General features: G+C 45.4%; 12 protein-coding genes across 22 annotated transcripts; 2 read left to right on the forward strand and 10 right to left on the reverse strand.

Moving 5' to 3' along the window:
* Positions 1-21,083: 21,083 nt before the first annotated feature.
* Positions 21,084-31,743, reverse strand: LOC121569585 (probable ATP-dependent RNA helicase DHX58). The gene is made up of 12 exons (XM_045209361.1): positions 31,577-31,743; positions 31,179-31,400; positions 30,489-30,693; positions 25,103-25,293; positions 24,843-24,956; positions 24,619-24,751; positions 24,275-24,460; positions 23,889-24,139; positions 23,453-23,764; positions 23,072-23,262; positions 22,863-22,953; positions 21,084-22,002 (listed from the first exon to the last, which is right to left on the reverse strand). Exons 2-12 carry the CDS (start codon positions 31,353-31,355, stop codon positions 21,817-21,819), a joined length of 2,037 nt encoding a protein of 678 aa, XP_045065296.1. The 5' UTR covers positions 31,356-31,400; positions 31,577-31,743; the 3' UTR covers positions 21,084-21,816.
* Positions 31,744-32,348: 605 nt separating this feature from the next.
* On the reverse strand, positions 32,349-40,146 carry LOC121570219 (histone acetyltransferase KAT2A). The gene is made up of 18 exons (XM_045209671.1): positions 39,757-40,146; positions 39,310-39,436; positions 38,554-38,699; positions 38,329-38,418; positions 38,047-38,228; positions 37,673-37,864; positions 37,412-37,518; positions 37,135-37,245; positions 36,800-36,936; positions 36,415-36,623; positions 36,176-36,302; positions 35,892-36,002; positions 35,667-35,810; positions 35,373-35,487; positions 35,230-35,266; positions 35,035-35,098; positions 34,766-34,850; positions 32,349-34,533 (listed from the first exon to the last, which is right to left on the reverse strand). Exons 1-18 carry the CDS (start codon positions 39,979-39,981, stop codon positions 34,340-34,342), a joined length of 2,403 nt encoding a protein of 800 aa, XP_045065606.1. The 5' UTR covers positions 39,982-40,146; the 3' UTR covers positions 32,349-34,339.
* A 787-nt stretch (positions 40,147-40,933) lies between these two features.
* Positions 40,934-74,008, reverse strand: LOC121569584 (ras-related protein Rab-5C). The gene is made up of 6 exons (XM_041880674.2): positions 73,871-74,008; positions 49,412-49,778; positions 47,561-47,712; positions 44,029-44,151; positions 43,713-43,806; positions 40,934-42,219 (listed from the first exon to the last, which is right to left on the reverse strand). Exons 2-6 carry the CDS (start codon positions 49,575-49,577, stop codon positions 42,092-42,094), a joined length of 663 nt encoding a protein of 220 aa, XP_041736608.1. The 5' UTR covers positions 49,578-49,778; positions 73,871-74,008; the 3' UTR covers positions 40,934-42,091.
* Positions 74,009-97,354: 23,346 nt separating this feature from the next.
* On the reverse strand, positions 97,355-126,620 carry LOC121569583 (potassium voltage-gated channel subfamily H member 4). The gene is given in 17 exon segments (XM_041880673.2): positions 97,355-99,119; positions 99,121-99,347; positions 99,855-99,931; positions 100,376-100,455; positions 100,705-101,087; positions 107,627-107,665; positions 107,776-107,990; positions 108,278-108,527; positions 109,909-110,108; positions 110,404-110,598; positions 110,962-111,169; positions 111,871-112,028; positions 112,610-112,853; positions 113,493-113,626; positions 115,380-115,526; positions 116,063-116,296; positions 126,471-126,620. Coding segments are annotated over 17 exon segments (3,738 nt in total). The 5' UTR covers positions 126,547-126,620; the 3' UTR covers positions 97,355-98,248.
* A 3,238-nt stretch (positions 126,621-129,858) lies between these two features.
* LOC121570540 (orexin) lies at positions 129,859-131,513 on the reverse strand. Its single transcript, XM_041882011.2, has 2 exons — positions 131,116-131,513; positions 129,859-130,450 (listed from the first exon to the last, which is right to left on the reverse strand). The coding sequence occupies exons 1-2, from the start codon at positions 131,179-131,181 to the stop codon at positions 130,061-130,063; spliced, it is 456 nt and encodes a 151-aa protein (XP_041737945.2). The 5' UTR covers positions 131,182-131,513; the 3' UTR covers positions 129,859-130,060.
* A 6,460-nt stretch (positions 131,514-137,973) lies between these two features.
* LOC121569582 (inactive phospholipase C-like protein 2) lies at positions 137,974-240,970 on the reverse strand. Its single transcript, XM_041880672.2, has 6 exons — positions 240,137-240,970; positions 171,275-173,764; positions 158,802-159,005; positions 156,377-156,452; positions 145,212-145,321; positions 137,974-140,065 (listed from the first exon to the last, which is right to left on the reverse strand). Exons 1-6 carry the CDS (start codon positions 240,458-240,460, stop codon positions 139,673-139,675), a joined length of 3,597 nt encoding a protein of 1,198 aa, XP_041736606.1. The 5' UTR covers positions 240,461-240,970; the 3' UTR covers positions 137,974-139,672.
* A 10,398-nt stretch (positions 240,971-251,368) lies between these two features.
* LOC121569580 (signal transducer and activator of transcription 5B) lies at positions 251,369-333,429 on the reverse strand. 2 transcript variants are annotated; one of them, XM_041880671.1, is made up of 20 exons: positions 333,270-333,429; positions 269,737-269,799; positions 266,978-267,115; positions 266,569-266,725; positions 265,341-265,430; positions 263,426-263,600; positions 263,056-263,186; positions 262,543-262,694; positions 261,813-261,968; positions 259,685-259,864; positions 258,915-259,002; positions 257,886-258,008; positions 255,583-255,675; positions 255,251-255,457; positions 253,951-254,045; positions 253,054-253,196; positions 252,750-252,905; positions 252,504-252,555; positions 251,931-252,035; positions 251,369-251,853 (listed from the first exon to the last, which is right to left on the reverse strand). In XM_041880671.1, the coding sequence occupies exons 2-20, from the start codon at positions 269,760-269,762 to the stop codon at positions 251,730-251,732; spliced, it is 2,391 nt and encodes a 796-aa protein (XP_041736605.1). In that variant the 5' UTR covers positions 269,763-269,799; positions 333,270-333,429; the 3' UTR covers positions 251,369-251,729. The 2 variants fall into 2 exon arrangements, with proteins under 2 accessions (XP_041736605.1, XP_041736604.1); XM_041880670.2 differs by lacking the exon at positions 333,270-333,429 and having other exon boundaries at positions 266,629-266,725.
* A 5,913-nt stretch (positions 333,430-339,342) lies between these two features.
* LOC121569579 (signal transducer and activator of transcription 3) lies at positions 339,343-372,973 on the reverse strand. Of its 8 annotated transcripts, XM_041880660.2 has the most exons (24): positions 372,890-372,932; positions 372,696-372,699; positions 361,660-361,802; positions 352,307-352,643; positions 352,107-352,188; positions 351,771-351,904; positions 350,675-350,826; positions 350,271-350,429; positions 349,933-350,025; positions 349,735-349,794; positions 349,585-349,614; positions 349,378-349,471; positions 349,239-349,286; positions 348,992-349,075; positions 345,883-345,981; positions 345,556-345,691; positions 345,281-345,333; positions 345,074-345,168; positions 344,626-344,765; positions 344,248-344,466; positions 344,021-344,063; positions 343,098-343,160; positions 341,378-341,475; positions 339,343-341,272 (listed from the first exon to the last, which is right to left on the reverse strand). In XM_041880660.2, the coding sequence occupies exons 3-24, from the start codon at positions 361,785-361,787 to the stop codon at positions 341,196-341,198; spliced, it is 2,424 nt and encodes an 807-aa protein (XP_041736594.1). In that variant the 5' UTR covers positions 361,788-361,802; positions 372,696-372,699; positions 372,890-372,932; the 3' UTR covers positions 339,343-341,195. The 8 variants fall into 8 exon arrangements, with proteins under 8 accessions (XP_041736594.1, XP_041736595.1, XP_041736599.1 ...); XM_041880661.2 differs by lacking the exon at positions 372,696-372,699 and having other exon boundaries at positions 372,890-372,973; XM_041880665.2 differs by lacking the exon at positions 372,890-372,932 and having other exon boundaries at positions 339,343-341,248; positions 351,771-351,871; positions 372,696-372,880.
* Positions 372,974-378,159: 5,186 nt separating this feature from the next.
* Positions 378,160-411,225, reverse strand: LOC121570539 (caveolae-associated protein 1). The gene is made up of 2 exons (XM_041882010.2): positions 410,314-411,225; positions 378,160-379,258 (listed from the first exon to the last, which is right to left on the reverse strand). The coding sequence occupies exons 1-2, from the start codon at positions 410,821-410,823 to the stop codon at positions 378,407-378,409; spliced, it is 1,362 nt and encodes a 453-aa protein (XP_041737944.1). The 5' UTR covers positions 410,824-411,225; the 3' UTR covers positions 378,160-378,406.
* Positions 411,226-417,580: 6,355 nt separating this feature from the next.
* On the forward strand, positions 417,581-445,936 carry LOC121569577 (V-type proton ATPase 116 kDa subunit a1-like). Of its 3 annotated transcripts, none has more exons than XM_041880657.2 (22): positions 417,581-417,691; positions 419,460-419,629; positions 421,464-421,542; positions 421,793-421,890; positions 422,002-422,130; positions 427,412-427,494; positions 428,577-428,703; positions 428,959-429,041; positions 429,167-429,260; positions 431,887-432,099; positions 434,469-434,619; positions 434,985-435,124; positions 437,926-438,095; positions 438,214-438,304; positions 438,441-438,559; positions 438,809-439,025; positions 439,152-439,259; positions 439,372-439,482; positions 441,350-441,367; positions 441,877-441,994; positions 442,160-442,331; positions 444,727-445,936. In XM_041880657.2, exons 2-22 carry the CDS (start codon positions 419,513-419,515, stop codon positions 444,818-444,820), a joined length of 2,532 nt encoding a protein of 843 aa, XP_041736591.1. In that variant the 5' UTR covers positions 417,581-417,691; positions 419,460-419,512; the 3' UTR covers positions 444,821-445,936. The 3 variants fall into 3 exon arrangements, with proteins under 3 accessions (XP_041736591.1, XP_041736592.1, XP_041736593.1); XM_041880658.2 differs by having other exon boundaries at positions 419,464-419,629; XM_041880659.2 differs by lacking the exon at positions 441,350-441,367.
* A 7,485-nt stretch (positions 445,937-453,421) lies between these two features.
* On the reverse strand, positions 453,422-470,103 carry LOC121569576 (serine/threonine-protein kinase 17A). Its single transcript, XM_041880655.2, has 7 exons — positions 469,654-470,103; positions 463,425-463,637; positions 457,939-458,083; positions 456,750-456,876; positions 456,580-456,628; positions 456,111-456,290; positions 453,422-455,393 (listed from the first exon to the last, which is right to left on the reverse strand). The coding sequence occupies exons 1-7, from the start codon at positions 469,749-469,751 to the stop codon at positions 455,108-455,110; spliced, it is 1,098 nt and encodes a 365-aa protein (XP_041736589.1). The 5' UTR covers positions 469,752-470,103; the 3' UTR covers positions 453,422-455,107.
* Positions 470,104-539,385: 69,282 nt separating this feature from the next.
* On the forward strand, positions 539,386-541,431 carry LOC121570538 (estradiol 17-beta-dehydrogenase 1-like). Its single transcript, XM_041882009.1, has 6 exons — positions 539,386-539,482; positions 539,856-540,017; positions 540,257-540,436; positions 540,581-540,674; positions 540,794-540,977; positions 541,223-541,431. The coding sequence occupies exons 1-6, from the start codon at positions 539,386-539,388 to the stop codon at positions 541,388-541,390; spliced, it is 885 nt and encodes a 294-aa protein (XP_041737943.1). The 3' UTR covers positions 541,391-541,431.
* Positions 541,432-555,826: the final 14,395 nt, after the last annotated feature.

Genomic DNA, 555,826 nt, shown 5'->3' on the forward strand with positions numbered 1-555,826 from the left:
CTTTTGAACCTCTGCATGGCGCCACAGTTTTCTCCAAGCTCGACCTCAGGAACGCTTATCACCTTGTCCGAATCCGAAAGGGAGATGAGTGGAAAACCGCTTTCAACACTCCACTGGGACATTTTGAGTATTTGGTCATGCCCTTTGGGCTCTCAAACGCCCCTGCTGTTTTCCAAGCCATGGTGAACGATGTTCTTAGGGATTTTTGAACCGTTTTGTCTTTGTATACCTGGATGATATTCTTGTTTTTTCCAAGTCACCCGAGGAGCATGAGTCACACGTCCGTCAAGTCCTTCAACGGCTCTTGGAGAACAAGCTGTACGTCAAAGCAGAAAAGTGTGAGTTCCACAAACAGTCTACATCGTTCCTTGGTTTCATCATTGAGAGCGGGCAGGTGAAGGCGGACCCCGAGAAGATCCGGGCAGTGACGGAATGGCCCACACCCACCACCCGTAAGCAACTTCAACGATTTTTGGGCTTTGCTAACTTCTACCGTAGATTCATTAAGGGTTTTCGTAAAGTGGTGGCACCCCTTACTAGACTCACATCCCCAAAAGTCCCTTTTCTGTGGTCCCCTGAGGCGGAGCAGGCGGTAGGGGTTTTGAAGGAACTGTTTTCCACCTCCCCGTGTTGATACACCCCAATACCTCTCTGCAGTTTGTTGTGGAGGTGGACGCGTCGGACTCAGGTGTGGGAGCAGTCCTCTCCCAGCGCTCCCCCACTGACCAAAAGCTTCACCCCTGTGCTTTTTTCTCCAAGAAATTGTCACCCACAGAACGGAATTACGACGTTGGAAACCGGGAACTGCTGGCGGTCAAGCTAGCACTGGAAGAATGGCGGCACTGGCTGGATGTAGCTGAACTGCCGTTTGTGGTCTGGACAGACCACAAAAACTTGGCTTACATCCAAGCCACTAAGAGACTCAACTCACGCCAAGCCAGATGGGCCCTGTTTTTTAGTAGGTTTAACTTTATTCTTACATACAGACCGGGGTCAAGAAATGTTAAACCAGATGCTTTGTCCCGCCAGTTTGCTGACCCTTCGGAGACCAACGAGCCTGAGGCAGTCCTGCCTTCCTCATGCGTCGTGGCGGCAGTACAGTGGGGAGATCGAGTCTCTTGTGAAGACTGCACTTGCCCACGGACCCGGGACCGGGTGATGGACCTCCCAACCTACTCTTTGTTCCCGAGACGGTCCGGTCTCAGGTGTTGCAGTGGATTCACACCTCCCGTTTTGCTGGTCACCCTGGGATGAGACGCACGTTGACGCTGCTTAGAGACATTTTTGGTGGCCTTCAATGGAAACTGACGTTCAGGCTTTTGTGGCAGCCTGTTCAACCTGTGCTCGGGGCAAAGCCTCCCATCAGTCCCCTTCGGGGCTGCTGCTACCCCCTCCCAGTTCCCAGCCGTCCCTGGTCCCACATAGCCATGGATTTTGTCACCGGCCTACCCAAGTCTGAAGGTAATGATACTATACTTACCATTGTGGACAGATTCTCTAAATCTGTTCACTATATAGCATTACCAAAATTACCGTCTGCCAGTGAGACAGCGGACCTCCTAGTCCAACATGTATTCCGTCCCCATGGAATACCTGTGGACATCGTATCTGATAGAGGCCCACAGTTTACTTCCCGTGTTTGGAAGGTTTTCTGTTCTGCTTTGGGTGCTTCCGTTAGTCTGTCCTCAGGGTTTCATCCCCAGACCAACGGTCAAACAGAAAGAGCCAATCAAAACCTCGAAGCAACCCTTCGTTGTGTGGCTGCTCAACATCCATCATCCTGGGCCAAACATCTGCCTTGGATAGAGTACGCCCACAACTCCCTCACCACCTCTGCCACCGGCCTTTCACCCTTCGAAGTTACCATGGGTTATCAACCCCCTCTGTTTCCTGCTCAGGAGAAGGAATTGGCTGTTCCTTCGGTTCAGGAGAACCTCCGCCGCTGCCAGAAAGTGTGGAGCGACGCTCGGGAAGCGTTGCTTCGGACCACCGACAGGAACAAGATGACAGCGGATAGGAGCAGGACTCCCGCACCTGTGTTTCATCCTGGTCAAGAGGTTTGGCTGTCATCTAAGAACGTACCCCTTCGTACCAAATCACGCAAGCTGTCTCCTCGGTACCTGGGTCCGTTTGTGGTGGAGTCCATCATTAACCCCGCTGCGGTTCGTTTGAAGTTGCCTTCAGCCATGAAGATACACCCTACTTTCCACGTCTCCCAACTGAAACCTGTGTCCTCCAGCCTTTTGTGTCCGCCGGCAGATCCACCTCCACCTGTTCGCCTCATTGACGACCATCCGGCCTACACCGTCAGTAGGCTCCTGGACTCTCGGAGGCGGGGTAGGGGTCTCCAATACCTAGTCGATTGGGAAGGTTATGGACCAGAGGAGAGGTCTTGGGTCCCTAAGCGTTTTGTGTTGGATCCTCAGCTGATCACGGACTTCCATCACGACAACCCTGACAGGCCTGGTGGGTCGCCAGGTGGCGACCATTGAGGGGGGGGTACTGTTATGTGGGCAGCTTGTCTCTCCCTTTTCTGTTTCCCTTCCTCCTTGTTTTGTCCCCTCTTTGTCTGTTGTATCTGTATGTGTGTTTGTCCCCATTATGTGGGTGTGTCTGGAGTGGATCGGGGGGCGTGCTCAGGATCTGCCTCTCCCTGTGCAGCAGCGGGTTGTTTCCAGTGATTCCTGCCTACGCAGCTGCATCCTATTCTCTCATCAACCTGCACTACTAATTCCTGGGCATGGCTCTCCACCGGCGCCAGATCGTTGTTCTTACTAGAGCGGTAACTTGGCTCACCAGTAAAGTTATATTGTCTTTGTCTTCAGCCTGGCTTTTTACTCTCCCTAACCTGTCGTTTGTTTTGTCTTCAGTTCAGACATACCTCCCAACCTGCCTGCCTGCCTTCCTGCCTGCCTGCCTGCCTGCCTGCCTCAGCCTCTCCTTCCTCCGGAGCCGACTAGCCCACTCTGTTCCTTTTCTTCAGTTGTTTTTTGGACTAAGACAAATTGAACTTTTATTAAAATATTTTTGTTTCTTCCACTCCCTTCGTCGTGTTTTGTTTCTCTGAGTGCTGGGTTTAACCATAGCGTAACACCTGTACTCACATATACACTCACAAACATGCATATGCCCATACTCACAAACACAAGCACATACACACACAGCCAACTCTGCTGCCCCATGTATATAGAGACATTAAACACTGGACACTTCCGTTTCTTTTATACTGTTTTTCACACTGTGTATTCATATACTGTATTATTCACATAGCTTATTCTAATATTTCTACTACTGTACATTGCATTTTTGTTACAGTGCTTATACACACCGCATATTTATCGACTTGATTCTTGACATAGCTCACTGTAATTGTCAGCGGGTGCTGTAGGTGGGTGTGGTGTGGGAATCAGGCGCAGGACGCAGAAGATAAGTCCAAAAGACTTTAGTAATGCACACTCAAAACACGATCCAACAGCCCGGAGGCGAGAAAATGCACACAGGCGTAAACAAAAGGGCGCACTAAACATGCGAAAGATACTCTCCTACACAAAGGAGGCAGCTACAATAGCGCACTGTAAATGGTAGCGCACCAACACGACAGCGAAAACAATCACACACAACACCTGACAAACACAACGAGAACTTATAGGACACTAATGACGCTAAACGACAACAGGTGTACATAATCCAGACAAAACCAAACGAACATAGAAACATACAACGGTGGCAGCTAGTATTCGGAGACGACGAAACGCCGAAGCCTGCCCGAGCAAGGAAGAGAGGCAGCCTCGGCCGAAACCGTGACAGTACCCCCCCCTTGACGCGCGGCTCCAGACGTGCGCCGACTCCGGATACGGGGACGACCAGGAGGACGCGGAGCAGGGCGCGTCAGGTGACTACGGTGGAATTCTGTCAGGAGAGACGGGTCCAAAACGTCTCTCCTCGGCACCCAGCACCGTTCCTCCGGGCCGTACCCCTCCCACTCCACCAGATATTGGAGACCCCCCATCCGACGTCTCGAATCCAAGATGGACCGCACGGAGTACGCCGGTGCCCCCTCGATGTCCAATGGGGGGCGGAGGAGTCTCCTTGATCTCATTTTCCTGGAGTGGGCCAGCTACCACCCGGCCTGAGAAGAGACACATGGAACGAGGGGTTAATACTTTTATACTCAATAGGTAGTTGTAATCTGTAACACACCTCGTTCAATCTTCTCAGGACTTTAAACGGCCCCACAAACCGCCGACCCAGTTTCCGACAGGGCAGGCGGAGGGGCAGGTTTATGGTAGAGAGCCAGACTCGATCACCAGGTGCGTACACCGGTCCCTCACTGCGGTGGAGATCGGCGCTCGCCTTTTGACGACGGAGGGCCCGCTGCAGGTGGACGTGTGCAGCGTTCCACGTCTCCTCCGAGAGCCGCACCCACTCATCCACCGCAGGAGCCTCGATCTGGCTCTGCTGCCAAGGGGTTAGGTTAGTGGAGGAATGGCGTAGGGAATGTACCGTGCCCACTCCTCCGGCCGGTCCTGGCAGTATGATCTAAGAAACCTACCCACATCCTGGTTCACACGTTCCACCTGCCCATTACTCTCCGGATGGTAACCCGAGGTGAGGCTCACCGAGACCCCCAACCGCTCCATAAAGGCTCTCCAGACTCTGGAGGTGAATTGGGGACCTCGATCAGACACAATATCCTCGGGTACCCCGTAGTGCCGGAAAACATGGGTGAATAGAGCTTTGGCGGTCTGTAGGGCAGTAGGAAGGCCCGGCATAGGGAGCAAACGACAGGCCTTAGAGAACCGGTCCACAACGACCAGTATAGTAGTATTCCCCTGTGAGGGAGGAAGGTCAGTGATGAAGTCCACCGAGAGGTGAGACCATGGTCGTTGTGGAACGGGCAGGGGTAGTAACTTACCCCTAGGCAGATGTCTAGGCGCCTTACACTGGGCGCACACCGAGCCGGAGGAGACATAAACCCTCACATCCCTCGCCAACGTGGGCCACCAGTACTTAGCACTAAGGCAGTGCACTGTCCGGCCTATACCAGGATGTCCAGAGGAGGGTGACATGTGAGCCCAATAGATCAATCGATCCCGAACCTCGAGCGGAACGTACGTCCGACCCTCCGGGCATTGAGGAGGACTAGGGTCGGTGCGCAACGCCCGCTCGAGTTCAGCATCGACCTCCCACACTACCGGTGCCACCAGACAAGACTCCGGCAGTATGGGAGTGGGCTCCACGGACCTCTCCTCCGTGTCATACCGCCGAGACAGTGCGTCTGCCTTACCGTTCTGTGACCCAGGGATGTACGTGATCTTAAATACGAACCGGGTCAAAAACATATTCCACCGTGCCTGGCGAGGGTTCAGTCTCCTAGCTGCCCGGATGTACACCAGGTTACGGTGGTCAGTCAAAATGAGGAAAGGGTGTTGAGCCCCCTCAAGCCAGTGCCTCCACACCTTTAGGGCCTGTACCACGGCTAACAGCTCCCTGTCCCCTACGTCATAATTTCGCTCCGCCGGACTGAGCTTTTTGGAATAAAAAGCACAGGGGCGGAGTTTAGGTGGCGTGCCGGACCGTTGCGAAAGCACGGCTCCTATACCGGCCTCTGACGCGTCCACCTCTACCTGAAATGGTAAAGAGGGATCCGGATGCGCCAGCACCGGAGCCGAGGTAAACAGGTCCTTCAGCCTCCCAAAAGCCCTGTCCGCCTCGGCTGACCACTGCAAACGCACCGGACCCCCCTTCAAAAGAGACCTTATGGGAGCTGCCACCTGTCCAAAACCCCGGATAAACCTCCGGTAGTAATTCACAAACCCCAAAAACTGCTGCACCTCCTTCACAGTGGTTGGCGTTTGCCAATTACGCACGGCTGACACACGGTCAACCTCCATCTTCACCCCTGACGCAGACAACTGATAACCCAAAAAGGAGATCGACTCCTGGAAAAACAGACACTTCTCTGCCTTGACATACAGGTCGTGCTCCAACAGCCTCCTCAACACTCGGCGCACCAGAGCCACATGCTCGACTCGGGTAGACGAGTACACGAGAATGTCATCTATGTACACGACCACCCCCTGCCCCTGCATGTCCCTGAATATCTCATCCACGAATGATTGGAAAACTGAAGGAGCGTTCATCAACCCGTATGGCATGACAAGATACTCGTAATGGCCCGAGGTGGTACTAAAGGCTGTCTTCCATTCATCGCCCTCCCTAATGCGCACCAAGTTGTACGCGCTCCTGAGATCTAATTTTGTGAAAAAACGCGCCCCGTGCAATGACTCCGTCATGGTCGCAATCAGAGGAAGTGGATAACTGTACTTCACCGTGATCTGATTGAGACCACGGTAATCAATGCACGGGCGTAACCCTCCATCATTTTTCTTCACAAAAAAGAAACTCGAGGACGCAGGGGAAGTGGATGGCCGTATGTATCCTTGTCTCAGAGATTCGTCTATGTAAGTTTCCATAGCTCGCTTCTCCTCCTGAGACAGAGGATACACATGGCTCCGTGGGAGCGCAGCTCCTGCCTGGAGGTCTATCGCACAATCTCCCTGCCTATGGGGAGGCAACTGCGTCGCCCTCGACTTACTGAACACAATAGCCAAATCCTCATACTCAGGGGGAACGTGCAATGCGGGCACCTGGTTTGGACTCTCCACCGAGGTAGCCCCTACGGAAACGCCTAAACATCGACCCACACACTGGGAGACCACTCCATCAGAGCCCTCTCCTGCCACGAAATAGACGGGTTATAGATACTCAACCAGGGCATGCCCAGCACCACCGGATACGCAGGCGAGTCGATCAGAAATAGCTGGATCATCTCCTTATGACCCCCCTGCGCACACATCCTAAGTGGCGCCGTGACCTCCCTGATCAAGCCCGATCCCAACGGACGGCTATCTAGGGCATGAACGGGGAATGGGACATCAACAGGAAGAAGGGGAATCCCTAATTCTAAACAAAATTTCCTATCAACAAAATTCCCAGCCGCGCCTGAATCTACCAGCGCCTCATGCTGGGAATGAGGTGCTACCTGTGGAAAACGCACAGGTATACAGAAGTGCGCAACAGAGAGCTCTGGGTGAGTGGGGCGCCTACTCACCTGGAAGGACTCCCCAGTGCGGGGCCTGTCGTCCTCTCCCCTAGGAGGCCATCCCCAGCACCTAGCCGCGGTGTGTCCTCCACGGCCACAGTTGGTGCAGGAGAAGGGCCCCCTCGTACTCCGACAGCTCCTCTCTCTAGCACCAGCGCCCCCAAGCTCCATAGGGCTCGGCTCGGAGGCGCTGGAGGGTGAAATGGACGGACCCCCCTCGGAACGTCCGCGGGTAGCCAGCAGGGTGTCCAGCCTGATGGACATGTCGACTAACTGGTCGAAAGAGAGACTGGTGTCCCTACAGGCCAGCTCCCGACGGACGTCCTCTCGTAGACTACAGCGGTAGTGATCGATGAGGGCCCGCTCATTCCACCCTGCATCCGCCGCTAGAGTACGGAATTCTAACGCGAACTCCTGGGCGCTCCTCCTCCCCTGCCGGAGGCAGAACAGACGCTCCCCAGCCGCCCCCTCCGGTGGATGGTCAAACACCGCCCTGAAGCGGCGGGGAGAACTCAGCGTATGTGATGGTGGTAGCGTCTATCCTCCTCCACTCGGCGTTGGCCCATTCCAACGCCTTGCCGGTAAGGGCAGGAGATGAGGGCGGACACGCTCTCGTGTCCCGAGGGCGCCGGGTGCACGGTGGCCAGGTATAGCTCCACCTGGAGCAGGAAGCCCTGACACCCGGCAGCGGTCCCATCGTAGGCCCTCGGGAGCGAGAGTCGAATTCCCTGGGTTCGGAGCGGGAATGGGCTGACTGGCTGATGGTGATGGCAGGGGAGGTGGAGTTGGGGGGTGTCCCTCGGGTCTCCCAGCGTTGAAGTGTGTTAATAACATCCTGCAGGGCGGTCCCGATCCGAAGGATCTGGTCATTCTGCTCCCGGACCCGATCCTCCAAAGTCTCCTGTGCTGCTGCGGCTCCTGCTGATTCCATTCTGAATGGTGTGTGATTCTGTCAGCGGGTGCTGTAGGTGGGTGTGGTGTGGGAATCAGAAGATAAGTCCAAAAGACTTTAGTAATGCACACTCAAAACACGATCCAACAGCCCGGAGGCGAGAAAATGCGCACACAGGCGTAAACAAAAGGGCGCACTAAACATGTGCGAAAGATACTCTCCTACACAAAGGAGGCAAGCTACAATAGCGCACTGTAAATGGTAGCGCACCAACACGACAGCGAAAACAATCACACACAACACCTGACAAACACAACGAGAACTTATAGGACACTAATGACGCTAAACGACAACAGGTGTACATAATCCAGACAAAACCAAACGAACATAGAAACATACAACGGTGGCAGCTAGTATTCCGGAGACGACGAACGCCGAAGCCTGCCCGAGCAAGGAAGAGAGGCAGCCTCGGCCGAAACCGTGACAGTAATATATCTACTGCTGTACATATCATTCTTAGTATACATTTTTGGTGTATATACGCATAGATTGTATTTGGATTATTGATAGTGTTATTTGGGTTGTTCATTGGATTCGTTTGTACATTCTTGATTTCTCGTTTCTATTATTTGTGTACTTGTTTGTCATTGTACTGCCCTGTTAGGGGCTAGTAACACAAGCATTTCACTGCACCCGCTATACCATCTGCTAAACTGTGTACACAACCAATAAACTTTGATTTTATATTATTTTCTCACCCTCCTACCAGTAGTCGCTGAATAATTTCTCTCTCTGCAGTCTACATGACCTAGACTTAATGCCTCTCTTCTCTCCCTCCATGTGTTCCGTCTCTCTAACTGACTGGAATAGTTTTGCAGTGAAGCTACTTCTCCCCAACAGTATAATTTCAAAGACATTTCTCAGGACAGCCGTGTTCTAGTCTCCACTTTCTTGTCTCCACTTTCTCTGTATGTTATTTTGGAGCTCTGCATTAGAATAGACTTAGCAGGCAATGTCCGTGTGCCCTTGTCTCTTTAGTTTGCTGGTCCATGAGAGGGAGGGAGGGAGGGACATATTTGTGTAAGCCATACTACCCTCAGTGCTAACCTCAGGCCTCCTTTCCTAGCCCTAAACCCAGGCAGTGCTCAGTGGATCATCAACCATCCTCACATATTACCCCCTCCACAGCCCCACAGCCTTGCCCTGAACAACATCGACACACAAGCACGCACACATGCATGCACATGTAGCAGAGTAAAAAATACCCTCATGGGGCCTCCCGAGTGGAGCAGCGGTCTAAGGCACTGCAGTGCATGAGGCGTCATTACAGATCCGGGTTAGATCCCGGGCTGTGTCGCAGCCGGCCGCAACCGGGAGACCCATGAGGCGACGCACAATTGGCCCAGCGTCGTCCGGGTTAGGGGAGGGTTTGGCCGGCTGGGATGTCCTTGTCCCATCGCGGTCTAGCGACTCCTGTGGCGGGCCGGGCGCATGCACGCTGATACGGTCGCCAGTTGTACGGTGTTTCCTCCGACACATTGGTGCGGCTGGCTTCAAGAAGCAGTGCGGCTTGGCAGGGTCGTGTTTCGGAGGACGCATGGCTCTCGACCTTCGCCTCTCCGAATCCGTACGGGAGTTGCAGTGATGGGACAAGACTGTAACTACCAATTGGATACCACGAAAAAGGGGTAAAAAACAAGAACAATAAAAATACCCTCATGGAGTTTTATGACTTTAACCCAAATTATTTCACACTCACAAATGCACATACTAGCACATGCAAGCAGTATAAAGCTATGAACCAAATATGCAAAATACATACATTTATTCTTAACACCAACCTCATTTTCTGGTGAGCATGATAGATAGTGGACATTATTTCTGGACTATACATGAATGGGTTTCTCCAGTAATCCTCATCCTGCCTGAATGAGTGACCGCCTGGACAGATTAAAGAGAGAGATTAAGTCCAGAGGAACTGTTTTCTGGGGGAAAGGAAGAGAAAGTGAGAATCATTTCCGTCCACGCCAACAGGATCACACATATAACAGTCAACATGAACCACTTCCTACACAGATACAGTGCCCACTGAAAGATGACTGCTTTTTCTTACAAAAAGAGTATCAATATCAGTCTCCTGCACCATAAAAAAATATATATATCTGCTTCTATGGGCATTACCTTATACTAAGATTCTTTAAGTGGGTAACTCATGGGCGGACTAGCCATCTGGCATTTCAGGCAAATGTCAGATGGGCTGGTACATTTTTAGCCTAGTGGGCCTGTTTCTAACAAATGTATCATTATCTGGCTAATTATGGGGGCATCAAAGGAAATAATTGTCCTGTGTGGGGGCCTCCAGGAAAAAAAATGGGCCTTTCTTTTAGAAATGCCAGGGCCAATTTTTGATCCCAGTCGTCCCTTGGGGTATCTTGTAAAGTGTTTATAAACAGTTGATTATCAGTTAATATGTTGTTTATAAATTAGTCAGAGCATTCAAGTCATGCTATACTCCTGTCCTCATTCTGCCCCTCAATCAAACAGTGACAGGAACACAGTGGGGTGTGATGAAAAGAACCTGTTAGGAGTTCATCTGCGGCGCTCTGATTAGAGTCCCTAATCTCACAGCCAGTCCATCCATTCTCTGAGAGAGGCACGTAGGGAGAAAAAAGGGAGTGAGTAGCAAACAAAAGCACAGCCACTCTCAGAGGGGCACTGAGAGAAGACAAGCTTCCCTTTTATTAGGGCCATAATACAGCATGAGGTAGCCTTTAAAATGAGTTAACTCCTGGCTCTGAAGTGAGGTCACGCTAGCAAACCACTGACTCCAGTCCACAGTGCATTTTAGAGAGCTCTGTTTGGTTCAAAGGTACAGAAGTCAACAAATATGTTCTTCTTGATGTACTGGTTTATAATCATTTTCATGTTCCCTCCACAAAAATAAGCACTCCTAATAAATTGAGTTACTGTGTTTTCAAGTATGCTTTCTCCTCATACAGAAGATGAGAGAGACATGATTATGACCTTTGAAATATCCTCTGAGAACTTAACTCAACTCTGAGCTTTGAGTGACTTCATGAGACAACAACAGACAATGTTTTGTCATTCTGAGTTTGATAGCGTGCAACAACACTGATCTGTTAGACTGCTCTGATGGAGGTCAACTGGTGTTTCAGATCTAAAAGTCCCCACAAACACGCACGCACGCACACACACACACACTAGCCCACACATAACTATTGAAATACAGTACTGTACATCCCAGTGTTCTATAGCGGCCGGCAACATAACAATGCTTTGAACTAAACATGTCCCACTCATACATCATGTTCATCCACACATCATACTGCCCATGTCATCACCTGCCTTAGTGGAGAAACATGAGGTGGCGTTAACACTAATTGTAACTGGATCCACTGCAGTGGCGGAAGAATAAGGCTAATGATGCCCGTCACCTGGCTCTCTGCTGGGGAGGGAGGGGGACTGAGTGGAGCATACAGCAGCACCAGTTGACTCATTGGCAGGCAGCAGAGCACAAACACTCAGCCTCAATGGGCAGCTGGCTGCAACACAACACATCTCAGGGGAGACCATGTCCTGGTGACCGGCAGTATGTGTGTGTGTGCATGCGTATCTGAGAGCCTGTCTGTAAGTGTCTGTGTGTGACAATATTTAGTGTGCCAAGTGTGTATGTGTGAATGTGTCTGTACAGCATGTGAGAGAGTGTATTTGTGTGTGGATGTGTGAGACATAAGAGAGGCCATACCCAGCAGGCTTTTCACTGTGCTTAAAAACTAAACAGCATGTAGAGGTAATTCACAGACAACACATACGTAACAGGGGAGACATCTTACAGAGTGCCAAGCTGACGTTATAAAAAGCCAAACTACAGTATAATAGGAACCATTTAAATGTTGACACAAAATGCTGTTTCTTTTTCAGTAGTCCCTGCTGTGTTCATTTCCCCAGCTCTCTACCAGCCATTTTTCCTCTCCCTGCTTCTTCCTTTTACCTTTCACAGTCACCCTCTATTGTTCATTCAACATACTACAGTCCAAGCTCTAAATCACCTGCCCACCCAGTTCGGACAAATAACGTACCATTACATTCACCATTACATTGTGCCATTTATTACAACATCTGGTAACATGGAGTTGTACTTACTCCTCTAGACCCTGAAAATAAACGAAGTGAGCTTCCTTGGCCAAGCCTTCACCCAGAGAGAGAAAGGGAAAATTCCATTAAAAATAATAGTTACAGGTATGTTCAAGGCCTGTCAGTATCATTCTTTCTCCATGTAGCTATTCTAAATACACTTCCAGGTCATCTCTCACATTGGAGTGGCTTTGACATTGGACACAGAAAGAGTGTCAGGCAGTTATTATAAGTATAAACTGTGTGGAAGTGGCGTGTTACTGTCACTCAAGTCAATGTCTGCACTTATCTGAGCAGCTCCTTCACACATACACAGACTGCCATCAGATGGCCTTTTCATCATAAATAGTTGCTCAACAACCTTGCTTTCATTTCAGACAAGGAGCTAATTGCAATTAACGTGCACGGAATTAGCATCAGCCAAGTAGTCAGCTATGATTACAGAGCCCAGGCCTGATTAAGCCAAATCACATCAGCTATTCTGCTCCCTGTCGGTCTTCCTGTCTCTGGTTGAGTCTGTGCATCTGTCTGTCTGTCTGTCTGTCTGTCTGTCTGTCTGTCTGAATGTAGGGGATAACCCCCATGAAAACAGAATAGGCCCTGGTTTGCAGGCTTTTCTGGCTAAATCATCTCCTATAATTCCTAGTTGTTATAAAACATGTCCTAGAGAGAAGGTAGTTCTCAAAAAGCTCCTACTCTGCTGATCTTTTTGAAGGGATTAGTAATCATGTGACACGGTGAAGGTGCTCTATCAACCCCAACCCAGACACATGTGTAGAGGGGTTGATGGGATATGGACCGGTTCATTGTGTCTTGGAGGATTGTCAACATTGCCACGTGCCTCAAAATGTAAGGTTTCCCTGCAATGTTTCATAACCTGGGTTGGTAGGTTCTCATTTAACTTAGCAAAAATCCAGCTGTTGATTGAAGTATACAAATACACCCCAATGTGCCAGAGTTTTTCTCAACTTCACCATGTACACCACATCAATGGAGTTGAGTGGAGACGACTGTGGGCGGACTGAACCTCTGAGATTGAGTCGCTGTCAGCCGATACTTCTAAAAATTGAAATTCTTAAACCCTTGCTGTGTACCTATGTTTGTCCTCTAAAGCTGCGTGCCTTTCTTTGTTTGCTGAAATCCATAATTTTTATACAACTTTCGAAAAATACAACCCCCGACTGTTTTGTGAAATACAACCACTCCGCCCACAGCCGTTGAAACCCAACTCCACCGAGATGTACAGTCTTGGTCAAAAGTTTTCAGAATGAAGTCTGCTGCCTCAGTTTTTATGATGGCAATTTGCATATACTCCAGAATGTTATGAAGAGTGATCAGATGAATTGCAATTAATTGCAAAGTTCCTCTTTGCCATGAAAATGAACTTAATCCCCAAAAAACATTTCCACTGCATTTCAGCCAAGCCACAAAAGGACCAGCAGACATCATGTCAGTGATTCTCTCGTTAACACAGGTGAGAGTGTTGACGAGGACAAGGCTGGAGATCCCTCTGTCATGCTGATTGAGTTAGAATAACAGACTGGAAGCATTAAAAGGAGGGTGTCACGCTCTGGCTCCGGGACTGTGTATTTTGAGCCAGGGTGTGTTCATTTGGTTTTGGTATTGGTTGTGTTGTATTTGGTTGTGTTTCCTTGTTTGGTCGTGTGACTCCCAATCAGTGGTAACGAGTGTCAGCTGTCGGCTCGTTATCTCTGATTGGGAGCCATATTTAAACTGTCAGTGTTCACCTTAGTGTTGTGGGTTTTTGTTCCGGATCAGTCATTGTAACTGAGGACTTCACGATTCGTCATTGTTTGTTGTTTTGTATTGAGTACTTTAATTAATAAAGTCATGTTCGTATCGCACGCTGCGCCTTGGTCCACTCACTTAGTAGACGGTCGTGACAGAAAAACCCACCGTACCAGGACCAAGCAGCGTGTCCAGGAGCCAAGGGTCTGGACATGGGAGGAGATTTTGGATGGTAAAGGGTCTTGGACTTGGGAGGAAATCCTGGATGGGATGGATCGCCGGCCATGGAGTAAAACAGTGGAGAGGCGACTGAGAGAGGAGCAACGGCGTCAGCAGGGCCATCGTCGGAAGGACGAGAGGCAACCCCCAAAAAGTTTTTTGGGGGGCACATGGCGGGCGGCTGGGCAGCAGGAGGCTGCCACAGGGAGACGTGGAGAGAAGGCTACCGGATTACGGGAGCCATTGGCGAGTAGAGGGAGGGGAAGTAGTTGAGGCACGGCGTGAGAGACTGAGGTGTGTTACCAGTCCGGTCCGGCCCGTTCTGATCCCCGGTTAAGGCCAGTGGTGTGTGTTCCCAGTACGGACCGGCCTGTTCCTATTCCACGCACCAAGCCCACGGTGTGCGTCGCCAGTCCAGCCCGGCCGGTTCCTGTTCCACGCACTAAGCCTGCGGTGTGCGTCGCCAGCCCTGTCCGGCCGGTTCCTGCTCCACGCACTAGGTTTACGGTGTGCGTCGCCAGCCCAACCCGGCCTGTTCCTGCTCCACGCACAAAGCCTACGGTGTGCGTCGCCAGCCCAGCCCGGCCTGTCCCTGCTCTACGCACAAAGCCTACGGTGTGCATCGCCAGCCCAGCCCGGCCGGTTCCTGTTCCACGCACTAAGCCTGCGGTGTGCGTCGCCAGCCCTGTCCGGCCGGTTCCTGCTCCACGCACTAGGTTTACGGTGTGCGTCGCCAGCCCGACCCGGCCTGTTCCTGCTCCACGCACAAAGCCTACGGTGTGCGTCGCCAGCCCAGCCCGGCCTGTCCCTGCTCTACGCACAAAGCCTACGGTGTGCGTCGCCAGCCCGACCCGGCCTGTTCCTGCTCCACGCACAAAGCCTACGGTGTGCGTCGCCAGCCCAGCCCGGCCTGTTCCTGCTCCACGCACAAAGCCTACGGTGTGCGTCGCCAGCCCAGCCCGGCCTGTTCCTGCTCCACGTACAAAGCCTACGGTGTGCGTCGCCAGCCCAGCCCGGTCTGTCCCTGCTCCACGCACAAAGCCTACGGTGTGCGTCGCCAGCCCGACCCGGCCTGTTCCTGCTCCACGCACAAAGCCTACGGTGTGCGTCGCCAGCCCAGCCCGGCCTGTCCCTGCTCTACGCACAAAGCCTACGGTGTGCGTCGTCGGCCTGGTCCAGCCCGTTCCTGCTACTCGCACTCAGGCCAGGGTGCGAGTCGTCAGCCTGGTCCAGCCCGTTCCTGCTACTCGCACCAAGCCAGGGGTGCGAGTCGTCGGCCTGGTCCAGCCCGTTCCTGCTACTCGCAACAAGCCAAGGGTGCGTAGTCGTCAGCCTGGTTCAGCTCGTCCCTGCTACTCGCACCAAGCCAAGGGTGCGAGCCGTCAGCCTGATCCAGCCCATTCCTGCTACTCGCACTGCAAGCCAGGGATGCGAGTCGTCAGCCTGGTGAGGCCCGTTCCGGCCCACGCATCAAGCCTAGGGGTGCGATCGTCAGCCAGGTCCGGTCCGTTCCTGCCTCACGCGCCAAGCCAGGGGTGCGCGTTGTCAGTCCAGATCCTACCAGCTGGGTCAGATCGGACCGGGGCGCTACGGGGATTGAAGAAGGGTGGTGGTCAAGCCCGGAGCCGGAGCCGCCTCCGAGGAGTAATGCCCACCCAGCCCTCCCCTGTTTGGGGTTTTTGAGGCGCGGTCGCAGTCCGCGCCTTTAGGGGGGGGTACTGTCACGCTCTGGCTCCGGGACTGTGTATTTTGAGCCAGGGTGTGTTCATTTGGTTTTGGTATTGGTTGTGTTGTATTTGGTTGTGTTTCCTTGTTTGGTCGTGTGACTCCCAATCAGTGGTAACGAGTGTCAGCTGTCGGCTCGTTATCTCTGATTGGGAGCCATATTTAAACTGTCAGTGTTCACCTTAGTGTTGTGGGTTTTTGTTCCGGATCAGTCATTGTAACTGAGGACTTCACGATTCGTCATTGTTTGTTGTTTTGTATTGAGTACTTTAATTAATAAAGTCATGTTCGTATCGCACGCTGCGCCTTGGTCCACTCACTTAGTAGACGGTCGTGACAGAGGGTGGTGCTTGAAATCATTGTTCTTCTTCTGTTAACATGGTTACCTGCAAGGAAACACGTGCCTTCATCATTGCTTTGCGCAAAAAGGGCTTCACAGGCAAGGATATTGCTGCTAGTAAGATTGCACCTAAATCAACCATTTATCGGATCATCAAGAACTTCAAGGAGAGAGGTTCAATTGTTGTGAAGAAGGCTTCAGGGCGCCCAAGAAAGACCAGCAAGCGTCAGGACCGTCTCCTAAAGTTGATTCAGCTGCGGGATCGGGGCACCACTAGTGCAGAGCTTGCTCAGGAATGGCAGCAGGCAGGTGTGAGTGCATCTGCAAGCACAGTGAGGCAAAGACTTTTGGAGGATGGCCTGGTGTCAAGAAGGGCAGCGAGGAAGCCACTTCTCTCCAGGAAAAACATCAGGGACAGACTGATATTCTGCAAAAGGTACAGGGATTGGACTGCTGAGGACTAGGGTAAAGTCATTTTCTCTGATGAATCCCCTTTCCGATTGTTTGGGGCATCTGGAAAAAAGCTTGTCCAGAGAAGACAAGGTGAGCACTACAATCAGTCCTGTGTCATGCCAACAGTAAAGCATCCTGAGACCATTCATGTGTGAGGTTGCTTCTCAGCCAAGGGAGTGGGGGCTCACTCACAATTTTGCCTAAGAACACAGCCATGAATAAAGAATGGTACCAACACATCCTCCGAGAGCAACTTCTCCCAACCATCCAAAAACAGTTTGGTGACTAACAATGCCTTTTCCAGCATGATGGATCACCTTGCCATAAGGCAAAAGTGATAACTAAGTGGCTCGGGGAACAAAGCATCGAAATGTTGGGTCAATGGCCAGGAAACCCCCCAGACCTTAATCCCATTGAGAACTTGTGGTCAACCCTCAAGAGGCGGGTGGACAAACAAAACCCCACAAATTCTGACAAACTCCAAGCATTGATTATGCAAGAATGGGCTGCCATCAGTCAGGATGTGGCCCAGAAGTTAATTGACAGCATGCCAGGGCGGATTGCAGAGGTCTTGAAAAAGAAGGGTCAACACTGCAAATATTGACTCTTTGCATAAACTTAATGTAATTGTCAATAAAAGCCTTTGACACTTATGGAACGCTTGTAATTATACTTCAGTAGACCATAGTAACATCTGACAAAAATATCTCATAACACTGAAGCAGCAAACTTTGTGAAGACCAATACTTGTGTCATTCTCAAAACTTTTGACCATGACTGTACATATCATGGAGTTGAGAAACCCAGCTAATGAAGTCTTTTTTTGAACAGGAAATTGTTTCAAGATAAAAAGCAGAACAAGAAACGCAAAAAAAAAAGACAGCTTTAGTCTTGTAATTATCAAATCAAGTTGTATTTGTCACATGCGCCGTGTACAACAGGTGTAGACCATATCTTGAAATGCTTACAAGCCCTTAACCAGCAATGCAGTTTTAAGAAAATAAAGTTTAAAAAAATATTTACTAAATAAACTAAAGTAAAAAATATAAAAATAAGTAACTATAAGATAACAATAACGAGACTATATACAGGGGGTACCGGTACCGAGTCAATGTGCGGGGGTACAGGTTAGTCGAGGTAATTTGTACATGTAGGCAGGGGTAAAGTTACTATACATAGATAATAAACAGCTAGTAGCAGCAGTGTAAAAACAAAGGGGGGGAAGGGGGGTGTCAATGCAAATAGTCCGGGTGGCTACAGTGCCTTGCAAAAGTATTCATCCCCCTTGGCGTTTTTCCTATTTTGTTGCATTACAACCTGTAATTTAAATGGATTTTTATTTGAATTTCATGTAATGGACATACACAAAATAGTCCAAATTGGTGAAGTGGAATTAAAAAAATTCTAAAAAATTAATAACGGAAAAGTGGTGCGTGCATATGTATTCACCCCCTTTGCTATTAAGCCCTTAAATAAGTAACCAATTACCTTCAGAAGTCACCTGTGTGCAATCAAAGTGTCACATGATCTGTCACATGATCGCAGTATATATACACCTGTTCTGAAAGGCCCCAGAGTCTGCAACACCACCAAGCAAGCGGCACCATGAAGACCAAGGAGCTCTCCAAACAGGTCAGGAACAAAGTTGTGGAGAAGTACAGATCAGGGATGGGTTATAAAAAAAATATCAGAAACTTTGAACATCCCACGGAGCACCATTAAACCCATTATTAAAAAATGGAAAGAATATGGCACCACAACAAACCAGCCAAGGGAGGGCTGCCCACCAAAACTCACAGACCAGGCAAGGAGGGCATTAATCAGAGAGGCAACAAAGAGACCAAAGATAACCCTGAAGGAGATGCAAAGCTCCACAGCGGAGATTGGAGTATTTGTCCATAGGACCACTTTAAGCCATACACTCCACAGAGCTGGGCTTTACGGAAGAGTTGCCAGAAAAAAGCCATTGCTTAAAGAAAAAAATAAGCAAAAAGGCATGTGGGAGACTCCCCAAACATATGGAAGAAGGTACTCTGGTCAGATGAGACTAAAATTGAGCTTTTTGGCCATCAAGGAAAACGCTATGTCTGGCGCAAACCCAACACCTCTCATCACCCAGAGAACACCATCCCCACAGTGAAGCATGGTGGTGGCAGCATCATGCTGTGGGGATGTTTTTCATCGGCAGGGACTGGGAAACTGGTCAGAATTCAAGGAATGATGGATGGCGCTAAATACAGGGAAATTCTTGTGGGAAACCTGTTTCAGTCTTCCAGAGATTTGAGACTGGGACGGAGGTTCACCTTCCAGCAGGACAATGACCCTAAGCATACTGCTAAAGCAACACTCAAGTGGTTTAAGGGGAAACATTTAAATGTCTTGGAATGGCCTATGCAAAGCCCAGACCTCAATCCAATTGAGAATCTGTGGTATGACTTAAAGATTGCTGTACACCAGCGGAACCCATCCAACTTGAAGGAGCTGGAGCAGTTTTGCCTTGAAGAATGGGCAAAAATCCCAGTGGCTATATGTGCCAAGCTTATAGAGACATACCCTAAGAGACTTGCAGCTGTAATTGCTGCAAAAGGTGGCTCTACAAAGTATTGACTTTGGGGGGGGTGAATAGTTATGCACACTCAAGTTTTGTTGTTTGTTTCACAAGAAAATATATTTAGCATCTTCAAAGTGGTAGGCATGTTGTGTAAATCAAATGATACATACCACCAAAACATCCATTTTAATTCCAGGTTGTAAGGCAACAAAATAGGAAAAATGCCAAGGGGGTGAATACTTTCGCAAGCCACTGTATTTGATTAATTGTTCAGCAGTCTTATGGCTTGTGGGTAGCCTTTTGGACCTAGACTTGGCACTCTGGTACCGCTTGCCATTCGGTAGCAGAGAGAACAGTCTATGACTTGGGTGACTGGAGTCTTTTACAATTTTTTGGGCCTGCCTCCGACACCGCCTAGTATATAGGTCCTGGATGGCAGGAAGCTTGGCCCCAGTGATGTACTGGTCCATTCACACCACCTTTGTAGCGTCTTACGTTCGGATGCCGAGCAGTTGCCATACCAGGCCAGGATGCTCTCGATGGTGCAGCTGTATAACATTTTGAGGATCTGGGGACCCATGCCAAATCTTTTCAGTCTCCTGAGGGGGAAGAGGCGTTGTCGTGCCCTCTTCACGACAGTCTTGGTGTGTTTGGATCATGATAGTTTGTGTTGGTGATGTGGACACCAAGGAACTTGAAACTCTCGACCCGCTCCATTACAGCCCTGTTAGTGTGAATGGGGGCATGTTCAGCCCTCCTTTTCCTGTAGTCCACGATCAGCTACTTTGTCTTGCTCACGTTGAGGGAGAAGTTGTTGTCCTGGCACCACAGTGCCAGAGGTGAGTAATTGCTGTTCTGATGTCCAGAAGCTCTTTTCGGTCATAAGAGACGGTAGCAGCAACATTATGTACAAAATAAGTTACAAACAATGTGAAAAAACATACTAAATATCACAATTGGTTAGGAGCCTGTAAAACGGCAGCCATCCCCTCCAGCGCCATTATCTCGATGGCTAAATCTAGCCTTTAGAAGTTGCTAAACCCAAACAAGTTTGTTCAAGGATGGATTTGAGGAGCAAAGAAAGCTTTGCACCAACCTTCTAGGTCTAACCTTCTCCTTAGCCACTAGAGAACCAGGTAAGCAGACTGAATTACAGTTAGTTATCATATCTGCTCATATCTGATATAAACCTACAGTGCAGCAATGTATGCACCTTTACTGAAATATCCCATGGATAAGAGAGAGCAATATCTAACTCTTCCTCACTCTTACATAACCCAGGGTTATAGAATCTCAGCAGGGCCAGGCTCCATAAACAACAGCCAGTATTCATTCATACACTCAAATCATTATTATTGGTCACATACACATATTTAGCAGATGTTATTGTGGGTGTAGTGAAATGCTTGTAAATGCTCCCTATGCCTTGAAACCTATAGCAGCCAATAGCACACAGACACCTGTTGATGACCACGGCCACATACACAATCTTCCCCCATACTAAACTAAAGGGCACAGATTAGGGAAGGAGTGAATCTAAAAACATGAGCTCCCTCTACTGCAGGTATGGAAGTAGACATTGGAGGTCTAAGAGCGCCATCTTGTGCAAGAGTTTATGAAGACAGGAATGAAGGTGAAATCTACATACATTTACATTTACATTTACATTTTAGTCATTTAGCAGACGCTCTTATCCAGAGCGACATACAGTTAGTGAGTGCATACATTTTCATACTGGCCCCCCGTGGGAAACGAACCCACAACCCTGGCGTTGCAAGCGCCATGCTCTACCAACTGAGCTACAGGGGACTACATACTTCTATTATTTTTTCTATTAGTTATCTATTATTTTATTTTTCATTTATAACATTCAATATAGACACGTGCAGACAAATAATGTCAAATTATTTATCAAGAATAAAAAAGTAATTACAGTAGAACAATTTAAATTGTTTTAGGCAAGGAAAGGCACACAGTTCTGAACACATTAAAATAGTATGTCTGTATAATAAAAATATTTTGAAATCCCAATTTGAATGTTTTCATACATGATCAAGTAGCAGCAAGTATCAGGCAGTATCGGGGCGGGGGCATACGTTTCAGGTTCAAGCTAAAACAAAGACAGTACAGATTCACACTAAATCAAATTCATGACAAAATATGGACGATGCTGATAGTACTTTGCTAAAAATAGAAAAACTGATAATTTGAGTTCATCTTAGAACAGGGCTGCTAAGTTCATATGTTTTTGCGTGCTTGGCTGCGATGGAGCAGAAGAAACCCACACGTCTCTGGTGAGAGAGGGAGGGAGAGAGGACCTTGGGCATAAACAAAGCTGTCGCGCTAATTCTAACCCTGAACATTGTGTAACATGCTTTAGCACGCTGCCGCGTCACACCGCCTATAGCAGTGTGCCGGCCAGACCTGATTTACCGGACCAACCATACCCAAGGCACAGCAATCTCTCCCCCCGTCATAGGACTATGACACACTTCAGGATCATGCATAAGGAACACACAAGTAGCCTAGACTAAGCAACACAGACTGAGAGACAGAGAGAGAAAGGAAGAGAAAGGTGAAAACCATGAAAACACCAGTTGTAGTCCTTCTTCCAGTGTAATAGTGTATCAATCGAACATGCCAGGGAACTTGTTATTACAGTATGTGGTGAAGTTAAACTCCTCCACTGTAAACTCAACGTCCTTCCAATTCTTGGCTAGTTTTCTTCCCTCTGGAGTCTCCATGGCAAAGTTCTTGATGGCCAGAATGGGCAGCAGGGCAATCTCCTTATATACCATTTCCATTCCCCATTGCTGTTCAGATATAAATATATAAACAAATATACTGATGTAGATTTCCATATATAAGCATGTTAAAAGACAATAGAATAGTCCTAGTAGCATAAGATAAACAGAATGGCTGTGGATCCAAATTCTACTGGACCTTTCTTCCTGGGGTGTAAAGGTCCCAAGGTTTCTGCGCATGTGCAAGATTCTGTACTTCCGCACAGTCTCTGCTCTACTCCTAGAGAATAGGCTACTCTGGCGAATGGTGCTCGTTTAATAAAGTGAGATCAAAGCTGAATAAATTTCTGCAAGATCACATAATGATAGTATTGTACATAACAGAACTGAATATACACTGAGCGTACACAACATTAGGAACACCTTCATACTATTGAGTTACACCCCCTTTTGCCCTCAGAACAGCCTCAATTCGTCGGCGCATGGTCTCTACCAGTGTGCCTGTCACCTACTACCATACCCCGTTCAAAAGCACTTAAATATTTTGTCTTGCCCATTCCCCTCTGAATGGCACACACACACAATGTCTCAATTGTCTCAAGGCTTAAAAATCCTTCTTTAACCTGTCTTCTACCTTTCCGCTACACTGATTGAAGTGGATTTAACAAGTGACATCAATAAGGGATCGTAAATTTCACCTGGTCAGTCTATGTCATGGAAAGAGCCGGTGTTCATAATATTTTGTACGCACAGTATAATAGCATAGTATAACGTTACTGTAAGACAAAACACCACCTCAGGTTTTAGGATGGTCACATTTTTCTCTCATGTGGCTACAACTCAACAGCGCGCCACTAGGCAAAATATCTGCATACGGATCCGCAGCCTCGGCCTAAGATAAAAAGCTAGACATTAATGGCCAACCTCACCTTGCCACAGGCAGCACAGCTGATCACACGGCCTGGCTCCCAGTCCTCAAAAGTCTTCAGAAGTGTCTGCCCATTGGTTTTATAGTACCTCCTGAAAACACACACACATGCACAGGTTAACTCCTCACACACAAACACACTGATGCAAAAACACTTCCAATATGTGACAGTGACAGTATCAGGAAAGACATTAGAGAAACACAACTTACTCAAAGTCAGGGTTGATGTTGACATGGTGTGCGTTTTCAATGACTTTAATGTCATTGCCGAAGGCCACGAGCACAAAACAGCCTCGACACGAGAGCTGAATGCTAGCAGCACTGAAACAACCCTTCTTCTTGATCTTCAACTGTTCTTTCAACTGTCTGGTCAACAACGCTTCTGTCTGGAGCTCAGTGATCTAATAGTGGAGACAGAGAGAGAAAATATCTAGTGAAAAAGAGATTAGTGAATGAGGAATTGGCATGCTCAACTCAAAAGTTTATAGTAACAAAAATAATTTGGGTGCCGGGTTCAAAAGACATATACTGGAAAAAGGGGTAGAACATAGAGAAAAATACCAGCCTCACCACCATGAGGAATAGCCTTACCTTAATTTGGAACTCCCTGGGCTCCATCCTCTGCACTTCGCTGATGGCCCTGCCAGTCAATTCCTCCAGACATTCATTGAGATGTTCCCGACGCACCTCCCGCCCCCCTGCCTGGGCCACCACAGAGTAAACGCTGTCACTTGCCCGAGCCCGGCCACTGGCTTGCTGTTGTGCGATCTCATTGGTCAGCAGCCCATAGCGCACCACAAGGTTGCATTCTGGGATGTCCAGGCCCTCCTCGGCTACGCTGGTGGAGATCAGGAGGTTGAGGGAGCCCTGGCGGAGGTGGCTGATTGTGTCCTTCTGCTCATTCTACAAGCACACCCACAGAAACACACAAACAGAGGTCAGTTGTTGGTATGACACAGGCATTGGCACGTTCCAACCCACCTTTCTATACCTCCAAAAGTTCTGACTGTGTTTAATGTCAGGTTACCTGGGTCATGTAATTGATGCCGTTGCCAGCGCCGGTCAGAATGGCTGCCCTGATACCAGCGCGCTGCAGGGCTGGGTTCTTGGACACCCAGTCATACAAGCAGTGGGTGCTTTTACGGGTCTTGGAGAAGAGGATGCCTCTGGAGTGCTCACCCTGGTCAAACTGCTCCAGCAGGGTGCTCTGAAGCTTCCCCATCTTAGGGTTTTCAAACCGGTCATCGCCTGCCAGTTTCCTCAGCTCCACCTCGTTCTCTGTTGAGGATCAGGACACTGACTATCATTGTTCAGAAGTTGAACTTCCTATACTCTTAATATTCCCAATAATCACACGCATACAGTATGTGAGAAAGTGGGAGAGATTGTTCCAAGGGAATTGCAGGTTCTCACCCTGGTAGAGTCCAAGCAGGAAGAAGTCGGTTCCATCCATGGCAGTGGAACTCTTGGTGCTATAGTAGGCCTCTAGGACCCTAAAGGCATCCACCATGCGCACTGTGTCGTTGATGAGCAGGGCGTCATTGTACTGACGCAGGTGGAGAGCACACTGGGCCAGCAGTCTGTTCCTGTCCGTCACACCTACACCACGAAACACACATGCAAAATAGGTTTTAATACGGTATTCAAAACTATGGCATTGACTGAGGAAGGTTCCTTGTGTGATTTGGTGCATGAAAATAATTCCTATGCTTAGCTTCTGTAATGTGGTATTAATTCATATTAAGAGGATGATTTACCCTTCTTCTCCAGAATCACCACGTCTGCCTCGTACTCCTGCGTGCCAAACTCCCTGACAGGAAAGTCAGGCCCTAAGGCCATGAAGTCATGGATCAACTGCATCATGAACTTCAGGTGATCCCCAAATGGGTCCTGAGACAAAACAACAGGAGTTTGTTGAATTCAAACCAATACAGCTCTCAAGTTCAAAGGCTATATGTTTATAGAACTGAACTGAACTCACCTGAGGTCTTCTGTCAACGATGTCAAACCTTTTCCTGGGTCTGGGGACCTTTTTCTTCAGCTCAGGGGCATACACTTTAGACGACACAATCACTGAGTCCAGGTTGGCACAAATCTGAAGGCGATAAATAATGAAATTAGCTAAATGTAAAGGGTAAACGTAAAGGGTTAGATGAGGCTCATTATTAGGTTTTACTCAGGATGAAAGTTTGGGCTGAAGAAATAGCATGTGAAGACCACCAGAGAGAGAGAGAAACTGACCTGCAGCACATGCCCCACAGCTCCTTTGATGCTCTTGGCTCCCCCTGTCCCAGGAGAGGCAGTGAGGCCCAGGATCTGTGGCAGCCGGCTCTCCCCCTTCAGCTTCTGCGCCACGTAGTGCCCCATGATCTTATTGTAGACACCGTCCTTATGAGTGTGGTGGCACTCATCAATGATCAGCAGAGTGAACTCTATGGTGGGAGAAAGGAACACAATGGTATTGTGAACTCAATGGAATACAATGGTCTTACTGTATAATATTTCAACATATGGACCAGTCTTTTAGGTGTGTTAGCTTAGGTTTCAGAGCTTTAGTGTGTCAGGTATATGTAATATTCATATGTGTCAGCATACTGAATTGTAATTGGATGCATTATACTGTCATATCATACTGTGCTATGATTGGTTAAGACCACCCAGGTGGTGAGGTCATTCTAAAGACGATCATGGCCAGAGACACATGGACATGCCAGTTATAGCTAGTTAATAAAGAGCTACGTTTATAAATATCATGTCGTCCTGCATTTTATTATTTTGTACAAAGCATACAAAACAAGACATGGTGTCAGAGTAAAAGGACTAAAATATGGATTTTGCTGGAGTTCCTTCACCTCGAATGGATTGGGGGTCTACAAATCTACCCGATGCATGGCGTAAGTTCAAACAGCATGTGGAGCTGATGTTCACGGGTCCTCTGAAGGAAAGAGGAGAAGAGGAAAAGTGCAGCTACCTGCTCCTCTGGATCGGTGAAAAAGGGAGAGACATTTACAACACATGGACACTTACCGAGGCTGAATCAAAGGTACTGAAAACATACTACGATCGTTTTGAAGCATATGTTGTGCCAAAGACCAAATACAATTTTCGCTAGGTACAAATTCCATGAGAAAGTACAAGGCGCTAGCGAATCGTTTGAACAGTTTGTCACTGAGCTGCGTCTGCTTGTGAAAGACTGTGATTATGCAAACAAGGATGAGATGGTCAGGGACCGTATTGTATTTGGAATACACTCACCGCGAGTGAGAGAGAAACTTTTGAATGTTGGATCAGAGTTAACGCTGGACAAAGCTATCGACATAGCCAGATCTCACGAGCTAGCACAGGTTCAGATGAAAACCATTTCAGGCGGCAGCACGAGCGCATCACGTGAACAAGCAGTGCACGCAGTCAGGCAGACATCAAAGCACAACTCCAGTGCCCAGAGAGCATGTTTCAGAACGGAGACAGACAGAACTCCAAAACAGAGCGACACAGACTCCAAACGCCCCAAAACATGTGGATATTGTGGAGACAAAGTGCATGGGGAACAGGGGAATTGCCCAGCTAAAGGCAAACAGTGTACTAAATGTGGAAAATGGAATCACTTTGCAAAAGTGTGCAGAGTTTACCGTGGAAAAACAGTACATACAGTGAGTGAAGATGAAATGTCAATCAAAGAGTCAAATGCTGATGAACTGTTTATTGATTCAGTGACACAGAAAAGTCAGATATCAGAGACAGAGCAAGCCTTTGCTGACATTGAGATAGGAAGACAAGGCACAGAGCTAAAATTAAAACTAGACATTGGTACACAAGTAAACATTATTCCTCTGAGTAAGTACAGAAGCATGACATCTGAGTGTGAGCTACAGCCCACCACGCGCAGACTGACTGGTTATGGTGGTGAACAGCTCCCAGTAAAAGGCACATGCACTCTCAAATGCAAATACAAGGAAAGGGACATGATGTTGGACTTTTACTTTGTTGACACTCGAGCACCTGCAGTGCTAGGTCTTAAAGCATGTTTAGACATGGACCTTATCAAGCTAGTTTTATCAGTGACAGCACCAGTAGAGATAGAGAATGTCATGGAGGAGTTTGCTGATGTTTTTACAGGAATAGGACTATTCCCAGGAGAATGTACCATTCACCTTGACCCAGACGCAACCCCTGTGGTCTACCCACCGAGAAAGATTCCACTTGCTCTCCGCGCCCGTCTGAAGAAAGAGTTGGAGAGCATGGAGCAATCTGACATCGTCACCAAGGTTACAGAACCGACGGATTGGGTCAACGCGTTAGTGGTGGTGGAGAAACCACGCACAGGCAAGCTCAGAGTATGTCTCGACCCAAGAGACTTGAACAAGGCTATCAAACGCCCCCATTACCCCTTACCGACGCTAGATGGCATCACACACAAGCTAGCGGGCGCACGCTACTTCAGTGTCATGTCCAGATCAGGCTACTGGGCTATCAAGCTCACAGAAGAGTCATCTAAGCTCACAACGTTCAACACACCATTTGGACGCTACAGGTTCCGTCGCCTGCCTTTTGGGATTATCTCAGCCCAAGACGAGTTACAGCGAAAGATCGACGAGGTGTACGAAGGCCTCGACGGAGTCGTGGCAATTTTGGACGACATCCTTGTCTATGGTCGAACCAAAGAGGAACACGACAGAAACCTCAGCGCGATGCTGCAAAGGTCCCGCGAGAGAGGAGTCCGGCTCAACCCCGAGAAGAGCACAGTCGGCGCTACAGAGGTCAGCTACTTCGGACATCTTCTCACAGCGAATGGAATCAAGCCAGATCCGCAGAAGATCTCAGCCATAAAGGAAATGGAGCCACCAAAGAACCGCGCAGAGCTGGAAACAGTGCTTGGCATGGTCAACTACTTAGCCAAGTTCGCACCCAGCCTCTCCAATGCTAATGCACCCCTGCGTCAGCTGCTAAAGCAGTCCAGTGAGTTCCTCTGGGACAACCAACACGACATCGCTTTCCAGAAAGTGAAAGACTTGATCACGAGAGAACCAGGACCAATCCTTGCCCACTACGACCCCAACAAAGAGCTCAGACTCCAGGTGGACGCGTCGAAGTATGGACTAGGGGCAGTGCTACTGCAAGAAGGAAAACCCATCGGCTACGCTTCCAAATCTCTCACAGACTGTGAAATCAACTACGCTCAAATCGAAAAGGAGCTGTATGCCATTCTGTTCGGATGTAAGCGTTTCCATCAGTATGTCTATGGACGACAAGTCATTGTGGAATCAGACCACAAGCCCCTTGGAGTCAATCATGAGGAAACCGTTAGCCGCAGCCCCGCCAAGGCTACAGAGAATGATCCTTCAACTACAAAAATACGACTTCACAATCACTCACCGTCCAGGCAAAGACATCCCTGTCGCAGACACACTCTCCAGGAAGTTTCTTACCTACAAGGACAGCAGCCTCAGTGAAGGCATGGACATGCAGGTGCACACTGTGTACAGCAACTTACCAGTTAGTGACACAAAACTGAAGGAGATCCGAGCAGAAACCGAAAAAGACACAGAACTACACAGCTGAGGAAAGTCATACAGTCAGGATGGCCTGAGGAGAGGAGAAAATGCCCTCAGAGCGTCTCAGAGTTCTGGAACCATCGTGACGAACTATCACAGATCAACGGAATCATTTTCAAAGGAGAGAAAATCATCATTCCTACCAGTCTCAGAGAAGAGATTTTGACAAAGATCCATGCTGGACACATGGGCATGGAAAAGTGCAAACAGAGAGCACGGGACATTTTGTTTTGGCCCGAATGTGCAAACAAATAGAGGACATGGTTGGTAAATGCCCCACCTGTCTTGAACGACGCTCCGAACACCAAAGAGCCAATGTTACCTCACCGTATCCCAGACCGACCCTGGCAGGTCGTGGCAACCGATCTGTTCACGTGGAACAACGAGGACTACATTATAACAGTGGACTACCACAGCAGGTACTTCGAACTCGACAAGCTTCACAGCACCACATCTGCAGCTGTGATACACAAGCTGAAAGCAGCCTTTGCCAGGCATGGCATTGTAGAGACTTTAATATCTGACAATGGGCCCTGTTACAAATCAAATGAGTTTGAATCCTTCACAAAAGCATGGGAGTTCACACACGTCACCACAAGCCCACATTACCCTCAAAGTAATGGCCTTGCTGAAAAATCTGTGCAGATCGCTAAATCACTCATGGACAAAGCAAAAGCAGACAAGAGAGACCCCTACCTCAGTCTCCTTGAATACCGCAACACTCCAGTTGACAACTTCAAATCACCAGCCCAGCTGTTGATGAGCCACAGACTTCGCTCAATCCTTCCCAGCACCAACCAGCAGCTGCAACCTGAGGTCGTCAGCTACAAGGAAATGCATGCAAAACGTGCACAGAGGCAACAACAGCAAAGGCGATACTACGACAGGTCAGCCAGACCACTGCCACCACTGAACGACAGAGAGTCAGTTAGAATCCAGGAGCATGGCTACTGGAAGCCAGCAGTCGTCATCCAACCAGCTGACACTGAACGTTCATATCACGTTTTCACCGCAGAAGGAGCGGTGTACCGCCGCAATCGTCGTCACCTACTGAACACAAAAGAACAACACACTGACGAGACGAGATGAACTGTTCCCCTGAAAGAGAACGGGGTGGACTAAACACAGACACAACACAACATACACCATACTTACCTGCAACACCACAAGAACTGTTGACTGACACAGAAGCATGCTCAGCTTCATATCACACAAGGTCAGGAAGAGAGGTCAAGCCTAGAGCTGTCCTAGACCTGTGAAATGTCAAAGGGTGTAGGCGGATCGCTGCCCTAAAAGAGTTTCCAGACTGTAAACTTGTTATTGAAAGTTAACTTGAAATGCTTTGGTATTGTATTTGTTTGATATGTTGAGATGTCATTGCTACAGTGAAAAGCTGAGTTGCTGAGAAATATTTGTTCTAAAAGTAACAGTATGCTGAATCATTGTCTGTCTGTTATGTTGATGCAGTTGGTGCAGTTTAAATGGTTACTTACCTTGAGTTCAAACTACAGAGCATATATTCAATAGAAACGCTTTTATTGTTCTACAAATTTTTTCTTTTTTTTTTTAAAGAAGAGGGATGTAATATTCATATGTGTCAGCATACTGAATTGTAATTGGATGCATTATACTGTCATATCATACTGTGCTATGATTTGGTAAGACCACCCAGGTGGTGAGGTCATTCTAAAGACGATCATGGCCAGAGACACATGAACATGCCAGTTATAGCTAGTTAATAAAGAGCTACGTTTATAAATATCCTGTCGTCCTGCATTTTATTATTTAGTACAAAGCATACAAAACATTTTACATTTACATTTTAGTCATTTAGCAGACGCTCTTATCCAGAGCGACTTACAGGAGACAACAAGACAGTATAGATACTCTTTATCATGTAGTGTCTGTCAATTGGGATTGATACCAAGGGCTACTGGTGCACAGTGGAACAAAGCCTGGGAGCCATCTTAGAACAACCTAACTTCTGAATAATCAGTAACAAGTAGCGTGTACTACACATACCTCACAGCAATACCATGATTCAATATGTGGTAGGCAGCAGAGCAGCCACTCACGTGAGAGCTCGACATGTTTTCCCTCCTCCTGGTTGGTCAGGGCATTCTCCAGTATCTGTGCTGTACAGATGACCAGGTCAGAGTTCTTGACCTCGCAGCCAAAGAAGTCCTTCTGGTCACAGTCCCCACTGATAGACACCAGGCTATAGTCCCGACCCAGGTAGGGTTTGAACTCTTTGTTGTAGTGCTGGTCTACCAAATGAACCTGGAAGACATAATGTCAACTGTAACGTCCCGTTGTTTAGATTGCTTATGTTTTTAAGAACTGAGGTCGGGGCGTTCGTATACTTTAATTCATCTTTACTCAGAAGTATGCTGGCATTACATGGTTCACATGGTATATCACTCCCACTATCCCGGCTACTGTAAAACATGGACCTGGAATCCCACAGTACGAATACACGGACTGGATTATGGCATAATGTTCACTACATTACATCAACATTTACATTTGCATCATTTAGCAGACACTCTTATCCAGAGCAACTTACAAATACAACAACAGTTAGCCATGGTTTCCATGGGAAGAGCGGAACATTTATTTTCTGGTTTTGTATAGGATTAACAACACACCCATACTAAAGGTCAGACTACCTAGATAAAATTACACAGGTGGGTCAGTTATCTGGCCAGTTACTCTGAAACAACTGCTAAATAGGTCCAAAGCTCTATTAACCCCTCCCTACCTACCTTGTTGACCAGCACGGCCACCTTAGCTCCAGGGTTATTCTCCAGATGTTTTTTGGCCACATATACAGCAGCCCGGGTCTTTCCTCCTCCGGTGGGCAGCCAGATGATGATGTTCTCCCCTCGGAGAGCCCTCTGAACCACCTCCTCCTGGTACCCATACAGCCCAAAGTCTGCCATCCTACTGGTCTATTGGTCCACACACACAACACCTGACTCCTTGTCCTTAGAAATAAAAACACTCATTAGACAAAAGGCACCACAAGGCTATTTTTAAACTGAAATGCAATACACACTGCAAATGTCCTGCTACATGTCCTTACAGTACTACAACTTACTACTACTACCATTTGTGGCAATCAGCTATAGATGAAGTCAAGCCCTTTTAAAACTCAGCTCACCAAGTGTTTCTGAAGCAGCTCTATGTTTTGGATCAGCAGCAGATAATGTCCATGGTCCGTTGTGGCCAGGTTTTGAGTACAGAGGGGTTTTTACTGACGAAGATCCACCAGAACTGACACCCAAATAGAAAAACGAAACCAAAAGCACTTCCGTGTGAAGAGGGGTCCTATTCAAGGGAGTTCTTGAGGTCCAACAAAGTATGTCTAAGTAAAAGAAGTGACACAAGGATATGAATTACAGGAAGATTAGAAGAGTTGTAGGGATATTAATACATGTAAGGAGCCGTTTCAGTCATGGAATCTAGTACTGTAGGTCTACCAAACTGCAGATGTGTTAATCTAGTGGTATTGTATTGAGAGGGACTGGTATGTTTGTAACTATCTGCAGTCCAGAAGAAAGCCGTTGCAGATTTCTGTCGGCCCCTGACAAAGCACCCAGAGCCCTTAATGGGCCCCATTCTTACCAGCTGTGACATCAGGAAAACAAAACTGCAAGTCACATTGGGAAACACCCTTACAGCATGTCTGAATGGCATTTAACCCTGCTGAATTAACTTCATGATCACACCTACTAAACAACACTGCATGGTTACTGGAACATAAAAACACATTACTGTAACTAGTTGCCATCTTATAAGATAATATTAAGCACAGACATTTTTTACTATAAAAACTTTATTTTCATGAACAGTAATACAGTAAAGAGCTCTTCAAACCATATAACTAAAAGAAACTGTAGCAGTCTTAATATTTTAACATTTCACTCACACAGTATTTTCAGAATTTTAATGCAGCATACATAGGTAGATTGAGAGATACATAACTGACAACCCTGAATAAAGAAACATTGACATCACTTGAATTGCTCAAAGCAAGTCATGAGTTCAGTGGAATACTCAACCACCCAGCACAGACCAGTCATTTCCCCAAAAACGTTTTACAAAATAGCAGAGAACCAAAGGCATCTCAAGAGGCAGACAATCAATCAGACACTGACCATGAACAAGAAGTGGGTTTGTGTGAATAGCCATGGCCATCTTAGTAAAAATATAACAGAAATTGATGCAGATTATAGTTCTCCACCATGCAATACTGCTTGTGAGTATGGAGTGAATACCAAACCGGACACTTGTTTTTTGTGTGTTTGTCAGCCATTATCATAATAACAATGCATATCCAGCATAGAAGAGAGACAGAATCAGCAGGGAGGGTAAGTGCTGTGCATCCTCCACATACTGTATTGACTGGGCTCTATGGCCTTTCAGTGAAATACTGACATATCGAATGGTCATGTTCACCACTGTGGTTGGATCCTGTACTTCCATCAGAAACAGGTTATTTCTAGGACAAACAGAAACCTAAACAAAAGAGTGGCACAGTAACCCTCAGAATAGTCTCCCTAGGCAGACGGGTTGGCTCCCACATTAACAATGCTCCTGCTGTTGCCCTTGGTCTGGGATTCCAGAGACTACCCTCAGATCAGACAACACCATTAAAACAACAATGACACACTACTACGCCATCTCTGCTATTTCCCAAAGAAAAACAACCATGTTTGAGATCAGTGACATGGCCATACTGGCCCAGAAGAGAATGGGAAAAGAACAGTACAGACGACTGACTACTTACATTAGGCCCAAGTATCTTCAAATGTAGCGGTAGGTTTTCATTATACTGTCCAGGTGAAATAAAAAATAAATAAAAAGTTCAACATACAGTAGTTGTCGGGAAATTATTTGTTTAAACGTATTGGTGAAATGGACGTTTTTCTACTGACCAATCACGATGCCAAATCCAACATAATGCAATGTCAGACAGGGACATCTATGATCACGTTTCAGGCTGACTACATTTCAGTTGTTGCATTGTATCAACCAATGGTTGCGTTTCCTGTTACATGATGTGGTAACTGATTGTTAAATACCTATCCAGGCCTTGTGAGATCTGGCAGGTGTCTGCAATGTAGTCAGCCTGGAACGCGCCCATTATCTGTGACTACAACCTGACTTTGACAATGTGAAGAGTCTGAACATGTCTTGTCTTCTAACTCAAGGGCACATTGTATTTCTACCCTCCAAGTCTACTGGCCTCTTTTCAAGTGTATGTCAGTACAGGAAGGCAACAACGGCGTAGGTCCCCATGTCCAGCCTACTCACGTTTCCATGTCAGTACCAAACATAAAACTCCCATCTTGAGGAGCTGTGAGTGTGAATGTCTAAGCGGGCATTATTTTATCCGATTGAGAAACAATTCAGTGAAAATGCCATACTATAATTTGAACGTAACCTATGTGGAAAGTTTGACATGATCTGCTGCGGGACCAATCATTTTGGTACAGGAATACGTTGCAGCTCCTTCTTTGAGTCACTGGGAGCAAGAATGAAACCAGAATGAGACAGCAACACACAGAGATTCTATACTACAGAGGGTAGTGAGAGAGAGATAGATGGAGACAGACAGACAGTCATTTCGACACATTAACGAACTTAACTGGCCCATAGAGCCTTTCCAATTACCTCCACAATTTTGTTATCATACCCCACAGCTCCCTTCATCCACCAGTAATACAAACATGCATAAACACGCACGGCCATTAATAAAGGCTTCCTAAAAGAAAAGACAAGGGGAAAAAGGTTGAAATATGGCTAGCAATGATGTCATCACAAGACAGTGTGTATGGTGTGTGTGAGTGTGTGTCCATGAACACTCCTTCCTGCTGTTCCACAGTGGGGCTGTTGTGCATGGTGACCTGTGACCCTAGCTTCACTTCTCAATCAAGCCCCCTTCCTTCAGCTTGAAGTAGAAGAACTTCTCCAGTGTGTTGGCACACTTGCAGTACTCGCTGTCCGGGGGGTTGTATTCACGGCAGTTGGTAATGACGCGCTGCAGGTCTGCTATGAACAGCTTCTTGGTCACGTAGTATCTGTTCTTCAGCCTCTCCGTCATGGTCTTCAGATCTACAGGAAGGAGGGAGAGAGGAGAGGGGGACAAGTAGGTTATATTTGAAATATTCCTTTAGCGGCTTTACCGACATATCCAGACAGACTTACAATTAAAAGCGCATCGAGTTGGTGAAACATGGAATGCTTTTTTATATTTTAATATCAAAATTAGTTCAAAGAGGTAGATAATTGTGATGGCTGGGACATATAAACAAGGCAGGGAATAATGAGTGGATGATATACTCACCAATGGGGAAGCGTATGATCTCGTAGTAGTCTGGAGCCTCAGACTTTTTCACAGGTTCCATGAAGGGCCAGGCATCAGGGTGAGTCTGGGAGAGGAACACAACCACAGTTATGACTTCCTGTCTGAATCCCAAATGGTTCCCTATTCCCTATTGAGTGCACTACTTTTGATCAGGGATTATATAGGGAATAGGTTGCCATTTGGGACGCAGCCTCAGTCTCACCACTCCTAAGGTTGACCACTGACTGGGGTGCTTGTCAGTGTCTTACCTTGACCTGGGCCAGGAGATTCTTCAGCATGTTGTACAACACGTCAGGGTCTTTCAACTCTTTCCTACAAGACAGGATAAGTAATAGTATATCAATTCAATGACAAATGAGTGTGATTGTAAATGCTGCCAGTTGTTTTATGACAATACGGCACATAATTGTTTTCGTTGCTGAATGACCAAACATTCAGCTTACACTTTCTCCTTTGCACTAGGCTTCCAGCCTGTCTCCCCTAGAGAGAGAGAAAAAGGGAGAGAAAAATGAAAACATGACATCAGACAAGGAATTAATAAGTCTGTTCCCTGAACAAGGTATTAAAAGGGCCCACACACACTTACTGATGCCAGGGATGCTCTCCACAGGGATATGCCGTACCCCCTCTTTGAAGCAGGTGAGTCCTGGGTACACCTTCCTGATCTGGATCTGCTTCCTCTCGATCAGCTTCTTAATGATCTGACCAGTCATGGAAACGCAGGGACACGTTGACCAAAACACACCAACATGGACATTAACACTGTCCTTTCATCAACAAATGGAGCTGGAGGAAGGTAGAGGTGCATAACCGTCCACTGACATTCACCTCAACCTGTGTGCCCCACAATGTGAGGAGTTCCCACAGAGAGTCATCTCACCTCTTTCTGCCTCTTGATGATATGAGAGAGCTCTGTGTAGGGGATTCTGGGATTTAGCTCACACTCCATGAGGGTAGCCCCCTCGTAGTCCTTGATGTAACCAAGGTAACGACTCTTCGTCACTTTGATGTCTTTGGAAAAACCCTGTGATGACAAAACAAGCCAGAGGGGAGAGGTCAGAGGAGAGGTAGAGAGGGAGGTACATGTTATCATCCTATACCATACCTGCTTCTTGAAGTAGCCAATGGCGTACTCATCAGCGTAGGTGAGGAAGTACAGGATGCTGTGCTTGATGTGGTACTCCTTTAGGTGGTTCATCAGGTGAGTACCGTAGCCCTGAAACCACAATAACAAACAATCAGGGGAAAATGTCGGCCTCTTGGTCCAACACACACATTCAAACTCTGACAGATACTGTGAGTACAATAACAAGCCATTAAGTCCAACTTACCCAGCTAATTTATTTCAGTATTTGTGCTATTGCATGTAAAGGAGAGGTGTGTCCATACCTTGACTTGCTCGTTGGATGTGACGGCACAAAAGACGATCTCTGTAAAGCCCTGGGTTGGGAACATCCTGAAACAGATGCCCCCGATGACACGGCCATCTTTGATTAGGGCCAGCGTCTTGTGCTTCCTGGACAGAGAACAGTCCAAGAGAGTGGTGAGAAATGGTCACAAAAAGTTCAATTCAAGAAGCTTCACTGAAGACATAACAGGTGAGAGAAACCGTTAAACTGTCTACGTACGGGTCAAACACTAGGCGTGTGATGTACTCTTTGGGCATGCGAGGCAGCTGGTGGGAGAAGACGTTCTGCAAGCCCACCAGCCACATCAGGATCTTCTTGTTGGACTTCTGGGAAAGAGAGTTCCCTATGACATGGAACTCTATGATGCCCCGCCTCTCCTCTAGCCTGGCTGTCTCATCACGAGCAGCATTGGCAGACAGCAGACTCGTCTAGCAGAGAGTGACAGTGATTATCAACATAGTTAATTATTATATTCATTCTAACAAACATCCAGTTTCCATACATAGATGTTAGACTAGATAAAACATACCAGTCAACATAAATATTCATGTTGCACTGGCGAATGGACATTAAATGATGCGTCTCAGTCTTGGGCAGCACTTACCTCTGGGCCTAACATGGCAGCCGGGTCAGTGATGGTCATCATTACCTCGTTGACCAACTCCATGGGGATGTCGCCCATCACCCTGATCCTCTTGGCGTCCTCCAGGGTCAGAGCTTCTGGAAGCTTCCTCTTCTCTCCTGAGGGGAGACAGTACAAAATATTACTATAATCACCATGAATTTATATGATGTTTATGTGTCTGAGGCTATCAGACGGAGGCATTGGAAATACAAGCTCCCACATCAACAGGCAAGACATAAAAACAAACGTCAGCTATTACTTCACACCCAGTACAAAGCAAAAGTTAGCTTGGTGGGGCTGCCAGAGTTACTGACCTGTTATGGGCTCTGCCACGCCAGAGTCCAGCCCCAGACTGCCTAGCGAAGAGCCACTGTTCATGCCCTTAGAGATGGAGGGCGAACCCGACACTGCAGCAGGGCTGATCACTGCCAGGATCAGAAACACAGGACAATGACCAAGACCAGACAGGATTATTGAAAATGGAGAGAGGAAAAAGTATCATATCATCACACATTACATGCTGTACAACCTATAAGTGCCTTTATGGATCTTATGAGAACCACTTATTTAGTTGTAACAGGTGCCCCCTACCTAACTGGTGACCCAGCTGGCCCCCCTCTGAGGCAGGCATGGTGAAGTCAGCCTCCCAGATGGGAGAGTTTTCCCCATAGATCTCCTCCTCTAGCATAGACAGAAACCTGGGACACAAACACTTTGTTACAATCCACAGATTCACAGTGTCCATCTCACTCACTCCAGAATCTTGATTTGATTGTAACTCGAGGGAGAAACACAATAAATATCAACTTTGATTCCGAGCGGATTACTACGGATTGGTTGCACACCACGTACTTGGGAAAGTGTGTGAGGATGAGTGTGCGTTTCTCTGGTAGGAGCTTGTCCTTCTCCACTCTGAACTTCTCCAGGAGCTGGCGGCGCGTCACGGTGAAGATTGACTTGAGCAGACTGCGGCCAAACACCTGGGTGGTCTCATAGCGCGGCAGACTGTCGTTACTCTGGGGGACATGGCAGTAGCACAGCCACCTGGGAAACAAGACACAGATTAGATTACAGTAGTTGTGAGTCACTTTTGATGGGAACAAAAGGAGAAGTCAGCAGTGAGACCGCTACATGAAAAGAAAAGAAACAAGATGCAATACAACAAAAAACAAGATGCAATACGTTGCAAAAAAACAAACATTTTCCAGAACAGATGTCACACACACCTGGTGTAGTCCACTTTGTAGGCTGTGCCATCGTCCTTCTGGGACCGCTGGCGGAACTGTGTGGGAGTCTCCAGCTTCCAGTAGTTGAGGCACAGGAGGAACATCTTGGAGAGCTCAAACATCGTCTGCCTCTCTCTGGGTGCCAGGTGGCTGAATTTGTACTGAACGAAGTTCAACACTCCCTGAGGAACAAAATAAAACAAACTTGTACAAAAAGTATTTTACTGTTGGGCAAGAAGGAAAGAACAGCTTGACAAACAGGTAGGAAGGAGACTTGTCTACCTGCTCAATGTTGGGCTTCTGAAAGGGGGGACTCCCCAATGATCCCTCCACTATCGGCTGACTCATCTGCAAGATGCATTTTCTCAGCAGCTGGGGGATAGAGATGAAAAGAGAGAGAGGGTCAAGATGTGCAAAGCCAGATATTGACTCCAGTGGCAGGAAAGTAGAGGTTATGGCCATCTACACTTGTCTGTCTGGTTGGAATGGAGGGAAGTGATTTCATACCTTGAAGAGGTAGAAGTAGACCTGCTTGGTGTCAGTGTCCTCCTCCTTGTGCACAGACATAAAGAGGTTCTCCACATCCACCACCATCCCCAGCAGCCTGTTGATCTCCTCCTCTGACACGTTCTCTAGGTGGGACACATGGGCCGCTGCACAGGAGGGGTTCAATAACAGATCAGCATCTTAAAGTGTCAATAAGCAGTTTAATCAATAACAAAGGAACTCCTAACCACTGTTTCGGTACAAAGTTGAGGAATGGGGCTGGAGAAAAGTAACTACTCTCAAATTCATAGACAGAGCTACGGATGCAAGGACTGACCATCCATGATATTAAAATGATTGTTTTAACCATGTTTTTAGGCTATACAGTGTTTCTTTACATTTACATTGTTTACAAACATTGGAGTAAAACAATCTTATATTTTGGATTCTGAAGGGGTATGACAGTTGAACTAAGCTCATTAAGCATTTATAAGTTATAGTCGTCAAGAATCAATAGGTGCATATCATTAATTTATAAGCACAAAAATGGATGTAGCAACTTAAAAGGGGGAATAGCTAAGGATTTTTACTTTACTACTCACTCAATAAAGACATGAGGCTGAACCCTACATTATGCAATTTATATTATCATAATTGCTATTATGGAATAGCATACACATTCTATATCTATGATGTGTATTGATGACATTAGTTTCAGTGTGATCATGAAGCGTATATATATCCTTCAAACTAGTGTTGAGTCATAAGGCAGCCTACCCAGGGCATGCCCGCAGCTGCGGCAGGACTCGCTCAGGCTGGCCGCTTGTTGCTGTAAGTCCATACTTCGGGTGGCTGTCGGCGGTTGTGGGTTCTTCCAGCCATTGCACTTGCATGTGTCACTAGCCTAAAGATAAGAGGAAAATAAATAAGAAGCCCACACTAGCATAATAAAGCAGATTCATGCTAGTTGGCTGCCTAGTTAGCTACTACCAAAGTTGCTGTTGCTAACTATATTATTGACAGTAACGTTAGCTACGCATGTACGCCATATACATTTGTGAAGGATATTATTGCATGTTAGAAACCAAATGCAAATGATAATGGTGTTTTGTTTCTGTTTGTTTAGATGGTTGTACAAGTAGGGGAAATAGCTAGTCATTGTTTTGGTGAGGTTGGCTATGCTAGCTAGCCTAGCCATATAGCTAACGTTAGCTAGTTAGCTACCTTGCAAGCGGAGAAGACGCCGAGTTTCTCGAGCTTTTTCGCCCGTGGAAAAGCTCTGACTTGGGCTTTTTTCTGACTCGCCCGCTGTTGTTGGCTAAGACCTGGTCTGACTGGGTCACTGTTCCCCGATCCAGATCCCACCGCAGCAGCGTTAGCCCCAGCAGTCCCACCAGACTGAGCTTGATGTAGCCGGGGTTGCAAGGCCTGTGCCGCCGGGTCCGACATATCAAAACGCACGCTTCACTGCAGCCTGTTCCACTCAATGGTACGTATACACATCATTGGTTCCACTCCACCCCTGTTTGGGTCGCTCACCTCTCCCCTCGCCCTGGATTTGAAGAAAGGCAGTATGGGTACTGTAGTCGGTGGCCCCTGCAGTCTGCCTAAAGTATTGAAAGTAGCCGGAATAGTCAAAGTTTGCAATAAAAACATACACATGCATGTACATAGAACAATACAGAATTACACTGTGTTGAATTAGCTACACTATTTGACCACCATTGAGTATACGTTCTACTTTAACGATCCAGTAGAGGTCAGTAGAGCACGCTAACTTTCTGACTTCAATGAGGACTGTTGTGAGAGGTTCTTGTGTAACATGTAGGATAAATAATCTAAATAACTTAAAATGTGTACTTATCCCTTTGCGTTTGAAATGAAAGGATACACAAAGGCTTCTGTATGACTGGAAACAACTACTGTACGCCCAACATGTCGGTAGAGCTGTTAGGTGAAATCTAACAGTGAAAAATATTCTACTCGAATACCCATTGTCATACAACAAATGAGAAGACAAGCAGACAATGAGATACCTTCCCCCTTATTTATTGGTAAAATGACAATTTGTTGTTTTGCTTTGTTTACCCCCTGCCCCCGCCCTCCCCATGTCCCCGCCCTCCCCATGTCCCCGCCCTCCCGATGTCCCCCATCTCACAGCAGTGACAGCTGCAGGTACTGTTGCGCTAGTCATTGACGTCATAACAGACGCCGACTGGTCAGAGGAATCCCTCCCCGATATGAAAAAGTAAAAAAAGCTGAAACTGAAGTTAACATCTGAAATCACAAGAGATGACAGAACCAGTGCACCCAATACCAGATAATCTTTAGAAACAAAATAATTGTACACAAATAAAAAATACATTTTTACATGACAAAAATAATTGAGGATGACAAAGTATCATGTTGAGATTGGGAAGGTATTGTATTGACAGTAACTACTGATTGGTTACATGTTTGAAGAAAAGAATTATACAAATAATAGCAACATGCTTTCAATACACAATTGTGATTTTGGTCAGGAAAACAAATCTTGCTTTATCTGTTTTATTCCACTTTCGTCATTGTATATGAATGATTCAGAGACATTATATTGATGCTAAAAATGACTTATTGGTGACAATGATGTTAATGCACTATGTATATGGTTGGATATCATTACCCAATTTGTAAGTCTCTCTGGATAAGAGCGTCTGCTAAATGACTTAAATGTAAATGTATAGATCATAGATTAATGATTGGAAAACCTTAGGTGGCCTAGTCTTTGAAATCATACTGTTTAACGTGTGCCAAAGATAAGTGAAAGTAATAATAATAATAACAATAATAACAACAATGTAATAGTTCAGTTAATCTACACAACTGCTATATCTGGAAGGAAACAACTGTTCTCCTAACTCCTTATTTGGGGTTGAACACTCTCCGTTCTTTTGCCCAAGGGTGACGATCGGGAACAAGACAAAATGAAATCATGAGAATTGCTACATTCACCCACCACCAAACTAAACAGGGTTAGAACAGTGACAGAAGACATACGTTGAAATACTGTAGTATTATGGTAAAGAAAGATGACAAGAGAGAAAGGAGAGGGCCAAAGAGCCTGTTCATTATTCCTCCCAGTTGCGTTTGATTTTTTCTTTTTCTTACAGAAATACAGTGAAACAAAGAAGAACAGTGCTCTGTTAAGTGCGATTGGTAAGGGTTGATATTTTTTTCCTCCCTAAGTGGGGTTGTTGTTTTTTTGCCTGGGTGTTGTCAGATGTCCATAGTTTCATTGGAGATAATGGGTTGTTATGTCCTCGGGTAAGTTAAAACAGTTGTAGGTCGTCATGTTGGTCATAATTGTGTCATTTATCTGTTGGTCGGATCATTGGAACCTTGGAGTTGTGTGTTGACAGTTGATTGGCCTGTGAGCTGGTTTGCTTATCAGTTGATCGGTGCAGTATTGGTGCATGGTGGTTGGTCAGACCGTCGGTTGGTTTGACCGTGGGATGTGTTTGTCAGCTGGTCTGGTCAGTTGGTTGATACTGCAGGTTGGTTGGTGTGTCGGTCCAGTTGGTTAGTTCCCACCTCCACAGCACTTGCTACCACCAGCCTGTGGGGCGGCTTCCTGCAGGTCCACTCCTGCCCGGCCACTGGCCCGGCCACTGGCTCCACCCGCTGGCTCATTCTTAGGAAGCTTCTTGGCTACAGGAGAAGGACAAAAAGAAACAGTGAGTAGGAATCCTTCATGGTTTCTACACATTTAATTTGTTCTGGGAAGAAATGTACACTGAGTATACAAAACATTATGAACACCTGCTCTTTCCATGACAGACTGACCAGGTGAAAGCTATGATCCCTTATTGATGTCAATTGTTAAATCCACTTAAAATCAAGTATAGATGAAGGAGAGGAGACAGGTTAAAGACAGATTTTTAAGCCTTGAGACATGTATTGTGTATGTGTGACAAAGGAGATGATTGTGGACTACAGGAAAAAGAAGAGGACCGAGCACGCCCCCATTCTCATCGATGGGGCTGTAGTGGAGCAGGTTGAGAGCTTCAAGTTCCTTGGTGTCCACATCACCAACAAACTAACATGGTCCAAGCACACCAAGACAGTCGTGAAGAGGGCACGACAAAACCTATTCCCCCTAAGGAGACTGAAAAGATTTTGCATGGGTCCTCAGATTCTCAAAAGGTTCTACAGCAGCACCATCGAGAGCATCCTGACTGGTTGCATCACTGCCTGGTATGGCAACTGCTCGGCCTCCGATGTCAAGGCACTACAGAAGGTAGTACATCACTGGGGCCAAGCTTCCTGCCATCCAGGACCTCTATACCAGGCGGTGTCAGAGGAAGACCCTAAAAATGGTCAAAGACTCCAGCCACCCTAGTCATAGACTGTTCTCTCTGCTACCGCACGGCAAGCGGTACCGGAGCACCAAGTCTAGGTCCAAGAGGCTTCTAAACAGCTTCTACCCCCAAGCCATAAGACTCCTGAACATCTAATCAAATGGGTACCCAGACTATTTGCATTGCCCCTCCCCCCCTCCTTTTACTCTGCTGCTACTCTCTGTTTATCTATGCATAGTCACTTTAATAACTCTACCTACATGTACATATTACCTCAATTACCTCGACTTACTGGTGCCTCCGCACATTGACTCGGTACCGGTAGCCCCTGTATATTGCCTCGCTATTGTTATTTTACTGCTGCTCTTTAATTATTTGTTACTTTTATTTGTTATTATTTGTTATTTAATGTATTATTATAATTTTTTGGTATTCTTTCTTAAAATTGCATTGTTGGTTAAGGGCTTGTAAGTAAGCATTTCACTGTAAGGTCATCACCTGTGGTATTCGGCACATGTGACAAATAACATTTGATTTGTGTATGTGCTGGGTTTGGATTGTGTATGTGCTGGTTTTTCACGCTCAACAGTTTCCTGTGTGTATCAAGAATAGTCCACCACCCAAAGGATATCGAACCTACTTGACATAACTGTCGAAAGCATTGAAGTCAACATGGGCCAGCATCCCTATGGAACGCTTTCGACACCTTCTAGAGTCAATGCCCCTAAGAATTGAGGCTGTTCTGAGGGCAAAAGCGGGGGTGCAACTCAATATTAGGAAGGTGTTCCTAATGTTTGATATACTCAGTGTATACATGCACACATAATAACGTGGTACACGTACCTATGGCCATAAAGATCTCATTGACGTTCATGGCCGTCTTGGCTGAAGTCTCCATGAAGAGCAAACTGTTGTCATCTGCGTACGCTTGTGCTTCCTACAAAAAAAAACAAAGGAAGAACAGAGATCTTTAGAGGTCTATCACAAACATATAGATACACTCAGTAATAACCCAAAGCTTTGAGAGATTGTGAGCATTCATGAATATCAGAAACGATAAAAATGGCATTTGTAGACATTCTCCTGTTTAAACAACCTTAACATGTTCCACTAATAGTCCAGTGGGAGCAGCATCTAACTGTTAGGAGTTCCTCAGTACCTGGAAGTCCACAGCTCTTTTGTTGGAAAGGTCAGCTTTGTTCCCTGCCAGTGCAATGACGATGTTGGGGCTGGCTTGTCGTTGGAGCTCCTTCACCCAGTTCTTTGCACGTGTGAATGTATCCTGCACAGGAAAAAAAAAACACTTGTGATTTGATGAAATACATGACAAAGATAGATTTCACAATGGATGTTTGTTTTTCACACAAGAGCTCTATTATACACTGCTCAAATAAATTAAGGGAACACTAAAATAACACATCCTAGATCTGAATGAATGAAATAATCTTATGAAATACTTTTTTCTTTACATAGTTGAATGTGCTGACAACAAAATCACACAAAAATTATCAATGGAAATCAAATTTATCAACCCATGGAGGTCTGGATTTGGAGTCACCCTCAAAATTAAAGTGGAAAACCACACTACAGGCTGATCCAACTTTGATGTAATGTCCTTAAAACAAGTCAAAATGAGGCTCAGTAGTGTGTGTGGCCTCCACGTGCCTGTATGACCTCCCTACAACGCCTGGGCATGCTCCTGATGAGGTGGCGGATGGTCTCCTGAGGGATCTCCTCCCAGACCTGGACTAAAGCATCCGCCAACTCCTGGACAGTCTGTGGTGCAACGTGGCGTTGGTGGATGGAGCGAGACATGATGTCCCAGATGTGCTCAATTGGATTCAGGTCTGGGGAACGGGCGGGCCAGTCCATAGCATCAATGCCTTCCTCTTGCAGGAACTGCTGACACACTCCAGCCACATGAGGTCTAGCATTGTCTTGCATTAGGAGGAACCCAGGGCCAACCGCACCAGCATATGGTCTCACAAGGGGTCTGAGGATCTCATCTCGGTACCTAATGGCAGTCAGGCTACCTCTGGCGAGCACATGGAGGGCTGTGCGGTCCCCCAAAGAAATGCCACCCCACACCATGACTGACCCACCTCCAAACCGGTCATGCTGGAGGATGTTGCAGGCAGCAGAACGTTCTCCACGGCGTCTCCAGACTCTGTCACGTCTGTCACGTGACAGAACACAGGGCGCCAGTGGCGAATTTGCCAATCTTGGTGTTCTCTGGCAAATGCCAAATGTCCTGCACGGTGTTGGCCTGTAAGCACAACCCCCACCTGTGGACGTCGGGCCCTCATATCACCCTCATGGAGTCTGTTTCTGACCGTTTGAGCAGACACATGCACATTTGTGGCCTGCTGGAGGTCATTTTGCAGGGCTCTGGCAGTGCTCCTCCTGCTCCTCCTTGCACAAAGGCGGAGGTAGCAGTCCTGCTGCTGGGTTGTTGCCCTCCTACGGCCTCCTCCACGTCTCCTGATGTACTGGCCTGTCTCCTGGTAGCGCCTCCATACTCTGGACACTACGCTGACAGACACAGCAAATCTTCTTGCCACAGCTCGCATTGATGTGCCATCCTGGATGAGCTGCATTACCTGAGCCACTTGTGTGGGTTGTAGACTCCGTCTCATGCTACCACTAGAGTGAAAGCACCGCCAGCATTCAAAAGTGACCAAAACATCAGCCAGGAAGTATAGGAACTGAGAAGTGGTCTGTGGTCACCACCTGCAAAACCAGTCCTTTATTGGGGGTGTGTTGCTAATTGCCTATAATTTCCACCTGTTGTCTATTCCATTTGCACAACAGCATGTGAAATGTATTGTCAATCAGTGTTGCTTCCTAAGTGGACAGTTTGATTTCACAGAAGTGTGATTGACTTGAAGTTACATTGTGTTGTTTAAGTGTTCCCTTTATTTTTTTGAGCAGTGTATATACAGTGGGGGGAAAAAGTATTTAGTCAGCCACCAATTGTGCAAGTTCTCCCACTTAAAAAGATGAGAGGCCTGTACTTTTCATCATAGTTACATGTCAACTATGACAGACAAAATGAGAAAAAAAAATCCAGAAAATCACATTGTAGGATTTTAAACTAATTTATTTGCAAATTATGGTGGAAAATAAGTATTTGGTCAATAACAAAAGTTTCTCAATACTTTGTTATATACCCTTTGTTGGCAATGACACAGGTCAAACGTTTTCTGTAAGTCTTCACAAGGTTTTCACACACTGTTGCTGGTATTTTGGCCCATTCCTCCATGCAGATCTCCTCTAGAGCAGTGATGTTTTGGGGCTGTCGCTGGGCAACACAGACTTTCAACTCCCTCCAAAGATTTTCTATGGGGTTGAGATCTGGAGACTGGCTAGGCCACTCCAGGACCTTGAAATGCTTCTTACGAAGCCACTCCTTCGTTGCCCCGGGCGGTGTGTTTGGGATCATTGTCATGCTGAAAGACCCAGCCACGTTTCGTCTTCAATGCCCTTGCTGATGGAAGGAGGTTTTCACTCAAAATCTCACGATACATGGCCCCATTCATTCTTTCCTTTACACGGATCAATCGTCCTGGTCCCTTTGCAGAAAAACAGCCCCAAAGCATGATGTTTCCACCCCCATGCTTCACAGTAGGTATGGTGTTCTTTGGATGCAACTCAGCATTCTTTGTCCTCCAAACACGACGAGTTGAGTTTTTACCAAAAAGTTCTATTTTGGTTTCATCTGACCATATGACATTCTCCCAATCCTCTTCTGGATCATCCAAATGCACTCTAGCAAACTTCAGACGGGCCTGGACATGTACTGGCTTAAGCAGGGGGACACGTCTGGCACTGCAGGATTTTAGTCCCTGGCGGCGTAGTGTGTTACTGATGGTAGGCTTTGTTACTTTGGTCCCAACTCACTGCAGGTCATTCACTAGGTCCCCCCGTGTGGTTCTGGGATTTTTGCTCACCGTTCTTGTGATCATTTTGACCCCACGGGGTGAGATCTTGCGTGGAGCCCCAGATCGAGGGAGATTATCAGTGGTCTTGTATGTCTTCCATTTCCTAATAATTGCTCCCACAGTTGATTTCTTCAAACCAAGCTGCTTACCTATTGCAGATTCAGTCTTCCCAGCCTGGTGCAGGTCTACAATTTTTGTTTCTGGTGTCCTTTGACAGCTCTTTGGTCTTGGCCATAGTGGAGTTTGGAGTGTGACTGTTTGAGGTTGTGGACAGGTGTCTTTTATACTGATAACAAGTTCAAACAGGTGCCATTAATACAGGTAACGAGTGGAGGACAGAGGAGCCTCTTAAAGAAGAAGTTACAGGTCTGTGAGAGCCAGAAATCTTGCTTATTTGTAGGTGACCAAATACTTATTTTCCACCATAATTTGCAAATAAAATCATAAAAAAATCCAACAATGTGATTTTCTGGATTTTTTTTCTCAATTTGTCTGTCATAGTTGACGTCTACCTATGATGAAAATTACAGGCCTCTCTCATCTTTTTAAGTGGGAGAACTTGCACAATTGGTGGCTGACTAAATACTTTTCCCCCCACTGTATATATATATATCTACAGAAGTGTCAGTTACGAGAGCAAAGGATATTTGTTGAGGGTTTGAATAATCATCAACCTCAGCTAAATATAGATGCGGAGTGCTGACAACACTCAGGGGCTAGTTCCACACGTGACCAGCAGCAGTCACTCACTGTGTTGGTGATGTCATAGACCACGATGGCGGCCTGCGCTCCTCTGTAGTACATAGGGGCCAGGCTGTGATACCGTTCCTGCCCAGCAGTGTCCCAGATCTCAAACTTAACTGTTGTGTCGTCCAAGCAGACAGTCTGTGTGAGGAAGGCAGCTGGAGAGATGAAGAGACAAATCATAGACTTAGTTCCAGGCTCTATTTTTATTTTGAGGTCTGCTAATGCCCTACACATAGAAAAGAGGTGTACATTTTACTTCGCCTGTACATTTCCTCACAGTGGAGTAATGCTCAGTATCTGTACAGGACAGGTATTCTGTTTTCTTCCTTTGATAGTGTCATTAGGGGTATAGTTGTCCCTATTTGACATGGCTGAGTTAAACTAGCACAAGGCACACATAACCCAAACAGCCAAGGCCATGAGACAGTTAAGAGGAAACATGATCAGTGGCTTAATGAGAACTCGTAAAGCTACAAAGCCAGCGCTGAGGAGAACTGGGAGTCTTCCAACGTTAGAGAGAGGAGGAAGGGACAATTATTATGTAAGTAAACAAGATCGAATCGCAGAGCACTAAGCACTGGGTGAAAAGTTACTGCGAGAAAACTAGTGAGAGTAAAATACACTAAACAAAAGTGAGTGATGGAAAGAGAGAACAAAACATGTGGCTGTCTATTGGCTAATACACGGAACGTAAGGATTCTGCTTATTCAGCCCATTGTGTCACATGGCTGAGGGAAATGTGCAGCAGCGCTCATAGAGGAAGCCTTCTCCATACTAAAGCTTGGTGACCTTTGACGACAGGTTTAAAAAAAATGGGAAAAAAATGCTGACTCGTCCTAAGGCTTTGGCTAGTGTAAGCACAGAGCATCCTGTCTCCCCAGCCTCACCCTCCTGTGGCTCATGCTGCATGATGTGACTCGGTGTAAAAAAACAAAACAACATAAATCCTAAAGAAAGCAATCTAGCTAGTAAACCACTAAATCATAATGAAAGTTCCCAACACCTGTGTGTAGGTTTGAAACACTTGGTGAAGCTGAAAATACATAGTTACTCATTACCCAACTTTTGCAGTGGAATTTTTTGAATGTTAAAACAGAAACTTCAGCACTCTTTGAGGACAGGTATCCATCTAGCCATCAAGTATTGGTTTCCAGATGCCTAGATATTAGAGCAGTTTCAGGACAAAATCCCATTGTTGACCGACTTCCTTCCTGTTTTAAGAGTCCACAGAGAGAGAGAGACCCTTCTCTCTGCTCCACTCCGGCTAGCATTAAGTCAATACATACATTAGACAGATTACAAGTATCTCTTTCTAGCACATATCCATTTTCAGTTTTGGTTTGAACATTCTCTATAAGGCTTTCTGTGGCCAAGAGTCAGGACATCCCACTCCTTGTGGCATATTTAAAGTGTCAGTCTGAGAGGCTTGGCTGCTCATGCGAGAGTCAGGTGATCAGCTGCCAAGAAATAACTGGTTCTGCAGCTCAGGTCTGCTCCTGATCTGGCCTTGACAACAGCTAGGATAAGAGCTGCTAGCTAGCAGGAACACAGCCCCAGTTAAGAAGGCATTGTAAATGGTCTTCCTTCAGTCTACTACACATTCACACTTCCATTCTATTTGATCTTTATAACATGATACTGACTCAACACGGACAGCAATAAATCAACACATTTACATTTTAGTCATTTAGCAGACGCTCTTATCCAGAGTGACTTACAGTTAGTGAGTGCGTAAATTTTTTCATACTGGCCCCCCGTGGGAAAGAACCCACAACCCTGGCGTTTCAAGCACCATGCATGACTAAGACACAGTCAGAAGAACGACAACCCAATATAAACAGCGTCCCTACTCACCTCCGATGGTGCTCTCCTGGTACTCGTGGAACTGGCCCTTGACGAAGCGCAGCACCAAGCTGGACTTGCCCACCGCTGACTCTCCCAGCAGCACCAGCTTGAACTGGCAGATCTTGTTGCTGGCCGCCGCGCCGTTGGTCCGTGCTGGTCCTCCTCGACCTGCCATGCTGCTGAGCAGAGAGCTTCACCGGGGTAAGAGGCTCTTGGTGGAGGATGAGGCTGCTCTAGGTGGGTGTGTCTGGGGCGGAGGGCTGGGGCTCTGAAGCTGAGCAGGTGCTGGAGCTGAGACAGGCCAGGCGAGGGTGGGCTAAGCTGGGTCAGGAGAGTCAAGGCAGGCTGGAGGAAGAGGGGACTTCACCTGTGGGGGCTGGAAGAAAGAACAGACTGTGAGTAATAACATCACGAGTAGGCGGCCAGTATGATACAGGAAAACGTTAGTAAACTAGAATGCCTTCAGAAAGTATTCATAACCCTTGAATTATTCCACACTGTTGTGTTACAGCCTGAATTCAAAATTGATTAAAATCATTTTTTTTGTTCTCAACCATCTACACACAATACCCCATAATGACAAAGTGAAAACATGTTTAGAAAATGTTGCTCATTTATAGAAAATTAAATACAGAAATATATCTCATTTACATATGTATTCACAACCCTGAGTTAATACTTTGTAGAAGCACCTTTGGCAGTGATTACAACTGTGAGTCTTTCTAGGTAAGTCTCGAAGAGCATTCCACACCTGGATTGTGCAACATTTGGCCATTATTCTTTTCAAAATTCTTCAAGCTCAAATTGGTTGTTGATCATTGCAAGACAGCCATTTTCAAGTAGATTGAAGTCAAAACTAACTGAGCCACTCAGGAACATTCACTGTCTTCTTGGTACGCAACTCCAGTGTAGATTTGGCCTTGTGTTTTAGGTTATTGTCCTGCTGAAAGGTAAATTCATCTCCCAGTGTCTGGTGGAAAGCAGACAACCAGGTTTTCCTCTAGGATTCTGTGCTTAGCTCCATTTTGTTTATTTTTATCCTGAAAAACTCCCCAGTCCTTAACGATTACAAGCATACCGATAACATGATGTAGCCTCCACTATGGTCCTCTGTAGCTCAGCTGGTAGAGCATGGCGCTTGTAACGCCAAGGTAGTGGGTTCGATCCCCGGGACCACCCATACACAAAAAATGTATGCACGCATGACTAAGTCGCTTTGGATAAAAGCGTCTGCTAAATGGCATATTATTTATTATTATTACTATGCTTGAAAATATGGAGAGTGGTACTCAGTAATGTCTTGTATTGGATTTGCCCCAAACATAACACTTTGTATTCAGGATAGAAAGTTAAATTCTTTGCAGTATTACTTTATTGTCTTGTTGCAAACAGGATGCACATTTTGGAATATTTGTATTCTGTACAGGCTTCCTTCTATTCACTCTGTCAATTACGTTAGTATTGTGGAATAACTACAATGTTGTTGATCCATCCTCAGTTGTCTCCTATCACAGCCATTATACTCTGTTTTAAAGTCACCATTGGCCTCATGGTGATATCCCTGAGCGGTTTCCTCCTCTCCGGCAACTGAGTTAGGAAGGCCGCCTGTATCTTTGTAGTGGCTGGGTGTATTGATACACCATCCAAAGTGTAATTAATAACTTCACCATGCTCAATGGGTTATTCAATGTCTACCAATAGGTTCCCTTCTGTGCGAGGCATTGGAAAGGACCTTACAGATAATTGTATGTGTGTGGTTCAGAGATTAGGTAGTCATTCAAAAATCAGGTTAAACACCATTATTGCACACAGAGTCCATGCAACTTATTATGTGACTTGTTAAACAAATGTTTACTTCTGAACTTATTTAGGTTTGCCATAACAAAAGGGGTTGAATACTTATTGACTCAAGACGTTTCAGCTTTTAATTAACTAGTAACATTTCAAAAAACATATTTCCACTTTGACATTATGGGGTATTGTGGCCAGTCCCCAAAAAATCTAAAGGTAATCCATTTTAAATTCAGGTTGTAAAACAAGGGGTGTGAATACTTTCTGAAGGCACTTTATATACATTATTGTAGCCTTTCTCTGTAGCCTGTCAACTATGTGTCTGTCTATCCCTGTTCTCTCCTCTCTGCACAGGCCATAGAAACGCTTCACACCACGTGGCTGTTGCCACTCTAATCTGGTGGTCCCTGCGCGCACGACCCACGTGGAGTTCCAGGTCTCTGGCAGACTCTGGAACTGCCGTTCTGCGGTCAACAAGGCAGAGTTCATCTCAGCCTATGCTACCCTCCAGTCCCTCGACTTCTTGGCGCTGACGGAAACATGGATTACCACAGAAAACACTGCTACTCCTACTGCTCTTTCCTCGTCTAACCATGTGTTCTCGCATACCCCGAGAGCATCTGGTCAGCGCGGCAGTGGCACTGGAATCCTCATCTCTCCCAAGTGGACATTCTCTCTTTTTCCCCTGACCCATCTGTCTATCTCCTCATTTGAATTCCATGCTGTCACAGTCACTAGCCCATTCAAGCTTAACATCCTTGTCATTTATCGCCCTCCAGGTTCCCTTGGAGAGTTCATCAATGAGCTTGACGCCTTGATAAGTTTCTTTCCTGAGGATGGCTCACCCCTCACAGTTCTGGGTGACTTTAACCTACCTACATCTGCCTTTGACTCATTTCTCTCTTGACCTCATCTTTACTAGATGCTGTTCTTCTACTAATCTCACTGCAACTCCCCTCCAAGTCTCTGACCACTACTTTGTATCCTTTTCTCTCTCGCTCTCCTCCAACACTACTCACTCTGCCCCTACTCAGATGGTAATGTGCCATTGCAACCTTCGCTCTTCCATCCTATCATCTCTTCTCTCTGCTAAATCCTTCTCCCTCCGATCTCCTGATTCTGCCTCCTCAACCCTCCTCTCCTCCCTTTCTGCATCTTTTGACTCTCTATGTCCCCTATCCTCCCAGCCGGCTCTGTCCTCCCCTCCTGCTCCGTGGCTTGACGACTCATTGCGAGCTCACAGAAGAGGGCTCCGGGCAGCCGAGCGGAAATGGAGGAAAACTAGACTCCCTGCGGACCTGTCATCTTTTCACTCCCTCCTCTCTACATTCTCTTCCTCTGTTTCCGCTGCTAAAGCCACTTTCTACCACTCCAAATTTCAAGCCTCTGCCTCTAACCCTAGGAAGCTCTTTGCCACCTTCTCCTCCCTGCTGATTCCTCCTCCTCCCCCTCCCTCCTCCCTCTCTGTGGATGACTTCGTCAACCATTTTGAAAAGAAGATTGATGACATCCAATCCTCATTTATTAAGTCAAATGACACCGCTGGTCCTGCTCACACTGGCCTACCCTATGCTTTGACTTCTTTCTCCCCTCTCTCTCCAGATGAAATCTTGTGACTTGTGACGGCTGGCCGCCCAACAACCTGCCCGCTTGATCCTATCCCCTCCTCTCTTCTCCAGACCATTTCCGGAGACCTTCTCCCTTACCTCACCTCGCTCATCAACTCATCCTTGACCGCTGGCCATGTCCCTTCAGTCTTCAAGAGAGCAAGATTTGCACCCCTCTTCAAAAAACCTACACTCGATCCCTCCGATGTCAACAACTACAGACCAGTATCCCTTCTTTCTTTTCTCTCCAAAACTCTTGAGCGTGCCGTCTCTAGCCAACTCTCCTGCTATCTCTCTCAGAATTACCTTCTTGATCCAAACCAGTCAGGTTTCAAGACTGGTCATTCAACTGAGACTGCTCTTCTCTGTGTCACGGAGGCTCTCCGCACTGCTAAAGCCAACTCTCTCTCCTCTGCTCTTATCCTTCTAGACCTATCCGCTGCCTTTGATACTGTGAACCATCAGATCCTCCTCTCCACCCTCTCCGAGTTGGGCATCTCCGGCGCTGCTCACTCTTGGATTGCGTCCTACCTGACAGGTCGCTCCTACCAGGTGGCGTGGCAAGAATCTGTCTCCGTACCACGTGCTCTCACCACTGGTGTCCCCCAGGGCTCAGTTCTAGGCCCTCTCCTATTCTCTCTATACACCAAGTCACTTGGCTCTGTCATATCCTCACATGGTCTCTCCTATCATTGCTATGCAGAAGACACACAATTAATTTTCTCCTTTCCCCCTTCTGATAACCAGGTGGCGAATCGCATCTCTGCATGTCTGGCAGACATATCAGTGTGGATGTCGGATCACCACCTCAAGCTGAACCTCGGCAAGACAGAGCTGCTCTTCCTTCCGGGGAAGGACTGCCCGCTCCATGATCTTGCCATCACGGTTGACAACTCCATTGTGTCCTCCTCCCAGAGTGCAAAGAGCCTTGGCGTGACCCTGGACAACACCCTGACGTTCTCCGCTAACATCAAAGCGGTGACCCGATCCTGCAGGTTCATGCTCTACAACATTCGCAGAGTACGACCCTACCTTACACAGAAGGCGGCACAGGTCATCTCCCATCTGGATTACTGCAACTCGCTGTTGGCTGGGCTCCCTGCCTGTGCCATTAAACCCCTACAACTCATCCAGAATGCCGCAGCCCGTCTGGTGTTCGACCTTCCCAAGTTCTCTCATGTCACCCCACTCCTCCGCACACTCCACTGGCTTCCAGTTGAGGCTCGCATCTACTACAAGACCATGGTGCTTGCCTACGGAGCTGTGAGGGGAACGGCACCTCCTTACCTTCAGGCTCTGATCAGACCCTACACCCAAACGAGGGGACTACGTTCATCCACCTCTGGCCTGCTAGCTCCCCTACCTCTACAGAAGCACAGTTCCCGCTCAGCCCAGTCAAAGCTATTTGCTGCTCTGGCACCCCAATGGTGGAACAAGCTCCCCCACAACGCCAGGACAGCAGAGTCACTGACCACCTTCCGGAGACTAAATTATGTAAATGTAGTACAGTTGCAGCCATATATGTCCAGAAACTGGGTCTCCATTGAAGGTAGCAGGTCTTCCAGCAGGAAAACGACCCCAAAACACACATCAAAAAGCACCCAGGAATGGTTCAATAAGAGATGCTGGACTATTCTGGAGTAGCCAGCGTCGAGTCCAGATCTGGATCTCATCTATGACCTATGGCGAGAGCTGAAAACAGCAGTTGGTGGAGGATACCCCTCAAACATTGAAGAATCAGAGCAGTTTGCTGCTGAAAAGCGGTCAAAATTGTCAGTAGAAAGGCATAGCAAGCTCATTGATGGCTACAGTTATCTTGGCCGAAGGCTGTGCAACCAAGTACTAGCTCCAGGTTGGCAATAATTTTGTCCATGCAGTTTATTTTTATTTTCTAAATTAAAATTGTAAACATAAAAATTGGTTCTGCCAACTGAATGTACAAAACATTAGGAACACCTAATTTTGCCCTCAGAACAGCCTCATTTCATCGGGGCATGGACTACAAGGTGTCGAAAGCCTTTCACAGGGATGCTGGCCCATGTTGTCTACAATGCTTCCCACAGTTGTGTCAAGTTGGCTGGATGTCCTTTGGGTGGTAAACCATTCTTGATACACACGGGAAACTGTTGAGCATGAAAAACCCAGCAGCGTTGCAGTTCTTGACACACTCAAACCTGTGCGTCTGGCACCTACTATCATACCCTGTTCAAAAGGCACTTAAATATTTTGTCTTGCCCATTCAACCTCAAATGGCACACATACACAATCCATGTCTCAACTCTTAAAAATCCTTCTTTAACCCATCTCATCCCCTTCATCTACACTGATTGAAGTGGATTTAACAGGTAACATCAATAAGGGATCAGAGCTTTCACCTGGATTGACCTGTAAGTGTCATGGAAAGAGCGGGTGTTCCTAATGTTTTGTACACTGTATTTGGCCTAGGGATGTTAACATTTAACCGTTAAAATCGGTTAGCCGCTGAAAATACATTTGGCCGGTCATGCTTATCAGTCTATAGGTTCATTTGCATAATTTAGTGGAATTAAATTGCTGTGTATGCATTTTCATTAGTCGGCATGTATCTTATCACACGCGAACAGCATACAGAGCCTAGTTTGAGGAGCGGAATGGCCCGTCACCTGTCAGACAGTGTGAGAGCAGCCCCTTAAAAAAGTTTCTAAAGGAGATGTTCCTCTCTGTCACATATGGAACTGCTCGCCATTAGGTGCGTGCTTTAGAACAGTGTTTTCCCTCGAATTGCATTTGGCAAATTTTGGAAAATGAAGTTTTATTCGCTGCTTCATTACAGCTGTTGCATGTTCAATAATAGGCTACAGCTTTCTGACTAAGACGATAGGCTTGCTATTGTTGCATGTTTTCATTAAGCTCTTAATGAAAAATATCTGTTCCTTGTATACATGCATATTATTTTCTGGTGGTCATGTCATTTGACTGTTTGGATATTTTTTTACCCTTTATTGGCTGGATATAATGAGGGTCGGTTAGTTGGCTGCAAAATTGACCAACATTTGCATCCCTAATTAGAACGCAAATGTATTTACAAAGAATACATATAAAGGAGCAGATCTTATCTATCGAGAGAGAGATATATACTTTATGCTCTAACGCATTGCTGTCTTTTACGCACGCCAATCAGAATCACATTCCTTTTGACCTCTGTATATATCTGTGTTCTTTATTCTACTCGTTGGCTTTATATACTGACGTGTTAATTCTTCCTGTCGTGATGTTCATACGTCTCCACCTCTATTTCTTCCGTCCACAACGCTGCCTGAAGACGCATTGCAGTTGTGCATCCTGTTATGTCAATCATTTACATTTTTACATTTTAGTCATTTAGAAGACGCTCTTATCCAGAGCGATTTACAGGAGCAATTAGGATTAAGTGCCTAGCTCAAGGGCACAGACAGATTTTTCACCTAGTCAGCTTGGGGATTTGAACCAGCGACCTTTCGGTTGCTGGCCCAATGCTCTTAACCGCTGGCTACCTGCCACCTAAATCATAGGCTGATCTGCATTCTTTGTAAATATAACCTGTATATATTTTACTCAAGTTATCCTGCATCATACTGGCCACCTACTCGTTTTCTTTCCTGGATACCCTGCCATTTAGGGGCCTACCTTCATCTCACCAGTAATAACATCACCAAATGACATATGCTTACTATCTATAACAGTTTCTATGCACCCCATTTACAGCTATCGAGATGAATATAAGAGTAATTATGCCCATTATCATTTCTTATAGCCTTGCCTAAGCAGTGAGCAAAGTGTTGAGAGCAAGGAGACAATGATGTCATACCAAGTAGGCTCCTCCCAGAAGTGTCTGGTAGAAACTAATCTGCTTTCATGTTCCAATGTAGTGCGTTCTTTCTATCTTAGCCTTTGACTGGGCTTATTATTCAGGTTCAAACAAACCTCTTCTTTAAAATGGTCCTGATGTGCATCAGTTCCTCACTAAAACCCCAAAATGCCTTAAATCAATGCCTAGCAGACTAATTATTCCGCACCAGTTGATCAGTGTTGTAAATCAATAATGTTCTGATAAACACTATTGTCGAGGAACATCTCAGTGCTTCCAAACACCATAGTTTGACAAGAAAACAGGTCAAGGTTTAAATGAAGGTTATTTTCTGATAGGCCTACTAAACCTACATTATGTGGTCTGGACGTCTGTGTTTCAATGTAGCCAGGACTGGACAGGGAGATAAGCCTTGCCCTCTTCTTTTAATTATATTTACTTTAGACTCAACAGTCAAATACAGCACTGAAGGAAATATCCTGGGGTCCTGTCTAAAGCAACATTTAGATATGCAGACTGGGCCATGATGAGTATGACCACAATTAACCGTGAGCATTCACAACGCTTGAACGACACATTTTGGGGGAGATAAGTCACCTCCACGCGCCCCGCCCCCCAAACCTCTGTCTACACACATTAGCCTAAAGCCGAGTTCAACTCCGTGTTCACATGCAACCCGTTTGTGTTGTGTGTGTGTGTTCTCAGACACCACAGAGCTGAGGACCACAGTGAAAATACAGAACAGGAACTGATAGTCTCTGAGCTGCCTGCCCCAATGACTCCTGTTTCTGTGTTACAATCCACCTGGGCCTGCACACATCCATCTTAAAGTAGATAGGTCCATGTTAGTTACATGATGATGTGCAGATTGAGTACACTGGCCCAACCATAAGATTACAGAGTCCAAGTGTTGTTCTTTACATTGACTGAGGAATATGACTACAGTAAGTAAACAGCTAATCTTCCATAGTGCTACTTTACACGTGAGGTCAGTCAGCTTCTGCTTGGTGAAAGGGACAGGAAACTGAATTAATATCAAAGCAGGAAGTGAACATTTCAGAAGGACAGAGTAGCACATACATAATGTACTGTTGGCCCTTTATACTAAACCATTCGCTGTTAGGACAACTAGCCTAGGCTAGCCTACAAAGCTAAAATAAGTGTGAAACGTCACAATAAAGGTCTACACGACACTCTACAGTGTATAGGCCTCTTTCAGCATTGAGTGCATTCAAAGATGGAAAAAACACACTTGACTAGAGGGGGAGAGTAATGTCTGGGGGGGGGGGGCTGTGTGGACAATGGTGCGGTCACGCCATGGGAAGGAGAGAAATGTGTATAGTTTTCTACAATTCTACACATTCATGGGGGAAATAAAAAAATTCTGTTTTAAAGCTAATTTTCTACAAATTCTACACATTTTGCCATGGCTTATGCCATGTTCTTACGCTATCTGAGTGACTCAAACACAACAAAATCAATGGGGGTCCCATGACATAATCCGTTTATTATTTCCCCAAATTCCGTTTTCTTCATTTTGTTTATCCAGGTTTCTGTTTTTCAGTCTCAAATTGTTTTTATTATTATAGAAAAAACAACAAAATGGGACGTTTTAATTCCACAACAATGCTGAAAGACATTTAGATTTTGGGGTGTAGTTACCCTTTAATGCAAGTGTGCACCAGCAAGAGACTGTTGTTTGGTTAGCAACGTTTCTTAACTGCTCATGTGATTGCAGAGTATGCAAAACAAATGGCCACTGGATTGATGCAAATAATCATGAAATCATTCTGCCAGGTAGGCAGGCAAAGGCTACTTTGTAGTTAACATTTAATTGAGAACGTTTTTGGGAAAGCCATCTCTACCAGAAGACGGTTATCATTAGCATCGTCGCTAACGTGGCTACAAAGTGTAGACCACACACAGTTTCAGAAAGTTGCAGGAAAATATAAATCACTGATGCATTTAGTTCATGTCTTATGATTAACTTGGGCAAACTCTTTTCTAATAAATTCAATACATTTTTGAATATTGTTGAATTCTGTTTTATTGTCTGGATTCCGCCCACAACAGATTTTATGGGGCCCTGGTTAAGGAGAGAGAGAGAGAGGTAGGCCAGCCAGAGTAGGGTTGCTTTTGGCGCTCAGTCCATCCCAGGCCAGACACCAGTCTGCATGTGACAGAAGATCACCCTGTGTTGGGTCAGCCCAGCACAGAGCAGACAGTACAGCAAGGCAGCACACCAAAGGCCTAGACTACTGCCACGTACACATTACACACCGTCTGAGAGATTCCTAGATGCACCACAGTGAGAGTGTGGCGAGAAATAGCGGCATGTTCATTGGATTAACATGTCATTCCCCTACGTGCCAGTATGATGAAGCGGAGGTTCAAACAAGAGAGGAAGTTGTAACAAAGCTAACATAGACCAAGACAGTGGAACTAAGCCTAATGTCTTTGTGTTTCTGAGAAGAATGTAGAAACATCCTGGTATTTCTTCTAATTAAGCTAGCCTAAGCAGGTCACTTCTGTCAAAATGTTTTGAGGCACTTTTTACACAACATGTTTACCTTTGCCTGTCTGTCTACCATTCTAAGTGACTGCTCTCCAACCCTGATAGCCTACTACACACACACTATGGAAATGAAGAGGTCAGCATGCCTCACAGCTCCACAGCTAAGAACAGGGAGAAGAGGAGAGAGCGGGAGGGAGGCTGGGGGAGAGGCCGGGAGATTCACAGCCTGAGAGGAGGGCTTCAGAAACCAAAACAACAGTATAAAGAGTGAGAACATATAACCTAGGCTAGTCATACATGAGCCCATATTGTATATTAGTGTCAGTAACACTGATGTTAACACTCAATATAATATAAACACACGTAGAGGACAAATATAACAACTCAAATCTGATGCACATCAAAAGCCCTGTGTTCAATCCACCATTATAAACCAAAACAGTGGATTTAGGCCTAAGAGTTAGGACATGGTTATTGAACAGTATAGAACAGTACAGTGAACAGGCTGTCCTGTTCTCCTAGGTAATATGATTGACTGATTGCTAGAGGGCTGCAGTGGCTGGCCCAACACTCACTCCTGTTCTGAAAGCCAGACAGAACAGCATCCTGCATCTAAGCAGCCATTTGCTGGCATCTTTAATGGGCTCTGGAGACCTCCACACTGAAGTGGGTCAGAGAGATGGAGGGAAGAAAAGATGGGTCAAAGAGAGAGTGGGCGAGGGGGATGGAGAGAGAGAAAGGGAGGGATAGTGAAATATTCATACAGCCTCCCGTGGGCTTTGTTGCCAGCTTGACATCCAAGCACTTAGTGAAACACAGCCACTGAGAACTAGTAGAGCCACACACAATTAACTACATACATACAGATACTCCATGCATTGCCCTCATGATCCAATCAGCAGTTTTTCACTCACATGCATGGGGTAGATTTTAACACTATACAAGACATGCACAGATATATCAAATGAAGAAGCTACGTTTATGACGGACATGCTGACCAGACCGACTCTGCGCGTGCATGTTGATGTCGTCTATCTCCACCAGACGCGTTCATGACACACAGGTTAAAATACCAAAACCAACTGTGAACCACCTATATTAATTTGGGGTCAGGTTGAAACACACATTCATGGACATTTAGCTAGCTTGCTGTTGCTAGATAATTGGTCCTGGGAGATAACCATTGGGTTGTTATTTTACCTGACATGCATATGGTCCTTTTTTTGCTGGATTTGTAGAATTTTGACCCCTTTTGAGTCATACAAAACCGTCTTCTCTACTGTTTGGATGAAATGATTGAATAAAATGAATGTGTACATTTATTTTGCAACACTCGGGCACACAATGTGGTCAGTTTTGTCAGCATGTTAGTAAGTCTGAAAAAGAGTATGGAATTCTCAGTATGAAATTCTCAGTAACTGTTCAGTTTCTATTTAACATGACCAGTGAAATCAGTAACCATCACCTTTGTTGGTTTTGTCTTATACTACATCCCAAACACACAAAATGACTGATCCACACACCTGGCCTTAAGTTGGCTAACTTTTGAAGTGCCCACTCTCATATTTAGCCTTGAACCCCATCCGCTATACCCTACACTACTCTTACCTAGGGCCGTGACGATACCAGTATTGCAATACTCGTTAGTATTGTGGCAAGGAATCAAAACACGAAGTGGATTTAACTTTAGGAAAACAGCCCTAATGTTGGAAATAAACATCATTACGTTGTCATCCAGAGTCACATTTATTTATATATTTTCCAAGCTATAGCACACACAGCAGGTTTTTAAAGGACCAAATAGTTAGGTCTGCATCATGTCTTCATTTTTGCCACGGAAAAAGCCCTCACAGCCAACCACATTATTGACCACAACTAGCCTAAAGGTATGCTTCAGTCACAGCTCACAGAGAACATACTAACTAGCCTCTCTCACTCTGCTCTGCTGTCAGGTACAACTTAGCTTGGGTGCCAGTCCGTTTCTGCTCTCTTGACAACTCCTTATAGAATTGTCATGCCAAACACTGCTGAAAGGCTTGACAATGACAATGGAGTAGGCAAAAGCACAAACAGATCTGGAATTAGGCTAGGTAAAACTTCTAGGCCAGTACTGGTCATGGTAATCAGCAGAGGGTGGAACAGGACTGATCAGAAAGAGTAACTGATGTTACTGGACTGGACAGAAGGTAGTTGTACTATGAAAATGCACAGAATTCCTTTAAAACAACTGATTAGGCTAGCACTGCTAACAATACACAGCCCAATAGGCCTATGAGCTGTGTTACCAAAGGACAATTCAAACAAACAGTCTCCCACTCCTACAGTACTCCTGTTGAAACATCAGCGAGCCCATTTCCTGGCACAGCCATTATCTACAGATGTGTCAACGTGCATTCATCATCAATGTCATGGAACTAGTGGTGCAACAAGCTGTCAGGAAGGCAGACTACATTTAACCAGTTACCTAGGAATAAGTGGTGATATGACAACAGGTTCTCTGAACTCCAAGGGTGGAGGGACCAGAGGAATTAGATGTAATGGGGAGGGAGGGAGGCGCTAACAGCAGCCATACCACCCTGCCTGGCCTGCATCCCGCTGTTAGCTTTCATTTGAAGTTTAAAAGGGTTGGGCCTGGATGGGAAACCGTCAGGGAGGATAAACCCAGACTGAAGAGAAAGCGAGACACCCCAACCGCTGTTTTTTTCTGATTCAATGAAAGTCAATGAACTAAGTATATCAGACTCAGCTGCTATTGCACTGGTGTCTATTGGAGACACACCCAGTTAAGTAACTCAGAATTGAAAAACAAAATTCAATGGTAAACGCCCTGAGTGAACTATCTTCATTTATTCACCATCTTTGATAAACCCTGTTGCTGCTGGCCTGGATGCCTGGAGACTGAAAAGCCAGTGGGCGGCATATCTCCTGAGAAGGTCCTGAGCGGAGTGTGACATAACTAAACATTCCACAACATTTATAAACAGGGGAAGAGGAAACCTTTCTGAACATTGATACAGGGCAACCGTTAGTTTAGAACCTGTGATGATAAAGGTCCGGCTTCTGGGACTGGCTAAAACCTTGACATGTGTTTGGCTGGTAACCTTTTAGGGAGCAGTACAGTGGACAATTTGAATATGTCTGCATGATAAACTATAGTATGATGACTATGGGATGGGTCAATTGGAAGGGGAGAGGAATGGTGACTAAGGCTGCGTTTAGACAGGCAGCCCAATTCTTATCTTTCTTTTCACTCATTGGTCTTTAGACCAATCAGATCAGCTCAAAAAAAAAAAGCTCTGATGTGAAAAGATCTGTTGTGATTGGTCAAAAGACCAATTAATGAAAATAAAATATCAGAATTGGGCTGCCTGTCTAAATGCACCCTAAGTCCCTGGGAATGCAAACAGGATACACGTCACCAGCAGATAATGGGGCAGGCAAGGGGAAATCACAAGCATTTCCTTCTTTCTGGCTCCCTCTGTGTGAGAAACATGACAGCCAAGCAAAAGCCTGCGTAATACAATTCTACTCCATGCCGATAATTTTGCCCTCTCACATTAGAGGGAAATATACATTTACATTTTAGTCATTTAGCAGACGCTCTTATCCAGAGCGACTTACAGTTAGTGAATACATATATATATATATATATATATTTTTTTATACTGGCCCCCCCGTGGGAAACGAACCCACAACCCTGGCGTTGCAAACGCCATGCTCTATCAACTGAGCTACATCCCTGCCGGCCATTCCCTCCCCTACCCTGGACGACGCTGGGCCAATTGTGCGCCGACCATGAGTCTCCCGGTCGCGGCCGGCTGCGACAGAGCCTGGATTCGAACCAGGATCTCTAGTGGCACAGTTAGCACTGCGATGCAGTGCCTTAGACCACTGCGCCACTCAGGAGTACATATAGACAACGAATACAACATGACAAGGCACAAGTAGGCTATACAATGTGTGTGTCAACAATCCATAAAAAGGTAGGTTAGGGTTGCAAAGGAAGTACCAGTATATTACTGGAACTACCAGAATTTTTGTAACCTTTAAGGATACACATATTATATATATAATATATATAATATTATCAGATGACATCAAGTGTCCTTTTTGGGTACTTCAAATTATTACAGGTGTCTAATTATCTCTGGCCCTCTGTGTGGCCTTATCACATGTAATACATACACACACACACACACACACACACACACACACACACACACACTCACACAACCGTTCCAAAGTTTGGGGTCACTTAGAAATGTCCTTGTTTTCGAAAGAAAAGCAATTTTTGTCCATTAAAATAACATTAATTTATCAGAAATACAGTGTAGACATTGTTAATGTTGTAAATGGCTATTGTAGCTGGAAATTGCTGATTTTTAATGGAGTATCTACATAGGCGTACAGAGGCCCATTATCAGCAACCATCAGTCCTGTGTTCAAATGGCACGTTGTGTTTACTAATCCAAGTTTTTCATTTTAAAAGGCTAATTGATCATTAGAAAATGGTTTCGCAATTATGTTAGCACAGCTGAAAACTGTTGTGCTGATTAAAGAAGCAATAAAACTGGCCTTCTTGAGACTAGTTGAGTATCTGGAGAATCAGCAATTGTGGGTTTGATTACAGGCTCAAAATGGCCAGAAACAAATAACTTTCTTCTGAAACTCATCAGTCTATTCTTGTTCTGAGAAATGTAGGCTATTCCATGCCAGAAATTGCCAAGAAACTGAAGATCTCGTACAGCGCTGTGTACTACTCCCTTCACAGAACAGCGCAAACTGGCTCTATCCAGAATAGAAAGAGTGGGAGGCCCCGGTGCACAACTGAGCAAGTGGACAAATACATTAGTGTCTAGTTTGAGAAACAGACGCCTCACAGGTCCTCAACTGGCAGCTTCATTAAATAGTACCCGCAAAACAACTGTCTCAACGTCAACAGTGAAGAGGCAACTCCAGGATGCTGACCTAGGGAGAGTTGATAATGGGCCTCTGAACGCCTATGTAGATATTCCATTAAAAATCTGACGTTTCCAGCTATAATAGCCATTTACAACATTAACAATGTCTACACTGTATTTCCGATCAATTTGATGTTATTTTAATGGACAAAAGCTTATTTCGAAAAGAATGACATTTCTAAGTGACCCCAAACTTTTAAACAGTAGTATATATATATATATATACACACATACACACAGTGAGGGAAAAAAGTATTTGATCCCCTGCTGATTTTGTACGTTTGCCCACTGACAAAGACATGATCAGTCTATAATTTTAATGGTAGGTTTATTTGAACAGTGAGAGACAGAATAACAACAAAAAAATCCAGAAAAACGCATGTCAAAAATGTTATAAATTGATTTGCATTTTAATGAGGGAAATAAGTATTTGACCCCTCTGCAAAACATGACTTAGTACTTGGTGGCAAAACCCTTGTTGGCAATCACAGAGGTCAGATGTTTCTTGTAGTTGACCACCAGGTTTGCACACCTCAGGAGGGATTTTGTCCCACTCCTCTTTGCAGATTTTCTCCAAGTCATTAAGGTTTCGAGGCTGACGTTTGGCAACTCGAAGCTTCAGCTCCCTCCACAGATTTTCTATGGGATTAAGGTCTGGACTGGCTAGGCCACTCCAGGACCTTAATGTGCTTCTTCTTGAGCCACTCCTTTGTTGCCTTGGCTATGTGTTTTGGGTCATTGTCATGCTGGAATACCCATCCACGACCCATTTTCAATGCCCTGGCTGAGGGAAGGAGGTTCTCACCCAAGATTTGACGGAACATGGTCCCGTCCATCGTCCCTTTGATGCGGTGAAGTTGTCCTGTTCCCTTAGCAGAAAAACACCCCCAAAGCATAATGTTTCCACCTCCATGTTTGACGGTGGGGATGGTGTTCTTGGGGTCATAGGCAGCATTCCTCTTCCTCCAAACACGGCGAGTTGAGTTGATGCCAAAGAGCTCGATTTTGGTCTCATCTGACCACAACACTTTCACCCAGATCTCCTCTGAATCATTCAGATGTTCATTGGCAAACTTCAGACGGCCCTGTATATGTGCTTTCTTGAGCAGGGGGACCTTGTGGGCGCTGCAGGATTTCAGTCCTTCACGGCGTAGTGTGTTACCAATTGTTTTCTTGGTGACTATGATCCCAGCTGCCTTGAGATCATTGACAAGATCCTCCCGTGTAGTTCTGGGCTGATTCCTCACCGTTCTCATGATCATTGCAACTCCACGAGGTGAGATCTTGCATGGAGCCCCAGGCCAAGGGAGATTGACAGTTCTTTTGTGTTTCTTCCATTTGCGAATAATCGCACCAACTGTTGTCACCTTCTCACCAAGCTGCTTGGTGATGGTCTTGTAGCCCATTCCAGCCTTGTGTAGGTCTACAATCTTGTCCCTGACATCCTTGGAGAGGTCTTTGGTCTTGGCCATGGTGGAGAGTTTGGAATCTGATTGAATGATTGCTTCTGTGGACAGGTGTTTTTTATACAGGTAACAAGCTGAGATTAGGAGCACTCCCTTTAAGAGAGTGCTCCTAATCTCAGCTCGTTACCTGTATAAAAGACAACTGGGAGCCAGAAATCTTTCTGATTGAGAGGGGGGTCAAATACTTATTTCCCTCATTAAAATGCAAATCAATTTATAACATTTTTGACATGCGTTTTTCTGGATTTTGTTGTTGTTATTCTGTCTCTCACTGTTCAAATAAACCTACCATTAAAATTATAGACCATTTCTTTGTCAGTGGGCAAACGTACAAAATCAGCAGGGAATCAAATACTTTTTTCCCCTCACTGTATATGTATATGTAAATACAGTGGGGAGAACAAGTATTTGATAACCTGCCAATTTTGCAGGTTTTCCTACTTACAAAGCATGTAGAGGTCTGTAATTTTTTTTGCATAGGTACACTTCAACTGTGAGAGACGGAATCTAAAACAAAAATCCAGAAAATCACATTGTATGATTTTTAAGTAATTAATTTGCATTGTATTGCATGACATAAGTATTTGATCACCTACCAACCAGTAAGAATTCCGGCTCTCACAGACCTGTTAGTTTTTCTTTAAGAAGCCCTCCTGTTCTCCACTCATTACCTGTATTAACTGCACCTGTTTGAACTCGTTACCTGTATAAAAGACACCTGTCCACACACTCAATCAAACAGACTCCAACCTCTCCACAATGGCCAAGACCCGAGAGCTGTGTAAGGACATCAGGGATAAAAGTGTAGACCTGCACAAGGCTGGGATGGGCTACAGGACAATAGGCAAGCAGCTTGGTGAGAAGGCAACAACTGTTGGCGCAATTATTAGAAAATGGAAGAAGTTCAAGATGACGGTCAATCACCCTCGGTCTGGGGCTCCATGCAAGATCTCACCTCGTGGGGCATGAATGATCATGAGGAAGGTGAGGGATCAGCCCAGAACTACACGGCAGGACCTGGTCAATGACCTGAAGAGCGCTGGGACCACAGTCTCAAAGAAAACCATTAGTAACACACTACGCTGTCATGGATTAAAATCCTGCAGCGCACGCAAGGTCCCCCTGCTCAAGCCAGCGCATGTCCAGGCCCGTCTGAAGTTTGCCAATGACCATCTGGATGATCCAGAGGAGGAATGGGAGAAGGTAATGTGGTCTGATGAGACAAAAATAGAGCTTTTTGGTCTAAACTCCACTCGCCGTGTTTGGAGGAAGAAGAAGGATGAGTACAACCCCAAGAACACCATCCCAACCGTGAAGCATGGAGGTGGAAACATCATTCTTTGGGGATGCTTTTCTGCAAAGGGGACAGGACGACTGCACCGTATTGAGGGGAGGATGGATGGGGCCATGTATCACGAGATCTTGGCCAACAACCTCCTTCCCTCAGTAAGAGCATTGAAGATGGGTCGTGGCTGGGTCTTCCAGCATGACAACGACCCGAAACACACAGCCAGGGCAAGTAAGGAGTGGCTCCGTAAGAGGCATCTCAAGGTCCTGGAGTGGCCTAGCCAGTCTCCAGACCTGAACCCAATAGAAAATCTTTGGAGGGAGCTGAAAGTCCGTATTGCCCAGCGACAGCCCCGAAACCTGAAGGATCTGGAGAAGGTCTGTATGGAGGAGTGGGCCAAAATCCCTGCTGCAGTGTATGCAAACCTGGTCAAGACCTACAGGAAACGTATTATCTCTGTAATTGCAAACAAAGGTTTCTGTTTCAAATATTAAGTTCTGCTTTTCTGATGTATCAAATACTTATGTCATGCAATAAAATGCAAATTAATTACTTAAAAATCATACAATGTGATTCTGGATTTTTGTTTTAGATTCCGTCTCTCACAGTTGAAGTGTACCTATGATAAAAAATGTCAGACCTCTACATGCTTTGTAAGTAGGAAAACCTGCAAAATCGTCAGTGTATCAAATACTTGTTCTCCCCACTGTGTGTGTGTATATATATATATACACACACACAGTTGAAGTCGGAAGTTTACATACACTTAGGTTGGAGTCATTAAAACTTGTTTTTCAACCACTCCACAAATTTCTTGTTAACAAACTATAGTTTTGGCAAGTCAGTTAGGACATCTACTTTGTGCGTGACACAAGTACCTTTTCCAACAAATGTTTACAAACAGATTATTTCAATTGTAATTCACTGCATCACAATTCCAGTGGGTCAGAAGTTTACATACTCAGTGCCTCTTTGCTTGACATCATGGAAAAATCAAAATAAATCAGCCAAGACCTCAGAAAATACATTATAGACCTCCACAAGTCTGGTTCATCCTTGGGAGCAATTTCCAAATGCTTGAAGGTACCACGTTCATCTGTACAAACAATAGTACACAAATATAAACACCATGGGACCACACAGCTGTCATAGCACTCAGGAAGGAGACGCGTTCTGTCTCCTAGAGATGAATGTACTTTGGTGCGAAAAGTGCAAATCAATCCCAGAACAACAGCATAGGACATTGTGAAGATGCATGAGGAAACAGGTACAAATGTATCTATATCCACAGTAAAACGAATCCTATATTGCAAGGAAGATGCCACTGCTCCAAAACCGTCATAAAAAAGCCAGACTACGGTTTGCAACTGCACATGGGGACAAAGATCATACTTTTTGGAGAAAAGTCCTCTGGTCTGATGAAATAAAAATAGAACTGTTTGGCCATAATGACCATCGTTATGTTTGGAAGAAAAAGGGGGCAGCTTGCAAGACGAAGAACACCATCCCAACCGTGACGCACGGGGGTGGCAGCATCATGCTGTGGGGGTGCTTTGCTGCAGGAGGGACTGGTGCACTTCACAAAATAGATGGCATCATTAGGAAGGAAAATTATGTGGATATATTGAAGCAACATCTCAAGACATCAGTCAGGAAGTTAAAGCTTGGTCGCAAATGGGTCTTCCAAATGGACAATGACCCCAAGCATACTTCCAAAGTTGTGGCATAATGGCTTAAGGACAACAAAGTCAAGGTATTGGAGTGGCCATCACAAAGTCCTGACCTCAACCCTATAGAAAATTTGTGGGCAGAACTGAAAAAGCGTGTGCGAGCAAGGAGGCCTACAAACCTGACTCAGTTATACCAGCTCTGTCAGGAGGAAGGGGCCAAAATTCACCCAACTTATTGTGGGAAGCTTGTGGAAGGCTACCGGAATAGTTTGACCCAAGTTAAACAATTTAAAGGCAAGGTTACCAAATACTAATTGAGTGTATGTAAACCTCTGACCCACTGGGTATGTGATGAAAGAAATAAAAGCTGAAATAAATCATTCTCTCTACTATTATTCTGACATTTCACATTCTTAAAATAAAGTGGTGATCCTAACTGACCTAAAACAGGACATTTTTACTAGGATTAAATGTCAGGAATTGTGAAAAACTGAGTTTAAATGTATTTGGCTAAGGTGTATGTAAACTTCCGACTTCAACTGTATGTATGTGTATATATATATATATATATATATATATATATATATATATATATATATACACATACATACATACACACACACACACACACACACAGCTCAAAAAAATAAAGGGAACACTTAAACAACACAATGCAACTCCAAGTCAATCACACTTCTGTGAAATCAAACTGTCCACTTAGGAAGCAACACTGATTGACAATACATTTCACATGCTGTTGTGCAAATGGAATAGACAACAGGTGGAAATTATAGGCAATTAGCAAGACACCCCCAATAAAGGACTGGTTTTGCAGGTGGTGACCACAGACCACTTCTCAGTTCCTATGCTTCCTGGCTGATGTTTTGGTCACTTTTGAATGCTGGCGGTGCTTTCACTCTAGTGGTAGCATGAGACTGAGTCTACAACCCACACAAGTGGCTCAGGTAGTGCAGCTCATCCAGGATGGCACATCAATGCGAGCTGTGGCAAGAAGGTTTGCTGTGTCTGTCAGCGTAGTGTCCAGAGCATGGAGGCGCTACCAGGAGACAGGCCAGTACATCAGGAGACGTGGAGGAGGCCGTAGGAGGGCAACAACCCAGCAGCAGGACTGCTACCTCCGCCTTTGTGCAAGGAGGAGCAGGTGGAGCACTGCCAGAGCCCTGTAAAATGACCTCCAGCAGGCCACAAATGTGCATGTGTCTGCTCAAACGGTCAGAAACAGACTCCATGAGGGTGGTATGAGGGGCCCGACGTCCACAGGTGGGGGGTTGTGCTTACAGCCCAACACCGTGCAGGACGTTTGGCATTTGCCAGAGAACACCAAGATTGGCAAATTCGCCACTGGCGCCCTGTGCTCTTCACAGATGAAAGCAGGTTCACACTGAGCACGTGACAGAGTCTGGAGACGCCGTGGAGAACGTTCTGCTGCCTGCAACATCCTCCAGCATGACCGGTTTGGCAGTGGGTCAGTCATGGTGTGGGGTGGCATTTCTTTGGGGGGCCGCACAGCCCTCCATGTGCTCGCCAGAGGTAGCCTGACTGCCATTAGGTACAGAGATTAGATCCTCAGACCCCTCGTGAGACCATATGCTGGTGCGGTTGGCCCTGGGTTCCTCCTAATGCAAGACAATGCTAGACCTCATGTGGCTGGAGCGTGTCAGCAGTTCCTGCAAGAGGAAGGCATTGATGCTATGGACTGGCCCGCCCGTTCCCCAGACCTGAATCCAATTGAGCACATCTGGGACATCATGTCTCGCTCCATCCACCAACTCCACGTTGCACCACAGACTGTCCAGGAGTTGGCGGATGCTTTAGTCCAGGTCTGGGAGGAGATCCCTCAGGAGTCCATCCGCCACCTCATCAGGAGCATGCCCAGGCGTTGTAGGGAGGTCCATTGATAGTTTTTGTGTGATTTTGTTGTCAGCACATTCAACTATGTAAAGAAAAAAGGATTTAATAAGATTATTTCATTCATTCAGATCTAGGATGTGTTATTTTAGTGTTCCCTTTATTTTTTTGAGCAGTGTATATACACACACGTGTGTTTTTTATCAAATAAGATCATTTTAAAATGACAAAATAGTAAATCATCCTAAATATCAACAAACTTAGTGAATACCATTTCTGTAAAATACAAGGGTTTCAGGCAGCATAAAATATCCATTATATATTTTTTACACACTTATTTATTTTCCTATGTCAATATGTCTTTTTAGTAAATGTTTTGGGGCCAAACTGGTGGCATTTGTAGAAAAATACAATAGTTGCAGTATTAATTGAAAATAACACCTAGATCCTTTTTTCATGAATTAGGCTATTTTCTCTTGAACCATATGGTCCATCTACTAGAAACTCATTGACAATATGGACACAGATATAAAAAAAAAAATATATACTATATTAATATTTTTTTCCCACATTAAAGTATAAATTACCAAAAATGACCAAAGATTCAGGTAACTTTTGAAAATTACCAGTAGCTTTTCAACCCTAAGTAAAAAGCATCTGCTTTTGCATAGGCCTACTAGGCTAAACCCCAACCCCCCATTCAGTTTGAGCATGGTGCTAGTGTGAGAGATAAGAGCCCCAGACAGGACCTTTCACATTGTGCTCCTCAGCTGCAGAGATAAAGTGTCAGGGTGGGGTTAGTGGGTGTCTCCGCTGCCTGTGAGGAACATTTACATTACATTTTTTTTACATTTTAGTCATTTAGCAGACGCTCTTATCCAGAGCGACTTACAGTTAGTGAGTGCATACATAATTTTTTATACTGGCCCCCCGTGGGAATCGAACCCACAACCCTGGCGTTGCAAACGCTATGCTCTACCAACTGAGCTACATCCCTGCCGCCCATTCCCTCCCCTACCCTGGACGACGCTGGGCCAATTGTGCGCCGCCCCATGAGTCTCCCGGTCGCGGCCGGCTACGACAGAGCCTGGATTCGAACCAGGATCTCTAGTGGCACAGCTAGCACTGCGATGCAGTGCCTTAGACCACTGCGCCACACACACTTATTTATTAATGACTCAAACTTAATGAAATTATTTTTCATTTGTTTAGGCCTAAATTGTTGTGGTTTAACCAATAGGGGGGAACCTCAATAGGCATACATTGATCTTGTCAGTCTCAAACAGGTGTGGTAGCAAACTGACCACTGACCAGTAACCACTGAACATAGAACTCTCCAGCTTGGGTAATAGAAAAATGTAAACACCTACAGGATATCTTCACTTTTGCGGAGTCATCAGAATTACCTGTTGTGAATGGGCATGCTTCTCCTCCTACACACCCGATTCATTCATTCCTCCATCGACTCCATTGCATTACAACCTTTCTGACCACACTAACGCATACCAATTAGGCTAGGCCTACTTCGGATTGAACATTGAAAAGTGTTGGGTCTCACGCAGATGGATGTTATTTTACTAGCCATTCTGTCAGGAATATTTTAAAATATAATTGAAACTTTAACTAGGCTTACAACACCAAATCAAACAAACATTTTATACCACCTAGTAATATTGCCTTTTAAATCATGTTTGCCTGTGTGTCAAAATGTGTCACCACTCTCTATAAGGACAAGGTCCACACCATAACACGGCAGCAGCTTAGGCAAGTTATTAAAAATCCCTTCTCCGCTCCATTTCAAAAGGTCCAACTTCAGTCCTGTTATTGAGCCATAACACACCAACGAGTTTCCAATGAGGATTTACCCTGGTGTTTTACCAAAAAGACTCAAGCCCAGGCCACTTTTCAGCTTGCAAGAGCATACAACAAAGTGGCACTCCAGTCTCCTTTTCACCCCATTTAACAAATTATTTACATAACAAAAGGTACATCTCAATAGGTGGTCCAGGTAAGTCATGACATAACACGCTCTTCAAGCAAGTTTAGTTTTTTGCCCTAGCACTACACAGCTGATTCCAATAATTAAAGCTTGATGACGAGTTGGTTATTTGAATCAGCTGTATAGTGCTAGGGCAAAAACCAAAACGTGCACCCAGGGGGGGGGGGGTTGGGAAACTCTGCTCTAAGGTATGCAATGACTGACATGACAAGAGGGAAACAGATGATGCACTACCCAATTTCGTAATTGCACCTTGTGCATTCTACCATTACAACTTTCAAGAGTAAGTTGAAAGCCGAACTGAGTTCCGGGGGAACAACTGCCATAGATGACCTGCAGTAAAGGTGAAGCAGTGAACAAGGGTACAGGACTGATGAGACACAGTAAGTTATGAGGGATACCACCATAGACCAGAGAAAAAGAGGCATGCATTCACACAAAAGTAACATGACACAGACTCACACGATGAGGGCTACATCAGACAACTGACCTACCTGTACCACCATTGACACACCAAGTACAGACCCAAACTGTAACTCAGCAATGATAACATTCAAAATGATGAGCCTAATTAGACACAGCCATGAACTTTGAACTCCAATTATGCAAAATGAAGAAATTACTATGTTTTGAGACCTAGCTAAGTAAACAATTAGAATCAGTGGCAAGATAACAATTAACGTAAAAGACCAGGTGACATGTGAGTTACTGCAAGATGGAATGTTTCGTGATCATTACCAGGCAGGAACCATTAAGTTAGTGGGTTTCAAACTTCCTCATACTATCGGTCATCATCACAGATACCAAGAGCCTGCTGACGCCAATGGCAATGAGCTAAGATACTCGTTTGAAAGATAGAAATCAACATATGAAATGTTTATCAAATTGATTGGACCAAAAGGAAAATCTTCTAGCTATATAGTTAGTTAGCTGTCAGTTAAAGGCTAACTAGCTATGAAATACAATAACAAATCTAACACATGACATTACTGTAATTTAGCTAGCTAGCCCACTAAGTCACAGTAACTAGCTAGCTTTTTAAAGCTAGACAATTTTTTAACTGTTATATAATGCCATTAAAAGCTGAAGTTGAGTAGCTTGTTAGCTGAGTAGACAACGACAAAAGGTCCACTGTAAATTAACGTTACTGCCAGTAAAAACAATACAGGACGATAGCCAAGTTAGCTAGCTAAGTTTATGATGACATCGCACAGAAAAGACGGGGTAAATCAAACATCTAAAGAGAAATAACTATTTGGTCAAATGATGAACAAAGCATTTTATTGTTTGCTAACTAGTTACCTCATTAGCTATCTGGACAAGTAATCAGTCCCATTTAACATATCAATCTGACAGTCGCTAGCTAGCGTATATCTGGCTATATAGGTAGCTAGCTAACGTTAGTTTACTGTCTGGTTGATTGAGCAAAATTTGACAGTGGAAATCTGAACCAAAATAATATAGTTTACAGCTTACCGTTAAAGGCAAAGGTCAAATATGCGTTCCCTTTTCTTCGTATACTCTCAATTTACACAATGACGACTTTTCTCTCTATCGCAGCTCACATCGACTGCTCAACACATAGGCCCGGCCTTCACTTCTGCTTAGTGCATTTTTTTTCCGGGATCCTCCCACTTCCTGAAGGTGTGGCTTCCATCTGATTATCTATCTTTGGTAACCTGGGAACTGTAGTTTACTAAATTAATGAACACAAATTTGGTCAGGGCTGATTATTTAGGAGTAGTCTCCTTAGACAGACTTGTTGCCTCCCACAATGTATTAATGCTACTGATTTTGCCTAGGATCGGGTTTAAGGGACTAATTTAGAAGTGGCAAGCAGTGGCAGTTGCCACTCACTCCCCAGCGCAAAATAAAAACCGAATCCGAGATTGATATACACTGCTCAAAAAAAATAAAGGGAACACTAAAATAACACATCCTAGATCTGAATGAATGAAATAATCTTATTAAATCCTTTTTTCTTTACATAGTTGAATGTGCTGACAACAAAATCACACAAAAATTATCAATGGAAATCAAATTGATCAACCCATGGAGGTCTGGATTTGGAGTCACCCTCAAAATTAAAGTGGAAAACCACACTACAGGCTGATCCAACTTTGATGTAATGTCCTTAAAACAAAATGAGGCTCAGTAGTGTGTGTGGCCTCCATGTGCCTGTATGACATCCCTACAACGCCTGGGCATGCTCCTGATGAGGTGGCGGATGGTCTCCTGAGGGATCTCCTCCCAGACCTGGACTAAAGCATCCGCCAACTCCTGGACGTGGCGTTGGTGGATGGAGTGAGACATGATGTCCCAGATGTGCTCAATTGGATTCAGGTCTGGGGAACGGGCGGGCCAGTCCATAGCATCAATGCCTTCCTCTTGCAGGAACTGCTGACACACTCCAGCCACATGAGGTCTAGCATTGTCTTGCATTAGGAGGAACCCAGGGCCAACCGCACCAGCATATGGTCTCACAAGGGGTCTGAGGATCTCATCTCTGTACATAATGGCAGTCAGGCTACCTCTGGCGAGCACATGGAGGGCTGTGTGGTCCCCCAAAGAAATGCCAACCCACACCATGACTGACCCACCGCCAAACCGGTCATGCTGGAGGATGTTGCAGGCAGCAGAACGTTCTCCACGGCGTCTCCAGACTCTGTCACGTGCTCAGTGTGAACCTGCTTTCATCTGTGAAGAGCACAGGGCGCCAGTGGCGAATTTGCCAATCTTGGTGTTCTCTGGCAAATGCCAAACGTCCTGCACGGTGTTGGGCTGTAAGCACAACCCCCACCTGTGGACGTCGGGCCCTCATACCACCCTCATGGAGTCTGTTTCTGACCGTTTGAGCAGACACATGCACATTTGTGGCCTGCTGGAGGTCATTTTACAGGGCTCTGGCAGTGCTCCACCTGCTCCTCCTTGCACAAAGGCGGAGGTAGCAGTCCTGCTGCTGGGTTGTTGCCCTCCTACGGCCTCCTCCATGTCTCTTGATGTACTGGCCTGTCTCCTGGTAGCGCCTCCATGCTCTGGACACTACGCTGACAGACACAGCAAACCTTCTTGCCACAGCTCGCATTGATGTGCCATCCTGGATGAGCTGCACTACCTGAGCCACTTGTGTGGGTTGTAGACTCCGTCTCATGCTACCACTAGAGTGAAAGCACCGCCAGCATTCAAAAGTGACCAAAACATCAGCCAGGAAGCATAGGAACTGAGAAGTGGTCTGTGGTCACCACCTGCAAAACCAGTCCTTTATTGGGGGTGTCTTGCTAATTGCCTATAATTTCCACCTGTTGTCTATTCCATTTGCACAACAGCATGTGAAATGTATTGTCAATCAGTGTTGCTTCCTAAGTGGACAGTTTGATTTCACAGAAGTGTGATTGACTTGGAGTTGCATTGTGTTGTTTAAGTGTTCCCTTTATTTTTTTGAGCAGTGTATATATAAACAACCAACTAGCGTTTACACAGGCAGCCCAGTTCTGATATTTTTCCACTAATTAGTATTTTCACCAATCACATCAGATCTTTTAATGTAAGATATTTTTCAGAGCTGATCTTTTTGGTCAAAAGAAACACCCTTGGCACCAGATAGGCAATCAACAACTCAGATTCTGTCCCATAGTTTTTCAAATGTATTTAATAAAATATTTACAGAGGCTTGCTTTAAATGTATCACCATCTAGTGGCGCTAAAGACCATGATATTTGCCATCACCTGACATCAGTTCAGATCAAAATGTTGTTCATAAAAGTAAACTCACTGACCAAAACTTTCATGCTGTGGGCATCAAATGCAGAAGCCCCTGTATTTTAAGGTGGGTCTATCTAAAGGCATAGGTCTATCTAAAGAGATATTGTTGGATGTTGAGTGATTGACTAACATGATTTATGTAATTGTGTACAACTACTGTGACTGGCTCAGTTTAACCATTCATGTTATTACATTTTTCACTTAAGATGTAATTGTATTTCCCAGGGTCCCTGTTAAAAAAAGTAGAAACATCTGTATATATCTATTTAAGATGCACACATAATATATATATATATATATATATATATATATATATATATATACAGTGGGGCAAAAAAGTATTTAGTCAGCCACCAATTGTGCAAGTTCTCCCACTTAAAAAGATGAGAGAGGCCTGTACATTTCATCATAGGTACACGTCAACTATGACAGACAAAATGAGAAAGAAAATCCAGAAAATCACATTGTAGGATTTTTTATGAATTTATTTGCAAATTATGGTGGAAAATAAGCATTTGGTCAATAACAAAAGTTTCTCAATACTTTGTTATATACCCTTTGTTGGCAATGACACAGGTCAAATGTTTTCTGTATGTCTTCACAAGGTTTTCATACACTGTTGCTGGTATTTTGGCCCATTCCTCCATGCAGATCTCCTCTAGAGCAGTGATGTTTTGGGGCTGTCGCTGGGCAACACGGACTTTCAACTCCCTCCAAAGATTTTCTATGGGGTTGAGATCTGGAGACTGGCTAGGCCACTCCAGGACCTTGAAATGCTTCTTACGAAGCCACTCCTTCGTTGCCCGGGCGGTGTGTTTGGGATCATTGTCATGCTGAAAGACCCAGCCACGTTTCATCTTCAATGCCCTTGCTGATGGAAGGAGGTTTTCACTCAAAATCTCACGATACATGGCCCCATTCATTCTTTCCTTTACACGAATCAGTCGTCCTGGTCCTTTGCAGAAAAACAGCCCCAAAGCATGATGTTTCCACCCCCATGCTTCACAGTAGGTATGGTGTTCTTTGGATGCAACTCAGCATTCTTTGTCCTCCAAACACGACGAGTTGAGTTTTTACCAAAAAGTTCTATTTTGGTTTCATATGACATTCTCCCAATCCTCTTCTGGATCATCCAAATGCACTCTAGCAAACTTCAGACGGGCCTGGAAATGTACTGGCTTAAGCAGGGGGACACGTCTGGCACTGCATGATTTGAGTCCCTGGCGGCGTAGTGTGTTACTGATGGTAGGCATTGTTACTTTGGTCCCAGCTCTCTGCAGGTCATTCACTAGGTCCCCCCGTGTGGTTCTGGGATTTTTGCTCACCGTTCTTGTGATCATTTTGACCCCACAGGGTGAGATCTTGCGTGGAGCCCCAGATCGAGGGAGATTATCAGTGGTCTTGTATGTCTTCCATTTCCTAATATTTGCTCCCACAGTTGATTTCTTCAAACCAAGCTGCTTACCTATTGCAGATTCAGTCTTCCCAGCCTGGTGCAGGTCTACAATTTTGTTTCTGGTGTCCTTTGACAGCTCTTTGGTCTTGGCCATAGTGGAGTTTGGAGTGTGACTGTTTGAGGTTGTGGACAGGTGTCTTTTATACTGATAACAAGTTCAAACAGGTGCCATTAATACAGGTAACGAGTGGAGGACAGAAGAGCCTCTTAAAGAAGAAGTTACAGGTCTATGAGAGCCAGAAATCTTGCTTGTTTGTAGGTGACCAAATACTTATTTTCCACCATAATTTGCAAATAAATTCATAAAAAATCCTACAATGTGATTTTCTGGAATTTGTTTTCTCAATTTGTCTGTCATAGTTGAGGTGTACCTATGATGAAAATTACAGGCCTCTCTCATCTTTTTAAGTGGGAGAACTTGCACAATTGGTGGCTGACTAAATACTTTTTTTCCCCACTGTATATATATATATATATATATATATATATATATATACATACATACATACAGTGGGGGGGAAAAGTATTTAGTCAGCCACCAATTGTGCAAGTTCTCCCACTTAATTTTCATCATAGGTACACGTCAACTATGACAGACAAAATGAGAAAAAAAAATCCAGAAAATCACATTGTAGGATTTTTAATGAATTTATTTGGAAATTATGGTGGAAAATAAGTATTTGGTCACCTACAAACAAGCAAGATTTCTGGCTCTCACAGACCTGTAACTTCTTCTTTAAGAGGCTCCTCTGTCCTCCACTCGTTACCTGTATTAATGGCACATGTTTGAACTTGTTATCAGTATAAAAGACACCTGTCCACAACCTCAAACAGTCACACTCCAAACTCCACTATGGCCAAGACCAAAGAGCTGTCAAAGGACACCAGAAACAAAATTGTAGACCTGCACCAGGCTGGGAAGACTGAATCTGCAATGAGCAAAAATCCCAGAACCACACGGGGGGACCTAGTGAATGACCTGCAGAGAGCTGGGACCAAAGTAACAAAGCCTACCATCAGTAACACACTACGCCGCCAGGGACTCAAATCCTGCAGTGCGAGACGTGTCCCCCTGCTTAAGCCAGTACATGTCCAGGCCCGTCTGAAGTTTGCTAGAGTGCATTTGGATGATCCAGAAGAGGATTGGGAGAATGTCATATGGTCAGATGAAACCAAAATAGAACTTTTTGGTAAAAACTCAACTCGTCGTGTTTGGAGGACAAAGAATGCTGAGTTGCATCCAAAGAACACCATACCTACTGTGAAGCATGGGGGGTGGAAACATCATGCTTTGGGGCTGTTTTTCTGCAAAGGGACCAGGACGACTGATCCGTGTAAAGGAAAGAATGAATGGGGCCATGTATCGTGAGATTTTGAGTGAAAACCTCCTTCCATCAGCAAGGGCATTGAAGATGAAACGTGGATGGGTCTTTCAGCATGACAATGATCCCAAACACACTGCCCGGGCAACGAAGGAGTGGCTTCGTAAGAAGCATTTCAAGGTCTTGGAGTGGCCTAGCCAGTCTCCAGATCTCAACCCCATAGAAAATCTTTGGAGGGAGTTGAAAGTCCGTGTTGCCCAGCGACAGCCCCAAAACATCACTGCTCTAGAGGAGATCTGCATGGAGGAATGGGCCAAAATACCAGCAACAGTGTGTGAAAACCTTGTGAAGACTTACAGAAAACGTTTGACCTGTGTCATTGCCAACAAAGGGTATATAACAAAGTATTGAGAAACTTTTGTTATTGACCAAATACGTATTTTCCACCATAATTTGCAAATAAATTCATAAAAAATCCTACAATGTGAATTTTTTCTCATTTTGTCTGTCATAGTTGACGTGTACCTATGATGAAAATTACAGGCCTCTCTAATCTTTTTAAGTGGGAGAACTTGCACAATTGGTGGCTGACTAAATACTTTTCCCCCCCACTGTATGTCAATAGATGTATTGGAATGAGCACAAGGAGGTACATCTTGGTGAGAAACATGAATAAATACAACCCAATAAATACAGATCATTACATTATTTTTTATGGCCTGATAAACCTTCCGCTGATTTAGTGTTCTAGAGAACACAAAGGACACTGCAAGTCAGACCTCTTTACAAAACCACAAAACCATATCCTTGAGGGTTAAGGACACATCCCACTGAGGTTGACAATATTAATAAAGCCCTGTTTGCTGTAAGAAGCTAAACAAGCCCACAAATTCATCACCAACCCCCTGAAGCCACACTGAACCTCCACCGCCCACCCATCTGAGAGGCTGCCTGCCCACAGTCGAGAGGAAAATAATATATACACAGTTGAAGTCAGAAGTTTACATACACTTAGGTTGGAGTCATTAGTCCCCTGTAGCTCAGTTGGTAGAGCATGGCGCTTGCAACGCCAGGGTTATGAATTCGTTTCCCACGGGGGCCAGTATGAAAATTTATGCACTCACTAACTGTAAGTCGCTCTGGATAAGAGCGTCTGCTAAATGACTAAAATGTTAAATGTAATTAAAACTCGTTTTTCAACCACTCCACAAATGTATTGTTAACAAACTATAGTTTTGGCAAGTCTGTTAGGACATCTACTTTGTGCATGACACAAGTCCTTTTTCCAACAATTGTTTAGACAGATTATTTCACTTATAATTCACTATCACAATTCCAGTGGGTCAGAAGTTTACATACACTAAGTTGACTGTGCATTTAAACAGCTTGGAAAATTCCACAAAATGATGTCATGGCTTTAGAAGCTTCTGATAGGCTAATTGACGTCAATTTAGTAAATTGGAGGTGTACATGTGGATGTACTTTCAAATGTCAGAATAATAGAGAATTATTTATTTCAGCTTTTATTTATTTAATCACATTCCCAGTGGGTCAGAAGTTTACATACACTCAATTAGTATTTGGTAGCATTGCCTTTAAATTGTTTAACTTGGGTCAAACGTTTCGGGTAGCCTTCCACAAGCTTCCCACAATAAGTTGGGTGAATTTTGGCCCATTTCTCCTGACAGAGCTGGTGTAACTGAGTCAGGTTTGTAGGCCTCCTTGCTCGCACACACTTTTTCAGTTCTGCCCACACATTTTCTATAGGATTGAGGTCAGGGCTTTGTGATGGCCACTCCAAATACCTTGACTTTGGTGTCCTTAAGCCATTTTGCCACAACTTTGCAAGAATGCTTGGGGTCATTGTCCATTTGGAAGACCCATTTGCGACCAAGCTTTAACTTCCTGACTGATGTCTTGAGATGTTGCTTCAATATATCCACATAATTTTCCTTCCTCATGATGCTATCTATTTTGTGAAGTGCACCAGTCCCTCCTGCAGCAAAGCACACCCACAGCATGATGCTGCCACCCCCGTGCGTCACGGTTGGGATGGTGTTCTTCGTCTTGCAAGCGGCCCTCTTTTTCTTCCAAACATAACGATGGACATTATGGCCAAACAGTTCTATTTTTATTTCATCAGACCAGAGGACATTTCTCCAAAAAGTATGATCTTTGTCCCCATGTGCAGTTGCAAACCGTAGTCTGGCTTTTTTATGGCGGTTTTGGAGCAGTGGCTTTTATTTTTTTATTTTTTTATTTCACCTTTATTTAACCAGGTAAGCCACTGTTCTCATTTACAAGTTCTCATTTACAACTGCGACCTGGCCAAGATAAAGCAAAGCAGTGCGATAAAAACAACAACACAGAGTTACATATGTAAAACTAAACATAATGTCAAAAATACAACAGAAATACATATAATATATACAGTGTGTGCAAATGTAGCAAGTTATGGAGGTAAGGCAATAAATAGGCTATAGTGCAAAATAATTACAATTAGTATTAACACTGGAATGATAGATGTGCAAGAGATGATCTGCAAATAGAGATACTGTGGTGCAAATTAGCAAAATAAATAACAATATGGGGATGAGGTAGTTGGGTGGGCTAATTACAGATGGGCTGTGTACAGGTGCAGTGATCGGTAAGGTGCTCTGACAACTGATGCTTAAAGTTAGTGAGGGAAATTAGTGTCTCCAGCTTCAGAGATTTTTGCAATTCGTTCCAGTCATTGGCAGCAGAGAACTGGAAGGAATGGCGGCCAAAGGAGGTGTTGGCTTTGGGGATGACCAGTGAAATATACCTGCTGGAGCGCATACTACGGGTGGGTGTTGCTATGGTGACCAATGAGCTAAGATAAGGCAGGGATTTGCCTAGCAGTGATTTATAGATGGCCTGGAGCCAGCGGGTTTGGCGACGAATATGTAGTGAGGACCAGCCAACAAGAGCATACAGGTCACAGTGGTGGGTAGTATATGGGGCTTTGGTGACAAAACGGATGGCACCGTGATAGACTACATCCAATTTGCTGAGTAGAGTGTTGGAGGCTATTTTGTAAATGACATCGCCGAAGTCAAGGATAGTCAGTTTTACGAGGGCATGTTTGGCAGCATGAGTGAAGGAGGCTTTGTTGCGAAATAGGAAGCCGATTCTAGATTTAACTTTGGATTTGGATTGGAGATTCTTAATGTGAGTCTGGAAGGAGAGTTTACAGTCTAACCAGACACCTAGGTATTTGTAGTTGTCCACATACTCTAGGTCAGAACCGTCGAGAGTAGTGATTCTAGTCGGGTGGGCGGGTGCCAGCAGCGTTCGATTGAAGAGCATGCATTTAGTTTTACTAGTGTTTAAGAGCAGTTGGAGGCTACTGAAGGAGTGTTGTATGGCATTGAAGCTCGTTTGGAGGTTTGTTAACACAGTGTCCAATGAAGCGCCAGATGTATACAAAATGGTGTCGTCTGCGTAGAGGTGGATCTGAGAGTCACCAGCAGCAAGAGCGACATCATTGATATACACAGAGAAAAGAGTCGTCCCAAGAATTGAACCCTGTGGCATCCCCATAGAGACTGCCATAGGTCCAGACAACAGGCCCTCCGATTTGACACATTGAACTCTATCTGAGAAGTAGTTGGTGAATCAGGCGAGGCAGTCATTTGGGAAACCAAGGCTATTTAGTCTGCCAATAAGAATGCGGTGGCCAGGTCGATGAAGATGGCTGTACAGTACTGTCTATTATCGATTACGGTTATAATATCATTTAGGACCTTGAGCGTGGCTGAGGTGCACCCATGACCAGCTCGGAAACCGGATTGCATAGCGGAGAAGGTACGGTGGGATTCGAAATGGTCAGTGATCTGTTTGTTAACTTGGCTTTCAAAAACTTTCGAAAGGCAGGGCAGGATGGATATAGGTCTGTAACAGTTTGGATCTAGAGTGTCACCCCCTTTGAAGAGGGGGATGACCGCGGCAGCTTTCCAATCTCTGGGGATCTCAGACGTTACGAAAAATAGGTTGAACAGGCTAGTAATAGGGGTTGCGACAATTTCGGCGGCCAGTTTTAGAAAGAAAGGGTCCAGATTGTCTAGCCCAGATGATTTGTAGGGGTCCAGATTTTGCAGCTCTTTCAGAACATCAGCTCTCTGAAGGTGTGAAGGAGAAGCGGGGGGGGCATGGGCAAGTTGCAGCGGAGGGTGCAGAGCTGGTGGCCGGGGTAGTGGTAGCCAGGTGGAAAGCATGGCCAGCTGTAGCAAAATGCTTGTTGAAATTCTCGATTATTGTAGATTTATCGGTGGTGATAGTGTTTCCTAGCCTCAGTGCAGTGGGCAGCTGGGAGGAAGTGCTCTTATTCTCCATGGACTTTACAGTGTCCCAAAACTTTTTGGAGTTAGTGCTACAAGATGCACATTTCTGTTTGAAAAAGTTAGCCTTTTCTTTCCTAACTGGTTGTGTATATTGGTTCCTAACTTCCCTGAAAAGTTGCATATCGCTGGGGTATTTGATGCTAATGCAGTACGCCACAGGATGTTTTTGTGCTGGTCAAGGGCAGTCAAGTCTGAGGAGAACCAGGGGCTATATCTGTTCTTAGTTCTGTATTTTTTGAATGGGGCATGTTTATTTAAGATTGAGAGGAAATTACTTTTAAAGAACAACCAGGCATCCTCTACTGACGGAATGAGATCTATATCCATCCAGGATACCTGGGCCAGGTCAATTAGGAAGGCCTGCTCGCTAAAGTGTTTTAGGGAGCGTTTGACAGTGATGAGGGTGGTCGTTTGACCGCGGACCCGTTACGGACGCAGGCAATAAGGCAGTGATCGCTGAGATCCTGGTTGAAGACAGCGGAGGTGTATTTAGAGGGTAAGTTAGTCAGGATGATATCTATGAGGGTACCCATGTTTACGGATTTAGGGTTGTACCTGGTAGGTTCGTTGATAATTTGTGTGAGATTGAGGGCATCTAGTTTGGATTGTAGGATGGCCGGGGTGTTAAGCATATCCCAATTTAGGTCACCAAGCAGTACGAACTCTGAGGATAAATGGGGGGCAATCAATTCACATATGGTGTCCAGGGCACATCTGGGGGCTGAGGGGGGTCTGTAGCAAGCGGCAACAGTGAGAGACTTATTTCTGGAAAGGTGGATTTCTAGAAGTAGAAGCTCAAACTGTTTGGGCACAGACCTGGATAGTATGATAGTGCTCTGCAGGCTATCTCTACAGTAGATTGCAACTCCACCCCCTTTGGCAGTTCTATCTAGACGGAAAATGTTGTAGTTGGGGATGGAAATGTCAGAATTTTTGGTGGCCTTCCTAAGCCAGGATTCAGACACTGCTAGAACATCAGGGTTGGCGGAGTGTGCTAACGCAGTGAATAACTCAAACTTAGGAAGGAGGCTTCGGATGTTAACGTGCAGAAAACCAAAGCTTTTACGGTTACAGAAGTCAACAAATGATAGCTCCTGGGGAGTAGGAGTGATACTGGGGGCTGCAGGGCCTGGGTTAGCATCTACATCACCAGAGAAACAGAGGAGGACTAGAATAAGGATACGGCTAAAGGCTTTAAGAACTGGTCTTCTAGTGCGTTGGGTACAGAGAATAAAGGGGGCAGAATTCCGGGCATTGTAGAAAAGATTCAGGGCATTATGTACAGACAAGGATATGGAAGGATATGAGTACAGTGGAGGTAAACCTAAGCGTTGGGTAACAATGAAAGAGATAGCATCACTGGAGGCACCGATTGAGCCGGTCTCGGCGTGTATGGGGGGTGGAACAAAGGAACTATTTGAGGCAGTTTGAGAGGGACTTGGGGTTCTACAGTGAAATTGTATAATAAGAACTAACTGGAACAGCAATAGGCAAGGCATATTGACAAGGGAGAGAGGCATAAAGCAATCACAGATGTTATTAGAGAGAGCTAAGACAACAACTGGTAATGGCGATAAAGTTTGGGCTGAGGCTAAACAGAATAAACAGGACAGGGTACCGTGTAAAGGAACAGTCCAGCAGGCATCAGCTGTGCAGCTGAGTGATCATAAGGTCCAGTGAACAGCAATATGTGAGTCCGAGAGCAGTTCAAATTGGTGCTTCAGCACAGCGAGCAGGAAGCACGGTTGTAGTTTGCGTGTGCTAGCGGGCCGGGGCTAGCAGATGGATCTTCGTGGTCGTCGCAAAGGGAAGCCTGTTGAAACCACAGACGATTACGTCGGCAGACCAGTCGTGATGGATCGGCAGGGCTCCGTGTCGACTCTAGGAGGTCCCATCCGGTTGACAGAGAGGTAGATAGTCGGGAGATGTGCCTGACTCAAGGCTAGCTCAAGGCTGATTAGCCAACAACAACGTTCATTTGGTTGCAGCTAGCTAGTTGCGATTATCCAGTGTTAAAAGTCCAGTGATTCAGTGATTCCGGCAGAAAATCCGATAGGTTCTGGGTCGATAACTCGTTGTGCAGACAGTGCAGACTGGCCAATAATAGTCCAGGCTAGAGCTGGTGTAACAGGTCAAAGAATTACAGATTTTTGCAACCGTTCATTTTCTATTTTTTATTTTATTTTGTGAGTTGATTTCACCAAAATATTGTATTGTTCAGCATTTCGTGTAGTTTACAGATATTGGGAGAGTTAGTTGTGTAAGTGCGCCCTCTAGAGTGTTGGTTTGGTTATATGCGGAGTTGTCTCATGCTTTTCTCAGTCTGCATTCTACTCGACTGAGAGAGGTATGTGTTCACTTCGGCGTGATATAAACTTGATATACCTGTTAAAACTAAAACGTTTCAGTGCACATAGTAACTTGTATGTATATTATATGATGAGTGTACATACATTTAATCAAGCTGTGTCGTGAATTTAGCTATTTTTGAGAGTTTGAGAAATTGCTAACTTAGCTAACCTCGTGTTTTGTTTAGCTGTAAGTTAGCAATCGTCATTCTATCCTCTTGTGTTGAAGCCCACGTTTCAGTTGTTTTTTTTATGTTAGGCGGATTCTGGTCGAGGGTAGAGTTTTGAACATTTTCTCTCCTTGATGTTGAACAGATTGAGAGAGTTGTACACAATAAAGTGCCTTCAAGTACGCCAGTGTATTGTCTTCAGTGCACCGGAACACAACGCAGTAGTCGGCAACGAGCAGACCGCGCCGGCTACATTGGTGCCGTGACCCGGATATCTTCGCTTCAGATCATCGCCAGGGTGATCGCCGGTGGTTGCTGTGACGAGTAGGAACCTCTTCGGAACGTTGACAAGTATAAGGGCAAACATTAATGTGTAAATTGTAGCTCTTAATTGCTTACCTCAGCTACTTCTATCATTAAAAAATAATAATTCATATTCACATGTTCTGGTGATTCACATATCATTACCATAGTCTATTACAACTTTCAATTTTTTTTAAAAAAATGACTGATGGTAAGGATGCGCAGACACCATTTAGTGTTGGAGATGCTGCAGGGGTAAGCCTGGGGAGGGGCAGGTTTATGAGTAGGGTGGAGAGCACGCCGGTTAGGGGTGCTGGTATACTAGGCAGACCTGTATCTCGTCCACACGCTTACGCACTGATGAATATTCCCCCGCACCACACATGCGTAGCTTAAGAGATGCTCCAGACATTGCAAGCAGCGTTAGTTCAGTGGGCCGTCCTGCATTTTCATACACTCACACCCAAACAGATGAACATTCTCCACGTCAGCCAGTGTCTAGTTCACATGTGAGTTCTGCAGACCTAGGGAGTCTCATCACACAGTTAGCTCATGAAATAGGAGAGAACATTGCTAGCCAATTACAGAGATCTGTTGGTAGTGCAGATAACCAAACCACTCCTACGCCTAGCCTGAACTTAGGATATGGACAGTCTGATTTGAACATGACAGGAGTAAAGTTAGTCATGAAGACAGATGTCAAAGAGCCGCCGTACTTCAGGGGTGATGGAACAGACAAACACACAGTGCATGAGTGGGAAGAGATTATGAGCGTTTACCTGAATAAGAGGGGTATACACCCGCAAGAGCACTCCCAGGAGATAATGTCAAGACTAATGGGAAAGGCTAGAGACATTGTTAAAGTTACCCTGCGCAGCATGCCATCGCTGCAGCCAGCTGAGAACTCCAAGCTCGTCTTTGATATTCTGAAACAACATTTCAGTGAGTTAACCTACTCCTCTATGCCTTTAGCAGATTTCTATAACACACTTCCTCTGGCCGGAGAAAGTCCCATGGACTATTGGATACGCTTGAACAAGGCTGTGGATGTCGCAGATGAGTGTCGGAGAAGGCAGGGGCGAAACATTGAGGACCCCTCTCACGAAGTCACAATGATGCTGGTGAAACACTGTCCCGACCCCGCTCTTGCAAGTGTCCTAAAGTGCAAAACAGCTGAAAAGTGGACAGCAAATGAGATTCAGGAACACCTCGTTGAACATCAGAGAGAGGCTAGAACAATGTGTCAAGCCAAATCTTATCGGCCAAAGAACATTGGTGCACATGCTCAGGCATTAACCACAGAGACAGTCGCTGCTGAAAACCCAACAGACCTTACTGGTTACCCAAAGGCAATGGGGCTTCCATCCTCTCCTCAGACAGAGAGCCTCTGCATGCAGTCTCTCATTGGCTTGCTGAACTGTGTGCTAGAGCAGACGGCACACACAACAGCAGTCGTGCCACCAAGCAGGGGGCCAGTAGCCATTGTTCAGAGTAGATGTAAAGTCTGTCAGTCTGCCGAACACTCAACTACTGCACACTGTAGACAGGCGAACCTCTGTATGGGCTGTTACAAGCCCGGCCACTGGAAGAGAGAATGCCAACAGCGCCGGCCAAGAATTAACGCTCAGCCACAGTTAGCGCACACACCACCTAACTCTGAGCAAGGTGGAGCCAGTTTAAACTAGATAGCTCACATACGGAAAGGGGATGTGTGAGCGTTGAAGATTCAACCCTTGAAGAAAGTGAAGAATTGAAGGAGATGTATGTCAATGTCTGTAAAGCAATGTCTGATAATTGCAGCGGTAATTGTTCAGAATATTCGCAGAGTTGAGACGTTCAGTGAGTTATTTCACGCACTGGTGACAGTTAATGGCTGTGCTCAGTTGCAAGGGCTCCTCGATACAGGCTCAATGGCCTGCACGATAAGTGAAGAGGAAGAGCAGAGACTACTATCGGATAGCGTCTTGACCCCACATCAAGAACTCTCACAGCATATCATCCTTGTTGGCTGTGGAGGAGTACAAGTGCGCCCCAAGTGCATGTATGACATGGAACTAAGTCTGTATGGGGTAAAGTGCATGGTCCCAGTTCTGGTGATCACTGGTCAGAAAGACGACATAATAGTAGTCACCAACATGTTGAAACGTGTACTGCATCAGCTGAAAAACGAGAACAGTTATTGGACACTTATCTCGAGCAACACAAAAGGGCCTCCAGATGGCGAACAGTTTCTAGAAATGATGACCAGTCTCACAAGATGGAGGGGTGAAGATGTCCCAGGAAAAGTAGGGACAGTGAAGCTAACTCAGGCGGTGACTCTCCTTCCCAAACAAGAGTACCTGCTGTGGGGAAGACTGCCAAGTAATATGCCCAAGTCACCTGGGAGTACAGTTATGGTGGAGCCTACAACCTCCAGGTGTGTGCCTCGGGGCATTATGTTGGGGAGAGTGGTAACACCGCTATGGGGAGATGGCTGGACTCCCATGAAAATCACTAATATCTCAGACAAACCACTCACACTGAAAAGGAACAGCAAGCTTGCGGATGTCTCTACTTGTGTTGCAGCTGAAGATCTCACACTGTTCCAGGGTTCCTGTCAGAGTGATGCTGGCTCTATTAGAGTGACTCATGTGAAACAGGACGACAACGGTGACCTGAAAGACAGACTGCAGAAGTCTGGTCTAGGAAATGTCGACATTGATCATTGTGAAGCGAGCCCCTCCACCAAGCTCCAACTTGTGACATTGCTGGAGAAATATCAGGATATATTTTCAAAGCATCATCTTGACTGTGGAGAAGCCAAGGGCTTTGCCCATAGGATCCGCCTCACTGACGACCGTCCCTTCCGTCTTCCATATCGCAGAGTGCCGCCAGCCCACTATCAAAAGCTGCGCCAAGTTCTCACCGAGATGGAGGAACAGGAAATCATACGGAAATCAATGAGTGAATATGCTTCTCCACTCATGATGGTTTGGAAGAAAAATGGCGACCTCCGGATATGCACAGACTTTCGATGGCTGAATGCAAGAACTATCAAGGATGCTCATCCTTTGCCCCATCAATCGGACTGCTTGGCTGCCCTTGGCGGTAATGCTGTCTTCAGCACCATGGACCTCACGTCTGGATTTTTAACTTGCCCATGCATGAGGAGGACAAAAAAGTATACCGCCTTCACAACACCATTAGGCCTGCACGAGTATAACAGAATGCCACAGGGGCTTTGCAACAGTCCAGCGTCCTTCATGAGGATGATGCTGAGTATCTTTGGCGATCTTAACTTCAGCAGTCTCTTGTGCTACCTAGATGATCTCTTGATATTTGCCCCCAATGAACAGCAGGCCCTCAGCAGATTAGAGGTTGTTTTCCAGAGGCTACGGGAGCACAATCTAAAGTTGAGTCCAAAAAAATGCCATCTGTTGCGGAGATCTGTGAAGTTTCTCGGACACATCGTTGACAGTGACGGTGTTGCTGTTTACCCAGAGAAGGTCGAGGTCATCACCAAAATGTCAAAGAGGGACTTGATGGAAGATGATGGCTGCACTCCTTCAGTTCACAGAGTGAAGTCGTTCCTGGGGATGGTATTTTTATTACCAACACTACATACCAAATTGCTCCTCCATCGCAAAACCCCTGTTTGCTCTCACAGCTGGCCAGAAACGGAGAGGAAAGGCCGGGAAGTACAGTCAGAATGCGGGAGTCTACAGAAAGCTCAAACCTGCGGATTGGACCCTTGACTGCGATTCCGCTTTCGCCGGCCTTAAGGGGAAGCTACTGAATTGTGTGGTCCTTAGCCATCCAGACTTTTCTAAGCCCTTGGTTCTGTCCATTGATGCGTCTCTTGATGGCCTTGGGGCAGTTCTGTCCCAGATACCAGAAGGAGAAACGAAGGCACGCCCGATCGCCTTTGCCAGCAAGACCCTCACTGGCTCACAAAAGAGGTATCCTGCTCATCGACTGGAGTTCTTGGCGCTCAAATGGAGTGTTTGTGAAAAATTCAGCCACTGGTTGAAAGGCCACACTTTTACAGTGTGGACCGACAACAATCCTTTGACCTATATAATGACCAAACCAAAACTTGACGCTTTCGAACAGAGGTGGGTGGCAAAGCTTTCCCCATACACCTTCAGTATCAAACACATTCCTGGGGTAAAGAACATTGTGGCAGATGCCCTGAGTAGAGATCCGTTTGCTAAATCAGTGAGCCAAAGGTTGATCAGTAAGCCCTATGAAAGTCTTTTGGCCGAGGCGGAGGGAACCAAAGAGGAGAAAGTCCAAGATCTCTTCCGGAGTAAGACCCAGTGTCTCCAGGCACATGATGCAGGGTGCTGTGTAACTATGGACCCCACTCAAGACAGGCTGGCCGGCAGTCAAGAACCCTCTCATGTGAAATCTGCTTGTGAAGCTCATGTAGAGTGGGAAAGGGGAGCAGAGATAAGAGCAACACAGTTTCTCAATGTTCTTCCCCAGGCGGTGCCCTCAGAACAAGACACACTTCCAGCCCTCTTCATCGGCGAGCTGAGGCACAGCCAGGAAATAGATCCAGTTATCAGGGAAGTCCTGCCACTCATTCAGAGGGGTGAGCCACCACCTAGGCGAGGGAGGAGGAGGTTAGCTCTTACGACCCAGACACTGTGCAAGCAGTGGCATCATCTAAAAGTCCAGGACGGAGTCCTATATAGGGTAACCAAAGACCCATTAAGCAGAGAGAAGAGGTATCAGTTTGTGCTGCCTGCTAGCTTGAAGGCCAAAGCTCTCGCTGGTGTGCATGATTTCGCTGGGCATCAAGGGCAGGCTAGAACAGCACACCTCGCCCGACAGCGTTTCTTCTGGCCACAAATGGGAAGAGACATCAAGGAATATGTGAAATGCTGCCAACGCTGTATCCTTGCAAAGACCCCTGAACCAGCTGCCCGAGCTCCCTTGGAGAGCATTCGCACTTCGGCACCCATGGAGCTGGTGTGCATTGATTTTTGGAGTGCTGAGGACTGTAAGCAAAGATCTGTCGATGTGTTAGTCATAACAGACCACTTTACAAAATTGGCTCATGCCTTTCCCTGCATAAACCAAACTGCAAAGCAAATAGCAAAGAAGTTATGGGATAACGTATTCTGCATCTACGGTTTCCCAGAGCGAATACATTCTGATCAAGGGGCCAATTTTGAAAGCAAACTCATAGCTGAACTCCTCAGCCTCACAGGGATTATGAAAACACACACAACAGCATACCATCCCATGGGAAATGGGCAAACCGAAAGGTTCAATAGGACACTTGGCAGTATGTTGCGTGCCCTACCCCTGACAGCTAAGCAACACTGGGTCCAACAGATACAGACTTTGACTTTTGCGTATAATGCCACCACTCATGAAACAACTGGATATCCTCCATTCTATTTGATGTATGGTCGAGTCCCCAGACTCCCAGTAGACATGGTCTTCAAACAAGTCTTGAGGGATCCAGTCGTGGTGAATTATAAGACCTATGCAGAGAAACTGATGGCGAACCTCCATGTGGCTGCCGACATAGCTCAGCAGCATGCGAGGAAAGGACAGCAACATCAAGCTGATGGCTACAACAAGAGAGTTCGTGGAACCCACTTGAACGTTGGCGACCGAGTTTTGTTAGCTAATAAAGCAGAGAGAGGGAAGAGGAAGTTAGCGGATAAGTGGGAAGCCACTATGTATACCATCATAGATCGGAACCCTCAGACTCACGTTTACAAAGTCAGAGACGAAAGTGGGAAAACAAAAGTTGTTCATCGGAATTTGATGTTGGACTTGAGCTTCTTGCCCATGCCAGAACTAAGCGATGAAGAGACGAATGGGGCTGCCTCGGATGTGGCTAGTGAGTTTCAGCCTCCTTCTGTTGATGCTTTGAGTGGCCTAGCAGTAGATGCTTCTGAGGACCGTACATGTTCGTGGTTAAACGCATCCTCTGACTCTGAGTCTATTGGAGAAGCTGATGAGTCTGAGATGGAGAATGAGATGCCCCACTCTCTGTCCAGGAAGTCTGTTCAACTGACACCCACGAGAGCCCAGTCTAAAGAGGTCAGAGGCCAAGGGGAAAATGAATACTCACCTGTGAGATACTTGTCAGATTCCAGTGACCTCCCTGATTTGCACATGACTGACACTGACTCTGTTGCCCAATTGATGTTCCTGACTTAGATGAGACAGGGTCTTCGGACGTCAATTCACCTGTTACACTGACTGATAGTCAGATACCCTCCCAAGTACAAGGGTTTGAAAGTCAGGTTGTCAGAACACGTACTGGCAGGGTTGTTAAGGCAGTCGATCGCTTGATAGAGAACATGGTGCAAAAACCACTCACCAAGGGTTTTGTTACAGGAGTCAGAAGGTCACTGTCTTTCCGTTCTTTATTTTAGATACATTTTTGAGATTAAGATATTTTTCTTTATTACCAGTAGTATGACCTGGGTCATGAGATGTTCATATTGGAGGGAAAGTGTTCCAAGATCTCATATGGTGTATAAGGCATCATATTCACTAGAAGGGGCAGTAGCCTGATCAACTGCTGTTTTCTTTTAACTTACTTTGTAAGTAGCTTTATGCGCTGTATATGGGAAATGGAGTCCCAGGGCTATCTTGGACCAAGTGGACAAGAGTTTTATTCTATATGTTTTTGGTTATTTTCCACCCTCGACGTGCGAAGGATTTTGGTGAAATTAAAGAGGGGTGAATGTAACAGGTCAAAGAATTACAGATTTTTGCAACCGTTCATTTTCTATGTTTTATTTTATTTTGTGAGTTGATTTCACCAAAATATTGTATTGTTCAGCATTTTGTGTAGTTTACAGATATTGGGAGAGTTAGTTGTGTAAGTGCGCCCTCTAGAGTGTTGGTTTGGTTATATGCGGAGTTGTCTCATGCTTTTCTCAGTCTGCATTCTACTCGACTGAGAGAGGTATGTGTTCACTTGATATAAACTTGATATACCTGTTAAAACTAAAACGTTTCAGTGCACATAGTAACTTGTATGTATATTATATGATGAGTGTACATACATTTAATCAAGCTGTGTCGTGAATTTAGCTATTTTTGAGAGTTTGAGAAATTGCTAACTTAGCTAACCTCGTGTTTTGTTTAGCTGTAAGTTAGCAATCGTCATTCTATCCTCTTGTGTTGAAGCCCACGTTTCAGTTGTTTTTTTTATGTTAGGCGGATTCTGGTCGAGGGTAGAGTTTTGAACATTTTCTCTCCTTGATGTTGAACAGGTATGTATTCCCTATATCAGGTTAAAAATATGTGTTCATTTAAAATGTTTTCATGTATTGATTAGTGTTTAATGGCACTGAAAAGCTCAAATGTGAAGGATTACATGTTGCTTCGTGCATATTACTGTATGTATTACCTATTTGAAAGATGGTTTATGTCATGTTGCACAGTATTAATGTAAAGGCTAAAAGCTCAGAGTTTTTGGCAGAGATAACATGCAATATGACACATACAAAAGATATACACCAGATGCAATGTTTATTTTCCAATTATGTTGTATTTTATTCCTTGGATTTTTGAATGTGATTATACTCAGTCTGCATTCTACTCGACTGAGAGAGGCGGATTCTGGTCGAGGGTAGAGTTTTGAACATTTTCTCTCCTTGATGTTGAACAGATTGAGAGAGTTGTACACAATAAAGTGCCTTCAAGTACGCCAGTGTATTGTCTTCAGTGCACCGGAACACAACGCAGTAGTCGGCAACGAGCAGACCGCGCCGGCTACACTTGCTGGTAGGTAGTGCAGGCCACGGACAATGGAGAAAAGCCGCTAATGGTGGCTAATAGCAAGTAGCTAGTTAGCTGGTTACCTGCCTACTCCCGTCCGGTAGACAGAGAGATAGATAGCCAGGGATAGCTCAAGGCTCAAGGCTAACTGGTGCTACGGGGGCAGTGGTGATTAGCCTACAGCAACATCCATTCGACATCCATTCGGTTGCGGCTAGCTAGATCCGGTGTTAAGGTCCAGTGATTCAGTTATTCCGGCAGAAAATCCAATGTTCTGGGTGAAAACCGCTAATGGTGGCTAATAGCAAGTAGCTAGTTAGCTAGTTAGCTGGCTGGCTAGTTTCAACTGGAGATTCTAGATAAAGGTGAGTAAATAATAGAATCTGTTCCACATTGAGTGAGGCGGGTTGCAGGAAAGTATATTTAGTAGAAAAGTGTGATAGGGAAATATATATACGTAAAATACATTAAAAAAAACACCAAAAAAAACAGGCTATTTACATGGACACACAAGAGAACCCGACCGCACTGCTACGCTTCTTCCTTGCTGAGCGGCCTTTCAGGTTATATCGATATAGGACTCGTTTTACTGTGGATATGGATACTTTTGTACCTGTTTCCTCCAGCATCTTCACAAGGTCCTTTGCGGTTGTTCTGGGATTGATTTGCACTTTTCGCACCAAAGTACGTTCATCTCTAGGAAACAGAATGCGTCTCCTTCCTGAGCGGTATGACGGCTGTGTGTTCACATGGGGTTTATACTTGCGTACTATTGTTTGTACAGATGAACGTGGTACCTTCAGGCGTTTGGAAATTGCTCCCAAGGATGAACTAGTCTTGGCTGATTTCTTTTGATTTTTCCATGATGTGAAGCAAAGAGGCATTGAGTTTGAAGGAATGCCTTGAAATACATCCACAGGTACACGTCCAATTGACTCAAATGAAGTCAATTAGCCTATCAGAAGCTTCTAAAGCCATGACATCATTTTCTGAAATTTTTCAAGCTGTTTAAAGGCACAGTCAACTTAGTGTATGTAAACTTCTGACCCACTGGAATTGTGATACAGTGAATTATAAGTGAAATAATCTGTCTGTAAACAATTGTTGGAAAAATTACTTGTGTCATGCATAAAGTAGATGTCCTAACCGACTTGCCAAAACTATAGTTTGTTAACAAGAAATTTGTGGAGTGGTTGAAAAACGAGTTTTAATGACTCCAACCTAAGTGTATGTAAACTTCCGACTTCAACTGTATATATACAGTGAGGGAAAAAAGTATTTGATCCCCTGCTGATTTTGTACGTTCGCCCACTGACAAAGACATGATCAGTCTATAATTTTAATGGTAGGTTTATTTGAACAGTGAGAGACAGAATAACAACAATAAAATCCAGAAAAACGCATGTCAAAAATGTTATGAATTTATTTGCATTTTAATGAGGGAAATACGTATTTGACCCCACTGCAAAACATGACTTAGTACTTGGTGGCAAAACCCTTGTTGGCAATCACAGATGTCAGACGTTTCTTGTAGTTGGCCACCAGGTTTGCACACATCTCAGGAGGGATTTTGTCCGACTCCTCTTTGCAGATCTTCTCCAAGTCATTAAGGTTTCGAGGCTGACGTTTGGCAACTCGAAGCTTCAGCTCCCTCCACAGATTTTCTATGGGATTAAGGTCTGGAGACTGGCTAGGCCACTCCAGGACCTTAATGTGCTTCTTCTTGAGCCACTCCTTTGTTGCCTTGGCCGTGTGTTTTGGGTCATTGTCATGCTGGAATACCCATCCACGACCCATTTTCAATGCCCTGGCTGAGGGAAGGAGGTTCTCACCCAAGATTTGACGGCACATGGCCCCGTCCATCGTCCCTTTGATGCAGTGAAGTTGTCCTGTCCCCTTAGCAGAAAAACACCCCCAAAGCATAATGTTTCCACCTCCATGTTTGACGGTGGGGATGGTGTTCTTGGGGTCATAGGCAGCATTCCTCCTCCAAACACGGCGAGTTGAGTTGATTTTGGTCTCATCTGATCACAACACTTTCATCCAGTTCTCCTCTGAATCATTCAGATGTTCATTGGCAAACTTCAGACGGGCCTGTATATGTGCTTTCTTGAACAGGGGGACCTTGTGGGCGCTGCATGATTTCAGTCCTTCACGGCATAGTGTGTTACCAATTGTTTTCTTGGTGACTATGGTCCCAGCTGCCTTGAGATCATTGACAAGATCCTCCAGTGTAGTTCTGGGCTGATTCCTCACCGTTTTCATGATCATTGCAACTCCACGAGGTGAGATTTTGCATGGAGCCCCTGGCCGAGGGAGATTGACAGTTCTTTTGTGTTTCTTCCATTTGCGAATAATCACACCAACTGTTGTCATCTTCTCACCAGGCTGCTTGGCGATGGTCTTGTAGCCCATTCCATCCTTGTGTAGGTCTACAATCTTGTCCCTGACATCCTTGGAGAGCTCTTTGGTCTTGGCCATGGTGGAGAGTTTGGAATCTGATTGAATGATTGCTTCTGTGGACAGGTGTTTTTTATACAGGTAACAAGCTGAGATTAGGAGCACTCCCTTTAAGAGTGTGCTCCTAATCTCAGCTCGTTACCTGTATAAAAGACACCTGGGAGCCAGAAATCTTTCTGATTGAGAGGGGGTCAAATAATTATTTCCCTCATTAAAATGCAAATCAATTTATAAAATTTTTGACATGTGTTTTTCTGGATTTTTTTGTTGTTATTCTGTCTCTCACTGTTCAAATAAACCTACCATTAAAATTATAGACTGATAATTTCTTTGTCAGTGGGCAAACGTACAAAATCAGCAGGGGATCAAATACTTTTTTCCCTCACTGTATATATATATATATATATATTCTGTTTGCATCTTAAATACACTGCTCAAAAAAATAAAGGGAATACTAAAATAACACATCCTAGATCTGAATGAATGAAATAATCGTAATAAATACTTTTTTCTTTACATAGTTGAATGTGCTGACAACAAAATCACACAAAAATTATCAATGGAAATCAAATTTATCAACCCATGGAGGTCTGGATTTGGAGTCACCCTCAAAATTAAAGTGGAAAACCACACTACAGGCTGATCCAACTTTGATGTAATGTCCTGAGCCACTTGTGTGGGTTGTAGACTCCGTCTCATGCTACCACTAGAGTGAAAGCACCGCTAGCATTCAAAAGTGACCAAAACATCAGCCAGGAATCATGGGAACTGAGAAGTGGTCTGTGGTCACCACCTGCAAAACCAGTCCTTTATTGGGGGTGTCTTGCTAATTGCCTATAATTTCCACCTGTTGTCTATTCCATTTGCACAACAGCATGTGAAATGTATTGTCAATCAGTGTTGCTTCCTAAGTGGACAGTTTGATTTCACAGAAGTGTGATTGACTTGGAGTTACATTGTCTTGTTTAAGTGTTCCCTTTATTTTTTTGAGCAGTGTAGTTTTATTTTACAACTAATATCAGTTCCAAACACACACAATTATATACAACTCTTTGTCTGCACACATTGTTAAAATCTTGCTCTAATTTGTACGCTTCCTAAGCTGTTGTGCTTGTACAGCAGGCTATACATTGCACATCTTATTTCAGTCTCTGTTACCAAAGAAACAGTAAAATATACAGCATAGACAAAGTCCGAAAATTGTCAAGACACAAGAGCAAAAAGAGATGCAGAGCTATGAATAGCCATATTGCAGAGGAGGGTAGAGGGAAAAAAACTAATAACCATAGGTCCTCTTTGGCCAGCAGTCCTCTGGCAGACTAGCCAAGAGACAATTTCTTAAAATAATGAGCACAAACATTGGTTGTATGCTGTAATGTCCAGACAGCTTGTAGAATGAGCTCCACAGTGTGTTCACATGCAATGAAATCACATAAAACCACATGTCAAAATAATGCTCATTAGGTGATGATACTTTCTATGTAAACACAATATAATGAAGGAGAGGGGTGGGGTTTGCTGTTTCCATGGCTGCCAGGTCTCAATATTATAGGTCTAGAGATACCCTCTGGTTAGTAACACCTAACTTTCAGGTCACAAGAAATGCGTAATAAACACAAAGCTGAATCTTTTAGTAAACTGTGTCAGGTTGTCTTCAAAATCTCTGGTCCATATCAATATTGTATTTACAGTCAAATTAAATAAACAGTACATCAAGTAGTAGTACATTCAGTGTCGACATTATGTAGTGTGATTGCTGTGTTGTGTACGTTTTGGACTGTAAAGCAATCACTAATTTCTCAGATGTAAACACATGTAGCATAAGAGATGCAACCAAAAAGGGAGAGTTGAGTTGAAGGGCTCAGCGTTACCATGCAGCAGTAATGTTCCAGTTTATTTATCTGGTCTCTGTGGGGCTCCAGATAGCTGCTAACGTGTCACCTCCAAGCCCCAGAGAGGCTCGACTTCCAGGGCCTGCTGTGTGCTGATGTCAATCCCCTGGGTCTGGGACACTGCCTGCTCAGCATCACTCTGCATCCTCTCAGGTCTCTCCCTGCCCTGTGGGTACTCAGTCTTAGGCCCTCCAAAGTCTGGCCATGGCCCTGGCCCTGCTGACTGCCCCACCAGAGGTAGGGATGAGTTCAGTGTGTGGACAGGGCTGGAGCCGACCAGGTCATTCTGCCTGGCTCTGTTGAGAGAGCCCTGCCCCTCGGTGGTCTGGTTGTGCGTCTGGTTGTATGTTGGGCTGACAGACGTGTAGACCCCAGAGTGAGAGCTGAAGGTGGTGTGGAGCTGTGGTTGGCCGGTAGGCGTCAGTGAGACATGGATAGGTGTTGGGGAGCTGGACGGTGAATGGCTGCGGTCAGAGTTGACCTGGACACTCAGGGAGGGGTGGGACTGGCTGAGGCTGCCTGGGGAACATAGGGGATGAAAGGTACTGATGATGGGGATGGAGGCTTTGTACTTAACCTGACCAGGACCCGCACCTGGGAGTACTGGGAAGGCAGAGCTGAGGTCCAGAAGAGATGGCCCAGTCCGGCCTTGGGAGTGGCCCATGTAGGGAGAGTTGGGTGTAGTTCTGGAGGTCTGGAAAGGCCTGTACTGGGCTTCAAGTCCCTGACCAGTGGTTCTGCCTCTGTCCGAGCAGCATGGATGTAAACAGGATGACCTGGGATTGGACGTCTGGTGAAGGTGCTCAATCTCTACCTTCTGACCCATGGCGAGACCTCTGCCCTGGGGGGGGCACCCCACTGTAGGCCCACACATTCCTGGCAGGGTGGCTGAGGGGGTCATGTTGGAGGTGAGATGGGTGAGGTCCAGCGGGCATACTGAAAGGCACCTGTGTCTGCCAGTCGTTGGCAGCAGTCATGTTGCTGCTGGGGTTGGGGTTGGGGGCCATCTGCAGGCCGTAAGGATAGGTGGAGATGGCAGAGGGGTAATGAAACATGGTCACATGGGCCTGCAGGAAATGCATCATCTCGTGGAGCTCCTTGGTCAGGTTGGACACCTCCTGGTTAAGGGTATTCATCTGGAAAATAGATGGCATGCAGAAGAATGAAAGCTACAATCTGTTGCTTGGTTGAATAGTAAGTAATCCAAGGCAGGAGACGTAACAGTTAGAGTTCTATTGTCTCTTTTGTATGAGGTCTTTCTAGGTCAGAAATGGTGGAAACCAAAAACAAGCACAATTATAAATTATCAGTCAGTGTTACGCAAGCGTTCAAATCTGGAGCATCTCCAATTTAACAATCCTACATTTTATTTGAGGAAAAATGTCTTTAAATGTTCTCTTGCCTACATAGCCTGAGTGTTGTATTTAATGCTGAAAGTGTGTCAGAGATGGCCTGTTTTTAGACACTCTTTAGGGTACAGAGAAAGTAGAGTACTGAAAATAAAGTGGGAGAACAAAAAAGTTTGTGTCTCTTGAGCTCTCTCTACCTAGATGGAGCATATCATTAATTTATCAGTTCATTGATGCATCATTATGTTGGTTTATGTGTCAGTTTATTCCGTCAATGTGATCGTATTTTCATACCTCTTTGTTTAGCTGGCCGATATTCTGTCTCACCTCCTCTGTCTCCAGAAGTAAGTTGGCGCTCACCTGGAATGGGTCTATGAGGGGGATGGGATGGACAAAGATGGATGAGATCACTGCTTTCACAACCCCACTCCAACATACAGTACATTTACATTTACGTCATTTAGCAGACGCTCTTATCCAGAGCGACTTACAGTTAGTGAATGTGACATACATAATTTATTTATTTATTTTATTTTTCATACTGTCCCCCCTGTGGGAATCGAACCCACAACTCTGGCGTTGCAAACGCCATGCTCTACCAACTGAGCTACATCCCTGCAGTACTCTGCTTATACCATTTCATTTGTATGCATAGCCTACTTGTACTGCTTCGGATCATCCTAAAACAGCAATTTTCTGACCAATCAATTCAGTATCCTTGCCTAAAACATTTGTCTATTTACTGTTAGAAAACCACTGTTAGAAAAACATTGTTTTTTGTAGTTAAACCATTGTTTAACCTGTGAGACCATTACCTTTGCTATTGGTCTTTGCCTCGCCTTGTTCCACATTGAAGTGAAATGACTGCCCATTATCCTCAATTCCATCCACAACCCTAGAGGAGATAAGAAAGAGTGGTTCATACTTAAGTGGGTTATGATTAAATATGAAGTAATTTTCAGTTAAATAAATTGAACTGTAATCTGTCTTTGCCATTATTACCAGGTAAATCCATTGGAAAATGTGATTTACATTTTGGTTAATGGTTATAGTCTTACAATCCTACAAACCTTAGGTTCAGGTACTGGGCTAATGAAATACAAACATTTGTCATTTTGATTGACCGTTATGTCTCATTACTCACCTGGGGCTGAGGTTCAGAGGGCTGACACAATGTAGGGAAGGTATGAGCAGCTTGGCTGGCCTATGGCACGAGCTGTGATATGTGACCATGGTGGGCACAGGGGTGGGAGTAACCTCCTTACTGGAAGGCAGCTGAGGGGAGGGGCTACTGCCTCTGCAGCCCTGGGCTGGGTAGCGGCAGAGACGAAGCGCACTGACATGACGAAGCTCCTCCCCCAGCAGGCTGCTGAGGCCGGGGTGGCAGACAGGGCTGCTCAGGCCATGCATCAGGAGCAGCCGTTCTTGGTGGGAGGCACCAGTGGGACAGCGGCCCATGTCCTCACCAGACTCCACATCTTCTGCCTCCACAATGAAGGGAAGCTTGTGGTCCTTATCAGCTCGCTCCTGAGTGGCAGAGGGTGGGAGAGGAGAGGCATGAGTAACAGGTTCTCTGTAGGACTCACAAACAACCAGTGGAGGAGGAGAGAGAGTGTGGAGTGATACACACAGAGTTTGATTAGATTTTAGCTGCCGGTCATGGGCAGCAGGGGCGTCATGCACCCCAAAAATCTGAGGGGGCACAGAATACGTGAGGATAGCTGGGGGGTGGCCTGGTGGGGGGATTGTTGGATAATTTTTATATATAGCATTTTGTATGAAGTTGGCTTTAGCTAGCCAGCTAGATAGGTTCCCAACCTCATAACTAGCTATCAAGCCATTTCAGACTATCAATCAAGTTAGAGTAACTTATCTAACTATCTTAGCTGGCATGCCTGCTGGCAAGGTTGGTAGACTTTAGAAAACCAAGCAATTACTAAATGTACTGAATAATCTGAATCTTTTACTCAGATTTTAGCAGAGATGCAGAGAAGCATATTTAGTTTCTTTAAAAAAATAACCACCAGACCGGTCAAGAGGTACGCTTAGATATAGAAAAAGACTTTGTTTAAATGTAATCTGGCACTTTATGCTAATATCATGATATTTGTGTATTAATTACGATGCCATGATATGTGCTTGTATTGATGATGTGTGTTATGATCCCATGTACTGTGTTGTAATTTGGATGTAATATCCTAGGCATGTTAGTGCAGTATATTGAGATGTGTGATTTACAACAGTCAGAATAACACACTCTGGAATGTGTAGAATAGAATTAGGCATAATGATTATGGCTGTCGATTGCAGGAACAATAGGGTCCAGCCCCCCTCCGGACCACTCCCCCTCCATCTTCACCTACTTTGTGCCCCCTATAAAATAATGGGTGCATGACTGTCATGTCTCCTCCCGTTACTCCCCTCCAGCGCTCTGATTTGCCAGTCTACTGAGCCACCGGTCTGAGCGCACCACCTCGGCAACACCGGAATGGAAACCCAACGCACCCTAATTACCTCCAGCGCACCTGTACCTCATCATCTCATCACCACCCCTATATAGCCCTGGACTGTTCAGTGTTGTGTTGTGTGTGATTGTTAGTCTTGTGTCGTGTACTCGCTCTTTGTTGTTCTCTTGCTCAGTGTTAAGTAAACCTTTACATTGTTGATTCCTGCGTCTGCATCCTGCCTCTTCGTATCCTCAGTACTTGTCACAGAATCACACACCAATCACGAAAATCCTCCTGGAGTTTCCCAGCACCTCGACCAGCAGCAGATTGCCCAGCTGAACACTGCCATGCAGGAAGTGCTCCAAACGCTGCATAAACTGACCATCGCTCCGGTTCCACCTCAGGGAGCGGCAAGTGCACCCAGTCCACCTCCTCCTGTGCTATCACCAACGTCTGAGGGACCCCTCGCCCTGGTGGAACGCTGTGACGGGAAAACGACGAAATGTAGAGGCTTCCTGCTACAGGTTTCACTGTATCTGGCGCGTCAGCGTGGGGCATCTCCTTCGGACCAAGCCAGGATAGCGCTGGTGATTTCGCTACGAAAGGGAAAGGCGCTGGATTGGGCCACGGCAGTCTGGGAAGGAGGTGAGGCCGCGGCGCTTCCCTACTCCACCTTCCTCGCTCGGTTCAGGGCGGTGTTTGATCATCCCACGGAGTGAAAGGACGGGGGTGAGCGTCTCCTCCGGCTGGAATGAGTGTGCTCTGCACACGGCCTTCAGGAGAGGCTTCCGGGAGGACATCACGACGGAACTCGCATGTCGGGACGACGAGATGGACCTTGATACCCTCATCGCCACATCCATTCGTCTTGACGATATGTTGAGAGACCAACAGCGTTCCCAACACCACCCAGCGCCTCGACGCTCACCCCATCTGAGCTATGGAAACCGCCCTGCCTCCGAGTCCTCACCCATGGAGGTGGGCAGCACCCCCTACACCACCACAGATCTCCTGGCGGCTCCCTATCTAGGTGGTATGACTCCCGTCGCCGCTCCATGAGTGTTCTGTCATCACCGGTCACCAAACCATTGTTTTTAGTTCCCCTAACGGTGAATGGTTCTTCCTTCTCTTCGCTTTCCACATCAATGATAGATTCCGGTTCAGCGGGGAACCTTATTGATAGGGAGCTGTTCTCTGAATGGGGGTGGCCCACCGTGCCACTGCCTTCTCCACTACACGTCACCTCGCTGGACAATAAACCACTTGGATCAGGCACCATTACGCACCTCACTCTCCCCATCACCATTCCCACACTACCGGAGCACCACGAGGAGCTGTCCTTCCACATCGTCACGTCACCCCTTCACAGGATCGTATTGGGATTGCCCTGGCTCAGACTACACAACCCCACCATCAATTGGATCACCACGAGGATCACAGCCTGGTCCCCCTCATGCCGGAGGACCTGCCTGCCGCTGGTTTGTTGTTCCACGTCAGTGGAGAGTCCGGAGTCCGCCCTCCAGCCCAACAAACCACATGAGTACACAGATCTCTCTGATGTCTTCTCTGCCTCCAAGGCTAAGTGTCTCCCTCCTCCCAGGCCCTGGGACTGCGCCATTGACCTGCTGGAGGGACAACACCCCGCGACGAGTCGCATTTACTCCCTCTCCATAGCGGAGACTGAGGCCATGGAGAAGTATGTGGCAGAGACCCTGAAACAGGGGTTCATCAGACGCTCTACCTCTCCTGCCTCCGCCAGCTTCTTCTTCGTGGCCAAAAAAGACGGAGGATTGAGGCTGTGCATTGACTACCGGGGGCGAACGCAGTCACCTCCAAGTACCGCTACCCCCTCCCTCTGGTTCCGTCGGCCATCGAGCAGCTGCGAGGGGCCCGGTACTTTACCAAGTTGGACCTGAGGAGTGCCTACAACCTGATCCGAATCCGGGAAGGAGATGAGTGGAAGACAGCATTCAGCACTACCTCAGGCCACTATGAATACTGCGTCATGCCCTACGGCCTCGCCAACGCACCTTCCGTGTTCCAGTTCTTCGTCAATGACGTGTTCCAAAACATGCTGAGTAGACAGGTGGTGGTGTACATCGACAATATCCTGATCTACTCGGCTACGTTCGAGGAGCACGTCAGGGACGTCCGAGCGGTCCTGCCCCGCCTCCGGGAACACAGCCTGTTGGTAAATGGGGATTCCACCAACCGGCCATCTCCTTCCTGGGATACAGGATCAGTCCTCAGGGGGTGTTCATGGAACGAGCGAAGACGGACGCCGTCAGGTCATGGCCAGTCCCCACCACCATCAAGGGCCTACAGAGCTTCCTGGGCTTCGCAAATTTCTACCAACGTTTCATCAGGTCCTTCAGCTCCATAGCCGCCCTGCTCACCTCTCTCGTTAAGGGTGGTCCTCAGAAGCTGGCCTGGAACCCTGAGGCTGACGCTGCCTTCAAGAGGCTGAAGGAGAGGTTCACCACAGCGCCCCTCCTAAAACACCCAGATCCAGCTTGTCCTTTCATCCTGGAGGTGGATGCATCTGAGGAGGGCGTGGGTGGGGTCCTCTCCCAGCGGCAAGGTAAGCCAGAGAAAATGTATCTCTGTGCCTTTTTCTCTAAAAAGCTTACCCCCGCAGAGAGGAACTATGGAGTTGGAGACAGGGAGCTGTTGGCGGTGGTTCTCGCTCTGGAGGAACGGAGACACTAGCTGGAGGGCGCAGTCCATCCATTCCGGATCACTGACCACTGGAATTTGGAGCACATACGGGCAGCAACACGGATGAACTCGTCAAGCCAGGTAAGCCCAATTTCTTGCTTGCTTTCAATTTATTCTGTCCTACCGCCCAGGATCCCAGAATGTGAAAGCCGACGCACTCTCCAGGATGCACCATACCGGAGAAAGGAAGGATCTGGGGGGGTCCTATCCTGCCTCAGTCTCTCATCGTGGCACCTGTCGTTTGGGATGTGGACGAAGACATCCGCCTGGCGGCTCAGGCGGACCCAGCGCCTGCCAACGCCCCTCTGGGGCGCGTGTATGTCCCCACCTGGGTCCGTGACCACCTGCTGATCTGGGTGCACACCACCCTTAAGGCAGGGCACTCCAGTATTATGCGCACCCTACATTCTCTCTCACAAAAATACTGGTGGCCCACCTTGGCTACTGATGTCTCCCGCTATATCAACTCCTGTTCCATATGTGCCCAAACGAAGACACCTCGGAACGCCCCGGCAGGCAAACTAGTTCCTCTCCCAGTGCCTCAGCGACCTTGGTCACACCTGTCCATAGACTTTTGTCACCGACCTCCCAGGTTCTGACTGCTTCACAACAGTCCTGGTGGTCGTAGATCGGTTCTCCAAATCATGCCGTTTTTTGCCACTAACTTGTCTTCCTTCTGCTCTCCAGGTCGCTGAGGTCCTGTTCCAACAGGTCTTCCAGCATTATGGACATACGGAGGACATCGTCTCGGACCATGACCCCCAATTCACCTCCCGAGTGTGGAAGGCTTTCCTGGAGAAGATCGGGACCACGGCCAGCCTTACTTCCGGGTATAGGCCCCAGTCGATTGGGCAGGTGGAGCGCATGAACCAGGAGCTGGGGAGGTTTTTTCGTTGCCACTGTCAGGACCCGCAGGGTGAGTCGGCAAGGTTTCTTCCCTGGGCAGAATATGCCCAGAACTCCCTCGTTCACTTCTCCACGGGGCTCACTCCCTTCCAGTGCATCCTGGGGTACCAGCCGGCCCAAGCCCCTTGGACACCCAGCCAGACCGATGCGCCCGCTGTCGACGAGTGGTTCCGCAGGGCCGGACAGGTCTGGGACGCCGCCCATGTCCATCTCCAGAGGGCCATTCGTCGGCAGAAGGACCAAGCCGACCGCCACCGCAGTGAAGCCCGTATTCCAGCCTGGTGATCGTATCTGGCTGTCCACTAAAAACCTCCCTCTCCGCCTGCCCTGCAAGAAACTGAGCCCCTGGTTTGTGGGGCCGTTTAAGGTCCTCTGGCGGAAAATGAGGTATCATACCGGCTGCTCCTTCCCCCTCACTACCATGTCTCACCCACTTTTCATGTGTCTCTTCTCAGGCCGGTGGTTCCTGGTCCTCTGGCGTGTGCGGTGAGGGACCTGCTGGACTCCAGGTTCCGTGGGGGATGGCTCCGTTACCTGGTGGACTGGGAGGGGTATGGTCCTGAGGAGCTGGGTTCCGGCTGGGGATGTTCTGGACCCCAACCTAATTCAGGACTTCCACCGTCGCCACCCTGAACGGTCCGCTCCTCGTCCTCGGGGTCGTCCTCCTGGCCGGCGACATCCTGCGGCGGGAGACGCGCGTCTGGGTGGGGGCGGTACTGTCACGTCTCCTCCCATTGCTCCCCTCCAGCGCTCTGATTCGCCTGTCCACTGAACCACCGGTCTGAGCGCACTACCTCGGCAACACCGGAATGGAAACCCAACGCACCCTAATTACTTCTAGCGCATCTCATCACCACCCCTTTATAGCCCTGGACTGCTCAGTGTTGTGTGTGATTGTTAGTGTCATGTTGTGTACTCGCTCTTTGTTCTTCTCTTGCTCAGTGTTAAGTAAACCTTTACATTGTTGATTCCTGCGTCTGCGTCCTGCTTCTTCGTATCCTCTGTACTCATCACAATGACGCCTCTGGTAACAAGCGATTGTGTCATTTCCTTCTAATAGCTTTGAGTCAGTGCTGTTCCTCTCCCTTAGCGGCAAACACAGGAAATTAGGTGCATTGAGGCGAACTGCCTGCTTGGCATTTTCAGTAATAGTCAGATTATTTAGCTGTTATGACCTCGTGGCTTATAATCGCTATTCCTCAGAGTACATTTTTTTCTGTCAGATTTGTATTATTTTTGTATTTTATTGCTACCAGTCAATTTTCACATTCTGGTAAATTAATTTTGAGAGAATCGGTTAACTCCCACGCACAATGTAGAAACAATAACACATGGACACACATGTCATAGAAACACACATGCAAGCGCGCACGCACAGACACACACACACACACAAACAAACACCACATAAAGGCATACGCCCACTCCAACACCCACTCAAATACAAAAAAATACAAGGACAAAATCAGCCTCACAGAGATACAGCCTCACAGAGATACACACTAATGACAGCCATTTGTTAAGCTCTCAATAAAGGTGGGAAAATGGGGCTGTGAGAGTTGCAATCTTACTTCTTTCAGAGTGAAGTCTGCAAATGTGCTAGATTAGAACATTGCGTTCAGCCTTTTATCAAGTTATATGTTCACCTGAGAGGGCAGGGCAATAGTTCAGGGACCAGAACCCTCATATCAACCTCAATCATTTAAATGTCACTGTCCCAAACAAAATATTCAAATGCTTTGAAAAATGGAATGATGAGTCACAAAGCCTATTCACATCTCAAGGTATAAATATTTCATTTGGGCATTTAGCTTGAAAGATTATGGCTATGACTGCAAATGTTCTGAGTTCTGAATTGTTGATAATGTGAAGCTGTGACTTTTTAGATATGTTGGCTGTGGCTGTAAGAGCATCCCTGAGTCATCTGTCAGTAGCAGACTGACAGGTCATAGTTATTACCCGCTGTGGTATAGTAATAAAGAGCCACACATTTACCTGAGAGAGCCGAGGGGACCGTGAGAACCTTGTCAGCCCCTGGAAAGTGAGTCAGAATGAATCACAATTCCATTACAGTTTACACAGGCCACATAGAGTAAAGTGTGAGTGATTGATTGAGTGAATGACTGAGCATGTGTGGTTCTCACCTCTGCCTCGCTGCCCTCTCTCAGGTTGTAGGTGAGGTTGTGGTGGATATCAGAGCTGAAGCGACTGCCATACTCTGGGTAGAGGCCCAGGACCTCCCTAAGGGCTCGGACACTGATGTGCTGCAAGTCACAGTAGGTCAGAGCCTTCACGTCCGCATTGGTCTTGATCACCTGGTCTTGCCCTGTCAGATCTGCCCCAATCAGATCACCTTTGCCTAGAGACAAACGATCCAATTAATAATTTGAATTGATTTGATACAGTATAATGACAACATCCATTTTGCTGAGATAGCAACTGAGGGATAAAGACAACTCCCTATTCCCTATAGAGTGCACTACTTTTCTGGGCCAAAGTATTGCACTCTAAAGGGAATAAGATTCCATTTCAGATGCTGCCATAGAGTTGATAACAGAGACGGAACACCAACACGAGAGAAAGAAAAAGGAAGGTATAAAAAGAAAGTGTACTCCAGAACAGGGAAGGGAGATGTCTAAGACGTACCCAGGATAGCAAGGACCATGCCGTCCTTCAGCACCTCTAGAGACCCAGAGCAGACAAAGTAGTTGGCCTGCAACGCGTCCCCCTGGCGGATGAGGTACTCTCCCGGGGCGCAGAACGAGGTCTTAATGTGCAGGGAGAGGGAGCGCAGACACCCCCTACTGGCCCGCTCAAACACTGGCAGCTGTAGGATGTCCTTGTTCAGGTGCATGGCGATATCCGCACGCAGTTCGTCTGGGAAGTCATGTAGCAGCTGCCAGGAGGAGAGAGGGAGGACTTCAACACCCACAATGCAATGGTTTTGTATCAGATTGCAGAGGTACCAGAGATGGACAGTGGTGTCGGAGGATCAAGGCTAAAGGAATGCTCTTGTCAGATGAGATGACAGACAGTAGAAACCAAGTTCAAGCCTATGAACACTGTGTGGACAGCCAATCAACAGTTATTCACAAACATGTATTAGATTTATTGTTGAAACACACACAATTCTCAGTGAGTATACAGTATCTTGTATTTTGTGTTGGACTCTAGCTGTATTTTGGCTAGTGGCTACACACTTCAATGTACAGTAGTTGTTTTCATGCAAGCCTTCTTAGATGACTCAAATCTCTACATATAATGTGCACTGTAGGTCTGTTTCACTAGTGCTAGCCTGGCAGTAGCACCAGCTAAGAGGTGTTAGAAATCTGCGAGTTCTCTGGATCCTTCATAGCGTCTGTTGTCACGCCTTCAGCAGAGAATAAATGATGAAGCTGATGATGAGAGGGTGTAAATGAGTACCATCTTTTCTATTCCTATCTCTGTAGTCTATAATGAAGGGAAATATTGTATTAACTTAATTGTATTTATTCAAGGTAGCCCAATTGAGACAGGGGCTCATTCCCAATGTTCTCCTGAGTACAAACATTTTCTCACAAACAGGAAGAAAAATGTACATTACAAATAAAACAAATTACCTCAACACCACAATTTCAACAAATAATACTCTAGAATCAATCGAAACAACTGCAATCCTCAATGAATGAGTCCTAAACTGCTGTAGCGACACCAGGGAATCAAGATGCAAGGAATTTTGTAGGTTATTCCAACAATGGGGAGCAATTTTAGCCAATACTAGGTCTAAGCCCATCACTGTGAACAAAATACTACTTTCTAAAATAACCAATCTAACCTCAGTGGGAAGACTGAGAGCAGATTGGGAAAGAAAGGTGGCGATGACCTAGATGTAAGATTACATGTCTGATTTAGAATCTTCCACCACACACAGAGACACGACTAGACCACGAGACCATCTATGTCTGAATGTGACAATACACACCCACATTGTCAACACCATCTGAAAGAAAGACCTTGGCAGTGATACAAAAGATGACTTTAGAAAATTAACTAACTCCTCCCAATGTAAGGTGTACTTTCTCTGAAAGGCTATTTATTTACATCAGAAAATATATAAAGACCAGTCTGTCAGTACAGTATGTTTGTGTACCCTAATGGCTGCATCCCAATTTTCCATCCTTATCCTAAAGTGTGCACTTGCCTACTCCCCATCAGAGATTTGAAAGCATTGGATTGTTGTAATCATTGGCCAGAGTTTGTTTCCACCATTGTTAAATACATAGTATCATGTGACCCACCTCATTAGCGTTGATGCCGTTGTTGACAGACCAGGTGGTCTGGAAGTACTCCAACATCCTCTGTTTCAGCAGCTGGGGCAGACGGTGCACACGGATAAAGTCCTTGAGGTCCTTCATACGCGTGTGGTAGAGTGAGCGCCGAGAGTACATGCGCTGGATGATGGCCGTCACGTTACCGAAGACCACTGCATGCATCAGGGCTGCAGGTCGGACGAGGAACAGGAAACATGGGGGTCAAGGAGTGTTACAAGATTACTCATTTCTGCACATACATATGCAGAAGAGAGTCATACCCAGCCATCACCATGCCTTGAGATGTTTTAAGACTTTTCTTAAGAGATCTGTGAAGATATCTCGAGACATCTTAATACATGTCTTGAAAGAATGAAGATAATACTGCTAAAGATTTCTTAAAAACAAGTGTCTTCAAGAAGTCTTAAGACAGCTTGTGTCTCAAGGCGTCTACTAACACTGCCTCTCTTCCAATGAACTTACCCCCCATGAGCATGATGCAGATGGAGAAGATCTTTTCGGCGTCTGTGTTGGCACACACATTGCCAAAGCCCACACTGGTGAGGCTGCTCAGTGTGAAGTAGAGGGAGGCGATGTAGGCACTGGGCATGGAGGGGCCGCCCATCGTACTGTTGATGTACGGGGTCTCCAATCGCTTCCCCAGCTCCTGCAGCCAGCCTGGAGAGGACAGCCGGGGAGAGAGAGAGAGAGAGAGAGGGGGGGAGAGAGAGAGAGAGAGAGAGAGAGAGAGAGAAATATGCTTTAAGAGGGTGTTATGGAGGGAGATGGACTGAGAGACCAGTTCAGAAGTATTCAGGCCTGTCCAGGGATCATGTGTGCAGAGGGGCCATAGCATCTAGCCGTCAGGCAAATTAAATGAGTTGCTGTGTAACAGATACATGTAGAGGGAACAGTGCTCACACATGGCTGCTTCCCTATAGCAAGCCGAGGAGCTCGCCAAAGGGAAACATTCTGTTCATGTGTCTGCTGTGTGAGAGTGGTCCAACAACCACAAACAAACACAAACAAACAGGTGCTCACCTATGTCCCAGGTGACAGGGTCGCTGCTCTCTATCTCCTTGCGGCCAATGACGTACCAGACGCAGGCCATCCAGTGGGCGAGCAGGGCGAACACAGACATGAGCAGGGTCAGGACCACAGCACTGTACTGGGAGTAACGGTCCAGCTTCTGTAACAACCGCAGCAGCCGCAGCAAACGCACCGTCTTCAGGAGGTGGACCAGGGAGGTCTGGACAGGAGGTAACAAACAGGTTTACATGCAATGATTCATGTAGAAATGACCATTTGCAACGTGACGTGTTAAGGTCAAAAGAGGTTAGAGAGTTGAGTCATAGTCTGGTTAAACTTGTCAGACATTATATACAGTCAATCCAGACAATCTATCCTCTGTACTGAACTGATATCTCCAAGGGCACGCTCTAACTGAGATACAGTGAGAAAACATTTCTCCTACCACTCCAATATCCCACCTTCCCCAGAGACTAAAGATACATTCATCCATAAAGAACAGCACATCTCTTGGAAAGCTTGAAAAACAAATGATTGGTGGAAAAGGGGTAGTTGAACAGTATCACAACTCAGAAGCCCAGGTAAGATGAAGTGAGAAGGCTATTGGAATGAGATTTAAACAGTGAGACAGAGAGAGAGTGATGGGGAGTGCAGCCTGTGGATAGGGGGAGGGACACTAGAGAGGAGGAAGGAGCAGCTCAATAAAGCATGGAGGTGGCAGACCTAATCGTTACAATTCAATGCTCAGGGGAAATAAAGAGGACCAACAACACATTTTAAGAGGGAAAACAATTATTCTGGGAAGGGCTATTGAACATGCACTGTCTGTTCAAAAGATAGGATAGGGAAGTGCACATACACGCAACGCCAGACGCCCATGACGCCCATACATGCACAGTCATGACACCCCTACAAACTCACCACTGTGATGTTGAAGGCATAGAGGAGGTCAAAGGGCAGAGCAGCAATGAGGTCTATAAAGAACCAGGTGCCACAGTAATGGAGGTAGATGGAGCGGGCATCGTACACCACCTGACCCGACTGACTCACGTAGGTGGTCCTAAAGTTCAGGATGATATCTGGGGAGGAACACGGAGAAAACCCAGCAGAACATGAGCAAAATAACTTATTTTATTATCATATTTTATCCTTTACTCAATTACACAACAAGTGTGTAAAGTGAGTGGATAGGCTACATTCCAGCATTGTTCCAGGTGAGCTGTATATGCTAATTATGGCATGACACCAATGATTTAGAATAACACAGGATGTGATGCTAATTTTGTACATGAATGTCACTGTACATAATTACAATTTCCTCAACTTAAAAAAGTCTGAGCCCCATCACAGCTGTTTTAGGATCACACATCACTAATTGTGGCTCTAAATGTGAGTTGTAACCAGGGATGACACAGACACCATGATGAGTGGCTGATGAAGGTGGGTGAGAGAGTACAGTCAAATGTGACCTATTTCCAAGGAAACCACCCATACGTGGGTGAGAGAGTACTGCCACTGCGGGAAAGCACTATTATTGATCAACTTTATTCCAGAGGAGCTAGCTGCTGGTGCCAATTAATTTAGCCACCGGAGTGATATGCCATTTACCATTGGAGTACTATGTTGCCACTCTCAGTACTGTTATACCACAGTATGTTACCTAGAATGAAGAGCATTTCCACGGCGATGTCACTGACAATGGTGCTGCGGGAGTCACAGTCATTGTCGTCCTGGTGACTGACAAAGCAGACATTGAAGGGCACGGTGACCGCCACGTAGAAGGTGGCCAGGAGGATCAGCCAATCCCACAGGGCCTTGGACACGCTGTAGTGGAGCAGGATGAAGCGGGACTTCTGCACCGCCGCCACCTTGTACTCTGGGAGAGAGGGCTTCTGGAATACACTCTGCAGGGAGACAGGGGCCAAGGGTCACAGGTCATAGGTCCCAGGTCACAGACAAAGCCCAAAACACTGCACTGGCACAGTGGCACTTGTACCTATGATTACATCTCAAGAATGCACTGAAACCTAATGGCCCTAGATACATCAAAATCAGTGTATGCAGCTCTCACTTGGCCACAATCCAAACTCCACAAACAAGAAACATCTTAAGGGTTCAATGGCATCTTTTCAAGACAGAAATAACCAGCATGCAATTAGTGGTCATTGGATCACATGAGTAGTAGCAGCAGCAACAGTAGCAGGTCATCTAACAGGCCTGGGGATCAAATGGAACCTTATTTGACTGTACAATACATGAAAGACCAGGAGAGACAATTATCGACATGTTAATGGATTCCTCAAATGGATAGGTAAATGTTACCTTTCTCTATATACTCCATAACACGTCTGCTCAAAGATGATTTGATTTGAATGTGGTAAGAATGTGATTTTACATGTGGTATGAAAACAAATGACTTAATCTTTCAGAAAGCAGTTGGTAATATAATGAAATTGTGCCTTTCCTATAAAGAAACAATTCATTTTCTATCAATGAGTCAATACACTCTACTGTACAGTAAAGTGAGATCCATGGGAACTCACATTGGGCAGTTTCCCCTTGCCACTCTTGGAGAACTGGTTGGTGAGGTGGTACAGGACAGTCCTTCCCCTCTCCCTGGCTTGGGAAAAGTGGGAACGGCTGTGTTTTCTGCTCTGATGTGCGTCTTCTGAGATGCCTGATGACATAAGGACCATCATTAATGGGTTACTACACTTATGAAAGCCTTCCTCTTATGCTATCATTGTACAAAGCATCATAGTCTAAACTACGCATTTTCCCTAGTTTGTTGCCTTACAACCTGGAATTAAAATGGATTTTTGGGGGGCTTGTATCATTTGATTTACACAACATGCCTACCACTTTGAAGATGCAAAATATTTTTTTGTATGAAACAAACAAGAAATAAGACAAAAAAACAGAAAACTTGAGCGTGCATAACTATTCACCCCCCCAAAGTCAATACTTTGTAGAGCCACCTTCTGCAGAAATTATAGCTACAAGTCTCTTGGGGTATGTCTCTATAAGCTTGGCACATCTAGCCACTGGGATTTTTGCCCATTCTTCAAGGCAAAACTGCTCCAGCTCCTTCAAGTTGGATGGGTTCCGTTGGTGTACAGCAATCTTTAAGTCATACCACAGATTCTCAATTGGATTGAGGTCTGGGCTTTGACTAGGCCATTCCAAGACATTTAAATGTTTCCCCTTAAACCACTTCAGTGTTGCTTTAGCAGTATGCTTAGAGTCATTGTCCTGCTGGAAGGTGAACCTCTGTCCCAGTCTCAAATCTCTGGAAGACTGAAACAGGTTTCCCTCAAGAATGTCCCTGTATTTAGCGCCATCCATTATTCCTTCAATTCTGACCAGTTTCCCAGTCCCTGCCGATGAAACACATCCCCACAGCATGATGCTACCACCACCATGCTTCACTGTGGGATGGTTTTCTCGGGGTGATGAGAGGTGTTGGGTTTGCGCCAGACATAGCGTTTTCCTTGATGGCCAAAAAGCTCAATTTTAGTCTCATCTGACCAGAGTACCTTCTTCCATATATTTGGGGAGTCTCCCAAATGGCTTTTGGTGAACACCAAACGTGTTAGCTTATTTTTTTCTTTAAGCAATGGCTTTTTTCTGGCCACTCTTCCATAAAGCCCAGCTCTGTGGAGTGTATGGCTTGAAGTGGTCCTATGGACAGATACTCCAATCTCCGCTGTGGAGCTTTGCAGCTCCTTCAGGGTTATCTTTGGTCTCTTTGTTGCCTCTCTGATTAATGCCCTCCTTGCCTGGTCCATGAGTTTGGGTGGGTGGCCCTCCCTTGGCAGGTTTGTTGTGGTGCCATATTCTTTCAATTTTTTAATAATGGATTTAATGGTGCTCTGTGGGATGTTCAAAGTTTCTGATATTTCTCTATAACCCAACCCTGATCTGTACTTCTCCACAACCTTGTCCCTGACCTGTTTGGAGAGCTCATTGGTCTTCATGGTGCCGCTTGCTTGGTGGTGCCCCTTGCTTAGTGGTGTTGCAGACTCTGGGGCCTTTCAGAACAGGTGTATATTATTGAGATCATGTGACACTTAGATTGCACACAGGTGGACTTTATTTAACAAATTATGTGACTTCTGAAGGTAATTGGTTGCATCAGATCTTATTTAGGGGCTTCATAGCAAAGGGGGTGAATACATATGATGCACCACTTTTCCGTTGTTAATTTTTTTTTACAATTTTGAAACAAGTAATTTTTTTCATTTCACTTCACCAATTTGGACTATTGTGTGTATGTCCATTACTTGAAATCCAAATAAAAATCCATTTAAATTACAGGTTGTAATGCAACAAAATAGGAAAAACGCCAAGGGGGATGAATACTTTTGCAAGGCACTGTATAAACGGTTAAATAATGTGCAAGCCACAGTGTTGCAGAGTTGGTAGAATACCTGTGGCCTCCCCCTCTCTCCTGTTGCTGTAATGGTGGCTTTTTCCGTATGACTCAGTGACATCCTTGAAGGAGAAAAGGAATAGAACCACCTCACCCTTCTCATTCTTAATTGGCACAATGTCAAGAAGGCACCAGAATGGGTTTCCTGTGGAAGCAACATTATAGAAGTTAGATCAGTGGTATTCCATTTTATTCAGCGGGGTCCCATTATTTTCCAGCAGAATTTCTGGGGAACCCATTATTTTCTCAATAATTTCTCATGACTCCCACCCCAAATCTAATGACACAACCTAAATCAACAAATAACCTTCAAATCATTGCATGTTCATCTCTTATCAAAATGAAAATAAACCAAAATACATTTACTCAATAAAATTGTATTTTTCAAATGATCTTTCGCAAAAACGTTTGTATATTGTCCCATTAAATAATCTGCACTCTAATTTAAATGACTTTGAATACCACTGAGTTAAATTATGATGACACTTGTGGAGTTGAGGATTGTATTTTACTCTATTCTCTCTTCATATTGTGCAGAAGAGAACTTGGTGTATGTTGCATCCTCTGTCCATTGTTCTAAAAATACATTCAAAAGATGGATCTGGTTGGATTATGTTGTATTGATTTGACAAGGGACACAGTAGCGTGTTGAGGGCCACTATGTGTTGACTGAATGCTCACCATTCTTCATGTAGAAGCACACCTCCCCCTGGTACTCCTGCTGTCCCTCCAGGGCCTTGTCCACCTGCTGCCTCACCCTCTCACTGGTCTCCGCCCCGTGCAGGAAGCGACATGTGCATGTTTTCTGCATCACCTCAGTACGCACGAACCCTGTCAGCTCGCAGAAGCCGTCCGAGCAGTACACGATGGGGTAACCTTGGCGACCCTGGGCATTCCCAAGCAGGAAGTTGCTGTCTGTGGAAAGCAAGGAGAGAAAATTAGAGACTATACACTGTACCCTAACTCTGTCTGCGTAATGATTGCTGTTCAAGTGGTCAACCAATTATTTCTGTCCCTCGAGTACGCTGCGTGATTCAGACATTAAATGGATGAATGTCCTTGCCCCTGGATGCTGAATTAGGTTATGTAATTAACATTCAAGCTTGTGTTGAATACAGCCATCTATGAAGGTGGAACATAGGGTCAGGGATTCAGTCGCTTGCAGGTTTCTTTCTGAGTCTCTCTCTTATCCTCCTCTCTCATTTTCATCATTTAGCTGTCTGGTAAAAAGCCAGAAAAAGAGCTCTCTCTCTCTCTCTCTCTCTCTCTCTCTCTCTGTCTGTCTGTCTGTCTGTCTGTCTGTCTGTCTGTCTGTCTGTCTGTCTGTCTGTCTGTCTCGGTCTCAGTTGATCTGTCTGTCTAGCACATAGAACCCACCCACAGAAGACTGCAGGGACATCAGAGCAGGCTTTGAAGTTTAGGCCTGTGAAGTCTGGTGGATGTGATAGGAGAGAAGAGGGGACCCAATTCACTCTATGGGAGACCACAGCCCAGGGGGCCCCCCAGCAGGCGCCTGGGGACACTAATGGGGACAGGAAATGAGCATCATGTTTAATATCCTCACATCCTCCTGCCCATGTCACCAAAGTCAGAGCCAGCCAATCACAGGACAGGCTGGAGCTTCTGATTCAGTAGCTGTCTTTTGATTCTGTCAGACTCTACTGAAATACCAACCACCTCTCAGAGCTGCACCCATCTGTGGAGGCACTCAGCCTAAGCGGAAGGGAAGATGTACTTTCAGCAACAAGAATATAGGTGGGATGGCACAGTCAGTCCCCTTTCTGATATGCCCAAGTCACGTTTCAGCTATGAATCATTTGTGTTGTATTGTTATATTTACATTTGAGTCATTTAGCAGACACTCTTATCCAGAGAGATGAAGTTAGTGCATTCATCTTAAGATAGCTAGGTGGGACAGCCACTATCAGCAAGGTCAGTGCTAGTAGGGAAAAAGTGTTAGTTTACGAAAGGCAGGGGTGTTATTGATTTTTTATTTATTTTTATGGGAGGATGGAGGGTGTTGTGGGATTATTTAAGATACTCTTTTAACTTTTTGTTCAAATTTGATTTGCTTGATTTAAATGTACCTCTATTTAGCTGCTATGTACCTGATTACTCTGTTGAGAGAGAGAACATAATTGTGTATTTGCTACAGCTATAAACATTTATGAGTGATATATTCCTCCATAGTGAGTTGAACAACCAATCTCCGAAAAAAACTAATTGCAGGCAGCTGTTAAAAAGGACCATCTCCCTCCCCTCTGTTCCAAACTTTCTAAGGGGTTGCAAAGTAGACTGTATTGTAGCACTGTGCCTCATTGTGCAGAGACAATCGCCCATCACAGATGTCTCCCACAATCCAATGCCTGTCCGTTGTCACCTGTCCCCAACTATCAAGTTCGTTAGGTCACTCCAAGTCCATTGGGTCACTGCTGTATAGAGTTTCATAGGAAATGATTCCACTGACTGAATTCAATTCCATAATTGATCTATTCATCCACTGCTCTTCCACACAGGGGTGGTTTGAGTTGAACAAGATAGAATTTCATGGCCAGAGTTTCCAATTCTCGCTGTATTACGTAAGTGGTCATATCCTGTCAATCAATACACCAATTAGCTCAGTTATTATTAATGCATAGTGCGTAAACACTGAGATCACAGTTTGAGTCTTTACATATACAGTCCATTATCATTGGCTAATGAGGCAATCAGGATAAGACCTCCTTCAAACACAAGGAAAAATAGACATTTGCATTGACAATACTGTAGATGTTGTGTCAGATAAGTATTATACACACACTTAATACACATGTCTAATAGATCATTAGTTCACACAGAGTGGTGAAGAGGACCTAAGTGCTCCAGATCTCTTGTTAAGTTTATTCTGTAATTTGAGGTGAGCCACAGTTCGACACCCAGCCAACACTCACAGCCTACTGAGCCATGGACTATGTTTGGCTGCTGTTGAAAGGTGTAGAGATGGAGGATATCTTTAGATTGAGATAGGTTTTATACTGTTACTGTATATAGTATTTCCTGTAGAGAAAGACATTCAACTCCTGAAACGTCTCAGTCTCTAAGTGATGATGTAGAGATAAGTAGTACAGAAGCTACATGAGACTTTATGTGCCCAGGCTTGGGTTGCCATAGCAGACATTTTAAAGTAATTAGCAAATGGCAAAGGTGTTATTTCCACAGGGAGGAGGTAACCAGGATACGGTCCCTTTTTTACAGTGGGGAAAAAAAGTATTTAGTCAGCCACCAATTGTGTAAGTTCTCCCACTTAAAAAGATGAGGGAGGCCTTTATTTTCATCATAGGTACACGTCAACTATGACAGACAAATTGAGGAAAAAAAATCCAGAAAATCACATTGTAGGATTTTTTATGAATGTATTTGCAAATTATGGTGGAAAATAAGTATTTGGTCACCTACAAACAAGCAAGACTTCTGGCTCTCACAGACTTGTAACTTCTTCTTTAAGAGGCTCCTCTGTCCTCCACTCGTTACCTGTATTAATGGCACCTGTTTGAACTTGTTATCAATATAAAAGACACCTGTCCACAACCTCAAACAGTCACACTCCAAACTCCACTATGGCCAAGACCAAAGAGCTGTCAAAGGACACCAGAAACAAAATTGTAGACCTGCACCAGGCTGGGAAGACTGAATCTGCAATAGGTAAGCAGCTTGGTTTGAAGAAATCAACTGTGGGAGCAATTATTAGGAAATGGAAGACATACAAGACCACTGATAATCTCCCTCGATCTGGGGCTCCACGCAAGATCTCACCCCGTGGGGTCAAAATGATCACAAGAACGGTGAGCAAAAATCCCAGAACCACACAAGGGGACCTAGTGAATGACCTGCAGAGAGCTGGGACCAAAGTAACAAAGCCTACCATCAATTCATTAAAAATCCTACAATGTGATTTTCTGGATTTTTTCTTCTCATTTTGTCTGTCATAGTTGACGTGTACCTATGATGAAAATTACAGGCCTCTCTCATCTTTTTAAGTGGGAGAACTTGCACAATTGGTGGCTGACTAAATACTTTTTTCCCCCACTGTATATAGGAAGAACACAAATAGATTGGCAATAAGTTAATCCTATGGGAAAACATACTGATTATTACAAAACCGGAGCAGTATTTGTGTCACGACTTCCTCCGAAGCTGCCTCCCCTCCTTGTTCAGGCAGGCTTCGGCGTTCGTCGTACCCGGCCTTCTAGCCACGACCGCTCCATATCTCATCATTCCATTTGTCTTGTCTTGTCAATTACACACACCTGGTTCATATTCCCCTCATTAGTATGTGTTTAAGGGTTCCCTCTGCCCCCTTGTCCTTGTGGGTGATTGTTTCATGTGAGATGAGTGCAGCTCGGTGGAGCTACCTGTACTTTGTATTGCCGGGGTATATTTTCCCCGTGTGCCTGTATTTGTTCCAGTGTGCCTGTTTTGCGCTGTCACGTTCGTTTAAGGACGGGTCAGACCAAGGCACAGCGTGAAATGCGTACATGTTTATTTAAATGATAAACACACAACAAAACAACAAACCTGCTCGTCAAGGGGGAGGTACTGTCACGACTTCCTCCGAAGCTGCCTCCCCTCCTTGTTCGGGCAGGCTTCGGCGTTCGTCGTCACCGGCCTTCTAGCCACAACAGCTCCATATATCATCATTCCATTTGTCTTGTCTTGTAAATTACACACACCTAGTTCATATTCCCCCAGAGTCTGCAACACCACTAAGCAAGGGGCACCACCAAGCAAGCAGCATCATGAAGACCAAGGAGCTCTCCAAACAGGTCAGGGACAAAGTTGTGGAGAAGTACAGATCAGGGTTGGGTTATAAAAAATATCCGAAACTTTGAACATCCCACGGAGGACCATTAAATCCATTATTAAAAAATGGAAAGAATATGGCACCACAACAAACCTGCCAAGAGAGGGCCGCCCACCAAAACTCACGGCCCAGGTAAGGAGGGCATTAATCAGAGAGGCAACAAAGACACCAAAGATAACCCTGAAGGAGCTGCAAAGCTCCACAGCGGAGATCGGACTATCTGTCCATAGGACCACTTTAAGCCGTACACTCCACAGAGCTAGGCTTTATGAAAGAGTGGCCAGTGAAAAAGCCATTGCTTAAAGAAAAAAATAAGCAAACACGTTTGGTGTTCACCAAAAGCCATGTGGGAGACTCCCCAAACATATGGAAGTAGGTACTTTGTCCCTGAGACTAAAATTGAGTTTTCTGGCCATCAAGGAAAATGCTATGTTTGGCGCAAACCCAACACCTCTCATCACCCTGAGAACACCATCCCACAGTGAAGCATGGTGGTGGCAGCATCATGCTGTGGGCATGTTTTTAATCGGCAGGGACTGGGAAACTGGTCAGAATTGAAGGAATGATGGATGGCGCTAAATAAAGGGAAATTCTTGAGGGAAACCTGTTTCAGTCTTCCAGAGATTTGACACTGGGACTGAGGTTCACCTTCCAGCAGGACAATGACCCTAAGCATACTGCTAAAGCAACACTCGAGTGGTTTAAGGGGAAACATTTAAATGTCTTGGAATGGTCTAGTCAAAGCCCAAACCTCAATCCAATTGAGAATCTGTGGTATAACTTAAAGATTGCTGTACACCAGCAGAACCCATCCAACTTGAAGGAGCTGGAGCAGTTTTGCCTTGAAGAATGGACAAAAATCCCAGTGGCTAGGTGTGCCAAGCTTATAGAGACATACCCCAAGTGGCTCTACAAAGTATTGACTTTGGGGGGGGGTGAATAGTTATGCACGCTCAAGTTTTCTGTTTTTTTTTGTCTTATTTCCTGTTTGCTTCACAATAAAAAATATTTTTCATCTTCAAAGTGGGTGGCATGTTGTGTAAATCAAATGATACAACCCCCCCCAAAATCAATTTTAATTCCAGGTTGTAAGGCAACAAAATAGGAAAAATGCCAGGCTGTTTGTGTCAATCACAACAACAATAATCACAATTTGTGAATTGAAATGGAGGGGAAATGCTATTAAATAATGGTATGCCTCAATTAGGAGGGGAAAGATGTGCGTAGCTCCCAGCCCACACAGATAATTAGACTGAATCATTCTGTGGAGCGACAACGAGACAACAATGAGAGCTTTCGCCTTCTGCTGTGCACACACAACTATTACTGCATAAACGCTGCAATCGATACACACAAACTTCACTCGGACATCCCGGCACCATAATCCACAGAGTACAACCTAAAATGTACATAGAAATGGGAAGAACTGTACAATGTGTACTGTACATTCCTACTGTACAGTGGGGAAAAAAAGTATTTAGGCAGCCACCAATTGTGCAAGTTCTCCCACTTAAAAAGATGAGAGAGGGCTGTAATTTTCATCATAGGTACACGTCAACTCTGACAGACAAAATGAGAAAACATTTTCCAGAAAATCACATTGTAGGATTTTTAATGAATTGATTTGCAAATTATGGTGGAAAATAAGTATTTGGTCAATAACAAAAGTTTCTCAATACTTTGTTATATACCCTTTGTTGGCAATGACACAGGTCAAACATTTTCTGTAAGTCTTCACAAGGTTTTCACACACTGTTGCTGGTATTTTGGCCCATTCCTCCATGCAGATCTCCACTAGAGCAGTGATGTTTTGGGGCTGTCGCCGGGCAACACGGACTTTCAACTCCCTCCAAAGATTTTCTATGGGGTTGAGATCTGGAGACTGGCTAGGCCACTCCAGGACCTTGAAATACTTCTTACGAAGCCACTCCTTCGTTGCCCGGGCGGTGTGTTTGGGATCATTGTCATGCTGAAAGACCCAGCCACGTTTCATCTTCAATGCCCTTGCTGATGGAAGGAGGTTTTCACTCAAAATCCCACGATACATGGCCCCATTCATTCTTTCCTTTACACGGATCAGTCGTCCTGGTCCCTTTGCAGAAAAACAGCCCCAAAGAATTGATGTTTTCACCCCCATGCTTCACAGTAGGTATGGTGTTCTTTGGATGCAACTCAGCATTCTTTGTCCTCCAAACACGACGAGTTGAGTTTTTACCAAAAAGTTCTATTTTGGTTTCATCTGACCACATGACATTCTCCCAATCCTCTTCTGGATCATCCAAATGCACTCTAGCAAACTTCAGACGGGCCTGGACATGTACTGGCTTAAGCAGGGGGACACGTCTGGCACTGCAGGATTTGAGTCCCTGGCGGCGTAGTGTGTTACTGATGGTAGGCTTTGTTACTTTGTTATTGACCAAATACTTATTTTCCACCATAATTTGCAAATCAATTCATTAAAAATCCTACAATGTGATTTTCTGGATTTTTTCTTCTCATTTTGTCTGTCATAGTTGACGTGTACCTATGATGAAAATTACAGGCCTCTCTCATCTTTTTAAGTGGGAGAACTTGCACAATTGGTGGCTGACTAAATACTTTTTTTCCCCACTGTATATAGTCATTTGTTTGCATTCTGGCAACGACTAAATAATGTATTAAGAATGAAATGAGACATTATATAATGGATTGTTATAGGAGGAACTGGGTATCTGTCCTTCATTACAGCCTTTTATATTCCACCAGACATAATGTAAAATGAGTGGATTCAAGATTACTAGGGTTGCTCATTTTGGGGTGTATGGGATTGATGGAGTTATGTATATTAGCCTACTTTTACAGAGAGTGGATGACTGATATCGATACCCAGGTGCTGTTGGACTGGCGCTTAACCCCTGCATAATTAACTGTAATTTATGTCCCTGCTCACATGTTGGGGTCATTTGGCTGTCACTTTCATTCATTCTGTAATCGCTTGGTCACATTACACAAGAGAGGGTCATTTAGTGGAGGGAGGCAGTCGGACATGCATTACATGTTGCAAATACACCCACATCCACCCACTCGTTGTTGAGCATGCTATTAGAATATTATGTCATAGGTCATAGGTTGAAGTAAATTATTTTAACATCTATCATACACTGTGTGTGCTCAATGAAGAAGCTACCCAAAAGGTCTTGAACTCGGACAGAAGAAAGTCAAAGTTTTTGACTAGTTTATCAGCTCCCTACAGGCATTTCAAGCTCCCACTACATCTCTTCCCTTTGGATAACGGCTCCCTGCACCTCCCACTTCCCCCAGACCGGTTCTGTCTTGTCCATTAAAGCTTTTGGCCAGCTTCTCCACCCACACCATGACACGTAGGGCCTGTTACCACCAAACTTGTGAAAAAAGTTATTCTGACTCTATATTTGTGTGGGTGTGTGTGTGTGTGTGTGAGTGTGTGTGTCTGCAGCCTGGTCTCATAGACTATATGTATTAGTATGATATGTTACATTTGGTATGGTTACATAAGACAGCAGGTTACTTAAGGGAAAAACAAAAGTAGGATGGTTGGTCAGGGTGGATGGGTAGGCAGGCGTATAACGTGAACGTCTAGCAACCCAAAGGTTATGTGTTTGAATCTCATTACATTAGCATTTTAGCTAATTAGTAACTTTGCAACTACTTACTACTTTTTAGCTACTTTGCAACTACTTAGCATGTTAGCAAACCCTTCCCGTAACCTTAACCCTAACCGTAACCCCTTACCCTAACCCCTAGCCTAGCTAACCTTAGTCACCTAGCTAACGTTAGCGATAGCCACCTAGCCATCTAGCTAATGTTAGCCACAACAGATTGGAATTCGTTACATATCATACGAAATGGGATGATGGACATCCACAAATGCATACATACCATACGAAACGTAACATATCATAATTGGGATGTCCTGGGTTTACATTTACTATGTTACGTCTACCCCTGAGTCCAGGTTGGTGTGTATGTGTGAGTGTGTTTGTCTTCACACTGAATTCATTAACTCAGCCAGGACACAGATCGGTGGTCACACACTAGCATGATGTCATGTCCCACTTCTTGTAACCCACTGAGAAGAGTGTGACCCGATCTGACCATGGGAGAAGGTTTCATAGAATATCCACTCTATGGGATAGTGCATCATGCAGTTTGGACAGTAGTCCATTAGTGACATACACTTATTGTACAAAACATTAGGAACACCTTCCCAATATTGAGTTGCACTCCCTTTTGCCCTCAGAACAGCCTCAACTCGTTGGGGCATGGACTCTACAAGATGTCAAAAGCGTTCCACAGGGATGCTGGCCCATGTTGACTCCAATTCACCCTCTGAATGGCACACATACACAATCAATGTCACAATTGTCTCGAGGCTTAAAAATCCTTCTTTAACCTGTCTCCTCCCCTTTATCTACACTGATTGATGTGAATTTAACAAGTGACATCAATAAGGGATCATAGCTTTCACCTGGAATCACCTGGTCAGTCTATATCATGGAATGTTTTGTACATTCAGTGTATATCCTATGGTCAAAAGCAGTGGTGCTTCATAGATGGACAAACAAAATGCATGAACTGTGAACACATTCGACAAATAATAAAAGAGCTTTTAGGTTGTGAGTGAGCTAAAAGAGAGACAGAGAAAGAAAGGGGAAATCTAAGGGCTCTATACAGGCTTTCATCTTTTTAAAGACATGGTGCAATTCTATACTCAAGTGTTTTGTGTGTAAAGAAATTGGAATCACTCCTACACAGCTGCATAGACCTACTGCACCCATGCATCTTAAAGGGATACTTCAGGAGGCAATGAAGCCGTTTATCTACTTCCCCCGATTTGTATGTCTCTGCGTGCAGTTTGAAGGAAGTCGCTAACTAGCGTCAGTGCAATTGCTAACTGGCGTTAGCGCAATGACTGGAAGTCTATGGTTTTGCGCTAACGCTAGTTAGCATTGGCTCGCTTCATTGCCAAAATCCCAAAGTTACCCTTTAATGAGGAGCAACACAGACAGCAAACACGCAACAGCCCAACAAGTGGTACTTGAATCCAAAACAGTACACCCACTCTGCCGAGCTCTCACCACTCTCACCACCACTATCACAGCCTGGGCTACTGTCTTACATTTACATTTTAGTCTTATCCAGAGCGACTTACAGTTAGTGAGTGAATACATTTTTCATACTGGCCCCCTGTGGGAATTGAACCCACAACCCTGGCGTTGCAAGCGCCATGCTCTACCAACTGAGCTACAGTAGGGCTGCCCCTCACCTGTACCACTTACACTCAGTGTTGGGGAGTAGTGAACTACATATAGTTCAACTAGTAATGTAACTACTTTGCAGTAGCTTGGTGGTAGTTGAACTAAATTCAAATCTAGGTGTTTTAAGTAGTTAATGACTTTTTTGCCATGTTGCGGTGCAGCTTCAATCTACAGCTAGAGGACTCCTAATATCTCTAGGAGTAATAAGTATAATTTTTGTCTTAATCTGTTGTTGTTTAGTACTGTATTTTTGCTATCTAGGGCCATTTACTTTAAGTGCTGCCTGTCTTTCCAGTAGCCTACTTAGTGTGTGAACTGCAGACTACTCATAACCTGCAGCTGATTGTTGACACATCAACCAGTATTAAGGGGCAGGGCAAATTGTGACTGTTGTTGTTTTGGTAATCAGTGGCTGTATTGGAGGGGGAGTGGTTTCTCCTCTCCTATGCAATCAGCAATTAGTACCGGGAGGTGTGCTCTTCACGTCCGCTAGGCAATTAGCAATTAGTGTCAAGCCAGTCAGGCTTTAAGACCGGTCACTCAACTGAGACTGCTCTCCTCTGTGTCACGGAGGCTCTCCGCACTGCCAAAGCTGACTCTCTCTCTTCTGTTCTCATCCTCATAGATCTATCTGCTGCCTTTGACACCATGAACCATCAGATCCTCCTCTCCACCCTCTCAGGGCTAGGCGTCTCAGGCTCTGCACACTCTTGGATTGCATCCTACCTGGCAGGCCGCTCCTACCAGTTGATGTGGAGAGGATTGTGTCTGCACCACGTACTCTCACTACTGGTGTCCCTCATCTTACAATGAGAAGTCACAATGTATTAAACACAACTTGTTCACAGCTTGTAAATGACTTCCCCAGTAAATTACAATCAATCAAACCCATTGTAACACTGCATGCATCCCAATTAGGTGGGCACGGAGGGTGGCACAAAGACAGAAAGGCTTGAGTAAACGGTATACTTACGGGTGCCATCAAAGTGCTTGGCGATGGTGTCCAAGAAGGTGTTCTGGGGGGCCAGGAGGCCCTTCATCACAGGCATGTTGTCCAACGATGAAGACTCACAGCTGGGCTCACCAAGTCACTCCATCCCCTGACAGACAGAGCTTAGAGGAGGGTGAGTCAGACCAACGTGACTCTGCAGTCTGCACTTCAACAGATGCTTCTCCTTGATCCTGTCTCAGCGCTCAGCTACAGGTCAGCCGGGTATCAGTGGCATTTACCTCAGTCTCAGGTTTATAGTCTTCTTTCTTCCTCTTTCCTCTTCTTTATCCCAAGTAAGGCTGATGATCTTTCTCTTTAGCTCAGCCCCTTCTTTCTCTGTGGTGTGGCTAGTTGTTCTTCTTACCTTGGATCAAGCTAAGGTGTTGTAACTCACTGTCATCAGGTTAGGTAGTGTATCTCTCTGCTCTTCTCTCCTCACAGATCAGTCTGAAGTCTCACCTAGCCCCAGCAGGAGAGCAGGATGCGCACGGCACTTCCGTTATCTGAGTCTGTACTCTCTCTCTCTCTCTCTCTCTCTCTCTCTTCTCTCTATCACACAGTCTCTCCCATTCTCTATCGCTCTCACCCCTCTCTTGCTGTTTCTCTCTCCCTCCCTCTACTCCCTTTCCTCTTTCTTTTTTCTCTCTCTCTTTCCCCGAGAGCACCCTGCTTCTCTCCACTTCTCACTGTTTATTAACAATCCATTTCTCTGTTCTTTGTCCTTCTTGCACACGCTTTCAGGCTCTAGTCACTATCCTACTCTATCCTCTCGTCATCTCTCTCCTTCGCACACTAATAGACACTCTCTCTTGTTGCACCTCCTCTAACAGAAACGCTGGCAGTCAGTAGACCAGCGAATCTCATCCGGCTTTCTCTTTCGTTCTGCCCCTCCCCTCCCCTCCCTCCCCTCTGTTGTACACACCACTGCCATCATCCACTTCTGATCCTGTATCCTTACTAGGAAGTAGGGATGAGAATACCCATGTATACCTGTTGACATGCACATGGAGGCACATTGTACATGCACGCATGTAGGCACACACACAAGCCCACACACAGATTTAGAATATATAAGGAACAAGATTCACTTGCATATAATTTACATGAACACATACACAATCAAAGCCTCTAAGGTCTTATAAGCATCTTACCCAGCTAGCACATAATGTTCTGAGAACCATGTTTCTTAGACCTTCGCGAGAGCGTGGTTGTCCTCTGGTTATTTTGCATACAACCTTCCCACCACTTTCTAGGAATGGTGCAGGACAGTTGTTTGGCTTTGGAACATTCTCAGCACATTTAAGGAACTTGACAAAAAAACATGATTTTCTTGGTATTTCATTACTTTAACAGAACGTTTCCTAAAAGTTCAAACCTGGTTACATTTAATATAACTTTTGGTAATGTTCTATAAATGTTCTCCAATTGGTTTGGCATTGGGAATATTCTCAAATAGTTCAAAGAACGTTAAGAAACAATGTTCTTCTGTGGGAATTTCTATACTTCAGCATAACGTTTCCTCTTGGTTTTATTTAAAGTAACGTTCTCAGAACATTAAGAAGACGTTCTATAAAAACCACAAGAAAACATTAGTAATGTTCAAATAACGTTTTAAGAATGCTGTTTTAAAACATATACATTCCGTTCTCAGGGTCAACAAAACTCTCTTTATCCTCTATCTTTTTAAGTGTGTTCAGGTGTGTTGGCTGAGCCCACTAATTGGCCACACCTAATCTTAATGAGTGCTTGTTTCCTTTGAAATGGGATCTGTTTGAATAGACTAAAATGAACAGCTTTGAATGAGTAAAAAAAACATGACATGCTAGCTCCATCCTGGTGGCACGATGGACTAATTCTATGGATAGACAACAGACAATCATAGGTGTCACACCCTGGCTCTGGGACTCTATTTGTTGAGCCAGGGTGTGTTCATTCTATGTGTTATTTCTATGTTGGGGGTTCTAGTTTGTTGTTTTCTATGTTTGCCTGAGTGACTCCCAATCAGAGGCAACGAGTGTCAGCTGTTGGCTGGTTGTCTCTGATTGGGAGCCATATTTAAACTGTCTGTTTTTCACTTGGTGTTTGTGGGTTTTTGTTCCATGTTGGTCATTGTTACCAAGGACGTTACGAGTCGTTTATTGTTTTGTTTCGTGCTTTATTAAATAAAGTAACATGTTCGTTCATCACGCTGCGCATTGGTCTACTTCTCTCCCTGACGATCGTGACAGAAAAACCCACCAAGATTTGACCAAGCAGCGTGTCCAGGAGCCATCGCCAGGGAGATCTCTAGCAGATCTCCTTCGCCTCCTCGACTGGGTCAAGCCGAGTGAGGAAGAGAAGGGCTTGACATTATGGCAGAAGGGCGAAAGGCTGGCGAGGGACATGGAGACCTGGTCCACGGGTAGGAGAGACGCCCAGAATTTTTTTAGGGGGGGGCTAACGCCGTGGACGACGGGCCAGCAGGAGACCGCGGCAGAGCGGCCCAGCGGATTGGCAGAGGAGGCCGCCAGGTTACGGGGGCCACTGGTCGAAGAGGGGGTGGAAGGTGTAGAGGCACGGCAAGAGGTACTGGGGTGTGTTACCAGTCCGGTCCGGCCCATTCCAGATCCCTGCGTAGGACCAGTGGTGTGTGTCCCCAGTACGGTCCGGCCTGTTCCTGCTCCCTGCACCAAGTCAGTGGTGCGCTTAGACTTTACAATAGCCTTAGACTTTACTTCCATAACAATGGTTAAAATGTTGTTTTTCAGTTATTACCTAAAACTTTATATATAAAGTACAAACATTTAGAAAGAAGCTACAAGGTGAGAAGAGAGGGACAGAAAGTGTGGCAAGAGAATGTAATGCAATGATGGAGAAATACATTGGGTCTTGACCTTGATCTTTGGCTATACATCAGAATACAGTATGTGGCTTCTGAGTAACACAGAGATCCATTCAGACTTGAGCCTTGAAGCAGCTCCATGCTGCCCCCATGAGAAAAGTCATGAAAGAGGAAGAATCATGGAGTCAGTTTGGAGAGGGAGGGCAGGTTAAAATGGAAGAGAGATGGAAAATACAGTAGACCTCCAGCTTTCACAGAAACCAAAGTCTTTCTGGGAAAAGTAATTTTCTGGATCACACACTCATGTGCACAAACACACCTACCTATCCAGACATGTGCTCATGGCTGATTGAGGGGTTGATGATTAGGGCTGGTTGAGGCTATTGGGGTTGTCTGACTGTCTTGCCAGTGATGTGATGCCATAATACAGACACAACTTGATGACTCAACCCTCAGACAATCACTTTCTTCATATTTACTTTACCATCACCTAAAATACAAAGAGACACCAGGGAAGCAAATACAACTGTGCTACATGTGACCATTATCACATTTTATTACACCAATGAGTTCATATACAATATTTACAAAATTACTAACAGAATTACTAACACCTACTCTACTCCACAAAGAAATGAAATCTTAAAGGAACTTTTACCCCAAAACCCATGTTTTCATATATTTTTCATTAGTCCATGTTTGACGCAGTCCCTCAAAAATGATGGGTCAACATTGATGTTTTCCAGGTGAATCATTTGAATGGTAGTTGTAAAACCGACTGGGCTGTGGTGGTGGGGGCCGTCTCTAAAATGGGAAACAAGTGCATGAGCGGTTCTGCTGTGTCTTCGGTCCTCTTCCCCATCGTCAAGATTCCCGCCGCTTGGTTCCGTGACCCGTGGAGTAGCTGATTCAACCGGCTCTGGAAACGACGTTCATCAGTTTCTTTCCGTTTACCGAGTGTGAGGATGCCAGCGGCTGCGTCATCAGTGAGGGATCCCCTTGTCCCCGTCCCATTACCTGAGCGACAGAGTAGGACGTAAAGGCGGCAGGAGTGGGATTTCTGTCTGCAACAGTTGGCAACCTCCTGAGCGTCACAGGCCAGATGAGAGACGAGTAGCATCAAGATGACAACTTTGAGTTTCTGTCAGAAGAAGCATATACAGTATTTCAATGTTAGAATTTTATAAGAGAGCGAGACAGAGACAGACAGCGAGACAAAGAGAGCTTCAAGTTTTTTTTTATGTCACATGCACAAGTACAGTGAAATGCCTTTCTTGCAAACTCAAACAAAATTATTATAAAAAACGAGAGAGTGAAATAGAGAGAGTGAGATTCATAGGCCTATGCTAATATAAGTTCATTTTTAATATGAAAAATTAAAGCTAAAATGTACTCAGGAATAATCATTGAGAAAACAATTTCAGAAAGCTTTAAGTCATGTCTGCTAACAACTCTCAGTTTTAGAACGTTTTCTTCAGTATCCAACAGACAAGGTCTTGCTATTTTTGAAAGATTATGTAATTGATTAATACCCTAAAACCCATGACCAAAAACCCTATTCAATAGACTAAAAGGAATTCAAACCCATGAAAATATCAGGGCAGTGACTGACACGCTAAGTGCAAATAATGGTGTTCCATCTCCATTCTAAAAACACTAAATGCAAATTAGGGAGCATTAGCGAGCATTACCATTCCCTTTAGTACATGTACCTACATGACCTTTGTCTGAGGACCATAATGGCTGCTTAAATTATTCACAGTAAAACCATCTGTAATAAAAGCTGTGTTACATAGTCATTCCTACCTTGGTGGATGAGCATCCTGTGTCCATCCCTGGTACTGTAGTCCGGTGCTTTGTGTTGAAACACATGTTCTGTTAAAGGCTGTGGGGTCCACTACTACTCTCACCTCTCTCTTTGAAGCCAGTCTCCTTTTATAAGGCCCTAAGTTGTCTCATTTACACCCTCCATAGACGTCATTAAGATATCTTTAGTCCAGTGGACAGGGACATCAACAAAAAGACTGTCCATCAATGCTCTTTTTCTGTTGTAAAGTTTGACTTGTTTGCTCATTTGATGACTTGAAGTCTATCAGCCGTCCTTAATGACTCTGATCCCGCTACAGACCATCTCTAGGACATTTCCTGGGTTTTGAATAAAGTAGTGGAATGCTATTATGTCAGGGTGGTGGGGAGCTTCGTTAGGACATACCATTATGATTAGTGGTGAGGGAGACTGGGTTAATTAGCTGCAGTAATAGACATGGTCTGATCAAAGATATGAGGGAACACAAAGAACCATCCCTGATAACCTTTAGAAGCTGACTGACTGAATGGTCTGTAAATAGATGGTCATCTAACAGTCCTAATGAGGGCTAATGATCATTATCTCTATTGTATTAAATATGACATGTGTCGCTCCGGGAATACTGACACACCAAGAACAGTGTGTTTGTTGTTTCAAACACTGTTCTTGGTGATGTTATCCCCCTAGCTATTGGTCATTGGTGGTAGAGGCACCTTGTCACACATGTACAGTGTATTTGGAAAGTATTCAGACCACTTATTCTAAAATGGATTCAATTGATTTTTTCCCTCATCAATCTACACACGATACCCCATAATGACAAAGCAAAAACAGGTTTTTATAAATTTGTGAACATTTATCAAAAATAAAAACTGAAATATCACATTTACATAAGTATTCAGACCCTTACTCAGTACTTTGTTGAAGCACCTTTGGCAGCGATTACAGCCTCGATTCTTCTTGGGTATGACACTTCAAGCTTGGCAAATCTGTATTTGGGGAGTTTCTCCCATTTGTCTCTGCAGATCCTCTCAAGCTCTGTCAGGTTGGATGGGGAGCGTTGCTGCACAGCTATTTTCAGGTCTCTCCAGAGCTGTTAGATCGGGTTCAAGTCCATGCTCTGGCTGGGCCACTCAAGAACATTCAGAGACTTGTCCCGAAGCCACTCCTGCATTGTCTTGGCTGTGTGCTTAGGGTCGTTGACCTGTTGGAAGGTGAACCTTAGCCCCAGTCTGAGGTCCCGAGCGCTCTGGAGCAGGTTTTCATCAAGGATCTCTCTGTACTTTGCTCCGTTCATCTTTCCCTTGATCCTGACTAGTCTCCCAGTCCCTGCCGCTGAAAAACATCCCCACAGCATGATGCTGCCACCACCATGCTTCACCGTAGGGATGGTGCAAGGTTTTCTCCAGACTTGACACTTGGCTTCCAGGCCAAAGAATCTTGACCATAGAATCTTGTTTCTCATGGTTTGAGAGTCCTTTCAGTGTCTTTTGGCAAACTCCAAGCGGACTGTCATGAGTCTTTTACTGAGGAGTAATCCATTTTAGAATAAGGCTGTAACTTAACAAAATGTGGAAAAAGTCAAGGGGTCTGAATACTTTCCCAATGCAATGTAGGCACATCATATAGGGCGGCAGGTAGCCTAGTGGTTAGAGCGTTGGGCTTAATTTGTAAATCGGGAGGTCCCGGAACACGTAGTGAGCGTGGGGGGGTAATCCGGGGAGCTCTGAGGTACCGAAACACATTGAGAAAAAAAGTGTCAAACACAACATAGCAGCGCAGCAGACAGAGTAAACAGCCAAGTAGCCTACTATCTATGGTGGTGAAATGGACAGCACTCTCCAAGGTGCTGATTAATTCAAAGCATTTTAGACGTCACTGCAGTATGCCCACATACTTGAATATAGCTGCGGGGTTTACATGTCCGAATTTCTTATAGCCTAATTTTCTAGACATCATTGTACATTAACATTTTTAGACGTCACTGCAGAACACCCGCCATATGCATATGCACACATACTCAGCTGTGGGGCTTACAAAACCCGAATTTCATGTAATTTTCAAGACGTCAATGTAGCAGTAGAACAAATATCACAATATCGGAATATAACTTCAAATAAAATAAATCAATGTAGGCTACAGCAGAACACACATGAGAATATATAGGCCTCCTGCCTTTGTGATAATATGACGTACCACTACATGACCAAAAGTATGTGGACACCTGCTCGTCGAACATCTCATTCGAAAATCATGGGCATTAATATGGAGTTGGTCCCCCCTTTGCTGCTATAACAACCTCCCCTCCATTCTTCTGGGAAGGCTTTCCACTAGATGTTGCAACATTTCTGCGGGGACTTGCTTCCATTCAGCCACACAAGAGCATTAGTGAGGTCGGGCACTGATGTTGGGCGATTAGGCTTGGCTTGCAGTCGGCATTCCAATTCATCCCAAAGGTGTTTTCGATGGGGTTGAGGTCAGGGTTCTGTGCAGGCCAGTCAAGTTCTTCCACACCGATCTCGACAAACCATTTCTTTTTAGACCACGATTTGTGCATGGGGGTATTGTCCCGCTGAAACAGGAAAAGGCCTTCCCCAAACTGTTACCACAAAGTTGGAAGCACAGAATCGTCTAGAATGTCATTGTATGCTGTAACCTTAAGATTTCCCTTCACTGGAACTAAGGGGTCTAGCCCGAACCATTAAAAACAGCCCCAGACCATTATTCCTCCTCCACCAAACTTTACAGTTGGCACTATTGGGGCAGGTAGCGTTCTCCTTGCATCTGCCAAACCCAGATTTGCCCGTTGGACTGCCAGATGGTGAAGCTTGATTCATCACTCCAGACAACGCGTTTCCATTGCTCCAGAGTCCAATGGCGGTGAGCTTTACACCATTCCAGCCGACGCTTGGCATTGCGCATGGGGATTTCATGAAGCTCCCGACGAACAGTTCTTGTGCTGACGTTGTTCCAGAGGCAATGTCAGCTTCCGAGGACAGACAATGTTTACGCGCTACGCGCTTCAGCACTCAGCGATCCCGTTCTGTGAGCTTGTGTGGCCTACCACTTCGCGGCTGAGCTGTTGTTGCTCCTAGACATTTCCACTTCACAATAACAGCACTTACAGTTGAGCGGGGCAGCTCTAGCAGGGCTGAAATTTGACAAACTGACTTGTTGGAAAAGTGGCATCCTATGACGGTGCCACGTTGAAAGTCACTGAGCTCTTCAGTAAGGCCATTCTACTGCCAATGTTTGTCTATGGAGATTGCATGGCTGTGTCCACGATTTTATACACCTGTCAGCAATGGGTGTGTCTGAAATAGCTGAATCCACTAATTTGAAGGGGTGTCCACATACTTTTGTATATATATTGTATGAGAATATATAGGCCTCCTGCCTATATAGTCTCCCGAGTGGCGCAGTGGTCTAAGGCACTGCATCACAGTGCTAGCTGTGCCACTAGAGATCCTGGTTCGTATCCAGGCTCTGTCGTAGCCGGCCACGACCGGGAGACCCATGGGGCGGCGCACAATTGGCCCAGCGTCGTCCAGGGTAGGGGAGGGAATGGCCGGCAGGGATGTAGAGCATGGTGTTTGCAACGCCAGGGTTGTGGGTTCGATTCCCACGGGGGGCCAGTATGAAAAAAATAAATAATAATAATAATAATGTAAGTCGCTCTGGATAAGAGCGTCTGCTAAATGACTAAAATGTAAATGTAAATGTAATAATATGATGCATATATTCAGATTAACTTCACAGTACAGAACAAGTTTGTAAAGGAAAAAAAAAGCTTAGTTTTCAAAACCTCCCACAATGACTCTCCCCATGTCAAGTCCATTTTACTCCTGACAGTCAATTTCTTGCTCAAAGCCATGAGCGGGCCTGTGGCTGTGACATTTATCATGGGCCTGTGGCTGTGACATTTAGTCTCCTTCTAAGGCTGTTAAGGAAACTCTGGCTGAAGTGTCTATTTTTTTATTTTGAGTGTTAACTATAACCTGGGTGTCCTCTTTAGCCTTGTCTACAAGGCTTACTGCCACCAAATACGCCTTGGTTCGGCATGTTCAAAAACCTTTTTCAGGCGGAGAGAATGTTACTGTACATTTCACCCACTCTTTTGCTAGTTTAATCCCTCCAGTCGTTTCTAGACCCAAATTCCCTACCTTTTTGCATGTTGTACAGCCCAGCTTTGAATTCTGCATGACAAGCCAGGGGTTATACGTTTGCTTGTTCTTGAACTGCAAATTGCACCTGCTGGGAGCACTTCGTCGGTGAATGATGCTAATCCCCCCAGCTCCCCGTCTCCCTCTCCTGCTGAGAGCGGAGGTGCCGGTGGTGCTGAACTGGTGGGATTAGCAGCGCTGCTAGCTAAGGCATCGCCATCAGGAACAGTTTGCCCCTCACTCCTCTCCTCCGGCACAGACAGCTCTCTGGCACATTCTGGGTTCGATTCACCATCTTTCTCTGGATTTCTGGACTTGAAAAAAGTCATCAAACTCGATTGCCTTTTCTTATCCATTTATATTATTTGGCTTTCCCACGTTTCAAATTCAGTAGGGGACGACTAGCCTAGGCTACGTGACGTGATTACGTAGGGACCTCTTCACTAGCTGACCACCACTACCAAGACCTGTGTCAAGATAAATTACTTACCCCACTGGCCCTCCCTATAACCTCTATTTACAAATAAGAGAGCAAGTCTGGAATCAGTGTGGCAGGATAGGATGATTACACAGAAGGATCACTGCACTTTTACATGATGGTCTTTCTGGGGGGCGGGAGAAATGACAAGGAGGCAACTTAATTTAACGCTGATCGCTTTTATTAGAATGTTTATAGTGCGAACAGTGAAACAATGAATAAATCACGCCGCGAGAGGGACCGGATCCGGGCAAATAGGTTCCGGAACGAACAAAGTGAAATCTAAGAGGTGCCGGATCCTTGTTCCGGCAGGATCCGGCTTAAATTAAGCACTGCTTGGGCCAGTAACAGAAAGTTTGGTAGTTTGAATCCCAGAGCTGACTAGGTGAAAAATCTCCAGTGTTGCTGTCAATAATGGCTGATCCCTGGCCATGACCCCACTCTCTGAGGGTGTCTCAGGAGGAGTGGGATATGCAACACACTTGTACAGGTTACACACTTCAGAACGTATTCATACCCCTTGATTTATTCCACATTTTGTTGTATTACAGCCTGAATTCAAAATTGCTGAAATAAAAATGTTTCTCACCCATCAACACACAATACCCCATAATGACAAAGTGAAAACATGTTTTTAGAAATGTTTGCAAATGTATTGAAAATGAAATACAGAAATATCTAATTTACATAAGTATTCACACCCCTGAGTCAATGCATGTTACAATCACCTGTGACAGCGATTACAGCTGTGAGTCTTTCTGAGTAAGTCTCTAAGAGCTTTGCACACCTGGATTGTACAATATTTGCACATTATTCTTTTAAAAATTCTTCAAGATCTGTCAAGTTGGATCATTGCTAGACAGCTATTTTCAAGTCTTGCCGTAGATTTTCAAGCCGATTTAAGTCAAAACTGTATGTAGGCCACTCAGGAACATTCAATGTAGTCTTGGTAAGCAACTCCAGTGTATATTTGGCCTTGTGTTTCAGGTTATTGTCCTGCTGAAAGGTGAATTTGTCTCCCAGTGTCTGTTGGAAAGCAGACTGAACCAGGTTTTCCTCTAGGATTTTGCCTGTGCTTAGCTCTATTCCGTTTCTGCTGATGAAAACCATAACCATAACATGATGCGGCCACTACCATGCTTGAAAATATGAAGAGTGGTACTCAGCGATGTGCTGGATTTGCCCCAAACATAACACTTATATTCAGGACATGAAGTTAATTTCTTTGCCACATTTTTTGCAGTTTTACTTTAGTGCCTTATTGCAAACAGGATGCATGTTTTTATTCTGTACAGGCTTCCTTATTTTCCCTCTGTCATTTAGGTTAGTATTGTAGAGTAACTACAATGTTGTTGATCCATCATCCATCACAGCCATTAAACTCTGTAGCTGTTTTAAAGTCACCATTGGCCTCATGGTGAAATCCCTGAGCGGTTTCCTTCCTCTCCGGCAACTGAGTTAGGAAGGATGCCTGTATCTTAGTAGTGACTGGGTGTCTTGATACACCATCCAAAGTGTAATTAATAACTTCACCATGCTCAAAGGGATATTCAATGTCTGCTTTTACCAATAGGAGCCCTTCTTTGTGAGGCATTGGAAAATCTACCTGGTCTTTGTGGTTGAATCTGTGTTTGAAATTCACTGCTCGACTGAGGGACCTTACAGATAATTGTACGTGTGGGGTACAGAGATGAGGTAGTCATAAAAAAAACATTTAAACACTATTATTGCCATGACAATGGGATTGAATACTTATTGACTCAAGACATTTCAGCTTTTCATTTGGAATACATTTGTAAAAATGTATAAAAACATAATTCCACTTTGACATTATGGGGTATTGTGTGTAGGCCAGTGACACAAAATCTCAATGTAATCCATTTGAAATTCAGGCTGTAACACAACAAAATGTGGAAAAAGTCAAGGGGTGTGAATACTTTCTGAAGGCACTGTGTGAAGCAGGACAAATATAAGCATCCCCTATTTGACCTGGACCTATAGTACCTGACCTTAGCAAAAGGCTGAATCCCTCATGCCCATCCCTCCAGTCACTCATAACCTTTTCCCTACTATTTGTCGCCACCTTCTGGAGTTGCCTCAGAATTGCTTCATACAATACATTCCCCATTCTTTTCCTGCAGAATAAATCCTACATATTCACATACTGTCCATGTCAGGTAGGCTGCCAGCATAAAGACAATGACAAAGTGGAAGAATTGAAGGAAAGGAGGCAATGAAGCCAGTTTTAATGGGCCATTTTAAGGAGCTCATACAGAAGTCACATCACTTTACAGTGAAACACAAGTCAGGTTATTGTTTGACCCAATTTTTGGAATGATGACCCCCAACCCAAACCCACCCTGACCTCTAACCCCTACACCCGACATTCTACACTACCTGTCTTGATCTGCAGCACAAAACAACAGGTATCAAGTCACTGTATATGTAGAAGCAATGTACTGTATATAAAATAATTGTAATATGAATATAACTAACATCAATTATAACAATAATCATAATATCAATGGGATGTTTTGTTTCAGGGAGAATTATCAGAGATAAATGTAAAGTGTTTCTTCATTACTTGTACATACATACAGTATACATCTATATAGATTCATAGTTTCTCTTTTAGGTTAGGTGTGTGTTTGATTGACAGCAGGAATCTGCCCCAGGTCCATGTTTCTCTTGTGATAGTTGACCTATAGAGTCCTTTTGTCTCTTCAGCGCAGACGGCGTCGACAGACTGTTCCAGTTAAAACAGGCTGGTGAGCTCTTGCTAGTAGCTACCTCTGAGCGCTGGAGCGTGGGCAGAGCACGGCCACGCTCCCTCCATCCATGGGACGACGACAGCAACATACGGGACGTTACGCACACAGCCCCTACTACACGCAGAGTCCAGGCATGTTGTGATTGACAATTAACAAAAATAAAAATCTTTAACTAAGGGCACTGTGCAAGTGTTTGTGGTCCTGTGGAGGTTGGAGTCTCCAGCAGGGGGAGCCAGTGCATCATTGTAGAGGCCAGGTAGGTAGGGACTGACAGAGAGAGGCTGCAGAGCTGCAGTCCTTTACCGTCTCTCTCACAGACAGCTCCCAGGTTAGTTTGTGCAGTAATGGTCCTCTAGCTAGGATCCCTACAGAGCTCAAGAGTCTGTGTGAGCTGCTCTACGTTGTGCACTTAAAATGGCAGCCGCCTCCTCAGAGAGAAGGGCAAAAGGTTGAAGCTCAGGATGATGCATGGAAGGGCAGATCTACCGGTATATGGAGTAAACATAAGGGAGAAGATAGAGGAGGAGGAAAGGAAAGGAAAGGGTCCTGGACCTGCTATGGGTATCTTAGGGGAATCCAAAGGCGAACTTGTGCGGTATGAAATGCCAATGTAAGGTGCCTGTACCCACAGGGCCGGCAGTGCTGGCACTGCCCAGAGAAAGACAGCGAGACTGTCCTGACAGACTGACTGACTCAACGATTGACTGACTGAGAGACTGACAGACTGACTGAACTCACTAATATGGGTGTTATTCGCTCTTTCGAATCCAAGGGAGAGAAATAGGACAGGAGAGAGAGCTGACTGAGACATTTCTTCTTTGTCTCAAACTTGTGTCTCTTGTCTTTTACGGCGAGTTTTCTTCCCCGTCCCTTGCTCTGTTTGCTGTTTCTCTTCTGCTCTTTCCCTCTCACCATCTCTCTCCCTCTCCTTTTCCTGCTCTTTTTCCCTCTCCTTCCTTCTCTCCTTCTCCCTCTCCTCTTTTTTCCTTTCTATCTCACTCTGCATGTCCATCTTCGGGGGTGTTAAAGGAACCATCCATGTTCTTTGCTCTTCTCCTCTCTGCTTCTCAAGCACCCTCTCTCTTTCTATTCTCCTCTCCCTGTCTCTCTTTGGGTGGACTCCACTGCGGGTACAGGCAACGGGTCAGCAGGAACCATCGCTGGCCGTCTCGTTCTCAGAGATGGCATCATGAGAGCCTGCTGCCCTATACTGTGGGGGCTGGGGCGGGAGGGGAGGCAGGGGATGGTGTTGAGTATGGAGCTGGGCCTGGAGCTGTGCTTGGGCCTCGGGCTGGGGTTCCGCCAGGGGTTGGGACAGAGGCTGGGGTTGGTTCTGGGCCTGAGGTTGGAGATGGTGAGGTTGGGGTGGATGGTGGGGCTGGGCCTGGTACTGGGCTTGCGCTTGCAGTGGATGGTGTTGGAGCTGAGGGGAGGCAGCTCCGTTCTTGCTCAGGCCACAGGACTGGGTGGCACAGTGGATCTGACGCAGCGTGTCCAAAGCCTCACTCTTAGCGTGCTTCAGCAGGTCCGCCTGACCCTGAGAGAGAGAGAGAAAGAGAGAGAAAGAGACAAATGAGAAAGAGAGAGAAAATGCTGTCACAGTAATGCCCTCTATACCAGACGGTGTCAGAGGAAGGCCCAAACGTTTTTCAGACTCTGGCCACCCAAGCCATAGACTGTTCTCTCTGCTACTGCACGGCAAGCAGTACCAGTGCACCAAGTCTGGAACCAACAGGACCCTGAACAGCTTCTACCCCAAAGCCATAAGACTGCTAAACAAGACTGCTAAATAGCTAATCAAATGGATACCCGCTGCTGCTACTACCTATTATCTATCCTATTGCCTAGTTACTTTAACCCTGCCTATTTGTATATAGCTACCTCAATTACCTCGTACCCCTGCACATCGACTCAGTACTTGTACTCCCTGTATATAGCCATGTTATTTTTACTCGTAATTGTTATGCATTATTCACTGTGTATTTATTTCTTGAGTCACTATTTCAGTTTTTTATCTTTAACTCTGCATTGTTGAAAAAGGACCCCTAAGTAAGCATTTCATTGTTAGTCTACACCTGTCGTTTACAAAGCATTTTGATTTGATTTAATGCCCTACATTCTTTTAGCCAGCAGATGGCAGTCTACATCCATGCTGCGGTGTGGTTGGAGGAATTCTCTGCAGTTCTTCAGAGCTCCTTTAAAAGTAATCTGTTGATAAGTGATCCCCCACCATCATCATCGTCGTCTTTATTTAGGAACACCCCAGAGATTAAACTGGGCCAGATGGGGAGGAAGTGATCAGGGCAGGTATCCCGCTTTATGGCGTTGTAAAGTCAATCAGGGCAGTTTCCGTGGCTGCCTTGGTTTCTGAGTGAAAGAGTGAGCTACTGCAGCCCTGCTGGCTCTATTCTGTAGTGTTGTGGGCTTGGAGTAATCGCCGTAGACACTCTGACTAGAAGGACGTAGAAAGGGGTGTCTGGGGCGGCATCCTCAACAACAACAAAAACCCAGTCCCCGCCTGAACTTCTGTGTCCCTAAAAAAACCCATAGACCCTCACTACTAAACCTTTAACACTCCCCTCTTCTCTTCTCTTCTCTTCCTTGTCTTCTCTCTACATCCTTACCACTACCACTCCCAGTATGTCTCTCTCTCCATGTCCTCCACCACCACATCCCTTCACAGCCCACCTAAACAGCAACCGTCCCCTATTCTCTTCTCTGACTCTGCTTGTCTCTGAAGCGCTCTGAGTCTCACCACCATACTCACATATTCTACCCTGCCGTCCTCAGCAGTTAGCTGGCTAAAGGAGCCTGAGAGACGTCCCTGTGGGACGATGCTGTTCGAGGCAGGGACCAAGGAACATGTCTTGTCTGTACTGGGGGTGTCTGCCTGCCTGCCTGCCTGCCTGCCTGCCTGCCTGCCTGCCTGCCTGCCTGCCTGCCTGCCTGCCTGCCTGCCTGCCTGCCTGTCTGTCTGTCTGTCTGTCTGTCTGTCTGTTTGTTTGTTTGTCTGTCGGACTGTACTACAGTCTATTCCCATTGCCACTGGGCAGACAGAGTAGAGTGGCGTGTAGTACAGGGGTGTTGAGGGTACAACCCTGGACAAAATGACAAAATGTTCCCCTCTCACGTGAGGGTAATGCTTAGCGACACCTCTATTACACGAAGGGCCTTAGAACACAATCCACTCCAACAGCATGAATAAATGATGTAATGTTGCTGTGTGAGTCACAAAGCTGGTGCTGCTGCGCCAGTCAGGGACTTAGCTGGTGGTCCCGGAACCAAATCACAATGGGCTGAGCTCAACCATGGCTACGGGGACACTCACCCCAGCAGCTGGCCTGTACTGCAGCACAGCGCTCCACTGGGGGTTAGCCAAGGCTGAGGCTCCACAGCACACAGAGCCAACAATCACACATCTCCATCTGTAGAAGATTCTAACTCCTAGACAAATACAGTTGTTCGTTCCTCGTCCCCAACACAGTCCATTAACCTGTTTCTGTCATTTTTGAGAAGGTTTATCTCAACCGCCAATGTGCCTCCAGATCTGAACATAGGGAGAGAGGACTCCGTGAAACTATAGGTTAGCTGTGGAGAGAGCATTGGGCAAAGAGACAGACTGGTGACAGGAGGAGCTTCAACATGGACAGTCCTTTAATCATTGACTTCTAAGTTACTATGCTTCAAGAACAATACTGTATCTAGAGAATCAGACTAGCTGGTGCTGCTGGAGGGAAGGTAGTGTTCTCTACAATCTCATAGTGTCTTAGGAGCTTCTTATGTTTCTCTCTCTCTCTACCCCCTACCCTCCTGTGCCCAGTAGAGAGAGCTGGCAGGCTGGGTACCCTCATGGAGTCTGTGGGCTGTGGAACCAGCGAGTTGGACTGAATGGAGAGGTGACTGCCTGCCTGGCCTTGGGCTGCCAAGCCTGGCTGGCAAACACAGACCACACTGCCTCATACCAAATGTTCACCACCATAACGAGAGGTAGATTGGCTGTTAATGAGCCCGTGTTTGCTGTGCCATGCAGATACGGACATGCAGCCTGTACCCATAACTCACCGTACAGACACAAGGAAGGAGGAAGGAGGGAGAAGGATGAGGGGTGGAGGGGCCGAAATATGGAGGGGGTAAGGCATTAGGTTTTGTGTGTCCACGATAGGCTTCTTAAGTGCTTAAGTCCTTCAGTTCTATAGAGTGAATTAAAGCTTAATTAAGATAAGCCTGCCAGCCACATATGCTGGCAAAGAACAATGAGTGCAAACAAAATAAGTTGAGCAACACACTTTTTGAAGGTGAATCTAAAACGACTATTAACATTGTCTAGTGGCTACCACTACCTTTGAGCATTCTATTTCTATCCTCTCTTCTAGACATTTCCATTTTGTCTTTAACTTTGTTTCTGATCCTGTTTGATGCAGCCCAGACGTCTCCCTGATAAATCCTGGGGAATCAAATGTCTCCCTCGTCACATCCTCCCTCTTCTGCTGCCTGCCAGCCCGGCGGAGCTCCAAACCAGGCTAAACACGTCCCTCAATCCTGAATAATTACATCCAGATGAGATCGAAAACACAGATCACACATTCTCTCTATATCCTTATTTGTGTCTGGGCGAGATGGCGGCGAGGCTTAGTGCTTTATCAGTGTCGCTATTACCACAGGTAATGATTAATTGAGGCTGTGAAACGAGGGCGTTGGGCCCCGCTTTATATGATTGTGAGCCTGTGTCACAGGCGAGGAGACAGAGCAGAGAGGGCAGAGAAGGGAGAGAGGGGAGAGTGGAGGGAGAGGGGGGATATAGAGGGGAGAGAGGGGACAGAGGGGAGGGGAGAGGAGAGCGAGATGGAGATGGGAGAGAGGAGGGGGAGAGCGTGACTCCAATGGCCCACCGAAGGGCACGTCCGCTGGGTCCAAAACTCCTGGGAAAGGGGGGTGATGGTGGAGAGGGGTGGAGCTTACTGTGCATGTTGGCTAACAAATGGTGTGCGATGGTATCATCGCACATGAAAAAATACTACAGTTTACTATAGAATACTACAGTACTTACTATAGAATTCTACAGTAAACTGTAGTATACTGTAGAATACTATACTACACACTGTAGTATCCCTCGATCATGTGTAGTACTTACTATGGAATGTTGTAGTATACTGTAGAATACTATAGTAAATACTAAAGTATTATACGCAAAAAAAGAACTGTAGCAAATACTACAGTAATGTCCGCAAAAACACTACAGGCCGCAAAAACACTACACTTTTTAAACTATAGTAAATACTACAGTATTTAATTAGCATATACCCTGCCCATTCCCCTCTCCCACATCGCAATTTGCGCCATCCATAAGTGAGAAACCTACATGCCATGTATAGACCATATATTGTGTTCCCTAAACAACATTAATTACTATAGTATATACTACAGTTTTCTTTTACTACAGTATTTATACTATAGTTAACTGTAAATACTACAGTATACTACAGTAAATACTACAGTATACTACAGTAAACACTACAGTGAATACTACAGCAAAGTCTGCAAAAACACTACAGTGAATACTCGACCCCATCACCTCCTCCCTTCTCCAGACCATCTGTGGAGACGTTCTCCCATTCCTCACTTCCCTTATCAACTCATCCTGTTGACTCAGCCCGAGTCACTCCCCTCCTCAAGAAACCAATACTCGACTCATCTGACATCAAAAACTATAGACCTGCATCCCTTCTTTCTTTTCTTTCTAAAACACTTGAGCGTGCTGTCTCTGATCAACTTTCTCGTTATCTCTCTCAGAACGATCTTCTTGACCCTAACCAGTCAGGCTTCAAGATGGGTCACTCAACTGAAACTGCTCTTCTCTGTGTCTCTGTATCTCCGCACTCTCAAAGCTGACTCGCTCTCCTCTGTTCTCATCCACCTAGATCTATCCGCTGCCTTCGAAAACCGTGAACCATCAGATCCTCCTCCCCCCTCTCAGGGCTGGGCGTCTCAAGCTCTGCACACTCTTTGATTGCATCCTACCTGGCAGGCCGCTCCTACCAGGTGACGTGGAGAGGATCTGTGTCTGCACCACGTACTCTCACTACTGGTGTCCCCCAGGGCTCGGTTCTAGGCCCTCTCCTCTTCTCTCTATACAGCAAGTCACTCGGCTCCGTCATATCCTCAAAAACATCTGAAACAGTATCTTAAATAATCCTCCTCCTCTCCCCGACCTAAATGTAAGCCACTCAGGATAAGAGCTTCTGCTAAATGACTAAAATGTCAAATGTAAATACTATACTATAGTATTTTTTCATGTGGGATGTGTTATCATGTTAGTTACTGCTGAGCCTACAGACACAGCTATATCTGGGAGCTGCACCAATTAATTAAGATTTAAGGATTACAAAGAAGGGAGATGCCAAATTGCTGTTTTAAGATTGGATGTAATCTCTTGGGAGAGGAGTATAGCGTCAACATAATTTCTGAATATTACTGTAAGTTGTTGCAAATCAATAACCTTGTGAACTTATGCAGACCGGGGCAGTATTTCTAACGAATGATGCACTAGCCATACATTGCTAGTGTTACCTTGACAAAGTGTGTGGATGTACACTATACACTATCCATTAGCCTTCAATGGTACAGTATCTTGTCAAAGAGTTTCCTGTCTTGTGGATGTATGGATGGATGTACTGTATTCATACCTTGAGGACGGTGATGTTCCAGGCGTAGCTCTCCATGGCCTTCTGTAGCTTCCGGCCCTTCAGGCCCTCCTTCACTCCGATCCTGTGAAGGTCCACATGGAAGTCCAGTCCTGGACAAACACACGCACAAGAGAGGTGAATGGACTGTTCATAGGGTACAGGCACATAGGGTACAGGCAGCCAAGGTCAGAGGGGTTAGTATAAAGCGGAAGTCGAATTTCCGTTGGAAATAATTTTCTTAATTTTACTGTAACATCACCACCCGGACGGCCTCATGGCCTGTAGGGCTTACTGTAACATCACCACCCGGACGGCCTCATGGCCTGTAGGGCTTACTGTAACATCACCACCCGGAGGGACCCATGGCCTGTAGGGCTTACTGTAACATCACCACCCGGACGGCCTCATGGCCTGTAGGGCTTACTGTAACATCACCACCCGGAGGGACCCATGGCCTGTAGGGCTTACTGTAACATCACCACCCCAGACGGCCCCATGGCCTGTAGAGCTTTCTGTACTGCTGTAAATCTGTCCACTGTCCAGATCATCTGCCACTGGATTGACACTGACTTCTACAGTACACAGATACCGTAATGCTGACTACAGCTGCTTCCCTAGCCACATTTTCAGAGTTTGAGGACGAAGTCTAAATACAGAGCAAGTTCCCACTACAAAGACATGTCTCCTACCCTTCATGTTCTGTGCTCCAATTAAAAAGTCCCCTCAACAAAGTATGCCATCGCCATTCCGGTTCCGCACGGCACACATTGGCACACCCATTTCTAAAACCCCAAAATCTTAATTCCTCCTGCAGAGCCACCCCTTGACACGCACACACCCATAAAACCAGACACAAACACACCCACATCACCACAGTTCAGTGGCTGAGAATCACCCTAGCCGAGAGGCATGCAGAACGAAACAAGAGAGGGAAAGAGAGAAAGATATTATTAGTGAGTTGCTTCTGAACAGTAGTGTAACTGGGGCATCCAGGGGTTATAAATAGCTCCTGGGCGTGATACTAACAACAATAATAACGGTGAGCGACAATAAGTGTCTAGCCAGAGGTCATTTCTCTCTATCTCTCTCTCTAAAACACTCTGTGCCCAACCTTCTGACATGCTCTCCTCTCATCCCTCCATCCACTCATCTATCCATCTCTGTCTCGCCTGGCTTACTGTACTGCTGTCCTTTCAAAGTGATAATAATCAGTGTTGTTATATTAAGCTGTTTTGTTCCCATTTATTTGATGATTGAATATTTTTGTACTGTGTTTCCACGAGCTGTCAGTGAAATGAATCAGTGATATATAATATCCTGAACTTCAACCTATTCATTTATTTCCTTTATACTCACAACAAAACCAAAAGTAAAGGTGTCAGACTCTGTATATTCTTAAAGGGGCAATCTACAGTTGCTACATCCATTTTTTGGCTTATGAATTGATATATACCCGTTCATTCTTGAAGAATATAACTTATAAATGCCTCATGAGCTTAGTTCAACTGTCAAATCCAATCAGAACCCAACATATAAGTTTGCTTTACCAATGTTTGTAAACATTGTAAATGTAAACAAACTCTGTATAACCTCAAAACATGCTTAAAACTATCATTTTTATATATTGGATGGTCAGTCCTTGCATCCATAGCTCTGTCTATGACTTTAAGAGTGTTTATATTTTTCTCCAGGCCCATCCCTCAGCTGGAGGGAGCTTGTCGCACACAGCCACTCGGACCATTTCGTTTACCAATTGTCCTTTTCCCCTCCGGTGGCACACTTGTCGTTTCTAACTGTCACTTCAAGTAAATGTGCCCCTATGGCATACTCTACTCTAGCACGGCTGAGTCTCACGCTTTGCTACTCGTGTGAAGAGAGAGAGAGAGAGAGAGAGAGAGAGAGAGAGAGAGAGAGAGAGAGAGAGAGAGAGAGAGAGAGAGAGAGAGAGAGAGAGAGAGAGAGAGAGAGAGAGAGAGAGAGAGAGAGAGAGAGAGAGAGAGAGAGAGAGAGAGAGAGAGAGAGAGAGAGAGAGAGAGAGAGAGAGAGAGAGAGAGAGAGAGAGAGAGAGAGAGAGAGAGAGAGAGAGAGAGAGAGAGAGAGAGAGAGAGAGAGAGAGAGAGAGAGAGAGAGAGAGAGAGAGAGAGAGAGAGAGAGAGAGAGAGAGAGAGAGACGGGCGTAGAGATAGAGCGGGTGCAGAGTGGGCATGTCAGTGCTGGGACGTGCTCAGAGAGACACACACACACACACACACACACACACACACACACACACACACTCTCTCTGTTTCACTATGTAATGAGTACTGCATGCTCCATATACATATACAAATTGTTTTTATTACAATTTTTTATTTTTTACTTCAGTTTATTTAGTAAATACTTTCTTAACACTTATTTTTCTTAAAACTGCATTGTTGGTTAAGGGCTTGAAAGTAAGCATTTCACTGTTGTATTCGGCGCATGTGACAAATAAAAATAGATTTTTTATTTGAAATACAGAGAGAGAAACAGGGGGAGAGATAAGAGTGAGTAGTAAAATTGAACAAAAGATGAGCGAGAAAAGGGGACTAATGAGAGAAATGAACAGAATGAAGAAAAATGCAAAGGCAGAACCATAAGAGAGTGAGAGAGTAACAGAAATCACAAAGGAGAGGCTCCGAGCCGAGCTTCATTTATTTATTACGAGTGATGTGCTGCGATGGAGGGAGCAGCCAAAGCCGGATTTCATCACAGGACACCACAGAGAATGGGATTTTCTCTGTCCGGAACGGCGGCATTGACTATGTAAAGACAGGGATCTCTTTATCCCCTGCATTTCCATGGTAATGGGATCCACGGTGAGAGGCTGCTAACCATAACAACGCAGCCAGAGCTGGTGGAGCATCTCATCCATGGACAGAGAGGGGGAGGGAAGGAAGGGATATCAATAAATAAACATGGCCATGTCCATGCAGCCTGTGCCTCCTACCTCCTCCTACGTCCTCCCTCCCTCCATCAGTCCTCCAGCCCTCTACCCACACTACTAATACCAGTCTACTGCTGCTGTCTCTCTCACCCTCTGGTGCCAGGGATGTAAAAGCCCATTATGATATGACCTCTGTGGTTTTCTTAAACATGATTGCAGGATTTTAATAAGCATTATAGGGGTATATACGTGCTGTGTATGTTATGAAAAGCACTATGTATGCACGTACACACACACATTCATGCAGTCACTTGTGCACACATCCACAGGTAGCATCTGTGTGCCAGAACGTGTGTCATTAGTGCAGTCTGTGTTGCCATCAATAGCACCCAGGGGGTTCATCAAGCAGGCACCTCTGTATGTGCAGTTAGCAGGGACATCTTGTCGCCTCACGTCCCGCTTCTCTCTCTCTCTCTCTCTCTCTCTCTCTCTCTCTCTTTCTCTCTCTTTCTCTCTCCCTCCTCATCAACACATCAGCGCCACTTCTCAAATTAAACTGATTAGAAGCAATAATGGCTGGGCATAATGATCACAGAGAGGGGGAGGAGGAAGGAGGACATAGAGAGTAGCCATTCAAACAGAGTGCTGTTTTCTCTACCGCATATATTTCAAACGGCTGTGTGTGTGTGCGTGTGAGTGAGTGTATTTGAATGTGTGTGTGTGTGTGTGTGTGTATGTATGTGTTGATGGAGGGGACTGATCAATTATCAGCGGCATGATGACACACGTGTCCCACTGTGACAGCACCACACTGACATGTACCTCAAATAACCAGTGTAGATGTCAGCTGCAATCAGACCTTGCAATTAAGCACAGACGTCATGGTAGACACACACACACACACACACACACACATAACCTTTCTGTCGATCACTGCCAGCTCTGTCTGGGATGTTATATTAACTTTTTATGCTTCTCGCCCAGCGACTAAATGCTAATTATACCTTTTGCTATCAAAATCTATCATAGGACAGACCTTCTATTCCATGTAAATGTACCTCTCCCACCCCCTCTTCTCCAGAAAAACGCATGTCAAAAATGTTATAAATTGATTTGCATTTTAATGAGGGGAAATAAGTATTTGACCCCCTCTCAATCAGAAAGATTTCTGGCTCCCAGGTGTCTTTTATACAGGTAACGAGCTGAGATTAGGAGCACACTCTTAAAGGGAGTGCTCCTAATCTCAGCTTGTTACCTGTATAAAAGACACCTGTCCACAGAAGCAATCAATCAATCAGATTCCAAACTCTCCACCTTGGCCAAGACCAAAGAGCTCTCCAAGGATGTCAGGGACAAGATTGTAGACCTAGACAAGGCTGGAATGGGCTACAAGACCATCGCCAAGCAGCTTGGTGAGAAGGTGACAACAGTTGGTGTGATTATTCGCAAATGGAAGAAACACAAAAGAACTGTCAATCTCTCTCGGCCTGGGGCTCCATGCAAGATCTCACCTCGTGGAGTTGCAATGATCATGAGAACGGTGACGAATCAGCCCAGAACTACACAGGAGGATATTGTCAATGATCTCAAGGCAGCTAGGACCACAGTCACCAAGAAAACAATTGGTAACACACTACGCCGTGAAGGACTGAAATCCTGCAGTGCCCGCAAGGTCTCCCTGCTCAAGAAAGCACATATACAGGCCCGTCTGAAGTTTGCCAATGAACATCTGAATGATTCAGAGGAGAACTGGGTGAAAGTGTTGTGGTCAGATGAGACCAAAATTGAGCTCTTTGGCATCAACTCAACTCGCCGTGTTTGGAGGAGGAGGAATGCTGCCTATGACCCCAAGAACAACACCATCCCCACCTTCAAACATGGAGGTGGAAACATTATGCTTTGGGGATGTTTTTCTGCTAAGGGGACAGGACAACTTCACCGCATCAAAGGGACGATGGACGGGGCCATGTGCCGTCAAATCTTGGGTGAGAATCTCCTTCCCTCAGCCAGGGCATTGAAAATGGGTCGTGGATGGGTATTCCAGCATGACAATGACCCAAAACACACGGCCAAGGCAACAAAGGAGTGGCTCAAGAAGAAGCACATTAAGGTCCTGGAGTGGCCTAGCCAGTCTCCAGACCTTAATCTCATAGAAAATCTGTGGAGGGAGCTGAAGGTTCGAGTTACCAAACGTCAGCCTCGAAACCTTAATGACTTGGAGAAGATCTGCAAAGAGGAGTGGGACAAAATCCCTCCTGAGATGTGTGCAAACCTGGTGGCCAACTACAAGAAACGTCTGACCTCTGTGATTGCCAACAAGGCTTTTGCCACCAAGTACTAAGTAATGTTTTGCAGAGGGGTCAAATACTTATTTCCCTCATTAAAATGCAAATCAATTTAGAACATTTTTTACATGCGTTTTTCTGGATTTTTTTGTTGTTATTCTGTCTCACTGTTCAAATAAACCTACCATTAAAATTATAGACTGATCATGTCTTTGTCAGTGGGCAAACGTACAAAATCAGCAGGGGATCAAATACTTTTTTCCCTCACTGTATATCCTCTGAATAACTTAGTGAATGTAGATGGTGTGGGCCCTCAGTCAACATGTAACCATTTTGGACTGTGACTGTGGGTTTAGGGGGCCATAATAGACTATAGTCCCAACTTCAAACAAGTTATCCTTATCAAAGCCAGGAGAACACACACTGAGACCTGAGGTTACAGTGAGAGCTATCAGGGTATGATAACCTGCCTCCCCATCCTCTGCAGGCTGGCTTCCAGGGCCTAAGGCTTAACTCTGTAGGCAGGTAGCTAGGAGATGAGTTACACACTGACACACACAGCCTCAGAGCATCAGCCGTTTGAAATGGAAGACGGCACCGCTGGAGCCCAGCTGGTGGACAGAGGGAGAGAGGGAAGGGGACGGTGCTCGCTGCCTTTCACTCACAGACGTCCTTTCTCTGTGTTCATCACCAAACACACTCATCAATCTCTAAATGGACTTGAAACATTGACTCATTGCCTAACATTGAATTCCTTTCAAACCTTTGTCATTGGTTAACTAGCTAAACCCCTGCGATTGTCACTGACCAAAATCACAGGATGGATCCTAATCTGCAGCGGAACTGAGAGTCGGATGAGAATCTTTGGTTCTGTTTTGAATAGCTGGCTGATCTCAAAATAGCTGCCTGGCCATGCAGTCAAGCGGCTCTCTCCTCCCTAACTGGTTCTGGCAGTTGATGGTTGGCCTTTGTCTTTTGATTGGCTGGCAGACGGCCATATTTGAATGTGGGTTGGCTGGTTGACCTCTGCCCATACATACACGTGGATGCACACACGCACGTACACCCTCCCATCTCTCTCCTAGTTTTCTCCATCGTTGGTTTTATTAAAGGTGGTGTAGCTGTGCTCCCTATGCCCAGGTGCCTTGTGGGTAAACAGTGGTGTGTTGCCGTGTCTCCGTGGGGCTGCTGAGAGCCCAGCCATGTGTGACACAGGAACACAAAGCTGCTTCAGCTTCCTGTGTTTGTAGTTCCTTCGCCACACACTTTTTATTTTCCCATTCCATTTTGTTCCGCCTGGCATAGCATTACCAAAACAGCCACCTTGTCAGAAAGCATGAGCTGGAATGCAGAGGCATGGGAGAAGTTAAGTCTCAGAAATCTGTGTGAATTCAGCAGAGAGTTTGGGGAGAGGAGAAGGATGGCTGCAGGACATGTCTTTTTACGACTGGGTGAAGGGTGGGGTGGAGGAGCGTGAGGGAGGGAGGGAGGGAGGGAGGGAGGGAGCTGGGTCTTAGAGAAAGTGTTATGTTTGGCATGTGGCTGATGGCCCCTAGGGGTTCTTTTTTTTCCAGTTCCCCCACCCCCAATGTTTTCTTATTACATAACCCACCCCTTGACATCCTACTACTGACACCAACACACAGCTATGTGACTGTATAGCTGTGGAGTTACTGTGTGGAGTTTCAGCCATGCATAACCCAGGGCTTCTAATGGGGCTGTTCAATGGAGGAGCGGGGGAGTGCATTCTGATTCAAGCCCAGCTTTCATGCTCCGTCCCTGGGTAATAGGGAAGCACGACACTGGCACAGGGACATGGTGCTGTCCACATGGACGTGGCTGGGCATGGGCATGAGCCTGCTACTGTGTGACTGAGGGGAGACATGTGGGGTGCAGGCTCGCCTCATTAGATTTGGCACACTGGGTGGGCATGTACAAGCCTGTCCAGTGGCTTCAGTGTCTGCTGAATTCTTTGAAAGTCCCCGTCCACCCCCATCTCTGTATCACTCTAACACACTCTCACACAAACACACACGCACACACACACACAGTTTAGGGGACCTAAAATTAATTTCCATTCAAAATCTTATTTTCCCTAACCCTAAACCTTATCCTAACCTTAACCTTAACCCTAACCCGTAACCCTAACCCAAACCTAACTCCTAACGCTAACCACTAAACCCTTAGCCTAATTCTAACCCTAAGCCTAAAATAGCCTTTGTGTCACGTTCGTTCATGAACGGGTCAGACCAAGACGCAGCGTGATATGCATACATGTTTATTTGGAACGAATAAACAAGCGACAAAACAACAAACTAAACGAAACGTGAAGTCCACGGTACACAAACAACATACCTCACACGGAACAAGATCCCACAACCCACTAGTGCCAATAGGCTGCCTAAGTATGGTCCCCAATCAGAGACAACGAGCGACAGCTGCCTCTGATTGGGAACCACACCGGCCAACATAGAAATAGACATACTAGATTCTACAACAATGAACAAACACAACACGGAATATACACACCCTGACTCAACAAATAAACGTCCCCTGAGTCAGGGCGTGACACTTTGTCCTCATGGGGACCTGGGTGTGTGTGTGTGCTTAATCAACACTTTTTTGTTGTTGTTTTATTTTACTTTTTTATTTAAAATAAATGCACTGTTGGTTAAGGGCTGTAAGTAAGCATTTCACTGTTATGTCTGCACCTGTTGTATTCGGCGCATGTGGCCAATAAAATCTGATTTGATTTGATTTGATTTGAAAGGTCCCCACAAGGGAGTATTTTCCTTGTTTTACTATCCTTGTGGGGACTTTTGGGGATTTTAGGTCCCCACAAGGATAGACAAACCAACCAACACACACACACACACACACACGGAGGTCTAGCTTTACCACAGAGTGTGTCTTCACTAAGACAGTCCTGTGTGTCTCTAAGCACGTAAGCCCTGTCTCTGCCTGGTTCTGTTAACATATGGATGTTTTTCATTCCATCCACAGTTCATTCTGAATACTATATAGTGCCTTCAGAAAGTATTCATAACCCTTGACTTATTCCACATTTTGTTGTGTTACAGCCTGAATTCAAAATGGATGAAATGTATATTTTTGCTCACCCATCTACACACAATACCCCATAATGACAAAGTGAAAACATGTTTTTAGAAATGTTAGCACATTTTAGGAAAATGAAATACAGAAATATCTAATTTACATAAGTGTTCACACCCCTGAGTCAATACATGTTAGAATGACCTTTGGCAACGATTACAGCTGTGAGTCTTTCTGGGTAAGTCTCTAAAAGCTTTGTACGCCTGGATTGTACAATATTTGCAAATTTTTTATTTTTTTATTCTTCAAGCTCTGTCAAGTTCATTGTTGATCATTCATTGTTAGACATTTTCAAGTCTTGTCATAGATTTTCACGCCGCTTTAAGTCAAAACTGTAACTAGGCCACTCAGGAACATTCAATGTTGTCTTGGTACGCAACTCCAGTTTATATTTGGCCTTATGTTTTAGGTTATTGTCCTGCTGAAAGGTGACTTTGTCTCCCAGTGTCTGTTGGAAAGCAGACTGAACCAGGTTTCCTCTAGGATTTTGCCTGTGCTTAGCGCTACTTTTTTTGCAGTTTTATTTTAGTGCCTTATTGCAAACAGGATGCATGTTTTCGAATATTTGTATTCTGTACAGGCTTCCTCCTTTTCACTCTGTTATTTAGGTTAGTATTGTGGAGTAACTACAATATTGTTGATCCATCATCAGTTTTCTCCTATCACAGCCATTAAACTCAGTAACTGTTTAGAAGTCACCATTGGCCTCATGGTGAAATCCCTGAGTGGTTTTCTTCCTCTCCAGCAACTGAGTTAGGAAGGACGCCTGTGTATTTGTAGTGACTGGGTGTATTGATACACCATCCAAAGTGTAATTAATAACTTCACCATGCTCAAAGGGATATTCAATGTCCGTTTTATTTATTTATCCATCTACCAATAGGTGCCATTCTTTGCGAGGCATTGGAAAACCTCCCTGGTCTTTGTGGTTGAATCTGTGTTTGAAATTCACTGCTCGACTGAGGGACCTTACAGATAATTGTATGTGGGGTACAGAGATGAGGTAGTCATTCAAATATCATGCTAAACACTATTATTGTACACAGAGTGAGTCCATGCAACTTATTATGTGACTTGTTAAGCACATGTTTACACCTTTACTTATTTAGGCTTGCCATATCAAAGGGGTTGAATACTTATTGACTCAAGACATTTCAGGTTTTCATTTGTAATCCATTTGTAAATCTTTCTAAAAAATATAATTCCACTTTGACATTATGTGGTATTGTGTGTAGACCAGTGACACAAAATCTCAATTTCAACCTCAATGGTGCAGCTATAGAACTTTTTGAGGATCTGAGGGCCCATACCAAATATTTTCAGAAGTGTTGTCATGCCCTCTTCACAACTGTGTTGTGTGTGTGGACCATGTTAATTCCTTAGTGATGTGGTTACCGAGGAAGTCTTGACCCGCTGCTCTATATCCCCATCGATGTGGATGGGGGGCGTGCTCGCCCCTCCGTTTCCTGTAGTCCACGATCAGCTCCTTTGTGTTGCTGACGTTGAGGGAGAGGTTGTTGTCCTGGCACCACACTGCCAGGTCTCTGACCTCCTCCCTATAGGCTGCTTCACTTTTAGCTTCACGTAGGGGAGTGTACACGTGTGCACTTCTGCTTACGTGCATCTGTTTAATATCAATGAGCTTATCAGTGAAGAATGTACTATCTGTGTTTTGTCTCGCCTTCAGAGGCGGGTAGATACAAATACTGTAGGTAAACAAACATAATGATGATAAGTCAAGAATCCTGATTCATCTTTATCTTATCTTCTCTACCATTTAGGAACACTGTCTGTCTGCAGCCGCTCAGTACTGCAGTGGGGGCAACCTGCAATTACAGCCCCACGCAGAGGATGGGGAGCAATCATTGGCCCCCTAATTTGGAGCCATTTTGTACTTAAAAATCTCACTTTAGTCAATTACAACCACGCACCAAAAGCCTTGGTAACCACTATTGTCCACAAGCCATTACAAAAACGGTATTGACGATTCCCTGCTTCCATTATCTCCCCCATTCTATCTTTCTATCTATTACTGTCCTTCCTGTCCTTTCAGTTTTATTTAAGGGAATATTGTACTTTATTCACTCCTCTTCTTCTATTCAATGCCGTCTTGCTCGGTGCTAACTACCCAGGGCTGAGTCCCTGAAGATAAACGGTCAATTACTGGATGACGACAGCAATAGCAATGACAGTGACTATGATGACATGCATTTCTATTTCCTGGGCCAGCAGCATTCCACCCTGCATTCCACTGCTGACTTGCCTCTGAAGCTAAGCAGGGTTGGTCCTGGTTGGTCCCTAGATGGGAGACCAGATGCTGCTGGAAGTGGTGTTGGAGGGCCAGTAGGAGGCACTCTTTCCTCTGGTCTAAAAAAAATATCTCAATGCCCCAGGGCAGTGATTGGGGACATTGCCCTGTGTAGGGTGCTGTCTTTAGGATAGGATGTTACAACAGGTGTCCTGATTCTGTGTTGTCACTCAAGCTCCCATGGCACTTATTATAAGAGTAATGGTGTTAACCCCGGTGTCCTGGCTAAATTCCCATCTGGCCCTCATACCGTCATGGCCACCTAATCATCCCCAGTTTCCAGTTGGCTCATTCATCCTCCTTCCTCTCCCCTGTAACTATTCCCCAGGTTGCTGCTGTAAATCAGAATGTGTTCTCAGTCAACTTACCCTGTTAAATAAGGGAAAAAATATATACAGAAAGACTGATCAGAGACCAGTTTGGGATGGGAGTGAGGGCAGTGTTATGCCTGGGTTTGGTGAAGTTCCTGACCTGTGGCATAGACTAACAGATCGGGGACCAGGCTATGTCACCAGGCTATGTCACTGGTAAAGTGAATACTACAGAGCCTTACCTGCCCGTTGTGCTTGTGTGAGCTTGGAGTAGACCACGTCAGCTGACTCGATCAGCGTCCGGCTCGTCTGAATCATCTACAGAGAAATAAACAAGGGACAAGATTATGCAAAAGGAAGTGAGGTCGTACAGTATCAAGCAATTCCTGTGTCGCAGGGGGACTTCTTATGTTATGAGTCCTACTGTAGCAAAGGCTAAACAGGACAATGGAAACACTAACTCTTAGTAAAGAATAACACACAGAATTATCATTGAATGTATGCGTAGCCAAACATAGGGGAATACCATAGGAAGAATGAATAACAAAACATTGGGAAGAATCTAAAGGGAAATCATTCTCAGAGACGTGATGGAAGAGAAAGAGGGTATGTCAACATTTCTCATAGTCCTTTGATCATTGGCTCTTTATAAAAAATAAGTGAATTCCAGAGAGAGAAAGCGCCTTGAACTTTTTTCTCCCTCTGCTATGGCCAGACACCCTGGGAATCACACCCACACACACAGAGACAGACAAAACACATGCAGGCACGCACACACACACACACATACACACACACACACACAGAGCGAGTGATGTCCTAATCATGTGGTGATCCAGTAGAGGACAGGAAGTGAGAAGAGTCTAGTTGCATCCCAAATGGCACCCCGTTCCATATTTAGTGCACTACTTTTGACCAGGGCCCATAGGGCTCTGGCCAGAAGTAGTGCACTACATAGTAAATAGGGTGCCATTTTGTGATGCAGCCCTTGTCTGGTCCCCTCCCTGTGTTCCTGGAAGCATTGAGCCAGCCTTACAGCTTTAGCCCAGTTCCAATCCCCAACCCTGTGACCTGAACCGAAAACCTTCTGCATTTACACCGACAGTGAGAAGCAGCTAGCCTGCCCCAGCAGTCAGGAGAACGCTAATGGAGTTTCACACTTTAGTTAAGAGCACTAAGACAAGAAGCAGGCCACTGTGTGTGGGCTGGTACAGGGCCATTGGCTCTGGGATCATATTGGTCAGCAGACAGGACAGGGGGCTGGCTCCCATTGGTTCAGGCTGAGCTGGATCTCTCTGGCCTGGCCTCATGGGCGCTGGCCACAGAGTTCCAATCTGCTGACACTCAGTTCACTCCTAGGTTACGGCGCCTGCGTCCAACCAGCCCACATGAGGATGTCTGAGGACAACCATTAATGTCCTAATGGCTAGAGCTGGTACACACACATACACACACACACACACACACACACACACACACACACAAACAGATACACACACACCCGCACACACTGGAGCCTCTGTTCTTGAGAGTGGGGTGTGTGCCAATGGACTAATCTTTGGAAGCACACAGTAACACTCAGCTGACTGACCCTATGCTCAGGACAGACAGCCTCTGTCTCAGACACACTCAGCCTCACTGTAGATCACCTTTCATCTCTTCAGCTGTTGGGACTCTGCTAGCTAATGCTGGGAGGCTGGGAGAACAGGAATGTTGCAATGGAACAGCAGTGGGATTATTTTTAGGCCCTTCATTTAGGCTCTTCATTAAGCCCTTCACATGTGAATGTAATGTACTGGGGCCATAAGAGGTACTCTAAGAGAAGCACGCTCAGGGAGAAAGCTGATTAAAATACAAAGCTCCTGCTATTTAGAGCCCCAGCTATGGAACTTATATGAAGTTGTTGCACACTAGGTGTCAGCAATAGGAGTGACTGTGATGTGAACAGTAATATTATGTAGCTACAACATCACAACACTTCCTCTCTGATGACCCAGTTCAATGGGTCAAACCAATCTCCATCAGGGGGGTGGAATAGTGGCGTGTTGACTTGCCCTGAGAGCTGGGAGAACTTTAACCACCCCTGTGTTGGCCTGTACCAGTAGGTGCCTGGTGAATAATGCATAAGCTGGGTGTTATCACGGATCAGACAGCAGCCAGGATGGAGAGTGACGGCTTGGGAAGGCACAGGGCATGATGGGATGCCGTGCGGATGCGGAGCAGGATGAACTGCTCCGGGATGAGTTAGTGCTTATCACAGCGCTGCAGTATCTATTGTAAATGGTTTGTTCACTCCCTGTTGTGGAGGTAATCTGTGGCATGTTGCCTTGCTGTGTCATAATGTGCTAACAATTTATAACATTTTCCAACACTGATAATATTATTTCAAGGCATAGTGTGCAACAGACTCTTAAGACTGTATAATGCACAAGGGTGTTGTAACATGTTACCTTACTAGGTTGTGATGCGTTATCATTTCATAGCACCTTTTTAGTGAATAACGTTCACACACCTTTTAACTGTATATGAACGTTGATGAAAGTTAGCGCCTGCGCTACTCGTTCAGCATTTACCCACAAAATGTTTCTCTCTGAATACAACATAGACCTCAACAGAATGGTAGCTCTGTCGTGTGTGTTATGCCCACGTGGTGCTACTGTAGCGTACCATGTCGTAGGCGTTGAGGACCTTGCGGAGCAGCTCGGGGACGGGCCCCTGGGCCTCCATAGTGGGGTAGGCTTGACTCAGGTCCACAGTGACCCTGAGCGCTCGCTCGCTGTTCATCAGCCAAGTGGACACGGTCAGGATACACTGCTTCATGTTGGCCGCCGGCGTCAGACCACACAGCTCCTTGAACGACACCATGGCATTCTGGTAAATAAACACAGAGGATCATGGGTGAGGGTTAGCATCACAGAATCTGTAAATATTGAAAGAGATTGTAAGATAGCGGACCCAAGGGCCAATTCAAACACAAAGAGGATGTTTTATTGATTATTTGATGATCATGGGTTCACCATTATTACAACATTGCCCACAGCAACTTAAAAACCAAGAATCATTGTGACCAAAATGTCCCACAAGACCGTACTCTACACATGTGGTCAACCGTATCCTGATACTCTCCTCAGGTCAGAGAGAACCTCAGGAGAGAGAGAACAGTCCTGACTGCGTTTGTGTTCATTAGTGAACCTAGCGGTTCCTATGACATTAGAGCCTGCTCATTCAGCGGTGCAGTGCGGCCCTGGAGCCTCCACCGCAGCCTGCCTGGCCCTGCTCTGTTCCCAGCCTCTCTCCTCTCACTTCCCCTGGGCTGGCCCTGCTCTTCTCCCAGTCTCTCTCCTCTCACTTCCCCTGGTTCTGGCCCTGCCACAACGCCTGCCTCTCAGCCTGCACCTCCAGCCCTGCGTGACCATTCACATCACAGCCCAGCATTGTTCCCTCCAGCATGGGAATCTGAGCCCTGATTCAGGCCCACCAGGCTATTCACACAGTACCATCCCCATTCACTGGCCCAGCCAAATAAACAGGGAAAGAAAAAAAGCAATGAGGGATGAAAGACAGAGACCAAAATTGGAAAGATAGAGTGAGAGGGAAAGAGAGGGGAGGGAGGGAGAGAGAGGGGAGGGAGGGAGAGAGGTGGGAGGGAGAGGGGAGAGATGGGATGGAGGGAGAGAGATGGGAGGGAGGGAGAGAGATGGGAGGGAGGGAGAGAGATGGGAGGGAGAGGGGAGAGATGGGAGGGAGGGAGAGAGATGGGAGGGAGGGAGAGAGATGGGAGGGAGGGAGAGAGATGGGAGGGAGGGAGAGAGATGGGAGGGAAAAGAGAGAGGGGAGGGAGGGAAAGAGATGGGAGGGAGGGAGAAAGATGGTAGGGAAAAGAGAGAGTTGACAAGGGGGGGAAAAAAGGAAAGACAGAATAAAAGGAGAGGGAGAAACAACAGAGAGAGGTAGGAAGAGAGTGTGTGGTGATGGTATTTGGGAAGCGGTCAACAAACCAGGCAGTGTAGGCCAGGCAGTGTGGGAACGGGGCTGTTTCCCCTTGCAGGACCTCCGGCCCAGGAGAAAGGCTCTTTTCTCCCGCCGGAAGATGGCTGTCATTCTGTGGGCCGACCTTCCTGGACATAGGCATCTGTACGCACACACAGCCTCAACTAAAGCTATTAACACCCTCCGGCTGAGGACGCACAGCCAAGGAGAGAGGATTTTACTGTTGAATGGGAAATGGAGATGATGTGTTTTGGTTTACTCACTGTAGTGTAGGTGTAGATGTGTGTGTGCACGTGTGTGTGCAAGTGCACGTGTGCCAGTGTGTCTGTGTGTTCACGGAAGTGTGTGTGTGTGTTTGTGCATGCGTGCATGTGTTTCTGTGTGCCTGTGTGTGTGCATAGTACGTTTCTGTGTTTGTCTCTGTATGTTTGTGTGAGTACACGCCCCTGTGTGTGTGGTTGTTGTTGCTCATTAAACTCCATACTGTATCCAGACTGCAGGCAGGGCCACAGAACCAAACAGAACAGTTAGCCACTGCCTTTAATTATCCTCAACCCCTCTTCCTCTACCCCTCCAACATTACATTCCCCAAATGAGAACTGCGTGTCTGGTTTCACTGCTGTTTTTGTTCCCCTCTCTCTTTCTCTCCCTCTCTCTCTCCTTCTCTCACTCTTTCCCCCTCTCTCTCTTTCTCTCTCTAATCTCTTTCTCTCCGGACTGTGGTTTGGAGTTGGAAGTGAATGCAGCAGGCCCTTTACTGGCACGCATGCTGCGGGAACAGAGTATGGGCCGTCTGCCTGCTTGCCTGTTGCAGTGTTCCAGTCAACACTCTGCAGGGAAACATACATAGGCATTGCGTGGTAAGCGCACTCTCTCTCTCTCTCTCTCTCTCTCTCTTTCTCTCTCGCTCTCTCTCTCACACACACACAGTGTATGCGCATACACACACAAACATGTCCACGCAAAGGCACACACACAAAGGAAAGGGAGTGTTAAAACCCTACAGAGCCTGAATCGATTTCCTGCCACTCCGTCTCCTCTCCCACTCTCCTCCTCTCCAATCCCATGTAAGAGGAACACACTTCACTCTGTTATTGTTTAGAGTAGATCACCTGGAAAAGTAGTTATTTGAGATGATCAATCACTCTCTGTGAGAGGTCACTGAAGTGTGATAATGCATTTCTTAATACCATTCCATGCGTATTATGGGGTGTGACTGTAGGAAGTACATTTGACAAACAAATTATCAGACGCTCTTATCCAGAGTGACTTACAGCTGGCCAGAGTGACTTACAGTTATTACTGTATGTGTTTGCATGTATGGCCAACATTTTAATTAAAACACTGCACTATACAGTATCAATCTGCATGCATGCATAAATGCATGAATGGGTGTGCTATTGTGGTGCGGTTGTGGTGCTGTTATGGTGACGTGACAGTGTGTGCTGAGGCATGTGAGGCTTCTTTATGCAAATTATCTCATTCCCATGCACCCTCAAAACTTTGTGAATAGGACTTGAAGTCTACAGCCTTCTTTATTCTGTCCTGTGTGAGTCAGTGGCTGTGTGTCTCAGGGGAGAGGAGGCTCTTTATTGGAGCCTGGCCTACTCTGTGTGAAGCTGCCAGCTGCCAGCTCTGATCTCCTCTACAGGTGGTAATATCATCCAATGGGATGGGGCTCCCCTCGTCTCTGGGTCCTCCTGCCCCCAGCACCACAACCTCTACCTTCCCTTATACTACGGTGTGATGTCACGAGAGGCTGTGTCCTGGAGGGACGTTACATCCCCCTGAGGTGGCTGCAAACCCAGACAGCTATGGCTCCATCTGCTGGTATGGTCGGGAACTCCACCCCTCTATGGCCAATCTTCCCACGCAGCTGAAACAAATGAGGAGCTGATGAGCTGAAGGTTTGGGAAGGGAAGAGACACAGTCTCCAACCGGGGCTCTCGGGAGGACAAGAGTGCTGCACGTCCACTTCCATGAGGAATATAAGGATTTGGAGATACTTACCTTTGGGAAATACTCACCTTTGGATATATGCACCTGTGGAAATACGTGAGAGACATTTGGAAGGACTTTTTGCTGGGTTGGCCACTAGCTGCAACGTGGACTACAGTAAGGCTGGGGAAAAGTTATCTGAGCGAGTGAGAATTATGATTTTGGATGTGGAAGAGACATCCCTGAACTGTTAACCCTTAAAGAGCCACAAGAGAACAGAATTTTGTTATATTTTCGTTAATTTCCCAAGACCTATAATAAAATCCTTGTTTTGTTTGAACCTTGTCTCCTTGCACTACTTGAGCAATCCCGCTGAAAGCTGTGTAGCCTCTCGTGACGTCACAACGGGTACAGGCAGGGTCCATCTGGGGACACCATCTACAAGAAAGCATTGATGCCAACCACAGTGTGTTGTGACGCCATCCATCTCAACATCAAGCCTGAGGCCTCTCTTTCAGTCAGCTTTCATTTATCCGTTGAAAAGGCTGTTTTCCACTTTTTATCTCTGTCCCTCTGAGGGAGATGGACATGTTACATCTCCCTATAGGGAGCAGGGGCAGCTGCTGTGCAGACTACACACATGCTGGCTAAAACACAAGCATACACACACAGATCTGGTCACCTACTGTACCAGTTACCTAATCGCAATTGTCTTCTAAAAACTTGTATTATGATTGAACAATTAATAGCTCCTGCATGCACACATAAAAACGTCACAACTAACATGTCTCGCTTGTGTATCATTTCCATGCTTAGTATAGACCCCCCCATTTAATGTGGGCGTGTTATCTTAGACTGAGTCATTGTCACTGGCTTCACAATAAAGCCTATTTTGAACGTTGTGCAATCATAAAGGACAGCTTTGAAATACAATTATTGGTAACACTTTATCTGGATAGTCCATCTGTAAATGCTCTACAGACTATCTACAGACTATCAGTAACATTTCAACTATCTACTAACCCTAACCCTAGCTCTAACCCTAACCTTAACCCTTATCCTAACCCTAAATGTAACCCTTACCCTAACCCTAGCCCTAGCCCTAACCCTTACCTTAACCCTCACCCTAATCCTTTTTCTAAACCTCAACCTAACCGTAACCTCAGCAAGCAGTTAGTATGACCATCTGTAGAAAATCTAGAGATGGAAAATCTGGACTATCCAAATATAGTATGACAAAATGATTAACTGACAGTATCTGTGTCAGGAATCTTGCTTCGAACCACATTTAACAACTGCTTGACGCTTGTATCGAGTCCCCAAATATGTTCAGTTGCCTTTCACAATAAAAACATTTCTCTAAACAGAATATTTACTGTATCCGCTGATTTGCCTGCAAATTACCCTCCACTTATCACATCCGTTCCAACACTATAATTCAACAGCAAAACTATTCCCCAAAATTACAGTATTCATTTCAAGTCTGGAACACAACAACATCTCCTTTTTCTGTAACAGTGCCTGGGGAAACGAGATGCCCTTTTTAGAAAAGAGAGAGTCAAGATCATCTGCATCAATTTCCACAAATGAAAAATGTATGACAGCACAGGATCTCTAATCACATCCCCTGCCTAGTTATTGTGGTCTTGGCTCTTGTTCGCCATGTCCTTAGGCCTAAATTGAGGTTGGCTAGCGGGAGAACAGACCTACCTACCTACAACAACAGGTCTGGAAACAGTCCTAAAGGCTCTGAAAGGATTACCAAGTATAGTACTCGCTTCCGCATTGTCTCCGTGCTGCTGTGCTGTTTGTTGCTACTTGGCTACCTGCCAAACTATTCACGTTTTACTTTTAATAAACGTTTAATCAATCTCTGTGTTCAACAAATTTACCAACTTTTTAGTTTTGTCCTCACTCATCTTTTTTCGTTAAACTTTTTCACCCCGGACGTTTTATCCCGAGACAGAAGAGTCATTTTCCTGTGCGTTTTAGCTGCCAATTTTACTTTATTTTCCTTTTTTCCATCGCAACTTTTTTCCCTTATTCAACTTTTTCACTCCGGACGCTTTATCTGGACATGGTTCGTCAACATCTTCAACAGCCGAAGCTAAGTAGTAACATTAACATGATGTCTTCTAATTGCAGTCGCTGTACTCATAATATACAGGAGAACGATCGCCTTACGGCGAGAATAGCTGTGCTACAAGCCCAGCTTCAGACGCAATCGTTAGGCAAGGGTAATTTCAGTGTAGGAAAGGAAGAAACAGCGTCTGTGCCACCAGTAAGTACAGACAGTAACGTTAGTATAAATCCCCCCGCACAGTCCCCGCAGCCGGACAACTTTCTCATGGCTTCTGGAGGGAAATACTGTTGGAATGCTCAACCGGTGTCGCTCATTCAGCCGACAGAAACCTTCAACCGGTTTTCCCCATTATGTAGCGAGTCGGAGTCTGAGTCTGAGTCTTCTCTTGTCTCTACTCCTCCCGTTACGGGGTCTGAGACGCCGAAGGCTCCCACCATTAGCTCTGACAAATTGAAAACCCTAGTCATTGGCGACTCCATTACCCGCAGTATTAGACTTAAAACGAATCACCCAGCGATCATACACTGTTTACCAGGGGGCAGGGCTACCGACGTTAAGGCTAATCTAAAGATGGTGCTGGCTAAAGCTAAAACTGGCGAGTGTAGAGAGTATAGAGATATTGTTATCCACGTCGGCACCAACGATGTTAGGATGAAACAGTCAGAGGTCACCAAGTGCAACATAGCTTCAGCTTGTAAATCAGCTAGAAAGATGTGTCGGCATCGAGTAATTGTCTCTGGCCCCCTCCCAGTTAGGGGAAGTGACGAGCTCTACAGCAGAGTCTCAGCACTCAATCGCTGGTTGAAAACTGTTTTCTGCCCCTCCCAAAAGATAACATTTGTGGATAATTGGCCCTCTTTCTGGGACTCACCCACAAACAGGACCAAGCCTGACCTGCTGAGGAGTGACGGACTCCATCCTAGCTGGAGGGGTGCTCTCCTCTTATCTACCAACATAGATAGGGCTCTAACTCCTCTAGCCCCACAGTGAAATAGGGTGCAGGCCAGGCAGCAGGCTGTTAGCCAACCTGCCAGCTTAGTGGAGTCTGCCAATAGCATAGTCAGTGTAGTCAGCTCAGCCATACCCATTGAGACTGTGTCTGTGCCTCGACCTAGGTTGGGCAAAACTAAACATGGCGGTGTTCACCCTAGCAATCTTATTAGGATAAAGACCTCCTCCATTCCTGCCATTATTGAAAGAGATCGTGATACCTCACATCTCAAAATAGGGTTACTTAATGTTAGATCCCTCACTTCAAAGGCAGTCATAGTCAATGAACTAATCACTGATCATAATCTTGATGTGATTGGCCTGACTGAAACATGGCTTAAGCCTGATGAATTTGCTGTGTTAAATGAGGCCTCACCTCCTGGTTACACTAGTGACCATATTCCCGTGCATCCCGCAAAGGCGGAGGTGTTGCTAACATTTACGATAGCAAATTTCAATTTACAAAAAAAAAAATGGCGTTTTCATCTTTTGAGCTTCTAGTCATGAAATCTATGCAGCCTACTCAATCACTTTTTATAGCTACTGTTTACAGGCCTCCTGGGCCATATACAGCGTTCCTCTCTGAGTTTCCTGAATTCCTATCAGACCTTGTAGTCATAGCAGATCATATTCTAATTTTTGGTGATTTTAATATTCACATGGAGAAGTCCACAGACCCACTCCAAAAGTCTTTCGGAGCCATCATCGACTCAGTGGGTTTTGTCCAACATGTCTCTGGACCTACTCACTGCCACAGTCATACTCTGGACCTAGTTTTGTCCCATGGAATAAATGTTGTAGATCTTAATGTTTTTCCACAAAATCCTGGACTATCGGACCACCATTTTATTACGTTTGCAATCGCAACAAATAATCTGCTCAGACCCCAACCAAGGAGCATCAAAAGTCGTGCTATAAATTCTCAGACAACACAAAAATTCCTTGATGCCCTTCCAGACTCCTTCTGCCTACCCAAGGACGTCAGAGGACAAAAATCAGTTAACCACTTAACTGAGGAACTCAATTTAACCTTGCGCAATACCCTAGATGCAGTTGCACCCCTAAAAACGAAAAACATTTGTCATAAGAAACTAGCTCCCTGGTATACAGAAAATACCCGAGCTTTGAAGCAAGCTTCCAGGAAATTGGAACGGAAATGGCGCCACACCAAACTGGAAGTCTTCCGACTAGCTTGGAAAGACAGTACCGTGCAGTACCGAAGAGCCCTCACTGCTGCTCGATCATCCTACTTTTCCAACTTAATCGAGGAAAATAAGAATAATCCAAAATTTCTTTTTGATACTGTTGCAAAGCTAACTAAAAAGCAGCATTCCCCAAGAGAGGATGGCTTTCACTTCAGCAGTAATAAATTCATGAACTTCTTTGAGGAAAAGATCATGACCATTAGAAAGCAAATTACGGACTCCTCTTTGAATCTGCGTATTCCTCCAGGGCTTAGCTGTCCTGGATCTGCACAGCTCTGCGAGGGCCTGGGATCGGGAGAGACACTTAAGTGTTTTAGTACTATATCTCTTGACACAATGATGAAAATAATCATGGCCTCTAAACCTTCAAGCTGCATACTGGATCCTATTCCTACTAAACTGCTGAAGGAGCTGCTTCCTGTGCTTGGCCCTCCTATGTTGAACATAATAAACAGCTCTCTATCCACCGGATGTGTACCAAACTCACTAAAAGTGGCAGTGATAAAGCCTCTCTTGAAAAAGCCAAACCTTGACCCGGAAAATATAAAAAACTATCGGCCTATATCGAATCTTCCATTCCTCTCAAAAATTTTAGAAAAAGCTGTTGCGCAGCAACTCACTGCCTTTCTGAAGACAAACAATGTGTACGAAATGCTTCAGTCTGGTTTTAGACCCCATCATAGCACTGAGACTGCACTTGTGAAGGTGGTAAATGACCTTTTAATGGCGTCAGACCGAGGCTCTGCATCTGTCCTCGTGCTACTAGACCTTAGTGCTGCCTTTGACACCATCGATCACCACATTCTTTTGGAGAGACTGGAAACCCAAATTGGTCTACACGGACAAGTTCTGGCCTGGTTTAGATCTTACCTGTCGGAAAGATATCAGTTTGTCTCTGTGAATGGTCTGTCCTCCGACAAATCAACTGTACATTTCGGTGTTCCTCAAGGTTCCGTTTTAGGACCACTATTGTTTTCACTATATATTTTACCTCTTGGGGATGTTATTCGAAAACATAATGTTAACTTTCACTGCTATGCGGATGACACACAGCTGTACATTTCAATGAAACATGGTGAAGCCCCAAAATTGCCCTCGCTAGAAGCCTGTGTTTCAGACATAAGGAAGTGGATGGCTGAAAACTTTTTACTTTTAAACTCGGACAAAACAGAGATGCTTGTTCTAGGTCCCAAGAAACAAAGAGATCTTCTGTTAAATCTGACAATTCATCTTGATGGTTGTAAAGTCGTCTCAAATAAAACTGTGAAGGACCTCGGCGTTACTCTTGACCCTGATCTCTCTTTTGACGAACATATCAAGACTGTTTCAAGGACAGCTTTTTTCCATCTACGTAACATTGCAAAAATCAGAAATTTTCTGTCCAAAAATGATGCAGAAAAATTAATCCATGCATTTGTTACTTCTAGGTTAGACTACTGCAATGCTCTATTTTCCGGCTACCCGGATAAAGCACTAAATAAACTTCAGTTAGTGCTAAATACGGCTGCTAGAATCCTGACTAGAACCAAGAAATTTGATCATATTACTCCAGTGCTAGCTTCCCTACACTGGCTTCCTGTTAAGGCAAGGGCTGATTTCAAGGTTTTACTGTTAACCTATAAAGCGTTACATGGGCTTGCTCCTACCTATCTTTCCGAGTTGGTCCTGCCGTACATACCAATACGTACGCTACGGTCACAAGACGCAGGCCTCCTAATTGTCCCTAGAATTTCTAAGCAAACAGCGGGAGGCAGGGCTTTCTCCTATAGATCTCCATTTTTATGGAACAGTCTGCCTACCCATGTGAGAGACGCAGACTCGGTCTCAACCTTTAAGTCTTTACTGAAGACTTATCTCTTCAGTAGGTCATATGATTGAGTGTAGTCTGGCCCAGGAGTGTGAAGGTGAACGGAAAGGCTCTGGAGCAACGAACAGCCCTTGCTGTCTCTGCCGGGCCGGTTCCCCTCTCCACTGGGGTTCTCTGCCTCTAACCCTGTTGCAGGGGCTGAGTCACTGGCTTGCTGGTGCTCTTTCATGCCGTCCCTGGGAGGGGTGCGTCACTTGAGTGGGTTGAGTTACTGACGTGATCTTCCTGTCTGGGTTGGCGCCCCCCTTGGTTTGTGCTGTGGTGGAGACCTCTGTGGGCTATACTCGGCCTTGTCTCAGGATTGTAAGTTGGTGGTTGAGGATATCCCTCTAGTGGTGCGGGGGCTGTGCTTTGGCAGAGTGGGTGGGGTTATATCCTTCCTGTTTGGCCCTGTCCGGGGGTTTCTTCGGATGGGGCCACAGTGTCTCCGGACCGCTCCTGTCTCAGCCTCCAGTATTTATGCTGCAGTAGTTTATGTGTCGGGGGCTGGGGTTAGTTGGTTATACCTGGAGTACTTCTCCTGTCTTATCCAGTGTCCTGTGTGAATTTAAGTATGCTCTCTCTAATTCTCTCGTTCTCTCTTTCTCTCTGAGAACCTGAGCCCTAGGACCATACGTCAGGACTACCGGGCATGATGACACCTTGCTGTCCCCAGTCCGCCTGGCCTTGCTGCTATTCCAGTTTCAACTGTTCTGCCTGCGTTACGAAACCCCTACCTGTCCCAGACCTGCTGTTTTCAACTCTTAATGATCGGCTATGAAAAGCCAACTGAGAGACCTGAGCACCTAGGACCATACGTCGGGACTACCGGCCGTGGTGACTCCTTGCTGTCCCCAGTCCGCCTGGCCTTGCTGCTATTCCAGTTTCAACTGTTCTGCCTGTGGTTATGGAACCCCTACCTGTCCCAGACCTGCTGTTTTCAACTCTTAATGATCGGCTATGAAAAGCCAACTGAGATTTATTCCTGATTATTATTTGACCATGCTTGTCACTTATGAACATTTTTGAACATCTTGGCATGGTTCTGTTATAATCTTCACCCGGCACAGCCAGAAGAGGACTGGCCACCCCTCATAGCCTGGTTCCTCTCTAGGTTTCTTCCTAGGTTTTCGCCTTTCTAGGGAGTTTTTCCTAGCCACCGTGCTTCTACACCTGCATTACTAGCTGTTTGGGGTTTTAGGCTGGGTTTCTGTACAGCACTTCGAGATATTAGCTGATGTAAGAAGGGCTATATAAAATAAAATTGATTGATTGATTGAGTACCTGGGATCAGGAGTCAATCGTGCTGATATCTGGGGTAGTGATTTGAAATTGAAAAATCTGGGAGCTGAGAAAGTAGGTAGCTCTATGTACCTGGGTTCATAGCGATCATAGACTGAAGATGCATAGTGACCTAGTTTCCTTCCTTCGCTAACAAACACAACATCTAACAATCATACATTTGTTACATTTGTTATTTACTGGTACTACAACAGCTTTTTCAGTGCTTGGAGAGACTGTACAAATTGCTGCCAATCTATGCAGAAGAATTGTCATAATATGTACTGTTATGAATTCCCCTGAGACCTAGCTATGGGTGTGCATTGCAGTTCTCCTTTGTGTAAACTATCATCTCAACCCTTGAGAAAACATATTTGCATGGACGCCATTCATAACAAACTATCATTACAGAAATATTAATTAAGAAAACATCCTTCCTCTTCAGAAAAAAGAGAGCTATTGTTGAGTTGATGCAACTGCAGTACTATGCGATAGACGGATATGGAGGATTTAAATTATATGACTATTCAGCCTAAACTACTGCCTGTTTGAGATGATTTGAAATAGGCCTAAATCCCTCACATGAAACAATATGTGCTCATGAGCTACTGTAGTAAAGAAGGAAATCCAATTAGGAATGATAGTAGAAATGGAGCTAAGAAAGAATGGAGGGAAGACACAAATAGAGAAAGAGAGAAATAAAGAAATATGAATAATGAGTTTTATGATGCTCTGGGTTTTCACATTTTTATAATCAGCTTTTATCTTCCAAGAACTGTGGCAGTTGGTTTATTAAGGAACCAGGTCCATTCCATTCCTCAGGTAAATCAAGTGTTGTTGATGGAGTTAAAAAGCCCATAACCTACCTGGGATATAAAGCAATGTCAACAAACTATGAGTCGACGTCTGACCCTGATGAAGTTCAAAGTATCCAGAGAAATAGTATATTCTCAAATCTGTCAGACAGGACAAGAGGCCTGCCAGTCTAAACCAGACAGTTGATGTACAAAGTATATAGGGCGTGTAAAGCCTCCTCGCATCCCATCTTTATCATCACACAGACAGACAATAGACCAGACAAGACAGAGAAAAGCTTCATTTTACGTCCTTCAATCATGACAACAACAATTACAAGTCGAACTGCCATCCTCTCCTGACAAACATCTGAATATAAACTATTACAAAACATAAATTGATGGCTATTTATAATCTCAGGGGTAGGGGTAGAGGGAGAAGGGGGGATTCATAACAAACTATTATGAAACATGACTGGTTCATCATTTATCATTTCTGTGGGGGGTTCATAAGGGTGCTCTAAGAGCCTAACAACACAGACCCTCATCTGCTTAATGATGACACTTTACATAAGCCTTTTAATTGTCCAGCTTTACTGACATTATCATTTATTGCTCCTGCCTTTTACATAATGTAAATACAACACAATTAGCAATGTTTCTCTATCCATCAGAGGGACAAACAGAGAACGAACTGAAAGTCACCTCAACAATGTTTTGTTCCTATTCAGTGAGGTGCTAAGGGGGCACCCGTCTAGTTACCAATTGTGCTATACTATTTCTTCCCAGGCTCCCTCACTCCAAATTGGTGTCTCCTTCTATCTCTCGTGGAACGATTGAACAGCTTTATTGTATTCCATTATGGAAATGCAGGCTGAGAGGCAATCACGACAGCTTAATATCGCCACATCACCCAACCAGATGTAATGTATGCAAGGGAAAGTGCCTGCCTTTAATGCTCCTTCAAAGAATTTATAAAAATGTGTACATGTAATGAATGTTAAGTCCTTTACCTGGACGTTCTCCCGGAGGTCTGTGGCTTCCCTCAGAGGCTGGGTGGATGCTCTGAAGAGCTCGTCTACCACCTTGATCCCGGTGGTCTTGGTGGAGGTGTACTCACGAGCCTTCCTGCCCTTCCTCACCGACAGGCCTCTCTTGTGGGCCTTGCCCCCTCCCCTCCTGTTGGTGATGGCCACATGTACGAACAGGGTGCAGTTGGGTAGGAACTCCCCCGTCAGCGACTGCAAGGGGACGTGCCTGTAGCCCGGCTGCAGACATTCAAAGGGGATGGTGTACTGGCCGATGAACTCGTCTCCGATGTAGTCGTCGTCCAGCACTACGAAGCGTAGCGCCGCCAGCTCCGGCAGGTTGATCTGGAACTCAAAGCTCTCATCAAAGACGGGGTTGTCTCCGTTTTGAGAGACCGTCTTGGTCCTCTGCTCGGCGCAGTCTGCCGGGATGCCGTGGATCTCCGCGTAGATGTAGGGTTCCACCACGTCTCCCTTTGCAGCGGAGCCCCGGGGCTTGGGCAGGTTCTGCCCGCTGATTACCTTGATGTGGAGAAGCTGGGCGGACACCCCTGGCAGGGATTCCCTGGCGTTGGCACTGAAGTATGACACCTCCTCCCTCATGATGGCCGGCCGCAACACATAGCCACAGTTCCCGTTCTGCCTGAACCATCCCAGGTTGAGGTCCATCATCAGGCCCGGGGTCTGGTAGTTCATGGCCACAATCTGGCAACCACACTTCCAGAAGTCCTGGGGGTTCATGTTACTGGCGTCGATCCGCATCGGAGTAGGGTACACCCTGGAGAGGAAGCGCTTATTGTAGCACACAAAGTCCTCTGGGAACTCGTTGGCGAACCTGTTGGCGTCGACCTCATTGAAAGAGCACATCTCCCAGTATTGCTGATCCCTCTTGGAGATGTCAAAGTCCCTGAACTGCACTGACTTACAGAGGGAGACCAGGTCTGACAGTTCCTTACACAGCCTCAGCCGTTTGCAGCCAAGGCCATTGAGATGGTCCTTATCATCTGCCCCCACCCTCCTGGACATCTCCAGACCCTCCTCCTCATCAGTCACCTCCCCCTCTGACTCGGGGTAGTTTGGGGGCAGCCGCTTGCCCTTCAGCAGGATTTTACCCTTGAGTTTCTCTGGGGAGGGTAGGTAGTGGTCCTCTGAGCCGGGGGCGTCCAAGTACAGCTTGTCTCCCAGGATCTTCTTCATGTGCTGGGCCATGACCCTCTGCTGGGGGATGCAGCAGTGTGTCACCAGGCAGAGGATGAGGGGGTACTCAGAGCTCTCAAACGCATACTGGTTTATAATATCCAAGACCTTGCAGAGGGCTAGCTGAGATGCCACCGAGCTCCCCACGTAGACCACAGGTTCGTTGTCAGGGCCGTCCCACACAATGACCTCCAGGCTGCGGCATCCCATCTTCAGTGCCCGGATGTAGCTGCTGATGTCGGAGGAGCCCCAGAAGTGGTCCTCTAGGAGGGAGGCGTTGTGCGAAGAGTTGATGTAGTAGTGGGAGAGCGGCTGGCTCATATCCTGGCACACCCGCTTGTGCTGGGGGTCGAAGATGTGACACTCGGAGGAGAGGAGGTAGTGCGTGAAGCCGTCGATGGAGAGGCTGGCCTTCTCCCGGCCCTCGGCGGACGGCTCGTACTTCTGGACGATGTCCCGGCACATGTCCTCCGTCACGCCCTCCATGCCCTGCTCCACCTCCACAAACAGCATCAGATCCTTGCTGTCCAGGTACTCCTTGTTGCTGGAGAACTGCACCAGCAGGAAGAAGATCTCTGGCCTTGTGCACAGCTCGCAGTAGGCCTCCACAAAGGTTTCCATGTCAATGTCCTCCCCGTACTGGTCTTTGGCCTTCTGGAGCTCCTTGAACTTCAGCTCTATCCGGGACTCCTTCATTCCCGGGTTGAGCCCCTTGATGATCTGGGTGGCCCTGAACAGGTTGATGTGGCCGTTCCTCTCCATGTCAGCCAGCTCAAACACCGATCCGATCCAGGAGGTCCTCAGGCTGGGCTGGCTAGGCTCAGCCACCTCCACCGTGTGCCTCCCGTAGGAGACCAGGTAGCGGAGGCCCATCACCCAGGTGCTGACCACATCAGCCGTGGTGGCCACCAGGTCCAGAGACTCATAGTTGTCCCCGTAGATGATGGAAAAGGCGCACTCGTCTGGGAACTGGTCGGACAGGCCATTGCTGCGCAGCACAGGGGTCTTCTTCCCCAGACGAACCTCCTTGATGCTCTTGATCTCCAACTTGGCTTTCTCTGAGTCCTTCTTGGAGGGCTCCCAGCGGAGCCAGTGCATGTCCGGGTCCAGCAGGAAGTAGCGGTTGTACATGCGCGAGTTGGAGCGCACCTTCTTCATCTCGCAGCCCTCCATCATGAAAGCCATGCAGGCGGCTGTGCTGTTGATCTTACGGTCGTTGGGCATGGAGCTGAAGGAGACAGTCTTCTTCTGCCTCACCTGCCTCTGCTTGGAGCCATCCTGGAGAGAGGGAACGAGAGAGAGAGAGAGAGAGAGAGAGAGAGAGAGAGAGAGAGAGAGAGAGAGAGAGAGAGAGAGAGAGAGAGAGAGAGAGAGAGAGAGAGAGAGAGAGAGAGAGAGAGAGAGAGAGAGAGAGAGAGAGAGAGAGAGAGAGAGAGAGAGAGAGAGAGAGAAAGAGAGAGAAAGAGAGAGAGAGAGAGTACGTTAGCGACACATTGCCTTTTCTCCTTCCAAACACATCCACATAAAACAGATTGATGAGACTGATATATAACTTTGATTACATAAGCCAGGAGAGTCTAAATCTAGGAGACAAAGAGCAGAGCAGTCCTTTCATCGCAAGGAGATGAAACACCTACGTGGATGGATGTGTACACTGTGGACACAAAATGTAAACACAGACTGTCCCTGTGCTGCTGGCAGGTAAAGATGGATCTGATTTACCTCCCTCTGGGTTGTGCTAAACCACACTGGCTCTGACAGCAGGCATTAACAACCTGTCATCAGAAGACCAGTTACGGAGGACATTTGTGTTTTCATGCAGCCACCCCCTTCCTTCCCCTGCTCACCCCCCACCAAGCCAACCCCCAGGAGGTTTGGTCATTAGTGCTGGCACAGTGCCATGGATGCCCCATGCCGTGCCTGTTCTGACAGTTGACTGCTGGCAGAAATAACAAAACCAACACTATTAACAGATTCATAACATTGTGCGTTGTGCCAACACACAAAGACATTGACCTTTGGGATGATAATCAGATGCATGTTTAAAATGCATATTTCCTTGTCTGATTATTCAGCTCCCAGTTTACATTGTGTAACTGCTTGGTGAAGGCAAACGTAACTCCCACGGTCTCCCCTCAAGATAAATGGTAATATAATGCATGCCGTACGAGGACTGTTTCCGTTTAGAAGTGCAGCACTCAGTTTAATGATAAGGGCATGAGGCAGTGGATACCATTTTGTTTTGGCTAATGTTTCAATAGTGTAGTTCCTCAAACACTCCTAAGGGCCTTCAAAACAAAGATTCAAACTACAATAAAGCTGCAAATGAGATTTTCAGGTAAAATATTTATCAATATTTGTTATTATTCTTTTTGCACACTCACACACTCACTCACACACACTGACACTCCAACACGCACACACACACTTGTAAATATCGTATTGGAATTGACCCTGTATATAGCTTACTTACTTTCTCGTGTTCTTCTTATTTCGTATTTCTTATTTCTATTTCTCGTGTGGTTTTGTTCTACTTTACATTATTTTATAGCACTACATTGATATTGATTACTGCATTTTTGGAATAAGAGCTTGCAAGAAAGGCATTTCACTGTACTTGTGCACGTGACGTTAAAACTTGAAACTTATCAGGAGTGGGAATGAATGTACATTAATTTCTTTTTTAGAGGCAGACAACAGGCACTAGCAGAGCCTGTAATGCAATATTTGCAGAGCCCAGTGCATTTCTAATTAGTCTTATCTCCCTCAGTAACTCCTGGGCAGCTCTGGATCCTTACAGATTATATTATAAGACTGACTGGGGAGACAGAGATAATGAGAGAGAGATAAAGAGAGAGAAATAGAAAGACAGAAAGGTTCCTGTCAAGAAATGGGGAAACGTTCGTTGTAACTGGTAAACACAGAATTGACATCCAGGCCTACCGCTATACAGTATTGTAGGTATTATCCAATATCCCTATTGGACCTGCGTACTAAGAGGGAGTGAGATAACGCACACACACAGGGAATAATTATTAATTATTTATGCATAGTCACTTTAACTCTACCCACATGTACATATTACCTCAACTACCTCAACTAGCCGGTGCCCCCGCACATTGACTCTGCACCGGTACCCCCCTGTATATATAGCCTACCTACTGTTCTTTTATTTTACTTCTGCTCTTTTTTTCTCAACACTTTTTTGTTGTTGTTTTATTTAACTTTTTTTATTAAAAAATAAATGCATTGTTGGTTAAGGGCTGTAAGTAAGCATTTCACTGTAATGTCTACACCTGTTGTATTCGGCGCATGTGGCCAATAACATTTGATTTGATTTGATTTGAATAATGACCTATGCGACACAAACTATTCCAAATGTGTATGAATCTGTGAATAAGGGTGAACAATTTCTCCTTACTGAAAGATAAAGTGGGAATCGACTTGTAAGAAGTTTTCATGAAGGCAAATCAGACATAATGATCTATCGGCTTGTCACTTGGCATCGCTTGACTGAGCAACGAAATCTTTCGTGACACTAAATGGCAGATAGACACTCAATCTAGCTCACTCACTCTCTATACTGTCTGTGAATCTGAACTTTTTGTGAATCCTCTCTATTTGTTTACAGACCTGATAAATCCCCCCCAGAGCATGGTTTAGCCCCCAAGCCCCAGTGAAACACCTCAAAGCCATCCATCTTACACCTGACAGGCAGTAGCAGATGATGCCTGATGCGACATCACGATTTCTCCGAAAAACAAGCGTATCTCTGTGAAATGTCAACGGAGCACAGAGCGTACCACAAGCTTTTTATTTTCAAAGCCTTTTACATTTAATTCAGCTTGTGTCATGTTCATTTTGATTTTTGAGACCCACGGAAACAACTTCTCATACGACCACCACAACATGTAAAATCCTCAAAGCGGCACCACTTTGTCAACAGAGTCAGTTCTTATTATCGGATGTATTAGGTTACAAAATCCGACTTCTTGGATATAATGTTAATGATACGTTAGAGAAAGACCCCACTGAATGATTCAGAACATGAAGAATCATATTTGTCTTGGTAAAAGGCATTTTATAACATAAGGAAGTGAAATTTCATCACTCTGGGCAGAGTGGGTGGACACCCTATAAATCATTGAATTCGAACCTTTTGAAGTCAGAAGGTATTAGCCCTGGTTGAAAATAATTCAATGCGAAAACAGGCCTTGGCTTTACTAGGGCACCCCACCACGGGGGCAGTGTCATGGGAGCCATAAACAATCTAAGGAAGGATAAATACGGGTGTATGTTTATCGTCCCCCCTTTCCAATAAATTCTTGGCATTTGCATTCAGTTGTTGTGCGAAACAGTGCCAGGAATCATCAGGGCATAGTAAAACATGAACCACCTCCAAGACGATCTGTTGGTTCAGCTGGAGGGAAGAGAAGCACTACTTCACTCTCACTCAACAGATACCAATATAATAATAATCATAATCATTTGTCCTATTTCACACATATACAAGTGTGTATTATACACATGTGAATTGGAAATGTGTTTCCCCTGAGATACCCTCGGAGAGTGGGGTCACGGCCAGGGGTCAGTCATTATTGACTGTGACCCTGGAGACATGAGGGTTAAGTGCCTTGCTCAAGGGCACATCAACAGATTTTTCACCTAGTCAGCTCCGGGATTCGAACCAACAAGCTTTCGGTTACTGGCCCAACACTAGGCTACTTGCCACCCCCAGCCTAAGAGGTGATATAGAGGTAAAGGGGCTGTGTGAACCACTTCACAGAGGGAGTAAGATTGCGTCCCAAATGACACCCTATTCCATATATAGTGCTCTACTTTTGATAAGGGTCCAGTGCACTATATAGGGAATAGAGTGCCATTTGGGACGCAGTTCACAACATCATGGACCACCACACCACCACCCACCCTGAATGGGCTCCCCATCCCCTCCCCCTGCTCCCTTTCCCCCGTACACTCCCCTTCCTCCCCCTAGCGCCCACATCGATGACGCCGGGGGCAATAATTATGACATCACATTTCACCCCCATCCTGAACTCTTTAATCTAACATGGCTTCCAAGTCCCTCCCCATTTGGCTTCTTCACAGGACCTACAGGCGACCACTCAGATGGCGGTCAGAGAGTCTATTTTAGTCCCGTACCAAAAGCAGTGTCACGATTCTCTAAAGCAGAACCCAGAAGCAGACCAGGACAAGGTGAGTAGAACGAAGGTGAGTATTTATTTACAGATTCAAATGTGGAAGCAGAATAATCCAGGAGACGGAGCGGGCAGCGGAGGTGAGTTGGTGGGAGTGAATAGGCAGATCCAATGATGGCACCGAAGCCACCGACGACCAGGCAGGGGTGGGGTGAATGTTCCGGGAGAATGACTGTAGACAGAGTAAACGAAGGTAAGTACACGGCAAGCAAAATGTACAAAACAACAAAACTAACTCTAGTAACTTTGAGTTCATGGCTAACGATCCGGCAGGGAATGGATGTCAGGTCAGAGCTTATGAAGAGGTGATGATCAGGACCAGGTGTGCAGATAGCTGATGAGATGCAGGTGCGGGTAATCGAGAGATCTCCCGCCTAGCTTCGTCGCCCGGCAATAATAATAATATAATAATATGCCATTTAGCAGACGCTTTTATCCAAAGCGACTTACAGTCATGCGTGCATACATTTTTTTTGTGTATGGGTGGTCCCGGGGATCGAACCCACTACCTTGGCGTTACAAGCGCCGTGCTCTACCAGCTGAGCTACAGAGGACAGAGTGCGTTCAGGAACCTTCAGGAAACAGACTCCAAGACAGAAAACAGGCAACTCAGGCAGAAACAGACTCAGGAAGCGGGATTCATGACAAGGAGAACGGATACTTTGTAGTTTTCTTCTGTTTTAAGAGTCCACCAGACTGAGCTGCATGGCGTTTTAAGGATGTGTGTGTGCGTGAGGGAAGCTCTCTCAGACAGAAAGCAGATAGAAGGAAGAGGAGGGAGGGGGGAGGAGGGAGGAGGAGGCGAAGTGTTGGACATGGGAGATTGTTTCCAGGTCTGCCTCCTTTTGGGAAGTGCTGTGAGCACTAAAGGTCAAAGGGTGTGGGTAATCTTGTGTTTCATTAGCCGACCCTACATGAAGTTATAATTAGCCTGAGGGCTCAGCAGGACAAGCTGTTGCTCTCTGATCTCCCTCAATCACATTAAAGCAGGCACACAGAAGGTGCGTGTGTGTGGGATCTGTGTTTATGAGTGTATACATTCCTGGGTGCGGGTGTGTGTGGACTACAACATTTTAATTGTCACACAGATACTGTTTTGTTGAGTTTTCATCTTGATTTAACCTAAATCAGCTGCATTGATTGCCAGAGATGGTTGGAGAACTTTGGGTTTTGTTGTTCGATTGTTCAATTAAACCACAGCTCTAAAAGGACTGCAGGAGACAAGAAGGTCATGACAACAAAAAAATACAAATACCAATAAACCCATCCGTCCATCTATCTCCCCCTCTCTCTCACTCTCTCTCTGTCTGTTTCCCTCTCTCTGTCTCTCTCACCCTTTCCATTCTCCACATCCCCTCTCTCTGTCTGTTTCCCTCTCTCTGTCTCTCTCACCCGTTCCATTCTCCACATCCCCTCTCTCTGTTTACCCCTTCCCCTTTACCCCATCGCTTCATGTTCTCACCCCTCCCTCCAGGCTGTTTCCTGGCAGAGATGTCAGTTAGTCCCAGCCTGTCTGTCTGCCCTGTTCTGGTGGTCAGCTCAGCTGCAGGTCAACTTGGCCCTATCTCGCCTCCCTCGCCTGTTGCTGCTGTTGCTGGGGTGACGGGGGTATTTTGGTAACCCTGTGTGTGTTGTGTGTGAAGGTGGCTGAGCGCCCCCAGCGGGGTCGGGGTGGGGGGTGGGGATGGTGGTGGTGGGGGGGGGGATTTATGACTGGGCCTGATGGAGGGGTGACGCTGAGACAAGCCCCATCGTCCTGTGAATCACACCCGCTCTCCTCACATCAACCCTGTCTGTCTGTCTGTCACACGCTCGTCTGACTACCGCTACCCCTTAAACTGGTCCGACGTGGAGAACGCTCCTCACTTAACTCTTAAGACACTCAGTGTGACAAACCTTCTGAGGTCCACTGTAGCGTGTACACAAGACTGGTTTGCTAGATCTGGATAAAGATATTTACTGCTTGACATAAAATGTCTACTTGATTAGCTGAAAGCCATGGGTATACCACGGATATGAAAAAACATAGATTTTTACTGTTCTAATTACGTTTGTAACCAGTTTATAATAGCAATAAGGCACCTCGGGGGTTTGTGATATATGGCCAATATACCACGGCTAAGGGCTGTATCGATGCACTCCGCATTGCATCGTGCATAAGAACAGCCCTAGCCGTGGTATATTGGCCATATACCACACCCCCTTGTGCCTTATTGCTTAAATATCCCATTGACTGCATATTATTAACCTTATGATGGTGCCTACCTCCCACCTCCCATAGGGAAGACTTGGGAGGTTGCTGCAAGGTATATGTACTTCTTTATCTACCACTATGATCAGTATTCATTAGCTCCTCTCTAAAAATCCCATACCTTTCTCATGTGTTCCTACCCTCTGTCTATCCTTCCCTCCCCCAGCCCGTACCGTTGTAGACCCAGGCAGGAATGCAGCCCTATCAGGCCTGCCCTGGCCCTGCCTGCCCCTCCCCAGGGCCAGATGGGAGTCTGTGGAGTGTCAGGACCCCCAAGGACTTCGGGGGTGCCCTGTCTGCCGGACCTCTCCCACTACAGCATGGCTACACAGGGCTGCTCAGAGAGAGTCAGGGGAGCTGCACACTGCTCTTACATACACAAACAAACAGCTCAGCCACTCAAATAACACACATCTCTACACAGGATCGATAAGGCTGCTGCCACATGCCAATGCACAGGCCTGTAGAGTGTGAAAGCCAACAGTGTGTTCTGCTGTGCTGAATCCACAGCGTTGAATAGGACAGTGATGACTGCGTCCCCTTAGGGATGGTTATCTCTTCCTGTGGGACTTTGACATACTGCTCCATTCACCACGCCACTGCACTGGCAGGCCTGTCTGGGTTGCTTAGCACTAGAGCAAACGACTCTGCTAAGATCCTTGTACTACATCCTCTGCAACAAGTAGAATGTCATGAAGAAGTCCATGGAACTCTAGCTGAAGCCATGAATAACCCACACCACAGGGCCGTGGTGGAAAGAAAAGTGGAACAGAGGAGAGCGGATGACGTCATCTCTCTTTCTCTATCTCTCCAAACACACAGTGACTCATGGGGTAGATGAGCAGAGGAAGGGATCAGAGCATGAAAGCCTACACAGACAGACACACACACACACACACACACACTGAGACAAGCAGTCACAGCTCCGTCTCGGCTACACAGTCCTGTACACATACAGTACATACAGGCAGAGGAGCCAGACAGCCATCAGCCTGGGGGATTTGACAGGCCAGCATGGCTGGTGAGGTGAACCCTGCAGCTTGTCCCAGCACCGTGACAGGTCATCAGAGGTTAGACTCCACTGATCTGGTATTACCACACCATTACCCAACCTCCCCTTTCCCTCATCACTATCACACTCAGGGTGATATCTGAATCCAGCTACAGCCTGCGCTAAGCACACATCACTCACCTTTTACAAGGGTAAAACACAACAGAGAGCAGGAAAGATGTGGAAAGAGAGGGGCGAGGAGAGAGAGAGAGGAAGAGAGATTCACACAGCCACTGTCAACATTCTGGTATTTGTTACGCTAATCTCTCACATGACGGCAGTTTAGAGTCCCACATGGTGAGTTTGACTCTCACCCACGCAGAGGAAATCTGTCTTGACAGAATCTCAGCAAGCCAGTCTGAGGAAATCACAGTCGGTGAAGCCATCTCAACCCACAACTCAGCAGCATTGTTGCAGTTTTAACAGACATAACTAGTAGCTAATCCCACTCAGTAAGTAGTTCACTAATGCAGTGTGTGTGTGTGTGTGTGTGTGTGCCTGTATTAAATTAGCATATCCTACTCTGGTATGCTCTGAGTGTATTTTTATTTCTGTCTGAAGGTATTGTGTGTGTGTGTGTGTGTATGCAGGTGCGCTCTTCTACGGATGTGCCCTGAAAACTAAAACCAATACAGTATGTGTTAACACTCTTTCAATTTTTTCTCCAATAATGACTGGAAACTCTATGGAGAACTTTAAACAAGCCAAACTGCACCAAACAATCCATTAATTACAGGGCCACAGAGAGGCTGGTCAATGGTATTGAACTCCCGTATACCAACACTAATAACAGGGGGGAGAGAGACTTATAGGCTCTTCTAAATAAATAAGTTACAATACACTCACCAATGTAAAATCTTTGTTTATTTTTACTATCCGTCATGAAACCCTTCGATACATGTAGCCTGCTGACAGTGAAAGGCTGTTGGTGGAGGCTGGAGCGGTCGTTCATCATATCCCACCTTTCTGAATATGGGGAGGGAGCAGCTCTCCTCTCCTGTAGTTCATCTGTCGATTTCCCTGTTGATTGCCTCTACTCTCCTCTACCTCTCTTCTCTCATTCTCTCCATCCAGCCCCATGTATCTCCGATGGGTCCAATTATCTACTCCTGTACAATACTATTTCAGCCCTGTGACGGGTAGAGAAACTGAAAGGGGGACGGGGCGTACGCCCTCTGAGGGTGACACTTAGGGAGGAGGTAAGATGGAGGTGGGAGGGGGTGTAAGATGGAGGGGGGTTGGGGGGGTGGTTAGATAGAGGGGGCGTGGGGGGGGGGAGGTTAAGATGGGGGGGAGGTTGTTTCATGTCTCATCTCTCTGATGTCAGAATGTTCTTTGAACCATGATGTTTGAAATCACACCTCCTAGATGTTCTAAGAAACATGGTATCTCTGTGGATTAGGTTAGATAACTGTTCCTATTTCCTGCACCGCAATGTCTCACATTGTCATTGTCTCTCTCTCTGTTGAATCACATTCTTATTACTTAGAGAGCACATTTTCTCTTATAAGATATTTCCCACTGTGTGTGTGTGTGTGTGTGTCGTTTGGTTTTACTATCCTTGTGGGGACCAGAAGTCCTCACAAGGATAGCAAAGCAAGGAAAATTTGAACAAGTGGGGACAAGTGAGCACGCCCCCATTCTCATCGACAGGGTTGTAGTGGAGCAGGTTGAGAGCTTCAAGTTCCTTGGTGTCCACATCACCAACGAACTATCATGGTCCAAACACACCAAGATGGTCGTGAAGAGGGCACGACAACGCCTATTCCCCCTCAGGAGACTGAAAAGATTTGGCATGGGTCCTCAGATCCTCAAGAAGTTCTGCAGCTGCACCGTCGGGAGTGTCCTAACTGGTTGCATCGCCGCCTGGTATGGCAACTACTCGGCACACATTGACTCTGTACCGGTACCCCCTCGTTACTGTTATTTTACTGCTGCTCTTTAATTATTTGTTATTTTTCTATTTTCTTATTTTTTGTTTATTTTTACTTCAGTTTACTTTAGTAAATACTTTCTTAACACTTATTTTTCTTAAAACTGCATTGTTGGTTAAGGGCTTGTAAGTAAGCATTTCACTGTTGTATTTGGCGTTTGTGACAAATAAAAAATGATTTTGATTTAGCCGGTCCCCACAAGCAAAAAGGCTATTTTAGGGTTACAATTAGGGTTAGGGTTAGAATTAGAGTTGGGTGTTAGGTTTAGGGTTAGGAGTTATGTGTATGACCTCTTGCACTATACCACTGTATGACCTGTCTTGATGTGAGCATTTTCTGAAGCTAACTGAATCTGCTCATCTTTGGTATCTGCCATCTCAGATCCATCTCCTCTGAATATCCCTCCTTTGCTGATCACAACAACCCACCCAACAACACACACAACACACACAGAGCACTGCTCCTGTGTGTGCCAAACACTTTATTGGTGATCGGTGAACCAGTGGATCAATGGAAATATTTCCAATTCAACATGTTCAGTTCATTTAAAACATTTGAAATGTTCCTCCTCAAATGTTTCCTTGTTGTTCATCATCCAATTGAATAGTAACATAAAAGCCTTCCAGTTATATTCCAGTCATGTTTGTTCATTGTCATATTTGCCTACAGTGTGATGTTTGATTAGGTTTTACATGAATGGTTGTTTGCCCGGTTCCATACTGATGACTTTTAATGAAGGAGGTGTAATTGTTGACACTGGTGCGTTGACACATGGGTCTCTCCAAACCCCTTACTGATATCTGCTGCGCTAGCTAGTCACTGAGCCGCAATAAAGACATTAGATTGATGCTGCAGAAACAATTAAGGCAGGGCTAGTGGTGTGTGCTGGCATCGCTGGCCTGCCCCCCAAGGGAAATGATTAATCACCGCCTGAATACCAACTAACAAAGGCAGATGTTTTTAACCAACTCACAAACAGACAGATGGAACAGATGAATGGACGGTAGTGTGATTAAGAGGAAATATCACGCTGCCAGTCCTTTGTCACACATCTCCACGGCATTTAGTCCCACCTTGGAGATAAGACTTTCATGTGATATGACAGACTGCCAGCAGATCAAAGACACACAGAGAGAACGGGAGAGAGAAGGGGGAGAGAGAGAGAGAGATAGAGAGAGAGAGAGAGAGAGAGAGAGAGAGAGAGAGAGAGAGAGAGAGAGAGAGAGAGAGAGAGAGAGAGAGAGAGAGAGAGAGAGAGAGAGAGAGAGAGAGAGAGAGAGAGAGAGAGAGAGAGAGAGAGAGAGAGAGAGAGAGAGAGAGAGGGAGGAAGGGAAGGAGAAACAGAAAGAGAACAGAGGACATAGGGAGACGGATTCTATCAATGCAATCGAATACGAATGAACTGTTTCCCCCTGCTAGGCAGCCCTGAAACTTAATTTGGTGTTGGAGTGTGAGACTGTGAGCTGCAGCAGTCAGCATATGAAGGTTCTCTGGCTATAAATAAATGCGGACAGAGAGAGAGGCCGGTACGTTTTCCTCAAGCTAGTTGGCTCTCTCCTCTCTCTCCGCCTCTCCTCTCCTCGGTGCCCTGAATACCTCAGCCCATCGCAGCGGCGACTGTGGTAACCTTGACTGCAGTCTGCAATGCAGCTGAAGGCGGAAGAGAGGTGCCCCTTCCTGCTTGTTTGACGCTTGAGAGTTGTACAGCTGCTGCAGTGCACCTCCACTCCACTCCCCCACTTCTTTCTCCTCTCCTTTAACTCCCCATCTGGGACCATGGGTAAGGGGAGGGGGAGGAGGAAGGCAGGAGGGGCATCCTGTACTGTCCACACGCAGACAGTGCACACACGCATACACAATCTAGTTTCTCCACCATCTCGTTTTTCGAGGTCATCATTGATGTCCTAAATCCATGCATACAATTCCTACAATATGACACACTCAATTCAGTACAGCAATCTATTCTAGACCTCCTCATACATAGATGCATTCATAAACTCACACAGGCAGAAAACATACACACACACACACACAACAACTCCCATGCCCTAGTAGCCACCCGCCCACCAAGAGCTGTGTATTCTCCAATCCCAGGCAGAGTAGCAGGCAGGCAGACAAGGTAGAGGTGTTGTCAGAGGGAGGGGGGCTAATTGGCTGCTGTTCAGTAGAGCTCAGTCACCTGAGTAGGAGTTGAGGAGTGAGTGGTAGAAGGCCAGGCTGATTACTACACATCGAGCCAGAAATTGTTTTGTAAAAAAGCTGCCCAGCTCTCTCTCTCTCTCTCTCTCTCGCTCTCTCTCTCTCTCTCAATTTCAATTTATTGTCATGGGAAACGTATGTTAACATTGCCAGAGCAAGTGAAGTAGATAGTAAACAAAAGTGAAATAAACAATAAATATTAACAGTAAAAAGTTTGCCGAAGTTCTCTCTCTCTCTCTCTCTCTCTCTCTCTCTCTCTCTCTCGCTCTCTCTCTCTCTCTCTCAATTTCAATTTATTGTCATGGGAAACGTATGTTAACATTGCCAGAGCAAGTGAAGTAGATAGTAAACAAAAGTGAAATAAACAATAAATATTAACAGTAAAAAGTTTGCCGAAGTTCTCTCTCTCTCTCTCTCTCTCTCTCTCTCTCTCTCTCTCTCTCTCTCTCTCTCTCTCTCTCTCTCTCGCTCTCTCTCTCTCTCAATTTCAATTTATTGTCATGGGAAACGATGTTAACATTGCCAGAGCAAGTGAAGTAGATAGTAAACAAAAGTGAAATAAACAATAAATATTAACAGTAAAAAGTTTGCGAAGTTTTCTCTCTCTCTCTCTCTCTCTCTCTCTCTCTCTCTCTCTCTCTCTCTCTCTCTCTCTCTCTCTCTCTCTCTCTCTCTCGCTCTCTCTCTCTCTCTCTCTCTCTCAATTTCAATTTATTGTCATGGGAAACGTATGTTAACATTGCCAGAGCAAGTGAAGTAGATAGTAAACAAAAGTGAAATAAACAATAAATATTAACAGTAAAAAGTTTGCCGAAGTTTCTCTTCTCTCTCTCTCTCTCTCTCTCTCTCTCTCTCTCTCTCTCTCTCTCTCTCTCTCTCTTTGGCAAAATAAAAATATGTCTCAGAGTGAGCAGAGGGCTTTGATGAATTATGCGTTTTCTCTCTGACACATTCCACGCCCGCGAAGCGCGCGTCCGTGAAGCCCACTCAACTCTATAAATAATCCCCAGCAGCCTGCTCCTCTCCTGGGCTCCTTCTGTCTCAGTCTCCCTGAGAGGCCTGGAGATCCAGCAGCCCTCCACTCTCATTGTTCCTGCCTTCTCCAGAGAGAAGAACTCACCCCAGATTCACTATTCAGGCAGGCAACATTCCTATCTCTCTTTCTCTCTCCCCCTCTCTTGCGCTCTCTCCCTCTCTCCCACTCCATTCCCCCTACTTCTTCCATAAACTGATCATTCATCAAAAAAAATAAAAAAATAAATAAAAATAAAAATAAAATCAGAGCCATTTCCATGACCATATTTGGGGGCAGCATTCTAGCTAAGACTGTGTTTTTTAAATAATATATTTTTAAATCATTTCTCAGTGCAGGTAAATGTTTATGGACTATGGCTGACTTGGAGTGCATTTGTAATAACATAGTATTACAGCCCCAGTCTGTGTTCGGAACAGGGAACAGGGAGGGAGCCAGTTACTGTAGTTGTCTAATTGACTCTAGTTAACCAACATCACCTGTTAACTCCTTTTATCTTCAACAATTAGAACAGCCTCTCCTTCATTGAAGTGAAATAATTCTGTCTTGATTAATTATATTAGCTTTGATATGATTTACAACTTCATTGCACAGTTCCTGTATAGGAGACAAATGTAGGCCATGGTTGAGCAGGCAGGCAGGAGGACTCAAGGTGATGGGGGGTGTTCAGTGCAGTATGCCCACTCTGCAGAACTGGGCAAAGGTGACCCACTGCAGCCTGCACAGGAAGGGATTGACTGCAGCGGGGAGGGAGGAGGGATGTCAGGGTCAGATCTGCTGACGGATGGAGAGGAGAGAAACCAGAGAGGAGACAGAGTGGAGCCCGCTATCCACCCATAGGGCCAGCCAGGGGGAACACAGGGAAAGAGAGCGGGAGCGGACCCTATTTTTAGAGCTGCCACAGCATGTTCTTAAAAACACCCATCTGGCATCTCTTCGTCTTCTCTTAAGGTCAGGATTCCCTCAGAGACTTCTGGACGGAGAGCTGGAGCGGGGGAGAGAGACGAAAGCAGAGAGGCTGGGAAAAGCTTTAAGAGCACAAGCTTACACGTCAGCCCCCATGTCACCTGACCCACTTTCGCTGCGTGGCAACCTGATTCCCCTGGTATATAAGGACACAAAGCAGTGGATTGTGGGACTGGTAGGAGGCTGAGACTAGGGATGAGGCTTGGGCTGGAGCTGAGGCTGGGGCTGAGGCAGAGGTCAGGTGAGGGCAGCCTTGTGGCCTGTGCGTGTCTGCAGGGTGTTAGGAGGTGTAGAAGGCTATTATCTCCTCTGGCTTAGTGCAGAGAGAGGTTCCCTGAGGCAAGGTCAGGGGCATCACACTGAGTGGTGTTATTGACTACCATCACATTCATTGATTCTTGGAAAAGAGCACTGAGTGACACGGGAGAGAGACAAAGCGAGAGACAGAGACAGAGTGAAAAGTGAAAATCTGTGTTGGAAGGAGAGGCTTCTAAAGTGTGTTTGACCAAACAACAAACGTTTCCTTGACATTTGGTCTAAGTGCCTTCTAAGGTAGGTAGCATAGCGGTTAAGAATGTCCCTAATTACATACTCTTTTTCCTGTGACATTGGCTGAGACTATTGTGTACATATGAATGTGAATGGGACAGAATTCAGCACAGCCTGAACCTGTATTGAAACTCAAGGTAAGTATGAGGGTGTAGGAGGCCTGAAGAGATTTGCATCCTCCATCCATTCACCAGTCTACGGAAGCTACTTAATTTATTTATTTACACAATGTACCTCAACCAAGGCTGCATTCTCATTTTCTCCCCTTCTACGGGTCCAGGTATTGAACATGACTACACTTTTAGAAAATAAGGTGCTATCTAGAACGTAAAAGGGTTCTTTGGCTGTCACCGTTTTGGTTCCAGGTAGAACCCTTTTGGTTCCAGGTATAACCCTTTTGGGTTCCATGTAGAACCCTTTCCACAGAGGGTTCTACATCGACACCAAAAGGGTTCTACCTGGAACCAAAAAGGGTTCTACCTGTAACCAAAAAGGGTTATCCTATGGGGACAGCCGAAGAACCCTTTAGGAACCCTTTTTTCTAAGAGTGTACACAACCACTCACTCAGTCTATTTTATGCATCACAACACCACTCTGCACCAAGGAGTTCCTCGGCAAACAAGCTGATTTGTTCTTTGTGATGAGGAGAAATCAATCTATTGTGCCACGTAAACAGCAGAGAATACAGAGAGAAAATAATGATCTGCCTTGGAATGAATCCTCCCAGGTCTACTGTTTTCTCTCACTCCCTCTTTCTTTCTCACTTTCTTTCTTTCTCTCTTTCTCTCTCATCATCTTTTACTCAGCATTACATCTAGCTAGGGTTGGAAAGCCACTGGTAATTTACCAAAGTTACCGGAATCTTCGGTACTTTCTGTAATAATCTACAGTAATCTATGATAACTTTGGTAATTTATACTTGAATACATTTTTTACAATTATTTACATATAGTATTAATTTTGTAGTGGATAGACCATATGGTTAAAAAAATAATTGCCTAATTAATGAAAAAAGCATCTAATCAACAATGGCATTCGTTTCGACTTTTTTCCACAACTGCCACCAGTTTGGTGCCAAAACATTGACAACAAATACATATTGACATAGTCAAATAAATAAGTGTCAAAATATATTAAGGATATGTCATGCTAAAACCCTCATATTAAACACTAATGGTAATCACACTAAGTTGATGGTTTATATTTAGGATAATGATTTACAGCTTTGTCATTCTATTTTTTATTTTTTAATAATCTTATTTGATTATTTTATATATTTTATCCCCTAGACATGCTAACCTCTCACCATTACCAATAATAGGGCAGGTTAGCAATAATAATTTAGACAATTTTGTTAAACAAAATCTCTTTCTCTGAGCAACTGCAATTACAATTTCTACACCATTAAGTTTGCTGACGACATGACGGTGGTAGGCCTGATCACCGACAACGATGAGACAGCCTACAGGGAGGAGGACAGTGACCTGGCTGTGTGGTGCCAGGACAACAACCTTTCCCTCAACGTAAGCAAGACAAAGGAGCTGATCGTGGACTACAGGAAACGGAGGGCCGAGCACGCACCTATCGACAGGGCTGTAGTGGAGCAGGTCGAGAGCTTCAAGTTTCTCACTGTCCACATCGCTAAGGAATTAACATGGTCCACACACACCAACACAGTTGTCAAGAAGGCACAACAAAGCCTCATTAGGCTTTAAAGATTTGGCCTGGGCCCTCAGATCCTCAAAAATGTCTACAGCTGCACCATTGAGAGCATCTTCAATGGCTGCATCACCGCTTGGTATGGCAACTGCTTGGCATCCAACCGCAAGGCGCTACAGAGGGTAGTGCGTAGGGCCCAGTACATCACACATCCAGGACCTCTATACCAGACGGTGTCAGAGGAAGGCCCAAAAAAGACTCCAGCCACCCTAGTCATAGACTGTTCTCTCTGCTACCGCACGGCAAGCGGTACCGATGCACAAAGTCTGGAACCAACAAGCTCCTGAACAGCTTCTACCCCCAAGCAATAAGACTGCTAATAGTTAATCAAATAGCTACCAGGACTATCTGCATTTTGCACTCTTTTGACTCATCACATACGCTGCTGCTACTGCTTATTATCTATCCTGTAGCCTAGTCACTTTACCCCTACCTGTACATACATATCTACCTCAATTACATCGTACCCCTGCACATCAACTCGGTACTGGTTCCATGTGTATATAGCCAAGTTATCGTTACTCATTGTGTATCTATTCCTCGTGATATTATCTTTTTATTATTTTTCAATTATTATGCAGCCCTATGTGCCACAGTAGATGTGACCCTGGCTGAGTCAGCTAACAGGGGACTTCTCTACCGCCTGTTCAATTAGGACGTAAAGCAGCCTGTCTCAACAGCTGTTTCATTACAACTAGCGCAAATGAAGCATGAAATGTGTCAGATTCAGGCTGCCTTGGGTTAATTGCTAGACCTGTACCAAAACCAACATTGAAAAGGTTTCAATCATTTTAAAAGAAATCCTACACTAGCTGAATCTGTTCACTTCTCCAGAGATATCATTGAATGATATGCATGGCACAGTGAAAAAGGAGACACACAGGTACGTAAGCACCACATATGCACACACACACACCTTTTTATGCAAGAGGAGGAGGGAAAAAGAGAGGAGATAAGATTGAAAGTGGTTCCTCCTCTCCTGCAGTGTGTGTGTAGCCCCATGCCGTGTGCTGGCAGGCAGACTAACAGCAGCTCTACAGCCCAGCTCAGCTCTGTTACATCACAGTGAGGTTTATGGGAGGACCTGCCCGGGCTAGTCCCTCTCTACTCCTTGTCATTACTGTTCTCCACGGGCCGTTAACACTGCTGTTGCCTGGCGATAGCCTGGTTCAGGGACACCATTGCCCCCTACCCTACTCTACCCTCCCTACCCCGTTCCAGCCCTGTCTCTCTCCTGTGGGCCTCAGACCCCTCCGTTCCCCTGCGTCCCTCACCACCACACCCTGTATGCATCACACCCTTGAGAGGAGAAAGTGTGTGTGTGTGAGAGAGAGAGAGAGAGAGAGAGAGAGAGAGAGAGAGAGAGAGAGTGAGAGAGAGAGAAGAGAGATGGGGAGAGAAAGAGAAAGAGAGAGAGAGAGTGTCACGATCATCGTAGGGAATAGACCAAGGCGCAGCGTGATGAACGAACATGTTTGACTTTATTATCTTTAGTGATAATAGACAACAATAAACAAAACAAGAAACGACTCGTGAAGTCCACGGTAACAATGACCGACACGGAACAAGAACCCACCAACACAAAGGGAAACAGACAGTTTAAATATGGCTCCCAATCAGAGACAACCAACGACAGCTGACACTCGTTGCCTCTGATTGGGAGTCACTCTGGCCAACATAGAAATAGAAGAACTAGAAACCCCAACATAGAAATAAACACATAGAATGAACACACCCTTGCTCAACATATAGAGTCCCAGAGCCAGGGTGTGACAGTACCCCCCCCCTAAAGGCGCGGACTGCGACCGCGCCTCCACTAGAACAAAACAGGGGAGGGCTGGGTGGGCATTCCTCCTCGGCAGCGGTTCTGGCTCCGGCCTTGCCCACCACCCTCCAATAATCCCCCCATAGCGCCCCTGGTCCGGTCTGGCCCCGCTGGCTGGAGCTGAACTGGACGTAGCAGGAGCGGTTAGCTTCAGCTCCGTTGTGGAGCAGTTGAGCGGTACCTGATTAGGCACCGATGACCCAGGCACGGGTTGTGCCGGACTGACGCCAGCGCACCCCTGGCTTGAGTGCGTGAGGCGGAACGGACCGGACCGGGCTGACGATGCGCACCTCTGGCTTGTGCGTGGAGCAGCAACGGGCGGACCAGGCTGACGATACGCACCCCTGGCTTGGTGCGTGGGCCGAACGGGCCTCACCGGACTGGCGACTCGCACCCCTGGCTTGGTGCGTGGAGCAGCAACGGGCCGGACCGGGCTGACGATCGCACCCCTGGCTTGGTGCGTGGAGCCGAACGGCTTTACCGGACTGACGACTCGCACCCCTGGCTTGGTGCGTGGAGCAGCAATGGGCCGGACCGGGCTGACGTCGCACCCCTGGCTTGGGTGCGTGGAGCCGAACGGGCTTTACCGGGCTGACGACTCGCACCCCTGGCTTGGTGCGTGGAGCAGCAACGGCTTTACCAGGCTGACGACTCGCACCCCTGGCTTGGTGCGAGTAGCAGAAGCGGCTGGACCAGGCTGGCGACTCGCACCCCTGGCTTGGTGCGAGTAGCAGGAACGTTCTGGACCAGGCCGACGACTCGCACCCCTGGCTTGGTGCGAGTGGCAGGAACAGGCCGGGCCGGGCTGGCGACTCGCACCCCTGGCTTGGTGCGAGTGGCAGAAACAGGCCGGGCCGGGCTGGCGACGCGCACCTTAGGCTTGGTGCGAGTGGCAGGAACAGGCCGGGCCGGGCTGGCGACGCACACCGTAGGCTTGGTGCGAGTGGCAGGAACAGGCCGGGCCGGGCTGGCGACGCGCACCGTAGGCTTTGTGCGAGTGGCAGGAACCGGCCGGGCCGGGCTGGCGACGCACACCGTAGGCTTGGTGCGAGTGGCAGGAACAGGCTGGGCCGGACTGGCGACGCACACCTTAGGCTTGGTGCGAGGGGCAGGAACAGGCCGGGCCGGGCTGGCGACGCACACCGTAGATTTGGTGCGAGTGGCAGGAACAGGCCGGGCCGGGCTGGCGACGCGCACCGTAGGCTTGGTGCGAGTGGCAGGAACAGGCTGGGCCGGACTGGCGATGCACACCGTAGGCTTGGTGCGTGGAGCAGGGACAGGCCGGACCGGGCTGGCGACGCACACCGTAGGCTTGGTGCGTGGAGCAGGGACAGGCCGGACCGGGCTGGCGACGCACACCGTAGGCTTGGTGCGTGGAGCAGGGACAGGCCGGACCGGGCTGGCGACGTGCACCGTAGGCTTGGTGCGAGTGGCAGGAACAGGCTGGGCCGGACTGGCGACGCACACCGTAGGCTTGGTGCGTGGAGCAGGGACAGGCCGGACCGGGCTGGCGACGCACACCGTAGGCTTGGTGCGTGGAGCAGGGACAGACCGGACCGGGCTGGCGACGCACACCGTAGGCTTGGTGCGTGGAGCAGGGACAGGCCGGACCGGGCTGGCGACGCACACCGTAGGCTTGGTGCGAGGGGCAGGAACAGGTCGGGCCGGACTGGCGACGCGCACCCTTAACTTAGTGCGGGGAGCAGGAACGGGCCGGACCGGACTGGTGACGCACACCACTTGCTTGGTGTGAGGAGCGGGACTGGGTTTTATCATAACCCTCCGCTCCCTCAGCTGCCTACCTAGTTCCTCTCGCCGTGCCTCTATTCTCACCCTCTCCCTTATCGCCTCCAGTAACTCTACCCTCTGTACCACTAACTCCTGCTCCCTCTGCGCCAATAGCCCCCTTAACCTGGTGGCCTCCTCACCTAATCGCCCTGTGGCAGCCTCCTGCTGCCCAGTCGCCCATGCCGTGTGCCCCCCCCCTAAAAAATTTCTGGGGTTGCCTCTCGCCTGTCCGACGTTGACACTGCTGACGCCGCTGCTCCTCTTTCGCCAGGGCCTCTCCCGGCGCTTCCTCCCATGTCCAGTCCAAGTTCTGCCCCGGGACACGCTGCTTGGTCCTTACTTGGTGGGTTCTTCTGTCACGATTGTCGTAGGGAATAGACCAAGGCGCAGCGTGATGAACGAACATGTTTGACTTTATTATCTTTAGTGATAATAGACAACAATAAACAAAACAAGAAACGACTCGTGAAGTCCACGGTAACAATGACCGACACGGAACAAGAACCCACCAACACAAAGGGAAACAGACAGTTTAAATATGGCTCCCAATCAGAGACAACCAACGACAGCTGACACTCGTTGCCTCTGATTGGGAGTCACTCTGGCCAACATAGAAATAGAAGAACTAGAACCCCCAACATAGAAATAAACACATAGAATGAACACACCCTGGCTCAACATATAGAGTCCCAGAGCCAGGGTGTGACAGAGAGGTACTGTAGAGAGAGAAAACGAAAGAGGAGGTTGGGAAAAGATAGAAGAGATGAAGATAGAGAAGGAAAAATGTCTTTAAAAAAGTATGTGAACTTGACTCTACATAGTAGGTACAATATTTCAAAAGCACAAATAAAAGGACACACACACACACAGTGCATTACTCATAGATCTCCTGGGACCACATAAAGTATTTGTTTTGTTTGTTTCAAGAGGGAGAACAGTGTACAGTACTTGATGGCTTCAACAACGACAGGCTTTATTTGTGGAGTGTATGCTTTGAAAGACCACCTGTGTTACATGTGTGTGGGTGTTCAACAGCGTGGAGGGTGAACCAGGGGCAAGGCTGCTGAAGGGGGGGCGTAGGCAGGCACACACTCGGAACATAAAATCTCCTCATCACTACAAAGCATTATTAATCACATAAATGAACCATGCCACTCAAACTCCACATCCCTGATTGGAATATCTCTTAAATTAAAGCTCAACAACTGAGAGATATTGCTAGACTCAAAGATAAACAAGTTTCCATTAATTATTCAACCAAAACTAATCTGTGTGCTCAGTACTGAACAATTAAGAAATGTCTAAGTGAACAACAGAAATCAATAGTGTTTTGAGTATAGGGAGCTCAGACTTGTTGGCAGACTGTCTCTCTCCTTAGGAAATGAATGGTGTTTCCTCTGGCTTAGTGAACTCTGCTCCAACCAGTACAGTACTTGTTGTAGCCTACACTCCACAGTCAGCTTGTCTGTCAGCTGCCTGCAGGTAGGGATTCTACAGGCCCAGGGTCCTCTTTAATCCAGGAGAAATATCTGCAGTCGTTTTCCCCCTCTTCCTCCTGCAAATAGGCTGAAAGTCCCCTCACGGCCCAGCATAAATATCGCCGTTTCGCTCTTCTTCTAATCAGCCATATCTGCAGGAAGCAGCCCTATACAACGTAACAAAATGTGGAAAAATCAAGGAGTCTGAATACTTTCCGAAGGCACTATATTCACTGGGAGTAAATACGGCTACCATTTCTCTTCTTCTTATCAATCTAGTGTGTTTAGGCTACTGGACGTTCTTTAATCATCGGGGCAAAGGCATTGGCAGCCCCTTTGTCATTTCCCCGATGTGGGGCTGTGTGTGATTTAGCACCCGCCACCGTGACCATCACCCTGATTTACTAGAGTAATTATGGACAAGGGCAACATCGTCCTAGCACTGGCACAGATAGGAGGCAACATTGCGGTAACATTGCAGGAAGGTGATAACGCCACACAAACATTTCAAAAACGTTGGGAGTGATGATCAAGGGAGGACAGAAAATGAAAAAAATCACTTCATCTCTCTATCTCTATCTTTTTCTCTCTCTGGTTCTTTCTCTCTCTCTCTCTCTCTATCTCTGTGTTTGTAAAGGGAGGGACAGAGAGGATACCCGAAGGATGAGATGGCATACTGATGCACATCCTCACACACACACACACACACACACGACTGAGCTAATCTGATCAAACACAAGGGAGAGAAAAGAAAGCAGCAGTCTAATCCTGTAAGATTGTCTTCAGAGAGCAAACATGTTAACGCGGGAGTCTGAGAGCAAGCAGCAAGGGATTCACCTTCAACAGGAAAAACACAGTAAAACAGCTCTGTATACAGTGGCGGCGTCCTAAATAGTATGCCATTATTTGTATGCAAAAAAAAGAAAGTTTAATAATATGCGACATTCTGAAAATTGAGTATACTTTAAATGCCCGGATGTGGCTAAGTAGTTTTTGTTCTCCTTAAAATGATAAAATGTTCCCCCAAAATGGATGACTGTTTTCTCACTAAAAAGTGTTTCTTGGCCTTCATCAGAGCTCTTAAACTAAAAACTAAACAATCTTTTGATTTCTAAATGTGTCGACACCGGGGACTTGGGATGTGGCTGCGTTATTGATGTCATGTTAATCATGCCTTTTGATTTGAACATATGGATTGATTTAGATTTGTAGGCTACCTATTACATTTTTTGTATTTATGGATCAAGCCTTAGCAGTCATTCTGATCTCATTCCCAATGATCAGTGCTTTAGTTTATTATGTTTCTGTCCATGCACCCGACTGTCCACGTTTTTATGTGCAATAGCCTTTTGATTTGAACAATTGAATAGTTCAATTGAATAGAATAGGCTATTTGATTTAATTTATATACTGAATGTTACAGTATTTGGTTTCACTAATAAATATGTTGAAATGGAACCAAATGATCTGTTGTTAGATTAATTTGTATTTTAAGAATAATGACTAAAGGATTTCACCCCAAATACAGTATAAATGTGTAAACTGTGTTAGAATTATAATGTAGTGTCAACCCACTAACAGAGGGGGGCGGGACTAAACATTCCAGGGTGAAGGAGAAAGGTGGAAACTGTTTAAGAAAGCCTCCTAAAGGTGGGCGGAGCAAAGTGCCTTTGTGTGTCAAGGGGTATAAAACAGTAGTGTATGGGTTTTGGCGCCAGAGCTCTCCATGAATAAAAATACAGATAATTCTTGCTGGTTGTGGACCTTGAATCATTTATGATTAAAACCAGAGCCTTACAACCTCTGGTAATGATTCACAGTGCACACATGACTGTAAGTCGCTTTGGATAAAAGCGTCTGCTAAATGGCATATTATTATTATTATTATTCAAGCTTAGGTTGAATTAGAGATAGAAATTCTCGTAACATCTGTTTCTGTCTTCAGTCATTTTTAAATAGGATAGATGGGGTATATTGTCTACTACGGTATAGGTTGAATGTGATAATCTGCCTGAGTAGGCCTATAACTACATTCCTATTCTATTCAGAGTTGAGAGAAATTAGCTATTATCAGGCTGGTTATTAATGTGATGCATGTCTGTTGAATATGGAAAAAAACAGCCACACTCGGCCCCGCCCTACCTACTCAGCCAATCAGGAGCCGCTACTGAGTTGCAGCCGTGGAATACTGCATACTAAAAAGTACTACTGCATACTAAACTTTACGTGCTAAATAGTATGCGATGATGAGTAAATAGTATGCAGTTTAAGTATGTAGTATGCTAATATGGGTATTCGGACACGGCCAGCGAATCAGGATGCACCACAGAGGACAAACAATAGTCACAGACTCCTATAGTCCACTGTGCTTTCTAGCTACATTCCTATTTTTTTTTTATTTTTTTTATTTAACCTTTATTTAACTAGGCAAGTCAATTAAGAACAAATTCTTATTTACAATGACGGCCTACCCCGGCCAAACCCGGACGACGCTGGGCCAATTGTGCGCCTCCCTATGGGACTCCCAATCACTTGTTCTCATTCAGTATTATCTCATTGGGCCAGGAGATTATTCCTGACCACATTACCTGACCAAGAAAAACTTCAGGCCATAAAGAAAAAAACTCATGCTCACCCTAGTTCTAGGCTGTAACTGGTGGGGTTGCATGGTCAGGAAAACTCCCTACACAGAGTTACAGAACCTTTAGACAAACACCTGCTATAGCACCTTAACCTCTACAGTGAGGGAAAAATTGGCAGTTGATAGTTATCTTGTTTCAAAAGCAATCATCTGAAATTTGCTAGACATTTACATTTCGCCCATCAAAGTAAAGTGAGACCATAGATACAGTGAGGGAAAAAAGTATTTGATCCCCTGCTGATTTTGTATGTTTGCACACTGACAAAGAAATTATCAGTCTATAATTTTAATGGTAGGTTTATTTGAACAGTGAGAGACAGAATAACAACAACAAAAAACAGAAAAACGCATGTCAAAAATGTTATAAAGTGATTTGCATTTTAATGAAGGAAATAAGTATTTGACCCCCTCTCAATTACATTTACATTTACATTTACGTCATTTAGCAGACGCTCTTATCCAGAGCGACTTACAGTTAGTGCATACATCATTATTTTTTTTATTTTTTATACTGGCCCCCCATGGGAATCGAACCCACAACCCTGGCGTTGCAAACGCCATGCTCTACCAACTGAGCTACATCCCTGCCGGTCAATCCCTCCCCTACCCTGGACGACGCTGAGCCAATTGTGCGCCGCCCCATGGGTCTCCCGGTCGCGGCCGGCTACGACAGAGCCTGGATTCGAACCAGGATCTCTAGTGGCACAGCTAGCACTGCGATGCAGTGCCTTAGACCACTGCGCCACTCAGAAAGATTTCTGGCTCCCAGGTGTCTTTTATACAGGTAACGAGCTGAGATTAGGAGCACACTCTTAAAGGGAGTGCTCCTAATCTCAGCTTGTTACCTGTATAAAAGACACCTGTCCACAGAAGCAATCAATCAATCAGATTCCAAACTCTCCACCATGGCCAAGACCAAAGAGCTCTCCAAGGATGTCAGGGACAAGATTGTAGACCTACACAAGGCTGGAATGGGCTATAAGACCATCACCAAGCAGCTTGGTGAGAAGGTGACAACAGTTGGTGTGATTATTCACAAATGGAAGAAACACAAAATAACTGTCAATCTCTCTCGGCCTGGGGCTCCATGCAAGATCTCACCTTGTGGAGTTGCAATGATCATGAGAACGATGAGGAATCAGCCCAGAACTACACGGGAGAATCTTGTCAATGACCTCAAGGCAGCTGGGACCATAGTCAACAAGAAAACAATTGGTAACACTCTATGCCGTGAAGGACTGAAATTCTGCAGCGCCCGCAAGGTCCCCCTGCTCAAGAAAGCACATATACAGGCCCGTCTGAAGTTTGCCAATGAACATCTGAATGATTCAGAGGAGAACTGGGTGAAAGTGTTGTGGTCAGATGAGACCAAAATCAAGCTCTTTGGCATCAACTCAACTCGCCGTGTTTGGAGGAGGAGGAATGCTGCCTATGACTCAAAGAACACCATCCCCACCGTCAAACATGGAGGTGGAAACATTATGCTTTGGGGGTGTTTTTCTGCTAAGGGGACAGGACAACTTCACCGCATCAAAGGGACGATGGACGGGGCCATGTACCGTCAAATCTTGGGTGAGAACCTCCTTCCCTCAGCCAGGGCATTGAAAATGGGTCATGGATGGGTATTCCAGCATGACAATGACCCAAAACACACGGCCAAGGCAACAAAGGAGTGGCTCAAGAAGACTCACATTAAGGTCCTGGAGTGGCCTAGCTAGTCTCCAGACCTTAATCCCATAGAAAATCTGTGGAGGGAGCTGAAGGTTCGAGTTGCCAAACGTCAGCCTCGAAACCTTAATGATTTGGAGAAGATCTGCAAAGAGGAGTGGGACAAAATCCCTCCTGAGATGTGTGCAAACCTGGTGGCCAACTACAAGAAACGTCTGACCTCTGTGATTGCCAACAAGGGTTTTGCCACCAAGTACTAAGTCATGTTTTGCAGAGGGGTCAAATACTTATTTCCCTCATTAAAATGCAAATCAATTTATAACATTTTTGACATGTGTTTTTCTGGATTTTTTGGTTGTTATTCTGTCTCTCACTGTTCAAATAAACCTACCATTAAAATTATAGACTGATCATGTCACGGTATACTACGCCAGAACCCAGAAGCAGACCAGGACAAGGTACTTAGAGGAAAAGGTGAGTGTTTATTAATTGACTCCCGAGTGAGGCTGAATAATCCAGGGACAGAGCGGGTGGCGTGGATGGGTTGTTGAGGGTGCAGTGGTAGGTCCAGACATGGCTCGGCAGCCGCCGACCATCAGGCAGAGGTTGGGTGAAGGTTCCGGGTGAGAGACTGCAGACAGAACAAAACGGAGGTGAGTACACAGCAATTCAACAAGGTGCAAAACAACAAAAACTAACGCTAGAACTCAAGGCTGATACGCTGACAAACATACTGTTCATGGCTAACGATCCGGCAGGAACTGGATGTTTGGCCAGAGCCTAAGAAGGGGTGATGATCAGGACCAGGTGTGCAGATTGCTGATGGGATGCAGGTGCGGAAAACAAGAGAGCTCCCCGGAGCGTTCCCGAACCCTCTGGAAACTGGAGATCACGAACAGGAAAACTAGTCACCAGACAGGACCCGACTCAGACTGCCGGGATCGTTACAGTACCCCCCTCCGACGAACGCCACCGGGCGGACCTCCCGGAGCGCCAGGATGGAGGCGGTAGAAATCACTGATGAGGTCAGCATCTAGGACCTGTCGCCGCGGAATCCAACTCCTCTCTTCAGGACCATACCCCTCCCAGTCCACGAGATACTGGAAACCCCGGCCCCGCCGTCTGGAATCCATGATGCGACGCACCGTGTAGGCAGGACCACCTCCGATCATCCGAGGAGGAGGAGGAGGAGGCGGAGGAGGCAACAGAGGACTGAGGAAGACAGGCTTGAGGCAGGAGACATGAAAGGTGGGATGGACTCTGAGCGTCCTCGGTAGTTTGAGTCGAACTGCCACTGGATTGATCACCTTCTCCACCACAAACGGACCAATGAACTTCGGTAACAACTTCCTAGACTCAGTCCGTAAAGGAAGATCCCGTGTGGCCAACCAGACCCTATCTCCGATGGTGTAGGTGGGAGCGGGGATCCGGCGACGATTCGCCTGGAGCTGATACCGGTCCGAAACTCTAAGGAGTGCCTTTCTGGCCCGATGCCAGGTCCGGTGGCAACGACGAATATGGGCCTGAACAGAAGGCACTGAGAGCTCCTTCTCCTGAGAAGGGAACAAGGGAGGTTGGTAGCCATACAGGCACTGGAAGGGAGACATCCCAGTGGCAGATGTAGGGAGAGTATTGTGGGCATACTCAACCCAAGGCAACTGAGAGACCCAGGAGGTGGGGTTGGAAGAGACCAGACAGCGTAGCGTGGATTCCATCTTCTGGTTGGCTCTCTCCGCCTGACCATTGGATTGGGGGTGAAAACCAGATGTGAGACTGACTGTAGCTCCAATGGCCAAACAGAAGGACTTCCAGACAGCAGAGGTAAACTGAGGGCCACGGTCGGAAACGATATCACTGGGCAACCCGTGGACCCTGAAAACCTCCCTAACCAGGATCTCGGACGTCTCCGAGGCAGAGGGAAGCTTGGCAATAGGCACAAAGTGGGCGAACTTGCTGAATCTGTCCACGATCGTCAGAACGACCGTGTTCCCCTCAGAAGCGGGCAACCCAGTGACGAAGTCCAGGGCCAGATGCGACCATGGTCGCCGGGGAATAGGAAGGGGGTGAAGTAGTCCAGAGCTGGGCCGATTGGTACTCTTATTCTGCGCACACACTGGACAGGCAGCAACAAAACCCCGAGTATCCTCGGCCATGGCAGGCCACCAAAACGTCTGCGAAGAAACGCCATTGTCCGAGCCACGCCAGGGTGACAAGCCATCTTGCTGGCGTGGGACCATTTGAGGACAGCAGGACGAACCGACTCAGGCACAAACAACCGACCGGGTGGACCGTTACCGGGACCGGGCTGAGTCCGAAGGGCCGCCAGCACCTCCTCCTCAATCTTCCACATAACTGCTCCCACGACGCAGTTCCGGGGGAGGATTGTCTCGGTCTTGGACCCACTCTCCTCCGTCTTGGAGAACATCCGGGACAAGGCGTCCGCCTTGCCGTTCTTAGATCCAGGTCGGAACGTCAGGGCAAACTTGAATCGTCCGAAAAACAACGCCCACCTGGCCTGACGGGAGTTGAGACGTTTAGCCGATTGCACGTAAGCAAGATTCTTGTGGTCAGTCCAGACAATAAACGGTTGCTCCGCCCCCTCCAACCAGTGGCGCCACTCCTCCAAGGCAAGTTTCACCGCGAGAAGCTCCCGGTTACCCACATCGTAATTCCTCTCCGCAGGCGAAAGGCGACGAGAGTAGTAGGCGCAGGGATGGAGTTTACTGTCCGTGGAGCATCGCTGCGACAGGATGGCGCCAACTCCCACATCAGACGCGTCCACTTCAACGACGAACTGACGGGCCGTGTCCGGTTGAGAGAGAATCGGTGCGTTGGTGAATCGCCTCTTCAAATCCAGAAACGCTCGATCCGCCTCCGGATTCCACTTGAAGGTCCTGATACTGGAAGTCAAGGCAGTTAACGGAGCGGCCACACGGCTGTAATCCCGGATGAATCTGCGGTAGAAATTCGCAAACCCCAAAAATCTCTGGAGCTGCAATCTCGTACCGGGCTGGACCCATTCCAGAACCGCTCTAACCTTCTCCTGGTCCATCCTAATCTCTCCCCTGGAGATGATGTACCCGAGAAAGGATGTCGTGTGGGCGTGAAACTCGCACTTCTCGGCCTTCACGAACAGGCGATTCTCCAACAATCGCTGCAGCACCTGCCGGACATGCTGGACGTGGTCGGAAGGTTCCTTCGAGAAGATCAGAATGTCATCCAGGTAAACAAACACAAAGAGACCGATCATATCTCTCAGGACGTCGTTCACCATACTCTGGAATACCGCTGGAGCATTGGTCAGTCCAAACGGCATCACCTGATACTCGAAGTGACCCATCGGTGTATTGAAACCCGTCAACCACTCGTCCCCCTCTCTGATCCGGACCAGGTGATACGCATTGCGTAGGTCTAGCTTGGTGAACACCGTAGCACCCTGTAAGGAGTCGAAGGCAGAACTCATCAAGGGCAGGGGGTACTTGTTCCTGATCGTGATGTCATTCAACCCCCGATAGTCAATACACGGTCGAAGAGAGCCATCCTTCTTACCCACAAAGAAGAATCCTGCCCCCAGGGGTGATGACGAGGGGCGAACGAGACCAGCAGCTAGGGACTCCTTGATGTAGGTCTCCAACGCCTCACGTTCAGGTCGGGAGATACTGTATAACCTTCCCTTGGGGTAGACAGCTCCAGGGACCAGGTTGATGGCACAATCATATGGTCGGTGGGGAGGGAGTGACAGAGCCTTCTGCTTACTGAAAACTTCCCCCAAATCGTGATATGTCTCGGGAACCAGGGACAAATCTGGGGGTTTAGCCTCAATCACCTGACTGGGAACCGAATGGGGGCAGGCAGTCTTGAGACAGTTAGCATGACAATCAAGGCTCCAACTCGTTACCTTGCCCGTCACCCAATCGAACGTGGGATTGTGTTCCTTCAGCCAGGGGTATCCAAGGACCAGAGGAACATGGGAAGACGGCAGAATGAAGAATGAAATCATCTCAGAATGATTCCCCGACAACCGCATCTTAACCGGTTCAGTCCTCATCGTGATACGTGCCAGACTACTGCCGTTCAGAGTGGTCGCTTCAATGGCTTCCGGCAATTGCTCCTTGGAAAGCCCCAGCTGTTCCACCAACTCGGCATCAAGAAAGCTTCCACCGGCACCTGAATCGATAAAAGCGTTAAGCGCTAAGCTCTGATTCCTGTTCACAAGGGTAGCCGGGAAACGGGGTCTGACAGAGGTACTGAGAGGTTGAAACTGGCTCGCTAAAAGTCCTCCCAACTTTAGCGAGCCGGGCAGTTTGACGACCGCCGGGAACAGGTGGAGATGTAATGTCCCGAGCTACCACAGTAGAGGCAGCAGTTGGTCTGACGTCTATGTTGACGCTCCTCCTTGGTTAACCCGTGCCGCCCCACTTGCATGGGTTCAGAATCGGAAGAGAGGACCTCTCCACTAATCCATTGTGGAGGAGAATGATCGACGTGTTCTGGTCCACCACCCGACCCGACTGGGAACTGAGAATCTGATCGATTGGACGGACCCCATTGCTTCTCCCTCCTTCGCTCTCGGACTCGATTATCCACCCGAATAGACAAGGCTACCAAGCTGTCCAGGTCACTAGGCTCCGGATAGGAGATCAACTCATCCTTGAGCTGCTCCGACAGACCCTGGTAAAAGGCCGCTTGCAGAGACTCCTCGTTCCACCCACTCTCCACAGCCAACGTCTTGAACTCGATCACGAAGTCGGCCACGCTGCGAGTTCCTTGGTGAAGCGAAAACAGGCGCCTAGCTGCGTCCCTTCCTCGGACGGAATGGTCGAAGAGCTTCCTCATCTCGGCCGTGAACCCCTGGTATGAAGCCATGCAGGGGTCTTGTCGTTCCCAAACGGCTGAAGCCCACTCCAGCGCCGACCACGCAGCAACGCAATCACAAAGGCTATCCTAGCCTTGTCTGTGGCATAAGAGTAGGGCTGTAGATCGAACACTAATCCACACTGCATAAGGAAGGAACGGCATCTTCCCAGCTCCCCCTCATATCTATCCGGCGTCGGAACCTCGGGCTCACGGAAGGACACAGCTCCCGAAGCGGCAGGCGAGATGGGGGAAACCGGTAGTGGATCCTCCACCGGAAACTTGCGTTGGTTCTGGACCTCCGTCAGACCGGTAGAAAGGTTCCGAACTGACAACGCGATCTCCTGTAGTACCGTGCTATGATGGCCCAACATCTTCTCCTGATGGGTAACGGCATGGCGAACAGAGTCCAGGTCCGCTGGGTTCATTACTGGCCGGATCGTTCTGTCACGGTATACTACGCCAGAACCCAGAAGCAGACCAGGACAAGGTACTTAGAGGAAAAGGTGAGTGTTTATTAATTGACTCCCGAGTGAGGCTGAATAATCCAGGGACAGAGCGGGTGGCGTGGATGGGTTGTTGAGGGTGCAGTGGTAGGTCCAGACATGGCTCGGCAGCCGCCGACCATCAGGCAGAGGTTGGGTGAAGGTTCCGGGTGAGAGACTGCAGACAGAACAAAACGGAGGTGAGTACACAGCAATTCAACAAGGTGCAAAACAACAAAAACTAACGCTAGAACTCAAGGCTGATACGCTGACAAACATACTGTTCATGGCTAACGATCCGGCAGGAACTGGATGTTTGGCCAGAGCCTAAGAAGGGTGATGATCAGGACCAGGTGTGCAGATTGCTGATGGGATGCAGGTGCGGAAAACAAGAGAGCTCCCCGGAGCGTTCCCGAACCCTCGGGAAACTGGAGATCACGAACAGGAAAACTAGTCACCAGACAGGACCCGACTCAGACTGCCGGGATCGTTACAGATCATGTCTTTGTCAGTGGGCAAACGTACAAAATCAGCAGGGGATCAAATACTTTTTTCCCTCACTGTATCCATGGTCTCACTTTACTTTGATGGGCAAACTGTCAATGTCTAGCAAATTTCAGATGATTGCTTTTGAAACAAGATAACTATCAACTGCCAATTTGCTGGCATATGAGTAAATTCATACAGCGCAAATTATATTTTTTTTACGACTTAGCTCACCGTAGCCGCATTCTGCTTTTCACTCATCAACCTGTCTCAGACAGATAGCAGGTCAATGATAAGCTGACAAATGATACAGTGACAGGGAACAAGCTAAATATATATATATATATTGGGAGGTGACACAGCAGTATTGAATTTCATTCTTATAAATGATAATGCATTCTGTCACTGAAAGCGGTGAATTCTAAAACCATTTATCACAGACTAATAGAGTTTGGATCCCGTTTTCAGATACCGTGCTGGCTGCCTGCCTGCACACCACGAGGTATAGCTGTTAGAATGTTAATCTGTCTCTGCCAGCTAAACTCTGGACTGTTTATTACAGTTCATTCAAAAGCAAATAAGCAACATTGTGCCATGGAGTTAATGAGATTTCAGCCATTAAGTAAGTCTTGTCCAAGCCAGAATAGCCCATAGGGCCTGTTTCTGTAGTGTAAGGCAGCTTGATGTATAAGTATATCCACTGGACAGGATGCTTATATAGTCAGCCATTATTTAGTCTGAATAGTATGTCCTGTCATTGTGAGATCCCCCTCTGTCCTGAATGCAGGGCTGTCCCCTATCCCCAATATAATTTATACATCACTGTCGTGACTCTAGCGGCAGTCAGCAGTAGAAACAATAACAAAGCTTTTTCCCACCCCTGTTTTGGTAAAAAGCTGAGGGATGGGGCTGGAGAAATGTAACCACTCTCAAATTCCTAGACAGAGCTATGGATGTAAGGACTGAACATCCATGATATCAAAATTATAGTTTAAACCATGTTTACATTGTTTACAAACATTGGAGTAAAACAAGCTTATATTTTGGGTTCTGATGGGGTACGACAGTTGAACTATGCTCATGGGGCAATTTTTGGTTATATTCTTCGAGAATCAATGTGTATATATTCATTTATAAGTAAAAAAAAAAAAAAAAATGGATGTAGCACCCACTGATTGCCCCTTTAATCTAGGGACACTTAAAAAAAAACTAAAAAAACATCCATCTTCCCAATATACAGGCCTTGCCATGAGAGGACTAACTGGTCCCTTATTATCTCTTATCTGGCCCCTACCTACCTCCAGTCTACCCCATTAGCCCTACGTGGAGAATGTGAGTTCAGCTGTATCAAATGAGCATGCGGATCTGTATCCCAGGTAGGTAGGTATCCATTCTCAGTGTGGACAAAGGGCCTGACTGATCTCTCTCTGTATGGAGCCTTTCTTCCTGTAGCCTTCCAAGCCCTGGGCCTGGCACAGAGAGAGTACATGCTAGCAGGATACCATGGCATGGGAAATCCCTTTACATCCTATTACAGCGTTACAGACACTCTACATTCTTAGACCAGCCGTAGCACTACATTACTGGGCACAGCCCAGGAATAAAGGGGAAATTGGACACGTACAAGACTGTCACTGTGTGAGTGATGTACTGAGGTTGACATACACAGGGGAAGAGATGGGAGGAAGATAGCTCTATGTATCGTCATTCACTTCATTGTGTTATGCCATGAAGAGTTTCTCGCATAAAGGTAAGAGTCAGGCCTTGTGTTGGAGACACTGACGCAAAGCTTTGATGTCGAGATTCTGTGGACTTTCTTTAATTCACTTTACCGTGGTACCTTTAAAGTGATTTTCAACATCTAAATTGTGTAATGGTTGTGGTTGTGCTCCCTTTGCACCCTGTGACGTCTGTGAGTAAACTCTGTGAACAACTGATGCACTCCCACTGGTTGTCAATGCTGCACGCTGCACCAGCTCCGGTCATGCTAACACCTAGTTTAGATACAGTAACTTAAGACACCTCAGTGGCTATAGAGTCACACAGAGGCAACAGCAATGCAGAACTACAAGCACCTGAGATCACCAATAAAAAGGAGAAACTATTTCCCTGAGCTTTAAATTCAATTGCAAATGAAAGACTGGTGAAGGGAAAAGAGGGCTCTTTCCCTCTCTCTTTCGATGTGCTGATGACTTTGGCTTTCTGTCAGTGGAAAAGCAAGGAATTGATTGTGCCGGCTTGTGTTGGTGAGATCCAGCGACACTAATCAATGGCTAATAAAGTAGACAGTACTTGGAATAATGGACAGATATTCCATTCTGACACGTTTCCATGGGGGCAGCACTAACCACTGTCAACAACACAACACTGCTGATTGCTTGTGGTTGAACATCTATGGACATCATTATTAGACTAACAGTCTCAGAGCGATGTTATTGTGCTCTAGAAGAGCTAATGTGAGGGTTCAGACACACTAGCCAGTATTAGGTGTACTGGGATGTAGACTGAGCTCCAATGAACAATGAGAGCTTCCACATACAATATCTACAACATGGCTTAATGAATGATTGGCTCGATATCAAAGTGAGTGATGGCACGGCTCCACCTACATTCTCATGGAGGAGGCTATAATATACTTCCATTCTCCCAGCACAACCATGGTAAAGGTCTACAGCTGTAGAACACAGCAGCAGATGGGTAAGGGAATACAGTACTGTACACTTTGTACTCTGCATTTATTTGCTGACAGAGAGAGAGACAACAAGTGAAGAGGAACACTGCAACCGTAGAAAAGGACAAAAAACTAAAATAGATCCTCCCTTTCACATTGAGCTAATGATGCAGAAATATAAAAGCCATTTTATTTCACGGCAGTAAGTATTTCTCTCTTAGTCGTCACAAGAAACAAAAATATAATGTATAAATAAGATTTGTCAGCTGAATATGAGAGAAAATTGACTTAAAGATGAAAGTTTACTAAGTCTATTCGGTACCTTGTAGCCCCCTCATTAATTGAAAACGGTGGAAGGTGGAGGATTGAGGTGATGGTCGGGTTGCCCAGAAACTTGATGATGCTTTTCATTTGTTAATTCACACTTACACAAGGTCAGCAGCACCTATAGAACAACAAACATATTTTGGGCATTGAGTGGGTACAGTGATCGTGAAGTAAAAGATCCAGGCAGTAAGGTCACATTTTAATGTTCAATGAAATACCTTTGCAGTACACCATTCAATTAGACTAGTGTGACAATGTTTTTAGAATCAGAGTGGATGGACATTGACCTGGACTCAAAACCTGTTGTGTAACAGTTACAGGTCAGGGCGTTCATCGTCAGTAGGAAGAGAAGGAGAATGAACACTGATGTATGTCAGTGAATGATCCAGTTCAGTATGTCCCTCTCTCATTCCCATGGCAATAAGGATGAAGAGCATCCATCTCTCACTGAGAAGAAACAACAAACAGGCTTGGTATGTCGTTTCAGTCAGCACAGTAAAATGAGTCATCATGTTGAGCCGTTAGCCACAAGGTTACAGATTATGATGACCATCAATAATGGGATTGTATGGCGACTGAAGTTGTGAGAGCACCATATATTTAAATATATAAACATATATGTAGAAATATATAAAAACGGCCCATTTTGTAATATGTCCATATATGACAAAATATAAACACATATTTAGATGTTTGTAATTTACATATATGTAAATATATTATTTTCAGTATAGGGACTGAAGTTGTGAGAGCTGGGAGTGTATAGCTGCTGCCTGGAACATAGTCTCTACTCAAGGCCTCTCCCAGGACATCTGTCTGCAGTGTTGAAGGGGAGATGTAGGAGATAGAGGGCAGTGAAACGACAGCGAGACTTAAGGGGTGGAGCTGCTGAGCTCACATTAGTCTGTTTATTATGATGTGAGGGGATGTGATGTCTCTCATATCTCTGAGTAGTATGCATAATGGCGAGTCAGCACACTGGATGCATAAGTCATCCACATTCTAGTTTCTATATGAGGTTTTAACAAAGCCAATAAACACACACACACTTGCACTTACAGCCCCTCTCAGACTGTTGGACAGCAGTCTGCCCAGCAACCGGCCCAAAAAACTAACCGCCCACAGAAAACCCTGTGAAGCATTACGCACAATTGCTCCCTACGGTCTACACACACACTTCCGTTTTTCAGACGATCCGTCGACTCAGCACTTTTCAGCTGGTGTTCACCCTCAGCTGCTTCCTTTTAATGTTCTGTTTTTAAAGTAAAAACTAGGCTCGTGCACATCCTCTTTCCCTCACCGCCCGTCACGCCTTCACGTCAGACAACAGATGTTAGAAAACCAGACAAATCTCTGAGACAGAAAGATGACACTTACTGTCTGTCACCATTTGTCAATTTCCTACTGTCTGAAATCAAGTATGATGGAGCCAGAATGAAGTTACATTCTGAAGCTGTGAAGCCTTAAATAGCTCCATACATCCAGGCATCTTCACACATTTCCTGAAACGAAGAACCTGTTACCACAAGGTCTGATGGCATGGGCAGATAGTCCAGATATTCTCCACAGCTGAGGCTGAGCCTGTTCCAATAACACCACCACAGGGGTAGGAGATAGCATTAACCCCAGCCAGGAGCAGTAGCCAGCAGGGGAACAGGCTTTAGAGGCTGGAGCCATGAAAAACACTCCAGTACACCGACTACCCTCCGTGCTCCATCTGGTCCAATGGACAGCCTGTCTCTCTGTGCTACCAATCTAAGGCCTTCAGCCAAGCCACCAGATCAGCCAATCAGGCCTGGATGTGAGGACAGAGATAGCACAGAAGGTCTAGATGGCCAAATACCATGTTCATCTGCTGTGCTGAGGAGGACTATGATCCCTATTAGAACTACATGGAGAGGTAGTCACTACTCACTGTGCACACACTGGTTGAATCAACGTTGTTTCCACGTCATTTCAATTAAATAATAAAAGGTGCTCTCCATCGGTACAGTTGCACTGTATCCTAGCACTAGTCTCCCTCTCATAGAGACTCAACAGAGAGGTAGTGACACCTCAAGGGACTGAGCTGAGCCAAGCCATTTGGAACCTGGAATCACCCATCATCAGCCTCTTTAGTCTGCACCAGGACTGCCCAACCCTGCTCCTGGAGAGCTACCATCCTGCATGTTTTTGCTCCAACCCTAATCTAGCACACCTGATTCTAATAATTAGCAGGTTGATAAGATGAATCAGGTTAGTAACACCTGGGGTTGGAGCGAAAACCTACAGGAAGGTAGCTCTCCAGGAACAGGGTTGGGCAACCCTGATCTACACACTCAATGCCTGTGTTCCACTCCGGTGCACTGGCATCAGCATTTGATAAACTAGCCTGTAATCCGATTGCTCTGCAGTTATCTCCTAATCTAATTTGGCGCCTGCCTAATCTTAAACTGACCACCACATAACCTCCCTCCACCTCCTTTTTCATCTCCTCCTCTGTCCCTCCATACTCTCTCCCTGGAATATACGAACTTATCTCCTTACCTCATTCTCTCCTTCACCTTGACGTCTCTCTCTCTCTCTCTCTCTCTCTCGCTCTCTCTCTCTCTCTCCCAATGGGGCTTTATTGACATGGGAAATATATGTTTACATTGCCAAAGCAAGTGAAAAACAATTAACAAAAGTGAAATGGTAAGGGCAAATACATAAACAGATAAATATTGGTTGGTTGTACTTACAAAGGTGTTTGTGCTCCACTGGTTGCCCTTTTCTTGTGACAACAGGTCACTGCGGCATTCTTGATGCTCCCACTACGCCTGCTTTCTTTCCCCCTCCATCCGCTCTCTCTTTCTACCCCTCTCTCTACCTCCTTTCCTATTATTTCCTTGCATGCTCCTACTTCACTTGCTCTCTCCCTCTCAGAGCCCTGCTGCTAGCTCCATGTGGTGCCATGCAGGGCTGGTGCTGGTGTATGTGAAAAATGTCTACCTTTTGAAATGGATCGAACATGTTGAATTGGAAATATCTCCAAGGAGGGATATTCAGAGGTGATAGGAGATGGTGGAGCTGAGATAGCAGATACCAAAGATGAGCAGATTCAGTGAGCTTCAGAAAACGTATATATCTCTCTCACACACACAGTGGGAAATTTCTTAAAAGAGAAAATGTGCTCTGTAAGCATTAAGAATGTGATTCAACAGAGAGAGACAATATGACAACGTGAGACATTGCGGTGCAGGAGATAGTAACAGTTATCTAACCTAATCCACAGAGATACCATGTTTCTTAGAACATCTAGGAGGTGTGATTTAAAACATCATGTTTCAAAGAACATTCTCTAACCTACGAGAGATGAGACAGGAAATGACCCCCCCCATCTTAACCCCTCCCCCTTACGCCCCCTCTATCTTACCAACGCACAACCCCCCTCCATCTTACACCCCCCTCCCACCTCCATCTTACCTCCTCCCTAAGTGTCACCCTCAGAGGGCGTACGCCCCGTCCCCCTTTCAGTTTCTCTACCCGTCACAGTGCTGAAATAGTATTGTACAGGAGTAGATAATTGGCCCCATCGGAGATACATGGGGCTGGATGGAGAGAATGAGAGAAGAGAGGTAGAGGAGAGTAGAGGCAATCAACAGGGAAATCGACAGATGAACTACAGGAGAGGAGAGCTGCCCCCTCCCCATATTCAGAAAGGTGGGATATGATGAACGACCGCTCCAGCCTCCACCAACAGCCTTTCACTGTCAGCAGGCTACATGTATCGAAGGGTTTCATGACGGATAGTAAAAATAAACAAAGATTTTACATTGGTGAGTGTATTGTAACTTATTTATTTAGAAGAGCCTATAAGTCTCTCTCCCCCCTGTTATTAGTGTTGGTATATGGGAGTTCAATACCATTGACCAGCCTCTCTGTGGCCCTGTAATTAATGGATTGTTTGGTGTAGTTTGGCTTGTTTAAAGTTCTCCAGAGAGTTTCCAGTCATTAATGGAGAAAAAATTGAAGGAACGTTAACACATACTGTATTGGTTTTTGTTTTCAGGGTACATCCATAGTAGAGCGCACCTGCACACACACACACACACACACACACACACACACACACACACACACACACACACACACACACACACACACACACACACACACACACACACACACACACACACACACACACACACACACACACACACAATACCTTCAGACAGAAAGAAAAGTACACTCACAGCATACAAGAGTAGTATACTAATTTAATACACACCGCCACACACACACACACACACTCACCAGGGCCCTCTCTAGAGCAGAAGTGGCAGGTAAGAGAGTGGTGCCTCCGCAGGGGCCTGCATTGTCACAGCCACATAATGCTTTCCCACAATCCCCCACTTTCAGGCGGCGCTGACAATGTCCCTTCCTCACAGCCGGGAGGCACACAAACACAGACAGGCAGGTGGGTAGGTAAACGCACACCTGCGTCCCCTTCACACACACGTACGCATGCACGCACATACAAACACACACACATACACGCAAGCGAGTAAGCTTGCACACACACCACACACACACACACAGTCACTGACACAGTCTGGCACCTGGAAATTACTGTCCTTTCTCCTCAGGACCTTGTGAGCGAATTCAATCAATCCCAGTGTGCAACATGGCTTTCTACAGTATGAATGTTAATAAACTACAGATACAGAAAAGCAGGGAAACAGTCAGCTGGGTGGAAAACAAGGGAGAACGGCTGATTAACCCTTACAGTGCTGGTCCCTGGTCCACCCTGATGGGGCTCCTTGGTTCCCCTGAACCCCCTCTACTTGACATTCTCCCACAACGCAGCTAGTCTGCTCATCTAAAGCAGTGCTGTGAGCGTGCACACACACACACACACAAACACACACACATCACAACATGGTAAATAACTGTTATTAAATCATCCTGATGTGTATGGCCACTAGTAGGTCTAAAATGGCCGACTCACAGGTCTGGAGGGTTTGGATCTGTGCCAGCTTGTTTTGTTTTGCCTCCCCTCTCCTCTCCCCTCTTTTCTTCTCCCCTACTCTCCACTCCTCTCCGAGGCTGCAGAGATTATTCACTGGCTTTGGGATTATTACGGTAATTTTGTCACCCCCTGTTGAACTCTGGGTTTGGGGGACAGATGGAGAGAAAGAAAGAGACAGAGGGAGAAGGCGGCAAGGCCGACGTTGAATGGGCCACTCGAGGGCCGCTAACTGGGCCAATCACAATCACACAATCAACACCCACAACAGCCGTTACATAAACTAACAGGTCACTCCAACCTCGACCTTGCCCTGCTGGTCCACAGCATGCACGCACTCACTCACTCACTCACTCACTCACTCACTCACTCACTCACTCACTCACTCACTCACTCACTCACTCTCACTCAGACACTCAGTAAAAATACATTGATTCAAGGCCCTGATTGTGAGTCATTTGGAGGCAGAGAGGGAGAGAGGAGTAGGCCATTAACTGGGATGAAAAAACACTAGGAGAAATCTGGTACAGCATTGAAGGGTGAAGGAGAAGGAAAGCGTGTGACTTTAATAAACGCTGTAAAACACAACACAGGAGGAAGTGGATACTGGCAGGGAAACGGAATTCCAAACGCAAACATCAACACACGAAACAAAACACACACAAACAGAATCCTTCTCTTCCTTCTATATATATACAGTGCATTAGGAAAGTATTCAGACCCCTTGACTTTTTCCACATTTTGTTACGTTACAGCCTCATTCTAAAATTGATTAAATAGTTTCCCCCCTCATCAATCTACACACAATATCCCATAATGACAAAGAAAAAACAGGTTTGCAAAAATGTCATTATGGGATGTTGTGTGCAGATATATGAGAAAAAAGTAATAATTTAATCCATTTTAGAATAAGGCTGTAACGTAACAAAATGTGGAAAAAGGGAAGGGGTCTGAATATTTCCAAATGCACTGTCTTTTTTTTTTGCTCAGAAAACTTGGGGGCCCAAATAAAACCACCGCCAGTTGGAGAACCCTGATGTAGAGGCTACTTCTCAAGGTGCCTCTACATCATGATTTCAATAATAGAGTTGAATGACTAGGGGCAAAAAGAGCTAGATATAGTACTAAACGACTAAAATATATCAAAATGAAGCCCAGAATTGACGTTTCACTATAACTAAGCCTAAAACATCAAGTTTTTCATGAAAGTTACTCTTTAAGATGATCACAGTGCTGTTATGATTGACATCTCTGCGTCTCTACCAGAACACACACACACATACAAACACGCACCCTCTTGATCCCTGTGACTGATGACCTAATGCTGTCAGCCTCACACACAATTGCCCGATTCCATGACAAACGCTTTATAGCACTTTCAGTCCATGACCTGGTGCTTAAATTGGAACTGGCTCAACTTGTCTTGACAATGCAGCATACTTTACATAGGTAGTAGGTAGGGTCGGGACAATACCAGTAATGCGATACTCGTTAGTATCGTGGCAAGGAAACAAAACACGAAGTGGATATAAATTCTTTAGGAAAACAGTCCTAATGTTGGAAACAACCATCATTATGTTGTCATCCAGAGACACATTTATTTATTTTCCAAGCTATAGCACACAATATTTTACATACAGCAGGTTTTTAAAGTACCAATGAGTTTGGCCATGGAAAATAAATATTGCTATACTGGTATCGTCACAGCACTAGTAGTAGGGCTGTTGACAAGTTGCCTGGCTACCCAAACTCCATGGCCAAACGTTAACCCCACAAACGTTAGTTTATTCTCCGCAATTAGTCCTGATCTAAGTACCTCCCTGACATTTTCTAGAACGCAAATACATTCTAACCGTTCTGATTGGTACCAGAAACTGATGGGTTGGGCCAGAGGCAGAACACACGTGGATGAAGCGGTGTTTAGAAAATGTGTCATTGGCTTTGATACTCTAATTGGTTAGAGATGATCGAATTACTGATGACTGATGTTTTGTACAACACCCCTCATTCTGCCGTCTCCACAAACGACTTCAACAATGGCAGTCTCAGACTGAAGTATGTAGCAAACATAGAGCAGTGGAAGAATTCTGTTTAGTCGTCAGGCAAGTTGACAAGGACTACAGGCAATACACAGATTACTGGGACTTTCCAAATGTTCTTGGCAGGGTTGAGGTCAATTCCATTTCAAGTGAGTCAATTCCGGAACTAAACTGACATTCCCATTCCAATTCTCCTCAATACTTTTCTATGAGACAAATTTGTAATTGTAATTGTAATTTCAGTTTACTTCATGAATTGACTGAAGGACTCAGATTTTTTACTTTAAAATGTCAACCAAACAAAAACCATTGATTTTAAAGTTTACCAAACCATAGAAAACCATGCACAAGGACTACTTTTAACAATTCCCACAGAAACATTTTCTAAAACACATTGACATGAAGAACTGTGCTGATACAAACTTTGTTAAAATAATAAAACGGAGGGAGATTACTGTAATTCTGTTACCAAACTTTCCAAAGTTTTTCCAGTAAATGTGCTTTATTATTATTTACTGTGTACATGTTTCAAAGTAATCATTGTGTATAGAGTTCTATGGTTCGTTAAACTTTGAAATCAATTGGTTTTGTTTGGCATACATTTTAAAGTGAAGAATCTGAGTCTCAGCGTAATTCCGTTACTGTGGATTTGCCCTGAACTGAAATGGAAATTACCACAAACCTGGTCCCTCTGTTTTCCTGGAAAAAGGCTGTGAAAAAGGCTTTCTGGAAACATCAAAAGGACAGGCAGTCCCCTTTCCCAATAGAGTACCGAGAACTGGTGAAGTTGGGTCTTTCTATAAACTAGGGTACCAGTGAGGCTTTCTTACACTGGACAACTTGTTACAGCTGTTGATAAGTCATTGATAATCATTTGAATTTTATTTTCATGTCATTACATTAAGAGGGGGATCATAGCTATATTCCCTAAAATCCACGAGTTGATTTAAAACATTATTTTCACATACTTTAGAAAGTAATATTAATTTGAATATCAATACATTGGCAAGGCCCAGAAAAAAACACTATTGTTAAAGTGGAAATTTCCTACTTTTTGGAGACGTTTTGCTTTTTGGGGGGAGGGGGGTTCTATATTAGACCCTATATGTACAATTATAAACTTTACACAATTGTATAACATGGAGGTCCTTGAAAGGAATTATAATGATTTGCTTGAAAAAGTCCCTGAAAGTCCTTGAATATGACTTGCCAAGTCTGTATGAACCCTGCTTAAAGGATGTATAGTTCTAGGCCTATGTTGTTCTATAGGTGGAGTTATGGGCCAATTTGCATATGTGGAACTGCATGAAAATCTTTTTCATTTTAGTTTCAAACCATTTAGACATTTTTATACCAATGTCACACATTGGCCCCATTATTTATAGAAAGACCCAATTGGGGCAGAAGCCTAAACAACCATTAGAGACAGGGTTATCATTAACCTACCGCTTTGGGTGATGAGAAGTGATAATGGACTAGCACTTGAAGCACTTTCTCTCTATCCTTTTTTCAATTTGTGTTCCTCTCCCTCGGCCAAGCTCTTTCCACCTCCTTCCCTGTTTCGCTCTTCCTTTATCTCTCTCTACCGCCATCCATGTTTAACACTCCACAGAGCAGTCTCATAGCAGGCATTGTCCCCTTACCACTGGCACAGCATGGGTTCCTTCCTCAGTCATCTCAGGCCAATCCTTTGCATAATCACCCTCACACACACACCTTGTACTAAGACTGTCTTAAGGCTCGCACACTGAACGTGGATCTAGCATTCGTTCAACGCGCGGTGTTTTAGGGACCACCCACTGTAGATGTCTGACTGCCAACATTTTCACGAGATGTAGAATCGGTCCGCACTCGGTTCGTAAATTACGGCTGGCACTCTGTTCAGAGGTGCTAAGTACTCTCGGCCAGCAAACGCTGTTGGTGTGTCTGAACTCTTTGAGATAACCGTGTCTAACACCCAACACATATAAACACATGGACATGCTCGCAAACACACACACGCGGCATGGACACAGACACACACATACAGACACACACACACAAAATCCTCCCTCATCCTGACCCATTAGACCAACCCCAATCCCAACCCCAGGCCCAATTCCATCAACACAGCAACATCTAACACACACACACACACACAATTGGATTCCTTCTGTCCTTGGCTTCTGATACAGTCAACTGCACACCCTCCCTCCCTCCCTCTCTCTCTCCCTGTCCTGCACAGCCCTTTTGATTCCATCTAAAAGGGTTCATCCGTGTCCCTCTCTAACACTCTGCCGTTATAACTGGGTCGCCGTATTAAGGTTTGGCCTGATGTGGGTCTGATAGGTTTCTGACAGGCTGTACTGCATGTTCCTTTCTGCAAATTTGATCCAAATCAACAGGTAAAGCAATGATGATCAACCTAGTGGCATCCATTTAATCATTCACCTGCCAGTCTGTTTTTTATCAACGCACAAAAAAAAGACATTAATTAACAGACATTAGTTCATGGATCAAACTAAGACAAAATCAGCTTGTCCTCTGCATGTCCCCCCAGCAGTTGCAGGTGGTACAGAGAGAAGTGTGTGTGTGAGTACTGCAGTACAGCTCTCTCCTTCTACTCTGCTGCTCTCCTCTCAGAGCTGGGTCTCTAGTTACTGCTCAGTCTCAGTATCAAATTACTACTCAGCAAACACTGCTTTCACTCTCTCGCTCTCCCTCTCTCTCCACCTCTCTTTCTCTCTCTCCATCTCCCACTCTGAGACACTGACTGACACTTGCACTGACCATCGCAAACACACACACACAAACCTCTCACACACACGGCGTAACACAGAGTCCTCGCTCTCTTCCTCTCTCTCTCTTTCCCTCTCTCACTCTCTCTCTCTTTCCCTCTCTCCCTCTCTCTCTTTCCCTCTCTCCCTCTCTCCTTGAGACACTGACACAAACACAAATACACACTCACAGTGACAGACTTTAATGCTCAAACACAAACAGACACACAGACAGTGGTGTAAAGCCCTTAAGTAAAAATACTTTAAAGTACTACTTATGTCGTTTTTTTGGGTATCTGTACTTTACTTTACTAAAGAAAATAATGTACTTTTTAATCCATAAATTTTCCCTGAAACCCAAAAGTACTCATTCCATTTTGAATGCTTAGCAGGACAGGAAAAGGGTCCAATTCACACACTTCTCAAGAGAACATCCCTGGTCATCCCTACTGCCTCTGATCTGGCTGACTCACTACACACAAATGCTTTGTTTGTAAATTATGTCTGAGTGTTGGAGTGTGCCCTTGGCCATCTTAAAGCCGTCTGGTTTGCTTAATGTTAGGAATGTGAAATGATTTATACTTTTACTTTTGATACTTAAGTATATTTTAGCAATTACATTTACTTTTGATACTTAAGTATATTTAAAACCAAATACTTTTAGACTTTTACTCAAGTAGTATTTTACTGGGTGACTTTCACTTTTACTTGAGTCATTTTCTATTAAAGTATCTTTACTTTACTAAGACCCCTGGACACAAAGTTGATCCCTAACATATTATATTTGATATACTTCTGGCTGATTCATACTTTGTTCTAAAGTAATATACACACACACACACATAAATAGATAGAGACATGCGGGATATACTCGACCAGCCCCTTACACACATATGCAAACACACTCCTAGAATGCATACAAATGATTTATGATTAGAGTGTGTGTGTATATGTGTGTGTGTGTGTGTATATGTGTACATGTGTGTTCGTACGAGTGTGTATGTATTTGTGTGGTATTTGGTATTTTATTAGGATCCCCATTAGCTGTTGCGTTAGCAGCAGCTACTCTTCCTGGGGTCCACAAAAAACATGAAACATGACATAATACAGAACATTAATAGACAATAACTGCTCAAGCACAGAACAACATCAATAAAAAATAAAAAAGCATATGTAGCCTACATATCAATACCAATAAATACACACAAACTATCTAGGTCAAATAGGGGAGAGGCATTGTGAGTTGTTGCTTTATCTGTTTTTTTAAACCAGGTTTGCTGTTCATTTGAGCAATATGAGATGGAACGGAGTTCTATGCAATAATGTCTCTATATAATACTGTACGCTTTCTTGAATTTGTTCTGGATTTGGGGACTGTGAAAAGACCCCTGGTGGCGTGTCTGGTGGGGTAAGTGTGTGTGTAAGAGCTGTGTGTAAATTGACTATGCAAACAATTTGGGATTTTCAACACATTAACGTTTCTTATAAAAAGAAGAAGTGATGCAGTCAGTCTCTCCTCAACTCTTAGCCAAGAGAGACTGGCATGCATAGTATTAATATTAGCCCTCTGATTACAATGAAGAGCAAGATGTGCCGCTCTGTGCGGTTACAGCATCCGTGGAATGCCAGAGTAGCAGTGTGTGTCTGTGCCTCTGTACTGTATGACCTAACTATAACCCACTGTGGGTGACACACGCAGGGATAAGAGCATGAATAAAGCAATGACTACTCAATACACAACCACATCTAATACATTAGTTCCAACATAACCAAACACAAGCCACCAGTGCTATACCTATGTTTACCTATGCTACACCTATGTTAGCTAGTAGCATACCACCCTGCATCCCACTGCTGGCTCTGAAGCTAAGCAGGGTTGGTCCTGGTTAGTCCCTGGATGGGAGACCAGATGCTGCTGGAAGTGGTGTTGGAGGGCCAGTAGGAAGCACTCTTTCCTCTGGTCTGAAAAATATCTGGCCGTCATGGCCACCTAATCATCCCCAGCTTCCAATTGGCTTATTCATCCCCCTCCTCTCCCCTGTAACTATTCCCCAGGTCATTGCTGAGAATGTGTTCTCAGTCAACTTACCTGGTTAAATAAATGTGTATCAGTGCTATGACCAAATACTAGGTAGCCTGGCGGGTAGGAGCGTTGGGCCAGTAACCGAAAGGTTGCTGGATAGAATCCCTGACCCGACAATGTAAAAATCTGCTGTTCTGCCCCTGAGCAAGGCACTTAACAACAACTGCTCGCCGGGTGCTGATGATGTTGATTAAGGCAGCTCCCCGCCCCTGTCTGATTCAGAGGGGTTGGGTTAAATGCAGAAGACACATTTCAGTTGAATGCATTCAGTTGCGCAACTGACTAGGTTTCCCCTTTACTATGTTGCTCATTCTCTCTCACACATGCGCACAGACAAACACATGCACGTCACATGCAAACGCACATACATGCAAATTCCAAGTCCAAAGGGAAATGCTAAATTGGAACGAAACCTATAATTAATCCATCACAAAGCAACAAACTGTTCATTTTCTGTTTCTAAATCTACTGTCACAGAGGACGGATAATTTTCCTCTCGTTGAGAAAAATTGCTGTCTGCTGGCTTGGCAAATTACATTTCGGATGACACTCTACACGCACAAATCAAATCAAATCAAATGTTATTTGTCACATACACGTGTTTAGCAGATGTTATTGCGGGTGTAGCGAAATACTTGTGCTTCTAGCGCCGACAGTGCAGTAATATCTAACAAGTAATATCCAACCATTTCACAACATATACCCAATACACACAAATCTAAGTAAGGAATGGAATTAAGAATATATACATATATGGACGAGCAATGACAGAACGGCATGGACTAAGATACAGTAGAATATTATAGAATACAGTATATACATATCAGATGAGTAATGCAAGATATGTAAACATTATTAAAGTGACTAGTGTTCCATTTCTTAAAGTGGCCTGTCACGCCCTGACTTATGGGACTCTAGTATGATGAGTCAGGGTGTGGAGTTCTATGTTGTATTTTCTATGTTCTTGTTCTAGGTGTTGTATTTCTATGTTTAGCCGGGTGTGATTGCCAATCAGAGACAGCTGTCACTCGTTGTCTCTGATTGGGGATCATACTTAGGCAGCCTGTTTGCTATCATTAGTTGTGGGATCTTGTTCCATGTAGAGGCTTGTGTTGTGTTTAGCCTGAGGACTTCACGTTATGTTGTTTTGTTGTTTTGTTCGTGTGTTTATCATTGAAATAAACATGTACGCATTTCACACTGCGCCTTGGTCTGACCCGTCCTTAAACGAACGTGACAGAAGACCCCACCACACATGGACCAAGCAGCGTGCCCAGGAGCAGACATCCTGGACATGGGAGGAGATCCTGGACGGAAAGGGATCCTGGACATGGGAGGAGATTCAGGCTGGGATGGATCGCCGTCCTTGGGAGGAGACAGTGGAGGCCCAATTTAGAGAGGAGCAACGGCAACGCAGAAGGCGCCGGCCGAGGAGGAAGCCTGAGAGACAGCCCCAAGAAAAAAAAATGTGGGGGCTAAAAGGGTGGTCGGGGATCGATGGAGAAGAGCCCCGATCACTGCACTCGTGGGGGCTCAGGGAGGAGTCCTCACGGGAGGAGGACTGGGCGCGGAGAGTGAAAGACTGGGACAGTCGGAGATCTCTAACGTCAGTTCCCAGTCCGGTACACCTCGTGCCTGCGTCTCGCACCAAGCTAATGGTGCATGTCGCCAGTCCGGCCCGGCCCGTTCCTGTTCCTCGCACCAAGCCAGTGGTGCGTGTCGCCAGTCCGGCCCGGCCCGTGCCTGCTCCCCACACCAAGCCAGTGGTGCGTGTCGCTAGCCCGGTATGGCCCGTGCCTGCTCCCCGCACCAAGCCAGTGGTGCGTGTGCCCAGTCCGGCCCGGCCCGTTCCTGCTCCTCGCACCAAGCCAGTGGTGTGTGTGCCCATTCCGGCCCGGCCCACTCCTGCTCCCCGCACCAAGCCAGTGGTGCGTGTCGCCAGCCCGGTACGCCCCGTACCTGCTCCCCACACCAAGCCAGTGGTGCGTGTTCCCAGTCCGGCCCGGCCGTGCCTGCTCCCCGCACCAAGCCAGTGGTGCGTGTTCCCAGTCCGGTACGGCCCGTGCCTGCTCCCCGCACCAAGCCAGTGGTGCGTGTTCCCAGTCCGGTACGGCCCGTACCTGCTCCCCGCACCAAGCCAGTGGTGTGTGTCCCCAGTCCGGCCCGGCCCTTCCTGCTCCTCGCACCAGACTAGTGGGGGTGGGTGGAACGGGCACGGGCCGGACCGGACTAGGAACACGCACCACTAGTTCCCAGTCGGCCCGTCCCGTTCCTGTTCCTCGCACCAAGCCAGTGGTGCGTGTTCCCAGTCCGGTACGGCCCGTGCCTGCTCCCCGCACCAAGCCAGTGGTGCGTGTCGTCAGTCGGGCCCGGCCCGGCCCGTTCCTGCTCCTCGCACCAAGCCAGTGGTGCGTGTTCCTAGTCCGGTCCGGCCAATGCCTGCTCCTCGCACCAGACCAGTGGTGCGTGTGTCCAGTCCGGCACGGCCCGTGCCCGTTCCACCGGTGCCTGGTCCGGCACCGGTCAGCTGCTCCACTCCGGAACCAGAGCAGTCCGCTCCACCGGTGCCCAGTCCAGCTCCGGTCAGCGGCTCTACTCCGGAGCCAGAGCAGTCCGCTCCACCGGTGCCCAGTCCAGCTCCGGTCAGCGGCTCCAGTCCGGAGCCGGAGCAGTCCGCTCCACCGGTGCCCAGTCCAGCTCCGGTCAGCGGCTCTACTCCGGAGCCAGAGCAGTCCGCTCCACCAGTGCCTAGTCCAGCTCCGGTCAGCGGCTCCAGTCCGGAGCCAGAGCAGTCCGCTCCACCGGTGCCAAGTTCAGCTCCGGTCAGCGGCTCCAGTCCGGAGCCAGAGCAGTCCGCTCCACCGGTGCCTAGTCCAGCTCCGGTCAGCGGCTCCAGTACAGACCCAGACGTCAGCCCCTCTCCAGGTTCGGGGTCTCCCACACCAGGGTCCAGACAGGGCTTGGTACATCGTGGGAGGAAGGAGAGGGGAAGCAGCGCGCCGAGGTCCAGACCAGACCAGGGGCGTAACGGGGAGGCTGAGAGAATGTGGTCGTCACGCCCGGAGCCGGATCCGCCTCCGAGGCGGAATGCCCACCCGGACCCTTCCCTGTTATGTCAGGAACGTGACATGGCCAGTGATTTCAATAGGCAGCAGCAGTCTCTAATGTGCTAGTGATGGCTATTTAACAGTCTGATGGCCTTGAGATAGAAGCTGTTTTTCAGTCTCATGGTCCCAGCATTGATGCACCTGTACTGACCTTGCCTTCTGGATGATAGCGGGGTGAACAGGCAGTGGCTCGGGTGGTTGATGACCTTGATGATCTTTTTGGCCTTGGTGTCCTGGAGGGCGGGTAGTTTGCCCCCGGTAATGTGTTGGGCAGACCGCACCACCCTCTGGAGAGCCCTGCGGTTGCGGGTGGTGCAGTTGCTGTACCAGGCGGTGATACAGCCCGACAGGATGCTCTCAATTGTGCATCTGTAAAAGTTTGTGAGGGTTTTAGGTGCCAAGCTCTGTTGCGCCTTCTTCACCACATTGTCTGTGTGGGTGGACCATTTCAGTTTGTCAGTGATGTGTACGCCAAGGAACTTGAAGCTTTCCACCTTCTCCACTGCGGTCCCATCGATGTGGATAGGGGGGTGCACCATCTGCTGTTTCCTGAAGTCCACGATCATCTCCTTTGTTTTGTTGACGTTGAGTGAGAGGTTATTTTCCTGGCACCACACTCCCAGAGCCCTCAACTACACTCCCAGAGTCCTCCCTGTAGGCTGTCTCGTCATTGTTGGTAATCAAGCATACTACTACTGTTGTGTCGTCTGCAAACTTGATGATTGAGTTGGAGGCGTGCTTGGCCACACAGTCATGGGTGAACAGGAAGTACAGGAGTGGGCTGAGCACGCACCCTTACCTGTCACCCAATGAACAGCATTCTTACATAGGTATTTCTCTTGTCCAGATGGGATAGGGCAGTGTGCAGTGTGATGGTGATTGCATCATCTGTGGATCTGTTGGGGCGGTAAGCAAATTGAAGTGGGTCTAGGGTGACAGGTAAGGTAGAGGTGATATGATCCTTGACTAGTCTCTCAAAGCACTTCATGATGACAGAGGTGAGTGCTACGGGGCGATAGTCATTTAGTTCAGTTACCTTTGCTTTCTTGGGTACAGGAACAATGGTGGCCATCTTGAATCATGTGGGGACAGCAGACTGGGATAGGGAGAGATTGAATATGTCCGTAAACACACCAGCCAGCTGGTCTGTGCATGCTCTGAGAACGCGGCTAGGCCAGCAGCCTTGAGAGGGTTAACATGCCTAAGTGTCTTACTCACGTCGGCCATGGAGAAGGAGAGCCTACAGTCCTTGGTAGTGGGCCGCATTGGTGGCACTGTGTTATCCTCAAAGTGGCCAAAGAATGCTTGTCCGGAAGCAAGACGTCGGTGTCGGCGACGTGGCTGGTTTTCCTTTTGTAGTCCGTGATTGTCTGTAGACCCTGCCACATATGTCTCGTGTCTGAGCCGTTGAATTGCGACTCCACTTTGTCTCTATACTGATGTTTTGCCAGTTTAATTGCCTTGCGGAGTGAGTAGCTACACTGTTTGTATTCTGCCATATTCCCAGTCACCTTGCCATGGTTAAATCCGGTGGTTTGCGCTTTCAGTTTTGCGCGAATGCTACCATCTATCCACGGTTTCTGGTTAGGGTAGGTTTTAATAGTCACAGTGGGCACAACATCTCCTATACACTTCCTGATAAACTCATTCACCATTTCAGTGTATTCGTCTGCATTATTTTTGCAAGCTAACCGGAACATATCCCAGTCCGCGTGATCAAAACAATCTTGATGCGTGGATTCCGATTGGTCAGACCAGCGTTGAATAGTCCTTATCATGGGTACTTCCTGTTTGAGTTTCTGCTATAGGAAGGAAGGAGCAAAATGGAGTCGTGGTCAAATTTGCGAAAAGGAGGACGAGGGAGGGCCTTCTCGGAAGGAATCCCGGAAGTTCGAATAGCAATGGTCGAGTATTTTAGCAGCCCGAGTACAACAGTCGATATGTTGATAGAACTTCGGCAGCCTAGTCCTCAAATTTGCATGGTTAAAATCCCCAGCTACAATAAATGCAGCCTCAGGATATGTGGTTTCCAGTTTGCATAAGGTCCAGTGAAGTTCTTTGAGGGCCGTCGTGGTATCAGCTTGAGGGGGGATATACACGGCCGTGACTATAACCAAAGAAAATTCTCTTGGGAGATAATACGGTCGGCATTTGATTGTGAGATATTCTAGGTCGGGTGAACAAAAGGACTTGAGTTCCTATATGTTACTACAATTACACCATGAGTCGTACACACAAAGTCAAGAAGACAGACACTCAAAACAAACACACACACACTTAACGAAAGATAACAAATGTCCTGAAATGCACGCATAAAGAAACACGTGACTGAGCACACACACACACACACCTCCAAAGTCCCAGTTCTTACTCCTCATCCTTTGCCATCTGTGCCAAGGCAAGCCGTGGCACCATCTGTGAGTGGCTGGCACGATCTGGTCTGCCAATCATCAACCACACTGGTAAATACACAAGTACTGGAATAGACTGACTGTGTGAGCCCTCTGCATGATGGGCCCCACCCTATGAGGGCCCCTGTGATCTATAGACTACAGCAGGATGGTACACTAACCCCATCACATTTCACTTCACAGCCACAAAGATACACAGGGACTTGGTTGACAACATTGGCCTTGGTTGAGGACATTTGGCTTGATTCAAAACATTGGGCTGGTTGAGGATGCTGGTTGTTAGAACAAATGAAAGTTTTGTGCTAATTATTGTAGTGCAGGCAACCCCACCACAGCCTATAAATAGGCTGCTGAATGGTGTAGGTCTGTGGACTGGGGTTTGGAACTGTGTGTGGTTAGAGGAACTGAACAGAACGAGGCCACGTGGCGGAAGAGGCAAAACAGAAACAGCTCTCAAAACACAGCAGCAGAGAAGGCTCAGAGAGACAGCAGCAGAGAAGGCTCAGAGAGACAGCAGCAGAGAAGGCTCAGAGAGACAGCAGCAGAGAAGGCTCAGAGAGACAGCAGCAGAGAAGGCTCAGAGAGACAGCAGTAGAGAAGGCACAGAGAGACAGCAGCAGAGAAGGCTCAGAGAGACAGCAGCAGAGAAGGCTCAGAGAGACAGCAGCAGAGAAGGCTCAGAGAGACAGCAGCAGAGAAGGCTCAGAGAGACAGCAGCAGAGAAGGCTCAGAGAGACAGCAGCAGAGAAGGCTCAGAGAGACAGCAGCAGAGAAGGCACAGAGAGACAGCAGCAGAGAAGGCTCAGAGAGACACAGCAGAGAAGGCTCAGAGAGACACAGCAGAGAAGGCTCAGAGAGACAGCAGCAGAGAAGGCACAGAGAGACAGCAGCAGAGAAGGCACAGAGAGACAGCAGCAGCACAGCACCAGCAGAGCCACGGGTCCCTGATCAATAGGACAGTTTACTCCTCCACTCTCTTGCTCTGTTCCAAGCGACAAACACACACTTGCAGAATCACTGTATTTAACCAGGGCCAAAGTGTCTGCGCGTGTTATGTGCAAAACATATTATGACCGTGTGTAATGTCAGTCTCGCTCTCAGCTCTCACTTATACAAACACACACTCTGTAACACACAGACACACACACACACAGGTTTATTAAGCTTGACTAGAGCAGTATCCTCTCTGACAGTGTCAGGGCACGAGAGCACTATAATTGCCACTCTGTGGACTAGGCAGGCTGGGCAGTGGGCCCTTCAGAATTACCCTGTCGCTTTCAGTATGTCTGTAGTGTAGCAGAGTTCAAGAATATATCTGGCCCACATTGCTGACTGCTGAGGTAATTTCCTTTGTTTTGATGGCTAGCGCTAATAACGCTCGACTAGCCGATGTGTGCTGTAACGTGACTAACCACAATCGAAAAGCTGATGCTAAGCTCACTTCCTGTTGCGGAGTGACAGGGTGAAACTGAATACCCCCATACTCTCCCCCCTTCCACCTATCCTTTACTGCTTGAAGGAAGTGCAGAGCTGGTTTGTTCAGTGGACCAGTAACAACGAAAACACCTGGGGAGGAGTAGAGAGGAAGTAAGGAGGGACATAAGAATGCAGTGGTGTGGACGTGTAGACATTGTCCACCGCTGGCCAAATCAAACAGATCAGCTGCTTGGCCAAACACAGCCAGGTCATCCAGGAGGAATCGCTGTGGTTTTACCTGTTATTCTCTCATTACTACCCCTTTAATTAAGGCGGGAAGAAGAAACAACCCTGAGTCTGGTTAGTGGGATTAGACTGAAGCTGGGGGTTTCAGGGTTTCAGGCCTCCTCCACTGGCAGTTTACTGGGGGGATTGGATACTTAAGGCGCCAGTCTTGGGTGAGGGGTGAGAGAAAAAGAGAGGGGGGGGTGGCCCCCGTCGAATGGGCTCTCGATGTGATTTTGGATCTCTAGACAACATTCCATCAAACACACAAACATCACGCAGCTGAGGGCAACGGAAGGACAGTGTGTGAAGGGGAGGGTGAAACATCAAAGGTTAGTTAACCCTCCTGTTGTCCTGGGGTCATTCTGACCCCAAATTAAATCTTTGCCGACAAAATATGTTTTTTATTCATCAATTGGTCTAGAAAATAACAGTAGTTGTTTAATACTATGCTCTTTATGATTCAAACAAATTTGAGAGTAATTTGATTGAATTATGGGTGTTTTACTAAATGTAATAACTTCTGTTGTCCTCTGGGGTCAAAAAGACCCGCCAGCACAAAGTTACATACTGCTTGGCAAAACATCTTTGATCATGTTTCTTTGATGTGTGGGGTCAAAGCAATGGTTATGACAACAACAACAACAAAAAAGTATTTTCTCACGGTGTTTGGGCATTTCACATTTTAGTCTCGAGAGAGACAGGCAGCACAATGAGAGGCAGAAGTTTTATAATGCACAGGAGGCTTGCAAGATAATTTTGAAATAAAAAGAAAATAATGACCAGGAGGACAATGCTGCACATAATGAGGATGAATCAACTGATGAAGAGGGTTCAGGGTCAGAAGAGGAGGAACATAATGATGAGGTGATAGATCCAACATACAGACAGCATGCTACTTCTTCCTCCGAAGATTCCCCATCTCCTGCTGCAGAAATGGAAGATGATTATGAATATAAGGAAATGGATGAACGTGTGATGACGTAGAATCTGAAGCTGGTATGGAAGAAGTGTCAGAAGTGGAGCACTGCACCTATTATGATGAAGAATCAACAGATGAGGTAGAATCTGAAGTTGAAATGGAAGAAGTGTCAGAAGTGGAGGGACATCATCTCTTATGATGAAGACGAAGAATCAACAGATGAGGTAGAATCTGTGGAATCAACAGATGAGGTAGGATCTGTGGAAGAGGACCCATCTCAGCTGGGTCCTCTTCCTCAGATTCTACCTCATCTGTTGATTCTTCGTCTTCATCATGGATAGATGATGTCCTCCACTTCTGACACTTCTTCCATTTCAACTTCAGATTCTACCTCATCTGTTGATTCTTCATCATAATAGGTGCAGTGCTCCACTTCTGACACTTCTTCCATAGCAGCTTCAGATTCTACGTCATCATCACGTTCATCCATTTCCTTATATTCATAATCATCTTCCATTTCTGCAGCAGGAGATGTGGGGGAATCTTCGGAGGAAGAGTAGCATGCTGTCTGTATGTTGGATCTATCACCTCATCATTATGTTCCTCCTCTTCTGACCCTGAACCCTCTTCATCAGTTGATTCATCCTCATTATGTGCAGCATTGTCCTCCTGGTCATTATTTTCTTTTATTTCAAAAATTATCTTGCAAGCCTCCTGTGCATTATAAAACTTCTGCCTCCTCATTGTGCTGCCTGTCTCTCTAGACTAAAATGTGAAATGCCCAAACACCTGTGAGAAAATACTTTTTTTATTTTTTTTGTCATAACCATTGTTGACCCCACACATCAAAGAAACATGATCAAAGATGTTTTGACCCCACACATCAAAGAAACATGATCAAAGATGTTTTGCCCGAAGCAGTATGTAAACTTTGTGCTGCGGGGTCTTTTTTGATCCCAGAGGACAACAGAAGTTATTACATTTAGTAAAACACCCATAATTCAATCAAATTACTTCAAATTTGTTTGAATCATAAAGAGCATAGTATTAAACAACTAACATTATTTTCGGACTAAAGATGTAACACAGAATTGATTGAAAATGTATACTGTATGCTTTATAAACAGTCAAACCAGGCGGGGTCATTTTTGACGCCAGAGGACAAAAGGTGTGATTATGGGCTGTCATTAATAAAAATAAAATGATTCAAAAACAGCATCCTCACTAAACTTTTACAAATACCACTCAGTGATAAGTCAAATAGTCAAAATAATAATAGGTCAAAATATTTCATAGTTTCATTGTATTTTTACTTAAAAACAGGGTATACTTTTATGTAAACAAGGTCTATTGGCTCTAAATTCCAAAACAAATGAAAAAAATTCTAGTAATGGGTTGAACAGAAGTAAGACTAAAGATGTAACACATAATTGATTGAAAATGTATACTGTATGCTTTATAAACAGTCAAACCAGGCGGGGTCATTTTTGACCCCAGAGGACAAAAGGTGTGATTATGGGCTGTCATTAATAAAAATAAAATGATTCAAAAACAGCATCCTCACTAAACTTTTACAAATACCACTCAGTGATAAGTCAAATAGTCAAAATAATAATAGGTCAAAATAATTCATAGTTTCATTGTATTTTTACTTAAAAACAGGGTATACTTTTATGTAAACAAGGTCTATTGGCTCTAAATCCCAAAACAAATGAAAAAATTCTAGTAATGGGTTGAACAGAAGTAAGATTAAAGATGTAACACAGAATTGATTGAAAATGTATACTGTATGCTTTATAAACAGTCAAACCAAGCGGGGTCATTTTTGACCCCCAGAGGACAAAAGGCGTAAGGCATTTGGGAGGACAACACGAGGGTTAACCCCTGTACGATCAGAAGTAATGCTAGAGATTTACACTTGGGGAGAAGAAGCTAAAACTGTTAAGAGGTCACAAAACCTTCCGGAGGACAACCATCTCAAAGAGCCCTTATTGGAAATTCTTTCTGACGAATCCCAATTCGGATTCTCATCTTTGTCATACATATTTGATATGTTAAAAAGACTATGAAAATACCTTTGGTTTCTTTTCATAGTAGTACTTCAGCATATCAACCACCATATCCTTTTTATGACATATCATTTTTATTCTCTCTGTCTTCCATGTCTTTCATTCAGTCAAAACTCAGAACAAAAAGAAGAGCTAGACATCCGATCAAAGGAAGTCACTTCAGTTAGAGAGGGGAAGTGAGATATGAAATGCCACCAAACGACATGTCAGATGACCAGACTGTTGGAGTGGCTGTTGCTGCAGCTATACCTCCACATTCATTCATCACACCAGCACCATAGTGGCCCAAATGACCCAGGGAAATATTGAGCGGATAAAGTCTGAATACTACTCATCGTTACGTCTCCATTTCAAATGGCCCGAGTGCAGCAATTAACCCTCAGGTCGGTAGATCACCCTGTGAACGACTCTAAAACCAAATACCGCTTCATTTCTCACACCAGACAGCCACATTTTAGTAAAATCGAGACCTAATTTCAGAGACTTTAACAGACATTTTGAACAGACTTTTCCAGAATCCATTGATATCCTAGCTGCTCTTCTGACAATAGAGGACCACATAAACCCTGTACACCAAAGACCCTGTCCCTGCCACTGCCTCTGTCTTTCAGCATCATCACTGTTGCTTTATAAGGCACATTAAAATGAAGCGTCAACCCACACACCCCAGTGTCCAATTAAATCAATTCTCCTCAGTTCAAAAAGCTCTTCTTTATCTGGGCCCCAATTTCACACATGGCTGATTGAGGTTCCTGTTCACTTAGCACAAGTCATTATCCCCAAAGGAAACAGATAAAGGAAAGATATGGAATTTAAAAATCAGAAGAGCCCCCCATGAAACAAGAGCATGGTTCTACTATAGTACTCACTGTTCTCTCAGTACTGTTAAAAGGGTTCTGCTCTGAAGCCCTGGCCAGGTGCAACAGTAAATGGTTTAGGACCAAACAGGGATCTTTAGCATGAAGCTTCACTGCCCATATTGGACAGACAAAGAGACCAAATGCTTCTGTGTGTTTGAGCAGCTGAGATTAGTTTATTTGTGATGTGCTCAAATATTCAAGAAACCCTCACATTGGATATTATGAGGCATCTGTCTTCAAAGGAATTGGCAAGAAATGAGGTGCTTGAGAAAATGCCAGTCAGAGAAATCTGTTTACTGTTCAAACTGTGCTTTCAACTGGGATAGGAGGATGGGCATTTGCTAGTATTTGTGGTCATGATCCACAATATGGACTCAAGCATTATGGACTTTGAACACAGAGTACACACTATTTACTTTTCATTTATCAAACTTCATGTCCAAGAGCTTTTGGTCTCCTGCTGTTACTGTAGATTTTTTAAACATGGGATGAGAGGAGGTTTGGGATAGGCGTGCATATGCATGACTTGCAATATGTGGCCCTTTGCACGTCAATGCTTCATTTTGGATCCAAATATAGTATTTGAAATGTTTGCGTTTCACAGATTGCTGCATGGAGATCAACAGCCAAGAGAGTCCCAGAAGACTGATCAGCCATAGACATCTGCCATGATCCTCATCCATCTTCATCTACCCTCCTCCTCTTCCTCTGCTCATCCTTTGCCTCCCCTTCACCTCATAGTCCTCCGTCCAGAGTGAGACTGTGACAACTTAATTTTCATGATGCCCCTGGGTGGGCTATCATAGTGATGGAGATGGGGACACATTAACTGTGTTCTTTAATATTAATAATCATTGAGAGCATCTTGACTGGCTGCATCACCGCTTGGTATCGCATCTGCTTGGCATCCGACCGCAAGGCGCTGCAGAGGGTAGTGAGTACGGCCCAGTACATCACTTGGGCTGAGCTCCCTGCCATCCAGGGCCTCCATACCAGGCGATGTCAAAGGAAGGCCGTAAAAATTGTTAAAGACTCCAGCCACCCAAGTCATAGACTGCTCTCTCTGCTACCACATGGCTAGCGGTACCAATGGACCAAGTCTGGAACTAACAGGACCCTGAACAGCTTCTACTCCCAAGCCATAAGACTGCTAAATAGTTAACCAAATAGCTACCAGGACTATCTGCATTGACCCTTTTTGCACTAACTCTTTTGACTCATCACATATGCTGTTTATTACCTATCCTGTTGCCTAGTCACTTTACCCCTACCTATATGTACATATCTACTTCAATTACCTCGTACCCCTGCACATCGACTCGGTACTGGTACCCCATGTATATAGCCAAGTTATCGTTACTCATTATGTATTTATTCCTTGTGCTATTATTATTTGTAGATTATTTTTCTATTTTTCTCTCTGCATTGTTGGAAAGGGCCCGTAAGTAAGCTTTTCACTGTTAGTCTACGCCTGTTGTTTACGAAGCATGTGACAAATACAAATTCATTAAATAGAGAAGATCAACCACAGCCTACAATCAGCCAGACAGACCCCCTGAGTACCACTATCAGCACTCCATCAGAGTGAGTCTTATTGGACAGTAGTGTTTTCAGTCAGCTGGTTAGAGAGACCATCTCATAGGCCCAAAATAACACTTAAGAAATAGATATTACCACCAGGGCTAGAATATGCCCAGCTTCTTATCCCACTGGATCCTTCAGCATGTAATCAGTGTTATTTGAGAAGGATCTGACTGAGTTCGGTGCTTCTCCGATCCTGGTGTTGATTAAGTAAATCCCAGGATTCAACGTCTGGGGAAAGAATTCCAAGATCGCCTCGGACAGCATTGGTGGGAAAGGGATCAATCTGGGGCTCGGGGGAATTTCTGGCACTGCCGAACTATCAGATAAAGACTGTGAGAGATCTGGGTAAACCTATAAGTGCTTTATGTATTTAATGACTGGAGGGGGGTAGGGGTGGGGTTTTATCCAAAGCCAGGGAGTGGTTATTGGGTAGAGGTCTAGAACGGAATGTCCCCACCACACCACCAGAACAGGGGGAATGGTTTGACAGATGCACCTCAGATTCTATGCTCGATTGAGAATGAGATTCCTTTCTCTCCTCCTCATGTGAACAGAGATGTGAGTTTGTAAAACAACACACTATATAACTGTTGACGAAGTCAACAAGCCAGATGGTGTTTGGAGACAAAGACTTATGAAATCAATGCTCACATTACTATGTTCGTTTCCAGGGTTTCCCCACCCCCTGCAAAACAGAATATGTATAACCTGGAATCATCTCTTTCATTGAATACAACTGGAGCTGGATTTAGATATGACCTAGATTTAAAGGAATAAGTAAGACTGCTGCACTCAAATCAGAGTTCTTCTAATACCGCCTACACAAACATTCATTAAAACATAATTGTAGAATGTCGCCATCTATTTCAAAAATATCCCCTCTCTATCTCTCTCTCTCTCTATCAAAGAGAGAGAGATAGATAGAGAGAGAAAGAGAGAGAGAGAGAGAGAAAGAGAGAGAGAGATCTAATCTCACTCTCACACTCTCTAAGTGCTTGACTAATGTATTATAGAGCCATGTGACTAGGACAGGATAGAGAGCTGAATGCCTGTTAGCCAGCCTGTTAGCCAGCCTGTTAGCCAGCCTGTTAGCCAGACTGTTAGCCAACCGGTTCCACAGTGAGTGAGAGCAGAAGTATGACACACTGGGTTATTTTAGAGGGGAAAGGGGGTTTAATAAATGACAGGGTGAGCTGATTTCCTACCCCTCAGTGACTGACTGGGGAGAGGAGTTGGTGAAGAGTGGGAGGGGAGTGGTGGTGTGGTGGCATGCAGTAGGGCTATATGGTATGTCCCAACAGCTAGCTCCATGACCACAAAGCCCTGTGGTTAAGGTTCTGTGTATTACTCTGTATAACGTCTGTTATAATTTTATCCCGTCATGTTTTAGCTCTGCTTTTGTCATGCTGACCATGTTCATCTTTCCAGTAACCGCTCTGAATAAGACTTTGACCTTTTATTTGCTCCAGAGGTCAAGAACCCCTCAGAGCGTGAGATAGAGAGTGGGAGGGAGGGGGGAGAGATAAAGAAACCCATTTTGGTGAGCTGTGATATGGTCACAACAGTGCTGGGGGAAGATCCTTCCTATCCCTCTCTCAGTCTGTGCTGGCAGGCCGGCAGGCACACAGCCGTCTTCCCAAAAGTCAGCCAGAGTGAGGTAGGCAGGGCAGGAGCCTGCAGCTGTCCACAGACCTGCTTACAAAACCAGACTGGAACATCCCCCGTCAACCTGTCCCCGTCCCCTCCAACCACTTTAGAAGCCCTCCCTTCCCTTCCCTCCACCACGGGACAGTCACTCACCACACCAAGGGGGTGACAACCTTGCAGGATTTGGCTGGTTCAACGATATAGACACAGATGGGTTCTCCACTGCTCCGCTGGTCCCTCCTAAGCCCCCTCATGCCACAGCCTTCATGCCTACAGGAGGCCATTTTAATGTGTTAAAGAGATTTTCCTGAAGTTTTGCATACGTTTTAGCCAGTAGTTCTGAAAGCAGCACCCAAGAGCCAAAAAGGGTCCCTGAAAATGTTGCACAATTGTGTACAACGTCATCAAGTAATTGCTCTCGAGCCCATGCACCGTGTGCACAAAGACAGTGAAAAAAACTCTGTGGTGTTCATGTGGTGTGCATGCAACCTCACTGGACAATGCTGTGCTGATCTTATCCCACCTCCCACTTTAACCTTGCAACCTCATTGGACATCATTCCACCTGCCAATCAACATTGTCCCTCATGTTCGGTTGTGGCTAGTTCCCTGTCACGATCGTTAACGGAAGATACGGACCAAGGCGCAGCATGATAAGCGTACATTTTATTAAGTACTTAACACGACACAAAACAACAAACAAACGATACGTGAAGTCCTAGGTTACACAAAACAAACCTTTACGGAACAAGATCCCACCCCGACTAGTGCCAAACAGGCTGCCTAAGTATGGTCCCCAATCAGAGACAACGAGATACAGCTGCCTCTGATTGGGAACCACCCTGGCCAACATAGATCTAAACGATCTAGAAAATCAACATAGAAAATATAACACAGAAACTACACACCCTGGCTCAACATTTCAGAGTCCCCAGAGCCAGGGCGTGACAGTACCCCCAAAGGCGCGGACTGTGACCGCGCCACACAAACACAACAGGGTAGGGGCCGGGTGGGCATTCCGCCTCGGAGGCGGATCCGGCTCCGGGCGTGACCACCACTTTCTCTCCACCTCCCCGTTGCGCCCCTGATCTGGTCTGGCACCGCTGACTGGAGCTGGACCCGACGACGGTGGATCAAACCGTACAGGCTCCGGACTGGAGCCGCTGGCCGGAGCTGGACTGGACACCAGTGGAGCGGCTTGCTCTGGCTCCGGAGTGGATCCGCTGACTGGAGTTGGACCGGACCCCGGTGGAGCGGATTGTTCTGGCTCCGGAGTGGAGCAGCTGACCGGTGCCGGACCAGGCACCGGTGGAACAGGCACGGGCCGTGCCGGACTGGACACACACACCACTGGCTTGGTGCGGGGAGCAGGAACGGGCCGGACCGGGCTGACGACGCGCACCACTGCCTTGGTGCGGGGAGCCGGAACGGGCCGGACCGGGCTGACGACGCGCACCACTGGCTTGGTGCGGGGAGCAGGAACGGGCCGGACCGGGCTGACGACGCGCACCACTGGCTTGGTGCGGGGAGCAGGAACAGGCCGGACCGGGCTGACGACGCGCACCACTGGCTTGGTGCGAGGGGCAGGAACTGGCCGGACCGGGCTGGCGACGCCGCACCACTGGCTTGGTGCGAGGGGCAGGAACAGGCCGGACCCGGGCTGGTGTGCGCACCACTGGCTTGGTGCGGGGAGCAGGAACAGGCCGGACCGGGCTGGCGACGCGCACCACTGGCTTGGTGCGAGGGGCAGGAACTGGCCGGACCGGGCTGGCGACGCGCACCACTGGCTTGGTGCGAGGGGCAGGAACAGGCCGGACCGGGCTGGCGATGCGCACCACTGGCTTGGTGCGAGGGACAGGAACGGGCCGGGCTGGACTGGGAACACGCACCACCGGCTTGGTGCGGGGAGCAGGAACGGGCCGGGCTGGACTGGGAACACGCACCACTGGCTTGGTGCAGGGAGCAGGAACGGGCCGGGCCGGACTGGGAACACGCACCACTGGCTTAGTGCGAGGAGCAGGAACGGGCCGGACCGTACTGGGAACACGCACCACTAACTTAGTGCGGGGAGCAGGAACGGGCCGGACCGTACTGGGAACACACACCACTGGCCTTGTGCGGGAAGCAGGAATGGGTCGGGCCGTACTGGGAACACGCACCACTGGCTTAGTGCGGGGATCAGGAACGGGCCGGACCGGACTGGTGACACACACCACTTGCTTGGTGCGAGGAGCGGGACTGGGTTTCCTTATAAACCTCCGCTCCTTCTGCTGCCTAACCAGTTCCTCTCGCCATGCCTCTACACTCCCTCTCCCTTAACGCCTCTTGTAGCTCCTCCCTCCGACCAATTAACTCCTGCTCCCTCTGGACCAATAGCCCCTGTAACCTGGTGGCCTCCTCTCCTAGTCTGCAGATTCGCCCTGTAGCTGCCTCCTGCTGCCCCGTCGTCCACGCCGTGTGCCCCCCCCAAAAATGTTCTTGGGGTTGCCTCTCGCGTGTCCATCGTCGGCACGGTTGGCGCCGTTTCTCCTCTCCTGCCTGGGCATTTACCTTTGCCCATGGCCCTCTCCCCGCGAATATCTCCTCCCATGACCACCATTTGCCCACCTGAGACATCGCTATCTTCTCCTCCTGATACGTGAAGTCCTAGGTTACACAAAACAAACCTTTACGGAACAAGATCCCACCCCGACTAGTGCCAAACAGGCTGCCTAAGTATGGTCTCCAACATAGATCTAAACGATCTAGAAAATCAACATAGAAAATATAACACAGAAACTACACACCCTGGCTTAACATTTCAGAGTCCCCAGAGCCAGGGCGTGACAATCCCCTTGTTGCTTCAGACTAGTATGGTAAGTAAGCAATTGTGATAATGTAATTTTATACAATGGAAAAGTTATACGTTTGCATCAAATATCCTACTCCTTGAAAGTGGTTTATTGATTAAATATAGCATTTGCCTACATGATGAATGATGATCGCTGGCAATCAACTGCAGTGTTGGATTATTACCCCATATCATGGAATACCTGTGTGAACTTTAATAAGGACTAAATGTGGACACATGGAATTATTTGATTTGGATGGATGGTCGATACAGAAAGGTGGGGTGATATTTTCTTATCTAAAAAGTGGGTGAAAGTTTGCAGAAAACATTTTTCGAGTGCATCAAGTCGTGATTCGCAAGCGGGAAAAACGGATGGACGCGCGCACCTGGTGAAAACCTTTGCCTATTGCACAATCAATTCCAGAATTCTAACAACAACCAAAATTATACACCAGCGACACCATTTAGGAGATGCAGGTTGTGAGCATAGTGTTTCTGATCGGGTTGACAATCATATTCTAATGTATTTGTCTGGCTACAATGCCATCTTTAGTGCACATAATTTTCTGCTTGGTTTCCAGAGAAATGTATTGAAAGAGACAAATGAAACTACTAGTGAGGTCTAATAGATCTAGCATGTTTTCTAACTTATGATGTATGGATTTGATCGATGTATTGCATGTATTTTCGCTGTTATTCAAATAACTAATGGTAAGACCATGCAGCCAGGCAATCTTTGTTGCTTCAGAGCGTTCACTACATGACAGGAACGAGCACGTAGATCTTATGCACCAAATGATGGAAGGTTAGAATGTAAGGATTCTGTGCCTTTTTCCGCTGAGAGAGGACTGTAGATCCTTTATTATGCATGTATGAGCCATACATTGTCCAAATGGGAAGTTTAAAGAAATAACGATCTACAGTCCTCTCTCACCAGAATATCTCTTTAATGAGCACAATGTTGTAATTGCTAATTTGCCTCTCTACCCCACTCCCCCCTTTAGTCCCCTCAGATCCCTCAGCTCATCTTTCATGCTGCTGAAACATGTGTGTGGGTATTGAAGCTTCGGCAGCACTACACATGAACTACAGTAGTGAACTTGTTGCACATTAATGTTATAAACTATCATTATATTTATCGTTATCGCATCAATTCAGTCCATTTATCACAATATGGATTTTTGTCCTTATCACCCAGCTCTACTACAGGATACCTGACCCAGATTCCCATCATGCCACTCTCTATCAGTGTGTTCCCCATGTTGTGACTGAAGATGAAGTTCATTGTGTTGTGACGTTCCTTTCTGATTCTATGAGTGAACATGCCTTCTTGGCTGCATTTGCAGCAGAGTCTATCTGAAAGGACTGTTAACCCTAACTGTTCTGTGATACGATTCCATAACACTAACCCTTTAACCCCGATATGAGGGAGCACAGTCACAATTCCACACGTACAGAGTGTACTAACCTATTCCGATAATCACATTGAGAGAGACACCTCTTTTACGCCCAAGGATGGGTGTAGGCCTTTAGGGATATACAGGAATAGAAGCGGACGTCAGTGTGCTGTTGGACCAACACATCCATATTGGAATGAGAACAGGAAATGACAATGATGCTCTGATGCTCTGCTAAAAGTGGACATGGTTATCTAACTGGGTTATCACACGCAACCCTGACAGAGTCGCACACTTATAACCTCTGGTGAGTTGTCTGTAAACTGGCATTTCACGCCTGGCATTCAAAATGTTGACCCCAAATCCAGTGGTGAACTTTCCTCAACGTGAATCACATAAGCCATACGGACAACTAACTCTTATCTGACTGGGTCGAGGCAGTCTCTACGTTATAGATGCATTACTCTAGTGAAGGAATGAGTCTTCTTTACTGGTTCTATAATGGTCTATTTGTCCAGCATCTTTGATAGTACATCCTGGTCCTTCCAATAGCAACAGTTGGTGAGAGTTCAATGTTGCCATACAGCTGAGCTGATTTACAGAAGAAAACTCCAAACACGTTTATCCCTATGTGCATTACAAGAAATATTACAACAAAGCCTTATGTATAGCAATACAATGCCATATGAACAGGACAATACATTCTGAGAATAAGCTTTAGAGGATTTGAGACCTAGAGCATGTTGACAACATGATCCGCTCTGCATTCTTAACATATTTCTGTTATGAAGTTTGAACTTATGAACGTCAGTAGATTGCTCCAGTTCTTTTGGAGGGAAGGAGAGTGGTTTGGGGTGGAGAGATTTAGGCCTTAGCCTCGTATGATACTATTCCATGGAATTTCCTGGAAGAACAACCCTGCTTTTCATCAGTAGGGCAAAACATCCTGGGGTGAAGAGAAGCAACACTCAGGGACTTGTTCATTTTCTCAGGATTCCCCTACACCTCAGAGAAGCACATCAAACCAGAGAGCAGGCAGTGTTTGGATTTATTTGCCCACACATCCACAGGGAACTTAATAACAGGGGAAATAGATAGAATTAGGGTTTTAGGCCAGTTGCTAAGCAAACTGGCTCATAATGACAGAATGCCACTCTCTCTCTCCAACAGCTCCCACCTCCACAGAGCTTCTCCACAAGGCCCCTCAGTACACTGTCTGTCTGTCTCTGTCATGCTACACGATCTGACTGGAGACATCCTGGAGTAGGAGACATGAGACATGCCTTGGGGGAAATAGTGACTAAAGGCAGACTTGTTCTCTGTAATATGTAGGCATATCATTTTTGTTTGAAAGTCCCTGGAGGAGCCCAGACTTTGTGGATAGGCCTCATCTTAATAGTCAACAAACTATTTTGCATACGATTTAAATAGCATTGCCAGTTTTGTGTTGTTTGTTTTCCTTTTACATAGTACTCTACTTACAAGTCTATTGGAACAGTAGTGTAGTTCGACTATAGAGGCATGTTTTACTATCCAGGGAGGGAATGTCATTACAGTTAAGACGCATCCTTTAGCTGCGCTCATAGCAGAGGACAACCTTTATTTCACTTTTGGTGACCTCACCTTGCAGCAGACGCAGCAGCAGAAGCTTCGCACACCATCAGCTCCTCAAGGCATGAAGAAGTACATCACGCAAACTTCAGATCATTGGATCAGTTAGTCCTACCTTCTTTGTAATATTGTAACTGTTTCTGAGACTTGTAGCCTAACTGCGAATGATAGACTACATTATAACATTTTCCTCAGCAAAATGTTTACCCTGCACTAGACCATCAGTTTGTTACACAGTAACAACTCAGCATCCTTTATTATTATTATTATTATTATTATTATTATTATTATTATTATTATTATTACAGTTTTGTCACTAACTGTTCATCTAACCCTGGCTCCATAACAATTGAATTAATCACAATGATGGCTAGTCACTGAATGCATAATGTGGTTTTGCGTGGGCTGTGAGGAGATAATGATTCCCTCATTAATGCAACCGTCAAGAGCTTCCTCTGATTGACGTAACATGATAAAGTAGGCTTTATGATAACAGACCAACCTTCATAATGCCGCAAGGTGTGTTCACGCCTCCATGACTCCTTTCGGCTGAATTGTCACGGCTGCTGCTGCCAGTCCGAGGACTCCCGTGGTCCATGTACCTTCCGTTGGCGTAAACTCCCTCTGCCCCATAGACCGGTTGCCCGGCGGCAAACGCAGCCGCCGAAATGTCCAGGTATGCCCGGGTGCCAGTCGGAGGCAGCACCGTGGCGTCATTGTTGTTCAACCCCGCTATTTGTGTTGCGTTCTGTGCTGGAGAGGCTGCAATGGTAGGATTTAGCAAATGTCCCGACACAGCATCGGAAGCGTGTACCCCTGCCATCATCCACGGACGTTACAGCTAAACATTACAGCTAAACATTCAACCTAATGCATTGACCCATTGTTTCAAAATATGAGCCCACGGCTGTGTAGCCCACATAAGATCATCAGTCCACAGACGAAGCGCAGTCCACTGAATCTGGGATAGACAGATTGAACTGCCGCGTCTGGCAGAACAAACTCTTTCTTGTCGCTCTAAAATGAACAGATGGTGCTCCGTATGTGATCTGGTGTGATTAGCTAACTGCATGGATTCATAAGGAGCCCGCTCAGAAACAGTTCCGGCTAATAAAAAGGCATTAATTAGCGTTTACACGCGCTTTCGTTTTAGTCCAAGCTTCTTGTTTGCGCGGAGGCTGCATGCAGAAGAACGTCCTATCGCCTGGTCCCTACTTTCCTATCCGCTCTCCGCAGATGAGAAATCAGAAGCTTCCCCACGTGCATATACAATGCGCTGTGTCCCCTCCCTACACAATCCATGTCCGTGCGCGCTAATTCACAGACACACACGCACGCGCGCGCACACACACACACACATACACGTACACGCACACACACACAACTTGTAGGCTAAGCCATTTCTAGGCTAAAACACAATAATGTATTAACAGCAGAGGAGGCTGGTGGGAGGATCTATAGGAGGATGGGCTCATTGTAATGGCTGGAATGGAATATGGTTTCCATATGTTTGATGTGTTTGATAAGTTCCCTTTATTCCATTCCAGGCATTACAATGAGCCTGTCCTCCTATAGCTCCTCCCACCAGCCTCCTCTGATTAACAGGGAATGTGAGTGTATTTGCATGAAATATGTCTTATCATTAGGCTATTGTCTAAGGCTTTTCAAATGCATATTTATTATCACAGCCAAAACTTAGATCAGGGAGACTGGTGATTCAGAAAGTCCCCTAAGTTGCATTAAGAACAAATAGCCCTTTCTGGTGGCAAGGGCAAAAAGCTCCATTGATGCTGATGATCCTCATATGACATATCCCTATGGGCTTTATCAACTTAATCTCAGAACCCAAAACAAAATATTACATGCAGTCTGTTAACAAGAGACTATTATTATTTTTACATTGTTTCAGTTTTTCTGTGTTGGATGGGCAGGCCAGGTTTCAGTCCCAATCAGAGAGGGAGTGGCACATCATCAACATTACCTCCAGCAGTAATCCACAGAGACACCACACCAGCCACCTCCACATTATTGATTGGTGAGAATGAAAAGCACAGGACCCTTATTCATACTGTAGAACAAGTGGTACACAACCAATCCCTGTGTCTGACAGCCACAGTTCAGAATTCAATGGCTGCAGATAGAAACCCACGATATCTGTAATGATTCAATTCTGACTACAAATTAGCTGAATCACTGTCACTATCATCATTCAACAAATCTGAGGAACAAGGGAGACAATTATCTCTGTGCAATCACTGATGACTTCTACAAAAATCATTATAGATCTACTTTAACCCCAGCACATGACCTCACACAAACTCATCATTCTGTCAAAGTGTTTTACACCTAATGATGCAGGACAAACCCACTAACAGGGGTTTCATCCCAAATGGTACCCTATTCCCTATATAGTGCACTACTTTTGACCACTGCCCATATAGGGCTCTGGGCAAAAGTAGTGCATTATGAAGGGAATAGGGTACCATTTGGGATGAAACCGGGGTCTTCGCCATCAGGCAGACATGTCAGGGGAGGAGGAAGGAACGATGAACAATAAACACTGATAATACAGTCTAACACACTGAGAGGACTAATCACACCACAGCCAGTTGGAAGTAGATAAATCATGTGCTGCTGCGGTAGAGCTGCTCAGAGTGTTTGGTCATTATTGTCCAACCAAGTCATTATAATCAAACCCAGAACTGGCTTGTTTTTTTGTCAGACCAGACAAATCCGAATCTGAATCATGCAGTATGGATGAGCGGTTAGGTCAGCTGCTCTGTGGTTTTTCTATGACATTGATGTGTCTTTGAATTGAAGGAGTGTGAACTAAGCTCCCGAGTGGCGCAGTGGTCTAAGGCACTGCATCTCAGTGCTTGAGGTGTCACTCTAGACCCCCTGGTTTGATTCCAGGCTGTATCACAACTGGCTGTGATTGGGAGTCCCATAGGGTGGTGCACAATTGGCCCAGCATTGTCTGGGTTTGGCTGGTGTAGGCTGTCATTGAAAATACGAATTTGTTCTTAACTGACTTGCCTAGTTAAATAAAGGTACAAATAAATAAAAAACTAGGATAGTGTGTGTTCTTCCTGTAAACTTAAATGAGGGTGGTAGCCTACATGCTGCCTTGTCCATTTTATGCCAGTCAGTCTATGTACTCATTGACCAGAAACTACTTCTCAATGTGAATTATTTATACATAGCTGTCTTCTAGAACACAGTAGTTCAGATGCTGGGCCAGAGAGAGCGATAGAGAGAGAGAGAGAGAGAGAGAGAGAGAGCGATGAGAGAGAGAGAGAGAGAGAGAGAGAGAGAGAGAGAGAGAGATTCTACTGCTCTCTCCCTTTCAATTCAATTTCAATTGAATTGAGAGGGAGAGAGCAGTAGAAAGAGGGAGAGGGAAACATTGGTGGAATGAACAAATTATGGAGAAAGATGGGGTGGATGGAAAGATCGAGGAAAGGTGAGAGGGAGAGATGGAGGTGAGGGATACTACTGTTGAGAAAAATAAGTCAAGAATTAAGGGGAGAGGTTGGGGCGAGGTAGTCCATCTCTCTCTCTCGCTATCTTCTCTCTCTCTCTCTCTCTCTGATTAATATATTATGCATCTTCAGAAATAATTCAGAATAAGTCCTGCTTTTAAAAGTCCTGCTCCAAGCCTTCCAGCCAGGCTCTCACTTTAATGTTCAAATGCCTTTGGCGCCCAAGCCTCAAACTCAAACAGGAGCCCATCCAGGACCCACACGGTGGAACCACACTAGGATTTATTAACAAAGGACCTTATCATATGCTGCATCACTGCAAACTGGCGTGCCAACACTCCTCCACTTAGGTAAGAAAGATGTTGTGATGAAGAGATGAGAACTCTACTGGGGAGGAGAATGGAATTATTGTTAAGGAGAGCTGGAGAGGGAGTGAGTGAGAGAGAGAGAGAGAGAGAGAGAGAGAGAGAGAGAGAGAGAGAGAGAGAGAGAGAGAGAGAGAAAGAGAGAGAGAGAATACAAGAGAGACTGTGAGAGATCAACAGAAATTAAATGGAAAGCAGTTGCAGCTTTGTTTTCCTTTTGACTATCATGCCACTAACAATTAAATCACACTCTGGTTGCTTTCCATTGAGGTTGCTCGTAGCTTCCTGTGACAGGAAGTGAGCCAGAGTTTAGCTGTCTCCCTTCCCCTCCCTTCCCCCACCTCTCTCTCTGTGAACCACAAACATATGAAGGGATAGCCATCCATACATCCCCCCACCCCCAACCCTGATCCCTCCAGCCCCTTTCCAGGAGAAGCCAGATCATTTTAGATTGTATTGATGACAATAGTATTGATTAGGGTTACCCAATCACAGCTGATGAAAGGCCCTTTGACTGCTGGGTAATCTGACGGTGCAGGTCCCACATGGTTTTCGTCCTGGAGGTTGAGGTCATCAAGTCAAATCCTCTTCATTAGTTACCATGGAAGTTTTTTTTTATATGGCCATGTCTTGTATTTAAGACATTTGACCACAGACGTTACGACTCTCTCCCCTCATTCAGGCTCACCTCATTCATGCATGGTAAGAATTATTGTGTATCAATACAGGAAATCAAGGTATTGATTACAAATGGATAGGGTATTCTTGTTTACCAATGCACAACATATAGAAAATATATAGCTACAGGGGTTTGTCTACATAAGAGAAGCAGTTCTACCTAACAGAATCAGTTGAAGGTGCTGCGTCTTGTCAGGGGGAATAGTGTTTGTGTATGATACGAGAGGGAACTCTGACACACGATGAGGCTGAATAATCCCCAAAAGTGTAATTCGTTTTTGTGTGAAGTGAGCTGAGACTCCCCACTGGCCACAGCAGAGGGTCTGAGGGTGTTCCTCCCAGAGCCTAACCACCATACTTTCTGTTTCTCTTACACATCACTTCCTGTGCTCTCTCACATGACCTCTGTGGAGGGAGGAAATTAAACTTGTCCCTAAACAACCTCTGCGTCAACACTCTTTACTAATCAATCAGAGCAGTGCTGTGGTTTTCTGTCCCATCCTAGGGACTGTGTCTGTGTCCTTTGTGCCTCGACTGGACCTCCTTCCACTGGAGCCCCTAATTACTAGAGTTGATGCAAAGATTAATTTGTACGCATAGACTAATACGATGGTAATTAGTGCCAATTTGCATCTTAATTATCTGATGAAAGATGTTTCCTGGGGAGGACGTCAAGGCCGTGACTAAATTATTCAAATTTCTGACCTGTAGGAGAGACTGAGAGACAGCTTTATTGCGCTGGGATGATGATATGAGCCTAACAGAAGGGCTCATTTTAAAAAGTACGTCTATCATGGTTTTTCGATTCCTGTTACAACATGTTAATCTCGTGACATGTCCCACATGCATCCTATGCATACTGCTGACCGGCATTATGCTATGTTTCATCATTCATTTCCATTCCCAGTGTTATTGCAGAGTGCAGGAATCACATTGGGCACTGATGACATCTAGTGGGCACAAGGTAGAACGACGGGCTGGTAGAACGACGGGCTGGATCCATCTGCTCCATTGAAAAAGCTGTTCCTTTCAGTTCTTTGTAGCGAGGCTATACATAGCAGTTGGTGGGTGCCAGTCTTGCAAATCTCCCAGAGCATTTTATCTCGAGTATATACAATCCAATGTCAAGTAAGATATGGCTGTGAATACCTTATAATACTATATTTATATAGTATACCTTATTATACTACAGTATACAACATTCTACTGTAATAACCCCACACATTCACCCTCACATGCCCTCAATGCTATAACCCTTTCCTTTGCTGGAAAAACTGCTTTATTGTGAGAAAGGTTGGTTTCCTGTAATATTTATTTTTGTTTTATCTGCAGAATTGTCTGTTGTCAACAGAAGAAAACAGTGGTGGCCTACTGTATACTGTATGTTTATTTTAAAAAATTGCCCATTTCACCTTACTGCTGTGTTACATTGAATTTTATTCTCTGTCCAACACTATGCTTTTACAGCTATTGTTGTGAATATTGAACAGTATCCAAGCAACCACGTGCAGTTTCGTTTCCAAGCAACAGTCTCCCTCTGACCTCCAGACATGTCCGATGTTTTAAAAAATGGATTTATTTTAATTAGAATATAGTAAATGTGATTGAAGGAGAATTTCAATGAACTACAACTAATGAGTTATTTGTTGAGAAGGCAAACAGTCGGTATTGGTTCTGTCTGTTCCATAGGAGATTGACAATCATAACATATTTTATAGTAATCAATGGTGTCATAGTGGATTACTGTTCATGCATTAGGTTAATTACATTGTCTAATCACTTTTCCATGTCCCTTTAAAGGTACAGTGCATACCGGTCCGGTACCTTGTCTCAGAGACAATATGTGTTCCTGCCACACGATGGCAGATGTGAGTTGCCACTGGACAATCGATCACATAAACCAGTGTGGAGGGAGATGAAGCGAGATTAGAGGGATTGCACAGGGTTTAGAGGGAGAGAGGGATATAGACAGAGAAAGCAAAAGAAAGGAAGAGGTAGAGTGTGCAGTGGACCACAGACTGCATCTGAGCAGTGACATGTCAGTCCATCCAAGCCTAGATCGAGGAAGAGGCAGATTAAGTATTGTGATGAGAGGAAGTATTGCCAAATTAACACTGCAGCATGAGGTCAATAACCACTCTCAGCTCTCACCCACCTACATGACATGCTTGGACCTGTATTTTTCAACAAATTGTTCTTCAAAGAAACACAGAAGCTGAAGATGGTGTGAAAGTAGTGTGAGAATCATTGGACTATACTGTAACCACTGGTCACAGGCGTCAATTCAACGTCTATTTCACGTTGAACCGTAATTTCATTGAAATGACATGGAAATAACATTGATTCAACCAGTGTGTGTCCAGTGGGTAGCTATTAGATGTACAGATAGGACCTGCTTGATCAAGCTGCTACAATAAAAACAGAAGTGCACTTTCTTAAGGCAAATGGTAGAGGTTCCAGTTCAATAAACAGCATGCTTGGCATAGAGTCCCATTCTTTGTTTGTGATTATTGGTCTCTCTTCATTCAAGTGAGTATCTGTACATAAGACCATCTAAACGCAGTTTGGCTTATAGTTTTAACCATGTTTTGAGGCTATACAGTGTTTGTTTACATTTACTTTGTTTACAAACATTGGAATAAAACAAGCTCATATTTTGGGTTCTGATGGGGTACGACTATTAAACTAAGCTCATGAGGAATGTATAAGTTATATTCTTCAAGAATCAATGGGTACATATCATTAATTTATAAGTCCAAAAATGGATGTAGCAACTTCTGATTGGACCTTTAAGGCAAATGGTAGGTCAATGAGGTTCAGTTCAATATCAACATCCCTGCTGCGTGGCATAGAGTCCCCCTCTTTGTTTGTGATTATTGGTCGCCCTTCATTCAAGTACACCAAACGTATAGTGAGTGAGTATTTGTACATACGACCGTCTAAATGCAGTTTGGCTTAGTGGGAGGTTAGAATCACAATGGTGCTTCAGTGCAATCTGATCTGATAATTACAATGTATAACATGCAATGATCACAGCTCATGTCATTCAACAGCAGATTGCTGCATGCATCTACACTACCGTTCAAAAGTTTGGGGTCACTTAGAAATGTCCTTGTTTTCGAAAGAAAAAGCCATATCTCAGACTGCCGATCTTTTCTTTTTATTGACCAGTCTGAGATATGGCTTTTTCGTTGCAACTCTGCCTAGAAGGTCAGCATCCCGGAATCGCCTCTTCACTGTTGACGTTGAGACAGTTGTTTTGAGGGTACTATTTAATGAAGCTGCCAGTTGAGGACCTGTGAGGCGTCTGTTTCTCAAACTAGACACTCTAATGTATTTGTCCTTTTGCTCAGTTGTGCACCGGGGCCTCCCACTCCTCTTTCTATTCTGGTTAGAGCCAGTTTGCGCTGTTCTGTGAAGGGAGTAGTACACAGCATTGTACGAGATCTTCAGTTTCTTGGCAATTTCTCGCGTGGAATAGCCTTCATTTCTCAGAACAAGAATAGACTGACGAGTTTCAGAAGAAAGTTATTTGTTTCTGGCCATTTTGAGCCTGTAATCGAACCCACAATTGCTGATGCGCCAGATACTCAACTAGTCTCAAGAAGGCCAGTTTTATTGCTTATTTAATCAGCACAACAGTTTTCAGCTGTGTTAACATAATCGCAAAAGGGTTTTCTAATGATCAATTAGCCTTTTAAAATGATAAACCTTGATTACCAAACACAACGTGCCATTAGAACACAGGACTGATGGTTGCTGATAATGGGTCTCTGTACGCCTACATAGATATTCCATAAAAAAATCAGTCGTTTCCAGCTACAATAGCCATTTACAACATTAACAATGTCTACACTGTATTTCTTTATTTTAATGTACAAAAAAATGGCTTTTCTTTCGAAAACAAGGACATTTCTATGTGATCTCAAACTTTTGAACTTTAGTGTATGTGTTAGAGTGCAAGTGTAAAAAGGCATGTAGTGCTGCTATGTTATAGTGGTGCTATGATGCCCACACCCAGTCAGAAGGCAGTTGAAAGGCTAGTCAGGATTGGGGTCTATTCCTTTTCAATAGAGTCAATTCAGAAAGTAAACTGAAATTCCAATTCCAGTTTTCTTCAATGCTCAATGAGAAGAAATTAGAATTGGAATTTGAGTTTTCATTCTGAATTGACTCTATTGAAATGGTCTCATGTACAGTATCGGTAAGGTTCAGACTGACATAGAATGTGAACAAATAAACCATTACATTTATTCAGTCACAACTTATTATTTTGCATACATGTTACAGTTGAAATTATTCATAAAACTTTTTTTTTGTTTTTTTTCAATTGCAGTTTTTCTTGAAACACATCCGAAGTGCTAAAACCAAACCACAAACATGGAACTAACACTGAACAGAACACAGCTTCATATACAGCTTCCAGAGTACATAGACGAACTAAGGTGAAGCAAAGATCCAAGTTTGAAATGATCAGAATAATGTTTAAAAAAAGGAAACGTCACAAGAATTCCCATGTATCTTTGACTCTTCAAAAAACATCAGTGAAATCAAGAAATACAAAGAAGAAAAACAAGCTGTTTTGATCCGGAAAAATAAAAGAAACAAAGATAGGAAAAGGCTAAATAATGTCAACTGGACAAACACAAAAGCAACATTCTTCTGATTCTCGTTTGCAATATGGCTTTTTTCAGATACTTCTGATGAAAACCTAAGAGGTTGTAGTGGCTGCCATGTTATACATACGCCCTCCTCAGGTCATGCAAGGGGATTACATTCAGAAGGGCGTGCCACAGATGTACAGTATACTGTAATAAAATAGAATTATGGTACAGAAAATAAATTCATATATGCTGTATATAGATAGCAGAGGAAGCTGGTGGGAGGAGCTATAGATAGATACTTAATTTGTATTTTTTTCACTTTATGATACATCAACCAAGCATAGAGCTTCGTTCCTGAGAGGGCAGAGCTTATGAGTAAAGAGGATGTGTTGTGTGTGTGTTGTGTGTGTGTGTGTAATAGTACTGTGGGGGTTGTGTGGCGTTGCTGTCGTCATGATATTGCCCAATGGTTCAGAAGTGTGTGGTGGGGGGTGAACAGCGTAGCCACGGCAACAGGAGGGTCTATCGTTACATGCTTTGTTAAACTGCGGTAGCTAAGGTGTACTATAGCAGACTAATCCTGCTGGGAGTATATTGAGACAGACCCACTACAACATCTTGGCTGAAAGACAGGGAGTGAGTCAGTGTCAAAATATCCCAAACCTTATGTTAGCAATGGCCTTCATGTTCAGGACTGATGAGTCTGTGTAGCTCAGTTGGTAGAGCATGGCATTTGCAACGCCAGGGTTGTGGATTCGTTTCCCACGGGGGACCAGTATAAAAAAAATTAATATATATATATATATATATATATATATATATGCACTGGATAAGAGCGTCTGCTAAATGACTAAAATGTAAATGAGTCAAGTGTTCAAGCGCCTCATATTGTCTGCACATATAGCTGTATATCTGTAGCTCAGGTTGTCAGTTGATGTTTTATGTTGTATCACACAAAGACAGACATGCACATGTAGATTTAGTAACAGTGTTCAGTAATAACATCAAACAGGAGACAGGCTTACGGACAGAGATAGACAGAGAGAGAGACAGACAGACAGGAGTATCATCAGGACTGGCTCCAGGCATAAGCGATATAAGCGGGCGCTTAGGGCCCCTGGTCGCTTTTTTTAGGAACTCAGTTGGGGTCTAAACTTACTGTTGAAAGTTAGAATAGTCGGTTCGAAATTTGGTTGTGCATTAGCAGTTTTTCTCTTGTTTTGTCACTGACAGTCACTTAATTAGCCATGTCAGCTAACTATTTTTACATTGGCAAGTTAGTCTAGCTAGTCACTCTCACTCAGATATCATTAACATGACATAAGTCATGGCAAAATGTGTAGAATTATAGGAAATTTGCTTTAAAACAAAAAATGTATCTCCACCCCATGGCAAAACTGGTAGCATTGCAGGGAATTAGCTTTAAAAATGCAAAAATGTATCTCTGCCCCAAGGTAAAATTAGTAGAATTAGATCTCCACTAGTCGTCTCAGGCTATGCATTGAGTAGTTAGTGTACTTCAGCAGATGCACAATACTAAGCCAATAAGGAACCAGTATAGAGACTCTTCTACCATCAGTCCTAGTAATGGACTTTCCTACAGATCTCCCAACTAAACCCCAACCTCCACACACACCCCAGTGACCTCAGCTCCCCTACACACACCCCAGTGACCTCAGCTCCCCTACACACACTCCAGTGACCTCAGCTCCTCCACACACACACCAGTGACCTCAGCTCCACTACACACACCCCCACAGCTCCCCAAATAGATTATCAACACTAGATGTCACAACCAATAACAAGAAATTACCAAATTAGTTGTTTAAAACACCAGACAAACAGAGCGGTAATGAGAGGTAGCGTTGATGGCACATACATAATCTACAGGGGTATGGAGGGGAGATAGAGATAGATAGAGTATCTGTGCCATTATAGCGTCTATGACAGCATGGGCAGCGATATTGAGGTACTAAGGTAGTAAATGTTATTCTTCATTGGCTGATCGCTCCCAACTCATAGGAATCCCCACCCAGTTGACTACTTTAAAATGTTGGAAGCCCTCAATGGCAATGTCCGTGTTAAAATGGGTTATATCAATGATGAGTCCTCTATCTTTCTCTATGGGCTGTCCAGAGACCTGAGTGGACTCTCAGGCCATGCTGGACACATGCTTGTATTTACATTACATCTGTGTGCAAATATAGGAAACTCAAATAGCCCTGTGAGTGGGCCCAAACTCCCTAAGTTTCAGTTGGAGCTGATGTATATTACGCAACAGTGTGTGCGTGTGTGTGTGATGCATCCTTGTGTGTGTGCGTGCATGTATGTGTGTGACACATATACTCAGTGTGCTCTGAGAATGAAATGAGAGCCATTCTGCTTGGAGTTTAGTGTGTACAGAGTCAGACTTATTATACTAATGATTGAAATGTCCCTTAGCAACAAATCCGATGATGTTGTCAATAATAACAACAAATTCTTCATTTAAGTTTCTCTTTTTTGGCAGAGGGTGGATTCAATGAAAAAAATACTGTTGATAAACCATTCACAATAATAAAATAACTAAACAAAAATAAAAACAATACAACTAAATGACTTCATACCGGTTGTGGAGAGTGCTCTCCAAAAATCTTTGTTAGAATTATGACAAAATGAAAATACATGCTTGAATTGAATGACATTTCTTTCTTTTTTTCATACAATATTGTAACAGTCATTTTTTGCACTTATAACTAGTCTGTTTTACATATACGTACAGAGAGACAAACTGAAAAAAGGTAACTGACATGCAGTTTGCATGCTGAAAACAAAAAACAAAAAACAAAAAAACAATCACAACCATTATTAACATTTCACATTATAGCTATCTGAAATAAAACAGGAGGAAATGAATGGAATTAAACCATCAGAAATGTCAAAAGGGGCGGCGTTCTTTTGTTGGTGTCGGGGTTAGAGATTGAGGGTCACGACTGCTGGCCGCTCCATTGGCTCTCCATCGGTCGCCGCAGCAGCTCCTCAACGTGTCGCGCCACGTCCATGGTGTCATCCAAGTCAAAGTCACCGTCCGCATCTAACATGGAGTCACTCCTGCCACAACACAGGGACCAGTTAGTAACACAGGCCATCAGACCTCACACACACACACATATGTAATCTATACTCACATAGGTGGGTATATGCCGTAGGTTTGAGGGTGACTGACAGTAGGGGAGGCTCCGTGATCCATGTAGGTGGGGTTTGCTGCTGGGTCAAGATTGGCCGTGGTGAACCTGCAGGTCCAGACAAACAGACAGACAGACACGCACACGAGTCAGAGAACGTCACTCCAAACGCTAGCTTTGTGGGTTACCAGGGCAACCTTCATCATCATCCCTCACCACCACCCCCTCCTCCTGCTCCTCCTCTGCCTCCTCTGCTTCATTAATTACCAGTCCCTTTGAGCAGCAGTAGGAGGTTAGGCAGGGTGCTGGGCAGCATCCCCTGGAGCCCTCCCACTGAGAGGCCCACAGCCCCTTGGTAACAATAGGGACCCTGCTAACTCATTACCCAGACTAACATTACTAAGTGTAGTGATGAGAGGGACAGAGGCACCCTCAGGCCCGCGGATACTGGGCTCTAATTGGTTCCTCCATCTGGAGTGAAGACCTAATGGTTGATCTGCATTCAGGCCCCATTGTTAGGTGATTAAATCAGCCCTGTTGCCACAGAGAGAGAGAAGGAGAGAGAGAGAGACTTACTCTGGTACCACTTGTTTGATCTGCGGTTTCACGTATCCATCCACTGCTTTGGCTGTAAGAGAGAAAGGCAAGTGAAGGAGAGACAGGGAGAATCGTTATGTTCAGACTGCAGATATGGTCCACATTCACAGGTTCCTCAGTGTGGTTGTACAGCCTCAATCTGACCAAATTGCAACAGATATAGAGAAGAGATAATTATATGTCATCAATTATTTTTATAGAGATTAATAGAGGTTAGGTACATACACAGGGGTGGTGTGTAGTATTTGGAAAAGACCTCATCCTTGGGTCTGTCTGGGTAGAGGAACAGGAGGTGGTTGAGGTCACTGATGCGGTCAGCCAGAGAGCGGATGGAGAAGTCTTTGGTTGTGTAGGGCATGAGGTTCCACACCATCCTCTCCCCTGGAAACATAGACACACTTATTATAGTTCCACTTGGCTATTATTACAGACCTTCTCCGTCAAATATTAATTTATTGACTAACTGACTAACTGACAAAATAATGAATTGATTGATCGATTGATTGGTTGGTTGATTGATTGTCAGTACCTGGTTTGTTGGGATTCTCAGCCACCCAGGCGATGGTGATCCCTCCGATCTCAGAGTCGCTGAAGCGGAGCAGGAAGGTCCCGTTGGGTTTGGACATCAACATGTCCTGGGCCTGCTGCTTGTTCACAAAGCCCAGTATCGCCCTGCACATAGAGAATGGAGGAAGGAAGAGAGAGCGAGAGAAGGGGAGAGACAGAGAGAGGAAAGACACAGACAGACATATGCACAGAGAATAAAAAGCCCAGGAGGAGGAGGACATAAGGAGGACAGAAGGAGGACAGAAGGAGGACATAAGGAGGACAGAAGGAGGACAGAAGGAGGACAGAAGGAGGACATAAGGAGGACAGAAGGAGGACAAAAGGAGGACAGAATGAGGACAGAATGAGGACAGAAGGAGGACAGAAGGAGGACAGAAGGAGAGAGATAGACAAAGATACATTGTTACATACATTGTCATGCCGCCCCCTTCACTTACAATCCTTTTATCCTCTTGACCCATTACAGGTATGGATACATATCTCCAGCCCCTGTGGTTGCTATGGTAAAGCCATGTCCATGGTGGGGAGGGCCTTTTGGTAGGCTCGTTGAGATTTAAAAAGCAATCAAAATGTAAGGCTGCAACGGCAGGGGGTCTTAAGAGGAAAATATACCAAGTGCACTCTATCAAGACTCACTAAAGAAAGCACATTACAGCTGCCATTCAAACGACAACAAAAAGGAGCCTTTAGTTTAGTTGAGCCATTTTCTCTGTCCATTTCCCTGTCTACTTGGGTAGTATGTGTACGCAGCAGGCATCTAATGTAGCACTAATACACAATCCAAGTCAAACCTCATTTCCACAGGTTATTATGGAGTAGACATTCTAGGATTATAGACATTTCAAAAAATAATTTTTACCCATCATTCCAGTGTGGTTTGAGATGTTTTTTCGTGAGTTCCATGACCCCATCAAACCACTGCCAGAACGTGAAATTCCTGCCAGGCAGACTCTCCTGTAGGGTAGAGGGATTGGGTTTGATACAGTCAATAAACAATTTGTTTTCTGTCTTTAATCGCACTAACCTCCCCTCACACATACAGAGTAGAGTAGAGCAGCAAACACAATAGACAGTCAGTCAGTGAGAGATGTTCCCCAGAGTTCAGCTGACCCCCTTACATCCATCCATCCATCCATCCATCCAGTTCAGATCAGTATAACTGTTGCAGCAATGCAGAGAGTACACTGGGTTATTGTGTTTATGTGTGTGTGCTCGTGTGTGTGTGTGTGTGTGTGTGTGTGTGTGTGTGTGTGTGTGTGTGTGTGTGTGTGTGTGTGTGTGTGTGTGTGGGAGAGAGAGAGAGTTTGTAAGTATGTGTGTGTGTGTTTGTGTGTGTGTGTGTGTGTGTGTGTGCGTGCATACGCGCGTGTGCACACACGTGTGCAAGTGTGTGTGTATCAGTGAGTGAGTTCTAAGGTGCATGTTCCTGTTCCTGTTTCTAGGCCCTCTCTCTCTCTAATGAGGCTGATGCTCTGTGGTGAATGAGGTCTGAATGTGAGTGTGCTCTCTGTCATCAGTGGCTGGTTAGAGGGAGCCAATGAGGCTTGGGGCTGAATTAGCCCTTCCTGTCTGGACAAACAGGCCCATTAACCAGACCTGAGGACCTCACGGCCAGCCGACTAGAGCTAATCAGACTAAATGGCACCATATTCCCTACATAGTGCACTACTTTTGACCAAGGCCTAGTGAACTATGTAGGGAATATGGTGCCATTTGGGACGCAGCCTCCAAGAGAAACACATAACACTAGATACTCGCTCAGCCCGAGGAGAGCAGATCTGAATGCAGATATAGAGGAATCATTACTCTGAACACGTGAAGGAACACCAAAGATGTAAACTATGTCTGCAGTGGCAAATACTCACATCTAAATAATATACACACAACCAGGGATGGTAAAAACTCTACAATAGATTCCCTCTGAGTATCAAAGAGATGATATCACCACTCTGCAACCACTTTTTCCTAATGCAGAGGTCAGGTTTTGTAGTCCACTGGTCAGTAGTCATGGGGTGTGTCCCACATGGCACCCTATTCTCTACATAGTGCACTAATTTTGATCAGGGCCCATAAGGTTCTCGTCAAAAGATGGGCCCTGGTCAAAAGTAGTGCACTACATAGGGAATATAGTGACATTTGAGATGCAGCCATGGTCTTACCCTGTTGAACTGGGACCAGGTCATGGTCATGCCGCGGTAGTCATCAGGGTTGATGCTGGAGCTACTGAAGGCTTTCTGGGCCAGGAAGACCAGGTTCTCCTCTGAGAGTCCACGGTTACTCTGCACCTCCGCCTTGTACTTCATGTTGAGGGTCTCACACAGCTGGGGCCACAGCACCTTGTCAGGCACTATGAAGGGCACCCGACCCTGGGGAGGAGGAGAGAAGACCAGGGAAACGCCAGAATGTCCATCAAGACAAAAACAAAACAATGTAATGTATTAAAGACATCATCACACACACACACACGATGTGATGATCAAACTGAATTTACCGGTTCGGCAAAAGCGTTGTCCCATAGCACCGTTGCCGTGGCGTTATTGTCTTGGCTACCGTGGACGATCACTACCACAGGAAGTGATAACGTCTGACAGAGAGAGAGAGAGCGAGAGCGAGAGAAGAAAAAGGTCAGGGGTCATTACAAAGACAATGATGTGCATGTGTATCACATATCGTCTGAAGGCAACTCATGTAAAACCTATTTTCACTTTAACCTACTGTACAGCGCTTTGTGTTCCAACTAAACAATCCATATAATTCGGAGAAATACATCAATAAATGTGTTTTGGGAGTAGGGGAGCATACAGCGCATTCGGAAAGCATTCAGACCCCTTGACTTCTTCCACATTTTGTTACGTTACAGCCTTATTATAAAATTGATTAAATAGTTTTTCCCCCTCATTAATCTACACACAATACCCCATAATGATAAAGCAAAAACAGGTTCTTAGAAATTTGAGCAAATTTACATAAGTATTCAGACCCTTTACTCAGTACTTTTGGCAGCGATTACAGCCTCGAGTCTTATTGGGTATGACGCTACAAGGTTGACACACCTGTATTTGGGGAGTTTCTCCCATTCTTCTCTGCAGATCCTCTCAAGCTCTGTCAGGTTGGATGGGAAGCGTCGCTGCACAGCTATTTTCAGGTCTCTCCAGAGATGTTCAAATCGGGTTCAGGTCCGGGCTCTGGCTGGGCCACTCAAGGACATTCAGAGACTTGTCCCGAAGCCACTCCTTCATTGTCTTGGCTGTGTGCTTAGGGTCATTGTCCTGTTGGAAGGTGAACCTTCGCCCCAGTCTGAGGTCCTGAGCGCTCTGGAGCAGGTTTTCATCAAGGATCTCTCTGTACTTTGCTCCGTTCTCCCAGTCCCTGCCGCTGAAAAACATCCCCACAGCATGATGCTGCCACCACCATGCTTCACCGTAGGGATGGTGCCAGGTTTCCTCCAGACGTGACGCTTGCCATTCAGGCCAAAGAGTTCAATCTTGGTTTCATCAGACCAGAGAATCTTGTTTCTCATGGTCTGAGAATCCTTTAGCTGCCTTTTGGCAAACTCCAAGCAGGCTGTCATGTGCCTTTTACTGAGGAGTGGCTTCCGTCTGGCCACTCTACCATAAAGGCCTGATTGGTGGAGTGCTGCAGAGATGGTTGTCCTTCTGGAAGGTTCTCCCATCTCCACAGAGGAACTCTAGAGCTCTGTCAGAGTGACCATCGGGTTCTTGGTCACCTCCCTGACCAAGGCCCTTCTCCCCCGATTGCTCAGTTTGGCCGGGCGGCCAGCTCTAGGAAGAGTCTTGGTGGTTCCAAACTGCTTCCATTTAAGAATGATGGAGGCCACTGTGTTCTTGGGGACCTTCAATGCTGGATACACCTTTTGGTACCCTTCCCCAGATCTGTGCCTCGACACAATCCTGTCTCGGAGCTCTACGGACAATTCCTTTGACCTCGTGGCTTGGTTTTTGCTCTGACATGCACTGATAACTGTGGGACCTTATATAGACAGGTGTGTGCCTTTCCAAATCATGTCCAATCAATTTAATTTACCACAGGTGGACTCCAATTAAGTTGTAGATACATCAAGGATGATCAATGGAAACAGGATGCACTTGAGCTCAATTTCGAGTCTCATAGCAAAGGGTCTGAATACTTATGTAAATAAGGTATTTGTAAAAACCAGTTTTCACTTTGTCATTATGGGGTATTGTGTGTAGATTGATGAGGATTTGTATTTATTTAATCATTTTTAGAATAAATCTGTAACGTAACAAAATGTGGAAAAAGTCAAGGGGTCTGAATACTTTCCGAATGCACTGTATATGTTTCCTGTACCATTGACAATGTGTGTAGGAGTAAGGTCAAGGTCATTTTTCATGTGTGACATAGCTTTCAGAATGATTACTACTCATAATATGTTCACTGAAGGAGCAGGGTAAGGAATAGGTGTAGTGACTGGAGCCACCCTCTGCGGGTCGACGACAACTGGCTGCATCTAGTTTTCTGGGGAAATGGAAAGAGAGCTTGTGACGTGACTTCCCCTTTTGGACATTAACAAGGCGACACTCCATCTTAACTCCTCCTCCACATTTACTGTATTGGTTCAACAGTACAGAAGATAACCTCCCCCGACATTTGTTTTATTTCTCGTCAGGACCAGAAAGAAAGAAAAGCCGCTGAGGCGTTAGGTTGGACTAGAGCCAACAGCTCATCTTGGGATAGTCCACCACTCTGCTCATCTCTTCTTAAGTCTTATCAATACCGCACAAACAGATCTGGGACCAGGTTATCAGTTCTTACCTTAACCTGAAAGACCAGCTCATTACCCCCGACGCTGAACTGGGACTCAAACAGAATGGTAAACTTCTCCTCTGTCACAGACTCTGCCCCTCGCCGGTCCGAGCGCTTGATCCTCTTCAAAGACTACAGGAGGAGGCGGGGTCGGAGAGGAGGATCATGAGGGTTGAGGAGAGCAGCACAGCACACAAACATCTTCTAGTCTATTCACATTGAGGAGCTGTTCTCTGATCACACACACATACATGATTCCCTTTGATTCCATGAGCAGATTTAAAGGGATACTTTGGGATTTTGGCAATGAGGCCCTTTGTCTACTTCCCCAGAGTCAGATGAACTCATGGATACCATTTTTATGTCTCTGTGTCCAGTATGAAGGAAGTTAGAGGTAGTTTCGCAAGCCAATGCGTATTTACTAGCATTCTACCTTTAACTTTCTTCATACTGGACACAGAGACATAAAAATGGTATCCACAAGTTCATTGCCAAATCCCGAAGTATCCATTTAAGCCAGAATTTACATGTAAATGATCCATGGAGGACCCAAGGGAACTCAAAACAGCGTGTGGGCTGAGTAACATGCTATCTGTATGAGTATGAACACAGAATGAGCATGCAGAATCTCCAAATGCTTCTTGGACTCCAGTTAAGCTGGGGTTTGTCTCTGAAGAGAATCTTCTCTAGGTGTGGTATTACAGATTGAGACTCCCTGGTCCCATCTATCCTCTGCCCTGGTCCCATCCATCCTCTGCCCTGGTCCCATCCATCCTCTGCCCTCGTCCCATCCATCCTCTGCCCTCGTCCCATCCATCCTCTAACCTGGTCCCATCCATCCTCTGCCCTGGTCCCATCCATCCTCTGCCCTCGTCCCATCCATCCTCTCGTCCCATCCATCCTCTAACCTGGTCCCATCCATCCTCTGCCCTGGTCCCATCCATCCTCTGCCCTCGTCCCATCCATCCTCTGCCCTCGTCCCATCCATCCTCTAACCTGGTCCCATCCATCCTCTAACCTGGTCCCATCCATCCTCACCATGTTCCTGAAGTTGGCGCTGAGTGTTCCTGTGGCCTGGTGGTACTCCATCACACAGTTGTTGTTAAGGATCTCTCCACTGCTGTCACTGGGAGAGGGGGAAGGGAGGAGGAGGAGGAGAAAGAGAAAGAGGGAGGAGGAGGAGAGTTAGATGCTTCAGCAGATTTATTAATCATAGAGTCATGAAACTTTCACAGAACATGAAGAGGAATTACTCATTTCAATTTATGTGAGACAAGTTTTTTTCAGGATGCCAACGCTGACAATCTTGCAATATGCCACCCAGATTTGCCCCTGGGCTAGGGATAGGCTAACACGGCTATTATTTTAGTACTAGGAAGGAAATGGTGATTGAGATAACATTTATACACTTACTACTTTAGGGTTCTATTAGGTGTGTGGAATGTGGGACGCTCGAAAGTATCATCTAAATGTGGAATCTCCACTTGCTCCATGGATTCCACTGTGGCATTGATTGAGTTCCAGCCATGTGTCTGGCCTGTACTGTAGTAAGCGCTACAGAGTTTACAGTAGGTCATGAGTGGGGTTTGTAAAGCTCTGGCTGAAGAAGTGTTCTGGAGACCCAGAGGGTGTGCACATCTTTCTTCTATCCCAGCATTAACACACCTGACCAACTAATCATCAAGCCCTTGAGCTGAATCCCATGGACTAGGTTTGAAGAAAACAGGGCTAAGTTTTGTGTTATGCTTAAGGTTGCAGTAAAGCTACAGTAGATATCGGTGATGAGGGGGCTCTACGCTGTGACTTACTTCCTGGTGTTCTCGTTCTTGAGCAGGGCCTTGGCCTGCTGTTCACTAATGATGGTGGCCTTGACCTGCGGGGGGTTCATGTGCACATTGAGCTTCCCGCCCACTAGGAGGCGCACTGTGGCGGCAAACTTGGTCTGGGTCTTCAGCACCTGGGGAGGCTGCTTCTCTATGATAAAGGTGCTAGAGAGAGAGAGAGAGAGAGAGAGAGAGAGAGAGAGAGAGAGAGAGAGAGAGAGAGAGAGAGAGAGAGAGAGAGAGAGAGAGAGAGAGAGAGAGAGAGAGAGAGAGAGAGAGAGAGAGAGAGACATAAAGAGAGAGAGAGAGAAAGAGAGAGAGAGAGAGAGAGAGACATAAAGAGAGAGAGAGAGAGAGAGAGAGAGAGAGAGAGAGAGAGAGGGGGGGGCAGGACAAACAGATTAGAGTCAGATGAAAGTGTAGAGGGTTGCTTTAAAGGAATAGTGCAACATTTTAGCTTACCCAGAGTCAATGTAATGACTCCAGAAACTAACTTCAACTTCCTTCAAACTGCACGCAGAGACATAAAAATGGTATCCATGATTTCATCTGACTCTTGGTTAGTAGAAAAAAAGGGTTTAATTGAAAACATTTAGCGCTATCCCTTTAACCAACAGATCACCACAGGGAATTCTGTCCATCACACACTACTGCCTATTAAGTCTATTTGACCTGCTTTTGAAAAGTACACAGTATGCAAGCTGTCAGCTCTCGATGCTCCCACACATAAACACACACAGACAGACGAACGCTAAACACACACAGACAGCATGACACTCATTCATTCAGGCACAGAGGGCTTTTGAGTAGAGAACGCCACTTGTGTTTTAGGATTGGCTGACAATACTAAATATTCTCAACTCTGTGAGCAGGCAGTGATGAGATACTCTCCCTCCCCCCTAGCCTCCCTCCCAGGCGCCTGCTAGAGGTTTAGGGGGAACAGTAGAGAGGATGTGGGTGTGGTTTCGCTGGAGAGCAGGAAAGAGCGAGTTTAGAGGAGAGGAAACACCAGCGCAGTAGTATGGACTTTAAAAGGAGTGTTACGCTCTCAACGCTCCCCCATCTGTGGCCTAACAGACATCATTCTGACAATGACACAGCTTCTCAGTGCATTATCGGTCTCTGTGGGGACCACAGCTGGGATAGGGAGAGAGCAGAGGGTTCTGGGAGCACTCAGAAGACTTCCTGATCCAGTCAGTGAGGCTGGCGGACTGATACGGGCTGACAGACAGTGCCCCCAGGGCTACAACACTCTTCCATGGAACTCAAGCTAACTTTCTGAGCCGGTGTGACTTTCTCCCCCTCTCCCCATCATTGTAGACTCTTCATCTCTAGTCTCAAACACTTTTTGTCACTTTAGCTCTCGTATCGACCCACTTTAATCTCCCTTTTGCCTCCATCGCTGAAACCCTTCTTTCTTTCATTTAATGTCTTTGAAACTCTGTTCTCTACTCCTCCTCCTCGTACTGTATGTTCCTCTCCTTTTCGAAACCGTTCACTCTCCCTCCTGTTTTCCTTCTCCTCTCAGATCTATAGCAGGCCTCCCTCTCTCCTCCCTCCATCTCTCCCTCCTTGTAGGGTTGAGGGTAAATGCAGGCTGACTGGGGTTGTGTTTGTGTGTTCATTGGCAGGTTCAGCAGGGGTTGGGAGCAGAGCTGGGCTGGGCTGGTGGAGGAACTATCAGCAGCTTGCTCCCCCTGCCCCGGAACAACCCAGCTTGGGCTCAGCACAGAGTCAAATACACACGCGCTTTGCTGTTCCACAGAGTCACATAACCGGGCTCCTGTGATGTGCGGTGGTGAGTCATTTCTAATGTAATTCTGGTAATAAATGTAATCTCGCGCTCGATTGACACATAAGGAGTCAGGGGTTGTGTCAGTAGGATAGGGCTTATATAAGGGTTCATGCTGAATAACAGTTCAGTTGTTCTCCATTCAGTCCCATCACACAGAGAAGATGGGGGGTGTAAACATGACTACAGAGTAGCACTCACACTGAAGATAAGTGACTCCATAAGAGGTTCACATTTACACACACCCACATTCCAGCTCAAAGCCACACACTCACACACACACACACACACACACACAAATGAATGCAAATGCGCTCACACCTGGTGACCAGTGCTGAGATGATGTCTGTGATGGTGCTGTTGAGGTCGTTCAGTAGCTCTTCGATGGGGCCAGGGATGGGCAGCTGTTGTCTCAGGTGTTCTGCTCTCCTGATCTGCTGCCTGTTCTGCCAGATAGTCTCTGCCAACTTCTCACACCTGAGTCACACACACACACGAGTGAGCACGCACGCACACACACGCACACACACACACACACACACACACACACACAGAGAGAGAGACACGCACACAGAGACACACATAAAAAAATTAACACAATCATTGGACCGTTGCGGATTCTACAGGATTAGCATTGAAAACGTGACCAGCACTCAAGTAATAAAGTAGTTGTAGATCATTTGAAAAACGTTTAAATGAATAGAATGACAGGAAAACAGTCATGCTATGTGTTTGCTGAGTAGTAAGCTGAAATTCACTACGATTGTGTTTATTCTCCACTTTGATGGCAAACTTTCTGTACTGCTAACATTCACTTTTAGTCATTTTCGCTCACATTGCTAGTCCTATTATTTAGAACTCTTCCCCATTGTTGCAAAGAGTTATGGGATATTAGAATCCCGTTGTCTTAACCTAGACTACAGTAATCTTCCCAACTACACCCCATGTAAACCCAGCAGTATCCAATAGCCAGCTTGTTAACTTGGTGGCCCCTGCCCTTTGATCAATAATATACATATACGATCTCTGTGAGGGATAGAGGGGGTCTCACCAGGACTGCAGGATGTCCAGCCCCCCCTCCGGAGGACCCCCGTTGCCGGCCAGCTGTTGCCGTCTCTTCCAGTGGATCAGCTCGTCATCCAGGATGATGGTCTGCTGCTTCCTCAGCAGCTGTAGGCTCTTCTGGTGCTTCTCTGCCAGGTCCTAGGGACACAGGTATGTAGGCACACACACACACACACACACACACACAGAGTCAGGCAGGTAAACACACACATACGTACGCACGCACACACACCGATAAGAATGTACCCATATATATTATGTTATTCATATTCTCCAATCAATATACATCCCCAGCTTTTATATCCTGAAGGCATGAGATCCCTCCAGATTTCTGAGCCTACTTTCCTCTCCTGTCTTCATAGCTTTAAATAATGACAAATATAATTATACTGCAGTTCACTACCAGTTTGTAATCATGTAGTGTGTGTGTGTGTGTGTGTGTGTGTGTACGTGTGTGTGTTTCAGTATGTGTGTGTATGCAGTATAAAAAGTAGTGTACCAGTCTGTATTTCTGTAGTGTGTTGGCCTCCCGGGTGAGCCAGGCCTCCACGGTGGCTCTCTTGCTCAGTAAGGTGGGCTCCCTCAGCTGTCTGTCAGCAGGGGGCAGTGTGGCCAGGCTGGTCAACTGGGCTGCATGGGGGCGAAGAGAGGGAGAGGGAGAGTGATTGGAGAAGGACAGGACAGGAGAGACGGGATGTCAGCAAACTTCACATAAACACACCTGTCTTTTACTTTGCAGACCACACACACACACACAGACACCCACCTACAAACCCACACGTCATTCTGCCCTATAAAGCTGAGGGCAGCTGGGGTTGATGACCCAGGGTGTTGTGGCTAGGAGGGGGACCAGGGCAAGGCTGACTCACCCTGGATGCGGAGGCTCTCCTGGTACTGGATGATGAAGTACTCCTGGTTGTGCTGGAGCTTTCTCAGGTCGTTCTCTGTGTCCTGGGTCAGCAGACGCAGCTCCTCGAACACCTGGTTGATCTGCTGGTACTTCTGGGACATGCTGTCCATCATCCCGCCCACTGGGGAGCTCGACTGCCAATCAGAGAGAGGAGAGAGAGGTGAGAGGGCTGTGCCGGTAAACAATGCAGGCTTTGATGATTTGCAGGAACTAGCTAGTGTGGTGTTGAGCATTTCATCATCATTACATGGAGCAGAAAGACTCAAACTGACAGAACCTGAAATCACCCTGTGCCTCTTTAACACAAACTCAATGACCCCTGCTCGTGTTATTCAACAGTAATCTAATGACCATAACCAGCAGTGATCACCACTGACTGAACATGTGAGACCGTGCAGAGGGAAATGCATTTCCGTATCGTGGGCAGACACAGCCCATGGCTTGTTAAAGCTGGGGACGTGAGCACTGTGAAGACAGTCTGAATAAACAGGAGGGAATGCAATCATGTAGAATATGCAATCCTGTGATAGGAGAAGCCTGGCAGGACTGGAAATCAATTGAACACTGGGTTTATTGATATTCAGATGTTTTATGGACCACCGGCTTTATGGTTTTATAACCCTTGTTATAAAACATCACATTTCTTCACCTCCACACCAGGCCTACAGCATTGCTGGTTAATGAGATATTCAAAGTTTAGGTTATCTGACTAGGTGTGTGTGTGAAGGTTTGTGCTATGTGTGTGTGTGTGTGCGTGTGCGTGTATTTGTGTGGTTGTTAACAGGTTTACGTATGTCTGAGGGAAAATTGAGAGTAAACAGCCTTTGATGTCGGCAGAGAGGCAGCAAAGTGGCCCCCAATGGCTGTGATATCCATAATGTCATGCAATTGGCCATTTTATGTTAAACATCTCTGTGTGGTGTTTACACAGTGTGGGTGTCTGCAATGTCTATAGAAGGTGTGTGGGTATTTCCATATTATTTTCTTATTATTTCTGTGTGTGTGTGTGTGCATAAGATGATTGTGATGATTGAGATGATTGTGGACTGCAGGAAAATGAAGAGGCACGCCCCCATTCTCATCGATGGGGCTGTAGTGGAGCAGGTTGAGAACTTCTATTTCCTTGATGTCCACATCACCAACAAACTAACATGGTCCAAGCACATCAAGACAATTGTGTAGAGTCCACGACAAAACCTATTCCCCCTAAGGAGGGGAATGGGTCCTCAGATCCTCAAAAGGTTCTACAACTGCACCAGAGAGCATCCTGACTGGTTGCATCACTGCCTGGTATGGCAACTGCTCGGCCTCCGACCGCAAGGCACTACAGTGGGCAAAGCTTCCTGCCATCCAGGACCTCTATACCAGGCGGTGTCAAAGGAAGGCCCTAAAAATTGTCAAAGACTCCAGCCACCCTAGTTATAGACTGTTCTCTCTGCTACCGCACGGCAAGCGGTACCAGAGCGCCAAGTCTAGGTCCAAGAGGCTTCTAAACAGCTTCTACCCCCAAGCCATAACATCTAATCAAATGGCTACCCAGACTATTTGCATTGCCTCCCCCACTAACCGGTGCCCCCGCACATTGACTCGGTATTGTTATTTTTACTGCTGCTCTTTAATTATTTGTTATTTATTTCGTATTATTTTTGGGGTGATTTTTGGGGGTATTCTTTCTTATAACTGCATTGTTGGTTAATGGCTTGTAAGTAAGCATTTCACTGTAAGGTCTACAACTGTTGTATTTGGCACATGTGACTAATATAATTTGATTTGATAAGAGCAACAGGTGTCTTTTATATGCATACCTGTGAAACAAGCTTCCCAGGTGTGTGGGAGTAGGAATGGAAGTTGGAGAGTGTGCGATTCATACTCACATTAGAGGCCTCTCGAACTAGCCTCTGCTCCGTGTACAGGATGTGTTTGATGCATCTCACCAGCTCCAGAGGACAGCGGTCATACGTGCTCTGAAAGACAAGGACCACGTGCTGCCTTGTTAGGCCTGTTAACTGTGTTAGCCACTGACTGGCAGTACGGCCCTGCACACGACACTGACCAATTTAGCCCGCTCCCGCGCCGCGGCACGCTAACGCTCTAAAGCCCACTCCCTGAGCCTGGCTAAACCCAATTAGACTAATGAGATCCTTCTCTCAAGTGCAGACGACTTGGTCTCACATCCACTGGCTACATTTCCCTTCCTTTCTCTCTTTTCTCTCTCTCTAAACTCCGGTCCTCAAGTACTCCCAAAAGCACACATTTTGTTGTAGCCCCAGACAAAAACACCTTATTCAACTCATCGAAGGCTTGATGATTAATTGACAAGTTGAATTAGATGTGCTTGTCCAGGTCTACAACAAACATTTGTGCTGTTGGGGGTACTGGAGGACTGGAGTTGGGAAACAGTGCTCTAAATCCCTCTCTCATGCACGCATACACACACCAAGGCACCATGCAGGGTTGAAAGACTGCATTGTATGCCTACAGAGTGTTGTGTTGACAAGATGCCTCCTTCTCCCACTGTGGAAGGTGATAGGAGACAGCTTGTTCCTCTGAACCCTGTCCATAAGGGTGAATACAAACACACTGAGATCCCTGAGTGAAAAGCTCAATCATAAAAGGCAACACTGCCTGTTTACCGTAGCCCAGTATTGTCCACCCTTTGTTTTTCTTCATATAGACACACTGACCAGAGCAGGCTGTTCTCACATACTGTTTTTTTTTATTTCTAAGTACTTTGGGTTGGGGTTTATGGATATGACCCTGTTGCCAATGAGGCTGTGATAACTAACATTTAGCTGAGTTTGGTATCAGTATAATTGAAATAATAATCACCACGATTCGGCTGGTACAGTTGGCTATAAGGTTATCATAACATTGTGAGTTTATTGGGTTTATACTGGCTTTATTAACACTGTTCAGCTAGCTAGTTAGGTGTGGAGGTTTTTGTGAGGGCACTGGCTCTGTGCTCTGCTCACATACACTGGGTATCTGTGCACAGTATCTCTCACCTTCATACCGGTACTGCCCATCTGTCTCACCTTTCTCTAGCTAGCTTTCTGTGGAGGTTCGTGAGGGCCCTTGGTCTACTGGTTCAATCTGTCTCACCTTGAGCTGGCTGGCATAGTGTCCCAGTTTAATCTTGAGCAGGAAGCCGTCCTCTCCCACCTGATGCTCAGCCTTGTTCTGCAGCTCCTGGATCAGGCTGTCCAGCAGACGCTTGGCCTTAAACTCCTCCTGGGGGTTCTCTAGATCGATCACATCCCTGGCACAGGGACATATAGAATGCTTAGCGATATCCTGTATGTACATACATGCAGAACAGAGCAGCCACACCTTCACTCAAGCACATACACAGGGACAGTGACTTTACACACTTGCTACCACATTGCTCTCAGGCTACGACACCTCGATGGCCACTGCTACTACTGTGACTGTGATTGAACCGAATGTGAGGGTTATCGGGTGAGACATGTCTTTCTGTCAGGTAGAGTGGTGTGCTTTGTGCTGCACTCACCAGAGTTGGCCCTCAAGCCACTGGGACAGGTAGTGGCGCACCTCGATGGGGAAGTGCTGTCCATAGAGAGACTGCATCTGGTGCAGCGCATCCCCCTGGAGCTGCTGGGCCTGGATCCACACTGCCATCTTGCACAACCTGGGGGAGGCAGGGTGAGAGAGAGAGAGAGAGAGAGAGAGAGAGAGAGAGAGAGAGAGAGAGAGAGAGAGAGAGAGAGAGAGAGAGAGAGAGAGAGAGAGAGAGAGAGAGAGATGAGAAGAGAAGGGGGATGGGTGGAGCAGATTTGAAGAGAGAGGGGAAAGAGAGAAATGAGAGAGTAGGGTGAGCAGATCTGAAGTGACATGGAAAATGTACAGAAGGTTTTCAATCAAAAGAGGAGAGCATCAGTTTGAGTTGACTAAAAGTGAAAGAAGCTTCTTTGAGACAGATGATGTATCTGACTGACACGGCCACAGAGCAGTTGGACTGGTTGTGTTTGACAGCTGTAGTTGGGCAGTTTGTTTCGCTCTGGAGGAGTTGAGAGTCCAAACATTCTGCTTTGTGTTGAGTCAACAGCTGCATGAGGGAGCGGATCTGGGTCAAATACACATGTCAAATACCTTCTTCGCTTGGAGAAAAGTCAGCAGACTTCCTTGGGTTTGCACTATGTCATTGGTTCAATTGTACAAGGCCAAGTAGCCTAAATTATGTGCAGCTCAAATATTTGAACATATTGGACATATTTATTGGACTAAGGTCTGTGAGGTCAACAATAGACAATACAGGTCCCTTAGCTCTGAGAGAGAGAGAGAGTGTCAGTAATGTCTCTGTCTCAGTATGTTTTGTATACGAGGACACAATGTAGAAGGGAACGAAAGCTCTTTATATAGTGTCCTTAAGCTCCTCAATAAACTTCTACATACAGGTGTAGGATCTTAATTTAATCACTCTTTTGTTGCTGAGAATTTGAGCTTCATGATTTACATAAATTCACTGAAAACCTGCACTAACACACGGTTATATTGACAGTATTGCACTTTTCATGTAACCTAATTTTGGCCAGCTAATAGCCTAACCACTGATCAAGCAACATTGTGTACTAAACGTTCAAATCCTGTTGCTGCACCATTATTTTGCTGCAAAAATACTGATCCTACATCTGTACATAGATAGACCATGAGACAGACAGAGACACATACAACAGAAAGGGGGAGACAATAAATTCTTATTTTTAAACTGCGAGATAGAGAGAGAGATAGAGATAGAGAGAGAGAGAGAGAGAGAGAGAGAGAGAGAGAGGCAGATAGAGAGAGAGCACCAGGTGAACAGAACACAACTCTGTGACCTGGTGGGTGCCTCTGGGCATGACGCTAATCTAATCAGCTTACACTCACACTCCTACAAAATCCACATCCGATTGGCTGCCATGCCCTGGCATGCCCTCCTCTCAACTTCAACCTTTAACCTTTTTCACTCAGCCATCCCCCAATCCATTTACTGCTACATCACCCGCCATTCACTACAACGACAAGCCTTTTAGTTGCTTCAGTGTCTTAGTATTAAATCGGTATGTTGTGGTAAAGATGTAGGTTCTTAATTTACTCTTTTGTTGCTGAGAATTTTCCTGCACCGCAGGATATGCAGATGAGCTTCGTGATTTACATAAATCCACTGAAAACCCACACTAACACATGGTTATATTAACAGTATTGCACTTTTCATGTAACCTACTTTTGGCCAGCTAATAGTCTAACAACCAATCAAGCAACATTAAACTAAACGTTCAAATCCTGTTGCTGCAGGATTATTTTGCTGTGGCAATATAGGTCAAATTAAGATCCTACACCTGTACGGTTGCTAAACAAAGAAGAAAACGATTGTGAAAGCATGACAGATGATTTGAGTGCGTTCTGAGCTGGAGTGGCATAAGCTAGGAGGTAGATTTAAATGTAACAGAATGACCTCCGTCAGTCATCTTGCTCTGTGTGTGGCCCAGCAGGTGGCTATGAGCTGACTACTGTCAGCCGATCGGAAGAGGAACCATACAGGAAGAGCTGTGAGCCTGTTCTACAGTGCTGTACCAGCCTCTTCCTGACATGCTCTCCTGTAGCGTAGGACTGCCAGTCTGTACCACCCCGTGCCCGCAACCACACACCCCTGACACATAAACACACACAATGACACACTACTGTACACACACACACACGATGATCAGTCATCATTACATTTACATCATTTAGCAGACGCTCTTATCCAGAGCGACTTACAAATTGGAGAGCGACTTACAAATCATCAACACACTACTATATACACACACACACGTCAATCATCATAGGAGCTGCTCTGTATCTGTATCTGGCTGCTGGGTGTTGCCAGTAAGTGAACTCTGTCTAGCGGTGGGTGACTGACAGACAGACAGAATTCATCGGCCTCGGTGACCTTACCAGGCACCTGGTTCCCACCATTAGCACCTTTGTTGTCAACTCCACCAGAGGGTTGAGATAGTTCCCCTCGGTTTAGTACTTACCACAACAGCCAAACATAGTGGCACATTGAGACCTGAGGAGAAGTGAAAGTTGCTCCCTTTTGCTTTTTTCTTCATCTTCAGCATTCACTCTTTATCATTGAAGTGAATCTTGAGACTCTTTTGTGAGCCACCCACTTATAACGGCATTAACTGACACACATCACTAGATCGCAGATAGAGAGCACACTGCTAGTCGACCCAATGAGAGATCTACACAGTGTAAAAACTGAAAGGAGAAGGTCACACTGCTTACCTCTTGTCTTCAGGTCTTGCTACCATGTAATAGCAGGATATTATGAAGAGGAGCACTCCAAACCTGAGAGAGAGGGAGAGAGAAAGAGAAAGAGAAATAGGAAGTGAGTATAGCCTTGCGTGCTACTGAGGAAGTCGTCTTTTTTCAAAGGGACCACAACATTGACAAAATCTGATCACAAAAGCACTTGATGATGCTGTTCACTAGTGGAGAGCTCCCACAAACCTTAGCACCTCAATGGCATTTCAAAAATCATAGTGCATAGCATACATATTAACTTTATTTTGAATGTTTAAAGGAGGATGGGAGCTCCGTCCCCCTCATGCATTTATCCGTTTTTGAAAGGAAATGGGACACAGTGAAATAATTGATGGAGGGGATGGGATTTGATCCCTAGCCGCTCCGGGCAATGTGTGTTGGGAAACCACACAGCTGCCGCTGCGCCACACTGCCACACATATTGTCTATCTTGTCAAACACGTTGAATTTATATGCCACCAACAACAGTTAGTAGGCTAATGCTTCATATCAAGCTGTTTATGATCAACATCGTATCAGGTAAACCTGGGTGGCAGGACAAGAGTGATGTGCTTTAAACTGCATGGAGGTCATGAGGGAGTCATACCTGTCCAGCCCCATGTATACCCAGAGGCTACTGAGGGGCTGAGGGGTATGGGTTAGGAGAAGCCTGCTGATGGGCAGAAGGGTATGTGTTAGGAGGAGCCTGCTGAGGAGCTGAGAGGTATGGGTTAGGTGAAGCCTGCTGAGGCGTTAGGGTTAGGAGAAGAGGAGCAGAGGGTCAGACCATGATTGATTAGAGAGAACTCTTTCCTCTGGTTGAACCAGGAACAAGCAGAACATCAGGACACCACATGCTGTTGCTGTGCAGAGGCTCCAAACAAAACATTCACATATTATCTTGATTTCTGTCTGGATCTCCTTCCACCGTCTCACGCTCTCCCTTCATGTCTCCCTCAAGTCTCCCTCCTTGTTTCTGCTCTCTAACTCTTCCTCTCTCTCCCTACAAATGACAGCCTGAAGATTTCACCAGTCGTCCTCCCACTACCCCCATCTCCCCCAAACAGACACACAACAACTGAGTCCAACGACATCCCAACCTAGTCTAGAATCAGTCAAGGTCCTGTGTTTAGTGCCTGGTGGACGTGGTGTTGGAGGAAGGCTGCAAACAGACATGTGACCACCATAACCTACACTGCCCCCTAACCTATTTCAGGCTCGCTGCACTGGCTCAGCCCTACTGTGCTCTGTTGTACACGTACTGCAGCTGCACTGGGTGCAGTCAGTCAGTCCACCCCCTATCTAAGTACCTTTTCTTTTTCCTGCCTCTCAGACCACAACACTACCCTGGCAGACAGTCTCATGACCCCAATTTAACAGGAAAAAAAATGGAGAAGGAGAGAGAAAAAATGAGCGAATGACAGAAAGGGCAATAAATCAGCCAATTGGTCAATGAGGCATGAAACAAGCTACATCCTGGTTCTTCACCTGTGACACATGAGGTCAGAGGTGAGAAAGAGATCAGAGGTGACACCAAGGGAACCTACATCATTGGTCTGGTCAACACACACATACAGTATATACAACACCTATCATATATGAGCTCAAAACATTACATATTAAGGATGTTAAATGTACAGTGACTTTCAAATTCAACCTCCAGGCTTATGTGTACATTCTTTAGATTCAATTAACCAGTACTGGAGCCATAAGTTAATAATGCTCAAGTAAGTACAATACTGGAAGTCTTTCCATCAAGTTCAAAACCATGTCAGTGGTCTATCAAGACAGCCTGGCCTCAGAGCCATACGAAACATACTTTATGTATTTCTGAGCACCTCCAAGAAGTATGATACCTACTAATGGTCAAGTTACTTTAGACAGAAACAAAAGTAGGGAGGTTGGTCTGGGAGTATGGGTGGGCATAATCCGCAACCGTCAAGCAATCCAAAGGTTGCGGGTTCATGTCTCGTTGGGGACAACTGTATCATTTTAGCTAATCCTTCCCCTAACCCCTATTCTAAACTTAACCCAATTCACCTAACCTGCTACATAAATTCACCTAACCTTTGTCGTATTAGTTCTCCTAACCTTTTACGTAAATGATCTTAGTCATTTTAGCAGACGCTCTTATCCAGAGCGACTTACAGTTAGTGAGTGCATACATTTTTTCATACTGGCCCCCCGTGGGAAACGAATCCACAACCCTGACGTTGCAAGCGCCATGCTCTACCAACTGAGCAACCATTGTCATTAGTTTCGCTAATCGCCAACGTAAATTATCCACATAATTCTACTTTGTTGTTATGGCGCAACAAGCAACCTGGTCTCAGAGAAAGAAGTATCATACTATACGTCCGCGAAGATGCATAGTAAGTTGTGTCATCCAATTCATATGTTATTGTACGACCAGGTAAGACGTATGATACTGTATGTCCTATAATTCGTATGATATTGTACGACCGCTATTCCATTCATAACGTAACCTAACGTAACGTAACATATCATACTAAATGGCATGTTACAGACTTACATACAAAATAATACGAATTGCCCTGAAACCACGTATATTATATTATTATTATAGTATTATTGATCAAGAGCAACTATTAGCCTTTTACTGCAGTGGGCTAAATCAGGGTCACACAGTGTTTCTTGATAGTCTTAAACAAATCTACTTTGAAATAGAAGTATACACCTCACACACATGGTTATGGGCTTTAAAAAAAAGAAGGCACCTGTACCATGTCAGATATAGAGTTGAAATGTATTCAATTTTGAGTTTGCATTCCAATATTACACTTTATATACATCACAGAAGACTGAAATATAACAAAACCGTTTAATTATTTGTTATTTTTTACTTATCAAATGTTTTCTTAAAACTGCTTTGTTGGTTAAGGGCTTGTAAGTAAGCATTTCACTGTAAGGTCTACACCTGTTGTATTCGGCACATTTGACAAGTAACATTTGATTTGATTTGACATAGAAACACCAGATTTTCACCGTAAAAAAATAAATACGTTTGATTAATTATGAAATTATGAAACATATGAATAACATTCCACCCATGAGGCCACTAGAGGTTGATTTGGTCATTTGACTGCAGGACTACAACAATAGGAGGCACTGGTTATGGAGGTTAAAGATAGCGTGGTGATGATGCATCATAGTTCAACCCCAGTGAACTCACTAATGGCCCCGAAAAGACCTCCATCTAATCTCAAACTGTACAATACTATCCTCTGTTATTCAAGAAAGTACATTACTGTCTGATAGAATAGACACATTGAGGGATATTACTGTTATCAGGTCATGTGTCCGGTTAGCAAAGGCTGACCAACACAGTAGCAAGAATTAAAACCAGATAGATATCTGCAGCACAGACACAGGGCCACACACACTTCCACAATCCACACCCTTGCAAACATGTACAGTTGAAGTCGGATGTTTACATACACTTAGGTTGGAGTCATTAAAACTCGTTTTTCAGCCACTCCACAAATTTCTTGTTAACAAACTATAGTTTTGGCAAGTCGGTTAGGACATCTACTTTGTGCATGACACAAGTAATTTTTCCAACAATTGTTTACAGACAGATTATTTCACTTAAAATTCACTGTATCACAACTCCAGTGGGTCAGAAGTTTACATACACTAAGTTGACGGTGCCTTTAAACAGCTTGGAAAATTCCAGAAAATGATGTCATGGCTTTAGAAGCTTCTGATAGGCTAATTGACATCATTTGAGTCAGTTGGAGGTGTACCTGTGGATTTCTTTCAAGGCCTACCTTCAAACTCAGTACCTCTTTGCTTGACATCATGGGAAAATCAAAATAAATCAGCCAAGACCTCAGGAAAAAATTGTAGACCTCCACAAGTCTGGTTCATCCTTGGGAGCAATTTCCAAATGCCTGAAGGTACCACGTTCATCTGTACAAACAATAGTACGCAAGTATAAACACCATGGGACCACGCAGCCGTCATACCGCTCAGGAAGGAGACGCGTTCTGTCTCCTAGAGATGAACGTACTTTGGTGTGAAAAGTGCAAATCAATCCCAGAATAACAGCAAAGGACCTTGTGAAGATGCTGGAAGAAACAGGTACAAAAGTATCTATATTCACAGTAAAACGAGTCCTATATCGACATAACCTGAAAGGCTGCTCTGCAAGGAAGAAGCCACTGCTCCCAAACCGCCATAAAAAAGCCAGACTACGGTTTGCAACTGCACATGGGGACAAAGATCGTACTTTTTGGAGACATGTCCTATGGTCTGATGAAACAAAAATATAACTGTTTGCCCATAATGATCATTGTTATGTAAACCTTGAACGCCGAAGAACACCATCCCAACCGTGAAGCACGGGGGTGGCAGCATCATGCTGTGGGGGTGCTTTGCTGCAGGAGGGACTGGTGCACTTCACAAAATAGATGACATCATGAGGAAGGAAAATTATGTGGATATATTGAAGCAACATCTCAAGACATCAGTCAGGAAGTTAAAGCTTGGTCGCAAATGGGTCTTCCAAATGGACAATGACCCCAAGCATACTTCCAAAGTTGTGGCAAAATGGCTTAAGGACAACAAAGTCAAAGTATTGGAGTGGCCATCACAAAGCACTGACCTCAATCCTATAGAAAATGTGTGGGCAGAACTGAAAAAGCGTGTGCGAGCAAGGAGGTCTACAAACCTGACTCAGTTACACCAGCTCTGTCAGGAGGAATGGGCCAAAATTCACCCAACTTATTGTGGGAAGCTTGTGGAAGGCTACCCAAAACGTCTGACCCAAGTTAAACAATTTAAAGGCAATGCTACCAAATACTAATTGAGTGTATGTGAACTTCTGACCCACTGGGAATGTGATGAAATAAATAAAAGCTGAAATAAATCATTCTCTCTACTATTATTCTGACATTTCACATTCTTAAAATAAAGTGGTGATCCAAACTGACCTAAGACAAAATGTTTACTAGGATTAAATGTCAGGAATTGTGAAAAACTGAGCACAAATGTATTTCGCTAAGGTGTATGTAAACTTCCGACTTCAACTGTACGTACACAAACACACACAGTAGCAGCCCTATGCTTTAGTCAAGTACAGGCCTCAGTTGTCTCATCTTTACCTTGGCCTTCTCTTCAAAGACCGCCAAACCGCAACCCTCGTGTTTCATCTTTATTACTTCTCCTAAAGATGAAAAATACTTTGGCTACTTCACCCAAATCATTCTCACGCACAGGCACTCAGCCCAGTGCCATTCTGACTGGATTTATTATACACAGACAGCAATACCAATGGATGTGGTCTGCAAAACAACAACAAAAAACTATACAAAGACACAAATATGTACAGAGACAAGCAAAGAAGCCCAAATGTACTAACAGCGCCGGAGAAGATGGCTGCCGTTTTACAGCCCTCTAACCAATTGTACTATTATGTGTGTTTTTCCGCGTTATTTGTAATTTATTTTGTACATAATGTTTCTGCCATCGTCTCTTATAACCAAAAAGAGCTTCTGGATATCAGGACAGCGATTACTCACCTCGTATTGGACTAAGATTTTTTCTTCAACGAGGCGGCCGCAAAGGATATCATACAGACACCCGACAAGGCCCAAATCCCCGTCATTCGCGTGAGGAAGAGACGGAGATATCGTGGACGTAGATCGGGGTGCCTTGTAAGGATCCGACGGCGAGCGAGTAAACTGCCTCTTCCATCAATCCTATTAGCCAACGTTCAATCATTTGAAAATAAATTGGACGATTTAAGATTACGGTTATCCTACCAACGGAACATTAAAAACTGTAATATCTTATGTTTCACCGAGTCGTGGCTGAACGACGACAATGATAACATTCAGCTAGCAGGCTATATGCTACATCGGCAGGACAGAACGGCTGACTCCGGTAAGACAAAGGGTGGTGGTCTGTGTATATTTGTAAACAACAGCTGGTGCACACAAAATCAAATACTAAGGAAGTCTCGAGGTTTTGCTCGCCTGAGGTAGAGTATCTTATGATAAGCTGTAGACCACACTATTTACCAAGAGAGTTTTCATCTATATTTTTCATAGCTGTCTATTTACCACCACAAACCAATGCTGGCATTAAGATTGCACTGAATGAGTTGTATAAGGCCATTAATCAACAGGAAAACGCTCATCCAGATGCAGCGCTCCCTAGTGGCCGGGGACTTTAATGCAGGGAAACTTAAATCCGTTCTACCTAATTTCTACCAGCATGTTAAATGTGCAACCAGAGGAAAAAAAACTCTAGACCACCTTTACTCCACACACAGAGACGCATACAAAGCTCTCCCTCGCCCTCCATTTGGCAAATCTGACCATAACTCTATCCTCCTGATTCCTGCTTATAAGCAAAAACTAAAGCAGGAAGCACCAGTGACTCGGTTAATAAAAAAGTGGTCAGATGACGCAGATGCTAAGCTACAGGACTGTTTTGCTAGCACAGACTGGAACATGTTCCGGGATTCTTCAGACAGCATTGAGGAGTACACCACATCAGTCACTGGCTTCATCAATAAGTGCATCGATGATGTCGTCCCCACAGTGACCGTACGTACATACCCCAACCAGAAGCCATGGATTACAGGAAACATCCGCACTGAGCTAAAGGGTAGAGCTGCCGCTTTCAAGGAACGGGACTCTAACCCGGACGCTTATAAGAAATCCCGCTGTGACCTCCGACGAACCATCAAACAGGCAAAGAGTCAATACAGGACTAAGATTGAATCGTACTACACTGGCTCTGACGCTCGTCGGATGTGGCAGGGCTTGAAAACTATTACAGACTACAAAGGGAAGCACAGCCGCGAGCTGCCCAGTGACACAAGCCTACCAGACGAGCTAAACCACTTCTATGCTCGCCGAGGCAAGCAACACTGAAGCATGCATGAGAGCACCAGCTGTTCCGGATGACTATATGATCACGCTCTCCGTAGCCGATGTGAGTAAGACTTTTAAGCAGGTCAACATTCACAAGGCCACAGGGCCAGACGGATTACCAGGACGTGTACTCCGAGCATGTGCTGACCAACTGGCAAGTGTCTTCACTGACATTTTCAACATGTCCCTGACTGAGTCTGTAATACCAACATGTTTCAAGCAGACCACCATAGTCCCCGTGCCCAAGGACTCTAAGATAACCTGCCTAAATGACTACCGACCCGTAGCACTGACGTCTGTAGCCATGAAGTGCTTTGAAAGGCTGGTCATGGCTCACATCAACATCATTATCCCAGAAACCCTAGACCCACTCCAATTTGCATACCGCCCCAACAGATCCACAGATGATGCAATCTCTATTGCACTCCACACTGCCCTTTCCCACCTGGACAAGAGGAACACCTACGTGAGAATGCTTTTCATTGACTACAGCTCAGCATTCAACACCATAGTGCCCTCTAAGCTCATCACTAAGCTAAGGATCCTGGGACTAAACACCTCCCTCTGCAACTGGATCCTGGACTTCCTGACGGGCCGCCCCCAGGTGGTAAGGGTAGGTAACAACACATCTGCCACACTGATCCTCAACACGGGGGCCCCTCAGGGGTGCGTGCTCAGTCCCCTCCTGTACTCTCTGTTCACCCATGACTGCATGGCCAGGCACGACTCCAACACCATCATTAAGTTTGCAGACGACACAACAGTGGTAGGCCTGATCACCGACAACGATGAGACAGCCTATAGGGAGGAGGTCAGAGATCTGGCCGTGTGGTGCCAGGACAACAACCTCTCCCTCAACGTGACCAAGACAAAGGAGATGATTGTGGACTACAGGAAAAAAAAGAGGACTGAGCACGCCCCCATTCTCATCGACGGGGCTGTAGTGGAACAGGTTGAGAGCTTCAAGTTCCTTGGTGTCCACATCACCAACGAACTATCATGGTCCAAACACACCAAGACAGTCGTGAAGAGGGCACGACAAAGCCTATTCCCCCTCAGGAGACTGAAAAGATTTGGCATGGGTCCTCAGATCCTCAAAAATTCTACAGCTGCACCATCGAGAGCATCCTGACTGGTTGCATCACCGCCTGGTATGGCAACTGCTTGGCCTCCGACCGCAAGGCACTACAGAGGGTAGTGCGTACGGCCCAGTACATCACTGGGGCAAAGCTTCCTGCCATCCAGGACCTCTATACCAGGCGGTGTCAGAGGAAGGCCCTCAAAATTGTCAAAGACTCCAGCCACCCTAGTCATAGACTGTTCTCTCTGCTACCGCACGGCAAGTGGTACCGGAGTGCCAAGTCTAGGTCCAAAAGACTTCTCAACAGCTTCTACCCCCAAGCCATAAGACTCCTGAACAGCTAATCATGGCTACCCGGACTATTTGCACTGCCCCCCCACCCCATCCTTTTTACGCTGCTGCTACTCTGTTAAGTATTTATGCATAGTCACTTTAACTCTACCCACATGTACATATTACCTCGACTACCTCAACTAGCCGGTGTCCCCGCACATTGACTCTGCAACGGTACCCCCCTGTATATATAGCCTCCCTACTGTCACTTTATTTTACTTCTGCTCTTTTTTTCTCAACACTTTTTTTTGTTGTTGTTTTATTTTTACTTTTTTGTGTTTAAAATAAATGCACTGTTGGTTAAGGGCTGTAAGTAAGCATTTCACTGTAATGTCTGCACCTGTTGTATTCGGCGCATGTGACCAAAATTTTTTGATTTGATTTGATTTGATTTGAATTGCAATTGCAGCAAAACGCAATAATGCATTCTCCACCCAGCTGGATGTGGTCCTTCACAACTAAGAGTACCGCCAGCCTTGGTTGGGTTTGTGTGTTGGAATATCAGTGTCCTGTATGCTAGAGCTGAGAGAAGGCACATAGAGAGTTTACTTTCATTATTTTAATTGTGTAAAACATGTCCAGGAATCAGACATTTCTACCTGAGATATACTTTGATAGAAGCACCTAGGAGACTTGGAGGGGGAAGGAGGACCACCTCTTGAAGTGCCCCCAGGTCCAGGTCTGTCTTACAGCTCTTTGGCTTCCAATTCCTATACGAGGAGATCGTGTCCTTTCTGTTTGTGATATTCCAAGCTGTTCCCCCAGTGATTGATACAGAGGAAATCAATTCACTGTGAATTAGGAAGTCAAGACAGCTGGATAGAAAAAACTATTTCCTGTTCAGAGAATGAGAATGGAGAGAGTCAGTCAGTCAGGGAGCTGGAACATCTGCCCTTACTTTACTAAACAGATGAAGAGAGACAAGGTGTTACATTACCATAGCTATTTACTGTTAATTTGCTGAGTGACCCCCCACTCATACAGAGGATTGTCTTCATTCATAAATAGATAGAACTCTGAGATAGTAAATTAAAAGACATGATGGTCCAGTTACTGCTCAACTAAGCATATCCTCGCCCTCTTGTTTTGACTCTAAATCTACAGCAGGATGGAGACAATTTCATTTCACTGACAAACCAGCACCTGGTCATTCCTGCTGCTATTTTTAAATGCTAACAGCCAGCCAGCCAGGCAGACTGAGCTTTTAAAAAAAAGAATTGAATACAGAAAAAAAAGACAGCCAGGCTTCTCACTCAACTGCTGTGTCTCAGATGTGTCAAAGCGCCCCCGGGGAGAAGAGAGGGAAAAAAGTCTCACTGAGCACAAGTGACCATCAGGGAGTCAACAAAGGGCAGAAAACATAATCTGTATTTGACAGAAAATGGGACTACACACTTGTCCTTTTCTTTGATGGCAGACACTGTGTGTCTTGAATACTGTCAGAAAGAAAAGGAGAGAAAAACAAACAGTGTGATGCATCAACCATCACTCTTCCCGAGCTCAGTCTCAGTGACTCCACTGGAACCACTATGTCCCTCTGGTTCGTTGTGTATGGCCCACCACCACCACAGGAGATAGAACCACAGTGGGTAGGCCTATCATCCTCTACAGTCTACAGCAGTGTGTTACTGTGTCCATCTACAACCCTGTAGTGACATGATTATTAACAGAGACAGCGTAAGTATAGGCTACAGTTAAGAGCCAGTCCTTAACCCTGAAGGGTCGCTCTACTCCACTCTTTCCACTGGACACTCTGGGTGTGTGTGTGTGTGTGTGTGTGTGTGTGTGTGGACGTGTTTAACTATACTTGTGGGGACCAGAAGTCCCCACAAGAATAGTAAATGGAAAAAAAATGGACCAACTGGGGACATTTTGTAAGTCCCCACAAGGTCAAATGCTATATTTCTAGGGGGTTTAGGGTTAAGGTTAGAATTAGTGTTAGGGTTAGAATTAGGTTTAGGGTCAGGAACTAGGGTTTGTTTAAGGGTTAGGGTTAGGAGCTAGGGTTAGGTTTAGGGTTAGGATTACGGTTAGGTTTTTGGGTTAGGGTTAAGGTTAAGGTACGGGTTAGGGAAAATAGGATTTTGAATGGGACTGAATTGTGTGTCCCCACAAGGTTAGTTGTACAAGACTGTGTGTATGTGTGTGTGTGCCTTTGTGCATCTCCAAATTGCAACTCCAGAATGTCTAGCAAGATCTCCAGTAAATCTATAAATATCTCAAATAACATTACACATTGTATAGAATGAAAATGAAAACAAGGGTTGGGGCTCTTTTTACAAGAAGTCTGTCACCCACTCCTTCCTCTTAGGAGAAACAGCATTTCACTTACACAAGTACTTCCTGTTAGGATCTTATATGGCAAACTGCCGCGCCACCCACCACCACCACCACCCATGTGAAACTCACAGCTTGTTCATTCGCGATGACACCTACTACCCACCTAAACAACACACAAAATCAACCAATGGTGGACAAGTCATTGTAAAATATGTTGACAAAGAACATTATAAATTCAAGTGATTCATGTGACTGCAAATAGAAGCACATTTACTCTACTACAGAAAGCAGAAGACACGTCAATGATTTACCTCAAATATCCAAATCAACCCTACTACAGTACAAATAAAATAATGTATCAAATTTAAATGCAATCTGATTGCAGCATTACCTTTAAGTCAGATGCATGACACTGTGATATTTAAGGTTATAACGAGACAGGGGAAATGCCTGTGAGAACTCAGCACTGTACAAAGGCCAGGTATAGAGATATAATAGGGGGAACTCCTACTGATAAATGGTATACAGATATAGGATCTTAATTTGACCAGTGTCTCACTGCAGGAAAATAATCCTGCAGCAACAGGAAATATAAATGATTGTGTGGTTTATAATTAATGGACATTTTTGTAGGTGCTGACACATTTTAGTTAGGGCAAATCAAGTCTGTAATTGTAAAGTGGAAATTACAAGTTTGCATTAAAATGTCTTGCAACAACAGGGTGATCAAATTAACATCCTACACCTGTAGGGACTTGCTGTTCTTATTGACTGACTGTCTGGACTGACTGTACACACTACACAGCCTGACTGTCTGTTAGGCAAATCTTCATGAACATCAAACAGGCTGTAGGACTGTGACAACAGTGCCCTGCCTGCCTCTGACAGTAGCCTCTGCACTGCGGCTGGCTATGTCAACCCCTCACCTCCCCCACTCACTCTCTCTCTCCCTCCCTCCCCACTCAATTAAATTAAATTAAATTCAATTCAATTAAATTCAATTCAATCCAATCCAATTCAAAGGACTCTCTCTCTCTCGCTTCTCCCTCTCTCACAGTGTTTCTCCCCTCGTCCACTCCCCCCCCAGTCTCTGTCTCCTCCCCCCACTCAATTCAAATCAAAGGGCTTTATTGGCATGAGAAACATATGTTTACATTGCCAAAGAAAGTTAAATAGATAAATAAAAGTGAAATAAACAGTAAAAAAGGAATAGAGACATTTCAAATGTCATAGTATGGCTATGTACAGTGCTGTAACGATGTGCAAATAGTTAAAGCACAAAAGGGAAAATAAATAAATGTAAATATGAGTTGCTGTGATGGCACACTTTAGTATATCACCTAATAGATATGGGAGTTTATCAAAATTGGATTTGTTTTCGAATTCTTTGTGGGTCTGTGTAATTTCTCTATCTCCCTTACTCTCTCTCTCCCCCCTCCACTCTCTCTCTCCGCAACTTTCACGGTACCATGACTGGCTCTGTGCATTATCACAATGTCCCCTGCCAAGATTTATAAATAACTTCTGAAGTAACAGCTGAGTGTAAAATTAAGCGCTTAACCTACATCCAGTGTATCTAGCCCACATAGCGGCATCCGTCTCTCTCCCCCTACCCAACCCAACCCCCAGGCGGATCCACACTCAGACGGGGGAGCACTGCAGTCCAAAGGGCACGTTTTTAAAACAGGCGCAGCAGCTCGAGGCGAGCCTGTGATAGCCAGGACCCAGAGGAATGGGAGTGGGTGGGGGGTAGTTTCAGGATTTCGAGGTGGGGTGTTAAGGGAGGGTCCCAGACAGATTTAGGCAACTGTGAAACCTTGGACCGTCAAGAGAGTGCAATGGTTAGGATATAACACGGTAGAAATGTTGTGTTGACCTCTACTGTAACCCCTCACATCATTACATCACAGCAGACCACTCAGTCTAGTAGAGTCCTGCCTGGCTGGCTGCAAACATTAGGCATGGACAAAGTGCAGCTTGCTTGTTAACAAGTCAACTTGCCAGTAGATAGGAAGCAAAACACAGAATGTGAAACTCCCAGTAGAGACCAGACTGCGAGGATGGATTCCAGGCAAGGCCATCCAGCGGAGTGGACAGAGAGAGTAGCCTCCATAGAGACTGTGAACAGGCTCATGTCAGGGACACTGCATTGGACTTTACGGGTTGTATTGTGCTAGCTACAGTAGACATTCCGATCATCATTTCTGATATACCCCAGAGGATAACACATGACTGGGTCTGTGAGGTGTCAAGAGGGAAAGAGGAGGGAGGCGTCAGGAGAAAGGGACTAAAAGAAGCCCTTTGTGCCTCCCAGTTCCAGCCCAGAGGGGATGACACTACAGTCGTGACAGGAATAGCATCCTTCCATCACCCCAACCCTCCTCCCACCACCATATTTACTGTATACAGTAGACTCAACATGACATGGCTCATCAGTTCACTACCAAGGTCATGTAGGCTAGGCATTATGTGGGCTCTGTTGATGGGTGTTTGTGGGCATAATGTGTTTGTAGGGGTGTGTGTGTGTGTGTGTGTGTGTTCACACACGCTCATCCCTGCATGTGCACATTTGCTTCCGGCTGTGGGTTGGGTCGATTTAGAACTACTTATTCATCCTGTAGCAGGACATCACATCATGGTCTGGTCTCTCTGCCTTGCGGTTTATCCATCCTCTCCCATCAGCACCACTGTTGCCTGTCTGCCAGCTCCAGTGTGTTTCTCACAGCTCCACTGCACAGCAAGACCCTCCACTAACACATCCACACAACACATCCTAAGGGAAGCAACATTACAGTTGAGTAGAGCGTGGCTACTGTGTAAGTGTCATTTTTTCATGAAAACTATTTATTTGGGTTTGTTTGTGTGTGCGTGTGTGTCTGTGTTAGCGTGCAAGTATGTGTGTGTGGGTTTGTGTATGTCTACAGACTGGTGATAGTGGAACTAAGGCTATGTTGGCACAGTCTGTCTGTCTGCCTGCAGGGGACATTGGTCTAAATGAGCATGGCTAAAGGGTCATCGGGGTCATATGTTTGTCATTAACTTCATGACAAACGTATGACCTCCATGCAGGCCCAGGGCTGGGCTGGGCTCCTCTTAAAGAACAGAGTGGTTACGAGACACACAAACAAAGCTTTTATTCATACTGAACATAACAACAGCTCTTCATAGAGAGGTCGATGTAACCATCAAAGCATTTGTCACCATCTGATGGGAGCAGGGATACTGAGGGGTACTGAGTAAAGCAGGAGAGGGCAGTGCTCTGTAAAGAGGGACAGTCACATGTTGACACGCTAATGAATCTCATAACGAAGCGTATTCAACAGGGGAGGTTCCAAGGCCTGTCTCGGGGCCCTTTACGGCCGGGGCCTGATAGAATCATTACGCTGTTAGGAGCAGGAACAATGGAGGGACACAGAGGGCTTTGATCATGGGACAGACCCAAGGGAGGGGACGGAAGGAGATGGATGGGCAGCGTGGCTCAGAGGACCCCTCGTGAGCCGCCCTAGGGAGGGACGGGTATAGAGAGGAGGAAGGATGACGGATGACAAGGTGACTGGTTTACACATCACGACTGACATCCACTTCCCCAAACTTTTTAACCTTCTGAGCTGGAAAGGGGGAACTAAAGACGAAAACCTGTTATAAAAGGCAGCGTAACTGTGGTAACTAACTCAGAAGGTGAGTGCTCTGCACATGGGTCGACTGACTCCCACTACCACTTAGCCCCATCGATCAGGTATGTCACGCACACACGTTGCTAAGGAGAAGTCGGCCAAGCGAACCTTTTGCACTCCGCTGGCGAACACACGCTGCCAGATTGAAAGGCCCAATGCTACCTACTGAGAGAAGACAAGAGAAAATACATGAGTGATGTCATTACCATCTATCCAGCTGTAGAATACTAATACTCCTGCAGTCGATAGTAGCCTTGGAGCTGAGAACACAATTACCTGCTAGCTGTGATTATGGTGCGCAGAGAAAGGAGGAAAGACAGACATTGCACACACTAACACACAACAAACACACACAGAGTAGACAGGCTCTCACTGTGAATAAGCATCATTCTGACTGACATTTTCACACAGCAGCCAGGGACTCAAAATGTGTGGTATTATTTGGATCCTGAGAACCAGGTAGGCCAGACAGCACTCCACCTCTTTCTTCACCCACACCCCCTGTTACAGCTCCCTCAGTGGGATACAGAGAGAAGAGACTGTCTTGGATGTTTGAACAAAAGGAAGAGCACACATACAAAAGAAACACCCACCATACTGTATGTCAATATTGATGACAGTAAAAAATGAGAAACTGTGAAATGCTCATGGGTGTTACTTGTGTATGTCAAAATGACTGCCATCTATTGTAGGCCACAGGACTATCTGTCTATCTCGCTCTGTCAGAGTCTAGCAGTAATAATGTATGTCCTCCTGACTGGTTCTATAGGGGAAAGGAAAGGAAAGGAAAGGGGGATATCTAGTCAGTTGTACAACTGAATGCATTCAACTGAAATGTATCTTCCACATTACAATTATTATTATTATTTTTTGTCATTTAGCAGACGCTCTTATCCAGAGCGACTTACAGTTAGTGAGTGCATACATTTTCATACTGGCCCCCCGTGGGAAACGAACCCACAACCCTAGCGTTGCAAGCGCCATGCTCTACCAACTGAGCTACAGGGGACATTACTCTGAATCAGAGAGGTGAGGGGGGCTGCCTTAATCGAAGTCATCGGTGCCCGGGGAGCAGTTGCTGTTGGGGGTTAACTGCTGTGGTCAAGGGCAGAACGGCAGATTTTTCCACCTTGCCAGATCAGGTATTCAAACCAGCGACCTTTTGGTTACTGGCCCAACGCTCTTAACTGCTAGGCTACCTGCCGCAAAATGTATTTGAACTCACATATCACAATCTAAAATAATGGTAGGCAACATTTTAGGTTTTACATTAGAAATGTGACATTTTTCATGGTTATATGTCAATTTTTAAGCACTGTTGAACGAAGAGCTGTTTGGGAGGCAAATTAACGGCTCTTTTAGGTGAACAGAACCAAAAGATCAATGTAATAATTTTGTTAGGTAAAAAGGAAAAGGAAAAAGGGGATACCTAGTCAGTTGTACAACTGAATGCATTCAACTGAAATGTGTCTTCCACATTTAACCCAACCCGGGAATACTGAGTGGTGGGAAATGCCTGGGCTTTGTGCTATCTGGGAAATTGAGCTCCTTCTTCACAAGTTGGGCATTGTGGCTAAAACCAAAGACAAACTCACACAGCGTGGAAGAGAAGAGAGACATGTAAGTCAGAGAAAAAGGTGGTTGTAGTTTTAATAGTAAACAAAAAGCATCTCAACATCAGCACACATTCTTGACAAACCAACTGTTTGTTTCTGGGTCTACATTCATTACTGTCCTAGAAAGAGAAATACACAGCTACCCTATTCTAAACCTAGGCTACCATCCCAACCAGGAGTGAAGACAGAACCCGACATAGCTCATTGGCAGGCCTTCTATTTCAAAACCAAAGGAGCTATTTCTATACGTTAACTCTGTACCGGGCGTGACGGGAGCAGCACGCATACATGGTAATTGAAAGGGATTATCTGACTACACAGATCCATGGACAGCCTGAGACTACGTGTCTCGACGCAACACAGAGGCCCCAGCTCTCTGAAGGAATATAAGCCTGTGTGTGTGTACACTTCTCCTCCCCACCTCTTATAGAGCACCAGAGGCTGGAAAGCCATTACTTCCATGTCAGTGGCTGGAACATTAAGAGACTGCAGAGTGATGGAAGGGGAGGGCAGGGCAACAAGTAGAAAGAAGAATCAATCAGAGAGGTGGGCTAGGCAGGCAGTAGGGGACAGCCAACACACAGCTCCCAGCCTGCATGGGAAAAGACTGTGGCCACATGTATGGGTGATCAAACACAGTCCGCCATTGACAACTGCTCAATGCAATCATGCTGATGTGGTTACCTACTTAGGCTGCATTTACACAGGCAGCCCAATTCAGATATTTTGCCCAATTATTAGCAAAAGAGCTGATCTGATTGGTTAAAATACCAATTAGTGGGAAAATATCAGAATTGGGCTGCCTGTGTAAACGCAGCCATAGTGGCAAGAAGAATTCAGATTTGTGGCTTGTCTGTGAGTGCCCCTAGATGCAAGAACACAACACCGCATAAGGGATAGTCATGAGCAGCTGTCGTAATAAAGGTTTCTTCTGCAAGACCATGTTCTAGAAGAATATTGCACCATAAACATGTCATTACTGTGGCTCTGCAGCTATGTCCGATGAATGATGCTTTAGCTCACAGTGAACGGACCAGATGTTTCTGCTGAGTCTTGGCTTTGCAGCACAGGAGCCATAGTCCACTGGTGATGGCATAGAGAGAACGGGCCTGGCCTTTTGCAACACTGTGGTCAAATATTTAAAGGGAAGAGTAGAGGGAGGGAGGGGGAGGGAGGTCAGCTTGAAAAACACGCTGGAGAAGCATGTGACAGCGAGGATCCGCCAATGAGAGCCAAGGTAGTGTAGCCAGGCCTGGCAAAGACCAAATGTCTGTCTGTAGAGTGAAGTGTAGTTTTATAACAATATTTTAATGGAGTACACTCCCAGTCTCATTAATGAAGGACATGGGTTTTTCAAGAGTTTTTATCAAGAGTTAGTTCAGGTCACGTAGTCAGGAAAGACACCTGACCTTAGCCAATACATTTTACATTTTAGTCATTTAGCAGATGCTCTTATCCAGAGCGACTTACAGTTAGTGAGTGCATACATTTTCATACTGGCGCCCCGTGGGAAACGAACCCACAACCCTGGTGTTGCAAGCGCCATGCTCTACCAACTGAGCTACAGGGGACTAATATAGCAGACTTACTGGAATAGCGAGTGTTTACAATGTCTAACCGTATTACATCTTACGTCACCGTTGGTTATGTCTGTTCATTTGTCCCTCCTTGGAACCCATTAAAGGAAGTGTCCAAGTAGACACTAGAGACTTCAGGTAAGTCATAGTGGCTTCCTCTTTCTCTGAAGTAGGCTAGGCCACATTCCTGTTACTCTCACTATGTTGTGGAGAAGGGCTTTGGATCCGGCAGGTTGACGTTTATTGGGATGAGTCTTGTTCTGGAAGCAGAACTGAATGATTTCCACTAGATGGACCAGCCGCAAAGTCAAAATAGGCTATATTGTAAAAATCATGAAAACAAACATCTGCTTTTTGGTTGTAGCCCTTTACACTCGTACTTGTATATGTGTTGGAAATGGCAGATTTGGGCACCGATAAGCACCTAAATTGGAACACAGTAGCTATACAGTAACATGCTATAAATGACGTCAGAGCTCTGGTTCTGCGCTTCACAGAGCTGTATGGGTTTTGACTGACAGCCGTGCTGAACTTGAGCACCGCGCGTGACAGGAAGTTGCCCCCATCCCTCCCACTAATTGGGAAACGTTTGTAAAAAAAAATTGTCTGAGTGAGGGAAGTGCTGTAAAGTATGAGGACTATGTATTTTTGAAAGATGAGACGTTGAGGATTATAATAAATACCACTTTGATGTCATACAAGCAAGCCAAACACCTGTGAGTCCAAATGTGCACTTCACATTTCCATATCATAAAACTCATGTCATATACCGTGTCAACGTTTATGATCACTATGTTTGATGAACAGTCACAAGATGACATGGTGTCATGCCCTTGGCTGTTCTGAACAGAATGATTGTCCATTGTGAAGACAATTCGCAACGGAACACACAGCTGAACGCACGCATGACTCCTTTCTATGCGCACCAAATTACAATCCGTTTCTCTGAATTGCTATGTGAAAGCCTAGCACTGTAAGATCATATTTTATAACATAGCTAGTCATGTTGGCAATAGAACAAGCTTTCAAATGATGCCCACCTGACCCGTTTTTGGATTACGTAAACACCAACAATAATTGTGTGATTGCGGGGATGCAGGGTTGAATCCCCTCAAGATCATTCAAAACCACTCAAATTATGTGACCCATGCCTTCTGAGAGGTTCCAGTGTGTCTGACAGAACACAAGTGTTCCACTGTTTCAAGGCAGGTTATCGTTTTTGGTCATGAATCTTGTTCCGGAGGCAGCTCTGCAGAGTGGTCACTAGCTAGCAAAGCCACAAAGTCATTAAATCCTAACCTTAACACTAACCTTAACCACACTGCTAACCCTAATGCCTAACCCTGACCTTAACCCTTTACACTCGTGGGTATTGCATAAGCATGGTAGCAATGTGGTGCAACATAAGACATAAAAATAATAAGGGTTTGAGTGAGAGGACTAACAGGTGTCTCCAAGTGACCACACAACTCTCCAAAGTGTGCACAATTCCTAAGTAATTTCAATGCACTTTATGACTCAAAGAAGAGTCTTCAACTATAAGGTGCTTTTTTGAGCTCTCCTAGCTGCGCCGTTGAGGAACTAGAGCACACTTGTAGTTGTTTTGTTTGGAACTCGATTTACACTAGATATACAAAAGTATGTGGACACCCCTTCAAATGAATGGATTCGGCTATTTCAGCCACACCCATTGCTGACAGGTGTATAAAATCGTGCACACAGCCATGCAATCTCCATAGACAATAATTGGCAGCAGAATGGCCTTACTGAAGAGCTCAGTGACATTCAATGTGGCACCGTCATAGGATGCCACTTCTCCAACAAGTCAGTTTGTCAAATTTCTGCCCTGCTACAGCTGCCCCGGTCAACTGTAAGTGCTATTATTGTGAAGTGGAAACGTCTGGGAGCAATAACGGCTCAGCCGCGAAGTGGTAGGCCACACAAGCTCCCAGAATGGGACCACCGGGTGCTGAAGCGTGTAGCGCGTAATAATTGTCTGTCCTCGGTTACAACACTCACCACGAGTTCCAAACTGCCTCTGGAAGCAACGTCAGCACAATAACTGTTCGTCGGGAGCATGAAATGGGTTTCCATGGCCAAGCAGCCGCACACAAGCCTAAGATCACCAAGCGCAATGCCAAGCGTTGGCTGGAGTGGTGTAAAGCTCGCCGCCTTTGGACTTTGGAGCAGTAGAAAAGAGTTCTCTGGAATCATGCTTCACCATCTGGCAGCGCGAAGGACGAATCTGGGTTTGGCGGATGCCAGGGGAACGCTACCTGCCCGAATGCAAAGTGCCAACTGTAAAGTTTGGTGGAGGAGGAATAATGCTCTTGGGCTGTTTGTCATGGTTCAGGCCCCTTAGTTCCAGTGAAGGGAAAATATTAACGCTACAGCATACAATTACATTCTAGACGATTTTGTGCTTCCAACTTTGTGGCAACAGTTTGGGGAAGGCCCTTTCCTGTTTCAGCATGAAAATGCCCCCGTGCACAAAACGAGGTCCATACAGAAATGGTTTGTCGAGATCGGTGTGGAAGAACTTGACTGGCCTGCACAGAGCCCTGACCTCAACCCCATCGAACACCTTTGGGATGAATTGGAATGCCGACTGCAAGCCAAGCCTAATCGCCCAACATCAGTGCCCGTCCTCACTGATGCTCTTGTGGCTGAATGGAAGCAAGACCCCGCAGCAATGTTCCAACATCTAGTGGAAAGCCTTACCAGAAGAGTGGAGGCTGTTATAGCAGCAAAGGGGGGACCAACTCCATATTAATGCGCAAGATTTTGGAATGAGATGTTCAACGAGCAGGTGTCCACATACCTTTGGTCACGTCGTATACGTGAAAACATAGACAATGCTACAGTATGTTGTGTGATGCACCCGGCTAGGAGTCACTGTAAAAAAAGAAAGAAAATAAGTGAATTGTGCTAGTTAAGTCCACTAGCAGACTTGTTTTGGTGCATTGAAGGGATGTTGAGTGAGATAATGATGCGTGATACAACAGTAGCCTATAGATTAAACAGCATGGAGCACCAAAGAGATTAGATTTAGATTTCTCTGCAAACCAACAGTGTGTGAGGAGAATGTACACACACACACACGTTGCAGAGATACTGTTCTTCCTGTCATGTCAGAAGCATGTCCATCAGTCACTACTTCAGAGGGAGAGCAGGAGGGAGGGAGAGAGACAGCTGCTGATTGAGCCCAGCGTTCTGTGCGCTCTCTCTCTCTGACAGTGTGGGGCCTTGCTCTGACCTCATTGTGCTCACTGTAAATCTCTCTCTCTCCTCTCCCCACCCACAGCCCTCTGTAGCCTGCTGTCTCGCTGCTCTGTGTTGGCTCATTCTCTCCAACCATCTGGTCAGGTTACAGTCCTGAGACATAAACAGCTAAACTAAAGGGCCCTGCACCCTACGCAAACAGAGCCACGGAGCATCGTATGTGGTCCGTTCCAAAATTTTAGCCACATAAAGGTACGTAGAACTACGCAGAAAATGACGCTCCGTCGCAGCATTTGCGTAAAGTGTGTAGTGGCCTTAAGGTGAGACATCCTGAGTGCCTGCCTGACTGGTTGACTTGTTGACTGACTGTGGGTATCAGCAACACATTGCTCTACACACTGTGTCCACAGCGTCCACTTCTAGGGAATGATTTGGATACGTTCCGTGGATGTTCGGCACTAAGAGCCTGGTTCTCATGTCATGTTAACCTAATCCCAAATCCAGGACCGAAGGGTGACACGGGTTCCAATCCAAGGGGGGCGCTCAGAGGAGACACTAGGATACATTCCTTCAGTAGTATTTGGGTTGCTGTGTGTGTGTGTGCATGCGTGCGTGTGTGTGAGCGAGAGTTTCTGATTTGTTGTTTATAGTAGAGAACCAGGTGTGACAGGATGGTCATTACAGCAGCTGGGCTCTGTGTAGCCCTGGGGGCATGGCTTCACTCAGTCAGTAATGCACCTCTCTCACATACCAAATGTAACAGTTAATTCTGATTGGACATTACATCAAATAAGAATAAGTTCAACTTGATCTGCACTTCCAGATCTGTAGAGGGGTTTGGGTTAGTTAGAGCAGGGCTGCACAACTCTAGTCCTGGAGGGCCAAAATGTCAGCTGGTTTTCATTCCTGCCTTTTAATCAGTGACTGACTCAGACCTGGAAAACCAGGTTTGAGTACTGAGTGACAGCAGTGACAGTGATGAATCAATTATCTGTTAGGAAGAAGAAAAAAACTCCAGCAGAACTATGACCCTCGAGGACTGGAGTTGAGCACTGCTGGTTGAGAGGGATTGCAGTGCCAATTGGACAGAGTGGAGTGTGTGTGTGTGTGTGTGTGTGTGTGTGTACAGAGTATCTGTGTGTGGATCCTGATAAAGTGAGCAGACGGGGCAGGGGGAGGAGCTGCGTTGACCAGAAAATGTTACCGTACCAGACCTCATCTTCTTCCTCTTTTTTTTATCCACCCTCAAGTAAACCTTAATGTTCAGACAGGGGGAAAGGAAGAGAGGAACAGAGAGATTCAAGTAGAGAGGGAGAAGATAGCAAATAAATAGTGGAAATGTGAAAGGAAGTTGAGACCTTTACATGAAAAGTGAAGTACCTATTCTATTTTGAAGGCTGTCATTACTGTATGTCATGCTTGTCTGTGTCAGCAGAAACCACAACCGGCTAAGGCTGTGGGTCTGCTTGTATGTTTACTGGTCATGTGTGTGTGTGTGTGTGTGTGTCTGTGCATGTTTGTCTCTCTCTGTGTGTGTGTGTGTGTGTGTGTGTGTGTGTGTGTGTGTGTGTGTGTGTGCGCGCGCATGTTTGTCTGTGTGTGTGTGTGTGTGTGTGTGCATGTTTGTCACTCTGTGTGTGTGTGTTTGTGTGTGTGTGTGTGTGTGTGCGCATGTTTGTCTCTGTGTGTGTGTGTGTGTTTGTCTCTGTGTGTGTGTGTGTGTGTGTGTGTGTGTGTGTCAGACAGTCATTATATAATCATGGGGGGATGACATAAGGCTGGGGTCAGCAGGAGGAATGCCAGCTGGCAGGAGAGATGCCAGGCCACGGCCAGGTTGGGTTGGACCAGTGCCCTGCAGCCTCCTCCATCCACAGTGGGTGGGGAGAGAGAATGAGCCAAGCAGGAGGGAAGAAGGACCAACAATCCCTTGTTTACACTAACTGATGGTAGGCAGTCTACACCATTCCTCCAATATTAACACGCCTAGCACCAAAACGTTCATATCCCTTACAACACAACCACCAGTAGAAGAGCAGGTCCAAATGACATAGAATGACTGTAAACAACAAGCGCGGGCCTGTCCTATCTGAACTACAAATCCTACTGTAGGATGGCAGCATGTGTGCTATGAGGTCTGGGCTTGTTGGCAGGGAGGGGGGACAAACAATTTCTAAAATAATCACCCATCACCAAGAAGCTTAACCTACATATGGATCAAAACAAGAGGGCAGATGAAATGACCCACTGAAAGACTCATCACTAGCGCCTGTCACAAACACTTATTTTCACTAATCTGTCCATAAGGACATGGGCCTATGACTAAGGCATGGCTATTAAGCCCCTTCTGCTGTGGCATTTGCATGTGTGTGTGTGTGTGTCTACCTGGTCTATTGGCAAAGACAAGGTTCACAACACCGTTTGACAATCCTCTTCAAGGAGAGTTTGTACACAAATTCAGCGGGAGACCGTCACCAAAATCACCCCAGAGAGAGTTCTTTCGAACAGGACAGTACCTGTATGTTGGTTTCTCCGTCCTGGTCCGCCCAGGCCACAGGCGATAGATAGATAGTGTTCGATACATGAACCAGGTTCTCGGTAGGTCCAGGTCCAACAGCCAACAGGTAAGTCCTGTTGAGGGCATCTAGTTTGGATCCTACAATCCAAACTAGATGCCCTCAATCTCACACAAATTATCAAGGAACCTACCAGGTACAACCCTGAATCCATAAACATGGGCACCCTCATAGATATCATCCTGACTAACTTACCCTCTAAATACACCTCTGCTGTCTTCAACCAGGATCTCAGCGATCACTGCCTTATTGCCTGCGTCCGTAACGGGTCCGCGGTCAAACGACCACCCCTCATCACTGTCAAACACTCCCTAAAATACTTTAGCGAGCAGGCCTTCCTAATTGACCTGTCCCAGGTATCCTGGATGGATATCGATCTCATTCCGTCAGTAGAGGATGCCTGGTTGTTCTTTAAAAGTGCTTTCCTCTCAATCTTAAATAAGCATGCCCCATTCAAAAAATGCAGAACTAAGAACAGATATAGCCCCTGGTTCTCCTCAGACTTGATTGCCCTTGACCAGCACAAAAACATCCTGTGGCGTACTGCATTAGCATCGAATAGCCCCCGCGATATGCAACTTTTCAGGGAAGTTAGGAACCAATATACACAAGCAGTTAGGAAAGCAAAGGCTAGCTTTTTCAAACAGAAATGTGCATCCTATAGCACTAACTCCAAATAGTTTTGGGACACTGTAAAGTCCATGGAGAATAAGAGCACCTCCTCCCAGCTGCCCACTGCACTGAGGCTAGGAAACACTATCACCACCGATAAATCTACAATAATCGAGAATTTCAACAAGCATTTTGCTACAGCTGGCCATGCTTTCCACCTGGCTACCACTACCCCGGCCACCAGCCCTGCACCCTCCGCTGCAACTTGTCCATGCCCCCCACGCTTCTCCTTCACACAAATTCAGACAGCTGATGTTCTGAAAGAGCTGCAAAATCTGGACCCCTACAAATCATCTGGGCTAGACAATCTGGACCCTTTCTTTCTAAAATTAGCAGCCGAAATTGTCGCAACCCCTATTACTAGCCTGTTCAACCTCTCTTTCATAATGTCTGAGATTCCCAGAGATTGGAAAGCTGCCGCGGTCATCCCCCTCTTCAAAAGGGGGTGACACTCTAGATCCAAACTGTTACAGACCTATATCCATCCTGCCCTGCCTTTCGAAAGTTTTTGAAAGCCAAGTTAACAAACAGATCGCCGACAATTTCAAATCCCACCGTACCTTCTCCGCTATGCAATCCGGTTTCCGAGCTGGTCATGGGTGCACCTCAGCCACGCTCAAGGTCCTAAACGATATTATAACCGCGATCGATAGAAGACAGTACTGTGCAGCCGTCTTCATCGACCTGGCCAAGGCTTTCGACTCTGTCAACCACCGCATTCTTATTGGCAGACTAAATAGCCTTGGTTTCTCAAATGACTGCCTCGCCTGGTTCACCAACTACTTCTCAGATAGAGTTTTGCACACCTCAGGAGGGATTTTGTCCCACTCCTCTTTGCAGATCTTCTCCAAGTCATTAAGGTTTCGAGGCTGACGTGTGTCAACTTGAACCTTCAGCTCCCGCCACAGATGTTCTATGGGATTAAGGTCTGGAGACTGGCTAGGCCACTCCAGGACCTTAATGTGCTTCTTCTTGAGCCACTCCTTTGTTGCCTTGCCTGTGTTTTGGGTCATTGTCATGCTGGAATACCCATCCACGACCCATTTTCAATGCCCTGGCTGAGGGAAGGAGGTTCTCACCCAAGATTTGACGGTACATGGCCCTGTCCATCGTCCCTTTGATGCGGTGAAGTTGTCCTGTCCCCTTAGCAGAAAAACACCCCCAAAGCATAATGTTTCCACCTCCATGTTTAACGGTGGGAATGGTGTTCTTGGGGTCATAGGCAGCATTCTTCCTCCTCCAAACACGGCGAGTTGAGTTGATGCCAAAGAGCTTCATTTTTGTCTCATCTGACCACAACACTTTCACCCAGTTCTCCTCTGAATCATTCCGATCTTCATTGGTAAACTTCAGACGGGCATGTATATGTGCTTTCTTGAGCAGGGGGACCTTGCGGGCGCTGCAGGATTTCAGTCCTTCACGGCGTAGTGTGTTACCAATTGTTTTCTTGGTGACTATGGTCCCAGCTGCCTTGAGATCATTGACAAGATCCTCCCGTGTAGTTCTGGGCTGATTCCTCACCATTCTCATGATCATTGCAACTCCACGAGGTGAGATCTTGCATGGAGCCCCAGGCCGAGGGAGATTGACAGTTATTTTGTGTTTCTTCCATTTGCGAATAATCACACCAACTGTTGTCACCTTCTCACCAAGCTGCTTGGCGATGGTCTTGTAGCCCATTCCAGCCTTGTGTAGGTCTATAATCTTGTCCCTGACATCCTTGGAGAGCTCTTTGGTCTTGGCCATGGTGGAGAGTTTGGAATCTGACAGGTGTCTTTTATACAGGTAACAAGCTGAGATTAGGAGCACTCCCTTTAAGAGTGTGCTCCTAATCTCAGCTCGTTACCTGTATAAAAGACACCTGGGAGCCAGAAATCTTTCTAATTGAGAGGGGGTCAAATACTTATTTCCCTCATTAAAATGCAAATCAATTTATAACATTTTTGACATGCGTTTTTCTGGATTTTTTGTTGTTATTCTGTCTCTCACTGTTCAAATAAACCTACCATTAAAATTATAGGCTGATCATTTCTTTGTCAGTGGGCAAACGTACAAAATCAGCAGGGGATCAAATACTTTTTTTCTCTCACTGTACATCATACGTCATCTTCAGGACCACGCCGACCTCATAATCCAGGTCTGTAGGCCCACTGGTGGAAGCAATGTGCCCTCACGGTATCGGTCACTCTCAGTCGTCAGAATCGCTCCCTTTAGTTGATCATAGACCTGTGAATCTTTCAACTCCAGGTCGAAATATGCTTTTTGAGTGTCCCCTGCCAGGTATGGTGCCAGAAGCCCTGCCCATTCTTCTTTAGCCCCTTCTCTCTCTCGGCAGTCCTTTCGAAGGTGGTGAGGTATGCTTCCACATCATCCTGCTTTGTCATTTTCTGAAGAAAATGATTGGCCTGCCTCTGGGTATTTGTAGCTGGTAACTGAGCTCCAATTTGGGCCGAAGCCCCTGCAGGCCTTCTCTTAACTCCCGGGTGTTTCTCTCTTGCTCCTCTCTGAGCAGCTGGTTGGTGCGGTGCTGGACCTGCAGCGTGTCCTGATGCATTCGAATCGCATCCTGATGAGCTATTTGTTGAGCTCTAGTTGCCGATATATATTGTCACTTTTCTCTTTTTCCGTGGTTCACAGATCCACAGATCCACAGCCCCATGCTCTCTCTCTCTCTCTCTCTCTCTCTCTCTCTCTCTTCCTGGTTTGTCTTGACCCCTTATTTGTGGGTCGGCCCCACCTTGTGAGCGTTCCCCTTGCTTCTGGGGATTGTAGTTTTTGGTGGTCGGCCATTTTGTGATCTGTAGTTCTTGTCGGGGTGGCCATTTTAGTGAGCGGGCAGAGCCCGTTTATTAATTCTGCCTCACATATCTGCCATTTAACACTCTGCCCCCTTCTTTGCCACAACAGACAAAGCAAACAGAGAGTGTAGAAGACCAATGCAGACCAATAATATTTGGGTCTCATTATCCACCTCTAATTTGGCCTAAAAGCCTTGGCCTGGGCTCATGGGGCAGAACAAACACAGCTGACCACATGGAATGGATGCATTGTTCAGCCTCAGCCCCACTTACTGGAGACTGGAGCCCCTGCCTCCATAGCATTGAATTCCCTTCCCTCCAGCAGCAGAGCCCAGACCTGGGGCCCCATGGAGGAGACCTGACCACATTAGTACCTGGTCACTGCCCACACTGCCCACACCCTCATCAGAGACTTCAGCAATCCACTGACAACAGCAGTTATGCTCTCTCTGCAGTAAGTGAAAGTGTAAGAAGGCAGCTTCTCTACTTGTCCAACAGGGCTTGTTACGTGACAACAGTTACAACACAGAGAGAGAGAGACAACCAAATGCTCTACTTTGTCCAGGTCAGTATGTGTATAAAGTCCTAATCACATCAGTGAAAAATTTAATCACAGAAAACCAAGGCTCCCTCCCAGCTCTGTATAGCTACTGTGTTACCATGAATTGGCCTTCAGTGAGACTGGTCCAGGGCCAATCCCTGCCATCTGTCCTGGAGCCAAGGTCCACCAGAGGCCTGATCCCCCCTCACAGACAGCCTGAGTGGGCCTCTGCTACTTTGGTATATGCCTCTGTACCAGAGGAACCACCATTAGCCAGGCTCTCTGATACACTAACCAGTCAGTCATAATCTCACATAACACCAAACCAGCCTTATTCCTGTGGCGTAGCCTTATAAACACAAGAGATCTTGCTTTGTGGCGCAGACCGGCCACCTCCAGGATTAGAGGTATTTTTTGATGACACAACAGCCTTCGCCAAGTGAACAGACAAACCATGGTCTCTGTCAATAGGGTCATGGTGGAGTGGATCAGACAGGCCAGGCGGCCCGGTGTGGTGAGGTGCTGCTGTCTCAGACGGCTGGCTGCAGTAAAGAAGCTTTAGAGGAGGGATGAAGGGAGAGAAAGAGGAGATTAAGAGGCTGAGATTGACAGCTGGAGATGGTGTAATGAGGCCCCTCAACAAAAGGCCTAGGAGGACAAACGTGAGGGGGGACCATGTTTACGCATCCCTTGGAAGGTCGCTGATGGGGCCTCAGAGAGGCCTCCCTGCTGGGAGAGGAATTTCAGGGGCCACCATCCCAGCCCCAGTCCCAGCCCTGCCCCGCCCAACCTAGCCCCAGACCAGCCCCAGTCCCAGCCCTGCCCCAGTCCCAGTCCTGTCCCAGGAGGACTGGCGGTAAGTAGAGGAAATTGCTGCTGCTCAAATCTCATGAACTCTCTCTCTCTCCCAAGGTTTGGAGGATGAGACTTGCTGTAGACATGCCCACAAGGTTAGGATCTGTCTATTCAAACAGCTTACATAAGGTGGCCACCATCGAGACATCAGTGGAGGTAGAGTTGATCCTACAAAAAAGGGTCCTAGGAGCCCCATAGTAAATGAAGTTTAAAAAAGGCCAGCACTCAATAGAAGAAAAAGAAACCAGCTCTCACTAGATGTAGCAGCAGATCCTTTGCTTTTTAATCTTTTCAGAGAGGCAACATGTCCTAATAGTCAATGTCCTCATGTACAATAGTCATGCAAGAGTCAAGCCAGATTAGGGGAGGTCCCTACTGTATAGCATTTACACTATGATGATGATGATGATTGTAAAAACGGCTAGCCATTTATACAACTATGTTTTATTGTCACATACACCGGATAGGTGTAGTGAAATGTGGTGTTTTACAGGGTCAGCCATAGTAGTATGGTGCCCCTGGAGCAAATTAGGGTTAAGTGCTTTGCTCAAGGGCACAGACACATTTTTCACCTTGTCGTCTCGGGAATGCGCTACCTGCTACCCTAGTAGCCTACCAATCTACTGACACTGGACAATCATGACCATCACACAGAGTGTTATCATCACCAATTTAGAGTAGAGAGACAGGGAGAAGTCCCTGAGAACCAGCCGGGGTGTAAAGAAAGACGGAGGGCAAAAGTCAAGAGATAATAGGAGCGAACCATTTCCTGCAGGGAAACTAGCTAGCTAATAGGCTTAATACCAATCACAATGCTCACACATGCACATCAATCACTCAAACCAAACCATGCACTCAAACCATGACTGGACTGCTTTGCCGGTAGTGTCTGTGTGGTTGGGACTGGGAGAGGTTGACGAAGGCCATTAGTGGATTTGTCAATAGGTGGTGTGAACTACAACACTTCAGCACCCACTTCCAGTTCACTACACAATGATCCATTAACAGCAGTGAGATGATTAACTACTGTAGTCTTTTTAGACATCCGGGTTGCCTCCCACAATTTTCAAATGTTCCGGCTTAACACGTCTGTACGTAATTGAACGTCAGTTTGATATAGAGCAAGTATGTAACTGCCTACGTCACTACCTTATCCGCTTGAATAAAATACAAAATACTAGGTAATAAAGATGGAGATCACAGAGGTTATTTTTAATGAGTGCATTTCACAATTGGCTAGTTTGCATTAACTACCTTCACTAAAACCACTGCAAAGGGTAGTCGGGTGTTCTACCCTGTCTGGTCTCTACGTGGCAGACTGACTTGTATGAAGCAGGGGGAAGAAGCCTGCAGCTTGAGCCTGCACCTCATCAAACTGTGGCATTTCATTTCTCTAACAGGCCCCTTTTATCAAGGCTGTGTTTATTGAATAATGCACTTACACCTCAGCCTCCTCTGTCTGTGAGAAGTCAACCTGATTAGGAAGAAGAAGAAAGGGCATGTTGACCCCTGTTGATTTATTAGCAGAGGTGCTACCATCCTACTGTCTGATGTTAGAGGTGCTACCATCCTACTGTCTGATGTTAGAGGTGCTACCATCCTACTGTCTGATGTTAGAGGTGCTACCATCCTACTATCTGATGTTAGAGGTGCTACCATCCTACTGTCTGATGTTAGAGGTGCTACCATCCTACTGTCTGATGTTAGAGGTGCTAAAATCCTACTGTCTGATGTTAGAGGTGCTAATATCCTACTGTCTGGTCTGAAGGAGAACGACGAGATGCTAAACTGTAAAAGTAATGGTTTTCTATGGCTGAAAACATTTTACATTCAGATTCAGATTGTTTATGTACAGGGTTGCAGGTGTGATTGCAGGGTACAGTGAAAAGCTTAGACTCCGAGCTCCAACATGCAGGACTAAGTGAAATAAAAGAATGAAAATGGGCGGGTCCTGCCAAAAACTAATATTAATGTGTAGGCTACACTGTCCTGCAAAATCCTTCCAAAATCATCCCTCAAAATCATCCCGTTGTCCCGCATTTGGGTATTAGTAGTGGAGAGTAAATTCCCCCCTCAGGACCAACCCATCTGACCCCATTAGGTTTTTTCCATTACAGTAATATTATGACACCCAGTCAGGCTAGCTACTGATCCTGTGACTCCACTTCCTGGATATGCTCCAGTGTAGCCAATCAGATCACATCAGACCTGCAGGCTTTTGTGCAAGTTCCCTGTAACATAAACCTAATGTAGCAGGTGTAAAATAAATGCCTGAAACTAGATCCCCTACATGTTGGTTTTGACAAGAATAAGAAAAACTGTCAGGGGAGGTTCTCATATCCACTGTTCATCCAATCCAGTAAATGTGGAGGAGGAGTTAAGACTGAGTATCGCTTTGTTAACGTCCAAAAGGGGAAGTCGAGTCACAGGCTTTCTTTCCATTTCCAATGGAAAACCGGAACATCTGGTTGTTGGGGACTCGGCAGAGGCTACTATAACATCTACATTCCACTTAACTGGCATCGGCAATAACTCCTCAAAAGTGTGCTACTTGTGCACACATAAACAGTAGTCCAAAAGTGGAAAGTAAGAAAATATGCTCCAATGGGTAGGAGGTAATGGCAATAGAAGAGAAAAGGAGAGTGACCTTGCAAACAGAAAAACAAATAGAAAACAAAAAGAACACACATGAAATGTCTTTTGGTTGTGTGTTTGTTTTTCTATTTCTGAAGATACGGTACAGTGAATGAAAAACATGTTGGTGACATATACACTACCAGTCAAAAGTTTGGACACACCTATTCATTCAAGGGTTTTATTTTTACATTGTAGAATAATAGTAAAGACATTAAAACTATGAAGTAACATATATGGAATCATGTAGTAACCAATTTTTTTTTAAACAAATCAAAATATATTTTATATAAACACAAGCAATGGACATTAGACCGGTGGAAATGTGTCCTTTGGTCTGCAGTCCAAATTTGATATTTTTGGTTCCAACGGCCGTGTCTTTGTGAGACGTGATGTGGGTGAACGGATGATCTCCGCATGTGTATTTCCCAACGTAAAGCATGGAGGAAGAGGTGTTATGGTGTGGGGTGCTTTAAGGGTGACACTGTCTGTGATTTATTTGTTATGAGGCATGTCTTACCTTGCTTCAAATTAGCCAAGGCGAAATTCAACCATAGAAATATTGAGGGAAATACGCTAGGTATACCAAACATTAGGAACACCTTCCTAGGATCATCTTGTGGTAAACCCTCTCTATTTACTCTGGTGAAGTCTTCTCTTGATTGTTGACTTTGACACAGATACACCTACCTCCTAGAGAGTGTTCTTGATCTGGCCAACTGTTGTGAAGGGGTTTTTCTTCACCAGGGAAATAATTATTCTGTCATCCACCACAGTTCTTTTCCGTGGTCTTCCGGGCCTTTTGGTGTTCCTGAGTTCACCAGTGCGTTCTTTCTTTTTACGAATGTACCAAATAGTTGATTTGGCCACACCTAATGTTTTTTTCTATCTCTCTGATGGGTTTCTTTAGATTTTTCAGCCTAATGATGGCTTGCTTCACTGGCAGTGACAGCTCTTTGGACTTCATATTGAGGGTTAACAGCAACAGACTCCAAATGCAAATGCACACTTAAAATCAACTCTAGACCTTTTATCTGCTTCCTTGTAAATGAACTAATGAGGGAATAACACACACCTGGCCATGGAACAGCTGAGCAGCCAATTGTCCAATTACTTTTGGTCCCTTAAAAAGGGGGGGACCACATATAAAAAGTGCTGTAATTCCTACACCGTTCACCCGATTTGGATGTAAATACTCTCAAATTAAAGCTGAAAGTCTGCACTTTCAGCTAATATTCATTATTTAATTTCAACTCCAATATGCTGTGGTAGACAGCTAAAATAATAATAACTTGGTCAATGTCCAAATATTTATGGACCTGAATGTATATACTTGGCCATTTAACAAAATCGTGCTGGAGTGCTAGTGTAATTCTAAGTATGCCACCGACCAAGGCTGCCTACAACATTTAATACCTAGAGGCTGATGAGCTGATTACCACTTCAAACAACCAATCAGAGAGTCATTACACCCACTCACTGACGACCCTGGCCTGGACTCCGGACAATATCAACACTTCACGATGCACACAGAAACACATGCACGTACACGCACGCATGTGCGCACATATGCACGCACGCAAGGACGCACACACACACACACACACACACACACACACACACACACACACACACACACACACACACACACACACACACACACACACACACACACACACACACACACACAGCACTTCACGACTCATCATAGTTTTGGACAGGCTGCTGTGAAAGACATAAAGAAAGTATTGAATGTAAATACTAACAATGTGATGAGAGAGAGGGTCCTGAGCCTGAGCCTGACACCAGGTCATTGTTTCACCATCACCTAGGTGTCAGATATACACTGGTTGCTGTTGAGATGGTTTGGGATGAGACGGACCGCAGGGTGAAGGAAAAGCAGGCAACAAGTGCTCAGCATTTGTGGGAACTCCTTCAAGACTATTGGAAAAGCATTCCAGGTGAAGCTGGTTGAGAGAATGCCAAGAGTGTGCAAAGCTGTCATCAAGTCAAAGGGTGGCTATTTGAAGAATCTCAAATATAAAATATATTTTGATTTGTTTAAAACTTTTTTGGTTACTACATGATTCCATAAGTGTTATTTCAAAGTTATTATTCTACAATGTAGAAAATAGTAAAAATAAAGAAAAACCCTGGAATAAGTAGGTGTATATCAAAAGATTCATCTAAGCAAGATCCTTCACTTTTACTTCTACATACCACACACACACACACACACACACACACACACGCCTGAGTAAACACCTCAGGCAAGAGGTAAAGGTGGGTTTGAAGGTTGAATGAGTGTTAAAGTATTGTTTGAACTTACTCAACCTGGTCAGACTGCATTAGTATCAATGTAGCATGTGCAGTAATAACCAAACGGATGGTTGTAGCCTACAGTAAACTGCTCTTATGGGCTGTATTATACACTCTTAGAAAAAAGGGTTCCTAAAGGGTTCTGCAGCTGTCCCCATAGGAGAACCCTTTTTGGTTTCAAGTAGAACCCTTTTGGGTTCCATGTAGAACCCTCTGTAGAAAGGGTTCTATATGGAACCCAAAAGGGTTCTATCTGCAACCAAAAAGTGTTCTTCAAAGGGTTCTCCTATGGGGACAGCCGAAGAACCTTTCAAGGTTCTAGATAGCACCTTTTTTTTCTAAGAGTGTACCAAGTGTTGTATTGTGACACAGAGTCTGTCTGAATGTTGTTCACATGGATGGTTCTTCTTGTGTACTTTTCCTATGCAAGGTTAGTCTTTTGTCCAGCTAAAGGGTTTGTAAGATTTTTTTAAAATGAACTGTATAAAGAATACAGTTTCTGCTGGCAAAAATGCAGGTTTGTCCTCCTCATCATTGATTTCTATTTGAAAGCCCACTTCTTACTGACTAAGGCCTTCAAAAGACTCTCGTCCTGATCTTTCTCCACCTCCTCCACTGAAACGGTTCCCATGCATCTAATGTCACTGTATCCATCTACACTCATCTCCCATTCCCTGTACTGTACCCTCCACCGTGCTCTTCTACCTCTCTCTCTCATGTCTTTCCCCTTGGTACGTTCCTCCCTCTCTCTCTCTTGCTCCACATCAACACCCCTGTAAACACCAAGGCAGGCAGCTTTTGAGAACCCTGTCCTTTGACCTTTCCAACTTGTCATGTGTCAGAGTTCAGATAGCTGCAGTTTCTCACATGTGGCGTCTAATGTGGTCACCAGAGCCATGCCCCCCCCCTTCTCACTACTCCTCCAGCAACCCACCCCTCTCTTTCTCCCTCATGTGCACTTCGTAAAGGTCACCCTCTACCCCATCTCACCCTGCCCTCCCCTCAAATCCCAGTGGTCTGCTTAACCTTAACCTATGCTGGGGTTTTATTGCACTGTAAAAACAGTGGCTGACACCCTACTTCCAGTCCTGGTGTGAGTCCCAAATGGCACCCTAGTGTGGTAATCTGGTCAAAGGTTGTGCACTACAAAGGGAAAAGTGTGTGAATTAAAGTTGATTAAAGTCCAGAGATTTGAGACTCAGTCCTGGTCTCGGGGCAGAGTGGACCTGGGAGCTGAGCCACCCAGGATAGAGGAGACCATGACTCAGAACCTGGCTACAGTATGAAACAACAGGAGGCTGCAGTAGTACACAGTGGTACACAGCTGGGAGCAGTCATAATGGAATTGATGTGTGCTACTGTATCATGCCAAGTGGTGCTTGCTGCTGCCTGGGACTCTTAGCTGATTCGAAGTGGAGACTATGCTACTGCTAAAATAATTCAGAAGAATAAGAAAAAACACCACTCAACTATAGCTGTGTCTATTGAAGCATAACGGAAATAACAGAAAACACTGTTGCCATGGCGTTTCCGAACGAAAGCAGTTGCTTTGACCTTGCAGACTCACTGGGTTGTGACACATTTCATAAGAGCCCCACAAATACTACAAGGGCGTGCCTCCTGCGGCTGCATGTGACGCTCTGACATTCATTCAACAAGATATCCCTGAATCAAAGGTGCCACTTTGAATTTGTGCTTTGATTGCATTTCAGTTGAATGACGTTGCCACTGTGAGTTAGCGTGGGGTTCCCCCAAGGCTGTGGGCTTTCCGCCTCATATGACCTACTAATAGCATAATGGGTAACACACATTGTCCTTTCACTGGGAAACCTTTTAGCTGAGACCTGAGGGACTCCAAATGTCACACTGTTGCTAGGCTTGTGGCAGAGGAGCAACTCACCGGAGAGCAGAGCAGAGCACAGCAGAGCAGAGCAGAGCAGAGCATAGCAGAGCAGAGCATAGCAGAGCAGAGCAGAGCATAGCAGAGAGAACATCCAGCCAAAGCCAATTGGGACGAGAAGCAAAGCTGTGGGATCATGGATGGTACTGGGACTGAGTCTGGGTATGGCAGTGGTGCTGGGACTGAGTCTGGGTATGGCAGTGGTGCTGGGACTGAGTCTGGGTATGGCAGTGGTGCTGGGACTGAGTCTGGGTATGGCAGTGGTGCTGGGACTGAGTCTGGGTATGGCAGTGGTGCTGGGACTGAGTCTGGGTATGGCAGTGGTGCTGGGACTGAGTCTGGGTATGGCAGTGGTGCTGGGACTGAGGCTGGGTATGGCAGTGGTGCTGGGACTGAGGCTGGGTATGGCAGTGGTGCTGGGACTGAGGCTGGGTATGGCAGTGGTGCTGGGACTGAGGCTGGGTATGGCAGTGGTGCTGGGACTGAGGCTGGGTATGGCAGTGGTGCTGGGACTGAGGCTGGGTATGGCAGTGGTGCTGGGACTGAGGCTGGGTATGGCAGTGGTGCTAGAGTTGGCGCTGGGGTTGCAGCTGAGCCGTGGTGGTGGAGGTCCTTTTGGATCATCAGACACCTCCATGCCCTCCCAGGCAAAACAAAGGACATGACCTGATTTTCTCTGGGACATTTCCTATTACGATACTGGAATGATTACAGTAGTCCCTCAGTTTCCCTGGGATAATCTAGATAAGCTGAAAGGGCAATGAGGCATGGCAGTTATTCCCCCCGGAGAGATGCTTTCCTAAATTACACTTCAGATCACCATTACTGTGTTGGTGTTTCCCTTTGTACTGTCCACGATGTCCACACAGTCCATGCTAATACAGGGAGGTGATGTTTCAACCGACAGCATCATATGACACCCTGAAATATCTGTTCTGAATATAAATCCCTCTACTCCTCCTCCTCTTCTTCCTCCCCCTCTACCCTTCCTCCTCTTCTTCCTCCCCCTCTACTCCTCCTCCTCTTCTTCCTCCCCCTCTACTCTGCCTCCTCTTCTTCCTCCCCCTCTACTCTTCCTCCTCTTCTTCCTCCCCCTCTACTCTTCCTCTTCTTCTTCCTTCTCCTCCCCTGCCCGGACCGCGTTGTCCCATTAGGCTCTGTAAAACTCACCCAGAGAGTAGTTCATGCAGTTTGTGCATCAGCCCTGTCCTGTCACCGGTCTATATTGACTGGATAAAAGGCTGCTATTGACTTTGCCACTACACTGACTGAACAGGCATAAGAGAGAGGTCCTCAGAAACAGGCTCCATTGTGGCCAGGACACTGAACAAAACCAGTACCATATCAAACCCATCCTGCATACACAGGTAAAGTGTAACACATACAGTATACTGATCTTTAACATACTACAATTTCAATTTCTGTATTAGCCAACAATTCATTTGCAAGGCTATTCTCTCTCTCAGTATCCATTCATTCATTCAGTTACCTTAGTGGATACGTCGCCTCTCTTATCTCGTCATTTGCATTTATGAGAGAGTGCATTCATGGGTATTTTAGTTTGCATGTCCACATATTTTTCATAATGTACGCCGCACAATAACACTATGGCAATGTTTTACAATTCAAAGCAGACAGCCATACTAATGTAACTAAAACTACCATGGGAATAAAGGCCATGATGAGGATAACATATCCAATTGCTATCCTATATCCTAATCATGTACAGAGCACATCCACTCAATCCATGTTGTGCGAGGCTCAGGGGTCTGGTGATGGAATGGATGATTGGGGAATAATGTGAGGGTGGAGAATGTACCTCATGAGGACCATGAACCGTGGTAATACTGTATGTTACACAGACTATTTACTCTCTCTGCTTTCTCTTGCACTCTTCTCTCTGTCCCCCTGATCTCTCTCTCTCTCTCTCTCTCTCTCTCTCTCTCTCTCTCTCTCTCTCTCTCTCTCTCCTCTCTCTCTCTCTCTCTCTCTCTCTCTCTCTCTCTCTAACCCTCTCTCTCTCTCTCTAACCCTCTCTCTCTCTCTCTCTAACCCTCTCTCTCTCTCTCTCTCTCTCTCTCTCTAACCCTCTCTCTCTCTCTCTAACCCTCTCTCTCTCTCTCTAACCCTCTCTCTCTCTCTCTAACCCTCTCTCTCTCTCTCTCTCTCTCCCTCTTCCCCTCGCTGCATATTTTTAATAGCACATGAGATCATTTCATGTGGTTGAATGCTACCCAGAGGAAGCGTGGGACCCTGTGCAACAGAAGGGGACTACACTGTACAGTACAGCAGTACCACAAATGGGACATGTTACCAGAGTCAGACTTACTTCACTGGTGTACCTTTGAGAAAGGTGGGAACTGGGAAGAAAAAACACTGATGTTTTAAAACTGCAAGGTTGCACTTATACAGTAAGTGTGATATGAACAAGGGTTCTGTTTGTTTATCAAACGTTGCACCCTGACCCCATGCACACACACACGCACTCAAGCACGCACACACACACACTGTACACACAGACTCCCCCTGCACATGGAGTCCTTGTCTTCACCGGCCTGGGTTATCAGATACTTTTCTGTGTTTAATCATTGATATGTCCCAGGCTGTGCACAGAGGCAGCCACCAGTGTGGGGTAAAACCATACTCTATTCATGTTAATGAGAGTACTCCAGTCAATATTTAATTTTCTCCTTCAACTATACTTTGGAGATGTTACATGAGGTTCCTCCAGTGCAAGCTGAGCAGCAGGGTTGGGAGAGAGAGAGAGAGAGAGAGAGAGAGAGAGAGAGAGAGAGAGAGAGAGAGAGAGAGAGAGAGAGAGAGAGAGAGAGAGAGAGAGAGAGAGAGAGAGAGAGAGAGAGAGAGATAGGGGTGGGTGGGAGATGTCGTGCAGAGTGAGCAGCAGCGAGCCACACTGGAGAGGAGAAGAGCCACCGGGGGCAATGATGAAGTAATAGAACCAATAGAACCACAGATCCACACTCTGACGGTCCACATTACACTAGCTCTGCACTAGATAGAGGCAGATGGAGAGGGATGAGAAGAAGAACAGACAGGCTAGGACAGAGGGGAAGACGGGGCCCATAAATGAGACAATACTTTCTTATCCATTAGGATATTTATTTTCAATTTAAAGGGGAACCAATAGAGAGAGAAAGAGAGAGAGATAGAGAGAGAGAGCGAAAGAGAGAAAGAGAAAGAGAGAGAGAGAGAGAGAGAGAGAGAGAGAGAAAGAGAGAGAGAGAGAGACATACGTGTGATTAAGACAGCCAGAACCACAGCTCCTACTGAGATGGAAAGAGATGGAGAGGGACAGGGGGGGCCTGAGGTTTGGCACCAGACAGACAGCCCGACCGACCAACCGACATGGCTTTAGACTTGCTCAATCAGCTCGGCAGCCTGATCCTGTCAAACAACAGATTATAAAACACAACACCACTATGAAGCAGCAACATTCATTTTTACAAAAGGCCTGTTCCATTCTGGATCATCATCATAATCATCATCATCCGCTTCATTGTCTTAATCTGCTAAAGACATTTGGCCCATTCCCCAGAGGGAGCGCAGCCATGACCTAAATGTTTTTTTTTTTTTTTAACACTCTAGGATTAAGCGGGTTCGGGAATAATGGCAACATGATGTGTGTGTGTGTGTGTGTGTGTGTGTGAGTGTGTGTGTGTGCGGCATCTGATGAGATGTTCTTATTTCCCTATTTCTGTCTCACTCCTTCCCTTCTTCTTAGTTCTCTGCCACCCACATGCTTCATCATTCAGTCAGGGTTTTATATTTTATGAGGTGAGGATCTCCTGCTGTAACTAAACCATTAATAGGCTTGAACGTGGATGTGGTGATCGACTACCGGTTAGACCTCATCCTGCTTTAAGTAACACTACATTTAACAGCCAGATTCTCAAACTCCATTCAAACAGAGGGCTTGACCACTTTACTCTCTGCCAGGATCTTTAACCAAGAAGAAAGTCCTCAGAAAGCCAAAAGGATACAGTTGAGTTCTCCAGAACACACTGTACAATTATACACCACAACCAGCCAGTGTCCAAACAAAACCATCTGCTGAAAAATACAGCCAATACAAACCCTAACCAGCCAACACAATCCTCAACAAAACCAAAACCAGGAAAGACAAGGCAAAATATAAACCAAACACCAGACCAAAATGACCCAATAGGAATAGAAACAGAAATCATCAGTGGAGGACCATATAAGAGTCTAGACGACATCACCTTCACTGAAGCACATAGAATAATCTTCAGTGTAGCAGCCAGCCATTGGTCAAGTCATGGGTGAGCTTATAAGGCTTGACCTTTCAGTGAACTAATGCAAGGCTGATGCCAGGCTGATTTATGGCAATAAGGGCAGAGCAGATGATCCCTGACCTCTAGTGCATTACTGGAGCCACTAGATTAGAGTCTCTCCTCCAGGTTATCTGGGGGGATATTACTGCCTCGCCTTATCCACTGAACAACAGGAACACTGGTCACACAGATGCATACAACATACTGTAGATAGTATAGCTAGCTACAGATGTAGGATCTTAATTTGATTACCCTGTTGCAGGAGAACTTTCCTGCAATGCAGGAAATGTAAAACTTGTAGTGTATTTGAGGTTTAAAAAGACTTCTGAAGTCTGTAATTTCCACCTTGAAATTTCAGACTTGATTTTCCCTTGCGAAAAATGTATCAACCCCTACAAAAATCCCCATTCATTATAATCCACATAATAATTCACATTTCCTGTTACTGCAGGATTATTTTCGTGTTGTAGCAAACTGGCTCGAATTAAGATTCTACTTCTGTATACTCATCCAGTCCATTCTGTTAAGTCTTTCTCTTCATTTACAAATCTATGTTCTGTGCCCGTCTTGACAGGACAGTGTAGCCAGAAGGTTGAAGAGTGAAGGGTGAGGAAGTATGTATCTTTGGCATCGTGGCACCTGAAGACTAGGTGAAAATTTGAGGCTTGAGGCAAAACATTGTGTGGAATGATGTGGTCGGTTGGGAATTCACCCTTAGTAGGCTCTACTGGTCTCTATCTCTAACAGACAGGTAAATAATTTCAACGTCAGGGCCCAAAGTGGTTAGCATGGTAGCTAAGGCTTGCTCTGAGCTGCATGTGAGTGATATTGATATTTGCTAACATATGAACGAATTCTGCAAATTGGACCTCCTGTAGAGTTGATCAAACATTAAAGTTCAAACGTCTTCTTACATGTCCACCGGTGCCAACACAGCATGAGGTGAGCATGCCTTACGAAGCTTTGATAGCTTTTAATTAATTACTTTTAAAATAATATGTTCGGCTGGACGAAATGCACATCAGTCATATGATAGCACAATAATGTAAATTATTAGAATATATTGTAAATTCTATGAGAATGCAAATGAGCATCCCTGTTGGTTCAGCTTCAATGTGAACATGCCTGCTCCTGTTTAGAGCCTATTGAATGTAACTCTGGTGAAGTGGTTGTAGCATAGAACAGCATTTTGCTCATGTGTGTTGTTTACTTTACAGAAAATAACTGAGAATATGGTGAAAACTATTTGCATACAATTTTCACATTGCAACAAGGATAAATAACACCAGTTATCCCCCAGCCTTACCACAAAACAATGCCAATGGACATTTAAGAAGGTATTAACCAGAAATAAAAGTTAAGTAAGGTACATCCAAAGACCATCACATTTAACAAATATATCACATTTAACCCAGTCAGCTTAACTCAGTCAGCTTAACTCACACATTTCAGAAACTCAGAATCACAGCAAAAACAAAAACAGCCACAGGCGACGTTTGAGGAAAAACGTGATGCTCACAGCCACATGCCCCTCCCAAATTTGCATGCTACCTTCCCATGGCTGGCTGAGAGTGCGCTCTTCTTCGAGAGCGCTGGCTATTTCTGGTGTGTCACAAAGATAATATCCGGAGGCCTTATCACGCGTCTCAGTGTCTGGTGCACAACACAGAGGAAGAGAGAAATCTTTAAAATATATATATTTTTACATTCTATCAGAGAAATATAGTGAAAGAGAGAGAGCAAAAGTGAAAGAGGAAGAGAGAGAGAGAGACTGATGCATTGCACTGGCACATGAAGACCAGCAGGAGGGATTCAACTCTATGGGTGTTGATGACTATACTGACCATCCAACCATTTTAAAAGGAAGGATTTTGGTTGGATGATAAACTTCTTGTTAACAATGTAGCCCATTTAGTGTTAATAGATACAAACTTCAGAGTAATGTAATGTAGCTGTCAACAGTCACCCAAGCTTCATTATGTATTTGACAGACAGATCAGTCTTGCCTAGGCAAGGCTGAGAGCTCTGGAGGTCATGTGACTATCAGATTAGTTTGAGCCCAACTGAAAGGGGTGGGGTTAGTGGGGTTAGGGGAGGTAGGGGTTAGTGTGAGCCTTGCTTTCACCACCACATGCTTTCTCATTCACCCAGGGACTCCTCCCCTACTACAGTATATATTTCCCTTTAACTGTCTTTCTCCCTTCCTCCTCTCGCTGGTTGAAAACATTTTAAACCTGTTTCACGCTCACCCTAGTGAGGTTTAATCTCTGCTTGGACTGGGCAACCCACTGTTACTCAGCTAAAGGCAGAGAGAGAGACGAGAGACAGAATTTCAAAAGAAACCAACCAACACCATGGCCATATGAAAATGGCCACGCCACACACTGATGGACTCATTGGCTGTGTTGGAGATCATTAACACTGTATCATGGGTAAATCATGAATGACTGATCTAAAAATAAGATTGAGTCATTTTTTAGATGCAAGGTGATTTGTAGATCAGTCAGTCTCGACTCACCTTTAAAGTCGGCTGCAATGTCGAACGCGCCCACAGCCTTGTAGCCTACATGACACTGCACTCTGATTGGGCAACACTGGCTAGTCACTTCCTCATGCTCAAATTGGAACCCCGCTTAGTCCTAATCTAAGATTTGATTATCCTACCCCAATAACAGCCTTTATGATTTTCAGTGGTCAAACATGGACAATTTCAACCTCCTATCAGCAACACCTCCTCCCCTTTTCCCTTTTCTTCCTCCTTCCCTCCCTCCTCCAGTGGCGTGTATTCATGGACGCCAAGAGAAGCCAGACTTCACCCAAAAACCAAAAGGCCCAGATTAAGGGTTGAGCAGGGGGGAAACGATGATCAGATCCATGGGGTTAACAAGTCAGAAGTCAGGTCACCTCTTGCCATCCCCAGTCGTAGACTCCTTGATAAACTCCTCCGAAAAACATGTAAAACCCACCTGGGTGAAGCCAAGCAACCACTAAGCTTGAAGCTCACTACAGTCAAAAGGGAAAGTCCACTTTGGAATAACTTTTGTGATCCTCTGCCATCTCTTGTTGTTACAAATAAAAACTGTCAGCTATCTAGCTAAATAGCTTCTCAGTTCAGTTAGTAAAATAACTGACTTAACAGTCTTGCACTGCCGTGGATCAATATACAGTGCATTCGTAAAGTATTCAGACCCCTTCCTTTTTCCACATTTTGTTAAGTTACAGCCTTATTCTAAAATTGATTAAATACTTTTTTCCCATCATCAATCTACACACAATACCCCATAATGACAAAGTGAAAACAGGTTTTTAGAAATGTTAGCAAATTTATTAAAATAAAAAACAGAAATACCTTATTTACATAAGTATTCAGACCCTTTCCTATGAGACTCGAAATTGAGCTCAGGTGCAATCTGTTTCCATTGTTCATCCTTGAGATGTTTCTACAACTTGATTGGATTCCACCTGTGGTAAATTCAATTGATTGGACATGATTTGGAAAGGCACACACCTGTCTATATCAGGTCCCACAGTTGACAGTGCATGTCAGAGCAAAAACAAAGCCATGAGGTCGAAGGATTGTGTCGAGGCACATATCTGGGGAAGGGTACCAAAAAATGTCTGCAGCATTGAAGGTCCCCAAGAACACAGTGGCCTCCATCATTCTTAAATGGAAGAAGTTTGTAACCACCAAGACTCTTTCTAGAGCTGGCCGCCCGGCCAAACTGAGCAATCGGGGGACAAGGGCCTTGGTCAGGGAGGTGACCAAGAACCCGATGGTCACGCTGACAGAGCTCCAGAGTTCCTCTGTGGAGATGAGAGAACCTTCCAGAAGGACAACCATCTCTGCAGCACTCCACCAATCAGGCCTTTATGGTAGAGTGGCCAGACGGAAGCCACTCCTCAGTAAAAGGCACATGACAGCCCGCTTGGAGTTTGTCAAAAGGCACCTAAAGGACTCTCAGAGCATGAGAAAAAAGATGATCTGGTCTGATGAAACCAAGATTGAACACTTTGGCCTGAATGCCAAGCGTCACGTCTGGAGGAAACCTGACACCATCCCTACAGTGAAGCATGGTGGTGGCAGCATCATGCTGTGGGGATGTTTTTCAGCGGCAGGGACTGGGAGACTAGTCAGGATCGAGGTAAAGATTAACGTAGCAATGTACAGAGAGATCCCTGATGAAAACCTGCTCCAGAGCACTCAGGACCTCAGACTGGGGCGAAGGTTCACCTTCCAACTGGACAACGACCCTAAGCACACAGCAAAGACAACACAGGAGTGGCTTTGGGACAAGTTTCTGAATGTCCTTGAGTGGCCCAGCCAGAGCCCGGACTTGAACCCGATCGAACATCTCTGGAGAGACCTGGAAATAGCTGTGCAGCGACGCTCCCCATCCAGCCTGACAGAGCTTGAGAGGATCTGCAGAGAAGAATGGAAGAAACTCCCCAAATACAGGTGTGCCAAGCTTGTAGATTCATACCCAAGAAGACTTGAGGCTGTTATCGCTGCCAAAGGTGCTACAACAAAGTACTGAGTAAAAGGTCTGAATACTTATGTATATGTAATATTTCATGTATTTATTTATTTTACCTTTGCAAAGATTACTAAAAAACAGTTTTAGCTTTGTCATTATGGGAATTGTGTGTAGCTTGATGAGGAAAACAAAACATGTAATCAATTTTAGAATAAGGCTGTAATGTAACAAAATGTGGAAAAAGTCAAGGGGTCTGAATACTTTCCGAATGCACTGTCCATTGCATTTTAGTTACAATGTTTATACACACCCAGTGGTGTAGTGGTGCCTGGAGAAGTGGGTGTACTCAAATTTTGCCAAAACATTTTCCAAACAGACCAAAAAAAAAATCTATGTTCTAAGTCCATAACAATAATTAAACCACATCAGGAGACCACTTTTGAGGTCTGGGAAAAATCTAAGAAATTTAGAATTTTGAGAGTAGTTACCCTTTATTTCAAGTGTGCAGGCACCTAGCACTGCTGTTTGGTTAGTGGTGTTTCTGTAGCACATGAGATGGAGTTGGCCACTGGATTGACTCAAATAATCATAATATCATTCTGACAGGTAGGCATAGGCTACTTTGTAGCTAGTTAACATTTAATAGAGAAGGTTTTTGGGAAAGCCTTTCCATTTACCAAAAGACGGTTAGGCCTTTCATTAGCGTCGCTATATTTTTCCTGTTCCTTACTTGTTTGAAACCTGGTCATTTTACTTCATATTATGAAGCATGTCTTACCTTGCATCAAAGTAGCCTATAGACAAAATCCCACCATAGAAATGTGGAGGCAATAATTTTTTATAAAGACTATTTTCTTTCAACTTTCCTTCATTGTCTAGCAGCCAAAGGCATTATCCTAATCATATTAGCAACCCATGATAGTTGTTGCATCATTAAATCCCCCCTAACTGATATTTATTTCTCTGCCCATGTGCGGTGTGCATTTTAGAAAGGTGTTTTCCCGCAAATTGCATTTTGGAACATTCACACGTAGGCCTACTGCTGTGTGTACATTTCTGCTGCAAAAATGTGAACAAATAATAGTTCATCAACATTTTAAGCTAAACATTCTGTTCTGTTCCATCAGCCTTATTAATTGATACGCCGTATACCTCCACTACACTACATTGATACGTACAGTGGGGATTAAGAAGTGAGTATACGCAATGCCCACTGAAAAATAAGTGGGTATACAGAGTATACCTGCGTATACCCTCCACTACACCACTGTACACACCGCATATTTATTTATATTCTGGATTAAAAGTTTTGAGAATGACACAAATACTAATTTTCACAAAGTCTGCTGCCTCAGTTTTGATGATGGCAATTTGCATATACTCCAGAATGTCATGAAGAGTGATCAGATGAATTGCAATTAATTGCAAAGTCCCTCTTTGCCATGAAAATGAACTTAATCCCAAAAAAAACATTTCCACTGCATTTCAGCCCTGCCACAAAAGGACCAGCTGCCATCATGTCAGTGATTCTCTCGTTAACACAGGTGAGAGTGTTGATGAGGACAAGGCTGGAGATCACTCTGTCATGCTGATTGAGTTAGGATAACAGACTGGAAGCTTTAAAAGGAGGGTGGTGCTTGAAATCATTGTTCTTCCTCTGTTAACCATGGTTACCTGCAAGGAAACACATGCCATCATTGCTTTGCACAAAAAGGGCTTCACAGGCAAGGATATTGCTGCTAGTAAGATTGCACCTAAAGCAACCATTTATCGGATCATCAAGAATTTCAAGGAGAGAGGTTCAATTGTTGTGAAGAAGGCTTCAGGGCGCCCAAGAAAGTCCAGCAAATGCCAGGACCGTCTCCTAAAGTTGATTCAGCTGCGGGATCGGGGCACCACCAGTGCAGAGCTTGCTCAGGAATGGCAGCAGGCAGGTGTGAGTGCATCTGCACGCACAGTGAGGCAAATACTTTTGGAGGATGGCCTGGTGTCAAGAAGGGCAGTAAAGACACTTCTCTCCAGGAAAAACATCAGGGACAGACTGATATTCTGCAAAAGGTACAGGGATTGGACTGCTGAGGACTGGGGTAAAGTCATTTTCTCTGATGAATCCCCTTTCCGATTGTTTGGGGCATCCGGAAAACACCTTGTCCGGAGAAGACAAGGTGAGCGCTACCATCAGTCCTGTGTCATGCCAACAGTAAAGCATCCTGAGACCATTCATGTGTGGGGTTGCTTCTCAGCCAAGGGAGTGGGCTTCAGCCATGAATAAAGAATGGTACCAACACATTCTCAGAGAGCAACTTCTCCCATCCATCCAAGAACAGTTTGGTGACGACCAATGCCTTTTCCAGCATGATGGAGCACCTTGCCATAAGGCAAAAGTGATAACTAAGTGGCTCAGGGAACAAAACATCGACATGTTGGGTCCATGGCCAGGAAACTACCCAGACCTTAATCCCATTGAGAACTTGTGGTCGATCCTCAAGAGGCGGGTGGACAAACAAACACCCACAAATTCTGACAAACTCCAAGCATTGATTATGCAAGAATGGGCTGCCATCAGTCAGGATGTGGCCCAGAAGTTAATTGACAGCATGCCAGGGCGGATTGCAGAGGTCTTGAAAAAGAAGGGTCAACACTGCAAATATTGACTCTCTGCATAAACATAATATAATTGTCAATAAAATACTTTGACACTTATGGAATGCTTGTAATTATACTTCAGTATACCATAGTAACATCTGACAAAAATATCTCATAACACTGAAGCAGCGAACTTTGTGAAGACCAATACTTGTGTCATTCTCAAAACTTTTGACCACGACTGTACATATCATTCTTAGTATATATTGTGTAAATTCATCCGGTGTAGATACATATAGATTGTATTACTGTTAGAGTGCTATTTGGGTTAATTGGATTTGTTTCGCCATTTTTTAGTTTTTTTAAATGTTGATTATTTGTGTACTTGTTTGACATTTTACTGCATTGTTAAGAGCTAGAAACATAAGCATTTTTGCTGCACCCACTATAACATCTGCTGAACTGTGTACACGAGTAACACGACAAATAAACTTTGATTTGATAACAAAATTAAAAGTGGATTTAAAACGATTGTCAAAAAACACCTACAACTATTAAAATTGGTTAGGGCTGTCCCCGACTAAAAAAATAATCTTGGTTGACCGAGATTCGTCCTGTTCTTTCGACCAATTGTAAGTCTTTATTGCGCTGTCCGTGCTGAAGCTGCAACATCATTTCAGCCATTTAGTTTCCTACTTGTTTCTGACTGAAATGTTCTGTTACCGAAATCCCTAATTTGTTGAGGAAAAACCATTGCCTATTCCCTCAACCCTTGCTCACTTCATGTGAAACATGTAAGCATCGCATGCATGTGCCGAATAGGGCCTATCATAATCACATAAATGAATTGGTTATAATAAACTCCGAACACAGTAATGTCGACAGCAAAATGGATGCGGAGGAAGTGAAAAAAAAACTCGAAACGGTTGAATGTTTACTGGTTGCTCAGGAGGGTAGGGGAAGTCAAAAAAGAGATCAAGAAAAAGGAGGGTATAGGAGAAAGCGTTGTGTGAGTATTATGTGTGCCAAACAGTTGCTGTTAGATTACAATTTTATAATTATTTCTGAAAATTTGGAACAGTGTAAATAACACTAAATAAATAAGTGTACCAGAGAGTCTGTTCTAATGGGGAAAAATATATATACAGCCTTTATTACAGCAGACTAAAAACAGTTGCATGCATTCGTGAATTGCGCTTTATTTATTGTTTAGGCAAATTAATCAAAGCTCCCTTTATTATTTAATTTTAAAACTAAAATGCTTGATTGCATTTCAAAGCATGAATGTCTCTGTCACGGTTTCGGCCGAGGCTGCTCCTCCTCCTGGTTCGGGCAGGCTTCGGCGGTCGTCGTCCCCGGAGTACTAGCTGCCACCGACCTATGTTTCATGTTCGTTTGGTTTTGTCTTGATGTTGTACACCTGTGTCTTGTTAGTCCTCGTTAGTGTCCTATTTAGTTCTCGTTGGTTGTGTGTGTCTTTGTGTGTGATTGTTCTTCTGTTTCGTGTTGGAGCTACTATTTTCCCTCCAGTGTTTTGGAGAGGTTCTTTGCACATGTTAGTGCGCCGTTTGTTTTGTCGCCTGTGTGCGCCGTGTATTCGCCTTCGGGCTTATTGTGCTTATGTCTTTTGTGAATATTGCACTAAAGCCTTTGGACTGAGCCTCTGCGTCCTGCGCCTGATTCACACACCACACCCACCTTCAGCACCCGTTGACAGAATCACACACCTTAATGGAATCAGCAGGATCGGCAGTGACGCCTGTGTCGCTCGAGGAGCATATCCGTGGGCAAGATGGCCAGATAAGACAACTGGAGACCGCTCTACAGGACGTAATCAACACCTTGCACCGATGGGAGGCCAGCAGGGTACCCACAACTCCACCTACCCTGCCCACCCCATCGGCCGGTCCACCAGTCCCAGGTTCGGAACCCAGGGGGATTCGGCTCTCGCTCCCGAGGGCGTATGACGGAACAGCTGCCGGGTGTCAGGGGTTCCTCCTGCAGGTGGAGCTCTACCTGGCCACTGTACACCCGGTGCCCTCGGGACACGAGAGCGTTTCCGCCCTCATCTCCTGTCTCACGGGCAAGGCGTTGGAGTGGGCTAACGCCCGAGTGGAGGAAGATGGACGCCCACACCATCTCCTACGCCGAGTTCTCCCGTCGCTTCAAGGCCGTGTTCGACCATCCACCTGAGGGCAAAGCGGCGGGGAGCGTCTAGTCCACCTGAGACAGGGGAGGAGGAGCGCACAGGCGTTGCTTTAGAGTTCCGGACTCTAGCGGCGGACGCAGGGTGGAATGAACGGGCCCTCATCGACCATTTTCGATGTAGCCTACGGGAGGACGTTCAACGTGAGTTGGCCTGCAGGGATACCCATCTTACCTTCGACCAGTTGGTCGATATGTCCATCCGTCTGGACACCCTGCTGGCCACCCGTGGGACGTCCCGAGGGGGTCCTTCCATTCCGCCCTCCGGCACCTCCGAGCCGAGCCCTATGGAGCTCGGGGGTGCCGGCGCTAGAGAAAGGAGGAGGAGGAGCCCGAGGGGGCCTGTCTCCTGCACCAAGTGCGGTCGTGGAGGGCACACTGCGGCCAGGTGCTGGGGAGGGTTCTCCAGGGGAGAAGACAACAGGCCACGCACTGGGGGGGCCTCCCAGGTGAGTAGACGTCCCACTTACCCAGAGCTTTCTGTTGCGCACTTTTGTATACCTGTTTGTTTTCCACAGGTTGCACCTCATTCCCAGCATAAGGCGCTAGTAGATTCAGGCGCAGCTGGGAATTTTGTTGATCGGAAGTTTTGTTTAGATTTAGGGATCCCTCTCCTACCTGTTGAAAACCCTTTTCCCGTTCATGCCTTAGATAGCCGCCCGTTGGGTCGGGGCTGATTAGGGAGATCACAGCGCCACTTAGGATGTGTGCGCAGGGGGGTCATGAAGAGACTATACAGCTGTATCTGATCGACTCTCCTGCGTACCCGGTGGTGCTGGGAATTCCCTGGTTAAGCACCCATAACCCTGCTATTTCGTGGCAACAGAGGGCTCTCGATGGGTGGTCTGCTCAGTGCGAGGGGCGATGTCTGGGTGTTTCCGTGGGGGCGACTTCGGTGGAAAGTCCAAACCAAGTGCCCGCACTGCACATTCCGCCTGAATATGGGGATTTAGCTCTCGTGTTTAGTAAAACTAGGGCGACACAGTTGCCTCCTCATAGACAGGGGGTGTCACAAGCCGGGCTAGAACTCCGGTCTCAAATGTGTAGAGCTGGGGGTACTACCCCTTAGCCACAGAGGAGATGTTGTAGGACCCAAATGAAACACCCCAGGCAATACTCCAGGTAAGTAGATTTAATGTTCCAAAACAGGAGGCAAAACAAAACAACTCCCCGAGGGGAGAAAAACAAACTAAAGATAACTTTGAATAACTTACTAGGACTGATACGGTGGGACAAAGCAGGAGACACATAGACAGGACGCAATAACCAAGTGAGAAACAAGGGGAAAACACACAGCTAAAATACTCAAGGGGAAACAAGGCACAGGTGACATAGATAAGCTAATTAGGACACATGAGGAAAAACTAAGGCAAAAGGGGAACACAGCTGACCTCTAGAGGCCAGGAGACAAACAGGGGAAGCAGGAAGCTGACAGGACCCCCTCCTCTAGGAACGACTCCTGACGTTCCTTCCAGAACACCCTGGCCCCAGGGTGCGAAAATCTCGGATCAACCCTGGGTCCAGGATGTCCCTGGCCGGAACCCAGGAGCGCTCCTCTGGCCCGTAGCCCTCCCAGTCCACCAGATACTGCAGAGAGTTCTGGACCCTCCGGGAGTCCAGTATCCGGCGGACTGTGTAGGCTGGCTGGCCGTCTATGATCCTGGGAGGTGGCGGGGGTCTGTGTGGGGGGGCAAAAGGAGAAGACAAGACAGGTTTAAGGAGTGAAACATGGAAAGTGGGGTTAACTCTAAGGGAGCGAGGCAGAACTAAACGATACGACACAGGGTTAACCTTTCTAGAAATGCGGAAAGGGCCGATGTATCTCTGGGAAAGCTTCTTGGATTCGACCCGGAGGGGCAAGTTCTTAGTGGCCAACCAAACTCTCTGACCAGCTCGGAAACTAGGGGCCGTCCGGCGGTGGCGATTAGCCTGACTTTGGTATCTCTGGGAGGTCCGAAGGAGGGTACACCTGGCCTTCTTCCAGGTCCGCCTAAGCGCTGGGCCGAGGGAACACCAACTTGCGCCTCTTCCTCTGGAAACAAAGGAGGGTTGTAACCGAACTGGCATTCGAAGGGGGACAATCCGGTGGCTGAGGACTGGAGGGTGTTGTGGGCATATTCAGCCCAAATAATATAGGTGGCCCAAGACGTGGGATTACTGGCCGCCATACACCGCAGGGTGGTCTCCAGATCCTGATTAATCCGTTCCGTTTGGCCATTAGACTCTGGATGGAATCCTGACGATAGGCTGGCTGTGGCCCCAATAAGCCTGCAGAAGGCCCCCCAAAACCGGGACGAGAATTGGGGACCTCGGTCAGAGACCACGTCCAGGGGAATGCCAAATATCCGGAAGACATGGTTCATGAGGAGCTCCGCAGTCTCCTTAGCCGAGGGCAGCTTGGGCAGGGGAATAAACCGGGCAGCCTTAGAGAAACGGTCTACCACCACCAGGATGACGGTGTTGCCCTGGGATAGAGGAAGTCCCGTAACAAAGTCCAGAGAAAGGTGTGACCATGGCCTTCGAGGAACAGGTAAGGGATGGAGCAGTCCCTGGGGTCGCTGGCGTGTCGACTTTTCCCTGGTTGCACACAGGGCAGGCCTCAACAAAGACCTGCACGTCCTTCTTGATGGACGGCCACCAAAACCGCCGTCGGAGGAACTCCAGTGTGCGAGCACTGCCAGGATGGCATGTCAAGGGCGACTCATGACCCCACTGCAAGATGCGGGCCCGAACCGAGAGAGGAACGAACAGGCGACCGGCAGGACCACCGCCTGGATCGGGCTCATGGGCAAGAGCTTCTCGTACCCCTCTTTCTAGTTCCCACTGAAGAGGTGCGACGATCCTAGACCTCGGAATAATCGATGCCAAGGGCTTCTCTTGTACCTCGGGAGAATAGACTCGAGACAGAGCATCCGGCTTGACGTTCTTGGTGCCAGGTCGGTAAGTCAGGATGAACTGGAATCGATTAAAGAAAAGGGACCATCGTGCTTGCCGAGGGTTCATCCGCTTAGCCTGTTGGAGATATTCCAGGTTCTTGTGGTCTGTGAGAACCTGGAAAGGGTGCTGAGCCCCCTCAAGCCAATGGCGCCACTCTTCCAAGGCCAGTTTAACCGCAAGCAACTCTAGATCCCCCCACGTGGTAGTTGCGCTCGGCCTCAGACAGGCGGCGAGACATGAAGGCACAAGGGTGTAATCTCCCATCCGCACCCCTCTGTGACAGGACGGCTCCCACCCCCCACCTCTGAGGCGTCCACCTCCACCACGAAAGGTCTCTCTGGGTCAGGGGTCACCAGAATCGGAGCAGAAGTGAAGCGGCGCTTGAGATCCTCGAAGGCCCCTGCTGCTTCCGGACCCCAGTGAATCTTGGTCCCTCCTCCCTTGGTAAGCGTCGTCAAGGGGGCTACCACCGAGCTGAAATTCTTGATGAACTTCCGATAGAAGTTAGAAAAGCCAATGAACCGTTGAACCTCCTTGACCGTGGCAGGTGTGGGCCAATCGTGGACCGCCTTGACCTTCTTGGGATCCATCTCTAGGTGCCCGGGAGTGACAATAAACCCGAGAAACTGAGTCTGAGAAACATGAAATTCACACTTCTCAGGCTTAACGTAGAGGTGATTGTCAAGGAGCCTCTGGAGAACCCGGCTAACATGCCCCTCATGCTCCTTCAGTGACCTCGAGAAGATGAGGATATCGTCCAGGTACACGAAGACGAACAGATTAAGCATATCCCGGAGAACATCATTAATCAGGGCTTGGAATACTGCGGGGGCATTGGTGAGCCCGAACGGCATCACCCGATATTCATAGTGTCCCGTGGGCGTGTTGAACGCCGTCTTCCATTCGTCTCCTGGCCGGATCCGCACGAGATGGTAAGCATTGCGGAGATCCAGCTTAGTAAAAATGGAAGCCCCTTGAAGCAGCTCAAAAGCAGTGGCCATGAGAGGAAGAGGGTATCGATTCCGAACCGTGATCTTGTTGAGTCCCCGGTAATCAATACAAGGCCTCAGACCCCCGTCTTTCTTTTCAACAAAAAGAAGCCCGCCCCAGCCGGGGAAGTAGAGGCATAGATGAGGCCGGCTGCCAAGGACTCCTTAATGTAGGTGTCCATAGCTGCGTGCTCGGGGAGGACAAGGAAAAGATCCGACCTCTAGGAGGGCAGCACCCAGGGAGTAGATCAATGGCACAGTCATAAGTGCGATGAGGCGGTAAGGCAGTAGCCCGGGCCTTGCTGAACACTGCTTTGAACCGATGGTAAACACTGGGGACTCGGGAGACGTCAACAGACTCTTGAAACTGGGTACTAGGGGCTGAGGAACTCTGAAGCATGCAGGTGAGTTGGCAAGTGGGACCCCAGCTAAGAATGGTGCCAGTAGGCCAGTCGATCTGGGGATTATGTCTGCATAGCCAAGGGTGACCCAGGATAATAGGATACTCGGGAGAGTCAATGAGATAGAAGGTCTCCTCCTGCTGGTGTTGAGAGATGGTAAGTCGCAGGGACTGAGTCGCCTCAGTAACTTTTCCTGGTTCCAGAGGTCTGCCATCTAAGGCTGTAACTGCCTGGGGTTGAGGAAGTAGTTGGGTAGGAATCTTAAGTTCCTTAGCCAAGGTTACATCCATAAAATCACCTGCGGCACCGGAATCGATCATAGCCTGGACCCGATGCTGGTGGCCCTCCCAGGACAGAGTGGCTGGAATAGCTAGGACCGCGTTAGTAGGAGGAGCTCTAATTTTCCCCATCACAACCCTCCTGTAGCTGGGCGGGGACAGGCGTTTCCCGAAAGCTCGGGGCAAGTGGAGCGGAAGTGGCCGGCAACCCCGCAGTAGAGGCACCGACGCTCCCTCATGCGACGTTCCCTTTCGTTGGAAGCAAGCCTGGAACGGCCTAGCTGCATGCTCTCCGGGGAATCCTGGGGCAGTTCAGGAGCCGGGGCAGCTCTGAATGACGGAGTCCAAACAGGAGAAACAGAGCTGCTCAGAGGAACTTGGGACTGAGACACCTGACGGCGAGCCGTTCTCCGCTCTCTTAGACGATTGTCCAGGCGGATGGCCAAGGCTATGAGGGACTCGAGATCTTCAGCTGGTTCACGGGTGGCTAACTCATCTTGAAGGGGCTCAGATAACCCTCCCTGAAAGCAGACCCTCAGCGCTTCATCATTCCATCCGCTCCTTGCTGCTATGGTTCGGAACTCAATGGCAAAATCTGCCGTGCTTCGGGGGGCCCTGACGGAGAGACAGTAGGCGCTTGGAAGCCTCCCGCCCACTGACAGGATGATCGAACACCCGCTTGAACTCTTCTACAAATGCAGCGTGGGAGTCACAACAGGCCTCCTGGGACTGCCACACCGCAGAGGCCCAGGCGAGCGCCTTGTCTGAAAGAAGGGTAATGAGGTAGGCAATCTTGGAACGGTCTGTGGGAAAACTTGAGGGTTGGAGCTCGAAGGTGAGGGAGCATTGGGTGAGGAAACCCTGACAAGAGCTTGGATCCCCAGAAAAGGGCTTGGGAGGTGGTAGTCGGGGCTCCGCCAACCGAGAAGGCCTGTCGTCACTGGGAGGTGACCGGGGGGAAGGGGGAGAACCAAGGAGGCGTTCAAAGAGCTGGTGAAGGGAACTCATCATTTCGGCCAGGAGTTGAGAATGTCTCTGTCACAAGCCGGGCTAGAACTCCGGTCTCAAATGTGTAGAGCTGGGGGTACTACCCCTTAGCCACAGAGGAGATGTTGTAGGACCCAAATGAAACACCCCAGGCAATACTCCAGGTAAGTAGATTTAATGTTCCAAAACAGGAGGCAAAACAAAACAACTCCCCGAGGGGAGAAAAACAAACTAAAGATAACTTTGAATAACTTACTAGGACTGATACGGTGGGACAAAGCAGGAGACACATAGACAGGACGCAATAACCAAGTGAGAAACAAGGGGAAAACACACAGCTAAAATACTCAAGGGGAAACAAGGCACAGGTGACATAGATAAGCTAATTAGGACACATGAGGAAAAACTAAGGCAAAGGGGAACACAGCTGACCTCTAGAGGCCAGGAGACAAACAGGGGAAGCAGGAAGCTGACAGGGGGATTGTGCGATTGATCTCCAGGCAGGAGCAGCGCTCCCACGGAGCCATGTGTATCCTTTGTCTCAAGAGGAGAGAAAAGCTATGGAGACTTACATAGCCGAATCTTTGAGACAGGGATACATTCGGCCCTCCACTTCTCCCGCCTCCTCAAGCTTCTTTTTTGTGAAGAAGAAAGATGGAGGGTTGCGCCCGTGCATTGATTACCGTGGTCTCAATCAGATTACTGTGAAATACAGTTATCCACTCCCTCTGATTGCGACCATGACGGAGTCATTGCATGGAGCGCGGTTTTTCACAAAATTGGATCTCAGGAGCGCGTATAACTTGGTGCGCATAAGGGAGGGCGACGAATGGAAGACAGCGTTTAGTACCACGTCAGGTCATTTCGAGTATCTGGTCATGCCATATGGATTGATGAATGCTCCATCAGTCTTCCAATCCTTCGTAGATGACATTTTCCGGGATATGCAGGGACAAGGGGTGGTCGTGTACATTGATGATATTCTGGTGTACTCGTCTACCCGAGCCGAGCATGTAACCCTGGTGCGTCGTGTATTGAGGAGGCTGTTGGAGCACGACCTATATGTCAAGGCAGAGAAATGTCTGTTTTTCCAGGAGTCGGTCTCCTTTTTGGGTTATCGGTTGTCCGCGTCGGGGGTGAGAATGGAGGTGGATCGTGTGTCCGCTGTCGCGTAATTGGCAAACCCCAACTACTGTAAAGGAGGTGCAGCAGTTCTTGGGCTTTGCGAATTACTACCGGAGGTTTATCCGGGGTTTTGGACAGGTGGCAGCTCCCATCACGTCCCTTCTGAAAGGGGATCCGGTGCGCCTGCAGTGGTCAGCTGATGCGGACAGGGCCTTTGGGAGACTGAAGGACCTGTTTACGTCGGCTCCGGTGCTGGCGCATCCGGATCCCGCATTACCCTTTCAGGTTGAGGTGGACGCGTCTGAGGCAGGTATAGGGGCCGTTCTCTCTCAACGGTCTGGCACGCCACCTAAACTCCGCCCCTGTGCTTTTTATTCTAAAAAGCTCAGCCCGGCGGAGCGTAACTATGACGTTGGGGACAGGGAGCTGTTAGCTGTAGTTCAAGCCCTTAAGGTGTGGAGGCATTGGCTTGAGGGGGCTCAACACCCTTTCCTCATTTTTTTACATTTACATTTTAGTCATTTAGCAGACGCTCTTATCCAGAGCGACTTACAGTTAGTGAATACATATTTATTTTTTTATACTGCCCCCCCGTGGGAATCGAACCCACAACCCTGGCGTTGCAAACGCCATGCTCTATCAACTGAGCTACATCCCTGCCGGCCATTCCCTCCCCTACCCTGGACGACGCTGGGCCAATTGTGCGCCACCCATGAGTCTCCCGGTCGCGGCCGGCGGCGACAGAGCCTGGATTCGAACCAGGATCTCTAGTGGCACAGTTAGCACTGCGATACAGTGACTTAGACCACTGCGCCACTCAGGAGTACATTTTGACTGACCATCGGAACCTGGAGTACATCCGGGCAGCGAGGAGACTGAACCCTCGCCAGGCTCGATGGAGTATGTTTCTCACCAGGTTCGTATTTAAAATCACGTACATCCCTGGGTCCCAGAATGGTAAGGCAGATGCGCTGTCCCGGCGGTATGACACGGAGGAGAGGTCCGTTGAGCCTACTCCCATACTACCGGAGTCTTGCCTTGTGGCACCGGTGGTATGGGAGGTCGATGCCGAAATCGAGCGAGCGTTGCGTACCGACCCCAGCCCTCCACAGTGTCCTGAGGGTCGGAGGTACATTCCGCTCGAGATTCGGGATCGACTCATTTACTGGGCTCACACGTCCCCCTCCTCTGGACATCCGGGTATTGGCCGGACAGTGCATTGCCTTAGCACTAAATACTGGTGGCCTACTTTGGCTAGGGATGTGAGGGTTTATGTCTCCTCCTGCTCGGTGTGCGCCCAGTGTAAGGCGCCCCGACATCTGCCCAGGGGTAAGTTACAACCCCTGCCCGTTCCACAACGACCATGGTCCCACCTCTCGGTGGATTTTGAGACAGACCTTCCCCTCTGCCTGAGGATATAGTGTCTGATCGAGGCCCCCAGTTTACCTCCCGTGTTTGGAGAGCGTTCATGGAGCGTTTGGGGGTCTCGGTTAGCCTTACCTCAGGGTACCACCCGGAGAGTAACGGGCAGGTAGAACGTGTCAACCAGGATGTGGGTAGGTTTCTGAGGTCGTATTGCCAGGACCGGCCTGAGGAGTGGTCAAGGTACCTCCCCTGGGCTGAGATGGCCCAGAACTCTCTCCGCCACTCCTCTACCAACCTAACCCCCTTCCAATGTGTATTAGGTTACCAGCCGGTTCTGGCACCGTGGCAGCAGAGCCAGATCGAGGCCCCTGCGGTGGATGATTGGATGAGGCGCTCGGAAGAGACGTGGAACGCTGCCCACGTCCACCTGCAGCGGGCCGTCCTTCGTCACAAGGCGAGCGCCGATCTCCACCGCAGTGAGGGGCCGGTGTACGCACCCGGAGATCGAGTCTGGCTCTCTACCAGAAACCTACCCCTCCGCCTGCCCTGCCGGAAGCTGGGTCGGCGGTTTGTGGGGCCCTTTAAAGTCCTGAGAAGATTGAACGAGGTGTGTTATAGGTTACATCTACCTGTTGAGTATAAGAATATTAACCCCTAGTTCCATGTGTCTCTTCTCAGGCCGGTGGTAGCTGGTCCACTCCAGGACAATGAGATAGGAGAGACTCCTCCGCCCCCACTGGACATCGAGGGGGCTCCGGCGTACACCGTTCGGTCCATCTTGGACTCCAGACGCCGGATGGGGGTCTCCAGTATCTCGTGGAGTGGGAGGGGTACGGCCCGGAGGAGCGGTGCTGGGTGCCGCGGAGGGACATCCTAGACCCATCTCTCCTGTCGGAGTTCCACCGGGACCATCCCGCGCGCCCTGCTCCGCGTCCTCCTGGTCGTCCCCGAGGCCGGGGTCGGCGCACGGCTGGAGCCGCGCGTCAAGGGGGGGGTACTGTCACGGTTTTCGGCCGAGGCTGCTCCTCCTCCTGGTTCGGGCAGGCTTCGGCGGTCATCGTCCCCGGAGTACTAGCTGCCACCGATCTATGTTTCATGTTCGTTTGGTTTTGTCTTGATGTTGTACACCTGTGTCTTGTTAGTCCTCGTTAGTGTCCTATTTAGTTCTCGTTGGTTGTGTGTGTCTTTGTGTGTGATTGTTCTTCTGTTTCGTGTTGGAGCTACTATTTTCCCTCCAGTGTTTTGGAGAGGTTCTTTTGCACATGTTAGTGCGCCGTTTGTTTTGTCGCCTGTGTGCGCCGTGTATTCGCCTTCGGGCTTATGTCTTTTGTGAATATTGCACTAAAGCCTTTGGACTGAGCCTCTGCGTCCTGCGCCTGATTCACACACCACACCCACCTTCAGCACCCGTTGACAGTCTCGTATGCTGTGTGATGGCATGAACGTATGAATGATTGATTGATCGATACAGTAGCCTATATATTGAAATATAGGCCTAAGTAAGTTACGGTATTAAGACTAAACAGGATGCGCTTTTAGGCCTACAGCTCGATGGTGGTTATACAAGGCTGCTATACTAAGCCTACTAATGATAACGACATTACTTATTATAATGATGATCATAATAATGATTGTAATAATAACAATAAGAAGGATATCAAGAAAAAGGAGGGTATAGGAGCAAGAGCTGCGTGCATATTATGTGTAACAAACAGGTGCTGTTAGATTACAATATAATTGTTCTGCCTATTTGGAACAGTGTAAACAGCACTAAATAAATGTGAAGTAATAACAGTCTGTTCTAACGAAAAAGAAATGTGTAAAGCCTTTATTACAGCATAGCAAAGATGAAAAACTGCCGAATCTGTGAAATTGCTTTATCTGACATTTTGCCGTTGCATGAGGCTTGGTGCTCAATGAATCAGTAGGCTATTAAACAAACACTCAAACAGGCAACAGAAGCTAAATCTATCTTATTTCTGTAGATATATATGGATGATTTATAAAGCCAGGCAGATTTAACAGTTAGGCTATTGATTATAGACCTAATTAAGTTGGGATTTCCTCTCTCCTCAATTTTCTTAGACAATTAGGCTAAGGCAAGGGCTGTTTTCTTGTCTCTGCTGCTGCTGCCTCTGCCACATTGTTCTCAATCCCAATATGCTGGTTAACTTTGCTATTATGCACATAGCAACATAGGGAAAGGAACCAATTCTACGGCGCACTGAAGATTATCTTTCAGAACCGCAGACAGCGACCGTACCCAACGCGGGAGAAAGAGCATTTGTTATAAAATAATATTAGATTTATTAGTGTTGCACCATTATTTTTAACATAGTATAACCATATACAATTTCAGCATCACATGTCTTAGAGTGATGGACTGTGCCATCCCCGTAGCTTCCGCATTGGATTAGTCCACTGAGACAGGCGCGAATCAGACAGGTGTCCTGTGCACCATTAAAAAAAAAAAAAGTGCTAGACTAAAGAAATCTCGCTCGACCAACAGCCTATCGACCAAACAATCCACCAGTCGACTAAATGGGGTCAGCCCTAAAATATGTAGAGAGCTCTTTTGCTAGGCGACCTCACGGCGCCATGGAAACCACAGAATGAAAATGTCCAGGAATTAATCACAGGCATGCATGGAATACTTCAACTACCCATACCTCTTAACCAGCATCAGAGCACCCCATCCATGCACCAAAACCTCTCATATTCCTCTTTCCTCCACCACTTCCAGTAAAGACCCATCAGGTCAGTATCCCTGCCATGGCTTGCCTGGTAGCAGGGAAAGAGATAAAGTGGGGGAACCCTGGCTAAGCACACGGGCATGCTGTGACCACATGGCCTGCCCTGCCTGTTGAGAGACTGGATCCTTAAGCATAGGGTTTCCCCTGTTCCCCTGCTGTTTCTGGGGCTGTGTCTCTGTGTCTGTTTCTGCTCCCTCCCTGCCTAGGATAGGCTGTGCTCATGCGTGCCCGGCATGCCAACTGTCCACGCCTGCCAGACCCAAACCGACCTCTGAAACTTTGCCTTGGCTGTGGAAATGGCCAGTTACATAGTCCAGTTGAATTAACTGTGTGGGCTCCCCAGGCAGCGCTTCACATAATGCCAAGTGGGTCAGGGTTAAGTGGTGCAAACAATCCTTTATGGTTTATCATAACGGTTTTCATTGATGTCTGACCTAGTGCTTATTTATTTTATAGAGTGAAAACATCAAAATTGTGCAGATGAAGCTGGGCAAACTATCCATTAAGAAAATAATCAACAGGATCTAGTACAACAAATATTTTGCAGTCATCAGGACAGAAAGCCCAATACAGTAATACAGCAGAGCTTATAAGCAGCCAAATAGCAAAGGGAACAGAGACAGAAACCGTTCAAAAATAAAATCTAAGTAATAAAACAGAGCCAAAGTCGACAGTATATTCAGAAGTCCTCATCTACTAAAGAGCATGCAGGCCCAGAGAGAAGCAGTAGATAGTAGTGAACATTGTATGACAGGAGCACTCGGGTCAGGAACATCCTTACTGCAAGCATCCCTCTTTCAATCTTTACTTCTAATGAGAGGAAAGAAATCAATCCAAACAGGCAAGATTACCTGATGTTGGGTACCCAACTAGTCAGAGCCCTGGATGGTGGAATGGTGTTGGAGGAATAAGGAGGGGTTGTGGGTGGTGGATTGTCAGGGTAGGTATTATGCTGCAGAGGAGATATGGGATCAGCTAGATCAGGGGTATTCAACCGGGGATCCTTTTTTTACGAAAAAAAGTGGATTGTTTTTATGAATATCACTAGCAACAACAGAATAAACACATTTTAAATTGCATACATACAGTGGGAAAGAGGCCAATATCTTCTTTCCAACTATGCCAACTTGATTTCTGAACTCCTAATATTGAGCAAATTACAGTAATTGGAGCTAATTACACTCACTGGAGTATCTGACATAGACTTGAAAAAGCAGGTAAGGCTGCTGGTAAGCTTCCTTGACTTGGACATTAGTTTTTGCCAACACATGGCTAACCTTTGTTTAACCAGCTAAACAGCTTCTACTAGCACAAATGTGTTTGGAGATACCTTTCTAGCTAGTAGGCTATAGTAGAGTTTACATTTTCTCTTCCAATTATAACTAGCCTGACTACCCATCCACATCACTTCGGCCAAACACCACACCTACTACCATTTCTTCTCCACAATGAATGTATGGAGCGATCCATAGAGCAGCAGAGTTAAATTCAGAATGAGTCGTCAGGCAAAACTATAACTGCAGGAGGTCAAAATAATGAAAACATCTACCAAATCCATTAATTTTCAAGGGGTGGTGGGTGGGGTCAAGGAAGTCAGGTAGTGCACCTGACTGTTACCCCTGATTAGCAAAACACTCATCAAAGCATCCTGACCTGTGCTGCTGTCAGTTGGTGTGTGTATAATGTCATCATAACATGAAAGAGGCAGGCTACACAGGGACAAGGTGGGGTGCAATCACACTGCATCGCAGGAAGTAATGACTTTCTTTATCTGAGTTTCTTTATACAAACATCAATGTCCGTACTCTGTGCGTTTGTAACACACACACGCACGCACGCGCACACACACACACACACACACACAAATCTTATCAGCAATCAAAGCTTGCAGTGACATTGACATTTTAGTCATCAACACATCAACAATTTAGGGGTATTTCCTTTATACAGAGACCTGTCTGTGCTTGTAAGGTAGAGCCATATGACAGTCTAGTCATACACTTTAACATCAATGTATGTGGTTACAATTGCATTCCTTGACATGTGAGTCACACAGTGTACTATTATGGGACATGTCCATGTCTTAAGTGACAACAACCAAAACCATACAGCACTGCTTTCAGTGGAATTTTAATGCAAACACATCAGTGGCTTCTGTGACATTAATTAGGGAAAGGGAAAGGGGATACCTCGTCAGTTGTACAACTGAATGCATTCCAACGAAATGTGCCTTCCGCATTGAACCCAACCCCTCTGAATCAGAGAGGTGAGGGGGGCTGCCTTAATCGACGTCCACGTCATCGATTCTGTGATGGTGCTTCTCCTAACCCCAATACCACCAAATGTGATGAAAACAAGTGAATGAGCTCCCTTTATAACACAGTGTGAATAAATTAATCTCAGGTTAGTTGAAGCCCATTGCGTACAAAATATGTTGAGCTCATTTCTCACAGGAGAGGAATAAGACAGCAAACACAATGTCAGTTTTGGTACTAAAGGGCCAACAATTCTAATAAAATAACAAGTGGAATGTGATTTGATTCACCAGCTCAGAGCGATTACTCATACAGTACACGTTTGTTATTTGTTTTCATTGTTATGACGACTGACCACATTTGACACAGCATCCTGTGTGGCCATTTTGTTATAAAACAACTAAAACACTAACTGACACATGTCAATGAGGGATTGAGAGACTATTAGGCCAACTAAATGAAGTGGCTTGTATATTCCAGATCAAATGTTGAATCATTGACATAAAGCCTCTTAAATTAAATCCATTGTTTGTGTTCCAAACCCCCATGTTTACTCAGTTGTGGTAAGGAGGCTTGGAGAACAACTGGCATAAAGCACTCAAATAAACAGGAGCAGAGAGAATGTCACACCTTGACTGCATCACCTGGCCACTAGCCAGGCTGCATTGCTCTCCAGGTGCAATAAGATACACATTGGACTACTTTACCAGCATATAAACACCAAATAGAAAGTCTGCAGCCCATATAGCCTACAGTAGCAAGTATGTGTCATTATGCACAGTTGTGTATTATCACATGGTTGTTAACATTTTGTCAACTGATTCCGTTAATTTAAAAACAGTATGAGCCCATTTTCACCAGCAAACTTGGATAAAATAAAAAACATCTCAGAAAAATATTCTGAGCCCATCATCTGCCATCTCCACAAACACTTTAGAGTGGATAATTACTCATAGTTTCTTTGTTGCACTGAAAGTCATTCCAATAATATATAGCGTATTTCTCTAAAATAATTAAAATAAAATACTAATAAAACTGTTTGTCCAGGATAAATAATAATACAACTGCTTATTTCTACATTGACAGGCTGACACACCATATTTTTTGCATCGGCATTGATCATTTATTTATCTAGTTCTTATCTAAATTATAAAGTTACCTAACTAACACAGATGTGCAATTCAAGTTCAACTTTCACCTGTTAGGCTACTACACAACTTCTTGAGAGGAGTTACATACGCACATTCATTACACCATAACATGCGCCTCGGCGCTGGCTAACGGTTTGATAGAATAAACTCACATTCCAATTTGCGTTTGACCTAGGCTACAAGCTATTTGAATAATCCGTATAACATGTGTTATAGCCTACATGTAAATAATGTTAATAATATAGCCTTTAAGATGTTATGTTAAAAACATTGTGCAATGTTGAAGAAAATCTAGTGCAGTCGAGTTCTCGCTTGACTCCCAGGAGGGAGTTGGACTCAGCCGTGTTATTCATATATATATATATATATATATATATATATATATATATATATATATATATATATATATATATTGAATCAACAGGCTGTATATGAGAAAGGCTATATATGAGAAAGGGCCAACAAACACCAATAACAAAGTATATATTATATTAACAATACACTCCATCAATATCGTAAACTGAAAAAAATTAAATTTGTAGGTTCACATGTGACATTCTAACCACGCTTGGACAGCCTAAAAGACAGCAGAGCGCAGAGCCACACATAGTTTGTTTACAAAGCACTGTCAGAACATTATTTCGCAATAGAAACCGTCTGCACGAAATATGCTTGTCCAAAATCTTCTCGAAGCTTACATAGTTAACAAACCTACCTTGACAAGACGATCAATTGAGTTGTCTTTTTGCATAAAAGTAAGGGAAAGCTCAACAACGTCCGTACGACCCAGAATAGGAACCTCTCCGGTCTCTTTCTAACTGTTCGCTACGCAGTTTTTTTCATTCTCTCTCTCTCGTGTCTTTCGCTTGCTCTCCCCCTCTAAGCTCGGTCAGTGCTATCCGGGATCCTTGGGACGTCCATATCCTTAACCTCTACCCTTACCCTAACATTAACCATAACCATAACCCTTACCTAACCCTAACCTTAACCCTTACCTTAACTATTTTAAATGTCAACATCGGGGGTTAATATATTGGCCCTACTTCAGTAAGTGAATTTACCAGCATATTATAGCCTAACCTAACAAATGTAAGGCAATTAAATTATCTAATTATCTAATTCTGTATTGATGATCAAATAACAACAATAATAATAATAAATAGATGAAGGAGAAATGTTTTATTATTATTATTTCCCTACCTATTATCATGTTATATGCTATTGTTATAATCACCATTAGTAGTAGTCTAGTAGTAACAGAAGTAGCCTTTGTTAGAGCAATGTGATCTATTTCTAAATAGCACTACAATACATAATATGTAGTCAGTACATAGCCTATTGATGAACCACATTGAACCACATAACAGGTGTTCACAAGAATAGAGCAACATGTGCACATGTTGCCTTCAATGGGTCTCAATGGGAATAAAGTGGAGAAAACCAATGGGAAGTTGAAGAGATGGAGAAGCCCAGCTCTAGGAAGCAGCAAGGCCAAGAGTGAGATAAACTTTTCTCAGATTTGTAGGCCTTTGTACCCTCTATGTTCTGCTATGCACTCATATTGGCCACTGACAGACAGACCTTCAACACACAGCTAGGGTTCTGTCAGGTCAGATGGAAAATTGCATCTATTTTATAAGTACTTTGTATGTGAACAAAATAGGCAGAGGATTTTGTCTCATTTGACTAAAAGCAGAGCACTTTCTAGTCAAATGCATGGTGGTGTGAATGAAATACAAAATGAAAGTGATTCATCTTTTGCTAGGTCCTTGCAGGCAGTAGATTTAAGCACAGCATCCTTCTCCCTACACAGAGGGAGTCTAGAGCCTGATAGATGTTAGCAGAGAGAGTGTGTGTGTGTCACTGCCCAGAGGGAATCATTTTCTCTGCCCTTTCCAACTGTAAATAAGCTAAATAGTCAAATATGTGCTACACACTATTCACACAGGTTTACACAGATACACAAACACAAACTGCAAAACAATCCTTTATGGTAGATTACAAAATCCTTTCCATTGACTGTAAAACATCCCGTTGTTATTAGTCCTCAAAGTGATTATGTATGGATATGATCATCATGGATATTCTAACTTTAGAATGCTGTGCATTGTAATATTGACATCTCCCCTAGGTGGAGGAGCATAGTGACACCTGGTGGTAGAGGAACATTTATATTTTTATTTTTTATTTAAGCTTTATTTAACTAGGCAAGTCAGTTAAGAACAAATTCTTATTTACAATGACGGCCTACCAAAAGGCAAAAGGCCTCCTGCGGGGACGGGGGCTGGGCTAAAAAATATATATATATAAATATAGGACCAAACACACATCACAACAAGTGAGACAACACAACACTACATAAAGAGAGACCTAAGACAACAACATAGCATGGCAGCAACACACGACAACACAGCAAGGTAGCAACCCAACATGAAAACAACATGGTAGCAACACAACATGGCAGCAGCACAACATGGTAGCAGCACAAGACATGGTACAAACATTATTGGGCACATAGGGGTGAATGAGTCCTAAGAGGGTTTTGTTAATAAGCCTCAACCAGTGGGTCTTGCAACGGGTATACAGAGATGACAAGTTTACAGAGGAGTATAGAGTGCAGTGATGTGTCCTTTAAGGAGCATTGGTGGCAAATCTGATGGCCGAATTGTAAAGAACATCTAGCCGCTCGAGAGCACCCTTACCTGCCAATCTATAAATTACGTCTCCGTAATCTAGCATGGGTAGGATGGGCATCTGAATCAGGGTTAGTTTGGCAGCTGGAGTGAAAGAGGAGTGATTACGATAGAGGAAACCAAGTCTAGATTTAACCTTAGCCTGCAGCTTTGATATGTGCTGAGAGAAGGACAGTGTACTGTCTAGCCATACTCCTAAGTACTTGTATGAGGTCACTACCTGAAACCAGAATAGACAGGGTTACAGTGGATATGTTTTGGATCTCATTTAGGATACCACATTTTCCATAACGGGGTAATAGTTGGCCTTAAAACTTCATCCTGCAATCTCTCATTGAGCATTCAATAAGTGCTGGCAAGGACATAATCTGGCAGAACAACTAATGATGGAAAAACAGATTTAAAGAAAAAAACACTCAATGTTTGTGCGTGCACACGTGCATGTGTGCTTTTCTAATAGAGGTATAGAGAGAATGAGAGAGAGAGAGAGAGAGAAAGAGGTGAAACTGAGTTAATTGGAAGAGGGCCAGCAGCAGCCGTCTACCAGCTTTACAAGCAGACTGAACAAAACCACAGAATGGTTCCCACTGAGGGAGATGAAGAGTGAGACTTACAGGGAGTAGAAGAGAGACAGAGACGTGTGTGTGTCGTACCTTAGATCCATGTATGCCTCAGGCCCTGGTAACCTTTACACACTAAAGCAGGTTTTGGTAGTTCTGTGCGTGTATGTTTGTACATAGCGAAGTATATGGCTGGAGACAAAAAACAAGCAGGAAATATGAATCTCATTGAATAACCTCCATTACAGATAGATAGGCCTACATGCACCCAATCCCAGCAGTGATGGTCCCTAGAGACTGAACAGTAAATTACATGTTAACTTGTGTGATTGATACCGCATATACACATAAACGATTCAGTGACTAATGACTAATTTATGAACCAGAATTTGGTCCACAGTCCATTTTTCCTCCTCTGTAAGTAAGTGTCATTCGGTACGCCGCTAGGCATTTGAAATATGAGAGGTTTCAGACTTAACGACTGTCACTTGGCCAAACGCAGCAGCTGGAAGTCTTATGCAAAAAGCCAACATTTCTCAAGACAAATAAGGCATGGCAAAAGTATGAACACATTTTTATTATTTCTAACTTCAGTTTCACACAAAAAAACATATAAAATTGTTATGGCACAACAGAAAACCCACATAAACACACACTCCACAAGGCCTGCAAACCCCCTCTGTGCACACAAACAACCCCAGCCATACATCAGGCCACTTCACAGCACACCGTTAAAATGGAATCGATTCTCCAAACGGATTGGCTGCTGGCCAGGCAGGCTGGAGGGTTGACATTTTGCGTTCAGAAACTGCTGAGTCAGCAGCTGCTGATGTTAAAAGAAAAAACGCTCTGTCTCCCTCTGCCTCTCCACGCCCCTTCATTTCACCACTCACCTTAGCTCAGCTCCTCACGCCTAGCAGGACAGGGGGAGGGCTAGTTCCTCTCAGAGAGAGAAAATAGCGAAGAAATAGAGAGAGGGAGGAAGAGAGAGACATAGACAGACATAAATAAAGTATGTGAGGAGACAAGAATGATACGAAAAATACTATATTTCACACCTGCCATTTCAGACCAGTTTACACCAAGGAGTGACTCAACGGGACAACTATAGCCAATGTAAATAAGTGAAACCACGGCGGAAGCCCCAGACCAGACCTGTGTGCTGCTATGCAGTGAATGTGAGATGGGTTTCCTGATGGCAGTGAAGCAGCACGCACATGTTCAACGTGCTTTCATTTTATGGGATTTCCAGTTTCACCACGTACAGAAAGAAGGTCAGGGGAGACCACTCAGTGTCGTTTCGAAAGATTTAGTCAAAACTCACAGGAATTGACAAATAACATTCCAAAGCATTTACATTTTATGCAGAATTTCTATCCCATAGACAACACCCACCCGTAGTATGCGTTCCGGCAGGTATAACTCATTCAAGTGTTTTCGGATCAACTCAGGCGTTGGCATGCTTCAGTTTGGCTGATGCCTAACGCTTCGAACACACCGAAGGAGCAATGCGTTTTGGTACACCAGAAGTACATTAATTTCCAATGGAACGCTTTGTTTGCCTTGCAGCATTGCGTTGCAGAGGCAGTTGCAGTGTGTTCTGTGTGGTGCATACATTGGATTTATCCAACATATGCGTAAACAGGTTGCAGAAATGGTAGCAGAAGGTGAATGTTGAACTTTTGCTGCACACATATCTAGACGATGCTGCATGCTATTTCGCGCAATGACACAGTCGGTGTGTCCCCTGTAGCTCAGTTGGTAGAGTATGGCGCTTGCAACGCCAGGGTTGTGGGTTCGTTTCCCACGGGGGGCCGGTATGAAAATGTATGCACTCACTAACTGTAAGTCGCTCTGGATAAGAGCGTCTGCTAAATGACAAAAATGTAATGTTCAAAGCATAACCCGAACGAGTGCATTAGCGTACTCCCTTAAAATACCTACGAGGGAAAGCGGCAATAGTACTGTTTGTCCATTTTGAGACGCCGTAGCCACTTCCTCAAAATAGTCAGAAGTAATTTAAGAAATCTGTCATTAATTTTGACGTTTTTGCTGTCGAGATCTTAGTCGCGCAATTTTACATCTAACTAAGATGTTTTGTGCAGTATTCTTCAATTAAAAAATGTGCATGAAAACGAGTCGGCTCTTGTTGAATGACAACAGAGACTTTATTGAAGAATCCCTACTGTTAACCAATCACCGACGAAGGGGCGTAGATTCCGGCTCCGAACTTCGGTTTGCCTCCAGAAAAAATGTTGTGTGCCCGAACAGCCAAAAAACACCTCACCGAAGTCCAAAACGTCACAGAATGTCGTCATAATAATATGAACGAACTCTACCGAACTGTTTCGGCTGGGTAGCATGCGGACGCTTTAAGAATCAGGCAAGATGTGTTGGAGCAATTAGGTAATACTCAGAGGATATGCAGACAGGAGACTAATGACGTGTAGATAAATAATTTCTCTTCTGCATATTCATGGTTTGCATGTTTCGTCACAATATTGTTTTGAATGTTCGTTTTGGACTTTGATGCCCGACTGAGCATTCTACTCAATCCATCGTCAATGAGCGCTGATGAAGATTCTGTCAAGTGCATTACAGTGGCTTAGAAATACAATGACATTCAAAAGGAGGCAAATAATTAGTAGCAAAACCTTTTGTCATCACTTTGATGTCACCAAATTGACTTTAGATGCAGTATGTTAGCTAGCTAAGGTTGAGGGGAGGACACCGGATTTTAGCTAGCTAACGTTAGCATTGCTAGCTATTTTTGACAAACATTTTGTTAGCTAATGACAACACTGCCTAAAGTAAATTTGACATTTACATTTTAGTCATTTAGAAGACGCTCTTATCCAGAGCGATTTACAGTTAGTGAGTGCATACATTGTTTTCATACTGGCCCCCCGTGGGAATCGAACCCACAACCCTGGCGTTGCAAGCGCCATGCTCTACCACACACGTGTCAAACTCATTCCACAGAGGGCCGAGTGTCTGCGGGTTTTCACTCCTCCCTAGTATTTGATTGATTAATTAAGGTCAGTAATTAGTAAAGAACTCCCCTCACCTGATTGTCTAGGTCTTAATTGAAAGGAAAAACCCAAAACCTGCAGACACTAGGCCCTCCATGGAATGAGTTTGACACCCCTGCTCTACCAACTGAGCTATACAGGACCGACATGCTGGCAAAGTTGTTTCCTACTAAATATTTGACTACTTTAGCAATGTCATCTTATTTCCAGGCACTATAGTGTAATTTAGACTAAACAGTAGTTAGCCTCCGTCCAAAATGAATGGGCTCATCACCACTTTAGGGCACCACTGATGGAGGGCAGGTGGAGAATGTTCATAACAATGGCATGACTCGACTGAGTGATTGAGGCGCAACCTATGAATAGCTTGTTTGCAAACACAAATATGTAAAGACTTTAAGCTATGCAACTGGATCACAGGTTTAAAAAAAAAAAATACACATCTGCTTAAAATAACTCAATTAAATAGGGAAAATCAAATAAGATAGACAAACGAGTCCATATGAGGGATAATATTTTTTTTGTTTTTATGATTTTTAAACAAATATAAGATTAGTTACAGCATAATATACAGATAGCTTTTTTCAAATAACATCTACAGAGTGAACTCAATTACAGATTCAACTGAGCACTTAAGTCATGAAGCGATGGACAAGTGTGGTATCATATCATACCCATATACAATCAAACAGAAAAGTGAAATATCATTAGAAACTGATACTAACATTATGTAAATAACAAAAAAAACAAGGTCAAGGTCAACACATTCAAGAAGTGTTCGCTTAAAATAAATCATTAATACGATATGAGATAGGCACTACATAAACCATTACGGCACAGACTAGTGCAGTACTGTGGCAATGATAATTCTATTTTTATGGATCAATGAAAACAACAACTGCTATTCACATTATGACAAACTATAAAGGACGAAGGGGGTGTGTATGAATTAAAAACCCCAGAGAATAATGTACATTTCTATCTACAGTCGCAGGTTGGCATATGTCATGAATGTTGTCCTATAGACAGCTCTGCAGAGTGGTCACTAGCTGGCACAGCCACAAAGTCATAAAATCTGATTTTAAACCTAACCCTAATCCACACTTCTAACCCAATGCCTAACCCTAAATTAAGGAAAACTATTTTTTTACGATATCGCCAATTTTGACATTGCAGCTGGCCCAGCTAGCGGAAATTGCTCAGGGCAAGATTCAAGACAAACGTCAACGTGCTCTACAATCCAGGGAAGAATCAGTATTTTCCCTTCAACTGAGACATGCTGCTGCCTGCTGAGAGCGGGGCTGATCCGAGGCTGAGACAGGAGACAGCAGAGAAGGTCAGGGAAATATCCTGTCATTATCAACGCCATTTCAGACACCCAAAACGAAAACCAGCGCCATTCACATAAATGACCTTTATAAATGAATGTTCAATTAACAAATTCACTCCAGTCACCTTGGTTCTTATCTCCTTGGTTTTTAGAAACACATCATATTACTGACTCATTGTGTTACAGTGAGATTATAGATTAAAAAAAAAAAAAAAAAAGGAATAAGATACAACCGGAAAGAATGGACCAGGATATTTCTCAATCAAATACAAAGGAACATAAAGATACAGGTGTCCCCTTCAATAGAGAATTTAATGGGAGACAGACGGACGGACTACCAAAAAGGTTATCATAGAATAGGTAATTGAGAACTATGAAGCTAACAAAGAATAACTTATTATCTTTGAAAAGCTAGAACTTTCAAGCTAACAAAGAATAACTTATTATCTTTGAAAAGCTAGATAGCAATCTTCCTCTTCAGACATTCTTATAAAAACAAAAGCGCTGGTTCAAAAATGAAGGTTGAGATCAAAACCATTTTAAGAAATTCAAGGAAACAAAAATATAATTTTGTATTAAAATACACAATTTAAATACAAGGTACTTTGTGAAACACCCACAGGGAGGGAGACGTGGCTTTTCAAAACATTGATACTAACGCCTCGATCACACCGATAGCGCCATTGCATTTTGGTACACCAGAAGTACATTCATTTCCAATGGAACGCTGCATTTGCCTTTATCTAACGTATGCATCAAACTGTATGCGTAGATGGCTTGACAGAAATGGTAGCAGAAGGTTAACGTTGAACTTTTGTTGCACACATATCCAGATGATGCTGCGTACCATTTTGCGCAATGACGCTGTTGGTGTGTTAGGTGAAAGGTAAAGAACAAAACATGTGGCTAAATGTAATGTGTCTTGTTCCCTTTCACAATATGGGACAGAGGTACCTGTGGATGATATTTATTTTTAAGAAAACGGGGAGTTAAAATATTTAAAATTAGTCTGGTTCATTCATGTCTTCACATGGGTGACGCCGCATCAGTACTCAACTCCATGTCCAGAGTGAGGGAATCTGGGAAGACAGAAAGCAAGAGGGCTGCCATTAAAACAAGTTAAACCTTGCCTCACATGCAAGTACAGTACGAGTATGTGCATGTGTGTGTTTGTCTGCGTGTGTGTTAGTGTGTGTATTAGGACTCACCCAGTGGGCCAGGGTTGGTCTCAGCCTCGTTGTGCATCAGAGAATCCAGGGTGCGAGGGGACATGGGAAACAGGTCACTGGTGTTACCAGAGTTGGTGCTGCAACAAGACAATACAGGATAGGAGAGACACACCAAGACTAGATGTTAAACACATACAGTCACACACAGACGTCATAGCGATTACATCTCTATGTCCATTTTACCACAAGCGATAAACTAACTGTCAGTCTACTGCCAGTGCGTAAGTCATTGTCATCATCATCACTGCTGTTATGTCACCATAGATTGGGACAATACTCCACATTATTACATGTACACACAGTATTACAGGTTTAAATACATGACTAAAGTAGTTCAGTGTTGACTGGGTCGGATTAGTGAAAGGTGAGCCAATGACTCCAAGGTTAGGTCAGTTCAGCCACTATGTGTTAATGTGCTTCCCAGTGGCCAACGAATGATTGAAGTTAGACTACAGTAGCAGAAAGAAAGGGGGATAGGAGTGCAGTGGATGTGTGAATGAGAGAGAGAGAAATGGCTTCTCCTCTTGGGGGCAGCACTGAGCACATTGTCACATAAGGAGGCTGGGATGGTTAGTGGGAATGTTAATGACAAGTATTCTACACAATCTAGTTGGTTAGAGCAGGCCAGTGGGCAGAAACACACCAAAACCCTCTACACCCCTGACAGACATTTCATTCTAAAAGTGCATGATGTGTCACAGCAACCTACTACTATAAAGTAATATGTGGAGAACAGTGTAGGCTACTGAGGGGAGAACGGCTCATAATAATGACTGGAACGGAGCCAATGGAATGGCATCAAACCATGCGTTTGATGTATTTGATACCATTCCACTGATTCCGCTCCAGCCATTACCACGAGCCCGTCCTCCCTAGTTAAGGTGTCACCAACCTCCTGCGGTGGAGAACTAAAGTAAGGACCAATGTTAGGGCGTTAGGAGTTAATCTCCACTGAAGGCACTTCTCCCAATGAGACATTCAGTCTACAGCCTATCAATCCACGGCCTCTTCTCCCCTCCTGCTGTTCTAGCCAGTTCATTTTTTATTTTATTTGTATTTTATTTTTCCTTTATTTAACTAGGCAAGTCAGTTAAGAACAAATTCTTATTTACAATGTCGGCCTACACCGGCCAAACCCGGATGACGCTGGGCCAATTGTGCGCCGCCCTATGGGACTCCCAATCACGGCCGGTTGTGATACAGCCTGGAATCGAACCAGGGGGTCTGTAGTGACGCCTCTATCACTGAGATGCAGTGCCTTAGACCACTGCGCCACTCGGGAGCCCAATAATAATAATGACTGTGAGATGGGGACCATTTTGATACAGTTATCAAGCTGTAAACTAAACATGGCCAGTGTGGACTGATTTTAATGGAGTGGTCATGACACCAATACGTAGACATACAGGGAGTTTGAAAGGTGAATGATCTACGGAGGATGTGATTGGGAAAGGGAAGCCATCTTGAGTAGGATGAAACCAACTCAAAATGGCTGCATACAATATGACTGGAAAATGCTCTGGTGTTAGAACCAAGGAGAGTGGCAGTGAGTTGGAAACAAAATGGTGAGGGGTGGGGGGTCTAGATGAGGATGGCGAGGGACTTATTACTCCATCCCTTGTCTGAGTCTCACCCACCCTCACACACACAGACGTAGAGAAACACACACACAGCCCTACATGCCCCCCCCACTGCCTACCCAGGGAATATCCCGTTCCCAAGCAGCTCGCTGTCCGGAAAGTCCATGAACACGGAAGGGCACCTACGGAGACAGGTCAGGATCTCACTGAGCAATCCTCTCCAACACCCCCCTCCACCCCAACAGACACCTCCAACTATGTAGAACACACCCGTCTAGTCCTACAGAGACAGGTCAGGTTCTCACTGAGCAAACCTCTCCAATGCTGCCACCCCCACCCCGAAACACTACCTCCACCCCTGGGTTAGCCAGTATACACACCCCTCTGATCCCTCTGCTAATCTCACACACACCCTCTCCGTCCCGGAATAGAGCACTGCATGGCCTACAGAACACGACACACTGTCTGTTCCCCTATAAGTGCAAGGTAAGCTTTCTCTTTGGTTCTACTGGTGGTATTACTGTGTTGAGCGATTCGTATTAAAGTGATCTGTATGCTTTTGTCTGGGGATCCTTACTTGCTTTTTCCACTCTGCTTTGTCTAGAGAGATGTGTACACTTTCCTCCCACCTGCCTACAGTCCTGTGCTTCCTGTTCTACTGTCCCCAGGGCAGACCAATGACTGTACAAATAAGGGAAAGACACTGACTGATAGTGAATCAGTGTGTCACAGTTTGTTGGTGATGACTTTAGAGGAACGATCTGGGAACCACTCTTCTACCAGGGTTAAAACCCCAGCCCCACCCTTACAAGAACCCAACAAGGGGATGTTCTGGAGGACACTCAAACATTTCATAGAATAAAAAAGTTTCAATTTCAATTTTGCAACATAGGCAGAAAAGAGTGTCAAGACTTTCTAGGAAGGTACATTACTGTCCCAGTTTCCATTACACAACCTAGTGTGAGGTCACTGACGAGCATTAACTAACCCCTGTGAGGGAATTTAACACTAAAAACAGCTCTCAAGGAAAGTGGATACTTACGGGGTTACACAGATGAACTTTGTCTTTAAGTATGGTTGAATGGCTGTGGGAGAAAATCAAAACACGTTTTAACTTACACACAGATCTAAATATTCCCCATGTCACAAAGCATCAACCTCCAAAACAGTAAATAAATATTCATTATGAGGTATTTCCAGATCTTCTTTCATTAACAAACTCATCCCACAGTTTTCATGACATTATGTTCAACTTCCTGATTGACTTACTACTACATGGGTCTCCGAGTTCAGCCTCTGGAGCAGCTTCCGGTCGGCAGTACTTCCCAAAGGCGTCCTCCTTGGGAATCTCTGGGAAGAGGTAGACCAGCGGAGACACCAGGATATTGGTGGCGTCCATGATCTTGTATCCCATAATGATCTCTGCAAAGGACATGCTGTTGAGCTGCTGCTTGGTGTAAGGCTCCACCGATTGGATCTGAGTCTTCCCTACAGACACACAGAGAGAATGAGAGAGATATGAAACCATGTCACAAGAGCAATAATGAGATGAAACTAAATAATGTGCAACATAGACAAAGACCAAATGACACGCACAATAGAAAAGAAAGAGACAAAGACAGACAGACAGACAGACTGTCCTCTTACCACTGATGTCCTTCTCCACCCAGGTGAAGGTGATGCCTCCCTCCTTACTGCTCTCACTGAAGCGCAGCAGGAAGGTGCCAGGAGGCTTAGGGCTCAGGATGGCCCTCTCCCTCTCCTTACTGATGAAACCCAGAATATACCTGCACAGAGAGAGCAGAGAGAAAAATATGAGGTTTTTATTTTCACTTTCACCAGATAGCACAGAGAAAGACTAAAAGGGAGACAATTTAACTCCATTACACTTGACACTTTACACTTGTGCATTAACCCTAAAACCTGTACTTGTCCTCAATCCAGTTTCCCACTATCTAGGGTTCAACGGCTCAGTATTACAGTTCTCTGCATTGCTCATATGAACTCAATGTCATGAACTCAACTCCCTCCAACTTGGATTTTTACCCAGCTGTTCCAGTAACAAGTCGGTAAACAAACAGAAGCGACCTCTCACCCTTCATTCCACAAAGCCAGGATGTACTTCTTAACTAGGTCAATGATGTTGTCCAGCCAAACCCAGAAAGAGAAGCCTTTACCCGCCATGTTCTCCTGAGGACAAAGGAGGAACTAATCAATTCAAACTGAAGCTGTTTACGACAGCTAGATAACCATCCCACAATATCAATAGAGAACAAGAGAGACTGATTGGGCAAGGACATACTTTGCAGAACTTGGCCCAGGTGATCTGGCATCCAGAGTAGTTCACACACGGCCCTGGACAAACAACACAAACACATTTATTAGGCATTGATGCCATACAGACAGTACCAGTCAGGTATAGGTGGACCCATCCATAGAAATATAATTACTAAAGTGGACATTCATTCGACTCTCATTCAATGTTCTGTGACAGACAGACATCATCATCATCATTCTATTGCTATGGACCCATCCAATCCAGATTAAGGTAGAGTTGCAGACAGAAAGGTTCCTCACCAAGTAGTTTCTCAGCCAGGGTGGTGAGCTGCTCGATGGTCAGGCCTCTCTTAGTGGTGGAGGAGAACTGCCAGCTCAGCACCTCCGCTACCTGATCCCACGTCCCCACCGGAGGCTTGGTGAAGAAGTTCACGTTCTATAGGACATGACAACAGGAGGAGGTGGTCAAAGTGGATTCATTTCTCACACATTTTAACCCTCTCCAAGACAGATGCCAATGCAAAGAATGTATGACACAGTAAAGATGATATCAATAAAACGGACTGTATTTGGGGGACAGAAGTTACAGGACAGTGGTCTAACACGAGGTGGCGATAGCCGTCTTACCTTGGGGTGGTTAGTCAGCATGTTGTACCACAGGATGGAGGCCCAGGCGTTGGGCATCTGGCAGATGTTGGAGATGACCACCACTGGTAGAGAATGGGTCTAAAGGTCCATAGAGAAACACATGAAGAATGGGTAACCTGGACATTGGATCAATGAAGATATACGTATGGAGCATTCACACTTTTTGCCAGGCTTTCAAAACTCATCTAGGTTGTTTGGTCATTCTATTCAAGTCTGACATGAAATGCCATTTAATAAATAAACTAAATTCTACGCTGAATGGACATTTTTATTTTTTTGATGGCTGTGACAAAGTAGTTGTCCATAAGGGAGGAAAAGCTGTCCATGTGTTTAGTCCCTCACTGTGTTTAGTCCCTCACTGAGTGTTTAGTCCCTCACTGAGAATTAAGTCTTAATCACACAGCAGCACTCCTCCTTGCCTTGCTAAATGGTGTCGTTTATAGAAGACGGGAGTGTTGTGATAAATTACTTCATAACGTGGGTGTGCCAAACCCTCTAACACACACACGCTAATTTCCCTCCATTTCTCAATGCTAATGTCTTAATTATCCTAGCTAATGCATTTTCACACTGCTGTGTTCAGGGGGGCCAGCGCCGCAGTGTTGAGCTCAACACAAAGCCCTGCAGGGCATAACCACTAGATCAGGGGTGTCAAACGTCCGGCCCGCGGGCCGGATCAGGCCCGCAAACGGGTTTAATCCAGCCCGCGAGATGATTTTGAAAAAGAAAAAAAAAGTGCAGAGTGTTCCAAGAAAAATGGTCATCCTATTTATTCACGGAATTGAATGGGAAAGCTGTATGTTTGGTGTGTTCAGAGCATGTTGCAGTGCTGAAAGAATATAACCTTCGTCGCCACTATATGAGTCTTCATGCCGACAAATATGACAACTTTCAAGGACAGCGGAGATGAGAGAAGGTGAATGAACTGTTGGCGGGTCTGAAGAAACAGCAGTCTGTGTTTACTCACAGCCGAGACATCAGTGACGCTGCAGTGAAAGCTAGCTACCTCATTGCTAATGAAATCGCAGTGGCTTCAAAACCATTTAGTGAGGGTGAATTTGTAAAAACATGCATGATGAAGGCAGCGGAGATTGTGTGCCCTGAAAAGCGGCAGGCTTTTGCAAATATCAGCCTGACAAGAAACACAGTTGCAGACAGGATTTCCGATCTTTCAGTGGATTTGGACAGCCAGTTGAAGCAAAAAGTAAAGTCATTTATTGCGTTTTCGGTTGCAATTGATGAAAGCACGGACATTACAGATGTTGCACAACTGGCCATTTTCATCCGCGGAGTTGATGACACATTGACCGTCACCGAGGAGTTCGTGGAGTTGGTGCCGATGACAGATACAACGACAGCAGCTGATATTTTTACCGCACTCGTCGGCGCGCTGGACAGGGTCGGAGTGGACTGGTCCCGCGCTGTCAGCCTGGCTACAGATGGTACGCCCTCAATGATCGGGAAAAAAGCAGGCGTTGTGACAAAGTTCAGAGAGAAAGCGCAATCTGCAAATGGAGGGACGTGATTTTTGACTTTTCACTGTATTTTGCACCAGGAGGCTTTGTGTTGCAAGTCATTAAAGATGGATAACGTCATGAAGGTGGTCATCCAAACTGTTAATTTCATCCGATCCAGAAGCCTGAATCACTGTCAGTTTGACAGCCTTCTCAGAGAGAAAGACCACATCTATGGCCTGCCATACCACACTGAGGTAAGATGGTTAAGCCAAGGTGCTGTGCTGAGGCGTTTCTTTGATTTACGAGAAGAAATTGAACAGTTCATGGAAGAAAAGGGCAAACCAGTGTTAGAATTTCATTCCGCAGAATGGATGCAGGACCTTGCATTTATGGTGGATGTTACAGAGCACCTGAATAACTTGAACAAACAGCTGCAAGGGCGCAACAAAGTTGTCACGCAGTATTATGACAGCATACGTTCTTTCAAGTTGAAGCTGTCATTGTGGGAGACGCAACTTGCCGGTGGTGATGCAGCTCACTTCCCCTGTCTGAAAAATGTGTGCGCGACCCAACATGTGGCAGACATGAAGCGGTTCAAAGATAAAATAACGGGACTGTTACGGGAGTTTGAGCAACGCTTTCAGATTTATGTTTATATGTTTTTATGTTGATGTGCTATTGTTTTTAATTGATTTTATTTTATTTGTATATTTAACCTATTCTTGACTCTGTGGTTTTTGCACTTGTTTGGGGAACAGGATTTCATTATTTTTATCTACATTTCTGCCTGAGAAATGACACCCTGATATAGTTCTGTGATCTGTGAAACAGTTCTGTTAATCACTGAGGCATTGTGTGTTTGTGTGTTCTTTTTCTTTAGAATTTTCAAATAAACTTGACGTGTTTTATGATTAATAGTGATGTTGTGCTTGTACTATTTTGGACACACTGTCCTCAGGCTCCAGCTTTATGTTGTATGTTGATCGTATTAAAACAAAGAAAACAATCTGAAGTTGTTGTTTTTAAGTTATATATACCATGATTTTTCCGGTCCGGCCCACTTGGGAATAGATTTTCCTCCATGTGGCCCCTGAGCTAAAATGAGTTTGACACCCCTGCACTAGATGAATGGTTCCTGTGTCCCAGCAGGGGGCTTGGGCTAGCTACGGTGCTATCAGAGGGAGGAACAATGGTGGTGTTTAGGGAGGTATAGAGTGGGTCAGAGACGGATCACCCCTGGACACGCTCCACCGGCCGGGGGTTGAGGGGAGGGATGATGGGCGCGAGGAGAAGCAACAGCAGGAAGCATGGAGATCAAGTGTGATTACTGAATCAGCTCATTGGTATTCTGTGCATGGGGAGAGCAGAGCCAGGCCCCTGATAATGATAATGATAATGACTCGTCTATTGGCTCACTGTGTGTGGCAGAGCTAACTCTTGGCCTTAAATATCTAATCTCCATGTAATTCCTGCTGATGTAGGATTAAAGTGGAGTTAGGGGATTACATGCTGAGTGTTTGGTGTGGCCGTAATGAGACTTGACAAACACCACCTGGGAGTTAGGAAGCACAATAGAAATTCCCCAAGCCGACTGTGTGTGTACACAGGTAGAGAGCTAAGCTAGGTCTCACCTCCAGGTCGATCTTCAGGCCCTGGTGGTAGACCTCTGTCTCAAAGGTGATTAGATGGAGCTCCTCTGTGACGATCAGGGAGGCCTGAGGAGGAACAGGACAGTCAGGGTTATAGGTCGATTGATGCTACTATCAATACTGATGACAATTGTACTATAAATCCCCAAAATGTTAAGTTTAATTTAACAGTATAGCTACATCAGTCACCATAAGAAAAGGAGCATTCAAGATTGAGTGTGGGACTCACATCACTGTTGGTCCTGCCACCATTGCCACACCTCTGTTCCCTCAGGGTCTGAAAGAGAAGGGCAATTATCAGTCAAGCAACATACTGTACAGTACCACACTAGGCTCACCACTATACTGACTAGCAGACAGTCACTCACCAGGTGTTTGAACTCTGCTGACAGACTGCCATTGTTGGACTCCTCCATGTTCATCACCTTGGTGTTGGTACCAAGGATGTTGAACTTTCTGGACCTAGGAGGAGCAGGGTAGAGTAGGTTATTCACAGGCTCCATGGCAAAAGGGACATTCTAAGACTGAAAGCTTTGGAGTCATCAAAGGGTTTCAACGTTACATAAGTCACTTACCCTCGAATAGCAGCCACGTCCCCAGATTCCCTGAGAAAAAAACAGAGGTAAATTCACAAAACAACTTCCCTGGGACAGAGTCGATCGTTGTGTTCTATGCAAATCAGACATGATCATGGGAGTGATGGACGATGGGCACGCAAAACTCACTTGTCAATAATAACTTTGATCTTCAGCTGGTAATTCAATTCTGGAAACTTCACCAGTAATCTGAAAAGAGAGAAAATATTTGGAAAATAACATTTGGTGAGAGCACATAATGCAAACGCCAAAGGCGTCAAATAATGCAGTTTGTATTCAACATATTCATCAACTGGTGGCACTGAGTTGTCCCACAGCTCCTCTTACCTGACTTTGTTGGTGAACTGCACACCTGTCTTGATGACCAGTGGTCGGTCTGGATGCATGGGCATACAAGGCTGCCTCTCCACCACGAACGCACTGCAATACCACGACCAGACAAGAGGCGGCGCATTAGAGCACAGTGGTGGAAGTCCGAGATGGACAAAGCTCCGAAGCCTCATCTAATGCCCATCATAATAAAAGATGTCCAAATATCTCCATATATGCCAAAGTCTATGCCATGTATCCAAAACATCTGAATATTATACAAATTCTATCCTATAATAAATATCCAAACCATCTGGACATGTGATAGGTGTTAAAGCTAAAGAGAAGCTCCCCACCTCTTCATGAGGTTCCTGAACAAGTCCACTATCTTCTCCTCCAGAGCGGGCCGGTGCTGGATGATTGGGTCTCCCTTATAGGACACCTTCTGCTGGAGCTCCTCCAGCTTCTTGATCTGCTGGCGGATCTGCAGCTGAGACTCAGCCAGGGACGTAATCCTAGAGGTCCCAAAGGTTAGTCTAGGTCAGTCATTATGGCAGTGCTACTTTGTTTATGTTAAACTAAATTTGGAACTACAATTTATCTTATGGTGTCTTGTATTGACTACAAATTCTCCTTCTTCGCCTCTCTGACGTTTACTCTACATGAGTGTTGGGGGAGATAGATAGTGTACGGTCATGGGGAGGGCACATAAAAAAGGGGTTTAACATGTGGAAAGTAAAGGTTACTAATGGTAACTGACCATGTCTCCAGGCGGTCCAGGCAGATGTTGGGTGGTCCTCCGATGCAGGCAATCTGCTGCCTCCTCTTCCAGTCAGCCAGCTCGTCATCGGTCAGGTTCTTCTGGACAAAGTCCATGGCTGACAGCAGCCCCGCCATCTCTGTCACAATTTGCTACAACAGAGAGGGACAACAGCACATCCTTCTGACACTGATACAACCACAACCAGTGTTAAAGTGATATTCAGGGGGTTCTGGAAATACTTTTAAGATAAGATATATTTTATTAATCCACATGAGATGGAAATGTGTCTTCTGCTTTTTATCCAACCCCCTGATATATACACACACACTTTAGGTTGGAGAGGCTGGAGCAGAGGGTTGCCACAGTGCAGTGCACAAGGGAAGATAAACTGTAGGTGGCACCTGAGATATTGATGCCAGCAACTCTCCGGTTGCTGGCCCGGTTCTCTAACCTCGAGGCTACCGCTGGATGATTATATTTTGCACATGATTCTTAGGATGATTATCATGTTGGACAACATGATTAGTGAATTTGTTTTACAATTTTGGCCTTAGGGAAATTATCATTAAAAAAACTAAATAGTCTCCACTCCCACATTCTCCAGAAGTTGACAGCTATTACCGTCCTTCTTATCTTGCTCATAAATATTTAGTGCTTGACAGCAGCATGAATATTAATTGAACTCAATTGAAAATGAATCATCGAGCGCACATTAATATCAACACACATACAGATCCCTGCATGTGTAGTGAAAGGTACTGCTGCCGAGTCCGAATGTTTAAGTCGGGGCTGCAATGGATAGGGAAGCAGGCTGCCTGGGGCAGACAGTTTGAGCTTGCTGCTGATAATTACAGAATGAATAACCCAATTCTATTGCTTACAAAAAATCTTATTATTTAACAAACATGTTAGTGTGCAGGTTTATGTAATTTCTTGCACACGCGTATGTAGTTCGAGCGGAATGTCAACTAGCCTAGCCTACTTATTGCAGAAATTAGGACTATCCTGATTCAGGGTAAAAAGGACCCTCTAAAAGAAGGGTGTACGATGTAGGGTCCAATGGACACTAAGGAGGGGTGTATAAGGGCCCTACCCTCCTGAGCTGGTCCAGAGCACTCAGCATCTGTTCCAGCTGAGACATCTTCTGCCTGGTTGCTGCCGCCTGGCTGTTCCCATTCATGTCCTGGGACAACTCTGAGCAAATAGGAGAGGAGTTGGGTGGGTTATCTGTAGATTTAAGAGTCAGTGATATTTGGTAGAATTTGATGGTGGGTCAGAGTTTCAAAGCAAGAACCAGCCAAATAAATAGTAGTAGTAGATTATAATAGTAGAGCCTCAAAGACCTAAAAGATATCCTATCCACAAATTCAGATAAAATTCTAGCAAAACATTTATAGAATTTAATGTAATATAAAAATGTGAAACTTACCACCCTGACTTTTAAGGGTCTTGTAGTTGAAGTCAAAATCATCCTGGAGATTCTCAAGCATCTTCATCTTTTGTTCCATATCCTATATCAAAATAACAAGTAAAGCATATAAATCAAATGAGGTATTAAATAATCTGTCTGTGTAAAAACACCTATTGAAGAACAAGATCCTGTTCTTTGGACTAAACATGCAGTCTCACCTGAACCCTCTTCCTGATGTCCTGCAGGTTGTGCTCCAGGATCTGTTGTTTCTCCGTCACCACAGTGCCAGAAGGGTGAGATGCCGTTCCGTCCTGTGCGGCAGTGGTGGCGGTCTGCAGCAGCCTCTGCTCTTCCCAGAGGCAGCGGGCTACAATGCGGGCGATCTCCATGGGTTTCTCCAGGTACTTGGACTGCAGGTGCTGCTTAATGCGACGCAGGTTGTGCTGGTAGAGCACGTTGTTCTCCTGCAGGAAGCGGCTGTACTGCTGGTCAATCTCCCCCAGCAGGTTGTGGAACACCAGCGTGGCGTGGGACTCCTTGTTCGCTGCGTACGCCCTGCATAGAGCACATACAGTGAGGGAAAAAAGTATTTGATCCCCTGCTGATTTTGTACGTTTGCCCACTGACAAAGAAATGATCAGTCTATAATTTTAATGGTATGTTTATTTGAACAGTGAGAGACATAATAACAACAACAAAATCCAGAAAGACGCATGTAAAAAATGTTAATAATTTATTTGCATTTTAATGAGGGAAATAAGTATTTGACCCCCTCTCATTCAGAAACATTTCTGGCTCCCAGGTGTCTTTTATACAGGTAACGAGCTGAGATTAGGAGCACACTCTTAAAGGGAGTGCTCCTAATCTCAGATTGTTACTTGTATAAAAGACACCTGTCCACAGAAGCAATCAATCAGATTCCAAACTCTCCACCATGGCCAAGACCAAAGAGCTCTCCAAGGCTGGAATGGGCTACAAGACCATCACCAAGCAGCTTGGTGAGAAGGTGACAACAGTTGGTGCGATTATTCGCAAATTGAAGAAACACAAAAGAACTGTCAATCTCCTTCGGCCTGGGGCTCCATGCAAGATCTCACCTCGTGGAGTTGCAATGATCATGAGAACGGTGAGGAATCAGCCCAGAACTACATGGGAGGATCTTGTCAATGATCTCAAGGCAGCTGGGACCATAGTCACCAAGAAAACAACTGGTAACACACTACGCCGTGAAGGACTGAAATCCTGCAGCGCCCGCAAGGTCCCCCTGCTCAAGAAAGCACATATACAGGGCCGTCTGAAGTTTGCCAATGAACATCTGAATGATTCAGAGGAGAACTGGGTGAAAGTGTTGTGGTCAGATGAGACCAAAATCAAGGTCTTTGGCATCAACTCAACTCGCTGTGTTTGGAGGAGGAGGAATGCTGCCTATGACCCCAAGAACACCATCCCCACCGTCAAACATGGAGGTGGAAACATTATGCTTTGGGGTGTTTTTCTGCTAAGGGGACAGGACAACTTCACTGCATCAAAGGGACGATGGACGGGGCCATGTACCATCAAATCTTGGGTGAGAACCTCCTTTCCTCAGCCAGGGTATTGAAAATGGGTCGTGGATGGGTATTCCAGCATGACAATGACCCAAAACACACGGCCAAGGCAACAAAGGAGTGGCTCAAGAAGAAGCACATTAAGGTCCTGGAGTGGCCTAGCCCATAGAAAATCTGTGGAGGGAGCTGAAGGTTTGAGTTGCCAAACGTCAGCCTCGAAACCTTAATGACTTGGAGAAGATCTGCAAAGAGGAGTGGGACAAAATCCCTCCTGAGATGTGTGCAAACCTGGTGGCCAACTACAAGAAACGTCTGACCTCTGTGATTGCCAACAAGGCTTTTGCCACCAAGTACTAAGTCATGTTTTGCAGAGGGGTCAAATACTTATTTCCCTCATTAAAATGCAAATCAATTTAGAACATTTTTGACATGCGTTTTTCTGGATGTTTTTGTTGTTATTCTATCTCTCACTGTTCAAATAAACCGTCCTCCCGGGTGGCGCAGTGGTCTAAGGCACTGCATCGCAGTGCTAGCTGTGCCACTAGAGATCCTGGTTCGAATCCAGGCTCTGTCGTAGCCGGCCGCGACCGGGAGACCCATGGGGCAGCGCACAATTGGCCCAGTGTCGTCCAGGGTAGGGGAGGGAATGACCGGCAGGGATGGCAATTGCAACGCCAGGGTTGTGGGTTCGATTCCAGTATGAAAAAAAAAAATGGTATGCACTCACTAACTGTAAGTCGCTCTGGATAAGAGCGTCTGCTAAAAAAATAAAATAATAATAATAAATAAATAAATAAAAACTCAGTGCCTCTTTGCTTGACATCATGGGAAAATCAAAATAAATCAGTCAAGACCTCAGAAAATAATGGTAGACCTCCATAAGTTTGGTTCATCCTTGGGAGCAATTTCCAAACGCCTGAAGGTTCCAAGTTCATCTGTACAAACAATAGTATGCAAGTATAAACACCATGGGACCACACAGCCGTCATACCGCTCAGGAAGGAGACGCGTTCTGTCTCCTAGGATGATTGTAATTTGGTGCGAAAAGTGCAAATCAATCCCAGAACAACAGCAAAGAAACTTGTGAAGATGCTGGAGGAAACAGGTACAAAAGTATCTATATCCACAGTAAAACGAGTCCTATATCGACATAACCTGAAAGGCTGCTCAGCAAGGAAGAAGCCACTGCTCCAAAACCGCCATAAAAAAGCCAGACTACGGTTTGCAACTGCACATGGGGACAAAGATCGTACTTTTTGGAGAAATGTCCTCTGGTCTGATGAAACAAAAATATAACTGTTTGGCCATAATGACCATCGTTATGTTTGGAGGAAAAAGGGAATCGCTTGCAAGCCGAAGAGCACCATCCCAACCGTGAAGCACGGGGGTGGCCGCATCATGCTGTGGGGGTATTTTGCTGCAGGAGGGACTGGTGCACTTCACAAAATAGATGGCATCATGAGGAAGGAAGATTATGTGGACATATTGAAGCAACATCTCAAGACATCAGTCAGGAAGTTAAAGCTTGGTCGCAAATAGGTCTTCCAAATGGGCAATGACCCCAAGCATACTTCCAAAGTTGTGGCAAAATGGCTTAAGGACAACAAAGTCAAGGTATTGGAGTGGCCATCACAAAGCCCTGAACTCAATCCTACAGAAAATGTGTGGGCAGAACTGAAAAGGCGTGTGCGAGCAAGGAGGCCTACAAACCTGACTCAGTTACACCAGCTCTGTCAGGAGGAATGGGCCAAAATTCACCCAACTTATTGTGGGAAGCTTGTGGAAGGCTACCCAAAACGTTTGACCCAAGTAAAACAATGTAAAGGCAATGCTACCAAATCCTAATTGAGTGTATGTAAATTCTGACCCACTGGGAATGTGATTAAATAAAAGCTTAAATAAATCATTCTCTCTACTATTATTCTGACATTTCACATTCTTAAAATAAAGTGGTGATCCTAACTGACCTAAGACAGGGCATTTTTACTAGGATTAAATGTCAGGAATTGTGAAAAACTGAGTTTAAATGTATTTGGCTAAGGTGTATGTAAACTTCCGACTTCAACTGTACGTACAGTGGGGAAAAAAAGTATTTAGTCAGCCACCAATTGTGCAAGTTCTCCCACTTAAAAAGATGAGAGAGGCCTGTAATTTTCATCATAGGTACACGTCAACTATGACAGACAAATTGAGAAAAAAAAATCCAGAATATCACATTGTAGGATTTTTAATGAATTTATTTGCAAATTATGGTGGAAAATAAGTATATGGTCACCTACAAACAAGCAAGATTTCTGGCTCTCACAGACCTGTAACTTCTTCTTTAAGAGGCTCCTCTGTCCTCCACTCGTTACCTGTATTAATGGCACCTGTTTGAACTTATCAGTATAAAAGACACCTGTCCACAACCTCAAACAGTCACACTCCAAACTCCACTATGGCCAAGACCAAAGAGCTGTCAAAGGACACCAGGAACAAAATTGTAGACGTGCACCAGGCTGGGAAGACTGAATCTGCAATAGGTAAGCAGCTTGGTTTGAAGAAATCAACTGTGGGAGCAATTATTAGGAAATGGAAGACATACAAGACCACTGATAATCTCCCTCGATCTGGGGCTCCACGCAAGATCTCACCCCGTGGGTCAAAATGATCACAAGAACGGTGAGCAAAAATCCCAGAACCACTACGGGGGGACCTAGTGAATGACCTGCAGAGAGCTGGGACCAAAGTAACAAAGCCTACCATCAGTAACACACTACGCAGCCAGGGACTAAAATCCTGCAGTGCCAGACGTGTCCCCCTGCTTAAGCCAGTACATGTCCAGGCCCATCTGAAGTTTGCTAGAGTGCATTTGGATGATCCAGAAGAGGATTGGGAGAATGTCATATGGTCAGATGAAACCAAAATATAACTTTTTGGTAAAAACTCAACTCGTCGTGTTTGGAGGACAAAGAATGCTGAGTTGCATCCAAAGAACACCATACCTACTGTGAAGCATGGGGGTGGAAACATCATGCTTTGGGGCTGTTTTTCTGCAAAGGGACCAGGACGACTGATCCGTGTAAAGGAAAGAATGAATGGGGCCATGTATCGTGAGATTTTGAGTGAAAACCTCCTTCCATCAGCAAGGGCATTGAAGATGAAACGTGGCTGGGTCTTTCAGCATGACAATGATCTCAAACACACCGCCCGGGCAACGAAGGAGTGGCTTCGTAAGAAGCATTTCAAGGTTCTGGAGTGGCCTAGCCAGTCTCCAGATCTCAACCCCATAGAAAATCTTTGGAGGGGAGTTGAAAGTCCGTGTTGCCCAGCGACAGCCCCAAAACATCACTTCTCTAGAGGAGATCTGCATGGAGGAATGGGCCAAAATACCAGCAACAGTGTGTGAAAACCTTGTGAAGACTTACAGAAAACGTTTGACCTGTGTCATTGCCAACAAAGGGTATATAACAAAGTATTGAGAAACTTTTGTTATTGACCAAATACTTATTTTCCACCATAATTTGCAAATAAATTCATTAAAAATCCTACAATGTGATTTTCTGGATTTTTTCTCCTCATTTTGTCTGTCATAGTTGACGTGTACCTATGATGAAAATTACAGGCCTCTCTCATCTTTTTAAGTGGGAGAACTTGCACAATTGGTGGCTGACTAAATACTTTTTTCCCCCACTGTATGTATGTATGTATGTATGTATGTATGTACAGTGGGGAGAATAATATTTGATACACTGCCGATTTTGCAGGTTTTCCTACTTACAAAGCATGTAGAGGTCTGTAATTTTTATCATAGGTACACTTCAACTGTGAGAGACGGAATCTAAAACAACCGATTAGGTGAAAAATCTGTCGCTGTGCCCTTGAGCAAGGCACTTAACTCTAATTGCTCCTGTAAGTCGCTCTGGATAAGAGCGTCTGCTAAATGACTAAAAATGTAAAAATCTCACAGTACGGATATTGCAATTTAGTGCCCTGGCCACATCTGCAGTCCTCATGCCTCCTTGCAGCATGCCTAAGGCACATTCACGCAGATGAGCACGGACCCTGGGCATCTTTCGTTTGGTGTTTTTCAGAGTCAGTAGAAAGGCCTCTTTAGTGTCCTACGTTTTCATAACTGTGACCTTAATTGCCTTCCGTCTGTAAGCTGTTAGTTCTTAACGACCTTTCCACAGGTGCATGTTCATTAATTGTTTATGGTTCATTGAACAAGCATGGGAAACAGTGTTTAAACCTTTTACAATGAAGATCTGTGAAGTTATTGGGATTTTTATTAATTTTCTTTGAAAGAGAGGGTCCTGAAAAAGGGACGTTTCTTTTTTTGCTGAGTTTATATAGTACTAGTCAAAAGTTTGGACACACATTCTCATTCAAGGGTTTTTCTATTTTCTACATTGTAGAATAATAGTGAAGACATCAAAACTATGAAATAACACATTTGGAATCATGTAGTAAAAAAAATTGTTAAACAAATCAAAATATATTTGAGATTTTTAAAATAGCCACCCTTTGCCTTGATGACAGATTTGCACACTCTTGACATTCTCTCAACCAGCTTCATGAGGTAGTCACCTGGAATGCATTTCAATTAACAGGTGTGCCTTCTTAAAAGTTAATTTGTGGAATTTCTTTCCTTCTTAATGCGTTTGAGCCAATCAGTTGTGTTGTGACAAGGTAGAGGGGGTATACAGAAGATAGCCTGCTAAAGGACACCAATAATAAGAAGAGACCTGCTTGGACCAAGAAACACGAGCAATGGACATTAGACCGGTGGAAATGTGTCCTTTGGTCTGGAGTCCAAATTTGAGATTTTTGGTTCAAACCGCCGTGTCTTTGTGAGACGCGGTGTGGGTGAACGGATGATCTTCACATGTGTATTTCCCACCGTAAATCATAGAGGTGGTGGTGTTATGGTGTGGGGGTGCTTTGCTGGTGACACTGTGTGATTTATTTAGAATTCAAGGCACACTTAACCAGCATGGCTACCACAGAATTCTACAACGATACACCATCCCATCTGGTTTGGGCTTAGTGGGACTTTACTTTGTTTTTCAACAGGACAATGACCCAACACACCTCCAGGCTGTGTAAGGGCTATTTTAACTACCAAGAAGGAGAGTGATGGAGTGCTGCATCAGATGACCTGGCCTCCACAATCCCCCGACCTCAACCCAATTGAGATGGTTTGGGATGAGTCGGACAGCAGACTGAAGGAAAAGCAGCCAACAAGTGCTCAGCATATGTGGGAACTCCTTCAAGACTGTTGGAAAAGCAATCCAAGTGAAGCTGGTTGAGAGAATGCCAAGAGTGTGCAAAGCTGTCATCAAGGAAAAGGGTGGCTATTTGAAGAATCTCAAATATATTTTGATTTTTTAAACACTTTGTTGGTTACTACATGACTGTGACCTTGTGTTATTTCATAGTTTTGATGTCTTCACTATTATTCTACAATGTTAACATTTTTTAAAAATAAAGAAAAACCCTTGAATGAGTAGGTGTGTCCAAACTTTTGACTGGTAGTATATACAGTGGGGAGAACAAGTATTTGATACACTGCCGATTTTGCAGGTTTTCCTACTTACAAAGCATGTAGAGGTCTGTCAGTTTTATCATAGGTACACTTCAACTGTAAGAGACGGAATCTAAAACAAAAATCCAGAAAATCACATTGTATGATTTTTAAGTAATTAATGTGCATTTTATTGCATGACATAAGTATTTGATACATCAGAAAAGCAAAACTTAATATTTGGTACAGAAACCTTTGTTTGCAATTTCAGAGATCATACGTTTCATGTAGGTCTTGACCAGGTTTGCACACACTGCAGCAGGGATTTTGGCCCACTCCTCCATACAGACCTTCTCCATTTTCTATTGGGTTCAGGTCTGGAGACTGGCTAGGCCACTCCAGGACCTTGAGATGCTTCTTACAGAGCCACTCCTTAGTTGCCCTGGCTGTGTGTTTCGGGTTGTTGTCATGCTGGAAGACCCAGCCACGACCCATCTTCAATGCTCTTACTGAGGGAAGGAGGTTGTTGGCCAAGATCTCGCGATACATGGCCCCATCCATCCTCCCCTCAATACGGCGCAGTCGTCCTGTCCCCTTTTCAGAAAAGCATCCCCAAAGAATGATGTTTCCACCTCCATGCTTCACGGTTGGGATGGTGTTCTTGGGGTTGTACTCATCCTTCTTCTTCCTCCAAACATGGCGAGTGGAGTTTAGACCAAAAAGCTCTATTTTTGTCTCATCAGACCACATGACCTTCTCCCATTCCTCCTCTGGATCATCCAGATGGTTATTGGCAAACTTAAGACGGGCCTGGACATGCGCTGGCTTGAGCAGGGGGACCTTGCGTGCGCTGCAGGATTTTAATCCATGACGGCGTAGTGTGTTACTAATGGTTTTCTTTGAGACTGTGGTCCCAGCTCTCTTCAGGTCATTGACCAGGTCCTGCCGTGTAGTTCTGGGCTGATCCCTCACCTTACTCATGATCATTGATGCCCCACAAGGTGAGACCTTGCATGGAGCCCCAGACCGAGGTTGATTGACCGTCATCTTGAACTTCTTCCATTTTCTAATAATTGCGCCAACAGTTGTTGCCTTCTCACCAAGCTGCTTGCCTATTGTCCTGTAGCCCATCCCAGCCTTGTGCAGGTCTAAAATGTGATCCCTGATGTCCTTACACAGCTCTCTGGTCTTGGCCATTGTGGAGAGGTTGGAGTCTGTTTGATTGAGTGTGTGGACAGGTGTCTTTTATACAGGTAACGAGTTCAAACAGGTGCAGTTAATACAGGTAATGAGTGGAGAACAGGAGGGCTTCTTAAAGAAAAACTAACAGGTCTGTGAGAGCCGGAATTCTTACTGGTTGGTAGGTGATCAAATACTTATGTCATGCAATAAAATGCAAATTAATTACTTAAAAATCATACAATGTGATTTTCTAGATTTTTGTTTTAGATTCCGTCTCTCACAGTTGAAGTGTACCTATGATAAAAATTACAGACCTCTACATGCTTTGTAAGTAGGAAAACCTGCAAAATTGGCAGTGTATCAAATACTTGTTCTCCCACTGTATATATTTTTAATAGGTTTCCTATGGATGATTGACAGTATAATTGAAAACATATTTCCATTAAGTCAAAATTCTCTGATGTGTGGACCTACAACCATCTTTGTGGTACCATTTGAAAGTCTCCCATTTGAGCACATTTATCAGCCAGAACATGACACCCACCCTGTATTCAAGAGCATGTTGTGTCTCAACCGATAGCGGGCACAACACAAATACCTCAGATTATGTAAAATAGATTATAAACTTCAACATATGCGAATATGAAAAAACCCTGGAGTTTACACGTTTTTAGATATTTGACGTTAAAGGTAAAGAAATTATTTTTTTACTACAAAAAAACTTTTCCCCCCAGAAATTATAAAATAGTTTGACAACCCTGTTTATAAGCTTTTAAATTATATTAATCTCAACCGCTTATCTTTTCCAGTGATTAAGACATGGATGTCTCATGGTGGGGTATGCAAGATAGGTCAACTTTGAGAACCTTTACCTCTTGAAAGTTTTGGCATTAAGGTCCAAAAAGTCATTTTCTGAGCACTTCCACAATGGGCAAATGTGTATGGAAGGTTTTGTTCGAATCAAAAGGGGTGCTGTCAAAAAGGTTTTAAATTCATATGGATTTACCCTTTTTCCTGGCAGAACTGACAACATGTCATCATGAGATGCCAATTAGGTCAATAATTTCCTGTGTGTTGTTCCCTGCTAACAGTCTAGCTGTAATGCTGATGTTGCTATTTCAAAATAAATCATAACGATTGTAGAGGAAAATCAATGCCACACTGATGACTAAAGTCAAAATAAATAAAACACTTAACAAATACGATGAGTAAGTACAACAATGAGCCATGTAATCCTGCCGAGTCTTGCCAGCAGCAGTGGTGTTAGTGAACTGTACGTACTAGGTACCCATTCTGTAGTGATGTTGTGAACCATAGGAACTAGGAAAGTACCCACCAGTCCTGGCTCTCGATCCAGGGGGCGAGGAACTGCCGGAGCTCCATGGGGAAGCTGTCGCTGTACAGGTGGTACAGCTGCTCCAGATACCTGGTCTCCAGCTGCTGCAACTGGTTCCACTGGGCCATGATGCCTCCACAACCCTGGATAGGACACACAAGGAAACAGTTAGAGGGAGAAATGGAAAGCAAGGAAGACGCAAGGAAGCTAGATACTAATGAGGGGAACAGCTGTGGTCTCTTGACACAATATTCGGCTCTTGAGAGTTACCCAATGCAGGAGAAAACCTTGAGGCTACCATACAGTATGTCTCTGCTTTGAAACATTCCAACACCTTGATCAATTTATTATAGACACACGTCATAGTCGCCCTGACAAGAAAACCCCAGAAGCCGAAGACAAAGTATATGATGGTACCTCAGGCAGCTTCCTATAAAATACAGAGACATCCTGTTCAGCTCAACACACAGCCTTCACCGAGAAATAAAGACCAAAATAAACCCTGGCCTCCCCATCGGGGAGCCCAGGTCTGAAACTAGCAGATTTATTCTGCATTACCAGAAAACTATCCAGATTGCTAATTAAACAGGAACCACAACATTGATATTCATCACCAGCTGAATATAATGTCACTGTTGTCATCATCAACAAACCATTGAATGATGTAGGCTATGTAGCCTAATGCAGATGACACTGTCTGCATGTTAGCACAAAAGGTTGCTGCTCGTCATTCCTTCCATAATAACAGTGTCACTATATTTTCAAAGTGAAAGTGATTTCCCACTAACAGCGGTCATGATTTCAGTTAGTTATTTGAGCAGCCATGCTAACCCAGGCCTGGTATTTTTCCTACATTATAGTGCACTTGCTAAAAGCATTGACAAAATCCTAATTACCACCAGTGAAAGGTAGAGAACTACAGAGCATCCCCCAGCCCTGAGCGATCATACCGTCATTAGCCAACACCTGCCACCCTTCTCATTTTACTGGACACAGGAAGGAACACAATGTTCCCCTAGTGGCTCAAATGCACAATAACTTGCAAGGCCAAGAAGGACACAAAGGGTTGTGGTTAGGCTACAACTGTCCTGATAACAAGTCCCTATACAGTAGCAAGACCATTTTGTACTGTAGGCTAGATTTAAGGAAATCCAGAAGAGAGAAACAGGAGGAGCAAACAGTAGATCTTTCTTTATTCCATTCTTTGCGTCATCATATCTGATATGCTCCACTGACAGATTCAGATAACAGAATTTATCCAATCACAAAGACCCAATTCCTTGGATAACAGGTGAACAAACATGCTCCAACCGCATTTTGCTTTGCAGAGAATCCTAGACGTTGTGTCCTAAATGGCAAGATTTTCCTGTGCCCTGGTCAAAAGTAGTACACTAGGAATAGGTTGCCATTTGGGATAAATCCTAATTTATAAATGTCACTTCCTCTTGTCCTAAACAGGTGAAACAATGAGCTGAAATTGCCTGTGACCTTTACTGTTTGTATTGGTGTTGAAATTGGTAGATTTGATTGCAATCCTGGTTTACTTTCCCTGTCCACTTCCTGTCAGACTGGACTAAGGCCAATAAATACAATATTATAATCCCAGTCGATTCCACCAATATGATGAAGAGTCAGTCAAATAGAGGTTATGAGCCACAGGATCACACAAAAAAGCTTGTGATGATGCACACTGGAGAGTACCCGTCACATGAGACTCCGCGCCAAAAACAAATTGCAAATGTTTGCCAATGTTTGTTATGTTGCTAGCGTGAACAAGCATATTCCTTTTGCTAAAACTTTTCTAACGTGCATTACATTGTTTAAAGTTAGGCCTACATTGGCTACACAGGCAGCCTTATTCAGATCTCCCCCCCCCCACTAATTAGGTATTTTGCCAATAAAATGGGCAAAAGCTCAGAATTGGGCTGCCTGTGTGAACACAGCAATTGTATCGCAGACCAGAGGGGTATACTACGATGCAAAATTGATCTAAAGCTAGCCAGCTTCAGTTAATTTCACATTCCAGCTCAGGCTTCATCCGTACTACGATGGTGGATATTGCTTGTCCGCCCGCGCTAATTCTAGCAGCCTTGTAACTGCGTGTGCATGTCACACGTGGCTAGTCGAAAGCCAAACTCTTCATCGAGACAATGCTGAAACATCAATCCATGGGCGAGTAAGTGCCACATTTTAATTTATGCTGAAATCAAAATCTACTTCCCCAGAGTCAGATTAACTTGTGGATACACTTTTTATGTCTCTGTGTGCAGTAAGAAGGAAGTTAAAGGTAGTTTCGTGAGCCAATGCTTGCTAGCAGATACCCATAGACTTCCAGTCATTGCGCTAACACTAGTTAGCAATTGCGCTAACACTAGTTAGCAACTTCCTTCAAACTGCACGCAGAGACATAATAATGGTATCCACAAGTTCATCTGACTCTGGGGAAGATGATAAAGGGCCTCATTGCCAAAATCCCGAAGTATCCCTTTAAGTGCGTGAAGTTTTAAATGCATTTTGTCATTACTAAATGTGATAGGCATTTTAACATTAGTATTTCTTAACACACAGAACTGCTTTAACTCAGCAACATTTGTAGGTTTTCAAGCATTTACTGCTCATTTCAAGTCCTGCCACAACATCTCAATTGAGATGAGGTCTGGACTTTGACTAGGCCATTCCAAAACTTCAAATTTGTTGCTTCTTAACCATTTTCATGTAGAATTGATTGTGTGTTTCGGATCATAGTCTTGCTGCATGACCCAGCTGCGCTTCAGCTTCAGCTCAAAGATGGTTACACTTTTCACTCATCTGTTCTGCATGGAAGAGTGGGCTCACATCAACACCATTATCCCAGAAACCCTAGACCCACTCCAATTTGTATACCGCCCCAACAGATCCACAGATGATGCAATCTCTATTGCACTCCACACTGCCCTTTACCACCTGGACAAGAGGAACACCTACGTGAGAATGTTATTCATTGACTACAGCTCAGCATTCAACACCATAGTGCCATCAAAGCTCATCACTAAGCTAAGGATCCTGGGACTAAACACCTCCCTCTGCAACTGGATCCTGGACTTCCTGACGGGCCGCCCCCAGGTGGTAAGGGTAGGTAACAACACATCTGCCACACTGATCCTCAACACGGGGGGCCCCTCAGGGGTGCGTGCTCAGTCCCCTCCTGTACTCCCTGTTCACCCATGACTGCATGGCCAGGCACGACTCCAACACCATCATTAAGTTTGCCGACGACACAACAGTGGTAGGCCTGATCACCAACAACGATGAGACAGCCTATAGGGAGGAGGTCAGAGACCTGGCCGTGTGGTGCCAGGATAACAACCTCTCCCTCAACGTGACCAAGACAAAGGAGATGATTGTGGACTACAGGAAAAAAAAGGAATGAGCACGCCCCCATTCTCATCGACGGGGCTGTAGTGGAACAGGTTGAGAGCTTCAAGTTCCTTGGTGTCCACATCACCAACCTACTATCATGGTCCAAACACACCAAGACACTTGTGAAGAGGGCACGACAAAGCCTATTCCCCCTCAGGAGACTGAAAAGATTTGGCATGGGTCCTCAGATCCTCAAAAAATTATACAGCTGCACCATCAAGAGCATCCTGACTGGTTGCATCACTGCCTGGTATAGCAACTGCTCAGCCTCCGACCGCAAGGCACTAGAGGGTAGTGCGTACAGCCCAGTACATCACTGGGGCCAAGCTTCCTGCCATCCAGGACCTCTATACCAGGCAGTGTCAGAGCAAGGCCCTCAAAATTGTCAAAGACTCCAGCCACCCTAGTCATAGACTGTTCTCTCTGCTACCGCATGGAAAGCGGTACCGGAGTGCCAAGTCCAGGTCCAAAAGACTTCAACAGCTTCTACCCCCAAGCCATAAGACTCCTGAACAGCTAATCATGGCTACCCGGACTATTTGCACTGCCCCCCCACCCCAACCCCATATTTTTACGCTGCTGCTACTCTGTTCATTATTTATGCATAGTCACTTTAACTCTACCCATATGTACATATTACTTCAATGACCTCAACTAGCCGGTGCCCCCGCACATTGACTCTGCACCGGTACCCCCCTGTATATATAGCCTCCCTACTGTTATTTTATTTTCTCAACACTTTTTTGTTGTTTTATTTTACTTTTTTATTAATAATAAATGCACTGTTGGTTAAGGGCTGTAAGTAAGCATTTCACTGTAATGTCTGCACCTGTTGTATTCGGCACATGTGGCCAATAAAATTTGATTTGATTTTATTTGAAAATTCCTCCACAGCAACGTGAGTGACTCATCAACAACTACAGGAAGTGTTTGGTTGGAGTCATTGCAGCTAAAGGTGGCACAACCAGTTACTGATTGTAAGGGGGCAATTACTTTTTCACACAGGAGCATTGGGTGTTGCACAACTTTGTATATTAAATAAATTAAATAAGTATGTAATTGCGCAGGTCGGTCACGTCTGCATATACATTTGAAGTCGGAAGTTTACATACACTTAGGTTGGAGTCATTAAAACTTGTTTTTCAACCACTCCACAAATTTCTTGTTAACAAACTATAGTTTTGGCAAGTCAGTTAGGACATCTACTTTGTGCATGACAAGTAATTTTCCAACAATTGTTTACAGACAGATTATTTCACTTATAATTCACTGTATCACAATTCCAGTAGGTCAGAAGTTTACATAAACTAAGTTGACAGCCCTTTAAACAGCTTGGAAAATTCCAGAAAATGATGTCATGGCTTTAGAAGCTTCTGATAGGCTAATTGACATCATTTGAGTCAATTGGAGGTGTACCTGTGGATGTATTTCAAGGCCTACCTTCAAACTCAGTGCCTCTTTGCTTGACATCATGGGAAAATCAAAATAAATGAGCCAAGACCTCAGAAAAAAAATTGTAGACTCCACAAGTCTGGTTCATCCTTGGGAGCAATTTCCAAACGCCTGAAGGTATCACGTTCATCTCTACAAACAATAGTATGCAAGTATAAACACCATGGAACCATGCAGCCATCATACCGCTCAGGAAGGAGACGCGTTCTGACTCCTAGAGATGAACGTACTTTGGTGCGAAAAGTGCAAATCAATCCCAAAACAACAGCAAAGGACCCTGTGAAGATGCTGGAGGGAACAGGTACAAAAGTATCTATATCCACAGTAAAACGAGTCCTATATCGACATAACCTGAAAGGCCGCTCAGCAAGGAAGAAGCCACTGCTCCAAAACCACCATAAAAAAGCCAGACTACGGTTTACAACTGCACATGGGGACAAAGATCGTACTTTTTGGAGAAATGTCTTCTGGTCTGATGAAACAAAAATAGAACTGTTTGGCCATAATGACCATCGTTATGTTTGGAGGAAAAAGGGGGCGGTTTGCAAGCCGAAGAACACCATCCCAACCGTGAAGCACGGGGGTGGCAGTATCATGCTGTGGGGGTGCTTTGCTGCAGGAGGGACTGGTGCACTTCACAAAATAGATGGCATCATGAGGAAGGAAAATTATGTGGATATATTGAAGCAACATCTCAAGACATCAGTCAGGAAGTTAAAGCTTGGTCGCAAATGGGTCTTCCAAATGGACAATAACCCCAAGCATACTTCCAAAATTGTGTCAAAATGGCTTAAGCAAAAAAAAAATCAAGGTATTGGAGTGGCCATCACAAAGCCCTGACCTCAATCCTGTAGAACATTTGTGGGCAGAACTGAAAAAGCCTGTGCGAGCAAGGAGGCCTACAAACCTGACTCAGTTACACCAGCTCTGTCAGGAGGAATGGGCCAAAATTCACCCAACTTATTGTGGGAAGCTTGTGGAAGGCTACTCGAAACGTTTGACCCAAGTTAAACAATTTAAAGGCAATGCTACCAAATACTAATTGAGTGTATGTAAACTTCTGACCCACTGGGAATGTGATGAAAGAAATAAAAGCTGAAATAAATCATTCTCTCTGCTATTATTCTGACATTTCACATTCTTAAAATAAAGTGGCGATCCTAACTGACCTAAGACAGGTAATTTTTACTAGGATTAAATGTCAGGAATTGTGAAAAACTGAGTTTAAATGTATTTGGCTAAGGTGTATGTAAACCTCCGACTTCAACTGTATACCCAGCAGGTGTGCATGCTCAGTAATTAGTATGTTCTATGTTGAGGGGCGATTTCCTAATATCGCTATTCGTTGACTGTGTGTGATAAATATGTCCTGATGTGTTAAAATATATTATGTATTGGCCATTGATGTTTCAACTATTGAGATTTATTGATTATGGAGTAACATATTAATGTTGGTTGAATACCTGCTGCAGGGCTTGTTCAGATGCTCATTTCGAGAGAGCTTAGGCTAGAGTGACATGTCGTCCCAGCGCTGTACTAAACCCTGCTGTAAGGGTCCATTACAAGTTTATTTGAGAAAAGGAAAGATAGGAAAGTTTAAAGGGAACCCATACTCATTTCACATGTTAGACATCATCATGTCACCTCTCCTTTCCTCGCTCCTCTTTCACTACCCTGCATGGGGTGTATTCATTACGCTGATTCTGCTGCAAAACGTTTTGCAACAGAAACCGTTTAAACAGAAAATGTTTTTGCAACAAAAAATGAGTTTCTATTGAACAGATTCAGGTAGTTCCCTCCCGTTTGGGTCGGTTTGCCCCCATTTGGTTCTTAAACGGTAAATGGTTCCATTGCAAGACATTATGAATACACTCCTGGTGTGAGATTGTGCTGCGTACAAAAACTAGTATCAAACCACAACACAGAGCAGCTGAGCTGACTCATCATCATGTGTCAAAACTCAAACTGTCACCTTCCAATTCAATTACTTGTTATTTTCTTTCAACTTCCTCTTACTGGAGTTTCTCAAGTCATACAAAGTGTGTGGGCTTAAATGGATCCCATGTTAGTTAATCAACAGCTATGCTTGTAATTTACAGTACCTCAAAACAGACAACTCTTTGGCAACAGATGACAACCCAGTCAAAACCCATAAAATATAGATGACAAGATAATAGATGAAAAACTAAAAGGCAGAAACTTCCTTGTACAACCCGACCCTCCATCCATGGGTAGCTTTTGTCCATTTTGGGGGAATTTCTCATGTCTTACTCATTGGTAGGAAGAAGTTTGATCCAAATCGGATGTTGGGTACTATATTTATTTACTTTTATCTGAATCCTATAAATGTAAAAGTAGCCAATTTGGGTGCAATCAATTAGCTTAATTTCTCAGAGATCAAATTATATTTCAACAAAATTATGTTTTAGAAATGCTAATCGTACCTTTTACTAACTACAGAAATGATTTCAGAACAATCCAAGATGGTGGGAGTCGAAATCCTCTTTATTATTCACTCAGTCACACCCAGAGAATTAAAACGAACCTATGGCAACACCACTAGATTCAGCTCATATTCAAAGTGGGCATTACCAGTGCCTATAAAGATTGCTGGCTTCGCTATAGTTCTGAAAAGAGCAGGGCTTTGTCTGAGCAGCACTTGTCCCATCATTCCCATTACAGAGTGGGATGGAATGCACAGGCAGACAACAGAGAGCCACAGAGACACTGAACTCCACCAGGGTTATTAACACAGCTGTGTGAACAGTGGCACAACACCAGACAGGCCTGGGGCTCTCTACTCCTCAGGGCAGGCCTTGGCCTACAGGAGCAAATCAACATGAACTGACTTTCACTGCGCCTGTGTTGCAAGAACTGTAGGCCTCAAGAACAGGAAACAGCCCATACCGCAGCAAGTCAGCACTCATTTAATCACTAGTGTCTCTCTGCAGCCACTATGGGTAGGCTACATAATAAAAAACATTGTTTATACATTTGTCTAAAAGAGCGTGGTGTACTGTACAGTATTTTTGTGCAGTGAACTGTTAAACCCCATGTTTCTCTAAGTCAGACAGGGAGTAGGTATCACACATTTCTACACCCCTTCAATACACATCACTACAGTATCAAAGTCTCACTCAATGCGGTAAGCAGTTGCTTCTCTTTTAGTCACCAGGGTCCAGTTTTTCCAAAACATTTAATCCAGACCAAAATGATCCTGTGTGGTGTTACATTCTGCTCCCCCTTTAGATGAAGTCCGTCCTCATTTCTGGATGTAGTTTTAAGACAAAATGGAAGCAAATCTCTATCACCACATCATATGCTACAACAAAGATCATGTTATATGATCCCATAACATGTGGTTGAAATATTGTCTTTCTGTGTCTTTCTAAACAGGGAACAAATTTGAATGGGGAAATTTGACAACACAGGATAATTTTTATCTGGATTAAATGTTTAGATAAACTGGGCCCAGGTAAAAAAAAAAAAAACACCAATAAAAAATAAAAATAAAAGATATTTAGATATATAATACTCAGGAAAACCCCCAAGAGAAAAACACATGAATGTCATCCTTCATAGGCTCTCAGGTGTAATGTGTACGTGGATTGTGATCATAAAAGCACCTCAAAAGCTGAAACGAGGACATTGGACAATGGAAACATTATTTGAGGAAGAGATTCCAGGAAAATGTATTACTTTATTCCGGTAAGTATTTCCTGGTGCATTTCAGTGACAACCTTGCAGTTTTACTATATCCTATTTGCCACATGGGTTATCTTACATGTGCTGCTACCAATCATCAAGCAAAAAGAGGCCAGCATCAAGCAAAAAGAGGCCTATTGACTAAATTCATTAGAGCTGAAGGAAGGGAAATTAATGTCTCCAGATGATTTTAAGGGGTGGGGGGTCAAACAGAAGTCTGGTGACAGCTGAACCTAAAAGACGATTCCCCCCATTCTGTGAGCAATGACATCATGAGAACAGTGTGTGTGTTGTGTGCAGTAGCAGTGTGTGGTTAAATAACTGGGGAAGCCAAGCCAGGGACAAAAAATGCCATATTACAACCTGTGGTGATAATTGCGTTGTTTGCTCTATAACCTGTTAATTCATATGCCTTCACACCATGATATATAGGCCTAAAGGCTGAGACAATAAGAAGACACAGTGGCAGAATAAATGTAACCACACCTTTGTTTTTATCACAAAACCAGATAGCTACCTCTGTCCAATGAAGTCCACAAAGCATATTGCATGTACAGTAACATGACCTACAGCATGGTTAAGCAAGTTAATGTTTCCGACATTTTCTGACCACTAAACAACTATTGATTTAAAAGCACAGAGTAACCGCAAGTCGCAAAAAAACAGGAGCTTCCTCCACTATTCCAGCACCATTTCAACTTCAACATATTCAAATCACCTCGCTTAGTCTAATACAGTGACAACTAAAAGATACCAAAAACAATTTAGTCCAATCAACGTAAGCTAAATATGATGTGGCTGTCCATGGTTCTGATTTCTGTGTGTATGCCTTCGTGCAAGTAGAAAAACATGTTGACTCACCCTACTTGTAGAGAAACACCAATGCCATCCTTCACTCTTTCATGTTGACTAAACAGTCTATCACTGTCATACTTCCATTCATGGGCAACGTTTGCTAGTTAACATTAGCCTTCTACATCTAGCTACATATTGAACTTCCATCCTCTCAGGCCAGGGGCACAACAATGTATGAATTAATGGTTGGATCAGAATCACCATTATAATCATTGGCCAGTACAGAGAATTAAGTAAAACCACAAGTCCAAATCCCTATCTCCATCCATGGCTAATTTAGGCTAGCTAGCCGCCGGAGGACAACAATCCAATGAGATGCTACAATTAAAGTGTTTCTGTCAATGACTTTTGCTCTCAATGGGATTTGATAGCAGTGATGCCAAATCCAAGCTGGCTTCCCTTGACACTTTTTTGGTGCGCCAGGACCATTCACAGTTTATTTGTATTTATTTTATTTAACCTTTATTTAACTAGGCAAGTCAGTTAAGAACAAATTCTTATTTACAATGACGGCCTACACCTGCCAAACCCGGACAACGCTGGGCCAATTGTGCGCTGCCCTATGGGACTCCCAATCACGGCCAGTTGTGATACAGCCTGGAATTGAACCAGGGGGTCTGTAGTGACGCCTCAAGCACTGAGATGCAGTGCCTTAGACCGCTGCGCCACTAGGGAGCCCAGTTGAGCTGATTAGTAAATATTTTATACTTTTTTTGTCAAGGGAGGCCAGATGCTCGCTGGCTTCCCTTTCCTTAAATGCTACGGGCGGCAACAATGTCATCCTCGTTTGGACCAGACATGATAAGATAGATAGCCTACACATAGAGAGACGTCAAAGGGGCGCTGTTTCGCTCGCTCTGATGCTTTCTTCCTGTGATATTCAATTCACAAGAGGCTGAATGTAGGAAAATGATGATACACAGAGAGACGAAAGATACATTATTTTATGTTTTTTTATTGGTCACTTTTTGGGGGAAGCCTGGCTTCCCTTGGCATCAATAAATACACGCCACTGGTTGTGTGTGTTTGTAATCCCTCAAACTGTAGGAAACTGTAGTCTGGTTGTTGCAAACCTGGAGGCATGCATGGTTGACGTGATGACCTTTCCAAGCACCTTTTGATGGATCAAATGGCCGTGACATGCCCACATGAAAGTGGTCATCACAACCTGCATCACTGGATGTGGATTTGACCGAAGTCAGCATCCCAACATGGTTGCACTTGCAACCTCATAAAATGTGCAAGATCATCCTTGAAGAAATGGCCAGCACATCATCACAAGAATTAAGCATAAACTGTCGGCGTATGCTATCCTTTGAAATCAAACATAGAACCAACAACAGCTGCAACGATTGGTAGGCCTAATCTACTTGCGAAACAGTGTGATTAAACTTTTAGCGATTTATGTATTAACATGGAGGACGGAGTTCCAGTTACTTTGTGTCGAGTGAGATTCACCGAATGGCAGTGTATCCTCAATCTGTTGATACATTGATGTTACTCGCACACCACACACGCGTAACTTTGTGTTGTGTAACACATTCTTATAACATTATTCTCACTGCCCAACCACAATTTGATGTATAAATAATACAAAGCAGAGCGGTCTACGACCGCCTACTTACCCTACTGTCCTCGGGAAAGTGTGTCAGAAAAATGAGCCCGTCAAATCGTAGCCAGCCACCAGCATGAAACCACCAGAACGAAATGTCTTATTGTACAGGAAAACCGAGAAAACTTTCAACCAAACTGTATTTCTAACAATCGCAAATAGAGTAACGTCAGCCTACTTCAATATTGCAGTACTGTACACACATACCTTAAGTTTTCCAATTCCACCCCCGAAAGCAGACAAACATCAAGAAAGTGTTGATTGACATGACTAGGATGCAACAGCAGACGAGAACACAATTTCGTCCAATCTTTGTGTAGGTTATTGCACGAAGGCGGGACTAAAGCTAAAGGGAGGTTGTGGGTGTAGTGTTCATTGCCTCGGCACGGAGGCTGTTCCTTATATAACACACTCCCTCCGTTTTTACGGAAAATTTATTTTACAAACATGGCCTTGCAGTGGGAGAATAAATAGCCCAATGGAACAGCTAAACTGGAAGTCATCTGAATTACTGGCAGTCGCTACGTCATCACAAGTTTAATAACAAGACTTGAATATCGTTGATTTTCTGTCTTGCCCAAATCAATATTATATGCGGCATCGACAAATATTCTAATCAAGGCTTGAAAACAGTGTTATTATAGTATTTGAAATATAACATATTAATTATTACAGTGAGAAAAATTTGGTGATATGGTCTAGTCTTCTTCTTCTTCTTCTTCTTCTTCTTCATCATCATCTATGTAGGCTATAGCACAAACAGATCATCAATAATTAAATATTTGATCAATATGTTTACTTGGTTTCATGGGACCTAAGAATTACAGGGTTCTATGCTCCTAAACTTTCAAATTTTTCTTGTAAGGCATTGCCCATCAATTTGAGTGTGGTCATCTCTCAGGTAGCTAACCTTATGGGCCTAGGTCATTATAGTACATAGTGAGACTAATAGCATAATTTAAGTGTCCCTTTTCAGCAGGGACATAACCAGAGTAAACACTTAACTGAGGTTATCAGAATCATAGCAGGTCAGGCCACATGCTGTGAAAACCAAATTAATATGACTGGTTTCCTGAGATTAGGACCAAGCCTACACTAAAACGCATGCTCAATGGAGTTACTTTTACAGTTGCTAGAACTCTGGATCCTCTGCCACTCCCAGATTTTCCGTTGTTTGTTGTCATCTACGGAGGCAAAGAAACACGGTTGACAATGTTTACTTTCATTACAAACTCACTCACACTTTGAAGCAGCATGACACAAATCTCTATCCCCAATGACCAATAGCTAAAGTACTCTTCTCTTTACTTTATGATGTTTTGCATCATTAGTCAGTGCTTATCATGGACTAACATCAGCTTATGGAGCAAGATAATGATTTACCATGTGTAGGTTTGAATGGTTTTCAAGGAAAAGGGAACATGTCGTTTTCTTCATTAGAATGCAAATTCATTCAAAGAAAATGACTGGCCTCTGTTTACCCCGGGTGACTAATAGGAGTGTAGTAATGGTCAATAATTGTCACGACTTCCTCCGAGGCTGCCTCCTCTCCTTGTTCGGGGCAGGCTTCGGCGTTCGTCGTCACCGGCCTTCTATCAACTGCCGCTCCTCATCTCATCATTCCATTTGTTTTGTCTTGTTTATTACACACACCTGGTTCATATCCCCTCATCAGTACCTGTATAAGTGTTCCCTCTGCCCCCTTGTCTTTGTGTGTGATTGTTTATTGTGGAGAATAGTGAAGCTCGGTGGAGCGCCGTGTATTTTGTATCGTCGGGATATTTCCCTGTGTGCCTTGTATTTTCCAGTATGCCTGTTTTGAGCACTGGAGTGTTTTTTGACTCATTACTGCATAACTATGTATTTGCGGAATAAAGCTTGTTATTCTGTGATTTACCCTCCTGCGCCTGACTCCTTCAACATCACCTCATCACAAGAATACAGCTGTATAGGCTGCACTTACATAGCATTGGTTTGAACTTTGACACATTCAATAATCATAGTGGTGAAGTCTGGTGTAAATCAGATAGCTTTTATTGATATATAAGTGGTTAGACAAAAAGTCATTTAATTCAACAGAAAAATCAAGCTTAATTATTTGATCTGACAAGAATAGGGAGATATTATCATCTCAGTTCAGTTGAAAATGGCAGTGCTACATTCTCTATTCTTGTAATCAGGATAAGTACAGTATCCTGCAGGGTTGGGGTCAATTCCATTTCAATTACAGACAATTCATGAAGTACACTGAAATTCCAATTACCTTAAATGCTTTTCAATTAGGAAAATTTGGAATTGTAATTTGGTTTACTTTCTGAATTTAAATGGAATTGGCCCCAACCCTGGTATCCTGCAGTAGTTTGTCTGATAATTTTACACAGAACTGCATATGGACTGACAATGCTGTGAGACTACACTACATGCAAATAAATTAAACAGTTGAAAGATGAGCAGTCACTGTTCGTGTCTCCACTCTCTCCTGAAGAAGGCAGGAAATGCTATTAATCTCCTCGGCTAATAGGGGGAGATGACGGGTGTTTATAGATGGTGGTAAACTTAGCTTGTGTTTGACAAAAACTTGGTCAATCTTTAATGTATCTGTGTGTTCAGTATTGGCCTTGGCATTTATGTAATGAGAATACATTTCAGCCTTGTAAAAAAATAAAGTAAAAACAAAATATGAACTGCACAAAGACCTGCTGATTTTTGGAGGAATATCTTTGGTTGCTTTTTGACTGCATCATCTCTCCTTCTCTCTGCACTGACCTCTCCCTACACTCCTCCACATGCCCCCACTCTCTCTCACTCTCTGTCTGTCTGTCTCTCTCTATCCACACACACACACACACACACACACACACACACACACACACACACACACACACACACACACACACACACACACACACACACACACACACACACACAATGTCCTCTCTCTGTGTTGTCTCTTTCAATCACTCTCCTCAGAGAAAGCACTCTCCTTAATCAGATTCCTGCCTCATTGATTATCCTAATGGTGTTCCACAGAGACCACCCCTCCCTACCCCGGTTCGTTCATCAAGGTCGGTCAGACACAGAGGGCTATGGAGACACATAGAAAAGCCTTCTTTCTGTAGCACTGTCTTCCATCCAGGCCATGTGTGCTTTCAGTCCTTCTGTACATAGTCTCACTACTTTGTTTTCCAGAGGCATGTCTTATAGGTAGAGAAAGAACACGAGACAACAGCTTTTAGCTTGTATTGCATTTACTGGTCTCACTTCATGTCAAACTCAAATAATCTATTCTAATCACCATCGCCTCCCTATAGCAGACCCTTGCCAGACCACACAAGCACAAACAAACGGACAAGTAATTCAAATAGACAGAGACTGAGGTCCAGGAACGGACATGTATTTTTTTAGTTCACCTTTGTAACACTGCCATGTCATTCACAATCCCTTGCAATTTGCTGCCGGCACCAACAAAATTGGATAGCGCTTACATTTCCATATGTCACTATAGACTTTCATTAAACTGTCACCTGGCACATTGACATACGCTGGAGGGGTTCCTACAAGATTCTCTCCTTTTACTCCCCACAATTACAGCACCCTTTGCAGTCCAGGGGAAGTGCTGGATATATCCTGTCAATAGCTGTGACCATGGTGATAGATTCAATAATCAAGACTCCTCTTCCAGGAGAGAAGCCCCTGGAGTAACTGTAATGTGGCAGTTTAACACAGTTATGTGTGTGCTTATTATAGCATATATGTACAGTACAGGTATGATTCTTGTAGCACTCTGAGCATGCATGCATACATTTGTAAAATGTGTGTCAGTACAATTAAAAATGTTTTTTTTATTTTTATGAACATTATCATGTAAGCACAAGTGAGAGAAAAAACGGTGAAAAAAGTTAACTTCTACAGAACGATGGCACTAGGAACCTTTGATTAAAAGACGGTTCAAAATGTCATTCTCCTATCATCAGTGACCAGCCCTAGTAACAGCCAGGTAGTTTGGTGGTTACACTGGTAACTAAAAACTCTCAACTCAGAAAGATAACTATTTTCCAGATATCACAATATAGTACAACTTAGAAACTTGATGAAACATTATTTTAAAAGGTAACTATGCATCTAAATTCAGATCTCATTCAAGTCATCACTAATCCTTCATCCTTCGCGGTCTCCATTTCAAAACAACAAAACCATTTTTTTGTTGGCTACTAAAACACTTTTCAAGGATCTGTTGCAATCCATTTATTTGTGTGAAAAACTTTCGAAATAATTAAAGAGAAGGATTTCTTTACACTTCTGGCATCCATCCACCCCATGACATTATTTAAAGGTACACTAGTTTTCTTCCTGATTGCTCAAAATCATGGCTGAAACATAACACACACACACAAAAGTAGTTATATTTATGCCAATCAGTGAGTCTGTTCCTCTTCTTTTTTAATATTGCATTTGCCGTGACCCTCCCTCTCAGTCCTCCATAATGAAAACAATCAACCATTAGGGCCACACTGTTCATCAGAAATAAAAGCTACATAGTGCTCCTTTAAGAAAAGTGAAAACAATCTTAATCTTTATCATTAACTTATCTATCTTATATCTCGTCCTTTAAAAACCTTGACATGTTGACAGAGCTTGTATGCCCACACTTACAGTAGAAAGCTGGCTGCTCAAAATGGCTGTGAGCATTTGTTTAACCGATCTGTAAACTCTTCAGTCAAGGAAAAGACGGTTCCCTGTGTCTCTCTCCATCCATGTTGAAACCATCTTTATGTGTTTACAGTATGTGCACTTACTCTTCATTTGTCAAAACGTCATTTCTCTGACATGCACATCACATGACCACCGACCATCAAATCAAAAAATCTCAAAACACCACCCCCACTAGGCACACACTGGTTGAATCAACATTGTTTCCACGTCTTTTCAATGAAATGACGTTGAACCAACGTGGAATAGACGTTGAAGTGACGTCTGTGCCCAGTGGGTCCTATTTCCATATACACTGCTATGTACTGTATATCCTACGTATAAATTATTGTACATCAAATCACAATAGCAAAGACTATTTATTACCTTAGCATTGTGGTCATTCTATTTCAAAAACAAAAAAATTAACGAAACGATATCAACAAGCAATATCCCAGACTAGACCACGTAGGATATTCATTGTGGTAATTGGTAACAGAGTCAATCACCAACTAAAAGCCAAGAAAATATGTGAGTAAGAAAAAAATTCAGGGCTGGGTTTTACAACTTTTTTGTCTAGAACAGCAAATACTACATTGAAAGTCATCCCTGTTGGGTAAGAAAAAAATGAAATCAAACAAGATGTATGTAGACACGCATGATTGTATGTATGCACGCATGACTGTATGTATGCACGCATGACTGTATGTATGCATGCATGATTGTATGTATGCACGCATGACTGTATGTATGCATGCATGACTGTATGTATGCACGCATGATGGTATGTATGCACGCATGACTGTAAGTCACATTGGATAAAAGTGTCTGCTAAATGGCATATTATATTATTATTATAAGATGAGTAGATTGTGAACATTGTCCAGACAGCCCTTATCGTGCATGGTGTGTCACTGTCGTAAACACTTAGTATCTCTCTCTCCTCTTCCTTACTCTCCTCCTCTCTCTTCTCCTTTGTCTCCTCATCCCTCTATCGTTTCATTTTTTCATTCCTGCTGGGCCCTGTAGACAGAGTTATTTGCTGGTTGTCTTCATGTTTGTCTTCACCACAGGGAGCTTACTCTCCAGCCTGATCAGATGCTCTGCCACCTGGTCCTCAGCCACCTCCAGGAAAGCTGCCATCTCTGGGGTGTCTACTCTCACCAGCTCCCCCTCCTCTTCATCCAACTCCAGGACAGCAGCCATCTCTGGGGTGTCTACTACTCTCACCAGCTCCTCCACCTCCACGTCTCCCTCTCCTGCCTGCAGGGCCTCATTCTCGGCCACCTCCACCATCTCTGTGCCCTCTGTGTGCACCACTTCCACCTCTCCATCCCGGAACTTCTTCACGTGGAAGGTGAAAGGAGGCACGCGGTACACGGTTGTCATGGAACGGGCGTAGACGGTGTGGTCGGGAGTCAGAGACTTCTTCAACATCTCCTTGGAGCCCTTCAACTTCTCCTTCCGCTCCATGTTGGGGGTCATCTTGTTGCCCAGCTTGCCCATCTTCTTCTCCAGGCTATGCTTGGTCTTCTCCAGCTTGTCGTGGGTCTTCTGCCGGGTCTTCTCCAGGTTATCCTTGGTCTTCTGCTTGGTCTTTTCTAGGTTTTCCTTGGTCTTCTGCACTCTCTTCTCCCTCTGCTCTTTGGAGAAGACCTTCTTGATGTTGTCCACGCGTGCCTTGCTGGTGCGTTTGATTTTCTCCGCCCGGGACTCTTCGATGATCTCCTCAATCTCCACCTCCTCGTCTGAGTTGAGGCCAGTGTGCGCCACCTCACCCCCCTCCTCAGGGATCTGCTCCAGCCCCCCTTCCACAGAGCAGCCCTTAACTACATTCTCTGCCGCCTTGGACGACTTTAGCGAGGCTTTAGCGGCCTTATTCTCGTCCTGTGAAGACACAAAGGAGAGAGTGGATGAGGTTAGACAACAGGAAGAGTAAACATACAAAATAAGTATGAAAGTTTATGTTTAAGGCTCCAGTTAGGGTAATAGAAACAGCAGCAGATCCTGTTTTTCAGCCAGCTGATAGATAGACTCGGACAGTATTACATCTTTTTTATTCTGTTTTATTATTTATATTTTATTCGTTTTCAAGCATAAGTTTAAAAAGACAGTATTAAATCTACCTCATTACATATCAGTACTCTGTGAGTGAGATAAGATGTTCCTATTCTAATGTGTTCATTCAATGTGTTCACAGAATGTGATTTGTCCAATATATACACACATTTTCAAATTGACTGCATGATTATAGTGGTTATATTGAAGTGTCATGTAAAAGCCTGAGGCAGAGAAAAATAATGAATATCAATTCATATGAATGTGGGCTTTGAGATGGAAATGAAATTGGACATTTATGTGTATGATAAATTATTAATCTTCATGGCTTGCCTCAGACACGTAACTTTACATTTATCAGTGGCATAAAAAAATATATAAAACATGACTGCTACTGGTGGCCAGCCCCATCTAGTGGTCTTACAATAAAAACTGACCAAGACTCCTAAATCAGCACAGACAATGAAGAACTGTTCAGCCAAACTACTTGATACGTGTTCAGTACACAGAATAAGTAATCACAAACAGCTTGTGAAAGACTTAAAGAGTATGTCATACAGGTTTGTATGGTGTCTCATAATGAAACTAGCATACTGAGCCAACTAGACGCAAAAGCATTTCCTGCTATTGGTAAACTACTTTACTGCCCACTCCTACCTCGCTGAATCATTGTGATAACTGTGATATATTTTCTTCTGGTGTAGCTCATGCATACACACACACTCAGTCATTCAAATCCACTCAGTCATGTCAATGCCTATATTGGAGGGTTGATCAATGGCCATTTGCCTTATTAAAACTAGCAAGTGCAGCCGGCATGTTGTTCCAAGGTGTCATCAGGTGTCCACTTCTCTCTCTCTCTCTCTCTCTCTCTCTCTCTCTCTCTCTCTCTCTCTCTCTCTCTCTCTCTCTCTCTCTCTCTCTCTCTCTCTCTCTCTCTCTCTCTCTCTCTCTCTCTCTCTCTCTCTCTCTCTCTCTCTCTCTCTATTTCTCCCTAATAGGCGGTATTAGTGAGTGTATGGATGGATACCTACAGCCTTTCACACGTCAATGTCACTGGTAGGCCTCCTTCTTTACAGCTCATCTCAGTAAGCGTATTACATAACCTAACCCTTTGATGTGGTTATCACATATGTGAGTTTCAATCTGACTAAAGCATCTCACTCTTAAATGTTACATCAGTCACAGTCTGCTGGTTCACATACAAACAGAGGTTTCAGGCAGACTTTATTTAAAGTACCATAGTCATTCATTCTAGGGTACACATGGAAAGTCTGTGCTACAGCACCATAAGAAGACCCTGATACTAGTTTCTAGCATAACCAAAATAACTGCAAAGTTATAGCAGCCTGCACGAGTACGCTACATCAGATATGGCATTGACTGTTCATAAAACCAGTACTTCACACTGAGATTCACAAATACTCACACACAACCCATCTGTCCAAAACATCAATTGACACCTATGCTTCTCTGACAGCTGCCACTCACTCATCGTCCCAGTGATGATGTTTTCACAACATTAGAGAAATGTTGTTGTATTATCGGATATCCACTGAGGGAGACCAGGAATATGTAGAGAATGTTATCCTTCCTAATGCCCTATGCTAATCCTAGCATACCCCTCTGACCCTGCATCCCATAGATATAGCTATGTCTTTGTTGTCACTGGCCCGCCCTGCCCCATCATAGCACTGCTCACATCACACATAACCCTATCTTGCACTGACTCTACGCACACTCACAAGACTATATATACACTCACGCACGCAAACACTACACCGACACTCATCTAGCTACCTCAATTACCTCGTTGATCTAGTACTGGTACTCCCTCTATATAGCTCCATTCTTGTGTAGTTTATTTTATCCCTCATGTTACTATTCATTGTGTTACCATGTGACTTACAAAACTGTATTTGATTTGACTTTCACTCATTCTGAAAAATTATATAGTATCACTTATCTCTTCAAGTGTCTCTTGCTTTTTGTTTTTTTACTCTCTCTCTCTCTCTCTCTCTCTCTCTCTCTCTCTCTCTCTCTCTCTCTCTCTCTCTCTCTCTCTCTCTCTCTCTCTCTCTCTCTCTCTCTCTCTCTCTCTCTCTCTCTCTCTCTCTCTCTCTCTCTCTCTCTCTCTCTCTCTGAACTCTTTCACCCTGTCTCTCTCAACAATATATCTCTCTGTACACACTGTCCAGATTTAATGTTGGAAAACTGGCCCAGTCCTGAGTGTCTGCGCTGAGTCACCTTCCCCTCTCCCCTGCTGTGTGTGTGTGATCTCTCACTGAGAGCATGGTGGGGAATGGGGATAGGTCGGCTTGTAAGCAGGGAGTGAAACAATCACAACTGAGTCTGTGAGCTCTGTTATGACACTGAGGGTTGGTGTGCTCATCTCTGATGTGGTTTTATGAAGTGTGTGTGAGGTATGTTTGGTTTGTGTGTTTGGATAGCTTTTTCTCTGGAGAAATTCTCCCTTTCTCCTCCTCTGCCTAAAAATAAAACTCTCATCTCCACTCTTTCCCCTTTCCCTGTCTACTTTGCAATGTTTTACGTAATCACACTGCTTATCGATTCCTGAGGGAGATTATCCGTCCGTTAGATGAGTTTGGCATGTGGACAGAGTTGTGCATAACTTAAGGCATTACGATGGAACAGATCTGTATCGCCTTATTCAACCAATTCTATTAAACAGCAGAGTGATCCATCAGGAACTGCCGATGTAAAAACAATGATTTAACAAGGCCATAGCAACCCATCCCAGTAGTAAGGTTAAAGATGGAGTTTTGCATCATTGTGACACATGGGAGCAGGTTTGTAATGTTTCTTAATCTTCACATCTCATTAAAGCTGTAATCATTTTCCTCTCCTACCTCCTCTCCTCCCTGCTGTTACCTCATATGAAATAATTGTTTATCATTTGTTCCTTCCTGTGTAGGTGTACTCCCAGAGCATCTAGCCCTCCTCCTCCTCCACCTCCTCAATTAGTGCCACTTTCCTTTCTTCCCTTGTTATCATCAAGACAATAATCCCCGGACACTATCTATTTGTTTAATCATAAATCAAACAAGAGGCTCGGGATCACAACTAATGCAAAACCAAGGCTTTTCATGATGCGGGGGGACTGGAGCAGTGTACACTGTTAAACAGGATAATGTGATGTTCAAGCCTGCAACATACAGTGAGGGAAAAAAAGTTTTTGATCCCCTGCTGATTTTGTACGTTTGCCCACTGACAAAGAAATTATCAGTCTATAATTTTAATGGTAGGTTTATTTGAACAGTGAGAGACAGAATAACAACAACAAAAAATCCAGAAAAACGCATGTCAAAAATGTTATAAATTGATTTGCATTTTAATGAGGGAAATAAGTATTTGACCCCCTCTCAATCAGAAAGATTTCTGGCTCCCAGGTGTCTTTTATACAGATAACGAGCTGAGATTAGGAGCACACTCTTAAAGGGAGTGCTCCTAATCTCAGTTTGTTACCTGTATAAAAGACACCTTTCCACAGAAGCAATCAATCAGATTACAAACTCTCCACCATGGCCAAGACCAAAGAGCTCTCCAAGGATGTCAGGGACAAGATTGTAGACCTACACAAGGCTGGAATGGGCTACAAGACCATCGCCAAGCAGCTTGGTGAGAAGGTGACAACAGTTGGTACGATTATTCGCAAATGGAAGAAACACAAAATAACTGTCAATCTCCCTCGGCCTGGGGCTCCATGCAAGATCTCACCTCGTGGAGTTGCAATGATCATGAGAACGGTGAGGAATCAGCCCAGAATTACACGGGAGGATCTTGTCAATGAGCTCAAGGCAGCTGGGACCATAGTCACCAAGAAAACAATTGGTAACACACTACGCCGTGAAGGACTGAAATCCTGCAGCGCCCGTTCAAGGTCCCGCTGCTCAAGAAAGCACATATACAGGCCCGTCTGAAGTTTGCCAATGAACATCTGAATGATTCAGAGGAGAACTGGGTGAAAGTGCTGTGGTCAGATGAGACCAAAATGGAGCTCTTTGGCATCAACTCAACTCGGCGTCTTTGGAGGAGGAGGAATGCTGCCTATGACCGCAAGAACACCATCCCCACCGTCAAACATGGAGGTGGAAACATTATGCTTTGGAGGGGGGGTTCTGCTAAGGGGACAGGACAACTTCACTGCATCAAAGGGACGATGGACGGGGCCATGTACTGTCAAATCTTGGGTGAGAACCTCCTTCCCTCAGCCAGGGCATTGAAAATGGGTCGTGGATGGGTATTCCATCATGACAATGACCCAAAACACACGGCCAAGGCAACAAAGGAGTGGCTCAAGAAGAAGCACATTAAGGTCCTGGAGTGGCCTAGCCAGTCTCCAGACCTTAATCCCATAGAAAATCTGTGGAGGGAGCTGAAGGTTCGAGTTGCCAAACGTCAGCCTCGAAACCTTAATGACTTGGAGAAGATCTGCAAAGAGGAGTGGGACAAAATCCCTCCTGAGATGTGTGCAAACCTGGTGGCCAACTACAAGAAACGTCTGACCTCTGTGATTGCCAACAAGGGTTTTGCCACCAAGTACTAAGTCATGTTTTGCAGAGGGGTCAAATACTTATTTCCCTCATTAAAATGCAAATCAATTTATAACATTTTTGACATACGTTTTTCTGGATTGTTTTGTTGTTATTCTGTCTCTCACTGTTCAAATAAACCTACCATTAAAATTATAGACTGATCAAGTCTTTGTCAGTGGGCAAACCTACAAAATCAGCAGGGGATCAAATACTTATTTCCTTCACTGTATGTCCTGAGCCAAATAATTTGTGATTTTGAATTCCGTACTTTGGTTTATTCTGACATACTGTACATTATACCTCATCACTGCCAGGCAGATTGGCTGTTCAGACGTTTCATATACTGTATTTTTACATCAGCATCAACCAATACCACACCCTTCCCCTTATTAATCCTTGTGCTGGTCTGACGTTCACAATGGTGCCAGTGGAACCTATCATAAAATGACCATCGCTTCCTTATCTGGTGTTGTGTCCTACTGAGCCCACGGTGTGTGTGTTTATTTTGGGCTCGCCTTTCCCTCTCTCTGGATTCCATCCATCATTCCCTGGCTACTAGCCACTGTAACATTCTGCCCCCTCCCCTCCTAGTCTCTCCTCCCAGTCCTCAACAGGGCAACAGATAAACACAGGACCATGTCACCACGGCAACCACCACTGCAGAATATCGCCCCTGGTGGGGTGTGAAGCTTAGCCTGATAAATGACTTTGGAGGATGATGACCCCATAGCGACATCATCGGAGGAACTACTGTCCTACCACGCTACTGTACTGAGTTCTATGGAGCAGATTAGATCCAGTTGAGAAAGAAAAGGAAGAAAAGGAAAGCCGCACACTCTAGGTTGTACTCATGGATAGGACAGTTTATGTAAATGAGTGTCACAGACAACTGCTTGACAACACCTTTTACAAGAAACTCAGAAGTGACCCCACTTCCCAATTTCAGAACACTATCTTTACTGTCCTAGATGTAAGTCGCTCTGGATAGGAGCGTCTGCTAAATGATGTAAATGTAAATGTAGATGGGTATTTAAGTTCTGCTCAAATCACCAAAAAATAACACGTTTTTTGGGCTATTCAACACCCTAAAATTGCCACTTTCTATACTTTGCCGAAATTACACAAGAATGTTACAAAACCTCCAGGGCGCCCTATTGTAGCGGGCATTGATGCAGTAACAGCCCCTTTATCGACCTTTGTTGACTTTTTTATTAGACCTCTCGCAGAACAGCTCCCCTCCTTTGTAAAGGACACCAGCAGTATGATCTCTATTATTGAATCTCTTGATCCTCTCCCTGATAATACCTTGTTAGTTACTTTTGATGTTGAGTCGTTATATACGAATATTCCACACGAGGGCGGTATTGAAGCCATGGAACATTTTCTTCTGCAACGTGACCCAAATGAACTACCTTCCATTGCATGCATTATAACACTGGCTGAAATAGTACTCACACACAACTACTTCATGTTTCTAAATTATTTCTTTATTCAGACGAAGGGTACTGCTATGGGATCCCCTATGGCTCCTAACTATGCTAATGTGTATATGTGGGTTACATTGAGAAACAGTACATTTTCAATCCTCTCAAAAATGTTTTCTTGCCTAACATTATTATTTGGAAACGGTACATTGATGATATTTTTGTTCTATGGAGGGGTGACTTAAAACAGCTCCAGGCATTCATTTCTTAACTCTTGTTCTGAGCACCTGAGATTTACTATTTAATCTGACACACGTCAAATCAGTTTCCTTGATCTTCTGATTTTGTGTGAGGATAATGTTCTATACACTGATGTTTACAGGAAACCTACTGATCGTAACAGTTTGTTGAGGGCTGATAGTTGTCACCCGCTTCCCTTGAAAAACAGTTTTCCGTACAGCCAATTCTGTCGAATCAAAATAATTTGTAAAAAACAATCAGATTTCGACAGAAATATGGCTGAGACGCAAAGAGAGGGGGTACAAAAATAGTCAGATTAATACTGCCATTGAGAAAATTCAAAACAAATCGAGACTTAACCTCTTTCAGGGACAGTCTCGCAAAAAGAAGCATTCTTGCGTTCTAACTACACGCCATTCAAAGTGCTCTGAACAAATTAAGGGAATCGTTCACAAACATTGGCACATTCTAAGGTCCGATGACAGTATTGGTAAAGTGTTTTCGGAACCTCCCTTGGTTGTATTCTCGCGGGGCAGAAACCTCAGAGATCAATTGGTAAACTCGGATTTACCACCCCTAAATATCCCTGCACAACGTCTATTTGCGCCTCTACGGGATGGAAACTACAAGTGTAACGGCTGCGCTCAATGCAATGGCACTTACAAATGTAGATCCTTTAAATACCCCCAAACAGGGAAACAGATCTCAATCAAAGGTGTTATTACGTGCTCCGTTAAGGCAGTTATTTATCTTATAACTTGTCCTTGTGGTAAATGTCGTACATTTAACAAAGGCATAATCCTAATACACGACATAAACATTATGTGGGTAAAACAAAGCGCGAATTAAAAGTACGAATCTCGGAACATCAAAAACTCGACATACCCAGTCGCTGCCCACTTTTAGGAAGCGAACCACTCGATTTCGTCCCTACGTTATATCGGCATCGAACGTCACCCTCCCTAGGAGAGGGGGTGACCTCGACAACTTATTGTTAAAACGAGAGGCTGCCTGGATCTTTAATTTAAAGACCCTTGCTCCCTTCGGTCTCAATTTAGACTTTGATTTGAAGCAATTCTTGTGATTATTGTGATTTTGCTATTCATTGTAAATGTTTGTGGGCCTATGTAGCCAAGTTGTATCTATTATCAAATCAAATCAAATCAAATTGTATTGGCCACATGCGCCGAATACAACAGGTGTAGACATTACAGTGAAATACTTACTTACAGCCCTTAACCAACAATGCATTTATTTTTTAATAAAAAAGTAAAATAAAACAACAACAAAAAAGTGTTGAGAAAAAAGAGCAGAAGTAAAATAACAGTAGGGAGGCTATATATACAGGGGGGTACCAGTGCAGAGTCAATGTGCGGGTGCACCGGCTAGTTGAGGTAGTTGAGGTAATATGTACATGTGGGTAGAGTTAAAGTGACTATGCATAAATAATTAACAGAGTAGCAGCAGCGTAAAAAGATGGGGGTGGGGGTGGGGGGGGCAGTACAAATAGTCTGGGTAGCCATGAATAGCTGTTCAGGAGTCTTATGGCTTGGGGGTAGAAGCTGTTGAGAAGCCTTTTGGACCTAGACTTGGCACTCCGGTACCGCTTGCCATGCGGTAGCAGAGAGAACAGTCTATGACTAGGGTGGCTGGAGTCTTTGACAATTTTGAGGGCCTTCCTCTGACACCACCTGGTATAGAGGTCCTGGATGGCAGGAAGCTTGGCCCCAGTGATGTACTGGGCCATACGCACTACCCTCTGTAATGCCTTGCGGTCGGAGGCTGAGCAGTTGCCATACCAGGCGGTGATGCAACCAGTCAGGATGCTCTCGATGGTGCAGCTGTATAATTTTATTAGGATCTGAGGTCCCATGCCAAATCTTTTCAGTCTCCTGAGGGGGAATAGGCTTTGTCGTGCCCTCTTCACGACTGTCTTGGTGTGTTTGGACCATGATAGTTCGTTGGTGATGTGGACACCAAGGAACTTGAAGCTCTCAACCTGTTCCACTACAGCCCCGTCGATGAGAATGGGGGTGTGCTCAGTCCTCTTTTTTTTCCTGTAGTCCACAATCATCTCCTTTGTCTTGGTCACGTTGAGGGAGAGGTTGTTATCGTGGCACCACACGGCCAGTCTGACCTCCTCCCTATAGGCTGTCTCATCGTTGTCGGTGATCAGGCCTACCACTGTTGTGTCGTCGGCAAACTTAATGATGGTGTTGGAGTCGTGCCTGGCCATGCAGTCATGGGTGAACAGGGAGTACAGGAGGGGACTGAGCACGCACCCCTGAGGGGCCCCCGTGTTGAGGATCAGTGTGGCAGATGTGTTGTTACCTACCCTTACCACCTGGGGGCGGCCTGTCAGGAAGTCCTGGATCCAGTTGCAGAGGGAGGTGTTTAGTCCCAGGATCCTTAGCTTAGTGATGAGCTTTGAGGGCACTATGGTGTTGAATGCTGAGCTGTAGTCAATGAATAGCATTCTCACGTAGGTGTTCCTCTTGTCCAGGTGGGAAAGGGCAGTGTGGCGTACAATAGAGATTGCATCATCTGTGGATCTGTTGAGGCGGTATGCAAATTGCAGTGAGTCTAGGGTTTCTGGGATAATGGTGTTGATGTGAGCCATGACCAGCCTTTCAAAGCACTTCATGGCTACAGACATCAGTGCTACGGGTCGGTAGTCATTTAGGCAGGTTATCTTAGTGTCCTTGGGTACGGGGACTATGGTGGTCTGCTTGAAACATGTTGGTATTACAGACTCAGTCAGGGACATGTTCAAAATGTCAGTGAAGACACTTGCCAGTTGGTCAGCACATGCTCGGAGTACACGTCCTGGTAATCCGTCTGGCCCTGCGGCCTTGTGAATGTTGACCTGCTTAAAAGTCTTACTCACATTGGCTACGGAGAGCGTGATCACATAGTCATCCGGAACAGCAGGTGCTCTCATGCATGCTTCAGTGTTAGTTGCCTCAAAGCGAGCATAGAAGTGGTTTAGCTCGTCTGGAAGTCTTGTGTCACTGGGCAGCTCGCGGCTGTGCTTACCTTTGTAGTCTGTAATAGTTTTCAAGCCCTGCCACATCCGACGAGCATCAGAGCCGGTGTAGTACGATTCAATCTTAGTCCTGTATTGACTCTTTGCCTGTTTGATGGTTCGTCGGAGGGCATAGCGGGATTTCTTATAAGCGTCTGGGTTAGAGTCCCGCTCCTTGAAAGTGGCAGCTCTACCCTTTAGCTCAGTGCGGATGTTGCCTGTAATCCATGGCTTCTGGTTGGGGTATGTACGTACGGTCACTGTAGGGACGACGTCATCGATGCACTTATTGATGAAGCCAGTGACTGATGTGGTGTACTCCTCAATGCTATCTGAAGAATCTGTGTGTGGAGTAAAGGTGGTCTAGATTTTTTTTTCCTCTGGTTGCACATTTAACATGCTGGTAGAAATTAGGTAGAACTGATTTAAGTTTCCCTTCATTAAAGTCCCCGGCCACTAGGAGCGCTGCCTCTGGATGAGCGTTTTCCTGTTCACTTATTGCCTTATACAGCTCATTCAGTGCAATCTTAATGCCAGCATTGGTTTGTGGTGGTAAATAGACAGCTATGAAAAATATAGATGAAAACTCTCTTGGTAAATAGTGTGGTCTACAGCTTATCATAAGATACTCTACCTCAGGCGAACAAAACCTTGAGACTTCCTTAGTATTTGATTTTGTGCACCAGCTGTTGTTTACAAATATACACAGACCGCCACCCCTTGCCCCAGCCGTTCTATCCTGCCGATGTAGCGTATAGCCTGCTAGCTGTATGTTGTCCATGTCGTCGTTCAGCCACAACTCTGTGAAACATAATATATTACAGTTTTTAATGTCCCGTTGGTAGGATAACCGTAATCTCAGGTCATCTATTTTATTCTCAAATGATTGAACATTGGCTAATAGGATTGATGGAAGAGGCAGTTTACTTGCTCGCCGTCGGATCCTTACAAGGCACCCCGACCTACGTCCACGATATCTCCGTCTCTTTCTCATGCGAATGACGGGGATTTGGGCCTTGTCGGGTGTCTGTAGGATATCCTTCGCGTCCGACTTGTTGAAGAAAAAATCTTCGTCCAATACGAGGTGAGTAATCGCTGTCCTGATATCCAGAATCTCTTTTCGGTTATAAGAGACGATGGCAGAAACATTATGTACAGAATAAATTACAAATAACGCGGAAAAACACATAATAGGACAATTGGTTAGAGGGCTGCTATCCATGTTTTTTGTATGTTCTGTTTATCTGTGAATTAACCAATGCTATTAGGCCACACCCGGCCATGATTACAGACACCTGCGTGTCCTTTGACACTATATAAACTAGTGACCCGCAGTGTTTGTCCTTATACCCTGATGAAGACAACTTGTCTGTCGAAACATTGGTTATTAGGTTATTAAATTATTGCATCTGAGCTCCTAGAGTGTGCGGCTCTCCTTTTCTTTTACAAGTGTTTTACTCCGTTAGCTAGCACCTCGCCTAAATAGGTGTGCGTTTCTTTCGCCTCAATCCAGAACATAACTAGCAACATCATACTAATATAATCAGTCTTGCTACAGCTAAACAGTACATTACATGACCCCTAAGCAGCATGTCGGCCTGGCCTACCACTGATTCCATTGGGGTGATGTAATAAGATGATGGGTGCCTCGCCCACCTCCAAACAATGCCACATAGAACTGAGAGAACAGATTGAGAGGGCAGAGCTCTCTGATGCCAGCCAGCCACTGTGTCTAGACTAGGCCCCATGAAAAAGCTCTTTCCCCCGACCAGCCCTGCTGCACTTGGTTCCTCCAGAGTCTGACCCTGTTGAGTCTCAGAGCCTCACTGCAGAATAACAATCAGGAGCTGTGAAGTCTGGAACAGGAAGAGGCTGCAGCCAATGGAAAAACTGCTCAGCCGGGCATTCTGGGAAAGGCTGAAGTCATTAAAAACGTAGGACGTTACATCATAGAGGGAATCGCCATCTCCTGTGTCGGGGTGGTGCCCCGACGCAGCCTGATTAAAATCATGTACGAAAGGAAATGCATGTCTTCGCAGCCATCAGTAGCTTTCCCTGTGTGTGATTAATGAAGTCTTGGACAATGAGAGAGAGAGGGAACGTACGGAGGGAAAGAGTGCAGATGGAGATGGAAACTCCATTAGTGTCCCTGTGTTACCCTCCTTTCTCCTCCCATTCCAGCCATGAAAAAGTCTGGTCTACATGTATGTACGCTACTATGCTTGAAGGAGTGCCTGTGGAGAATGTGGTTGGTTGAGTGTGTGTGAGTCCTTACAGAGAGAAAGAGGGAGCTCTGTTTGTTAATGTCTGTTTCTTTGCTGGAAAGGGAGAGTGGCCTGGGGGTGCCTGAGTCATAGCTCATGGAAAAGCTGGCAGATGGAGGAGATTTAGCACTGGTTACACCGTGTGTGTGTGTGTGTGTGTGTGTGTGTGTGTGTGTGTGTGTGTGTGTGTGTGTGTGTGTGTGTGTGTGTGTGCATGCGTGCGTGTGTGTGTGTGTGGCACACGCATGCTTGTGTGTATGTGGAACAAGAGTGTCTGTAAATCTCTGAATGCAAATCTGTGTGTGTTTGTGTACAGTGTGTGTTGGCTATGACTGTATATTCTATGCAGGGTGCTGAGTCCAGACAAGCCAACATCGGTCTAGTGCTTATGAGTCGTCTCTCTGAGGGAACCACTCCCTAGGAGGTATTCTGAAAATACACAAACCAGCCTGAGGCCCAGAGAACACAGTAAACAAGTCATACATTCTACTGACTGAGAATGAAATAACAGAGAGAGAGTGGGTATATGTGAGAGAGAGAGAGAGAGAGAGAGTGAATGAGAGAGAAAGTGTGTGTATGTGTTAGAGCGAGAGTGAGAGAGAGAGAGAGAGAGGTATGAGTAGAAAAGTAGAAGGTACAGTAGTAAACAGGCCTCTTAACATTTAAACTCTTGCAGTCCCATCGATGCTGCATGAGGCCTATCCTGTTTTGGCATCTGAATGCAGCGTTTTACTATTAAAACCTTCAAAGGCTTTCTAGTTTGGTTATTTTTCTCTGAGGGTGAGTGTTCTGCCTCTGACTCATAGGCACTGGGGACCATTCTTAACCACACACTAGTTGCCATGGATGACGACAGAACAAACAGTTGTCCAAACCACAACAGCTCTGGCTAGAAGGCCACTATCGAGTCTCTTTCTTCTCCTAGCCAGCCCAGGGCCCATTTTCTACAACACAAAGCCACACTCTCAGACTCTCTCTCCTTAGATATCAGTCACAGTCCTATGACATCAGCATTTTATAACATCAATTAAATAAACCTAATATTAATGTCTGTCTGTCTTTCATGACCTATCAACAATGTCATGTGGATTTGATAATTCTTGTAGATAATGAATGTCACAGACCAAATTGTTTCGTAAAGTAGATTAGGACATGTTTGGATGACATTAGGATTGATGCCAACCCTTTACTCTGGTACCCTCCCACATGCATCAGATATTTCACAAGAACAGGAGAAGAAGAGATGAAGCCTAGTGAGGTAAGAAGTGCTACTTAGGTTTTACTAGGCAATGGGCATCTACTTAATTTGAGCCAGTTCGCTACAGCAGGAAAATAATCCTGCAGCTACAGTAAATGTGAATTATTATATGGATTATAATGAATTTACATTTTTTGTAGGGGTTGAAACATTTTTCGTTAGGGCAAATCAAGTCTGACATTTAAAAGTGTAAATTACAAACTTTAGAAGCCTTTTTAAACCTTGAATACACTACAAGTTTGCATTTCATGCTGTGCAGGAAAAGAGTAACAAAAGAGTGATCAAATTAAGATCCTACATCTGTATAAGGTACCTCTACTCCCCATCTTAATCAGAGACAGACAGCCCCTGACCTCCCTCCACCATTCCTCCTGGGGCAGAGATGAGAGGCATGTCTGGTGAGTCACCCTGACAGCTGTCTGATCCTGTCTAGCCCCAGTCTGCAGTATGCAGCTATGCCTTCAGCTTTCACAATGACCCATCTGCCCCCCTTCTGGGACAGGAGCAGGGATGGAGGGGTCTGGCAGTTATAAACATGGGGCTAGCAGCTGATGTACTAGAGGCTTCTGTACATTTCCATTGCTTAAGCCTCTTTCTGTAGGTATAGTATTTTGGGGTTCAACACATTTAACACACTACTATAATGAGAATCTTTATTTACAAGAAGCTATTACATAGTCTATGCATCCCAGCTCACTCTTTCAGTTCAATTAGACACAGCCAAGGCACAGAGATCGGGTTCTCTTTCCATCTACCTCGGGCATCCTGGGGAATCCTCATGACCACCATCATGACGCAGCAGAGGAGTACAAAGGGAATTCTGTGTAAAGACCAATGGCACTTTCTGCTCCTCTCTGATCTCACCATCCCACTATGGCACAGAATGTAACATAGCCCAACTGTGATGGCTTCACATGAAATGAAGCAGTGGAAATACACTCTACACCTCTCCCTTTACAAACTGAATTCCAGACAGGCAGGTTGAGAGAGTTCCCTGTATTCTATTTTGACACAATGGTGGTGTAATGGTACATTCTGTTTGACACAGGAAGGGAGTTCCTTGGGGTTTCTGTCAAAGCAATGTGTGACCTCACCACACAGGAGTCTAGCGGGGATATCCCTTTCCAGGGCTCAGCCAATCCCCTCCACCTCTCTCCATGACTAAACCACTGGAATCGCTTGGTTACCACCAGTCAACTGTCTACATGGCATCACCAGCCATCATGGAACCTTTGCTTTTCTACATGTTTTTCTGTATAACTGGCACATCTACCTCTAAAACGTAGTGATTCTGTAATGTTTGTACTAAGATCTGATCCGAACTTCTAACATTAATAACAGGTTGACAGTTTAGATATAAAGTCTGTATCAGATTGCATCTGGCTGTAGTAATGATTAATGAGCCATCATTCCTGCCTAATAACATAAGACACACATCAAGCCATCAATCCTATGTCATGTCAGTCTGGCTTTGGTTCTAACTGTATCCATTGTGTAACTGATTCTGCTTTATCTAAAGGGCACATCCTTGTGGGAGGGAGGGGGATGTTTTCATGGAAAAGGTTTGACATTAGAGGAAGAGCTTTTGTTCTCGGTCTTTGTCTGCTCGTCAGGTGTGCAGCAGCCTCTGTTTTGGTTGACGCAAGACGCTCTATCAGACTATCCCTGGAGTTTATTAGGACCAACACAATCCAACGTGTCCTCCTTCCCCTCATCCTCTTCTGGTGGAAGTTTTTGCCACCTGAGATAACTGATTAATATCTTATTATGAGATATGCCTGAGTTGTCAGAATCTCTACATCTGAAGTTAATATCTTATTGTTGACATCAGCATACCTGGGTGGGAGGCACTAGTTCTATTACCTGCACTTAAATGTCTTCCCTCTCAAAGAGAGCGGTGTTAAGTAGTTCTAAGCAGTGATAGTCTCCTGAGTGGCGCAGTGGTCTAAGGCACTCCAGGCTCTGTCGCAGCCGGCCGCGACCAGGAGACTCATGGGGCGGTGCACAATTGGCCCAGCGTCGTCCAGGGTAGGGGAAGGAATGGCCGGCAGGGATGTAGCTCAGTTGATAGAGCATGGCGTTTGCAACGCCAGGGTTGTGGGTTCGATTCCCACGGGGGGCCAGTATAAAAAATATATATAAAAAAATATGTATTCACTAACTGTAAGTCGCTCTGGATAAGAGCGTCTGCTAAATGACTAAAATGTAAATGTAATCGCAGTGCTAACTGTGCCACTAGAGATCCTGGTTCGAATCCAGGCTCTGTCGCAGCCGGCCGCGACCGGGAGACTCATGGGCGGCGCACAATTGGCCCAGCGTCGTCCAGGGTAGGGGAGGGAATGGCCGGCAGGGATGTAGCTCAGTTGATAGAGCATGGCGTTTGCAACGCCAGGGTTGTGGGTTCGATTCCCACGGGGGGCCAGTATATAAAAAATAAATAAAAAAAAGGTATTCACTAACTGTAAGTCGCTCTGGATAAGAGCGTCTGCTAAATGACTAAAATGTAAATGTAATGTGTCTTAAAAAAGGGTGAAATGTGGGAAGAGTAATAGCAACTAAAGCCAGGGTCTAACCCTTCACCCACTCCTTGATAAGAAACCATTTTAACAGCTTGATCAGTCTAACGCCTCCGTACGCAGTCTGTTAGGTTAATAATCTGGGTTATGAGTGGCCATAACCCTCTCAGTGACAGGTTATAACTCACAGGCCAGTGCCAGGAACACACAGTCCGAGCAGCAGGCATCAGTATGGGGACATGTCACCAGCTAATACAGCTGCATCTGGAACTGCAGGACACACTCTCTGAATACAAAAATATGGATAGATATTCTCATGTTATACACTGTGTTTAGACGTTGACATCTAAACAGCCACACACAGAAACACACACTGACACAATCATTCTGTGCTGCTGCCAGTGGCTAAATCCAGTCTCACTCTATGAAACAGGACCCGCCGCCATTCCATTCCACATCGCTCCAGGAGTATTTATAATCAAAGCACCAGCGCAGATTTTATTTTACACGGTTTCTGACAAATTTGGCTGAGTTATTACTATCTTGGCAGTGGCCTTCTGAAGTAAGGGTTAGAGCGTAGGCTACACCTTACAGTAAGCAACATGTTTTCAGTGGTTGCTCCAGCTCCCACAATTCTGTGGACTGGAATTGGAACAAAATATCTGTTAACCAACCAAGAACGGTGAGTGGCGGATGGACAGGTGCCCTGATCTTTAGCTTGCCTGGCAAATCACGTCTTCTGTTGTGGCAGTGAGGTCTGTAAGCCAAGAGGGCAGTGGGTGGTTGAGCCCAGTGCAGACGTCTGTGTCATACGAGTAGTTAATGTTTGTATATCTTAATAAGTGCAGCTCACAGTGACTTCATTTGGTCCCCTTAATTCGGTCCTCGTGCAAGAGTAAAGGCTTTGACCCACACAAACGCACAAAAGTACACACGCATGCACTCATTGGCAGGATGAGAGCTGAATTAGCTAATGGGTAGCAGGAAACAACAGTCTTGTGGGTCAGTGATTCAGACGACACAACAACAAGTGATGCTGTTTCCCAGCAGGACCTCACCTCTCCCCCCAACAGCATCAAAATGAGCCCAGCGTGAACCATGCACATTGTTAATAATGCTGCAGGTGCTCCAGCTGCAAAATCTACTGGTGATATATAAACAGACATGGACAAAGAGACACACACTACAGTGGTTTCAGGCAGTAACAGAAAAGCACCTACGCAAAAGTAACAGTATCTATCAGCCATTCTCTTCTCAAGCCTTCACACAGCCATGATACCCAGATACGAGCTATGAGACAGATCTATCAACCTTCATGAACACATTGATCTTTGTAAATAAATTATTAGAAGGAGAATAGCATTTCATTACCCTTTAGTATTTGTTGGGGGTGACTGGGACTGGGTGTGATAGGGTAGAGCAGGGGTCTTCAACAGGCGGCCCATCTGTTTGGGCTTCATTCTGTCAATTTGCAGTGTACAAATTATTATTATAATATTCTGTCCCCTCGACCATCCACTCAGAAAAAATCAGCTTGAGGTTGAATCTAGTTGGGGACTTTTACGGTTGAGGGAGGTGTAAAGAAAGACAGAAGAGAGGTGGATAGAACCTCTGCCGCTGGGGGGCATATGTAGTCTGGTTTTAGCGGCACGCGGCGCTACCACCAGACCAGACCACGGCACAGCCCTCCTAGATCTGACAGAACTATGTAAGAAATATGGCTGAAACTCCACCAAGCTCTCTGAGTTATTAGGTGGAGCTAAATTATTAAACCTATCCAGTCATGTATGGTATATCTGTTTCTATATCCGTGTCTTGTGTTAGGGGCCAGGGGTTGATTTGAAATTAGGCATACATTGCATTCTTTAGGACATAAACTCTATGAATACTGTGACAATAGAATAGAACAATCCCATCTGCTTAACCTGAAAATAACTGTTCTGTGATCTTGAAACATAAAGCTACAGGACAAAGCACGAAGAACAATAACAGGGGAAGGCCTACACCCCTGTTGTCACATTGTTAAAATTATACACAATCCTTTTACACAAGTTAGATCAAAGTCAGAGAGAATCCTTTCAAGCCAGGGCATGATACTGTGATGTGAAACCTATCCAAGCGCACCTATCACTGCACTCTTTCTTTCCCAAGAATAAAAAGGAAAGAAAAACAAAATTAATGACGGCTCAGTGCTTTTGGCTGAACTCCTCCTGAAGCCAGAACAGAGAAGCAGGAGATAATCTGTACAGGACCACAGACTGCTACACTGTGCCAATAGATAGCTGGCTCCAGGCTGTTCCAGTCTGTTCCTGGGCCATGATAAAGATGGTGATGATGGGAGGGAGAGCCAATAGAGAGAGCCTGTGGTTTGGAGTGGACTCAGGATGTTCAAGGAAAACCCACACCGGAGGAAAGAAGAGGAACATTTTATTTGACGCAAACCTACAAGATTGTAGGATCATCTTGTCAAAGCAAGGCGAGGGCTTCCCCTTCTTCCTGGCTTGTTCTGGCTGTGGTCTTCCTCCCGTTCTGTCCATACAACTTTTAGGATCCTCTGAATTCTCAGGCGGACATCTTAGAACGAGAATAACAATAAAGTAATTGGAATTAAGGTGAAAGGTCATGAAGGGATACACTTCAAATAAACTGTACATGAACGGCTTACCAAAACGGATATAATGCAACTTCTAAATTTGCACTCAACATAGAACATAATACCATGTCAGTGTCGCATTCAGAAATTTGAACTGTGAGGGAGAGGGGCAGTGAACTGACGTTTCACACACACAAACAGACATGCACCCTAGTATTTAATCTCTCAACCAGTGTTCTACAGAAGAGCTGACACGCAACAGTGAAATGTAGAGCCTGCCAGACATCTCTCCACAAGCTGTAGGAACCGGAGGGTGGGGAGGGAGAGGAGAATGAGAGCGGGGAAGAGAGGGAGGGGGGAGCGTAGGGGTATGGATGACAGGAGAGGTTGACCCAGAGGGGAGTGAGAGACGGAGAGTGAGTGAGAGAAGGTGGGAGATTCCAAGGGGATGAATCAGAGTGCTAACTTGGGGCTGCTGTCTACCTTTCCATTCCTCTCTCATTCTCCACCCTACTGTACGCTATCATCACACCCCTCCCCGGTTCCCCCACAGTGATCACAGTGAGTCTGGGAGGACAGGTTAGTCCCCAACTAGACCATAGTGGGGTCACAAGCTTGAGGTAATTGGTTCTGAAGTGCTGCCAGGTTTAACTGGGATTGGGGACAGAGGCTGGCGGAGACAAGCTGTAACTGAGAAGTCGGATGTCCCCTGTGATAGAGTCGGAGACAGTACTGTCACTGTCCCCTGACTCCATGCCAGAGCAGAGAGGCTGACTGGGGACACTCATGACACATGTACAGGGATGCTGAAGAGACTTGTCCATTATAGACACACAGATCCTCACAGAAATACTCAGATCTTGAGTCTCCAATAACAGATGAATGAGTGGACCGACAGCCCATGTCACACCCTCACTGCAATGATCAGATGGGCGGGAGGCCTTGGTCCACAGACACCTCTGAAGCATCCCTGGAGGAGGGGAGGAGTGAGGGAGGAGGAGAGAGGGGGGGAGAGGAGGATAGAAGAAGGGTCAAGGGACATTTGTAGTTGAGAGAGGGCCGATGAGATGTAGCTTTGCCCTAGGCTGCCACAACACTGTCAGCTGCTGCTGGAACTCTGCTGAGCAGCAGGGTTGGGAGGGAGGGAGGGAGAGAGAAAGAGAGAGAGAGAGAGAGAGAGAGAGAGAGAGAGAGAGAGAGAGAGAGAGAGAGAGAGAGAGAGAGAGAGAGAGAGAGAGAGAGAGAGAGAGAGAGATAGAGAGACCCATGCCATCTCAGTATCAGGATCAACCAAAAGTGTAATCTGAGCAAAGGAGACAACACTTATTTACTTATTCACATATTCAGAATCTTCCTCCCCCACACTCTCCTCCTCACACGCTCCTCCTCACACGCTCCTCCTCACACTCTTCTCCTCACTCCCCTCCTCACACGCTCCTCCTCACACTCTCCTCCTCACACTCTCCTCCTCACACTCTCCTCCTCACACTCTCCCTCCTCACACTCTCCTCCTCACACTTCTCTCTCCTCCTCACACTCTCCTCCTCACACTCTCACACTCTTCCTCCTCACACTCTCCCTCCTCACAAGCTCCTCCTCACACTCTCCTCCTCACACTTCTCTCTCCTCCTCACACTCTCCTCCTCACACTCTCCTCCTCACTCTCCTCCTCAAACTCTCTTACAAGGACAGAGTGTTTGAGTGGCATATGTTTTTCTCCATTGGGAAAACCTAAATAGGTTATAGCATAGGTTAGGCACTACATGGGAGAGGCCATTTATGTGATTGATTATGATTTCCTGTTGTATAACAAATGTGAGATATGTCAATCGTATGGTCACACCCTGCTGTTGCTAGGGGATTGTGTGTTTTCCCGTCGATCCAGGTTTAATTATAAAGCATCACTGTCAAAGAGTTTCCCTGATGCTAGCAATATGAAAAGATGTGGCTATTCTCAGAGTGCACTCACATGAGAGAAAAACAGCTGTGGTTGACGCCAGCACAAACTCACACACACAAACACAGAACATGCACAAACGGAACATGGAACATGGAACATGGAACATGGAACATGCACAAACGGATCATGGAACACGGAACATGCACAAATGGAAAACACACTCACAGTAGATCACGAGTGCACACACCTATGCAAACATACACAACTAATCCTCTGATAACGTTTCACTTACAGTAACTAACTCGAACTGTAACCCCCACTTGACTTGACACTTGACACTATCAGCAGTTGAAAACGTAATGATGGAAGTGAGATGTATCACGTGGGGTTCGCTAGGACCGCCTACTCTCTCGGAAGTACCTATCAAAAGCATCTGTTGGAGACAAGTATTTGAAAGAGAACCAACATACGTGTCACGCCCTGACTCTGAGGACTTGTATTTGTTGAGTCAGGGTGTGTATTTTCTGTGTCGTGTTGTGCTATGTTGATTGTCTATGGTTGATCTAGAATGTGTAGATCTATGTTGGCCGGGGTGGTTCCCAATCAGAGGCAGCTGTAGCTCGTTGTCTCTGATTGGGGACCATACTTAGGCAGCCTTTTGGCACCTGTTAGTTGTGGGATCTTGTTCCGTGTAAGGTATGTTGTGTGTATGCTACCTTGGACTTCACGTTTCGTTTGTTGTTTTGTCGTGGTGTTTATTCGTTAAATAAACATGTATGCTTATCACGCTGCGCCTTGGTCCTTCTCGTTCGTAAACGATCGTGACAGAAGATCCCACCAAAATAGGACCAAGCAGCGTGTTCAGGAGCAAACGCCGGGAATTAAACAGGAGGTTACTTTAGTAGATGTCCTCCTCGGTTGGGGGAGAATCACGGAGGAGGAGGCCGTCCGCTACCGGAAGGCGATGAAGGAGGATGCCCAGGTAGGAGAGGAGAAACAGCGCCAACAGTGCCGACGACGGAGACCCGAGAGGCAACCCCAAGACATTTTTTTTGGGGGGGGCACACGGTGTGGACGACGAGGCAGCAGGAGGCAGCGACAGGGCGGATCTGCAGGTTAGGAGAGGAGGCCACCAGGTTACGGGGCTATTGGTCCAGAGGGAGCAGGAGTTATTTGGTCAGAGGGAGGAGCTACAGGAGGCTATAAGGGAGAAGGAGAGTGTAAAGGCACGGCGAGAGGAGCTGGTTAGGCAGCAGTAGGAGCGGGGGTTTATAAGGGAACCCAGTCCAGCTCCTCGCACCAAGGAAGTGGTGCGTGTCGCCAGTCCGGTCCGGCCCGTTCCTGATCCCCGCACTAAGGCAGTGGTGCGTGTTCCCAGTATGGCCCGACCCATTCCTGCTTCCCGCACAAGGCCAGTGGTGTGTGTTCCCAGTATGGTCCGGCCCGTTCCTGATCCCCGCACTAAGCCAGTGGTGCGTGTTCCCAGTACGGCCCGACCCGTTCCTGCTCCACGCACTAAGCCAGTGGTGTGTGTTCCCAGTACGGTCCGGCCCGTTCCTGCTCCCCGCACTAAGCCAGTGGTGCGTGTTCCCAGTACGGCCCGACCCGTACCTGCTCCCCGCACTAAGCCAGTGGTACGTGTCGCCAGCCCGGTCCGGCCTGTTCCTGTCCCTCGCACTAAGCCAGTGGTGCGCGTCGCCAGCCCGGTCCGGCCTGTTCCTGTCCCTCGCACCAAGCCAGTGGTGCGCGTCGCCAGCCCGGTCCGGCCTGTTCCTGTCCCTCGCACCAAGACAGTGGTGCGCGTCGCCAGCCCGGTCCGGCCAGTTCCTGTCCCTCGCACCAAGCCTGTGGTGCGCGTCGCCAGCCCGGCCCGGCCTGTTCCTGCCCCTCGCACCAAACCAGTGGTGCGCGTCGCCAGCCCTGCCCGGCCTGTTCCTGCCCCTCGCACCAAGCCTGTGGTGCGCGTCGCCAGCCCGGTCCGGCCTGTTCCTGTCCCTCGCACCAAACCGGTGGTGCGCGTCGCCAGCCCGGTCCGGCCTGTTCCTGCCCCTCGCACCAAATCGGTGGTGCGCGTCGCCAGCCTGGTCCGGCCTGTTCCTGCTCCCCGCACCAAGCCAGTGGTGCGCGTCGCCAGCCCGGTCCGGCCTGTTCCTGCCCCTCGCACCAAACCGGTGGTGCGCATCGCCAGCCCGGTCCGGCCTGTTCCTGTCCCTCGCACTAAGCCAGTGGTGCGCGTCGCCAGCCCGGTCTGGCCTGTTCCTGTCCCTCGCACCAAGCCAGTGGTGCGCGTCGCCAGCCCGGTCCGGCCTGTTCCTGTCCCTCGCACCAAGACAGTGGTGCGCGTCGCCAGCCCGGTCCGGCCAGTTCCCCATCCCTCGCACCAAGCCTGTGGTGCGCGTCGCCAGCCCGGCCCGGCCTGTTCCTGCCCCTCGCACCAAACCAGTGGTGCGCGTCGCCAGCCCTGCCCAGCCTGTTCCTGCCCCTCGCACCAAGCCTGTGGTGCGCGTCGCCAGCCCGGTCCGGCCTGTTCCTGTCCCTCGCACCAAACCAGTGGTGCGCGTCGCCAGCCCGGTCCGGCCTGTTCCTGCCCCTCGCACCAAATCGGTGGTGCGCGTCGCCAGCCCGGTCCGGCCTGTTCCTGTTCCCCGCACCAAGCCAGTGGTGCGCGTTGCCAGCCCGGTCCGGCCTGTTCCTGCCCCTCGCACCAAACCGGTGGTGCGCATCGCCAGCCCGGTCCGGCCTGTTCCTGTCCCTCGCACCAAGCCGGTGGTGCGCGTCGCCAGCCCGGCCCGGCCTGTTCCTGCCCCTCGCACCAAGCCAGTGGTGCGCGTCGCCAGCCCGGTCCGGCCTGTTCCTGTTCCTCGCACCAAGCCAGTGGTGCGCGTCGCCAGCCCGGTCCGGCCTGTTCCTGTCCCTCGCACCAAGCCAGTGGTGCGCGTCGCCAGCCCGGTCCGGCCTGTTCCTGTCCCTCGCACCAAGCCAGTGGTGCGCGTCGCCAGCACGGTCCGGCCTGTTCCTGTCCCTCGCACCAAGCCAGTGGTGCGTGTGTCCAGTCCGGCACGGCCCGTGCCTGTTCCACAGGCACCGGTCAGCTGCTCCACTCCACGTTTCGTTTGTTGTTTTGTTGTGTAAAAAACGTTTGTTGTATGTATGCTTATCACGCTGCGCCTTGGTCCTTCTCGTTCGTAAATGATCGTGACAATACGCCTTCCCTTCCCCTTATAGACACACATACTCCAGTTCACACATAAACCATTAGCTAGCCCATGTACACCAGATCATAGAAATATAATCCATGGATTCTATTTCTATGCACCAGACCCCTTCAGACCCTTCAGACACACATTTCCTGCTTGACCTATGTCCATACACACACACACACACACACACACAGACACACACACACACACACACAGACACACACACACACACAGACACACAGACACACAGACACAAATGAGTGTTTGCCACAGAGACAGTGGAAAGGGGTGAAACCTGACTCAGAGCCAGTGTTGATTCACCATGCTGTCACTCTCTGGCCATGCTCCTCCAATGTCGTTTAACCAGACACCATGCAGTCTCTGGCAATAAATAGAGCTGGGACTGAACCATGTAGGACTACGGCAACATGGAAGTCACAGTTCATACGACTGACTACTGGTGGAGTCACAGTTCAGACAGTTACAGTGGTGTGGAGTGGAGTCACAGTTGACAGTTCAGACAGTAACAGTAGTCGCATTCAGTCAGTCACCATTCTGAAAGTCATAACTCAGAAAGTACATTCAGTAACATAGGGGTCAAAGTTCATAGAGTAATATGGGAGTCAAAGTTAACACAGTCACAGTTCAACAGTAAGTATTAGTTAGTTGTTTTGAATGGCAAAGCTGGTGATGGAGAGGATGAGGAACTAAATGTGACAGGAATCTTCAGCTCCGTTCATGGCTTTGTTGGAACTTGATTAAGCATGAATTTGGGGAAATGACAAGGCATCAGTAAACAGCGAAAGCAAAAAGTGTTGTAATACTTTTACTTCACATTAGGTTGCACGCACGCACACAGTAAAATAAGTCAGAATGCCTCAGACAGAATCCAGGACAGGGCGATAGGAGCAGTGTGTCAAACAGCAGGGGGCCCCTGCTTTACTGAGGTAATTTATTAAGACCGGCCGTCTCTGATTAGGTTCCTGCTAAATGCCAATAGTGTAACCTAGTGCCACAGTGGACATTCCGGGAGGGGGATCTGAAAATAAGACTGCAAGCCAATGCAGACACTCTAGAATAAACTGACCAAGATGGCCTCCAACAGCCAGCTACCAGATACTGACACACCTTTAACTCTCTTCTAGTAAACTGTTAATTTTGTTCAGAAAAAACTGACAAAGTGTGAAAATATGTAAATGTTCTATAATGCATTACACTGACCTCCTCTATAGGCATTTCTAAAGATTAAAATACAAAATATATAAATGAGGCATTAGGCAAAAATAGATTTTCCAAATAGGTCCTTCCTCTGCTTTCTTCTCCTCTGGTTGATATACTGTACTGTAATCATGCTAGCTAATAGGAGCAGAACTGGGTTTAAATACTATTTCAAATATCTCAATTACTTTCACATACTGTGCAATTGAAGTAAGTATTCAGATATATTTTATTTGAAAAGACAAGTAGTTTTTATTTTTTATGCATTTGGAAATATAATTGGAAAGTATTTGAAATACTCATAAACACTTACTCAAATACACTCCCATGCATTTAACACAGGTATTTGAAAATAGTATTTGAAATAAGTATTTGAAAATGCTGTCAAATACAATTTGGCAGACTATTTGGTTTTTACAAATAACCATTAAAATACTCAAATAAAAGTACTTGTTTTTGGCTGTGTATTTGAAAATACTCAAATACACAGAAAAAGTATTTTAAATACCAGATACTCAGAAGCACATGTATTTGAACCCAGGTCTGAATAGGAGACAAGACTTCACAGAACTTGCCCCCAGCCAGGTTGCAAACTACCCAAAGTCTCGCCCTGCCATGAGGCTGCCAGCTGGAAGCCATTACAGACATTGCAGCCCATGGAGTAGCAGGCTGCCACAGAGAGAGGGGCTGTTCAGACTCAACTCTCTGCCACTCATTCACACTCTCGCCCTTCCCTTTCCATCACTCATCATAACGGAATCCTTCTGCTTGACTAGGACTTTATGTATGTACACTGGAGTGGTGTGACTGGGAGGTATACAGCCTGGTACTCTGTAATTAGGATACTCTGTATTGACACACAAGGGAAAAGTACCCCTGCTTGTTGCTATGGAGAGGGCAATACACAAAGAAACAGCCATTCATGTGAGGGAGGCATGTTGGCATACATACCAGGGCATACTATATTTGAGCATGAAAAAATGTATGTACTGTATCTTCACTCACACTATACGCTCAGGTAAAGAGAAGATAAATACCCCCAAGTACATACTGTAAACAAATAAATAATAACCCTGGAAACAGATGGTAATGCAGAAAGTGAGTACAAAATTACACTGAATTAAAATAAATGCTTTGAAAGCAGCTTTGCTAGTCTTGCAAGGAGCATATGGTTGTAGGCTACAACTACTTATATACTTATAGTAGCGTAGAGTTGACTCTTTCTGTGATATATCAGTGTAGCATTGCATCAGCGGTTTTATATTCACACAGACTTATTGTGGGTTTTCCAGCCAGAAAGGCCATGATGATGAATAGGCAGCATGGCACCGCTTCAGGACTAAAATTACGTCTTCATCTTACACTGTGTTGAGGCTTTCAACTATCTGTCACAATCAGTCGTCATAGGTAGGGCGTTGGTTTAATCACATGTGGACTGCCGGTACTACTGTGTTTATGGTCGCAAAAAATGCTAAAAATGAAGCTGGGAAAGTGGCTACTGAGATCAGTGACAATCATAACCTAATAGAGAACTTTGAGGATAATAAGGGACCCCGAAGGCGTTGCAACTCTCTGCAGAATACAAAAGAAGGCAGCCAAACATCAATGCTGGGCTTCCTTCAAACAATCTGAATCAACAAACACCCAAGAGGCCCAGAGTACCAAGCTCCTCATCAGTCTGGAGTTAGGTCCCCTGCAGAAACAAAGGCTGATATAGAGGATGTCATTCTGGGAGAAGTGGAGAAAAGGCCCCCTAATTAGCCATCCAGACCGAAATCATTGATGAATGATTGAAATAATCTATATTTGTGTAGCCTATATTATCTTGTTCAGAGAAGGACATTCTGTGTATGTGAGCATAACCTCTGTCACTAACTGTCACGCCCTGATCGAGAGAACTCTCGTTGGTTGGGTCAGGGTGTGAGTTTGCTGTTGAGATCTGTTAGTGTATTTCTATGTGGTAGATCTAGGTTGTATTTCTATGTTTGGCCGGGTGTGATTCCCAATCAGAGACAGCTGTCGCTCGTTGTCTCTGATTGGGGATCATACTTAGGTAGCCTGGTTGCCTACCTTAGTTGTGGGATCTTGTTCTGTTTAGGCTTGTATGTGTATAGCCAGAGGACTTCACGTTACGTCGTTTCTTGTTTTGTTGTATGTTTATTTAGTTAATAAACATGTACGCTTTTCACGCTGCACCTTGGTCTGACCCGTCTCTCAACGATCGTGACACTAACATGGCTTTTCAAGAGAATGAGCAATCTAATTTCAAGGCAAACTCTTGATACATGTCCCAAACTAAACCCGCCTTCGAGACAGAAACTCAGTTCCCTTAACCCAGCTATTAGAAAATATTGTACGATTAAACTTTTCAAACCGTTAATCAGGCTAAAATGCTCTGGGACCCTCGTTTCAAGCCTAGAGGAATATTAGGAGTTCATCTGAATATTCAAAGCATTATTTCTAAGAGTGAACAGGTAGAACATTTATTGAATGACTCTAATCTTGATTTCTTATGTTTCTGAAGAAATATTCTCCTATTTCTGCCTTTAATGTCCCTGGATATTCCATATTCAGGAGGGACAGGGGAGAGGGCAGAGGGGGTGGATTGCTTATGTATATGAAAGATAACTTTAAATGCAATCGTATCATATGGAAACATGCCAATGACCTTGAATGTCTGGGGCTGAATGTCTTCCTCTCCCCTCATATGTCTCTCACTATTATTGGATTATATTGACCACCAACATCTGATATCTCGTTTTATCACCATCTAAATGCTATGCTTAAAGAATGTGATCATAAGAAGGAGATGATCTTCATGGGCGATTCAATATAAACTGGGAAAACAAAACTTGCAGGGAAAAACTCAAAGAGATCACTGACTATTTCAACCTGACTCAACTAATACAAGGACCAACCAGAGTAACACAGACATCCCAGACTCAAATTGATCTGGTGTTAACTAACAGTCCTGATCAAATAACAAAGTCCATTAACTTACTAACTGGCATATCTGACCACAATGTTACATTAGTGGTTAGAAAGCTCACTAAACAGAGATTTAAGAACCATATTAATGTGCAACAGTACGATAAAAAAATCCCTAAAACTGAACAGAGTAACTACAATGCAGCTATAAGTCAAATTGACTGATCTGATCTGTTAAGCAATGAAGATCCAGAGTTTGGATACAGAATGTTTCTGTCAGCTATTGACAAAGTGGATACCTTTTTTTACCAGGAAATTTCAACGTAAGCCAAGACAAAATAAAACTCTCTACCATAGCAACGAGGACCTCTGGAGACAGATGAGAGAGAAAAGCACTAAAGTCTGGTCAGAATGATGACAGACAAATATTTACATCACTGTGAAATAAGGTGGTAAGGAATATAAAAAAAGCAAAAGCAGAGTTCTTCCTCAGAGTGATCAATGAAGCAAAAGGAAATGGCAAAGTGATTTGGGAAACTCTCAACAAACTAACAGGGAGAGGAGCTGAAAAGTCCAAAAAACATCCTGAGTTAAAGGTTAATGGGATTCTAATTGAAGACTCCAATTTTATATCCACCACCTTTAACAATTTTTTTGTTGACTCTGTCAGGGAATTGGCTCAAAGACGTTCGACCAAGACCACAGTTCTCACTCCCATGGATAATAATAAACCAATATTCCTGAAATCTCAGCGTCAGCAGTGGACAGTATTATTAGCTTCTTCAGGAGCTCTAGAACAAAATATGTGTTTGGTCTAGACACTGTATTCCTGAAGAGACACAAATATTCTCTGATTGCCCCTATTGTACATCTAGTTAATCTGTCATCAACTATGGGATTTTCCCCAATGCTTAGAAGTCTGCTGCAGTGATACCGGTTTTAAAATCTGGTGACCCAACACTGGTGGAAAATTACCGACCTATAAGCATTCTTCCAGTCTTATCAAAAGTAGCTGATAGATGGGTGGCTGATCATCTGACTGATCACCTCAATCAGGGCAACTCCATACATCAAATGCAATTTGGATTCAGAACAAACCATTCTACCGAAACAGCCAATTGCTATTTTCTGGAGTGCATTAAATCTAAACTGGATATAGGTGGTGAAGTCGGCGCAGTCTTTTTGGATCTTAAAAAGGCCTTTGATACTGTGAATCATGTCCTCCTATCCAAACTATCCTCCCTTAATGTGTCCACTGAAGCCATTAGTTGGATGTATTCCTATCTGACAAACAGAAGTCAAAGGGTTTGTCTGGGGGACACTCAGTCAGACTCTCTTTACTCTAACATTGGGGTCCCACAAGGGTCAATATTAGGCCCCCTTCTGTTTACCATCTATATAAATGATCTCCCACTTGCTTGCCCATAAGTTAACATGCAGATGTATGCAGACGATACAGTCCTGTATGTACACTCAAAAAACAGACAACAAGTTGTTAACAAGTTAACTGAAGCTATGGTACACATTTCTAAATGGATGACTGATTCTTGTTTGCATTTAAGTATCGACAAGACTGTATGTACTTCTCTAAAAAAATCAATTGATTCTTCACAACGAGCTGTTGCCCCTCCACCCTTATGCCGGTATATCATGCTCAAGGAAAGCACCTGCAGGATAACAAGGGCAGTAACTAGAGGGGATTGCATTGTCCCTTTTTGACACAGCAAATTCGGTCAATCGGCCTTCTCTGTTAGAGCTACAATATACTGGAATGTAATGCCCGTGGATTTCAAAAGCTGCACTGATTATTGTACCTTAAATTGAAAACATGGCTCAAATCTATCCAAACCTGTGCACATTAGTTATCTGTGGTTGCTCATATGTAAGACGACAGTGTTTTTATTACGAATAAGTTGTTGTTGTTGTTAGAATGATATATTATTGGATGTAATGTATTTGTATTTTGTATTGTTTTAGTGTGTATTTGTATTGTGGTTGTGTAATTGCCTTTACCTGCCCTGGGACTACGGGTGCAAATGAGCTTTTGGCTAACCCCGGCACATTTACATGGATGTTGCATTATTGTAATATTGTGTTGATTGATGTGCATTGTCCCCTATAAATAAATAAAAAATAAAATCGTATGATTTCGTCCCACAGGTCTGGCGGCTTTATATAGCATTAACCACATTGGTCAACCATGAGACACTGTGGTCTGGGAAAGGTCAATGAACTCACTCCTCACCCTATGTATCATTCTTCTATCAAACTACCGCACTGGGCACAGATGTCAATTCAACGTCTATTCCACATTGGTTCAACGTAATTTTGATGTGGAAACAACGTTGATTCAACCAGTATGTGCCCAGTGGGACTATAATCTTCCAGGACAACTAACTAATACACTTAACATGGATAGCCAATCTGTGCAATATAACTTCCTGTTGGTAGACAGTGTGTGTAGTTTTTCAGAAAGGTCTGAATCCTAAGTTGAGATACATGCATGTAACTCCAATGTTGAAATCTTTGACATGATGTTTTAGAAGAAAGTACAAGTTAAACACGCATCTCAAATTATAAATTACACAATCGCATCAGCATTCGGCTCTCAAGCAAGAGTGTTTCCCAACTCCAGTCCTCGAGTACCCCCTTACACATTTTTATTGTTGCCCCGGACAAGCACACCTGATTCAACTTGTCAACTAATCATCAAGCCCTCGAATGAGTTGAAACAGGTATTTTTGGCTGGAGCTACAGCAGAAATGTGTACAGTTGGGGGTCCTGGAGGTCCGGAGCTGAGAAACACTGGTCTAAATAACTCACTGGTCTAAATAACTCACTGGTCTAAATAACTCACTGGTCTAAATAACTCACTGGTCTAAATAACTCACTGGTCTAAATAACTCACTGGTCTAAATAACTCACTGGTCTAAATAACTCACTGGTCTAAATAACTCACTGGTCTAAATAACTCACTGGTCTAAATAACTCACTGGTCTAAATAACTCACTGGTCTAAATAACTCACTGGTCTAAATAACTCACTGGTCTAAATAACTCATCGGTCACGGAAAGCCTGAGGCCTAATAGCATTGGCCACGTATACCAGCTAGAGCATACCTGAGCTATTCACTTTGGTGAGAGAATGTTAAAACAGTCGCTGTAACGTTATAATAAAGTTCAGAGTGTATTTCGCACCAGCTCATGATTTTCCCATGCATCACGGAGAATGCACCCAGCCCTGTGGTGGAATCTGGTGGTCCTCTACAAGGTTTTCCCACCTCACATCTGAAGCAGCTACTGCAACCCACTGTTACACTCTACCATACACATGTGGCTGTGTATCCATCCTTTGATACACTCAAACACTGATACACTGCTAACACTTTCTAATACATTTCAGGGACAAGCATTACTAAACTACATATATGCTACCTTTAATCTGAACACTCTGTTGCCGCAGAGAATTTTCCTGTGCAGCAGAAAATGAAAATTGTATTGTATTCAAGGTTTAAAAAGGTTTCTAAGGTTTGTAATTTACCCTAAAAATGTCAGACTTGATTTATCCTACCTAAAAATGTATCAACCCCTACAAAAATGTCCATTAATTAAAATCCACATAATAATTCACATTTCCTGTTGCTGCAGGATTATTCCTGCTGTAGCAAACTGGTCAAATAAAGATAGCACACATATTAAGCCTGGCCTCAGAGCCTGTTGATAAACATGTATGAACACACACCTCTCAGTTTCCCACTCTCACCTGGTAGATGAGGACTTTGAAGTGCCGTCTCTTGAGCAACTCGTTCTCATTGCTCTCCAGCTTCTTGATCTGGCCTGCCTGCTTCTCCAGGTTGGTGCGGACCGTCTTCACGTTGACGCTGACCTTGCGCACCTTGTCCAGCATCTTGTTGACGGTGTTGGCCGTGCCAGTGTGGCTCTTGGACAGCTTGGCCAGCTCTCCCTGAATGCAAGACACAGACTTCTCCATGTCCTGCTGTCTGGCCTCCAGCCCGTTCTGGGTCTGCTGGATCTGGTCCACCACCCCGATGATCTTGTCTAGCAGGGTCAGCACCATGACCCCGTTTACCTGCGCCTCACTCTTGGTGCCCGAGCCTGTGGCCAGCACCAGGTCCACTTCTTCTGAAATGTCGTCTTCATCGCTGTCGGTGGCGGGCTGGACCGCTGCGGCCACCAGGGACACCTCCTCGTCGTCGTCAGACACCTCGGTCAGAGCCACTCGCTCCTGCTGCAAGCCTGCTGGATCCGCCATGGCTGTCAAGTCCAAACACACACCGCTCAGCTCTCACGATCACTCAGGATATAAATACACTACCGGGAAAACAAACCTTAAGGGGCCACCCTGACCAAAAGTCAAATCCAAATACTTTTCTTTCTATGAAGGGACACTTACTCTTCCACTTCTTTGCCGCTTTTCCTCTTCCCACTTTCTAGTCTACTTGTCTACTTGCTGTCTTTCTTTTCCTCCTCTCTCTCTTACTCTTAGTCCTCTCAGTCTTTCTCTTTCTTGCTCTCTCTCTCTCTCTCTCTCTCTCTCTCTCTCTCTCTCTCTCTCTCTCTCTCTCTCTCTCTCTCTCTGTGCGTCTGCCCTGGGATGCTGGCCAGCCAACGGGAGTGGAGCCTCTTACTGCTGAGGCATGTGTGCCCTGACTCAAATGATGGGACTCCCTGTGATACAACCCAGTAAACTTTTCCTTTCCTACAGCCGGCCCCCACCCCACCTCGCCCCCTGCTCCCCCTGCTCCTGGGGCTCCACCCCCTGCCCCTGCCCAGCCTGAGGGTATAAAAACCCCAAGCCCGTCTCCACCACTAGGGGCTAGACAGAGCCTGGCAGACCCCGCCCCCATGGTAGGGAGGGGAAGGAGCCAAATATGCACACAATGGCACAAACTGGCACAGATTAAGTGCAAAGTCAAGTTTAAAGCTCCAGTCACTTGCGTAATTCATTTAATCAAATCTGTAAATTCAAATATAATACCACATGGTTTAGTCAGAATAGAGTTTTGGCTAGACATGTTCTATAACTGGGAATAGAGCCCCTGTCACGGATTTAGCCGAGGCTGCTCCTCCTCCTTGCTCGGGCAGGCTTCGGCGTTCGTCGTCCCCGGAGTACTAGCTGCCACCGATCTAGGTTTCAGCAATCATCTAGATTGGTCTGCTTTGTGTACACCTATTTCCCATTAGTGTTGATGGTTTCCCTTTATAACCCCTGTCTGTCATTCGTTTGTTGTGTGTGATTGTTCTCCGTTTGTTTTCGGCAGGACTGTGTATTGCGATTATTGTTCCTCCCTGTTTTGGAGGTTTTGTTGTTTCGTACTTTTCATTACGTTTATTAGTAAAGTACATCTGCCAGTCTCTCGGTGTCCTGCGCTTGACTTCGTTCACCGCATACACGTTTATCCTGACAGCCCCAAAGTGGAGGTGTCAGAATACCCATAAAACCTAGCGGTCAAACAGGGAAATGGTTCCAATCGTTTTTCCACCATTCATTTTTCCCATAAGGAATATTAGAAACACTTAAAATAAGGGCTGTGTTTCGTGTAGGCTTAACCTGGCATGATGTTTTGATAACCATGTAAATCTCTCTCGGACAAGGTGACGTTTATCAATTTATCAATTTATTCACAGATTTGACAATGCTAAGTAGACATCATGCAACACTACAAATCTCTGCAAGCTCCTGCAGGCCATCTCTAGCTGACACCTTTGCTAACAGGTATCATGTATATTTAAAACTTGCACAAGACAGTTCACAGAATTGTCAATAAAAAATAAAAATAAATAGCAAATGTATTCATTGCTAACATTAGATAGTTAATCCAGAGATTCTTACCTTTGCCTTGATTCTGCAGTCTCGTCCAGATCATCACAGCATTTGTAGTTCTTTATGATAGCCACATTAGCAGCTAAATAAAAAAATAAGGATGTTTTATTTACACACACACTAATGAGACTTTTATCTGCTGTATTTGTCAAAGTCTTATTTATGTTTCTGCTGTAGGCGGTGGTAGACACACCAAACCGACCACACCTTAATATCGTCTCCTTATAGAAATCTATTGCTAAGCAATGTGGACTCTCTTTTTTGGGATCCTACATGTCTTGCATAAAGAGGAGGCAAAGGATGGTAATTTACGCTGTTGTTTAAATCTCCAGCAGAGGGCATATTTTCCTCATGGGCGCTCCACATTGTGTAGTTGTACAATGTCATTTTTCAGCAACCAATGCCAATGACAGTAAGCTAACACATTCTTGCCAGGTCAATACTAGTCAGTAACTCAACTTTACATTTATGACCATTCCTGTTTATGGCCATTCCAAATATACATTTTCTTAATTACAGGGTCTGTGGTAAATTTTTGGACCAGTCACAATTAGGCAGGCCAGCAATCTCACATGTATGGGCACACCGGAGACCACCTTACTCACACAGGACAGGCCCATCTACACACTCTAGCAACAAGCTGTTGAGGGAGAAAAGGACATCTATGAGTATCTAGTCTTCTAAGTGCACATATTCAATTGAGGGCCACATCACAATCAAACACACTATTAGGAGTTGGTATAGTTGCCCCCATAGCTATATATTTAGAATAAATACATGGCTCTGTTTGCCCCTAACCTCTGGTTCATGGTCAGATACAGTGCCTTCAGAAAGTATTCACACCACCAAATGTTGTTGTGTTACAGCCTGAATTTAAAATGGATTAAATTGAGATTTGTTTGTCACTGGCCTACACACAATACCCATAATGTCAAAGTAGGATTATGTTTTTCGACATTTTTACAAATTAATAAAAAATGAAAAGCTGAAATGTCTTGAGTCAATAAGTATTCAACCACTTTGTTATAGCAAGCCTAAATAAGTTCAGGAGTAAAAATGTGCTTAACAAGTCACATAATAAGTTGCATGGACTCACTCTGTGCGCAATAATAGTGTTTAATATGATTTTTGAATGACTACCTCAACATCTCTGAACCCCACACATACAATTATATGTAAGGTCCCTCAGTCGAGCAGTGAATTTCAAATATAGATTAAACCACAAAGACCAGGGAAGTTTTCCGATGCTTTGCAAAGAAGGGCACCTATTGGTAGATTGGTAAAAATAAAAAAAATCAAGCTGACATTGAATATCCCTTTGAGCATGGTGAAGTTAATAATTACACTTTGGATGGTGTATCAATACACCCAGTCACTACAAAGATACAGGCGTCTCTCCTAACTCAGGGATTTCACCATGAGGCCAATGGTGACTTTCAAACAGTTACAGTGTTGAATGGCTGTGATAGGAGAAAACTGAGGATGGATCAACAACATTGTAGTTACTCCACAACACTAACCTAATTGACAGAGTGAAAAGAAGGAAGCCTGTAAAGAATAAAAATATTCACAGAATTGAAATCCTGTTTGCAACAAGGCACTAAAGTAATACTGCAAAACATATTTCCAAAACAATACACTTTTTGTCCTGAATACAAAGTGTTATGTTTGGGCAAATCCAATATAACACATTACTGAGTACCACTCTCCACATTTTCAAGCATAGTGGTGGCTGCATCATGTTATGGGTATGCTTGTGATCGTTAAGGACTGGGGAGTTTTTCAGGATAAAAAATAAATGGAATGGAACTAAGCACAAGCAAAATCCTAGAGGAAAACCTGGTTCAGTCTGCTTTCCACCAGACACTGGGAGATGAATTTACCTTTCAGCAGGACAATAACCTAAAACACAAGGCCAAATCTACACTGGAGTTGCTTACCAAGAAGACAGTGAATATGGCTGAGTTACAGTTTTGACTTAAATCTACTTGAAAATCTATGGCAAGACCTGAAAATGGTTGTCTAGCAATGATCAACAACCAATTTGACAGACTTTAATAATTGTTTTATAGAAACATTTGCAAATGTTGCACAATCCAGTTGTGGAAAGCTCTCAGATACTTACCTACAAAGACTCAGAGCTGTAATCGTTGCCCAAGGTGCTTCTACAAAGTATTGACTCAGGGGTGTGAATACTTATGTAAATGAGATATTTCTGTATTCCATTTTCAATAAATTAGCAAAAATGTCTAAAAACATGTTTTCACTTTGTCATTATGGGGTATTGTGTGTGTTGATGGGTGAGAAAAAAACAGTGAGAAAATAAGTGAAGGGGTTTGAGTACTTTCTGAAGGCACTGTACAGTATGTTTTATCCTTAGAATTTGGAGTTGGGGACTCTGCTCCCAGATCTGTGGATTGGGCAATTTTAATTGGCAGGTAGCCTAGCAGTTAACAGCATTGGGCCAGTAACCAAAGGTCGCTAGTTTGAATCCTCTAGCCGACTAGGTGAAAAATCTGTCATTGTGCCCTTGAGCAAGGCACTTAACCCTAATTGCTCCTGTATGTTGCTCTGGATAAGAGTGTCTGCTAAATAACACATTTGTTTAATGCGAATGCCAATAATTAGATGTTATCTTCATACACTACCAGTCAAAAGTTTTGACACACCTACTCATTCAAGGGTTTTTCTTTATTTTCACTATTTTCTACATTGCAATTTCTGAGGCTGGTAACTCTAATAAACTTATCCTCTGCAGCAGAGGTAAATCTGGGTCTTCCATTCCTGTGACGGTCCTCATGAGAGCCCATTTCATCATAGCGCTTGATGGTTTTTGCGACTGCACTTGAAGAAACTTTCAAAGTTCTTGAAATGTTCCGTATTGACTGACCTTCATGTCTTAAAGTAATGATGGACTGTCATTTCTCTTTGCTTATTTGAGCTGTTTTTGCCATAATATGGACTTGGTCTTTTACCAAATAGGGCTATCTTCTGTATACCCCCCTACCTTGTCACAATACAACTGATTGGCTCAAACGCATTAAGAAGGAAAGAAATTCCACAAATGATCTTTTAGAAGGCACACCTGTTCATTGAAATGCATGAGGGACAGAGAAAGGATGGTAGAGAGTAGACCGGAATAAGGAATGACGTCGGGCGATTGGGGACTATGTGGCAGACCAATTTTTTCCCGATGGAAGACGCAGGCCAAGATGTCGACACAAGTCCAGAGGATAGAATAGACGCTGGAGGGAGCAATGAAGAGGTCATTGCGGACTGAGGCCGAGGATAGAATAGACGCCGGAAGGGAAAGGAGGGGGAAAATTGAGTCCTTTGAGAAGGCAAGAAATAGATATTGGTCAGGAGAAATGCTGTATTATCATAAGTATACTTGGATGAATGAGGAGGAATGGAGGGAAAAAGAGAGGCAGAGAAGTTCTAAGAGAGAGAGGGAGGAAGACTGTGAGTTTGAGTCGGTAAAAAATGGCGGGAAAAAGGGAGAAGGTTTGTTAAAGAAGAGTGGTAGGAAATGTAAGCAAAGTGAGCTGAATCAGGAGTAGAAATGGAAGAGGGTGAAGTATCGGAGGTGGTAGGTGTGGTGAAGTGCTCGGAGCCAGAGGCTTGCACAGAGGGTCAGGATAAAGATGAGTCTGTGACAGTAGGAGTGAAATTTGTGGAAAAAGTGGATCCTTGCCTCTTGGCTGATCCATTTGTGGTTTCAAGATGGGTGAAAAAAGCGTTGGGTATAGTGGAATCGGTGAGGGTAACCAGAAGTGGTCTAGTGATAATTGTTTGTGTTTCTGTTGGGCAGAGGGAGAAGGTGCTCAGAGTTAAACAAATGGGGAAAAGAATTGTGAATTGTTTCGCTCTTAAGAAAAGGGTGCCATTGAGAGGAGTGATTACTGGGGTAGCAGTAAATGTAAAAGTGGATCAACTGAAGGAGAAAATTCCCAGTGTGTGTGATGCTCGTCGTTTGGTGCGACGTAAACAGGGTGGTGAGAGTGGGGAAACAGAAGAGTCATTGTTTGTTCTTTTGAGTTTTGAAGTTGAGTCTTTGCCGGATAAAGTGAAGTTAGGATATATAAGTTATCCAGTGCGAGCTTATGTGCCGAGTACATTACGATGTTACAGGTGTCAAACTTATGGGCATGTGGCAGCAGTATGTAGGAGGGAGATTCCAAGGTGTGAGAAGTGTGCAGAAGGGCATGAGACGAAGGAGTGTGAAGCAGTGGGGAAAGTGGTGGTATGTGCTAATTGTAGGGGTGGCCATGGGGCTGGGGATCAGACATGTCCAGTGCGAGAGAAGCAGGTTGAGGTTTCCAGGGTAAGAGTAGAGAAGAAGTTGTCATATGCGGAGGAAGTGAAGAAAGTAGAGGAAGAGGGGCCTGGGTGTGGGGGGGAGTGGTGAGAGTAGGAGCTATATACCAGTACAGTGGGATAAGCAAGCAAGTGATATATGTTTCAGTAAGATTGGGTTTTTAGCGTTTATAGCAATGGTTATTAATTGTACTGCAGGAATGGAACGCAAATTGTGGTTGTGGTGGCAGCTGCAGAGAGACATTTGGGTGTGCGAGACTTGACAGCAGAAGAGTTACAGGGAGTGTTAAGTGGTGATGTCCAATCATTTCAGGCTGAGGGCATGAAGTAGTAATGAGTATATTTAAATAGTGGAGAAGGGTGGGGTTAATCATTAGTAGTAGTTTTGAAGTGTAGTGTAGTGTTAGATGGTAGGATATTTCTTTGCTTTGTTTTATTTTATTTTCAAGAAAATATAAGGGAGTTGATCTCCAGTCTAGTAGGTGGCGGTAATGCAACAAATTGGATGCCAACCGCCGTTAAACCTCATTGAAGAAGACGAAGAATTGAAATGCATTCCAGGTGACTACCTCATGAAGCTGGTTGAGAGAATGCCAAGAGTGTGCAAAGCTGTCATCAAGGCAAAGGGTGGCTATTTGAAATATAAAATATTTGTTGATTTGTTGAACACTTTTTTGGTGTGTTATTTCATAGTTTTGATGTCTTCACTATTATTGTACAATGTAGAGAATAGTAAAAATAAAGAAAAACCCTTGAATGAGTAGGTGTGTCCAAACTTTTGACTGGTACTGTATGAGTTGAGGTGTGCATCATCATGATCATCACCATTCTGCATTCTCAGTCACGTGAGGAGCTAGCCTCTGATTATGAAGGCTGGTCAGCTGATATTTCGTTGAGCGCTGTGTGTGGAACAGGGATGGGAACAGCGTTGAAAACTAGGGAACCAGGAGCAGAAGACTAGTAGCTAGCTACAACAATAGTAAGAAATTGATGGTTTGGTGACAGTATTCGCTGTTCAATACCAGCATTGTTTCCTGTAGCTAGTTAGCTAGTAAAGCAAACGTTATGGATGATTCAGTGACATCCACCTCACTCAGTCTTAGCGAGCTACTGTAGCTTGCTAGGTAGCTTTAACTTGCTATGATGTAAGATGATCTAGCTTTCTGTCTAGAGACGTCACATTGCTAAATAACCTGAGTGTCAGTCGAATAAGAACATTAGCTAGTCATGTTGTACTCTAATATAACATTGTTGTTTTTGCTGAACAACGTTAGCCAGCGTACGTTACCAGAAGGTTTGCCCCGGTCCAACAAGTGCTTCGCCTGTGCCATGGCTAACTAGTTAGCTAGCTTGCTAGTAATGTTAGTTAGCCAGCGGTACAATTAATTGTCAGCGCATATCGGCTTTGCGTCGTCGATATACGCTGACAATTAATTGTACGGTTGGCTAGCGAATTTTAGAGGGAACTGCTTTGTTATTATGTAGCTAGTTAACGATTAGTGTTTTTAGTGTGTTTTGACAGCTGATTAGACTCACTGCCTGGCTCGAGCTGTCAAAAGATGTTCATGCAGATATGCTAAATAAGCAGTGATCCTACTCTAGAGCTCCTCTTGCATGGACTTTAACGATATAGTTTGCTAAATGTATCACCACTAGTTGATCAACCGTTGTAGTTATAGTGTTTAATATTGAAGATTTAGTCCTGCTTGACTGGTACAGCAGGTCACATGATGCAGCTTAATCCATAACTAGCTAACTAAACCTGTTATGGCACTCGAGGCATTTTCACTTCAAGAACATCTGAATATGTGTGTTTAAATTATTTATAATTAATATAGTGTGAACCTGTTGTCTGTCCTGAGTCAGTTTACACCCTAGACTGAGAAACTCAAAACCTTGGCTTGGCTAGAAAATCTGTCACTGATTGTACAAGATGAGATAGGGGGCCTATTGTGAGATGAAACTAAATATTTTACATTTACATTTTAGTCATTTAGCAGACGCTCTTATCCAGATCGACTTACAGTTAGTGAATGCATACATTTTTCATACTGGTCCCCCGTGGGGCCAATTCAACGTCTATTTCACGTCGCTTCAATGTAATTTCATTGAAATGACGTGGAAACAATGTTGATTCAACCAGTGGGTAGGGACTAGGGTGGAAACGGACTAAGATAGTGAAGACAATCAGGGGTTAACAGCTGTAAGGGAGAATGTAGCCTTGCTAGCCATCAGACCATTTGGGTTAACAGGGAGACGGAGGGAGTGAGGATCTACTGTCACATATGATGGTACTTTTACAAGTATTATAGTTCTTGAAGAGTGGCTACCCAGTTTCATGACAAAATAGTGACTAATGAGCCAATCTGAATTCCTGCAACGATTATGGGGGCTAGATGTCAGATATTTTTGGTCACGTGCCTGCTCCTTGCTCAAGTGTAAACTATCACACCATTAATACAGACTGTTCATCACTGCTGTACAATTAGTGTCATCCTTACAACACACAGATTAGAAGAGGGTGCAGGTCTATGCCAATCTTTTTCTCTGAAATTACACTTCAAGTCAAAAAGCTAAGGCTATTGTAGTGTTAAAGGAAACAACACAAGGGAACTCCGTTGGCAATGTAGGCCTATGTTTACTCAGTTGGCTGTCTTTTTGAAAACATTGGAGGCTCATCCCTTCTGGTAGAACTCAGCTTCTCCTGTTTACTGTGCAGGTGATGTTTTCAATCTCTTTGTCCCTAGCTAGATATCCAGGAGGATTGCTGTGCTGAGCAGGTGCACCCCACTACGCCACCATGGGGGAACTATTCAGAAGTGAGGAGATGACCCTGGCCCAGCTCTACCTCCAATCAGAGTCTGCCTACTGCTGCGTCAGCGAATTGGGAGAGATCGGAATGGTGCAATTCCGTGATGTGAGTTGTCCAGGCTTCTTCTTCCCTTCCTCATTGTGATGCTCTCTAGAGCCAGACTCAATGATTATTAACACTTATTGTCTTATTTTGAGGGCTATTCTGTCTGTCAATGGGTGGCATCTCATTCCTTCCATCTTCAGGCTATATAGGTCTAGAACAGTGTAATGTATGGCTGTTAACAAAGGACATACTCAGGAAGGAGGTAGATGAATATGGTAGTCTGTTGTAGTAACATTGAATCAGTCAGATGGTTGTGAAAGCACATACCTTTGCGTCTGCAACATTTTTATCATGTGCACATAGTTGACCCTTCAGGCTGAGCATGGGAAAGCTCACACATGACATCCCTCCAGGGATCATATGGGGTGGGGGAAAACAAAGGCAGTGTTTCCCATATATTCATTTAGCAGCTGCGGGCTGCCGCTGCTAAATCGTAGCCGCCACTCAAAAAAGGTATTATTATAATACATTTTGGGGATTCAGTTTAAACATAAATGACTAAAACCAGAAAAAGTATGTAGAAAATATAATGGACCTATACATATTTTTTTTTTTATAAGATCATATTTGAGAACTAACAGTCACCAAAATAAAAAATAGACAGGGAGAATTTCCAAGAAATAAAAACAAATGTCATGGCGTGGCGTGGGGCCCCCATGAATTTGGTTATATTTGAATCACTCAGATAGCATAAGAACGCTGCATAAACCATGGAAAGATGTGTAGAATTGCAGGAAAATTAACTTTAAAACAGTGACGTTTTGTCTCTGTAGCCAAGAGGGCCTCAAAACATTTATGTTGGCGATTGCATCATTGGCCACGTCCACTACCACGCCCACCACCTGTTGTTCCAGAAAAAACCCTGGAGTGACAAGATACAATGTGCACAGTGTACAAAACATTAGGAACACCTTCCTAATATTGAGTTGCACCCCCTTTTGCCCTCTGAACAGCCTCAATTCGTCGGTGCATGGACTCTACAAGTACAAGTTGTCAAAAGCGTTCCACATGGATGCTGGGCAATGTTGACTCCAATGCTTCCCACAGTTGTGTGAAGTTGGCTGGATGTCCTTTGGGTGGTGGACCATTCTTGATACACACGGGAAATTGTTGAGCGTGAAACTCTGCAGCGTTGCAGTTCTTGAAACTCAAACTGGTGTGGCTGGCATCTACTACCATACCCCATTCAAAGGCTCTTAAATATTTTGTCTTGCTCATTCACCCTCTGAATTGCACACAGACAGTCCATACTCAATTGTCTCAAGTCTTAAAAATCCTTCTTTAACCTGTCTCCACATGTCAACATAATTTAACTTTCATGCATTTTGGAGTAGAATGTCCTTTGAAAAAGTCACCAGAAGTGACCTTCTCACAGTCGTTCTCCCAAAAAAACTCACGGGGGTGCATGCCCCCACACTGCCCCAGCATAAGGACATCCTCCCTACCCCCCACACTAACTTTGCCACACCTTCTGAAAAAAATCCTAGGGGAAACACTGAAAGGGACTAGCTGTTGTACCCAGTATGTGTTATTATACCCTTTTATTTGGTTGTACTACCTCTCCTCATTCATAAGACCATATGATAGCTAACTGGTGTCAGCATTGTTTTCAGAAGATATGCTGTTTTTGCACTGAGGTTTCCTGGATGATTTATTGCATTTTCAGAAATAAAGTATTGTTATAGAAGTAGCCTTAGCTACAATTTCTTTGAATGCATCTTAGTGTTACAATGCAATGTTTGTCTCTAATTGACAGATAATGGCAAATGGATTGAAGTCATTTTTATCCCTGCGATGGCAAAGGTTTTGAATAGTTGATATGTTTGCATTACAGTTGAACCCAGACGTGAACGTGTTCCAGCGCAAGTTTGTCAATGAAGTGCGTCGATGTGAGGAGATGGACCGCAAGCTGCGTGAGTGAGCTCAAGAGTTTAACCCATTGCTTCACGCATTATACTCCCCCATATTTACAACATTTGTACATTTTAGTCATTTAGCAGACGCTCTTATCCAGAGCGACTTACAGTTAGTGAGTGCATAAATTATTGAACCCCCAACCCTGGCATTGCAAATGCCATGCTCTACCAACTGAGCTACACGGGACTACAGTATCACTGCCATTAGTTACCCCTAATCAGACCCAGTCATCTCGCTCTCTCACAGGGTTTGTGGAGAAGGAGATCAAGAAAGCCAACATTCCAATGGTGGACACAGGAGAGAACCCAGAGGTCCCCCTCCCTAGGGACATGATTGACCTGGAGGTAACTTCTCCCCGTTCTCTCACTTGTGTCTAAGAATCCACTCCGGTTACGAAGTGCTCAACTCACCATGTCCCCAGCTCACTTAACTCCTCCATCACCCTCTCTCTATAGGCCACTTTTGAGAAGCTGGAGAATGAGCTGAAGGAGATCAACACCAACCAAGAGGCACTGAAGAAGAACTTCCTGGAGTTGACAGAGCTCAAGCACATCCTGCGCCGCACCCAGCAGTTCTTCGATGAGGTCAACTCCACTGTACACAAACCGATTCACTACTTACTCACAGCGTTTCTGTGGCTGCCTTATTGACTAGGCCCCTTGCAACTAAATAGTGTATCATAAGATTGTTAACTTAGGATGGATCAGATGTCTGCTAACATTTGCTTTGTGCTTTTTGAAACCGGTGTATTTATAACGGTTAGGTTATTACATTTACATCATTTAGCAGACGCTCTTATCCAGAGCGACTTACAAATTGGTGCATTCAACTTATGATAGCCAGTGGGACAACCACTTTTTTTGTATTTTTATGGGGGGTGGGGGAAGAAGGATTACTTCATACTATTCCAGGTATTCCTTAAAGAGGTAGGGTTTCAAGTGTCTCCGGAAGGTGGTCAGTGACTCCGCTGTCCTGGCGTCGTGGGGGAGCTTGTTCCACCATTGGGGTGCCAGAGCAGCGAATAGCTTTGACTGGGCTGAGTGGGAACTGTGCTTCCGTAGAGGTAGGGCAGCTAGCAGGCCAGAGGTGGATGAACGTAGTGCCCTCGTTTGGGTGTAGGGTCTGATCAGAGCCTGAAGGTAAGGAGGTGCCGTTCCCCTCACAGCTCCGTAGGCAAGCACCATGGTCTTGTAGTAGATGCGAGCCTCAACTGGAAGCCAGTGGAGTGTGCGGAGGAGCGGGGTGACATGAGAGAACTTGGGAAGGTTGAACACCAGACGGGCTGCAGCGTTCTGGATAAGTTGTAGGGGTTTAATGGCAGAGGCAGGGAGCCCAGCCAACAGCGAGTTGCAGTAATCCAGATGGGAGATGACAAGTGCCTGGATTAGGACCTGTGCCGCTTTCTGTGTAAGGTAGGGTCATACTCTGCGAATGTAGTAGAGCATGAACCTGCAGGATCGGGTCACCGCTTTGATGTTAGCGGAGAACGACAGGGTGTTGTCCAGGGTCACGCCAAGGTTATTTGCACTCTGGGAGGAGGACACAATGGAGTTGTCAACCGTGATGGCGAGATCATGGAGCGGGCAGTCCTTCCCCGGGAGGAAGAGCAGCTCCGTCTTGCCGAGGTTCAGCTTGAGGTGGTGATCCGACATCCACACTGATATGTCTGCCAGACATGCAGAGATGCGATTCGCCACCTGGTTATCAGAAGGGGGAAAGGAGAACATTAATTGTGTGTCGTCTGCGTAGCAATGATAGGAAAGACCATGTGAGGATATGACAGAGCAAAGTGACTTGGTGTATAGAGAGAATAGGAGAGGGCCTAGAACTGAGCCCTGGGGGACACCAGTGGTGAGAGCACGTGGTGCGGAGACAGATTCTTGCCACGCCACCTGGTAGGAGCGACCTGTCAGGTAGGACGCAATCCAAGAGTGAGCAGCGCCGGAGATGCCCAACTCGGAGAGGGTGGAGAGGAGGATCTGATGGTTCACAGTATCAAAGGCAGCGGGTAGGTCTAGAAGGATAAGAGCAGAGGAGAGAGAGTTAGCTTTAGCAGTGCGGAGAGCCTCCGTGACACAGAGAAGAGCAGTCTCAGTTGAATGACCAGTCTTGAAACCTGACTGGTTTGGATCAAGAACGTCATTCTGAGAGAGATAGCAGGAGAGTTGGCTAGAGACGGCACGCTCAAGAGTTTTGAAGAGAAAAGCTGGTCTGTAGTTGTTGACATCGGAGGGATCGAGTGTAGGTTTTTTGAGGAGGGGTGCAACTCTCGCTCTCTTGAAGACGGACGGGACATGGCCAGCGGTCAAGGATGAGTTGATGAGTGAGGTGAGGTAAGGGAGAAGGTCTCCGGAAATGGTCTGGAGAAGAGGGGAGGAGATAGGGTCAAGCGGGCAGGTTGTTGGGCGGCCGGGCATCACAAGTCGCAAGATTTCATCTGGAGAGAGAGGGGAGAAAGAAGTCAAAGCCTAGGGTAGGGCAGTATGAGCAGGACCAGCGGTGTCATTTGACTTAATAAATGAGGATCGGATGCCGTCAACCTTCTTTTCAAAATGGTTGACGAAGTCATCCACAGAGAGGGAGGAGGATTCAGCAGGGAGGAGAAGGTGGCAAAGAGCTTCCTAGGGTTAGAGGCAGAGGCTTGAAATTTGGAGTGGTAGAAAGTGGCTTTAGCAGCGGAAACAGAGGAAGAGAATGTAGAGAGGAGGGAGTGAAAAGATGACAGGTCCGCAGGGAGTCTAGCTTTCCTCTATTTCCGCTCGGCTGCCCGGAGCCCTCTTCTGTGAGCTCGCAATGAGTCGTCAAGCCACGGAGCAGGAGGGGAGGACCGAGCCGGCCGGGAGGATAGAGGACATAGTCAAAAGATGCAGAAAGGGAGGAGAGGAGGGTTGAGGAGGCAGAATCAGGAGATCGTAGGGAGAAGGATTTAGCAGAGGGAAGAGATGATAGGATGGAAGAGGAGAGAGTAGCGAGAGAGAGCGAAGGTTGCGACGGCACATTACCATCTGAGTAGGGGCAGAGTGAGTAGTGTTGGAGGAGAGCGAGAGAGAAAAGGATACAAAGTAGTGGTCGGAGACTGCAGTGAGATTAGTAGAAGAACAGCATCTAGTAAAGATGAGGTCAAGCGTATTGCCTGCCTTGTGAGTAGGGGGGATGGTGAGAGGGTGAGGTCAAAAGAGGAAAGGAGTGGAAGGAGGGAGGCAGAGAGAAATGAGTCAAAGGTAGACGTAGGGAGGTTAAAGTCACCCAGAACTGTGAGGGGTGAGCCATCCTCAGGAAAGGAACTTGTCAAGCTCATTGATGAACTGGGAACCTGAAGGGTGATAAATGACAAGGATGGGCTAGTGACTGTGACAGCATGGAATTCAAATGAGGAGATAGACAGATGGGTCAGAGAGAATGTCCACTTGGGAGAGAATGTCCACTTGGGAGAGATGAGGATTCCTGTGCCACCGCCGCGCTGACCAGATGCTCTCAGGGTATGCGAGAACACATGGTCAGAAGAGGAAAGAGCAGCAGTAGGAGTAGTAGTGTTTTCTGTGGTAATCCATGTTTTCGTCAGTGCCAAGAAGTCGAGGGACTGGAGGGTAGCATAGGCTGAGATGAACTCTGCCTTGTTGGCCGTAGAACGGCAGTTCCAGAGGCTGCCTGAGACCTGGAACTCCACGTGGGTCATGCACGCAGGGACCACCAGATTAGAGTGGCAGCAGCCACGCGGTGTGAAGCGTTTGTATGGCCTGTGCAGAGAGGAGAGAACAGGGATAGACAGACACATAGTTGACAGGCTACAGAAAAAGGCTACAATAATGCAAAGGAGATCGGAATGAAATGAACTAAACATCTGGGAAAGCGAGAGAGCGGGGCCTCCCTCACTTACATTTCACTGAAACACTCAAATATAACTCTCCCAACTTCCACTTTAGAAATGATAATTGTTGTAAACTACAGCGGTTCAATGTTTTATAGGAATAGACTCTAACTTAGTTTATTCAGCTAGCTAACTTGGTAGAGTATTCTTCTGTGAAAACCGTCCAGGGCACCGAATCCTATGACGCCATAGCCAACTAGCATGCCAGCCTCCAATAACACGGTTTAGCACCAATACTCGGTTACAACAAACCACCAGTGTTTTAACACGCCAAACAGATCATTTGTGTCCGTGTCAAACGTTGTGTAAAGTTTTGGGTTAGTTTTGATAGTTTGAGTGAGTACTTCGTCAACTTATTCAGCCAGTTAGTTAGCTAGACTAGTTAGCATGCTAGCTAGCCATTGCTCTCTGCCAACTAACCAACCCCTCCTCCCACGGCACAAAACACAGAGAGAGCCAAGCTAACGTTAACTAGTCACCCATGTCCCGAATTCCCTTGAACGACTCTGGTTAACAGTATGTAAAAACTAAACAAAAATAAATGTAGGTTATAACTTACCCTTAGTAACTACTGTTAGCCAGTTAAGTGCAAAGCTAGCCACTGAATCAATTCAGCCAGTTCGCGTCTGTCCCAACGGCGAGAAAGCGTCTCCAAATATTACAGCTAGGTCGTTCCAGCTATTGTTTAGTTAGCTATCCAGGTAGCAACAAGCTAGCTACATTTCGAGTACAGTAGCTACTAACTACCTAACGTTAACGCTTCAGATAATGAGGTTAGAAAAACAGCTGAATGGTAGGTAGCTAGCTGGCATAATTACAGGTACTCTTAAGCGTGAAATAACATTGGAAACAACTATCCACAGTTGCTAATAGTTACCAGTAGCTATTATTACTTGCCCAACCCCAGACCAGTTATTCAAGGTTTAATGATGCAACTAGGTTACATAGCAGAGTAATACGCCATACACAGATAGTCATTCTCATATGACGGAGACGAGACTACCTACTGTCTGTACCTTTTTGACCTGCTTCAAATCCACTCGACTGAGTTTGCAAGCAAAGGTACTTGAACTTAGAATGTTATCACCTCTTTTACAAGTGCTTATGAGGTCGCATAGGGGTAAATCATTCAGCCAAATGTGTAGCCTTTTTTGCCAATAATTTACTGTTCATATAAACACCAGCTAGCTGTTTACTATGTTTTATGAAGACCATCTCACTAGCCTGGTCTGTTTTGTTCAATATATCATCCTGCCCAGAGCTCAAGCCACTGAACCGTCAAACCTTCCCAGGGTGTAAATAGTTCAAATAAAATTGTATTTGCCACATGCGCCGAAAACAACCGGTGTAGACATTACCGTGAAATGCTTACTTACAGCCCTTAACCAACAATGCATTTATTTTTTAATAAAAAAGTAAAATAAAACAACAACAACAACAACAAAAAAGTGTTGAGAAAAAAACTGCAGAAGTAAAATAACAGTAGGGAGGCAATATACAGTGGGTACCAGTGCAGAGTCAGTGTGCGGGGGCACCGGCTAGTTGAGTTAATATGTACATGTGGGTAGAGTTAAAGTGACTATGCATAAATAATTAACAGAGTAGCAGCAGTGTAAAAAGATGGGGTGGGGGTGGGGGGGCAGTGCAAATAGTCTGGGTAGCCATGATTAGCTGTTCAGGAGTCTTATGGCTTGGGGGTAGAAGCTGTTGAGAAGCCTTTTGGACCTAGACTTGGCGCTCCGGTACCGCTTGCCGTATGGTAGCAGAGAGAACAGTCTATGACTAGGGTGGCTGGAGTCTTTGACAATTTTGAGGGCCTTCCTCTGACACCGCCTGGTATAGAGGTCCTGGATGGCAGAATAGTTCCCCCAACAACAAAGCTAGGCAGTTGTTCCTGAAAACAGGGATGCATTTCTAAATGTGTTATCACACGTCTAAATGCCTGAAAATATCTTGGTCTAAATGTAATGGTTGTCATTCTCTCCACCCCACTGCAGATGGAGGACCCCAACCTGCTGGAGGAGTCATCTACCCTGGTGGATCCTGCTGAAGCAGGGACCCGTGCTTCTCTCAGACTGGGGTGAGTCTGAGTCCTTGGTCCACTCTATTAAGGATGGATTAGCCATCTCCTCCAGATGTAAAGGTCAATAAAAGGACCGCCATTACATTAAACCATCTGTTCCTTCCTGGAGGTGGAGTCAGTGTAACACCTAACCAATGGTTTCGCCCACACAAGCTCAGGCTGTCAGATTAGTCGGCCAACTAAGCTCACTTAACGGAGTGTGTGTGGCGGTGCTGTGTGTCTTTGTGTGTACTATGTCCCTAAGCTGACAGCCCACATGCTCTGTCAGTATCGGTGGCCTAATTTCCTAATTACTTTTAATGGTTGGTAAGAAGCCAGTACTGCTACTACAGGTGCTACCACTATAGCCTGCTGCTTGACAGTAAGATGTAGCTCTCTGTTTATCAGGGTTCTGTGGACAGAGAGTGTGAGCAGATGGACAGAAATGATGATGATAAGCAGTTTACAGTTGTTTACAGAGCATGCAAACACCAGCAACACAAAATGGATACATGGACACAAATACATTCTAGAAGTGGGACTTCAAAGGTTGTAATCTATTTGCAGACAGAGATAAAGAAAAGAGATGTGATTAAATGTCATTATAAAGAAGTAAGGAAATTGGGGACAATTTCAACAGAAAATGGGATGGAAAAATTCACAATATCAGAAAACCGTGACCAATGTGGTTGAGTGGCAAAGCTTAGTGCTCATTTGATAATGGATTGTTAGGTACAGATGCAGTGCCCCAGGGACCTAGGACTTCCCATCTGAAGTCTGTCTATGTTTGATGCTCCTCCATGGCCCCCATGCCCTCAGCTCCCATTCCTATGTCCACCACTATCCAGAGAGGATGTTTTCATAAGCAGTGCTCCCATCACCAGTGTGAACAAACAAAATCAATGTGCCCGGGGTACATTCTGTCAGGCCGTTGCCATACACACTGATCTTGGATCAGCTCCAACTTGAGCTGCCATTTAGGGACCGAACTCATTGCAAATATCAAACACCTTATTTTGAAATAAGGTTGTGTTGAGGGATATACATTTCGTAGCTAATCTACTGTAAATGCTGATCCATTACTTATCGTCCTCCTGTAGGTTTGTTGCCGGGGTGATCGGCAGGGAGCGCATCCCTACGTTTGAGAGGATGCTGTGGAGGGTTTGCCGTGGTAACGTGTTCCTGAGGCAGGCAGACATTGAAGACTCACTGGAGGACCCTGCCACGGTCAGTAACTATTCACTGATACTAGTATAATAAACTGGAGGGCTTAGGGGAACAAAAACTATGCAAGATTTTGTGACCTATTCTGTGGGATACTGTTGTACCATGACTGCTTGGTGTCATTGCGTGATTGTCATATGAGTGGCATTGATGTCCTTATTCATGCTTCCTCATCCATACCCTTTATGATAGAGCAGAAGTATCACTATCATGTTTTGTCTCCTCTTCACTTAACTCATGTTGATGTTTCCTCTACAGGGTGACCAGGTCTATAAGTCTGTGTTCATCATATTCTTCCAAGGAGATCAGCTGAAGACCCGGGTCAGGAAGATATGTGAAGGGTAAGGGGCAGTGTTTGGTTGACAAATTCAAGGAACACTAACCAATCTAGACAGAGGAATGTTGGAATTGGTTTTGTTAAGACATTCTCCGTAATTGATCAACCCCTCTCTCCTTCACCCCTCAGGTTCCGAGCGTCACTGTACCCCTGTCCAGAGACCCCCCAGGAGAGGAAGGAGATGGCTGCAGGGGTGGCCACCCGTATCGATGACCTGCAGATGGTATGACCTGCCTGGCCTGTTGTAACACAGGGAGTCCACCCACAGAGTCAGCCAGACAAAACTAACAGATATTTACATTATATAATGGCTTGTTACATTCATTAAATCTAACAGATCCTTACAGTTTTCCTGAGAAATCACCCCGTTTTCAAATGGGTTAGTCTTTCAATATCTCTTTCAAATCTGTTTTCATTGTGAACTTGATCTGGGCTCTATCATGGCTTCTGATCACTGTTCCGTTTTCTTTGTAACTGTATACTCAGCTGCCGGAGGCTGTGGTGGTGGGGAGTGGAGTGGTATGTGACCGCATGGGGCTAATTCAAAGGTGGTTTTAGTCTGCCTTTCTGAAGGTAGAACAGTGACCTTTTTTCTATTGTTGAACATGAGATTAATCTCACATTTTGACCTGCTTTTTGGATGGATCTTTATTTACCTTTTTTCTGCTAACGTTAGACTTTTGCATAGTCAGGTTTCTTGCTCTGCGTCTTGCTGATGCAATTTCCACGGAAGTTTCAGTTCCTCTTTCTACCACTGCTATTTCCTCAGTACTAAGCCCTCAACTATATTATGATGAAGTGGACGGAAAGACTGACACTAGATTAGTTCACCCAGCAGTGTTGCCGTAATAGATAGTTTATCTATTACACAAGACCACAGAGGAGATGTTTGTTGATCACATTAGGGAGGCCTTCAAATTGAGTTAACTTCTGTTTGTGTCTGCAGTGCTCATATTATCTCAAACATTCTGGCTTCAGAGTGTCTGTCTCACTTAATCTATTTGGCGGTAGTGGGCGTCAGCATCAATGGGCTGGGTGTGAAAAAGCTACAAGGAGCGGTCAGAAACGGTTGTCATCCGTGCCGTGCCAGGCCCATGAGGTGGCTGAAATGGATCTGCCCCTGCCAGTTTGTGCCAGGCACTGGTGATGGAGGCACCGGTGTGATGTTAGTGGATAAACTCTCCCGCCCACACACACTGGCCTGGCTTTGGGAGAGCACCTCTAAACCTGGCACAGTGACTCACCGCTCTAAAACGGTGGCATAAACAGGCACGGGACTGGGAATGAAGGCCAATCCCAAAACAAACACACACACACACACACACAGAGCACCTCTTTGGTATTCTAATCCAGTGTGTAACACCCTGTCTCCTTGTGCCAACCGTGTCTGGTGACCCAGGAACAATGCCTGTCTCAGTGTTTTGCAGCTGTTGAGCAACATGTGAGCTGTGATCTTTAGAAGTCCAGTCCTCACAGACAGAACTGTAGTTTAGCCTAACATGGAACAGCAGCAGTGTATAGAGCAACACCATCCCTATACTCCCTCTGGGAATACCCACTTCTGTTATTGTGTTGTACTGTTCTGCTCCAAAGCCCTACGTAGTCTGGGGGTGTAGACTGTTTACGCTTGGATGGATAAGAGGCATCCTTTCCTTGTTTGGTTCGGAGGAACCCTCACTCACTCGCCTCACATATAGGAAACCAGCTGATCATCAGGGTGGTTTACACAGAGTTCAGCTGATTAGCCACCCACCCACTCCACCCACACTCACATAGTGACCACATTTACTACTCACATTCTCGGGAATGGGCTTAGCTTTAAGTTTTTAAAAATGAGTCACTCAACATGCCACTTCTCTATGGTAGACAGACAGTCAGTGGTGTGTGTGTTTAGGATCTCTGTGGCTCAGGATCAGTTAGAGCCCCAAGTCTGGACAGAGAGCATAGGAGAGAGCGAGAGACTCTGCATTATGTTTGGCAGTCCTCCTGTCTGCCAGAAATGTTAACATCCTCTCATTGCCAGTAAGTGCCTGGGAATGCTTGCCTCGCTGTTTGAGGGGCCACTGTTATGCCTGTCGCTACGGGGGCGGGATAGTCGTCGACAAGAGAGAATGGCGAGGGGGAATGCCCGGCCAGCTAGTTTGGGAGTGAACAGAGTGTGTGTGTGGGCGTGAGAGGGTCTCGACAACGTGGGCGAGAGTGTGTGTGGGTGTAGGGTAGCGGCATGTTAGCAATCCGCTGATCATAAGACCACTTGATATGAGTCAGTGCTGCACACCTGAGAACGCCTCCGCCGGCTCTTACGGGAAACCCTACTATCCTGGGTCAGATATAACCACTTATCAAACTTGATCACACAGTGCACACTGCCCAGCAAAGCCTTCTATTAATATGAACCATCTCCACAAATAAGAGGGAAAACTTGATTCATTGCAACAGCATTTGCTGTTCTGGGCATATAGGGCAGGCACACTATGTAGACAGTTCAATGCCACTCCCCACACAGTTATAGTGTTGAGTGGAAACTACCAGAGGATTGTCCTGATGCCACAGTTTCCGGTCCTGGCCTGTATGTGTTAGTTTTCCAATTGAGGTCGGTTTAGTTAGACATCACTTTAATTGCTCAGAGTGCAAATGTGTTAATTGAGAACTGCCTGCAAACTTTGTCAGAAAGTCACATGAACAGTCGGTAGACTGTCTAGGACAGAGCACCTTGCACCTTAGCTAGTAACACAGTGGGATATATTCTGTACCCAGCCACACAAGGTTTCAACTACAGTAGCATCCTAGTCATATCTCGTCTTCATCGATTACCTCAGCTCGAACCCTAATCACCCTCCCATCTCCAGGTGCTGAACCAGACGGAGGACCACAGACAGCGGGTGCTGCAGGCTGCAGCCAAGACCGTCAGGGTGTGGTTCATCAAGGTGAGGAAGATGAAGGCCATCTACCACACCCTGAACCTGTGCAACATCGATGTCACCCAGAAGTGTCTGATCGCCGAGGTGTGGTGCCCCGTATCAGACATGGACTCAATCCAGTTCGCCCTGCGCAGAGGCACGGTGAGTTGAGTGGACACCCGTCTAGACTAGAGGCATGGGGAGGTACATGATATCCTACATTAAGTTTTTAATTGCATCCCAAATGGTGCCCTATTACCTTTTAGAGTCCATAGGGCTCTGGTCGAAAATAGTGTGAATGGGTGTCATTTGGGATGCATCCTTAGGGATTATACATGCCATATCTATTTAATGGGAACATTTCTATAATACTCTTTAGGTCAAGTTCATTGATCTCCTGAGAGGTCTCCTGAGTGGCGCAGTAGGTCTCCTGAGTGGCGCAGTGGTCTAAGGCACTGCATCGCAGTGCTAACTGTGCCACTAGAGATCCTGGTTCGAATCCAGGCTCTGTCGCAGCCGGCCGCGACCCGGAGACTCATGGGCGGCGCACAATTGGCCCAGCGTCGTCCAGGGTAGGGGAGGGAATGGCCGGCAGGGATGTAGCTCAGTTGATAGAGCATGGCGTTTGCAACGCCAGGGTTGTGGGTTCAATTCCCACGGGGGGCCAGTATAAAAAAAATATGTATTCACTAACTGTAAGTCGCTCTGGATAAGAGCGTCTGCTAAATGACTAAAATGTAAATGTAAGAACCAGTGAGCCTCGTAGTCACCTCTTAACCCAGCTGTGAGGTCATTATGTCACGCTACAGTCGCTTTGGATAAAAGCGTCTGCTAAATGGCATATTATTATTATTATTATTATTATTATTATTATGCCTAGACTCTGCTAGGGCGTTAAGACGTAACAGATCCAGACTGAGACACAGTGCTAACAGGGGGAGGTGAGGCACTGCGTGAGTGCTGGATATGTGCGGTTTTTACAGCTATCAGGAGGCCAGATTCCAGCGGTATCAGGACGTCATGTTGTGGTACACCAGGGAGGTCGGGCGTTAGAGGGGTGGTTGGAATGGAGCGGATTCAAACAATTATGAGGGGCTTGGAAGGAATTAATGTCTTCTCTTTTTTTTTTTACCTTGGTCTGTTCCTCTCTCTCTCTCTCTCTGTCTCTCTCTCTCTCGCGCTGTCTCTCTGTCTCTCTCTCTCTCTGTCTCTCTCTCTCTGTCTCTGTCTCTCGCGCTCTCTCTCTCTGTCTCTCTGTCTCTCTCTCAATTCAATTCAATTTCAATTTAAGGGCTTTATTGGCATGGGAAACGTGTGTTAACATTGCCAAAGCAAGGGAAATAGATAGTAAACAAAAGTGAAATAAACAATAAATATTAACAGTAAACATTACACTCAGAAGTTTCAAAAGAATAAAGACATTTCAAATGTCATATTATGTATATCTACAGTGTTGTAACAATGTGCAAATAGTTAAAGTACAAATGGGAAAATAAATAAACATAAATATGGGTTGTATTTACAATGGTGTTTGTTCTTCACTGGTTGCCCTTTTCTTGTGGCAACAGGTCACACATCTTGCAGCTGTGATGGCACACTGTGGTTTTTCACCCAGTAGATAAGGGAGATTATCAAAATCTGTCTCTCTGTCTCTCTCTCTCTCGCGCTCTCTCTCTCGCGCTCTCTCTCTCGCGCTCTCTCTCTCTCGCGCTCTCTCTCTCTCGCGCTCTCTCTCTCTCGCGCTCTCTCTGTCTCGCGCTCTCTCTGTCTCGCGCTCTGTCTCTCTCTCTCTCTCTCTCTCTCTCTCTCTCTCTCTCTCTCTCTCTCTCTCTCTCTCTCCCTCCCCCAGAGGGAGGCTTGCACAGACGTAGGAACACGCACATGTCGTCCTGTTCATGCCAGTAAGGGTTTAACCCAGTCACGCACAGCATTCACACTCCATGCTGCATTTACCCCACAAGTCTCGTTGAGAAACACAGGGACATACTGCCCATAATAATATAATATGCCATTTAGCAGTCTCTTTTATGAGCTACAGAGGACCACACAACGATTCTGCTTCTATCTCAGCCATCAAAACATCCCTTGGACAAGCTGTTGTCCTTCACTCACAGCAGGTGTGGGAGATCAGAAGATACCTGTAGCGTGATAGATTAATCTCCAAACCAGCTGTGGAAATGAATCAGTCATATTAATCTGATTTATTGAAGATGTTGCAGATCTGTGTGAGTGATGGAGGGATGGAAGGTCCAAGTGCCCAGTCTACAGACTAATGGGGAAAGCAGGAGGATTCCACTCATTCCTGAGTGCTGAGGAGATCCCAGGCCATCTGACATTCAGACTCCAGCTGGAACAACGCAACATCCCTTTATTAGACATTCATGGGACATTGAGCTAGCAGGGCAACTCCTGCTGTTCTCAATGCCTTGTAGGGCTGAATATCCTCGACTCCTTGTAGAAGTTAACTGAGTGGTGTTGTTGTGGTCCTCCTGACCGCATTTCTCTGACCGTTTTTCTGTCTTGGTCTCCAGGAGAAGAGCGGTTCCACCGTCCCCTCCATCCTCAACAGGATGCAGACCAAGCAGACCCCACCCACCTTCAACAAGACCAACAAGTTCACCTCGGGCTTCCAGAACATCGTAGATGCCTACGGTATCGGCAACTACCGCGAGATGAACCCAGGTAACCACGTCTGACACAATCAATCTCCTGTCTCTCTCCATCCTTCATTCCCCTTTTATAATTTAACTGCCTATTGTTCAGATAATGGGTATTGTTTAATGTACCTCACTAGGCAGCAGACTTTATTTTCTAGGGATCTCATAACTCACATAATGTCTATGTATCCAGCTGGCTAGATCACTGCGCCAAAGCAGATGATAAATGTTCACCCCCGGTGCCGAGTCTATTTCCCCCATTATCACCCCATCACTGTTGATCATGCTGTATTGTGTATCACTGGTACGTGTGTCAGTGTGAGCTTGGGTTGGTTCAGTCTCCCATTCCTCCATGTGTATGCTCATGAGTCCCTCCCTCCCTGTCCCCAGCCCCATACACAATCATCACCTTCCCCTTCCTATTCGCTGTCATGTTTGGGGACCTGGGCCATGGGGTGCTCATGACCTGCGCTGCCCTCTACCTGGTCCTGAGAGAGAGCCGCCTGGTCGCCCAGAAGAACGACAACGAGGTATGGCCGTCACTACCCCTGCCATCAGCCCACCAGCTCCATCTCTCACCCCCTATCCAGCCTCTAGCGCCATTACTTGGGACTAAATGGGGCTTGGTTACCTCTGCTTTAGACAGATTACAGTGGCTTGCGAAAGTATTCACCCCCTTTGGCATTTTTCCTATTTTGTTGCCTTACAACCTGGAATTAAAATGGATTTTAGGGGTGTTTGTATCATTTGATTTACATAACATGCCTCACTTTTTTTATTTTTTATTGTGAAACAAACAAGAAATAAGACAAAAAAACTGAACTTGAGTGTGCATAACTATTCACCCCACCAAAGTCAATATTTTGTAGAGCAACCTTTTGCATCAATTACAGCTGCAAGTGTCTTGGGGTATGTCTCTATAAGCTTGGCACATCTAGCCACTGGGATTTTTGCCCATTCTTCAAGGCAAAACTGCTCCAGCTCCTTCAAGTTGGATGGGTTCTGCTGGTGTACAGCAATCTAAGTCATACCAGTGGCGCAGCGGTCTAAGGCACTGCATCTCAGTGCTTGAGGCGTCACTACAGACCCCCTGGTTCGATACCAACCAGCTGTGATTGGGAGTCCCATAGTCGGCGCACAATTGGCCCAGCGTCGTCCGGGTTTCACCGGTATAGGCCGTCATTGTAAATAAGAATTTGTTCTTAACTGACTTGCCTAGTTAAATAAAAAATAAAATAAATACCACAGATTCTCAATTGGATTGAGGTCTGGGCTTTGACTAGGCCATTCCAAGACATTTAAATGTTTCCCCTTAAACCACTTGAGTGTTGCTTTAGCAGTATGCTTAGGGCCATTGTCCTGCTGGAAGATGAACCTCCGCCCCAGTCTCAAATCTCTGGAAGACTGAAACAGGTTTCCCTCAAGGATTTCCCTGTATTTAGTGCCACCAATCATTCCTTCAATTCTGACCAGTTTCCCAGTCCCTGCTGATGAAAAACATCCCCACAGCATGATTGGTGGCACTAAATACAGGGAAATCCTTGAGGGAAACCTGTTTCAGTCTTCCAGAGATTTGAGACTGGGGCGGAGGTTCATCTTCCAGCAGGACAATGGCCCTAAGCATGAGTGGCGCAGTGGTCTAAGGCACTGCATCGCAGTGCTAACTGTGCTACTAGAGATCCTGGTTCGAATCCAGGCTCTGTCGCAGCCGGCCGCGACCGGGAGACTCATGGGCGGCGCACAATTGGCCCAGCGTCGTCCAGGGTAGGGGAGGGAATGGCCGGCAGGGATGTAGCTCAGTTGATAGAGCATGGCGTTTGCAACGCCAGGGTTGTGGGTTCGTTTCCCATGGGGGGCCAGTATAAAAATAAAAAAAATGTATTCACTAACTGTAAGTCGCTCTGGATAAGAGCGTCTGCTAAATGACTAAAATGTAAAAATGTAAATGTAAATGATGCTGCCACCACCATGCTTCACTGTGGGGATGGTGTTCTCGGGGTGATGAGTGGTGTTGGGTTTGCGCCAGACATAGCGTTTTCCTTGATGGCCAAAGCTCAGTTTTAGTCTCATCTGACCAGAGTACCTTCTTCCATATATTTGGGGAGTCTCCCACATGCCTTTTGGCGAACACCAAACGTGTTTGCTCATTTTTTTCTTTAAGCAATGGCTTTTTTCTGGCCACTCTTCCGTAAAGCCCAGCTCTGTGGAGTGTATGGCTTAAAGTGGTCCTATGGACAGATACTCCAATCTCCGCTGTGGAGCTTTGCAGCTCCTTCAGTGTTATCTTTGGTCTCTTTGTTGCCTCTCTGATTAATGCCCTCCTTGCCTGGTCCGTGAGTTTTGGTGGGCGGCCCTCCCTTGGCAGGTTTGTTGTGGTGCCATATTCTTTCCATTTTTTAATAATGGATTTAATGGTGCTCCGTGGGATGTTCAAAGTTTTGGATATTTTTTTTATAACCCAACCCTGATCTGTACGTCTCCACAACTTTGTCCCTGACCTGTTTGGAGAGCTCCTTGGTCTTCATGGTGCTGCTTGCTTGTTGGTGCCCCTTGCTTAGTGGTGTTGCAGACTCTGGGGCCTTTCAGAACAGGTGTGTGTGTATATATATACTGAGATCATGTGAAACTTAGATTGCACACAGGTGGACTTTATTTAACTAATTATGTGACTTCTGAAGGTAATTGGTTGCACCAGATCTTATTTAGGGGCTTCATAGAAAGGGGTTGAATACATATGCACGCACCACTTTTCCGTTATTTATTTTTTAGAATTTTTTGAAACAAGTAATTTTTTTTATTTCACTTTACCAATTTGGACTATTTTGTGTATGTCCATTAAATGAAATCCAAATAAAAATCAATTTAAATTACAGGTTGTAATGCAACAAAATAGGAAAAACACCAAGGGGGATGAATCCTTTTGCAAGGCACTGTATCTCTACTATGGCCCCAACACTGTAGTGGCATCATGATGGGCAGTTTCAGTTTCAAGTTGATGCTTTTGAAGTGTGAATAAATAACCAAATCCTCTTTATGGCTAAAACAAAATGTAACTGAGACCAGAAACATGTGTCTTTTTGTCCTGAGATTCTAACAGTGTAACGTATCACTTCTGGTCTGTATGTGGATGTTCAACATGAGTGGAACATACAGATAGAAATATGCAATGTAGAACAAACATGCCTCTGACATGTAGAATAAGGAATCACGTTGGCTCTATTTGTGGATTTTCTGTCTACAATGTTCGTGTCACTTCCTGTCTGCGGGTGTAGATATTCAACATGGTGTTAGAATCAAACATTGTAATGTGTCACTTCCTGTCTGTGTGTAGATGTTCAGCATGGTGTTTGCTGGGCGCTACATCATCCTACTGATGGGCATCTTCTCGATCTACACCGGCATCATCTACAATGACTGCTTCTCCAAGTCCCTCAACCTGTTTGGCTCTGGCTGGAGCGTCAGGCCCATGTTCGACCCCCGCGCTAACAACCTCACCTGGTCGTAAGTATCCCTCTCTGCCTGGCTCATACTGTCTGTGGATTGGATTAGTTTACCTACTGTACCTTGTTGGCAGTGGCCTCTGTAAAGTGATGATTCATGCCATGTTTGACGTTCTCAGGTTTCAGACACTTGATGAAAACAAGGTTTTACAGTTGGACCCCGCAGTAAGAGGAGTCTTCAATGGACCTTACCCCATTGGCATTGATCCAGTGAGTACTCAGTCCCTGTGAAAACAATAAAGATGGATAGTGAGCTAAAAAGTGTTATTTTGATCAATGTAATAGGTTACATTTATATCATTATTCTGATTTCATTGTTTTAACTATGTTTGACTGTGTTCTTCAGATCTGGAACATCGCCACCAACAAGCTGACCTTCCTCAACTCCTTCAAGATGAAGATGTCAGTGATCCTGGGTGTCATCCACATGCTGTTTGGAGTGTCTCTCAGTCTCTTCAACCACCTGTGAGTCACGCTTAACCTACGTTGTTTCACCTCAGTTAAGTTAAAGCTACAGTCCTTGCATATAGAGCATTTGAAAGGGTTTACATTTCCTCAGCCTTATCCCTCTGCTGTCTACCAAAACAAGTGGTAGGGCTCTTTTCTTCTTCTTTTTAATCCCAGACTGTAACTTTAAGGAACCCTGACAGTTTATTTCCTGTCTGTATGTGACTCTTTTATCCAATGGTAAACATGTCTTGTTCTTTTCTGAAGGTATTTCAAGAAACCCCTGAACATCTACCTGGGCTTCATCCCTGAGATTGTGTTCATGGCCAGTCTGTTTGGGTACCTGGTCATCCTGGTCTTCTATAAGTGGGTGGCCTACGACGCTCGCACCTCCAGAAATGCTCCCAGTCTTCTCATTGCCTTCATCAACATGTTCCTGTTCAACTATAGCGACCCCACCAACCAACCCCTCTACAGAGGACAGGTGATCATTACATCCATCCATTCTTTCATCTGTCCATTTATTGAGCAAGCCATTTTATGGTGGGTTTATGTGTGAAGCCCCATACCCATCTAACATCCCTCTTTCTCGTGTCTTTCCCCTCCATAGATGGTTATTCAGACGTTGCTGGTGTTGATAGCCCTGGCGTGTGTTCCCTGTATGTTGATAGTGAAAACCCTGGTTATGCGGCGACAGCACCTCTGGCAGAAGAACTTGGTACTGTAATAACATCTGCCCTCCCACACACATTTTGTTCCATTGGGATCTAGAGTGTAGAGTTTGTGACCCCCAACAATAACCCCTGTCCTCCTCTTGTCTGTTCCTCCAGGGCACCCAGAACTTTGGGGGGATTCGGGTGGGGAACGGCCCCACGGAGGACGAGGCTGAGATCATCCAGCATGACCAGCTCTCCCAGCACTCAGAGAATGACGAGCATGAGGTGAGAAACCAGGATACCCCCACCCTCCACTCTGTTGGCCTAGCATATACGTGGCCAGAGTAGTCTATTATAATGTTGGCCCAAGACTTAATATCGGAATCCATTGGATACTGCTGTAGGCAATATGATCCAGACCTAGCCCAGATGGAATAACCTTGAATAATGAAGTAGTCAGCCACATATAGAAACCCAACCCATGGACTTTACGTTACCAAAGCTCTCATATTCCCTGCTTCACTAACAGCAGCATAGAATACGTATTCATTATAGAAGTGGGATCTGGTAGGAGCAAATGAAACTGACCACAAAGCTAATCCAGCAGCTCTTATTACTCAACATGTGCATTATTGTAATGCCTGAAAAGCAACTTTTTTTTAAATGTAGTTGAGTTTTCAGAGTAGTTTTAGAGTTGATTCAGTGTGACTGTTTATTGTCTGTGGGATTGTTCGGTGTTCTCTCCCTCACCTTTTCAGTAGTTTCTGATAAGCATGTGAAACAGTACAACTGGCTCCTGTGGCTCCTGTGAACCTCAAACCAGACAAGCCGTCAGTTTGTTGTGGTTTCTGTAGCTCTCATAACAAACCAACAGGAAGCAGTGATGGAGGTTTACAGACGGAGCTTGCTCTTTTATGGTTCCGGACACCCAGGACCTTTTGTTGATTTTATAGAGCAGCTTTCAAAGCGCTTTACACAGATTCCTCTCCTATAATTCTTGACCTTTTGAAGTGGAGAGGAATTTGATTTGATTGGAGGTTACTTTATTTAGCAATGTTAGACTCCACAGTCCATGTCACTATAAACTCTATGGCCTTGGACTAGAAGAGATCTCTACATAATTCAGTGGACAGGGCTGTGCTGAAACAAATATTTTAATTCTAGTATGTTGTATTAATTTCCAAGATGCTTTAGAGCCGTGTGATATCGCATGTTGATAATGCGAGCTCTGGCCCATTTACAAAAGGCATTCAATGAATGGATTGGAGTGGTTGCATGTATCACCATGCAATCCGCTTCAAGCAATTTATTAATTGCATAGTGTGTTTCCAGTTCACTGACCAAACTGCGTGTATGTTATGTGTGTTTGGAGTTGTGCAGCTCCTTCCTCTGGCCAGCAGGTGTTCAGGCAGGCAGGGTGCTAAGTAACTAACACAGTAAATATAGCATTTCTGTTTTAACATGGGGCAACTCATTTTAGCAGGCCACCTTTACAGAATTCCTGCGTATAAACTGCTCCACTCAACTGGTGAAATATCCAAATGATGCTTACCATGTTAATCCTCAACGATAACTTCATTAATTAATTTGTGTTAAATGGGGAAATACCATCTTCTTTGGTCTTAGATATGGTAAATAGCTATACTACCGTTAACTAGGTTTAAGCTTTAGTTAGCTTTGCCCTAACCAGCCCCCCTGAATGGCTGAGCAGGGTATAACCCAAACAGGCCAGTCCCACCTGCTGTCACTGTCAGAAGTGGGTCACCAACCCCATTGGTCACTACATTCCCCATCACTGTCTCCCCTAGCAACCACCGACACAAACACAACAACAATATGCCAAAGACCAAAGGCCTGTAGGAGATATATCTGGAAATGTCACAGTAGAATGTTGTCACAAAATACTAAGCATGCACAAATGCATGATTTTGGAGGAATGGCTATGCATCACCTAGATACCAGTGCCATAATGTTTTTATGCTGCCCCTTAAGAAACTTTGTCAGTAGTTTCGATCCAGTGACTAACCTTCTGAATATCATACACGTCCATTTCCTGTGTTCAATGTTGTTTTTTCCTGTTTCTCTCATCACTGTGTTTTGTTGTGTGTCCTGTCACTAACTAAAACCTAACCTGTTGTCAATTATTTTCAAGGCCCCCGAGGAGGAAGTGGTAAGCCAGCACTCATCCCCCCTCCCCTCACCCCAAGTGCATGTCTTGCTAGTCTGTCTCTGTCTCTGAGGCTCTGCTTGTGTGTGACAGTGTGTATCTCTGTCCTGTGTGTGTGTTCTGTCCCCTGAGGCTGTTGACTCTGGTGTCTGTGTGTTTTTGCTGTCTCTGGGTGTTCAAGGGATTCTTCTATCACACATCAGGAAACTGGGCCACACTCTTAGACTAGTAGTGCTCACTGTCTACCCCGATCCTAATTTGTCTGGTTCATGGGTCGTAATGAAGGAGCTTCTTGGGAAACTTCTGCTACAGAGATCTGACTAGTGGGTCAGGCTGGTGTTTCTGGAGCTGTTTTAATCTAGTGAATGTCTTCCTCAATGTGGTACCGTATAGCCATGAACTTAACTGTAGATGGAGGACCTCATTTGGACCGGAGTCTCCCGGTCCCTGTACTGTTGTGTCCCTGTCACCTAGGGGTTCATACCGGTGTGTGTTCTCTCTCCGTCCTCCAGTTTAACTTTGGGGACGTTGCTGTGCACCAGGCCATCCACACCATCGAGTATTGTCTGGGCTGCATCTCCAACACAGCTTCCTACCTACGCCTATGGGCTCTCAGCCTGGCACACGCACGTGAGTCACACACACACGCAGTACATTGCAAGTACATAAACCTCTCTCTCACGCTCTCCTCTCTCTCTCGCTCGCTCTCTGAGACATACTGTCGTCACCCTTTTTGGTTTCTCTTTGAAATGTTCCAATAAAACATCTGTTTTCTTCCTCTGTGTGATCCCACAGAGCTGTCAGAGGTGCTGTGGACCATGGTGATGCACATTGGCCTGTCCTCCAGGAGCTTTGGGGGTTTCGTTGCCCTGTCCATCATCTTCGGGGCCTTCGCCGTCCTCACTGTCTGCATCCTGCTCATCATGGAGGGCCTGTCTGCCTTCCTGCACGCACTGCGTCTGCATTGGTGAGAGACACACACTGCTCTCTCTTGCACATAGGCAACATAACATGTTTGTTCAGTCTGTACTGTGAGTCACTCATATATGCTCCCATGTAATCAGTTAACACTGATGAGTATGTATGAATAGAATCCTTGCTGCATTGCTCCGTGTCTGTATTAAGGATGTGTTGAAATCCTCGACGACCTGTTGGCTCCGACTCAAACTAAGGTTTCTAGAACCTTCTCTGCACTTAACAGCCACTGTAAGCTGTGGAGGGCTCCATCTTCTGCTAGTCTGGATTCCTCATTGACTTGGGTAAAGGAAGGAGCATGTCTTCAAGAGTTTCCTCTGTCAGGGGGCATGGTGGAGTGACACAACCCTGTAGTGCCCCCTGCTGGTATCTATGGTAACAGCTGTTTTAGCTCTGTAGTTCCTTGGGGCCTCGTCTGAGAGTGAGTGTGTGTGTGTGTCTATGGAGAACAGAGCGTGTCTCTCCATCCCACTGGTATTAAACAGACTGGTGCTACTGGGAGCTGTGGTTTTCCAGCTCCCACCACAGGCTCTCTTTCCTGGCCATGAACCTGGAATCTCTCTGCATCCCATAGAGCAGTGGAGCATTGACTACTGTGTGTGAGATGCTGGCTGGCCATCATGGAGGAACTTCTGTTGTCCCATCATTAGGGGACAGGCTCCCTATCTGGCGTCTCAGAACAGCCCGGTTGAACTGGAACTGATCATCCACTGGCACCCTCACAAAGCACAGCACTGAGTCAGTGACACAGACTCATCACTGTATTTACCCAGCACATAGGAATTCTAATGCTCCACTCTCACCTAAAGGCCCTTAGGGAAGGACAAATAGGAAATGAGGCCTTCTGAATCTGAGCTTTTCTTTTAGTGTTTAATGTATTTTTCTTAGCGGTTGCTAACTAACACAGTTGTGATTGTGAACTGCCAAAGTAATGTCAGACATCTGTCAAATTTATAGCAATAGTAGATGTTGATCTAGCTGAGGCTGTGGCCAACATGCATACATACTCACTCCTATTCCGAAACCATCATTTGATCCAGCCAGAGAGATTCCTCCAGTAGCTGAGAGAGGAGCCACCCCTTAAATACTTCTTGGTCTATTTTAGATGCTGTACTCCAGCACTTTGGATTTGAAATGATACAATGACTGAGGTTAAAGTGCAATATGTCAGCTTTAATTTAAGGGTATTTTCATCCATCTCGGGTGAACCGTTTGAGAAATTACAGCACTTTTTGTACATAGTCCCCCCATTTTAGGGGACAAATTCACTTGTGTATTAAAGTAGTCAAAAGTTTATTTGGTCCCATATTCCTAGCATGCAATGATTACATCAAGCTTGTGACTCTACAAATGTGTTGGATGCATTTGCAGTTCGTTTTGGTTGTTTCAGATTATTTTGTGCCCAATAGAAATGAATAGTAAATAATGTATTGTGTCATTTTGGAGTCACTTTCATTGTAATTAAGAATAGAATATGTTTCTAAACACTACATTAATGTGGACGCTACCATGATTATGGATAATCCTGAATGAATCGTGAATAATGATGATCGAGAAAGTTAGACTCACAAATATCATACCCCCAAGACATGCTAACCTCTCACCATTACAATAACAGGAGAGGTTAGCATTTTTTTGGGCGGTATGATATTTGTGCATATCATTTCAAATCCAAAGTGCTGGAGTACAGAGCCAAAACATCAAAACATTTGTCACTGTCCCAATACTATTGGAGCTCACTGTAAATCAGTTTTCAGTCCAGGGAGCAATTACGATCTCAGATTCATAGAAACACAAAGCCTATCACTTTTTCTTTGTTGACATAAATGTTCAAAAGGAAAGTAGTGCTAGTTGACTAAGTTTGACCTTTTCCTCTAAGCGTATTCTAGTGAAATATTATAGAGCCCCAGCCTACCCAGATGAAAATCTACCTCCTCCAGACGTAGGGAGGCATGACAAGCATGTCTGCTTCCTCAGTTGAAAGGTCATCCAGCCTTTAGTTTGCAGGGAGATTTTATAAATAGGGAGATGGGAAGAGGGTTAGGTTTCGCTTCTGAGGACCAGGCCTAGATCCTACCGTGGGTGTGTTACAAAGTGGGTTACACAGGGAGGTTGTGGAATGGAGAGCAGAGGTCATCTCAGCTCGCTATCCAGCTTTGGCTTGATACAATCATTAAGGGTTACCTATACTGCAGCCTCTGGCCTAACATGGACACACCTCAAAGAAACTCCAGTTTAAAGGAACTCCTCAGACTAACTTTCAAAATATTTTTGTATAACCGTTGATGGTGCTAGACTAGTATGTCTGTGTAGCATTGATCTTTGCATTGATTTACTTATTGTAATATGCCTGACGTTAACTGTTGCCTCTCTCTTCTTCTCTTCAGGGTGGAATTCCAGAATAAGTTCTATGTAGGCCAGGGCTTCAAGTTCCTCCCGTTCACCTTTGAAAGCATTCTGGAGGGAAGGTTTGAGGACTGAACACTGCACTGACCACTGAGTCCTGCTCCTATAACCTCATTCTGTTCCGCTTGACAGCCAATGTGGTATTGAGTAGTGATGTTGGTGTGAGTTAGACCCCACCCATCCTGGGCATTGCCACAGGAACCCATGTGATTGTCACTGAGCTCACTGGTCAGGATCTTGGGTAAAATAGCTATTTCTGAAAATCTGTATTTCCGCGATTGTTTTGTTTGTTTATTCGATCAATTATTTAATGTGTTTTTCGTTGTGAAACCTGTCCAATTATGTGTTTAAACCTCATTGTGAGAATTGCACGTCTGATCATTGTAAACAAGGACTAGCTTTCTGGTAGTCTAAATTGAGTCATTCTGCAGATTGTCATTGATACAGTAGATGTCCATTGAAAATGAGAGAAAATGGCACCAGGCTCAGATCCAGTAAAGGAGACTACTCAAGGTATTTTAAGTGTGTTTTGTTTGTTTTTAGTTGTCCCTTGTCCTTATCAATATCTCCCTCTCACATCGCTGCTCGTATTAATACACATTTACACATTGAAAACATTTTCACACACTCATTCTCTGAAGCACATAAAATCAGACCTCTACTGTTAAAAGGTCTAAAGGGAATGAATTCTACCATACAACGACTCATCATGATAGCAGTTTCTTCTCTATGCGATGCAGTGAATTGAATCTCTTATGTACGAGGTAGATCTTGACACACGTCCTGCTGTTTTGACCTGCGTTATATACTGACTGCTTTGTTTTCGACTAAATATCTGTGATATGCAGTGAACTATGGGCAACCTGTCTGTCACATGTCATCATATTAGTGTGGAGTATTTAAATGGTGTGGAAAGTAGTTGGATTTTCTGTGATAATCCATGACTGTAAGATTATCGGTCATTGTGTGTTGATTTGTCTTTGTTCCACACCTGTTAGTTAATTTTCTGTAAATGTTTACACCGTGACTGTGTAGGCCCGTATGAGGTGAGAGGGAAGGTCAGACCACACAACAGGATTATGTGAAGGGGATCAGTCTATTGTCATAATTGTGAGACATCAACTAAATCTGTAGTTGCATTGAGAATCTGTATGTGTTTGTCATTAAAGAGGAAAGAGCTGGTTAAACAAACACGTATTACAATTCTTCTGGCTGGGATTGGTGGAGGGTCATAGGTTTCAAGTGAGCAGCTAACCAATCAAGTACATTCGTTTTGGGTGTTTGAAGGGGTAAGATGCCAATAAGTGGATAATAATTAATTGAATGCTAGCACCACATTTTTTTAAATTAATTTTTTTACATTCACTTCCAATACTTGTTTTGGTGTAGTATGGCAAACAGTTATTGCATTATGCATGCTTTCAATTTACGTTCACAAACATCAAGTTTGTGGTCCTCTGTAGCTCAGCTGGTAGAGCACGGCGCTTGTAACGCCAAGGTAGTGGGTTCGATCCCCGGGACCACCCATACACAAAAAAATTTATGCACGCATGACTAAGTCGCTTTGGATAAAAGCGTATTATTATTATTATTATTATTAAGTTCTAAGCATGTGCTAAAACTAAAACTTGTCTATATGAATACCGGATGACTAAAACCAAGCCAAGGGCACTCTCTGGTGGTTACTGAGTGTAGTGCAGGTATGGTTTTTAGCATCAGTATCTGTAGTTTCTCAGGAGTCCACATGAGGGCGCTATTGGACTGGAGTGACCACTGGTCAAGCAGCCAAACATTCTCACTGCAAAAGCTTATTATTCTAGTCATTCTAGTAAGGTAAATGTTATTTATTACACAGTGCTCTGTTCTTCAAAACTAGCTGTCAAAGGAAGGAAACTTTATCTGTCCGACCAGAATCCGGTATGTGTAAAAAGGTCTTAATAACATCAGCTAAAACGTCTCTGTGACAGATCAATTCTCTTAATGACCTGCTCTACATGTGAACTATGGGGATGGGATGTGATATCTTAACGCTCCGTGCTAACCAAAATGAAATTAGTCCAGAAACGGCTAAGCACTTACTGTAGCACATCAACGTACACTCATCCACTCTCACAATGGGTATTTTCTTATAGTAAAGCCACTTTTCATTGCATAATGGATTGACATGATTAAGACTTATGGCAGGGGATTGTGTTATTATATTATTACTCCAAACATCTTCAGTGCACACTAGATATTTCTCCTGCTGCACAGCTAGCTCAGAGTCACGTTGGCCCTCTAAGCCTGTGGACGACACCTTGAAAATAAGATCCCCCCCATCCCATAATTAAACCTGACCTGGTTTATCTCAAGGAATAACAAGGACAACATACAGGGGAAGGCATGTAGAGTTGCTCCTCAATTGAACTATGTCTATGGGGTCTCTGTCTACATGGTGTGGCCCTGAGGCTAGTGTGGTTCTGACCCATGTGGTACTGTAAAGTGTCCTTTTAAAGAGTAGTCCTCAGACACTGGGAGAAAGAGGGAACACCGTGTTCTTCTCCTGACAATGTTTTTTTTTTCTAGGGCCTTCAACACTAGACCCCCATCCGCCATAACAGCACAAAGTAATAATAGTTATTTATTTATCGTACTTCTTTTTTTACAACTTTATTTCCCAGCGTGTCATGGCTAAGCAGCAGTAAGAGCTGGCTTGCGTAAGAGGCCTAGAATCCCCACTGTGTTTACATTACCAGGGTATTTTTCCCCCCGTTGGTCATGTTTCAAAGCAGAAAGTAAGAAGGAGTTTATTATTTTGCTCCTTTACCTAATTTAAACATACAGTGTTCTTTAACTGACCAGAAATAATCTCCTTTGGAATGTTCTTTTTCTAGTATGGTTATAAGAGATTTCTCCTTGGTCAAAATATGTTTTTACAGCTGTTGTAATTGTACTGGCTCTGATTCTCTTCACATCCACTGATCCAGGTACAGTAAGAGATATGGACTTACAGGCTCAAGATGTGATAATCAATTAGGTACAAATATGTGCACAGTCACAGCTCTGTGGTAGTTAAAGGGATGAGGAATTTCACAAATCACCCCCCCCCGTTTCAAAGCCCAATCGTTATCTGTTGACAGTATTTTCATAGTGTGTATTTTTATACACGTGTGTATACTGTACACTGTGTGGCCTGTGTGTACAGTACACATGTCTATAGGGACGGCAGTGTACTCTAGCATGGAATTGGAACATTGTGTGCCTTGCTTAACTCATTAGCCTGATTCTAACAGCCCTTCAACATCCTCTTGACAGGCTCACGGAAGCTTTTTTTTTTGTTTACCACAAACTGTGACTCGGAATTCGACTGATCCTATGTTTGTTTTTTTAGGTCAGCATATTCTTTCCCTCCCCAAATGAGGGCCAATGAACATTGGATATGACAACCCCAGTGCTCAGCCAACCACACGGTTCTTAGAGGTGACAAACTGGCTGCACACATTGTATCCAATAGAATTCTAGCCCCAGTTGTTTAGTCATGGCAATGTTCATCTGCTTCTACTGTCTGAGTTGTAGGCACATTGACATTATGGAGAAATGAAAGGCACCACTATAAACCACAGCCATTACCCAGTAATGGGAGTAAAATGGTCTGAATTACAGAATAAAAATGTATCACCCTGACTGTGGGAACATGGCCTAACCATAACATATGACCCATTTTGACCAGGATGACTGACCCAGTCTTAGAAGATGCATTTTTCAAGTAAAATATCTGACTCAAAAACAGAAATGAACTTTGATTCAAGAAATCAAAAGTCTCTCCTGTTTGTTTGCCATTAAATAACAGAGGAGAAAGGACAAGACATTTTGTCCTGGGAGTTATAGGACTTGTTAACTCTTGACATTACTCTGAAGGCCCCTCTCTTTCCCCACAGCAGTAGCTACCTCTTAAACTTAAATCATGTACCGTCTGTCAGTTTAGCCTGAGACAGTTTAAAGACAAAACTCCTGAAACTTGAATTGGCACAACTGACGGATAGTGAAAGAAGGTAGAGTCGGAGAGACAGATTAGATGAAAAAGAAGAGCGTTAGAAATTTGAGTGACAGGTACATTAGGTATATTAAATGCCCAGGTGAGGCCGGGACAGAGAAACCCTCTATTCTGAGGGCTAGGGCTTTTCCTCACGATAGTGTTATTACTGCTAAGCGCTCTGATAACATTGTTAGTGAAACCCTTTTCCACGACCTGTCTGACCTCGCCATTGTTTTCAGCTGGTTTTTGGCTGATTACATCAGGCCGATTACATCAGGAAGTTTCACACAATATGAAAATCGGACACTAATGACGTCGTTACACACGCATACTCCCACAGAGGTGTGTTTGTGTGAGTTACATAACGCAGAGGAGGAGTGGAGGAAGAAGAAGCTGCAGACACATAAATGAAACGATGGCGGCCTTTATTCTCATTGAAGTGTCCCGTGCACCGGGCAACATTGAAAGTCTTCTCAAAGGGTTCCAACAGGTCCTTCCCTGGCATCCTGATAAATCAGCTGGTCCTAAACTGAAAGAACTTAGGTTTATTGGTTTCCCTACCACCTTCTCACTCACTCACTCTCTCTCTCACACACACACAAAAATGACAGTTATGTCACCAAACCAGAACCCAAAACAACTAATGCCAGCCACCAGCTGAAACATCATGGCAAATTGTTTTTGATCCTCAACCCAGTGGTAGTTATGTAATGTCACTGAAGAATCACAACTCATAACTTCTAATTAAATCCAGGAAGAGTTGAATTGTTCCCTTCCTCTTTGACAACTAAAAGCAGAGTAGAAGAAGTCACAGGGTAGAGAGGTACTGAGAAAGATAGTTGGAGCATGAGATAGGCCGGGGGAGGAGGGAAAGACCCTAGAGAGCAGGTTGTGTACTTCACCATTCCCCAACCCCAGAACCCCAAAGCTGAAGTGAACAGGGCTGCAGTGTTCATGTTGTGATTGGGATGGAAATGACTAAGAGCTCTGAATGATCCAGACCACCAGAATCAGTTCTGTACCCCCTCACTCTGAAACACTGGACTCCCTTACAAGCTAGTAGAGTCACAACGAGCCCACAGAGTTCACTGTGTGTGCCTGGGTGTGTGTATCTGCATGTATTCGTGTCAGTGTTCATGTGTGTGTACAGTACTCCAGTCCAAACAACTGTATTTGGCTGTATTTTTATTGTTCTCAGTGAGCTTACCCACCACACAGAAAATGAACCCTATAAGGACTGGCTAAGCTGTGCCTCTTGTTTTGATAGGGGCCTTTTCAAAGGTATTGAGTTGAAGTTGAGAAGTTCACCCTGAGTTGAGTATCACCAAGTTCAATAATATCATTTCTGCCAGCGCTGCCTGCCTCTTCCATGTTGTGGCAGGATACAGTTGCCACAGACGGAGAAAAAACGGACATCATCAGCCATCTGACCTGGCAACGTTTTGTTTAGAATGCTTTTGCTGTTCTTAAGCTTTTTCCAGGGAAATAATACATAGCTGTGCTTAACCAAAGGCATTCAATGTCTCGGCTAAGAATGCCTCGCCATGAGAAACATATTAACTTGGTTAGGATAGGCTTTGTGCTCTCTGAGAATTGTTTATTTTTTCTCTCTTCAAAGCGGGACTAACTTGTGAAAGCAATTTTCTCTTTATTTTGTCTTAGTTGATATCTATAGAGGACACAAGCAGAACGTCACTACTTATTTGAGGAGCAGTACGGTATGTGCATGTGTCATGGTTGGTCTTGTTATCAATAGGAAACACTACTGTCCATGAAACACAAAGACATGAACCTCTGGGTCTTGTCTCAGTGAGTCTTCTCTCAGTCTCCTATGATGGCGTCTTGTCTTCTACATGACCAGGTTGCTTGTCCCTGGCCTTTGGATAATATACTTATATTTAATCATAGATAGACATACCTTTTGCGTATATTTTCTAGTTACTGAATGTGAAGGTCTGGACACCTAGAACTGCACTTGATGGCATGAGGTACTTGAGGTCAATGCTGGAATGTAACACAACAAGTCAACTAATTGGAGAGGGCCAGACAAACAGGCACATACCAGATTAATTGGTCTGTCAATGAACTGTCAATGTTGTAGGCTACACTTGCACTACTAGAGGGCAACTAGTCATTTGCTGGAACACTGTTGGATCATTTGTCTGGGCGTGGGGAATGGAATGCCATGTGATTAGGAGTTGATAACTTGACAGGCATGCCTATTGAACAACATGGCACAGAAAGTTCACTGGAATGTAATTGCTGTACCATTAACAATGCCTTGATAATTGTTCACATACAAAGCTTGTCAAATGGATACAAGTTCTGATACTTAAAAGGTGAGCAGGTCCTGAGAGAGAAGAGAGTAAAGGGGGTGGGGTGTAGAGGGGGAGTATCCCAAGGCAGCCGAGCCTCCAAGCCCCTGAGCAGGGATTGTTTTGTGATCCCCCTCTTGACTGCTCTGACATCAACTTGGTCACACCATAATGAGACTTTAATCAGGAACATAAGCAGGAATTTCCCCATTATGTAAGGTGTGAGGGAGCAGCTTCTAGGAAAGCTGAAAGACTGACTGAGAGATCTAGAGATTGGAGGACGGGGCAAATGAAAGAGCGCCAGAGAAACGTGACGATAAAGACAAATACAAATAAGGAAGTAGACGGGTATAAAAGAAGAGTTTGGGCCATTTTATTCCCATGGTGTCAGTTGCTAAATGGCCTTAAGTAATTAAATAGGGAATGGTAAGGCCACGTGTTGGCTTGGTCTTTCATACAAACAGCCTTCACACTAATCTCATACGGAAGATCTCTCACGACGTCATATATGATCTGATCTCTTCCCTGCGTTTGAATAGTGTGTTCAGAACACATACTGGATTTATAAAAGCATGTCTTATGGAAACAAAGTTCACCACCATTTGCATAGTATTTGCCCTATGCTCAAACAATTCAAATGAATACAGGCCCAGTGGTCCATATCGCAAATTCAAACCTGTTGTCAAATATGGTCAACCTTGGTTTTGTAACTGGTGATGTTGAGTTCAGTCAATGGTGTCTATATGGGAAGACAAAAGATTCCTCCTCTTCCCCACATGTTCTGCGTTTCGGATTCCCTGTTCCATATTTTCAACTCGGGGATCAAGGTTGGGAGGGGATCCAGGTGGTGACAACTGTTTTAGGATGCTTGTTACCAGGGAAGAAAAAGCTTGCTGGCTGCTTTTAGCAAGAACGATTTAGAATCCAGATGTCTCTTACATTTTCCAAACAGAACAGGCACATTTTGTTTTGTACATCATTTACATTTGAGTCATTTAGCAGACGCTCTTATCCAGAGCGACTTACAGTTAGTGAGTGCATACATTATTTTTTTTCATACTCAGCAACACTGTTCACACAGAGTACTACTAACATAATCTTCGCTGGACATGTGAGGGTGAAGGTTCATAGAGATGAGTTAGATGCTGTAACAGATCATTGAATCAATTTGTTATGTCCTGCTTTGGTAGAAAGAGATGGCCAGGAATGATAAATGATAGGAGAACCACTCCTCTGAAGCCTTTGCACCTGCTTCTCCCCCAGAGAGCAGGTTATCTTAGTGTCTATGGAAGCTCTGCTTTATTATTTTCATTTGTATTGGTCCACTGGCTTTCAGCTGCAGTTCTTCCGCAAAGGCTTTGCTCTTAATATAACTATACCTGAATTAGTTTAAAATCCTCTCACAATGGCTGTCTTCCAGATAAATATGAGGACAAAATGATCCTGCAACTGTGTGAAACCCAGACAGAATTTGCAACATAGGCTATGACTATTATCTGTCATGGCTTGCATAATGTGTGTGTGCGAGGGTGTGAATGTGTGTATGGGGTTGGTAGGGGTGTACATATAGCAACGGAGTAAAATAGAGCCACTCCTGCCGAGAAAACAAAGGTTATATTAACAAGGGTGACTAAAGAAAGAGGGAGGGAGAAGGAAAGTGTTACTCACATTTCTTGCATTCCACAGGTCTGAGGAGCAGTTTATTCAGGGAAGTGGTCACTCCAGGCAGGGCCTGTCTGTCCATCCATCCAGAGCTCAACCCGGCCTGAGTGGAGCTAGCTGGACTGGGCCCAGTGCCGACCCTCAGAGGAAGAGCACATTAAAGCAGGACTCCAGAACATTGGCATACAGGGACATTGTTCAACCTGCTGCAAGTAAACAAGGAAGGGAGTGTGTGTAAGAGTTGTGGTTGGGAGTGTGTGTGTGTGTACCAGTGAAGAAACCATCGCATCATGTCCATTTTCAAGTGACACTGGTATTTCCTGTGAAGAGTGGCTAGATATTTCTGGAAACCCATTAGTTCTTCTTGCTACATTTAACTGGTTTCCCCCCCCCCCCTCCAAAAAAACCCAGGAAAGACAGAAACTTGGGAAATGGTCTTAAGTGTAAACTAAAGATACTGTAGTCTGAGGAATGTCTTTCCAGTGAAGAGACCATAATGTTCTGCACACAAGAGGCGAATAAGGTTAAAAAGGGTCACAATGGTTCCCTGGTCCTTTGTACAAGGAACTACATTCTTACTAGACTAGAGCTTCGTGGTTGAGGGCACAGCAAGACGAAGTGGTGAGTGTATAGATGGGGAAAATAACACTTGGTCGTTCCATGTCTAACAGACCACAAATGAAGTAAATTCATCAAGATGAATAGTTTAATACAAAATGTACATTTGTTCTTCGATACATTTTTGCGAGGCATGTCATCAACATTTATTCATTTCAACGTAACGTCCGCCTGGACACAAGTGCAAACCTGCCTGAAATTCATGAGCAGAAACCAGGAATGAAAGTCAGAAGTACAGTCAAGAAAAAGAAAAAAAGAGGCATACAATAATTATTAAAATGTTCATACATTATGGATCTTAAAATATTTTTTGCAGATTATTCTTACACTATCAAACAATATACACTTCAGTGCTTTGAGAAGTCCTCAAGAGTAATTTCTCTTCACTCTCAAACACCACATATCCCAAGGAGCTTTCTACAAAGCCTTTCAATTGGTTGCAAATCATTGAACTGTCATTAACGCCACAATTTGAAATTATTGTGATGTCATTGTATCCTAGGCACTTCCTCTTCAAAACAAACATCTGTTCACAAAGCCTGAAGAAAAGGAAATATATTGTGACATATCCAACATGGCAAACTGATGATATTTCAAACATGAGTACATGGAAATTGTGCAACAATAGCAAATATGTTCTTACATGTATAAACAGAAAAATCAACACAACAGGTGAATTATATGGCACTTGGTGGAAACGATGCAAAAATAGATGGTGGAAGTGGCTATGTACATTTGTGTCTTAATTAATCATTCAACTAAACTGTGCTTTTTGAGCCATTTCATTAAGACTTTGGTTATTACTTTGACCATTTGTGAAGTTCATTTTAAAAATAAAAAGTGCTTTAAATTGACATCAAGATTGTCCTTAAACTAAACAAAGGATGTGATTTAATTAAATGTGGCGATTGAGATTGCTTTCTATGTTTGGGGGCATGAAGTGGTCATATGAACACAAACAAAATCAGATAAGACTATTTAACCCTTCTGACTGGTTTCTGTGAGGTCACTCCCCTAACAGTCAGTCAGTTAGTTCTCCTTTGCTGCATAGGCAGAATCTCAACTAGGGGCATCTGTCTAACCACATAGGCATCCTTCATAATCAACATCATCATGAAAGGCATTTAAGGCGCAGACCTAAACAAAAGCAAAGTGGTTCCAACTTCCTGTTGGCTGACGCCAATTCCTCTCAGGGTGAACAGTCACGTCCTCACAAAGGAGAGGAGAAGTCCTGGTTCAAAGGTCGGTTAGGGAGTGGAACGTGAAGGAGAGCCAAGGTGAGAGCGAGGTTGAGGGCCAACATGGGATCAACCCAGCCTGGGACAAAGCAGGACTTCCTTTACTGAGAGTGCAGACCAGACCAAGTGATGGATGGATGAAGTCAGTCCCACTGTTCTAGTCTTCATAGCAGAGCACAAAGACCTGGCCACTCCTTCCATTCACACCACTCATACAGTTACAGTACCCTCACTACACATGCATTAAAGTGTGTCAGTGTGTCTCGTCACCAGATGCCACACATCAGCACACTATGAGCACAGGGTAACATGCATCAAACACGCATGGATTTACTGCACATGGTCAGCTGAGCTCATAGACCTATCACATATCCATCACAGCAGTAGCACACAGAGTCAAACAGAGCTGGATGCCCTGCATCGGGCCAGACCAGGCCTCACTGGCTCCCAGACAGTGTCCATTCTGTGACAGCAGTCCAGTCAGTCACTACACAGTGTCTAGCGGAGCCCTCCCTCAGCAGATGAGCTCCTTATGGATCTCTGGCCGTGTGGGGAAGGGCTCAGAGGTGAAGGAGAAGGCATTGCGGCCTGTCTTCAGGTCCACCTGACCGGGGCACGTCAGGTACGAACCCATGCTCTCCAGCTCTGGGGAGGGCGCCGGGCTCTCAGGCTCAGACTCTGATTGGCTGGTCTCAGGCTCGTCCAATGAGGGTAGAGAGCTGGCGTGGAGCTGTGTGTAGGGGTCAGCTGGCCCATTCAGCCAGGGGTGGTTAAGGCACTCCTCTGCAGTGGTTCTCTTCCTGTGGACACACAGACATAGAGAGAATGAGTGTCAGATCTCAAATCAATCATCAATGTCTAGGCAGCAAGGACTTTAAAGCTTCTGTTAATATGTTTTGAAAGTAAAACTGAAATAGCTCATGTGAATATATGTAAAGGAAAGCCAATTGTAAAAAAGGTGACAAATATGCAGTTATACAACTTCTTCCCCTTCCCCCAGACATTTGTGTCCCCGACAGTCTGTTTGAAAAACCACCAAAGGCCACTTCTTCATCCCAGCCTTTTCCCCTCTTTGGGATTACTCAGACACACAGGAATCTTTTCCACTTTTTTATACCGCCGATCATTTGCAGCAATTAAATTATATAGAGTGAAGATTATGGGCCTGGATCACAGCGATAGACTGCTGCTGTTTTTCATTGAGACATGATGGTGACATACAGTATCTAGTCCTTCTGTGCTGGAACACTTGATCAGATAGTGACAGTGATGACACAGAATGTGTTAATAGATTAAATGTAACAAGGACCAGTATCCTTATATTAAATGATGTATTTACATTACCACGCATTGGGAGACCTTTAATGAGGATGTGCCACAAGCAGCAGTATGAATGACATCATTCATGTGTTAGTTAGCCTTGAACTCACTATGGGTCATGTTGGAGGACATCCATCTGTCAGGCTGTGGAACTGAACTAATTGAGTGCCGACTCTTGACCCTATGCTGTTCCTCACCTGGGGTTTTTGAGCAGCAAGGTCTTGATGAAGTCAATGGCGAGAGAGGAGACGCCCTCGAAGGCATCTTGGGAGTAGTCCACGTTGACCTGGGAGATGTTCAGGAAGGTCTCCTGCTTGTTGTCCCCCAGGAACGGAGACTCGCCCGTCAGCATGACGTAGGTCAGGACCCCTATGGACCTGAGAGAGGAGGAGGAAGAGGGAAAGGTGTCAGACTACAAGACATAGGAAAGAAGCAGATTTTAAAGTATTTTTCTCAGATTTCCACTGTGGAGCTGGCTTTATAAACACTAGATTGTTTGACGCTGCATTACTTCAGTTAATCTGTAGAAATCATTAGCACGTCTTTCAGCGGGTGATATCAATATTTTATGGCTTCTGGAAAAACCGAGATGTATTGAGGACACTAGCTGATATCAGCTTGGCACATTCAATGTTGGTGGACATTGTCCCTTTAGCTCATACTCACCACATGTCTGTCGCTGTGCTGATGGGTTCATAGTTCAGGATCTCTGGAGCTGGGATAGCAATAGATAACACCAATTAGTCCTGATAAACATTTTACAGTAATGAAGTTAAGAAGAATTGGTTATCCATCTTCCTTATTGATATAGACCGATTGCAGAAGCCAGAACTCACCCACATACTCCGGAGTGCCCAGAATCTCTCTGAGCTCTGTCACACTGTCCATGCGTCTGGACAGGCCAAAGTCCACGATGCGGATATCACCCAGTGGGATGGCACTGGTCAGCAGGATGTTCTGGGGCTGAGGGGAGAGACCAAGACAGATGAGACCAAATCTAAAGAGTGCATGGTATGTGAATTGACAGACAAAGGTCACATTCCATGCTTGATAGATAGTTAATCAGTTGTTGAGTAGTCATTGAGACTCAAGGCCTTCCACTAAAGAGTCTAATCTACCTCTACATGTATAAGCGAAACCCATAGTGTACAGCCCCAGATGGATTCAATTTGGTTACATCAATATCACTAAACCAGGTTCATCCCCTCAGGCTATTAGATGATTCCTAGGAAAGGTGGAATGTCTTGGAGGGCCTATCAGATTAGATGCTTAAACCCATGTCATACTGGCTAGATTCCTGGCCTGGGGCCTTTGGCCAGGACATCTGGGATAAATGAAGGAGCAAGACAGAGACAGACCAGAGTCTGAGACAGCCAGCCTGTGACATTTCACCAGGAATAGATTTAATACTGTCTATCACTGGGGGAGGAGAGAAGGAAGATGGCGAGCCAATAAAATCTAGTCTGGGGACAGTGTCGGTTCAGTCCCCCTCATCCAAAAACCCTGCTCATAAACACCCTGGATCAGAGGAGGGTTTCTTCATATTCCGCCATAACCCGCCTGCCAAGTTCTAACATTTTTACATTGACATTTTAGTCATTTAGCAGACGCTCTTATCCAGAGCAACTTACAGTTGGTGAGTGCATACATTTTTTTTCCTCAAATTTTTTTGTTCATACTGGTCCCCCGTGGGAATCGAACCCACAACCCTGGCGTTGCAAGCGCCATGCTCTACCAACTGAGCTATACGGGACTAACACGCTCCAAAACAATGTTTTTATTCATCATTATCAACAACAAATGTTTGTTGTCGCTGGGCAGACAAAACAAACCTATAAGACCTACAGCTTTTGTTCTGTGTCTTTTCTGTTACACAACCCTGCAGTATTTTACTGAAAAATTCCATAAGTTCTACAGAGAGAAACCAGACCCTGACAGACCCTGTTTTTATACTAGTCTCTCGCTTTGACAGCCGTAACTAGTAGCTGATTTGGTTCTGGGTGCCGAGACTAGCTTTCTACTGACCTTCAGGTCCAAGTGGACCACGTTGTTGCGGTGCAGACAGGCCACGCCGGTGAGGATCTGTCTGGCCAACCTGATCACATCCTTCTCCGTGAAGGCCTCGTCGTTGTCCGCAACACACTGGTTGAAGATCTCTCCACCGGCAGCACTGGAAAACACAGAGGCAATGGAGGATCAAAATAGAGCCCATAGTGATGAGATGAACAACAATGTACATGTTTGTTATGTCTGTAGTTTTTGCTTGGGCTGCTGTGATTGATTGCTGATTATGCATTGTAAAGCATTCACACATGAATAGTGTACATCCTTACACTGTAAATCACTGCATTTGTACCACTATCAACTCAAACACGACAATGCCAATCCCACACCTATCCCGTTATCACATTCACAGTGAACAGTGTGTCAAGCCCTAGCCAGTGATTTTATTTTTTTAAGTTACGCAACTCAAATCAATTTTTATTTGCCACATGCGTCAAATACAACAGGTGTAGACCTTACAGTGAAATGCGTACTTACGAGCCCTTAACCAACAATGCAGTTTTAAAGAAAAATAAGTGTTAAGTAAAAAATAATACAAGTGCAGCAGTAAAATAAAATAACAGTAGGGAGGCTATATACAGGGAGTGGTTATTGTACTATATACTGGCCCTGTGGTTATTGTACTTTGGGCTTGGGAACAGGGTCTGTGCTCCACATCCACGGCATGTGACTCCTGTCTGTGGCGCTCCAACGGTCCCACCCGTAAATCAGAAGAAAAATTGTGCCTCCCTGACCTCAGCTTTGACTCGAGCTACGAGGACCCATATCAGTCAGTGCCAGCCCCTGATAAGGCTCCAGACACTCACAGATAAGTCAAACACAAAACGAAGGGGAACTAATTTCAAATCTATCAAACTAGAGAGCCCTGTTGTATAATAAAGAGTTTAAGACTTGAGACAGTGACAGCACACTGAAACGATCCCATAGTTTCATAGTAACGTGTAGAACACTACATTGCAGGGATAATCCCCACACCAATGTGTCGCTCCCCAAAAATTGGGAGTTCATCCAATCTGGGCATCTACTCCTAACTGCTCAGGATGAGTGGGGTTATCCTATTTTCCGGATCTACTTTGAAAATAGAAAGGCTAATTACAAAATTAGATGGTGTAGAGGCAAATTCCTGGTTTGTCAATCATTGTCATGCTTTTGTAACAATGGTAAGCAATGCCGTCCGGGACATGGCAGATTTATGTTGGATGCTTCTCCAAAGCAGATGAAAAGCCTGGAGAGATGACGTTGCCAAATAGCACAGCCATGTGTGGGGGATTTGGTCAGCACACATGCTTTTTATCTTGAGAGGAAATCTGCGACCATGGCCCGGGCATGACTGTTACATAACCACACCACCCAATCCCTGGTTAGCCTCGCACTCTTGCCCCCTTTACTGTCCTCAGCTGTGAAAATATGAGGTTCTGTTTTCTGGATTTCTCTGGATATCAATCATTGGGCCATATAAATCCTCTTTCGCTTGGGGCACCACACATTTAATGCTGGCCGTCTCTTGACCTTTCCCCAACCCCACCTGCTGAAAACACCCCAAATCCAACTAAACACTCCCCCCAAAAAATAGTTGGTGGAAGACTACTGAAGGAAGCAAGAGGACCATTCAAACCAAAGTCCCTACAGTACACATGTATACCAAATGCGCATAGCAGGCCTAGTAATACCGGTTTTGGGGGGTAGAGGAGAAATTAGAGACATCAGTGTGTCGTTGGAAGCATGGCTTTGATTTATGCTTGTTGACAACTGCATGATTTTAAAAAAGCTGACTGATCGTGCCACCCATTATTCGTCTGTTCCATGTGCTGGGTCTCAATTTAATACAATTGATAAAAAATAAATAAAAAAAATCAGTCAAATAGGTCTAATTATCCCACCCCCTCCTTTCCCCGTTTGAACTAACTACCAATAGGCGGAAACGAAGATCCCCTCCAAAATACTTTCATAAACTCTCATCTGGAAGGAGGTGACAAGGCTTTTAGTACTAACAAGAGCCATCCTGTAGAAATTAAATGGACTGAGGACATACTCTCCAAGCACTTTGATACGTCTCCTGCCGTCATGTTTGTATGGTCTCATTTCTCCCTCTATGCCTCAGTGGATCCGTCTCCCCACTGTCAGTCAGCAGACATATGACATGGAATGGTTTCCCATCCATTTAAGACATTAGAGAAGAACTGTGCAGATTCACATCAAAAGAGACTCACAGTAGCCGTCACCCACATAACATTAGGGTTGGGCGGAGGGCAGGCAAAGAGCTAAAGACAGATGAGCCATGAGCTCTCAATGAGAGGACATGTGGGACAGTGTGTTTACGTGTGTCCTTCACGATATTGTCTGTACTCAGTACAGTACATAGACTCTGGTTTCAGAGTTGTCATCATTTAGATGGGATTATGCTGTGACAACACTCATCCCCCGTTACAGGAGACTTGATGTATCAAACCCTACTAGAACGAAGAGAACTCGGTACAAACAGTTTTAAGGAAATTCAAAAATTGGAATACAAATTATTAGCCAGCCCTCATCCTCAAAAACACTTTTACTAGTTCTTAAAAATATTTTCTGAAGACTATTGCAGTTTTAAATGAAGGTCAGCCCATGCCAAACAGTGGAGATGTGTGTCAAAGATTCTTATATAATACATTTACTTATCTGCGGACAGCATACATTTGAAGTGACAAAGGTAAATGGCTGACATGGACTGGAGGTGAGGGTTTAAATGTACGTTACGTAAGATGTCTCAATACCCACGTAAAAACACCAGATACCGTTACACAGAGGAGGAGAAGAAAAAAACATATCCCTCTTTCCAATTACAGAGGGGCTGAAAAACTGTTCTAGAAAAAATTACCTCAGGAATGATTCCATCAGCACTGAAAGATCAAGCAAGAGTGAGTCAAAGTGATACATTTTCATAAACATACCCTGTAAAGCTTTAAAGCTGCTCTAGGGTTATGATTGGCCGGGCAATCTGTGGGCCTGTCTGCCATTCCCAAGACGATCCGATTGCCTGTAATTGGTTAGGATTTTGAGTGTCTCTTATCTGAAGTTACCTCAGAGTTTACAGCAGGGTCATGAGTTCAAAGCCTCTTTGAGGTGAAAAGGCTAAGTACAGTATTCACATCATTTGTATCTTGTATTGTCTGCCAAATGATAAACAAATATGTAGTGACTGAGGGTTGGACCAAACCTTAGCCTTGCGTACTCTGTGACCTTGAAAAGCTTTAACGTCAGGTTCATCTAGAAATGTATCTGCACAATACTGTATTTGTCAATATGACAAAACTTAAGATGTTTTGTCTCATTCTAGAGGGTTGTTTGGATCTCTGGTAACACCATGTTTTTTTTGACAAGACATGTGGAGAGTTGGGAACACACAGATGACAATATAATGTTTGTTGGAGAACCATTTAAGAAAATGTATTTCTTGCAACTATTCACCTCCATGAGAAGCAGGCCATGGGACTGTGACCAGAGTATGGAAAACCATTTATGATTCAACCATCAGAATGTGTTCTAAGCAGAAATGATGCAGGTTTATTTCTCATTAAAGTTGCATTTGCATTTAGACTAGTCATTATGTGTGGGGGTTGTGGTACTCGCGCAGACTGGGTTTAAATTTACAGATTATGGAAATTTAGCTTCTCGCTTCCATTTCTCATACGTTGCGAGGGGATGTGGTTGTGGCTATGTGAAGACCAATGTATGAGTATGAGTGTATGCGCATGCTACTTTGTGTGTGCTACTTCTGGGAGGTTACTAACTGCTTATATGTAAACCCACAGGAAATGGAAAATGATTCTCTAGTTTGCAGCAAATCTAGCCCACGCTGAGGTCAGAGAGCCCTTTAACAGCCAAAGAGCTCACAGTCATACAGGCTGCAACAGCATATCTCAATGGCTGCAGATTACCAAATTAGTAGGGGATTTCACTAGGAACCATAACCTATACTGGGATCTGGTGAACATAGGCCTATAAGAATCTCTAAAACCTTCAGACAGACAAAGGAAGATTGCACAAGGAAAACAAAGTCAAGGCACTAAATTATGCACATTGGCCCAGTGCAAAGTTATCTGGCAGCTAGTGTAGGGCTATGGACCAGTGCCTGCCCCTGCAGAGCTGACCCCCTGACCCCCCTGCAGGCATGAACTAGTGGCTCCGCTTCCTCTTTCACACTGGGGTCCAAGGCCAAACACCCCCAAACCCACCCCCCTATAGGGAACCTTTTGTTCTGCAGGAGCATTCCATGTCTAGGATGGGAATGGGTGGAGAAGAGGAGGGGGTGTGTGGGTGGTTTATGACCAGACCAGGGTCAGGAGGGGACAGTCTTTTGGTCTTCTAGATTAACTGGTTGGTGTGGTCTATCTGTAATGGGGCTAGGGGATAATTAGGATGCTCATTACTCTCTCTGGCTCCTAATTAGAATGAGACCAGAGTGGTCATGGAGGACAGTCATAACACAGATGCTAGATAGTGGTCATATGACACCAGACCAGACAGATCCTTTCCTTCCTCCCTGACCTCCATGCTTCATTGATCAGATGGATGCAGCTCAGATGCTGACTGGTGCACCTGTGTTTGGACGGAATAGGTGCTTTGAAGCATGATGAAACCATTTTACTGAGGCTAGCTTTCCTTAAAATGTGACAAATAATTATTCAAAAAAAATCTTATAGATTTAGTCATTTGGTCCATCTACATCAGTCTGTACACAGGAACACTGACACAATCAACAGTCAGACAAGGTAACAAGAATCTGAGATGTGGCTATGAACACAGCTTCCAACCACAGAGTTATAATTTCCTTATAAGGTTACAAGGTTCAAGCAGGCATGCGTGTGCTTGGTGTGCGTGTTCACACAGCTGTTTCTAAGGCGAGAAACTCTTGAGTGACAGGCAGCTACATTCTCAGCATAAAGTGTGCAACACAGGAAGTTGACGTGTTAGGGTTAGACCGGAGAGATGTAATCTACCATTTCTGAAGAAACACAACGCACTGACGTGTCACTCAACATCCTGTCTACGCAAGATCTCACATGCGGTTTTGAAATAAAGATCACAAAAAAATCCCATGCTTTATATCAGCAGAATACATTTTGACTCAGGCGACCGCATCAAAATCCCTCGAAACTACGCAGAAAGAGAAAAACCTGCAGAGATGGAAAGTTTTTTTGGTAAATGGCGCATAATGGTTTCTCATTTCCCCCCTCATTAGGAACCTTATCGTTTCATCCCGTTTTTTCCTGGCAGTGCTGCGTTGTGGTGGAGCATCAACATGCAAGGAGTATTTAAAAGGTCTTCTAGATTACCATCACCAGCATTTTCTTCCATCACTGGCGACATGAGCTAAGGGTGGTGCAGAGATCCAAACACTCACATACAGTACACTGACACACCACGTTTTCCATGGACTTTGTTTTGATACGTATGAGTTCACTCACCACTCGAGGATGAGGATGATCTCAGAGTTGGTCTCGTAGACCTCGTGCAGCGCCACCACATAGGGGTTAGCCTTGGCTGACTCCAGAACAGCGATCTCGTTGATGATGTCCATGCGGCAGTCCTCGCCCTTCCGACGCTTCCTCAAGAACTTGGCAGCGTGCTCCTTCCCTGTCGCCTTTTCAATGCACTTCTTCACCACAGCAAACTTTCCCCTGGGAAGAGAAAAATTGTGGGGGAGAGGGATATGTTGAATAATCAGAAACACAACTAACGGTTTCATTTACAGTAGGCTCACACGTTTTATCTGGTTGTCTTCCAAGGTCTTTTCAGTAATCTGATTGATTGACTCTGGCCATGACCCTGCAAGGAGTAATCATGGGAGAGACAAACAGCAACTACGGCACTGAGTTCCAAACAATTATGACGCAACAAATAAAGCAAAAAATGTGCAGTGCAGTGAAACAGATTACAATAGGTGGGATGCACAGGCCACTGAAAGACCACAAAGGCCCACTAGTCGAAAGAGTGAACCATCTCAAAAGGAAAATGAAGAGGTGGACTGAGTGGTATTACAAAACAGAGGGATACACATCGAGTTATCTACCATTGTTATGCAATATAGGACTGATGATAAATACACCAAGTGATAGGCTCCCTCACCAGTGTAGTAAGACATCCTTCTCTCCACTTCCTCCTCAACAGTGGAGGGCCTGACAGGCAGGAGATAGGAGTGATGGTTGGGCCTGTGTGGCTCTATGGACAGGCAGGTGGGTGATAAGACTAATAGCACTCTTTAAAAGTCAACATAAAGAGAAGAGTGCAACAGCTGGGCTTGTTGTCTGTCCACAAGCCCCACCCCCAGGCACAGAGAAAAGAAAAGAACGTACAACCACAATTCTAGAATACCATCTGAGCATTCCAGTTGCTGCTGCATACATTGATGGATTCAGCAGAGGTGTTGTGGGTCAGGCTGCGGGTGTGGGCAGGAAATCCGATTTGTAGAATCACCCCACTGTGTCCAGCCTTCCACAAACACCATCCTGTCCATCCCAGGGCGATAAAGGAGTCTTGTACACTTCCCATTCTTACAGCTGACAGCAGCGGGGGACAAATGGAATTCCCAAACGCCTCCACCCAGACCTTTGGCAGGATCCTGCATCTCCTCAGACAGCCACACAAAGGCCTGTACAGGCTGACCAGCAAACATGGCAGCCCCTGTACTAGTACCAGGACCACCCACTTCACTGGGGCTGGACTAGGGGAGAAGGGAAGGGGGTCCAGGAGGCCACAGCGGAGTCCTCCCAACCCCTGAAAAAAACTGGAGGCCGCAACCTCACTTACCAAACCCTTTGACATCCCTGTTAGTAAATTTCGCCCTTCCCTCACTTCCCTGATTCAACTGACAACTGTTTCTGCCATGTTACTTGACATATGACACAGATACTGCTTTGGAGTCAGATGTCTCGGCCAGACAGAGCCTGGCAGTGAAAGGCAACCATTCAGGGAAACTGCATAGGTAGACATAATGGCATCCCTACGGTTCTGCTATTAAAAGCAGTGTCTGTATGGAGAGGGCGTGTCAGCTTGGTGCCAGTCATTTTCTTATATATTTTCTCCAGGCTGGCTGTGCTGTAAACCAAAGCCTGCTACTCCTCCTGGATAGGTTAGCTGGCACAAGCCCATTCCCTGTGGGCTGTTCCTCCTTCCCCTTTCTTCACTCTCACTGGTTCCCAGCCCTAGTAAGGATTGCTAGGGCACATTGTTCCAAATCAAAAGACAAAGTCATAGCCTTTCTTCTTTAATTAGCCAATTCCCCAAGTTCAGAGCAGCTACCTCTATGCTGGGAACTGCAGATGAAATTAAAAGAAACCCCAGGCGATGCTGAGGAGCAACAGGAGGCCTTTTAAAGATGGTGACAACAGGTCAAAGGTTGCTAAACGAGGCCATCATTACCCTGTTGTTTTCACACCCTGTCTGTAGTAACACACCAGAGACAAGAGCACAGGGGTTACTGAGGTGGATACAGACATAAAATTCAACATGCTTCAATTCAAATGTCTGGACCATGAGAGAAGACATTACTTTCAGCCTTCTCCTTGAGTAGGAAGCTGCTTCTAAAAGACACTCAGGCAGAAGCCACTTGAAGGTTGTCTTTAACATTCTGTGTAAATCCCAAATCCCACAGAAAAGGCAATTATGCAGACACACCAACACCTGATTTGCAGATCTTCATGTATGTGGTATGTCAATTTTCAAATCAACAGGGGACCGTAAAAGGAAGTTTTCATTCAGTATGCATAGACACCAACCCAGGAACTTATTGTGGTGGTGATGGCACTAATCTAACTGAGAAACTGGTTTTCCTGTGGGGTCTGTGTTTCTCAAAGGGGAGTGACTCATGTCTGAAGAGCACAGACAGCTGATAGCCTTCAGCTGCCTCTCTCACACAGTACGGGCTGGGTTCCTCTTCATAAACTCCCCTCAGACGACACAAAAACCCACACATTTTTGTTAATGACAACCCCTTTGCTGTCCTTCTAAATCATAGTGAAGATAGTGAAAATCTAGGCCAAGTAAATTTCAGAGGACACCCATGTGACCTAGTAACAGGGACCCGATCCAACCAATTCAAAGGGGGGGGGTTCCGCAAAGGTGTCATTGCGGAAATCCTCTCCAGCAGGTTTACCAGGGGCCACAAGGTCTCACACACAGTGGAGAAGAGAGAGAGAGGGGGGAGAGATCCATTCCTCTTCTACTAGCCATCTAATCATGACAAGCTACTCTCCTGGCATCCAACACAGCTCACATTCCTGCACTTAATGGGATTTATGAGGCCAGATCTCAGGATGTTGTGGGGGCGAGGAGGTAATGGGAGGAGGATGAGGAGGAGAGAGAGATGGGGTGGAAGGGGTGCTGAGAGGACGCTGGGCTCGCTCAGAGCTCCAACAGCACCCCCAGGACACTGGGCTCGCTCAGAGCTCCAACAGCCCCCCCAGGTCCTGGCTGCTGGCCCAGGATGTCTGACAGGGAAATCTGGCTTCTACCAACTGCCAAAGTGAATGAGTCTTTATTTAACCGCCCTGACTGCATACTATCCAGGAAAGAGAGAAAATGAAATACCTCCCTGTCTCCCACTCCCTATGAAGTTATAAGGACAGGTGCATGGGGTATTGGTATAACATCACCTGAGACAGAAACGATGTGATGACCAAAGTCTAGATTATTTAATAATCCTAGTCAACGGGTTCTAACTAAAACATTTTCCATGTGTATTGGACCTGGGGAAGAAGTAGCCTGGCTACTGGCTTTTTAAAATGGGAGTTTAACAGCTCTGAGACCCCCCCATTCAACCCGCTTGGAATGCACACACTTTAGTGTCTGGGTTAAAATGCATTGTAGGTCACACTCACTGATCTGTGGAGAACAACAGGAGGCCAGAGCAGGGCGGAGGGAGACTGATGGTAATTGCATGTTATCCCCCACCCTGACCCCCAGGACAAAACAGGGCTGATTGGCAGGGAAATAGCCCACTGTAACAAACCCAAACAAACAGCCATCGATGAGGCTGTAGGCATGGTCTGGATCTTGGAAAACACAGAATAATAGCAAACATCTCTTCCTGTGTTAATAACTTGTGTGTGCCAGAGATTCCTTGGATGGTGGAGATATAGAGATAGGGAGCTACTGAGTCCAGTGATTTGCGGTGATGGTGCATGTAGGTTAGAGCATATTTCATGCTAATAATACTGGGGCTGGTCAAATGCATTGCATATTCGCCCTTCTACCAATGCAAAGGGGCCACCGAGGGCCCCCACAGCAGTAGCAGTTAAAGAGGGGAGAGATGGGGATTTAGGGTAAAATAGTTTGCATTCAGGGGACGTTGTGTTGTGCCATCTCCTCTGACATCTCAATTCAGTTGACAACAATTGAAGGAGAATCAGATAAGTTTCACATGCCACTGCTTGAGGCTGGGATGAATTCCAAAGGGAGGCAATTTTTTTGTTCTAGTGTTGATACTGTATGTGTATCAAGAGCATAAAAATTGTCCCATTTTAGAAGGAAGTAACATTCAACATACCATCTGCCCCAAAATAAAACACCACATAGAAAAACAAGGTTGATTTAGCGTCGCATTTATAAACTCAAGTCCTTACTCATGTAAAATCAGCCAAGATAAAAAGTAGCCTACATACCAAAACAAAAACCAATTCTCAGAGTATAAGAGAGACATAATTATGATGCTCTTTATTGTGACTGAAAATATGCGCCTGCGCAGTTGTCAGGTGGACCCCCAAGAACACCTACAAGATCATAAACAGAGACGGAAGAGTGAGTGAGACACACCACTTGCTGTTTTTTCTGATTCAATGAAAGTCAATGAACTACTGTATGTAGACCAGACCCAGCTGCTATTACATTGGTGTCTATGGGAGACACACCCAATTAAGTAGACTGAACAGACAATTTCTGTCAATGGTAAACAGCTGAGTGAATTGTCTTAATTTATCCACCATCTTTGTCATGAACACCTTTCAGAATGATCTACCCATGCAATTGTGCATTAGAGGCTGTTATCCTAATTCAACATACATCGTTATACCAATTTCGTATTATTCTGTACGTAAATACGAACACTCCATTTAGTATGATAATTACGTTTCGTATGGAATGTATTCATTTGTGGCTGTCCATCATCCAATTCGTACAATATGTCACGAATTTGCAAAAAGTTTGGTATGTTACAAATTCCAATTTGTTGCTGCTAACGTTAGCTAGCTGCTAACGTTCGCTAGGCTAGGAGTTAAGGTTAGGAGTCAGTGGTGGAAAAAGTACTCAATTGTCATACTCAAGTAAAAGTCACCCTGTAAAATACTACTTGAGTAAAAGTCTAGAAGTATTTGGTTTTAAATATACTTAAGTATTAAAAGTAAATGTAATAGCTAATATATACTTAAGTATCAAAAGTATAAATAATTTCAAATTCCTTATATTAAGCAAACCAGATGGCACAATTCTATATTTTATTTGTGGATAGCCAGGGCACACTCCAGCACTCAGACATGATTTACAAATGAAGCATGTGTTTAGTGAGTCCACCAGATCAGAAGCAGTAGGGATGACCTCTTGATAAGTGCGTGAACAGAAAATTGTTCCAGTCCTGCCAAGCATTCAAATGTAATGAGTACTTGTGTGTGTCAGGTAAAATGTATGGAGTAAAAAAATAATTATCTTCTTTAGGAATGTAGTGAAGTAAAAGGAGTCAAAAATATACATAGTAAAGTACAGATACCCCCCAAAAAACGACTTATGTAGTACTTAAGTACTTACTTTACACCACCGTTAGGAGTTAGGTTAAAGGGTTAAGGTCAGGGAAAGGTTTAAGGTCAGGGAAGGGGTTAAGGTTAGGGGAAGGGTTGGCTGACATGCTAGGTAGTTGCAAAGTAGCTAAAAAGTAGTTGCAAAGTTGCCAATTAGCTAAAATTGTCCGTGATGAGAATCCAACACGCATGCTAGACGTTCGCGTTATACGCCTGGCCAACCAACCTCTAATTTTTGCCTTAAGTAACCTTCTGTCTTATGTAACCATACCAAAAGTAACATATCATAGTAATTTAAGTGTCCCAGATTTACATTTACATTTTAGTCATTTAGCAGACGCTCTTATCCAGAGCGACTTACATGAGCAATTAGGGTTAAGTGCCTTGCTTAAGGGCACATCGACAGATTTTTCACCTAGTCGGCTCGGGGATTAGAACCAGCGACCTTTCGGTTACTGGCACAACGCTCTTACCCACTAAGCTACCTGCCGCTACCTTACGTTTACTATGTTACGTCTAGTCTATGAGACCAGGCTGGTTATACTTACATCAAATTCTAGAAATCTCAGAACGCGCACAAAGAATAATAAATCCCACAGATTTCCCTTACAAAAAAAATGCCAACCACACAAAACAATTTCATGGGCGCAGATCGAGAGTCTCCATGGCAGTGCCGGCGCCACTCATCCGGATTGGGCCGACACGGTGAAATGTTCACTAATTCCCGTTTGCACGTGCAGAGAGAAAAATACAAACATTTCCAATTTGTAATTTTAAAGAATTAACAGTGTGTTACCCCTGCCTCCCCGTGTTTATTTCGCACTGCAGCACGCATAGACATCTATTCTAGTTCATAATTTCATGATCTGAACAGGGTAACGTAACCTATGAAATATTTCATCCGACTTACCTGCCCAATTCTCTGCCAAGCAACTCATAATTGCTCGTGAAAGGATCGGTCCTAATTCTCGTGTGAATTTTTGTCACCATCCCGTTCTTGTTCATCATTGTTGTTGCAGTCCGTTTGGAGGGAGATGATAAAAGGTATTTCCTTGACAGAAATTATATTTGCTGTTCTATACGTTCAAGTTAATTTCATGACAAAAAATACAGAGGAAGCTAAATAGAAAAATAAGTTGTAATAAAACTGTAGAAAAGCAAACTTCTCAGCACAAAAAAAAATCCGCTGGTGAATTCTGTGACCCTCAGAAATAGACGTTGACTAACAACAAATAGAAAGATGAATCGTTCAAATATGAAGGAACTGCTAATACACGGCAGTTGTAATCAAGCCAAGCGCTGTATGTTGGTTTGCGTGTGGATAGACAGTCCTAAAAATTAGCTCTATCGCAGGGCCAGCCTTTCTCAGTGACGATGTGCCATGAAAGCCCATGGTAATTTGGCTTTGTTAAGGGGGCGGGCTAAAGTCAGTGCGTATACTACTACACGGCTGAAAGATAGGCGCTAGCCTACTTGGAGTGGCATTCAACAGGTAGCCAACTCCTACTGCCTCAGCCCCTTTTTTTTTTTTTTTTTTTTTTACATAACTACACCTCTAATGCAAGTAGTAAGTAATCAAACTTTACCACCTACTGTTTAGATTTTGCAACACACACACGCACACGCACATGCACAGGCACACACACCTAAAAACAATAAGTGTTTGACCTAACAGAAACATTCTTTAGGTAAGTGAGCAATCAAATGTGTCAATCATTACTTTGGGCAAGGTTTTACCAGGTGAGCCGTGCATCTCTCCCACGCATACTGCAATCATGGCAGTCATTCAGACTGCCCAGGAGGCATGATAGGAACTGCTCTTCTCTCATTCTGAACATGTATCCTTCACCTCACCTCTGGGAGTGGCACATTTTATGTCAGTGCTCCTGCCGTGCTGCCTGTCATTGGGCAAGAATGCACAACATGTCCCCATCCGTTGGCAGCTTATTCATGGAAAACAGATCCAGACAAAGAACACACAAAGTAGAAACTACCATGGCCAGGAATATCATGGCCCGTAACAATGTTAAAGTCCAAAATAACTTAAAAAGTAGGGCAGTCGTCAAGGATCACAGCTTTCCCTTTATCTTATAATGACATAATTTCACCAGGACCCAAAATAAGAAGAAAGCATCCCTCCCTGGGCAGCCACAGTGGAGACCCAAAAATACAGTAAATTGGGCAGCATGCATGGCAGGAATTCAGGCATCCTCATTAAGTAATTGGTGTTTACGACCGGCAGTAGAGCAGAGCAGAGTGAGTTGGCCCATGATGCAGCAGCAGAACCAGGCCTGGGCTGGGCTCCCTCCCCTGGGAAATGTGTCACCTAGGCACCAGAGGCTTGCTGACGTCGCGGCTGGCCTGGGCCGAGGATGTTTGATGCTATAAGGCTGAAGGCCCCTGTGTTGGGGTGGATTGCCCCCCCGGACAAACAGAGCTGGTCATTCTGTATGGGGGATAGTTCTCCTCACTTTACAAATGGTGTAGAGTGGAGAGACCACATGTGGCAAGGTGCCATGTTGATCTTTATCAAGCCATTCATTAAAAGGACCAGTCAGCTTACAGGGTCCTGCTGTAGCAGAATGCAAAGGCACTGCCGCTGCTGACATTGAATATCAATCGATGGTGTCATAATGGTAGGAAACATAATTATCTTGAAATTGGGTGAGGCTTTGTTCTTGTACATGATAGCCCAATCCTCATTCCCTGTGTTTTTACTGAAGGAGAGAGATATGTGAACAGCTAAGCAGGAAAGAACAGGAAATCATAAATAATGCAACCACAAAAGAAAAATGGAAAGAACCCAATCTAAAATTCAGCGTCTATTTCTGGTTGTCAGGTGGCCATTGAAAACTACTAATTATTTTTAGAAAATCGCCACTGGTCTGGTGCACATGTCCCACCCGCATGCCTTTTATTTAAGTAAAAAACTAAATGCGTATAGCATTTACTTTTACTTTTTACTTTTACTCAAGGATGACAATTTAGTACTTTTTCCACCACTGTACTTAAGTACATTTTAAACCAGATACTTTTAGACTTTTACTCAATTAGTATTTTACTGGGTGACTTTCACTTTTACTTGAGTCATTTTCTATTAAGTTTATCTTTACTTTACTCAAGTATGACAGTTTAGTACTTTTACCACCACAGCACAGCACAGGACAGGACAGCACAGACAAAGGATTTGTTTAAGGTTACCATACCAAAGCTAATTTGTGTTGCCACAAACAGAGCGGTGAAAAGAGAGACTTATTGAGAAGTGGACATTCCAGAGGGCCTGTGAAGTCATTAAGGACTGGCGACTATGGGTTACATAACCCTGTAATGTTGCTGCCTATCTCCTCAAATTGTTACCTTAAGTCTGGGCTGGGTGCGTTCCAAAGCCTTGACCCCCATCGTTATTACCCTGCATAAAACCGGGGTCAGAGTCCAGACAGGCCAAGTTAGCGAGGGGGCTCTACTCGGCCCCTGAGACCTAATGAAAACACATACCATTGAATTAGCCTGCCAGCCTGAAGTTCAACTCACATAAATATGAGAGGTTCAGCCGTGACCTGGGGACCGTGAGCACTTTCAGAGGGACTGGAACCAATCGGTCTGGGCTGCTGTCAGTAAGAAAAACAGCTTTTTGTTGAACAAAAACCCAACTCGTGTGTACGTTTTGGATCGGTGCCGATAGATAAAGTGTCAAAGTTATTTGCCTGATGTTCTTCAGTGGGCATTCGAATGGTTCTGTATATCAGGGGAAATTCTGAACTCTTAGCTATGTACGTAGGCTAAATGGTTCCATTCAGAAAAAGAGTCGCATAAAATTGTGTGCAAGTCTTACATGACCATATAGTCAGGACACGTGAAAAAGAAACAAAGCACAAAGGTGTGGCTGGGCACGTTGTCTCAGTCACAACATTGCAAATCCAATAACATCCAATAACACTGAGAGATCAGCTAGAGTCACAGACAGACATGTCAAGGCAAAGGGCCCTCTAAGTGAATCCTTCCTCACAAGACTGATCATGTAACATCCAATCCTTCCTCACACGAGGTCTTCTTTTCTCTTTTGTAGTGCCACTAGGGTCTGTTAATGGGGATATTTGTTATATAAGTGTTTTTCTCCCTAGGCCTAGACCCTGTCACATGCTGGTAGATAGGCATCTGCTGCTATTCCTTTATGAGGCTCCTCAGAAACCCTTGTGGAGTAGTTAAGTGGAGATCATCTGCTTTGATAAACTACTGTGACTTTTCCTTTCTGTCTGAGGGAAGGAACACCATTACCTTTTTTTTCTGTTTTGCTTGTTTTTCTACAGAGGGGGAATTAGCGTGGCTGAGGCAGCATGTCATGGACAAGCACCAGCAGGCAGGCAGGCAGGCGGTCTGATGAGGGTGTGCCGTCCCCACACATGCCAAGTGTGGTATCAACGATGAGAGGCATTGCATTTCAAAGGCCTATCTGACACACACTGAATACGTCTCTACACTCTTAGAAAAAAAGGGTTCCAAAAGAGTTCTTCAGCTGTCCCCATAGGAGAACCCTTTTTGGTTCCAATTAGAGCCCTTTTTGCTTCCAGGTAGAACCCGTTTGGGTTCCAGGTAGAACCATCTGTGGAAAGGGTTCTACGTCGATCTCAAAAGGGTTCTACCTGGAACCAAAAGGGTTCTACCTGGAACAAAAAAATGGTTCTTCAAAGGGTTCTCCTGGGACAGCTGAAAAACCCTTGTAGGTTCCTGATAGCATATTTTTTTCTAAGAGTGTAGAACTGACAGAGTGACGATGGAGTTTCTGGCACACCTATGTCTTTAGACATATGTCTTTAGTTTTAAAATCATTTTTTCAATGGTTACAGACAGTGAGCTAGTGATAACTTGAGGCAACCAACCATAGGGCTGTTGGTTTAAATGAACATGGGGGGCTTTCTTGACTAGTTATAGAGTCCTTGATTTACCCCTATGAAGAGATGTGCCATGTTAAAAGGGGTGAAAGATTTCAGTTGCAGACCATGTTCAATCCCCATGGAGGATGATTGCTGGTTGTCTACCTGCTGTGTTTATGGTTCTTAGATATAAACTGTTGCTTGCACACTGTGGAATCTTCAGTAATGAACGGGTGATGCCCTGAAAGGTTACTTTAGTTAATCTCTGCCTAAATCCGTCTTGGATGAATGAGATGCATTGCCTGCCATTGCTTGTTTACAGTATAATACCGTACCTGCACATACAGTACCTTCAGAAAGTATTCACAACCCTTGACTTGTTCCACATTTTGTTGTGTTACAAAGTGTGATTAAAATGGATTTAATTGTCATCTACACAAAATACTCTGTAATGTGAAAGTGGAAAATTAAACACTAATATATCATGATTCACCCTCCTGAGTCAATACATGTTAGAATCACCGTTGGCAGCGATTACAGCTGTGAGTCTTTCTGGGTAAGTCTCTAAGAGCTTTGCACATTTGGATTGTACAATATTTTCCCATTATTCTTTTTTAAATTCTTCAAGCTCTGTCAAGTTGGTTGTTGATTATTGCTAGACAGCCATTTTCAAGTCTTGCCATAGATTTTCAAGATGATTTAAGTCAAAATTGTAACTAGGCCACTCTGGAACATTCAATGTCATCTTGGTAAGCAACTCCAGTGTATATTTGGCCTTGTGTTTTAGGTAATTGTCTTGCTGAAAGGTGAATTTGTCTCCCATTGTCTGTTGGAAAGAAGACTGAACCGAGTTTTCCTCTAGGAATTTGCCTGTGCTTAGCTCTATTCCGTTTATTTTTATCCTACAAACTCCCTAATCCTTGTCAGTGACAAGCATACCCATAACATGATGCAGCCACCACAATGGTTGAAAATATGAAGAGTGGTACTCAATGATGTGTTGTGTTAGATTTGTCCCAAGCATAACACTTTGTATTCAGGACAAAAAGTTAATTTCTTTGCCAGATGTTTTGCAATATTATTTTAGTGCCTTATTGCAAACAGGATACATGTTTTGGAATGTTTCTATTCTGTACAGGCTTCCTTCTTTTCACTCTGTCATTTATGTTAGTATTGTAGAGTAACTACACTGTTGTTGATCCATCCTCAGTTATCTCCCATCACAGCCATTAAACGCTGTAATGGTTTTAAAATCACAATTGGCCTCATGGTGAAATCCCTGAGCGGTCTCCTTCCTCTCCGGCAAATGAGTTAGGAAGGACGCCTGTATCTTTGTAGTGACTGGGTGTATTGATACACCATCCAAAGTCTAATTAATAACTGCACCATGCTCAAAGGGATATATATATTTTTTAAATGTTTAACCCATCTACCAATAGGTTCCCTTTGCGAACCATTGGAAAACCTCTCTAGTCTTTGTGGTTGAATCTGTGCTTGAAATTCACTGCTTGACTGAGGGACCTTACAGATAATTATACAGTGGGGAAAAAAAGTATTTAGTCAGCCACCAATTGTGCAAGTTCTCCCACTTAAAAAGATGAGAGAGGCCTGTAATTTTCATCATAGGTACACGTCAACTATGACAGACAAATTGAGATTTTTTATTTATTTGCAAATTATGGTGGAAAATAAGTATTTGGTCACCTACAAACAAGCAAGATTTCTGGCTCTCACAGACCTGTAACTTCTTCTTTAAGAGGCTCCTCTGTCCTCCACTCGTTACCTGTATTAATGGCACCTGTTTGAACTTGTTATCAGTATAAAAGACACCTGTCCACAACCTCAAACAGTCACACTCCAAACTCCACTATGGCCAAGACCAAAGAGCTGTCAAAGGACACCAGAAACAAAATTGTAGACCTGCACCAGGCTGGGAAGACTGAATCTGCAATAGGTAAGCAGCTTGGTTTGAAGAAATCAACTGTGGGAGCAATTATTAGGAAATGGAAGACATACAAGACCACTGATAATCTCCCCTCGATCTGGGGCTCCACGCAAGATCTCACCCCGTGGGGTCAAAATTATCACAAGAACGGTGAGCAAAAATCCCAGAGCCACACGGGGGGACCTAGTGAATGACCTGCAGAGAGCTGGGACCAAAGTAACAAAGCCTACCATCAGTAACACACTACGCCGCCAGGGACTCAAATCCTGCAGTGCCAGACGTGTCCCCCTGCTTAAGCCAGTACATGTCCAGGCCCATCTGAAGTTTGCTTGAGTGCATTTGGATGATCCAGAAGAGGATTGGGAGAATGTCATATGGTCAGATGAAACCAAAATAGAACATTTTGGTAAAAACTCAACTCGTCGTGTTTGGAGGACAAAGAATGCTGAGTTGCATCCAAAGAACACCATACCTACTGTGAAGGGACCAGGATGACTGATCCGTGTAAAGGAAAGAATGAATGGGGCCATGTATCGTGAGATTTTGAGTGAAAACTGTTGTAGAAACATTTGACTAAGAGATAATCAACTCAAAAAAATATCTCTCAAGACACAGGAGCTTGTGAATTCAAGAATTAGACTTTATTGCATAACAAAGTCTGAGTTTTTCTCCATGGAGCAACCGTCTCCCTCTGGCTAAGAGATCTCTTATATAGACACATATGAAAAAAACATGCATACATTCCTAATTTTTTTTTAGTTCTGCACTCTGCACCACCCCTCTTTTTCAACGTCCAGCTGTTACACATTATCCACTCCAAAATGTCATGAATGCTTATTTCTATATGAAGCCTCTCATTCTATCATTCTATTGGCTGCGTGGCTTAGGCCCCTTCTTAAAACACTAATGTACTGCACACTGTTTAAGAGCCTCTGTAAAATAACACATGCATTCATTTAAAACACAGCATATACTTCATGTCTATATTCCTTATTTAAGCATGTATCTGAATTATAAAATATCAAACATGTTTATTATATTTTACCTTTGGCATCTCCCTACATGTGCCATAATGATACATAAAATAATCCTATAAAACCTCCTTCCATCAGCAAGGGCATTGAAGATGAAACGTGGCTGGGTCTTTCAGCATGACAATGATCCCAAACACACCGCCCGGGCAACAAAGGAGTGGCTTCGTAAGAAGCATTTCAAGGTCCTGGAGTGGCCTAGCCAGTCTCCAGATCTCAACCCCATAGAAAATCTTTGGAGGGAGTTGAAAGTCTGTGTTGCCCAGCGACAGCCCCAAAACATCACTGCTCTAGAGGAGATCTGCATGGAGGAATGGGCCAAAATACCAGCAACAGTGTGTGAAAACCTTGTGAAGACTTACAGAAAACGTTTGACCTGTGTCATTGCCAACAAAGGGTATATAACAAAGTATTGAGAAACTTTTGTTATTGACCAAATACTTATTTTCCACCATAATTTGCAAATAATTCATTAAAAATCCTACAATGTGATTTTCTGGATTTTTTTTCTCATTTTGTCTGTCATAGTTGACGTGTACCTATGATGAAAATTACAGGCCTCTCTCATCTTTTTAAGTGGGAGAACTTGCACAATTGGTGGCTGACTAAATACTTTTTTCCCCCACTGTATGTGTGGGTTACAGAGCTGAGCTATTTATTTAAAAATCATGTTAAACACTATTATTGCACACAGAGTGAGTGTAGATTGAGTGTTGAGTGTAGTGTGTAGATCAGTGACACAAAATCTCAATTTAATCAATTTTACATTCAGGCTCTAACACAACAAAATGTGGAAAAAGTCAAGGGGTGTGAATACTTTCTGAAGGCACTCTATGTACTTCTGGCCTCTTGGGATTTGGGAACCAAAGCCATCTATCGTCCAGGGGTGTTTGAAACCCTTGGCAGATGGGACTAGAAACAATCTCTCAATGTTGTTAGCCTTGTAAGGTTTGTAGGTTTGGTACCTAAAGTCCTGTAAAAGTGCAGAATGATTGGGCCAGTTGACAGTAGGCCATCTTGGATGATATCATTGCAGAGTCACTATGGTGACACTTCTGTGACACTGGAGCGATGAGGTAATGAGGGTGGGCCCAGGTCACAGACTATTGCTATCCCCTCTGTGTTTGCTCTGACCTCAGTGTAAAGATGCCTTGAAGGAGCAGGAAGGTCTCACACCACATAAAACCACATAGGGCTAATAGCTTGGGTTGATTTAGATGCTTACCACTCACACCACTCAAGTCTTACCCCCCAGACCCTCTTTCTCCAACTGGTGGTATTTGTGACACATCTATTGTGGCTAACAAAAGGAACAAATGTCCCCTCCATCGGGCTGACGATGAGCCGTTGCACTGTCCTGATCACTCGCCGGCCACACAATGGCGCTGTGCGTCACTCGCCACAACAGAGCTTGCTGACGTACAGTGGTGACGTTCAAGTGATAGAAAAGGCACAAAAAGACTGACTCCAAATACCGTTGGCAGCTGAGGGTAGAAAAGAAAACAACAAAGGGAAGGAGAAAATGAAAGAAGAGAATGGTGAAGTGATATCATTCACTCATTGGTAATCAGAGGAACAAAGAGCAGTCAGGCCCAAAAGTAATGGGGTTTCATCAATGTGTATGTATACCAGTAGAGGCTGGTAAGAGGAGCTATAGGAGGATGGGCTCAATGTAATGGCTGGAATGGAATAAATGGAACGGGGTCAAACGTGGTTTCTATATGTTTGATACCGTTTCATTAAATCCATTCCAGCCATTACAATGAGCCTGTCCTCCTCTAGCTCCTCCCACCAGACTCCACTGGTATGAAAATGTATGCACTCACTAACTGTAAGTCGCTCTGGATAAGAGCGTCTGCTAAATGACTAAACTGTAAATGTAAATGTATTTACTCATGTCAGAGTGGCTTTGAAGTCACTTCTTCATGGAGACCAACATACAGTATAAGCTATAGGAACTTAGAATTTGTGATGAGAAAGGGTAGGGTAGCTAAACTGAGATTTAGATAAAGCTGTCAAGGTGAAACCCCTGATAGGAATATTTACCACTATCTGAGGAGCTGACTGATACTGGGAAATATTGACCAGCCTGTTTAACACCAAATGACTCTTGACATGCAGACCATCAACTTTATCGTAAAACTGCTTTCATGCCCAATCATCTTGTTTTGGATGATAACAGTCACTGATCATTGTTGATGTGTACTGCATGTGTTAGCTGTTTGTTGCATTTTGATCAGTGAGGCTGAATAAGAAAGGGGTCAATCACCTATAGTGCAATCTTCTTCTTCTTCTTTTACTGCTGCAGCTTTTCCAACTCTAAGGAAAAGCCAGGGATGACACTGTTCCTGATGAACTATGTGACTTTGGTCAATCATACAGGAAGAGGGGGGTCACCCAGGTGCCTGGTTTGAAGTAGTTATCAGACGCATGTTGTTTTTAATCAGTGTGAAAAATGCACTTCCCATAACATTACATTTTTCACATGCTTCGTAAACAACAGGTGTAGACTAACAGTGAAATGCTTACTTACGGGTCCTTTTCCAACAATGCAGAGTTAAAGATAAAGATTTAAAAAATTGAAATAGTGAAACAAGGAATAAATACACAATGAATAACAAATAACAATAACAAGTAAAAATCACATGGCTACATACAGGGAGTACCACTACTGAGTCGATGTGCAGGGGTACGAGGTAATTGAAGTAGCTATGTACAGTGAGGGAAAAAAGTATTTGATCCCCTGCTGATTTTGTATGTTTGCCCACTGACAAAGACATGATTAGTCTATAATGTTAATGGTAGGTTTATTTGAACAGTGAGAGATAGAATAACGACAAAAAAATCCAGAAAAACGCATGTCAAAAATGGTATAAATTGATTTGCATTTTAATGAGGGAAATAAGTTTTTTACCCCTCTGCAAAACATGACTTAGTACTTGGTGGCAAAACCCTTGTTGGCAATCACAGAGGTCAAACGTTTCTTGTAGTTGGCCACCAGGTTTGCACACATCTCAGGAGGTTTTTTGTCCCACTCCTCTTTGCAGATCTTCTCCAAGTCATTAAGGTTTCGAGGCTGACGTTTGGCAACTCAAACCTTCAGTTCCCTCTCAGATTTTCTATGGGATTAAGGTCTGGAGACTGGCTAGGCCACTCCAGAACCTTAATGTGCTTCTTCTTGAGCCACTCCTTTGTTGCCTTGGCCGTGTGTTTTGGGTCATTGTCATGCTGGAATACCCATCCACGACCCATTTGCAATCACCTGGCTGAAGGAAGGAGGTTCTCACCCAAGATTTGACGGTTCATGGCCCCGTCCATCGTCCCTTTGATGCAGTGAAGTTGTCCTGTCCAATTAGCAGAAAAACACCCCCAAAGCATAATGTTTCCACCTCCATGTTTGATGGTGGGGATGGTGTTCTTGGGGTCATAGGCAGCATTCCTCCTCCTCCAAACACGGTGAGTTGAGTTGATGCCAAAGAGCTCAATTTTGGTCTCATCTGACCACAACACTTTCACCCAGTTCTCCTCTGAATCATTCAGATGTTCATTGGCAAACTTCAGACGGGCCTGTATATGTGCTTTCTTGAGCAGGGGGACCTTGCGGGCGCTGCAGGATTTCAGTCCTTCACGGCGTAGTGTGTAATAGTTTTCTTGGTGACTATGGTCCCAGCTGCCTTGAGATCATTGATCCTCCTGTGTAGTTCTGGGCTGATTCCTCACCGTTCTCATGATCATTGCAACTCCACGAGGTGAGATCTTGCATGGAGCCCCAGGCCGAGGGAGATTGACAGTTCTTTTGTGTTTCTTCCATTTGCGAATAATCGCACCAACTGTTGTCACCTTCTCACCAAGCTGCTTGGCGATGGTTTTGTAGCCCATTTTAGCCTTGTGTAGGTCAACAATCTTGTCCCTGACATCCTTGGAGAGCTCTTTGGTCTTGGCCATGGTGGAGAGTTTGGAATCTGATTGATTGATTGCTTCTGTGGACAGGTGTCTTTTATACAGGTAACAAGCTGAGATTAGGAGCACTCCCTTTAAGAGTGTGCTCCTAATCTCAGCTCGTTACCTGTATAAAAGACACCTGGGAGCCAGAAATCTTTCTGATTGAGAGGGGGTCAAATACTTATTTCCCTCATTAAAATGCAAATCAATTTATAACATTTTTGACATGCGTTTTTCTGGATTTTTTTGTTCTTATTCTGTCTCTCACTGTTCAAATAAACCTACCATTAAAATGATAGACTGATCATTTCTTTGTCAGTGGGCAAACGTACAAAATCAGCAGGGGATCAAATACTTTTTTCCCTCACTGTACATGTAGTAGGAGTAAAGTGACTAGGCAACAGGATAGATAATAGACAGTAACAGCAGCGTATGTGGTGAGTGTGAAAGTGTGTGTGTGTGTGAGTGGCGTCAGTATGCATGTGTGCGCGTGTTATGTGTGTGTGGGCGTATGTAGTGTGTGTGTGTGTATGTGTGTGTTGGGGTGTTAGTGTAAGTATGTGTGAGTGTGTGGGCAGTGTCCAGTGTGTGTGCATAGAATCAGTTCAAGAGAGTTAGTGCAAAAATGGTTCAATGCAGGTAATCCAGGTAGCCATTTGATTGGCTATTTAGCAGTCTTGTTTAGCAGTCTTATGGCTTGTGGGTAGAAGCTGTTCAGGGTCCTGTTGGTTCCAGACTTGGTGCACTGGTACCGCTTGCTGTGTGGTAGCAGAGAGAACAGTCTATGGCTTGGGTGGCTGGAGTCTTTGCCAATTCTTTGGGCCTTCCCCTGACACCGCCTGTTGTATAGTTATTGGATGGCAGGGAGCTCACCCCCCTCTGTAGCGCCTTGCGGTCTGGTGCCTTGCAGTTGCCTTACCAAGCGGATCTAAGGGCCCATGCCAAATCTTTTCAGCCTCCTGAGGGGGAAGAGGCGCTGTCGTGCCCTCTTCACAACTGTGTGGGTGTGTGTGGACCATGTTAATTCATTAGTGATGTGGACACATCGAGGAACTTGAAGCTCTTGACCCACTCAACTACAGCCCCATTAATGTGGATGGGGGTGTGCTATCCCTTCCGTTTCCTGTTTTCCACGATCAGCTCCTTTGTCTTGCTGACGTTGAGGGAGAGGTTGTTATCAGGCACCACGCTGCCAGGTCTCTGACCTCCTCCCTATAGGCTGCCTCATTGTTGTCGGTGGTCAGTCCTTCCACCATTGTATCATCAGCAAACTTGATGATGATGTTGTAGTCGTGAGCATCCACGCAGTCGTGGGTGAACAGGGAGTAGAGGAGGGGACTAAGCACACGACTCTGAGGGTCCCCCTTGTTGATGGTCAGCGTCATGGATGTGATGTTGCCTACCCTCACCGCCTGAAGATGGCCCGTCAAGAAGTCCAGGATCCAGTTGCAGAGGGAGGTTTTCAATCCCAAGGTCCTGAGCTTGGTGATGAGCTTGGAGGGGTCTATGGTGTTGAATGCTGAGCTGTAGTCAATGAACAGCATTCTTACATAGGTATTATTTTTGTCCAGGTGGGTGAGGGCAATGTGAAGTGCAAGAGAGATTGCATCATCTGTGGATCTATTGGGGCAGTATGCGAATTGGAGTGGGTCCAGGGTGTCTTTGATGATGGTGTTGATGTGAGCCATGATCAACCAACCTTACAAAGCATTTCATTGCTATAGATGTGAGCGCTACGGGGCAATAGTTATTTAGGCAGGTTACCTTGGCGTTCTTGGGCATGGGGACTACGGTGGTCTGCTTAAAACAAGTTGGTATTACAGACTGGGTCAGGGATAGGTTGAAAATGTCAGTGAAGACCAGGGATTGGAACCAGTTCTGGGAACAGAACCGAAAATCAGAAAATAACTAAATTTTTCAAGGAACAGAAATGGAACCGGGAACGAAAATGATCCATACTGTTCTGGAACAGAACGTTTATTTTAAAAGCATGGAAAATAGCTGTCGGGTGAGGTCGTCGGGTGAGGTTGTGTCTCTCTCTGGCGGGTGGTAAGCTTGGCTTATATAGTTTATATACATAGTTTGGGCTTTGTCGAGTAAAGCTTAAACTATGTATTTAGATTGTAGTTAGCTATTGTAGGTAGTTATCGTGGGTTGTTGTATGTAATTATTGTAGGTTAGTATTGTATTCGGTTGAGCCCGGTGAAGCACGAAGCTAGCTAGCTAACCCACTACCTGGACTAGCTAGCGGGTGGCTACTGGTAACTATTAGCAACGGTGGATAGTGCCTGTAATTACGCCAGCTAGCTGCCTACAATAATTACATACAATAATGCCAATAATGCCTACCATTCAGCTGTTTTTCTAACCTCATTGTCTGAAGCGTTAACGTTAGGTAGTAAGTGGCTACTGTGCTTGAAATTTAGCTAGCTTGTTGCTACCTGGATAGCTACTAAACAATGGCTGGAACGACCTGGCGAACAGACGCGAACTGGCTGAGTCAATTCAGTGGCTAGCTTTTGCACTTGGCTAGCTAACAGTAGCTGCTAGGGGTAAGTTATAACGTACATTTGTGTTTTGTTTTTACATACTGGTAGCCAGAGTCGTTCAAGGGAATTCGGGACATGGGTGACTAGCTAACGTTAGCTTGGCTCTCTCTGTGTGTTCGTGCCGTGGGAGGAGGGGTTGCTTCGTTGTCTGAAAGCAATGGCTAGCTAGTATGCTAACTATTCTAGCTAACTAACTGGCTGAATAAGTTGACGACGGACTCGCTCAAGTTGTTGGGACTAACCCACAACGTTAGACACGGACACGAATGATCTGCTTGGCGTGTTGACACACTGGTGGTTTGTTGTGGCCGAGAATTGGTGCTAAACCGTGTTGTTGTAGTCCGGCATGCTAGTTGGCTGTGGCGTCATATGACTAGGTGCCCTGGACGATTTTCACGGAAGAATACTGTACCAAGTTAGCTATCTGAATAAACTAAGTTAGTCTATTCCTAGAAAACATTGAACCGCTGTAGTTTACAACAAGTATAGTTTCTGAGGTGGAAGTTGGGAGAGTTTTATATTTCAGTGAAACGTAAGTGAGGGAGGCCCCGCTCTCTCCTTTCCCAGATGTTTAGTTCATTTCATTCCGATCTCCTTTGCATTATTGTAGCCATTTTCTGTAGCCTGTCAACTATGCCTCTGTCTATCCCTGTTCTCTCCTCTCCGCACAGGCTATACAAACGCCTCACACCGCGTGGCTGCTGCCTCTCTTACCTGATGGTCCCTGCACGCACCACCCACGTGGAGTTCCAGGTCTCAGGCAGCCTCTGGAACTGCTGTTCTGCTGCCAACAAGGCAGAGTTCATCTCAGCCTATGCTACCCTCCAGTCCCTCGACTTCTTGGCGCTGACGGAAACATGGATTACCACTGAAAACACTGCTACACTGCTCTCTCCTCGTCTGACCATGTGTTCTCACATACCCCGAGAGCATCTGGTGAGTGGGGTGGTGGCACAGGAATACTCATCTCTCCCAAGTGGACATTCTCTCTTTTTCCCCTGACCCATCTGTCTATCTCCTCATTTGAATTCCATGCTGTCACTAGCCCATTCAAGCTTAACATCCTTGTCATTTATCGCCCTCCAGGTTCCCTTGGAGAGTTCATCAATGAGCTTGACGCCTTGATAAGTTCCTTACCTGAGGATGGCTCACCCCTCACAGTTCTGGGTGACTTCAACCTCCCTACGTCTACCTTTGACTCATTTCTCTCTGCCTCCTTCTTTCCACTCTTCTCCTCTTTTGACCTCACCCTCTCACCGTCCTCCCCTACTCACAAGGCAGGCAATACGCTTGACCTCATCTTTACTAGATGCTGTTCTTCTACTAATCTCACTGCAACTCCCCTCCATGTCTCCGACCACTACTTTGTATCCTTTTCTCTCTCGCTCTCCTCCAACACTACTCACTCTGCCCCTACTCAGATGGTAATGCGCCGTCGCAACCTTCGCTCTCTCTCTCCCGCTACTCTCTCCTCTTCCATCCTATCATCTCTTCCCTCTGCTCAATCCTTCTCCCTCCAATCTCCTGATTCTGCCTCCTCAACCCTCCTCTCCTCCGTTTCTGCATCCTTTGACTCTCTATGTCCCCTATCCTCCCAGCCGGCTCGGTCCTCCCCTCCTGCTCCGTGGCTTGATGACTCATTGCGAGCTCACAGAACAGGGCTCCGGGCAGCCGAGCGGAAATGGAGGAAAACTAGACTCCCTGCGGACCTGGCATCTTTTCACTCCCTCCTCTCTACATTTTCTTCATCTGTTTCTGCTGCTAAAGCCACTTTCTACCACTCTAAATTCCAAGCATCTGCCTCTAACCCTAGGAAGCTCTTTGCCACGTTCTCCTCCCTGCTGAATCCTCCTCCCCCTCCCCCCTCCTCCCTCTCTGTGGATGACTTCGTCAACCATTTTGAAAAGAAGGTTGACGACATCCGATCCTCGTTTGTTAAGTCAAATGACACCGCTGGTCCTGCTCACACTGCCCTACCCTATGCTTTGACGTCTTTCTCCCCTCTCTCTCCAGATAAAATCTTGCGACTTGTGACGGCCGGCCGCCCAACAACCAGCCCGCTTCACCCTATCCCCTCCTCTCTTCTCCAGACCATCTCCAGTGACCTTCTCCCTTACCTCACCTCGCTCATCAACTCATCCTTGACCGCTGGCTATGTCCCTTCTGTCTTCAAGAGAGCGAGAGTTGCACCCCTTCTCAAAAAACCAACACTCGATCCCTCTGATGTCAACAACTACAGACCAGTATCCCTTCTTTATTTTCTCTCCAAAACTCTTGAGCGTGCCGTCTTTAGCCAACTCTCTTGCTATCTCTCTCAGAATGACCTTCTTGATCCAAACCAGTCAGGTTTCAAGACTGGTCATTCAACTGAGACTGCTCTTCTCTGTGTCACGGAGGCTCTCCGCACTGCTAAAGCTAACTCTCTCTCCTCTGCTCTTGTCCTTCTAGACCTGTCTGCTGCCTTTGATACTGTGAACCATCAGATCCTCCTCTCCACACTTTCCGAGCTGGGCATCTCCGGCGCGGCTCACTCTTGGATTGCGTCCTACCTGACCGGTCGCTCCTACCAAGTGACATGGCGAGAATCTGTCTCCGCACCACGTGCTCTCACCACTGGTGTCCCCCAGGGCTCAGTTCTAGGCCCTCTCCTATTCTCGCTATACACCAAGTCACTTGGCTCTGTCATATCCTCACATGGCCTCTCCTATCATTGCTACGCAGAGGACACACAACTAATCTTCTCCTTTCCCCCTTCTGATAACCAGGTGGCGAATCGCATCTCTGCATGTCTGGCAGACATATCAGTGTGGATGACGGGTCACCACCTCAAGGTGAACCTCGGCAAGACGGCGCTGCTCTTCCTCCCGGGGAAGGACTGCCCGTTCCATGATCTCGCCATCACGGTTGACAACTCCGTTGTGTCCTCCTCCCAGAGTGTGAAGAGCCTTGGTGTGACCCTGGACAACACCCTGTCGTTCTCCGCTAACATCAAGGCGGTACCCGATCCTGTAGGTTCATGCTCTACAACATTCGGACAGTACGACCTTGCCTTACACAGGAAGTGGCACAGGTCCTAATCCAGGCACTTGTCATCTCCCGTCTGGATTACTGCAACTCGCTGTTGGCTGGGCTCCCTGCATGTGCCATTAAACCCCTACAACTCATCCAGAATGCCGCAGCCCGTCTGGTGTTCAAGTTCTCTCACGTCACCCCACTCCTCCGCACACTCCACTGGCTTCCAGTTGAAGCTCGCATCTGCTACAAGACCATGGTGCTTACGGAGCTGTGAGGGGAACGGCACCTCCTTACCTTCAGGCTCTGATCAGTCCCTACACCCAAACGAGGGCATTGCGTTCATCCACATCTGGCCTGCTGGCCCCCCTACCTCTGCGGAAGCACAGTTCCCACTCAGCCCAGTCAAAACTGTTCGCTGCTCTGGCACCCCAATGGTGGAACAAGCTCCCTCACGACGCCAGGACAGCGGAGTCACTCACCACCTTCCGGAGACACTTGAAACCCCACCTCTTTAAGGAATACCTGGGATAGGATAAAGTAATCCTTCTACCCCCCCTTACCCCACCCCCCCAAAAAAACAAAAAATAAGATTTAAAAAAATAAGAAAAATAAAAATACTACAAAAAAACATATTGTAAAGTGGTTATCCCACTGGCTATAAGGTGAATGCACCAATTTGTAAGTCGCTCTGGATAAGAGCGTCTGCTAAATGACGTAAATATACATGTTAATAACGTTATTCTACATTCCAGTCATTTTTTTCTAGTCCCACAAAAAAATTTGACAAAGCGCCTATGTCACTTTGTCACTTATTCCAACTTCTGCCTGCAAGCTGGAAATCTTTGCCAGTGTGTGTGCAGGCTACCTGCCCCTCCCCCCTCCGAAGCATAGGCTACTATACTGACGTTAGAAGCGTGTGAAGATAGGGAGATAGATTTTGAATTAGCTATATAAGACTGGCTTAACTTTTTCAATGCTACTTAAGAATACTATAGGCCTAGTTATGACGTTTTACATTGGATTAATTAACTACAAAAAGGTAAGATATGTTTTTAATTCTGGTGCCGCACTGCACACATAAGCTTGTTAGCTTGCTAGCCCAAGCTTGTTAGCTAGCTAGCTCAAACGGCATTCAAAGTTCCTTCATAGAAGCCGCTCCTCCTAGGTATAATTCTGTGGACCTAATTCATATAATGCATGTCATAAAAAGATGCCTAGCGCGTCAAGCCTGCTCCTCAACCCTCTCTTGCTCTCTCCCCACCCATAACATTTCAGTCACATCTTGCGCCATAAGCTACACTTGTCTGTCCATCATGTATGTAAACAACTAGATTGCCTGTTCTAGCCGCACTGATTGGTGAAGTAATTTAATGAGCTAAATGTAAAAACCAACAGGATTTCACTGGTTAAAAAAGGATCAGAAAGGAACGATATAAACCGATACTTTTTCTTGGGTTCTAACTGCTTCAGAACTTTATTTTGTTTTGAGGGCACTTGCCTAGGCTACGGTGGTGTGGGAGCAACAGCCCACCGTTTGCCTCAGTCTGGAGGAGTTTGTGGCGGAGGTACAAAAAGTGTTAGATTCTCCTTGGTCCGGGAGAGAGGCTGCTCGTAAGCTGATCCAACTACGTCAAGACTCCCGTAATGTGGCAGACTACGCGGTGGATTTTCGCATGTTGGCAGCTGAGAGTGCCTGGAACCCGGAATCCCTGTTTCTTCACGGATTCGGATTCGGGGGTGATTAAAGACGAGCTCACAGCCCGGGAGCTGCCCATGGACCTCGACTCCCTCATAGCCTTGACCATCCGGATCGATGGGCGGCTACGGGAGCGTAGGAGGGAGAGGGAGTCTGTTCCCTGTCGCCTTCGCTCGTCCTCAATTTCCACCTCGCCTCCGAGGAATCCCGGAAAAACCCTGAAGTCTACACTTCCGAGTGAATCCGATGTCACCCGAGTTCTCTCGGAAATCACAGAGGGTTGCCGACTCGCCTCCTCCGGAGACTATGCAACTTGGCAGAGCTAGATTGTCTCCTGCCGAATGGTTACACAGACTGAACACCAAGAGCTGTCTGTATTGTGGGACTACAGGTCATTACATTTCTACCTGTCCTGTAAAAAGACCTGGCTCATCAGGAGGTATGAGTACGCTGGTGGGCATTACGGAGAATGTCCAGTCTCCCCCTACTCGTACCCTTCTCCATGCCATCCTGCTGTGGGGTGACCGGTCCAAATCTCTCCGGGTACTCATTGACTCTGGGGCCGACGAGAGTTTTATGGACTCTACCCTGGTGTCAGAGGTGGGAATCCCCACTCAAACCCTCTCCATTCCCATGGACGTCAGAGCGCTGGATGGGCGTTCTATTGGCAGAGTCACCCACCACACGGTTCCTATCAACCTGCGAGTGTCAGGCAACCACAGCGAGTCGATCCAGTTTATACTTATCGAATCTCCTCAGGTACCCGTTGTGTGATGGTTTTCATGGCTCCAGAGACACAATCCCCTTGTGGACTGGACTGTGGGTTCGATCAAGGGTTGGAGCCCGTTCTGCCATGCTCATTGCCTGAAGTCGGTGCAGCCTGCCCCTGGACGTCTTCCTGCGGGCTTGGGTAAAGCCTGGGACCTCTCTGCCATTCCCGTGGAATACCAGGATCTCCAGGAGGTTCAAGAACATGGCCGACAAGTCCTCCGTCTTCTGGAGAACCAGCTGTTCATCAAAGCGGAGAAATGTGAATTCCATCAATCCACCATCTCCTTCCTTGGATACATCATCGCTGCAGGCAACATACAGATGGATCCTGGAAAGGTAAGAGCGGTGGTGGATTGGCCTCAACCCACCTCCAGAGTGTAGCTGCAACGCTTCTTGGGATTCGCCAAATTTCTACCGCCGTTTCATCCGGGGTTACAGCACCCTGGCTTCCCCCCTTTCAGCACTCACCTCTCCCAAGGTCCCGTTCACGTGGTCTCCAGCTGCAGACCGGGCATTCTTGGACCTCATGCACTGATTCCTGACCACCCCCATCCTAATCCATCCAGATCCGTCCCGGCAGTTCGTGGTGGAGGTCGATGCCTCGGACGTCGGAGTGGGGTCTGTTGTATCCCAGTGTTCGGCCCAAGACCAAAAACGGCATCCCTGCGCTTTCCTCTCCCATCGCCTCAACACCACTGAAAGGAATTACGACGTGGGTAACCGAGTACTAGTTGCGGTGAAGATGGCGTTGGAGGAGTGGAGGCACTGGTTAGAGGGGGCGGAACACCCTTTCATAGTGTGGACGGATTACAAGAACCTGGAATATCTCCGCACCACCAAGCGCCTCAACTCCAGGCAAGCTCGATGGGCCCTGCTATTCACTCGGTTCAACTTCACCATCTGCTACCGCCCGGGGTCCAAGAATGTGAAGCCGGATGCGCCTTCATGCCTCTATAGCCCCGCTGCTACACCATCAGACCCCGAGACCATCCTCCCTACCTCTTGTCTTGCGGCTGCACTCATCTGGGGTATAGAGAACCAGGTCTGTGAGGCGCAGCGTTCCCAGCCGGACCCCGGGGGGGCCTGGTTAACCAGATGTTTGTCCCGGACACTGCCCGTTCCCCAGTTCTGGAATGGGCTCATTTCTCCAGACTGTTCTGCCATCCTGGCTCCCGTCGGACCCAGGCCTTTGTATGACAATGTTTTGGTGGCCCACCTTGGTTCCTGATGTCTCCATGTTCGGCGCCACCTGCACCGTGTGTGCTCAGAACAAAACTCAGCGGCAAGCTCCGGCTGGACTCCTTCAACCTCTTCCCATTCCACACCGCCCCTGGTCCCATATATCCCTGGACTTTGTCACGGGTCTCCCTCCATCAGATGGCAACACCACTATCCTCACGGTGGTGGATAGGTTTTCCAAAGCCGCCCATTTCATTTCCCTTCCCAAGTTACCCTCAGCCAAGGAAATGGCCCAGCTCATGGTGCAGCACGTCTTCCGGATCCATGGACTTCCGGTGGACATGGTCTCCGATCGTGGTCCTCAGTTCTCGTCCCGGTTCTGGAAGGCGTTCTGCACCCTCATTGGGGCATCGGCCAGCCTGTCCTCTGGTTTTCACCCCCAATCTAACGGACAGTCGGAGCGAGCCAATCAGGACCTGGAGATGACTCTTCGTTGCCTCGTCTCCGCCAACCCCACCACCTGGAGCCAGCAACTCGTGTGGGTGGAATACGCCCACATCACCCTTCCCTGCTCGGCCACTGGTCTCTCGCCATTCAAGTATTCCATGGTTTATCAGCCCCTGCTCTTCCCTGAGCAAGAGGAAGAGGTCAGCATAACTTCTGCCCAGATTTTCGGCCGTTGCTGTCGCCGTACCTGGAAGAGAGCCCGGGCCACTCTTCTCAAGACCACCTCCAGGTATCGACGACAGGCGGACTGTCACCGGACCCCTGCTCCCTGCTACCATCTTGGGCAGAGGGTATGGCTGTCCACTCGGGATCTGTCCCTCCGGGTGGAGTCCCGCAAACTTTCCCCCCGTTTTATCGGCCTTTTCCCCATCTCTAAGATTCTTAGCCCCTCTGCTGTTCGTCTCCTGTTGCCCCACACCCTCCGTATACATCCCACGTTCCATGTGTCTAGAATTAAACCCCTGTCTCACAGCACTTTGTCTCCTGTTTCCAGGCCCACTCCTCTCCCCCGTCTCATTGACGGCCATCCGGCATACACGGTGAGGCGCCTCCTGAGTGTTCGACCTCGGTGCAGGGGTTTCCAGTACCTGGTTGACTGGGAGGGTTATGGCCAGGGGAGAGGTGCTGGGTCCCCGCTAGGAACATCCTGGACCCAGCCCTCATTGCTGAGTTCCGGTAACCCGGTCAACCAGGTATTTGCCCGGGTAGGACACTAGGTGGCATCCCTAGAGGGGTGGGGGTGCTGTCACACCCTGATCTGTTTCACCTCTCTTGTACTCGTCTCCACCCCCCACCAGGTGTCTCCCATTTGTCCCCATTATCCCCTGTGTATTTATACCAATGTTTTCTGTTTGTCTGTTGCCAGTTCGTCTCGTCAAGTCCTACCAGCGTGTTCCCGTGTTTCTTGTGCTCTAGTTTTTGTTTTTCCTAGTCTTTCCAGTTCAGACCTTTCTGCCTGTCTTGACCCTGATCCTGCCTGCCGTTCTGTACCTGCCTGACTCTGATTTGGATTGCAACTCTTTGCCTGCCTTGACTTACCTTTTGCCTGCCCCTTGTACTATAATGAACTCAGAGACTCGTACTATCCGCCTCCTGTGTCTGCATCTGTGCCTTAGCCTGAGTCCTGATATAACCTGTTTAAACGTCTTACTCACATTGGCTACAGAGAGCATTCATGGTTCAGTGTTGTTTGCCTGGAAGCGAGTATAGAAGTAATTTAGCTCGTCTGGTAGGCTCGCATCGCTGGGCAGCTTGCGACTGGGTTTCCCTTTGTAATCCGTGATCGTTTGCAAGCCCTGCCATATCCGTCGAGCATCAGAGCCGGCGTAGTAGGATTCGATCTTAGTCCTGTATTGCCGCTTTGCCTGTTTGATGGCTCGTCTGAGGTCATAGCGGGATTTCTTATAAGTGTCCAGATTAGTGTCCGACTCCTTGAAAGCGGCAGCTCTAGCCTTTAGCTCAGTGTGGATATTGCCTGTAATCCATGGCTTCTGGTTGGGGTATGTACTTACAGCCACTGTGGGGACGACGTCGTCAATGCACTTATTAATGAAGACGGTGACTGATGTGGTAAACTCCTCTATCGGATGAATCCCGGAACATATTCCAGTCTGTGCTAGCAAAACAGTCCTGTAGCTTAGCATCCGCTTCATCGGACCACTTCCATATTGAGCGTGTCACTGGTACTTTTTGCTTGTAAGCAGGAGGATAGAGTTATGGTCTGATTTGCCAAAGGGAGGGTGAGGGAGAGCCTTGTATGCATTTCTGTGTGTTCCCATTTCGATTCCTAATGCTAGGTGAGAGCTGACACATTCACAATGCAATCTGATGGAGGTGACATATTTACACCTTTCCAGTTGACCTGGTGTCACGACTTCCGCCGAGGCTGCCTCCCCTCCTTGTTCGGGCAGGTTTCGGCGTTCGTCGTCACCGGCTTACTAGCTACTGCCGCTCCCATTCTCATCACTCCACTTGTCTTGTCTTGTCAATCACACACACATGGTGCTCATCCCCTAATTAGTCTGTGTATAAGTGTTCCCTCTGCCCCCTTGTCTTTGTGAGTGATTGTTCTATGTGGGAGGAGAGTAGCTCGGTTGTTTTGCCAGGGATGATTTTCCCTCGGTTCCCCTGTGTCAGTACATTTATTGTATTTTCTGAGTGTGTTTGGTCAGGGAGGATTGTTTCCCCTGTACCTGTTTCGATTGCCGTTGTAGGCACATTGTATGTCTGGAAGGAATAAATCTGCATCCGGTTATTTTACTCCTGCGCCTGACTCCGTCCATCATTCACCACACCTGGGTTTAATTTCTGTTAGCGTGATTTATATTTTGTATGACTTCAGTTTTTTGAAAACACCAGCTGATGATGTAATGTTTTCATCAGAGTTTCCATGGAAAAACTCAGGTTTGACATGCGTTCCAACTCCCTCACATACTTACAAATACACATAGGTACTTTATATTATTTATGCACTGAGCTTACACATAGACACCAACTTGATTGTTCCCCTGTTTTGCTTCAAGGTAAAATATGATTATTTAATTACTTTTTTCATTAACTGCTAAAAGTACTCTATTTTTTCCAGTCTAGTTAACTTTTCCATGTTGACCAAATGGGGGAACTCCTTCTGCTATCAAGGTAGACTACTGTTTGGGCTGAATTAGTGCAAACCCCACACCCCCCTGTCTAAATGGGAAACTATTTATTTTCTTCCGGCAGACCCAAATAGCCCTCATCTATCAAGCCTCTCCCCCAGGCGTATATACACTTCTAATTGCTTGCATCTCTCAGAGTTGAACCCTAGCCAAAGCTAACACCCCCTGTTTGCCAGCCTGGGAGCCGCATCCATAAGCGTGAATAATGTTAGTCATTTCTTCACGCCTTCACTAGTATATCTACAGGAGAGACAGGCTGACTCGATGGATTGTGACTGTTAATCAAACTAGAACGGCTGGTCCCAGTTCAGCTCTCCTGTCCTGAACACTGTCTAATAGGGAAGGAATGATGGGACGGACCCAGATAGAGAGAGAGAGAGAAAGAGAGAGAGAGCATGAGGGTGAGTCAATGATGAGAGACAGATTGAGGCACGCTAGGAGCGTGAAGCTCAGTGGCCTGTTTCTCCCACACACACTGCTTCATTAACAGTACATTACTGTGTTCTGGCAGCAGCATGTGTTTATCACTGAAACAGGTCTGCGTCACTTGGGAAAACAGAGATAGAACCATCACTCGCCAGAATGTACACACAGTAGGCTACAGTAGCTCTGTAGATGCACGGCAGGATGCCCAGTGCTGATGTTTCACGGCGTTTCACGGCGCTTGTAACGCCAAGGTAGTGGGTTCGATCCCCGGGACCACCCATACACAAAAAATTTATGCACGCATGACTGTAAGTCGCTTTGGATAAAAGCGTCTGCTAAATGGCATATTATTATTTATTATTATTTCAATAATCTTTTCTACAGACTTTCATTTTTCCTGACAACAGGATGTTTTCTCTCTCTGAGCTCAAGCTGCATGGGTTGTTGCAAAGCAGACACAGGAAGAGAGAGAAAGAAAGAGTGAGAGAGAGTAAAAAAGAGAAGATGAAAGCTATTCTCAGGTGAAGGCAGCAAAGATGTTCAGCCACATCCTGCCATGCTCCATCGCTCTGTGTGACCTCTCTGACTTCTGACTGGAGGAAGACATAACAATAACTCTACTGCACTGCACATGGTTATCAGACACACGCTTCATGTGTCTTCATGTGTTGAGGTGTGTCTATAGCATGCAGATAGGTCGAAATAGGCAATATATACATGTATGTACTGATATATTTGGAAAATGTGACAAAAAATCTGATTAGGGTAGAGATACAGTGTGATCAACCTTGATTCCATGCTATTGAAATATATTGGCTGGGCTACACTGAGATTCAGGGAACGTCTCTTCAAAAACGAGAAGCCAAACCCATGAGTTACTGAAAACCATATACAGTAAGCACTGCTAGCTAAACCAGACAAACATACAGTAGTTTCAGCTTTGTCAAGCTAACGTCACAAATGGCCACATGAGCAGAGGATTTCAAAAGCATGTTACAGTTTGCCCAGATCAGTTTCAGTGGTCACATACTACATGCAGCTATTACACCATCATAAAGACATTTAGGGTGTGCATGGCTCTAGCAGATGCAGCCTTGGCCCAGACAGACAGGAAGACAGACAGACAGGCACAGACGGACAGACAAAAAGACAGACAGACAAAAAGACAGACAGACAGAGCTTTCTCAGCTGTTCCTGTAGGCAGCCTAGTGTCTCCAGACTCCATCCCCCTCACAGCTGGCACAATGTCTCCCTAATCCAATACAAGGCAACACGAGACCTAGAAATGACATGGGCCGGATGTACTGTACATACAGTTGGCTATACCTCATCATGAAGTTTAGATATCAGATGTGATCAAAGAAGATGAAATAGGATTGCTGAAACTGTAGGTGTTGCAGGCCCAGACGAGAGGATTGTGTTGGGCAACCGCTATGTTGCACCCGTGGCCATCCATCAAGAGCATGCCTGTGTCAGGGTTTAGTTGTAACCAAAACAAGCTAATATTGTCTCTTTCTGGCTGTCTGATGATGTGGAAAAAATAGAACGAATAATTGCAGAGAGGAAGAAAAAGAAACAGATGAGCTCCCAAAATAAACAACCAATTCCTGGTATGTGTCTCCACCACCTCTAGCTGGTCAGCATAACATCTTGCTAAACCGTGGGAGAGGAGCCTTTCTCAATGGGAAGTGTTCAGTTGCAGAGCCTCACGTATGGCTATGCTTCCTATGTATGGGCTTCTGTATGACTGGTGGATAAATGAGGGGAAAGTAATAGGAGACTGCTATAGCACAAGGCCTGACCTAGACAGTCAAGACCAAATCAAAGACAGAGGGAAAGATTATAGAGGAAGAAAGGAAGTGAAGAAAGAGGAAAGAAGCTGCATGAGGACGAATATAAAAAATATAAGGACGGAGGATGTGAAAGAGGTGGTGGAAGAAGGGAGGAAGATGGAGAGGGGAAAGGAGGAGGTGAAGAAAGAGGAGTCAAGTTAGAACACCTGACTCAGAGAGAGAGAGAGAGAGAGAGAGAGAGAGAGAGACAGAGAGAGAGAGAGAAAAAGAGAGAGAAAAAAAGAGAGAACACTAGTCTGGCAGGCGGAAATACCATGGTCTGACTGAGAAAGACAAGGAGCAGCTGGAGTCTCTACACAACACTCACTCCCATCGTTTAAAAAAAACAACTTGTAAAACACAAAAACTCCAAAACAGAGCATTGTAAACTTATACCATAACACTGCACACACACAGTCACAGACCATCGTCTGAGAAGAACAGATATGATAAATTAATTTGCCTTTATCTTAGAGGCTTTTAGTTGTGGCTTCTCCCCATTAAGAAAATAATTGTAATATTTAATGAGGGAGCACTCCCTGTCCGTAGCTATTTGAGATGTTTGATAAGGAAAACAAGTGATGTCGCCTTGTGCAGTCAGGCGTAACAAACACACTTACAGGAAACAAAAACAAAAGGTCCTAGAATAATATGGCTCTACTACTAAATGGAAAACAGAGGGTTGGTGCTGCAGAGGGCTCTACTAGCGACCCCACCTAACCTCAAACAACATGCCCTCCCTCCCTCCCTCCTCCCCCCTGCAGCACCCACTAATGGCTTCAGTATGCTTCAGTTCGGCTGGCACCTAGCAACGGCTGGGCGAACAGAATGAGTGTTTTCACATACTTCCTTAAAATACCTTCCTTGAAAGCGGCAATAGTACTGTTTGTCCATTTTGAGACGCCGTAGCCAGTACACACTTCCTCAAAATAGTCAGAATGAATCTAAGATAACTCAAGAAACCTGTCATTAATTTTGACATTTTTGCACAATTTTACATCTTACTAAGATGTTTGGTGCAGTATTTCTCAGTGAAATAAATTGCATGAAAACGAGTTGTCTCTCGTTGAATGACAACAAAGACTTTATTGAAGAATCCTTACTGATGAAGGGGCGTAGACTTCGGCTACCAACTTCAGCTTGCCTCAATAATTTATTGTGTGTGCCCAAACAGCCGAAAAAACCCTTACTGAAGTCCAAAACAAACAAAAATGTCACAAATTTAACCCCTTATTTTTGTTGGCACAAAACTGCCTCCATACTTCCATTCATTTGTATGGGTTACCTTCAGACAAGTCCGGTGACACTTGTGAGTCTCATCTTTCCATAGAGGGGTCATATTAGTTTGTAGGCCAAACCGTTTGGACGCTACAGACGTTTTTGTGAGAAGACTGATTTTTCGGGATGTCTCATGGTCTGACAAACACCGCTGTAGCTCGGCCATCTTCCACCGCAGATGCGGAAGGCCCACATAGGTGGGCCGCAGCCCATGCAATAAACTGATGGATTTTGATGGAGATTTTTATGTTACTTAGATTGTAGCACGGGTGCGTCAATAGACTCTTAAGGATTATGGCCTCTCTATACTAACCCTGTGTCCACAATTTGTTGGATGAAACATAGGTTATAGTCAGCTCTAACACTCTGACACAGGAAACTGGTAAACAACATTTACAATTTAACATGTTCAGACAATGCAGTGTGCACCACTTTACTGCACACTACTACAAAATTACAAACAACGGCTATATCAGGGGATACACAAATCAAAATGCTCAACAACAGCCTTCTTGGTTACAGAATCTAATGAGGAATTGAAAAAGCTCCAGCACTGTTTTTCCCCAGAGAATAAATGAGTGTGGGAGGAAGAAGTTGCTTTAAACACCAGCCAACAAGATCTTTAAGAGGTTGCCATGGCCCTTGCATCCATCTCACCACAGAGACCAGACTGTCAGGGAGAGTTTTGTGGTTTGGTTTAGGTCAGGGGGAATTCTCAACTTCAAATTCATTGAAAGTAGAGTCAAAATCATAATATACCTCATAAAATATACAACAGTTAAAATCTGTGAGGCGTAGTCCACATACCGTGGGTCTCACAGGTAACTCAGAGCACAGGCAGGATTGATACCCAAGTTCTGAATGTCATACTGTATATACCTTTTACTCAGCATTATGTTCTACATCAGCGGTTGGCAACAGGCGGGCCGTGGGCCAAATTCGTCTACGAGTGATTTTCTTTGGTAAAAAAAGACTAAAGTCACCAGGAATTCAGCTAAAAATGGGTTTCATTTAGGAAATCTGTTGACCAAGTATTCTCACAAATAAAATAAAAATACATATGTGATCGTGTCTCAATGTAATAACATATGAAATTATAGTTATTTTCAAATACAATCTCTTTTTGGGCTTAGTTGTGGTCAATTTGCAGTTTACACATTTGTATAATTATGTTCCGTAACCCGACCATGACATGAGGTAGGGGTCAAAGGTCAGGGGAGGTGGATAATCTTCCTCTTTCTCTCTGCAACTGTCTCCTCTTCCTTTCTTCCATACATTGGACAGATGGTACAATTCCCAATACTCTCAACTCTTACGTTTTAGGGTATTGTTATTGTAAGTAGTAAGCATTCTTACTTCTAAAAACAATCAATATCCTGTGCTTAATTCTCTGCTTGGTGCTGACTTGTGTTTATTGAGTAGGGGAGAGTGGGGTACATTCAGCATCACTACAACAAGGTTTTATTTTTACCAAATATATCTACATATATTTCAGGATCTTGTGTATCCCTGGAAATAATCAGAATTAATGTAAACATAAGGGTTTTGAAAACATACAGTACCAGTCAAAAGTTTGGACACACCTACTCATTCCAGGGTTTTTCTTTATTTTTACTATTTTCTACATTGTAGAATAATAGTGAAGACATCAAAACTATGAAATAACACATATGGAATCATGTAGTAACCAAAGAAGTGTTAAACAAATCAAAATATATTTGAGATTTGAGATTCTTCAAAGTAGCCACCCTTTGCCTTGATGACAGCTTTGCACACTCTTGGCATTCTCTCAACCAGCTTCACCTGGAATGCTTTTCCAACAGTCTTGAAGGAGTTCCCACATATGCTGAGCACTTGTTGGCTGCTTTTCCTTCACTCTGCGGTCCAACTCATCCCAAACCATCTCAATTGGGTTGAGGTCGGGTGATTGTGGAGGCCAGGTCATCTGATGCAGCACTCCACTTCAATATGAGTAATCCAGACGTTATACAGTCGTGGTCAAAAGTTTTGAGAATGACACAAGTATTGGTCTTCACAAAGTTTGCTGCTTCAGTGTTTTTAGATATTTTTGTCAGATGTTACTATGGTATACTGAAGTATAATTACAAGCATTCCATAAGTGTTAAAGGCTTTTTTTGACAATTACATTAAGTTTATGCAAATAGTCAATATTTGCAGTGTTAACCCTTCTTTTTCAAGACCTCTGCAATCCGCCCTGGCATGCTGTCAATTAACTTCTGGGCCACATCCTGACTTTACTTTACTGTTGGCATGACACAGGACTGATGGTAGCGCTCACCTTGTCTTCTCCGGACAAGCTTTTTTCCGGATGCCCCAAACAATCGGAAAGGGGATTCATCAGAGAAAATGACTTTACCCCAGTCCTCAGCAGTCCAATCCCTGTACCTTTTGCAGAATATCAGTCTGTCCCTGATGTTTTTCCTGGAGAGAAGTGGATTCCTCGCTGCCCTTCTTGACACCAGGCCATCCTCCAAAAGTCTTCGCCTCACTGTGCGTGCAGATGCACTCACACCTACCTGATGCCATTCCTGAGCAAGCTCTGCACTGGTGGTGCCACGATCCCGCAGCTGAATCAACTTTAGGAGATGGTCCTGGCACTTGCTGGACTTTCTTGGGCGCCCTGAAGCCTTTTTCACAACAATTGAACCTCTCTCCTTGAAGTTCTTGATGATCCGATAAATGATCGATTTAGGTGCAATCTTACTAGCAGCAATATCCTTGCCTGTGAAGCCCTTTTTGTGCAAAGCAATGATGACGGCACGTGTTTCCTTGCAGGTAACCATGGTTAACAGAGGAAGACCAATGATTTCAAGCACCACCTTCCTTTTAAAGCTTCCAGTCTGTTATTCTAACTCAATCAGCATGACAGAGTGATCTCCAGCCTTGTCCTCGTCAACACTCTCACCTGTGTTAACGAGAGAATCACTGACATGATGGCAGCTGGTCCTTTTGTGGCAGGGCTGAAATGCAGTGAAAATGTTTCTTGGGGATTAAGTTCATTTTCATGGCAAAGAGGGACTTTGCAATTAATTGCAATTCATCTGATCACTCTTCATAACATTCTGGAGTATATGCAAATTGCCATCATAAAAACTGAGGCAGCAGATTTTGTGTCATTCTCAAAACTTTTGACCACGACTGTACATAATGTCTACAGCTACAATATTGATAGCTCACTCATACTCTGGCATTACAGCAAAAGTATGTCCATTGGCGTCTGGAGTCCAAACTATCTCTGCATGGGGAAATATTTTAATCTTAATATTGGCCCTTGGAATGTAGTCTACCTCATATTCAACAGCAGCCAGAATAATCACACAAGCACCACAACAGAACCATGAGCAACGTCTTCATCACCACTGAGTGTACATGATCCTTACGCTACAGTCGCTACAGTTCCACAGACACTAGATGACAGCGAGCTTTTCCTAACCTGAACCTCCCCCTGTGGAACACTGGACTGGACCACAGTTCTGTTCGGAATTTCCTGGATTTCCTGCGGTATCTCGAAGCGGCTGGATGAAAGGGGGGTGTTGGACCAGATCCAGCTCACAGCTGGCTGCTCAGTGAGGGGTCTCAGGATGTAAGAAGAGAGGAGGTCAGGAGGGCAGAGCTGATGGGTCCTTGAAAACTCTGAGGGGGGCAACACAAGCAGCCCATCGCAGAATCTGACGGAAGAAGGGGGAGCTGGGGGGTACTTCTCTCTCCACGCTCTAGTTCTTTGATTCTGTCTGTGTGAGCTGATCATGCACAGTCCTGCTCGTCTGTCTGGTGAAGTCATTCAGATTCACTCCATTATATGGTGAGTAGCAGTACTGTCGCTTGCCCAGTAGCCTGCTTGTGCTTCCTGTGTTTTGTTCACTTCCACACAAACAGATCGCCTCCTGTAAATCCTAAAACCCAAGTTGGAGATTTTTTAGGAACTCTAAATGAGGGTGTAGCTTTCTCGTCTCCCATAACCCCACTCTTTGGGTTCTTTTAGTAGTCCTTCACCCCTTGGCCTATCAGACATTCCAGGGCGACCTCACGTCTTGAGAGTGCCTGTGTTTCCTCCAGCTTGAGGACCCAACATATATGAGTTATAGCACATGTCAGCAGCCAGTTATTCATGGGTCCCTCATGACCCCAGTGATAAAACGACCTACCGTACAACTCCTCCATTCCCCCTCCGCTTTTCAACACATCTCTCCATTAATCGGACCATCGACGCATAGCACAAATTCCCTCACACACTGCCTTCTAAGTTTCAGACGACCTGATTTTCCACCAGAAATATTTACAAAGCCAGCCTTCAACAGAAGTTCACATTTTACAGTACTTCAGAGGAATATATATAAATGTACACATGCTGATGTGTAAGATGATGAAAGATGAAAGTTTGGTGAAATATCGTCTTGGCCAAATATACTATAAGGAACTCAGATGGTGTCAGATTTTTACAGGTTTGGTGTGTTGCCTCTTTCTCAGGCCTCTCTGTGTTGTAAATGGGGCGATACAACACACTGGCAGTGATTCAGCCACCCTGTCCCCTGCTCTGTCTACTGACAGCCAGATGGAGTGGCCTATCTAGAATGGATGTCCCACCACCATTGCACCCTAGACGGATACACTTCTGGTGGTGGGAGGGGGCAAGGGGGGACACTCCTCCTCAAAATAGCCCATTGAGGGAGGGGTGAATGGGTGCAGCACACCATCTGTTAGCCTAAACTGCCTCTTCATAATCAATATCAGTGCGGTGTTACGATCTGAGGTTACTACATGGTGTTGGTGGTGGTGGTGGTGGTGGAGTTTGTGGTTGGATATTTTTTTTTCTCCCATCCCGATGATTGAAGTTGGATAACTTAGGCTGACCACACTTCCTAGAGCAGAATTTAGCATTTTGATGGGCTCTTGTGTTGAGAGATGTTGAATTGCACCATTGTCTCATCTCCTCGCCTGAGGAGGGGCTGTTAGGGGGTTGAGGGGTGCTGATGAAGAGGGAGCGCTCGTCACTGTGGGCTGAGGTTATTTGGGTGTGGGCCAGTTTTCGCCTCCCGGACCATAACTTTGACCTCAGTGTGCATGTTTCTCACACCCCTGCCTCTCCTCAGCTGCAGCACAGGCCCTGCTTGTGTCTCTGTGTGCAGCGGGGCCACTGAGCTGGCGCGTGAGTGTGGGGATGGCAACGCGTGGGGACCGGGAGGAATGCAGCTCACAGACAAAGAGCCCAGAGGAATCCCCCTGCTGACACAAGGCCAGGCCAACAAGAATCTGCTGCCACTCCAGTGTTAAACTCAGAGACAGGCCTGAGACTGTCTGTTGACCAACGCTGAGAGAAAATCAACACTAGGGCAGTCAGACAGCATCACACACATCACCAACCCTACTGTCACATGGCATGAATCACTCCCTCTACTCTCAATAGACAATGACATGATCAAAATACTTATACCACATGCCGCGGATGACATTACTGTCATTGTGTCCGAAAATCTTTCTCACGCTTTGCACATTATCGAAGTTCTCGTGAATAGACGTAATTCAAGTCAGATCTGGCTTATCTTGTCAGTTCAGTTTTTATTCGCCAGTTCCTTTGAAGCTGTCTCTTTCTTGTAGTCAGAGTGACCTTGCTGACGACCACAATATATGTCCACTGTGGTGTACGATACCAGGCACTGATCAAAGAGACAGACACATAACAACAGTCACATGATCTCACTCAGTCAGGCATGAGAGCGTGACGGACCTGGGTTGGAAATATACAACCAACCGCTCAGCAGAGGACTCAAGTGTCCTCTATGATTACATGTTCAACACTATGTTCTAGGTAAGCCTTAGAATACTGGTCAGGGTGCTGTTTACTGTGGATGAGGAAAAACTGAGAGGGATGGGTGATGACACATCATCATTAGATGATGCCTATAAAGGAGCATGGAAGGTACCCTTCTGAATGATTAGAACTCATAAAGGAGAGTAAATTTGAATTGGAAGCTCTGCTATGTCTTTAATCCGGGTGGTGTTGGCATTCCTCTCGAATAGAATACTCTAAAGGAGATACTCCCAGGACAGGTTTGACATGATTTTACAGTCCCATGACCAGGCTGCTTATGAACGCTATTCAGACTTTGTGTGTCTGAGAAATGAACACACAGCATTATTATTCTACTGTTCTCACTCAGTCCTTACATAATCAACGTTACTTACTGTCAAAACGAATAAATCATGTTTATTAAAACACATAACTATATAATCACTGTAAGTATGACAGATTTCTGGCAAACAGAGAACAGAACAAATCAGGGTCAAGTGTAGTTGAGGAATCAGTTGTTGGTGGAGGAATTTGAAGAGACTTCCCGGGAGACGTGCACCACGTCATGTTCCCGAGAGATGGTCGTCGACCTTGGCCGAATCACCCCATAACCACTCCAGACAGGAAGTAGACCTGGTCACTTTACTGGGTCAGACAAAATGGCATAGACCCATTAATTTGTCGAGATATCACTTAACAATGCAAGTTGCAATGTATCATTATTGCCAATGAATTGATAGACGTGGAGAACAGGTCAAGTGAGGCCTGGGTCCTGGGACAAGGTAAACAAACAGGCACTGGTGATGTCTGATAGGCACGTACAGCCTTTTAAAAACACTCACACAATTCAGAACTTGGCTCCATTTCTCCATGGTCTCCCTGGTTTTTATGAGAAGGAAGTGATGCTGTGAAACGATAAGAGACAGATGGTCCTGTGGAATGTTTCTAAGTACACTGGATGTGCATCCACAGCCTCCCAAACAGTAGGGGGGACTGGGGGGAGTCTATATAGAACAAATAAATTCACTTAATTCATGGGATGTCTGGAAATTGGCCATGATATAATGAATCATTCCAACTCGCTGCTATCCTTTCCTAATGTTGAGAGGGCCAACAATGTGTCTCGAGAATGAATTTGAGAAGTATATTTGCCTCATTGTTATTTAAGTGTTGTTTTAAATGTATGTTTTATTGGCCCTGGTTCATGAAATGAATCATGGGATCTCAGAGTTAAATGCCCTTAAAATACCAAAGTATTTGACTCAGTCTGACCTGGATGTCTTTACCATTCTCTCACTCTTACTTCTATTTTCCCAAGCTTGGGAGAGACTTAGGGGATCAGTGTCTTTCAATTGAGCTATTCCCCCATGTCAAAGTGAAACACCAGAATAATATGCAGACTTGCAATGCATTCTGTGTAGACAGGCTATCTGAGTATGGTGGTGACACATTAATCCCCCCAGTGGAAACGAAAACACCACAAGGATGATTTCACCCAGTAAGATTTCATAGGGTTAGTTTAGCCACATTAAACGGCCGTAGTGTCTCTCTATTGAAGACAGGCACATATCACCACTAGAGGGATCACAAAGATTAATCTGAAATCTATAAGAACAATCTGAAAGAACAGAACAGTGAGAAGGAAGGGAAAATAAACATCTCATGTGCGGTGGCGATGTACACATGTCTTTCCACTGAGGCCTATATATAGTCATCTCACCTAAAAAATATCTGATGTGATATATGGTATGGCAGATCTAGGCCATACAAACATGGTTCTGGTAAACCGCACCCATCCAGATACTACACATCTAGAAACTGCTGAACAATGAAGAAACAATCAATAAGAATCAACAGTAGTCCCCTGTAGCTCAGTTGGTAGAGCATGGTGATTGCAACGCCAGGGTTGTGGGTTCGTTTCCCACGGGGGGCCAGTATGAAAATGTATGCACTCACTAACTGTAAGTCGCTCTGGATAAGAGCGTCTGCTAAATTACTAAAATGTAAATGTAAGGTCTCAGAAGGATGACTCACTATGACAGGAATGCTAAAAATGAAGACTGGTGACATTTCTTTCTGTTGAGGTCAAAGCCCTATTCAGGGAGGAGGAACAGTTAATACAACTGAGAGGATTAGTTCTTAACTGTGAAAACAAGGTAGGTAGGCTGGGCTACTGGGCCAGTACAGGGAGTAGGTAGCTAGCTAGGTGAGAACACATTCTTAGCAGGAAATATAATCATCTAATAGCATCAATTAGAGAGGGGAATAAAAACATTTCAGGTGATCTCCCTAGGGTTGTTTGCATACCTGGGTTGTGAAACTGCCATGGCATTAGGACATTGTGTTCCCTTGGCCCTATGTTCCCTCAGCACTATGTTCCCTGGGCCCTATGTTCCCTGGGCCCTATGTTCCCTCAGCCCTATGTTCCCTTGGCCCTATGTTCCCTCAGCCCTATGTTCCCTGGGCCCTATGTTCCCTCAGCCCTATGTTCCCTTGGCCCTATGTTCCCTCAGCCCTATGTTCCCTGGGCCCTATGTTCCCTGGGCCCTATGTTCCCTCAGCCCTATGTTCCCTCAGCCCTATGTTCCCTGGGCCCTATGTTCCCTCAGCCCTATGTTCCCTGGGCCCTATGTTCCCTGGGCCCTATGTTCCCTCAGCCCTATGTTCCCTGGGCCCTATGTTCCCTCAGCCCTATGTTCCCTGGGCCCTATGTTCCCTTGGCCCTATGTTCCCTGGGCCCTATGTTCCCTTGGCCCTATGTTCCCTGGGCCCTATGTTCCCTTGGCCCTATGTTCCCTGGGCCCTATGTTCCCTGGGCCCTATGTTCCCTCAGCCCTATGTTCCCTGGGCCCTATGTTCCCTTGGCCCTATGTTCCCTGGGCCCTATGTTCCCTCAGCCCTATGTTCCCTGGGCCCTATGTTCCCTTCAATATGTCACCTTGCATAATGTGTTCTTATGTGTGTTATTGTAGTTAGGTTTCTCAGGTAACAATATACTGATAGTGTGGCTGGCAGCCTATCAGTGCAAAGCTTCCCTTCAATAACAAGCTCTGGGTGGAGCACCCTCTCTAGAAAAATACCTGAAATGCCAGTTTATGGCAATGTCAGAGTCTGGACCATCAGGTCAGAGATTGACATAATTTAAAATGTTGGAAATGCGCTGGCCTGGGCCACAAAGCAAAAGACTGTACTGAAAAAGACATGTGCAGCCTGTGTGGAGGTGAAGGTCACACCTTCTTCCAATGTCCAGTGTCCTACGCGGGCATGGTAAGAAGAGTTGCAGCCTCTAATCCAAGGCCTGACAAGGAGGGAGAGAGAGAAAGTGAGCCCGCAGCATCTGACCCAGCACCCCAGACAGTCAGCAAGACTACCACTTGCGCTGTGGCAGTGTTTGCCGTCACAGCTGCTGGTCCAGAGAGCGAGCCCAGAAGAGAGAGAGCCAAGATGGCAAATGGAACCAGTAAAGTCCCTATCCCTGCCCCTCTTCCCATCCCTCCCTGGTTCCCTCCCCTCTTCCCCTCCATCCCTACCTCCCAATGATGGCCCCACCACCAGCACTCCCATCATCACAGAAGGTCTGAAAAGACAGCAGGTCTCCCCGGAGGAGGAGGGAAGAGAAAATAAGAAAATAATCAAAAACAAGTAAGGTAAGCTAACTTATTTATTACAAACTATGGACAATGTACCTACTCAAAGAAGAGAGATTGAATTAAAATATTATTTAAATATCTCCATATAGGCCTATCTATTATTTTGTGGTTTATCTAAATATTGGCACTTAATTTTTAAAATTCATTTCATTCTAGACTTCATCATTTCCCACAGGTCAATTTTCTGTTTTTGTTAATATTTTCAATTCACATATTTTCTGTATTTCAAATTTCAATTCATTTATCATATATTTGTTTTCCAGACATTTCACATTAAGTTTCCAAAATCTATTTTAGCATTTTTTAACCATAGTAATTACTGACTTAACAAAAAGCATAAAAAATGTATAGTCTCTCACAACTAGCGAAATATAACCAACCCCCTAAAAAACATATATAATGCATTCGGAAAGTATTCAGACCCACATTTTGTTACTACAGCCTTATTCTAAAATGGATTAAATGGTTTTTCCCCCTCATCAATCTACACACAAAAAACAGGATACTTTATTTATTTTTATTTTTTATAAGTATTCAGACCCTTTTTTACTCAGTACTTTGTTGAAGCACCTTTGGCAGCGATTACAGCCTCAAGTCTTCTTGGGTATGACGCTACAAGCTTGGCACACCTGTATTTTGGGAGTTCTCCCATTCTTCTCTGCAGATCCTCAGAGTCATGACTGAACAAAGACATGGATAATGTACATCTAGCTGGTTTTTCTATGCATCGGCAGGACAGAACGGTAAGATCGGGGGGAGGTGTGTGTCTCTTTGTCAACAACAGCTGGTGCGCAATCTCTACTATTAAGGAAGTCTTGAGTTTCTGTTCACCTGAGTTAATACCTCATGATAAGCTGTAGACCGTACTATTTACCAAGAGAGTTTTCATCTGTATTTTTCGTAGCTGTCTATTTACCACCTCAAACCGATGCTGACACTAAGACCGCACTCAACGAGCTGTATAGGGCCATAAGCAAACAAGAAAATGTTCATCCAGAGGCTGCGCTCCTAGTGGCCGGTGATTTTAATGCAGGAAAACTGAAATGTGTTTAATCTAATTTCTACCAGCATGTAAACTGTGCAACTAGAGGGGAAAAAACTATTGATCACCTTTACTCCACTCACAGAGACGCGTACAAAGCTCTCCCTCGTCTTCCATTTGGCAAAACTGACCATAACACTATCCTCCTGATTCCTGTTTACAAGCAAAAACTTAAACAGGAAGTACCAGTGACACGCTCAATACGGAAGTGGTCTGATGAAGCGTATGCTAAACTACAGGATTATTTTGCTAGCACAAACTTGAATACGTTCCGAGATTCATCCGATGGCATTTAGGAGTTTACCACATCAGTCAACAGCTTCAATAATAAATGCATCAACGACAACGTCCCAACAGTGACCATACGTACATATCCCAACCAGAAGCCATGGATTACAGGCAACATCCGCACTGAGCTGTAGGCTAAAGCTGCCGCTTTCAAGGAGCAGGACACTAAGCCGGACGCTTATAAGAAACCCTGCTACGCCCTCCGATGAACCATCAAACAGGCAAAGTGTCAATACAGGACTAAGATCTAATCCTACTACACCGGCTTTGATGCTCGTCAGATGTGGCAGGGCTTGCAAACTATCACAGATTATAAAGGGAAACCCGGCCGAGAGCTGCCCTGTGACGTGAGCCTACCAGACGAGCTAAATGCCTTCTAAGCTCGCTTTGAGTCAAGCAACACTAAACCATGCATGAGAGCACCAGCTGTTCCGGACGACTGTATAATCACGCTCTCCGTAGCCGATGTGAGTAAGACCTTTAAACAGATTAACATTCACAAGGCCGCAGGGCCAGACAGATTGTGCCCAAGAACGCCAAGGTAACCCGTCTAAATGACTACCGCCCTATAGCAATCACATCTGTAGCCATGAAATGCTTTGAAAGGCTGGTCATGGCTCACATCAACACCATCATCCCAGAAACACTGGACCCACTCTAATTCGCATACCGCCCCAACAGATCCAGAGATGATGCAATCTCCATTGCACTCCACACTGCCCTTTCCCACCTGGACAAAAGGAACACCTATGTGAGAATGCTATTCATTGACTATAGCTCAATGTTCAGCACCATAGTGCCTTCCAAGCTCATCACTAAGCTAAGGACCCTGGGACTGAACACCTCCTTCTGCAACTGGATCCTGGACTTCCTGAGTGCCCCCAGGTGGTGAGAGTGGGCAACAACACATCCGCCACACTGACCCTCAACACGGGAGCCCCTCAGGGGTGCGTGCTCATTTCCCTCCGGTTCTTCCTGTTCACCCACGACTGTGCGGCCGCGCACGACTCCAACACCATCATTACGTTTTCTGACGACACAATGGTATTAGGCCTGATCACAGACGACGATGAGACAGCCTATAGGGAGGAGGTCAGAGACCTGGCAGTGAGGTGCCAGGACAACAACCTCTCCCTCAACGTGGGCAAGACAAAGGCACTTATCGTGGACTACAGGAAACTGAGGGCTGAACATGCCCCCATTCACATCAACGGGGCTGTAGTGGAGTGGGTCGAGAGCTTCAAGTTCCTCGATGTCCACATCACTAAGGACCTATCATGGTCCAAACACACAACATAGTCTTGAAGAGGGTACGACAACGCCTCTTCCCCCTCAGATCCTCAAAAAGTTATACAGCTGCACCATTGAGAGCATCTAGACTGGCTGCATCACCGCTTGGTATGACAACTGCTCGGCATCCGACCGCAAGGCGCTACAGAGGGTAGTGCGTACAGCCCAGTACATCACTGGGGCCGAACTCCCTGCCATCCAGGACCTCAATACCAGACGGTGTCAGAGGAAGGCCCAAAAAATTGTCAAAGACTCCAGCCACCCAAGTCATAGACTGTTCTTTATGCTACCGCACGGCAAGCGGTACCAGAGAGCCAAGTCTGAGACCAAAAGGCACCTGAACAGCTTCTACCCCCAAGCCATAAGACTGCTGAACAGGTAATCAAATGGCTACCCGGACTATTTACATTGACCCCCTTCACTATCAATTCTTTATCGTACTTTTTTTGCACTGACTCTCTTGCACTGGCTCTATGCACACTCAATTTACTCTACCCACACAGTCACATAATCTACACTGACACTCCAACACACACACACCAAAACACAACATAATGATATATTTTCAATTTAGTCGTTTTAACTACCAGTTAATCCAATAGCAAGCAATGCAAGATACAGTATGTGTTTCAAATCACCCTTAGAAGTACTGCTGCTGAAAGTAATATGCTACAGTACTGTAAATTACAGTAGATTACACCGTTTTCACATTAGGCAATACACTTACATTATCCAGCAAAATTGACAGAACATCTATCCAATGTGTAATCAAAGGTGTGATCAATGAAGACATCCTCTACAATCATTAATGCAAAATATATGTTTTAATTTACAAATACATATAATTGCAACATAGGTGTACTGTCTGTAATAAAATGTAAGAAATGTAATAAAACAAACTAAATGAATGAAAATAAAACATAACGTTTAGCACAAATGAATCAAGCCTGTCTCATCCACATCACAGTGAATGTCTTCATTGTTCATGCACCGCAGTAAGAACCTTTTGGCATGGCGAATCCAAGCTTGACAGTGGTCTGCATTGATGTCGTTGCATGCCTCATCCATGGCAAGAAGGAGAGTGGCACGCTCATGGGGATGGCGATCGTACACCTTCCACCTCCATGCTGAAAACAAAATCATCAATAGGGTTGAGGAAAGGAGAGAATGGGGGCAGGTATAGGGTCACGAATCGAGGATGGGCCTGAAACCATGCCTGAACCACCTCTGCATGGTGGAACCTGACATTGTCCCACACAATGACATATGTGACCCCTTCACCTTGACAGGCCTGCTCAATTTCATTGAGAAACACAATGAGGTGTGCAGCGTTGTAGGATCCAAGTAACAGCCTATGTCCTACCACACCATCTTCAGAGATAGCTGCACACATGGAGATTTTTCCCCCACATTGTCCAGGTACTTGGACAGTCGCCCGTTGGCCGATGAGGTTCCGCCCACGGCACAGAGTTTTGGCCAGGTTGAAGCTTGCTTCATCAACAAGTACTGTATATACTTGTGATGGTTCACAGCAGCATCAAGCACTATCACCCTCTACAAATATATTTTGGTTAGTTATTTTTACAGTATAGATCCAATATGATATTGTGAAGTAGCATGTGGATCAAATAGTAACAGTAATACAGTATATAGTGAGGTACCTGAACATACTCGGCCCACAGTTGTTTCACCCAGTCGTTGTTTCTCTCAAAAGGCACCAGGTAAATGTGTTTCATAGATACCTAGTTCCTCTTCAAAAGGCGGGTGATTGTTGGTGGGCTGATGAATGCCACATTGGCAAAGGTGTCATCGGTCTGCTTTATTTCAGACAGCCGTATGTCATTCCTGGCCCTCACCATTTCCACCACTGCCCACTCCTTCTGGTCGGTCAGCACACGGCCACGGCCACCACCGTGGGGTCTTCTGTCAATTCTGAGGGTAATACAGAATACACTGTCAATAGATCATACTGTAAGAATACTGTAACATGTTTTGCATTACAATATGTAATTTACTGTAAATGTAATGGTAAAGCATAGTGCATATCCTGTAGACTTACTGGTTTTGTTGGCGAAATGCTCTCATGATCGAATTGACAGTAGATTTTTTCAGATTGGGGCTAACTAATCTGGCAGCCTATGCCATGGTAAGGCCTTTGTTAACCACATGGTCATCGACGATGGCCCGGACTTCATTGGACACAACAGTTCCCTGCCGTCTGCCTCCCTCTCTCTGATAGGGCCCTTGCTCACATGTAATTTAGATGTTTATACTTTACAAACACACATTTTATTTCTGTAGTTCTAAAAATCCATATAAAGTAGACAAACCAGTTTAAAATCTATAGGTTTACCAAACGGTTAAGTGATTAACCATTAAGGACAGTTGAATTAAGTTATGGTCAAATGTATTTAAACAAATGAGAAGAGAATCATATGAAAAGTATTGTGAGCGTTGCATTGGGAAAGGCAATTACTTTACATTTTAGTCATTTAGCAGACGCTCTTATCCACAGCGACTTACAGTTAGTGAATACATATTAAAAAAAAAATCATACTGGTCCCCCATGGGAATTGAACCCACAACCCTGGCGTTGCAAACGCCATGCTCTATCAACTGAGCTACATCCCTGCCGGCCATTCCCTCCCCTACCCTGGACAACGCTAGGCCAATTGTGCGCTGCCCATGAGTCTCCCGGTCGCGGCCAGCTGCAACAGAGCCTGGATTCGAACCAGGATCTCTAGTGGCACAGCTAGCACTGCGATGCAGTGCCTTAGACCACTGCGCCACTCAGGAGACATTAAATGAAAGGTATTTCTAGATGAAACACTGATTAGGTTTGGTGAAAAAGTTACTGTGCGATTTTGTGTGTTGTACTTAGTCAATTGAAAATGTGCTTAAAGTTTTGAAAAAACTGCCTTTTTGTTGATCTGTTTTGAGTTTTGTACTAAGAGTTGTGAAATTATACCACATACTTGTGAAAATAGTACCAAAGCGACAAAAAAACCCCAGTATTTAGCTAATATTTTTCTTACTTTTTAACTCTGCATTGTTGGGAACGGGCTCGTAAGTATTTCACTGTAAAGTCTACACCTGTTGTATTCGGCACACTTGACCAATAAAATCTGATTTGATTTTGAAATGTGGAATAAAGATAATATTTTTTTTTACAAAAAGAAAAAAATAAGCAACAAAACAAGAGATGATGCAAAAAAATGTCAGTAACTCATGAAACAGAAAAGGAACAGAGAGATATGGTTTTCAAGATGATCTTGTAAAAAAAAATAGCAATGGTGGGCAAACCTGACAAATTGTAGCATTGTAGTATTGTACAGAGCCAAAGCCTAATCACAAGCATATTTCACTGTTGAATGATGTGGTGTTTGTTTTCTGTTCTGTGTCCTGTGTTAGAGTGCCCGAGGAAGTGGGTCTTAGCAACCAGCACACAAAGTGTTGCAACTCACCGAGTGAGAACACAGGAAAGAGCCTCAGACAAGAGAAGGCAGAGACAAGTATGGCTTTAAAAAACGTGCAAAAGTAGTGTGTTTGTGTGTGTCAGGGCCCATGTTACCTCTACCTCTACAGGCACTCTGTTGTCCTTCAGACAGTCGCAACCACCTCCACAACCCACTTCACCGTGCCCACACACTGAGTCAGCTGAAAACAGAGAGGGACAGAGGGTGGTGAGAGAGCACTCCACTGCCCTCGGGCCCACACAGCCCATCAGCTCTTTCTATTGATGAGAGAGCACAGACAATCAGGCCAGGCAGCAGGCAGCTATACTGAAACAATGAGGGGGCGGACCGCGAGACGGACTGTGTCAGAGTCAGAGATGGAGAGATCGATAGTGAGTGCGTGGGAGCGAGAGAGGGAACGGATACTTCCAGAAGGACATATACAGTACTATAGGAAGAGAAAGAAGAAAAGGAAGAGAGAGAACGAGAATAGAGACAGGAAGCGGCTGTAGCAGGTTGAGAAAGCACTGGTTGAGTGAGTATAGCGTGTGAACCTCTCTGAGTGCTGTGCAGTGGGGTGGAAATGTGTCTGGTTAAAATGCAGGGAACAATCAGGTACATACCTGTATGGTTGACTCACTTGCTGTGCATGCATTCCCCCTGTCACTATAGCTTCCCACATCACAGGTGAGCCAGCAGAGCGCTCCCCGGCAGTCTCACCCAGCAGCACCTGGGGCTAGGTACACTGTGCCAGAGAAGAAGAGACAAAGCTCTTTGGAATTAAATTTACTGGCACACTAACTATAATTTGTTATGCTGTACAACAACATTTTCCATTACCTTCTGAGTATGGAGCCAGGGTCCTCTTATTGCTAACTCGTTTGCACGGTTGACGTACATGTCTCATTCACTCAAACAACAATGTTTTCAATTATGTCATACTTGTAAACTTATGTTAAATGTATGGGGTTTACTTGATCTGACCTGTGATTTAATGATGTAATGAGTCTATGCAGAAAGTAAAATTGCTTATCGTTCCCATGTATGAACACCAAGATTCGTTATTGAAGTGCAAAACGGAGACTCTGCCTCCAGAGAGGAGAAAGAGGACCGTCGAAGACTTTAACAAGTTCTGCAACTTTGTCTTGGCATATGCAGGCTATATCCCCAATCCTAAAGAGGTAGGTTAACTAGGCACACAATGACATAAGCCCGTTTCGACTGGCACTTAAAATTAGGGCCAAATTCAAGCTGGCTCGAGAGAAACCCGGGCCAGCACAGCCCAGTTTCACAACTGGTGCCAGCTCGATTAGAATTCGGGCTGGTGACGCCATTACTATGCAACCACCAGCTGATCACTGGTGGATGCTGACACCACGTTTAGCTAGTTCGTCTGAGCTTGTTGCTGTTAGCTAGCATATGGACAAGCAGTACTGCAGTAGTCAGACATGACACGAATTACCACCATAGCTGGATCCTTCATTCACTTTTGCACTACACAATAAACTTTTACGACAACAGTCAGCCCTCGAATGCTAGATACCTAACATTGGCTAGCCAATCAGTGGAAACAAGCTAGCTAACGTGAGTTAGCAGGAATTTTAACTGGCCAGGTCTTATTGAAAGCTAGCTATCAAACCTGTCGTCCGGTTTGCTTGGTTAGCTAGCTAATAGCCAATGCCATGGCAAACAAAGTAAGAATATAGCTAGCTAGCCTGTTATGCTAGCAAACGTTAGAAAGCTAAATACATGGCTCTGAGTCTGGCTGGCACTGGCAGGAGTATGGGGTAACCTAAGTTACAGCATGGTGAGGGTGAATTAAATTCTTCAACATCTTGCTAGCTAGCAACATTAGTGAAGCCAGCTGCACAGTCACATATTGGCTACCTAGGAATATGACATTTCTCATTTCTGGAGGCAGTGGAAACTCAATTTGAGCTAGCCCACCAAGGCAAGCCCAACCCGGGTTGACTTCAAAGTGCCAATAAAAACGGGGCTATAGAGTAGCATGGGCAAACCTGTTTTGGTGTTTTTTATGGTATACTAGCACATTTTTGGACTCATTCAGCAGTTTTTACCTGATTTAAGTACAATACCATTGGAAATTAATGTTGAAAGTTCCATTTATATTCCTAAAACATACGTTGAAAATGATGCTGTCGCTGCTTCCTGTTGACAATGCATATTGATAAATAGCCCAATGTCAAAATACAGTTTAAGTGTCCAAATCAATAACCAATATGCAGTAACAGTTTGATGTAATGAAAACCTAAACATAAAATGTACTGTCTACGGCTCTGTCGTAGCCGGCCGCGACCAGGAGACCCATGGGGCGGCGCACAATTGGCCCAGCGTCGTCCAGGGTAGGGGAGGGAATGGCCGGCAGGGGATGTAGCTCAGTTGGTAGAGCATGGCGTTTGCAACGCCAGGGTTGTGGGTTCGATAAAATAATGTATGTGCTAACTGTAAGTCGCTCTGGATAAGAGCGTCTGCTAAATGACTTAAATGTAAATGTAAAAATGTATAACATTTAGCATGACATATCTCACTGTAATGAATGAACAGGGAAGATACATAGTAGCCCTGTTTATTCTGACATTCATTTTTTATGCCTGTCAAGCTGACAGACTCATTCATCAGAAAAGCCACCATGATGCTTCAGCTGCATAGCCAGGTCACGTATCCCCACTAGCTCTGTCCTCCACTGACCCAGACCATGACTTTGTCAACAGCCAAGACCTCAGGGCTGAAAACAGGCCTGCCCTGGGCCCAGAGAAAACTCAAGAACTGCCGGGCTAAAAGAGAAACCGGGAACAGGATGTCCCCGACATAACTGAAAATAAAGAATGGCTGGCCGTCTATTCAAGTAGATGGGGAAATTTCCCACGACACAATCCCCGGCATTTCCTGGAATGCTGGGACTCTATACAGAAACTGGACTAGTGTAATGCCAAACTGCCGTGTCCTGTGGTGGCCCTGAGGGTTAAAACTGACGCACTGAGACTCTGGTCCCGTAGAGGACACCTTCCATACCCACCATTGCCCCATACATCACTCTGCCGACCTGCACCAAGGCTCCCTGGGAAAATATACATTCATAATATATGACCCTCTGCCCCATGGCTGTGACAGGATCTGAGCGACTTTTAACTTTATCCTGTGGCATATGATTGGCCTGCGGCTTCCCTGGGGACTATTGCTGGAGCCATTGAATGTTGAATATGTTTTTCCTGGAAATGCTGTTGCAGTGAGCTGTACAACTTATCATTTATTTGTCCAGTTCTCAGATGATTGATATTAGCGTTGCCACGGCACAGCTTCAAATACCAATAAGATTATCAATGTTCTGAAAACGTATTTCATTACGACGTATTTATTATCATGCGTTATCACTTCAGTATGGCATGCTCCCTCAACCTTTTTTATTATTTTGTCAAGTGAGTAATTTAGAAAATATGTCAACTAAACTAATTCAATTTAATCTAATGTGAAAAGTGCACAGTATAAAAGTGCTGATTGTGCTTCAAAGTGAGTCTGTTAGCTCAGAGCAATCCATTGTTTCCACACTTCCTCTTGTGTTTGGGCCTTGATGACTTTACCAGAGAGGAGTGAAAGCTGCTCCCTCTGTGTCAGCTTGTGAAGAATGTGCTGTGCATTTCTCAGGCTCTCTCTTCTCTCTCTGCCTCTGTAAACCTGCCATCTTCTCCATGGTAGCCAGAATGGAACTATTCCTGCTCTCCACGTCTCCCATCTGTTTGTGGTTTATAAGCACTAAGCAGGCATATAAAGATATAGCTCCTTGGTTTTTACCATTTTGGATTAAATTCTCTCAAAGGGGGGAATTCTTTCAATCTCCCACCACTGTACCTGCAGACCTGATGGGTTTCACAGAATGGAGAAATACCTTAAATTTTTACCCCATATATCCCACCAAGATCTACAATATGTGACCGACCGCCTCGATTCGGTCTTATGTAGCAAAATTTGAAATTGTGTTTTTTACATTGGATAACAGTAGAGACTCAGAGCTATAAACTGGTATATTATACACTGCAGTTGGGGAACAACAGGAAAGTAATTCTGCTTTGAAAGTTGATAAACTTGTAACCCCACTTTTGAGAAAATTGCCCTTGAATGTTTTGGTACACCTACTGGAGAGCTCTTCTTTGTCTACACCCATTCAGCATCATTCACACCCTCTTAAGCCTTAGCCCCACCCATCTCTTTAAGGATTCACATGTGAGGCAATGTGGTAAACACACACTATATCAAATAACATTTATTTATTTGTCACATGCACAGGATACAGAAGGTGTAAACAGTACTGTGAAGTGGTTAGATAAAAATATTTTATCAATATTTTATCATTATTAGATGACGCTTACCCGACACACTTGTCTAAATTGATGGGTCATGTGAAGGAAATGCTATAACCACCCCCCAGCCACATCTAGCTAAGTGGATGGGTCACTATTGTCTAGACATGTACACATGTTCATGAAATACATAGATTGCCGTAATCAGCCCCAGACACATCTGGCTAATTTGATGGGTCATGTAATAATCCGGCCGAAGTGGAGTCTTTTGTTTAGACATGTAGCTAGCTAGGTAGCTAGCTAGCTAAACAATTAACTGGCATAATCCCAACTCATACTATTACCAATACAAACATTGTCATAGCTGTAGTATGAATCTGCAGGTAGCAAAAGCTAACAAACTTGGTTCAATGTTAGCTAGCTAACATTAGGCTATAACTAGCAATGCAAATGGACTTCTGATTTGAATAATAGTACTACACAGATCATATACGTAACGTTAGCTAGCGAGTCAGCAAGCTAACTTCTGCTAGCTAACTAAAAGTATGCATTAACTTGCAATAAAAACAACTTTCTGACAAAATTAGAAACGTATATCTGAAAATGTAGCTAGACTCTTACCCGTATACATGGATGAACGCTTCACGGCAGACTGGAACCATTTAACTCCGTTTTGTTTGTAGCTACATCTTGTTTGGCCAGCGTTGTGTCAAGTCACTCTGGTTCACACTGACCGTGGCGTGTGCTAAAAGTAGCCCATCACTTTTCCAACTGAACTGTCAATAGCGCCTGCTAAATTCAGGGCATCAATGTTGTTAGAAACGTAGCAAATATTTTGTAGTTCTCGATGGCTAACGTTATATCTTTCAAAAACGGCACGGTAGAAAGGACTGTCAACACATACTGAACAGCTCACGTTATAGACAGAAGCATGCTACATGGCAGACCAATCCAAACTCATCTCCTGGCATGTCCAGCCTATCCATTATCTCAGCCAATCATGGCTAGTGGGAAGGTTCCTGTCTTTTTCCATGGCTAAACCAACTAGGCTCATAATTTAACAATTGTATTCGTATTTTTATGGATGGAATACAAGTTTGTTATTAAGGCACATGAAAGTTCACATGTTCCAGATTTGCAAAAAAATTTGCAAAAAAATTAATGTTTACGTTCAAATGCCGCTCCTGTGAAGTAGTGACGTGCAACATATGCCTAGTTTCCTGAGTCACATATCTTATCTCTCATCAGCTCTCTATCAACTCTATCATCCACATTTTACATTTTAAATTTTAGTCATTTAGCAGACGCTCTTATCCAGAGCGACTTACAGTTAGTGAGTGCATACATTTTTCATACTGGCCCCCCGTGGGAATCGAACCCACAACCCTGACATTGCAAGCGCCATTCTCTACCAACTGAGCATAGCAAGGCCACTAGTCTCATTCACAAACTGTAAGGGAAAAACCTACCAGTAATCATCATCATTGTCATCAGGGTTATCATTATTCTATAATAATAAACACTTTTATTTCTATGATGTGGTTACATTCCCTGTGGAAAAAAAACAGCATAGACCAGCATAGATTTCAAGCTGGTCCATGCTGGTCTATGCTGGTCCATGCTGGTCTATGCTGGTCAGTGCTGGTTGGATACAGGTCAAGCTGGTCTGACCAGCATGTTCTAGCTGGTCAAGCTGGCCTGACTAGCATTGTCTAGCTGTCAAACTGGTCTGACCAGCATGGTCTAGCTGGTTATGCTGGCAGACCAGCCTTAGTTGTGTTTTCACTGGTGACCAGTCTTCGTTGTGTTTTCACTGATGAACAGCCTTCGTTGTGTTTTTCGCTGGTGACCAGCCTTCGCTGTGTTTTGGACACTGGTGACCAGCATAAGCTAATGCAAAACCAGCATCAAGTCACATTATGATGGCTAAGCAAAGTGCTGTTTAATTTCTATTGGAATCCAGCCAGAGTGGATTCCCACAATCTGCATTCAGAATGACTGCTAGGGTAAGAAAGATGAAGAAATGAGACGGGAATGGATTAGTTTAGGAAAATGTATGTTATTGTCAAGTCTACCCCTGCTCCTCCCCTCTGGCATGCGACGTCGCCGGAATACTAACCACCAGTCCTGGGATTTATCATTACGCACACCTGGCATCCATCATTACGCGCACCTGCAGATCATTATGATTCACACCTGGACTCCATTACCTTCCTCATTACCTCCCCTTTATCTGCCCCTCCCTTACGTTCATTCCTCAGTTGGTATTGTTCCTGTGTTCATGCTTTATCGCCACTGTTACGCTGTCTTGTTAGTTGTTTTATTAAACGTTGCACCTGCTTCTCGACTCATTGTTGCAGAATACCGACTCAAACCATGGAAGCAGCAGGAAATTCGAATATCTCTCAGACGGTTGATGAACAGGGTTATCTTCTACGTCAACACCATGACCAGCTGGCACAACTGGGATCGGCTACGGAGGAGGTTCTTCGCAGTGTGCAACGTCTCAAACACACCCAGGAGGCGTTGCCTTCATCCAGCGGAGGATACACTACAACCAGTCGAGCCAGCACATCAGCCCATTCAGCCACCCTCCCGGATAAATATGACGGTACACCATCCAAATGCCGTGGCTTCCTACTTCACTGCTCCCTCTATTTTACGCATCAGAGGGGAGCTCCCACCACCAAGAGGTCCAAGGTTGCCACGGTGATTTCTCTACTGACTGGGTGAGCGTTGGAATGGGCTACGGCCGTCTGGGAGAGGAGCTTGATTCTTATGAGGGGTTCATGGCTCTGTTTAAATGTATTTTTATCATCCCCCGGAGGGCAGAGAGGGAGGTGAGCGGCTACTGCAACTATGGCAGGGGAACCAGACGGCTGCTGAGTACGCGCTCACCTTTCGGACAGTAGCAGCATCCAGGGGATGGAATGAGCTGGCGCTTCGTATGCTATATAGTAGAGGTTTGTGTGAAGAGGTCCAGAAGGAACTGGCCTGTCGAGACGACAACATCACCTTGGACGCACTCATTGCGATGGCCATCCGTCTGGATAACCTACTTCGGGAGCGCCGGTACTCTCATCACTTCCCTCCCTCCCTCAGTGAACACTCGGGATCAGAGTCTGAATCCATGGAGGTAGGGGTCACTCGTCTCCCCACGGCAGAGCGCTGCAGACGGATACAGCTGGGGCTCTGTCTGTACTGTGGACAAGGAGGGCACAAGCTCCAGAGCTGTCCGAATCCGGGATCCACAAGAGCAGAGGGATGGACAGTCATGTGATCTTCCTCCCCCTAGGGCAGAAGTGAGTATTCCATCTTCCTCACTGTCTACTAGGCTCTTTTTGGTGTCCATTACATCTGACTGTCCCTCATGTACGGTGTCTACAGTGTTAGTGGATTCTGGTCCCGGGGTGAACTTTATTGACCAGACACTTGCCTCCTCTCTTAACATCAACTCATACCCGCTCTCCTCTTCCAGTTCAAGCCATGGATAGTCGGCCTTTAGGATCCGGAACCGTCACCAACATCACTCAACCACTCACCCTCACCGTGGAGTCCATACATCAGGAGAACATTCCCTTCTTTATTACCAGTCCACAAGATCATCCTCGGCCTCCCTTGGCTTCAACGCCACAAACCTACCATCTCATGGTCGAGAATGTGAATTACAGACTGGTCACCCGAATGCCGGAGGACCTGCTTCCCTGTCCCCTGTGGTTCCACGTCGGTTAAGAGTCCTGTGGTTGCCCAACATCCCAGTGGTATACCAGGACCTGCGGGAGGTATTCTCCAAGACCAGCGCCACCTGTCTTCCTCCTCATCGCACCTGGGACTGTGCCATCGACCAGCTTTCAGGTTCTGCGCCTCCTCGCAGACGCATCTACCCTCTGTCGGTGGCTGAGACCCAGGCCATGGAGGATTGCATCCAAGAGGTTTCACCCGCACGTCTACTTCCCTTGCGTCGACTGGTTTCTTCTTCGTGGCCAAGAAGGATGGAGTGTTACATCCCTGCATTGACTACAGAGGACTCAATGAAATCACCACAAAGTATCGGTACCCTCTCCCATTCGTGCCGTCAGCCATCGAGCAACTCTGCGGGGCCCGGATCTTTACCAAATTGGATCTGTGGAGTGCATACAATCTCATCCGCATCCAGGAGGGGGATGAGTGGAAGACTGCATTTAGCATGATGTCTGGTCACTACCAGTACTTGGCGATGCCATATGGCTTAGCCAATGCTCCATCAGTGTTCCAGGAATTCGTTAACGAGGTGTTCAGGGACATGCTCGGCCACCAGGTGATTGTGTATATCAATGACATCCTGATCTACTCAGCTACCCTGGAGGTTCACATCATTCATGTTCACGCAGTCCTGGAATGCCTCCTTGCCAACCACCTGTTCGTCAAGGCTGAGAAGTACCAATTTCACCAGAGGACGGTCTCCATTTTAGGCTACCAAATCAGCCCGCAGGGTGTGAGGATGGACGACAGAAGGTAGATGCAGTCAGGTCATGGCCAGTTCCAACCACCATAAAGGGGTTACAATGGTTTTTGGGGTTTGCCAACTTCTACCGCCGATCCATCAGGAACTTCAGCTCTGTTGCCGCTCCTCTCACCTCTCTCCTTAAAGGAGGGCCCCGTAGGTTGGTGTTGAGCCCAGCAGCCGACGAGGCCTTCTGTCCACTCAAAGGACGTTTCACCTCCACCCCAGTGCTCAAACACCCAGATCCCACGACATCCTTTGTGGTGGAGGTGGATGCTTCAGTGGTAGGCATGGGGGCAGTTCTGTCTCAACGACTGGGTAACCCACAGAAGTTGTGCGTTTTACTCGAAGAAACTGTCCCCTGCAGAGAGGAATTACGACGTCGGTGATCGTGAGTTCCTGGCGGTGAAGTTGGCATTGGAGGAGTGGAGACACTGGCTGGAGCGCGCCAAGGAACCATTCGTCTTTCCCACCGACCATCGGAACCTGGAGTACATACGGACAGCGAGGAGGCTGAATCCATGACAAGCAAGGTGGGCCCTTTTCTTCACAAGGTTTGACTTCACGCTGACTTATCGCCCAGGTTCTAAGAACACCAAGGCTGATGCTATGTCCCGTCTCTACGATTCGGGGGAGGGTCCTGTCCAGAATGCGCAAATAATTACATCCTCCCGAGTCGTAGCTCCTGTGGTCTAGGATGTAGATGCGGACATCCTCCAGGCTCTGGAGAGGGAGCCTGCACCCACTAATTGTCCTCCAGAGCGCATTTACGTTCCCACAGGGATAAGAGACCGGCTGCTGACCTGGGCGCACACAGCTGTCGTCGCTGGACATCCAGGGATTTCTCGCACTACCCAATCCATCTCTGGGAAATACTGGTGGCCCACCTTAGCGCAGGATGTCACTTGCTATGTCAACTCCTGTTCTGAATGTGCCCAAACCAAGTCCCCCCGTAACGCTCCAGCAGGGAAGCTCCTGCCGCTTCCCGTGCCTCAGCGACCCTGGTCACATCTATCCATTGACTCTGTAACCGATCTCCCCTCCTCTGACTGTTTCACCACCATTTTGGTGGTAGTAAATAAATAGTTTAATCCCTCTTCCTGGTCTCCCCACTGCTCTCCAGGTCGCTGAGGCACTCTTCCAGCAGGTCTTCCGGCATTATGGCCTTCCGGAGGACATGGCCCCCAATTCACATCACGAGTATGGAGGGCCTTCATGGAGAAGCTTGGGGTCACGGTCAGCCTTGCTTCCGGGTACCGGCCTCAGTCCAACGGGCAGGTGGAGAGGATGAACCAGGAGCTGGGGAGGTTCTTGAGGAGTCACTGTCAGGACCGGCAGGGTGAGTGGGCACGATTCCTTCCATGGGCAGAGTACGCCCAGAACTCGCTACGTCACTACTCCACTGGGTTGATCCCCTTCCAGTGTGTTCTGGGTTTTCAGCCTGCCCTGGCTCCGTGGACCCCAGGCCAGACCGAAACTCCTGTGGTTGATGAGTGGTTCCGTCAAAAGGAACAGGTAGACCGCCACCGCAGTGATACCCCTGTGTTCCAGCCTGGGGATCGCGTCTGGCTTTCTACCAGGAACCTCCCACTCCGCCTGCCCTGCAAGAAACTGAGCCCCCGGTTTGTGGGGCAGTTCAAGGTTCTCTGCAGGGTCAACGAGGTGACATATAGGTTACAGCTGCCCAGTCACTATCGTATCTCACCCTCTTTTCATGTCTCCCTTCTCAGGCCGGTGGTTCCTGGTCCCCTAGCTGAGGCTGTCCCCCACGACACCCCCCCCCCACCCCCCCTGGACATAGAGGGGAGTCCGGCGTATGCTGTCAGATCCCTAATGGACTCCCGGGGTCGGCTCCAGTACCTGGTGGACTGGGAGGGGTATGGCCCAGAGGCGCTCTGTTGGGTTCCGATGGAGGACATTCTGGATCCTAACATCATCCGTGATTTCCACCTTCGCCGCTTGGACTGACCCACTCCTCGCCCTCTGGGTCGTCCCCCTGGCTGGTGTGGTCCTGCGGCGGGAGCCGCGCGTCAGAGGAGGGGGTACTGTCATGTCTACTCCTGATCCTTCCCTCCGGCGTGCGACGTCGCCGGAATACTAACCACCGGTCCTGGGATTTATCATTATGCACACCTGGCATCCATCATTACGCGCACCTGCAGATCATTATCATTCAAACCTCGACTCCTTTACCTTCTGCATTACCTCCCCTTTATCTATCCCTCCCTTCCGTTCATTCCTCAGTCGGTATTGTTCATGCTTTATCGCCACTGTTACGCTGTCTTGTTTGTTGTTTTATTAAACGCTTCACCTGCACCTGCTTCTCGACTAACAGCGTCATTGTTACAGTTATTTATCTTTGTGTAGCATAAGATAAATTAATTGATTAAATAATCAATCAATGTACATGCAAAAACACAGACATTAGAAAAAACATTCATAAAAATCAAACAGCAATAGAGCATGCTGGGAAATATGATCATAATGGGCGTGGTTTTGCAAACCAGCAAAATTCAGATTATTTGGGGGTCAACCTCACTTGGGATTTGAACTCACAACCTCTCGGGTGCCAGCAACCTTAATTTCCTGCTACACCACTGGATATGTGGGTGTGATAAAGAGTGTTAAAAGATTACAACCAATAGACATCTTGTCATTTGTCCCTATGGGGGAACCCTTTTGGGTGCCACGTAGAACCCTTTGATTTGTCCCTGTAGGTAGGGAAAGCCTTTTGAGTTCCATTTTAGAACCCTCTCATGAAGAACCCTCTGGTTCCAAGTAAAATGAATTACAGGTTCACAGTTATACTTATAAGATACGTCAGATGTGCTTATGGCACACACTGTAAAAAATTACCTATAATTTTACATTAAGTTACTGGCTGCTGGGTAGCAGTAAAAATACAGTATTTTTACAGTTGATTCAATGTGTTATTGTTGTCAAATGACTCCTTCTGTGAAAAAAACACAAACATTTAATATTGTTTTTTTATTCTGATTTTTCAGGGGGTGTTGCAGAACCCTCAGCACCCCTACTTCCCGTTGCTTTGCCTATGAGTGGTTGAGGTTAATTTCCCATCCTTTGTGGGCTCTGCCTGTCAAGCAGCAGAAGGGCGCATTTGCCGATATACTGTTAGCTGATAATGTTTACTTTGCAAGCTACCGGTAATGACTTTGTTCAGTTGGCTACACATAGTGGTAAGTAGACCTAATGTACTTTTTTCTCCAACCAATGTAGGCCTACCTAGCGAAGTTAGTTAACATTATCCCCTTTTTAACATTGTTTTAAGAGTGTTTAATCACAATTGCTGCTGACAGACATGATAGGCTACATTGATTGATATACCACATCAAATTGGCTAGCTAGCTAATAACAGATCACGCCAATATGGCTAGTTAACAAGCTAACTTTCAGGTGATAAACTAGATGGCTATATTAAAATATTGTTTGATTTGCTTGCCATCTACAGTGAGGGAAACAAGTATTTGATCCCCTGCTGATTTTGTACGTTTGCCTACTGACAAAGAAATGATCAGTCTATCATTTTAATGGTAGGTTTATTTGAACAGTGAGAGACAGAATAACAACAAAAAAATCCAGAAAAATGCATGTCAAAAATGTTATAAATTGATTTGCATTTTAATGAGGGAAATAAGTATTTGACCCCCTCTCAATCAGAAAGATTTCTGGCTCCCAGGTGTCTTTTATACAGGTAACGAGCTGAGATTAGGAGCACACTCTTAAAGGGAGTGCTCCTAATCTCAGCTTGTTACCTGTATAAAAGACATCTGTTCACAGAAGCAATCAATCAATCAGATTCCAAACTCTCCACCATGGCCAAGACCAAAGAGCTCTCCAAGGCTGTCAGGGACAAGATTGTAGACCTACACAAGGCTGGAATGGGGTACAAGACCATCGCCAAGCAGCTTGGTGAGAAGGTGACAACAGTCTGGGGCTCCATGCAAGATCTCATCTCGTGGAGTTGCAATGATCATGAGAACGGTGAGGAATCAGCCCAGAACTACACGGGAGGATCTTGTCAATGATCTCAAGGCAGCTGGGACCATAGTCACCAAGAAAACAATTGTTAACACACTACGCCGTGAAGGACTGAAATCCTGCAGCACCCGCAAGGTCCCCCTGCTCAAGAAAGCACATATACAGGGCCGTCTGAAGTTTGCCAATGAACATCTGAATGATTCAGAGGAGAACTGGGTGAAAGTGTTGTGGTCAGATGAGACCAAAATGGAGCTCTTTGGCATCAACTCAACTCGCCGTGTTTGGAGGAGGAGGAATGCTGCCTATGACCCCAAGAACACCATCCCCACCGTCAAACATGGAGGTGGAAACATTGTGCTTTGGGGGTGTTTTTCTGCTAAGGGGACAGGACAACTTCACCGCATCAAAGGGACGATGGACGGGGCCATGTACCATCAAATCTTGGGTGAGAACCTCCTTCCCTCAGCCAGGGCATTGAAAATGGGTCGTGGATGGGTATTCCAGCATGACAATGACCCAAAACACTCGGCCAAGGCAACAAAGGAGTGGCTCAAGAAGAAGCACATTAAGGTCCTGGAGTGGCCTAGCCAGTCTCCAGACCTCAATCCCATAGAACATCTGTGGAGGGAGCTGAAGGTTTGAGTTGCCAAATGTCACCCTCGAAATCTTAATGACTTGGAGAAGATCTGCAAAGAGGAGTGGAACAAAATCCCTCCTGAGATGTGTGCAAACCTGGTGGCCAACTACAACTACAACGTCTGAGATTGCCAACAAGGGTTTTGCCACCAAGTACTAAGTCATGTTTTGCAGAGGGGTCAAATACTTATTTCCCTAATTAAAATGCAAATCAATTTATATCATTTTTGACATGCGTTTTTCTGGATTTTGTTGTTATTATTCTGTCTCTCTCTGTTCAAATAAACCTACCATTAAAATTATAGACTGATCAAGTCTTTGTCAGTGGGCAAACGTACAAAATTAGCAGGGGATCAAATACTTTTTTCCCTCAGAAGTCCGACTGACAACTTTACCAGGATGAGGACTTGCCGATGTCAAGCTCTTTCCAAAAGCCTAATCTCTGATGAAGCAAGCCAGTTAAATATAGCTAAATGACACATTGTTTGTGTAGCTAGTGTTTCTAATTCACAACATAGTTCTTGTTTGTCTTTTATTTGTATAATATTTTGTATTCTATTTTGTATTATTATCTATATTATTATTATTATTATCACTGCATTGTTGGGAAAACGCTCTCAAGGTAAGAATTTCACAGTACTGTTTTACACCTGTATCCTATGCACGTGGCGAATAAAGTTTGAAACTTGAAACTTCCACCCAAAAGCTTTCAAGTTCAAATCCCCAAAGCATTTATGCACACTTTACATCAAGTGTCCCTGAGCACGTTTATTTTTTAAAAAAATTTTTACATTAGCGTTATCAGATAATTTTGGACTTGATTCTGGGGAACTTTGTGCAGAACTGTAATCTTGCCATTAAATCTGTGTACAATCTCTGTCATGCCCACAGACCTGGTGGCATAGCAGGAAATTCAGGTCACTAGCAACCAAGCGGTTCTGAGTTCAAATCCAAAGTGAGGTATAGTCTCAAGTAACCAGCATTCAGCAGCATACTGTCCTTTTACAGCAATAACACCTTCATTCAGCTGTAAAAATTCTGTAACTTGTTGTTTACCTTACTTTCACTGCAACCAGTAGCCTGTAGTGTACTGTACAATTACAGTACCTTTTTAACAGTGTAGCATTTCATGGCATAAAAGGAAAACATGGTAGAGAGGGAAAGAACAGGATGGTTCTTCACAACCATCACAGCAGTAAATAACCTTTTTTATGTGTGTATGCTGGTCCAGCATGGTCAGAACTTTATTTACGATACCAGAGACAAAAGGTAACCTGCATGCCCTCCTCTGTCTGCCAGTTTCAGTAAATATCACTAGAGGATAGCATCTCAACCGGATGAGATAAATCTGAGGTCATTTTCTTATTACAAAAATGTACAACAGTTAAAGGAAAATTCCACCCCAAAGCAATTTTTTTTAGTCCATTATTGCTTGTCAGCAATGAAGTTTTCAAGATATGTAACTTTCAAAATACAGAAATCTTCCCCATATGATGCAAAACGCAGCATCATATGATGCAAAATGCATCTGTGATGAGGTGTTGTTGAAGGAGTCAGGCGCAGGAGGGTAAATCACAGAATAACAGGCTTTAATCCGCAAAATACAGGTTTACGCAGAAATGCGTCAAACCCACTCCAGGGCACAAAACAGGCGCACTGGAAAATACAAGCCACACGGGAAAATTCTCCCGTCGATACAAAATACACAAGCTCCACCCAGCTTCACTAACGTCCACAATAAACAATCACCCACACAGACAAGGAAGCAGAGGGAACACTTATACAATGACTAATGAGGGATAAGGACCAGGTGTGTGTGATTGAAGACAAGAAAAATGAAGTGATGATAAATGGATCGGCAGTAGTTAGTAAGCCGATGACGCCGAACGCAGAAATCTGCCCGAACAAGGAGGGGAGGCAGCCTCGGCGGAAGTCGTGACAGTACCCCCCCCCTTGACGCGCGGCTCCAGCAGCGCGCCAACCCCGGCCTCGGGGACGGCCAGGAGGACGCGGAGCAGGGCGAGCCGGATGGCGACGGTGGAAATCCCGTAACATGGAGGGATCGAGGATATCCCTCACCGGGACCCAGCACTGTTCCTCCGGACCGTACCCCTCCCACTCCACGTGGTACTGAAGGACCCCCACCCGACGCCTCGAATCCAGGATGGAACTGACAGAGTACGCCGGGGCCCCCTCGATGTCCAGAGGAGGTGGAGGGACCAGGAGCGGACCAGCTACCACCGGCCTGAGGAGAAACACATGAAACGAGGGGTTAATACGGTAATCAGGGGGAAGTAATAACCTATAAGTGACCTCGTTGACTCTCCTCAGGACTTTGAATGGCCCCATAATTTGGTGAAGAAGCGCGCCCCATGCATTGATTCAATCACTGAAGGAATGAGGGGGAAAGGATAACTAAATCTTATCGTCTCCCTGTTCAGTGGTCGATAATCAATGCACGGGCGCAGACCTCCGTCCTTCTTCTTCACATAGAAGAAACTTGAGGAGGCGGGTGAAGTGGAGGGACGTACAGTGAGGGAAAAAAGTATTTGATCCCCTGCTGATTTTGTATGTTTGCCCACTGACAAAGAAATGATCAGTCTATAATTTTAATGGTAGGTTTATTTGAACAGTGAGAGACAGAATAACAACAACAAAAATCCAGAAAAACGCATGTCAAAAATGTTATAAATTGATTTGCATTTTAATGAGGGGAATAAGTATTTGACCCCCTCTCAATCAGAACGATTTCTGGCTCCCAGGTGTCTTTTATACAGGTAACGAGCTGAGATTAGGAGCACACTCTTAAAGGGAGTGCTCCTAATCTCAGCTTGTTACCTGTATAAAAGACAGGTGTCCACAGAAGCAATCAGTCAATCAGATTCCAAACTCTCCACCATGGCCAAGACCAAAGAGCTCTCCAAGGATGTCAGGGACAAGATTGTAGACCTACACAAGGCTGGAATGGGCTACAAGACCATAGCCAAGCAGCTTGGTGAGAAGGTGACAACAGTTGGTGCGATTATTCGCAAATGGAAGAAACACAAAATAACTGTCAATCTCCCTCGGCCTGGGGCTCCATGCAAGATCTCACCTCGTGGAGTTGCAATGATCATGAGAACGGTGAGGAATCAGCCCAGAACTACACGGGAGGATATTGTCAATGATCTCAAGGCAGCTGGGACCATAGTCACCAAGAAAACAATTGGTAACACACTACGCCGTGAAGAACTGAAATCCTGCAGCACCCGCAAGGTCCCCCTGCTCAAGAAAGCACATATACAGGCACGTCTGAAGTTTGCTAATGAACATCTGAATGATTCAGAGGAGAACTGGGTGAAAGTGTTGTGGTCAGATGAGACCAAAATCGAGGTCTTTGGCATCAACTCAACTCGCCGTGTTTGGAGGAGGAGGAATGCTGCCTATGACTCCAAGAACACCATCCCCACCGTCAAACATGGAGGTGGAAACATTATGCTAAGGGGACAGGACAACTTCACTGCATCAAAGGGACGATGGACTGGGCCATGTACCGTCAAATCTTGGGTCAGAACCTCCTTCCCTCAGCCAGGGCATTGAAAATGGGTCGTGGATGGGTATTCCAGCATGGCAATGACCCAAAACACACGGCCAAGGCAACAAAGGAGTAGCTCAAGTAGAAGCACATTAAGGTCCTGGAGTGGCCTAGCCAGTCTCCAGACCTTAATCCCATAGAAAATCTGTGGAGGGAGCTGAATGTTCGAGTTGCCAAACGTCAGACTCGAAACCTTAATGACTTGAAGAAGATCTGCAAAGAGGAGTGGGACAAAATCCCTCCTAAGATGTGTGCAAACCTGGTGGCCAACTACAAGAAACGTCTGACCTCTGTGATTGCCAACAAGGGTTTTGCCACCAAGTACTAAGTCATGTTTTGCAGAGGGGTCAAATACTTATTTCCCTCATTCAAATGCAAATCAATTCATAACATTTTTGACATGCGTTTTTCTGGATTTTGTTGTTGTTATTCTGTCTCTCACTGTTCAAATAAACCTACCATTTAAAATTATAGACTGATCGTGTCTTTGTCAGTGGGAAAACGTACAAAATCAGCAGGGGATCAAATACTTTTTTCCCTCACTGTATATACCCCTGGCGCAGAGACTCTGTGACATATGTCTCCATAGCCACCGCTTCAGCCTGTGACAGGGGGTATATATGACTCCTGGGAGGTACAGCGTCTACCCAGAGGTTTATCGCGCAATCCCCCGCCCGATGAGGTGGTAACTTAGTCGCCTGCGTTTTAGAGAACGCTTGCGCCAGATCGAGGTATTCAGGGGGAATGCGCATGGTGGAGGTACTGTCTGGACTTTCCACCGTGGTTGCACCAACGGAAACACCTGGACACCTACCCTGACACTCTCGTGACCAACCCGTGAGAACCCTCTGCGGCCATGAGAAGGTGGGGTTGTGGAGTGCTAGCCAAGGGATACCTAATACCACAGGGAAAGCAGGAGACTCAATAATGGAAAAAGTAACCTGCTCACAATGAGTCTCCTGGGTAATCATAGTGACTGGTGCAGTAACTTCCTTAACTAACCCGGACCCTAATGGTCGACTATCAAGTGCTCTGATGGGGTGTGGAATGGATAGGGGAATCAATGGAATGCCTATACGGTGTGCGAATGCCCTGTCCATAAAGTTCCCAGCTGCGCCTGAATCGACTAGCGCCTTACACTGGGGAACTACCATGTGCTCAGGAAAGGAGATATGTATTTTACAGTGCGCAGCAGAGGGCTCTGAATGAGTGTGGGTGTTCGATACCTGGGGTGATGCGAGAGTGCCCTGCCTGCCGCCTCCAAACCCAGAAGAGCGTTGACGAAAACGTGTGGTGAAATGTCCCTTCGCGCCACCAGAGTGGCACTGGCGCTGTCGTCCACCGCTCTCTCGGCTAGTGGTTCCACCCATCTCCATCTGTTCTGAATCCGAGTTGGCCGGGATGGAAACGGGCAGACCTCCTCCAGGACGTCCTCTGGTTGCCAGCAGGTTGTCCAAACGAATGGCCATGTCCACCAGTTGCGAGAAGGACAACATGGTGTCACGGCAGGCTAGCTCCCGTGGGACGTCCTCTCGCAGATGGCACCGGAAATGGTCGATCAGGGCCCGTTCGTTCTCCCCGGACCCAGCTGCCAGAGTTCGAAACTCCAATACGAAGTCCTGCGCAGTCCTCATCCCCTGCCTCAGGTGGACCAGCCGCTCGTCCGCCTCTCGACCCTCGGGCGGGTGATCGAAGATCGCCCGGAAGAGGCGAGCGAACTCCCCGTAGTTCTCCAACGCGGCTCCTCCTTCGTTCCACACCGTGTTGGCCCACTCCAGGGCTTTCCCCGAGAGGCAGGAGACGAGGGCGGACACCCTCTCTCGCTCCGATGGGACTGGCCGGATGCTGGAGAAGTAGAGCTCCAGTTGGAGAAGGAATCCTTGTCACAGCGCCGCTGTCCCGTCGAACTCCCGTGGTCGGGATATCTGGATCCCTCCGGGTGCTGGGGTGTAGGTGGCAGGATCCGGTTGGACAGCTGGTCTCGATGGATCGGGCTCTCTCCTCTCCAGGCGTTGGACGACCTGAAGAACCCGATCCATCGCTTCACCCAAGCTGGCTAGCATAGTTGAATGCTCCTGGACCCGTTCCACGACTCCAGGCATGCGCGTCTCTCCCGCTGACTCCATAGCGGGTGGGTGATTCTGTGATGAGGTGGTGTTGAAGGAGTCAGGCGCAGGAGGGTAAATCACAGAATAACAGGCTTTAATCCGCAAAATACAGGTTTACGCAGAAATGCGTCAAACCCACTCCAGGGCACAAAACAGGCGCACTGGAAAATTCAAGGCACACGGGAAAATTCTCCCGTCGATACAAAATACACAAGCTCCACCGAGCTTCACTAACCTCCACAATAAACAATCACCCACAAAGACAAGGAAGCAGAGGAAACACTTATACAATGACTAATGAGGGATAAGGACCAGGTGTGTGTGATTGAAGACAAGACAAATGGAGTGATGATAAATGGATCGGCAGTAGCTAGTAAGCCGGTGACGCCGAACGCCAAAACCTGCCCGAACAAGGAGGGGAGGCAGCCTCGGCGGAAGTCGTGACAGCATCATACGAGGACAAATTCTTAATTCTAAAATCTTCATATTGATATAGATTGTATATGTTTATGTAAACTCAAACAGTAATGTCTGGACCTTGCATTCAATGTCTGTGCTGTGCCATACAGTACCTATTACCTTGTCATAATCAGAGGAAAATCAAGGTCATATTTCTACAATTTTTACAGATCGAATGACTAGCCTAGCGGTTAGAATGCTGGGCCAGTAACCGAAAGGTCACTGGTTTGAATACCCGATGCGACAAGGTGAAAAATCTGTCGATGTACCCTTGAGTGAGGCACTTAACCCTAATTTGGCTGACCCTGTAAAACAACACATTTCACTGCACCTATCCAGTGCATGTGGCAATAAATCGTATTTTTCATTTATTTTTTACTATCACACAGTTAGCTTCTGTTCAGTACCACTTTTTTGATTTTTATTGTTCTTGAACTTATGGTCAGTGGTGCCACCAGCATCTTCATTGTTTAGGAAATATATCACCCTATCACGTGATCACACTGGAATCAAACAGAGGCATTATCTCAAAGTGAAACCTTTACTAAACAAGCCCCTATCTCCTTCCTCTCACACTGCCCAGGTGACACACAGCCACCTGCACAGCCCCTATCAGCCAATCACAGATAAACGGCCACAATGTCACCCTCATCTGAGCTGAGAAATGTGGAACATGCGCTTCTGACTCCAATTGGAAATGTAGGGCAAACTCAAATGTCAGGTGACCTGGCGCAGGCGCAAAGTACATTAAAATAATAGGCCTAAGATTATTGTGAATACTCAGAATGATTAAAGAACAACTGCCCTAATTTATGAGAAATATTATTTTCTAAGCCACTGCTGTTAAAATATGGTGAATCAGTTGTTTGGAATCGGAAAGATAGATTTTCTACCTGGCCCCTACTTTGTTATATTCTGATTGGTCAGATTTGGGTTAATTGTTGTAAAGAGAACAGGACATAGGGCAGTTCAGGCTGTAAGCAAGGTGCTAGGGTTCTGGTCTAGAAGCACGGTTTCGACTGCTTCTACAGTGTTTTATCGGTACTGCAGTTTAACTGACACCCGGCCCAGAAAGACAATTTCCATATACGACAAATAGAGAAGTCAGATAAAAAAAATCAAAATAAGGCACTTTAGTCATCACATTTGTGCACAAAACATCCATGAAATTATTTACATTTTCACTGAAGCTTATTCACAGACAAAATAAACAGCCACAATGTCACCCTCATCTGAGCTGAGAAATGTGGAACATGCTGTTGATGACAGCAGAGCAGGTTTTGGTTTCACACATGTAAGCAAGAGGGTTGGGCTGTTGGTAAAGTTAGCAGGGAAGACTGTATGTTATAAGAGTTATACAAGTCGTATTGATATAACATTGCAGCATGTGAAGCCTTATACTTTGAAGGTATATGGACCTTAAAGCTATAAAGGATTAGGATGAGAGACGATGCAATGAGAATCGATATAGCATGAGGACTTCCTCACAGTTAGGCCATTTGAAATTTCGAATTAGTTGCAGTGCAAGAATGTTTGTTCAGTCTCACCTTAAGAAACCTCTCAATGTGAGAGTGCAGATGAGAATCAGACTTTCACTTCTATCTATAAAAGTCTAGGTATGGCAACATTACATTTCAGTTCAACCTCAGTCACCACAACACATCTGCAGTTGTTTCACTTCTGCTCATCTTTCTCACATGGGACATCCTATTGAGCATGTGCTGCTGTCTTTAAATGTAGACTTTTCTCTTTAGTCTACGTATTCAATGCGTTTAGCTTCGTTTGGTTAGCCAAGCTCTCAGTGGCTTAGCCCATCTCCATTCTGCCCATAGACCAATGACAGTGACTCTTTCCTCGGAGTGCCAGACAGACATTTCTTGTTAATCTCCAAAACATCCTCCAAATTCATTCTCCTGAGAGAAACACCCATACACAGAGCCTAACACATGGGGCACCCGTTCTGTCTCTAAGCAGCCCATAGGGCCTCCTGAAGGAGGTGTGTATTTTGTGGGTGTCTGGTTGTGGAGGTGGGCTGAGGAGGGGTATTTTCCAGACCTCCATGCTCTCCTCCTACCTGATCACGCTGAACCCGCTGAGGCAGGGCAGGAGGGGAGGACATGTACGGCAGCACCATGCCGTAGTAGCCTACAGTAGACCATGGATCACAGGACTTCCCCAAACTGTCAGACTGGGGTTCTGACACAATGGTAGAACGTTTTGCAGCACACATCGCCCTGCTGATTGGCTCGGCTAGGACAGGCTGATTGGCCGAAAGTGTGTGTGAGAAAACACAGGCACCGCATCAGGGGATGTGATGAGGGTAGCAGATGAAGGTTTCCCCACTGTTTCCCTCAGGTTCACAGAATCAGGACATACTGTACATAAAGAGATACTGTATTCACCAATGCTACTGTCAAAACACATACATTATTTACAACTGCTACTGTCAAATCACATGCACCCTAACATGTGCCACAGACAACATACTCTACACAGACAGTCAATGTAACTTCCCCATACACCAGTAGCAAGACATTTGTATCCTAACAAGTTAAATCCCTATCACTTTTGGGTTGCTATGTACTCAATCACAATCAGGCCATTGAAATGTTGCATGAGGATGCAGCCAGGGAACATAGGCTGGTCAAGAGGAATTCAGCTCTCCAGAGAGAAAAGGAGAGAGGACACAGCCTTGTAAAGGAAAAAGAGGAAAATGCCTAGTGGTGTATGTGGTCACTGTTACCATATCCAATGACATCTTTAATACATTAACTTTTAGGGAATCACGTAGGCTTAATGGTGCACCCTATTGCAAAATACAAACAGCATCATCTGATTCTATATGGAAAACAAATCCTTACAAATTACACAATGCAATCTAATCTTCAATCAGTTAACCACAAAAATGTATCATAATCATTAAAAAAATATTTATTGAAAATGGGGCAGCCAGGTAGGTCTATCCAGTGAAAGAAAATGAATACTGTATTGGAAATTGAGGCTTTATCACCACCTAGTGAGTATTTATAAAGTCTATGGTAGGACACATAGACATAACATACACAGACAGAGACAGACAATACTGAATATAGGGCAAACCTAGTCTCGGCTCCCAGGCTTCTCTCATGAAGGTGAGGAGAAAGCCTGTGACAGTGGCGAGGGCAAATCACACTGTGTGTTTATTCAGTAATTAGGACACAAACACCACTATGCAAGCACTCCACGGGAGGTCTTTCTAAACACACACTACACACTATGCATGACCTGATGCATCTATTAGGCCTACAAACATTAGGCCTTCATCTACACCACAAAACATGCACAGAACAGCATAGTAGCCTAATAATGGACCCTCTGTATCACTGGGGCCCTCTTGTTACTGGCAGACAAACAGAGATGGGCAAAAATGGCTAAAAACAATTAGAAAATACCATAAAGATCAATGTATCAAAATAAACTACAAAATACTTGTATTTTGAAATGTATCTAAAATACACGTATTTTGTATTTTAAAATACAGAAATACATTTGCAAGTAGCCGGCCCGAACGGTAACAACATTCTCAGTAACGGTTACTTGCTATGACTGTGATGTGTTGTTTATCTACAGTCACTCTGGACACTGGGTATTATTATTGGCCTTGTTTCGGGGTCATGTCTAGATGGGATACAGTTTAACCTAATTCTCCTAACCTGCTACATTAATTCTCCTAAACTGCTACGTTAATTCTTCTAACCTGCTTCGTTAATTCTCCTAACCTGCTTTTGACAAAAGCTGTATCCCTTCTAGACAAGATCTTGTTTCAGGGCAGAGCTTATTAGAATAATACTCAGCATGCTTTGCAATTGTCCATTTATACATTCACATTTATGTTTAGTTTATTTAGCAGACACTCTTATCACACCATAGTGTCGTCAGATTTCTGATACCAATGCAGGGTGAAAGGGGGCCACAAAATGGTGTACCACTATAAAACAAAAGGTATGGGAAAGTATTTGGTATTTTGAAAATACATATTACAGCTCTCTCAAGTATCTTGTTACAAAATACATTGGAGTGTAGTTCAGCCCAGTGTAATACAAATGACAAAATACTCAGAAGTAATTGAAATACATATTTCAAATACATGTAACAGAAATACTGGCCATCTCTGGAGAAAGGCCTGTACTGTACACATTTCTGACAGGCGGAGATTAATGGTCTTGGCATGCAGATCTAATCAGCAAATATCCACACTGAAAATGAATGTGTTTTAATGGACAGCCACTTGGGGCTTTGGGGAGCGCTGCTGGCAGAGTGGCCGAGCCTGGGCTTGTGAGCGCCCTGGAATTTGCGATGGCCATGGGGGGAAGTGATCTATATCGGAGGAAATCGAGGACTGTTTGGACAGACGCCTTCTTGGCAGATGAACAAACCCCATTTCTCTTTTACCTGGAGGAGTTGACTGGAGACGGCCACTGTGGATGGGGTCACCGTCACCACCGAGCAAATATTTGCGTGATGGATTGAGCACCTGATTTATTTGCATTGAATAATAATGGTGCACTTATGTTCAATTTTTACTGGGCTGGGTGCCACTGATCTGAATACCATATTTAATACTAACCTATATCACGTTTTCCCATGCACTTCTGACTCCAATTGGAAATGTAGGGCAAACTCAAATGTCAGGTGACCTGGCGCAGGTGCAAAATAAATTAAAATAATAGGCCTACGATTATTGTGAATACTCAGAATGATTAAAGAACAACTGCCCTAAAAACCAACTTCTCACTTAGAAAACAGCCTATATGTGGCATCGATATGTGTCAGAAACATGTATTCTACTGTCAAAATTGACTACAATGTGTAAATAGGATCATAAATTCAGTGTAGGATTATTTTATGAGAAATATTATTTTCTAAGCCACTGCTGTTAGGCCCCTACTTTGTTATATTCTGATTGGTCAGATTTGGGTTCATTGTTGTAAAGAGAACAGGACATAGGGCAGTTCAGGCTGTAAGCAAGGTGCTAGGGTTCTGGTCTAGAAGCACGGTTTCGACTGCTTCTACAGTCTTTTATCGGTACTGCAGTTTAACTGACACCTGGCCCAGAAAGACAATTTCCATATACGACAAATAGAGAAGTCAGATAAAAAAAATCCTAATAAGACACTTTAGTCATCACATTTGTGCACAAAACATCCATGAAATTATTTACATTTTCACTGAAGCTTATTTATTTTCATCACTCGCAGCCGAAGACATTAACATTTTATGTTCATCCAATGTTTTTGGATGACGTGATGACTTAAAAACCTCAAACCAACTTTAAATTGTAAAAATTCATATACAAATATTGAAAGCATTTAATGAAAAGACTAAAAGGTGTGCAACATGAAAATATTGTCTCATTTACATTGTGTAATTTGTTGAAGGTCTCTAACTAGCCCCGGAGATAGGCTATCGAAAGGGAAACCAACTTTGCCACGAGGTCGCACACCAGCCAGCTGAAGCTAATTGGTGAAATAATTTGGCGAACTCTTCCCACCTGCGAACACACACAAGCGACACCCACATCAAACCACACCCCGAAACCAAATCAAGTTTGAATTCAGTCATGGCCGCTAACATTTCTTAATTAACCAAGTCTAAAACAGGCCAAATCTGGAAGTGCATTCGCCCTTTAATATAATAGTTTGATTTAAACGTTTACATGTTTTGCAAGAAGAACGATTTCCCTAATAATCCTGTTTACATGGACACATCTGAAATCAGTATACCTGATGGGACTTTATGCAGAAATTCTCCAATAAAAATAAACGTTCTACCACACCATGTTATTATTTGGAAGCCTATTTGATTCGGAGTTCGGACATATAATGTTTGTATGTGAAAACTATTTCTAAGATGCATACTTTCAGCTTTTTCCGAACTCACTTCACTCACACAAAATAGTGAAAAAGTTGAAAATGTTTGCGTTTTAGCTAACCCTAATCCTTTTCCTTAACCTAATTCTCCTAACCTGCTGCATAAGTTCTCAGAAGTCAAATGTCAAGGTTTCAGCACTGACCTCTCCTATCTATTCCAGCAAGAGAATGCATAGGCCTATGTATCAACATTTGTGCTATAACTTACTTCCTCTGCCTAGAGGTCTGGACTTAAATGGCACAGTTCTTAGGATGGATTTGAAAGAATGTTACAGCCTACCCTACCATAGCACTAGACTGCAGTTCTCCAAAACAAAGAGCATCTACATGACACTCGCTACGAGCCCTATAACTATCCTACCAGGGGTTTACAGGCTTTCAATTACTGGCTATGTAGTAATTTCAGCCAATGCATTTCTGGTAAGTGTGGGTGTCAGTTGGCAAGTATAGCCAACGAGAGACTAATTATACTCCAAATGTCTCTATTTTATCCAAGACCCTTTTGTGTTCTTCACTGGCTGTTCTCAACATAATTGTTTTGTTTTAGGTGGAGTGTTAGTGGTCCACTGTGTGTTCTAGGAGAATGTGTGGTCAGTGTAGGTTTGAGTGTGACCAGAGATACTGACCCGAGGGCCCACTGGCTAGGGCTCCTGTGCTGCACACATTGATAATGACAGTGCTTCCATCTACTGGTTAAAGTAACTAACTGCTGTAGGGATATTTATTGTTCCGGATAATTTTCCTCAGGTTTGGCAGTTTTTTTCAAATGATGTGATAGATTGACTGACACTGAGGACAAAATCAAAGCTCCAGTCTCTATCAGTGGGTCATGTTTATTTTATTTGTTTATTTGGATCCCCATTAGCTTTTGCAGAAGCAGTGGCTACTCTTCCTAGGGTCCACAAAAAACACAAAACATGACAAGTAACAAAACACTGATAGACAAGGACAGTCACACACATTTTAAATACAACTATATACAAACCATACAACAACAAAAATAATACAAACAATACAACAAAAAATAATGTGTGTGTTAGAGTGTCTGTGTGTTTGACTTGGGGAATGTGAAGAGACCCCTGGTGACATGTCTTATGGGGTATGTATGGGTGTCTGAGCTGAATGTTATTTGATTATGCAGACAATCAGTAATTTTAATCACAGTAATATTTCTCATTAAAACTAGAAGAGAAGCAGTTAGTCTCCCGTCAACCCTCAACCAGGAAAGACTGGCATGCATGTTGTTGATGTTAGTTCTGTATACACTATGTAGTTAAGGGAAAGGCGTGCTGCTCTGTTTTGAGCCATCTTCAGCTTTGCCAAGTCTGTCTTTGCTGCACTGGACCATATTACTGGACAGTAATCAAGATAAGACAAGACCAGAGACTGAACAACTAGTACAGTTGATTTATGTGTCAAAAACGCAGAACATCTGTTAATAACAGACATACCCCTCCCCATCTTCACAATAACTTTGTCAATATGACTTGCCCATGATAAGTGACCATCCAATGTTTTACCTGGGAGTTTAGCTTCCTCAACTTGCTCAATGCTCACACCCTTTATGCACAACTCCAGTTGAGGTTTAGGTCTTAGAGAATGTTTTGAACCAGTGAGTGAAAGGGCTCGGGTGATGGGTTGATGGCCACAGACAGACCTCGTGGGAACACCTGGCCTAGCAAAACTCCATCCTGGGCTGGGAAATGAGAGCATGTTTATATTCTAGGGACCTTGTGATAGGGAAGACAGTGAAAACATGACTTTGAGCATCAGCAAACAAAACAAACTGGATCTCTTCCCATACCATCTCATCTCACACCCCTCATCAAACCCTACTGAGCTGCCTCGTGTATCTCCTCGTCTCCTTCCCTCAGACCTCATCTCTCCGTTAGGTACCAGACCCAGAGGACGTGTAGACCAGCAGCCCAATGGAGCAGACAGTGGTGCTGATCACAGGATGCTCCTCGGGGATAGGCCTCAGTCTGGCCGTCCGGCTGGCCTCGGATCCAGCGAAAATGTACAAAGGTAAGCAGCGACTGACTTGCAAGGACATCACCATACAGAAAGCGTTTATTTTATTCAGTGCTGTAAGATCATGTAATAAACACCGTTGGTACAATACGTGACATGTTTGTTGCATAATGGCTTTGAAGCAGTAAGCTGTCTCTGAGTATTATGCCTGTTGACTACATGGCAGGCACATATTAGAAAACAGGTTTTGGTTGGTTTATCTGCATCACAATGTAATTACAGAAAATTATAGTTTTGGAAACTATGATGACAATATAATGTTGTTGTAAAGCTCTGTTTCATACTTTTTGTTCCGTACATGTTTAATGGTAGATCTCTGATGGTGAAATCTCTGATGTCCTTGACCACTGATATCCCCTCTGTTTAGTCTATGCCACCATGAGGAATCTTGCCAAGAAGGAGCGTCTGCTGGACTGTGTGAAGGGCCTGCACAAGGACACCCTGGACATCCTCCAGATGGACATCACTGACCAGGGGTCCATTCTGGATGCCAGGGACAGGGTCAGGGAGAAGAGGGTGAACATTCTGGGTACGGCCAGAGTCATGACTTACAGTAATAGTGTAATATTGTGTGCGTGTGTGTGTGCGTGTGTGCGCGTGTGCATGCGTGTGTGTGTGTTTGTGGGGTTGTGTGTGGTTGTGTGCGCAAAACAGAAGAACAGATGTCCTTCATATTTTTACATCAAAGACTATTTCTTTACATGTGTACAGCATACATTATGTCATGTGCTCTGACTTTCTGTGTGTCTGTGGTCTTCTTGTTGGCAGTGTGTAATGCTGGGGTGGGGTTGATGGGGCCGTTAGAGGCCCAGTCCCTGGCCACCATGAGGCAGATCCTGGAAGTCAACCTCCTGGGCACCATCAGCACCATCCAGGCCTTCCTACCAGGGATGAAGGCCCAGGGCCACGGACGCATCCTGGTCACTGGCAGCATCGGTGGGCTACAGGGTGAGAGAGAGAGAGCAGGGCTGGGGTGACAGGAGAGGGAGTGGGATGAAATTGCCCTTAGACACTGATCTGAGGTCAGATTTTGAGCTTTGTTTAGTATTTATTGCCATGATAATCACAGATCTGTGTGTGATTGTATTGTAGGACTCCCTTTTAATGAGGTGTACTGTGCCAGTAAGTTTGCAGTAGAGGGCGCCTGTGAGAGTCTGGCCATTCTCCTGCAGCACTTCAACATCCAGTGAGTCCAGACAGAGGTCATCAGCTCATGTATCCCTTTGTCAGTGTTTCGTTTTGGATGTGCACTGTATGTGCAACACTCTGTGTTGGTATTGATTCTCTCCATCCACCATTATGCAGTGTGAGTCTTATTGAGTGCGGCCCTGTCAACACGGATTTCCTGGACAACCTGCAGAGGGCAGAGCCAGGGGACTCTTCGCTGCAGCAGGTCGACGCCCACACACGCAGCCTCTATGACACGTACCTGCAACACTGTGGGATGGTGTTCCAGAATGCAGCTCAGGACACAGAGGATATTGTGAAGGTACAGTAGGCTGTGGTGTGTCTGCAGTGAGCAAGAAGGACCACTAGAGGGGGTAATATTCCTAGTGCTTACTTGACATCAATTAGTTATTTAGGTGCTCCTCTCCCTCTTTCTCCTCCCTGTCTCCAGTGCATACTGCATGTACATACGTATAATGTATATGATACTAGATATTTATAGATTTTCTATGGAAGTGTAAGTAGTACTTTTGAGTAGATTTGATAGCAGGACCCCTCTCACTATAGGTATTTCTGGATGCCATCCAGTCATCGAACCCTGCATTCAGATACTACACCAACAATGCCCTCCTGCCCCTCAGCAGCCCTAAGATCTCAGCACTGGACGGGTCCCAGTACATCAGAACTATGAGCAAGATCATCTTCTCAACCAACGGGAAAGAGGAACAAAAATAGCCATAAAACTATAGAATGTAATATAACCCTTTACTTTATACATACATAGGCTATATACATAAGTTATACATATGATTTGCATTGGAGCCACACACAAGCACATAATTTCAGCCAACAACATGGACATCCAAAATTGTCTTCTTTACACACAATGTTCAACCACCAACTTCAAGGTGGGGGCTTTGCTATGATGTCACAACGCTTTGCTTTGATGTCACAACCCTCTTATACATTTGAAGAGTTTATTTCCAAAACTCTATATCCACCAATGTTTTTCATCAGAAATGATTGCTTATGGGTACCTTCATGTGTGTGTAAGATATTACTGTTCTTGTCACGATTCAGACAGACGACCAGAGGACCACAATTGCGTCACACCAGAAAGTTTATTAAACTTAAGGGAAAAGGGAAGTAGGGAGTGAATGAAGGCTCCAGGGGTAACAGGGATCCCGTCCAATGCGCTGGGTCTGTGCCCCCCCCAGTGGCAGCGATGCGTCCTATGAAGCCGGTGGTGGGTGGTCCAGAAGTCCTGGGGGGGAGACACAGACACAACAGGGCGGAATGAAACCAGGCAGCAGTACAGTTCAAGGGAAATCCAAAATACGTAGTAGCAAGGCAGAAGGCTGGTCAGAGTTACCGGGATTGAAGAGTAGTCAGGAGTCGTAATGGCAGAAGCAGGTCTGGATCTCCTGAGGCAGAAGAGTATCCAAAAAACAGGCAGGTCCGGGGTCACAAAACCAGGGTGAGCCAGAAGCGCGAAGCAAACAGGTTCCGGGTGTGAGCTTTGCAGACGATCTGACACCGGAGAGCTGAAAGACAGGGCCTTAAATACTGGGAGAGGTTAGTGGGTAATGCAGCGCAGCTGGCAGAGTAATTAGAGCCGAGCAGAGCAGGGACAGGTGGAGCTAGTTAGGCTGAGTAGAGAGAGGGAGGTGAGCAGAGTGGAAGATAGTGGAAACAAATTAAGGTGGTAACCCGGTGGAGTGAGAGGGCTCATGACAGAACCCCCCCAAGGGACGGCCCCAGAAGTCCCAAGAGCAACACCACGCCGGGCGGGAGGAGGGGAGCCGGAGGAGGGCTAGAACTCCTCCGAACGGTCCGAGTGAACGTCCTCATCCTCGGAGGAAGCCGGAGGGCCGTGGTCGGGAGATGGGACAGGTCCCGAGACAGGATCAGGCACAGGACAGGAAGCCGAGCGGGCCGGACGGTTAGGGACCCCTCTGGGGCGGCCCCTACGGATTGCAGGTTGATCCGGATGCCGTTGGTGGAAAGCGGTGATGAGAGTCCTATCCACAATCCGACTAGCTGGCACCCAGGTCCTTTCCTCAGGTCCATAGCCCTCCCAGTCAATGAGGTACTGGAGACCCCTACCCCTCCGTCTGGACCGAAGCAGGCGGCGGACGGTGTAAACCAGACCACCATCGACGAGCCGTGGAGGAGGAGGACCAGGCGCAGCAGGGACCAGCGGACTCTCATGGATGGGCTTAATCTTAGACACATGGAAAGTGGGGTGCACCCTCAGGGAATTAGGCAGTTGGAGCCGGACAGCAGTTGGGCTAATCACTCTTATGATAGGGAATGGGCCAATGAACCGAGGTGCCAGCTTCTGCGACTCCACCCTGAGTGGCAGGTTCTTCGATGACAACCACACCCTTTGACCAACATGGTAGGTGGGAGCAGGAATTCTCCGACGGTTGGCCCCGGTAGTGTAGCTGGCAACGGACCTGAGGAGTGTGGCTCGGGCTTGTGACCAGGTGCGGCGACATCGACGGGCAAAAGCAAGTGCAGATGGGCAAGTAACCTCCTCCTCCTGGCTGGCAAATAGAGGAGGCTGGTATCCATAAACACATTGGAAAGGGGACATACCGATGGCAGAGCAGGTCAGAGAATTGTGTGCGTACTCCACCCATGTCAATTGCTGCGACCAGGAGTGGGGGTTGCGTGAAGTCATGCATCGCAGTGCCTTCTCGAGCTCCTGATTAGCCCGCTCTGACTGCCCATTGGATTGGGGATGGAATCCGGAAGTCAGACTGACTGTGGCTCCCAGCAGGTGACAGAACTCCTTCCAAAAAGCGGAGGAGAATTGTGGACCACGGTCAGAAACAACATCCCTTGGCAGTCCGTGGATCCGGAAGACGTGTTCCAGGACCACCTGGGCGGTCTCCTTGGCGGTTGGGAGCTTGGGGAGGGGAATGAAGTGTGCCATCTTGCTGAAACGGTCAACGATGGTGAGAATGACGGTCATGCCACTTGAAGGGGGCAGCCCCGTGACAAAGTCAAGGGCGATGTGAGACCAGGGACGTCTGGGCACAGGCAGGGGCTGCAGCAATCCGGCTGGGGGGCTGGCAGGACGACTTGTGTTGGTTGCAGATGGGGCAGGCTTGGACGAATTCCCGTACATCCTTCCTCAGAGAGGGCCACCAGAACCTCTGGGCGAGCAGGTTGTAAGTGCGGGTGGAGCCAGGGTGACAAGCTAGGCGGGAGTCATGTCCCCACTGAATGACCTGGGACCTCAGGTCTTCGGGGACAAAAAGGCGGTCAGCTGGGCAAGTGCTGGGACCTGGCTGGTTACGGAGAGCCTCCAGCACCTGTTCCTCAACAGCCCAGGTCAGAGCTGCAACGATGCAGGGACTTGGCAGAATCGACACAGGGTCCTTGGAGGGGGTGTCATCCTTCTGGAATTGACGGGAGAGGGCGTCTGGCTTGGTGTTGCGTGATCCAGGCCGGTATGACAGAGTGAAATTAAACCTGGTGAAGAACAGGGCCCAGCGGGACTGCCTGGAGTTCAACCGTTTGGCCGTGCGGATGTACTCCAAGTTCTTATGATCGGTCCAAACGAGAAATGGAATGGTGGACCCCTCCAGCCAGTGACGCCACTCCTCCAAGGCAAGCTTCACAGCCAGCAGCTCACGGTTCCCTATGTCGTAATTGCACTCAGAGGGGGACAACCGACGTGAGAAAAAGGCACAGGGATGGAGCTTCCTATCCTCCGCAGCCCACTGAGAAATCACAGCACCAACTCCCACATCCGAGGCGTCCACCTCCACAATGAATTGCCGGTCCACATCAGGCATCTGGAGGATGGGAGCGGAGGTGAACCTCACCTTGAGGGTACTGAAGGCTTTGTCGGCTGCTGGGGTCCAGGTGAAGGGTTGCTTGGTGCTGGTTAGAGCAGTGAGAGGGGCAGCAACGGTACTGTAGTTCCGGATAAACTTCCTATAGAAGTTAGCAAACCCCAGAAACTGTTGCAGCTTCTTTCTGTTCTCCGGAACTGGCCATGAAGTGACTGCTGATACTTTGGCAGGATCCATTTGGATACTTCCTTCTGCCACTATGTACCCCAGGAAGGCCACTGTCTTGACGTGAAACTCACATTTCTCTGCCTTGGCGTAGAGGGAATTCTCCAGAAGACGATGAAGGACTTGCTGGACATGGCGGGTGTGTTCAGACAGGTTTCTGGAGTAAATTAAGATGTCATCCAGGTAAACGAAGACAAACTTGTTTAACATGTCCCGCAGTACATCATTCACTAGAGCCTGGAACACAGCAGGAGCATTGGTGAGGCCAAAAGGCACAACCAGATACTCGTAGTGGCCTGTTGGTGTATTGAATGCGGTTTTCCATTCATCTCCCTCCCGGATCCGCACTAGGTGGTAAGCGTTTCTGAGATCCAACTTGGTAAAAACAGTGGCTCCCTGGAGCAACTCAAAAGCAGAGGTGAGCAGAGGCAGAGGGTAACGGTTCTTCACTGTGATGTCGTTGAGTCCCCTGTAGTCGATGCAGGGGCGAAGAGATCCGTCCTTCTTCCCCACAAAGAAGAAGCCAGCACCAGCAGGAGATGAAGATGAACGGATTAATCCTGCGGACAGAGAGCCATTGATGTAGTCCTCCATGGACTTTCTTTCAGGAGCAGACAACGAATAAAGACGACCCCTTGGAGGAGCTGTTCCAGGGAGGAGGTCGATGGCACAGTCGTACGGTCGGTGAGGGGGCAGAGATGTGGCTCTTGCTTTGTTAAACACCTCTCTGAGACCATGGTAGCATTCTGGGACATTGGAGAGGTCAGGAGCGGAGTTAGTAGGTACTGGCCGAGGGGGTAGTGCGGCAGCAAGCAGGCAGGTTCGGTGGCAGTCCTCTCCCCACTCCCTGATCACCCCGGTCACCCAGTCGAGCTGAGGGTTGTGCCGGGCGGAGCCATGGGTAACCCAGGATGAGGGGTTGGCCTGGAGAGGGGAGCAGGTGAAACTGGATAGTTTCTTGATGGTTTCCGGACAGACCCATCGAGACCGGGGCCGTGACATGAGTGACCGATCCGAGTAAGTGTCCGTCCAGTGCCCGGGCAGGAATAGGAGGTGTCAAACGGAGGTTCTCCAGTCCCAGTTGGCGTGCCAGCTTGATGTCCATTATGTTGGCTTCGGGCGCCAGAATCCACCAGAGCAGCCAGGGTGTGAGTTGAGTCAGAGAGGCGGAGGTGAACTTGCAGCAGGGGTTTGCGGTCGGAGGACTGGATGGTCATTGAACTCAACCGGACTCCCCCTACGCCCGGTGAGCTTCGGCCCTTTAAAGGGCAGGTTACCACACGATGTCCATCACCTCCACAATAGAGGCAGAGGTTTGAGGTGAAGCGGCGCTGGCGCTCTGCAGGAGTGAGGGAGGCTCGCCCAATCTCCATAGGCTCAGACTGATCAAGCTGACCTGGGTGAGTGGCAGTAGATGACAGGAGCCCAGTCGGATCTCTCCGAATGCCGGTAGTAGGTGGACCTTGGCGCCCCTCTCACGACGACGGGTCTGTATCCTTCTGTCGATCCTGACAGTCAGTGCGATGGCTTCATCAAGAGTGGAAGGCAGTTCATGGGAGACCAACTCGTCCTTGATATAGTCAGCCAAACTATGGAAGAACGCGTCCACCAACGATGGTGTGTTCCAAGAACTTCGTCTAGCCAGGGTTCGGAAGTCGATGGAATGGTCTGCGACTGTACGTCTGCCTTGTCGAATACTGAACAGTTCACGAGACGCCTCTGCGGTGGGTGAATCCAGGTCAAACACCTTCAGCATCTCCTCAGCAAACAGGTCGAAGGTTGCACATGCGGGGGTTTGACGTTCGAACTCTGCTGTTCCCCAGAGTCGAGCTCGGCCCGTCAGGTGAGTGATGGCATACCCAACTTTAGCCCCCTCCGTGGCGAAGGTCCTTGGCTGCAAGGAGAACTGAAGTCGGCAGCTAGTCAGGAATGGCCGGACCTGGGTTGAATCGCCGTTGAACCGCTCGGGGTTTCCAATCTTGGGTTCCGGAGCAGCGGCTGCAATGACCGGGGCAGGTAACTCGGGGGCTGGGCTGGTGGGCAGACTGGCTGGGGTAAGGTTGGTGAGGAGTTGAATGATCATGGCGAGTTGTTGTTGCTGCTGCTGGAACTGCTGCTCATGCTCATCGGTTTCCATGTCGGGGAAAGTGTGCGCTGAGTCCATAATGGTCAGATCGTACTGTCACGATTCAGACAGACGACCAGAGGACCACAATTGCGTCACACCAGAAAGTTTATTAAACTTAAGGGAAAAGGGAAGTAGGGAGTGAATGAAGGCTCCAGGGGTAACAGGGATCCCGTCCAATGCGCTGGGTCTGTGCCCCCCAGTGGCAGCGATGCGTCCTATGAAGCCGGTGGTGGGTGGTCCAGAAGTCCTGGGGGGAGACACAGACACAACAGGGCGGAATGAAACCAGGCAGCAGTACAGTTCAAGGGAAATCCAAAATACGTAGTAGCAAGGCAGAAGGCTGGTCAGAGTTACCGGGATTGAAGAGTAGTCAGGAGTCGTAATGGCAGAAGCAGGTCTGGATCTCCTGAGGCAGAAGAGTATCCAAAAAACAGGCAGGTCCGGGGGTCACAAAACCAGGGTGAGCCAGAAGCGCGAGCAAACAGGTTCCGGGTGTGAGCTTTGCAGACGATCTGACACCGGAGAGCTGAAAGACAGGGCCTTAAATACTGGGAGAGGTTAGTGGGTAATGCAGCGCAGCTGGCAGAGTAATTAGAGCCGAGCAGAGCAGGGACAGGTGGAGCTAGTTAGGCTGAGTAGAGAGAGGGAGGTGAGCAGAGTGGAAGATAGTGGAAACAAATTAAGGTGGTAACCCGGTGGAGTGAGAGGGCTCATGACAGTTCTTAGATTTTAGTGTATGTGTATGAGAATTCGTTTTTTTTGTTGCTAAATGCTATATATCCATTGTTTAGCATGGAATGAAATGTTTGTATCCTGTATTTTTGACTGTGATGTGTGGTTGTCTCACCTAGCTATCTTAACATGAATGCACTTTTACTGTAAGTCGCTCTGGATAAGAGCATCTGCTCAATTATTAAAATGTCAAATATTACTGTATTGAATGCTTTTTTAAATATATTTTGTAAATATTGATGTCACAAATGTATCATTCATACAGTTCTTTATAAAGAATGTAGTTATTGTTACATTTGACTGTGTAAAACCTAGGAGTACTACTCATTTATCTGAGAGTGAGGCGGATTTGTCTCTCAGGGATTCTTGAAAGACGGGACAATCCCAACTTTTCTATTACAAATATTTGTCTTAATATTAACAAGATTTGAAATATACATTTTTATAGACAAAAGTATCAGCTACCACACAATGTAAAGGAACAACCTCCTAACTAAAATCTTTTTTCAGAAAATGCACCTAACTTGATTTATTTCAACTCCGTAAAAGGCATTTTATTTGTATATTTATTGTCCAACAAGTGTTTAAAGGCCTTGATTGTTTCATTCTAGAATTAGAATATATTACATATTCAAATATGTAATATAAATCTCCAAACTTCTTTTTGTTTTATTTTATACTAATGTATAATGCTCCAGGGCTAATTTTGTTAGCATTTTGGCATGTTTTTCTAAATTCGGAACATAAAACAAGATTTATAAAGCATGTCTAGCACGGCAAGTACTGTACTTCAATCGTTTCAGCCTATATTGCAGGACAATGATGAACATATTTTTTCTGAATATTTACCAAAAACATCTATCTTAAAGGGGTTAACAATCAGTGACAGAGTTGACAAGCCACTGGCGGAGTTGAAAACAGAAACTCAAAACAGACATATTCTTGTCTTTAAAAATACAAGTTAAATACAAACATTTGGAAAATATAGTAAGTGATTTATTTGACAATCTACAACAAAATATAACCATTCTGTCAGATTTTTCAGCACTCTGACAGAGTTGATGTTAGACAGAAATCTGACAGAATTGACGTTTTACGGAGTTATGACTTATTTTCTTCTTCATTCAAGTGTTATACAAAATACAGATTTTTTTCCCTCAGTTGCTTTATGACTCTACAACCTACATATTTGAACCAAAATTAATATTCTTAATATATAATGGAGATGGAGTTGACAGGTTATGGTTGTGACCATGGTGATTTCAATATTGTTTGTTTAAATCAATCAAAACTAGAGAACTTTTCAGATCATGGGTGGTCTTGTTGCACTACAGTTAATCAGGAGATGAAGAAGGGAATCTCATGGTATAGCTGACCCTGCTCGATTCTGATTAATTTAGGATTTTAGACAAATCTGATGGAGTTTACCAAAACTCTGAACACATTTTGTAGGAATCACAGTTTTGAGATAAATATTCCTCAGAGATGGCTATTGCAAGAAACTACATATGATACTTATCCAGTTAATATTCATTTTTGCCAGTTATTAATGAGTTAAAATTAGAATTTTTAACACTTTTTGGTGGAGTTTGAAATTGTGATACTTTGCACCAGACAAGGGCATTTCCTGGCAGAGAGCCGACATGGAAGTGAATAAAAAAACACATATTTTCCACAATAAAATTCCCCTAAACGTTATTTTTAAAAGGAAATATTGAAACAAAATTTACTTTTTTCAACTATAAAAATGCAATTTCCCTGCCGGACAAGGATTGTCCCGACTTTCAAGAATCCCTGCTCTCTGAAATTAAATTATTAGATCGATTTTTAAACAAATTAATGTCTGTCATTGAACAACCTCATGACATGATTAGATAGTGAAAAAACACACCAATCTCTTTCATAATTTCTTTCCACAATATTTGTGTTTGGGTTCATGTCTTTTATCATAGAGCACATTGCTGGTACTTTTCCTTCCCACAAGTCTCTGTTTCTGACTCCGGTGTGTCATGGGTGTGATAAAATTCTCAAGGGCATGGCAGGGATATGAAACTGTCACGGGTGTTATTCCACACAATAATTTACTTCCCGGGCCACTATCTCAGAAACGTGTGTGTGCCCGTATGCCTGTGTGTGCCCCCGTGTGTGCCCCCATGTGTGTGTGTGTGTGTTCAGTTCAACCAGCCCTTCTCGGGCTGTGACAGACTATACCCCCAGTCAGCTGCCAGGCCTTGAGATAAGGCTAACTCAAGGTTTCAGATCAGATTATCAGGCACTCGTCTAAACATACAACAACTTCACTTGCACAATATTCCCTGTAAACATATTTTCTCTATTGATGATTATCATGGGGAAGAGCAAGACGTCAGGGAGAGCTTTCATTCCAAGACAAGTGATTGGTTTGAAAACCAAGGCATTTATCATGATCTGTCCATATGAGAGAAACTGTTCTTGTATTTCATTGTTTGTGTCAATCATTAGTAGTGTTGGAAGCTACTTTGAAAATATAGTTTACCAAGCAAGCAATTACTTCACAACGGAAGAAGTTAATCTACCCTTAACAAAAATATACTTTACTTAACAAGAGTTACTTTGAAAAAGTAGTTCACTACATACAAACTACTTTGTGATAAATGATCATATCTAAATGTCATAGATGACAAATTGCAAGAGCAGATCACTCTGGAGTCACAACACAACGTCTAATTTCAAGTGAGAAATAGACAGGTCTGATGTCGAAAAACAAAGGAAATTCTTGCCTATTTCACCCATATTTTATGTGTAGTTACAGAAGTTACAGTAGCTACACCACCACATGCTAAAGAACAGTAATTAACACACAATATTTGAATTAAGTTCAACTACCACCAAGCTATTGCAAAATGTAGTTAAATTACTAGTTTAACTAAATGTAGTTCACTACTCCCCAACACAGTATGCAGCCCAGTATGTTTTCCCTGCCAGTTCACAATGTTCTGACATTGAACTATGTACAGACTTTCTCCCTCATGTGATTTTCTAGCTCTGTGACCTGTTTCATGGACATGTTTGAAATATCTCTAACCCAGAGGTTCTCTGTCCTTCCTCTCCAAACATTGCTACAAAGCGACAAAAAACTGAACACAAACAATGCATACGAACGTCTGCGCGCGCACACACACACACGCACACATATACACACAATGTTATGTTCCTAAGGAGATAATTACAGTCTCTATTGTTCTGGTTAAGGTCCGTGATGTGACTCATGAAATCTGATGACAACTATTTCAGTTTGAAGGAGGAGATTTCAACCTCCAAGAGACCGCATACAAGCTCCTCATCAACATCCCTGTTTAACCTGTTTATGTGTTGTAATCTGTGTTATTCACTGATTTACTGTAAATATTAATGAAGTGTTTCTCACATGATCCAACATGAGTCAACAGATGTTCTTTATTTTGTCCACCAGGTGGTATATAGAGTAATCCTATCCATCGGGTAGTTAAAGTTCCTGATTTGAAAGAGGGGTAAGCCTATAAAGTTAAATAATTGGCACATCTTCGTAAAACATACAGCCAGGTGACTGATGATGACATCTCTAAAGCGTAAAGACGTCACTGTAAGTGATGGTTTGTTTTGTCTCCTTTGTCTCCTTTGTGAAGTTGCGGACACTGGTCAAATTGTTTTTAAAAAATGTTGAATTTGAGTCTAATGGAAACAATGAAGTACACTGTAATTCTAAAAGCCTAAGTTCAAGACAAATACGTCTCTCACTTCAGGCTCCTGTTTCGTTCCATCCCCAAACTGGCACAAAAAGGTGACACAAAATGTCACCACTCTCAACAGAGCAAACTAGGTCTTATTTTACCCTCTGTGGGTTATGTAAAGTACAGTGTGATATTCCAACACTCAAGAGCCAAACGCTTGTCTAAGAACATACCATTACAGCACAGAGCGAGCTATGGCCTATGACCTAACCTACAATTTCAGCACAGACAGAGCCAGCCTCTGAGTTACGTATATGTACAGTACCTACCATCTCTGATTGGATTGACTGTCCAATCGCTGTTTGGTAAGCTGGCCTAATAGAGGCCTGACAATCCTGAATGCGACCTAATTCCTCCACTTCTGGCTATGTTGCCACATAGGTCATTAATAATTAAGTGGTTAGTTAGACTAACAGTGTTATAGCTGGCCTTATAATAGCCTAAGCAATAGGACATTAATTAGTGCGGGAGGTCAACATACAGTATAGCCTCAATTATTTTAATCAAATAGTGGATTAAAGCAATGTTATTCTGAAATATTGGTAATACCAATATGGATGTTCTTTCTAGGCCTGCAGTACAGTAGGTTATGTCATGTGACCCATGTCAACCTGCTATAATTTGCAAGTTGCCCTGACTTTGTTTAAACCCACAGTTGGAGATAGTGTACCAGTCAGCGTACCAAGGTCCAGGTTTGCATCATAACCAGACAGGTCGTCTGTCTCAGTCATCCCCTCCGTCATGAAACACCCACCCACATCATGCATGGTGGGTTTGGACTTTGACTCTCCACAATAGCATCACTGTGACAGTGTTGAGAACACTGCATTGGAATTTGACCATTCAATTTGGGGGGTAATTGGGCAGTGACCAGAGGTGAAGCCATGGCACGGCCAGTCTGGGCAGAGGCCCTGCCAGATTGAACACTGGCTTCAAATATATAAAAATTTAAATGAAATTAATTAATTTGATTTGCTGTTTGTATTGTCTCCTGACTAATCAGACATTTTGAAAAATGTAGTAGGAGGTTCCTGGGATCTAATGTAATATCGCAATCATATGGTACCACATAAATTGTCCGTAGAGCTCTGAGACAGCATTGTGTCGAGGCACAGATCTGGGGAACGGTACCCAAATATTTTTGCCAGCATTGAAGGTCCCAAGAACACAGTGGCCTCCATCATTCTTAAATGGAAGAAGTTTGGAACCACCAAGACTCTTCCTAAAGCTGGCCGCCCAGACAAACTGAGCAATCGGGGGAGAAGGGCCTTGGTCAGGGAGGTGACCAAGAACCCAATGGTCACTTTGACAGAGCTGCAGAGTTCCTCTGTGGAGATGGGAGAACCTTCCAGAAGGACAGCCATCTCTGCAGCACTCCACCAATCAGGCTTTATGATAGAGTGGCCAGACGGAAGCCACTCCTCAGTAAAAGGCACATAACAGCCTGCTTGGAGTTTGCCAAAAGGCACCTAAAGGACTCTCAGACCATGAGAAACAAGATTCTCTGGTCTGATGAAACCAAGATTGAACTCTTAGGACTGAATGCCAAGCGTCAAGTCTGGAGGAAACCTGGCACCATTCCTATGGTGAAGCATGGTGGTGGCAGCATCATACTGTGGGGATGTTTTCCAGCTGCAGGGACTGGGAGAGTAGTCAGGATTGAGGGAAAGATGAACAGAGCAAAGTACAGAGAAATCCTTTATGAAAATATGCTCCAGAGAGCTCAGGACCTCAGACTGAGGCGAAGGTTCACCTTCCAACAGGACAACGACCCTAAGCACACAGCCAAGACAACGCAGTAGTGGCTTCGGGACAAGTCTCTGAATGTCCTTGAGTGGCCCAGCCAGAGTCTGGACTTGAACCCGATCGAACATCTCTGGAGAGACCTGAAAATAGCTGTGCAGCGACGCTCCCCATCCAACCTGACAGAGCTTGAGAAGATCTGCAGAGAAGAATGGGAGAAACTCCCAAAATACAGGTGTGCCAAGCTTGTAGCGTCATACCCAAGAAGACTCGAGGCTGTAATCGCTGCCAAAGGTGCTTCAACAAAGTACTGAGTAAAGGGTCTGAATACTTGTGTGAATGTGATATTTTCTGTTTTTTATATGTGTTTGATTCAAAGTGAGCTACTGTATTCATACCCGCCTTGATATTAGGCTATACAGTGGGGAAAAAAAGTATTTAGTCAGCCACCAATTGTGCAAGTTCTCCCACTTAAAAATATGAGAGAGGCCTGTAATTTTCATCATAGGTACACGTCAACTATGACAGACAAATTGAGAAAAAAAAATCCAGAAAATCACATTGTAGGATTTTTAATGAATTTATTTGCAAATTATGGTGGAAAATAAGTATTTGGTCACCTACAAACAAGCAAGATTTATGGCTCTCACAGACCTGTAACTTCTTCTTTAAGAGGCTCCTCTGTCCTCCACTGTTACCTGTATTAATGGCACCTGTTTGAACTTGTTATCCGTATAAAAGACACCTGTCCACAACCTCAAACAGTCACACTCCAAACTCCACTATGGCCAAGACCAAAGAGCTGTCAAAGGACACCAGAAACAAAATTGTAGACCTGCACCAGGCTGGGAAGACTGAATCTGCAATAGGTAAGCAGCTTGGTTTGAAGAAATCAACTGTGGGAGCAATTATTAGGAAATGGAAGACATACAAGACCGCTGATAATCTCCCTCGATCTGGGGCTCCACGCAAGAGCTCACCCCCGTGGGGTCAAAATGATCACAAGAACGGTGAGCAAAAATCCCAGAACCACACGGGGGGACCTAGTGAATGACCTGCAGAGAGCTGGGACCAAAGTAACAAAGCCTACCATCAGTAACACACTACGCTGCCAGGGACTCAAATCCTGCAGTCCCCCTGCTTAAGCCAGTACATGTCCAGGCCCGTCTGAAGTTTGCTAGAGTGCCTTTGGATGATCCAGAAAAGGATTGGGAGAATGTCATATGGTCAGATGAAACCAAAATAGAACTTTTTGGTAAAAACTCAACTCGTCGTGTTTGGAGGACAAAGAATGCTGAGTTGCATCCAAAGAACACCATACCTACTGTGAAGCATGGGGGTGGAAACATCATGCTTTGGGGCTGTTTTTCTGCAAATGGACCAGGACGACTGATCCGTGTAAAGGAAAGAATGAATGGGGCCATGTATCATGAGATTTTGAGTGAAAACCTCCTTCCATCAGCAAGGGCATTGAAGATGAAACGTGGCTGGGTCTTTCAGCATGACAATGATCCCAAACACACCGCCCGGGCAACGAAGGAGTGGCTTCGTAAGAAGCATTTCAAGGTCCTGGAGTGGCCTAGCCAGTCTCCAGATCTCAACCCCATAGAAAATCTTTGGAGGGAGTTGAAAGTCTGTGTTGCCCAGCGACAGCCCCAAAACATCACTGCTCTAGAGGAGATCTGCATGGAGGAATGGGCCAAAATACCAGCAACAGTGTGTGAAAACCTTGTGAAGACTTACAGAAAACGTTTGACCTGTGTCATTGCCAACAAAGGGTATATAACAAAGTATTGAGAAACTTTTGTTATTGACCAAATACTTATTTTCCACCATAATTTGCTAATAAATTCATTAAAAATCCTACAATGTGATTTTCTGTATTTTTTTTCCTCATTTTGTCTGTCATAGTTGACGTGTACCTATGATAAAAATTTCAGGCCTCTCTCATCTTTTTAAGTGGGAGAACTTGCACAATTGGTGGCTGACTAAATACTTTTTTTCCCCACTGTATATGATGATTTCATGTTTTCATGCCTGCCTGGGCAGGCCAAGTTTATGTTTGCTGATTCAAGTGAGCTAGTCATAAATGAATTATGTATAATGATGTCACGCCTGAGTGACTATACTGTAGCGTTTGCTTATTCAAAGTAATCTATTCATTTCATACCTGCCGTACAGTTCAAGATATAGCCCTAAAGTGATTGTATTGTATTGTGGGTGGCTGTTTTCATATGGCAAAAAGTGTGCTGTTTTGGGCTTAATGAAAACACCTTCAGGGCTTTCTATTCTTCCTTGCTTATTTGTGCCATAAACTGTTTGCGCATATTCCAATCCAAGCTGGTGTCTGGCGGATGCGCTGACAATGGTCCTGAATCCACCTGTTGTTCCTGTGCTGTATATCTCTCACGCTCTCTCTGCTCTCTCTCTCTCTCTCTCTCTCTCTCTCTCTCTCTCTCTCTCTGAATATGTAGGCGATAGACATGTTGTATATTCCATTATGTTTGTTTACTGTCGTACTAGGACAGTGGGCCTGTTTTGTCAGCGGTGTTGTTGTAAGCGGTTGTGTAGTTAGTTGCACAGTTGTGCACTTGCGCTGACTACTTGGCAATAATAACGGGCTCGTTTGTCAAGGGAAATTTGTGGTGTTTCTTGGTCACATTTATCCTGTGTTATGTGTTAAATTATGCAATGTGATGGCACTAATTTTCACTTAAATATGTCGGGGGAATTTGTGCTGTATTTTTGCTGGAAAATGTTGGCCCAGCCACTTTCACTTATGCCC

The sequence above is a fragment of the Coregonus clupeaformis genome, chromosome 30 (assembly GCF_020615455.1).
Source record: "Coregonus clupeaformis isolate EN_2021a chromosome 30, ASM2061545v1, whole genome shotgun sequence".
Taxonomy (NCBI): domain Eukaryota; kingdom Metazoa; phylum Chordata; class Actinopteri; order Salmoniformes; family Salmonidae; genus Coregonus; species Coregonus clupeaformis.

Coding starts and splice junctions, on each gene's coding strand:
- LOC121569576 (XM_041880655.2), bottom strand. CDS start 469,751: ATGATGAACAAGAACGGGATGGTGACAAAAATTCACACGAGAATTAGG. Junction 456,629..456,749: donor GGGCACTCCGGAGTATGTGG/GTGAGTTCTGGC, acceptor TTGCTATCCCAG/CTCCAGAGATCCTGAACTAT. Junction 456,291..456,579: donor AGCACAGCGACAGACATGTG/GTGAGTATGAGC, acceptor CTCCTCTCTCAG/GTCCATAGGGGTCCTGACCT.
- LOC121569582 (XM_041880672.2), bottom strand. CDS start 240,460: ATGATGGCAGGGGTACACGCTTCCGATGCTGTGTCGGGACATTTGCTA. Junction 156,453..158,801: donor TCCTCAACGCCTACGACATG/GTACGCTACAGT, acceptor ATTTCTCTGTAG/ATGATTCAGACGAGCCGGAC. Junction 145,322..156,376: donor CACACAAGCACAACGGGCAG/GTAAGGCTCTGT, acceptor GTGTTTGTCCAG/GACTGGACTTCCATGTGGAC.
- LOC121569584 (XM_041880674.2), bottom strand. CDS start 49,577: ATGGCAGGTCGAGGAGGACCAGCACGGACCAACGGCGCGGCGGCCAGC. Junction 44,152..47,560: donor TCTATGACATCACCAACACA/GTGAGTGACTGC, acceptor TTTCCTGTGCAG/GATACATTCACACGTGCAAA. Junction 43,807..44,028: donor AAAGAGCTGTGGACTTCCAG/GTACTGAGGAAC, acceptor TTTTTTTTGTAG/GAAGCACAAGCGTACGCAGA.
- LOC121569577 (XM_041880657.2), top strand. CDS start 419,513: ATGGGGGAACTATTCAGAAGTGAGGAGATGACCCTGGCCCAGCTCTAC. Junction 428,704..428,958: donor CACTGGAGGACCCTGCCACG/GTCAGTAACTAT, acceptor TTTCCTCTACAG/GGTGACCAGGTCTATAAGTC. Junction 429,261..431,886: donor GTATCGATGACCTGCAGATG/GTATGACCTGCC, acceptor TCCCATCTCCAG/GTGCTGAACCAGACGGAGGA.
- LOC121569580 (XM_041880671.1), bottom strand. CDS start 269,762: ATGGTAGCAAGACCTGAAGACAAGAG. Junction 265,431..266,568: donor ACTATGCCAGCCAGCTCAAG/GTGAGACAGATT, acceptor CTTGTCTTTCAG/AGCACGTATGACCGCTGTCC. Junction 252,906..253,053: donor TGAGAATCCCAACAAACCAG/GTACTGACAATC, acceptor CTATGTTTCCAG/GGGAGAGGATGGTGTGGAAC.
- LOC121569585 (XM_045209361.1), bottom strand. CDS start 31,355: ATGGCAGACTTTGGGCTGTATGGGTACCAGGAGGAGGTGGTTCAGAGG. Junction 25,294..30,488: donor AAAACATGTCGAGCTCTCAC/GTGAGTGGCTGC, acceptor CTCCCACCATAG/AGTTCACTCTGCTGATCATT. Junction 23,263..23,452: donor CCAGGGAGTTCCAAATTAAG/GTAAGGCTATTC, acceptor CTCCACTATTAG/ATCACTGAGCTCCAGACAGA.
- LOC121570539 (XM_041882010.2), bottom strand. CDS start 410,823: ATGGCGGATCCAGCAGGCTTGCAGCAGGAGCGAGTGGCTCTGACCGAG. Junction 379,259..410,313: donor TCAAAGTCCTCATCTACCAG/GTGAGAGTGGGA, acceptor GTGTCTTCACAG/GACGAGAATAAGGCCGCTAA.
- LOC121570219 (XM_045209671.1), bottom strand. CDS start 39,981: ATGTCGGACCCGGCGGCACAGGCCTTGCAACCCCGGCTACATCAAGCT. Junction 38,700..39,309: donor CAGCTGCGGGCATGCCCTGG/GTAGGCTGCCTT, acceptor CCTCCTGTGCAG/CGGCCCATGTGTCCCACCTA. Junction 34,534..34,765: donor GATCATACGCTTCCCCATTG/GTGAGTATATCA, acceptor TCCTTCCTGTAG/ATCTGAAGACCATGACGGAG.
- LOC121569579 (XM_041880661.2), bottom strand. CDS start 361,787: ATGGCCCAGTGGAACCAGTTGCAGCAGCTGGAGACCAGGTATCTGGAG. Junction 352,644..361,659: donor TGGATCGAGAGCCAGGACTG/GTGGGTACTTTC, acceptor TGCTCTATGCAG/GGCGTACGCAGCGAACAAGG. Junction 349,472..349,584: donor GACGTGGCTGCTATTCGAGG/GTAAGTGACTTA, acceptor TGCTCCTCCTAG/GTCCAGAAAGTTCAACATCC.
- LOC121570538 (XM_041882009.1), top strand. CDS start 539,386: ATGGAGCAGACAGTGGTGCTGATCACAGGATGCTCCTCGGGGATAGGC. Junction 539,483..539,855: donor TCCAGCGAAAATGTACAAAG/GTAAGCAGCGAC, acceptor CCCTCTGTTTAG/TCTATGCCACCATGAGGAAT. Junction 540,675..540,793: donor CTGCAGCACTTCAACATCCA/GTGAGTCCAGAC, acceptor ACCATTATGCAG/TGTGAGTCTTATTGAGTGCG.
- LOC121570540 (XM_041882011.2), bottom strand. CDS start 131,181: ATGTGTTTCAACACAAAGCACCGGACTACAGTACCAGGGATGGACACA. Junction 130,451..131,115: donor CAGGATGCTCATCCACCAAG/GTAGGAATGACT, acceptor TTCTTCTGACAG/AAACTCAAAGTTGTCATCTT.